Below are 576,716 nucleotides of genomic sequence, written 5' to 3'. Positions count from 1 at the left end.
ATACTATCTTTCAGATTTTTGAATATGCACTATGCTTCTTACAAAGAAATGAACTAGATTAACTAAATGGACTAGATTTACCAACTGACTGACATGACATATTATCATATATTATGTTCGTGGATCAAAGTTACACATTCGTTATTTTCGAAAGTGACTCACACTTGGCCATTTTCAGATTTTTACTTTACTTTGACTAAATACAAACCTTTGTAACGAATTTCAGATCGGTACGACCATTCGAAGATATCCTACTTATATTATAAATGTGAAAGTTTGTGAGAATGTATGGATGTATGTTTGTTATTCAATCATGCAAAAACGGCTGGGCCGATTTGATTGAAATTTGGTATGTAGATAGGTGATACCCTGGATTAACACATAGGTAACTTTTTAACAACACACCACGCGGGCGAAGCCGCTGGCGGAAGCTAGTATTATATAAATATAGATGAATTTAGTTCGTTTTAGTTCCTTAGGGGTATAAAACACCTTCATTATTTTGAAACCGACTCACACTTGGCCATTTTCAGATTTTTCCCTTTACCTTGACATAAAGACCTACCTCCATGCCAAATTTCAAGTCAATACGACTATTGGAAGTGGTCTAGGTTTTTGATGAGTGAGTCAGTCAGTCAGTGAGTGTATAGTAAAAATAGCGATTTTCTGACGTCAATATCTCAAGACCTACTACAGGTATATTAATGAAATTTTTTATTTTAGATAAGTGAGGGGGTCTCAACAGATACTAGAAATTTGATATGCGGAAATAAAATAGATTTTGAGTTATAGGGGGGTCGAATTTGGCCCGAAATGGTTCGTGTAATATAACCCACGGCCGGTGTGTCGCTTTTTTTTGCTCGAACTTGGCGGACACACTGCCGTGTGTCTAGATATCGTGAAGCTGAAGCTAGAACGCACTAATCTAAAAAACTACTGTACCTATTTAAAAAACATATTTCAGTGTTAGATAGCCTATTCATCGAGCAAAAACAGGCTACTTTTTGGGTGCGCGGAGTAGTACATAAATGCGAAAAAAAGTCTCAAAACAACGCAATTAGGCCCATAACATTACGCAATACACCTAAGTAGGTACTTTAGCCAACCTACGTGAAAACAGACGAATTGTTGCCATAGTAACCTGAGTACCCGTCACGCCATTACGATAGTTTGTTCAAGCCTATGGCATTGATAACCTACATAAAAGAAATGTGGTACCTGGCATGGAGTATTGAAGGAATGGAGTAAGCATTTATTTTATTGAGTGTTTCATGTAAGATTTATTGTAGGTATATACGACCTTTGAAATGAGAAAAGTATTGTTTGTTTCATCAAAATTATCATATACTTGAGTGGTAGAATACTTCAGATATTCAGATTCTTTTCAAATGGTTGTCAACAACACTTTTTTGGTGGCTTCGGACCTAATTACCTTTGGACCTATTTACTCACTTTTATCTATATATATATAAAAGAAAGTCGTGTTAGTTACACCACTTATAACTCAAGAACGGCTGAACCGATTTAGTTGAAAACTGGCAGGGAGGTAGTTTAGAGCCAGGAGAAGGACATAGGATAGTTTTTATTACAAAAAAAATACAATTTATTCCGGACATATAGCGCCATCTATTGTTCAAACCAAAAATCTGCCGGATGCCACTATTCCACGCGAACGAAGTCGCGGGCAAAAGCTAGTTTGTTATAAATTGCATTGATTATTTCAATAGTTGCATATCTTTATATTTTTAAATAATCTCTCTGTAAACGTAACAACTTCTGTGGTGAGCCCACGAATCACTTATCATTGGTGAACCACAAATATCACGTCATATATCTCTCTTCCGATTGGTGATAACACTTGACCAGTTATAGCTCCATTCTTACTGCATCACGGTTCAATATCACAATCAATCTTCGATAGATTTATCTCATTTTCCATTATGTTATCAAGAACTTTGCTCATGTCATCATCTTATGTAGCACGTCTTATACGTAATGGCACTTAACTTTATGGTTTTGCGTATAAATTGTATCAATGGAAATATTTTTTTTATCTACGTATTGAGTCTGATTTCTTCCAAAGTTCATCATTCTCGGCCTTTCTGATTATCAAAAGCCTGTTCATTATCATCTTCTGTATAAAAAAGTAAATTGTTTACTTCTATGAGGCTCGCGCATAAATCTACCATTCGTAAACAAAAACGAATCATTTTTTGTTTATAGGAGCAGATCATTAGTAAACCAACCTGTAAAGCTAAGCGTCCACTTGTCGGTATCGTACGCAACGGACGCAACGCACGCAACGGATCGTAGTATTATTTATATAGAAACTCAAACAAGATGTGCGATGCGTACGATGCGGACAGGTGGACGCACTTGTTTGAGTTTCTATATAAATAATACTACGATCCGTTGCGTGCGATACGTCCGTTGCGTACGATACCGACAAGTGGATGCTTAGCTTAAACCAACAGGGGTTAGTTATCAATTCGTAGGATTTTGACAGACATGAAAGTGCTTATCGAAACCTTTTAATACTCGTATGTATTACTCTTGTGACAATTTGTTTCCCCATTTATAAATCCCACTTATTTCGCAATTCGTAAATTAGTAAATGATGATCAATTATATGTTTTTGCAAAGCATTATGTCTTACGAGGTTTAACTTCACACATAATCTTGTTCTTAAGATGCATAAGCGCACTAACTTCCCCGATAAGTTATCTGTTCCCGGTCACGTTTTCTCTGTACATTATCACAAAGATTTATGAAGCAAGATTTTCAGTGCCGAGTGTTTTATTCATAGGATTCAACGTTTCATGAAGCAGCTCAATTATGTACTCGTGGTCGCCATTTTATGAGGTGACCGCCTTGTTTGGCTTGTATTGCTGAGATTGCTGCATACCTTTTTTTTGTAACGTTTTTGTTACTGCAACTTCCTATCAAGTCGTTTTTGTGTTTGGCAATTTAAATTGCCAAACATTTCCTATCGTAATTAAGGCGCAGGTCGCTTTCGTGTTTAGGGACTTTTCATAAATGTCCTATAAAATAAAAGTCTATGTTTACACCGTTACTCAAAGTTTGACTACTATTCAAAGGCCTGCTTCTTTGGAAATAGGGTTTGAAAAACAAGACCATTATAGTCGAAACACACGACATTCAACAAAACGAGAAAAATACAAAATCTAAATGTGTTTTCAGCTTCTCTCCAACAAAACAATTACCTGGCTTTTTTATTCAAAAATAAACCAATAAAAATAACACAACATTTTACATAAAGCCCTGGAGAATTATTTCACATTTATTTGAAAAGCTCTCATTGACAGCGAACATTAAAAAGCCGTGCAAGCTTTATTTCAGCGTACAATGAACTCGTAAATAGTGATATTATCTCAAAGCATTTTCATGGGTTTTTCCAATGTTGTTACAATATACTGTCAGGTGTTTACTGACTGGCTTGATGGAGCTATTAAAATTGTTTTACTCTGTTCTCTGTTTTTATATAAAATTGAAGTGAGGAGAAAGTCACTCAGAATGGTAGATAGAGGTATCTTTTCAACCTAAACCATCTTGTTGAATCATTTTACCTATAAAAATTGAAACGAAAATCTGTTCATCAGTTTTTAAGTTCATCCAGAACAGTCAAGCAGACACGGTTTCGTCAGAGCGTTTAGCATTAGTAAAATGTGTTTTAATCGGAAGTCTCAGGAAATCCAAAAGTCTTTTGAATATAACACAAAAAATCGCAAATGAAAATTAATACATGTATAGATCCAAGCCTAACGCAATTTACTCAGCGTAAACTAACAAATCGTAAACGAGTTATTTAAAGAAACCACAAGAATGAGGGTTTTCTAAAATGGCGTCCACCAGGTGGCAGCACCGAGTCGTCAGGTCCAGGTAACTGTCAAAGTGCTTATCTCTTGACGACCTCGACGGCGCAATGGTCATCATGCCGGACTGCCGAACCTGAGGTCCCGGGTTCGATTCCCGGTTCGGTCGACATTTGTGTGATGAGCATGCTTGTTGGCCGTGGTCTGGGTGTTATAATTTGTATTCATAAATAAGTATATATGTAGCTATATGTAGTTTATCAGTTGTGTTAGCACCCATAACACAAGTTAATTAATAACTTACCATGGGGCTAGCCGACCGTGTGTGAAAAGTGTCCCGACATTATTGTCCCGACATTATTTATCTTTACTATGAATAGTGAACGATTTTAGTGGTTTTTTTTTATTTTATAATTAAAGCACTGCATTATTGTTTTACTATTGAGGTTGAGTAAATAAAAAAAACTAAATCATATTGTGTTAACAAATTTTTCAACAAGCTTTTCCTTAGTACCAGTGACTTTTGCACCCTCTCTCTTAGCTCAATTTTTAGTTCGGAAACCTTATTCTGACCGTAGTCCATAATAAAATCAATAACACTTCCAATATAACAGAATTTCAATAGACAATAAGTTCGGACCCTACAATTCCATACTATTTGACAGCTGTTTGGACCTGACGCATACGAAGCGCCGCCTGGCGGCAGAAAAAGTATCGAAAACCCTCATTGCTAATAAACGAAATACAAGTAACTATACATACAGACTCTTTTGTGCTAGATCTCCTTTCAAAACGTCATCTAAACGAGGGTGACCAGGAAACCTCGAGGCTAATGCTTTCTTTATATCATCTGTGGGTTATTTCATTACGTCACTGTGACGCGTGACGTCACCGCTTTTGATGTTGGGACGTGCAAAGGTAATATAAGGGTGACCATGTCTCTAAGAGTTTGCTCACACTGCAGAACGAAACAGTTGGCCGACAATTGACACGGTGGTACGCAGTTTTTTTTAAAAGGGAACCTTGAATCTAATCAAAGTTTTTAGTTAGTCTGTTACTGCTAAATACTTGATCTCTGTTAAGAGCGCGTTATAGTGCATGATATATTTTAACTCAATCTTGGACATGGTATGATATAAATCAATAACATTTTTGAACGTCCGTAAATTTCCTTCCGTGAAAGACAGCTAAGTTAGTTTATAATGTTCTAGGTATTATTTCCTATTATAAAACACCTTATTATTTTCCATAAACTAATTAATTGAAGTAGGTAATCAAAAGTTTCTAACTCTCCTTATTAAAATCGTGCAGACCTTTTCTCGGAACCCTGAACAATAATGAGGTCTATTATTATATTTAAGTGTAGTAAATAACTTCAAGTAAATACTCCACTTCAATAACCTGCTGAAGGTACTACAGCACTAATTAATTGTTTGTGAGAAGGTCTGATATTTTCGTTTCAATGGACTTTAATAACATTTAGGTATTTAAGATTCCATTTTGCTTTATTTTTAACTGGCTATTTATCCGCGGTTTTACTCGCGTCTAAACACTGAACACTGTCCGTACCCAGACAAAATACAGCCTATGTTAGTCAGAGATAGTCTAGCTTCTCAAGAGTGAAAGCGTAGTTTTGTAAAGGTAAAGGTAAAGTGTAGTTTTGAAGCCTCTAAGTTACAAAAAAAAAAAACAAAAAAACCTCTTTATTGTATTGGTAGGTATATGTAAAAAAGTCGTGGTGGCCTAGTGGGTAAAGAACCAACCTCTCGAGTATGAGGGCGTGGGTTCGATTCCAGGTCAGGCAAGTACCAATGCAACTTTTCTAAGTTTGTATGTACTTTCTAAGTATATCTTAGACACCAATGGCTGATATAAAGGTGAAGGAAAAACATCTTGAGGAAACCTGGACTATAAAGTCTGTAATCACCAACCCGCATTGAGCAAGCGTGGTGATTAATGCTCAATCCTTCACCGTGTGAGAGGAGGCCTGTGCCCAGCAGTGGGACGATAAAAAAAAAAAGGCTGTAACAGTAACAGGTATATGTAGAAATAGGGTAGCAACTGTTTCCCCGCGGCTTCACCCGAATCCTGTGGGAACTACTGGCCGTATCAAATATAGCATTAGTTACCCGAGTGTAGCTGTCCAACACTGAAAGAATTTTGCAAATCGGGTCAGTTTTCCCACAACGGCTTTACACAGCTAAAAATATTTTTTTGCCCTTTGTTATCTATTTAAAACACGCGTAATAACGAGAACACCATTTCATTTATCGACTTGGAAATCAAATTAGAATTTCAGGATCACGAAAATGCTTTCACGGTTCTTTTTCCTGTAACCAATAGGGTTGGAGATAATTGCAAGTGGGTTCCGTAATAATACCGGCAAAATAACTCGGCAGTTAGATTTTTTTTGAGAAATTTAATTACGTAGGTATCTCGGTTTTTGTAAACATGAGTCGGCGTAAAAGTATAAAAGCGGCAATTTTTGTGTAGGGTTGTGTAAGTATATTATATGTCTAATAGGTATTTTTAAGGCCACTTTTTCGTACACTGTATAATTTAAATATATTTAAAGGTTTCCCCCAAAGGTTTTCCAAATGAGGTGACGGCAGATAGAAGAGTATGGAAGAAGAAAACATGCTGCGCCCACCCCAAATAAAATTGGGATCAGGGCAAGAATATCAGGCTTTCCTGAGGATAATAAATGATATTTCAGATCTGTGATCTGATTCACAATCTATGGCACTTACTTTAAAATGGATATCTACATAAAAAAAAAAAACAAACAATTAAAATAAAAACAGTATCTTTGTATACGTAAAAAATATAGCATCATGATACCAAAACACTTCCTTTTCTTCTTTACCAGATAACACAAACTCACGACGATTAGTACAAATGGGATTGCTATCATTTATTCAGCGGTACATTCCTGAAACAGGCCATTACTTAAGTATACCTCTTGCTTGGGTATTTTTTTCTGTCCCATCTTAAAAAGGATACATTTGGTCCCAATTCTATGTACCTAGTAAAATCGGCTTACGAATCAGAGAGTTAGTGTAGTAAGTAGTCCTAGTTTGGCATTATTCATAAGTAAAGATAAAGTTGGTCAAGAATGACTATTTTCGTTTATCTACTTTTACCAGACCAATGTTTACTTGTATGCAATCGTATCTAATTGGCAGGCTCTGATTGCATCGGACTGCAATCAGAGCAGTCACAGGCAGTTCGCTTGTTTGCATTGCTCTGTGAGTAAACAGAAATAAAAGAAATACAAATACGTACGAGAGAGAAAAGAGCTTTGTAACTGTTACCTTTCTATTTAATTCAATGTATATGATAAAGAGGAAACATTTTTTGTTCAGTGTTTTTGGGAGTCGGTTTTATTTTTTTTGTAAAAAGTTTTTTATTTTTGGCTTTTCAGTGACAAGCATAGTTGTCACTATCCGCATTTGTGGACAGTTCTCATCAATACGAATAATATAAGCCCAAACACGAGGTAGTTTACATATTCAGTTATCGAGTTCCCTCGACCTTCTCAGGTATCCATCATCAGATCAGCTCCAAACCTTCACAGTTGCAAAGGTCTCGTCAATACAAATAATATAAGCCCAAACACGAGGTAGTTTACATATTCAGTTGTCGAGTTCCCTCGACCTTCTCTCGTCTCCATCATCATGTCAGCTCCAAACCTTAACTGTTGCATAGTGTTATCAGACGTACACCTCATTGTTAAGTTTTTATCCTATGCACGCCTACAATTTTCGAAAGTTGCCCTCGATTTCTCAGGGTTTCCACACCAGATCCTGATCTGGTGATTATGGGACCAAATGACAAGCATACCCTTTCAAACAAAAAAGAATTTTTGAAATCAGTCCAGGCGTCTTTGAAAAATCGAGTAACAAACATAAAAAAAAAGTAAAAAAAATACAGCCGAATTGAGAACCTCCTCCTTTTTTTGAAGTCGGTTGAAAATCCTTTCACAGTTGGAAAGCTACACTCTTTACGAGTAACGTAGGCTATATTTTATCTCGGTACGGGCAGTACTTCCCACGAGCACGGGTGAAACCGCGGAGAAAACTACTAATATTAGAAGTATAAAAATGCGAAAGTTACTCGGTCTGTCTGTCATGTTATCATAACTACGGAAACGATATCAATGGGCATATAGCGCTATACCGGACAGGAACTACTTTTTATTTATTTGCGGGAAGTACCTAATTCCATCGGTAAGCGAGTGTAACCGCAGGCTGAAGCCAGTATATTTTTTTTATTTTATTCATCATGGGACAATAAACAGCTACAATATAAATGGTACAAAAATAGTTACTAATAATTAAACAATATTGCAACCCACTATATTATCCACATATTAGCAAAGATATGGTAATAATGGGTGCCGCTAGAATGGCAATACAATAAAATTAAAGTAGAATTAAAATTAACAGTACAATAAATATGAGAAAAGAAAAAAGAAATATCATGCAAGTTACAATTAATAAATTAATATAGCATGTTGGTTTTATAACAACAACAACAACTTAAGGAAGAATTTTTAACAAAATGAGTGATTAATACAGATATTAAATTAAATGAGTACGTTAAATTAGATAAATTTACAGTATAACAACATTTTTCAACCCCAAAGAGCTAGAATATTCATGGCACAACATTATATCACTACTTCACGTCAGTGTCAAGGCTTGCAGCATCATAAAACGGATAAAAGCTTAAAACTTTTGTTGGAAACTGTTCAACAACTTAATAGGTTTGGCTACTTGCTATCTAATGTCGTGTTTCAAGAAATATCACTTCAAAACCTACGCCATTTTAACATTTTTAAAATGTTGAAATGACACTGCCGCGATTTGTATAGAAAAACTTTGGCAGAATTCAAAAAGTAATAATATGAGCATCAGTTCCAATTTGAGCGAAAATTCATTTTTCACTACGACAAAATGAGAAATAGTAGCTGTGGAATAAAATAATTTTCACTTCCAATATCAGTCACTATTAAATTCCGGACTCATTGAATAAAGTTCCAGTTCAAATTACTTTTCCTTTTAATGTAGGTAATAGGTACATAGTTGAAATTGTAATCATGATTTACCTATTCGTAAACTCGATTTCAATTATTGTCGGCAACTTAATCGATATCCTACACATAATAATCGTTCTAATATCGATTAGAGTTTCAACAAATAAACACTTTATGTATTGTTTGCTTTGTATCAGAGCAAATCACATGGCGTTATTGACATATTGAACACATTTGCGGATCCATTACCGCTTGTACCCGCGGAGTTAGGCTGGGGTATGGAAGCGAGGGAGCGGGCGCGGAAGCGGAATTTAAGTCCATACATAATGTAAAACTATACAAGATGTCGCGTTTATTGTCAAAGTATGAACATGATAATGATATGATAGTCTGATATGTAATCATTGGACTCGCTAGCTCCTCTCTTAATAAAACAAAGATGGGTTTAGTCTCTCACCTTACTCTACTACCGCTTTGCCCACAATGGTCTGTTAGTCGTTCTTCTGATGATACCCTGATGACCCATCTCAAAAAAAGGTATTTTTTTAATGTCATCCAATGACTAGCAACTAACCTAGTTTAGCATTATTCAAAGTTGGAGACAACATTAAAACAGTAAAAGGTCAACCTATTTTTGCACCCATTTCTACAGCCATCCGTCTGAAATTATCACTCAGTACATTAGTTTGTTAATTAATACTTGAAAACAGAAATGTTAATGTGTACGCTCGTTGTGATAAGCAAATGGCATAAGAACTCGTAACAGCCAGCTCGCTTGTAACTTATTAGTTTTAATGCTACCGTCGTGGAATTAAGTAAACAAAGTGCTTTACAAGATGTGTTTTAAGTTGTTAAGTAAGCTATGTAGGACATGAAGAGTAAACGCACACGACAAACTTTCAGTCGGCCGATAGTTTGATCGGGCGCTTGGTAAGTATATAAATGTACGCACATAACAACGATCAGCTATTTAGATGGTATTTGACCGACAAAAACTGTGATTGAATTCACGATATACTTTGTTCATGACACATGACATAAAACCTTATTCAAAGGATTGTGAGAGGAACTATCTCTATTTAATTTTTTTTTAATGTCAAGGAAAACGAAATCACTCTTGAAATAACAATTTCACTGTGTGTATCAATGTTGATTTATATTTTTTAAATAAAAGTATTTCATTCATTTATTCATTCATGTTATTTATTTACATTCCACAATGTATAAAGTAGGTGTTACAATTTGGCTTAGAGCTAGGTACAATTGTGGACCCTGTAGGGCACAGCAAAATAAAATAAAACTTACAAAATCTTCTATTGTACGCCTGAAAAGCCTCTTTTTTATTTTCCCAAGTACCCACGACCAGCGCTATCGAAGATACTATTATTTGTGTGGAACAATAGGCTAGTTTCCTAAAAAATAATAATTAGTCCGTCTTGTAGATTGTCCAAAATTAAGCGATACGTATTTTTTCTTTTTTAAATTGGATCAGAACTTGTTAAGATATAGCGTGTTAAAGTTGAGTGTGACGTCACAAGTTGCTACAATTTTCAGGACACTGTGACGTAAAAGGCCCCCACTCCTAATTTTTGAAGTGTATTATCTTTGTCATTTTATGTTTAATTAAAAAAAGAAAAAATACGTATCCAATATTTTTTGATTATCTAAAAAGCGGACTAAATATTATTTCATTATTTCGACCCTGGACACTACCCTATTCTTAAAAAAAAAAAAAAACAACTATTGCGAAAACTATCGGCCGACTAAAAGTTTGCAGTGTGACGGTACTCTAAAGGATGTGAATTGTAAGAAACAGTTATAGCGCCATTGCAATGTAAAGGGTTACAGAAGATACATACATGGGTTCTGGTCAGTCAAGATAAGATTCCACCAGTGTGTGGCATTGACGGATACAAATGTTTCTTCTGGTCTAACAAACAGTTACAAATTAAGTGAGAATATGTTTAAAGATTTTGCAAAAAACCTTCTTAATAGGTGCAGCAATTTCACAGTTCTAACAAAAACTTAAGACTTAAATAACCATGTATAGGTGTAGTTTATGAAAAAAATAGATTTCACTTACGACTAAGTTCACGTCCACACCACCTATGAGTTACTAAGTAGGTATCAAAATATTCATCCGCATCGCTGTCAGCTGGGATCGTGCCTAAAAGGCTGGCTGCATTGCCACGCTGGATGGCAATGCATATCCTTTGGCCGAAGTATAGGCCAGCCCTTTGGTCACGAGTGGACTCCACTAATCGCTTACTGATTTCTCGAAAGAGTCTGTAGGCACTTGGGCCCCATGGTTCCAAGGTTTCAACCCCAAACGGCTCAAAAATGCAATTACCGGTGAGGTTTACATATTTGTGCCGTTTGAGGTTTTCCGCGGCTGCAGCAGCTGCACCGACACAGCTCTCCGTACTGGGAAGGTGGGAAGGTGCAAGGGTGTCGACGCAGGTTGCGTCCCACACCAAAGACCTTCCAGACATCCCGTCTGGTCTCTTGAGTTACTTCATTCAAGCTATTACGTTATTTTTATCTTAAACGTCAAAGAATTCATTGAATTTCTTCCTTAGTACTTACCTGGAAAATTAATGTAGGTAAATTTCCCTTAAAATCCAATATTAAAATAGCAAGTTTCAATAGGATGTGTTTCTAGGAAGGTTATTGTATTCCAGTTTATAAAGTAAAATACTAGGAATCTATGGAAGGCTGCTATTTTCTTAGTTTTATCTCAAAATACTGAAAACTGTCTTACCTGCGTTGTTTTATAAATGTAAAACATTGGGTATTTTAGTTGAATGTAAAATATAGATTATTTTTGTCGAATTATATATTTTTTGTCATTAATACTTTTCAAAAGAGAGATTAACAATGTTTATTCTTTTATGTACACTTTGCGGTAATAAGGTAAAAGATTTAACACAAATAAATATCTCACGCCCTTAAAGATTTTCCTAATGGCTTTGTTGTTTAAGGCACTCGTAACCTACAAGAAAAACTATTTCTTGAACTTCAACAATAAACAAACGTTCAAAGTAAATATTCCACGAACAAAAATATATGAACTGCTTAATAACTTCATAACAGCGATTCCATCGTAAAACGCATCCTACTCTTCCGCTGACCTTCCACCATGAGATCACAGACCATTAAACTGCGACGGTGACGGGAAGAACAGACATCAATCATATAAACGTAAAGCAAATTATTCTAAAACCGGATCCCGTTACAAAAATAATTGAATTCTGTTTTAATTTGGTGCTATGAGTGGGTTTTTTTAACCACTTCACAAAAGGGAGGAGGTTTGAATTAGCAGTTAATTTTATTCTGGGGAAGCCCACTTCTCAGCGTTCTTGTAAAGTTGTCATAAAATATATCTTTGCCTATCTACACCCAGCCTTTTGACACCTCAAACAAGATCAAAAAGACAAACTTATTTGTCAACAGCTGTAATCCAATCATAAAAAGCACATTCAAGTCAGATATGAGCGGCACTCAATCTAGTTACTCTTTCAACAAACTTTATAATTAAAATAATTAACTTCATAATCTTGGAACAATCCAGTTTTTACCAAAGTTTAAACTAGATTATACAAGTTTGAACCAGATTACACTTACCTACGCCTCTGGATCTGCTTGCTATCTATGCAGTGAAGATAAGCATTGTAGAAACTGCAGCTAATATTGTCTAAGCTCTCCGGTTTCACCCGAGGGCTAATCCCCTAGGAAAGCAAACAGTTTCAAACTCAAAATATAATGTTACCAACTTTATCATTATGAAATGAGTTCAGGAGCCGGCATAAAACTTTTTCGTGACATTTGTGTGTTTAGTGAGGTCCAAGGTAAAGAATAATGTTTATTTTGGAATCGTTCATGTGTTCGAAATTGCAAATTCGTGAAGTCTGCAAAAATTTATTATAATATGTATTCAATTAATTACAAAATGACTGCTGATAGTCAACCATGGTATTTGAAACATTTAATTTCAGATTAATGAAAAGTATGTATGTATTTAGGTTTATATACAAACGAATAACGAGTTTGTTCTTAGCCAAATTTCTGTTCGAATAATTAATGTAACAACATAATTACTGTCCAAACATCGCCACGAAACGGCCTCAAACCCCGTCCGTTTTAAGCATACCGCAGAACAACTTTAACAAAAGATAAACAATAAATTACTGGGAAGGGTCGTTTAAATACGGAATTCTTTGTTAATTTATACGTCGGCCGCGAAACATGAGCTGCCAGCAATTTGGCACAGCAATTTCAGTAGTACACCTATCAATTTAGAGCTTTCGTTGACCCAATTTTGAGGCCAGGAACATAAAACCACTCAATTGGGGTATAAATGTCAAAATCAACACCTAATGACCGGATGCCTCGTTAGTACACTTCGAACGGGTATTATCAGGTCTAGTCAAAACCGATTGTTCGATTTTTGAAAAATTTGGTGAAGCTGCTTAAAGTTTGGTGGTATTCAACCTCTGCAGTTGTTAGGTTTATTAATGTTAAGTAGTCATTGTTAAAATAATAATATATTTCGGTAATTTAAAAAGTCTCTCTCATTATGTTTGTTGATTTTGTAAAATCTCGATAATAATTTCTTTTACTTTTTCCTTAGAAGTTGATCAGTCGGCTATTTAAGTTATAAAAGCACTATAACTTCTTTTGTTTCTACAGAACTATGCTAAGTTTAAGTGAGAATTCCGGGATGTAAACTTGTTAAGATGAATCGTTTGAAATGGTCTTTATTTCAAAGACAAGCCTGTAATTTGACGTGTCAGTTTCAAGACGCCTACTTCCCCTTATTTAAACATTGACTTTAGTTTGTATATCGGGTGTGTCGTTCATAATCACATTAAATGAAATGCGTTAATATCCTGGTTAATATATGTCCATTAACACAAAGAAAAAAGAAAAATACGTAAAAATAAAAAAATGAATTTTTCAAACAAAGTAAATAGAATAAAAATGTGCGAAAATTAGAACACCATATAAAAGTCAGTCATTACAAACAACTGTAATTCTCCCTTGAAAACTGACAGCTGTCAACTGATCAAAACATTCGATACTCCTAACTTTATCTCTGCTTTACACATGATGTTGTAAATTATAAAAACGAAAAATGACTCCTGTGGTTAAACCACTGAATGGATTAGGTTATTTTTTTTTACAATTCGCCATAGAATATCATAAAGTATATGCGATAGAATTTAATGTGATTGTGAACGACACACCCGATATACGATACTTATAATTCTGTGAATAATCTCTGAACCTTAGCGTATTGTTTTTGTCTTAAACGAAATCTACATATGTATGTCTCTGAATGTGATACATAGTTGTATTAATATTAAATTCATTAAATAAAATTATTTCAACATTTCTGCTTAGTGCACTCAACAAACGCTTCCAAAACCACCTCAGTATACCTATTATGTTACTGAAGAAGTACCTATAGATTCTGTGAAATACTGAACATGTCAAAACCCATTTAATTTTACTCCTCAGAAACTGTCTGTTTGGAATGAACTCGAAAACTCCTGAATGAATTTCCATTAAGTATTCACAATAGGAAAAGAAAATCATGTAAACGTATTTAAAAGTACCTATATGATTAAACTGTTTTTATTTTTATATTTACTTCAATATAATAATTATAAATGTAACACCCGCAACAGCGCCTCACTAAGTCCGCCTCCCAAATCGCGAGGCGACAATTTGGCGCGCGCTGTAATTTGTTCGGAATCACCATCGATTGTCGGCCATATTGCCACGATTGTGACGTTTATGGCTTTAGGCTATTGACTCGGCTTGCGTACTGTTGTTATTAATAATATTTATATGGTATTATTTGGTTAGGATTTGTGGTTTGATTTATTTACGTCGATGACTAGAAAATGCTGGGAATTATGGATCGTGAAGAAAATGGGCCATTTTAATAATTTTACGAGCATTCAGAGAAAAATAATGGGAATATGATTTTTAAGCAACTCCTCAAAACCTGTTTGCAAAATTTTATATGACGAAAATAGCTTGAATCGCCGATAAAATAAACAAATAAGGCAATGTTTCCATTGTTTTTCTATTTTTAGTAATTTGTGTAAATCAAACAGATATAGGTACTGAAGAATATAAACAAAAACACAAGCATTACCTACATCAATACTCATTACCGAGCGCCTCTAACATCCAAAACAAAGCATTCATTTTAAATTCCACCTTTGACCTCACTAACCTTGAAACATTACAATAAATATGCATGGAGTAAGGTCGCGTTGATACTTCTAGTACATAAGAACTCTAGCCTCTTATCAGGCGTGCCATACACCGGTACTTTGTCACTACGAGTTGTCAACTGGGTACATTTTTAAACTGGAAAATTCTAGAATTTTTGCGACTTCTTTTGGCTAGATAAGCGGTTGAGCGTGTGTGATGGATGCTCATTTGTTTTTATAATAATGTTTTTTCTGACGCAGTTGAAATTTCTGTTACTGTAAACAGTTTCAATTTTTCTATTAGCTGCTCAGCTTAAAAGCAGTCACATTTAAAACCAACAAAGTCAATAATTCAAAATCCATCGTATGTTAACCAAATATATGTCTAAAAGTCTTTTTCTCTTTTCTTAGTAAAAGATAAATGTCGCCCATTTATACATTATTTATCAAACTGAAAGTCATTGCCCTCTAATGTAAAAGAGGTATCTTTTAGCTCCAAGCTTACACAAAATTAATGTAACATTTTCAAATTAATTTATATTCTAGACTCTAGAGCCCGAAATTTAATATAATAGGTACTCTTAACCCTAACCACATCATTATCACCCAATTAAAAGGTTTTCAATATAATTAAAGGAATTTAAATATCAATTTATACACTGGCAACATTACAACGCGGTTTTGTGACGTCATATGTCACGTCATTATTTATATATGCAAACTTATGTGACGCATACATTATGTTAGCACATTGAATATGACAATGTAGCATATGTTAAGGAAAGTAGGAAGCAAGGAACATTGACTAATTCATGTAATTTGACTTGGTAGAACTGTAATCACACCTTGAAGTTAGTACAAAACTAGATTATGTCAGCGGTTTCATCCGCATCTTATGAGAACTACTTGACACACCATGACCGATCTTTCCTCAAGAATAGACTTACCTACTACTGCAACAATTTTTCAACTCAAACTCATTTATTCAAACTTGGCTGTTAAACAGCACTTCTTGAACTTCATGCAAAATACCCCAAAACGCCAGCCCTTTACCACTTCCTATGTGCTTTTGCTAGGAAGAAAAAGTGGCGCAACAAACTCCCCAGCAACACATGTATGTAGGTTAGAAGAAGCTTTCAACAAATATGTATGGAGAAAGGCAATATATTCGAGAGGAAAATCCCTTCAGACGTAGGAAAACACGCCTGGAAGTCAGAAAGCCACGTTTAAATCTACAGCAACTTCACATACCCTTAACAAAAATAAAACTGTTGAACAGATTACAAGATAAATAATAACATGTACTTAGCTACTGTTGAATAATTACTCTTGTTTGTTTTGTTTATGTGGTTACTCAAGTTTCAACCTTTGTACTACGAATTTTAATATAAACGATGTAGCCTTGTGTATCTTGCGTGACTTTACTTAGTCAATGAGGATTGGATTATAATTATATTTTAGATCAGTAATGATGAAATAATTCCAAGCAAATAATCCAGGAAGCTTGGAATAATATCTGTTACACCCGCGATGTTCATTCGGCTGATAATCCTGGATTACAAAACATGATTTAAATATTTTTATGTGTAAATTAATGCATATAAAGTGAAAATCTTAAAATATAAAAACGTAAAGACCTCTTGTTTACTTATAAACTTAAAAATAATCTTATATAATATAAATTATCAATCTTATCAAAAAACTAAGCGTAAAGTAGGTAATCGTTAAACATCTTGGCAATTTAAAACTAAAACACGCCATAATCCATCCATAGATAGCCAAATACAAATTCATGGTTGAGAGGATACAAAATAAATTCACCCGATTTTTGTATTTAAAAATATACAAGGTATACCCCGGCTATCCTCTACTATACCCAACATTATTTGTGTTGGGTATGGTGGAATACTTCAAACTGGAGACTAGGCGGGAAGTGGCACTGGCTGTTTATTTATTTAAAGTATTGCGAGGTAAATTATTTAACTCCACAATTCTTATGGAGCTACGCATGTGCGTGCCGGATGGGTATGTGAGTAGGCGGCGACGGCCGCAGCTGCTGGCGGTGCCGAGCGCGCGCACCAACCTGCTGCAGCGAGCGCCACTGACGCGCGCCTTGCGCACGCTCAACGCAGTGTCGAGTAGAGTCGATTAGTTTACTTGTTCGCTGAATGAGTTCACAAGGGCCACCTATAGTATTGTTAGTATTTAAAACTTTAGTAGTGGTATTATTTTTGTGATATTATGTTTAGTTTCGTAAGTATAATGTAATTTTGAATTTTTAAATTTTATATAATGTAACTAATTTAGTCGTATTAGGCTAAGTGCCTGTAAAGATTAAATTAGCTGTGTTTTTTGATAAATAAAAAAAAATAAATAAATAGATATTCATTTATTATCAGGGTGCGTAAAGGAGTTAGGGAAACCCACTAGCCTGGAGAATATTCTACTACCTTGTCGTAAAGTGTATTTCAAGTCTTTAAGGATGAAGTTCGTTAATCCAGTTAAAATGTAGACGGTACTGTAGCTTAACTACTTGAGCTAAACTTCCGAACAATATTACTGTTGTAATAATTCTGAGATGCATAGTTACTAACTCATTTTGAGATAAGAGCTTGAGAATTTTATGAAGTTATCGCTCTTAAGGCAAACATAAAAAAGTACGAAATAACACAAATGCAAAATTCATAACACATTGCAAACAAAATCGTAAAATACTTCCTACTAAAATAATACATATATGAAAACTTAAAGTTTGTATGTATGGATGTTTGTTCCTCTACAACTATTATAGTAAACAGAAAGCATTTTGCTACATTATGCCCGAGTAACATAGGCTATATTTTATCCGGACACTGGCAGTAGTTCCCACGGGACGTGAGTGAAACCGCGGAAAAACAGCCAGTTATTTATAAAATTTATCCCCCTTACTTATAAAAATCTCTAATCACCTTCTAAGCAACATTTTAACTAATCACTACTTAAAGCCCTAAGTAGTGATTAAATGTTAGTTAAGACATGCTTAAGCAACGTTTATAAGTATGAATTTTCTTAAATAGCCCTTATGTATTTATTACCTACTTATTATTTAATTCACGTTTATAAGTAAGGCTGTAAATACCCACTCGTCTTCCATGTGATAGTCATACTTAGCTATCTCTAACTCTGACCTCAGAAGGTGAACTTTATGTTATTTGTCTATTTTTACTCTCAATTCTATTTAGCCAGTGTGATCATCATTCATCTAACGCTTAAACAATGACTGGCTTTTAAAGATGTCAGTAATTTTCTACTAAGTGTCACGTTTTTACAATCATTTTAAGCTTACAGTCCATGAGTTGAATAATAAGTGCTGAGTCACGATTTTTTTGCTTTTCTTTCAAAAACAATATGGGCAACCGTTATTGTGAACAGAGAAAAAAAAAACACATTTGTTTTCACTATGTTGTTGAAAAAGTGGGTGACGTCTGATTTGTAGGGAATATTACCATATAATAGTGTCAATAATTTAAAATTTAAGGTACTGAAAAACACACCAGCACATATGACAGCTGAATATGACTTAACTTCTTTTACTTTACCAACTTTCAGCAAGGTAACAGAATAGGTAAGTACCTGGCTCATTCATTCAGTATAAGTACAACCTTCATGATTGAGAGCCTCAAGATTAATCTTTTAGCTGTTGAAAAATACCTGCTGCACAAAAATATTAGCATACAAATAAATGAAGTAGAAAATTCAGTTATTAAGTTAGCAATAATACTCGTATAAGGTTAATGACTCACAGGCAATTTCCCTAATTTTATCGACGCCATTAAAATGTAAAGGTTAGGTCACAGACGCGGAGAGGCGCTCGAATAATAATGGCCTTATGAATTTATTACGGGATTTTTCTTGTTTTTCCCGTAGCTGAGTTAAAAATAACATCTGTGTTTGTTTTGATGTAATGCTCTCACTTTAGACTCGTGTAGGCTATACTAATCCTCACGGGTTTGCAATAAAAGTTTTCAAACTGTCGCCATTTGTACACATTATGTATTTATAAAACGACGAACGAAACGTCGAATAAATAAAAATATATCGTACCGAATGGATACTAAACCTTGTTAAAATATCGTTGTTTTCAAGTATTTTGCCTTAACAAAATACATACTACAACACACTTGAATAGTGGCACTATTTTTTAAAATAATTGCTTAATCACGCTGAAAATATTTAAGTACATGGTGATTATGAACAATTTAAAACTACTAACCTAAAAGAATGCGACTAAATTCACCTACAGGACACATCTAGTTAATTTCGTCAGCCATATTTTATTAACTAATAACAGCCCATTAGTTACATTAACAATAATTAGCGACTAGGCGCGTCTGTTTCACTAACCATAGTGTCACGGTTATACTTAGACAAATATTTGACTTTCAGTCTACCTAACACGAACGGGTTTGAAAAAGAGGTTGCTAGAGCGACTTTTAATATGAACATAGTCTAATATTTATTGAAAGTCGTGAGGCCTCGTGAGTAATGCATCAATCTCTGACGTTTGAGTGTTGGTTCGATTCCAAGTCAGGCATGTACCAATGCAACTTTTCTAATTTTCTAAGCTTTGACACCAATGGCTGATCAAAAGAATGAAAATATCTCGAGGAAACTTGGGCTATAACCCGCATTGAGCAAGAGCGTGGTGATTACCGAGCAATCCCTTTGCGTGTGAGAGGAGACTGTGTCCGATCACAAAAAGGCTCTGACGAGTGAGTTTTCGTTACACAAAAAAACATCTGATACTTATTGTTTGTTAAAAAAATAACAACTTTATCATTATTTATTGGTACTTTGCTCGTAACTCATAACTCGCTTCCGCTTCGTCATATTACTATGTACTTATTCAACCTAATCATCCATCATCCTCCGAGCCTTTTCCCAAACTATGTTGGGGTCGGCTTCCAGTCTAACCGGATGTAGCTGAGTACTAGTGCTTTACAAGGAGCGAGTGCCCTGCCTGACCTCCTCAACCCAGTTACCCGGGCAACCCAATACCCCTTGGTTAGACTGGTGTCAGACTTACTGGCTTCTGACTACCCGTAACGACTGCCAAGGATGTTCTATGACAGCCGGGACCTACAGTTTAACGTGCCATCCGAAACACAGTCATTGGTGTCTAAGATATACTTAGAAAGTACATACAAACTTAGAAAAGTTGCATTGGTACTTGCCTGACCTGGAATCGAACCCGCGCCCTCATACTCGAGAGGTTGGTTCTTTGCCCACTAGGCCACCACGACTTTTTAACTTATTTTTAACTTATTCAACCTAATACATTGTAATTAATTTATTAAACAATTTGTAAACTGACATTTATGATCTTTGACCTATCTTGTTTCCACGTGTATTGACGTCTTTAGTTTACACTTAATATTTTACCGAGTTATTCAATTACAGAAGTGTTGCTAAGGGTGATTTTCAACTATAAAGATAACCAAACCATAGCCAGCCTTATGCTACTGTTACCGTTACAGCCATTGTATCGTCCCACTGCTGGGCACAGGCTTTCTCTCACACGGAGGAGGATACTTGCCACTTATTGCTCAAATCGGCGATTAGACAACAGAAAGTGGTTCAGTTATCGTTAAAGTTAAATGGTGCAACCTACTGTTAATGATCGGTAGGTAATAGTTTAAACACTAGACCACAAATAGCCCATTGGTAATAAAATAATAGAACATGATAATGTTAATCAAATTCATAATGAGAATGATAATAATTTTATGTTCAGCTACAAAAATAGAACGCGTACGTTAGATATTTTATAAGCGGAATATCGCTTAAAATATTTAGTTACAACAATTCTGGTTAACCCTATAAATTCTACGTAATAAATTAATCGCGTTTAACGTAACAAAGTTCTAACTAATTATTTAATATGTTTGATTTCACGCGGTTATTACACTGAATATTTTAGCAGTTTGAAATACTTAAATAATGCGCAGTTATCCATTTTATAATCAGTGAACCGATAACTAGATTGAAAGTTTTATTTACTATGAAAATGTTTTATACAAATCAACGTTTTATAAGACTGAAAGATGAACTCCAATGGGGTCAAAACTTGCGGCGGTTGCGGTATTGTTCGAAAGAGTTACCGCGGCCCTGGCACATAAGGGCTTAAGAAGTAACATATGGGGTTTAGTCAGTAAGACACTCCCTCACGCTGCACCCACAGCGGGTCATTTGATGATTTACCCCCAAAAAAGACACTGAAAAATTCATTGAAAAGGTACTTAAATTTAAATATTATTCTATTTATTGCAGTCAACACTTCAGTCCACTGTTTTTCACTTTTATCATGAAAAGAGTAATATATTTTACGTTGAAGTAAGTTCCTACTTCAATATTTGATTTTACTGAAAGTTATTTGCGAAAGCATCCACGTATTTGACAATGTTTACAAACACTTTTACAAAGCCCCTTTCTTTAATATTGGAATCCTGATATTTCGACGAAAATATTTCAAAGTAACACGAATTAGAAAAAACCTTTTGACAAAAAAGAGTCTGAAAAATACTACGCTGAAAACGACATGAAAATCGGTTCGGCCAAACATGATATAATCACGCACCTACATACATAATATAGGTATACAGATCAAACTAAAACCCTCCTTTTTTGAATTCGGTGAAAAATACCAGACGCCCAGATTTTCTTAAAAATATTTGAGATCTTAAAGTATTGAGCCTTAATTCAAAACAAAATACTGTAATTTGTTACATAATGGGTGCCATTACGTTGACTTGAGGCATTAGACCGGAATATTCTCTCAAGCATAATTTATGAAACGCGTTCAAATGGAAATTTTAATAGATTTTATGAAGAGAAAATTAATATGCCGATAAATTTTAGTGGGACCATAGTTCGCTCGTATCCTTAGCTTGTGATAAATTAAAGCGATTCAATGCATTTTTCTTCAATAATATGATCTAATTGATTCATTGTTCTCTTCACCAGGTTTCCACCTAACCAATCTATTAAGCACTAAGTTGCTTTCTTGCGTTAATATGTTTGTCTATATTTCTGAAATCTATGCCATTTTGACGTCTTTATTTCTTGTAATATTCATGCTATTTGAAGAATTTGCACTGAAGGAAAAGATGGACACCGATTACTCAAATAACTTTTATGGCAACAGCAAGTATGATGTCTAAGGAGGTGCGTGGTATAAAAAGTATTAAATAAAGTATTTTATCTAAACCTTTGAAAGAGCAACTAGTAAGTACACTTCAGGACATCTCAAAAGTATAATTACTCATACAGATTGCTGTTAATTTTTAGGTCCCAGTCACCACTAGTTAATCTCTTTCGCAGTCAGCCAGCCGCCAGTTTGTACTGAGATTACGGTAATCTGAACACGACCTATATGCAGGTTTGTTCACAGTTTGAATTTAGAACTACCAATAGAAACATTTGAGAATGGAATGCATTCTATAATAACGTTTTAAATTGGAAAATAGAACAATTGTTCGTTTTTAAATGCCTAATTTTCATGTTTATTCCAGTAAATTATTTTAATTGAATTTTAAACTCGATTATTTATCACTTACTGTTAAAGTCCATATTTGTACTTCTCACCGTGGACAAAACAAAGTTACTCATTATTTTTTAAATATTCATTTTTATAGTCCCATGTTTTACTTTACTTTGAATTGTAAAATTGTATCTACCTATATTATATTTTTTTATAATATGGTATACCTACAAATATACATACAAATTACTTTAACAAATGTTTGTTTTGGGGTGAGAACACTGATCCTTTAATGAAGGTAATAAAAGGTTTGTAAAGATATCGGTGGAATTTGTAATTAATGAGGGCGCCCTATTGTTGCCGCCAATATTATCTTAATTGTATCGTTGTTAATCTTCTTTTGGTTTGAAAGAAGAGGAAACCAATAGTCATAATTATCATAAATGCGAAAGCAAATTGATGTACGATTGTGTAAGTTGCTGTTATAACTATTGAATGTATTCTTCACCTTTACAGTTGAAGTTTCATACAATAATAAATTCTGTAATGTCACGTACGTCATACCCAAAATTCTCACCTTTCTCAGCTACTAGAAATATTTCATCTTAACATCTAAATGGTGACATAATGTGCACCATACATAGTGCAAAAACGTGTCCCTCAGTACAAATACACTCGCTTCGTGATAAAATATGTAATTAACTACAAAGTTACATTTGAGTTGGTTAACATTGTAGATATCTGTAGGTACGGTAGGTATGTCCTTAAAATAAATCTGAAGTACATTTTTTTTTCACAGATAACACTAATCTTTTATGTATGAAAAATAGTACCTCAAAAATTAGGCCCGTTTGATTAAAAAAAAAAAAAAAAATTGAAAAATTATTGCCATTCTGCAAACTAGTATTTTTGTTTCTTTTGTCATTTTTTTCCAAAGTTCTATTCACCAAGACTTGACAATTTTAAATCGATTAAACCAAACAAAAGACTAGATGACCTACCGTGTCAACATCACTACATAGTAGAAGGTAACCGACCATTTTTATTTTAGAACTTCAATCAAAATTCAAATATAGAACAAAATCGGAAAACAGTCTTTTGTCCGTGCTGCAGCCAATCAAACGTGTAGCCATCATGTGGGTAGTCTAGATTAAACTGGAGTTCAGAACAACCTTTGGTAGTTTTTATGTCTAACAAAATTGACATTTTTATACGAAAACTTGTCTGGTGGTATTTTAAACTGACACATTTTTTTTAAAGAAAATGTTGTTTTAGGACGAAAATGTAATGCTCTAACCGTTTTAAATGAGGTTACTATTGTTTTAAATTACAAGGTTTTTTCTTTATATTTAGAGTAGGTTAACATTGGTCTCCCCGCCAAATATTAAAGTATAGTAATATTTTCTATTCATTTCAGTACATTTACTAAGAAACCGAAAATAAAAGTACATTTTATCTTACAAAGAATAGGAAGATCTAACAATAAAGTAGTCGATATAAGCTTGATCGAAGCTTCTCGATTTCGGACGTCCCCAAAGCACTATATAATTCCGTTTGATTACCAATGGCTAGCTTTTGTTAGGTTTTTCTCGATTGAGCAATTCTGAGAATCGAATAAATCGAAAAATAGACCCCGAAACTTAATTCGAAATGAAGCAGAATGTCCATTTTACAAAGTGTTTTGGGAAAATGGGGGATAAAGATTGTATGTTATAAAAACACACGTACCTACCTAAATAATGAACTACCATTTATTCTTCTTCCACGAAAGAACTACTCAAAGCAACATCAAATACAGAATACATATTTATTGTACTGGACTTAGATAATGCCTTCTACAATTTCTATATTTAAAACTACCACTAAGTACTACTAATATAAAAAAGTACATATTTTTCATACCCACGATCATTCCCAAACACAATACTCCACAACCAATAGGATCTACAAAAAAAATAACATACGGAGATTACAAAAGTGTCCGGTATAAGATATCAATAGGCCCTCCGCATATGATTCTATTACCGTCCTCTACGTTAAGGACACGTCAGTCAAGAGCCTCTGAACAGGACACTTCTTTCAAAAGCCTAAAGGGACAGGATAACTCTCTTTCAATGCTCAGCGTGAATGTTAAAAATACTCACGTGGAAAAATCAAGCTGAGAAATTCTTTTATTAGCTTACCATTATGAATTATGATGTAAAAGAATTTTGAATGTCACGTCTGCGAAACGATTTGTTATGCGTGTAGGTTTTATACAATTTTTGATCAGATTGTGATAGAAGAATTTGGGAACATTTGGGACCGATTTGCCTGAATAATTTGTGTAGATAAATGTCAAGTATTTATTATAAATTAAGCTCTGCTGTTTATTTAATTTGATGGATAGAAGTGGATACTTATAAGATAAATAACATGCAATATAAAAATATTTTGCTTTAGAATTTAATAAAATTACTTTCAGATATCGTTACTTCATATTCTGTAATTTTCGAACATGCCAAAAAGCTACTTATATAGCGCCAAGTTTTATAAGAAGTATACCTGAAAGAGAAAAAACATTTCCATAGGTATCAAAATTTCCATGTATCTATAATTTATTTACTTACATGAATTACATATTATACTGTAACAATATTTTTCATACTGCACTAGTTAAGTAATTACAAAGCTTTTCTATTCACTTTCATAACGACACTCTTGGGAAAACCCGTAATAACAACAAAACTACTTAAAATTGAAAGGGGGTGCCCACTGCGCGTGCAGTTCCCAGTTTGGGGTCATTAAACTCAAATAGTGGTCTAACAGAAATATTAGTTATTCATTTCTCGTTTAAAAGTCACTTAAGTGCAGTTTGTGGTAATTTTTGAGTTGTTATTTTCAGAGAAATGGACGTCACAAACGTTGAATTTGTTTATGAGTTAATCATCATCACCAGCGTTTTTAATATCCCACTGCTGGGCTGGGCACTCCTCTCACATAGAGAAGGATTGAATGTTAATTAGTACAAAGCTATAAATTATTATTTAAAAATAAATAGTGATTTCGATTGCGTCCTGTGGTTTCTTATTCATACACATGGACATCTAGCACTGAAAATGTTTTTCAAATAGGACCAGAAGTTCTTAAGTTTAGTTCGTTCAACCAAACAAACAAACTCTACAGGTTTATAATATAGTATTGATAAATTGCAAAGAAATGAAGATGGTATCAATTTCTAAAGTAATCTCTATTATTTTAAAACGAAGCCTTAATACAGTCAAGCTTAACTTGCAATATTGAGAGTTGTCTTTATAATCTATCAAAGTGATCAAAGCTCCGTCTTATTGAAATAGCTATCTCTGCCAGTATAATATAAATTGTTAAAATATCAAAGATTTTTACAAGATTGTTCTTTGAAAACCATTTCATCAATCATAGTCATCGAGTTTCTATCTAGGTATACTCATCCTCCGAGCCTTTTTCCCAACTATATTGGGGTCGGCTTCCAGTCTAACCGGATGTAGCTGAGGACCAGTGCTTTACAAGGTTTCTATCTAGGTATACTACAAATATAAATAAATTGGAAAATTCGATTTATTCGATATACACGATGCATAAAATACTGCATTTTATCCGCAATGTAAACATTGCAATAACAAAACTAATACCCAATAAATTGCACCTATTTATTGCATATAAAGCCATGACGTCAGCGATTGCCAATAGCAGTATTTTTTTTGTAATTTTTGTTCATACATCAGTATCAACGTATTAATTTTTATCTCCGGGAAGATTAAAGTGCTTTAGATTTCAGCGGCCACGATAACATGTTCTGTGGGTGAACTCAGTGGAAATTTTGGTGTTTGATGTGATATACATACAAACAAACATTATGCGTAGTCATCTACTTTGTGTTCGTGAATGAGAACACGTTTGTACACTTTGATGAAAACAAAAATAACGTTGAAGTTATGTCAGAACTCCTATAAATTAAAAATCACCTTGAGTACTTTAAAATTCCTTCTACACAGATAGACATTCTCGTATAGATAGTTCAACTCAGATTTGCGCGCGGCCCTATGTGTGCGTCGGCTTGTAAATATACAACTTTCATTCGTGTGACAGTGACGTCGTCCGAGCATGACGTGTTCTCATCGCTTTTTGTTATGGGTACAGTCGTTTACGAAAATGTCTAGTTCTTCACGGAGAAAATGTTTTAAGGAGTCAGGTAGCGTTTCAAAAAAATGAAACAACATTCAAAGCTTTTTATTATTACATTTTACAGTTTATCATTATTTTCTCATACGGCTTTTCAAATTGACATTGACAGTATCTAAGAAATAAATGAAGTGAAATATCTAAGAAGAATTAAATACTCCTTACATATTTTCTAGCTCGGGGTACGCGGACAATAAATAAATGTGTGGACTAAGAATGTAAAAGACCTATAATTTAGTATAATAATGGAAACAAAATGTGTGGGGAATTTTAAAAAATTATATTGCTTCGCATAATGTCGACCAAAATAAGACGGAAATAATGAAACTCATATATGAACGTTTAAGTCAAATTGATGAAGGGATGTTGGGTAATACTTGTCGACATGTACAAAAGAAAAAAAGAAGAATACTATAGACATTTTGACATGGAGTCAGAATTTATAATTAACATTGGTTAAAGTAGCGAATCCGAAAATTCATCATTTGATTTTTCAAGTAGCGATACAGAATCATTATAAATAAATAAACTAAATTACGTAATAACTGTACTTTAAACAGCCGTATACAACCCCTAAATAACTGTATTTGTACCCGACTGTACCTCTTGTCACGCACACAAAGTCACTGTATATGTACAAGGGTTACTCACACATAGGGCCGCGCGCACGACTGAGTTGAACTTACTATACATACTTGTGTTGTCCATTGTTACCGACCATATTTAACGTCTAATGTGCACCAATCCGTATGCACATATCTATGTGTGTGAAGTTTTTTTTTCGGAATATGAGTGAAACTAAAGTAAAGAACCATAAAAAAGTAACCTTTGTTAGCCTTGTTCGTTAGCTGGACTATCTAACACAGAAAGAAGTTTTCAAATCGGATCAGTAGTTCCTGCGATTCACACGTTCAAGACAATAATAAACAAAGAAATTTTTCAGCTATATAATAAAATAAATAATATATGTGGCCCCCAATTACTGTTTAAGAATTCCCTCAGAGGGATTAAAGTTATTGATAATGCCCTCCAGACAGGCCAAAATAATAATTATTATTTGTATTAAATTAAGCTCAAGGCTCTTAATTAATGATACTCTAAGGAGTTTCTGTATCAACTCGACCATAGACAAACAGTCTAACTCCACTTGTACACAGATCGGGGTACTTAGTTAAATATACAGTACAAATAAATATTGGTTATTGTAGACCGTTTAGTATTGATCCTACAGTACCCTTGTGATCAGTTGTGATGATGGTATCATTTTCCTGTAAAGTTGCTGAAAATGAACTGAAATCTTCAGTAGTTCTAGACTACGCATCATTAGGTTTATCATTGGGTTCAGGGAAAAATGGTACAAACACATATATTTTTTGAGTCCCACTTATTTTCGTCTTAGTTTAGTCTTTTCTCAACGACACTTAGGGATCGGCCACCAGTTAGTCCCGACGCAGCTGAGTGAGTATCAGTGATTTACTAAACACGGAATGACTGTCTATCTGGCCTAACCAAATTAGTAAGGCTAACCGAGCCCATGAAGACTGTAAGACTTTTGATCACGACCCGTAACAACTGCTAAAGACTACATTTTTTTTTTTCTTTTTTTTTTTTTTTTTTTTCTTAAGTCTAAACTCGCCAAACTTTTACGTTTGATGGCGAGATACGCTCTTGTTCTTAACAATGAACCACCTTTGTACAGAATTTATACATTTTTTTTTACTTATTTTGTATTAACACTTAGGCTAAGTCTTAACTATACAACATGTAACGTAATTAACGCACACCCTCAAACACCCCAATTAGAATATTATGTTATAATCATAATACATACACTGAATTTTTAATTTAACATGAATATGCAATGTTATTTACTAAATTAGTTATACCAATTATTGGAGAACTTTTTGGTCATACTACTACGCACGCAAATATCGCGCCGCGCGCCGCTCGACTCGACACAACATAACGAAACTACGGAAAAAGCCGACAATACACGAAGTCTTATTACTTTGAGTTACGGTCTATTTGAATTTGTTTTGACTGTACAGGGTTAATATGACAATAATTTCCGTAGTTTTAATTATTTTTGGGATAAAAAATTACCTATATTAAAAATGATATAAATCGATTCAGTAAACGATTCTGAACAAACTAATTTCAGGATGTGCGTTAATTAAGTTACATGTTGTATATATCTATTACTCTCCCGTACAGTGATTTTTTAATTTAATTTTGAGTGACCTTTTACTAATTTTTACCTCTTCTCTTAAAAAATCTACTTTATTAAACACTTAATACTAATATTTTATTAACTTAAATTTTAACAATCAATAAAAACGCTTTCCACCATACTTATTCCAATTAAAAAGGTGAAACCTGTTAATAACTAGCAAATAAAGCTTCCTTTATTAATTACAAAGAGCCACAGCAAGTCCGGTGACCCAGAACACTTTTAAGTGTGAAAGCAAAAAGATTATTTTCTTTCTTTCTTTTATTTATTTTTCTGTTTGAACGCTTTCATTTGCACAGAAGGAGGATAAATGGTGCAATTAAGTTGTAGAAAGAAATGAAGTGTACTTGAGTTTATTGTAAAAATTATAGGGTGTTTGTTTCTTATTGAGTGAGAAAGAATTAAAGGGTATTTGTGAAGTTAAGTGAGTGTTTTGAATGAAGTTTTGTTGTAAAGTTTTTACTGTTGAGACTCGAAAAATCATCATCATCATCCTCCGAGCCTTTTCCCAAACTATGTTGGGGTCGGCTTCAAGTCTAACCGGATTCAGCTGAGTACCAGTGCTTTACAAGAAGCGACTGCCTATCTGACCTCCTCAACCCAGTTACCCGGGCAACCCAATACCCCTTGGTTAGACTGGTGTCAGACTTACTGGCTTCTGACTACCCGTAACGATTGCCAAGGATGTTCAATGACAGCCGGGACCTACAGTTTAACGTGCCATCCGAAACACAGTCATTGGTGTCTAAGATATACTTAGAAAGTACATACAAACTTAGAAAAGTTGCATTGGTACTTGCCTGACCTGGAATCGAACCCGCGCCCTCATACTCGAGAGGTTGGTTCTTTGCCCACTAGGCCACCACGACTTTGAGACTGAAACATAGTTACGCATTTTCACTAATTTCCTTTACGTAAGCGGTGTCATATTGATGTCATGTCAGATACCCCTTATCTATACAACCCGTATTATTGGTAATCTTATAGTAAAGTACTGACCAAATTGACAATTATATTTTACACTTTCCTTCTGAAAATACAAACCAAAAAGCTAAAGAACCCTAACAAACAAATTGTTACAAAAACAAATATGTATTACCAACTACAAGCACCCAAATATTCAGTAGCAAACAGCCTTATTGGGCTTACAAACGAGTACTGAGTACGCTACACGCATTGTAAAGAGGTTCTATATTGAGCACCTATTTAGGCCTACTTTGTAAAAGAACCATGGAGAATAAAATAACTAGCGGAGGTGCCATAGCGGAAAATCGCCTCAGTAGCGCGCTAAAATGCCGGTGAGTGGGGGACGAGAAACGTTACTATTTTCGCCCTAATACGCCTCCTTTGGACCCGACAATTTTTTTTAATACCAAAAACCGTCAAAGAACGCGAACGCCTCGTTATTTCACTCGTAACTGGTCGGTTTGGTAATACCCACCATACGAATTTGACCTAGTAAGAGGCGCTTGACCTACCTGCATTATGGTATCTCCGCTCATTTTTCCTTTCTCCGTGAAAATATCTTACTTCGTTTTACTGAACATGTAGGCCATTTTAACATACAGAAAGTAATTTCGGAGTGACATGTTTTAGGAGGAGCTCTGTTAAAGGGCTTATTACACTTGACTAAATTCAGTCGTCTAAATGATTCAGTCACTAAATTCAGTCAAATGTAATCGCATTTAGGAAGGTAGGTTTCATTAAATCATTTAGAAACCTAATTAGACAAACCTATTTAGACGACTGAATTTAGTCAAATGTGATAAGCCCTTAAGTATTGCTCAGTGGATAATGTATAGGTACTTAAGGAGTCTATTATTATGAGGATGTTTCGAATTTGTAGCTGTATTTAAATTACTAATATCGTAACATTGGAATTCAGTAGATCTTGTACTTGAATTCTTTGATTTGTGGTTGACTATTTATTTATTTATTCTTAGAGAAGGCTTACTGACTAATCACCATATCATAAGTAACATATTATTATACTAGCTAATAACAAGCCTCCACAGATAATTTCAACCTATTGACAGATACAAGACAGTGTAATACTTACTTATGTAGGTATCATACAGTTACATATTTACAAGTTTACAATATAAACAAAGTTTACGGAACATTCTGGACAACATAATCATCTTCATCTCAATCGTAGGTAATCCACTAATAGATAGCCCCATAGATTTCTAGAACGAATGGTTAGAAATAGACTGTGTCCAGCGAATCCTGCATTAAAGATAAACCACAAAAATAAAAATATAATCTCGACCAGCGTTCAAATTACGCCATCATATCTTCATAATTATGATTACAGTGTCTTAACACTACACATAACTAGTACTTTATGTAACACCCAATTTCTGAATACACCATAAACTGACGCAACGTTTCTACCACAGACAATCTCATGACACGACGAGAAAATCCTTTATCTTCGCAAAAAACACATCGTTTGGTCAGCGCACACAATTTCGTCCATAGAGGTCAGTTTACTTAACTTTTTCAAGATGACGTGAGCCATTGAACGCTATCTTGTAGCCTCATTAAGTCTAGTAATATTCATGAATAGGCTTCAGATGTAGTTACGCCAATAGATCAGAAATGTAGGGGCACGCTTCGTTGATCTAAGAGCTAGGAGGAGTGGCCCACGAAGGAAGGAAAGATGAAGGGAGATATCATAGGACAGTTAGGTCAAGCGATTTCTTCTAGGTCAAATACATATATGCGCTTGGTGGGCTTGACCAAAATGAGTTACTAGTAAACTAACGAGGCGTTCGGGACTTATGGTTTTACAAAACACATTCCTCATCTCCTGGACATCTGCATTTTGGCGAGATCCTTTCTTAGGGGATTCTCCGTTATGACATCTCCGCTCGTCATTTTGTTCTCCATAGGACTGGCCATTTATGTAGTTGTTCTTCACTGACCTCTATATTTACCACTAGACCGGCTATTCCGTACGTTTGACAGCAATTTTTTTGTGCCCATTTGAAGCGCCAATATCGTCTAAGCGAGTGTTCACAGAACTAATTTTGACGTATAATTTCAAATGGCTGTGAGAGAAGTGTTTGTTGATTGCTTCACTGTAAAATAATTTTAGTACCACGGACATTCGCTACGTCTAACAGCGCCAAAATGGCGATTATCAAACGGGCACAAAAGCACGTTGACAACAGCCTGTCCAGTGGTAAATATAGAGGTCAGTATTGTTCTTTGACGTATGTCTTGCAAATGCATTTTACTGTAGGTATGTGATGCTCGCTTGTTTGTTGATTTGAATTTGGAATAGTAGTTTGATTGAGCTTCGATTTTTGAAATTTGATTATTTTTTTATTTATTTTGGAGGTGAGATTGGACTCGGGATATAACTGCGTACAATTTTATTGTTGAACTAGCTTCTGCCAGCGACTTCGTTCGCGTTAGATTCGGACTTTGTAGAAAGAGAGGAATAAATAATAAACACCAGCCCATCAAATTATCTAAATCTATGCATACCTACTACTAATTCACCTAGAAAGAAATAAAATGTAAACTATTAATAATTTAAACGATTATTTAAACAATGCCAAAATAACTAATACGTACATATTTTATAAAATAACGACAAAAAAATATATAAAAATAATATTTAAAGTCATCAAATCAATATTGTTAATAAGGTCGAACACTCTGAACGTCTATTCGCATCAACAGCCGAATGTATGAAGATCGCGCAGTCGCCGCGTCTCGCGAGCCGCATCGAGCGCGACAATGTTACACAAAAATAATCCTTATAGCATGATTCACGCGCAATGGCTTATTATGGTATTTCATGTATAACTTTGGTATTTCTTTACCGATTTATATGATTCTTTTTTTATTGAATAGGTAATAATTTTAACATTTTAAAATTAAGAATAAGTGAGAGTGTTATGAACGCAAGAGTAGACAAATATAATCAGAAAGCTCCGAACTGCTAAGTTTACATGTGTTATTGTGAGTCAACCATAAAAGATAGACATGTACTGTCGTGAGATATTTTTTACATAATTTTAAGGAGAATATTTCCGTCATACATGGTTTCTATGTAGCTTTAACCATTAGGGCTACACATGCGACGGAAGCTTAAAAAATAGAGAAACTTTTCCCGTTTTCTAAACATTTTCCTTCACTGCTCTGCTCCTATTGATCTTAGCGTGATGAAAAGTCTCCTATAACCTGCCCAGGAGTATGAAGAATAATTGTACCAAGTTTCGTTGAAATCCGTCGAGTAGTTTTTGTTTCTATAACGAACATACAGACAGACAGACAGACAAAAATTTTACTGATTGCATTTTTGGCATCAGTATCGATCACTAATCACCCCCTGATAGGTATTTTGGAAATATAGGTATTCAATGTACAGAATTGACCTTTCTACAGATTTATTATAAGTATAGATTTTTCATACAATACATTTTTATTGTGTAATAGTTGCTATATTTGTGAACTATTTTTAATAGGTATCGCTTTTTCAGAATATGAATATTTACACATATAAACAAAAATAAAATTTAACAATCGAAAATTCATATCCCAAAAAGTGTAAATATTTGGAACTGCATATAGAAAATCTGTTTGAGCGTTACTAAAAACTAGAAAGCACAGACACGCTCGTTGATTTAAAAGGCTCAACTCGACATATCGAGCTCAATGGATCAAAGGTTCCTTTCGAAACAGCACTGACAGCAAAAACAAACCAAACAACAAAAGAGGGTTCATGTACACCTACACTGGTATTTTGACTCCTTTACAGGGATAAATCTGGTACTTTAGTACAGTCGGTGTTGTGAGTACATATTGTATTTGTTTACATATTTACTAAAACTGATATTGAGATTCATAAAAAAAAACTAAAACACATGCTTTTATCAAGCACAAAAAATTACAAAATCCGAAACAACCACTCCGCCATATTGGATTTGTAATGACGTTTCATAGCTGGTCTTTATTGTCATCAGAACTCAGAGCGTGTGCAAAATTTCATCCTAATCGAAGACCGAAAAGTGGGACAAATTAAGATTCCAAGATTTTCTTACAAGTGATGCTAATATAAGCGTTAAATACACTCTCGGGATGCGATTGGACCGCGGGGAATAGTAAGTATACATTGATATAATTCAGAATTAAGTCATTATCAAGTCCTTAGAGTCCAATCGGTCATCAGTTGATTGATGATACATTGATTCACGCAATAATTTAATTACATACTATCCTACTGGTAAAATGAGAAAATAGCTGATACAGAACGGATATACTAAGTAATTTATAAAATACTCTAAAAATAAAGAAATTATGTCTAGACCAACTATTCGTAAGTCTAGACCAAACAATAAAACTTGAATTATTGCCAACATAAAAAAATACTACGTTTATAAAGTTTATACAAAATACTAAATCTGACACTTGAGAGCAAATTCCTTTTCACTTGAACTTGAATAAAGTCATGAAAAGAGAAAATTAAAAACCATAAAATAGAAAAAGTCATAGACTATGTGGTTATTTCATATTTCTCTCAATCCATCCAAATATTGTCTGTAAGAGATCGCTTTTGGCTGTAAGACCGCCCATTGTGTCACCTAAACTGTTAATTGGTGTAGTTACATATATAAAAAAGAATATATCTGTCTAAAAACCAAAGGTTAAAGCAGTCAATTAACTTACAAAGAAGGTTTATCTTTATCCTTTATTTCCATAAACAAACAAGTCTATAACTCCTTCCTCCTTATTTAGAACAAAACCATAAAGTTTTCCAAGCGATGGCGTTTTAACAATAGACAGACATAAAGTGTGAACAATTTACAGTGTATAACTGTGACATTTGTATACCGTGTTGATAATAAAAGTATATAGGAGGCGACAAAGGAATATAAATTGGAGGACTGTCGTATGTGAATGGTTGTGGTCTGTATTGAATGGTTCAAGTTATAAGAGGTAGCGAGACTTTTTGGTAGCGTTTTTATGCTTTGCCGATTGTTCATATTGCATTGGTTTTTTCGTAGTATTCGCAAATAAGGCCACTTAGTTGGCCTCATCAATTAAAAAATCTTAAGGTTATCTTATATCTATTTGTATTTTGTTAGGAAAAATGCTAGACGTATGTTTTCTGTAGTTGAACTGAGATAATGATATGTGCCAATAATAATAAAACGTTTCTTGTTTCAGGTAAGTTCCAAAGCACGTGATTCTACTTCATCGAAATAATAAGCAGTGCCCTTACGCTTTGCTTGGCTCCTCTTAGTGGAGACACTACATTGCCCTCAGATGAGAGAATGGGTAAGAATTTCCGAGACACACAATTAATCATATATGAGTTATAGAAGGATCAAAAGTGGTACCAAATGGTTCATATAATATTTCACTCGGCACTGGTTAGCTAGTTCCTTTGCTTGAACTTGAACTAGTTACACACACATTACACCCTAATTTTTCTCAAACTCGCTACATCTTATGACTCATACCACTCGAGTTCGTTACAGTCCGTTTCATTGCCCAACAATAGTAAAATTGATTGACTGGTCACCACACATGACATATAAAATCTGAACGCTTTTGGCCTCTTGGTCAGCCGTATCTTTTGACCAATATTTTATTTTGTTATTTTAGCCGCTTGATAAAATATTTTTGGTTATATTTTTAACTTTATTTTACGTAAATATTGCCGTTTTTTTTTTTCATAAAATACCTGGAAGGCTTCGTTTGCGTAGGATGTTTTACATTACAAGCCTTTGTGTTGATATGTTAACATCATTTTTCATAATTGTGGTTGAAAAATCTCATTAGCAGCTGACCAATTTTAGAACATTACACTTTGAAGATGATATTTTTATCAACATATTAGGATTTTTTAAATGAATAAAAGTATGTATGTCCAATTTTGAATAATATATTATACAACCTCATAAAATTTCCCAGAAACACAGATTACCTGAAAATGTATTCAACCTGTATGATGTACACCATGTTTGATATTGATGCTAATTATTATGCATTGGGGTAAAAATTATGCTGGTACATGCTTATGCATTTGATACGGGAGGTATTCTAGAACATTTTAGTTCAGTGTTACTGTAGGTGAAGATAAACCTCCCAATGGCATTATAATATAACCTTACCTCATTTCTATTCTCTATTATTCCTTTTTCAAATTCCTGAATGACCAAACTTATTTATGTAGCAGCATTGAAACATCAAGGCTACTTTAAATTAAATAACCGTATTTGAATTTCGAGTCTAACGGATGTTGGTTCTTATTTTGAATACAGCAAAGAGTTTTTACTTGTTTGACAGATGTTCCAAAGAATGACTTGGATGGACAGAATAATACAGACTCAAAAGATTTGACTGGCAGAAAAATATAAAACGTTGTAAACGCTTTGTCATCGTAATTATAAAACAAATTAAGTACGTTAGAATTCATTTATTTTAGAGTACAGCTGTATATCATTAGGTATAACTAGTAAATACTTGCAGTACTAGGTAGGTCATCATGAAAAACAGGGAACACAATAAAACCAGCATACCATAAAGCTCTGAACGTATCCTTTGACTTTGTACTGGAAGAATTTGAATAATAAATTCTTTACCACAGACTAATAATAGAACCCTAAAGTTTGAAAAATGAATGCCAAGAGTGATGTATTTTTATAGCTTCGCTTTCAAAGAGGTTCACTGCTTTTTGTACTTTTTTGAACACTGTTGAAATTACCAGTTTTGAAATGAATAGAAACATGAACTGAATGTAATTTTTTATTCTTTATTCAAACACATCTGCGTCTGTGGTTGCGTGCTACATTTTATTTTTAGAATGTGCCAGTATTTCATAGACTCATATTTTTTTTTTGTTATATGGTTATAGAACGAAGGAGAACTGGTTGGTTTTAATTATATTTCCTACTAAATAACTTCATATTCTACCCAACTAAGAACAATATAACTTACTCATCTCACTTTAGTCGTGCAAAGGGATAATATATTCGCATAAAATTAAACGTAAGTTACGTCAGTAATCACTCGCATTCAACAGTTAGTTCATATTTCCGAAATAGGACAGGATTATTCATATTGCCACTATATTCCTGGAATTAAAAAATATTTAAATACGAAAATATAATTTTATTAGCAAATACCTCAATATAAAGGTTCGTTATTTGAATTTGATATTCCTTTCTTTGAACATTTAATTTGAACACATTATTTAAAAAAGTAGTTGTATAATATTTGTTTTCCGAATACAGTAAATTATATTTTTATTCTGACAAAAACTTGCCAGTTATCTTTAAAATTAAAGTTGAAAAAATATTTTGCTGTCAAAGTTTAAATTATCATTAATAATTTGGATTACCTACTATCACAAAAATACGTTCGGTATTTTAGAACGAAAATTGGTTAAAGCATGGATATGATATTAGTAAATCGATATTAAAATTTATGCTCCATAAAACAGCAAATCTGATCGTATCTAACCTTATTTGTGGTCAACCTTTGGCAAACATGTAAACCATGACCTATATTTATTTTCGGAATGCTTTTCAAATCGGAAATATTTCGAATTCCGAATAACATCGCTAGAAACATCGCAATCGTCTGCCTAGCCTTTTCCAAACTATTCTGGGGTGGGCTTCAAGCCTAACCAGATGCAGATGGGTACCAGTGTTTTTACAAGGAGCGATTGCGATTGCCTATCCGACCCCCTCAACCCGGGCAACCCAATGCCCCTTAGTTAGCCTTAGTTTGTCAGACTTACTGGCTCCTGACTACCCGATGGCCAAAGAAGACAGCCGCGAAACCTAGAGTTTATTGTGCTCTCCAAAACACGGAAGAACTCGTTACACGGTGACAAGATGGTCACCCATCAATGGACCGACCGCGCCAAGCATTGCTCTAGTCAAAACGAAACCTATCAAGTGTTTTCTTCTTCACGAATAAATGTCATCTATTTTTACCTCAGTTGTAAGCACAACAACATAATTATAATAAAATACTTTTATTAACTCCACAAAGAGCCGTTAATGGTGAAATCATTACTAAGTTTACGGCTCCCAGTTTAATCTCCTATGGCCTTACTACAAAAACTTTAACCACTGTTTTACACTTGTCTAATAAAATTTTGGCTGCAAAATGAACCGTATGTCAACGTCATAATTTGACATTTTTTTAGACAAGTCTTAAACTGACGTTAAAAAGTTTTTGTGGTAAGACGGTTTACATCTAAGGGGCTTACTTCGCAAAACATGACAGATAACTGTAGTATCTCCCGAACTTTTTAACCAAAATTATATTATCTTGGACAAAAGGCAAAATCTTTTGTAAGTTTTCAGCTTATTTCAGGTAATTCAGAAAGGTTCTCATTACCGGTTTTTGTTAATTTCGTTGAACAATACATTTATTAATGATTTTATTTTTTAATAGTGTTTGTGTTCTCATAAAACCTTTGTAAGGTTGAAGTAAATAGCAGTACATAGGCTTTTATTACATGGATAAATTGCGTAATTAATGGCCGCTGTAGTTAATGAGATCAGCCGTACATTTTCTCCACAGGATCATTTCAATTTACGACCAGAAAGTTTAGAAAGGTTTTACTACAATTCGTTTCAGGCACGACTCAAACCGAAATTAGGGTAACTAAAAGGCCTGTGGTTTCGTTACATTTCTCGACGCTTTCAGCTGTTCTAAAAGCGTCCAAACCTGGTTATACTAGTTTAATTACAAAGATTTCCCTTTAAATATTCTCTCGGCGCGCAACGGGTTAATTTTTAATCGCCCGGTCGAATTAACCCTTGTCCAAGACGTAGGCCTCGGGCTTTTATAAAACGGCACTGAAGAATAATTTGTCGCCCGCCTTTCCTACTTTTGTCTGAAATATAAGACCCACTCTCCCATTTAACAACGAACCTTGTGTCAAAGGAAATAAGGTTGGATTTCCTTTTGTGAAGAAAATCTCCCGTGAGTTATTCAACGTCCAGGTTTATTGTTTCATAATTTCCTCGCGAACGCTCTGAGAGATGTTATTCGCAGTTTTTTTCTTCAATTTATGACATTATGGCGTTATAAATGTTTGAGGGTCGGGAGACGGATGGCGGCAGAATTTGTTATTGTATATTTTCCTCTGTTATTATAAGCCGTGCATGTTTCAAAGGTTAGGCCTCTGCCTCGAATTTTGCGGGCAGCGGGGCGGCAGCGGCGGCGGCGCGGGAGCGGCAGGATCTTACACGTATATTCATATGGACCGGCCCTCGAATACAGCGGCGCGGGAGCGGCGCGGCGGCAGGCAACGAGCGGTGCGCTCCAGTCAAGCGGTGACCGCCCGCGTTGGGCATCTGCATTGTAGGCATAGTGTTATACATTTTTTTTGTGACGTATCAAAATGTGTTCGGACGTGCAAGAGCTAATTATTTCGGCCATCTTTGAGAGGACACCCATATGGAACAGCAAACACAACAGAACACAACACTACACTGCTATAGTGCCGCGCGATCTGCCCGCTAGTTTCGAGAACACGTATCCGTTGCCCACCCCGCTCCCGCGCCGCCGCCGCTGCCGCCCCGCTGCCCGCAAAATTCGAGGCAGAGGCCTTAAGCACGACAGATATGACTGAGTAATTTGATTTTGCGTGTATTTTTGGTGGCAAAATTTTTTTATTCTGATTTTGAATTTCAGTACTGTTTACGTATTTTTAAGCTGCTTATCGTCTTGCTAAATCCTATACTGGCAAAGTTACTTTCAAGTTGTTTGTTCTATCTTTTAGTCAGCTGATCAATTACTATCAATTATTTTATTATCAGTTTGACATTTAAAATATCTGTAACCTACCTAAATATTGAAATTTTAAGCCACCAAGAACGGCAAGCCGCTAATCAATATAAACTAGTAAAACTCACAAAAAAATGTGTTCAACAGTTTCACATTCAAACCGAAGACTCGATGTCGCGGTTCCCAATACATAATGTGTAAGTATTTATTCAAATTGATGTATTAAGTGGGGGTTACGTGAAGTCAAGGTCAAAACTAGGAAGGTCTTGACCTTGAAGAACTTTGAGTTTCAGTCTTATAAATAAATAATTTGTTGGGAGTTCACATCGTCTGGAACACAAGGCTACTTGTAAGGTACTTGGAAGGAGAGGAGAAATGAAGGGAAAAATAATCCTTTTCAATTCTTTCAGTGTCAGTAAAGCTTCTTTTTATTCGGGTGCACGCAACGAATTACGCAGTAGACACAGCCAAAGCCGCGGGCGGAAGCTAGTATTTGTATGACATGTTTTTTTCATAATTAATTTCATACTCAATAATTCTCGCTTACATTGATGAATAATAATAGCTTAAATAGAACTTTTAGGCCTGGTATCTTACTGATAAAGATTCTGATAGTTATTGCTATCTGCCACATAAAGGCTGCTTATGATATATTCAACCAGATCTCGTCTAGAAGATCCGAGACCTTTGAAACTAAAAGTTATAGTTTATCTGTCACATCAGTTCCTGATACGAAAGACTTTATCAGTGGCCGTTGAATCTGGCCATAACTGCCCAAAAACAATATAATTCAAATGCGTTAATAAATATAAAAATAAATGGTTAAAACACTGACAAATCGACAACTGAGTATTTATTAAACCAACATATCAATCAGCGGATACATTTATATTTTTCAGTACATTACACTGGCTTGCAAAAAAAATGAAACTTTTTATTTTTCGTTATAAAACACATGTTACGATTATATCGGAGCTGTCATTCGGTTAAAATATTCCGTCGGATGTCGTTAAGATTTGTTCCCTTTTCTTGTACTGTAAGTTGTTAAACTTTATGGGCCGTCCTTTCATTGAAGGTTTTGCATCAAAATGTAGACGAAAGAAAAGGCTGATTTTGAGTAGTTAGTTTATTTTAAACTTTCAAACAGATGTTTAAGTTACTAAAGGAGTTGTGATTGTACAGTCTGGTGCCTAAGCAGCCGTCTGTTAAAATTATTTACATTTTAGACTTCTTTTCAAAATAAATTGCGGTGCCTGTTTGAGTGGTTTAATCTTTTAAAATTACTACACAAACTGGCAGAGAATTCTTACCCAGAAGTATAAGACAGTCCCTTAGTTTTTGTCTAAGATTCTAAAGCAATGTAATCAAAAAAAGATTCTGGAGGAAGTCTGACAACTACAATATTCTTAAATAACTGGTCTTACTGTATCTTCCACCACAAAAGCACACTGGTGGGAGCTTAAGACATAAATCCTATCGGATTCAACGCATAAAAGTCCACGATCCCATTTACAGGATTTGTTTTCACGCAAAATCTGTGTCCCATTATTTTTGTCCCCCATTTTATTTCGCACAATAAACCGAGTTTAGATTTATTTAACTACAATAAAGCTAAACCTAGGTTAAGTTGACCTTTGATTGTGGCTATGTGACAACTGTCTTGAAAATACCAACTTACGTCTGTCTACTCTTTTTGCACAGAATTATAGTGTTAAACGATAATTACCAATGACTACTGAATGTCAATAGGAGTGTAACGATGCTATCAAAGGTTCAGAACAGGATTCCACATTTTTCTGTTATGTCATCTAACAAGTGACTTAATGAGGGTTTTCGATACTTTTTCTGCCGCCAGGCGGCGCTTCGTATGCGTCAGGTCCAAACAGCTGTCAAATAGTATGGAATTGTAGGGTCCGAACTTATTGTTTATTGAAATTCTGTTATGTTGGAAGTGTTATTGATTTTATTATGGACTACGGTCAGAATAAGGTTTCCGAACTAAAAATTGAGCTAAGAGAGAGGGTGCAAAAGTCACTGGTACTAAGGAAAAGCTTGTTGAAAAATTTGTTAACACAATATGATTTAGTTTTTTTTATTTACTCAACCTCAATAGTAAAACAATAATGCAGTGCTTTAATTATAAAATAAAAAAAAACACTAAAATCGTTCACTATTCATAGTAAAGATAAGCACTTTGACAGTTACCTGGACCTGACGACTCGGTGCTGCCACCTGGTAGACGCCATTTTAGAAAACCCTCATTGGAAAAATACTTCTAATATTTTCACATAAATAGCTGATTACCAAAAATATAACAATCACTGATGGCTCTTTATATAGGCTGGGAGATGTCTGAAAACTTTCTTTTCAGTCATGAAAATCGTGGGCGTTAAAATATTTATGCACGTGATAAAATTTTGGCACGGCACGTGAATGTCTGTTGCCTAGTAAAAGATACAGATGGTAATGAAGTACCTACTAACATAAGTAATTGTATGTACACATAGATTTCGAATTTAGATCTGTTGCGACGATAGCTCAGCAGGTGGAGTAAATAATACTAGTGGACTGTATAACATGTAAATACGTATAATGACTTTAAAGTACAACAATTAAGTACATAAGAAATTAAAGTTTATAAGAATTAAAGAACGCGTGGGCGCGGCCGGTGCGCATAAGCAAGATTTGACCTCTGGTCTCGGCGCATACGCGGCGAGCTGTTGTGCCACGACGTCACAGTCGCCCCCACTTGTCGTGGACGCGGTTGAAGCGAGTGGGACGACTCAACAGATCTCTATCTACATAATGTCTGCCTGTATTACAATTTAATTATAAGTAACTTCTTCCTCGCAGTTTATTTTCATAAAGCAAAATTAAAATTATTTTATTTTATTCTCAGCCTGCAAATACACAAATTCATTAAAGGTACCTGTTACAAATTGCGCCTTACTTCAAGCATTTTATAGGAAAATTACCACTTTTCCAACAAAAGATTTGAAAATAACCTGTAACGGAAGCACCTCCCTTTTTGAACAATTGGTACGAGATTAAAATCCTTTAATTTTTTTGGGGCTTTCAAACGATTAAGTGGATTTATTAATTAGACTAGCGATAATTAAAGTTCAGAATGAACAGAAACAAATTAAAATGTATTGAGTTTATTAAATAAAGATTAGTGTATTCAGTAAAACTTCCACAATAGAGTTCTCTCAAATTCCTTCGTCTGAAAATATTTATAGTTTTCTTCACTTCATTGCTATTTTTATTTACGATGCTATCAATTGAATTAAATTACGATTTTAGTAAACATTCAAATGATTCATTAGTTTGTGCTATGTGTTTGGATAGTTCATGATTTATTGCATGAAATCAACGTACCTATATAATAAATTAAATTTTATGCGAATAAAAGTAAATATTATTTGAAAACTTTATTAATTTGTTGTTAGAATTTTTTGAATTGATTTTATTGAATAGTTTATAAGTAATGGGTCGTTGAATTTTGTAAGTCTAGCGAAGTCTTTTAGTAAAAAAAATAATTTAGTTTATATTTCAATCCGATTTGCTTAGTTTTAGTGAAATTATTTACAATGTTATGGTTCAGGTATTTTATTAATATCTAGGTACTAAATAATGTAAGTGAAACATACTGGGTATTCAAAATCATTTTCTCGTTTTATGAAAATGTGAATGAAGTCGTGGTGGCCTAGTGGGCAAAGAACCAACCTCTCGAGTATGAGGGCGCGGGTTCGATTCCAGGTCAGGCAAGTACCAATGCAACTTTTCTAAGTTTGTATGTCCCAAGAAACAAAATTTGATACTATAAAGGTCCTGAGAACGTTTTGGAGCGTGCTAATTAGTGTTCATGTTAGTACTATAATGGTGTTGTAAACATTTACAAAACCCCAATTAGGCCCTAGTATTATCACGGATTTATTCTATAGACACTACATAAAGGCTCTCACGGTGATAAGTCAGCTCTTTAGTTGAAATGTAAAAGTATCAAGAAACGCTCTTTAGTACTGAAATGGTGTTGTCTGCAACGTTTATATAACTAAAAGTGCACTATAAAAGTAACCAAAACATGTTTATAGTGCTATTTTGCACCGTAAACGATTCCAGTTATCTTTTTTATCACACTGGTGACCATTTTGTTTGTGTTGTGATCGTGAATCGTGAGTGTTCTTCAAGAAAACAAAATATATCGGTAAGTTATGCTTTATGTCGTTTGCCATTGTTGCTTAACATAACATACTATAAAACATGCATGGACCGATATGGTCTTACTCTCCCATAACTTGCTCTTGCGAAAATTATTGTATCGATAAAATCATTATGCTGATTTCAAATTTGACAATGCGCCATTATAATTTACGTGTTTTAATTAAATTAAAATTAATAAAATAAGGACTGGTCCCGAATATGGCTGCTATAGTACACATTGGTTTCAGCCGTGCTGCTAATGTGCTATCATGGCCGAAAACAGCAGCCATATTGTTACCGAAAACGAAATAGGGTTCGTTGTCCAAATATAAAATAAACCTTTTTTTGTCATAATGCTGGAAGTAATTGTACGATTGCGTTTGTTTCAGTGCTTTGCCTGCGTCGTAACATACTAAAATTAACGATGGCATATATAATGGACGTGGATTGTTTCCTGAGCAGATATAATTTTTGATTTTGATTTGAACATCAAAATCAACAGGAATCTTGTAAGATTCCTCAGTAGATTTGACTTTATTGGAGTACAGATTTTAATGTTTAATTTTTGATTTATAAAAAAGATGTGATAATTATGTTGTTAAATAAAAAGATGCATACGCTAATGTCACAATAATTGTGGTATTAGCGTATGCATCTTTTTGTTGATAGTTATTCTCAAGAAGTCGAGATTATGCCCGCCGAAGTGTTTTTTTTCTATAATTGTTATGTTTTATTTTAATATTACTTATTGTGATGTCGACCGTAAGTGCCCCTATTTTTTCTAGGTTTAGAATATACATACATTCAAATACATCTAGCCATAGATCATGTTTATAATTAATACACAAATAAGAAACATTAAGTCTTTTTTTTAAACTCGGAACTAGTTTTCCTTATCATAATGGGACAAAATACATCATAGAATCGTAAGTTATGCAGACAATTTCACATTTAATTAACTTTCTGTTTAAGAATGCTATTATATTATGAGGTGCTCTCCCTCTTATATTCTTCATCCTTATTCCTGGCTAGACAAAAAGAAACATTATTGCTACAGCCCTGTTGTGGTACAAAACAAATATTTTGTACAGAACCATGTGCTACAGTGTCGACAGTGTGTCACCATTTATGAAATACTAGTCATATAATTGATTCTGAAAAGCTGGTATAGATGTAATTAGACCATTAATTATTCATTTTAATCCTTTTATGTCACGCTTTAGTGTCGTATGAGTAACACAGACTCACTAATAGTGCTATTTAGAATGGTTATGTCTATAGAAGGGTTTTCATGACTTTTACAGAACTAGCCCCGTAGTAATAATGAGGGAGCTTTTAAAAAGCTAAAAGGTTTCATAATAGTTGTGTAAGGTGCTTTCATAGTGCAGATTAATCCTGTAATTATGTTTTGGATACTACTACAAAACTAGTACTATAAAAAAAATTTTGACGCATTATTAGTGCAAAATAGATACATGAAAGGGTCGGTAAGGTCTTTAATAGTACTAAATAGTACCATAATCACTTTATACATATCTATTATAGTGCAAAACTTTAACGATTCTTTTGTATGGTCCTGTAAGCGTTCTAAGAGCTTAATTATAGAACTTAAATGCTCTTTATCTTATAGAATCAAAACGCTTTGTTAAAAACCTTTATAGTACAGACAGTCATAATGGTTACCATTACAGGCCTACTATAACACTGATTGGTGACAAAACGCCTTGGTTATAGAAGCTTTTGTTACTTGGGGTACTTCCTAAGTATATCTTTTCGGATGGCACGTTAAACTGTAGGTCCCGGCTGTCATTGAACATCCTTGGCAGTCGTTACGGGTAGTCAGAAGCCAGTAAGTCTGACACCAGTCTAACCAAGGGGTATCGGGTTGCCCGGGTAACTGGGTTGAGGGGGTCAGATAGGCAGTCGCTTCTTGTAAAGCACTGGTACTCAGCTGAATCCGGTTAGACTGGAAGCCGACCCCAACATAGTTTGGGAAAAAGGCTCGGAGGATGATGATGAAAATGTGAAAGAATTTAGTTTCATTACTCCATTTGTTTTACATTTTAGACATAAAAAAAATATTACATAGCACAATAAACGCCAAGTATTATAAGTATTAGGTACTTCAGACAGTAAAATAAAGAGTTACATATTTATGAATACGTGCAGGCAGGAATATGATTTCAGTCAATTTCGGATAGTATGTTACCAACTTGTATTTTTACGCACAAAACGGATAAAGATTTCAAATTCAAACAACCGCGATTTATCTCTAATTGCGAATCAACAAGCTCATTAATAAAAACTGACGTCAGCAATATGGCGTACATTATTACGTCACAAAACATTGGTTTACCGCACACAGTAAGGAAAGATGAGCGGAGGTGCCATAATGCAGGTAGGTCAGACGCCTTCTTCTAGGTAATATACTAACAGTGAACATGACCTTAACCATCAGTTACGGGTTCTTAGAGACATATGTGTATGATTCATGGTATTACATAAATGGGCAAGTTCCAGCCTTTTAAGAGTGAAGATAGTAACGTTCCTCAACTCCTGAACACCCGCATTTTGGCGCGCAACTTTCTTAAAAGATTTTGCGTTATGACATCTCCACAAGTCATTTTGTTCTCCATGGTTTACCGAAACTTGATACCTACGCTGTATGGGCGTATATTTTTTATGGAAATCTATGGGCTATCTCATTCACGTGGTTATTGTGATTGCGATTTATCAACGCTGTTTTCATGACCTCGTAAAACGTATGTGTTGTGATTGTTTTATCAAAAAGTGGGATCATAGGATCCAGTGACAAAGGGCACACACATTTGTTTGTTGTCTACTATACTGATTATTTTTTTTTTTATCTAAATTAAGTGAAAATAATTTACAATAGATGAAAAAACCTGTAACTAAAAGGAACTTTAGCACGATGTAATGGACATTAGACTCGAATAATACGTACTTTCTTACTTACCTGATTCGGGAAGTAGCTCAACCGGGACGCGTGTACTCGGAACAGTCTCCTAAAAATAACAACCTATAAAATAAATTATATTCATCCATAATAAAATACACGTGAATCATCCAAGCGTAAGTACAATTACGAACTGTCCGTTTTCATATCGAAACATAAAAATTGTATAGCTTCAAATAGTTTTTGCTATCAAGTAACAAAAACAAAAAGATATTTCATTTCCATTTGATATCTTTTATTAATTATTTTCTTTTGATTCTACTATAAAGTCTGGAAGTAGCATCAGTTACTAAAATAATGGAAGGCAAGCGGTTGTCACAAAATAAGCATGGATGAGGACGAATGTAACACATGCAAAAAAGAGTTTGAAAATGAACGTGGATGGATGGAGGGGGAGACCAAAGAAAAGATAGAAAGATTGTCTAAGAGAGAGGTGACAAATATAAGTAGGAAGTAAATGTTAGTGCCACCATTTATTCCGTGTCCTTTAAATCGAACCCAGATAAAAAATTTTAACCGAAGTTGTGTTCAGAAACTTGTCAAACCTTAAAACCGTGTCAAACATGCAAACATTTATTATATGACTGACCACAAAATAAAATGTAAATCCAGTTAGGTAATCCTACATAGTAGTTCAATTTACACATGATCAAATATATAAATAAACAAAATAATAACCACGTCATATGTACATACGTATGTTGACAGTTACCGCGAATTTGAACGAATTTACATTATAATGACGGTAAAGATTATTTTTACATAGCGTATATTTGTATATTAAACATATTTAGTATGAATTATTTAGAACTCGTACATACATATTATTTAAATGAACTAGATAGTGAACTAGGTAGTAGATGAAAACCTTTAAATCCTTATTATTAAAGAATATCTAACTACTTCCCTAAGCTAAGAGATTCGTCCCATCGCACATAGGGGTATTTTGCACTTTTAGCCGGGCGAAACTAGTAAAAACAAACTTTCACATAAAAGAAAAAAATTCTACTTGTTAGCCAGCCAGGTAACTACTGAACGAAATCTGAGCTTTTTTGGACTCCTACCCACACGCCAGCTACCCACAAATCTGTCAGAACTTGATCGTTGTCACATGCACTCACGTCAGTTACTGGCTACATTAAAAACGTGCCGTGTTTGATACCTCAGAGTTTTTTTATTGCGAGTTAGATAACCAAAACTACTATGGATTATCATAATACAGGTAAGAACAGTTTTATTTGTTATGATTTACAAATGTTTACGTGTATTTTTAAGACTCAAAATCAATTTTTGAAGTTCAACATTTTTAAACGTTTTTTTGTATGAATTCTACTATTCTCAGGGATTAAAGTTATCCTTCCGAGTGTTTCCGGGTAACGATTTCTATTGTAACATATTACAAAATCTGTCAGGTGATAGATATTACACACATTGGGTGCTACTTTTTGCTACTTTGCTTGAAAATAATGGTTAATGGTTTTTAGCTAACACCAGCAGAAAAGTCTAAGTTTTGTCGAAAGTAGCAAAAAGTCCAAAAAAGCTCAGATTTCGTTCAGTAGTTACCTGGCTGGCTAACAAGTAGAATTATTTTCTTTTATGTGAAAGTTTGTTTTTACTAGTTTCGCCCGGCTAAAAGTGCAAAATACCCCTATGTGCATCGGTCTATTATCCCCTCTAGATGGAAGGACGATCTAGCCAAGATCGCCGGGAAGCAGGTGGATGTGGGTTGCTGAAGATCAAATCAACTGGCGAAACTTGAGCCTTTGTCCAGCAGTAGACGTTTTTAGACTGAAATATGAACAACGGTCTATGAGAATGAACAATGATACAGTTGCATCTACGCGTAGGCTAACATTATACTGTTCTAACGTGTCTACAAATCGTCATTATGCATAGAGATGAATTCTCGTAACCAAAATTCAACCTAAGGGGATATTATCCAACCTCTAATAATAGGTAAACAATAGCCATTAACGCGGAAACGTACTAAATACGTACTAGGATAATATTTAGTGTTAATTAATACCTCACAAGTAATTGATTGGCGGTTAGTCAACAGATCACGTTCGCATCATGATCATAGTCAATATTGACTAAATGTTAACATCACTAACACAATTTGTCGTTGGAATTTCCCGAAATTATATAAGATTTTGATCAATGCAATTCTTTGAAAATGTATCCCATACCTACAAACTTTTATAAAAAAAAAAAAATAAAAAAAAAACATGATATTTCTTGACTTCTGATTTTTTTGGGTCATAAATAGGTTCATCCACCTACTAAAATACAGCGTATGTACCTACACAGAAAAATATATATAGAAGTGCTCCAAAAGTGTTTCATGTATCAGATTTTAACACAAAACAAATAAATCATTACGATTGTACCACTCTCAAAAGCACAGACATAATAATTTCCCAAAAACAAATAGGAACTCGTTCAATTTCCACGTGACACTTGTTTGGTGTTGCCATTGCCATTAAACTTCCCCCTTTCAGTGGAAGTCAGTTTAACGTGACAAGAGACAATCCCAGTCTCGGAGTAAGGAAAAATGAGTGGAGATGCCATAATGCAGGTGATGAGGCACCGTCTTCTGTGCGGAAACGACCTGTTATGAGGCGTTCGGGTTCTTTGAGACAACGATTTTTCTGGTCGGGTCCAAACAACTTTTCTTTATGAAAAATCATCAAATGACCCCGCTATGGGTTTGCAGAGTAAGGGAATGCCAGACTCTTACTGACTAAAACCCACGATGTTCCTTCTTAAGCCCTTTATATGTACTAGGGCCGCGATAGCTCTTTCGAACAATCCCGCAACCCCAGTGAGTTATGGCACCTCCGCTAGCCATTTTGTTCTCCGTAATCGCAACGTACTACATCGGATGTGCGTGAGGCATGAGTAATGCGCTAAATAAACTTCTGCAACTACCCCGCGAGTTTGTTTAGGCAACCCTTCCTGTATTTTACACAGGTTTTGGATGTGATTTGAGTAATGATAGACTCATTTTGTAAAAAGTTGAGAGGTACAGTCAGTTAATTTAACAGATTGCATTTTAAACAGAATATGAAGTAGGTACTTTCACTTCATGTGGAAATAAGTGAAGTAAGTAGTTTTTGCTGTATATAAAACCTGTTGATAATAATAGATATTGAGCATTTCAGCTTTCGCATGAGGATCGAAATTCATCCGACAATTAAAATATTACAAAATTGTAAAGTCACCATGTTTATAATTCCGAATGGCACAATCATGCTAAAAATACAAAAGACTCTTCTACCTAGGTAGATAGTTTCCTAGTAGTAATCTCCGGACAAATTATGACCGCTTAACCTAAAGACGTACGGAACGGCATAGATTACGCTCTACGTTAATACAGCTCATAAAACATATGACATAACATTATGACGTATTATAACCAACATATGTCATTATCGTTCTATTATCGCGTTTTATGACCGTTTTATTGGCAGTGGCTAGCGAAATGCAAAAATCTATAGAGTTAGACGTTAAGGGGCGTTCATATTGCGAAAACGTGATGGCGGTGTGGTTAAGGCGTGGCCCCGACTGTACTTTATTTTTTTTTATGCAATTTTTGAGATCATAATTCCAAGTAGCTTGACGTTTCGTAAGAGCCCTTATAGGTCTATCCTGCTAATGTTATAATTGTGAAAGTTTCTGAGAATATAGGACGTATATTTGTTACTAGCTGACCCGGCGAACTTCGTACCGCCTAATTATTGGAGGCATATTTAGTAAGTCACAAACACAAGACACCTGTTACAGCCTTTTTTATCGTCCCACTGCTGGGCACAGGCCTCCTCTCACATGGAGAAGGATTGAGCATTAATCACCAACACACGACACAATACTTTTTATTTTTTCCTTATTGTGTCACCGTTTAGACCTACCCTGGACTACGACAAACATTTTAAAACCAAAATCAGCTCAATTGGCCCAGCCGTTCTCAAGTTTTAATCAAACTAACGAACAACAATTCATTTTTATTTATATAGATTCCCGGAAAAACGGCTGGACCAATTTGGTTGAAATTTGGTATGTAAATTGGTGATACCCTGGATTAACATATAGGATACTTTTTATCAACAGAAAAACGGGCGAAGCCGCGGGTGGAAGCTAGTTCGAAACAAAAGATATCTTGACTTTAGAAATAATACTCTGCTAAACAAGTTAATTAAGAAAGTTGAAAGAGTATTTGCGAGGAAAGTTGGAAAAATCATTTTGCACTGAAATACCCAGTGTCGTATATCATACGTTTGGCAGTTGAAATAGCCAGTATGTACTTCTCGACGAAAAACCCAATTTTCATGAACTTTGACAGATGTCCGGTACTCGCATACTGCTATGAAAATCACATTCATAATGTGGTAAACTCAGTAAAATTTTATGTCGCAATGAAATAAAGGTTTACTGGTATAATTTGTGGTAGAGTTTCTGTTATTTTTATCTCCTTATTGATGTTTAAATAATGCTTAAAAAACTTCTAGTTTACAACATACGAAAATGTGCAATATTTTAGAGGGCTTTGTACGACTAAAAATTACAATTAGTGAGATCCAATAGGTAATGTAGCTTTAGATTCAATAATTTTGTTTTCCTTATACTTCTAATTATTTCAATTTATCTTTGTGTACAAAATTCGAGAAATAATCCTTTTATAATAGCTATTTCATAAAATATAGATACCTACTACGTCACATTTTCACGTAGACAAGTACATGTGAACTTCGCCTTAGATCTAATCCCTATATAGTATCAGTTCTTCTTATAAAACCGAGATATAATATTATTATGATAATCATGATAACTTAGTTCAGTAGCTAGCGAGTCGTGAAATAGTTACATACTTTAAAATATATAGTGCTGTAGTATATTGTACCAAGTGCTTTACGATAGTCAACCTTATGTATGTGACATTTGAGTGCAAATTGTTTTGATGGAAAGTGATTCTGTGATTTAATTACTTTGTGTGAGAATTTTTCGGATTTATTGGAACTGACAGAGGATAATTTTCCCAGGTATGACTATTGATAATGTTTGATAAGTAATTATTTTGATTATTGATTCTCTTTAACTATCGAGATTTAAAAATGTTATTTTTATTTATAACAGAAACGAAACTCTGTAATTCCGTAAAAACATATCTGATCCTTAATATCCAATTATTTCCTTCCATTTATTTAGGTAAGTTATATAATATTAAAGTATTGTTGTGTCCCCAACTTCATGCATCATAGGAGATTATCTTAAATTAGGTGCTCGTAAAATGTAGCCCAAATTGGACTGTCTTGGGACTATTGTGTTTTATGAAAAGAAATGTCATAACATTTTTCAGTACGTGTTCTATTTTTAACCGATTTCAGAAAATATGGTTCTCAGTTTGTATGTTTCACCTGTGTTTGTATGCTCACCTGTATGTATGTTTGTTCGCGATTACCTCACATATGACCGAACCGATTTAAATCTGATTTCCAGAATAGTATTTGTCAGATTTAGGAAAATTGAAGTTATAGTAATCATTGAAGTCGCTTTACTATTTTTTTGAAAAAGTTTTTTTTTACTTGACTTTACCTACTGTTCACCTACAATTACTTGACTGTTCTTTTTCATTCTATAGTTCGGCCATTCAGAGAATGCGTTCCTGACACGTCGCGATTGAACTGACGACGTAACTTTGCAATGGCGTTGCAGTTACGATAAAAATATTTTTGCTGGTTGTTTACCGTTTTAACAATTGAGGAGCATTAAAACAACATTATTATATCAATAATCAATGAATGTTATTACGTCGTCAGTTCAATCGCGACGTGTCAGGAACGCATTCTCTGAATGGCCGAACTATAAAACATAAGTTAATCTTTTTAAAATAGATGAAATAGGGAAGTGTGCCCTTATTTCCTTGGCCTATTTCTAAGTCTTGATATATGAAGCCTGGTTAAGAGCACAATAGCATGATAAATGGTTTGGAGTGTTCCCGAATATAAGATGGATTCCTACTAAGAGAGATTTCTTGGTGAATAGATATGTGCTTGACAAGATTGTCAGCCTGGAATTTGGCACTGAAAAGAATTTCAAATCGAACCAGAAGTTTTTAATATTAGCGCGCTGAAGCAAAAGTAAGTTTGTTTGCTTGAATGCGCTAATCTCAGGAACTACGGGACCAATTTGAAAAGTCCTTTATGTGTTAGATAGCCCATTTATGGAAGGAGACTACAGGCTTCCTTTTATCCGTGTGCGTAAAGTGGTTACCATGGAAACTAGTTCTACATAAAAGGAAGATTAACACAAAGCTGATTTTTAGAAAAAAATATCGATTTTCAAAAATAATAGACAATGTATGAATTTAGCTACATGCCTAATTAAATCTTTTACATTTTCGTTATAGTTTTTAGTAATTATCACTTTCAAATCAACGTTTGGTATAAAAAAATCGCATTGCAGTCGAAGAGTTTATGACATTCATAATCATAATTCTAAGTACCTTTTTAGTATTATGTAGCTTACTACAGATAAGATATAAACAAAACAAAAACATACAAGCTAGAATGACACTTTATTTTTCTAAAAAACCTAGTAAGCTCTCAAGTACGTCGATAATTACTTTTTGAATGGTCTCTTGCTAACTTAAAGAGCTCTATTGAGAAAATTCTACGAAAAGCCAGTAGTTTTATGGAACTCTTTTATTTGGTGTCTTAATACGATAAGCTTGAAATATTTTCCGATAATGGCGTATATCGTCACTGCTCAATTTATCGCCAATTATGACACCAAACAATTTGTTAAAAATTATCTTTTTTTTTGTCAACTTAATAAACCCTTCTTTTAAATCATTTTTAACGCTATAAGCTAACATAGGTACATAGATGACAACACTAGACGACGAAATGCGTCTAGTACTAAAACCATTCACTGTAATTTCACGCAATTTCAGTGTTAGGTATAGCTTTCAGCCAACAGGGCCCAATTATCTAGTACCTACCTAGCTACTGCTTATCCTATCCAATCTACTCTAATTCTATAAAGCTGAAAATTTTGTTCATTTGAACACACTAATCTTACGAACTATTTACTTGACCGATTCAAAAAATATTTTAGTATTCAGCCCATGTATCGTGCAGAGCGAAAAGCATTTTTTTATCTAGCTAGATACTTGACTTATATTGAAAAATTCTTCCAGTATTCAGTCCATTTATCTTGGCAATCTATAAGCAATTTTTTATCCAAGTGCGCGAAGTAGTTTCCACTAGTTTAATAATATTACTTCCCAATTAAAACAGAGTATATCAATGAAGAACAAACACAAGTTGCAGTAACTTACAACTCTAATGAACGAACATTGAATAACTACTGGAAGCGGGATGAATGTCACGTGCAAAGTGAGCACCAATTTATTAGTTTTAATTGTACGACACCGTGTCTTTGTTCTACCTATCTATATTGTTTTCGGAAATTGTACTATCCACCAATGACACTTATGACCCATCTTTAGAAAATTTTCATTTTTTTTAATTTAAGCAGTACTAGTTCAGAAAGCCCTTTTCACATAATGATATAATCTCTCACCAAGCTGGATTATTTCTGTAGGCATGTTAGATTGATCTTCAGTTGTAAGCGACAGATGACAATGACCAGAGTCAAACAAATTACTATGGGTTGCTTGTTACTACATGTGAATGTATGGGAAGCGGTTAAATACTCTTTTGTATCGTGTGCAAAAAAAATGCAATTTTAATAGTTTGCACTCAGTTGTATAAAATTTCTTTTATTGGTAAATGTGTACAATTGACTGCATTAAATAGTAGTTAAACCAGCATTTAAGACATTATTAAACGCTGCAGTTATATTTTTGTCATTCAAACAAGCAAAATGAATTACAATTCAAAAGCAGTCAAAAATATACAATTCAGTATCACATTTACCATTCAACACTTTCGTCCACCCTTCCGTATTTAACCAGCACTTGAGTTTTTATGTCACTCTTCATTCTCAACATGGAGAACAAGATGACGAGCGGAGGTGCCATAACGGAAAATCTCCTAAGAAAGTAGCGCGCCAAAATGAATAAAGGCGTATAAGGGCGAAGACAGTAACACAAAGAACGTTACTGTCTTCGCCCTTATACGCCTTCTTTGCACCCGATATTTTTAGTAATACCAAAAATCTCTGACAGATGTCTCAAAGAACCCGAACGCCTCGTTAGTTCACTCGTAACTGATCGTTTTAGTCTTGCCCACTGTATGTATTTGACCTAGAAGAGGGTGCCTGACCTACCTACATTATGGGATCTCCGCTTATCTTTCGTTACTCCGTGATTCGCATCCATCCATTAAAGATGGGTGCTGAAAAGAAATTTCCATACATTTGCTCGATATTTTCATGGGGTTTTTTTATATTTTTTCGTGACTAGAATGTCTGATTTATTACTAGGGTATGACAATGAATGTCAAACCTTTCTTTTGAACGTAGTATAAATATTTATGTATATCATTTTAGGCTTTTTGATGAGGCAAATAGGCACCTACGATTTATAGGCACCTATTTGTTGTGCTTTTTTGAACTGTGTTTAACTGACAACTTAAAGGTATTTATCATCAAACCTAAAGAACATTCAACTATAAATTAGGAGCCATTATTTACTAATGCATTCTTAACGATAGATTTATAGAATTTTAAATAAATATTTGACGGATGGATCGATAGACAGCTTATAATTTTCCTACCTATTTAGTGTAAATATCGACATTTAAATCAAAATGATTGATTACAGTATTACTACATGTTCACAACAACCCACAATATAGTATGTAGGTAGATACTCTATGTTGGTGTTTTTAAATAATGTAATATTTCTAAACTCGACAATATTCCTGAGTATAACGTTTTTCGAACAAACACACAACAAAATAAGAATGGAGGAATAGTCATATATATAAAAAACAAGCACAACGCAACTCTGGTTGAAACAAACTTACAAGACACTGACAGCCTGCTCTTAGTTTTAAACAACAAAGTTGCTATTCTAGGACTCTACCGCTCACCTTCCTTCTCTAACTTAACCAGTTTCCTTGCCTCACTGGACGAACTCCTCAAGACGATTAACATATACTCAACAGTTATTATCACAGGAGATACAAACATTGATATATGTAACACCACAAACAACAAACATCACGATTACACGTGCCTTATGGCATCACACTCACTGCTTCCGGCTATTACCAAACCGACGAGAGAAAAATCATGTATCGACCACATATACATCAAATGTAGCACAAAATCGAAAGGCATCATTTGTAAAAGCTCTATCACAGATCACGACATGGTTATGGCCCATGTGCCTTCCATCAGTACCGCCAGGAAAAAAAATAACCCCTGGAAATTTAAAATAAGCGAAGAGAACATAGCCCTGGAATTAGCTGAACATGACTGGTCTGACATCATGAGTCAAAACTACGCGAGCGCAGCAGCAACCTTACTCACGAAAACACTCACAGACTTAATAGAAAAACACACACACAAAATTAAAATACCGCGAAGCAAACTTAACTTACAACCTTGGATGACGCCTGGACTCATAAGATGTATTAAACACCGTGATAACCTGCATCTGTCCCTGAGGTCTGATCCAGAAAATACTTCCAAAAAGCTAATTTACACCCGCTATAGAAATTTTTGTAATAATATATTAAGAAAACTGAGAACTGACTACGATAGCCGACAAATACGAGAAAACAACAAAAACCCTCAAATGCTGTGGAAAGTGCTAAAATCCATCTACGACCCCAACGCTCAAAGAAATGCCACATCGAACGTAACGTCAAACTCCGCAGATCCAATCGACTGTCTCAACAAATTCAACTCGTACTTCACAGCAGTAGGAAAAAAATTAGCTGATACCATACTAACGAGATTATCTGAAACACAAGAATCCCTAACTAGCAAATATACGCCACACAAACATTCACCTATCACCTTCTTTCTTCACCCCACTGACGAAACAGAAATATCCCACTTTATCAGCCAACTAAAAAACGACAGCAGCCCTGGACCCGACAAAATTGGTGTGAGACTTTTGAAAAAAATACAAAACTCTATTATAGCTCCCTTAACACATATAATCAACCTCAGCTTAGAAACAGGTGTATTTCCTGAACAATGGAAGGTCGCTGCTGTGAGTCCAATTCACAAAGGAGGGCCCACAGATAAACCTGAAAACTACAGGCCGATTGCACTTCTTAGTATATTGTCAAAAATCCTCGAAAAAGTTGTAAATACACGTTTGATAAATTTCCTAGAAAAGAACCACCTCATCTCAAATAGACAATTTGGCTTCAGAAAAGGGAAGTCTACTGAAGATGCCACTTTACTATTAACAAATAACATATCAGATTGCGTCGAAAGGGGGGATCGATGCATGGCGGTTTTCTTAGATCTAGCCAAAGCATTCGATACAATTTCAACTAATCTTCTCCTCAGAAAATTAGAGTCATCCGGTATTAGAGGTAAGCCGCTTGAATGGTTTCATAGCTATCTAACAAACCGCAGTCAGTATGTCAAATCTGAGGGATACACTAGTAATAAACTCCATATCAACTTCGGAGTTCCCCAAGGTAGTCTTTTGGGCCCCACTCTCTTCATAATCTATATGAATGACATACTCAATCTGAACCTTCCGAACGCAGAACTAATATCCTACGCTGACGACACTGTCATAATCTTTCATTCCAAAACTTGGGAACACTTATTTAATTTAGCTGAAGAAGGCCTAGCAACAGTAGCACAAACTCTAAACTACAACCTACTAACACTTAACATAAAAAAAAACCAAAATAATCACATTTTTCAAAACCCTAACGTCCAGTCCACCTCCTAATCTCTCACTCAAATTCCACACATGCACTCCAAACACATCAAGAGAATCCTGTTCATGTGAACACATTCAACGAACCCAATCTATCCGCTACCTAGGCCTCCTCATTGATGAAAATCTATCCTTTAAAATACACATCCAATCTCTGTCAGGTCGAGTAAGAAAACTAATATACATCATGAAAAAACTCAGAGACCGAACACCAAAAGACATACTCCTCACGGTATATTACGCCATATGCCAATCAATCATTCAATACGGTATATCTGTTTGGGGAGGAGCGGGAAAAACCACACTCATAGACCTTGAAAGAGCCCAAAGGGCAGTGATCAAAGTACTTCTTAAAAAGCCGTGGCTCTTCCCAACAGACACCCTATATAAAGAATTTGCAGTTCTACGTGTCCGCCAACTATTTATTCTTAATGCATACCTACACACACACAAAACCTTGAAAAAAAGACCAGACTACAATACACTCACCTCAAAACGACTATTCAAAATCCCAATACCACGCACGACTTCCCTCTTAACCAGACGTTGCCCTACCTATCTCCACACAACTGTCTTTAATAACGTACACAGCAGGTTAGCGCACGACACAAATGAGCTGACACTTTCCTCGTGTAAGAAGATAATCAAAAAATGGCTAACAGGACTCTCATACGAAGAGACAGAAAATCTTCTCACAACACAATCTACACTCGAAAGGATGCATTAGCATACTTCGCACGCATGTGCACACACACACACACACACACACACACACACACACACACACACACACACACACACACACACACACACACACACACACACACACAAACACTCACTCTTTTGAGACTGATAAGCTAAGTTCGATTTAAATTAAGAATTTTGTTATAATTTTAACTTTTTTACTTATTAACATATTTTATTTTACTTTTAACGTCTAGAAAGAGACAATTTTATTTTTTTAGAAGATGCTCCAATTAGTTATAACTTTCTTAGCTTTCTTTTACGTCTTATTTAAATTTTTATATTCTATTTTTGTCCACATAAACACCGCATACGTCCTATAATTCGACAAAAGTACTCATTGTAACCGCAACTCGGGCTCCCAAGATACAGGCCTAGCCTAGTTTGGGGACCGCCGATCCAAAAAAACCAATGTCTGCTACTACATATAGTTACCTACACCAAATCAATGTACCTAAGTTAATTTTAAGGCAAACTATGTAACTGTGGATAAATAAAAATTTTATTTATTTATTTATTTATTTATTTTAATGTTATTAGTTTAATCTTGTCTTATTTGGTTACGAGTGTATCATATGTTGAAGTTCTTAGCTGTATGTAGCTTTAAGGTTAACCCTGAAATAAATTAATAGTTATTATATACCAACACAATAATTGGATCTACGTTAAAGCCTTTTACAGCCTTTTTTTTTTATCGTCCTACTGCTGGGCACAGGCCTCCTCTCACACGGAGAAGGATTGAGCATTAATCACCACGCTTGCTCAATGCGGGTTGGTGATTTCAGACTTTACAGTCCAGGTTTCCTCAAGATGTTTTCCTTCACCTTTTTATCAGCCATTGGTGTCCAAGATATATTTAGAAAGTACATACAAACTTAGAAAAGTTGCATTGGTACTTGCCTGACCTGGAATCGAACCCGCGCCCTCTTACTCGAGAGGATGGTTCTTTACCCACTAGGCCACCACGAATCATAAACATCTATAAACAGGATATTTTCCAATGAATTGAATACAAACAATGATGGTAGTTTTATAAGCATATTAGTGGGAGTTAGCTGCACTCGTGGCTAATCTCTCGCTAAGCGGATTGAGCAATTAACTGATCGGCTAGCCGAGTCATCTCTGTTTGTTTACATTGCTCTGTGTTTGTGTAAACTATTGTATTCTAGTTTTCATTTATTATATTGTATTTTAGTATTTGTTGTTATACCAGCAACAGAAATACATCATCTGTGAAAATTTCAACTCTCTCAACTCGCCTGGTGACAGACGGACGGACGGACGGACACAGGAGCGAAAACAATAGGGTCCCGTTTTACCCTTTGGATACGGAACCCTAAAAAGCAACTCTTTTGATAAACGATAACTTATTTTACGTTTCATAAATCAAATAAATTCATTTACATAAACCAACGTGTGTGTATTTGAACCAAATCTCATTTTGTTCTGAATGTGAAAAACAAATTAGAATGTCAGTTAAGTGTCTGTTTTGTCACGGAAAACAGTAATTATGAGTGGTGTAAAATAACCACTACGTATAAAAGATTATAATTACGCTTGATACTTTGTTTGTTAACTCGTTTTAAAACTATGTCTTTAACTAATTATTTACCCGTTTCTAGGAGATCTTTTTAACCTATTTATTATTCTTTGAAATTTATGTTCCAAAATACATATTCAAAACAAAAAATGCCCATTTACTTTATTAACTTACATTACCTTTAGTAACCGCCCTACTTTTAAATGCAGAACACATAAAAATGCATCTTAAGAGACTAGTAAATTGCATAAAAGTGCAGCACACGTACCTAAGATATAAAATGCAGGCATTAAATTTTTACAGGGCTTAAGGACAGTATAAATAGTAGTTGGTATAAAGTTTATAGCCCAGTTTAATGGTAATAGAAATTATAGAGCTGGGAAAATAGTGGATATAGAAATACGTGCCTTTTGCTTTCGTTTCACTCGCATTTTGATAGTAGGTACAATTTACAAACCATCATCATCATCATCTTCCTGACCTTATCCCAATTATTTAGTACATACTTCTCCGTCTGACGTCATATCACAAGTGCCGTAACGACTTTCACACAATCCATCCGTAACTTCACAAATACGGGAAAAGACATAACTCTACACTTTTCTGTCCCACTGTCCCATAAGATTCATTTATTTTTTACTAGCTTTAGCGTTTCCAAGAAATTTCTTCAAAAGTCCGGGATAAAAACTATCCTATGTTCAAAGTCAACTCTATCTCTGTACCAAATTTTATTAACATTAGTTCAGTGGTTTAGGCGTGCAAGCGTAACAGACAGACAGACAGAGTTACTTTCGCATTTATAATATTAGTAGGGATAGTTGTATTTTTTTTTGGTAATATTTCAAGAGCCCGTTTACGAGAGCAGGCATGGGCAAAACATTTAAAAATCACCTTGGATCGCCTACATGGAACCGTCTGGTGTATGACGTGATAAAATTCAGTAGCAATTGGAACGTTTACGTCCATCATGTGTTATCAGTCGCCATAGGTTTTAGGCGAACAAGGGATTCGTGTAAAACTTTTAATTTTATCTTATCGCCAAAAGGTTTTTGTGTTGTTCAGCATTTATGGCTGTGAGTGGGACGCCTACATTGTCGGCTCCATTTGATTACAAGTACGGTTATTTGACAATAAAGTAAGCGAAAACTGTAAAAAATAATGTTACGCAATTTTACAGCCAGTCTACGGTGTTGTACTCAGCATTATGCTGAGTCACGAACACAAGCCTCAACGTAATGCTAAGTGGTAACCAATATGTCATATCTAGATGCTGCCAATTTGTCCTTTCCAATAAGGATAATATTACATGACATTTATATCTCATAATATTACCATAATGCTCAATAACACTACAGAAATACTATAATCTCGAAATACGAAGTTCTTTTGTTTCAGACCTCCCGGGATTTTAAGATATACTTACCCAAAAGCCGTTTGTAGTAAATATCAAAAACGATATTGTTTTCATATCACTATAATATAAAAGTGTACTGCCCGTAGGGAATAATGCCTTTCTATCTTCTATCTAACTTTTATCTTAAACTACTCTATACCCGTAATTGTCCCTGTCTCGTAATAAAAATAATACTCTTAATAATACTCTTATTTATTTATTTACTAGCCGTTTTCCCGCGGCTTCACTCGAGTCCCGTGGGAACTACCTACTGTCCATACCGGTATAAAATTTAGCCTATGTTACTCGGGAAGAGCGTTTTCCATCAGTGAAAGAATTTTTCAAATCTGTTTAACACTTTTGGAGCCTTTAGGGTACAAAAAAATTAACAAACAAACATGATTCTTATTTGTCATATTAGTACCTACAGATTTCGAGTTATAAACAATCTGTGCCCCGATCGCTCCTCTGCATGACTGGGTAAGAAACATCCAAACCCTCTCATTTAATATCACTTAGGATTTTCTATAAGTAGCCAAATATTCTATCAATGACTGGCTTGAATTGCCGGGATATCTATCACCTTCAAAATCCCGGATTGTCGCGACTAAGTGAAAAGGGTCTTACGATAATTTATTCTTGCGATAAATCTTTGAGTCTGCACACTGCAAACTTTTAATCGGCCGATAGCTTGTTTGGGCTCATAATGGAGATGAATTACACTTTACGAAGATCAGTTATTTAGTTAGCCGGATGTTATTTAATTGCTTGGATTTTTTTTTTTTGTTTTTTATTACAATTGACAATTATCGGCCGACTGTTTAGTTTACGGGTAAGCCTAGTAGGTACTCGATTTTATACTGAAATAAAAAAATATTATGGTAGTAACTGACAACTGTTGGCCGACTATTCAGTCTTCAATGTGCTCTGAGAAACATTTATTCATAGCTGCGATCATATCCCGTATTATATACTTTATGGCGATACCTATGATGTTATTTCCACGTATTGTTTTACAAATGTGTGTATTTATTTAAACGGTTGCGTGTGGAGGTAAATATGAGCGTTTGTGAATGGCTGCTACAAATAGAGTTGAGTAACCTTACAAAATGTTATTTAGAGATAATTTTGTGAGATATTTGGGTTTATTGAGTTTTGAGCTCATAGGTGAAAACTTTGCAATAATTAAATAAATAATAATAAATAAATAAATGTTTTATTGGCATAAAAATACAATTACAAAGGAAGCCCTGGCTCCTGAGCTAGGTGAGACCTGTGCCTTATTTGACCTGACCTTACAGGAGCCAGTGTCTTCACCCATTGCCTAGGAATTGAGTTTTTCTTCGGACCAAGCGAATAAGTATTAGTAGTAGTAGCAGTAATACTTAAAATATTAAAAACAATGTTGTCTGATATTTATAATTCAAAACTCTGAGCTCGTACTTAATCAACGTAAATTACTTCACAAGCAATAAAATGAGCTGTCATCGAAGTAAGTCTATCATAATTCTAGGAGATTAATTAAGAAAATATAAATTATTACCAGCCTGAGGCGTCTACCAACATTTAAATAGATCGTATTTCTGGGAAGAACAACATTTAATCCTAAGTAACGTAATATTGCTCATATTTCTGGAGTCACACGAGCGTAAAATGAGTAAAACGTGTAAACTTATGACGTCAACACTCATTTACTTGAGAACGTAAAAAAATTGTCAGTCGTTATGGGTAATCAGAAACCAGAAACTCAGGGATCTATACGACACCACAAGTATCTAACTGGGTTGAGAAGGTCAGAAATACAGACGCTACATGTAGAACAGTGGTAGGTACTCGGCTGCATCCAGTTAGACTGGAAGCCGATACCTAAGTAGTTGTTTTTTTTGTTAAGAATATCAAAAATAGTTTTCAAAATACCAAGGTATGTCTGCTATGCGATGCTATTTTATCAGCAAAATAGCAATACATAAGTCTGACATGATTTATTGCAAAGATATAGTTTATAGGCCGGAGATTAGAACCTCCTTCAGTTTATCTCGAGAAACAGAACTATTCCCTTAGGATAGACCATTTGAGCGGCCGCAGCTGAAACATTTATTTATATCCTAAATGCTATAATCTGCAAATCTGAACTGTTAGGTAATATTCAACAAAATCAATTTAGACGTTTTTCACTTTCATTATGCACACTCACTAATATTATACTCGCAACTGAACTGATTTAAATGAAAGGGACACAAAGGGCCTTACTACAAAAACTTTAAACCCTGTTTTACACTTGTCTAATAAAATTTTGGCTGCAAAATGAACCATATGTCAACGTCATAATTTGACATTTTTTTAGACAAGGCATAAGCTGACGTTTAAAAGTTTTTGTGGTAAGACGGAAATAGTCTAGACTCTGAAGAAGGTAAAGCTACATTTTATCCGAGTGATGCCGGCTACCACTGCAATATTTTAATCATTACAAATATTTAATTAGTAACTTAAAAAAACAATGCAAACTATTTAATACACTTGTTTCTTTTCACATTTTCAAAATAACCATCTAATTTGAACAAACCTTTTCTCATTGGCAACCACATTGCGAAAACCATATCAATGAGAACACCCTTTATTTAATTAAAGGGCTGTTTTCACGAGCTCACGAATATTAATGTCTGTTATTTCGAATGAAAACGACTTGTATAAGTAATTGAATGAACAATATCTCGTTGATGAATTTTGTAAATTAAAACATTCAATTTACTGTCACAATTTATCTCGAATTTTGTTATTTGACCACACATGCGCTCGCACAAGTTTATATTATATTAGTCCTTTCTTAGACTCTAGCCGTCTTACCACAAAAACTTTTTAACGTCAGTTTATGCCTTGTCTAAAAAAATGTCAAATTATGACGTTGACATATGGTTCATTTTGCAGCCAAAATTTTATTAGACAAGTGTAAAACAGGGTTTAAAGTTTTTGTAGTAAGGCCCTATATTTCTAGAATATCTGTGTACCTAGGATTCAGTAGTTCATTCGGAAAAGCGTGACAGATAGACTGAAATAGTTACTTTCACATTTATAATATTAGTAAGGATCTCAATAAGCTTTTTGTACTATTGAAGAAAAATATTATAAAAAAAGATGCATACTTCTTATAAACAGAAGAAAAACGACATATTAAAATTGAACATGTTTAATAACGGTGTGTTTATTTGTACAGCGTTCAGGCTTAATTATATTCAGGCTATTAGCATCTACATTTTCATACTAATCCAATTAATCAATTTGAATATATCTCTGAATTACGCTTATAAGATCAAATGAGTAATAAATACACGACGATTGCCAAAATAAACATCATTAATAATTTGCTGTTGTTTATAAAGAAAATAATAATAAATTGACACACACGTATTTTCAGTACACAGATTCATATTTGTAGTAAGAAGAAGATTCATTATAGGTATATGTTTTTATGTTTTGTATTTTATTTTTAAGTTTAAGTTTTTGTTACTGTACATATTCTTATTTCAATAAATATGCTATTATATTTGGTGTCAAAACAAACTAAGCATTTTTTTTTGTTAGGTACTACAACTTTGAGCATTAATAACAACGTTTGCCCAAGGATTCCCAATTTCAGACCTTAAGTCCAGGTAAAGACTTTACTCAACTATTGGTGTCCAAAATGCTCTTAGAAAGTACATATTATAACTTAAGTTAGGCACATTAATACTTGCCTGACCAGGTAAAAAACCCGCACATAGTAATTGAAAGACTTGATGTGCTAACCACTACAAGAGTTTACTATAGTTCTATGTATTGGCCTTCGAAGGAAATAAAATTAAAACAATTCAATTAACTTTTATATCTTGTATTGTGTAACAACCGAAAAACAAGGTCAAAAAATATTTTGCTCCTTTATTTTTCTCAGAAAATCTAAACAGACTAAGAGAACTCGAACAATTTGACAGAATTATTCCCTGTAATCCTAAAAATATAGGTAATGTTGTATTGCCTAATAATAAATATTGTACCTTCATTGATTACGAGGAAGTTTTTATTATAATTTATGTTTATTGTTTTAAGTAACTTTGTTTATTTTGATAGTCTATATCGAGTATAAAACGTTGGCGGGATTCCAATCGGCCGCATCTGTGGCATACAAATACTATAATGTCTAAATTAAGGTGATCTATTGACAAGCAATAAAATACTGATTGATTTTTACGACTAAAATAAATAATGTTTTCTAGGTATTTATTGATGAACACAGCTACTATGCCGTAACAATTGGAATCGATTCATCGACCTACCTTATATAAATCCTATGAATTTGTGTTGCCAATTTTACCTAATGAAAAGGCGAGGCAGATGATGATGTATATGTTACGGGTAATGCTAGAAGGTAGAGTAAACCTAGGTTTACCCGGGTTGACTTAGTATTACCCAAGCTTCTTGGGTAAAGTCCGAATAATAAGTAAAATAAATTTTAATTCGATGTTTACCCACGCTCGCCTAGGTCTACCCAATTTTGACTGGGTAATGTTAGGTGTTGCGTAATTTTCGAGCCCATGGCGTAATTCTAAAAAGGTGTAATTGCAAAACAAAATGTGCCACAAAGAAGTGTTCATGCAAAGCTGCAGGAAAATTGTGCAATTCTTTAGAATCACACAGCAGTTTATCTTGCTCAAATAAATCATCATCCTCCGAGCCTTTTCCCAAACTATGTTGGGGTCGGCTTCCAGTCTAACCGGATTCAGCTGAGTACCAGTGCTTTACAAGAAGCGACTGCCTATCTGACCTCCTCAACCCAGTTACCCGGGCAACCCGATACCCCTTGGTTAGACTGGTGTCAGACTTACTGGCTTCTGACTACCCGTAACGACTGCCAAGGATGTTCAATGACAGCCGGGACCTACAGTTTAACGTGCCATCCGAAACACAGTCATTGGTGTCTAAGATATACTTAGAAAGTACATACAAACTTAGAAAAGTTGCATTGGTACTTGCCTGACCTGGAATCGAACCCGCGCCCTCATACTCGAGAGGTTGGTTCTTTGCCCACTAGGCCACCACGACTTATATATAATAATAAAAACAACCGTTATTAGTTTTTTCTATTAAAGCTATAAAGTTTATGCTCTTCAAGAGATTACGATCGCCTTTGTATGTTTTTTTTTAAATAATACATGTTTAAAATGACCTTAGATTTTAATTTCACAATTAATCAGACAATTTTTTAACATTACCCAGTCAGAGTTGGGTAGACCTAGGTGAGCATGGGTAAACCCCGAATTAAAATGTATTTTACTTATTATTCGGACTTTACCCAAGAAGCTTGGGTAATACTAAGTCTACCCGAGTAAACCTAGGTTTACTCCACCTTCTAGCATTACCCGTAACATATACAAGATAAACTTAGCCCTCTTATTCCCTTCCATATTCATAAAGTCTCCTTTGCATGAAATCTCATTTTCAGTTATTCAGTGAAAAGAAATTCGATTTCAAAACTATAAATGTAGATATCACAATATTAGTCACCGTGTATTTTAATCAAAAGTTTCGCATCGTATATTTCGCATAAAATCGATTCATCTTTTGAAAACTTTTGATGTTAGCAATCAAAAACAGGAATCGTGGTAGTAAAACAAGATGAATAAATTCCGGTCGACATTAAAAAATCTCTGTGAGATGTGTTTTGAAAGTAAAAATAGCACTTATTCACCAAATTAAAATAACGTAAATAAAAGCATATGATACTACTTTTATTTTATAATATTCTTTAGCTTAAAACTATGCTAACTAAATTAGGTACTATTAAGAATATACGATGATATAATTTTATCTCTATCCCCCGAGTTCCAATTGCAAGCGAAATTTTAACAAAAACGTAACCGAAATAATAACTCAATTTACTTTAACATTTTAAAGTCTTTCATTATAACTACCATAATAATTTTATTTCAGTGAAAAATCGAGTAGGTACTTATATATTATGGCTTCAAAGATTCAGCGTACCCATTATCATCAGATTCGATCTGAAAAGAAAATGAGAATGACAGAAACGATTTATTGGGCTTTTATAAGATGTCACGATTTTATGAATAAAGAAGAATAATGGGCATATCGGTTCGCAGATTATTACGAATTGTGTGGGCGTCCTTGGAAACGGGACAATCTGCCTATCGTTCATTCCTATTCGTTGCCGTCCCTTTGCTTGAATTACACTTTTTTGACGTTAGGAAAACTGGCTAGGAGGACCGGCTGTTTTGTACGGGGAGTCACACGGAAGTGGTTAGAGCCTAGTGGATATAATACGTAAATCATTTCTTTTCTTAAATTACTTTTCCATTGAAATTTTGAAAAGTCTTGTCTTTGCACCTAGTCAATGACAACTGACTGCACCTTCTACGGCACCTTCTGAGTTGTAGGGCGTGGTAGTTAGGAAATAACAACAATATTGTGTAGTAATTATTTTTATAACTAAGTTACTACTTATAAGTAATAGTTACTTAAAATATCCACATAAATACGTGTAATAAAGTTCAAAGTACATCAATTAATGTAACAACTCCATTGTAATAACTAAATCAAATCACTACATACCCTATTAATTTTCAAAACAATAAAGCTAAGCGTCCACTTGTCGGTATCGTACGCAACGGACGCAACGCACGCAACGGATCGTAGTATTATTTATATAGAAACTCAAACAAGATGTGCGATGCGTACGATGCGGACAGGTGGACGCACTTGTTTGAGTTTCTATATAAATAATACTACGATCCGTTGCGTGCGATACGTCCGTTGCGTACGATACCGACAAGTGGACGCTTAGCTTAAGTGACAATTACATATGTAGTAACCAACACTTTAACTTTAACTTAGCTAGTTAGCATGATGTTCATCTGATATGATCTTACTAATTGAGTTAAAAGCTTTTTGTTTTAATGGAGACTGAGTGGATTTTGGCAAAACTTTGACCCTAGATAAACATGGAGTTAAATTACCAAGATAAGTTTTAACAGCATCCGAATTAAAAATTATGAAGTCTAAAGTACAGGCAAAATATCAGTGTTTCTAGTATCTAAATATTAATTATTCATAAGGGCTTTTCAATACTGTTTAGTTACCTCGTTTAGGCAAAATTTGTTTAAAGGTAGCTTAGTAGTCTTTTGAAGCCTTGAACTTCATTAGAGTATCACAGTAAGCAAATAAACAGAATGTTATCAACTTTGTTTATTGTAAACCAAGAAAACAAAACTACAACTACATAAAGAAGTTTACCAACAAAACTACAGCTACAAAACAAAAATAGAAACAAAACAATTTTTATCTAAACCGGCACACTACATTTCAAGTAGTGAATCCACTTCATCGATCCCAAGACGTATTTATGACAGAACTCATTTTAGAAGCTGCGTTTTATAGTATCCACTCAAACATTCCGATTTTATAGACATAAGTATTTTTACAGCCAATCAAAACACTTACGGACTGAAAATATATTGAGGGAAACTCTACCAGTTGATATTAAAACACTTTATGAACGATAAATTTTGGAAAACTTTTAATATTTATATCTTTCATATGCTTTTTAGTGTTTCAATCTGTTTCTGGGTATCATTTTAGATTTTACGAGTTTTGTGCCACATGTTGGTTTTGTTTTTCTATTGTATTCACATATTCTAGATACAAGTAAAATGCCGTGTAATTTCGCTTTAGAATATAAAATGGAATTTCGTCCAACTACTCTCTTAAAACCCTTTGGTAACTTCTCACTCCCACTCATCGAAGGGTAAATAATATTTCTACCAAAACTTGGAAAATTATACACTGACTAAAATTATATCCAAATACTACCCCCAAAGTTTCACCCAAACAAATACTAAATTGATTTTCTCTTGTTTCAGATATCAATCATCAATCGAGAATGATCGACCGAATATAAAAACTATGGTGGAATCCCCTATCGTCAATTTCATACAACAAACACAAACAGATTTTATTGTATGAATAACAGCATGAGACAAACTGAGCCTAATATACAGATAAATAACATAAAACATAACAAATATGATAGCACAACCAAACCTAAATGGTTTATGATGACAAGTTAAGAACAAAAAGGAATTATGACCGACCTATGGGTTACCGATAGTCCGACGAACAATGATACATTCAGCACAACCAGTGATGAATTCCAAAACATTACGACGACCGACCCTATTGAGGATAAAGCGATTCAAGCGGCTTTCTGCACAGCATACACAATTATATTCGTAGTAGGAATCTTTGGGAACGCTCTCGTATGCTATGCTGTCATCAGGAACAGAGCTATGCAAACCGTCACTAATCTCTTCATCACGAACCTCGCATTATCAGATATCCTACTATGTGTGTTTGCTGTACCATTTACTCCACTTTACACGTTCCTCGGCAGATGGGTGTTCGGAGGCCCGCTATGCCATATTATGCCTTATGCACAAGGATGTAGCGTCTACATTTCCACGTTAACATTAACGTCTATAGCTATAGATAGATTCTTCGTCATCATCTATCCCTTCAAACCTCGCATGAAGATCAAAACCTGTATTTGCCTGATTGTTTTTATTTGGGTGTTCTCTCTATCTGTGACCTTCCCCTACGGCTACTATATGGCCCTCCAAGATGTGTACTGTGCAGAGAAATGGCCTTCAGACCAAATCCGAAAGGCGTTCGGCGCAGTCACTACTATAATGCAGTTCGTAGTCCCCTTCATTGTTATGGCTTTTTGCTACACGTGTGTTAGTATAAAATTGAATGATAGATTAAAATCTAGACCTGGGAGTAAGAATAGTAAGAAGGAAGACGCGGAGAGAGAAAGGAAGCGAAGAACAAACAGAATGTTGATAGCAATGGTGGCTATATTTGGGCTGTCATGGCTTCCTTTGAACCTAATAAATATAAGTAGTGACTTCTATTCACTGGCAGAAGACTGGAGATATTACATGGTGTTATTTTTCGTAGCGCACTTCATCGCTATGTCTTCCACTTGTTACAACCCGTTCCTCTACGCGTGGTTGAACGAGAACTTCAGAAAGGAGTTCATGCAGATACTGCCGTGTCTAGGAGCGCTCGTCACTAAGAGGTCTAAGAGGAAATTCAACCAGTCAGAGAGGACAGGTATGTTTCGTTCAGAGAAAACTTGCAACGGTAACGATACCGTGCAAGAGTCGCTCTTGACATCCACAGTTAGTAAAATACCCTCAGTTAGATATAAAATAGAATTAAATGATAAATTAAAGGTGTATGAAGATGATGGAGTGGAGAATATAAGTCCTGATGAGAAGCCGGAGGACAATCCGAGTCCTAACGAAGACTGTGTTAATATGTATATGTTTGTAGATAAAACTGTAAATACTTCGGATAAGGAGCCTATCGTGTCTGCGCTGTAGATATCGTGGTAAGTTCACATGTCGTTATGACAGACACATGTTTAAAAAACGCTTACAATAATAGCATGTCGCGTTAACAAAGTCGTGAAGATAAACTAATTTTGTATGCAGTAAAATAAATGCTTAGTAAAAAAACATAGTTATATTTACAGCAATATGTGTCAATATTTCCATAGTAGTGAACTAATATACCTATGCCTTTAGCTCTATTTCTGCTCAAATTCAAATTAGAAACTTAATTGAAATTCTGAACAATTCAAAATACTGAATAAACGCGTAGTTTCAGTATCAATGGGAATTCTAATTGCAATCAATGGAACGAATTAAATTAATTTCTGACTGAATGCTTGTAATAATTACTTTATTTATTTAACTTGTTTAGCTTATAATAATATAAAGCGAAGTTATTCATACAATATTCTTAACATATTATCTTTTCTGATATAAATCAAAATTAAATAAAAGACCAGTAAAACTAATATAGAAACTAGAAAGCCTATTAGAGAAAAATGGTAGAGAAATCTGAAAAAGGTACGACCATTTAGAACTAACCAATAAAATACATGTGGTTTAGAAGAGAATTCGATTGAATGGTTTTCACAAATTGTTTGGCCATTTTAGTTGATTTTTATTTTGTTTTACGAAATATTTTTAGTTACTGTATTGTTTACTTTTATCGTTAAAATATACGGGCAAGATTTATTTAATAAAGATAACCCGTTCAAAAATTATACTGGGTGTCCCATAAGTCCTTTGAAATCTAAATTTCGAATAAAATTTAAATGGCGCGCGGGAATGGCATGCGGGGTGCGGGGATAGCATCAACGGTCTTTGGGAATTCATTCGCCATTGAAAGTTTTACCGGAGCGGACCGTGGTTTTTGTGTGCGTGAGTTTTATCACAACAATGATTCGGCCACCATTGCGCGGCGTATCTTTTTGTTCCTGTATTAACTGTTTTTTTTATGGATGGTAACTTCTTATCTTTCTTTAAAATGCGCTGTAACGTCGATCTGGGTGTATTTAATGCATTGGAACGCTTACGAATGGATTGAGTAGGATTTTCACGAACTGACTCTTGCACTACGTCGATGTTGTCTTCTGTCCGTGATGTCCTTGGGCGGCCCGATCGTTGTTTATGCAACAAAATAAAATTCTAGATCCAGTCACCTCGAACTGTTGAACCCAATTTTTAACCGTTTGAACACTGGGACAGTCATTAAACGAGCGCAAATTGCGATACTCTCTAAATTTACGCCGCGCAATGGTGGCCGAATCATTGTTATGATAAAACTCAAACACACAAAAACCACGGTCCGCTCCGGTAAAACTTTCCATGGCGAATGAATTCCGAAAGACCGTTGATGCTATCCCCGCACCCTGCATGCCATTCCCGCGCGCCTTTTAAATTTTATTCGAAATTTAGATTTCAAAGGACTTATGGGACACCCAGTATAACTGAATAGAAGGAGAAATATATTTTCAAACTTTAACTTGATTTTCCAAAAATAATATGGACCACATTCTCAGATATAAATGTAACAATTATTTTCACACTGACGTTGGTCGTTAAAATTACGAAATTATCATTTGACACAGAAAAAATATCACATTTCAATAAAAAAACATATCAGAAACCTTCGAAACAGCTTGTTTAAAAAATGTAAAAAGAATTTTAAATCGCGACCCAGTTACTATTATCGAAGCACTCGTTAATTATTTCACGACAGGGGAAAATTGGAAATCGCGAGCGAAAAATAGTCGCATCATTTTGTGACGTCGTATTTTTGTAAGTCATGCCAAGGAGGACACATAACTTGTAGCGATTCGCAAATAATCGCATACTGAAGTGACAGATGTCAATTTTGGCGGGTTTACGTCACATTCAGGGAAAAAATGTTTACATTATATAGTGAGAAGTGTTTTCCTATTTGTGACGTGATTTTTTGTGTGTACTTGTATGTACATTTTGAGTAAATACTGTTATGTTTTGTTGGATAATGGTTCTATTATCCAACAAAATGTTTAATATACTCTGCGATATTTCTATTTTATAATGGATATCTGGTTACCAAAATGCAATAATTTAATGACTGAAATAGAATGCAGTGGGTATATAAGCTGCAAAAAGCGTGAAGTTTCAATCAAAATTTAAAAATAGGTATCTGCCACTGGTTTAAAAATAATAAGTATATTTTGATGCAACATCATCATTCACCAAGAATGCCAAATCTTGAGTCACGTGCGAGTCCAGAATAAGCCCCAGGATAAATCCAATAAAACGTATATAACATTCGAGCTGAGTCTGTCAGAAACAGGCAAAGGCGTTTATTGAGTAGTAAAACCTGTTCGATAAATGTTTTTATTTACGACCCGAATAGTTTTAGATTTTTATTCTAGGCACTTTTAAAAATACAAGCTTTATTTTAACTTAATTATAGCAACGAGGTTTTATAGGATTAATCAGAGTTTTATTGTGTCGTAAATACGCTTAATTAGATAGATTTTTAATCTGTTTTTAATTTATTTTATACCGCATCGTTTAGAGTGAAAATCTCTCTCTTAAGAGTTAATACCGCAGAGCACATCCTATATTTTCCTCTACATTCACTAATTTACTACATTTTCATTCCATTTCAAAAATAATATGTATATAGTATTCCTATATATACATAAATCCAAAAAGTAAACGCAAGCAAACAATACGCATACAAGTAGAGCCCATCGCGTTACAAAAGACCAAACCATTATTTCCCTTCCTTGCATAACAACAACTAATATAAAATAACTAACAGATAACTCAGAGTATTTTGCACCTGAAATGTTTCCTGTACTATGGGAAAACATAGTCGTGCCAGCTAAAAATTGTCACTCGTGTGTGCAAGCCGTGAAGTGCAGATAACGTGACAACGCACTATGTTGTCGGCTGTCGCGAGCGCGCCGAGAGAGACATTTTATATCTGTGTTGTTGCTAGATGAGATACGACTCGCACAGGCGTTTGTAAAATACCTTAATTCCAAACCGAGTAACATTATGTTACTATTATACATACACAACGATACGCCATACATTATGTTACTCGGTTTGGAATTAAGGTTAAGTTTTTATTGAAGTATATTTTTTAGGTTGTTATATATTTTCCTACTTAAACTTTTTGTTAAAATAATATAATGCTGATTCACAACTGTTAGCAGACACTTTATAAACGAAACGTAGGTTGATTTAATAAATCATGTTTTTACAATAAACAACGTTTGTGACTTTACTAAAGTCGACTTTTAGGTCTTTTTGCTAAATTACCACAACACATATCTCATACATTCTAAGTTGAATAAAAGACCAAATTCTTTGACATCACTATTCAGTTACCACGGTCTTTCAGTACATAAACATATTTGCGAGAAAATTATACAAAAGAATACGAAAGATATCCGGAGTTTTGTCAACCTCCAAATATTAGGTTTAATAAGTTGTACGAGTTGCTGTCTCTTCGACTTTTGTCGCTTTATGAGCAGAAGAGCATCGCTTTATAACAGCTGAAATGGACTTAGGAAAGGTGAACATGTAAAAAGTATCTTAATTTTCTTACTTAAATATTTTCATTACACTTATCTCTTCTATTTCTTTTTTTCTTGGCACTCACTCAACAGCAATAAATGAACAAAATATTATGGTGTCAAAGCCCCGCACCATGCAAATTGCACGAACTTTTTAACATCTCTATTTTTCCGCCAATCTCGAATACAACTCGGGAATGTAAAGTGCACAGTCAAAATACCCATATTTTGCACAGATTTATTATTGCACATTTATCTTCAATCTTTAATGCACAGTTTCTTAATCAACATGCGACACTGTACTTTTGTTGTTGTAATAAACACCGTAATATTTCTCAATAAAGTATTCAAAGATAGAAAATAAAAGAATAATAAAAATAAAGTCAAAGATATCGTGAACTGAACAAAAGATCTACTTTTCTGAGACAGAAATAATATACCTTTTATTTGTACTGAGTAATGGTATAGTGGAATAAATTTCTGGCAGTCTTGTTATGTAATATTGTTACGTATATTTCGATATCAATTTGCCTGTTCAATATTCATTGCTTTGATAATAATGTCAATTGAATGAATCTTCGATAATTATAGAGCAATTTATTAAGTAGGAGATGATATAAGCGATAACGGTAACTGTCTTTTTAACGAAAACCAACAAATTATACCAACATAAGTATTTATTTTCCCCTGCAACTTAAAAGGGCCATTTAGATAAAAGACAAAGTTTTTCAAAACCGTTTTCACGGAAGACGAACAAACGTCGAAACTAATAAGATTACTCATTTCATAGAACGATGGAAAATGAAAAAAATACCAGAACTCCATAAAAATCTAATAAGAGAGAATATTACAATTATGATCAAAGGAATAATAATCGAGAATTTTTGTTTTGACGTTGGTACTTTATGGGCTATGGTTCACAACGGGCCATCAGTTATAAAATCTTTATATATTTAACTGTGGAGCATTTGTTTATTTAGTTCACGTATATACACACAGATCTAGAACATTCCATTTCATTGGCTATAAAATTGTGTGTGTAAGCCTGCTGGTTTTATAAAATGGATTCTGACTTTTATATGTTTAAATATAGATTACGATGTGTTCATTATATTGGTATTTCGGTGGTAACGTAAATTTTATAGGTAGGTAACTTCAAAATCTAGTAGGTAAATCATTTGGCTATATGATGAATTGGTCGCTAAGCCAATTTAACTCTAAATAAATAAACTAGTCTAAGGAAAACTTAAATTGCTTTTTTACCGTTAGATGCAACTTAAATGCTAATTATCTCAGGTTTAAAACAACGTTACATAATCGAAATTGTTTATAAAATGCTTGCATGCTTTAAAATAATTCTTGCTTAGCTAATATTGTAAAAGTTTCTAACTTTCTTATGCTTTTTTTCTTATTTCTTAATGACTTCTTTGCTTTCAACTTCTATATTGTAAATATTTCTTAACACATATTCTTACTAATTCTCTATGTAAATCAGGATATACATTTATTTAGATTTGTAAAGCGTTGATATTAAAAAAAAAACATCTGATTAAAAATAACACGGAAAGGTTTTTTTAAATGTTTTCGACAATTCCCTTCACCTTTGAATCAGAATAACATTGCAAAGTTTGTAATTCACGGAAATTCTCTTTTGTAAATAAACGGTTTTATCTTATGTGCACTGAAAACTAGAAAATAAAAAAATAGTTACTTACCTGTCAACCTACGTAGGTGGTCCCGGTCATATTAAACTAAAATAAAAACGTGGGGCCCATTAACTATTGCTGTAGTACTTTCTTCTAGAGGTATAATAGGTGTGGATTGCATCGACTTACTATAATCGTAACTGGAGATTTTGACAATCAATAATCAGCCGTAGCGGCTTCACCAGCGAACGCCGAGCTCATGATCTACCAAAGTATAAAGATATGCTTTGCCATAAGTAGGATTTCACAGGGGCCCCACGTTTTTATTTTAGTTTAATATGACCGGGACCACCTACGTAGGTTGACAGGTAAGTAACTATTTTTTTATTTTCTAGTTTTCAGTGCACATAAGATAAAACCGTTTAACTTAAAAGTTTTTTTACCGATTTTTTATTTTCTAGTTTTTAGTATTTAATGAAAATGCGTACCGAATATTCCTCATTCTATCTAATTCATTTAGTGTATCATTATTACACGGTCTCTTACCTGACAATTTATTACAATCTAATTCCTCAATACATAGCCCTTCCAGATACTTTTTTTTTTTTAACAACCCCAAAAATCATCACATGACCTCTCCTGCTGTGGGTCAGCAGCGGTGAGGGAGTGTCAGACTCTTGACTAGAAACCATTTTGTTCCGTCGTAGGCCTTTTATGTACCAGGGCCGCGGTAACTCTTTCGAACAATCTCGCAGCCCAGGCAGGCCTTGGCCCTGTTGGGCCCCGCTGGAGTTACTGACAGTTTTCTACTTGTGAAGCCCTTTCATTTGATACCCGTATTGGTGGGATTGATAAAAAATTGTTATCAGCCATTTGGTAGCGGCGGCCATCTTAGATTTCAATTTTGCATAGTAAATTGTATTCTACTAGTTGAGACCTTTCATTTGATACCCATGTTGATGAGATTGATAAAACCTACGTTATCCGCCATTTTATAGCGGCCGCCATCTTGGATTTAATTTTTTATAGTATATTGTATTCTGTTTGTTGAGCCCTTTCATTTGATACCCATATTGATGGGATTGATAAAACCTACGTTATCCGCCATCTTAGATTTCAATTTTGCATAGTAAATTGTATTCTACTTGTTGAGACCTTTCATTTGATACCCATGTTGATGGGATTTATAAAACTTAAGTTATCCGCCATTTTGTAGAGGCCGCCATCTTGGATTTTAATTTTATATAGTACATTGTATTCTACTAGTTGAGAACTTTCATTTGATACCCATATTGATGGGATTGATAAAACCTACGTTATCCGCCATTTTGTAGCGGCCGCCATCTTGGATTTCATTTTTTATAGTAAATTGTATTCTACTTGTTGAGTCCTTTCATTTGATACCCATGTTGATGGGATTTATAAAACCTAAGTTATCCGCCATTTTGTAGAGGCCGCCATCTTGGATTTTAATTTTATATAGTACATTGTATTCTACTGGTTGAGAACTTTCATTTGATACCATATTGATGGGATTGATAAAACCTACGTTATCCGCCATTTTGTAGCGGCCGCCATCTTGGATTTCAATTTTTTATAGTATATTGTATTCTGCTTGTTGAGCCCTTTCATTTGATACCCATATTGATGGGATTGATAAAATCTACGTTATCCGCCATTTTGTGCCGGCGGCCATATTGGATTTACAATGTTATTGATATTACTATATTGTATTGTCATCGGAATTAAAGGTGTATACAAAATTTCAGATTAATCGGTTGACAGGAAGAGGGTGAAATTTGAATTACTAAATTTGACCCAAGAATGAATAAATAAAACAAACGGGGTAAGCTAAATAAAACCGTTTAAAAACACCAAACTTCCTCGGGTTCCTTTTAAATAATATTTTTCTTTTGTCTTATAACTTTTCTCTTTTTACAGGTAACACATTGCAGTGACCTCCTTTCCAAAGAAAAAGATAAAGGTGTATTTTCATTAGTGTTTTGACATTAAAAAGAACTTTAGTGAAACTGAAATTTTTAGATATGCCTAGTTTTATCATTTGAGTAAATGATTGTGATATATTATATCTAATGTTATTATTTGGGCATTTTTCTCAATATATGTCTTCATTATTATGCCAAATGGAACTTAGTTCTAAATACTTATGTTTTGTTTTTATTACCAAATATTTATAACTGTATGATAATATTTACAGTAATATCAAGGAGAGTAATGATGTAAAAATATATAAAAAAGTAATTTATGTATAAGAATGTATGTAAATAGAGACGATAAGTATACGAATGTACAGTGTAGCCAAAAATATGTGTAGTGTACATAAACTATGTAATAAAACTAAGAATAAAAGTATTTACGTCAATTATGTAGTTCGATAATGAACTTTGAGCCCATTGACGAAGGTACTTTTTTCTATAAATGTATAGTCATTAGACTTAGGAAGTTTACAGTAGCGATGTGTTTAGCTAAAAATATTTTTGTAATATAAATGGTAAATTAAAAATGTTAATAAAAGCAAAATGCCTTGTAATTAATGTCAATGGATGAAATACGTGCAATTCGCTGTCGTTATATTAATAAAGTGTACCAAAGATATCTCTTGTGCACATTTATTTAAATCCCTATAAGACTAGAATCTTAAATACGAAAGTCCAAACAATGGGTATGGTGGTACTATTACTATGGGTCTAGCAGTTTAACGGACTGGGTTCGATTCCCAAAACGGACAACATAAATCAGCTAAACACAAACGCTGATTTTTGTTTTTTTTTTTCTGTAACTCTAGATATACCTATGGTTGCAATGTAAGTCACAAAAATAATGACGTGAGTGGCTAGCATGCTATCTATTGCACTAGGAGGCTAATCTCTAGCTCTGACTGATAATATCAAATTCAATGAATGGCCACTTTATCCGTGAGCGAATCCGTGGTATTTCCTTATATCAACTTATCAAACTTAGTAAAACAAAGTTCAAATAAAACTCATTACATTTAAAAAATGAAACTACAAAAAAGCAATAAAAATATTTAAGCATCTAAAAAGTAAATTCAAGTAGCCACTACCGAGAACCGTATTTACCAAAGAAAAAGTTTCCAAAACTTATCTCGCATGAATCTTTAAGTTTCCGAAAACCGAGAGGCCAGAATTATTGAAAAGAATCGATATACGTAGGAATCGAGATATATAAAGAGACTTCCTGGGCTACTAACTCAGTGGAGAAAGCTATAAATATTCTATGGTAGTTCGTGGCTACTAAGACCACACTGCAAACTTTTAGTCGGTCGATAGATTTGTTCGGGCTCATAAATCAGTATGGAGATGAATGGAAGTGCACAAATTACAACGATCAGGTATTTAGTCAGTATATGACGCACTAAAAGCCTTGATTGGATTCACGCTTGTCTTTAAAACAAAAATACATAACTAACTGTCGGCCGACTGCATAGTAAATGAATATCGCGACACCTTCATACAAAGTCGGTTAGCCCCACGATAAGTTATATATTAGCTTGTGTTACGAGTTCTAAGACAACTGATAAACTACATACTTTACATATATAGGTAAGCTTGTAAAAACATATAAAGACACCCAGAGCTCAGCCAATGAGCCTGCTCATCACACAAATGTTGTCCGTACCGGGAATTGAAGCCGGGATCATCGGTTCGGTAGTCCAGCATGGTGACTATTGCGCCAACGAGGTGTTCTGCAGTGGGAGTGTGGGAGAGCTAAAGTTTTGTAAGTGAAACGTCTGTCGGAGCAATATTACGTCCAACGGCTCAAACAACCTAGTTCTTACTAGAGATGTGAAATACCCTGAGATATTTGATTTAGGAATACTGAATCGAATCGTTGAAGTATTTTCAAATAAAATTCTTAAAAATGTTACCATTTGAGTATAGGTCGTATACACAGAAAACATCTATACTACTTCCATTTAAAATTATAAATGCGATTGCAACGATGTATTTTTCTAGTAAGTTTTATCAAAATACATCCAGTAGTTTTTACATGAAAAAAATAAAACATTTGCATATACACATAAGATAAGTAGGATAAAAATCTATAGAAGAAACTTATGTATAGAAGATTTAAATCATTCCTATCATACATATAAATTACTTGAGCATCTAAATACTCAAATACGTAAGCACCTAATGGATCAAAATCTCTCGTCCAATTTATGATATTATCTCCAAGCGTCGGCAGCACGATATTAAGATGTTTCGGCTCAAGTGCTGCTCAAATGAAGGCAATCAATTTGCTGTGTTCTCCAATTTAGACGCAAATCATTATTATACGTAAGCAGGGAGATATCAGGTATTTCGACAATTAAAATTAATTTCAAATTGCGCCAAAATTTAGTTAACCAACAGCATATTTCAGACACCCACTCGCTAACCTTATTACGTTACTATTAATTGATGATAAGTATATACTCATTAATTACAAGAAACTCCACAATATTTTACACTCTTTAATGATGTTTGCGGAATTTAGATTTCCGCATTTATCGCAGCAATAAATATCTGCATCTGTTGGGAGACATTTTGGCTCAGTTCCGAACTAAAAGCAAACACAGACATTATCTAAATTATGGTTTTTAGATATCGATTCTAGAAATTATTGCCGAGTTGACAAAGAAGGTGGCAATATGTCAAGATAATTATCTACAGAGCCAAACAACGTGGAAATATTACAAAAAATCGACAAAATCTAAATGTTCTAATGACACATACTGTAGTCTACCTTAGAAAACACACATGTAAAAAGAACCATGTTAACTATAAATAAAACCTCAATCTTCGCTGGTTATAATCAAAATTCATTTTGACGAAAGCCACATGTCAAATATGGTCTAATGACAAAATAAATCTATAGGCACGACCAACTTCCCGATAATTACATTCCCATAAATCCCATACGTGCTTATCAAACTCGGATTACCATCAACACCATAGGATCACGTACGAATAATTTGAATCGATTCTTAACTTGGAGTGTCGCATCCCTATCGTTGGAGAGTAACATGGAGAACAAAATGACTATAGTTCGGCCATTCAGAGAATGCGTTCCTGACACGTCGCGATTGAACTGACGACGTAACTTTGCAATGGCGTTGCAGTTACGATAAAAATATTTTTGCTGGTTGTTTACCGTTTTAACAATTGAGGAGCATTAAAACAACATTATTATATCAATAATCAATGAATGTTATTACGTCGTCAGTTCAATCGCGACGTGTCAGGAACGCATTCTCTGAATGGCCGAACTATAGCGGAGATGTCATAACGCTAAATCTTCTAAGAAAACAACATGCTAAAAGGCGCGAGTTCGGGGGACGAGGAACGATACTAGCTCTGCTCTCATATCTTTGGAAACCACCTATTGCCCATTCTTTTCAAAATAAAATCACCAATCAATCACGACCAATTTTTGACAGATTAGTTATGATTTGACAAGGAACCCGAACGCCTCGTTAGCTACTTTACAAGCAGGCACCTGACCTACATTCCTTATGGTATCTCCGCTCATCTTTCCTTCTCATTGAGAGTAACTTGTGACTCGGTGAGCACATGTTACTAATCGCTTAAGTTTCACTGTTACTGTCCAACGTCTGGCCAGATCATTATAACGACAAGGCCGCAAGTTTTGGAAGACACTCTTCGAGAGTGATATCATGAGAAGAAGAAAAGAAGTGGTTTGGGGAAGTGACATTTTTGGTGATCAATACGCCACTTATGAACATGTCGTCGTGACTCCAAATCGAAATATAAATATGTTGAATTGTTGCAATTGCACAACCGATAATTAATATCTTAAAACAGCATTTTTAAATACTTTGAAATGAAATTACCATTCAACTTTAACAATCATCTACCTAGCCTTTTCCAAATTATATTTGGGATCGACTTTCAGTCTAACCGCTGTTGTGGAGAAACCATTACTTTATCTACCTATTATTTTCTTAAATAAAGTCCACTGAAGCAAACATCAGAAAACGACCACCTTATCAACTCAATCAGTCTCTATTGTACACTCTTAAAATAAGGTTTTAATCACCATTTAAAACAGCTTCTATTGCAGTGCAGAATTAATATTCAATGGGGAAAAATCGAATAACCCGTCACGGCGGATTCTGGGCGTAATTTTTTTATGCAATCTCATTTCTCTTTGACCACACTAATTTTGTTAGGTTAGCTAAATGCTTTCAATCAGTTCTAGATCAATTTAAATCTCATCGAGGCATCGGGGTGCAGACTTTATCGGAAATTATATTTATGGAAGGCTAAGAATTTTACGATGAGGATTTTATGAAACTTCCATACAATTGCGACTTCTACTAAATATTTACTTCTAAAATTGTGATGTTGATTTTTTGGGCTCTTTAAAAGAATTAGTTAAGTCTGCCTGAAAGCGATTATAAAGGTCGCCGGAAAACGCTGAATGCAGATCGCCTCCAACAGGTATCTGTGGAGATCTAAGGGGGAGGCCTATGATGTTATTCCACAAATACTTTGAAGAAACTACAAAAAAACAGTTGCTCAATTTCCGTAAAAAAAACCCTATTCTAAAAATAAACCAAACTCAAAGGTTGCTTAACAGTAATTTAGACGTAAACAGACTTAAGCTAATTGTTTAATTGACGAAAAATGGCCGCTTTGCCTCCGCAAGCAATTTAGTTGATGAAACCAATAACATGATCGTTTAAAAAACGCTTATGTTCGCAATGTAAACAACCTAATGAGATTAATGTAGGCTTGACAATATTTTGATAAATGTATGTAGGTACCCTTAGAGTATCCGCACACTGCAAATTAAACAGTCGGCCGTTTGATGGCAATTTAAAATAAAATGAAATATTTTGATTCCAAGCAAAGTTTTCAATCGGTCTGAAACCGGTTTAATACCGGATCTTTATAATGTATGTACTATATTGATTTATGACCTGAAATCAACTATCGACCGACTAAATGATTGCAGTGTTTCTCATTTTAAAAGCAGGAAGTATTTTTTTTTTCTTTTTTGTCCAACCTTTCATAGTACGTACATCCACGCTTCTGAGATGTCTGAACCTAATTGGACTTTCCTATAAGAGGTTTAAGAGACCATACATACATATATCTGAGTATTATAATATACCTAATACATAAAAATATATTAGCTGCTTACGACACAAAAAAATAATAGGAAATCAGCAAATCGGTAGCGAGGCTGATTAAATCTATCGGACCATATTTTTTCATATCCGTTGGCCATGCAGAAATTGTATATTTAAAGACAGGATATACCTTCTCATGTAATACAGTTTTTTCTTTCCATTGTTAATCTAATACGTGAATATATGTAGATCATTCGACACTCTTATTCTACAAAACCGGCCAAGTGCGAGTCGGAGTCACGCAAGAAGGGTTCCGTACCATTCTTTATAAAACGGACAAAAAAATCACGTTTGTTGTATGGGAGCCCTCCAAAATATTTATTTAATTCTAGTTTTCAGTATTTGTTGTTATCATCTGTGAAAATTTCAGCTCTCTAACTGTCACGGTTCTATCACTATTCATGAGATACAGCCTGGTGACAGACGGACGGACGGACGGACGGGCAGAGGAGCGAAAACAATAGGGTCCCGTTTTACCCTTGGATACGGAACCCTAAAAAGTTCATTTTAATTATGGTGTTTGCTACCGGACTGTTTGGTTCCAGAAATAGGAACACCACTCCCTCGCGTATCTTATGACTTGTAAACTTGACGATCACTGACTATGAAATTGTTGGTAGAACGATGTGTAATATCCTGTTTTTGATGTCCTTTATGGGAAAAACGTGGTAATAAAGTTTTTTGACTGAACTAGCTGAACGCGTCGTCTCGGCAATTTTTCGGCCTGGTAGCTATATCCTCTTTTTGTAAGGGAGATAAAAAACGATCGCAATTATTGCAATCAATTAGAGTTAATTGCAACACGGATCTTTGAAGGTATCTATTTGTTTACTAAAAGAAGAGTTAAGCATCAATCTGTAAGTATTCCACTAACGATGAACTGCCATTTAGGTACAGCCTTTAAAGTCCTGTTTACCAGGTACAGCTACTTACGGTGTCCAGTCCAGAAAACATTTAAGTAGATAAAGTAGAAACATTATTCTCATGTGCCCTGTACATACGTATGTACGTTAAAGTTCAGAGCAATCTTTATTTTTAAGGCTAACAGTAAACAAATGTCTGCAGCATTTGTGTCGGCAACATTTGTGTTTATCGTTCTGCAACAAATCTAAATCCTAGCTCTCGAGCATAGACGCAATGCTAACGGCTCGGAAACTTAACAGATTGACTGCAGAAATTCAGTATTGCCAAATCAATTACAGCTGACGCCTGCACTCACATAGCTACGTATTTTATACTGAACTCCCGACCCTCCCCGGCTTTGCACGGGTAATATTTTTTCTCCACTATTTAATGGATATTACTATACGTATACACCTTCCTCTTTAATCACTCTATCTATTAAAAAAAAACGCATCCAAATCGGTTGCGTAGTTTTGAAGATTTAAGCATACCTACAAAGGGACAGAAAAAGCGACTTTGTTTTATATTGAAACAGTTTTAAGTTAGTATCGTGGCGAAAACATATCGAAAGTGGTGAAGGGAAGGCGTTTTGGGAGCAGTCTTTTGTTTTTGAAGTTCAAAAAGTACTGATTTGCAGCCAAGTTTGAATAAATAAGTTTGAGTTCGTATACGAACTAAGTTCAACAATATGCTGAATGCTTTTATATCATTATTATTACATAGAACTTTCGACCGTAAGTATAGTTACATTTTCATAGAATCCTTAACTAGCGAAATTACTGTGTACCTTTGCAAACAACAACTGGCTTTCTGATTCCAGGAGATTAGAGTTAGGTATATATAAAGGGTATTCACTGGGTCCCATAGATTTTTATTAAGACGACTCACAACATGATGATGCTTTATTACAAATTTACTACTAAAATTTTATCAAGATCTATTCGGCCTTGGGGGAAGTAACAAGCAATATAAGCGTGGTTCAATGGCACTCCACACAATTTTCGTAATATTGTTACTTCAGCAACTATCCAATAATTTCCTTTATCCTCCATAATATCAGGACACTTAAGGCGACGAATTGGTCAACAATAATTCTATAACCGGCACGCGCATCTAAGGCGCCAAAAGGGGTCGGAGCGTCTGAGCGGGGCGAGGATAACAATACGCGCGCTAGCTTATAACTAAAAGTCGTTAGCGACAAAATGGTTTTGTAATTTTATTATTTAGAAATGATAATTTGATAAAAATTCCTTCTACAATTTTAAAGAGTATGTATATACTCAACTACTAAAAAAGTTAAGAGGCTTAAATCGGTCCAATATATGTGAATCTCTTTTTAAAAAGAGGTATGTTTGATATATTTTTCTCTGTTATAAAAGTTACCTAATCATGTTTCTACGTCTAACAAAATAAGGTTTATATCATGAACTTTCAGGTAACCAAGTTGTATTTTGATCCGTTTTGTATTTACTGAGAAAAATTGAGATCCTTGGCGCCAAAAATTCCAATTCGTCCTCTTAACAGTTATTAGTTACTATCCCAAGGTTACAGCAACAAATAGTTCTCAGTGTCCGCGTATAATCGGATGCAGTCATCGTTTGTCAGTTTAATCGTGTACGCAGTTCTATACTGAATATCTGCAGTTTGCCTTTATATAGGTGTTTGGTAATTTCTTTTGTTTAGAAGTAGTTAGTTTTGTTTTATGGATATTGTAGAACGAGATTCTTTACGGTGCAAATCTGCACAGAAGAACATAATAATTGTAAACGCCAAACTGGTATGTTTTATTCACAAAATATTTACATTAACTGAAAAAATAAATAAAATAAACTTATATATATACAACTTAAAACGAATACAGTACATCAAAAAATTGCTCCTCATCGCATTGTAAACTCAACTTTAATTCGTCGTAAATCGTGCTATATCTTTTATTATAATACATGGTTACACATACAAAAAACAGCCTCTACTCTGATGAACTAATTTTGAAGCGCCCTGCTCTCAAAAAGCGCACAGACGTCGAAAGTTTTGCGTCATCTACAAAACGACCCATTATTGCTTATGACACATTTTTTATAATACAAGCCATCATAACTGGAAAGCTAAAAATCATTACTACTATGTATTACCTACCAAATCTCGAACAAACATAACGCTACCTCACACTGAATTATTCCAACCTTCACGAAGGCTGCAAACCCAACAGCTTATAACCAATTGATGATAGTCCGCAGCCACTAATTCGATCCGGAATGTTGGCACCACTGCGTCACGTCGCAAGCCGTATCATACATTCGCCATACGTATGATACGTAATACGGTTTCCGTATCCCGATATGTCATTGGGTTATTAATTATCTGTATCCGGAGCTTTAAGTTGTGTCTCTGGGGATATGGTTTATGGATCCGCATGGATTAGTATCTTAGGTTATTCCTTACTCAGAAAGCACATCCATACTAAGCTTAAGAGGTTGATAAACTGACAAATTTTCAAATTACTTTTGTATTCTCCATACTAGCCGTTTACCCGCGTCCCTTGGTAACTACTGCCCGTACCAGGATAAAATATACCCTATGTTACTCGTGGATAATGTAGCTTTCGAATGGTGAAAGAATTTTCAAAAACGGTCCAGTAGTTTTTGAGCCTATTCATTACAACCAAACAAACAAACAAAGTTTTCCTATAATATTAGTATAGATAAGTAAGGATAACTGAATAATGATTAAGACTATTTCTAATTAGTTTTTAAAGTGACAAGACGACACCTAGATCACTGTCCAGCCTATTTTTTTACTTCTAATAAAATCATCTGTCTCACGACATAAGTAGTCCTTTCAATGTTCAATACTAAATTGTTCTGACACGATTCTTTTCAGCGACAATCCGTCACAATTCCGTATTCACACAAAAATCCTTTTCACTTCAACCAATTTCAGCTGAGAGTGGTTCCCAAAAACAGTCAAACCTCAATAAGTTCTCAACGGAATAAGATTTGTTTCCACACTCCAAGAGACATCTGTTCCGTGTGCGTATTCTATTAAAAGAATTCGTGTAACATTAATGGAAGGGCCCACGACCAAGTTAAAAAAAATCTACAAGATTTCCACATCAAATTATGGTAATCTAGACCCTTAGGAGTTACTTTTGATAGTATGTTACCGTCATGTTCTGTAATATATTTTGGGATCTTTTTAGGTTTTTAAATGAAATTGCGGACCTTCTTTTTTGGGTTTTGGAAACCGAAATTAGGTACGGATGGCTAGACACTAAAAATATTATCTCTTTCGCGTAAAAAATACGAGAACATTACATAAACTATTTTCATACTATTATTACGAAGTATTTAATACCTGCTTCTCTTTTCCCTTGTAAAATTATTACAACTCAATAAATATGAAAAATATGAAACAATTTGTTTATTTATTTCCCAGCTGCGTTTAAGCTACAGTATTCTCTAGTAGCGGTATAAATACTGTATCTAATGCTATCTACGTGACCCATCCAGAACGGTGGAGATTTTACCACTTCAAATAACCCTGAAACAATGGTTTTTATCATGATTTAATATTTTTATTTAATAAATAATTACATCACGAGAGATTCTAAAGATATTTTCTACTATTTCTGCAGTAACGTTTAAATATGAAGATTACGTTTAATACGTTTAATTTAAATATGAAGAAAAACAACGTCACATATTTAATAACGGAATCAGGTTTTTTATTGTTATCTGATTAACATTTTTCAGTATATTGTTCATCTATTTGTGACTCACTCGAATAAAAATGTAGGTAGGTACAATTTTCAGTTCGGGTAGAGTCAGTTTTTTCCTTAAGCCGTACATATTTTAAACAGCTTTCTTTGGAGCAAATCCATGTTACCAAGCTATGGTAAAGTGACCATATATTATGTAGGTACATATATAAAGTAAATGTAATTTTAAAAACACATTTAAAGCAAAACCAAAACTGAACAGTCACCAAACTTGCTGACTACACCAAAACTAAGGTCTACAATATACCAACAGATTTCCGACAAGGAAAACCAACACATAATGGCACTGTTCTCAATTCCACCGAAGTTTTGAGGGTGAATTGAAGAAAAATGGCTTCTGGTTTACGCTGGCGATCCGCTAGAATAACTTTGCGGAACAATGGAGTCAGCATTTGGTTGTATCACGTAAGATTTCGCATTTACTTTGACTTGACTAGTGGTAAGGATGTTTATATCGGAGATGTAAAACTTTGAAGTTATTTGAGTCGATTTTAGAAAGTATTTATATTTTTTGGGAGCTAGAAAAAGTAGTAATAGTAGTACCATTGTGATGTTTTATTTTTTTCTTGTCTCATGAACTGTGTACATTTACTGTTAAATAAATACTACTTACTCCCAATTGATTGATGATCAAGACTCTATAATGAAGATGAAGGGACCTCTGTGAAAGATGAAACTTGCAATAAATCAGGCATTCAAGAATGTCAATCATATAGAATTCCCAGTCTGCCCCCAATTAATCATCCCTGTCCAATGAATCATATGTGATACACACCAATTGCTTAACTATTCTTTCTACTTCGTATACAGTAAACTGGTTAATTAAGCTTAATAAAACTAATGAACAGAGTACAGAAACAAAAATAGTCCCTATTGCGCATTAAATAGCGCTCAGAGAACAGTAAAACAACATAATCTGATTTTCCAGTTTTTCACGAGAAGCGCTGGAAAGTTTTAAGCTGTTGAACTGAAAGTTTCTAGTTCAACATCGTTCGTTCTAGCAAAATATGCAGGAAATACGAACTAGCAAATCAGTTAGGAACTTCAGTTGAAATCAAGCATTGGAGTCGATTTTTACCTGTTTGGTAAAACGTAGGTAATGCACTTCCTCTATTTATTTTATTTATTTATTTATTTATTCCTTTATTTCAGGCAACTAGGGCCCATAAAAATACAAATACACATATATCGTACATTACAATACTTATAAACTAATACATAAAAATTCACCATATCAATATATATATACAATACTATATCTATAAAAACTTAAACATACTATAAATACATAACAAATATTCTTAAAACTAATGCACACGATGTGTCGGCGTCGTGTTACGCTGACTGGTGTCACGTAGCCGGCCACGAAACCGGCGGTACAGAACACCCTTCGGCCAAAAATCTTCCTTGAGGACCTTCTCGAGACCTTGTGTCGGAACACGCACCACGAACGAGTTAAAATTTGTGTTGTGACGCGGTTCCAACCTCACGACCCTCAAGGTCCAGCTGGTCTTCACGCGCAGATATTCCACGACCTCCTCAACCTTCGTGGAATGGTGCAGCCTGGACACGTACAGCTGCGTCGTCGGAATAGCTGGACGCAGCAGCATATTGGGCCCCGCCAGCGCAGTACCGCACTGGTTCCGACAAGGAGGTTTCTTTTTCTTCCTCTTCTCGACCTTGACGAAACCATCCTTGTCGCACGTGTCGACCTTGGGACCCTGCCTTCTCAAAACCTGGTTTGGTTTCGATCGGCTCTTCTTACCCCCTTTTGTGGTATCCGCTATTTTAACCTGCGCTATTTTAACCTATTGCAGATGCAAACGCTGTTAGAATGAACAAAATTGCGTCATACAAAACTTTATTTTGCAACCCGAAAAAAGCTTACTATATTTCTTTTTAAAATCAAGAATTAACGAAATCGTTTACCAAAACACAATCCTGAAAACTGAAAACCAACAGCAGTATTAAATTCACCAACACGGCCATATTGAGAATCAATTCAAAAAAGTTCGTTTAAAACTGCCGTGAACTGGCACAATCCGGTTTGAAGCGGTTCGAAGCGGTTACCGTATTTCATTGTTCTAGGCTGTACAATAAAAACGAAAGGTCTACCTGACCTACAAAAGGTTCTGAACTGTTCTGTTCTATAAATTGGACCTATTGTTTCAACATTATTAGCAATAATATGAAATTGGTTGGGATAAAATCTCGTTTTGTAGTGGAGAACAAAGGACTTAATTTTCTTGTTGTTTTGTGGCTACTGTTTTACTGTTACTATAAAATTATTGACAGCAATACGATCATTATTTGTGTTTTTGTGAGGCGAATCTAGACTTCTTATTACACAAATAAAATAAATAATAATGTTAATAAATATATCGTATTTATCGCGGGTTCGATCCCAGGTCAGGCAAGTACCAATACAACTTTTCTAAGTTTGTATGGACTTTCTAAGTATATCTTAGACACTATTAACTGTGTTTCGGATGGCAAGTTAAACTGTAGGTCCCAGCTGTTATTGAACATCCTTGGCAGTCGTTACGGGTAGTCAGAAGCCAGTAAGTCTGACACCAGTCTAACCAAGGGGTATCGGGTTGCCCGGGTAACTGGGTTGAGGAGGTCAGATAGGCAGTCGCTTCTTGTAAAGAAAGCACTAGTACTCAGCTGAATCCGGTTAGACTGGAAGCCGACCCCAACATGGATGGGCAAAGGCTCGGAGGATGATGATGAAATATATATATCGTATTTAAGCTAGATCTATCTTATTATCATTATCACGTCATAACCTTTCTAGTTATATTTAATCATCCCCCAAGCCGTTTTCGGCGAAAAACCTCATAATGTACAAATCATATTAACATTTTTGTACGGTACTTCAAATTACATAATCCCCTCCCGTTGCGAAAACGAGGAGTAAAGAATTGCGTACGGAGAGATGTTGAAAATAACCTGCCACTAATTTGATGAAAATCCTCAAGTGTGGTAAACTGGAATCATGCAAAAGAGACCTACTATTGTTACTAGCTTCTTACAAAATACAATGTCTTTTGGAAGTCCAAGAAAAGAAAAAAAACAGATCAGGAGGAGGTCAGATACCTAAGTACTCGCTTCTTCAAAACACTGGCTGAAAAAGAAAAGAAAAATACCTTAATAACTACAGTTACCAGGTAACAAAGAGTTTCATACACAGCGACATTCATTTATTTTTAAAAGAAACAAAGAAGTCAACCTAGACACCCGTACTGTGTAATTAAAAATATATTTTCAAACACAGAACACCGTTAATTACAAAAGCGAACAAAGCTAAAACCTTTCAACATTAGCTCAAGAAAAAAAACCGCCAAGAGCGTGTCGGGCCACGCAAAGTGTAGGGTTCCGTAGTTTCCCGATTATAGCTCATATCTATCGGTACTGACCCAAACTCAAAAAAATCATAACAATATGGGAAGTAACCCAAAATTCATCGACATCTCTCGAAGAAATATTAACATTGTCAAAAAATGCTCTTAGTATTCATTTTTAAATACCCATCTAACAATATATCATACTCTTGGAATTGGGATGAAAATAAACCCACTTTACGTACCTATAGGGGAGGTACCCTAATCAAACACCTTTTCCACTTTTTAGTATATATGATATACATAGTACCACAGCTCTCTTGAGCTAACAGTCACGAAGGGAAGGACAGTCAGACCTAGCTAAGCAATAAGGGTTCCCAATCGACTACGGAACCCTAAAAAGATTGAAAAGAAAAGCTTAGCGACCATTATTCTTCCTACACAAGTTGTTACATAACTCAACAAGGCGTATCAGATTACTAATCTCTGAGAAAGACTTGTTGCTTGCTTAAACAGTAATAAGAACCGACGTAAGTTAGAACAATAAGGAATACTGAGGAAAGAAGGAAAATTACTCTGTAGCTCTCACCTTTTGTACCTGGATAGAGTAATTCAGGAAATAGTGGGTTTGAAAGAAAATGTTGCCTAGAAAACTTTTAATATTATCTTTTAGAAGGTACTCTTAACTAGAAGCAGAGATTGGAACTAGCAAAAATAGCTAATGAAAAAACTTGGTACACTATATATTATGTAATTTAAAAGTTTGTGTAGCCTGCAGTTTATCCAGATGCACGACGTAATTTCCACGCCACGTGAACAAAGCCACAACATTATCCTAACAGTTGTCCCTTATCTAAGGTCAAAACCTTTTTACCAGTAAACATGATTTACGAATAAACCCTTTACAAATGGGTGCCTAATTCGCTAAACTGTATTTTCTTTTTAAACACGGAGTAGACAAAACACACAGAATACCCACGATGTCTGAAGTCACCATAGTTATTTTTCTACGTTGTAAAATACATACTTAATTGGTCTTAGTGCATCAAGGAAACACCATCTTTTGGTCCTGAAAATATGCTCGTACCTAATTGACCTCTTGTATTCGGGTGCGCGGATTCACGCGAGACAGAATTGATGTTCTATTGTTCTCTAATTAGCGTCATACAATCAGTTCATACATCATTTATTTAATTTTAAAACAAAAAAAAATGGGGCCTATGTAACTGAAATGTAGTTGAAAGAAAAACAAATGAAATAAAGTTTACCATTCACATTACAAAATAAAGGACATTCGGCTTTTACTTCTCCATTCGTAACTTATCTGTTTTCAACCCTAAAATGCGTAGACAGTCACAACACAGTTGTGTCAAACAAAAGCTATAAACTTACATTGGCACTCGCCCAGTTGTTCCGTCTTTTGTTTCGGTTCTAACCTAACCCTTTGGATAAAAACAAGCTTATCTAGTTAGGGGAAACAATATTACATACCTAGTAATTTGTTTTGAAACTGAAACTTTTGGAGCTGATTGTTTAGTCTCATATACGGAAATAGCTTAGTTTTTTCAAGCATAAGGCCGGGTTACTTGAAGTTGTATAGAGACTCCCTGTACAGGAAATAAAAATATAGGAAATGTAATAAAACATAATATTATAAGATAAGTAATTTTGTAATATTTTCTGCAATAAATCATGAACTTTTGATATTCTCAATATCCAAAATATTTACCTCCAAACGGCAGAAAGAGGAATTTTTATAATAAAAATGTATTATGAGTTCTTTTATCTTGGATATATGTACAAGACATTATTTTATGCAAAGGGCAAAGGTTACTACTTTCCTTCACATTTATGAAACTGTAAAGATACGGTTTACCTAACGATAAAAGGAAATATACAATGCTTAGAATTCTTTTAGATTTTTGCTTCAAAGCATTCCTCAAAATATTCTTCTAACAAAGATGCAATATAATTTCTATGATATTTCCATGGTTCTTCAATATTATATCCTATGTTAACGAAATTTTGATCCAATAATTTATTGCGAAATATTTCAGAAACGTAAAAAAACGTGTAATAATAAAAACGGTACGGAAAGAGTAAACTTTTTAGCAGTAGCAATGACAAAAAAGAGTCCATAAGGACAGACAACCTCATGAATAAAAAAACAATTGATAGCCATATAAACTTTTTATTACTGAAAAAAACATGGTGAAGGGTAACAATTTGTCAGCTGCAGATGTATGTGAGTGACAAGGGCTCATTACTTGCTTCTGTCGATGTCGGCTGAAGGGTGCTTTAATTAACTACCGTACGTTACGTGTGCATTGTTTGTTATACGACGCATACTTAAGATAAGTAGCAGTAAATAAAATACGTATTTGCCTTTTGTTTATTTAAAGTTACAACTTAATTTTAAATTATTTTATCCTATAAATTAACACACTCACTGCAATAGTCATTATCTTTAATTTACACTTATCTATAATTTACTTAAAGAGAATATAATATTAAAAGTAGCTTTCCAGATTATTTTTAAGTAAAATATACTCACTAGCTTTTCGTCCATTCATTCAATTTTTTGGTAGCAACATAAAGAAGCTCGCTAAAATAAAATAACTTACTTTATCTGAGTTTTGTTGACTTAAGTTAGTTTTTCTCTGACATTTCCTTATTATTGTATTTTATTTTATTTTATTATAGTAGGGACAACAAACAGCAGTATATTAAATATTACACATGATTGGAGTACTTAAATAACAGGATAAACAAATATACTACTCACAACGCTATCCACAGATTACCATATTAAATACTTAGCATAGGTAGGTACTGTAAGTAACAGTAAGGGCAAACTTAACGGTACTCGATATAAAGTTAAAATTATTACAATGATTACTCGGTTTGTAATTGAAATGGATCTCGGAATATAAAGCAACGTGAAAAAAAAAAGCTAATAATAATAGGCACTGCATCTTAATACTAGGGACAAATAATACATTATTATAGTAATCAAATAAAACGGCTTATAAAAAAAAAATACAAAGACAAACTTAATGCTAAATACATGCTGGATCAAAATTTAATACAAAAAATTTATAGAAAATCATGGCTGTACCTTTAAGGTGGAAATAATTTGATTTTTGAACCTATTCTTATTCAGAAATATAATATCAATAGATCCCAACTTTTTATTATACGTGTCGACCAATCGGTGCAGTGGTGCGCGTGCGCCTGAGTTAGTACGACGCAGATTAGTGGCAAATAAACAGCGTGAACGCACTTCTCTACTCTGCACTGTGCGAGGGACCAGGTAGCACAGACTTTTCACAGTAGTAGAAGTTGTTAGCAGTAGTTGTAGAAGAAAAAGTACTTATTTTCCCACCATTTATTACACTGGATTTAGAATCTTGTTGTTTTTTGTAATTTTCCACACAAATCTCCATAGATTCAGAGAAGATAAACTCTTTTTGGCATGATACGTACCTACCGTAAAAAAACATTATAGTAGGTACAGTAAGCTGAAGGAGTTAAATTCAGAATATCATGAAAAACTAAAAACCCAAAAAAATGTAGCAAGAAATAATCCCAGCTAAAACTATTATAAATGAGTGTGACTTGAATGGTAATCCGAACCTCTAAATTGTTCCATAACTATTGAATTGATCCTCTTTTTCCGCAGGTAGATAGGCTCGTAAGGGTCTCTAACACGGAGAACCAAATGACTAGGAGGTGCCGTAACGGAAAATGTCCTATGAAAGTAGCGGCCCGAAATACGTGACTTCGGGGGACAAGGAACTGGCTATGTTTTTTGGAACCCGCCCATTTATTGTCTAACCAAAAATCGTTGACAGAATCCCAAGGAATCTGAACGCCTCGTTAGTTCACTCGTAACTCATCGTTTTGATTCGTACAACCTAGATAGGAAAGTTTGGTCCTTGAACGCGTTAATCTTAGGAACCATTAGATAGATTTTAAAAAATATTCTATATATCGAAGAAGGCTAAAGATTTTTATTCGTAGCGCGATAAAGAAGCAAAAATGTCGATAACAGATATTAATTAGGCAGTACAGGACCAGTTCAAATGGTATGGAAATCGCGGTAAACAGCTAGTGTATTACATAATCACAAAATTGAACAAATAATACGTATCTATCTAAGTTGCGAACTTTTATTCGTCTGTTATAAGAATTCTATTATTACGAGTATAATGTATTATGTGGGTTGTTTTGCTACACTATACATTTGAATAGTCCCTAGACGGACGACCTTGTTCGACACATACAGTTGTTACATTAATTAAACATTTTTGGATTAATATCTAAATTGTTATTGCTTTAATAAATTAATCTAGTCACCTAGGTGTATATTTAACCTTCAGATAATATAAGCCTTAATACCCGTTTTGTATATCTGTAGTCTAGTATGTATAGCTACATACATATTAAAGTTATTCGCTGACATGTGTTGCTGGGGAGTTTGTTGCGCCTCTTCTTCTTCCCAGCAAAAACACATAGGAAGTGGTAAAGGGCTGGCGTTTTGAGGGCTGTTTTTTTGTTTTGAGGTTTGAAAAGTTTGTCAGCCTAATTTGAATAAACTTTTTAGTTTGAATTTCTATACGACAATTTTTTTCAAGAATAGGTACTACCGATTTTTTCCACTATTTGTTACATCAAATATGTAAGTGTATCGATGTGCTTTTTGTAAGCAAAGGTGGCGATTGGGCACCCATAGTGGTTTAAAGCGATGAGATATCTGTAATTACAAAATTGAGCCAAATTATTGGCTTTTACCGAGTCTATTATTAACAGTTTTCTTAAAAAATATAACTCACAATTTACCACAATTTCTTCAAACACAATCAGACGCAGACCCGTCCATTTCTAACGCAATATCATGAGAGGCTAACAATGTCGGATGTGCAGCAAACCGCAGCTCATATTGACACAGGATTTCCTGCAGTTGCGCTCTTTGCTCAGCTCAACGAATACCACATATGTATACATATAGTAACCAACGCACTAACTAGTGTTACCTACAGATTTATGTAGCGTTTTAACAGTAAAATGGCTCGGTTGACTCGGATGATGTGGAGATTCTTGGCATTTATGGAAGGAAATAGTCCTTTCTATAGTCATGACGAGTGATGATGAGTCTATAGTATAGTTAATGATGTCTTTTTTAAAACAGCGTTTAAACAAAGAACCCCATATTTCTGTCGCTACATAATTCATATTATTAACATGGTATAAAATGGTTGGGTACGATTCAAAGAATTAACACTAAGTATAATCATCCTTTTAAAGTCACAGCTAAAACATATGTGCAATTATTTAAAATTCACCTTCAACTATTAAAGTAATTACCCAGCAAACTTAGTGCGCCGGTTTAAAGGCTTTACATTAATCGATAGTTACTCAATAAGCACTGTTAGTTTAAGCTTAAGTTTCCAATTTGTATCTGAGAGAAACCACAAACCTCTGAAGTTTGACCAAACTGTAATGGAGATGGTTCACGAGCTTGTTAACTGTTCAGTTCACTGATTCTTATGTTATAAGATCAAGGAGTATTAAAAAATATGTATCAGAACGTGGAAACTTTCAAGCACTTGTAACTTATTTCATTTGGATTAAGGATAAGTTATCTTCGTTAGTTAACATTATCAGGTAGGTAGGTATTCTGTATAAAGAGATGCAATTAAATAAACCTAATCCGTAGTAGAGTCTCAACAAATAAACACAAAGACAATAGCGCTTCAAAACGTAACACTAAAACAAATTGTCTGCAATTTTATAGTGAAGCACTGGCGTAGGAACAAGACTAGGCTATTACCAAACTGTTCATTAAAGTTTTAAAATCAACACACTACAAGGTTTAAGTAATTTTTTAGAAGGACTTAAATCAATGGTGCCTAGATTGCAAAGAAATACGAGCTAAAAATAAGCAACAGCACATTTAAATACAAATGACTTTAGCTCTAGACTTAAGGACTAACCCCCAAGAATATTGATTTCACGGTCACTTTACATAAAGGTAAAATTAAACAGCTTTACTCATCAAACTATTTTGAAATCCTAAAAGACATTCACGGACGATCATGATACTGCTATTCAAATAACCAATTTCACTTTCACAAAATCCCTTATCACCATCTCAATCTGCTCTCAAAACGATTAGCATACCATAATTGAAAATACATAATATCTCGTTTTATCTTAAAGCCATCGACTTTCATCGGCATTAAAACGATTAGCGAGTACTTAATCGGATATCGAATTTATGTAAATCGATAATCGACACCAACCGAGATTAATGTTGTTTGAAATTGGTTGTCAACCATGCCGACTAGGAATTTCAGGAATTTTCGGTTAACCGATTTTTGGTACTGTCACGAGCCGATATTTGGGAATTTGAGTGTGTGTGAGTTGATTAATTATATTCTTTCGAAATTGTTTAATCAACCTTCAAAATGAGTCTGGCTTTTAAGTCCATTACAATATGAAAATCAGATTATTTTTGGAAGACTCCAGATGTTCAAAGTTTTCTGACTGTCTGCTGATCCAAGTTATGCGACAAAATCAATCATAATGAAATAAAATAAGTTTTCAACAAGCAATAAAAGTGGATAAAACTACGGACGATGTATATGGGTAACACTTTAAAAGAAAATCCAAAAAACTTTCTTATGTTGATGATCATATAGGTACTTCTACGGTGCTATTATTTTTCATGGCAGCTTGTAAGCTAAAAGTCAGGCAGCCCGAAAGACATCATTATAGTTTTAAAAACAATCGTCACCAGGAGTTTTTGCATCGAACATAACGAAATACCTACCGACATATTTCTACTAAAAATAACTACTTCTAATCCAAAACAACATACTCACATCGGCTCGTAAATCTCATAAGTTATTGCTTAACGTCAGGAGCAAAACTAATTTTATTGGAACCACTGAAAGCTGTTACCTTTACACATTAGTTCAGTCGTTAAACCAAACCCGGGATCAATTACCACGCCTTCAACTTATTATAGCTTGCTGATTTTTTTGTTCTGTTTCTTTTTATTAAACGGTTTTATTAAGCTTACCCCGTTTGTTTTATTTATTATTCTTGGGTCAAATCTAGTAATTCAAATTTCACCCTCTTCCTGTCAACCGATTAATCTGAAATTTTGTATACACCTTTAATTCCTATGACAATACAATATAGTCATATCAATAACATTGTAAATCCAATATGGCCGCCGGCACAAAATGGCGGATAACGTAGATTTTATCAATCCCATCAATATGGGTATCAAATGAAAGGGCTCAACAAGCAGAATACAATATACTATAAAAAATTGAAATCCAAGATGGCGGCCGCTACAAAATGGCGGATAACGTAGGTTTTATCAATCCCATCAATATGGGTATCAAATGAAAGTTCTCAACCAGTAGAATACAATGTACTATATAAAATTAAAATCCAAGATGGCGGCCTCTACAAAATGGCGGATAACTTAGGTTTTATAAATCCCATCAACATGGGTATCAAATGAAAGGACTCAACAAGTAGAATACAATTTACTATAAAAAATGAAATCCAAGATGGCGGCCGCTACAAAATGGCGGATAACGTAGGTTTTATCAATCCCATCAATATGGGTATCAAATGAAAGTTCTCAACCAGTAGAATACAATGTACCATATAAAATTAAAATCCAAGATGGCGGCCTCTACAAAATGGCGGATAACTTAAGTTTTATAAATCCCATCAACATGGGTATCAAATGAAAGGTCTCAACAAGTAGAATACAATTTACTATGCAAAATTGAAATCTAAGATGGCGGATAACGTAGGTTTTATCAATCCCATCAATATGGGTATCAAATGAAAGGGCTCAACAAACAGAATACAATATACTATAAAAAATTAAATCCAAGATGTCGGCCGCTATAAAATGGCGGATAACGTAGGTTTTATCAATCCCATCAACATGGGTATCAAATGAAAGGTCTCAACAAGTAGAATACAATTTACTATGCAAAATTGAAATCTAAGATGGCCGCCGCTACCAAATGGCTGATAACAATTTTTTATCAATCCCACCAATACGGGTATCAAATGAAAGGGCTTCACAAGTAGAAAACTGTCAGTAACTCCAGCGGGGCCCAACAGGGCCAAGGCCTGCCTGGGCTGCGAGATTGTTCGAAAGAGTTACCGCGGCCCTGGTACATAAAAGGCCTACGACGGAACAAAACGGTTTCTAGTCAAGAGTCTGACACTCCCTCACCGCTGCTGACCCACAGCAGGAGAGGTCATGTGATGATTTTTGGGGTTGTTAAAAAAAAAAGTATCTGGAAGGGCTATGTATTGAGGAATTAGATTGTAATAAATTGTCAGGTAAGAGACCGTGTAATAATGATACACTAAATGAATTAGATAGAATGAGGAATATTCGGTACGCATTTTCATTAAATACTAAAAACTAGAAAATAAAAAATCGGTAAAAAACTTTTAAGTTAAACGGTTTTATCTTATGTGCACTGAAAACTAGAAAATAAAAAAATAGTTACTTACCTGTCAACCTACGTAGGTGGTCCCGGTCATATTAAACTAAAATAAAAACGTGGGGCCCCTGTGAAATCCTACCTATGGCAAAGCATATCTTTATACTTTGGTAGATCATGAGCTCGGCGTTCGCTGGTGAAGCCGCTACGGCTGATTATTGATTGTCAAAATCTCCAGTTACGATTATAGTAAGTCGATGCAATCCACACCTATTATACCTCTAGAAGAAAGTACTACAGCAATAGTTAATGGGCCCCACGTTTTTATTTTAGTTTAATATGACCGGGACCACCTACGTAGGTTGACAGGTAAGTAACTATTTTTTTATTTTCTAGTTTTCAGTGCACATAAGATAAAACCGTTTAACTTAAAAGTTTTTTTACCGATTTTTTTATTGCTGTTCTTAATTTATTTATAGAGTTATAGTATTCTAAGTTAAATGTAATGATAGAGAAGTCTATGAAGTAATTTTGTATTAGAGTTACTGTGTGATATGACAATATGACCATCTGATTCGTAGTAGAAGTAGATATAATATATTTGTGCTGATATAGTAATGCTTTACCTATTATTTTTTTTACAAACCATCCCATAATCACGTCAATTACGACTGCTTTAGCGATGGCCAGAAGAAGTCAGAGTTGGGTAGACCTAGGTGAGCATAGGTAAACCCCGAATTAAAATTTATTTTACTTATTATTCGGACTTTATCCAAGAAGCTTGGGTAATACTAAGTCAACCCGGGTAAACCTAGGTTTACTCTACCTTCTAGCATTACCCGTAACATGTATATCTTGCTACGAATCTGATTCTTATAGTTGAACGAATTAGTTAGTTAGTTTGAACTAACAAGAAAAATACTTAATGTTATAAAACTAAAATATCACGTCAAATAACATCCAGGGATCTAACCACCAATATTATATTGGTAATAAAAAATTTATAGTTCTCCAATCCAGACATAACATAAAACTAGAGTATTATTAGAACATGATATTTTTACGAGCTTTTACAAACACTTATATCTGAATATGTCCTTACTGTATGATTTCTAGATACGCTTTCACGAAAAAACCTACATATAATACCTATATAATACCTATATAACACCTACATATAAAAATAAGCTATACCAATTTTTTTATTACTATATTTTTAGTAAGCAAACCGAAAGTACAGTATACAGAAAGTACAGAAGTATCTCTGTTTATTACAAACTGGCTGTTTTCCGGCGGTTTCGCCCGCGTCCCGTGGAAACAGCAACCTGTGCCCAGATAAAATGTAGCCTTTGTTACTCAGGAAGAATGTAGCTTTCCAAAACTGAAAATATTTTCAAATCGGTCCATTACTTTCGGAGCTATTACGGTACAAAAATGTTTGCTCTTTATTGTATGAGTATAAACTAATAATACTTACAAACACGTAATATTCCTCTGCAACTAAAACAACCTAACCAAAATACTCAGTATTAATAAAGACATATGAAAAACTTTTACATACACAGATAAGAGTATAAATAACTAAACAAATAATGTAATATGATATCTCCCGGGGGTAGTGACGTCATCCTCTAATAATATTCTTTACGCAAATATTGTGTGTATGACGAAATGAAAGAAAAACATGTCAGACTGTGTTTTTACTTCAGATATGTTTCTCGGAAATGGATTATAGAAAAAAGTGTGTAGGGTGATTATTTTGTTTTTAGTAAGTAATCTGTTTATGGACACAATATATGTATGCTCATCTTAGCTTTAATCTTCATTGGTTTATGTATATGGTAACACTCAAACTGCAGTATCACTTACTCTTAAATAAATCCTCCTACTGTATTACGTAAGTACCAGAAAGATTTGATTGAATATCTACAGAACAGTTTGTTTGAACGTGCATCTTGAACCTCAAAAAATCTTGGTAGCCAATTTATTGAGGAGCAGGTACTGTTGTTATAGGTTTATTTTTAAACAAAATACGCGAGAGGTTTCCACGAAACGCAACGTAAAACCTTACTCACATTTTTCCTTTTTGCTTAAAATGCTTCAAAAGATAAAATATAAAATCTGACTATTCGGCTAAATGAATTCTCTTGTAAAGCACAGTAAAGTAGAGGGCTATTACTAAAATGATCGTGACGGAGTCGTCCCGGTGTCGTGGTGTTTGTTCAGCGGCTGCGAACCTCAATTAGCGCTCCTCAAATATGGTCGCCACTCCTTGCTTTATGGGGCAAGGTTCAGTTATAAGCTGAAGCGATTTTTAGCCCGAGGTTTTACGAGAGAACGATGACGTCGAGACACAACATTATTATTTTATTACAACGGATAAAGAGTGCACACAGTTCTTTATTTCTCAGAATTTGTTAATGATCAGAAGTAATAAGACTACAGGTACGTAATTGCTAATAAGTAGAATAGTGTCACACTATAAAAAAAATCGAATCGTCATTTTTTGCCGACGGAGACTTTTGCACATTTTTTTTTAATTTTGTGTAATTTGCAAACACACAGACGAAGCACTCTATTTCAGACTACTTTTTTATCCACTCACAGAACAGAAAAAAAATCGAGCGTTTGTCCCCCATTAAATTACTATTCAATTCTCGCTCACCGCTCACCGCTGCCGCCTATAAAACATAACACCAGCATTACCTATCCGTGTTTGCAAGCTCCAGTGACATTTTGATATAAAGTTACATTTTAATCACCCGGCCACTGACGTCAAGTCGTTTTTACCAGTGATTTGGTGTTTCTCAGAGCTAACGTTCCAGTTTACGTAGTAACGCGAAACTGGGATCCTGTAGCGTTATCAATATTTATGAATATTCATCTATGTTAATGGGAATGTGAGATGATGATGGTGTTTTGGTATATCCTGTGTATGATATCCTGGTTAATCCAAAACGCTAGGTAAAAAAACTTTAGTTGGAAAATATTGTAAGCTAGTCTTTAGAAGGGTTGTTCGGAAACCTCTAGAACATAGGAACGACGTCGATGGAGGCGCCACCGGCGATGGCATCGGAGGGGGGACAGCGCGGCGCGGGGGGCAGCCACGTACGAGGATCGCGGGCCGCTCACACACCTTACCGATCAGCTGTGAAAATTGTACGCGTCGCGCGCCGTTTAATTATATAATTTGTTACAAATCATCCGTTGGAATAAACCAGTACCTATATTTCGGAAACAGCCTCAGTCATTTCTACAGCCCAAGAATTCTCCCTAACAAGGGTTGAATAGAAATAATACTTAACATTCCAAGTGCATAAAAGAGTATTTACTCAAAATATCAAAGTATTTAATCAAAGGTTCATTAAAGCTCAATTGTCTATCTTATCACCTTTTTATTATCGATATAACAGTATTTTAGTAATCATCACACGTATAGCAAGCAATACGCTCAAAATGAAAGATACACGAGGCACGCACTCATCAATTCTTTTATAAATGAAAATCAACAAAAAAGAACGAGAGCTCTTAACAACTCAATCAAGTCGAAACGACTTCTAGGAAAACGGACAATTAAGTGCTTTTCAATTACCAAGACATCTAGTCGCCATTGTCACTAATAAAATATTTAACTATAGAGTACGTCTAGAATTAAACAAGTTTAAGTTCAGTTATCTAAATAAACTAGTCGTTAAGAAACACTTTTGGTCATATAAAAGTTAAGCTACCTTTACCACTTGATAAGGAAGAAAGATACCAAGGACTTATTTCATCGACAGTTTATTACGTAGTCGGTTGGTTAAATGAAAACTGATTTCAACTACACAGCAGGAAACTTTGTTGTTCTACCTTAAGGAACATGCTATGGTTGGTACTGAAATAATATGGTTTTCATCGACAGTGGGTTTCAATTTATGTCAAATAGCGGTTTATTTAATCAGACAGTATGAATTAATGTATTATTGTGTGGCTCCAACTAACATGCTGCGCGGGCCACTAATAATTTGGAACTGGCAAAAGTGCATTAGTGTGATAATATTTTAACTGAACTTAAAAAGAGAGTATGTTTGTATAAAACATTAAGGCATATGATAAATGGAGATGAATTTTTTGGCGCGTTTTAGTTATAGGGTTTTTTTTTTTTTTGTTTTCACTAGGATAGATTTTTAAATGTAAATTTTATATAAAAAAAAAGTTTCTAAAATTAAAGCATATTTTCAAACTTACAAAGAAAACATGCAAACCACCTCGTACACAAGATGTTGTACAGTTGCATACATACATATGCTTATGTGACTGCATATGATAGTTCTCGCGATCTCCCGTGGGCGCTGAGCTGAAATGACACGCCCGTAGGAAGCGGTGTAAACCGGTTTATTGTTTAACAACCTTATTTGCTTCTGTAAACTTCTATTACCTTGCAGTTGGCTCCGAATGCATTTCATAGGAATAATGGGGGCTTTCTGCCTACTTGTAGGTATTTAATCATCTTTGTGCTTTCGTATATGAGAATCATATACCTAATGTAACTTTCATATTCTTAATTTCAACGTGATAAGCGATAGTGTGTTGTAAAAATTGCATATGTATAACCCAATGACAATGACAATGTAATCTTTAACTGATTTCTCAAAAAGAAGAAGGTTTTCAATTGTACGGCGTTTAAATTAATTTGGGAATGAACGCAATGTTCACGCTTGTAGTCACATACTCTGAAGAAATATAAGTTCTTGTCTACAGTACAAAAATTCTAGACTAAATCAACTGAATGTACCACTCAACTTTACATCAACTCTTGGCAAACAGTTACACAGCGGTAATGTCTTCAATCAATAACTCGTGCTTTGACACAGACACCATTAATCAGTCACTAACATTACTTGAAAACTAACATAAAACAGCAATAATAAAAAGGCTGAAAAGCCAATAACTCTTCACGCATAATGTACTTATCTTATGAGACAAATGTTCTTGGCAATATTTCACTCTTAATACTTCACTCTCAAGCTAATGTAACGTAGTTATTAACATAAGCCGTTTTAAATCTTTCATCATCATCATCATCTCAGCCATAGGACGTCCACTGCTGAACTTAGGCCTCCCCCTTTGATCTCCACAGATACCTGTTGGAAGCGACCTGCATCCAGCGTCTTTAAATCTTTACATCATGATTATAAATGTAAGCTAACTTTTTTCTCAACAATTTTATTATTGGATATTTATAGGTAAATAGTATCCATGTAAAACATTTGTACTTAGCTGCATCTGGTTAAACTGGAAGCCGACTCTAAAATACGTTATTGGAAAATTCTAGACAGGTGGTGACCAAAAAGTAGCTTACACCAAAATAACAATGTTTTTAACGTAAAAAATCTACTAGGTATTCAATCATACCTGGGTCACTGAGACGGGTCGACTGAAATTAATCTTTTATAGCCAATGAAACAGAAAGCCTGTCCCACCCAACATCACACCCAAAAGTTGAAATCCCTTATGAAAACACACCGTGATTGAAATATATTTAAATATTCATTGGGAGACGCGGTTTAATTAAAAGCTTTATATGTAGGTCGAATCCACGGTAGAATAAATTGTTTTCAATAGTAAATGAGGTGGTATTTACTGAACATTCGACTCGAAAACAAATTGATCTAGAACGATAAGGAGTTATCGGGAAAATCTTGGAAGTAGGAACCTGCTGTGTTGTTTTAACTTCAGATTGGTGTTGCTGTGATTAAATTGTGTTGCCGTGTTTTGAAATGCGATAATTATGGATTCGCATATTCAACAGTAGAAATCTTTGTTGATTTTTTAAAGCAGTCTTTCAAAACTTCCAGAAAATTAACCTTTTCTGTGACTACTTGTCTAATATGGTTCTTGAGATACAGCTCAAAGAAAGACGCACAAAGAAGTCCCACTAATAGGTAAATACTTGTATATTTTTAGTATTACGAATTGATAACTTTGAGACCATTTTTACGAACTTTCAGTCCAAGACTCAATTTAACTCAACGCTTAAGATCAATATGTCTCCACACAAACCCATTTATTCCTTAAAACCCAATAAAATTACACGCATCACAAACAGAACTGAAATTAAAAACAGAACTTGTACTACAAACTGGCCTTTAATTTGAATCTGAACTTCTCGAGGTACAGGTAAATACGACTCCACTAGCGGACTACTTATCTGACTCGAAGTCAAAGTTTCGCAAGCAATAACATGTGGCACGAACAAACAGCTACTAGCTTTCTGATAGTGTACGAATGGAGGGCTACTGTGAGCCAACGATATGAAAATATATAAACTGATGCTCTTATGGCTGGTTTCTCAGTATTTTTGTCCGCAGCTATCTGTTATTTATTGTGTAACAATACATTTATAATAGACAAAAGTATTTATAAGGCTGAAGCATTTTTGGGCACAAAAACCGTATTATAAACGCTGAAATTGTGTAAGAATGTATTGAGGATAGCATGTTTATATGCATGTTTGTTACTCTTTCACACAAAAACTTATGAACTGAATGGATTTTGATGAAACTTGGCAGCAATGAGTATAGTTTGCATATCACAGTAACGTGCAGGCTACTTTTTATAAAGTCGGGAAATAACGATATCTTTTTAGATGAACGTGGAATTAGAGTAGACCCCAGGAGCGTTGAAATAAGTTTGGGATAGACTGAACTGAGATAAAGACGGCAACAAGTCCGACTATTCGTCTTTCACGATATCCACTGGCTTGGAACATAATTTATGAGATAAACACGTATACATACATTTAGTAAGTTATAATACCTACTTTAGGTAATAGTTTAAACTGTTTCCGGACGAACATAATAAGTTCGAACATAAAAAGTTCGAACATAGTAAGGACGAACAGAAAAAAAGATGTCTTTAAACTGAGTATTATAGTGAACTGACTATCTTGTCTTTCCTGTCAAGATCTATAAACTACCCAAATAAACTCTCAACTTTTTGAAGCACAAACTCACAAACTTCCCAATTTTAATTAAGGATATCATAGTTCAAGCGTATTTAACTAACTAGCACCATTGTCTAATAAGTTCGACAGCAGCTCTGAAACTGCGCCCACGAAGCAAGCTGGGTGAACAAGCATAAAATGCATTAATGAATTAATTAGGTCGACCATTGTGGCTTGTTCTTGGGTGCTCTTTGCTGGGAATTCCTGTGGTGGTTAGATTATATCTGTAGTGTTAGTTTGAAAGTCTCGGTACCCTTTGGGGAAGCTTTGAACTTTTTGAGCAGCGTGTGCCAGATTTTTTTTGAATTAGTTTTTCTTTTCTGTGTGTTTGTACTTTAGCATGTCTCTGCAGTTTAGCATGTTATGATATTTTTTCAAATTGTTATAGTCTAGTATTGTTATAGTTTAGTTAGTTTCCAATATCTTGATCATCGTGAAGTCATAGCTAGCTTAGGAGTGAACAGTAGGAACGTCATAATGAGTTCTTTCGTGAAACCGAAAGCGCGATAAATAATATATTATGTTATTTTAACCGCCATAGCTGTCAATCTGTATGTATTTAACAGTTAACTCATTGGTGAGTTTCAGGTAAAACATGTTAATTATAGCCTTAGCCAGTAGGAAACCAGACACTGACTAGCTAACTACTTTGTACGGAGTTGGTCGGCTGCTGCCCTCCAACCTTATAAAGTTTCTCATAGAGCGTGATTTCGCCCATGTCCTGAGGTAGCCAATTTCCGCAATCGGGTAAAAAGTCTCAGGCAATCTGTATAGGTACCAAATTTCGTTCAAACAGGTTCAATAGTTTTGGCGTGATACAGTGTCAAGAGATGACGCCACAAAGACAAATAGGCCGTTTGCAGTCATAACTGCAGTAGGCAAACGAGAGATACTTTCACATTTATCGACGTAGGTGAGACCGCGGGACACAGCTAGTTTGACATATAATGCCTTAATAAATATGTACAACATACGAAGTCTTACAGTGTATCACCTCAATACCATTTCGAGCTCCAAATCACACTGCACACACTAAAACAATTACACAATACCCCGTTGAGCATCCACAGAATGAACACGACACATTACTTGATTACCTACCAGCACTTACTGCTCAGAGCTATCGGAAACATATTCAAGCGTCCGACTCATTGGGCCGGGTAATCCGGTTAATCTTTCATTATCTATATTTGAGCTGGTAATGTGTAAAGTTGAAACTTGTGCGTTTGTTTGTTCGTGTCGTTTATTGAAATTATAGGTGTAGTTTGACTTACATATTTTTAGCCCATGAGAGCCTAGTTCTCCCTTGAAGCATTACTAAGGTAACTAACCGTCATTCAGTTGCACAAAGCTCCATTAAAAAGTTTCTTTAAATCTATTGCTGACTCTTTCTTTGGCAACAAGATAAAAAGTGTTAGCAATAGAAATAATGAAGCTTTAATTTTAATGGAGCTTTGTACAACTGACGGAAGTATTACTATTTTCTGTTTAACAAGTCAGCCTATAAAGCTAAGAAGATCAATAAAACGATATGACCTATCAATTCGATATAATGGAACACGCCGCTCTTGCCGCCTTGAGTTAGAGAAACAGTTGAATAAACCTGGTACTAACTCATATAATAATGTCGGGACACCTTTTTTCACACACGGTTGGTTAGCCCCATGGTAAGTTGTTAATTAACTTGTTTTATGGGTGCTAACACAACTGATAAACTACATATAACTACATATACAGGGTGTGTCGTTCACAATCACATTAAATCCTATCGCATGTACTTTATGATATTCTATGGCGAATTGTAAAAAAAATAACGTAATCCATTAAGTGGTTTAACCACAGGAGGCTTTTTTCGTTTTTATAATTTACAACATCGTGTGTAAATCAGAGATAAAGTTAGGAGTATCGAATGTTTTAACCAGTTGACAGCTGTCAGTTTTCAAGGCAGAATTTCAGTTGTTTGTAATGACTGACATGTATATGGTGTTCTAATTTTCGCACATTTTTATTCTATTTACTTTGTTTGAAAAATTCATTTTTTTATTTTTACGTATTTTTCTTTGTGTTAATCGACATATATTAATCAGTGTATTAACGCATTTCATTTAATGTGATTATGAACGAAACACCCGATATACATATTTATAAATCGTATTGTAACACCCAGACCACGGCTAACAAGCATGCTCATCACACAAATGTCGACCGAGCCGGAAATCGAACCCGGGACCTCAGGTTCGGCAGTCCGGCATGGTGACCATTGCGCCATTGAGATCGTCAAAATTATCATATAAATTCCAAATCACTATCTCATTGCTTATCTATCGGTTAGTTTAAAAGGTTTTTTGTGAGGCTCAAGCAAAACCGCTAGAAACTACTAGTTATCTAGCCCCAGCCCGTCAGATTGGTCGCGTTTACGCGTCAGTGATCATGAATTGTAAGTCCGGCCTGTTTGCCTCAATTGAATTGTAACTCAACTAGTTCTGTTGAGGGATTGTAGAGATAGTGGCAAAGTCAGAACTTTCTGTGGATGGAATCATTCATTGATAAAGTATGAAGTGGCTATAAGATTATATCTAGGTTATACTTTATAATATAAAGCTGTAGAGTTTATTTATTTGTTTGGACATTGAGCTAGGCTTGCTTGACTAGCCGTATGTTTTACGTAGCCTTTATAATGACAATAACCACTTTTTTCCACGTGTCCAATGGCACGCTGGCTAAACATATGATGAACCCAAAAAAAAAACACTCAATCTTGAAAAGTTTTCATGAATTAAAATAATATTATATGTAATTGTAAAAATAGCGTTAATAAAAACTTCATAAAGTCCCAGTGTGCAGTATGACAATGTAACTACATGACACAACATTGTATCAACGTTTTAACAATTTAATTCCGAACGCATCATTTCATTCGCTCATTGCGTCGGATAATAACCCTCTTCATACCCGATAAATACTTTTTTAAAGTAATAAGCGAAAAACAAGCTTTCAATTTAAGAGTAAATAATGTTAAATCAACGGCGGATCCAGGGGGTAGGTCACAAGGTCATGACCCCCCCCCTGGGCCAGGTTCAGGACCTAAGAGGACCAATATTTGAAATGGTTAAACAAGATGTTTTCAGTTTTTGTTATAAGTATAAGATAATTTTTATTCCGAGTGAATAGGTAGATACCTACATAGTTACAGGTAGAGTAGTTTTGCTGAAGAATTCGTGCTCGCAACGCTCGCCCTCTATTCTTTATTTACTCTTTATCCGTACCCAAAAGGAGGAAACGGGACCCTGTTACTAAGAATCCGCTGTCCGGGTTGTCTACATTACATGCTGTATCTCATGCAGGGCCGTCTTAACCTTAGGTGCAGGGTGTGCGAATAACCCGGGCGCCTCGGTCTCAGGGGCGCCGCGGGACGCCACCAGGAAATTTCGAAGAAAATGCACCCGTTCGATAAGGAAGTTCCACATTGTATCATGATACTGACAAAAAAGTCGCCTTCGCTTTGTTGGATCGATCATTTTGATTATTTTTAACTTTTAACATCCTCCAACTATAGTTCGGCCATTCAGAGAATGCGTTCCTGACACGTCGCGATTGAACTGACGACGTAACTTTGCAATGGCGTTGCAGTTACGATAAAAATATTTTTGCTGGTTGTTTACCGTTTTAACAATTGAGGAGCATTAAAACAACATTATTATATCAATAATCAATGAATGTTATTACGTCGTCAGTTCAATCGCGACGTGTCAGGAACGCATTCTCTGAATGGCCGAACTATAAGTGAAAAAATTCTAGCTCGCTACGCTCGCGAGTAAATGACTATGTCTGTACTGTATTTCTGATTATTTATTATTTTTAATGACGCACCGAATCAACGAACACAAATGGCACTCGCTCTAATCACGGTTCCTTTTTATTTGTACGTAATTCCCAGTCTGATTTGTGAGGCTTCAAACAAATAATTTAAAAAAGTTCGCGCTCGCTGCGCTCGCGGCTACTTGTTGCTTTACAATGTATTTAATCAGGTGCTTTTGTGTCGTAGGCTCAAAAAATTTCGCGCTCGCTTCGCTCGCGCAATATCATGTATACCTTGCCTTGATGGCTTCATAAGTCAAATATAACAAAAAAAATATTAATGGAGTCCTCAAAAACAAAACAGTTTGCGCTTCCGACTGCTTGTTACTTTACAGCGCTTTTTAAAACTTATGAACTTTTTGTGTCCCAAAATTAAAAAATTTGCGCGCTCGCTTCGCTCGCGCTAATTTTTACTGTAACGTACTCCTGTCTCGACTTTCATAACTTAAATCTGGCCAACAGTTTGAGCCTACAATGATTCGGAAACATTTTTATAAGTCCTTTACCTACCAATAAAGTGACTTTCCTTTTGAATATAAATAAGAACGTTCGAAAACGTTTTCTTTCAATAGATACATAGGTGGCGCTTGGGTGATGATTGCACCGAGGCGCTACATGAGCTAGAGACGGCCCTGATCTCATGAACCCTTACCAATAGTAAGACAATTGAAGTTTTCACAGAAAATGTTTTACTGTTGCTGCAATAAAAAAAACGTACGCGCCCTTTTCTACGTACACAATACTTTTCAAACGTTTAGTCTTCAACCTGAAAAAATTCTCGCGCTTGCTATGATCGCACTTTCTTGTATTTGTGCTGTCTATTTGTTATACAGCAAGAAAGCGTTTTCATCTACTTTTAGTCCTCGAACTGAAAAAAAATTTTCGCGCTCGCTTCGCTCGCGCTTTTTTAAATTTCACGTCTGTGATTCTGTCCAAGAAATCGCGTTCGCTCAGCTCGGACCATTTTCTACATAAAAACACTTTTTTAACCCCCGACGCAAAAACGACGGGGTGTTATAAGTTTGACGTGTCTGTGTGTGTGTGTGTGTGTGTGTGTGTGTGTGTATGTGGCATCGTAGCTCCCAAACGGATGATCCGATTGTAATGCGGTTTTTTTTTGTTTGAAAGGAATGTCATTCGGGAGTGTTCTTAGCTATGTTTGGTGGAAATCGGTTCAGGTCTTCAAGGTCATCAGCTCGTTTGTTAGGTGTGATAGGAATGTTACACGCTCAGTTTACTTGCAAGCATATGTGGGATCTGAAATTTGAAATACTAATGTCTTCTGGAACCACTGAGCTGGTCTGCTGTTAGGACACGAAGATAGGAGACGTAACCCTGAACTGCCTTTTAGTAAACCCATCGAGTTTGGGCTCGTTGAATTTGTCTTGACTGGTTCTCTTCATGTTTCTAATTGACGAGAACCTGATGCTGGAAATGGGATGTGGCACAAAAATTTTCGCGCTCGCTTCGCTCACGCTTTTTTGTTTAGCACGTGTGTGTAGTATAAATACGAGAAATTGCGCTCACTCTGCTCGGGCCATTTTCTACATGAAAACACTTTTCTTCACATTCGTAAAAAATTCGAGCTCGCTACGATCGCGCTTATTGTATTTATACTACTACTTTTAATATTAACAGATCTATACGCTACAATATAATATTTTTTGTGACTTGACCACGACTGTGTGACCCCCCCCTGGTGCCGAAGCTGGATCCGCCCTTGTGTTAAATTAAGTAAATAATACGTTCGATTGTTTGCACCGAAGTTTCTACGTGACGGAAAATTAAACTAGGTAGGAAAGGTAAATAATTTGGGTCTGTACTGGATATTTATGGATATTAATCAACATGAATGTAACTGCTTAAATAATGAGGCCAGTTGTTTCGGTCACTGGAATATGATAAATAAAGGAGAAAACGAACAAAAAATATCGAAATTAAAAAGTCAGTGTCACATTCTATTACAAAAATAAAATAAAAAGATGAATCGTGTAACTTTTTGCCTTTCATACTCCATGCTGTTTCATACACAATCAAACTCACACACAATCACTAACAAACACATTTTTACTCTGTTACATGTACATAGCTTGAAGACACAGTTTCCGCGATTCCCTCTGGCTGCAGCTATAGCTACATGATTTTCCGCCATGTATGGCCTAATCACTGTCTCCTAAGATACAGGAATACCTAGTTTGGGAGACAGGGTTACATTACTGTTAACAGATTTATGTAGATATAACATTACTTTGTAAATTATTTATTGTGTCATAAATCATGTGTGTATGGTGAATAAAGATAAAGATTATTATTATTATTGTTTGTTTCTAACAATATTCGCTTTAATACAATTTGAACCTGTCAACCGAAACGAAAGCTGAAAAATAAACTAAATAAAAAACATTTTTCACCGAACACCGTTTTGAGCCAATCTGAAAGCAAAAACTTTTAATCCATTTTGAAAGTTCCATGTTTCGGTCGAAAACGTGAATCTAACGAGTGGGACATTTCGCGTATTTTTGGAAAACCAATCCATCATGTGACCAAGTTTGCCGAGTTAGGTATTGATGGATAGAAACTAATATCTAGGATGAAAGAACAACTAAGAAGTTTTTGTATTAGGTTAGGTAGGCAAGTTAGTTTGGATAAGTTATTTATAGGACACCAGATGTATCTACTTAACTGCTCGGTTTTTCACATCGGTTGTTGATATACGCTACAAAACAATTGACAACTAGAGTTTCGAGGGATCGCTGCATACGACAATCAAATAGACTGAATAATAGGTCCAAACTGCAGCATAATAGTAGGTAACTGTACAATAGTAACCTTATAATAATAAATAAAGTGCGGTTTACGTTGACAGTATGCTTTATGGTGAACGCACATCTATGACAGCCGAACGCGCCGAACGAATCAAAGGATTCTCGGAAGGTGTCGTACATTTCCAAGCCGAAAGGGCCGAAGAAATATTTTCTCTTTCCATTAAACCTTTTTTTATACGCAACTGTCAACCGTGTCAAATCTGATGACGTCAATCAGAATTTATTTGTCATTCGCTTCTTCCAGATTTGAACGAATCGAGGCGCGTTTATATTCAAGGTTTCATAACATTTCAAATAAAGAATTCTATTTTCTTTTCTCCTTGCGTGTTCGTTTCGTTCGGCTCCGATAAATGTGTGTTAACCATTATAGCCCGGTCAAAATAGACATAAAAGTAGTGGTCAAATAACAAAAATTCCCACAGAGCTGATTTTTGGTGGAGAGCTAGATTTGATCATTATAAATAAAATACTAAAAGTCCCCATCGATCCCATGTGTGCGTCAAAAGTTATTCGAGGTCAAATGTTAAAATTTTTGTTTTTTTGTGTTTTTTTCGAAAACGGTAAGTTTTATCAAAAAAATACATCAGACCAAAATTGTAGATTATAAAATTTTATACAAAAATGGCATTAACAGTTTTCTCCTAAATGTTACCATTCCTGAGATATCGCGCTTCAAAGTATATTCCACACATGACATGCACACATTTCCACGCTACCTGTGAGGTAGTATACTCGGCGCGTTTTTTTTATCGTGGTTTCCCCTGTAGACCTACTCCACTAACTGTCATGACAATTTTAGGATAGTTTAAGGGAATAATTGCCGTCAAGTTCTAATATGATGTCATTATGGATATTAACTATTGGGTTAACTATTATTGTGATTGTTTTAGATTTATCAGATTCATACAAAAACTCGTGGTGGTCTAGTGGGTAAAGAACCAACCTCTCAAGCATGAGTGGGTTCGATTCCAGGTCAGACAAGTACCAATGCAACTTTTCTAAGTTTGTATGTACTTTCTAATCATATCTTAGACACTAATGACTGTGTTTCTGACGGCAAGTTAAACTGTAGGTTCTGGCTGTCATTGAACATTCTTGGCAGTCGTTATGGGTAGTCAGAAGCCAGTAAGTCTGACACCAGTCTAACCAAGGGGTATTGGGTTGCCCGGGTAACTGGGTTAAGGGGGTCAGATAGGGCAGTCGCTCCTTGTAAAGGACTGGTACTTAGCTACATCCGGTTAAACTGGAAGCCGACCTCAACATAGTTGGGAAAAGGGCTCGGAGGATGATTTGATACTACAATCATTTTTGCAATTGCAAAAAATAATGTCAGGAGTTTTTCTGGAGCGAGTGGGAGTAAAGTTTTAATAGGGTCCAGATATTATGTATCAATTTCCAACCCCAGTCTTCTGGATAAAAATGGAAATGTCGAAGGAAAATTAGCATGCGATAATTTTCTACACTTTAAAAGCGGATTGTGCGCGACTTCAGCGGTTGAAAAAATTTTGTTCTGTGTTTAGTAATGCAGAACCATGCCTTAGGACTGCAGTACGCTGATATTTAGGATTTAAAAGTGGGCAATCTAGCCTTAGCGACAAGCCACGTGAAGGTAATTCATAACCCCATATGACCCAAGATAATATCGAGGCTATGCGGCAGTTAATTGTCGCAGACCAACATGTAACATACCGTGACATGGATCCGTGGGCATTACGATTGTTTTACATTCCCCAAAAGGAGATTGGGCAAGAATGTATGAAGTTTGGTCCAAATGTCCACCACGAACGAGACCTATATAATTAAATAGTCCACTTAATTTAGAGTAACTTTTACTAAGAAAGTAAAAAAAAAACAATGCCAAAAAAAAGTTATAGCCAAAAATGTCATTCTTAATTTTCGGTAGTTTTTGTATGTTATCCTTTGATTATATATATACAACATGTAACTTAATTAACGCACATCCTGAAATTAGTTTATTCAGAATCGTTTACTGAATCGATTTAAATCATTTTTAATATAGGTAATTGTTTATCCCAAAAATAATTAAAACTACGGAAATTATTGTCATATTAACCCTGTACAGTCAAAACAAATTCAAATAGACCGTAACTCAAAGTAATAAGACTTCGTGTATTGTCGGCTTTTTCCGTAGTTTCGTTATGTTGTGTCGAGTCGAGCGGCGCGCGGCGCGATATTTCCGTGCGTAGTAGTATGACCAAAAAGTTCTCCAAGAATTGGTATAACTAATTTAGTAAATAACAATGCATATATATGTTAAATTAAAAATTCAGTGTATGTATTATGATTATAACATAATATTCTAATTGGCGTGTTTGAGGGTGTGCGTTAATTAAGTTACATGTTGTATAATCAAAGATGTTATCATTATTATTTTTTATTTAATTCCACTTCAATTTCCGCATTTTATCTAAAACTAAGACGAGTAAGACACATTTGCATAAAAACAGCCCATATTTTTTTGCCCGATGGATGTACTAACCAATTGAGGCGCCAGAAGTGCTTGAATATACTCAGCGGTGCCTGGATCTAAGAAAGTTCGATGTGACTGGTTGTGTCTTCTCTCTAATAATGAACAATTCTATTTTGTCAGAAGTAACAGAAAGTACGAAAATCGAACATCACGAAAAGTTATTGAAAAAATGAAATTGAAAAAATCTATAAAATGTTTTATTTGATTTTGCTATAACTTTTTTCTGGCATTATATATTTTTTTACTTTCATAACAAAAAATGTTCTATATTTAACGGGCTATCTAGCCATATAGGTTTCGTTCGTGGTGGACATTTGGACCGGAATCGCCCATTGTCCTTAAGTAAAGTCTTCGTGGTAAACGTTTCAGCACACCTGAAAAAGCTGTTGACTCATACAAATCGGCCAATTTGACTACCCCCACTTCAGAATGGAATAAATATTTCAAGAACTGGGTTTAATGCATGCAAAAGTGCATTAAATATTGCGGAGAATTCTCTGAAAAACAATAAATGGAATTACCCTATTAGATTGTCTATACTTATTTCAAACGACAAAACTTAAAGGCAGCCGTCGTACATACGTGGCTTGTATGTGCATATCATGTGTAGTATGACTCTTTGAATCGCGATATCTCAGGAATGGTAAGATTTATGAGAAAACTGTTAATGCCATTCTTGTAGAAAATTTTATAATCTACAATTTTGGTCTGATGTATTTTTTTGATAAAACTTACCGTTTTCGAAAAAAACACAAAAAACCAAAAATTTTGACATTTGACCTCGAATAACTTTTAACGCACACATGGGATCGATGGGGACTTTTAGTATTTTATTTATAATGATCAAATCTAGCTCTCCACCAAAAATCAGCTTTGTGGGAATTTTTGTTATTTCAAATGTCTATTTTGACCGGGCTATTAGTCTTATCTCAACAGCGTTAGTTTCTAGCTTAAGATAGTATGACGTGATGGTCCGCAAGTAATTGGCCGAGCGACAATCGCCGAACACAGAGAACCAATTAGTCGAGCAATCTCGAGATGCAGTATCTACATCTCATGAACTAGTGCAATCGCACTTTGATGTCCAACAGTCTTAATAGCATGTAGTATGGATTAAGGATTGAGTAATTGTGTAATATGACTAATGTTTTTTTAGAAATTGAGGATTTTCTTTCGTCATTTTGTCTTCCACGATTGTCGTATATTTTGGTCTCTCTGTCTTGAAGAGAGGAAACAGTGTCATGAAGACTGGAAGTTGTCTCCAAATTGTTATTTTGAGACGCCATTGTTACAAACTTTTTACATAAGGTAAATGGTTAAGATATCATTATGAACTTTTTGTTACACTGTCCTTAGCTGGCGAAAAAACCCTTCACGTTTACAATCTTAAAGTAACTTATGAATAAATAAACAACAAAAATCCTAGTACAAAATAAAATTACCAAAACAAATAAAATAACATATTTAGCTAACATAAATTAAAGTCCACGACATGAACCGAGTTCATAGGCGTTACGGTTCACACTCTGAATTATGAAATCTGAATAACATTTGCTAAAATAATTAAAAGTTGGCCCTTTGTAATGGCTCACGTATATTATTCTCTGTAGCTGAGAGCAAAATGTTTTGAACACAATATACCTTTATTTGTGTTAGTCAACAAAACGGGGAAAACGAGTTTTCCAATAGTTATTAAAATACCGTTGCATTTCAAATTCGAATTTTGAGCTCATTTTTTTAGATTGTCGACAAATAATACAGCATGTTTTTAAAATGGTACTCGACTTAATACAATATCTATTTTTTTTTGTTTTATAATGTTCATATCAAGTAACACTTGGCTACTTTTGGATGTTCTAAAGTAAAAAGTGTTGTATCTACTTATAGAGTCATCATCTTCATACCTGCCGAGCCTTTTCCCAAGTTTCTTGGGTTTGGCTGCCAGTGTAACCGGATGCAGCTGATGCAGTGTTCTTCATTGAGCGACTGCCTATCCTCGACTGAACCCCCTGTTAAGATTATCTGTCAGAGTTTCGGACTTATGACTACCCGTAACGACTGCTAAAGATACAATGTACAGTATAATTCAAAAATAAAGACTTAATAACAGACGAACTCTACGACCTGCAAAAAGAATACCTAAAAATAACGCAATCGAAATGAGAACCTTTTTATTCAAATTTAGTAGCAGAAAAGAACTAAAGAAATATTAGCCTGATGAGAATAAATGTATTGTGAATTATACAACCAAATTGCGACTCAGACGTATTAAAAAAGCATTTACATTTAATTTTCTAGACAATGTTTACTTTTTAATATTTATCTTCTGTCTGATTTACAAACAAAGACGTACATATTTTTATTTTGTAATTTGCATTTTAAAGTCATTTTTGAGTTTCAATTTAAAAAATGAGAAGTTTTGTTTACCCCTGTATGTGAAAACGTATGTCAATATATATATAAAATGCACGCGTTTCCACGTATGTATTACAATTTGCCTTTCAGCAGCAGAATAAACCTAATTGATAACTCAACACTTCAAATACATTAATTGAAAAGCAAAATAATTTCAGTTTTTTGTATGTAAACTTTTTTACCGGTACAATTCTGCATAATTGCAAACTGTTGGAAAGAGTCGATAGTGCAACAATAAAATGCTAAAGTTAACTGAATTTGTTTTTTTACTACAAACCACGGATTAAGGAAAGACGATCGGAGATGCCATAAGGCAGATTGATAAGGTGCCTTCTTGTATGTCAAGTAACGTACTGTAGGTGTGACCAAAACGATCAGCAAAGATTGGTATTGAATGATTAGTGATTTGATTTTTAAAAAACATGTTTGAGTTCCAAAGTAGGTGTGTAAGGACGGACCTAGTAGCGTTCCTTGTCCCCCGCACACCCGCATTTTGGCGCGCTACTTTCATAGGAGATTTTTACATTATGACATCTCCGGTAGTCATTTTGTTCTCCATGCTAAAAACTGTTATGGAACGCAGTGGAAAAGTTTCGAATTAGCTGCCATTATTGTACGGACGACGTTCGATCTGATCGAAAAAGTTCTTAAACAATGTTCTTTAATAAATACTCCTTTAGAATTAAATGCTGTTGCTTCCAGTCTGATCACTACTTGCCTTGAAGTAGGAACTTGATTGAAAGAATTAAAAAATTAAGTCAAATGAAAACCGACGACTTACGCATAGCAAAATTTTACTAATTTTACACATCTCCACTCTTTTATTTACCCAACTGCGCAAGATTCTTTTAAGTTGTGTCTCCCCTAATATATTTTATTATGTACTCCTTTTATGTTCTTCCTTATATAGGTACTTTATGTTCTCAACTTATGTACTTCCTCATATACTCCCCTTATGAACTTCCTTATGTAATCCCCTTTTGCACTCCCCTTATGTTCTCCCTTTATGTACTTCCTTACACGAGGTGTGTCGTACCTAATCACATTAAATTAAATACGTTATTACACTGGTTAACATATGTCAATTAGCACAAATAAAAAAAAAACGAAAAAATAAGCCTCATAAATAAGCTGCTTATCATAACAATATTTATCATAAAAAATGTAGGCTTTAATACAATGAGATATTTAGAATTATTGCCTAATTAATTGCATACATTTATTACTTGTTGTTTATTTCAAGAAATATCACACCAACTAAATAAGTACCCAAACATATCTATTTTACAACAAAAAAATACTATAAAGGAAACATCATGATGTTTGAAGAAAAGGTTTATTTTGACATTTGCTGTACTCCGCCGTGCCATCAGCGTCCTGAGAGAACTTCTCACGCCCAAATAAAAGGTAGCTAAGATTATGTATATCTTAGGTTCTAGACTTTTTAAGAATTTCAGTTTTGGAGTGAAAACCCGACACACAGGCAGAATAGAGATAGCGACTTTGGTATTCATGAATAGGGATTAATAAAACCAAAACTGTATCTGAATTTAATTTACTGGTATCGATTAAACACACCCGATCTCATATCGACTACAGTCAACAAAGTGTTGCAATATCAACGCGGTACCATTTACACTGGCACGTCACATCCGGTCGAGACAACATGGCCGCTATCGTGCATCCGGTTGCGCTACGTTACACGCTGACGGATTCGCAGCAATGACGGATGTGTGAATTATTTTTAATCCATTTGTTTCAGTTAGTAATGAGATGCCTTTTTTTGAAGGCTTTATGAGTATGTAAGAGAATGTCATATAAACATAATTTAGGAGGGTAGGCCATTTATTTGCTTTATTTAATTGTAAAAATCATGAATGCGTGAATTTTCCATGCCGAAGTTTTGAACCAAGAAGGGATATAGTATGGCCATAACCGCTGTGCACTCCCTGAGGTATGCAAGGCGAGGTGGGAGGCGAGGAAAAAAGAGCATAAGCTCACATGAGATCAATACACGTCAGACAAATCTAATGATATCAGTTTTCATTTCTAAGGCAGGACTTGTGGCGGAACGGTGGTCGGAATCTATATTATGCTCGATATTGTATTAAAATACCTAGACAGTTGATGAATGAGAACTAAAGTTAAAATTCAAATCAGGATTTTTTTTTTATTGAAAATTTACTATAATTACAAACAAATAGATATATGTAGATAGTATAAGAAGTTAAGTTATTCCGTTTCAACTTCATCTTCCATTTCGTCATCATCTTCATCGTCCGTGTCGCCATTGGAACTTGAATCAGAGTCTTGCAAATTTGTTATGAATGAATCGTTAATATTATCGAACCTAAAATCGCGATTCCAGTAATCATTTTCATTTTTCTGGACATGATATTTCATGATCGGAAAGCTTTCTCTGTCTACTTTTCTTTTCTTGAAATATTCAGCCACTTTAAAAATCACGGCTTTTACATCTCGAGATAACGCACGACCCATCTTTGAATTTTTATCTCATGTGCATCTGACATTGACGGTCCGATACAAATGACACTACCTGCCGCCACGAGCGTTGACGGCGGACTGACAGACCGTGTCACCCTCCGCCTCTCCGCGCGTACCTCAGGGAGTGCGCAGCGGTTATGGCCATACTATACCTAATTGTCGATTTCATTTAAATTCAAATCGTGTTTCAATGCCATGTTGCAAATGAATCATATATGAGCTTACAATCAGAGGAATCGAGAGAAATTAATGGAAGTTAACATACCTCGAAATACTCGTTTCCGGAACTTTTTCTAATACCCATAGAACAAGAAACTTTTATTAATACCGTAAGTAAATACCAATTCCTCTCCATTACCAAAGCGATGTTTCCCCTAACGCAATAATATTGGAGGAAACGGAACGTACCACTAAATCTAATAAACCCAACAGTACACAAACGGTAAAGATTTATTCAATAAAGATCTGTTGTATTAATAAAATAAAGGTTTTGCGGTAAACGGATCGGGTAAATTGTGAATGAGTGGGGTACAAGATTTATAGAGATAAGATAGTTGTAAATCTAACCGATCTGATAATGTATGGTTCCTAAGTCGCTCAAGTGGTAATCTTGTTTAGAAAACCGACCTTCGAGCTTAAGCTTACGCATTTTTGATTAAATCCTATAAATCAATTTGCAACTCAAAGCTCTTTTGTATTTCAAATGGGTCTAATAAAATATTTTGAACCTTGAACGTTGTGCAGCAGCTGATCAACAATAGGTACTACTAGTACAATTATGATTTTGAAACGTATTGCCAGCCACAGCAGCTGTTTTCCAAGAAAATCAGCTGTGTGGGAAAATATGTATAGTGCACAAGCCTACCCGCAAATACATGTGCACTCTCTTTCATTGTCTAATCGGACCGGAGAAAACAGGGGGACCGACGACTTTACATATTCTGCGAGGGTCCAAAATTAACCTCAATATACAGCTTCTTTCCTGGCGATAGTCTTCTCACCACACGCTTTTCTTATGAATAACCTGCATTTATCAAAGCCCCGATACACATAAGACGAAGTAATATATTCAACAGTAACTCAAAGCCTCAAGCGACTGACAGTTTATGTTCAAGATGGCGTCTCCCCGTTAAATTGTTCGCACGCACGGAATTGCATGTTTTGACTTTACGGCTTCGTGATAAATTGCTAGGTTTAGATTGGGAATGAATAAGATTAGAGGGAAATCGAGATGGGTGTTGGTATTATTTGTGCTTATATCGTAATGACTTTGTATAATGTCTGCATAGGATATCATAACATATCGCGGACACTCCCCGACTAAGAAATAGAAGTACTCTGTAGCTTCGCTTAGCTTTATTTCAAGTGATCCGGCGAACAGTTCCACTGGAGTATTATTTCAATATTGAACTAGAATCAAGTTCACGAGACCCACATTCCTACATAACGTTGCTCAATAATTACTGTTCTGTATATTATTTTTGAACATCATCGTCATCAGCCACTTTTAACCGATAAATTACTTGCGAAAACACTTTAGTACCTACTCCATCCTCAAGTTTACAGTAGCCATTCAATAAAACGCAAGGAAAATAAACTGCAAAGAGAAACTTCAGCCATCTACGAGAAGAAGGCACGTTTTAGTGGACAATTACTGCAGTAGAAAAAACTTGTAGTCCGCCAATAAAAAACAAAAGAAAACTACGTCGGTCCGCACACACTACTATAGACTGAGAGCTTGAGGTCGCCAGATTTTCGTTATTTTGAAGGTTTTATCAATACATATTGTTTTGCAGAAAATATTTAAACTGACCTAGGCAGGTTAACATATGTAGTATGTACAAAATATGATTTTTAAAACAAAACATAATATTTTTTTCAGGATGTCAAATCATCCAATACTTTTACGAGTATAAAAAGTTGTGCGTCTTTCTGTAGCTAATGTTTATTTGAAGGAAGATTTTTAATTTACTATAGAGATATCTACAACGACAAAAATGTAAGTTGTAACCCAGTAAATAATTTCATATAACACAGTAAATTATACCAGTATAGAAGATAAGCATAAAAAACTTACAGCTTTATTGATAAAGGTTCAGTGTTCCCGAGCTCTCAGTCTACATCTATTGCGTTCCCAACTTGTGTGGCAATTAACACCAGCCTGTATTGTTTTTATCGCCGCCATTTTGTCGACAAACTTTTGTAACTATGCTATATGTTGCCATTTCGGACAGTAAATGAGTGCAGCACTAATTAATACTTGCATCGGTGCCAGCAAAGTTGTTGGTTATCTTTGCGAGTAGATAATAAATTGTTAAAACTAGACAATTACATTGTGGAATATGTTCTCATATTAATTGGTGTTACTGAAAAGATTCTCTTCCGGAGATTCTTCCGGAAGACGCTGGATGCAGGTCGCCTCCAACAGGTATCTGTGGAGATCTAAGGGGGAGGCCTGTGTTCAGCAGTGGACGTCCTATGGCTGAGATGATGATGATGATGATGATGACTGAAAAGATTTTTTGGCAGTTACTGATAAGAGATCTGGATATTTTTAGCAGTAAAATGCTTGAACTTCAAATGCAAATTTAAGAAATCAAATGTTTGTTGTACACTTGTTTTGAAGGAGCATATCTTTAGATGACCCCTGCCGTAGCTCTTACTGCTAGCCATTGAGAACTTCTTGGTAGAAAGATCGAATGTTTGCCATGATGCTTCAGACATGTGTATATCATTTTCAGTTTTAATAACAGTATTATGTAGCTCTCATAACATAGTGGATTATGTATGTAGTGCATAGAGGGGAATAAGTTATAAGAGAAAGCGAGTTTACTTTCGAGTTAACTCCTTACGGAACTTCTTATCTGTAGAGAAAAAAGATCCTGAGACCTTTCCCTGTCTATAATCCATCTTTATTTATATGTTATTTTAAAAATTTATAAACAAACAATTTGAATGCTAACTCGCCATTTCCCGTCACCTAATTGGTAATTTTACACCATAATCCATGACTGCATTACAATTAAAAAGGTTCAAAAGAAAGAAGTCTAATGCTTTATGCATACCAGAACAAAAAACCTCGCTATTAAGTAAAGAGGCAAAGTGATAATCGACCTCATTTCTCATCCAATATACATTTTAAAGACATTGGAATATAAAAGTTGATGTAATGATAAGTCACAAATGCTTCGCCGAGACCATCATAAAAGCCTCAATGACTGCCTCGGTAGACTTTGAAAGTCGTAAATTACGACTTACGAGGCCAGATAACGCCTTTATTGCTTTGTATTTTTTTGCTTTCATTACCAAATCCTTGGAAATGAGGTACTTATGGAGTAATTGTAACATCGCTGCAGGCTGTTGAGGGATATTGTTACATAAAGTTAAGCTGAGGATGTGTATTTAGTGAAAGCCTAAAATGTATCTACCAAATCAAGTAAAGCAATGAAAAGGCGTGGTAACATAACGTTTGATGTTCATGAGAATACAATAAAGGAAGTGTCAACCAGGAAATGGCCGAAAAGAGTTAGGTAGCTATTGTGAAGAAGCAGAATAAACGTATCAACAGCTACTCGCATTAAAGACACTTTTATAAAAAAAGGATATTGGAAATATAATATCATCGGCCTAGGTTTTTGTCTACATATGTAATTGATTAAAATCGTCACTCGCTAATCACTCTTTACTTAAGACAACACCTGAATATTTGTATTCCACAACTTATGCTTCCCTTGCAATAACAACGTGGAGTTTGAATATCGATAACCGTGATATTGTCTCCTCTGCCTAACGTTTTGATATTCATAATCTTTCATATATTGAACAAAGCTGTACGTTTCCTCAAAAACTGCTGAAAATGCTTATTGCAAAATGACATTTTAACTTTTATAGACTTTATTTTGGGTCGATTCAAAATACAAGTGAAAGGGGCGCGGGGGGCACACAGGTACAGGATCACGCGCCACACCTCACCTGTGATGCACACGACCACGGCAGGAGCAACCGTTAGCTGGTTTAGGTGCGAAATCACTGCGACAGCTAAATATCAGTGTAAGTAATTCTAGTATATTGATGTATTTACATTTGAGTGGTATTCAAAGATAAAAGTAATACTTGATTGTTATCCGTAAAATGGTAGAATATTATTAAATCTTTTAAATAATTTTACTGGGTACCACCTAATGAACGAAAATGTCTGTCCCTTAGCGCCGGACACTAAGTCGTCCCTTAGCGCCGGACGGTAAACACATGAATATTTCTTGTGAGAATTTACGTCATTTATTCTAATTACTTAATTTTGCTTTAAATTATAGAAGAAAGAATATAATTAAAATGGAAGAGAAGAAAAAGAAAGGATCCTGGTAGCCACAGAGCTTACAAGCTGCTATTGATAAGCTTATGTCAAAAGAACTGAGACAATTTGCGTAGTTTGCTTAGAAGACTGGAACCAGTGCTCATCCTGTCGAAGGTGGATACATGAAGCATGTGAAGACATTCTAGAGTGTGAAGATGGCTATATATGTGGTCGATGCTGGTTAATTTGAAATTTCCGGTGATAGGGGTATGGCACAATTAGCCGTCCGGTACTAGGTGCCACTTTTCAAAATTACATTTTTAGTTACCAATGTTTGATTGATAGTATTAATTAGTTTTTAGCAGGGGTTGCATTTTTGTTAATTTAATTTGATTTCTAACTTTGTTATCTTATATAAATCATAATTTAATAAACATTTCTTTAACTATTTTTTGTTTTATTTATAAATAACCTTAGGTGTCCGTCACTGGGGGACTTCCCCCTAGGTATTTACTAACTTAAATTTTATCTTGCGTCCGTTATCTAAATAACTAGATATATTGACCTTTTTGAGAGTAAAACATTCAAGAAATTAAGAATTTTTTTATCGATCGAAAAAGATTTGTTGGATATGGTACGGTATACCATATATTTTTAAGTTAAAAAAATGACTCAGATTACTTTACAGTTAACCATGATAAAAGCGAATCGCATAGAGATGTTACAAAAAAATCAAACCATCAGTGAGTAAGTTTGGAAAAATTAGAAAAATCTTTAGAGTGCACAAGCAATTCAAAGGATCAAACTTCACCACGACATGTACTCGTACCAACATATCTGTCCCGATAACTCAGCATAGTTACAAGCTCGCAGTTTTAAAGATTGCACTAGTTGCCGAGGCGAATAGCTTGGCGAGCAACCAACTTGCCAACTGCGCTTAACTTGCAACTTGTTAGGAAAAACTCGATGAGATAGGACTTATAACTTTAAGCATTGAGAATAAGATCTTAGTTAGAGGAATTAATAGTTCGTGTTTTGGTATTTTGATTTCGAATCATCGAAAAGTATGTTAAAACATGTGCGTCTATATTGGATACTCAACTTGCACTAGGAAATCATCAAAAGGCCCCTTTCTCTGTATGAGACAGTGTCAGACTCTTACTGACTAAAACTCACCATGTGCCTTCTCAAGACCTTTATATAACAGGGCTGTGGTAACTCTTTCGTACAATCGGCAGTACCTTCATAAGAAAGATCCTAGTCTACCTACCTGTCTATATTTCGTTCCATTATAATACTAGGGTTGATATCTCAATCAAAGACATTGTCACAGGTGAAAAGTTTTCAATATTCAGATCAAAACTCGTAGTTCAAACTAAGATTAATGCAATGAGGGTCTTCTCAATTTTTTCTGCCACAGGGTGGCGCCACGTATGCGTCTGGTCCAAACAGCTGTCAAATAGTATGGAATTGTAGGGTCCGAACTTATTGTTTATTGAAATTCTGTTATATTGGAAGTGTTATTGATTTTATTATGGACTACGGTCAGAATAAGGTTTCCGAACTAAAAATTGTGCTAAGAGAGAGGGTGCAAAAGTCACTGGTACTAAGGAAAAGCTTGTTGAAAAATTTGTTAACACAATATGATTTAGTTTTTTTTATTTACTCAACCGCAATAGTAAAACAATAATGCAGTGCTTTAATTATAAAATAAAAAAAACACTAAAATCGTTCACTATTCATAGTAAAGATAAGCACTTTGACAGTTACCTGGACCTGACGACTCGGTGCTGCCACCTCGTGGATCGCCATTTTAGAAAACCCTCATTCATTAAACCTCCATGTTAGTTTGAACTGGTTTGAACAGAAATTCTACATATTTGGCGCGCAGATTTGAATTTAAACATAGAACAGTCTCTGAAGTTTTCAAATATAGAAATACGAGCCTTTTTGCTTCAATTCACTTTTTTTTGTATTTATAAAATGGTACTTTTTATTAAAAATCTAGATCTTTTACCATTTCTTTCACTACACTTTATGGTAATCTCCAAAAAAATTATGTAAGGAGGCTCAAGATAAACCAATTTCTTAGTTTGCCCAACAAATCAGATGAGACGTTCTCTCAAGCGAAATATTAAAATTTTATATGAGGATAATTTTCTTAATTTAAAGACTTTAAATGTATTCTAAGTTTTGAGATCAAATTATGATTTAACGAGCATACATAAGTTTGGGTTGCAAATTAGAAAACGCAATTGAGTTAGAACAGCAATTAACTTTAAATTATGATCCTTTTAGGTTAAAAGGTAGAAACTTAGACAAATTATAATAGAATGACCTACATTATGTCAGCCCCAGACTGAGCAGAATAAATTAGAGTTTTCTAGTAGACTCTAGTAACTAGTAGACTAGCGTTTTCACATAAGCGGATTTACCACTCGAATTCACCTTTTAGGGTTCCGTAATAAACTAGGAACTCTTATTTTCTTTCGGCAGTACCACCGTAAATTCCAGTTCTAACTTGAGTTTTCTAATTTGCAATCCTAAGCTGCTCTAAACCATGCCAAGTGAAATTGCGTTTGAGCATAAAAATAATCCAGCGGTAAAATTCGCATTCGTAAATAAAGCAAGCAGTAAAAAGACAAATAAGTAAAAAAAACTGCACAAAATTCAAACAGCGTGGGTTTGAAAATCGAACAGTGACGCCATAGTTCCGAGAGGAAGTGATGACGCGTCTGATTTCCTCGGGGATATCGTGATCGAAAGCTGGACGGTACTCTATCTGGGGCTTACATTGTCTATGCTCTAGTATTTTCTATTATTTTATACTAGCTTTAGACTGCGGTTTTGCCGGCGTCTCGAGGGAACTATTTACTGCTTATGGATAAAAAGTAGCTTAGTAGGTTACGTGTTATTCTGTTTTTTTTTAAGCTACATAGGTAACTGTCAAGTTTCCTAAAAAATGCGTTCAGAAGTTTTTGCGTGAAACAGGGACAAACAGCCATCTTTATATACCTACAAACAAACTTTCGCGTTTATTAATATAAATAGGATATGAAGGCAAGTACTGCAGTTGTGTCTACCTTGAGTCTATCTTTAGAATGTAGCGTTCATCGTAAAGATAACATCTTTAGGTCAAAATTCATAGTACTTTGTCAAGCCAATTTTATTCTGTAGCAAAGGGTTGATTAAGAGTATGTAATTTAATCAGCGAAGAAACTTAAGTGTTAGGCTAGATCAATAGTTGGATTACATTCATTTACAACTTAAACTTTGACATTAGTCTCATTTGATTGATTTAAAAACGACGGATTAATAAAGAGGTACTTACTTAAGTACTTTATTTATGATTCTAATGAGTTCACCCTGTGAGAGATCCTATTAATTTACTCAGTAAAAGAAATACTACAAAAATTTACTACTTATCTGTAAAGTATGCCTAAATAATTATCCACACCAATATAATAAACAAAACATGCATTATAATTATGAGGTACATTGTCAAAAGCAGTTAGTTTTTAAACGGTTTTATTTATTTTTTATTTTAAATATTGAGTACAAAGAAGGCCTCTTGAGTTTAAGTGTGGGTTCGATTCCGGATCAGGCAAGTACCATTGCAACTTTTCTAAGTTTATGTATGTGCTTTTTAAGTATAATCTTGGACAGGAAATGACTGATTAAAGGTAAAGGAAAACATCTCGAGGAAACCTGGACTATACATATAGTCTGAAATCACCAACCCGCATTGAGCAAAGCGTGGTGATAAACGCTCAATCCTTCTTCGTGCGTAAGGAGGCCTGTGCCCAGCAGTGGGACGATAAAAAAGAAGGCCTGCTTCAATGATAGCTAATATCTTACAATTAACATAGCTACAGCGACTATAAATTAACAGCAGGCCAATTCGAGGTCTCGTGCCGTTTTCACATCAATCTGAGAGCGAGACACATCGATATATTGTCAGTGAAATCCCAGTTGAACTATTCAGAATTACATGCGATTGTCTAATAAATCTTGGAATGAAACTATTGTGTATAAACTACGTAGGTGTAATTTGTTTGAGCGCTATCGTTTTGTATTTCGATCAATTTGGTTACGTTTACTGATTTTTCATGACATCATTGCAAAAGTAATTTGATATCATCAATCAATTCATTGATCATCTAATTAAGACGACCGATTACCTATATTGCGTAATTGTGTAAGAAACCAGCCAGCACACATTCTCATGTAATAATTCAAAATGATCAATGAAAACTCTTTGCTCCTTCGATTTCTCTATTCATATTTAAGTCGATGGCAGAGTTCTTAAAACATCGATGCATAACTTAAGATTGCTCTAAAAGTTTTCAAAGAACTATCGGAGTGAAAGATATAACTAAAAACTAAACATAAAAATAAAATAAAAAGGGGTGCTATCGATAAAACTTCAAAGTGTCGAAAATAACTGCCTACGTTGTTTTAACACAAATAAAAAACTTTATCTCCCAAAGTTTATTCGTCGAACCGTTTTAAAATGTCACACACCTACTAAAAATTCCAAAAAAAGAAATCCTAAAAATAAAAGTAAAACTCTTTACACGTACACTTGCTTTCATGAATACCTTGTAAAGGTCGGGGCTGTTCCCTTTCACTTGGTCTCGGCTCAGGAATAATTAGTGCCTAATGCTTTAGGCTAATTGACACTCATCCCAGTTATTACGCTAATCACTGCCACGTGGAAGCCTTGATGATTTAAAGCGTGCTAAATTGTATGTTGAAAGGGAAAATAGGTTGTGTGAAGAAAAGTTTTTAGACTTACGTAATAATTTAATGGTTTCAAAATTATCTGGACTTATTACGTAAAGAGAAAAGATTTGATTGTTTGTTTAAATCGGATCGCTGTTAGGAAGCTACACTGTCGGTGCTGAACATTTGCTATATTTTATCCGGGTACGGGTATAAGCTTCCCCGGGACAGGCGACGGGGGAGAGAAACTGCGTGAAACAGCTAGTACATATATACCTAATATAGAGTTTAAATTATTTGCTTATTCTATCACAAAAAACTAAAACTGTAAATCTGGTAAGTGGGTCAACGTCTCATCAAAATCCACACACTATTATCACAAACCGTAAAGATTGGATATGCAGATGGACGAGTCTCTTACTGTTTCACCAACTTTGTTTCATAAGTAATATCAATAACTAACCAAATCTTAATGAAACTACAATAAATCCTCTGACAGGAATTCTCTCACAAATCTTATAGGACACTTGAATTATTTCCCCTAGGATGCACTTGAAACCTGGAACACATACAGAGACATAAACACCGCTGTATAAATAAATAACTGAACGTCGCTCCCTGCGCGTCTTGCAGTGCTAACACGCTGTGACGTCACACCTCCCTGGGGATACTTCCACGACTATTCTGGAAATATACTGTTAAGGCCCACTTCTAAGTAACACAAACCTAATAGATTACCGATTCAAATTTGATAGCTATTAAATTACCTATGTAAATAGTCGTAAGTACTTGTCTTTTAGAGCGCGCTCACTACAAATATTTAGTCGGCCGATAGTTGATTTTTGCTCATAAATAAGTATAAAGGTAAACGGAAGTACACACGTAACAACAATTAGGTATTTTTTTGGTATCAAACCGACTAAAAACTTTGATGAAATTCACGATTTTCTGTTTTTTTTTTTTTTTAATGGAACACATAGGTATGGAAGACATAAATACTGCTTTATAAATAAATAACTGAACACGACTTGCAGTGCAAACACGGTGTGACGTCACACCTCCCTGAGGATTGTTCTACACTTATTCTGGAAATATACTCTAAAGGTTCACTTCTAGTGTTTGCTACAGAGGCAAGCGGATACTGTTGCCAGCAGGTGGCTTAAAAGTTATGTGGATATCTCGGAAACGATGTCATACATTCCCACTTACGAACTATTAAAGCAATAGCTGCGTGGCAATGTGTGAGTCACTCTTATGCAGCCCGCTTAAGACTTGTTGCCCAGGCCCACTGGTGTGGGACCTCAGGGCCAGACATCACTTATTATACTATACAAAACCCATGTCACCAACTGGTTTAAGTGAGGAAATAAGTGATGGCTGGCCGTCGTGAGATCTAAGTTTATCAAAGAGTTCACAAACCACATACAAGTGGTCACATCAACCACTCAAAATTACCTATTCACTTATCAACTTTTAGCTCTTCAAAAAAACCGGTCTAAAAAATAGCAAATAAATTTTAATGAATTTAAATTAAGAAAATAGTGTTAAAAATTTCAATGAATATAAATTAATAATAGTGTGAATACAAAAAAAATATTTAAAAAAGCGTGGGGTGCTTTTTAAGGTCATATCGAAATGAAAATCACTACTCATATTATATATATTCTGTCAATAAAATATTTATAACTATTGACATTATGCACCCCACGCTTTTTTAAATATTTTTTTTGTATTCACACTATTATTAATTTATATTCATTGAAATTTTGAACACTATTTTCTTAATTTAAATTCATTAAAATTTATTTGCTATTTTTTAGTCCGGTTTTCTATAAAAAGCGTGTTTTTTAGTTTTTTTAAAACTATTATTTATTTTCTACTTTTTAGTTTGGATTATTTATAATAGCTTTTCAATTTTAAACTATTGCACGACTCGTGATGCGAAGCATCAGAGAGTGCTTTACGATCGAAAAAATTTTTCGCCTTATTTTGGCAACTATTTTTAGTATTATAGCCTTGTTAGTTAAAGGAATCAAGATATTTTGCATTTTCTGTTTTTTAGTTTGTTTTGTTTTTTTAAAGTAGATTTAGTTTTTTTTTTAACTATTATTTGTTTTGTAGAATAAAATTCTTTTTAGTATACAAAAATTTGACAATATTAGAGAAAACGGCTAAAGATAATTATTGGAAATAAAAATTAACAACGAGTCCTGCCTTATCGACTGTTGTTTCCTAGCTAAGCTACTAGGTGAAAGGTGATCCGCTGACCTACTATAGTTCGGCCATTCAGAGAATGCGTTCCTGACACGTCGCGATTGAACTGACGACGTAATAACATTCATTGATTATTGATATAATAATGTTGTTTTAATGCTCCTCAATTGTTAAAACGGTAAACAACCAGCAAAAATATTTTTATCGTAACTGCAACGCCATTGCAAAGTTACGTCGTCAGTTCAATCGCGACGTGTCAGGAACGCATTCTCTGAATGGCCGAACTATAGTACACAAGATGGAGTGATGATAAATAAAACCTCCTCTGTGCAGTGTTCTAAGCTGGTATATTAAAGTCTTACAAAAAAAACATTTTGTGTTAGAGTATCGCTTGTAACGAAACCATAGCGCGCATTTAAACGCGACAACGCCATCTATCGAGCTAGTAGGAAGCATTCAAATGTTAGTCGCAAACATACCGCCCACCAAGGACGTTACTGAAGGAACGTCCTTGGTGGGCGAAAATGAACTAAGGATGAACTATACTTAAAAACATTTGAACTACATAATTTGCACTTGTACTGTATACATTAAATTCGAACAAAATTTACACATTATGACTCATATACAATGAATATATACATAATAAATATAACAATTTGACCTTATACTAACAAAGTTTAAATATGAATAACAATATTATCTTAAAATAATTAACATAGATATGGAAAGACAATTTAACAATAATAATATTGTGATTTTAGTATATTTGTTGTATACTTACTTGATTTTAAACATATGTAAAGTGTAAATTTCTTCTAAAATAACATGCGTAAAACATAAAGCTTATTCAACTACGGGTAAAATACATATTTTGGATGTTGGTCTCTTGATGGTTGAGGATTTGGTGCGTAACGTGACGACACGGGTGATATTACGAATAGTTGTCACTATCCATACAAGTGGGAAGTTCTCATCAATACAAAGAATATAAGTCCAAACGAGGTATTTTACATATTCAGTTTATTTGTTTATTTACTCAGTTGTCGAGTTCCCTCCACTTTCTCTGGTCTCCATCATCAGGTCAGCTCCCAACCTTCACTGTTGCATTGGTTTTGTCAATACAAATAATTTAAGCCCAAACACGAGGTTTACATATTCAGTTGTCGAGTTCCCTCGACTTTCTCTGGTCTCCATCATCAGGTCAGCTCCAAACCTTCACTGTTGCAAAGGTCTTGTCAATACAAATAATGTAAGCCCAAACACGAGGTAGTTTACATATTCAGTTGTCGAGTTCCCTGGACCCTCTCTGGTCTCCATCATCAGGTCAGCTCCAAATCTTCACAGTTGAATAGTGCTTTTAGGCGTACACCTGAGTGTCAAGTTTTTACCCTATGTATGCCTACAACTTTCGAAGGTTGCCCTCGATTTCTCAGGGTTTCCATCATCAGATCCTGACCTGATGACTATGGGACCAACTGGCAGCTATTCCGAGTCGAACAAAAAAAGAATCACGTAGATCGGTCTATAAACCTCGGAGTAATCGATGTGTATGTGTAACCTCCTCCTTTTTGGGAAGTCGGTTAAAAATGGAATAATTTTATCAAATTAGTGTATTGTCATCGGTCCTCAATAAATCTACAAAGTTTGAACGAAATCTGGCCGTTTAAAGTGGGTCAAAATCGCGCCCAAAGAAGTCGGTTACAAACCTACAAACATACAAACATACAAACATACAGGTGAAGCTAATAAAAAGCGTGTAAAAACAAATGAAAAACTACTGGCTCGCCATTATGTTGTTCAGGAATAAAGTCGTAGCACATGGAGCCGTACTCAAATATGTAACCTTAGGGAACATTCGTGTAGGTGTTCTTAACCTGGTAGGAACTTGTTGTGTATTTTCTGATATGCCCTGAGGACATGAGGACGCATCTTGTCTTGAAAGCATTTAAATACTCAAATACATATATACCATTCTATAGTTTAACCAAAGAGAGTAGAAAGTTATTAGAGTTTAATAAAAAAAAAAATGGTACGAGCAATTCGAAACAGACTCATTGAGATTTTACAAATACACAACACAAGATGGAAAATATTAAACATTTCATTAGAAAAAAAATGTATTACGACAAATCTCGCAAAATCTCAGTAAATTGACCGATTTGGAAAAACTTAGTGTAGGTATCACCACAAACATTTCGTAACGGTATTTATACAAAAATGTCCTTATTCTAGTTTCTACATACACATACTGAAATAATTCAGAATGTGAAGTGTAAGTCTGACATCCCTAAGGGCCTGCAATGTTACTGCACCATTAACATGCAGGTGCAGCCTTGGCCAGGATTTTATGTTTAGTGCACAACCATTACGGGATGTGTCTTTAAGTGTGCACTTTACACTAAGATGGGGTAACCACAGGAAGGGACACAACATTATTTTAAATTCTAGATTCTCGATATGTTACTCAACAACCATATAGGTGCTGCCTGTTTTCCACAGTTACAATCCGGTCCTGACAAGAATCGAGCACTTTACTCATGCATAATTTATAATCTTTTTAAAACTTCAACCGCACGAGCATTGAACACCCTGAGACTAAGGGCTATATTTCACCGGGACACCATGGCGGCGCAACCAGTTGCGCCACCGTGGTGTCCGTAAGCTACCAAACTGGACACCATACAGACACCAGAGTCGCCACACCACACTGAGACAGTATCAAAATGGACGTTGAAGAGACAGCACTACTGCTGTATGTACGTAGGAGAAGAGAGTTCAAGAGAAAAAAGAAACAGTGGTGGGTTCATCCTTATTTAGCCGATCGCTGTAAGAAAGGACAATTCGTCAACATATACGCCGATCTAAGAAGATATCCGGATAAGTTTTTTAATTATGTGAGGATGTCCGTGAGGTCCTTTGATGAGTTACTGACTTTGTGTGAAAATGATTTGTTAAAGCAAGACACAATATTAAGAAAATCAATCAGTCCTGAAGAAAAGTTGTTTGTAACATTAAGGTAAGTTAAATCAAACTATGAACATTTTTAAAGTAAGTTTTATTAAAAAATGTAGACAAACAAACAAGCATGAACGTTTAAGTGCTATATAGATCCATAAGTGGTTCTGAGTCCTGTGAATCATTTGTGTCGCTTGGAGAACTTGCATATGTCATTGTATTCATAGAATTATATGGGGAATTAGGACTACTTGTGATAGGTTCATTCTGATAATTCGTGTTTGTCCTTTAACTTGGTCCAGGATACTCAGTAGCAATCACTTGCCGTTGCGTCGAATAACCAGGATGGTAGGTGTCATGACTCATCATCCTGCCACCTGGATTAATTTCTGGAGAATTCCGAAAAGACGGACCAGTATAATCAAACGTCCTGTTACCAGAAAAACCTGACGCATCGTTCAACAAAGTTAGCGTCTTTATTTTGGTAGCCATTTTAATTTGAGGAGGTAGATTTTTTAATGTGCTCAACAATGAAAGCAAAAATAGCCGATCTTCGTCAACCTCAGCTGTCTCGCGTAGTCTCTGTTCTGTTGTCTCACGGCGTCTTTGCTCAATTGAATTATTTAATGCTTGAATAAAAGGATCATCGTCTACTGCTAGTTTACGTTTGTTTGTAACTTTTTTTGGTCGCTCGCCTACTTCAGTGCTCTCCGAATTTTTTTCTTCTTCACCTTCTTCTCTGATAGCTACTACTTTTTGTAGAAACTGTAACTGCTTAAAATATATATATTCGCTTTTGCGGTTAGTGGCTCCAGACCCGGACTTAACATTTCTTTGGCGTTTGACTTCCCGCGCATAGCATGATCTGATGCTTTTCCACCTTTTTTGCAACACTAACCCTGGAAATAAAATTATAACACTTATTACTTTTTGTTAATTACAGGTACCTCGCAAGTGGATGTACGATGAGAGAATTGCATTATAGCTTTCGTCTAGGACAAACAACATTAAGCACAATAATAAAAGAAGTGTGTGCTGTGATTTGGGATAAGTTGCAAACATGTTTATCACTTCCGGCTACTGCAAATGACTGGATGAAAATAGCAGATGGTTTCGAAAAACATGCCAACTTTCCACACTGCATCGGTAGTATCGATGAAAAGCACATAAGACTGATTCAACCTGCTGATTCTGGTTCGATGTATTATAACTATAAACACTTTTTTTCATTGGTGCTGATGGCTGCATGTGACGCTAATTATAATTTCATTTATATAGACGTCGGTGCCTATGGGAAAAGTAGTGATTCAGCAATTTTCCAAGAAACTGAATTGTATAAGAAACTCATAAGTAATACTTTAAATATTCCAGAGCCCCTACAAATTTCAGAAAATAACCCAACGCTTTTCCCTTTTTTAGGGTTCCGTAGCCAAAATGGCAAAAACGGAACCCTTATAGTTTCGTCATGTCCGTCTGTCCGTCTGTCCGTCTGTCCGTCTGTCCGTCTGTCACAGCCGATTTACTCGGAAACTATAAGTACTACAGTGATGAAATTTGATGGGAATATGTGTTGTATGAACCGCTACAAAAATATGACACTAAATAGTAAAAAAAAGAATTGGGGGTGGGGCCCCCCATACATGTAACTGATGGATGAAATTTTTTTTTTCGATGTACATACCCGTGTGGGGTATCAATGGAAAGGTCTTTTAAAATGATATAAAGTTTTCTAAAAAACATTTTTCTTAAAGTGAACGGTTTTTGAGATATCAGCTCTCAAAGTCGTAAAAAGTATGTCCCCCCCCCTCTATTTTTATAACTACGGGGTATAAAATTCTAAAAAAAATAGAGGTGATGCATGCTAATTAACTCTTTCAACGATTTTTGGTTTGATCAAAGTATCTCTTATAGTTTTTGAGATAGGTTGATTTAACTGTAATTTACGGAACCCTTCGTGCACGAGTCCGACTCGCACTTGGCCGGTTTTTTTTTTTATTTATAGGCGATGAAGCATTCGGGTTGAGCACAAATATTATGCGTCCATACGGAGGAAACAACCTCAGTGCCGAAAAGAAAATTTTTAACTACAGACTATCGAGAGCTCGCCGTTACATCGAGTGCACATTTGGCATCTTAACAAATAAATGGAGAATTTTCCACAGACCATTAAATGTCCACACAGAATTAGCAAAATCCATTGTGAGAACATGTTGTGTGTTACACAATTTTGTACGTTCTAGAGATGGATATTCATATGATGATACTCTGACAATAATGGGCTTTCAAACAACAACACAGCAAAATTTCAATAGAGGAGGGCGTGCTGCTACTACCACTCGAGATAATTTTACACATTATTTTGTAAACGAAAACCCACTTCCATGGCAAAATAATTATATTCATTAATAAATACATACACAACTTACAACGAGCTTTTGGCTTTCCATGTTACACCAGAAGCATCATGAACATTTATTGATTGACAAATTCATTCAGAAAAATAAATGTTGTTTACTTACCAAAGCTCTTTTTTTGTTCAACGGTTTGCTCCTGTTCTCCAAATAAATCTACAACTTCCTCCCAACATTTCTTTTTCAAATCTCTATCGGAATAATCTGACGAGGAAATATCCCAAATTGATGGTCTACTTTGAATTTCGATAATAAACCTTTCTGTATCGAAATTATCCATCGTATGCAGTTAACAAACTACTCAGATATTAAAATAAGCAGTTAAAAAATAAAACATAACTGCGACACGTGCTGCATGCAATGAGGTGGGAGCGTCACTGGCGGCCGGACTGGCGGCCGAGTGAGTGAGACACCATATCGCGCTATAGTAGTTAGTGGTGGCGCGACCAGCGTGGCGGCGCAACCAGTAACATTCCATGCACGCGTCCGAGTTGGTCGCGCCGCCAAATTGGTTGCGCAACTAAACGGGCACCAGGTGAGTAACTCTCTATAGAGCTGTATACATTTTGTTGGCAGCGGTGACTGGTTGCGCCGCCATGGTGTCCCGGTGAAATATAGCCCTAAATAAGAAAAAAAAAGACATGTGTCCATACCAAAAAAAGACCAAAAGACTAAAAACACGGAATCGATAGAGATTTTCGAACGTCCATATGAAATTCTTCAAAATTGAAACTTATCTAAACTGGTCCATACACATGCATAGATAATTACATTATTATGTGCCCTAGTTGCCTGAAATCAAGGAATAAAAAATTAAAATAACAAACATAGAGTGCAAAGAAAATGTTTGGACCATACAGTGTAACTTGTTGAAACTACCAAAACGCCAAACAAAAACTAGAGTCACTTAACATTCAAAGCTGAAATTCATCACCCTCCATCCTTTTTATTCGATTAAACAATAAAACCTTTTTGCGACAACCCTGTGAAAGTTACCCGCGGTCAAGCGTGAACTCATTGCAATTATTTTAAAAAGGTTTTAATATTAAAGTGGACAGTGGTTTTTGCACTCTCGTTTCGTATTAAGTGGAAAATTGGTTTTAAAACACTCGATAATTTTCATTTTGGTTTATCAAAATACCATACAATACAATTATATGACTATATTTTTCATAATGAATTCCTTTTCCCTACTAACCTTATTAAAATGACTTTCATTTGAAGTCAAGGCACACACAAATCGCATTTTAATGCAAGTTTCATATTCAGAAGAAGTTTCTGTAATTTGCAACTTAAACTCATTACATTTAGGTACTTTTCACATTAAGAAGTTAAATGTGGCAAACGCTTTGAGCCTGCAATGATAGCTCATTTGAGAAAAACTAGTAAAATCTCTTTCTTTTATATTTTCTCCTCAACTTCGCTAGATCACGATGAAAAAATATACGAAATCATTTTTATTTAGGTTTTTATTAGGGTAGACGCAAAAATACCTTTCAGCAATTTTCCACTAACCATTTTAACCATTGTTCTTTACCAAGAATCAGCATAATATGTTTGTAAAAACAAAAACATAACAAGTCCGTTAGTTCTATTTAATCTATGCCAACTACACCGCCCGGAGCAATACACTACAAGAATTATATCATTTTATGAATACATTCCTTTGACCTTAGCTGTTTGTGGCACTAATGTATGACCTGTTTCTGGGCGTTCCACTAACGTTATATCACACTTTATTAGTAAAATTATTCACTACATATTTCACACGGTTTCACTCACGTCCCAAAAGACTTATAAAGGTTTCCGACGCTAATCATCTTCATCATCACCTGCATAACCTTTCCCCAAGAAGGTTAGAGTATGCTTTCAGTCTAACCAGTTGCAGCTAACTGCCAGTTTTACATTGAGCTGTTTGTAAGACTGGTTGTCAGAGATTGATATCCAAAGTGCCTTCCAAAACACGAAGGTTCTCCTTATGTAATAGATAGTCATCCATTCACAAACCGAACGCGCCAAACAAAGCTTAACTTTATGATCGATCATCCCTTGTAGCTTTATCAGCATCATATGTAGCCACGAACTCCTCCACCTATCTTCATAAAACTGACCTATTGCTTCAATTGTTTTGCCGTTCGAACGAACAAACTCACATTGTAATTTATTTTTAAGGATATTTTTCTTGTTTTTACCTACCAGATATACTGTTATATTTAGTGCTACATTTGCTTGAAGTGTTTATTTATTCGTGACATATTTCTTGTTACGTTTTTGTAGCGGAAGATAGATCCTCGACTGTCGGCTATAGCTAGTTCTTTTGCAGTGTATAAAAATATTTGTTTAGATATTTCACTAGAAATACGCATCAGTATTATACTTGTATAGTTGAAATGACACAATGTGGTATTTTCCTCATACATAATTAGCTAAGCTAAGCTAGCTATTTTTATAGTAACTTTATCCGATACGTAACTAAACCACCATATTTTCTACCTCTACACTAAATTTTCATTAAAAAACATCCTCAAAAAGGCAATAACAAAAAAGTGTTGATAAATGACCAGGCAAGTCAGATGATACGCTCAATAAAAACACGCGTTAAGCTCAAGTAAATAAATGGTATCGAATGATCGATGCGCCGTCAAAATTATTTGGCAAAAATTCACCAAAATTTTACAGCCATAACAACTCTTATTACAAGGCCTTAAAGTAGAAAATGCTGTAAATTAAAAGAAAGAAAAAACCGTAAATCTGTGAAATAATTGCAAAAAGTATCAAGATTGATCCGATATTTGGGCGTGAAATCCATTAGTAGTTTCCCTTTAAAGGTAAAAAGGATAGCAGCCTTTTTGTCTCAAAGGACTGACCGATGGGTAGCCAGAGGACACGGAGGTATTCTTCTAAAAGGAAACAAATCATTTTCCACTTAAAAGTTTTTTACATAAAAAGTGCTTCAGAACTGGAAACCCACTGTTTTATTTATGTTTGAGAATAACATATTATTTCGTTTAACAAACGAAACACCATTTTATATGAAAGTTTGGATATATTTTGAGTCTCTCTCGTTCTGCGGTCACCTGATCTCAAGGGAGATAAGATGGAAATTGAGTCAGTTAACAATTATTACAAGCCAAAGTTTATCTTTTGATGTCCTAAACTAACACGATTAAAATTCAGGTTCAATCACATGTGGCCTTTCATCTATACTTTGTGAAGTTACAAACTGTATAAACTGACCATCGTCTTGGATCTAGACACACGGCAGTGTGTCCGCCAAGTTCGAGCAAAAAAGGCGACACACCGGCCGTGGGTTATATTACACGAACCATTTCGGGCCAAATTCGACCCCCCTGTAACTCAAAATCTATTTTATTTACGCATATCAAATTTCTAGTATCTGTTGAGACCCTCACTTATCTAAAATACAAAATTTCATTAATATACCTATTGTAGGTCTTGAGATATTGACGTCAGAAAATCGCTATTTTTACTATACACTGATTCACTTATTCACTGACTCACTCATCAAAAACCTAGACCACTTCCAATGGTCGTATTGACTTGAAATTTGGCATGGAGGTAGGTCTTTATGTCAAGGTAAAGGGAAAAATCTGAAAATGGCCAAGTGTGAGTCGGTTTCAAAATAATGAAGGTGTTTTATACCCGGTGTAAATTTATACCCCTAAGGAACTAAAACGAACTAAATTTATCTATATTTATATAATATATCTTCGAATTTTACAAAGGTTTGTATTTAGTCAAAGTAAAGTAAAAATCTGAAAACGGCCAAGTGTGAATCACTTTCGAAAATAACGAATGTGTAACTTTGATCCACGAACATAATATATGATAACATGTCATGTCAGTCAGTTGGTAAATCTAGTCCATTTAGTTAATTTAGTTCATTTCTTTGTAAGAAACATAGTGCATATTAAAAAATCTAAAAAATAGTATAAATGAGACATTTCTTTAACTAACTTCATCATAAGAAAAAAAAAAATAAACAACCTTACAAAAATAAATGAAATCCCACCCAAAACAAAAATGTGAAAGACTGCCAAGTTCGATAATATGGGAATGCTTCGCCTATAAAAGAAGTGAGATCTGAATAAGTACCAAGTTCCATACACATACCTCAGTTAAAAATAGTTACTTTTTAATGATGATTACTTGGCAAGTTTTAATAGAAAATTAAATACTTGATTCATTGCGTTTAGTAGGTTTATAACAAGGTGTATGAAAACTTGCCAAGTAACATCATTAAAAAGTAACTATTTTTAACTGAGGTATGTGTATGGAACTTGGTACTTATTCAGATCTCACTTCTTTTATAGGCGAAGCATTCCCATATTATCGAACTTGGCAGTCTTTCACATTTTTGTTTTGGGTGGGATTAGATTAACTTAAACTTTCTGCGATGGTTTGCAATGGAAGATATTTTGTATTAATAACACTTTAAAATGTTTAAGTTAACAACAGTTGCATTGCAACAAAGTCGCATTAAGTGGATGAGTGAACATCTTTTACAGGTAGTCAGAAGCCAGAAAGTCTGTCGATCAGACTTACCAAGGGATACCGGGTAACTATTTGAAGAGACCGTAGTCAGATGATTAGGAAAGGCAATCGCTCCGTGTAAAGCATTGGTATTGTAGCTTCAGACACTTAAGACTGGAAGCCGACTTCAATATTGTTGGGAATTGGGAAAATCCTAGACATATGATAAAATTTGTAGCAATTCTTTTTCTTTTTTCGTGTCGATGACATGTCTTATAGTGAGACTACACTATGTCAGCCCAATATGCCGCCACTGCGAGAGCACGGCTGGATGCGCTCTAAGGTAGCAATAAAAAATTGCTACAACTTCTGGCAATTTCCTAGCTTAGCTTAAAATTTACTAATACTTACATTTAAGTACACATGAAAATAAAAAAATACGTGTGGCACTCGGGGACTGCCGCGGTAAAGCTATTGCATAGCATTCTGTATCAACTTATGCAATTATAATTATTTATTTTTTATTTTTATTTTTACACACAAATTTTACAAGTACAGCCGTTCACTGTTGTAGATAAATACTTATACACCTATATACTTTCTCACAAACAGCTGATTATGTATTCGTCCGATTTCGGAGCAGCTCGTCTCGATTCGGGCGAGTTCCGTGTCGAAGACTGCCGAACTGACACGACGTTAGACGATGCACGGCCTTCAAGCCACACTTCCGTGCCCGTCGGAGTGGGGAGCGTGAGGTTTTTTCGTTACGGAATTTCTGGATTTGGTCCCCGCGCTCAGGGCCTGCGATAGAAGCTATGCAATAGCTTAAAATTATGATGTACTTACACTTCTACAGATCCTTGGTTTTCCAAGGGTCCATCATTGTCTTTCCAACCTACCATTGCATTGTGAGCCTGCAACAATCAAAGACCTCGATTTGTCCAAAATTAATCACGGATTGTTCTCTAACGTAGTGTGACATCCTTACCACAAGCTTAACAAATGCCGTCCAATCTTACAATTTTAAACCTTATGTCAACGGAATAAGGTTCAGGGAGTTTTGCAACTAGTAATTAGGGTTGGTACTTTTAGATAATAAATGGACTTGTGTGATCGATGGCAAGCTGTGTCGATTATCATAAATCAAGGAAAATGCTTGTGTACGTAAAGTCGATAAGTTTGCTTATTGTTATTTGTTTGGTTTTTGTGGTGGCTGAAGATTGTAATGGGTTTGAAGATGTTGTAAGTATTTTTCCATTCAATATCATAGCTTTTATCAGTTTTAATGAAATCTGTATGTATATTTTTTGTAATTGTCTTTCACTTCAGTGCGAAAAACAAGAAAGCCTTTTTCATCATTTCAGCATTGCCATATTATTATATCTTCATTATTTAATATTTTATATCCACTACTCAATACGACGCATTCAGTTTCCAAAAAGCAATCATAAAATAAAATAGACAAAATTGTAATGAAAAACATTCACTTTTTCCGAACAATTGATAACACAGTAATCAATAACAAATTCCTAATTGGACGGTTGATTTATTTAAAAAATCGAACAAAAAAAACTATAAACCGAACCATGTCAGCGTGACATAATTAATGTAACATACAAAAGAACTTTCACTATTGTGATAAAAAGCCAATAAATATTTAATACCCGTATTTTACAAAACTATTGAAGCATTACTAAGTAAAAACCAGTGTAAGTTGACCTGTGTCCCCTCTTTGGGTGAAGGAAAATGCTAACAGAAAGGACATGCCCATACACATTCAGAGGTCTTCTTAATGTGGTTAGGTTTCGACATCTCACTTACCTAGTTGACTTATTACGTGTGTTCAACATCTATTTTATTATATAAAAGAAAGTCGTGTTAGTTACACCACTTATAACTCAAGAACGGCTGAACCGATTTAGCTAAAAACTGGCAGGGAGGTAGTTTAGAGCCAGGAGCAGGACAAAGGAGAAAATAAAAATAAAACATGCAATTTATTCCGGACATACAGCGCCATCTATTGTTCAAACCAAAAATCTGCCGGATGCCACTATTCCACGCGAACGAAGTCGCGGGCAAAAGCTAGTTATGAATATTTTTGGAATTCTGGCGTAAACTTTACTTATCATCCAATAATACATTTTCTTATTTTTCATGAAGTCTTGCGGGGTTGTTTAACTCGCTATTTCATATAATGAAAATAAAGTTAGTGTAAGTAAAATTCACCATAGTTTTTCCAACTCCTTGCTATAATCAAACCATACCAAAATATCATTTTACAGTCAATTACCAACCCAACCACGTAAAAGGCAACTACACATCCTTAAATCATCGTCACACACATCTAATTTGACGTAACAAATCTCTATTGCTATCGCTACACGTAATAACACGGTGCACCCGCTCTGCTAACTCGGTCACAATGGCCGAGGTCGTCGCAGGCGCAGGTCCCGCCATTTTACATAATTTCATATACACGACACTTCGCCACTATTAACTAATATTCATTTTCATGTAAGAGACATAAAAGAAGTATTTTTAGAGGAATATGTTAGAAATAGTGTGAAAATGAGGATTATAATGATATTTTTAGTCTGTGTTGTGATTGTGGGAGCCGATGCGCAGGATTGCAAAGTTGGCGGGAAAAAGGTTGGCATAATTTTCACTGGTTGATATGTATTTTTTTTTTTCATTTTTGTAATAATGTACGAGCAGGATTTTGGCCCAATTACAAAACGACCATAATAATTGTTGACCCATAATTAGTATTAAGTAACATATTAACAGATGATTTTAAGTAACATATCGACTGCAAGCAAGCAATACCTCCTATCTGACTCCGGGTGGATTTTAAAGGGGAACAATAAAACTTAATAATATCCTTATTCCAAGGTATAATGAGATACTGAAAATCTAAGTTTTCTTTTTTTACGGATAGTATCGATTAATAAAGTTTTTTTCTTTTTATTTTGAGTCTAAGGGTAGTTAATAGTAAAAGTAAAAAGATACGAGTTTTTTGTAACAAAAATGTCAGATAGGAGGTATTGCTTGCTTGCAGTCGATATTATGAAATCATTTTCTTATTTATCTACAATACAAGGAAAACCATAGTACCAACTACAAAAGAATATAAAAGGATCAATAAAATTTTACGTGACTAAAGTCTTAGAAGCAAATATGTAAGGGAGTGAAATACGTGATAATTATCACGTTTTTGAGTCCATTGTCTTACAGAGTAACACACTAATAAAATATTCACACTTTTGTTTAATATTGTTTTGAGCATTACGACTGAAATCAATTTATTTGAATATCATTTCTGCGCAATATGTTTAATATATGTATGTGTGTACTGAATTCTAAATATTCCCTTTAATAGAAAATAAATATTTAAGATACATATATTTAGAAATGAGAATTTTATGAAATAGATTAAAAGCACCAAAAAATATATTTTGTCGTTACAAATTGGCATACTATTTCTACTGTATAATTAAGGTTGAACATTGAATGGATATGATTAAAAAATGGGTCGTTTATCTTCAGGACTTCCATATGGAATGAATATAATTTATACCCGTATCTGTACCCAAATCTTTATGGCCTTACTACAAAAACTTTAACAACTGTTTTACACTTGTCTAAAAAAATGTGTCTCCAAAATGAACCTTATGTCAACGTCGTAATTTGACATTTTTTTAGACAAGTCTTAAACTGACGTTAAAAAGTTTTTGTGGTAAGACGGTAAATGTCTCTTAGCTCGCTTATAAAGCTGAAATTCCGACCCATCTCTCTGTCGGCGTGCGACCGATGCTACGGTTGAAGGTTGAAATAGTTCGATATCTATACTGTGACTACATTGACGCACGTCAGTCAGTGAGACCGACAACCGAGGAATTGAATTTGTGGGTCGAAATCACACCTTTACTACTAATTAAACAATAATACAAAAACATTATGTCCACAGTGTATCGACCACGAACAATGCTGTGGAGGATGCTGCTTTGACGGCGAGTGCATTGATAGTAAGTAGCTATTGTTTTCCTAATGTTATAGTAAAACAACAGCATAGACCATTTCATTCAATCCTATCTGTAATAAATAGGAAAATAGTAGCAACAAAAGACCAGGAAGTCAGTCATAAATAAGTAATACCTACTTGTTCACTTGGTCTTCAGAGAATTTGAGACATCAGAGATTTTATGTTCTAAGATTTTTGTAATACTAACTGACTTCATAATATGTTAAGCCTACAAAATCCATTGGGGTACTACTGCGGTGATAGAATGGTAATAATAATTTTGTGGCAAGGCTTTGAGAAGCACGATATGTTAAACTTGTTTGCTGCTATAAATATCCTGGTTATATTATTTAAATCTAATTCCATTCAAAAATACACTATTCTTCCCAAAATCTCTATTTTAAGCCTACCTAACCCTTCCTTCATAACTGTAACCAATTTAACAACCCCAACACCTGCACAAAATATCCCATTTCCCTAAATAGAAAGGCTCAAGGGTATAATGAGGCTTATTAATTCATAAGTAGTATAATAAGCATGACAAATGATGGACTCGTGACTGACGCCGTCAGTCATATGTTAGGTAACGTGATTATACTAGCGTTACGTGTGTTTTTCCATTTATTTTGGTATATTGTATTGTTGGAGTTTATAAGAAAACTAATTATAAAAATATTTTTTCCAATAATTACTTTACATTTCTAAGTTTGTGTGTACTTTCTAAGTATATCTTGGACACCAACGGCTGATAAAAAGGTGAAGGAAAATATCTTGAGGAAACCTGGACTATATAGTCTGAAATCGCCAACCCGCAATGAGCAAGCGTCGTGATAAATGCTCAATCCTTCTCCGTATGAGAGGAAGCCTGTGCTTAGCAGTGGGACAATATTTTTTTTTCCAATAATTACTTTAGATTTAGACTTTTCACTGATGAATATCAGCTAATTCATAAGTAGTATAATGAGCATAACCAATAGGCATGATGACTTTTAAATTCCTTTGTATGATGTAGGTATACGTCTATTTTATACGGAAAATCATTAATTAAAAAAAAATGCGAAGTTTTTTTGTCAAATAATTGCATTTTTCTCTGTCCACTTTGAATCCGGCGCGAAAACGCTTGTCAGTGTCATGCCGTCACTTGTGACGTCACGCCTTGGGTTGACAAGATGCAAGTAAACAACGCTCGTTCAATAATTAAGTTTTTTTGTATTATTAAATATGAATTCGAAAGTGTATAAGTGGTGTGGGGTCCCCCAGTGTAAGAACACATCCATAACAACTCATTTTAAGTTATTTGTGTACGTTTCTCTGGTTTCTCACATTAAAAAATACGAAAAAAGTGGCTTAAACTTGCAAGGCGAGATTCAAAACCAATATTGCCCAGTATTTTTTACCCACACCATTATTTTTGTGAAGATCACTTTGATGTAAGTTTTTACATAGTTTTCTAGATTCTAGTATAATATAGGTTTTGTACGAGGTCTAAATGGTAAAAAACCGGCCAAGTGCGACTCGGACTTACCCACGAAGGGTTCCGTACCATAAAAAAAAATCACGTTTGTTGCATGGGAGCCACCCAAATTATTTATTTTCTTAAATTTTCAGTATTTGTTGTTATAACGGCAACAGAAATATATCATCTGTGAAAAATCCAACATGGACGGACGGACGGACGGACGGATGGACGGACGGATGGACGGACGGACAGAGGAGCGAAAACAATAGGGTCCCGTTTTACCTTTTGGGTACGGAACCCTAAAAAGGTGCACAACTGTCTGTTACTTTTAGTTTACACATAGACATAATACATCTTTTTGCATCCTAAAGATATCTTTATTTGATGCCAAAAACTCTCCTAGCATATATCGATTCTAGGCAAATTAGCGTTGTTTGCCTAATCAATCCTTGCTTTATGATTCGTGTTATTTTATATTCGATTTTAATAACATTTACATTCAAATAGTACTCGTTATAAACAATTAATTAATGAAAACACAGAGATTCGCAGAGGAAGTTTACAATACGAAATGTGACGTTTGTGCGAGTTTTTATATAATGTGTCGACTAAAAGGTGACGTCACGCGCTCTGATTGGTGTTCAAGATATCATGGCGGATTGCCTTATTTCGTAGTTTTATTTTATAAAAATAAATATTAATCACATTATTAAAAAAGAAAACAATGCGCGTTTTATATTCCAAGCTTCAACTTTAATTTAATAAGTATAATATTTTAATGATTTTTAATTACTGTCATCATGCCTATTATGGACTCGTGCCTAACGCCGTCAGTCATATGTTAGGTAACGTGATTATGCTAGCATTACGTGTGTTTTGGTATATTGTTTGTGTTTACAAGATTAATTAAATGTGATTATTATAATAGCCGAGTTAGACTATTTTGCGTCTATTCTGGTTTTGCTCTAGGTTTCGAACTACGTCGATGAAAACTTCTAAAAATCGTCGAAAATGTAAAAAAATATTCTCTATTAAAATAACTGAAGCATATGTTACTAGCAGATTTGAAAAAGTACATCTAAATCGATTCAGTTGTTTTACCAAGACGTTTTCTCCTATAAAAGCAAACAAACATGCATTCATCTTTCCTAGATAAGTTATCATTGGCCAGCGCTAGACGCAGACCACTTACAACCAGTCCTTCGGGAAATCAAAGTCCCCCACTCCATCCCAGCCTTCCTAGGCTTTTTTTCTAATGAGAAATCATCAAATGACAACTCCCGCTGTGGGTGCAGCATGAGGGAGTGTCAGTCTCTTACTGACTTAAACCCGCCATATTTATTCTTAAGCTCTTCATGTACACCTCAGCGGGGCCCAGCAAGGCCAAGGTCTGCCGGGGCTGCGAGATTGTTCGAAAAAGTTACCGCGGCTCTGGTAGGTACATAAAAGGCCTACGACGGAACACGAGGTTTTTAGTCAGTAAGAGTCTGACACTCCCTCACCGCTGCTAACCCACAGCGGGATCATTTGATGATTTTGACGTCGTTAAAAAAAGCCCTTCATGTACTAGAGCCGCGGTATCTCTTTCGAAGAATCCTCCAGCCCTGGCAGAATTTCCTAGGTCTGATATTGATATTGATGATGAAGAAAGATATTAAAATGTATATTTTTTCCAGCATACAGATCCTGTCTATCATCACTGGATGTATGTGACGACCACATATGCCTAGATGAAGAAGAGTGTGTAGTGTACATACCTCCGGAGTGCCCGGGATGTGAACCTTTGCCCGTGTGTAGACTGCCCTTATAGTGTGGTGATGAGCATAAAGGGTTTATGTAGATAGAAAAATGTTAAATTGTATTGGAGTAAAAGATGATTAGGTAAAAATGTGCTAATAGTTAAATCTAAGTATTTATTTTAGTTTGTAGTTACGATACGGTAATATGTATTTCATGTTAACAAAACATCGTACTAATAGTTTGTGAGAACCAAAAAAATTCATAGAACAAAAATTTTCAGGACATAAAACCCCTTTTCAAGTAATAAATCATTGTTTTATTTTCATTGTAAACTTTCATTTAAATCCACAGTTGGTAATAAATACTCTTTTAGTTAAAACTACACCATATAAGCGTTTGTTATTGGATTTCAACAGTGAGTGTGTAAACCGCCATGAATCTGAATAAACACTGGCACAAAACAATTCTGTCCAATCTACATTTGAAAATAGAACTTAGTGTTCACTTGATATTGGCCGGTAGGATTTGCGCCAATACTCGTAAATTGAAATAAAAAGATTTATAAATACTATGTTCTCGCTCGAGAAGTTGCTGCAATCTCCGTAAATAGGTAAAAAAGACAAACTTTCCCGGGAAGTGTATAGCAAAGGATCCACCAACGACACACGAGTAAAAATTTTATTGGGCATGTGTTACTTTGAAACCCTAGGCACGCCACTGAGCCAAACGTGTAAAACTTTCGTGACAGGAACTAAGAATTTTGACATTTAAAAGAAATAAGAAATGGCGAGGATGTTTATGCAAATACGACTATGAAAAAAAAATATTGAAAAATAATATCTATACAAAATAAATCTACAAACCTACATATAATTTTGAATTAAAAAAAAAGATTAGCATTTAAGAAAAAATAGCACCATTACAGACTAGAATGTGTTTATTTTAAAAATCGAATCACCGATTGCTTCCATTTTCAATATTTGAATACGAATAATTTGAGTGACAATTGAATTGGAAAATACATAAACGCGGCTCGTGAGTGAAAATGAAAGGACAATGGGCAGATTGGTATACCTCACCAATAGCAATGTCATATATATCATTGGATAGGCCTTTTTATGTAGAACAATATTTACTATGACAGCTTTGCTGAAATGTTTGTCCGTTCTGAGATATAGATCAAAAACTGTGCAAAAGTTAGAACTAAGTAATCTATTGATACCTCAAGTTTTTAAAGGAAAATCTAAGAACTACTAAGTGTAAGTCTTGTATATGAAAGAAAATCAGATTACAGTATTGATTAGCATCAGTTTTAAGATTGTTTGTTATCTATATCTCAGAACGGACAAACAATAGAACAAAGCTGTCATAGTAAATGTTGTACCAGTTAAAAAGACCTATCCAATGATATGTATGACTTTCCTATTGGTGCGGTTTCTCACTACGCCCAACATCCAGTTGGTACAATAAAAGGTTGAAATGCTACATAATAGTAACAATTATGGATCCTAACGGGCACAGTAGTACTTACAAGACTTAAAGTTATTAGTACTTAGATTTTCCTTTAAAAACTTGAGGTATCAATAGATTACTTAGTTCTAACTTTAGCACAGTTTTTGATCTATATCTCAGAACGGACAAACATTTCAGCAAAGCTGTCATAGTAAATCTTGTCCTACATAAAAAGGCCTATCCAATGATATATATGACATTCCTATTGGTGGGGTATACCAGGTCCCATATATTTGTGCCCATTGTCCTTTGCAATCAGCTTAATTTATGTGCAAACTGTATATTATTATATACGGAAACAATATTAATAAGATATTTTCTCTGTTATAGATACTCGATACCGATACAATTAATTTTTGTAATTGGCTCGACTGCCTCGTTGGTCTAGTGGTCGCAAGCGCGGGTGCTGTGCTCGAGGTCTCGGGTGATCGGAGAGCACGTAAATGTCGGTCCTGCGCCTGATCTCTCTCCGGTCGTGTCGGATTGCCGTCCCATCGGGTTATGAGAGCGAAGGAATAGTGAGTGCACCTGTGTCTGCTCAAATGCTCGTGCACTATAATATGTCCTGCGCAGCTGGCCAGATCTCCTTAGATGAGAGCAGCCGCCGTGGCCAATATCGGCCGTGGACGCCATTAACTGGCTGAATATTAGTAAAAAGAAACTCTCTTTCATAAAACTGAAGAACGAGATGTAAAGAGATTTTCGGTTTCCTATTCATTTTAAGGCATAGACAAAAAATATATTTTACCACTGGCATTAGAAAGGTTAATCCTTAATGTAAAAACATGATTTCATAGTTTATTCCTACTACATATCTGAATGGTCTTAAAGCATTCTCTCGAATAATCGAGTAATCATGTGAGCAATTGTAATCGAGTGTTGCACATCTCTAGCTCATTCCAATTTAGAGTGATGGGCGTAAGACGCGCGGCTGGTGCGGAAAATTACTTTTGCTCTATACTATGTTCGTATTAGAAACAAAGCGATGTGGAAATGTATAAAAATGTACGGACGAAAATAGAAATGTTTTCTATTTCATGCATTTTATGTAGGTATAAAGATATGGATGTATGTACATAGTATTGTTTTTGGTATGTAATCATAAATTTAGGAGATATAACGGTATACGAAATTCGAAAAGTATTAGGCGCAATTTAAGTAATTCATTGAGATTTTGTTTCCCAAGAAAATAATCTGTTTTTTTTTAACAAACAGCTATCAATTTATACCTACTTAGATTCATGTAGAAAAAAACAGGAAAAATTGCAATTTCAACATATCCATTTCAAACGTCAACATATTTTGTACAGGCAACCCTTTTCCTTACCCTTCTTGGGAAACAGGAGTAATCTTTTAATATGTGCAAAGCTATTCCATACCATTACTTGCAACAATTTACCCTTACATCGAGTGAGTTACCCTCATGGAGAACAAAATGACGAACAGAGATGACATAATGCATAATCTCCTAAGAAAGTAGCGCGCCAAAATGCGTTTGTTCAGGGGACTATTAGGAACGTTACTGGCTACCCTTACGTTACCCTACGCCTTCTATAGAACCCGACCATTTTTCACCAATCTATCAAAACCAATTTTTAAATGATTTCTCAAAGGACTCGAAAACTTCGTTAGTTTACTAATAACTTATCGTTTTGGTCACGTATTTGACCTACAAGAAGACGCCTGACCTACATGCCTTAAGGCATCTCCGCTCATCATTCCTTCCTCCATGCTCACCCTGAACACGGAGTATTTCGTTTACAGCCTAATAACCAAACAGCTTCCTCAATTTGTATGCCGTTTCACTAATGGAACAATTAAGTGATCCTCTAAGCTTGTTTAAATAATGCTGACGTTTCGAGTGCTCTCGCAAATGATCGGATCTCGTGATGGCTGGATTACGTTGATTTGCAAAAATGTGTAGGTACTTATATTATCTAGTGAAATAGCAGTTTTTGACATACCTAGTTATGCGAAGTTATGAGTTTTTGGCGTTAGTTAAACTTGATTTAAATTATTTTGAAAGTTCATTTTTTAGGACGAATTCGTTAATTATTGAAAAATAACGCAATTAATTAAAAAACCTCTCTCGTTCATTATCGAAAATCCCTCTGTCCGGTGATACTGCAAGGTCTCTACAGAATACACAGTAATGAGATCGTGCTATAAATTATTTGTGCGTACCCAAGTTATATAATTAAATATTTTATAAAATAAAAATCCAACATCAGTTAACACAATCAAAATCAACGTTTTAACATCATAGTCTGACCATCAGAAAAAACTTAAAATCAGGCTCTGTAGGTCAATACTTGGTACCGAAGTAAAACTGGAGCCCGCACGGTAATAACTTAAAAGCCAAGCTTTATCAAATTGCAGCCGAATCTCACATACTTTATATAAACCAGGTCAACAAAACATGCTTGGAACTCTCTATAAATCGTCAAGATAAAGCTGCACCAAAGGCAGTAATGTCCTTATTCTAGAACATGCTATCTCTTAGCGTTTGTCTTCGACAGACTCTCATTTTACAAGCAAATCAAGCGATCAGAAATCATAAATGAGTTAGCAACACCATACAAAAATGTCATTGTAACCATTTTTTGACTGTCCTATACAAATACCGTTTGTTGTGAGGATGCACAGCATCAAAAACAAGTCTGTAATTGGTTTAGTTTTCATTTTCAAGAAGATATTCAAAGGAAATCAGGTATTCACAGTACCTACAGATACTTTGATAAGTCCACAGTAAGCTAAGCATAGTTGAATACGACTCTAACATCTCTTGTGAGTGTGAAGTATGTCCTGTAACTAGGACAGTTGCGGGAAGTGGGATGGCTGCAGGCGAGTCAACAGTACAAGACAGAGTACACAACAGTAGTTCGCAGTGCACCGATGAACTCCCTACTACGGTTTACGCTTGATTTCATAGCAGCATTGAATAATAATGCGTTATGCTATGTATTTTATTTATTTACCTTATATTTAAACTACCAAGCATACTGTCGCTCCTCAACCCAGTAACCTACATAGTACACAAGTACAAAACATATAATAATTTCAAGTAAAGATTCCGCACTAGACTAGCTAAGTATATATCTCGAATACGACTGTAACAACTAGAGTGAGTGTAAAGCATGTCCTGTAACTAGGACAGTTCCGGGAAGTGGGATGGCTGTAGGCGAGTCAACAGCACAAGACAGAGTACACAACAGTGCGCTCCTAGTGCAATGATGAACTTTCCACTACGGTGTACGCTTCATTTCGTGGTAGCTAAGTACTCTGCTAGATATCTATTTGATTTATGAAGCTATTATTACGCTTTTGAACTGTCAAGTGAGGGTGTCGCGAGATGACTCCCGGCCACCGTAGGCGTGGGTCTGTGGGCGGTGAGTTCGGGTGGCTCATCGTCCCTCTGTCTTTCTAGACGACAGACCCGTGTCGACGGCGCGCGTTGTTCCACGCGCTCCTCAAAGAGATGTCAGCAACCCCAGCGGGGCCCAGCAGGGCCAAGGCCTGCCGGGGCTGCGGGTTGTTCGAAAGAGATACCGCGGCCCTGGTACATAAAAGGCCTATGACGGAACACGACGATTTTAGTCAGTAAAAGTCTGACACTCCCTCACCGCTGCTAACCCACAGCGGGAGGGGTCATTTGATGATTTTACGTCGCTAAAAAAAAAAAAAAAAAAAAAAAAAAAAACTGTCAAGTGACAATTTTCATTTCTGAAAAAATCCTTGAGGTCCAAACATAAAATGAGGTTTCTTTTGCACTATTACATTACTAATAATTAGTACACACCATACAGTATACACCATCACACAGACATACACTCACACATACACACACACACACACACACACACACACACACACACACACACACACACACACACACACACACACACACACACACACACACATAAAAAGTGTTTCACATGTTGACAGTTGTTTTCGGACCCTGTTATTTCGGACCCTCAAGACACAGGCTGTAGCTTAGTTTGAGGGTCATTGCCAAACTTTATTGTAATTCTTTTTTGATGAATAAATAATTTTGAATTTTGAATTTTTTGAATTTTGTTATAATGTTGTTAAATGGGGGGCCTGGAGATCTATAGTACAGGCTTCGGCTTAGTTTAGACTCCAGATCTCCCACAAATTACTAATTTTCCGTCAATTTGTCTTGTCAACTCTATAACTTGTTGTAATTTGTGGAGATGAAAAATAAACTGATTTGATTTTTTTCATTTGATTTGAATTTTCATTTCACCGTTTAGGGTGCGTAAAGCTGTCAATTGCTCGTTTATCTTAATAGTTTAATGTTAAAACTCACTAAAGCTAAGCACAGTTCTCAACAGAACAAGACAGTGTACACAACAGTGCGCTCGCAGTGCAATGATGAACTTTCCACTCCACTCCACGGACACTACGGTTTTACGCTTCCTTTCGTGGTAGTCGTGTCAAGTATTATTGTAATACTGTGTACTTTATTTATTAACCTTGGAATACCATTTTGAACTTTCAAGTGCAAAATTTCTACATTTCACCGGCCGTCAAACTGCTGCCAGTTGGTCAAGAAGGCGATTGGACCACTGCTTATGCTTTAGTTATCCCTACAAGCACGTTAAGAGCCGATTTGTCAATCATCGGTTAACTTCTAATCGTTTTCACATATTTCATATACGAAAGCTCCCAAAACGTCATACATATTCTTCAGATACAAGTTATTTGGCGATTGAAAAATCAGCCCTTAAATAACTAAAGTAATTTTCACATTATCAGACATATTATGGAATTCTCGGAACAATATTGCAATAATTTATATGCTACATTTTCATATTAATCTGCTGAATACAAAGTAAAGCAAATATTTAACTATAACAACTGTCGAGGGATTTAACATCATGTGTAAATATGATAGCTTATTTCATTTACAATTTCTGCTCTTGAAGTCCCTCATAGGTAGATATAATGAGGATAGTTAAAAATATTTTAAGCAATGCCTTGTTTCAAAGATATTAAAATATCTCCACAGATTATATCAAGTTTTATTAGCGATTCCAAATTCAAATTTACAAGTCTAGAATAGGCACTCCTTGGAATTTTTATATTAAGAACAAGACAGACAAATGCCCATAGTGACTTGCCGTTTATTTTTCCTCAAAAAACGATTTACAAAGGTATATTTGGATATTAGTTGTGAGCATAGAGCATAGATATTGAATAGACAAGATTAGGCGACCGTTAGACGACCTTTATGCGACAGATTACGTAATAACTCTGTACGTTATTATGGCCAGGAATGTACTTCAGATGTTCTAGATTTAGGGTTATTACTAAATATCTGGCCTTTCAATATGTAACGTAGGTTTCATCCAGTTGATGAGACATTGACCAAATTCTGTACGCTTAACGATTGGCGATTCACACTCATCATCATCATCATCAGCAGCCTATCGCAGTCCACTGCTGGACATAGGCCTCTCCAAGTGCTCGCCACTGAGATCGATTTTCGGCTTCTCGCATCCAGCTCCTGCCAGCCGTCTTGCGCAAGTCATCGCTCCACCGTGCCTGAGGACGTCCTACACTACGATTCACACTATTTAAGACAAATCCGATCACGATGAAACCCAGACCTATTAGCCAGTTGTGAAGAAGTATACAAAACATAGTTCTGTCAGGTGGTTGAAAACCAAGAAAAATATATAATAATATTTTCCCCCTAGCCCTTCCTCCTACTTTACACACCTTTTTTTTTTTCAATGCGGCAGTTGGTATCATCCCAGCAGCTTGGCAGATTATATAAAATATTCTAGACTCAAATCACGATGCCTGCTTCGCGACGATAAATCTGGTACAGTTTTATTCTATTTGTTGTACACAAGAGCAGAATTCCAAATATTTTTCTGTTGTATGCCTTGAACCAAATACACAAACAAATCATAAGGGAAGGATATTGTTTTGTTGAAAATCAATCTTATGAAACAGGTGGAGTGAAATGGAATTCATTATGTAGAGGTAGGTACTAAGGGACCTACCTACATACATACATTCGAGGCAGTAACAAACAACAAGAACGAATTCAAGAGTATGAAACTCTCGTGTACACGCAAGTTTATTATTATTGCAGTCTATCATCAAACAGTCCTAATTTAAGGGCCGATTTTTCAATAGTCAGATAAAACGTCAAGTAGCTAACAGATCAATATCTTTATCTGATTCTTTAACTAACCAATAAAGAGTTTCAATTTTTCAAAGTATAGTTACCATTCAGTTTACTACCTGACCATTTTTTGTGACCAGCTTCACACTACATCTGTGTGAGCGAGACGCGCTTATGAACATTTACAGATCTAAGAAAGAGACAGACAACTTTCAACTTAATGACAGCGGTTGTCACATTTTAGAGGGAATCATAACCTTAAACTTTGACGACTCGTCTTCGTATTAATATTTTGTTTCCGTTCGAATTTCTTGTTTGCTGTTTATGTGTTGGTTGTAATCATGGAAAATATCGTAAAACGTGAACGTTCCACGAATTTTAACAAAAGCGAAATAAGGTTTTTGACTGAATTGGTGGCAAAACACCGTACTATAATTGAAAATAAGCATTGCAGCAATAAAATTGCACAGTACTTTTTTCGAGACGAAATCTCCTATGAAATTTCTTATCATCCCATAGAGACATATTATCAGGTCTCTCTCTAATAACTCTTTCTCTTCTGTCTGACTCTAAATAATTTAGCACCATATTCCTCGATTGTTTCGTCGTCGATAGAATCAAACATATCCATTATTTTATAATTTAGGAAGCAAAAACACAAATACAAGGTGTTGATTTGCATTTGTGCCATAGTTCAGGAGGAGGACATACAATACGTAAATACTCGATTGGAATTACAGTAGATGGGAAATAACTAATATGCACTGCTTTTTTTGTCATTGTAATGTCGTGGTATTTTCGAAGTAATCCAATTTTATGAATGAAATTTAAGAGTGATCGTTGCGTATGCTTTGTGTTTGCGTTTGTGTGAGGGTGCAGCACGGTTTTAACGCCAGTAACATACGCGACAAGTTAAAATAAGGCTAGATGACATTTACGGAATTCCGAAAAAAAATTAAAGAAAAAAAATTACGTACCAATTTTTTTATTGATTTGGGTCGAGAATCATTAGCATAATTACGTCCTTGAATATGGCACGGATGCAAATCAACAGCTTGTATAACCTACAAAAACAAACGCGCGTGATTGCAGAAATGTCAAAATATCTGAGTTAACTGACCGTTAGCGTGCTACCGGGCAAAGACTACAATGTATATACTTAGAGACTACCGGGTCCGTAAAGGGCCAGATAAATTTATCGACTGGATAGAGAGGTTACCTGACCGTTAGGGCCTATCTGTCAATTGAAAAATTGAGATTAACGCTATCTGTGGAATAAACCTTATCTTTCCCTTTATCTGACTATTGAAAAATCGGCCCTAAATATTCCTAATGAACACGTTAACCACCTGTTTTCTACATTAATTTGTCCATTCCTGTTTACGAAATCACGGACAAGCGCATAGCAACAGAAAATCCAATATCTCATCGACATTATCACCGTCTGAACCAACTGAAGTAATTAAAAATGTCTGCTCTGAGATTCGCGTTCGTTAATCACGAAAATATTTTATTATAAAATTTAATTAGTTTCGTTTTAGCGAAGCTTGATTGAGAACGGCTCCAAACTTGGAGTAAGTAAACATTTTGGCGGGAACGGCCATTTTTAATTGAGAATATGGCGGCCATGGCGGGTGTACAAAAGTTTAGTCATTTACATATTTATTAGTTTTCAGCCTCTTTTCGGGCTTGTTTTACATAGTTTTGAAGAATCCAGGGTCGGATTGGAAAAGTTGATATTCATATGAGTTAGCCACCGAAATTCCAATAATTTATATCTGTCGAAAAACACAAATCGTACTTGTATCAATTTCCAAGATTTGCTAGTAATCATTTTCAAGTTTTATGTTTTAACGATTTTGAAAGCAATCGACCACAAATTTTTCATAGGCAACCTAAATTCTAGGAAACAATCACCTTCCAATTTATTGCCTGCAGTAAATATCCGTTACCTAAAAGAAAATGGGGTGTGAACCCTTATAATTTTCCTAGCAAAACAGAACAAAAGGATATTTCCAACAAGAAGCCCGGTCATCAAAAGGTAATATTTTAGCAAAATGTATCAAAGAGAGTTGAACTAAGAAAGAAAGCTAAAAAGCCAACATTTTGGTTAAAATCTACGTACTTTTAGTAAAAATAATATTTTTTATAGATGTCTATGGACATTACCATGGTTAGCCTGCGGGTGTAACACGCGATTACCTGTTTTATTACTGGAGGAAAATAACGAATGTTATGAGATGTTTTTTTCATTATTGGAGAAATAACATGCTTAAATGTTTTGTAAAACACTATCTCATATCTAAAAATACCTTCTAAATAAAACGTTTATTTTTTTCAAATTAGTCACTGGATGAGTACCTACCTACCTATAGGTGTCTGATATCCACAAACAGCTGAATTATTTCTATCTATCCTCCGAGCCTTTTTCCCAACTATACTGGGGTCGGCTTCCAGTCTTACCGGATGTAGCTGAGCACCAGTGCATTACACGGAGCGACTGCCCTTTCTGACCCCCTCAACCCAGTTAGCCGGGCAACCCAATACCCCTTGGTTAGACTGGTAGATATACCTACTCTAGGTAAGTAGGTATAGGCCTATATAAAAGTAGGCACATTCCTATCAAATCAATATATTTTAATATCCAATCAGTTATTATTTGCTCACGTTGTGATTAAAGGCTGTGATCGGAGTCTATGTACTTATATGAAGAATGCTCATCAATAAACATTTGGGATGGTTACATTACAATGCAGGTGGTAAGCAGAAGTACAAGCCCTAATCATAATCATAAAGCCATTTGTAGTAAGTCAACGAGGCAACTGCAACAAAGCAAAATCATGCAAGTATACCGGTAGTAGACGTTTTCGAAGATTTGCGAAGACTAGGGAATGAAGAAGCATATTAATGTAAGTTTTTGTCAAGTATACCTTCAGAGTAAAACGGCTACAGCATAGTTTAATGAGGTATGAATGCGTAAGAAAGTTCCATGAAAATAAGGTCTAACATCACGGAAACGGTGTTCAATAAATTGCCCTACATTAATTTCTGCTTCTTGAACAATGACGTCGGGTAGTAAGTATGAAACAAGAGATGCCGCGCCGACCCAACGAAATAACAATCAGATTGATATCGAGATAGCAGGATGATAACGATGAAGATGTTTTAATTTCTGCAACTTACCTGTAGCGTGGCTAAGCAGCTGTTTCATGGAACCAAGTCATCTCGTATACTTATCTGCATTTCAGATAGACAGGGGGACAGCGGGACACGTTTTATTGAAGTCCATTGTACTCTATTGTTTTTATTAAAAAAGATAATCTTTCTCATTAATTTCTAAGCCAGCGGTTCCCAAATGGGGTTCCGCGGAACCCTGAGGTTCCGTGACAGGCCCTCAGGGGTTCCGTGGAAAATTCAAGATTTCCATATGGTAAATCGTTTCACTTTTAACAATATTAAATTATTATTTATTTTCAATTAAATTGTTTAAATATTGGATTCCAAAATTCCATTTAGGCACCATGTAGGTGGCCACGGCAGCAGATAATTTAATTCAGTTTTTTACAAATTGTAGATTAACTTAATACCTCCCGGTCTTTGGAAATCGGCAAAGTAGGTCAAAAATCACCACATTTTTTGGGCTTATTTCATCGCCAGGATTATACGTTTTCATACATTTGTTAGGACGTGAAATGACACGGCATACGAGTATTTTCAGTGTCTATTTTTACCATGAATCAAAGGTTAAAAATTATTTCCTATTTTTGCACCTCCATGAATCCGAAAATTTCGCGCTCGCTTCGCGCTCGCAACGCTCGCGACTCCATGTTACGTGTGATGCTTTTATGTTCGTTTAATTGGTATCCAACACCGAAAAAATTTTGCGCTCTTCCGTCGAGGTTTCCTTTGATGTTTATTTTTTATCCCTCTGATTCAAAAAAAGCAATGGCGCTTTCTTCGCTAGCTGCTTCTTACTCATTTGCATTTGCTTTTTTGTGTGAATATTGTACTTTTTGAGACCTTATTAATTTACAGTGGTTTTGTTTATTTTGTGTAGGTAATTAAACTAAAAAAAAAATCGCGCTCGCTTCGCTCGCCGTACCGGCTACCTCTGAATGTCTTTCAATGCTAGCGGGTGCTTGGAACTTCTTCTTTTAGTAAAAAAAAAATCGCGCTTGCTCGCCTCGCACCTGTACAAACCCAATCTATTTCTTTTTGCGTTTACTTTGTCTGTCTTCAAACTGAAAACTATTCACATAATACACAAAGTCAAGGGCGGCTAAATTGTTTTCTGGCCCGTGTGGCAGATAGCCATGCTACGCCTGAGTATACTGAATATGCCTCTAACCATATAACCATTTGGTGCGCTACCATACGCTACGAGCCGTACCTAAGTGTATTTACTTCTTTAGTTTACTGCTAAGGTTCCGCCGAAAAATGGTGAAACGAAAAGGGTTCCGAAGCCAAAAGAATTCGGGAACCGCTGTTCTAAGCAATCGAGAATTTAGAAATTCCTTGCTGATATTTTTTCATTGATTATGATGATTTTAGATGCATTCTGTTGAAAATGAAACGATGAGTTGAGCTGATTCATAAGTAGGTATACTTTTGTAGTATAACTTATAGCAATCAAATTATATAGAACCTTGGCAGTTTTTATATAAAAAATATGTTTAACTGTATTGCTTTAATAAATGTACACTGTACACTCGAGATGCTTTTAATTCTTGATTTTATTTCCTTTAAAAACAAAACGTTTAGGTACCAAATAAACTATTTCGTTCGGCTTGTAGTTTCTTAAAATGAAAACTGATATTGTAGATTCCAATCTTCACTTGAAGCCACAAGAAAAAAAACACTTTACAAGAAGTTCGGGGCATGAACATTGAATCTATGAAAAATAAACTTTTTATTTTCCGTTCGTTATAGTTCAGAAACTGTTTGCTGGTTAGTTATGACGTCTTCGAATTATTTTATAAGTCTACTTAATGAACTAATTTCCTGAACTCGTCATACTTTGTGCCTCGTCCTTCATTTTAGCGTAAATTATTGAACTTTAAGACGATTATGTTCGGTGGTTGGGCTCTTGAAGAGAACCTTTGCTATAAAATATCAAAAGCTGGCTACTGACTTTTCAACACTCCTTCCAGTATTAACTTAACAAGTTCCATTTTGATAGATATATGCAGTATTTTGTACAACTATATTCGTAATTTTTACATTTGCTCAACAATCTTACTTATATTATAAATGTGAAAGTTTGTGAGAATGTATGGATGTATGTTTGTTATTCAATCACGCAAAAACAGCTGGACCGATTTGATTGAATTTTGGTATGTAGATAGGTGATACCCTGGATTAACACATAGGCTACTTTTTATCAACACACCACGCGGGCGAAGCCGCTGGCGGAAGCTAGTAAATAATAAAGAGTTCCTAGAGCATAAAATCGATGATGTTAGTGTTACTTGGGTATATTAGCTCAGCACGGGTGTCTTTATATTCACGCTCAGCCTAAGCGTAAGCCGAGTGTAACCGGTGAATAGAGCTAGTATGGTATGAAGAGCCTTTTTATTCGATCCTGTACAGCCAGATGTTGTGGAAATTAAAAGTTTGTAGGCCACACATAAATTAAAATTTGCATTTTACTGCCCTTTTTAATTGACCCGTAAAAACAATATTTAACTACCTAGTCTACATTTTTTTATAATTTTAAATTATGAGAGATTTCCGTATCTCATATTGTTACTGAAAACATTATTGCGGTATTGTGTTTGTTTTAACATCTTTGCTTTCTTTTCATACTCGTAGTACGTTACTTATTAAAATTTAATTATAATCATCTTATAGCAGTAAAATATCTTCTTTATAATACGTAAAAAAAACTAAACAGAAAAGTTTATTTTCGAACTTTATATTAAATTAACATGTTTGTCCCCATCAGTCAAGATAACTAATGGTCCTAAGGTAGTAATCGTCTCGATATATTTTAAGGACATAAGTACCAACATTTAGGGGCGCCTTCAAACATTAGCGAATGCTCATTCTATCTTCACCTGTTAAATTATTTGAGAGATAACAAAGTATGTATCTTCGACTGCCCTTTTATTGTCTCACTTCTTGACTGTCCTTAAGATTTTTTCCTTCACCTTTACTCAGTTATTATCACTAAAATATTTTCATTTTTACTCCTAGGCCATGACTTCTGTTATATGTTTGATAGAGGAATACCTAATGCCGGGACCAATTCTTGTTCCAGCTCTATTAACTCTGTTTATTTTTGGTCTAAACACACCCTAAGATTCTTCAAAGTCCCAATAGTATTTGTAACGAAAATAACAAAACAATTCGCTGCTTGCATTCAGTCCAGTCTTTGTCTACGATCCGATTGAAACAAATCCCTCTAATGCTGTGATAAAAAGAATGTATATTAATTGCCACGCTTACATAATGGCAGCTCCTTTGAGTCTTCGAGGGGACAACGTAATTGAGGCTGGAGATATTGCTAGTGCATTTTAAACTCTTTTGTATTTACAACTCTATGCTTTATTGATACGAAATTGGAACTTAATCGCGATATATTAGGTACTTTAAACCTTTATAGTACGATACTACTTTCTCTGTACCCGTCGACGTTTTGGGCGAATAGCACCGACCGCAATCCACTTTACCACGTCGCCTAAGTTTAAAAATCACCCTTCGACGTGAATGTTTAGGAGTGTAGTGTACAGTTATGTTTAATGCTCTTTCACACAAAAATTATATACCTAATCTAAAATTGTAACTGTCTCCTGAAATACCGGAAAACGATTATTTGTTTGATTTATTTGACCTACAGATACTGATAGTTACTTTATTATTAGAAACAATAATATTATATCATATTTACTAACTAAAAACAAGGAAAATAATAAAATAAGCTGCCCACAACCGATACAAAGGTCATAATACAATCTCACGGTCTCATCGCAGATCACACATGACAGAGTTTTCAATCTTGGCTGTAATAAACCTTCTTGCTATCGACTTCGTTTCACACATATAGAAGAATAACAAGAAATCACTTTTGATTAAGGTTTCGGCTATTTTTATCTTATGGAAAATAGGGTTCCCTTCAAGTTCTGGTATTTTAGTATGCATCAAAATTTAGGGATGTCTTCGTTGATATACTTGATTCTTAGTTGATACATATTATAAAATATATGTATTTCTGTTGCCGCTATAACAACAAATACTGAAAACTAGAATAAAATAAATATTTTGGTTTTTTTTGCAAATTTTTGCTCTGGTACGGAACCCTTCGTGAGCGAGTCCGACTCGCACTTGGCGGGTTTTTCTTTTTAAGCAGGAAAGTCTTCACCCTCAACTTCCTTCTCTTCAACTTGTTTGAATTTTTCGTGGGATCATGCAGCTGGCAATTGGGACGTACGTAGTTTAAAAATTCATATTGCTGAAAATCTAAAAATCTCTTTTCGTGACGTGCATTTTTAATCGCCTGCTTGATTATATGTAGCTTGATTTCCTCCCCCGGAATCACTCATGTAGCTTTAGAAACTAATGTTACTTAAGTAAATAGTATATTTATTTAAAGAAACATGCAAAATCGTTATTCGAAAACGTAAAATACGTGCTTTTATAGTATTTTAGAACACAATTAAAATATTTTAATTAAGCAACAATACCTTTCATTTCAAACTACTAGGCGCTCATAAGTTCAAAGCTCTTCCTGTCACATAAATTATACCTTTGACCATAACCACCACACATTGGGAAATGAACACAACCAATTTAGTCTTAGTGCGATACACTAATAAATTAACTATAATGTTTACTTTCAATACTGATTTAAGTGATTAGAGAAATTGATCTAATTAGCGAATAGTGAGAAGATAGCACACACAAATAGGAGTCGATTATTTGTTGAAGCAAGACGGTTTAGTGAAATTGGATGGATAGATTAATTATTAAACTACCTCTACTTTGTACCTGCTTACAATGAATCTGAACAAATAAGTATTTTTCACAACATGATTGATATTTTGTAATCTTCTCTGGAGGTCATAACTTTTTAAAGATGAAGAACATGCTCAGAAAGGTGCCTGTAGAGCGTATTTTATCCGGATACGTCGATCCACAAATAAATCCGCAGTAGACAGCTACCTTTAACCTCATACATAGAACACAATATAATGTAGATCTACGTAGGTAAGTCTATCTCTGAAACTCATTTGTTTATATTCACCCAAACATAACACCATAAAATGAGGCGGTAACGTAAAAAACCCTTCGTATTAAAGCGAAAATCGTTCGCACGAAGCTAATATTTATAAATTGATTTTTAGATGAATTTGCTTACAAGTGCAATCAAGTCGATATCAGGGAACTTCTAAAGGGGAGGAAGACACGTTTGGCTTAATTTATGTGCGTCGCCTGAGGCTTGGTTTAATAAACCTTTAGAATACTTTAGATCGATACATAGTCTTTTTCTACGAAAAAATCTTGGCAGCTTATATTACTAAAGACGCTTTGAAGCTAATATAAAGATTTTATTCAGATAAGTAATTTAAATTAAACTCAAAAAGGTCATTTACGCTATAGAATTAGGTATGTGAAAGATTTGCATTTCAAAGACTTATCTAGTACACTAGATGTTTTCCATCTACTTACTGGTTCTACTGCCCATCCAACCATCTACTGTTTCACTCGCATCCCGTGGGAAAACGCAAACAAAAATATAATATGTGTTTGTTTTATGTATTGATAAAGACAGAAATAGGTATAGAAGATTAAACCTGAACTATTTCGAAATAGTTTATAACTGTATAATATAGACGATAGCATCTTTGTTTGTTTCTTAGGCACAGGTTACACTACTGAACCGATAGAAATAGATTGAGGCCTGCAACCCTACCACAGAGGTTCGACAAAGGCATTCCGTATCCTTTGTCACCTTGTTCAATACATATTCCATAGACAAACTCTATGGAAAACACGTCCGTTGAGCTAAGCCTGCTGTAAGCTGGACATAGTTGTGGGTCGGCTAAATTTAGACCTAGATACTTCGTCCCAAACTTATTGTTTTATCAAATAGAAACAACAACATAAGATAGATTTTATCGGTCTCTTGGAATTTAATTACAAGCCGACATACAGTTTGGCGAGAACTATACTTTCTTTAGAACATATAAAACCTCCATGTTTAAACAAAACAGCCAGTCCAATAATACCTAATGAGTTCCCGCCAAAAGTCTATCACTTACACAAATAATGTGCGAAGAATCTATATAAATAGATCGCCATATCTCATTACATTTTTAATTTATTCGCAGATAAATTGATTATGTTCAATAAGGAGGGGAATATGAAAATGTATGCTCGAGTGAGCCCTTTCATGTCGCTGCAATAATCCAGATTCGTTCGTACGCTGTACTGCACGTATATTCCTTCTATTTCCATTTGGAATTGCAGAAATGTATGCAACGTGCAATATTCGTGGGATTTAAGAGTAGTTGATCTTATTTTTTGTTTTATCTGGTAGAAAATATGTCTTTTGTTGCTTATCTTCGGTTTTAATAGTGAGTCTTATCAATCTTTCTATTAGATCAGTAAATTATATTTTATGAATGAAATAATTTAAAAAAATTACACTCAAGACACAGGCCGTAGCCTATTTTGAGGGTCATTGCCAAACTTTTATTGTAATTATTTTATGATGAATAAATAATTTTGTTTTTTTTTGTTACATTTTATTAATAAGGAAATAATTTTAAAAAATATTTTAAGCTAATTACGACTAATAACTTTTTAATTCGTCAGGTTTATTATGATTAACATTTGTTATGGCTAATGTTATTCTGATTGGCATTAATGCCATCTAATATTTTAGGTTACGTAATACCACAAACGTTTTACATAACCAACGCGTAAAATACAGTGCACCCACATTTAACAAGTTATGTTTGGGGTGAGCTTACACCATAAGCTGCGTACAAATCCGGGGTTAAGGCAATTTCACATAGAAAACCCCAATTACATTTTGTCGGTCCCAGAAATCAAGTAACTGACGCTCTGATGGCAGTGTGCAGCTTTTTAGAATGACTTCTAAAGATAAAGATGTTATTTTCTGCGTAGAATGGATACAAAAATATATGTATAAAAACCCTTTTCACTTCTAACGAAGTGGGCTAACAACCACTTAGGTATAAAATCTCTCGATTCACAGGTGGAAATTGTCGGAAAAGGGAATTCGATTAAACTTTTTCTGCTATCTGAAACAAAACTGAAATGAAATCTTCGAACTTATCTGCTATTGAAGGAGGAAATTCGCGCCAATTCCTATACGCGAGCTCATGTAAGTATACACTTTTATGTGAAAATGTAGGAGTCACGGAGAACAAAATGACTAGCGGAGACGTCATAACACAAAATCTTCTAAGAAAGTAGCATGCCAAAATGCGAGTGTCTGAAGAACGAAGAACGTTACCTACTTGCTCCACCGTTACACACCTGCCATGGTAGCCGTCCATTCTTTTCAAAATAAAATCAACAATCAGTTAGTTAGTTCTAGTAACTGATCACGCCTACCTTACGTTACTTGACCAACAAGAAGGTGCTAGACCTACCTTCCTTATGGCATCTCCGCTATCTTTCCTTCCTTCGTGGTAGAAGTCGACACATGCTATGGACAGAAATGCGCAAATTCCAAATTCAAATGTTTGAATTCGGCCGGAATTTCTCTTTCAATACGATATGGAAACTATTTGCGCTTACTTCCCCTATGGTAAACTTTTGCGACATGTTAAATTCTATAAGTATTTAAAAAGTGAGAACCGACGAACTTTCTTCTATTAAATTAATTATGATTCGATAATCGTTCGTTAAACCAATCTTTATATTTAAAATTATCGCTTTACTTATATTTAAGTATTAATTAATAATGTAAAATATTACCTGGTACCGTTTAGCTGTAACCAGATTTAGATTTTAAGGTACATTCTAACTTGCGATTGATTCTAAAACATTTTGCTAAGCTTACAGGCTTTTAAAGCGAGTTTATCGAGACCCTAATTGATCCATGCATTTTAATGTCGCAACCTTCCGTAGTAACTAGGTCATACGGTAAGCGAGAGCAACAGTTTAAAAACATGATTTTTCTCGATAAATAGAACCTGCTCCAGTTTGCTTACGTGTTTTTATCTGTAAAAAAGCTGAAGTTAGTTGCAAACCGCCATTAAATTTTTTGACAAATAACTAAGCACCTGCTTAGTGTCAAAATTCTGGCTTTCAAATGCAAAGTTATTTGACAAGAAATGGAAAATTGAGACTCTAAATAATTATTACAAAGAACCATATAGACATATTTACTTAATTTTTGTTTCTATATTATATTCCCGCTTGCAATATCACCTAATCCTAACAGATTTAGCTAAGCCGGGTATAAGACAATAGGCCCCAACTGTAGTTGACAGCCTCATTTAATATGTCTCGAGTGGCTAATACATTTGACATACAAACTGACACTCATTGTGTACCTAACATTGAAGTGTTAACAATGTTTTTGGGCGGAGACAAAGTTAAATAGACTCTTTGATGTAATAAGGAAATAAAATCTAGATATTGTATAACTTAGTCTCTCTGATAAAAAGCTTAATAAATCTTGATAAAAAGCTGAAGGAAAACATCTCCAGGAACCCTGGACTATATAGTCTGAATCACTAACCCGTATTGAGCAAGCGTGGTGATTAATCCTCAATCCTTCTCCCTGTAAGAGGAGGCCTGCGCCCAGCAGTGGGACGATAAAAAGGCTGTAACAGTAACAGTAGTTTCTCTTGTTTCCTTGTTACATTTTCCAATTTCCATTGATTTCAAAGATTCAAAGTGCATTTGACTTTCAAATTTACATTTTCACTTGTGGTACTGAACTACTATATTAGCACTGTTAATTAGTATTTTCTTTGAACTTCATCGACTGATTTCACGCAATAAATTAACCAGCTCCCTGATTGTTTACGATACACTTACACTGTACCTTAATATGAGGCCTATTTGTACGCATAAAATATATAATGTCCAAAGACTACGAAACCACACATACTTTAGATAATGTTAGTTTTTTTCGTCATGACTCAAATTCAAATGACGTTTCTTGTTGTATGAAGGTTTTTTTAAAATAATGTTCTGATTACTTTGTTGTGGCACGTTTATAAAAATACCTATATAATAAGATACTACATATTTTGTTTTTAGCTTTAATTCTGTTTCATTTCATATTTAACTGGAAGTTGCTGAAATAAAGGTAAAATGTTTTAAGTGGTGTTGTAGGAACTATACACAAATTATGCAGTCAACACCTGCACTAAATTGAACTGTCGAGAGAATGTATAAATTCTGATAATAACGACTTTATACACTTGCTACCAACGAATCTGGGTCAGTTTCGAAAATATTGTTTTCCTTTTGTCTTTTAATGTAATAAGTAAAATTTTAAACCTCATTTTTACTTAATATAAATTAAAATAAGGTGTTTCCACGACAGAGGAACGCAACCGATTTAGCTATTTGGTAGGGGATAAAGCTACTCATACTAGTTATAACTGGTGTGTATCACACTCCAGAATGCCCAGAAAGTTACAAAATGCAGTAAAAGTATTAGTACTTCCTCTGTCCCGATTTAATTTCCAGTAAATGTATCAAGTATTTATGAATCGAGTCTTGAGATTCGAATCACAATTTAGCGAAGCACAGTAAATTATTCTAACGTTTTTACATACCCATCGGTAGCGCAGTGCGGCAACACTGATTGGGCTTGAATATTTTAACCTGACAACCTTTACATCTACTTCGATGTTGAGTGAGATTAAGAGAGGTTCTATTACTCGTTGATTTTTTATGTCGCTGCATCTTTGAGAAGTTATGTAGGCTTAGCAACACGCATTTTTTCTTTATGTCACCAAGGGCTGATTTTTCAATCATCAGTTAAGTCATATCTAAGAAATAAATATGGCGATCAAATGTTAAAATTATAAAATTATTCTTCATATACAATTTTTACCCGGCGATTGAAAAGTCGGTCCTTACTTGTGTTTATTAACCCAAAATAATTTCTGCTCTTTATTCTGCTTGATAATACTCAACAAAAGGCACAAGAAGAAAGCTAATCTTTATAAAGTTTCTAGACAATCTTGTGTTACAACAGTACGAAACAGCTGTTCCTTCATTATGTCTCTCAAGACATTATTACTGTGACAAACAAATCAATTCGTTCGCATTCTCTGAAAGGAATCTTAAGAAAAATGTAATAAAATACGAGTTTTACGGGAGACTTAGTAAGGGCTCGTTCGCGCCTTTCAGATGTTCGGTGTATTATCGAAGTCCCTCGAATGATGTCGACATACCAATACTTTGTCGATACTAAATTCCATGTTGTGTTACACTTGCGATCAAAAAATATCGGGTCATTTATAAACTAGCAATAAAATAACAGATTTTTTTATTGAAGTGAAGAATAAAATGAACCCCATTTCATATTTATACTAATGCTAGCTTCCGCCCACAGCTTCACCAGCTTGCTGACTAAATTCCTTCTCGATCACATCCTGATATATTCTCAAGTTTCATCAAAATCCGCTCTAGTTTTTGCTGAAACTTGATAACATAAGTGTAATTTTTCTCCGAGCTATGCATAAGCATTACAAACCACTAAATCCGACCAACAAATAGTTTTTAATTTAATATATTTGATTTATACCTATTTACAGCTGTATAAAATAAGTACAATTTTACAACTGATCCCAATTCCCTGTCCGCAAGTGTAGGATTTAAAGAATATTGTGTACATAATGTCATGTATCGACGTGAATAGTTTTATTTAAATCAGTAGATATTTTCGTATATTACTAACATGTTTCGGCATTTGACTTTGCTCGAATCGGTAATGTTGCTTTTCTTCTATAGATAACTAGTTAGAGGTTTTAGTAGTTATCCAAAGATCTTATAAGAAAGGTCCTAAACAGGTTTTTAGCCCAAATTGAAATATAAAAATTTACAAAAATACCTATGAATCTTGGCGTCTCTTCATCTGAATCCTGTATTACATAATCTTATCATAACACAGCCAATTACCTAATTGATTCAGAAAGCCGCTACAAAATAATGCTCAAATGAAAACCATCACAATTGTCATATTAACTCAACAATTTTCCATTAACCTAAACGCGATGGCTAAAGCGGCTTAACTTGCCACAAACCTTTTATGTTTATTAAACAATTTTCTATACGAATATAATAAAAAAGAAACATATTTTTTGTTTGTTTGTTTTTACCCAAAAGGCTCCGAAACTGCTGCATCGATTTGAAAAAATCTTTCACAATTGGAAAGCTACACGCTTCCCGAGTAATATAGGCTTTATTTTATCCCGCTACAGGCGGTGCTGGTTTGAAGAAACGCGGGTGAAACCGCGGGAAATCGGCTAGTCTGTTAATAAATGAATAAAACCTTTTATTTCACAGAAGTATTTATGAGAAAATTTACTTTATGAGAAAACAGAATATTTGTGGTTTGGCATTTTATTCGTTAAATTCAGTTGCCATGATGTTGAACTATGACCTTTTGACGGTGTTGCTAATTGAAATTAATTAATTGATACACGTTTTTATGATTGCTGTATGAAATATAATATGTTACGTACATACTCGTATACCTGATCAAGCCATATAAAAACTAAGCAGATGTTAAACAGTTCTCGTAAAATTTCGCAACTAAATTCCGAGCATTCCCATAAAAATCATGAAATTGGTTTCGTCGTAGCAAGGTTTCTCAATAATTGCTATCGATAAATACGATACCTAACAAATAAAATGCATTAACAAAACAACATAAGCTTTTCTAATACATTTTTCTACACAAAATCAAAATGCAGCTCTCGCTGAACGAACGTGGAAATGCTCTAGAAAGCCACGCAGCATCGCAATAAGGGGTTTAGAGTCACAACGAAGAGTGGAAGCCAGCTTATCACGTTCCACCAGCGCAAACATAACAATTTGCATGCAACGATGGCAAACTGATTCAATCTACATGTTTTCATGTCCCAAATAACGCATAAAAAACTGGAGCGCTCCAATTATCGGTTTTGGGAAAACATGAGACTTACTCTACTACTGAAAACATGTTGGGTATAGTTCGGCCATTCAGAGAATGCGTTCCTGACACGTCGCGATTGAACTGACGACGTAACTTTGCAATGGCGTTGCAGTTACGATAAAAATATTTTTGCTGGTTGTTTACCGTTTTAACAATTGAGGAGCATTAAAACAACATTATTATATCAATAATCAATGAATGTAGTTACGTCGTCAGTTCAATCGCGACGTGTCAGGAACGCATTCTCTGAATGGCCGAACTATAGTACGTAATATACTGAATGGTTTGTTGAACATTGAATGAAAATGCACGTTTTTTGGATACTTTGTTTTCTTTTCTCACTTCTTTTGTTAGAGAAATTACGTATGTCTTTTATCAATTTTATCACAGTTCGAATCTTACGAAATTTTAAAAGACTCGGGAAAAGGCTCGGGAGATGATGAGTCTTACGAAATTTTATTACTACAATGTTGATACAAAAGGTTGATGACGATCTTCTTTTGATAATCTCATAATGTAATTTCATTAGCTTAACTTGTGTAATCAATTATAGTTCGGCCGTTCAGAGAATGCGTTCCTGACACCTGTCAGTTAGTTATTTGACCAAGTTATTTGACACTCAGTTTGGACCAAAATTATAACATTCATTGATTATTGATATAATAATGTTGTTTTAAATTTATTTCATCAATTGTTAAAACGGTAAACAATCAGCAAAAAATTTTTATCGTAACTGCAACGCCATTACAAAGTTACGTCGTCAGTTCAATCGCGATGTGTCAGGAACGCATTCTCTGAACGGCCGAACTATAGAATCCTATCACTTCAACTTTCTATCGAATTTCTCAACCAAAACCAAGTAATTTTTCTTTCCTATTGGTCTTAGTAAAGAAAACTCAATCTAATTACCATTTATTTGACAAAATAAAACATTCATTAGAATTCTAAAGCAAGTTTCCTTCAGATTCAATATTGAACACAAATCGTTATTGCAAATCACATATTCAATAGCAATTAATTACAAAATCAATAGAAAGAAGTAATTAAACCTTTAGATGACGTTTCAAAAGTTTTGATTGCAAAACCACTTTTCTATTTGTGATTTCATAAAATTAATAAAGTTAATGTTTGTGTGGTTAGATATGGTTAAAAGCGAATTGCTTCGTAGATTTCAATGGTTGCCATGCAAGACTCGTGCAATGGAAATAATAAACTAATTAAAATGATAAGAAAAATAAATCCTGATTCCTAACAATGTTTTCAGCTGGTCACTGGTATCAACCGGTTAAATACTGATTTATGAACCCAAAACAAACCATCGGCCGACTAAAAGTCTGCAGCTACGACCAAACCTCAAAGAACATGCACAGGTATACAAAGTAATTACCTTCCTAGTTTAAACAATGTTTCATTGCTGATTTTATGACGCCGTTCATTCTAATTTCCGCCCCCGATCACAATTTAATTTCAGCAACAAATTGAGTCAAAGGCACTTAATAAAACGCTATTGTGCCCATTAATTACCTCACCTAACAAATTGTTAATAGAACTGTGGGGCTTGCCAGCGAAAAAAACTTATCGCCCGCTCATGAAAATGTGTTGCCAATCTAATTAATGTGCCTTCTTTTAGGGAAACTAAAAGCTTTTAGCTTAATTAAACACTAGTGCCTCAGAACTAATGATAAAGTTCTTTGTAGAAATTAAATCTAAGCGGTGGCTATTATGTGACTTGTTGTTTTGGTAATTGTGATTTTGATTAACTTTTTTGTTTTTAATTTTGAGGGATTTGTAGGTTAGGTAATTGTTGTTGTTCAATTACATATTTGACTTAACGCGACTCTAACTGCACCCAAAACTGTCAGTCCTGCTACTCTTCATGTCAGATTATCTGTCCTATCTAGGTAACTATGAGCGTGAAGGAATAGAAAGTGTACCTACATAATTGCGTAAACACTTGTGTACTAATTAAATCCTCTACACCTGATCGCCTTCGAAAACAAAAACGTTTTCATAACAAACAAAGGCTCAAGACAAGACATACCTTACAAAAACATGTCTAACACCAGCTTAAAGCTGCCTAATACGATGCAAATTCTACCAAGTTCCGACGCAAAACAATTTTCGAGCTGAAGAAATAAAGCGTCCAAGTTTACCAACTTCCTTATTCCGAAGCTTTAACTAAGCGATATTGTAACTGTGATTACCTACGTCTTGTCAAATAACTTTGCCGGTCTGGAGTTGCGGCTACTAGTAAGTACTATAAAGAAAGTGCAAAGCTAACTTTAGGGGAGTAAAGCTGTGCCTTTCGTTCGTATATTTCGACAATTATAAGGTGACTAGTGTAGTGACCAACTTCGGAGTCAAAATATTTATTTTGATGATAACTTATAATGCGATAGTTAGGCACATTCAGCTCAGACAAGCTATACCTACCTATGTTTATCCTCTATGATATAGTAATTTGTTTATCAACCTTTGTGTATGTGTGTATATAACCACGAATTACTTTTGTCCACGAGTCCGACTTGATTACTTGGGCATATGTTTCGTCCGATCGTAAAATTAGCCACATCGTGAAATTGCTAGGCATATCATAAAACGCCCAAACTTTGTGATTAGGTTCCAAAACGTTGCAAGTTCTACTATAATCCAAAACATATCGGTGTACCTAAACTATTTCTATCAGAAAATATTATAAAGAGGATTAGGTACCTACGTATATTTTTGTTTATTTCCATTGAATTGGCCCCAAACCTACTAAACCGATTAATGAAAATATTTCACTCTTGGGAAGTTACGCTATCACTGCATACGTATCATGGCATACGCAAATGCCATAATTTAACCAAGTGCGGTAAGAAGTTATCCCGGGACACGAGTAAAACCGCGACAAACGGCTAACATAGAGAAAGTACTGGCATGACACATATAGATATGCTACACATAACAAGATAATAAGCCAAATGACGCAAGACCAGTAATTGGGTAACTAGAACGTTCCATGGAAAATCCTTTTAATTAGCTGACAAGCAAATGAGCTGTATTCAGGTCAGAATATAAGGGGTTGCGAAATAAGGGCAAAAGTGATACAACCTTTGTAGTTGCGAGTTATGAGAAAAAAATATTTTGACGTACCTAGTTCTGGATACGAATTTTTGAATAAAGAACGTAATAATGTTTTAAAGAGTTTAGCAGTGTATATGGACGACCTTTCTATAGTTTTTTAATTGTCAGAAATCCCCGTTCTTTGTTCAGTGTGACGGAGTGTCAGAATCTTACTGACTTACAGCCAGTTTCTCAAAGTAATGTCATAAAGTAAAAGTAACGGTCAAATTCGTTTTTCCCAGTTTTATCTATTCGTTTTTTTAGGCTTGAAAAAACGAATTTGATCGTTACTTTTACTTTATGACATTACTTTGGCTTTTACTTTTGATGAAGAAACTAGCTGTAAGACCCACAATGTTTCTTGTTAAACACTTTATGTACTAAGGCCGCCGGTATCTCTGCCGAACAATCCCGCAGCCCTAGAGAAGTGTCCTCTGAAAAATTTGACATCGTACTTAATATGACTAAGGATAAAAAATGTATGCTATTTTAATTTATTTAGGGGTATACTTAAACTTTCATAATTGAGGCTGGAAATCGTGTTAGTAGTTAGTTCTAAACCGCCTTATTAATGTTTCCTGCCAATGATTCCACTTCGCTTACTCGACATAAGCCTATTGGCGCAACGGACTAATTGATTAGCACACAGTTTCAGCCAGCAAGTGTACCAAACAACGTTGTGCACAGATTCATGCCACAAATTAAGTCAACTAAGTATGGTATAATTATGCAAAATATTCTACACTTTAACTTTTTAAGTTGTTGTATGTTCTGTTAAGTGTGCTTATTGTTTTAGTCTAAAATAAAAAAAGCAGCTTAGTATAGTAAAAATGATCACCAATTCGGCAAAATACATTCCTACATGAATGAATACCTTTTTAGGATTTTGGAAGCTGGTTTTTATCTTAATATTTTTTTCAGCTAGAAGCAAACTAGTCCTCAAAAAATCCTAATTAGAGAACATAATAAGTCCAATCTTCACGAAAACAAACAGTATAAAACTCAAAAACAAAATGCAAATGTTTTACGCGATAATTGCACTTTAATCACTTGTACCTAGAAACGAGTTCCAACAAACAGCCATCAAAAGTTTCAGTCAGCTCCGTCATAATTACCATATTTTGTAATTAATTCACTTTCAAACAAACAATACGAAACAAATTGACCAATATTTATAAAACATTCACTTCAAGGCTTTCCCGTTTAATGAATAGCAGCGTTGAGGATATTTTAAAGAAAAGATAAGCGGGCGCAACAAAAAGCAGTCTAGTTAGATGATACCCAACCGTTATCCATACTAATATAATAAAGTTGTTTGTTTGTACCCTAATAGCTCCGAAACTACTGAACCGATTTAAATAATTCTTTCACTGTTGAAAAACAACACTCTTCTCGAGTAACACAGGCTATATTTTACGGGTAGCAGTTCCCGCGGTAGGCGGATGAAACCGAAAAAAAAACAACTAATATATTAAGTATATCTTCCTGATTAAGAGCTCGATTAGCTAGAAATGTAAGCCACTACTTTCTACTTACATTCATGACTTAGACCGACACTAAATTCAAAATCAGCTTACCCATGAAAAAAATAATCAAAAGAATCCTCTTCAAAATCATCAAAGCTCAATTAATTAACGTTTCCAGCAAAAAGATGACAGTGATATCTTACAAAGGCTGCTGCCCACCTCAAAGGGCATTCACCTCGAATCTCCTGTCTCCTGGGTCCCGATTCTGATAAGTTGATCAGAGGCAGATGGCAGCTCTGAAGTGGACAAAAAGTGTTTTTTATTATTTTTTTTGTGAATGTAATTTGAAACTACATATATTAAATTGTATAAGTTGTAATTAAATTGTAACAGACAGCTGTGTTGCTGGGAAGTTTGTTCTTCACCACTTCTTCTTCAAAGCCATAAGACTAGAAAGTGGTGAAAGGGGGGCGTTTTGGGGGTGCTGTCCTTTTGTAAGTTTGACGTGAAAAAGTGCTAAAAACTAGCCTACTTTCAATAAACGTTTTAACTTTGACTTTGACTTTGGATAGCAATGTAATCGCAATAGTTTTAACTTTATAGGGCATTCCGCTACTAATATAAGACCAATCGTATTCCAATGACATGTTATTGGTTTGATATTGGTCTGCCATTAGTCTATAGGGTAGTCTGCTCTACAATCATATTGTAATCGTAAATCATTTGGAGACAATATGATTCATTATTGAATCACAGAAAATAATAGCAATTTATTTCAAAGAAAATATAGCGTAAAGCCACATACGCTCCTATCGCAATTGAGTCGTGATTGGGTCTCAGTTGGATATCAATCGTATGTTGCTTGAGTAAAATTAGTAGAATCGAGCCCCTGATATCTACGCGAAGGGTCTGTCATAGGAATTACGTTAATCCGTCTCCATTGCGTCTTGACCCTACTCACGTTGGTTCCGCTGACAAGATTGTACCACGGACCATTGGTAGAAGAATCTAATCTTGGCTACAGGACAGATAAAGGATGGCTACTGTTAGCCGATAAGTATCTCTTATCAATATTCGGGTCCTGTGGACCTGTGTCTTTCGTTTGAATTCTGATTTATCATTTTCTTGGAAATTTCAATAGGCTGAATAAACTAGCACGTGGAAAATCTTAGTACGTATGTGAACTTTTTAATTTCTCCGGGGAGTTTTAAAATTTGTCGTGGTTGAGTTTCGTCAACGGTTTATAGCATTCCTACTTTATAACTTGCCTACGAAAAGTACTCGCGTCCCATTTCCTTTGTTTTACTCGAAAACTATGAAAAACTCCCACATAAGCTTCAATAAATGAAAACGTACTCTGAGATCACAAAAGATCAACCTTCATTGACCGTACTGAAACAAGTCTACCAATTTCCCGGTCAATTAACCATTTAAAAACACGCCCACTACGATTGCTTTCACGAAAGAATTGTCAAACCGTGGAACGGAGCGATATAAATCTCTTTTCCACGCACTTTATATTTCGTTGTCCGATTCAACGAACTATTCAATTTAGAGCTTAGAGAATTTAAACAACTGGAGCCGCCACGAACACAAATCTTTATACGAAAAGATCTGACTGTTAACGAGCGGGTACGAGTGATCGGAACAAATTTGCGCATTTTCTATCTCATCGTAATATAGCGCACGAACACGACTATACAATAATCACACTTCTGGCATATAGGAAAACACAAAACCGGCTTCTCCGGTCGGTTGAATGTTCTAATATTTAGACGCTACGGAACGTTCTTTGTTTGAAATTGTCACACGAATCGAAAATATCGTTTCTATTTGAACATCAGTCGTATGTATTTCCACGTTATTGGATTTGATATTCTATATTCCTATAAATAGGTATCTATTTTTAATGGCATTTCTTTGATGTAGATATGTTACCGGCAATCTGTATAATCCGGTATTGTATACAATACCTAGGCAATGTATAGAATACCTAAAACGTGTAGGTAATGTATGAAACATTATTTATTTTATACTTTTCCTAGGTATTGTATACAATACCGAAGGCGCAGCCGGTAATGTATGTAAAAGACAAGTGCAGGGAAGGATCGTGCGGGCAGGATCGTGTTGCGACTTGTTTAGAGTACCTAGCGAAATATCTTACTTGCTTGTATTTCATTCTGCTGCGTGCGACGCTGGCGGGAGGACGCGCGTAGCATGTAATGAGTTCATTGAGTAATCCTTACGATACTTTTGTTACTTTTCGTTAGTGAATTTATTTCATTAAAAATGACAGCCGATCAACGAATATCTGAGATGAGAGAAAGGTTTTGTTCACAATTGCGAATTAAAAGACACGCAGCAAGTACTAAAAATCGCACATTTATTGACGATCAACGGTATCAACAATTATTAGAAGAAATAAAAAATGCGAAAACAGCCGAAAAGAAGTCACCCCGGGATTACTGGTTATTGAAGCATTATGATTTTATAACTGTTGATGTTTTATTTGCACGTCATTTTATAGGTAGGCCTGTCAAAATTGATAAATATAGACCATCATCATCCTCCTGCCCTTATCCCAATTTCATTTGGGGTCGGCGCAGCATGTTTTCTTCTTCCATACTCCTCTATCTCCCGTCATCTCACAAGTAACATTATTTCTTACCATATCTACTTTCACACAATCCATCCATCGTTTTTTTGGTCTTCCTCTTCCACTATATCCGTCCACGTTCATACTCATCACCTTCCTCACAACATGACTCTCATTCCTCCGCATCACATGCCCATACCACGACAGCCGGTTTCCACGCAGTTTTTCTGATACCGGCGCCACTTTCAAACTTCCTCTTATATACTCATTCCTCACTCTATCCATTCGCGTAACTCCACACATACCTCTTAACATTCTCATCTCTGCCGCATGCAATTGTCTTTCATTCGTCGCTTTTGTGGGCCAGCACCACGGAGGAGAAAAGACTAGCGGAGATGCCCTAACGAGAAATCTCCTAACAAAGCAGCGCGCCAAAATTCGGGTGAGCGGGGGACGAGGAACGTTACTGGCTCCACCCGTGCTACACCCTTAAACGCCTTTTATGGGAAGCCACCCATTTTTTGTAAATCCATCTAGCGTGGAATAGGATGATTAAAATCTAACCCTAAACTAACATCGACCACTAGTGACATACTCAAAAGTAAAGTAAATACTCAAAATTAATAATTCTTTTAAAATAGTAATTCAATTAGAAAGTTTAAAGAAGCATTCATTTGAAATGAACGAAGAAAAAGAGAGAGATAAAAAAGTTAGAAAATTAATTGTTATATAAGTATTATTTTGTGCAGAGAACTTGCCCCACAACAATTTATTTACTCCTCCAGAAATGAAATAGGTATCTAGGAACCATTAAACGGAGACTCGATGAAAAATCATTTTTATTCACCACGGGTCTAAAATACCCCCATGGTGTAATTTAAGTATCAACTTATGGCATTGTGTTAGTTCGTCTACTAGCCACTATGGCATCACAAGCACGAAAATTCGTTCTATTTGTTCTAGAACCGTGCTGCGATGACTGTTGTTATTTTCGATGTTGCCACATTACGAAATTCACCAAGAAAAATGGGAATTAAAATTATAGGGACAGTGTTTATCAAATTAGAGTTTTCACAACTGTATCATAACGGCGCATCCACTAAATAAGTAGCAGACTTTATGTGAGTCGGATGTTGCTCTGAGTAAAGGTACATTCAAAAAGTATGTACGGCAAGAGATATACCTATGTAAAACATTGCTGATCTATTCTAATATTATAAAGAGGAAAACTTTGTTTGTTTGTTTGGTTGTGATGGATAAACTCAAAAACTACTGGACCGATTTTAAAAATTCTTTCACCATTAGAAAGCTATATTATCTGCAAGTAACATAGGCTATATTTTATCCCGGTACGGGCAGTAGCTCCCACGGTACGTGGGTGAAACCGCGGGAAAACGGCTAGTAATGAATATAAATAAATCTACATAGTTAGAGTTATGATTAATTTTAAGATAATTGCAGCTTTTTTAATAAGACCTTTTTTAAGAATGGGTGATTGCATTTTCGATGTCTGGTAGCACTTAATTTTGTAACGGGTCTCTCTGTCTTGATTAACACAATTTTACTTCAAATATACGTAAGTCGACTACTTACCGAAAGATGGTGTTTTTATAATATTAAATTTTCATGATAATATGTCATATGTTTTGGTTTGTAAATAATCTATAAAAAAACTTGTAGGATGCAAGGAAAAATGAAGCTGCTTTTTAAGGCAAAAATTGGTACCAATAATATACATTGATACAAGATTGATACGAAAATAATACAAATTCACTTAGAGGTTCTAGAAATGCAGCTATTCGACGACAGATGTCTCTAGCAAAAAAATGTTTTAAAGTTAAAATATTACTTACACGTGAAATGTTATCCTATGGTATGTTTGAGTTTGGATCCTGAGCAATTTCTACAACTAATGGTAGCGCATTTCTTCGTTTTAATCGAGTAACAAATAAAATCTGTTGAAATTGTGGTAAAAATACAACCATGACAAGATGTCAGTTTGATGTAAAGGACGGTATATGGGCGGTGTCCAGCCACGCCTGCCGTGACGTAGTCGTGACGTATTTGACCTACCTGAAGGCGCGTGACCTACCTGCGTTAGGGCATCTCCGCTAGTCTTTTCTCCTTCGTGGCCAGCACTCTGATCCATACAAGACAGCAGGTGTACGGGTTGTGTGACCACGATACATAAGATGTCAATCTCGCGATGAGATGATGTCAGCTAATCAGAGGTGGTTGTTGTCAAGAGGAAACGACCTTTATTAGCGAGTGTCTTTAATTCACTGATCATACAAAATTAACATAAAATAAAGTAATATAAAATGTAGGTCGCGCATGAACAATGCTATGCGATGTCATCAAGATTAAATTATGTATATAAAATAAATGTACGTTCGTCCGTACATACTGCCAACACAAAAGAGAACCAACTTAATTTAAAAGTACAACTATGTCTAACACTACATAAGAATTAAGTATAAAAGCAACAACACATGTATTTATGTAAGTAAAGTGCATTGATGAATATTGGTGCTATTGTTACTATTATTAGTTATCATTAACTACACTGAAGCTAACTGTTCTGTTCATAGTTGGCGATGTAGCCTTATTCACACTTGTCACACTATATGCTTTGCGCATCACTGGTGAGAACGTCTCACTATTGTTTGAGTTGTTCTTTTGCCCCGGAGATGAGATCGGCTGATCTCTGGTCACCCTGATATTCACATCACTCTCCTGTCTTGTCATCGATGCTGCTACTCCGACCCCAGGCTCAGGAACTGATATGGTGTCACCTGAAGGTTTCCGTGTCTGTGTATTGATTCGCCATTGGTTCACTTTGTACCCCATGACAATAAGAACGATCAGAAGTACAGTACCCAAGATGCCGTAAATTATATAGTAATGCGGAGTATCATCTAGTGGGCTTTCTTCCAATTTTTGTTTCTTCAAATTGGAAATCTGTCGCTTTATTTCATGGAATTCTGCCGTGTGGTTGGTAATCTGAATGATGTCTTGTGGAGTTACAGATGTATTCAAAATGTTGTTTAATTGAGATATGTTCGGAAGTCTTTCCACAGTGGGTTGAATGAACATCTGATTCATATAGTTATGATGACTATGTATTGTAAACATATCACCTTTCAAAACACAACCTTGCCCGATGGTAATGACCCCACTACCAATTAATTGTTTAGTCACTAGGCCGTCTGGGCATAAAATGCGGACTGAGCATTCCTCGCAACACGAGAATAGCCACGAGTCTCGGGTGTGTAATTTGATCCAGTTGTATGTGCATTCCTTGATTTCAGTATGACAGTACTTATTGTCACTATTTTGTGTATATTTGATTTTACAAATGGATTCTCCCATTTTTAATGTGTAAATGGGATGATTTAATGAACAGATAAATTCATTTTCAGCACGCATGGCGCACGATTGTACGTCTTGTTCTGTCATGGGTATAACTGTATCCTTATTAACATTGACTGCGATGTATTTTGATTCAGTTTGAGTATACACAGTACTGGTTCCTTTTTGCAGTGGAATAGTGATGATTCTGTCAAGTTCAAATTTATCATGGTTCAAGAGAGGAATTCTGATTTCCATTAGCAAAAGTTTGCTTGTCACCCTCGCTTTGATTTGCATTAGTCCATATAACTCTTTGCTGTTAGTCCCTGGTATTTTGAGTTCGCCGTGTATTTGACTGGCGATTATGGTGAGTTGTTGCTGAATCTGATCCGGAGACAGTAAATGTGAATTTATTCTGCCATGGTAAATGTCAGTTACGGTATCTATTAAGTCATCCTGTAAACGTTGTATGTGGGAAATTATAATATTAGCCGACATGAGTGCTGTCAACAAGGAAACTTTTTGTACCGTGGTTTGAATCTCGTTTCGAAACTGGTGCATGTCAGATGTGATACGTTGCATATGTTCAGTGATAGCGATAAAGTTTTTATTCATTACAGCTTCATTTCTTTTTATGATGTTGTTTTCTGCTTCCATTATTGACGTCTGATTTTTGAATAACGAAAATAAATGATCTTCTCTAATTTGTATAAGTTTGATGTCTTTTTCATACCTTTTGGCAAATCTTTCATCCAAGACTCCAAATAAACTATTTGCAACATACCCAACTCCATCAATCAGACCTCTTTTCTTCCTCGACGTTTGTATGTTCGTCAATAAATTGTTACGATGTGTTATTTCTTCCAACTGATGGTACAACTGTGCTGCAATAGATGTGAGCATAGGTTCCTCTCTACACGATTTGTTTATTTGCCGAAGGAAAGACTCTATGTCGACAATGCTCTGCCAATAGGAGGTCATATTATAGAAAACCACCATTTTCCATTGGTCTTGTACAATATTTATGTCAGCAATTTTGTCAAAATACAGAGAGTTCGAATTGTGCAATGACGTCACGTGTACTGTTTGTTGGAGAGAGGGAGTTACGAATGTGAGCAGTAATAGAAGAGTGGTTGCGAGAAAGTTCCGCTTGATTCTTCTCGCAGCTCTTGGTTTTATTTTGTCAGATTCTTGAGTGTTGTCAGATTCTTGAGTGTTGTCAGATTTACATATCGTCTCGTCTTCCTGTACGGGAAGAGGTGATAATTTAATAATTGGCCTTTTCACTGTGCCTGATTTTGTTTTTACAGTCACCACTCGCACATAACCATCTTTTCCGGGATGCAATTCCATTATTCGCCCGAGAACCCATTTTGAAGGTGGCAAGTTGTCTTCTTTTATGAGCACTATATCATTGATGCAAGGGGCCTTCTTAGGAATATTCCATTTGTATCTTGATTGCAATTGTTGTAAATAGTCTGAAGACCATTTTTTCCAGAATTGTTGATGCATATGTTCTGTTAATTGCCATCTTGTTTTTATTCCGCATGCATCATAAACTGTCAGGGGTGAAGACAAAATGTTTCCACCAGTTAAAAAATGTCCTGGTGTAAGATATTCATCTTCTGGATTTTCTGTCATAGCGTAGAGAGGTCTCGAATTTAAACAAGCTTCGATCTGAGTCAAAAGTGTCGAAAATTCCTCATACGTCAATTTTTGTTCTCCTAGAACTCTTTTAAGGTGATGCTTCATACTTTTTACGGCAGCTTCCCACAACCCACCTGCACTAGGCCACGCAGGTGAGTTGAAGTGCCAAGTTATGTTCATGTCAGCTATGTCATTTAAAAAGTGTTCATTGATCATCTGTAAGGCTTCTTGATATTCTTTCTTGATGACACGGGAAGCTCCAACAAAATTCGTCCCATTGTCACTATAAACATGTTTAGGAACGCCTCTTCTAGAACACATCCTCTTAAAGGCGGCGAGGAATGTTGGAGTGCTCAAGTCAGATACGAGCTCCAAATGTACAGCTTTGGTTGCAAAGCACACAAACACTGCGATGTATCCTTTTGTCATTTTTATCCCTCTGCCTTTATTCGCTTTCACATCCACGTGTCCAGTGAAGTCAACACCCGTGTGAGTAAACGGACGTGAAGGTGTCACTCGAGGTTCTGGTAGATTCGCCATCAATTGATTTTTTTGTACGTTACTAAATCTACAACACGTTATACAACGACGAATATGTTTTTTGACTGTTACATATCCGCTTATAATCCAAAACTTCTGTCGTAAATACATCAAGGTAAGTCTAGGACCTCCATGAAGTGTCGTTTTATGTGCCTGGTTAATAAGTAATTCTGTCAGTCTTGATGTTTTCGGAAGTATGATGGGATGTTTGGTGTCGTTTGTCAAGTTTGAATATTCCAGTCTCCCACCAACTCTCAAAATACCTTTCTTATCCAAAAACGGACTCAGTTTAAGTAGACTACTACTGCTTTTTACCGATCCTGTTCGTTGTATTTGTGCAATGTCATCATGGTACTCTTTAACTTGTGTCATCCGAATAAGTATGTTATATGCATTTTCTATTTCAGACGATGTCAGGTAATTATTGTCGTTAATTGTTGGTGACTCATACCTTGCCTTTTTAGTTATACGATACCGAGTATTTGTTATGAAACGCGATACCCAAGACAAGACACGTGCCGCATGAGTAATAGAACTGTATTTTTCTAATATGTTTTCAATAACTTCATATTTTAATTGTGTAGTCATTACTTGGGGATTTCTTTTGATTTCAATCTCCGGGTCTTCTATATTTAGAGTATTTTCTTTAACGTCATCCTTTAGCCACGTAGGTCCCTTCCACCACAATGAGTGCTCTCTCAGCTGGGAAGGGGTAAGGCCTCTAGTTGCACAGTCTGCTGCATTGTCAGATGATTTTGTATGTCTCCATTGTACTGCGGGAATAACGGCTGTAATTTGTTGTGTACGATTTGCCACGAACACATTCCAACGTGACGGATTCCCATGCAACCATCCAATCACCACCATGGAATCTGTCCAAGCATAAGTCTGTGCATGAATTTTATTGATTGCAAAAGTTTGTAAGACCTTTGCAACAAGTTTTGTCAATAGTAGGGCTCCACAAAGTTCTAGCCGTGGTAATGTCAGTTTCTTCTTGGCAGGCGCTAATTTTGTTTTAGCTGCTATAAGTTGTATTGTTGTCTGTTGAAACTCATGTCGGGTTTTGGCATAAATAACACATGCGTATGCCTTTTCTGAAGCATCACAAAATCCATGTATTTCGATGTCAGTTTCTGTTGTACCAATCCATCTCGGTATCTCAAGGTAGTTGATATTGTCCAAGTCATCCCTCAGTAACTTCCACTCTTCCTGGATTTCTTGAGGAACTGTATCATTCCAGCCTATTTCGGTGGACCACACGCGTTGAAATATGAGCTTTGCTTTCAATGTGACAGGCGATAACCAACCAAGTGGGTCAAAAATCTTCGATATATCAGATAACATAGTACGTTTAGTGTATGTCTCGGTTGCGCGATCTATTTTGTTTTGATATGTAAATGTGTCGGTAACCGGATTCCATCTAAGTCCAAGTGTTTTAGTAGAGTCAGCGTTCTTGAAGTCCAATACCGATGGATTTAATTGGTGTTCTGTCAAATGCATTAGTAACTCCGGCGTGTTACTCGACCATTTTCTTAAGTTAAATCCTGCTCCTTTCAACATGTCAATTACTTCCGCTTGTATATTTTTAGCCTGCTCTATGGTATGAGCGCCACTAACTAGGTCATCAACAAATAGGTCATTTTCCAAAATTTTGCCTGCAAGGGGATATTTCTGTGCGTCATCACTTGCTAACTGTTTTATCGTCCTCATTGCTAAATATGGCGCTGCTTTTGTACCATAGGTTACTGTACACAGTTGATATTCTTCCAGCGGTTTCATTAGTTGGTCCCGCCAGACAATTTTTTGCAGATGCTGCTGGTCTTCTTGAAGCATCACCATACGATACATTTTTTCGCAGTCTGCCGTGAATGCAATTTTATATATTCGCCATCTCAGAAGAAGAGACAGGATATCTTGTTGGAGCTTCGGACCACATTCCATCAGATCATTCAGACTGAACCCTGATGTAGTTTTGTTCGACCCATTAAATACAACTCTAAGCTTCGTTGTAGTAGAGTCATTTTTAATCACTCCATGATGTGGAAGTATGCAGCTTACTTTTGTCTTAGTAACACACTTCTTCATGTGACCCATATTAATATACTCGTCGATAAATCGTTTATAATTGTCATATAAAGTGTCATCGTTTTGGAACCTCTTTTCCTGCTGTTTGAACTGAGCCACTGCTTGTGGTTTGCTATCTCCCAGCTTACTTTCAAACCCTTCCTTCATTGGCAACCTCACTTCATATCTTCCACTAGGTAAACGTCGTGTTGTTGTCATGAATAAATTTTCGCAGAATTGATCTTGCTGCGTAAGATTTTTCACTTCAGTGTCAGATGGAATGTCTTCTATCTCCCAATAATTGGCAATGTCTTCTATGTTATTAATGACGACATGACAATTAAATGATGGTGTAATATTTCCCGATAGAATCCACCCCATTTTTGTCTGCTGTGCAATGGGTTCTTGTGGAGAACCTTTTACGAGTCCATTCATTATTATTTCTGAATATATTTTTGCATCTAATAAAACGTCAATCGGCTTCGATATGTTAAATTCCGGATCTGCAAGTGGAAGGTTATTGATATGCTTGTAATGAGCAGTATCAAATGAATTGTTCGGCAAATGATTAATCATTTTTGGCATAATCAGAACATCAGTATTAAATGTATAATCGTCATGAATCGATTTGCACTGAAGGTTAATTTTCCCTTTACATTTGTTTGATAAAGTACCGACGCCAGAGATCGTACCGTCAAAGTGACGTCTGGGTAATCCTAGTCTTTGTGCCGCATTCTCTGTAATCAAGGATATTTGTGAACCCTGGTCGAGAAGCGCTGTCAATTTAATATATTGTCCGTCTTTGCATAACACATGCATTTGAACCGATGGGAGTAATATCTCGTTACTGATGTCCGCTAAGTGATGAACAGTTTGCTGACGCATCTGTTGCTGTTTTCTTGGTGTGAATAGCTTGGTAGAAATTGAGGTCACATCGGGGTTGACGCATGCTTCATGCAATAATGTATTGTGTGCTGCGTTGCATTCTTTACAGCGTTTTGTGGAATTGCAGATATTTTTTTCGTGCACAAATAAACAATTTTTGCACACATTATATTTCGAAACTGTTGCCAATTTAACTTCTGGTGACATAGATTCAAATTTGCTGCATTGGTATAACGCATGGTTGGTATTGCACAATACACAATGAAATACGCTAGATGTTCTAGTAAATGCTGTTTTCTTCCCAGGCACATATGATGATTTTTCCTTGTAAGCAAATGATTTAGAATAACCTGGGTTATTCATTGTTGATGTGTTCTTGTCATGTTTCTTTACAGGTTCCAAGGCTGTAAATTTAGCCTCTAAGAATGCAATAGCTTCCTCAAATACTGGTAATTTACGAGGTTCTTTCCTACTTTCCATGTAATCGCTGTATGTGTGCGTGTCAAACTTTTTTATCAGCAGATGAACCAGGATAGGATCCCACGTCGTGGTGTCAATTCCTAAATTATGGATGGCGTGAATGCATTCCATAGTAGTATCATGTAATCTTCTCAACTCGTAAGAATTTTGTTTCTGTATATTAGGTTGATTAAGAAATATTTCAATTTGTTTGGTGAATAAAATTTGCTGATTGTTATATCTGTGGTTGAGAATTTCCCAAGCGGTGTCATAATTTTCGGCTGATACATGTAGATGTTGCACTAAACGTTCAGCTTCTCCCTTTAGTTTACCCTTAAGATGTTGCATCTTCTGAGCCTTTGTTAGTAGCTTATTGTCATGTATACCACCTTTAAACAGGTCGAGAAAGGTAGGCCATTGATTGTAATTTCCCGTGAAGACAGGTACCTCCAACTGTGGGGTAGAATGTTGCAGATGTATAGCGGACGACAGCTTGTTGCTTAATTCCCGTTTACTCTTTTTAAATTTGGTTTCGTACTCAGTATATTCCTTTTCATAGAACATATCTGACCCTTCAACTATGTTGTCAATTTTCCAATGCAGAGTGTCAATGTTATTCCATCTCAATTGCAGGTTACGTAATTCATCTTCTATTTCCCATTTGTTACTCAACTGCTCCATCTCAAGGTTTTGGATATACCGCTTGAACGCCTTAAAATTCGTTTTCTGTTCAATGATTAAAGCATTGAGCTTTTCATCTGGTTGCGTACCTTTGTTTTCCTGTCCGCGGTACGAAGTCAACAAGTGAAGTACTTCTTCATACGTACGCTTGGTGTCATCATAGATGTTCTTGACGAAATATTCACTCGTAATATCATCATATTCGACAAGTTTCTGATGATTCATTTCAAATTCACCCCAAAGATTGTGTAGGGTATTCACTCTCGAGGTTATATACTCTGGAGACTTCCTGCCCGCACCATCTTTTTTAAAGTTGATTTTTATAGTCTGGATTGTGGAAATAATATCCTTTTGACGAGTATAAAGAGCTTGCGCTTCCATCTCGATTGTCAGGAAAACTTGTCAAATACCGAAGTAAGAAAAACTTGTCAAATACCGAAGTACAAAAAATAAATGGAACGATCTTACTTGAGATTGTCCAGATGAGAAGGAGATACTTATGGCTGAGATGCTCGATCACTCTTCACACCAGCTGGTGCCAGGCCTGAAGTTGCTGTCAGAAATCACCGTTCACAGATGTGAGCTGCGTCAGTCAATAAGAGTCTGCTGTTGACTCAATATGAATGTCACGGCACTGTACTTTAATGTCACGGCACTGCACTTTTACTGTCACTCTCCTGATTTAAATGTCATTTGCCAGGAGCCACGATGTCACTTGTCAATGTTCGTCAAAAACGCGGTTCGCGATGTCTCGAAGGACCAAAATGTACGGGTTGTGTGACCACGATACATAAGATGTCAATCTCGCGATGAGATGATGTCAGCTAATCAGAGGTGGTTGTTGTCAAGAGGAAACGACCTTTATTAGCGAGTGTCTTTAATTCACTGATCATACAAAATTAACATAAAATAAAGTAATATAAAATGTAGGTCGCGCATGAACAATGCTATGCGATGTCATCAAGATTAAATTATGTATATAAAATAAATGTACGTTCGTCCGTACAGCAGGTCTGACCATACTCTTGTAAATTTTCCCCTTAAGTTTAAGGGGAATACGAGGGTCACAAGTTGTTCCCGTTACCTGCCGCCATTTCATCCATCCTGCGTTAATTCTGTGCGTAACTGTCCGATCTATTTCGCCATCGCCCTGAATAAGCGAACCGAGGTACCGGAAATCGGAGCAGACTGGAAGAAGTGCGTTATCAAGCGCTATGGCTTCAGGATTGGAGAGGCCGCCGAAATCGCAGAACATGTATTCGGTCTTGGTTCTGCTGATTTTTAAGCCAACATTCTCCAGTCTCTGTTGCCAACTCCCCAATCTGCTCTGGATCTCAGGTCCGTCTTCACTAACCAGGACGATGTCGTCGGCAAACAGCATGCACCAGGGTGCCTCCTCCTGTATGTCCGCCGTCAAGGCGTCCATAATAAGCAGGAAGAGGTAAGGACTTAAAGCAGACCCTTGGTGCAGGCCCACAGCCACACTGAACTGGTCAGTATTGCCGGCCGACGATCGGACATACGTACAAGACTGCCTGTACATCGCACGAACTAACTCCACATACTTCCCAGGCACACCTTTCTCTTTCATGGCCCACCACAACACTTCCCGAGGCACCCTATCATACGCTTTCTCAAGGTCAATGAACACCATGTGCAGATTCCTGTGCACACGTCTGTACTTCTCGCACAATTGGCGAAGTGCGAAGATGGCGTCCATTGTCCCTCGACCTGGCATAAACCCAAATTGGTTTTGGGTAATTTCACTCTCTTCTCGCACTCTTTTCTCTATCACTTTCTCCCATACCTTCATAGTATGCGACATGAGCTTTATCCCTCTATAGTTACCGCAATCTTGCACATCCCCTTTATTCTTGAAGATGGGCACTAGCGAACTACTGCACCATTCTTGCGGGATGACTTCTTCATGCAGCAACTTATTGAAGAATAAAGTTAGCCACATACATCCGTTCCTCTTTAATACCTTCCATACTTCAGCTGGTATATCATCAGGGCCCAAGGCCTTTCCATTTTTCACACTTCCAAGCGCTCTTTCAACCTCATCCATGCTAATTTCTCTTACCAATCCCTTATTTACTTGTGCCTCTTGGAGTATTCCATTCCAAACATTCTCTTCATTCATAAGCTTTTCAAAATAAACCTTCCATATCTCTTTTATTTCCTCATCTTTACATAAAACCTTGCCAGATTCATCTTTCATGCATTTTATGTGGGTTATGTCCCTCGATCGTCTTTCTCTCTCTTTCGTAATACGGTAGAGCTCTTTTTGGCCTCTTGGACTGTCCAGGGAGTTGTACAACCTCTCCTGCGCCTTAGCTCTGGCAACTGCTACCGCCTTCTTTGCTTTCCTCTTCCATTCCATGTAGATTCTCTTTCTGTCATCCTTCAGTCTTGCATTCACTATTTCAACATTCTGCCACTCTTTGAATGCTACTTTCTTTTCTTTCAAAACCTTTTGTACCTCATCATTCCACCACCATGTATCTCTATCTATCAAACCTTTTCCTCTCGACTCTCCGCACACGTCTTTTGCGACTTCCCTTATATGGCTTGCCATTTCACTCCAACATTCATTCACACATCTACCTTCCATCTCCTTCATTTCTGAAATTTTGTCCACAACCTGACTCCTAAATACATCAGCACATTCTTCCTTCTCTAGCATACGCCATCTAATCCTTGGAGGGGGCCGATCTTTGTTGCTTTTGGGCAACACAGTCACTTTGACATCCAGAATCACAAGTCGGTGCTGAGTGACTAGTGCTTCGCCTGGCAGCACTTTGCAGTTTTTGACACAGCATAGACTACTCCGCTTCACTAGGAAGTAATCTATCTGTGTCGCGTGGTGGCCGCTCTTATATGTCACGAGGTGCTCCTCTCGTTTATTGAACCACGTGTTTGTTATGGCCAGGTCGAAGGCACTGGCAGCTTGAAGTAATGTCTCGCCGCTTGCATTCCGGGTTCCAAAACCCCTACCACCATGCACTCTCTCATATCCATCGCTCAGTCTTCCTACGTGACCATTAAAATCCCCACCCACATAGACTTCCTCACTATCCTGTACATTCATCATCAAGCAGTCAAAGTCCTCCCAAAACTTCTCCTTTACACTCTCCTCGCAGCCTGACTGCGGCGCATAAACACTTATCACGTTTATGGCCTTGCCGTCCACAATCAATTTAACCACTATTAGTCTATCATTCATTCTTTTAACATCTACTACACATTCTTTTAGCCTGTTGTCCAAAACTATACCCACACCATTTCTCTTGCCGTCACTTCCACAATAGAAAAACTTATATCCTTCACCTATCTCTCTAGCCCTTGCACCCTTCCATTTTGTCTCTTGCAGGCACGCTACATTTATTCGTCGCCTTTTCAAAACATCTGCTAGCTCTCTTCCTCTTCCAGTCATCGTTCCTACATTCCAACTCGCATACCTCAATCTCAATTCTCTCACACTTTGAGCTTGCATCTTACGTCGCACCCGCCCGTTTTGGTGCGACAACCCTTGTCCATTTCCCACAGGAGCCGGGTGCTGCTCCTGCGCGTCGCCTGTGGGGTACGCCCTAGCCCTATCGCTCATAACTTTATTTACTTTCTTCATACTGCAGAAGTTTTGGCTTAAGTTTTATGGTCGGCCGCCTGCCTGACACCAACCCTCTTTGGGAATGCTATTGTGGTGAATTACCCGTCACCGTGCGGGTGGCCCAAAGTACAGATGTTATGCACTGGCCTTTAGGTTCCCTTTAGTCGCCTCTTACGACACCCACGGGAGAGAGATGGGGACGACCTATTCTGATCCGGGACCGTCAAATATAGACCAAAATCGATTTATTTTACACATTGCCGATGCACCATCAGGTAATCTATACAATCCCTAGGAATTATATACATTACCTAGGTAAAGTATCTAATGAACAATAATATCCATAATATTTCATACATTGCCTGGACGCCCCAGGTATTATATACATTGCCTGGGTATTGTATAGAATACCTGAATTATACAGATTGCCGGTAACAGATACATTCAAATATTGAATGTGTGGTTTTTCTTTGTAGAGTTCTAATACCATACCAATGACAATTACAGTTTACGTTCCATTGCTATTTTGAATTTGGAATAAAATACCATTACTTATTTCAAAATTAATTTGTTAGAACGTAGCGGATGTTTACGCCTATGTTTAGCCCTAATATCTCATGCAAGCAAGATCCTACTGCATATTTTAAATGAAAGATTAAAGTCTTACTTAGCCAAGGAAATTTCTCCTGAACAGGCTGGCTTTGTGAAAGGGAAAGGCACTCGTGAGCAGATCTTGAACGTGCGCCAGATTATTGAGAAGGCCAGAGAATTTAACAAACCTCTCTACATTTGTTTTGTTGACTTTTCAAAGGCGTTCGACTCAGTGAGGTGGCCGATACTTTGGGATACTCTCTTGGCTATGGGAACACCTAAACATCTAGTTCACCTTCTTAGGAAGCTTTATGAAGAAGGAACAGCTTCGGTGAGAACAGACGACGTCTCATCACATAATTTTCATCCAAGTGCCGGGGTCCGTCAAGGCTGCATTTTATCACCACTTCTGTTCAACATCTACACAGAACTCATTATGAGAATGACACTCGAGAATTGGTCAGACGGAATCGCTATAGGAGGTTACAAAATATCTAATCTGCGATATGCAGATGATACAACTCTATTTGCATCTAGCATAGATAAAATGGAGTCCCTGCTGAACAAAATGGAGCGTGTTAGCCTTGATTTCGGACTGAAGATCAATCGCAGCAAGACTAAAGTTATGATTGTCGATAGAGCTAATAACAACTCGCCCGAAGTCACTGAAATTGCGAATTGCAACGTCGTACAATCATATATCTACCTTGGGACACTAATCACCAACACAGGTGGATGCGCGGATGAGATCAAACGACGCATGGCTATCACCAGGTCTTCCATGGATCGGCTCAGGAAAATATGGAGAAACAGGAACATTACAAAGGCCACCAAAATGAGACTTGTTAAGGCACTAGTGTTTCCCATTTTTCTTTACGGTGCAGAGACATGGACATTGAGGGAAAGTGAGAAAAAGAAGATAGACGCTTTGGAAATGTGGTGTTGGAGAAGAATGCTTGGAGTATCGTGGACTGAATTCCGGACCAACGCATCTATTATCCAAGAACTCGGCGTCAAGCAGCGTCTATCTTCCATCGTCCAGTGTCGAATACTCACTTTCTTCGGACACATTACACGTCGAGAGGGCGTTTCTGTGGAACGACTTGTGGTGCAGGGGAAAGTTGAAGGCACAAGAGCGCGCGGCAGGTCACCGATGCGTTGGGCTGACCAAATAAAAACCGCACTCAATGGTCCACTTCACGAATGCGCAAGGAGAGCTACAGTGCGAGACGAGTGGCGACGGATTGTGAAGCTTGCTACCACCCCTGACATGACGACCACGACCACTCTGCCAAGAGTGTGACGACAAAGAAGAAGCGGATGTTTAAAATATTTTTTTATGTACAAAATTATGTATGAGCTTTTTGATGACACAAAAAGGCTAAAAATCCTTTTTTTTTTCAACTAACGCAATGTCACGCATTATGTGTTTACCTTCATAAACTCTGTTTACATTCATATGCTTACATTGGAACATTAACTAAATTAACAGGGTAATGTTAGAAATTACCGGTTAGGGTCCAACAATCTGTAGTAGATACGCTCAGAGTCAAAATTATCTCATTTTTTTTTAATTATTTCAAAAGATACGTTGAATTTTGAGTCCCAGCTGTCACTTGTACATCGTTAGCAGTCTTATCATAGGTTTTCCCTTGTAACTCGGTTGAGGAAGTCAGGTGGGTAGTCGCTCCATGTAAAACCCTCCAGTAAGACTTGCAGCCCATCCCAACATAGGAAAAGACTAGGCAGATGAACAGATAAAATATTCTTCTATTTATCTCGTTACATGTTCAATCCAACACAGTATTTCCTCAAGCCATTATCCTGTAAAAGGATTTACTTAGCCCGGTAACTTGACCTAAAGAAACATATACAACATTAACCTACTCGCAGTAATCTCAATTCCCCATATTACCCACTTAACCGTCGCTAGATTTTATCTAAATTGCCCGGTAAAGGTCGGTATCGTAGGAATACGTTCCCGGTAAGTATAGGGTTGCTTCTAATCCGTCAGTCGCATTTACAGCTTTCAATTTGTATAGAATTTACAGCTGAAGGGGAATATTACATATTTATATTATATTATCCTTAATTTTTAAATAAGCATCTTCAGTAACTAGTATTATAAATGTAATATACGTAAGTATTTGTTGCACGGAAGCGTTGAGTTACAATTTGACATAAAAATGGCGCGTGTATGTGTATGCTCTATGGTAGAAAATATGAGAGCTTACAAAGAAATCTCTAAAACCTGCCACTAAAAGTAGATATATAAAAATGTGCTTTTAAAAATAATATGTTCAGTATTGGTAAAATACAATAGTCATTTAACTTACTTGTGAAGTTAATATATTTTTCTGAGAAAATGTTTTTGATGATAACAAACCAATTTTCGATTGCTCGTTATTTATTATCCCAAAATATATTCAATTGTTATATTTAATTTATTGTAGTTTAAACGAACCTATGTCTTTTTAATTTGATTGTTTTATTTTCAAAACCATTTTTTTATATAAATAAATAAATAATAAAAAAAATCTTTTACTCAGTTAAATATTGCGTAAACCTCGGTGTACTTATATTTTGTAAAAGACATACATTACCTTCCCTTTATTTATACCTGCCTTACTGCAAATTTGTACAAAATCTATAGTGTTTGTTTGTGTGTAATTACAAAAAATTGCTCCAATATTTCTAAAGCAAACCCCAATAAATATCCGTATACCTCGCAATTTCAGCTTTACAGTAACACTGCATAAAGCCAATCCATCAATATACACTGAAATATTCCTTACATTATTCATACATTTGTTGCATGTCACGGATAATGAAAACAAACAACTTCAAGAGTGGCTTCTGCCATCAATCTGCATTTTTATTGGTACAACATGTTACGAATAACTTGAACTTCGAGCATCGTTTACTTACTGGCCAATGACTATGCAACTCAAAATAAGAGTAAGTAGGTATTTACCACGGAAGAAGGAAAGGTAACGGAGATGACATAAGGTAGGGAGGTCCGGCGCCTTCTTGTAGGTCAAGTGGGCGTGAAAACTAATCTGTTAAAGATTAGTCTTGCTTTATTGACGATTTTATTTTGAAAATAATGTGCTAGTTCCATAGAAAGAGTTTTAGGGAGGATCTAGTAACGTTCCTCGTCACCTTAAAGCCCGCTTTTTGGCTCGCTACTTTCTTGGGATATTTTGCGTTATGACATCTCCTCGTCATTTTGTTATCCGTGGTACCTACTTTACGAGAAAAAGGTTCACGTACCCCTAAATTGAAATACATTCGGACTTCGGACCCGAACTGCATGGACCATACCGTTTTATATTTAAATTCGAACGTGGAACGCTTCACTTGTTTTTCAAAATTGGAACGTGTTTGTTTTTCTAGTTTTTTCGTCGTTCTCATTTGTCACTATTGACTAAACTCTTGTTGAGTTACCTGGGCGAAAAGTGAAAAGTTTTTTTGTCCTTTAAAATATATATTGCTTACGTGGACTTGTTTTTTCTGAAGTTCACTGAACATTCACTGACAAGATAAACATTAAATAAAGTGGCACGTGTCACCCGAAAGTATATCATAATATTCCATAACTATTTATAGCCCGAAATAGAGCCTCTTCCTCATTACTTTCATGTCAAGGTTATCATATACTTTCCTTACAAACATTTTAACTTATCTAGCAGTCTAACATCTGAAAAGAAATCACAAAAAGTGCAGTTGAAAAGTACTCTATTGGCTGACTGAATGTCAATAGGCTCTTGAAACAAGAGGCAAGGATTATGTCCCACGATTTCCCGACAATGTATGACAATGGCTACTAATAAGTGCGCTCAACTCATCAAGTGTGGGGCTGTCAATTTTACCGTTTCAAGCTTTAGGGCAGTTGAAAAGATACCTTATTTATGGTGTTATAACAAATAATACTAATTATACATTTAGATATTATTTATAAAATAAATAGCAGCATTTTTAGTAAAGATTGATACGCAATTAACACACTTCGCTCATTAGGATTTAATTTATTAGGATACTTAGGTGCTGAATTTGACGCTTGGTTTAAAAAATAATTAAAAGCTAAATACAAATAAAGCATTCCAGACACACAAACATAGATGAAAATAAATAAAAAGCTTGCAAAGATTTTATAAATAACTTTGTACCATTTAAAATCTTACCTTTATAACTCGTTTAAAAACGTGCATCGAACGAAATAAAATGGGCCATTGTGTGCATGACAAATTGACAAACCCAGCTCCCAGTTTCCCGCCATTGTCTATGGAAGCTTCCAGGTTTTGTCTCTGCGGCAAGGTTTTAATATCGCTCCCTAAGTGAAATTGCATTCGCCGCTTTTTCCAACGATTATGGACAAAAGCAAAACTGTCGTTCCGATACGGGTTTAGGGAGATTTTACATTTATTTTTAAACCATGGAAGTTTTAATTATACTACACTATGACGATTTGCAAAATAATGTCTCGATGTTTTAGGAATGTTATTCCATATTTAATGGCCTAGAATAGTATTACCCAAATAAAGAGAGATAAAGACAACATTGCAATCTTCGGCCCCATCATCACACAGTTATTTTCGTAAACAAAACAATTTGGTATCAACTTTAACAAATATACATTTTATTTATTTTCATGTCAAAAAAGTTTCGATACCGAAACAACTAATGGAAAAATTACTGGCAGCTTTTGTCGAAAAAGTATTATGATAGCCATTAATTGTAAAATGAAACATTTAAAAAAAGTTTATCAAATGGCATTTCTCAGATTTTTTGGGAAACAACGGCCAGCAGTTTTATATCGACGATTACAAAACGTCATTAAATATAACCTTATTTTAGAGAATAAATGGACCTCCTTATTGCTTCCCCGTTCAAAGGAAAATTATTCTTTGAAAGTGAATTTTATTTTCCAATTTATTTTTATTTTTCTAATTAATATTAAATTATTATTGGCGTTTCTTTTTTATTTAACACGAACAAACGCTTTTCTTCCTCCAGACGCGTAAAGTTAAATTTTACTGCCAATTTATTATTTAAGAGCACGTTTATTTTCTACGTAGGTATATTTTTACACGAAAACAATGAAAATGTAAGTAAATTCAACAAAATTTTCTTTTGATATGAATACTTCCAGTAAGCAAGTGAGCAAAGTTTCAGCGGCGTGTGTGTAAAGTTCTCAACATTGCAATATCGTAGTGCGAGTCGGTAATACGGAACGAAACAACTCCTCTTTCCAAAGAGGTATGTTAGCTCCGTAACTTTTCGATTGCTAGAAACAAAAAATATTAACTATTGTTTTCTCATAGCAGGTGTTATTCTTATGGTTTATTTTTATTTTATATTGTTAGGCATTAATATTTAATTGCCCTTAGGTATAGGTAAGGTCCACCCCCTCCACGTTCTCAAAACCATCACAAAACTAAGACTGAAATTTAATTTAAAATCTAGTTAAAAAAGATAGGAGAAGCAGCTGAGTGAATTTGAATAATTTAAATACTAAATTAACTCGCTGAATACAAAAGCCTGCTTTATATTCCAACCCTAAATATTCGGGATATATTACGAAAAAAAACGTAATAAAAAACAGACTGTTCTCGAAGCGTAACAAAAAACATACTCGTTAATTAAAAAAAATACTGTTCAAGATTATTGTATCGGCATTCGAAATGGTATCAATTGTATTATTATGAAAAGCTTTTATTATTTGCTTTACATGGAACTTGAATTTAATTGGAGACCAACATAATGTCGGATGTATATTTAGAATAAGTATAATAGGCATTATATTGATCCTATTGATTTCAATTTTGGAATTCCTTCGGCGGTAGGTATTTAAGCCTATTTGTCCTTACCAGTAAGTACCTAGTCAAATTAGCCAGAAAACAAGAGTTTTACATTTATTTCCGTTTTTGAAAGTTGAAAATCTGTTGAATGCGAACACCGTTTTACATAATGAAAATGTGAACTTTCCCAATCCTCCCCGAGAGTGCGGCTTTTCATGTTTCCGGGCTTGATATCTATTTTGATTGGGCTCATATGGGCTAATTAGGCATGTTAGTACCTAGGTAGAATAAACTGCTTTTAGTTTCCATGATATTGTTTTTTGTAATTTTCAATAAATTACAAAAATCGTAAACTTAATTCAGCCATCAAGATTCCTTCTAATGCGACAGTGACCATTGATCAACCATTTCAATCGACAATCAGGAGGAACACGATCTTATCAATCTATCAATCACAGTAACGGATCGACGGCACCTGTTACTATAATACGCGCCTTTAGCATGATCGATGGGTTTCACCAACTTTTGTTGGTAATGTAGGTATACCGAAGAGCATTTAATCAACCGGAACCGTGAATACAAATTTAGGCGCGAGGCAATGCAATAAACGGTAATGATAACTCATTCATTAATTTTCGATCTCAGTATTACGCATGCACATGCCGTGCATGCATACCATAAAATTTACAAACACAGCTGTCAACTTTCAAAGAAAATTCGCATTTTTTGTACTGATTGACAGAATTTTATTGAATTTTTTTGGTCAGACAGACCGTTTTTTGGTGCAGTTGTATACGGCGGTATGAGCGGCGTTTGTTACTCTCGTAACTTTGGCAGAGGGGTAAGCACGAGGATGGTGTCTCCAGTTGGTTATATTTTCTAAGTCTTCCTTATACATAAATGTGTTGACGACTAATTACTGTAGTTTGCCGGTAATTGAAACTTGTGTAACTGGTTACGTTTGGATTTATCGGTAAATATATCTCATTTTACATCAAGTAAATCTGTTTCGTCTTTTACTTACCACTTAGGTATATTGCCATATATAACTAACCTATGAATTTCAGTGTAGTCTGGCATAAAAATATATTTAGGTATTTTACCTAGGGAACTTTTTTGAAGGTCCACTTAATTCTGGATTCTAGATTTAAATCGGCCAGCATTTACATTTAATCTATATTCTAAACAGCTTCTGACCACAAAATGTACGTAAGAAAATGTGGTAAAATGGCCCCTGTTCCTGACATATACACCAATAAGGTAGATATTTCCTGACATGCACTTTGGCGCACATGGTTTTAACTGTGTCACTAGATACGGCACCCGTTGTAGTACTTTTGGCTCGTGTTTAAAATGAAAGCGCATTGCGACTGAAATTCTTAGAGAAAATACGGAAATAAATGGAAAATTTTAATGTTCTAGACGTAAACGGAACACCTCGTTGGCGCAAGTCGAATGCTCAAAAGTTAGTAAGTGGACTTAAAGTTTTACTTTATTTGTTTGAGATAAAAGTCTTTTAAACGAAGCACTCAGGGATACTGTAGCTTTTTGTATATTTTTTGTTTAAATTGCACTTTTCATATCACTTGGAAACTATAAGATTACGAATTTTTCTTTTAATATTTAAGTTAGTCGTGTTTGCAATCATCGTCCTCCTGCCCTTATACAAAAAATCTTAATCGTATCTTCTGCAGTCGTGTTTATGATTTCCTGCATTAATTACTTATTGAACATCAATTGTATGAACTATAGGCACCTACTTATAAGTACACCTTAGACACCAATGCCTGATGCTAAAGATGTAGCTAATTCTCTAGAGGAAATCTTGACTATAACGTCTTAAAGCACCAACTCGCACTAAGCAAAACCGGTGATTAACGCTCAATCTTTCTCTGGAAAAGGCTGCTGATAATGATGATGATGAAACTATATGAAACAGATACATTATTTCTCTGCTGCAGGTCATCAGCCCTTATTTCACTTACTACCACTTTTGCAGCACACTGCGCGCTAAGTATAAGGCCATAATTTTGTAATTCTCTGGACCACGGCCAAAGCATCGTGCTCCCGTTTTCGTGTAACATTTTTGTTTTGCAAATATTGTCGCAGGTAATTTTGGTGTTTGACATCTAAAGCAGAAGTTTACAATTTAGACTTAAGTTACTTTGTATTAATTTCCTACTAGGAACAGTATGGGATACCTAGAAAATTATGAGTGGGAATCACACATTTTTAGGTATGTTCGCTTTTCCCATCGTCTCTGTAGAACTTAAAAAATAATATAAGTTAAGTATAGTATAGTTTAATCCCTTCCCACTCCACTGATTTCTACTCTTACTCCTTCACCGTGCACGCTGTACGGTTATGGAACAATTTGCCGCCTGAGCTGAGGAGCTGCCAAACTGTTGCTTTATTTAAACGGAAGTTGAAGGAACATTATTTGTCCTTATCATCATAGACGCATATAGTATTTAGTGTATTTTTATATATATATATATATTTTATATATATATTACACATGTAATTAGGTTAATGTTAGTATTTATTTTTAGTTATAGCTTCTTTCTTTTTTACACACTATCTGCATCTCTTCTTATTCTAACTCTCCCATAACGGGCCAGCTGGAAGAAATTTCTCTTGAAATAAGCTGTGCCTATGTACTATATGTTCTATCTTTCTTCTTTTCTGTATTCTGTGTGTGTATCTGTGTACATGAACTATTAAATAAATAAATAAATAAATAAATAAGTTAAGTAGGTATCATAAATAAAATTACTTTCAACCGCTTCTTGAATGTTATAATTCTCATTAGCTATACCTAAGTATTTCGTAGCAGTCTATGATTCTACGATAAACTTCCGCAGCGAAAATTACGTAGAACGTTGACAACCCCGCGACGTATGACGAAACGCGAGAAATATGATCTCGTAGAAAACTGCAATATTTTAAAATGTATATTCCTTCAGGAAAACATCTCTGAAAAGAGCGAAATTCAAGTACCAGCAAAGTTTAAGTAAAGAGCTCTTTTCGTAAAATATGTTTACCTGCATGTTTTAATATTCTTCACAGACGTTCTTTATTTCCTGAAAAGATTTCGTGTTGAAAGCATTTATTTGAGCAAAAGCAATTCTTCTTATCAAAGAGATTCTTTCTCATAAGCATGAAACTGCAGTCGCTCAAATCAGCCGGGATGAAAACTTTTTGGATATAAAGCTGGGTGGAGCATCAAAGCATTCATTTTAGGGTACAAATGTATAAATACTGAGTACTGAGCGATAATTGTGTAAAGTAATAATCATTTTTTTTTTTTAGGAAATAACAGGAAAAGAATGCGTCTGTTTATATTAAAATAATTTGATATCCTCTTGTTCTAACTCTGAGATCAAAAAGCGTTCTTTGTTGGTCTTAGACCTAAGACTATAATATATTAGATATTAAGTTACTAAATACATAATTAAGTAGTACATAATATTTTATCAGCAGACAATAAGACCGCGACTTTAAACTTAGTTCAACTAACTGGAAGTTAATTAAGCCTGGCTTTGTTAGACATTTGTTTAACATAATCAAGCAAACTGCTAAAAGCTTTATTGTTAAACAAAGTCTGGAAATAAATTAGTGTTTGTACACTTATTATATTTTTCGGTAGCTTGTGTTAGTTTTCAACATTGTGGAGAAGGGAAATAGGCTTTCTTACATACTTATTAAAATGTACATTTTAGTTACAGAACTACGAATATTCAGTATACAAATTAAAAACTATCTTATTAAAAACAACTTACTCATTGTCCTCTTAACCGACTTCCCAATAAGGAGGAGGTTCTGTCGGAATGTTTGTTCCTTAAATTACCTTTGAATCAATTATTTTAACATCTATAATTAAGTAATTTAACTAAAGAATCAAACGACAAAACGACGATTCATCAAAAAGTACAACCACAATTATCTACATACTCCGTTCATTTCCAATTCCGCAATCCACAAAAGTCCCCAACTACATTTCTCACAAAGACTTTTAAAAACAAACGAAAAATATCAAAATCACAGACAGTACGTTTTGTTTGTTGGCACATTTCCTGAGAGAGCACGCTGCAAACAATCTGTTTCAAGCAACTAATACACTGTATGTCTTGACGCTAAGTTAGAAAAATGTACTAGCCAGTTTTGTATTAAAAATGCTGTAAATTGAATTGGTGTAAGGAACTACTTCAATCTTGTCGTGTATGAAAAGCGCATTTGCATATCTTAGTGTCATGTGCTAGAAGATTAGTGTACTACACTAGTATGCTACAACAGTTTTCCACTCCGTTAAAGACAATTTTGTGTGATATTAGGTTCATTTTTTACTTCACTATACTTACTGAAATTAAAGTGACACTATAGTGAAAATCAACCACAGATAACATAATAGAACTGAAGAACTCTTTAGTACTCAATCGCCGTAGCACTATTTATGTTTTTCGAATTTCGCTCACTACAAACTACAAGTACAGTAAACTGCACATTAGTGGTAACCTTAACTCAATAGTAATAAGTACGATTTTACTATAAAACTGTTACCACTGATCTGAAGTTGCCTATACCATCAAAGCCAAACCTTTTAAGCTTCCAAGTGGTAACTGCCCACAAAACAGATACCACTTAAGCGAGTACTTCATCACGCCATCCAATATAGAACAAACAATATATTACCCGCCGAAACTCACCTCCGTAAATCAGAAACTAGCTGAATGAACGAAATGAACGATTGAAAGCGTTCGCCGTTCATAACACCTTCCCCTATTCACTTTATAGACAACCTTTTTAATAAAAACATGTTTTTTTAAGAAACTTCATCATCATCTGGATAGCCTTTTCCCAACTATGTTGGGGTCGGCTTCCAGTCTTATCGGATGCAGCTGAGTACCAGTGTTTTACAAGGAGCGACTACCTATCTGACCTCCTCAAGCCAGTTACTGAGGCAACCCAATACCCCTAGGTAAAACAGACCCGTAGGCAGGTTTTTTAAGAAGAAACTTAACTTGTACATTTTATTATTTTAATAATGTGACTTAATTTTTCTTAATAACGAAATAACATAAACTAGATTTCATAATTAACTGAGTCGAATAAAATGTCGTGCTCATTTTCATAATTAGACGCCGGTTTTTTGTTACGCACGTTACTAACTATATAGCTCTAAATACTTACATTAATATTATTAACGTAGGTATGTCTGAATAGAATCCAAGATGTTAGGCTCCTTTTGTCTTTGTGAAAGTATAATGAAGATCTAAAGATCTAAGCATTTGTTAGCCAATAATTAATACGGGCGAATGAAAGTCGAGGCTTTCATTTGGTCTCTTTGGTCCATTACAGTCTATGACATACCTGAGTATAAAATAACATATCAGAATTTTATGTTAACTAAGAAAATATTGTGACGTAAAATCAAGCCCGTGCTTTTATAGTTCATAGAAAAAAATACATAAACCGTGACACGAAATCCATATCTAATAAAATTACAAAGGGGCCTCGATACCGATACAAGAGTAGGTAACACAAGAAATTTTATGAAAATGGAATCCATCAATAACCCATAACTTGAAACAAGGGGAGAGAATAAAAAATACAGGATTTCATCGTAAATCTTGGATTTTTACGACTTATTACAAATCACTGCAGGTTACTGACTAACCCTACACCTATTTAATCCTTTGTTCTAAACCTATCTAAACATAGGACTCTAGAATCTTCTTCTGAAGTCTAGAAGTTGGTGGTGTTACACCCCCGTGCCTGACGTCTCGTCGTCCCTGAATGCTACTCCGCAGAAGTTGTTGTTACAATTCCACGTCAGAGCCCATCAGGTGGATATGAAAAAAGTCTTACACTAGGGCTTGTTGGGTGATTAGTCCTGCTGGATATTTGATTACATATGCAGGCTGCTATATTTAATTTGAACGTATTTTGCTGAACATAAATGTTCCGTAACATGTTGCAATATTAACTATCAAACATGAATCATAAAACGTTACACGGTAAAACTTGTTCCAGAACAAAATAAAACCTTTTATTTGCAAAACCTACTTTTATAAAAAACTACAAATGTAAATACTTAACAAGAAAAACGTCTCAGGACTAATAAATAGCTGTAGTTCAACTCCAATTGGCTTCAATCGTAATTAAGTTGTGTCCTACTTTGTTTTATCTATTGTTTTTAGACACTACAACTAAATTAGCTGAAATACAAAAGAAAGTGATTGGCTTCGCGCCTGAGCACAAAGAAACACTATTCATTTATTTATTTGAAAAAGATTTCTATGGATAACTGTGTTTTATTTCCTCTAATTTCGTTTTATTTGGAAATCTTGTAATTCACTAATGTGATACAAACAGATCTTATGTAAGCCTGAAAGACTATAAAAGTGTCTGATACAAAACATACCAGAAATCTTTAAAATTTTGCTGCAACGTAGAGGCAGTCCTACAACAACATTTTGCATTAACTTTCAAGTAGTTCAGAGCCCATTTGCGCATGTTACATCTGGTAACAACAATAAAATAATGAAAACTATAATTCGTGCCCTTCGTGAAGTTATCATTTGCTAGCCGCCATTACGTTTGGCGAGAAATAAATGTTAACGATAAAATAATAATAATAAAAAAATATTGTAAATAAAATAAAATGTTCACGATAATTGCATCTAAATATAGACGAACTCAATTTATTACTTTGTATTAAATAGAGATTTTGAGCTTCTTTCATACATTATTTTTGTTCCATACAAACCTTCTACTTAAGAACACATAGTAATACAATTCTTTTTTTCAGTAAATGTGAATAATCATTTGTTCTCGTTTGTACTGAAGTCTGATTGGAAGCTATCCACGTGTATGTTTGATGTCTATAATGAAAATTACACGGAATCACGAAGGAGAAAAGACTAGCGGAGATGCCCTAACGCAGGTAGGTCACGCGCCTTCAGGTAGGTCAAATACGTCACGACTACGTCACGGCAGGCGTGGCTGGACACCGCCCATATACCGTCCTTTACATCAAACTGACATCTTGTCATGGTTGTATTTTTACCACAATTTCAACAGATTTTATTTGTTACTCGATTAAAACGAAGAAATGCGCTACCATTAGTTGTAGAAATTGCTCAGGATCCAAACTCAAACATACCATAGGATAACATTTCACGTGTAAGTAATATTTTAACTTTAAAACATTTTTTTGCTAGAGACATCTGTCGTCGAATAGCTGCATTTCTAGAACCTCTAAGTGAATTTGTATTATTTTCGTATCAATCTTGTATCAATGTATATTATTGGTACCAATTTTTGCCTTAAAAAGCAGCTTCATTTTTCCTTGCATCCTACAAGTTTTTTTATAGATTATTTACAAACCAAAACATATGACATATTATCATGAAAATTTAATATTATAAAAACACCATCTTTCGGTAAGTAGTCGACTTACGTATATTTGAAGTAAAATTGTGTTAATCAAGACAGAGAGACCCGTTACAAAATTAAGTGCTACCAGACATCGAAAATGCAATCACCCATTCTTAAAAAAGGTCTTATTAAAAAAGCTGCAATTATCTTAAAATTAATCATAACTCTAACTATGTAGATTTATTTATATTCATTACTAGCCGTTTTCCCGCGGTTTCACCCACGTACCGTGGGAGCTACTGCCCGTACCGGGATAAAATATAGCCTATGTTACTTGCAGATAATATAGCTTTCTAATGGTGAAAGAATTTTTAAAATCGGTCCAGTAGTTTTTGAGTTTATCCATCACAACCAAACAAACAAACAAAGTTTTCCTCTTTATAATATTAGAATAGATCAGCAATGTTTTACATAGGTATATCTCTTGCCGTACATACTTTTTGAATGTACCTTTACTCAGAGCAACATCCGACTCACATAAAGTCTGCTACTTATTTAGTGGATGCGCCGTTATGATACAGTTGTGAAAACTCTAATTTGATAAACACTGTCCCTATAATTTTAATTCCCATTTTTCTTGGTGAATTTCGTAATGTGGCAACATCGAAAATAACAACAGTCATCGCAGCACGGTTCTAGAACAAATAGAACGAATTTTCGTGCTTGTGATGCCATAGTGGCTAGTAGACGAACTAACACAATGCCATAAGTTGATACTTAAATTACACCATGGGGGTATTTTAGACCCGTGGTGAATAAAAATGATTTTTCATCGAGTCTCCGTTTAATGGTTCCTAGATACCTATTTCATTTCTGGAGGAGTAAATAAATTGTTGTGGGGCAAGTTCTCTGCACAAAATAATACTTATATAACAATTAATTTTCTAACTTTTTTATCTCTCTCTTTTTCTTCGTTCATTTCAAATGAATGCTTCTTTAAACTTTCTAATTGAATTACTATTTTAAAAGAATTATTAATTTTGAGTATTTACTTTACTTTTGAGTATGTCACTAGTGGTCGATGTTAGTTTAGGGTTAGATTTTAATCATCCTATTCCACGCTAGATGGATTTACAAAAAATGGGTGGCTTCCCATAAAAGGCGTTTAAGGGTGTAGCACGGGTGGAGCCAGTAACGTTCCTCGTCCCCCGCTCACCCGAATTTTGGCGCGCTGCTTTGTTAGGAGATTTCTCGTTAGGGCATCTCCGCTAGTCTTTTCTCCTCCGTGCACGGAATCGTTCGATGGCTTGGAAAAGGAAAAGAAATATATTTTATTCGTGTTCCATTATATAACTTAGAATATATGTATATGTACCTTTTTTTTTTAACGACGTCAAATGACCCCTCCCGCTGTGGGTTAGCAGCGGTGAGGGAGTGTCAGACTCTTACTGACTAAACACCCTCGTGTTCCGTCATAGGCCTATTATGTACCAAGGCCGCGGTATCTCTTTCGAACAACCCGCAGCCTATGTACCTAAGATTGTTTGAGCATAATCTGACAAAATTAGACATTATTTTATCTTGCACATGTAACTTTCAGTTCAACCTAAAAACGATTGCACCATTTTTGACTCATTTTGATGTAAGTAGATATTATAATATGTTAAGCATACTATCAGTACATAGGGAAAGCTGTAGTTTATCATTTCTATGTATAATACGCGAATATTACTCTGAAAAAGGAAAAAAAATAAGTATAAGATGTAACGGACTAACAATTTATATCGCATCTTCGATAATTCAGCACACACAAACAAACCTACTACGCACGTGCACCAAATGACGTCGCAAAAAAGATCAACCAAAGCAAAGTTTAATTAAGAAAGCAGACACACTTACTTTCAAGATCCTCGTTAGCCAATAATTAATTTCCGCCCAGCTTTGATTAATGCACCAGTTTTTATGAACCCTGTAAAACTTGAAGATAAACAAGGCTGCAGGTCAACTTATCCTACCTATTTTTGTTTTTTAATTACCTGACTGTCATGTGTAAGGTATCGAAATTAAATAGGTACATTTTATATTTACAGGTTTAACGTTTTTTAAATCTTCGAAATAGTATGGTTGGTTGGCTCAGTGAGAGAAAAATCATAGTATAATGCCTTCTTACAACGTTTACCTTTCATTGGAAAATTCTTCAATGCTGCTGTTGTTATGTTACCATTTCAACCAATGCCATGTCCTTGTCGACAACATCACCCGATAAACCGCCGCACGTAGAAGTAATAACTCTACCAAATATTTTTGTACAAACAGTGCCGAAAAAAAATAGGTACCAACATAAACAAGTCAGTCAGGACCAAAGTCAGCTAAAGCTATCAAAAGTACAAATACCATTATTTACTTCCAATGTCAATAAAGTCTGTCGTTTTCCGTTAGGTACAATAAAACGTAGCCTAATAGCAATTTATTGCTATCGCCATTACACGTAATCGGGCGCCTCGTTACACGCGTATAAAATTAAACGAAGCATATATTTATCTCCGAAATTCCAGTTCAACTGTTCAATTTCAAAGAAAAATATCAACTTAATAAATTAAAATGAACACATAATGTCTTTGAGCATTGAACAAGTGGAGACGCCATGAAAACGTCTGTCTTTGCGAAATAGTTTGAGAACTCACGCCTGCGGGGCTAGGCAACGCAACAAATAGTGATACTTACTTTAGACTTTTGACCATTACATTAGACCTGCATCAAAAAACAAATACTTAACCAACTCAAACTTATGCTTGAAGCACAATACCTATAGGAATATACGAGCATTCGCAAAGAGAAAAGCATGTCAATGGAGTCCCCGCGGCTCCGGTTGGTTAAATGCTCTTAGCATAATATGGAAGATTCGTAACAGTCTTGTGTGGAGAAAAATTAAATGAGAAGTTATCTTGTGTGCTACGGAAAACATTATTTTTCCTCTAAGAGAGCGTTTTGTTTTTATAAAGTGGTCTAATTCAGGTTTCCACGATTAAATGAGATTATGCAACGGCTTTATGCAGTTGACTTCTGTTTACTGCATGAAACTGTTCTTTCTTTTTGATTTTCTTTTCGAATAAGTGTTTTCAAAGTTAATTTTCTTCTTCCGCACGTGTTTGGCTAGACGACAATGAAACGACTTAGTGCTATTTAGAGATTTGAGCAAATTAAGAGAGCATCTGGTTTTATTACAGAAAGTTAAGTTTATAAGGAAAACTAGGTATCTGTTTTTTCGAATTTCCACTCGTGTCCAGAAGGATGACTTAATGACCGGTATGGTTGACGCTGACGGGGGAGGCATACGTTCAACAGTCGACGGCAATTGACTGATATGATAATGTGAAGAATAAACCACGAACTAGGTATATAACCTGGGCATATTCTACCCTGCCGGGGCTCTAGATATACTTACATCGAAAGAGTTACCGCGACGAAACAAAGTGGATTTTAGTTATTTTAAAATAAATAAACAGGTAGGTAAGTTATTTTTCCACAGTTTTCAAACTTCCAAATCATACGTTCGACTCTAATATAATCACGTATGTGACTTTGTATATGCGCTAATGTAAAATACAGACAAACAGTATGTATATTAATATCAGCACATACCACGTTTCACAAATGCAGCCAGGATTACAACCGGCGTTGTTATAGTGATATTACTCGCACATCGCATGGGAATTGTAATATAACAGCAAAATATGGCTTACACCGCACGCAACCCTTATTAGTGCACAACCATGTTATTATGTTTACATTTTGATTAATTATATATTTGTGTTGTATCTTTAATAATTATTTTAAATCCGAATACTGTCTAATTCGATATCAATATTGAAACGTCTTGCCAAATTCGACAACGTAGGAAATTAAACCCGGGAGGATTTTAAAGTGTTTTCGCTATGTTGGGGTCGGCTTCCAGTCTATCTGGATATAGCTGAGTATCACTGTTTTTCATGGAGCCTGTCTTACCTCGTCAACCCGGGCAAACCAATGCCCTTAGGTAAGACTGGCGGCACTCCTTTACAAACACAGCACAGCATATTAGCTGACCTAGACATTACATATCCAATTCCTGAAATATTCTCACAAAGAGCATGCGACTCAAATAATATTAGCTGGAATCCTAGAAATGTGTGGCATGTTATATTACAAGACAAACGTGGTTGTAACAACACTAACTTCAAGTATTATGCTGAGTTATTACTCCGTATAAATGTGCTTAGTCTACCGAACAGTACTCTTCAGTTACTGCATAATATGTCTTGGTTTATTAGCGAGATTTTGTACATGCTTTTCCGGTAATAAATGTGCAATGTTGTACAAAATGGATATCGGTACAACATAAGAAATATAAATAAAGAAGTCAAAACATTAAAAAGTCCGCTTAAGTATCAGTACACGGCCTCTCAGGCTGAACTGCGAGATGTCAGACAAAAAAACATACTAAAAAAAAAGGGACTTACATTATATTAGGTAGTAGTAAGTAGGGACCCTGCTCTAACAAAAGAATTAAATAGCAATTATAGCATTTAATTGAGGCGTCAATCAAAGAATGTTCCTAAATGGTAGCACAGACAGTGTTGCAATTTTTTTCATCCATCTTTTGACAGACACATAATGTCATGACCACATAACAAAGTTGCAAGTACTTACTTAGTAAAATAACTGCACTGCAGATGTATTAATGGACTATTTCGCAAATGGATCTCTGCGTAATGCAACTTGGCTTTGCACCATTCTCAAGAGATTTTCACGTCACACTCGTATTTAAAATACACTGTAAAACTACTTGAATTTATTTAAGTGTATTTACGTTAAAAACATAAGTAGTCAGATTGAAATGCTGTAAGTACCTGTCTAGACTTAACTCTAGTTTTTTATCTCCGAAACATTGAATACCATGCTAGCTAAATCCCCAACTCTTGTGATTTTGTCGTTGAGTGAAAATGCGCCATTACACTTCAAGCCATTTCCTCATAAGCTGGAAATTATGCAAATTCGCTACTTAGAACCTATTAACGAACACATGAATATGTATATGCCAAGAGATCTTTTGGAGATCTTTATTATTGAATTAAGTAAAGTGCACTCTTCAGTTTTATTTGCGAAGTTTATCAGATTTCCAAAAATTGTCCGATAAACTGAAATACAGGAAAAAAAAGTAAATAAACGTAAGTAAATAGGGCTCTAGTAAGACATCAAAAGAGTCCCCTACGGACTCTGATAATGTTCTTAATAACTCATCTCTCATTAGAAAAGAAGGCCGAGGTCCAATTAAAAAGTGCAACCAACTTTTATTAGTTGTTCCCAGTTTCTTTACGCCTGCAATTTTTTTAAGTTTCTCCGAGGGATACAGTTAAAGTAGAACTACCTTTTCAATTAGCATTCATATCAAACTTTACTTCCTAACTTTCTTATTCATATCGTAGACATTCTATTTTACAAGGGTATTCACAGACCTTCATGGATTGTAAGGCTTGACATACGTATTGTTTGCTAAGATTCAAGGTCTAAACATTAAAACTCGGAAGCTCAATATCGTATCATTATATAATAAAAATAAAAAAGTTATAAAATAAAAAAAGGTATAAAAATAAAATATTGTTTACAAAAACTGTGTGAACGAATTGATGATCAACGAGGTCGGTTTGTGGTGCTCCAGAGCAGCACACGCTTAATCTGGTGGCAATAAGCCATCTGCTATCATCTTCTGTCTCCTAGCCTCCTCTCGAGCCTTTTTCTCAGCTTCTTTCCTCTCATGCTCTTGTTTCTCTTCTTGTGCCTTCTTTATAGCCATCTCAGCCAAAGTCTTCTGATCAAGTTTGAAATAGTTAATGGGTTCTTTGAAGTATCTCATGTCTTTATTATTCATGTTCTCCACGAACTTGCCGTAACAAAACCTCCCGTCTTCTTGATTATACGTTTTATCCTTTAGTGCGAGTTTTATCCAATCCATGAATTCTATTTCTTGCAGGGGTTCGCCCCACGTCATCAGTTCATCCCGGAACAGTTCGAAGTCTACGAATCCAGTTTCTTCGTCGTCGTGTCCTAAGGCTGCCATAGCTTTTGTGATGGCTGCCTCGAAGTCATCTCCCCAACTGATTTTAGCCTCGATCATTTGCAGCCATTCGTGAAACTCGACGGTATCGACAAATTCGTCTTCGAGAAACATTTCGAACAATTGGTTTATTTCGGCGGTTTTGGGATTGAATCCTAATTTCCTCAGCATAAGCGGGATCATTGCTAGCGGCACCTGTGTAATAGTAAATTATTCGTAAATACCTGTAGGTACCTACCTATCTATAGCCTGGACTAGCATTTATATTTGAGAAATTTTGCTCAACCATAAAATTATGTTTAATAAATTTTGAGTGGCTAATCGGTTTTCCACGTTGTGAGCAAGTGTGTTAATTATATAATAGAAATAGTCGGCACATATTCTAGTCTAGCTAGAATAAAGGCCTACTCTATGAAGAGAGGTAGCTACTATAAACGGTGATCAAAAAGAGCAATTTTCTAATAACCTTGTCAATGTTATCCTCATCATGTAATTTGTAAATTTCTTTATATCTCATGATATCGTCGTTGGTGAATGAGGCTGGTGGAGGAGGTATTTTCTTCGGCTTTGGTGGGGGTCCCGTCGGCACAAGCTTCAGGGCAGACTTCTTTTTAATATCAGCTTTCTTTTTTGGACCCATTGTAAACGCTTAAACTAATCAAGCTGAGGATGCTAGGATATAGTTCTATATATAGGTATCCTTAAAATTACTTTAAAGTCCTAATTTCATTTTGAAGTCCTTTAAATATTTTTGAAATGTAGATTGAGATTGATTAGATGCATTTTGATAATTTTGACAGTTTCTTTTTTGGGCATCAAATATATCAAACAAAGAAAGTAGGTTGTATGTGTTTTATGGATATTTCGAAAAGAGTATGAATGTTTCAGGAAGTCATGCATCAGGGTAAATTGAAGGAAAGCTTAACCATTGCGTGTCAATTAAACGTTCGGCACGTAACAGACGACCAACGAGATAGATTTCCGAGCACCACTGGCCCGAATTTAGAACATTCAGCTAAATAGCAATTTAAACTCGGTAGCTACGGATACATCAGATTAGGGGCCCGCGATCAAACCACCAACGTGGACCTAACGACAGAATCACCCACCCGAAATAGGGTTGTCCTTTATTCAATGTTATTAAAACCCTGAATAAAATGGACTGACAACGACCAACGGTGTTTATTTACACGCCCTTTTCACGTGAGATCGGCAGTCTCAATTTGCTTTGATGTTTGGACACAAATAAAGGTATAAATTTACTGTTTGCTCCAGGTATATGAACGACTTTTGACATGGATTCTTGATTGCACGGCACGTAAGATTGCAATCCCATTGAAATGTGGCATAGCTACATCAGAATAAGGATGTGCCACATAACCCTTGGCTACACTGTTTACGCCTTTAGAAGAGATACGTCTATCGTTTACCAATTTCCCTCTAATGAAAATATATCGAGACAAGTGGGGACACCCATGTCACTTGGAATGTGATATTTTACAAAGGGCCGGCAACCCTGGCAGGTTGCACGTTTTCCGAACGAACACTTACGTTAAACGCTCCAAACGGCAGATTCCATTAGATTTGTTTATACAGGAACGTATGGGTAGGAAATATTACACTTTTTCGTGCTTTATCTTCATTTTTAGGGATCCTTCTATCGGTGTAAAAATAGACTGATGTTCTCAACCATTGAAATGCATTACAAGTTACTTGGGTACCTCATAGGTAATAGAGGCTCATATCTAAATTTAGTTTTTGACTATTAAAAACAAAAACGATGTAATCTTCTCCGACAAAGACGAAATCGAAAAACATCCAACCTCCCACTCAAAACAGAACATTACAGAACTTTATTATTTCCTATAACGTCACGTTGCCCCGATTCCTCTAATTTGATACCGTTAACCTTTAATTTCACAGACACTTAAATCTATGTAAGTTATTGGCCAGAAGGCTCTATAAACCCTTCCCAAATTACTCTTAATGTGCCAAATGCTTTTATTTTCTGTCTTCAAACATTTACAGTGACACCTTTTCAAGTAAAAGTCTCAAATAAAAACAACGATGACCACACTTCACGCGATATTGCATTTTATAAATATAAAAGCTGTTAGTGTCGTTCCATAAAGTTAAAAGCAATTTTAATGAAACTGTGCCATGTAACGGTGCATTTTATGTTGAGGACAATGAATGTTGAAAGTAACGTATAGATAGGTAATCCTTTTTGCATTCCCATTCTAAGGTATGCATCTTCATCCATGGCTCTATTAAATGCACGTCTCTGGGTTTTATCAAAAAATCTTCCCACCTACGGCCAAAGAGAATTTATAGTTTTATATAGTTGAATATAGTTTTAAAATACCGATGAGTACAATATAGTAGGTATAAAAATTTAGATATATTGCCATCATATCATGGAAGCTACCGGTAATCAGGGACTATACCCTATGTTAAGCCTTTAATCAATCTGTCTGACAAAAACCTCTTAAATATGAATGTACTACAACCTGTACCCAAAACCCCACATAAATCAATGTCAGTTAAAATGCGAATAACTAAATAATTTAATTGCAGGGTACCGTAACAAAATATTATACCTTAGATCACAAATCATACATATATCTACATCTCATAAATCGTACATAAAAAGTTTCTTCGCAGAGGCTCGTGCCATGCCCTGGGACATCAGTGAGTTAAATGCGAACTACAATTATTATAAAATATTAAATCGCTTATAAAAAAACACACAAATCTTCGAAAACTAGCTTAATAGCGAATTAATCGCAAACATTTAAATAAACTAGTCAGAAAATGCAGAAACTAGACGTAAGCCACACTTTCGTTCAGAAACAGAACGATAATCTTGCAAACCATTGAATACGTTAATTTTCCCTTTACAACATTTACACTAACCTTGTATTACCTTTCTTTTTTACATTAATTCAATTATATTTGAATCATATAGTTAAAATAATTAGAAAACTTACAACAGTGTTCCCTTTAAATAGTTTTTGTTTCTGAACGACTGAGGAACTGACGCCAATTTTGACAGTTGACTAATGAATCCTCGCTACGCTAGCGTTTACGTTGTTTCATTGAAAATAAAACTGCAAATAATTGCTTAAATTCCTATTAGTAGACTTAATATTTATCAAAACCAAGATGGTAGCGCGGGTGGCTGGAGTTTTTGATGAAAAGTTGACGGAGGCCATCGCTAATTCTAAGATTTTGGTCGTGGGGGCCGGCGGTATAGGTTGTGAAATATTGAAGAATCTCGTTCTTACCGGCTTCCCCAACATTGAAATTGTGCGTGCTGCGTATGTTTTACAGTGAATATGATTATTTTCTGGTGTGCAAACATTAGTCATGTGTTTATTTTTTCAGATCGACCTTGATACTATCGACGTAAGCAATTTGAATCGTCAGTTTCTGTTTCACAAAGAGCACGTTGGGAAGTCAAAGGCTCAGGTTGCGAAGGACAGCGCTTTGAGCTTCAACCCTAATGTGAACATCGTAGCTCATCACGACAGCGTCATCAGGTTAGTTGTCGCACGTACCAACAGCTTAGGAATGTGGAATATGGTAAACATCAAGGTAACGTCACTCGCATGGTCGGCGTAATTGCGAAAGGTCAATGCACCTGTATTATGCATTTTTTCCTCATGTTTATCAGATAAAACTGATCTTAGAATTTTGACATAGCATGTTGACAGTAGAAATGTTTTAAACCTTTGTATTTTTTGCAATATTACAAAAATAATATCCTCATCCTATTGTTGAGGAAATTACACTAGATTCATCATTTCCTTACAAATTCAAAAGATTTGTGGTATAGATAGAGCAAGTGATTTGATACCTGTTCAATCACAAAAAAATACTATTTAAAAATTGGATGTAAATAGTTGTTTAATGTCAGTTTACAAGCATCCAATAATGTCCAATTTACAAGCGACATTCTCCTAATTGCCCACTTCTCCACTTTCTATGTTTCTAGCAAAAAGCAATCCTATAACAATTTCTAAACCAATATCTCAAATATTCAAATCAATAATTACTTCATTTCCAGCAACGACTATGGCGTGAGCTACTTCAAGCAGTTCCAAATTGTGCTGAATGCTTTGGACAACCGTGTGGCACGTAACCATGTCAACAGAATGTGTCTTGCTGCCAATGTGCCACTTATTGAGACTGGCACCGCTGGCTATGCTGGACAGGTGAGTTCATTCATTACTCATATTTTAGATTAGTATTTATGGTTCAACTTCTTTTCTGTAATAATATCATCATCATCCACCTAGCCTCTTACCAATTTTGTTGGGGTCTTAAAGTCTAACCGGATGTGGCTGAGTACCAGTGGTTTACATGGAGCAACTGCCTACCTGATCTCCTCAAACCAGTCACATTGGACAATCCAATACCCATTGAACAGACTTCCTGGCTTCTGACTACCCATAACAAATGCCAAAAATGTTCAGATGATAGACAATAACTTTCAAGTGTTTGAATTAGACCCAAATTAAAATTTACCATCTTAAATTTCCAGGTTGAACTCATCAAAAAAGGCCTAACACAATGCTACGAATGCCAGCCCAAAGCCCCACAAAAGACATTCCCAGGCTGCACAATTCGTAACACACCATCGGAACCCATCCACTGCATCGTATGGGCCAAGCATCTCTTTAATCAATTATTCGGTGAAGAGGACCCTGACCAGGATGTCAGTCCAGACACCGCAGACCCTGAGGCTGCCGGAGAAGCTGGTGCGTCTGCTTTGTCGTCAGAAGGAAATACTTCAGGGAACGTAGAACGTAAAAGCACCCGTGCCTGGGCTGCGGAAACAAACTATGAGCCAGAAAAGCTGTTCAGCAAGTTGTTCGGAGATGATATACGTTACTTGCTGTCGATGGAGAATCTTTGGAAGAAGCGCAGGCCTCCTACTCCTTTGGTGTGGAATAACTTGCCTGGGAAAGATAATGCTCCAGCACAGCATTCGGGACTGCCTGACCAAAGGGTTTGGTCTGTTCATGAATGTGGACAGGTAATATTTCATCTTATTGCTTGTACACCCTTAACTTAGAGTAGTAAAAAGTATCTCTAATTGGATTACTGTATGAAAAATTATTTAGTCCTCTACTTGCTTGTAAGACTTTGTATGAATTTATGATTAATCCAAAATACGGCCCAATGATACCGGGCCAAGATTCACACTATTCTCTCATCAGATGAATGCTAAAAGAATTAGTAATCATTTATTTTTTATTTATGAGATTTAACCTCACTGCTTACATAGAATTATTAAATCGACATTACGCCAATTACGAAATACACAGAATAGTATTGTAAATTGTATTATCATACCTTCCCCCAACCAATATTTTTTTAAAGATTCCATTAATTTAAATAACTTATTTATCACAAATTCCAGGTGTTTGCATCAAGCTGCAACGCCCTACAGTCAGACCTGAAGGGTCGGTCGGAAGGCGATCACCTCGTGTGGGACAAGGATGACAAGAGCGCGATGGACTTCGTCACTGCTTGCGCTAATATACGTGCACACATCTTCAACATACCACTGAAGTCTAGGTTTGAGATTAAGTGTGAGTATCATTGTGATTTATAAGTTTTTACCTAATTTACGTACATAAAAACAACAAGCAAATAGGTTCTACATTTTTTAGCTATATTTTTATACAAAAAAAAATGTATTATTTAAAACTTTTTCTGTGGCAGCAAATAACGTATAAAAGAGAGATAATGTGTGAGACAGAGTCAGTACTTATTTATCAACCAATAGTTATATGGGTATGTGCGTATGGCATGTGACATGAGTAAATTATTCAGCCTTCATAGACCTAGCTTACTTGTCCTACCAAGACCACGTACAAATTACGCCAAAAAAGACATTACATACAAAGGAGCAAAATTTTATAACAGTTTACCGTCCCACATAAAAATGTAAGCTCTTTCAGTGGTTTTAAATCTCAACTAAGTAAATATATAATTGAAACAAGTGACTATCCTACTGGTTGAGAATAAAACCGTTGAACGGGTAAAATGGCACTATATCTATTAATTGTTAATTTTATTCTTTATATTAAGCATATATCATTAATTTTATTGTAACATGTTTTGAATTCTAGATTGTATCTGTGACCTTATTTAGTTTATTACTTTATGTTGGCTTATATTCTCATGTAAGTGGCTTCCTTTGTCTTTTTGAGAATAAACTATTTAAACCTAAATTATCAAATCAAAGATTAGAGATACTTTAGATTGGCCTGTTTATTAGCTCATGAAGCATGCAAGCAAGTTGTAAGCGTATACAACAAACAACTATACATGCGCAGAAAAAGAGAACCAGTCTGAAATCTTCCCTAAACGAGCACTATACTGATCATTACCATCACACTCAATTTTAAAACCAATCTACATCTCTCCCACAGCGATGGCCGGCAACATAATCCCCGCCATAGCGACGGCTAACGCGATAGTGGCCGGGCTGGCGGTGCTGCGGGCGCAGGCCGTGCTGCGCGGCGACATCCAAGCCTGCACCTCCGTCTACCTGCGGCCCAAGGTCAACCACCGCGGACAGCTGTTTGTGCCCGAGAAGAGTAAGTAATTAATATAAGGAAAATTAAACAAAGTTTCTTCAGTACATAATGTTTAGGTTGGGTTAGTCTAACCAAGGAGTATTGGGTTGCCTGGGTAACGGCTTTGAGGGGGTCAGATAGGACAGTCGCTCTTTGTAAAGCACTGGTACTCAGCTACATCCGGTTAGACTGGAAGCCGACCCCAGTATAGTTGGGAAAAAGGCTCGGAGGATGATGATGACATAATGTTTAGGTACGATCCAACTTAGCGATGTCCTGACTGCTGCTGCTCCCTGCTGCTAAGAGGGGCTTATGTGGCCAGAATTGTGTGAGAGTGGATAGGTAATTGCATGGCTTAGAAAATATATTTACGCAATAAGTGTACGTCATAATAAATATGTATATTCTTTAGTGTGGTGGACACTGATAAAATTTAAATCAGGATATTTAAAATGCAAAAAGTAACGTATAATTGCCAGTCCGTTCGCTAAATAAATTGACACGAAAACGTAAATAATATTATTATTTTGTATGTCTCTACCAGACCTCGGGACTATAGAGTCCCGGATTTTTGGGAGGCGAACGTGGGGCCGAAGCCAACACGCTGAAACCCTTTTGAGACAACTTTAATGAAATGGTGACACAAAACCGACGATTATCCCTGTATACACTATATAAATGTACCCAAGGACAATCCCCGGTTCTGTGCTAAACTATTGCTAACTATGGATGAAAACTACTTGGGCTATTGTGATGGGATGCTAGTGGACTAGGAATGGGGAAACTACGGGAACTTATTATTATTTCTAGCCTATAATGTCCCACTGCTGGACAAAGGCCTCCCCATCCCGCTTCCACACTTCTCGATCCCTCGATCGAGTCCACCAGTCCCGACAGTAGGCGTCCAGTTCGTCACGCCATCTCTTCCGGGGCCTACCCCGCCTGCGGTGTCCATCCTGGGGTGTCCACTGGGTGACAATAGTGGTAAATAATATTAATTTTGTATTTTTATTTCCAGCTCTGACCCCACCAAATCCAAAATGCTACGTATGCGCGCCCAAACCAGAAGTAGGTCTCGCCTGCAACCTCAAGCAGCTCACACTCAAAGATCTCACCGCCGCCTTCAAGGAGGGCCTCAACATGCAGGCGCCTGACGCCACTGTCGAGGGCAAAGGCCTAGTAGTACTGTCCTCAGAACCTGGTGAAACTGACCACAACAACGACAAAACACTAGAGGAAATCGGCCTCAATGACGGCTGCGCGTTGTTGGTAGACGACTTCCTACAAAACTACGAAGTCAGGGTCAGATTACAGCAGGAAGATGAAGAAAAGTCCTGGCGCCTCGTCACAGACACTGACGCTCCCATGCCCGCTCCTAAAGAGGAAGAGAAGGCAGCCAATGGCTCTAATGGCAGTGATCCTAAACCCGGACCGTCAACTTCAAGGGCTCGAGAAGACAGCGACAGTGATATGGAGATCATCGAGGAAGATGATGACGAGCCCACAGTGAAACCCCCAAAGCGTAGGCGCACGGAGATGACCGATGAAATCGTCAACCTCTGTTAACGTAGCATTTTCAAAGTTCGAGTAATGCGCATACGACTGTTTATAAATATTTAAGTCGCAAATGTTACATTTTTCTACTACATACATATGCGTAAATGTTAAATACAAGTTTTTATAGAAATATTACGACATTTTGCCGATTTAAATAGCAATATTATATTGAGACATGTTCACACGTTATGACACGTTATATTGGATCAAATAGTCAAAATGTTCGAGATTGCGCAACATAGTATTTAAACTCGAAGAGAGGAATAATTGTAAGAACAATTCTTTATAATATAAGAGTTATGTAACTTTTCTAGTACTCTGTCTCATTAAATTAATTTAGATAACAATATGGTATTTTCTTGACTTGTAAACATACATAGTATCCAATTAAAATTACATACTTTCATGAAGCAGTATTTTATCTCCATAACTGTTTTCGTTTTGTTTTAACCGTCATTATCGTGCTTTGTGGTCAGTGACCGCTTTAGATATTTAATTGGGTTGAATGAACGACATAGCGTACAAAAACACCAAGCCTTTCTACAGAAATATTGGTCCTTCAAACAAGTGAAAACGTTAGTGTTTACCGAGAGTGATTTCCCCTCATTTCACAGGCCGATTGTCCGACTAATTGCGATGCGGTCCGCTCATTCCCACGGTCGTATTACGCGGCCAGTGTCCATTGCATAGGTCGTAAACGGACATACTATCCTTTTAAAAATTCTTTACCTTTGAGATAACAACTTATTTTTGTTCCCAATGTGACTAATGTTTGCAACATTCGTCAAAACAACACTTGCCCTCAGGTCAACGCTATCTCGTCGGCCTTCGGAACAAAAGTAGATCTTTGATTTATTTAGTACTTCCGTAATTTGCAATACCTAAAAAGAGAACCTAGCCACTTAAAATAGAATAAAGGCATATCATTTAGCCTTTATTGTGACAATGGAAGCCATAACAATACGCGATTACAGGCTATTGTTTGGTCTCCAACAAGTTGGATGGAACACCGCTTTTTCCTCGACAGACAAACGTATCAAGTAAATTGACACACTCATTTGCAGTTTTCTAACAGGAAAGGCCAATTGTCTACTTACAGGACGAATTATAAGTCTTCAAACGCCAATTCAGCGGTCTGGAGACCAATCAAGGATTAGTAAAGCAGGAAGCTTTAATCATATCGTTTATACGAATTAGGGCCTATGCACACCACGTTTTTTAAACGCGCCGTCGACGCGCGTTTGTAGCGATACAGACGCGATACGCACGCAAGACAGACGCAGCCTGTAGACCTTTGCACACCTGTATACATACAGACGCGCGTGTGTAGCGATACAGACGCGATGCAAACGCGCGTTTGTATCGATACAGACGCGCCGGTGTTTGCATCGATACAAAGGACAACAAACGGCTCTGCAGGATAAAAACGCGCCGTCGACTCGCGTTTGTAGCGATACAGACGCGATGCAAACGCGCGTTTCTATCGATACAAACGACAACAAACTGCTCTGCAGGATAAAAACGCGCGTTTAAAAAAATGTATGTAATGTAAACGTATGTTGCAAACCCTACACGAACTCCTTAAAAATAACGTACGTGAGTATATTTGATAGATGCGTACGTGAGCTACATCCGAAAGCCAAAACTACTCATCAGAACCACCGTAACAAATTCGTAATTAGTTACAGTCAATTAACAACGCACGGTGGTTTTTTCCTCAAGAGATAATAATTTAAATCAGTTCAGTGAGTACGAAAATAAATACTTCGCCGAATACATGTCTGTGATCTTGCAGGCGATTCTAAATCGGTAAAGACGCAGAGATAGGAATCCCAGATGAAAATAAGAAATACAGAGCGTACATAAAATTCACGTTTATTACAATCTAATAATACCTACATTACGAGGTATTTTATAAAGGTTTATTACTGATTAGCACCCGCTTAATCAACACAGGCGGATTATTATGATGCAGCCTAAATTGGTATATTTGATTAAAAAGTTTACTTATTCCAAACAGCTTAGTTGGGTAAGTACTAATTTAATAAGTAAATGCATCTTGGTCTTCATTGTCACTTATTTGAAAGTTCGCAAAAAAAACATTTTTGTATTTTTTTTTTGCTTAAGTCTGCAAAACATATTATCTAAATGTAACCAACTAATATATTAATTATATTTTACCCAGAAGACAGCACAACACTGCATTTATAAACTAGTAAGGCTGACAAAATCTTAACATTACACAAACATCAAAAACTAGCACTAAATATTGCTACCAATATAAGCTAACAAATTATTTTAGAATACACAATAGGGTGGAAAATTTTACATTAATTTATTATACTTTGGCTGAATAAATTCATTCCATTTATAAAAAAATGTTGTCGTACAAAATTTGATTGTAGCTACATGCACTTAATAGATAGAATATGAAGACAGTTACACCAATTTTTCCAACTTGACATCAATTGTTGCTTGTTGGTCACAAGACACAATGTAAACATCAACACAGGTGACATACATTTACAAGACAATGACGCATCAACAGTTCCTTGAGAAACAAGTGCTACGTAAATAATACATGTTAACCCCGTAAACTAGCTTGCGTTCCAACAACCTTGTACAATATCATTGGTGGGATGAGTATAAAATGATTATTTAACTACAAAGTTTAGAGGTGCAAATATTGCAATAATACAAATAAACTCTTAAAATAAGCATGTGTAAAATTTTCCTTGAACACTGGTTTACAGACACATTTCACTGTTAATTCAATATAATTATGAGAACAGGTTTCCTTAAAGCTATGCTTACACATTAATGATGTTTAAAAAAATAATTTAATTTAACTAATCCTTTCAAAAACACATAAACTAAGAAAATAAAATTCTGTAATCTTAATGATGCTATTAAGATTACTTTTGTGAAGGAGGTGCAGATACCAAAATATTAAGCTTATTACTTTTCAGGTAGCATCCCATATTCAATGAGGAAGCGTTCAACATCCACAGCAAAGAAATCATTGCCAAGCTCTGTAGCCAGCTGCACAAAGTTGCCAATAATCTGGCCTCCTTTGTACACTAATAGTGCTGGTACTCCATCTACACGGAAGTGTTTGCTCAGCCCAGTGAGGTCAGCAGCTATGCGACAGAACTTGATGGTTGGGTAGTCAGAGGCCAATATGTTCAGACAGCCATCCATGGTCTCACAGGCTCTAGTGCTGTTATTGTAGATGTGAATAACCACCGTCACTTTGGGATCCTCCTTATCAATAGCAAATAAAAACTCCTCTTGACTATTAAGAGTAGTAAGTACACCGAATTTAGGTACCTTCTGCAACTGGCTCATCAGTTCCTCCATTCTCTGCTTCTGATATTGTAAGAGGAATTCTTCATCCATAAGCTCAGATAATTCATCCTCTAGTTCTTCTATCTGCTTGTCTTTCGCCTCTTCTCTCTCCGGCTTGACGGTTAAAGTGAGCTTCTTCGCTAAGGCGATGCGCTCTTTGGCGAGCTCTGCACGATTTTCCGCTTCCAACTGTTTAAACCTGCGCCAATCTTCTAGGACTCCTTTGGGGCCAGTGTTGCTGGCCTGTCCAGTCCAGTTGTTGATGGGCGGTGGTTCAGCATTTGTTGCCACCTGAGCCTTAGCAGGCTCTCCCTCTTCATCTCCACTTCTTTCATCGTCAGATTCGCCTTCGTCTTCACTGCTACTACAATAGTTTTGCAATTTCTCACCCAAAAGTTTATCTTCTAATGTGGCCATGGTTATTCCAGTACTGTATCTCACAATAGATGATTCACAGTAATAAAATCGGAATGTTTATATGCGGAACAATAAAAATCTAAATTGAACACAGTCGTTTACAAGTCGAACCGCTCGTGCTTCACGCCAAATCCGATTGGAAATGCTAGCTGTGACCTGTGAGCTTATTTTCCCTCAAATGACATTAGCACAACTGACTGTTGCCCATAGCTGTTGCCATTACGTTCAGCCAACCTAATCAAACCAAAAATCATGTAGGTAATCTCAAAGCCTTGGTTTCATGAAAAAGGGATGAAGAAATCGTTACAGTTTCCTGAATACCGCAATAAACTGATATTTTGCATGTAAAGTAGTGGTAACTCTTTCACTCATATCGTCTTCTAAAGAAACAAAAAACTTGCACTCTTCTTATTTTGTTTTTTACTGATGGCTACTTGCACTCTTTCTTTTTCATTGCTAATAATGCTAATCATTACGTACGTCAAATAAACGTCAATGACAAAATGTCGTATAGAGAAAACGTGAAATATTCGAACTCGTGGGTTTGTTTACATTAGGCTAAGTTAAATTCAGTGAAAATAACATTTCTTTGTAGACTACTTAAGTAAAACCTTAAAATGAGTAAGTCTTCATCTAGTACTTGGCATTTACATGTTCAGTCATTCAGTAAAGTAAATATGTCCACCTTATATTTCTAGGTCAAATATTACAAAAACTGCGGGATGTAGACCCGAATGACAGTGAAGCTGTGAAGGAGGCAGTAACCACTTTCTTCCAGAACTTGCCCAAGAACACAGAATCTAACAGTAATACATGGCTTCGGGCGTTAGAAGACGTGATTACCCGGTAATATATACATATAATATAACCTATAAACACTACCTATTATAGCTATGCCTGGTCAATGGGTTTTCTTTGCCAGGTTTCATATTCTTTCCTAAAGTATTTAAAAAAACATAGTGGAGGATTGTGGGCAGTCGCTCCCTGTAAAGCATTCAGGTGCATCCGGATAAACTGGAAGCTGACCTCAACATAGTTTGGAAAAAAACTAGGCAGATGAAGACAGTGGAGATTGGTGGCCCTAAATAATCTATCTGAACCTAATTTATCATCTGTTTCAGGTTCCCGAGATACTGTTCACAGCATCGCACAACAATAGAGAAATATTTAGTACATTTCCTGGACTCAAGTAATTATAACAATGTTATTGAGGCAGCTAAATGTGCACATGGCTTGCAGCAAGTAAGTTACACTTATAATAGCACTCAATTTATTAATAACTAGCTGATTTTTTGCAGTTTTACCCACATCCCTTGGGAACTTCTGCCCTTACCTGAATAAAATATAGCCTGTTACTCTCGGTAGTAGCTATGTTATGTTTCAGTCTATGAGTATATGAAGGTTGTTATTCCTCTGTAAATATTTCACCTTCTATAATTATAATGTATTCTTGCAGTATAGTATATTGTATTTACATTCTGTATCAGCCATTTGTACAAATATCAAAACTATAACAAAAAGAACTTAAATTATAGCAATCACTTGTTCTAATTGTCCTCATTATTCGCTGTGTGCGCGATGACAGCGCCCCTAGTGGCCACAACTATCTAGGACTTGTCATAGTAAATTCCCTTTCATTTACTTTAGTAACTGTTTCGATTGGTAACTGATTCTGTTCGTATTTTCCAATAAATTGTTGATCCGGATATCTTCATGTCATAAAACGATTATATCTAGCAGTGACCTGAGAATGGTCAATTTTTTTACATCGATATATTGACGGGAATATAGCTAGGGCTCGCCTCTGCGTCTGACTTTTTGCCTCCAATAGAATGCTCACTGCATATTGTATCATGTGGGTGCCATGGGCACCCATCAGCACTAAAACAACTAAAAAAGGACTGTAATTTTGGAATGCTTATTATTTTATATAAAGAAATTTCTTACTTTTTTCTCTTCACAGCAGCTATCCATTTTTGTCTTTGCTGTAATGTCCACTTTGATGTTGGCAACGAATAAAACTTGCACGAACTGTTTTTCCCATTGTTTTTACAATTTACAACACAGCATGTACTATGACCCATATCGCAAATTTTTACGTTTTTACTTAAAGTTATAAAGGAAGTTATGAAAATAAAGCAATTTGACACTTGACAGCCCAGAATTAATTCACATTTCTGCCACATCGTGCCGTCGATTTGCCGTCCCCCACCACCCACTTTGCACATAGCGAATAAGCAAAGTGTTGTTTCATGATAATAATAACTTTGTCGCTTTCAGATTCGTCCCTCTCAGGACAAGTTGGCTAGTCCTAAGAACTGCTGGAGGGAACAGATGAATATATTGTGCAATGCTGCCCACACACTCATTGAAGCCATATTTTCAAGTACAGTCAATATTTATAAAAACAAGCAAAATGTCAAGGTAATATGATAATGTTTGGTATTGTAAAATTCATAAATGACTTGCTTATTCTACAGAATTCTAATCTATTTACAGAATTATACAGGGTGTGTTAAAAATGAATTTAAAAGAAAATTATGTGCTTTCAAGCAACCTACCTTGATACATGTTGTACATACCCTAATGCCTCAGTGTTAAAAGGCACATTGCATTAGTGAATCCTGGCTGTTACTGTTACAACTACAAACAAGTAGAGGTTTTGCGGAGTGTAGCTTTAAGACATAGTTTATAAGAAAACGTGATTGTAATAATAAATAAATAATAATAAATAATGTCGGGACACCTTTTTCACACACGGTTGGTTAGCCCCATGGTAAGTTATTTATTAACTTGTGTTATGGGTGCTAACACAACTGATAAACTACATGTAGCTACATATATACATATGTATTTATAAATACATATTATAACACCCAGACCACGGCCAACAAGCATGCTCATCACACAAATGTCGACCGAACCGGGAATCGAACCCGGGACCTCAGGTTCGGCGGTCCGGCATGATGACCATTGCGCCATCGAGAAATAAAAAAAAGCTAGAAAGTTTGATAATGTCTTAACAAGTTGCCTGTGTATAAACTGGGTTGAGGCAGTCAGATAGGAAATTGCTCCATGTAAAACATTGGTTCTCAGTTGCATCCAGTTAGAAACCCAACATAGTTGGAAAAAGCTAGGCAGATGATGATGTTAACTACAGTATACAGCAGCTTTATATTATGTTTCATTTCTTTTCAGAGTGTAGAATCACAGTTACTTGTAAACACTCCTCTGACAAATGCTCTGTCTCAAATCTTGAATGTGAAGAAATCACAGCAGGGCACCAGTGGTGAAGATAATAGAAAGATGGTGTTGTGCAACAAACTGCGGAATATCTTTGTCTTCATTCAAGCGATGCTTGTGTGAGTATTGCTGTTTTTATTCCTATTTAATTGTTATAATTTAAATGGCATTATGATTATTTTTTTCTTTTATAAATAAAATTGACTCATTCTGTATTAACGCTATACCAGTATCTGTATTAGAAAAATATAAAGTTTATTGTGTTCCTTTTCATAAAATCGACTGTTTCTTATCACCCATCTATTGTAAGGTTACTTTTATATTTTTCTCAATAACATGTACTTTTTGTATTGTACAACTATAGTGAGGTCTTTTAAGGGCCTCAAACAGCTTATTTTGAATAAAAATTTGACTTTGGACGAATCCTAAACACTGCTCTAAAACACACGAGAAAGGACCTATGTGAAATAAATAAATCAATATACCATTTGTTCCACAGGGAGGTATATCCCGTAGCGAAACCAGTACAGCCTCAGCTAATTCTGGAAGTGATTGTGCAGGCAATCAGTGTATCCAGCAGTGTGAACACAGATGTGGCTGAAGCTCTCATTGTAAAGACACAAGCCTTAAAAACGCTGAATGCTATGATATTATGGTAAGTTGATGTTATTAAAACAAAGTTGTTGAACTCCTGTGACAAAGTCAAACAAAATCGGTATTGAAATTAAGTAGTCAAAAAACTAGGTTGATAGATTTTTGTACCATGTCATTATATTTGACCTCAACCTTTAAAAAAATGGTGTACTTATGTCTCTGTTTTTCATGACTTCTATTAGTAATAAAACTATAGTGTACATTTAACCATATCTTCTCTGAAACTTGCACATCTTTTTGCAGCTTAGGACCAAATCTCATTCCATTTTCTGGACTAGTATTCAGATTTGTGATGCAAACACTCAAATGGAGCTTGGAAAACCCTAGCGTGGAATCCAGGTAATATTAACAACTTTCTACTTAATTTAATTATTGTTGCAATGCCTTTTATTTTTATTTTTAATATTTTTTAGTTGGAATGTTACACTGAACCCTAAATCTTTAAAGAATCTTTAAATATATATTTAATATATATGGTAGACTGGAAGAAAACGCCTAAGGCGTTAAGTCCGCCATTGTACTGTTTGTGCAAAAAGTATAAAAATATATATATATATATACCTTTATATATAACCTGATTGTTATGTGTTTTATTTTATATTTTAATATTATATTCAAATTATTTAAAGACACTGCTTTTTTCCAAAACTGCTTTATACATAGAACCTCTTTATAACCGAACTGTGTAACATTTTAAATGTTCAACAAATATTTTCTCCCCACCAACAATACAGAAAAGTCCGTGTGACCGCTTACAACAGTCTCAGCAAGTGGTTGAGTTTGCTGCACATGCACCATGTGGCCAGCGAGGGTAGGGGACGAGCCTGGGAGGACGACCTGACCAAACATATCGTTGGGGATATCACTCCTGCAAAGAAGATTGTGCAGCTAACTGTGAGTAATCACTTCTTCCTCCTGCCCTGTTCCCAATTTTACTAGGGGTCGGTGCAATATGTCTTCCGCTTCCATTTTTCCCTGTCACTTTTCATACTGACACTCATTCCCTTCCTATTCATGTCATCTTTCAGGCAATCCATCCATCTTTTCTTAGGTCTACCTCTTCCTATCCGTCCATCTAAATTCATATCATACTTAGCACACATGTAACATGTACCAATAGTGATAACCAATGCATGACACAAAAATTGCCGCGATAAGCAAACCATAATCAAAAGTCAGTTAATCCAAAAATGTTATCCTTTTTCAGATGAGCAATCAGTACACAAAGAATTTGAGTAAGAAAGCAAAGAGAAAGCTAGCCAACTCCATGTTACAACAAAGTACAATCGCTAGTCACATGCCAGGGGAGAAAAGTAAGGAGAACACGTGAGTATTTTGTTACATATTATGGCCCACACACTCAGGAAATAAATGTACCTAGCCTTCTTCCGGGGGACGAGGAACGTTACTATTTTCGCGCAAAGAACCCAAACGCCTCGTTAGTTCACGTGTATCTGATCGTTTTGATAAATTTTTGGTTCACCAACTTCAGGTCGTCCGATAAAAAAAAGAAAGAGGTGTAAATTAAATTCTATTAAGGATGATATTTTATTTTTAATTCAAGATTGAAATGAAATCGTTTATTTTGCAAGTTGGACATTACATCACTTTTACACGTCATTTTAAGAACGCTGGGGTTGGCATTTCCTGACTGACTGATCCCTGAGAAGAAACGCCGAAACAAACTCAAGGGTCATAGTCTCTTTTAAAGTCCAAACATGTTATAAATTGAATAATATTATATGTGAGTGTCACCATGTACGCGCATTGTATTCTATCAACACATAATTTTTTAAGTAAATTTTATAGTGCATGCTGATTTTGTTCAACAAACTAAAGATATTCATAATACCTTAGATTTCCAAACATATAAATATAAAATCTCTTTTTTTGATGGATGACCTGAAGTTGGTGAGCCAGTATGGTGAACCAGATATTGAGCCAACCTACAATTTCAATTCGGTACAACCTATATACTTGTGATGATGAATAGTTTTTTTTTCCGTTTTCACAGTACTAACACTGAAGAAGGGAGTGAGGAGGTCGCTATTGCCGCTCTAGAATGCGCAGAATCATTCCTAACAGTCAGTGGAATATTTTTGAAACCAACCACACATACGGTAAGTTCTTTCAGAACACTGTTTCTGGGGAGTTGGTTCCACCATTTCTTCTTCCCAGCAAAATCATATAGGAAGTGGTGAAGGACGGGCCTTTTTTTATTGACCTTCAAAAATACTAAATGACTTTATCTTACACTAAAATAATGTTTATACTGGCTGTTTCCTGAAGTTTTACCGCATTGGATTTTTTCTACTTCGTTTCGGGTGTCATATAAACATCCATACGTTAAAATTTCATCGCCTGTAAAACCCGCATCTCACGGAGACTACTTCGATCACCAAAACATCGTACGCCTTTTCGGCACCATAAGAACGGCAAACCTCCATATACCGACGTACTAGTGCAACCTTAAGTCCTGTACTTCGATTACGTATCAAATAATCTCCAAGAAATTGTATATTTCACCTTGGTGGTCAAAAATTATGTAAACTAGTGTTTTAGTAATTGTGATATTCATCCTTAAATAATATTGTTTATACTTGCAGGTACTCCGCGAGCGTATAATCCGCTCGTGCTACACACTAGAGCAGACGAGCACGGGGCGGGCGCTACAGTGGCTGCGTACACTGGAGGCGTCGCGCAAGAACACCCCGCCCTCGCTGCCGCCGCACACACACTACTGTCTGCAGCTCTATAGTATGCTGCTCAGTAGTAGCTGCGAGGAGGTAAACATTCAATAAATACCTATAACACAAGTATTTAACAGTTGGTATATTAACACTCTGTGAAGTCGTGGTGGCCTAGTGGGTAAAGAGCCATCCTCCCGAGTATGAGGGTGTGGGTTCGATTCCAGTACAGTCAGGCAAGTACCAATGCAACTTTTCTAAGTTTGTATGTACTTTCTAAGTAAATCTTGGACACAAATGGCTGATAAAAAGGTGAAGGAAAACATCTTGAGGAAACCTGGACTATATAGTCTGAAATCACCAACCCACATTGAGCAAGTGTGGTGATTAATGCTCAATCCTTCTCCATGTAAGAGGAGGCCTGTGCCCAGCAGTGGGACGATACAAAGGCTGTAACAGAAGTCATGTGACGGGTGATGTCATGGGGCACGTGATGCGGAGGAATGAGAATCATGTTGTGAGGAAGGTGATGAGTATGAAAGTGGACGGATATAGTGGAAGAGTACGACCAAAGAAACGATGGATGGATTGTGTGAAAGTAGATATAAAAAATATCGAAATATTCGGTATAAGTGTATACCCGTAGAAAGAAAACAAAAAATCATATATTTTAAACTGCAAAAACTCTACACACTACAGAACAAACATAAATACGACAGGTTATTCTTCTTACAGATCAGAAAATTCTGCTCACAAGCCCTACAGGACATTCGACTGCACCTGCACTGCTCGCCGCCAACAATTAACTTCGCTCTCGAGAAACCGGCAGATACCAAAACCGGCAAGAGTAACAAGAAAGAAATATCTAAGAAGAATAGAGAGGCACTCGAAGCATTGTTGGGAAAAGATCGGTAAGTAAACCTCTGCTAATAGGTTAGGTATAGTTCTCGCCAAACCTAATCAATGTCGTAGCTAAATTTCGAACATAGGCGCGCACAATGGCTTTTGCAAACTTCGCTGACCCGCTGTCTAGAAATTGTGCAACTCGCACCATGTTATGAACCGCCATTAAGTTTGGCACAGCCTGTCTATGTTAGAAGAAGTAACACTTATAAATCCATTATAAATTCCAGAATGCCAGACACCGAAGAGTTGGCAGATGAACCACAGACTAAAATACCTCGTCTTGAAGAAGGTGACGACAGAATCAGCATTAGCAGTGAATCAGGAGCGTCAGTTGTCATTTCAGACGATGAAGTGGAAGTTATCAATCAAGAAACTACTGCCAACGACGGAGATGAGGTTGAAATGCTTCCTGTAGAAACTATCGAAGATTCCAGTCCCAAAACAAGCAGAAAACGCAAAGCTTCAGATACAGTAAATATTGAAGATACTGTAGACACTACAGCTGATATTGCTCAAAGCAATAAAGATGTGGAAATTGACGTGGCAAAAGACACAGCTAATATCTACGAAGCCAAAACACAACTTCCTTTGAACACTTCCACTGATACAATTGATGGTGACAAAAGTCCAGTGTCCCTTGAAATTGCTTACGGCACTTCTACCACAGATTCCAGTGTGAAAAGGCTTGAGAAGCTAGATGATGATAATAATCTACCCAGCTCAACAGAAACTGATGATGTTCAGATAACTTGTGGACAACTTGTAGCATGTTCTCAAGATTCTGCAAAAGATACTCTTGAAGTTGGAATTGAAATTTCAGCTGTAAATACGAAAGAAGTTGATGATGCAGCTGAAAATGAAGCAACAAAAGAAATTGGCGATGTCAATGATAATATAGAAGTTACAATTACAAGCAAGGAGGTTACAGTGGAAGATATGTTGGCCGATTTCGTTGACGAAGTAATTGAGGAGCCGAGTTTAGTTGCATAAGCGTAATATTCATTATTATAAGACTAATTAAATACATAAATGTTTTTTTGGACATTATATCGCTTGAAAAGCTTCAATTAATATTTTTTGTTTATAATTTATTTATTCCCCGAATTATCCTAATTGATGGAGAAACAATGCTTGATAGTTGATAAGAAAATTCAGCCCCGCACAGTTCATAGTCGCTGATCATTGTGTAATACTGCAAAAACTGAAACAAGAATTCCAATTTGGCTTCAGTCTTCAGAGCGCCTTCAAACTTGGAGGTTCCCATCTCCATGGTAATAAAATACAGACCCTATTTTTTAGTGCAGTCCTATGGATCGAGATTAGGTTCGCAAAAGACCCGTATTTGATTTTTTGTACCATATTGACATTTTACATATCTGACACTGACAGGAAGGTATATCTTGACATTTTAATTAAAGTAAACACCTCTAAAACACGAGTGTTTTTATTATTCTTCAAAGAAATTCCATTTAAAAAATGGTCATAGCAATTGGATTCGAAGGAAGTGCTAATAAAATTGGCATTGGAATAGTCAAAGATGGGGAAATTTTGGCGAATTGCAGGAGAACCTATATTACGCCGGCTGGTGAAGGTTAGGAAACATTACTCTTTCTTTTCTATAAATAATAACAATTCAAAGCTGTTATAGTGATACCTATTTATGAATTTTTCTTTATAATAGTCTAACATCAGCTTAGAAGAGGTTTTCTAATGTAGCGAGCACACTGCAACATATGTTTGTAAACAAATATTATTTGTCCATCACAAACGAAATATGGAGCACAATATTTTATTGTTAGAATCCTCCACCACGCTCACTTTACACTAATCACTAGACTGTAAAAAGTTAAACAACCTTTTTTAGTTTGTGTTTAATACAATTTTTCACATTACCTACATGCACTAAAACTATTTCAAGGGTTCCTACCACGAGAAACAGCAGAACATCACCAAGAACACATTCACGAGATACTGAAGGAAGCTCTCGAACAATCCGGCATCACTCCTCAGATGATAGACGTGGTCTGCTACACCAAGGGACCTGGTATGGGAGCCCCGCTCATGGTCTGTGCTATTGTGGCCAGGACCTGCGCTAAATTGTGGAAGAAACCTCTTTTGGGTGTCAATCATTGTATTGGGCGTATCCTTTTCAAATAATGTACCTATTGTCTGATGATTGCACAAAAATCTCTTTTTACCTCATTCTATGCTAAAAATAACTTTTACAGAGAATTATTCATTTAGTATAAAATCTTATAGCTATCACTTTTTCCTCTGCATAATGCCAATACTGTTCAATAATATATAATCTTCTATTCTAAGATTACAGAGTCAATACCTACATAAGTTGACTTTTGTTAAAGTTATAACATATAACTTTGATAGAAGTTAACATGAATGTTTTTCACCCTAAACTTCCTTAACGATAGAACAGACATAGAAATGGGCCGTCTGATCACAAAGGCCAACAACCCTACAGTACTATATGTTAGTGGAGGCAACACACAGATCATTGCCTACTCCCGGCAGAGGTACAGGATATTTGGGGAAACCATAGATATTGCTGTTGGAAACTGTTTGGATAGGTGAGACTTAGAACTACTTTTCATTATTGCATGTGCATATATCACCTTCTCAATAAACAATATGTTTTCTGAGGCTTATATATCATGATAATTTGCATACTAATTAGCCTTGTAATTTCAGATAACATTGTGTGGGTTGCTTATGCTCATTATCTTTATTACTTTTTTCTGTAAACATTTATTTAGCTTTTTTCTTAAGTCATTATGGATGAAAGAAATAATATACATTCCTAATTATTTACTACATCTATCGAATTTTCATTTTCAGGTTTGCAAGAGTGCTGAAATTATCTAATGCCCCAAGTCCAGGCTATAATATTGAGCAAGCTGCTAAAAAAGGAACCAAATACTACCAGCTTCCATATTGTGTTAAAGGTATTGATTTAAAATTTCATCATTATTATCACATCAGCAGTTTGATTTTCACTGCTGAATGGTCAATTTTAAGCAAATACATATGCAAATAGTTGGTTTACCAATATGGACTACATTTTGATAAATTATGTTAATAGTGACACTTGGCCTATTTGAAATAAAAAATATACTTTTCCCACCAGCCGTAGCAGTAGTGGTATATTTTACCACTATTTAAAATTGTTGAATTATAATACATTGTTAAATTGTTTTTTCCAGGAATGGATGTTAGTTTCTCAGGGATCCTGTCATACATGGAGGACAAAATAGACAGTTTGCTGAAGAGGTACACTCCAGAAGACCTGTGTTATTCACTGCAAGAGACTGTGTTTGCAATGCTAGTGGAGATAACTGAGAGGGCCATGGCTCACTGTGGCTCTGATGAGGTAATTTATTACATTCTACTTGGTGGTGCATAGAGATAAATTAGCTGCTGCAAAACTGGTTTGTCTTTGGTAACAGAAACCAAATCTGTATTTAGGCAAAAGGCTTTTGAGTTTATGGTGTGCCATAAGTAAAAATTATCAAGATGGTTAAAGCAAATATTTTGTTCATACATAATTAATGATATTATGTTAGTAGTAATCATGACATTGGAGAAGGATTTAACCCAAAAAAAATACTACGAAATTACATAATGATGAACTGAATCAATCAATCATGTTTCAGGTACTAATAGTAGGTGGCGTTGGTTGCAACGAGCGCCTTCAAGAGATGATGGGCGTCATGTGTGCTGAACGAGGCGCCAAAGTCTTCGCCACAGATGAACGATTCTGCATAGACAACGGCGTCATGATCGCACATGCCGGCGCCCTGGCTTTTGAGTCGGGAGCCACGATGGACTTCAAAGATTCTACTATCACACAAAGATATAGGACTGACGATGTATTAGTTACTTGGAGAAATGATTAAACGTAATTTATTATAATAGAAGTGTATTATTGATATATGCATTGGGCATTGAGGCCCCGGGAGAACCTCAGGAGCCCTCAACTTATTATAAGGGAAAAACATGCAATTGAAACCCCAAAATTAAAGTTACAAAAACTTTATTAAATCAACCGTTATATTTGTTCAAAATAAACATATCACTGCAAACTCATCGGGAGCAAACACGCGACAAATAACATTACAAACGCGACGCCAACATTAATGCAGTTTCGAAATAAATTATAACCATATTGATTGCACTCTGACGAATATCGATTAAAACTTAACAAGGATTTACTTACAATAATATAAATAAATACGACAGAAATGCATCCAGAGATAATACCAACATTGAACTTTACTTTCAAAATGTTCTATATTCACAGCATTATCTACAATCACACCAAATAATTAAAATACTAACTTTAAAATTCAGTTTGTCCAGATAGATGTTTGCTTCAGTTTTTATTTAAAATAAAAAAAAAATTGTTAAAAGCGGTTAATTGATTTTTAAGATACAATATAGGATAAACTAACAGATTTTAATACCTCAAAAAAAGAGAAAAATAAAAAGATTGGGAAATATCAGCGGATCTATCTGGACAAACCGTTTATATTATACCCCTTCATTTTAAAAACATTCTGATACCCAAAACTGACTGTTACTTTATACTAAAAATGCTTTTTTTCGATTCATGATGATTCTTACAGATACAATTTCCTTCTGTACTTTGTTTGTGTGTTACGGTTTTGTGGCCAATTTAATGTTACAATATAATTAAGGTCATTTTTTTCACAGAACCGGTTTGAACAGAAATTCATTTACTGCATTTTTTCTTGAATTTAAAACAGAGAGAAAGAGTCCAATTTGGTTATAAAATGCTTATACTTAATTTAATATTGCTATAACACATTATCAATTAATAATTTTAAGGTATGCCAGTGAATTTTATTGTTATGTTCGAGTCTTATGCAACTTGATATAGCATTTCTTCATCAATACATAGATTTTTTTTAACTGATTCAAATGTTTATCATGGTCAGTATAAAATTTAAAAAGCTCTAATTATTGGCACTAGCTTGAAGACTGCTTACAGACCAAGTTATTTTCAAAATTATTTAAATAATGACCTAACAAAAGTTATGCACCAGTATGTGTTTATGAGTTTTCACTCACAAAGAGACCTTAATGACTGAGATTTTATAAAAATGTAAGAAACAAATTGATATGTAAAAACAATCCAACTAATAGCCTAAAAGCAACAACAAAAATAATAAACCCTTCTTATTACAAAAGTAATTAATATCTAGTCCACTGATAAAAATGCTGGCCAGTTCTTTCCATCTCACAAAACAGTTTTTAATACAAACTATAGACAATATTGTTGACTTACTTCTAATTCAATTAGAAAACTTATTGTTAGTTTAATAATGTTTAAAAAACAGTGTTTTTATTAATGGACTAAATAAAATGATTAGTAATAAAAGGGAATGAGCTTATGCAGTAGTATAGAAACTACAAGGAACAGTTTGTTCTCATAATATTTGTACTAGGACTCTCTCTTGCAAGTCTCGAGATATTGTAGCACTTTTGATGATTACTTTGTGTCTCATAATGTTTCTGCAATGTGTAGCCCTGTGTAGATGATGATCCATGTTACCTATAGAATAAAAAGTGTCAAATTAAAATCAATATTATTTACACATACTATTTACTTGTAACATTTTTGGTACTATTATATTACTTTTTCAGTCCACTAAAAACTGTGATAAACAATAATTTTTATATAACCGATAAACACTTATTAAAGAACTAAAAGAATACTATGGAGACTGTTAACCTTTCAGGTTGTAGATGAATTTATTCTATTTCAATCTTAGGGATACAAAACATTACCTCACATAATTATATGGCTGTGCAAAAAGTTTTAAGACCACTTTGACTAGACTATACTTGATATCAATAGATAATTACCAAAAATCCCGCAAATGATGTCATGAATCCTTCCTTTGTTATTTCCCACATACCACCATACTCCTCTTCATCAATGTTTTGGAAATTATTCACATAAAAGTATATTACTGCTGCATTAACTATTACAAATCTGAAACATTAATATACAACACGTAAATAGAGAATCCAATAACATTATTTAATAGTTTTTTCAAACTTTAAAATGATAATAAATGAACACTCACAGTAATAAACCAAGGAATCCTTTCAATGGTAGAAGACCCCAAACCAGTCCCAATACAATGCCCATAGCCTGACGCATCCAGTAAATAACGTCTAGAAACTCTTCCTGAAAGCACCCAAAAACATTAATTACTCATTCACTCATATTTTCATTAACGAATGTAAGCAAAGTCTCGTGATTAGAACTAACCTTATCCGGCCATTCTGCGTTCGCAACTAACGCTCTTTTCCATGCTGACTCGACCACTTTCAGCTTATTGCTCCCGTCTGAAGATTTGTTTTTATTCGACATGTTTAAATAAGTTGTATTTTTTCAATTTATTAAATTAATTCATAAGGTTTTGGAATCAATAAGTCATTTGTAGAAAATTGTACACGTCACTGTGACATTGGAGTTGTGATTGTCAAATGTCAGCGTACTTTCTTAATAGAGGAAGGAGTATGTGACTTTTAAGACCGACCATAATTTTATTAAAATTAAGGCGAATCGTTGCGTGGTAAATTTTGCGATTGTCAAGACCTGAAACTATTCCCCTCCTCCCTATTACTAACTATTAGTAAGCACGTCTTGTAGAGAGTAATTATCTGATGAGTAGCTCTCCATCCGTCCTTACGATGACGGTGTTCGTGTTCTACGCGTGTTTCTTAAATATGAGTTTGAGGAGATGGTAAGAGAGCCTAAACCCGGTGTAAGCGAGACAGACAATCCTTAGAATGTGAGGAAGTCCAGATACTGGAAATAGTTTTGTCAATAAGCTGCAGAAATTCGGGTCACAGAGAGAATACGCAACATAATATCAAAACAATTTATTGGTACAAAAAAAATGCAAGCTTATAAAGTAGGAGCGACTCGATTCTTTATTCTGTGCAGTCTTTCAGCCTCCATGTTCTTGGTGATGTCCCAGCACTCCTTGTTGAGGCTGTCACAACCGCGGGAGAGGCCAACCAGTCGCGCTAATACTAGCAGCCGGTGCAAATCATCTGCTGTCACTGGATTATCTGTATCTGCTTTGCTTCTCATTTCTATGAAATCGTCTTCTACAAACTGTAACAAAGAATTGAGTAATGTAATACATACATAGGTACCGTTTCTTATGTTAAAAAAAAAACTAATAAGAATCAGTCAAACTATAGTTTGTCTAAACTGAAACGACGCTACGCACCGTAAAATATGCGGCGCGACATTTCGACATAGACACGCTTTACTTCATCTATTTGAAACGACTCACTATCTATGCATGATTAGCTCCAAAATGACTAAACAGATTTTCATGCTATTTTCACTTCATGATGTACGTATGAGGAAGGTTTGTCTTGAAACTTTAATGAACAGTTGAGAAAAAAATAATTAATAGGAATAGAAATACAGCTGAGTACTCATTAACAGCACTATAATCTCACCTGTAAATCTTCACTGATAGTGTACTTGACAAGCTTAAGACTAGTTAGGTATTTCCTAATGACGTTCATGATATCCTCCTTCAAGTAATAGGTAGCTGCCTCCACAATCGCGTCGAATATTTGTAATGACGACTCTTCTGGGCGCAGCGGGAGATGGTAGTCGCTCTGAAAACATAATAAAAAATTATTTACATTATATGTAAATTACTTTTGAAGAAAGAAACATGATACAAAGTCATTGATAAAGACCATGCCATTGTAACTCTATGGTTGAGAAAACCTGTGTATGGGCGATTTAATTTAGTATGGGCATAAAACAAAACAAGCTTTATTTTTTTCCGTCGTTATATCAAGACTGTTAAAATGGAGTTCAGTGCTGAACATGATTCTGATAAGAATACCAATTGCATGTACTTTTTAATACAATGATATCAGACGAAACATTATATACACGTGTGTGATATTACCCGCATATTTTTTCAATTTTTAATAGCCAATTAATCGAAGAAGACAACCTTTTATCCGGGTGCGCGAAGTGGTCCCTTGAGACTCGGTTGAATCGAAAGATCGGAGATGGGACATGATGACATAAGTGAGCATCATGCCATTTAAAAAATAAATAAACTCAAACTTACCGGCAACAATGACTTTCCCTCCGAAAGTATAAGAACAGAGACATCAGATTCAAACTCCATTTTATAATACTTAAAATCATATTCCACTTTCTGAGTCATGATCATGTTCCCCAAAGCTGCAATATTGTTCACTCCGGTTGCATCTAGACGTCCTTGCTCCATTTTAGTTTCGTCTAAGATTAAATGCGTGTCTTTGCTCAGTTGGAGAACCCCACTGGTTAAGCGGTTGCATTCGTAGTCTTTTCTGTGGAGTTCGTAAGAAAATAAATTAGGGTGGGTTGAAATATATAACTTAAAATAACCACTCCATAACCTGCCGTGATATTGCTACCCATTGGTTGCTTGTTATGCTTTGGTTATCGTTCTAGTTAAATGGTGCAACTCAACCTTAGATGGGTAGAAAAATCTGCTAGAGGAAGTTGTGTTCAATCAAGTTTTTGATGGTCTGATAATGTAAATATTACTTGTAAATGTGAGAAAATTTTACTTTCTTTGATGACAATCAAAGTCTATTTATGCCAGAAGAAAATGTAGAATATTAGATGTTCTCAATACTGTTATCAAAAAAAATATTAGATGTTATATATCGCAGCTGCTAACTAGCAAAAACTGATACATATTTCTATTTAACTGCAAATGTTTTTATAAATTATTAAAATGTACTTATGAAAATAAAAACTTACTTGGGCAACAAGCTGAGTGTGTTCATATTCTCGATAGTGAGAGGCAAATAATAACTCTTTGTGACAAACTGCTTGATAATCTCATACAACTGTTTGGCATAGTTGGGGTACTTCTGTATAGGCAAGTTTGAAATGTTCAGGCAGAACTGGCCTAGTGCTAATGTTTCTTGTCGTAAGTATCTGAAATGAGATATAAAAATTATAATAATTCGTAATTATGCTGAAAAACAGTTAACTTTAATCGATATATTATGACTGTTTTGCATTAAGACAAAACAGGTATTATATGTAGAAGAAAACACAGCAATGATGTGAAGAAGCAGTCCTATGATTCTGTGAAAATATCGAGAATATCAGTCATATCTGTATACAAATCGAGAATATCCTCCCAATTTCTGTCACCACAGGGCTATCTGTCATACTTTACCGCCAAATTTTCAACCGGCGCCATTGCAGTCTTCATCATCAGCAAGAACCTTGGCTCATTGCTGTGTTTTCTTCTACATATGATACCTGTTTTGTCTTAATGCAAAACAGTCATATTATATGTCTTCGAAAACACAGCAATGATGTGAAGACCTGTTTGATATCTGCTGGTGATCAGAAATTATAAAATAAAACACAAGAATGCAATGTGAGAGTAATATAATTTACTAGGTATTTCCTTATAACAAACCTTCTTATCACTCTCTTTGAACCATCTTTAACTTTCAATATTTGCTGGGAAAATGTTAAGAACAAAATCCAACCACACTATTAGTTTAAAATATTTATATTTTTCTTACCAAGAAACTCAAATTAAACAATTCAATATGAAAACAAAAAACATAACTTCCTTCTTAGGATTGATAAATAAAAATGCAGTTTAACTGCCACAAATTAACAAATAATTTTCAAACATAAACACTTTAGCTGTTCAGCCTTAATAATTGAGATCAAAATCACATTATCATAAATAATAAAATATAATCACTATTAATCACATTGTTTTAAAATTATTATAAAGTAGACCAGGGACATCCTCACTGACAGGCTTATTTATATTTCTACAATAATATTTAGAAAAGGTTTCCACACACTTCCAGTTTCCTCTTTCTAATATCTCCTGTATAGGTCTATTGTCTAGCCATCCCCTGGAGGCCACTGCTGACCTTATGCTGCCTGGAGAGTAGCCATCTATCTGTGCCAATTTGAAGGCTGACCTCACCCATCCTGAGATCATGGTCTTAGAGGCAGGCTTTGTATCACCGGTGATTGATATAAAAAGGGAATTAACATTTGTAGCTTGATTGCGTCTAGTCTCTGAAATCTTGACTAACTTCTTAACGTTAGTGACTGGGCAAAGCTTAGAATCTTGGTGCTTCATGAGAAGCCAGCCTGATTGTCTATGAGAACTTGTGTCTGTTTTTGAGCCAAATTTTGGCCAGAATGTAACTGTGTCCTCAGTTTCAGCATATCCTTGATCACCAAGCTCCAAAAGTGTAAGATCATGCAACCTTCGGCCAGATGCAAGTAAAAGAATCAATGCAGTGTGTCTGCTTTGATAAAAAAGAGTGTCTGGAAATTCTGAAGACTTTAACCACTCATACAATATTTTAACATCCCATACTGGTAGCTTTGCTGGGCGTGGTTTAGCTAGACTCACTGCCTTTAAAACCTGCTGAACGAAAAAATTTTTGGCCAAGTTCTCAACCCTAGGTGCACAGTAAGTTGAGACAGCAGACTTGTGCAACATTACCGTGCTGTATGCAAAACCTTTCTCTAAGTATAAATTAGCTAAAAATCTGGCTAGGTCCTTGCCCTCTGGGCACTTATTATCCACTCCATGGGATTCACACCAAAGTATCCATCTTTTTAAAGGTGCACTATATGTATTAATAGTGGAGGGGCGCCAGCTACTTCTCAACAATCCTTGTTCGTCTCTGCTCCAGTCCTTTACTTGATCTCCCCACCCCCAATTTTCCAAGCCTGAAGTACTAGCTTGTCCACTGACGGTGGAGGTAGTCCCGTCGTCCTGTCCAGCAGCACCTCCCTCAGGTTCTCTATGGGAAGTGGGGGTACTTGCGCGCGTGTCTTCAGGTCGGGAAACCAAAAGCACTGGGTCCACTGTGGCGCTATCACAATGTATGTCCCTCTGGCCTTGTTCAGATGTGCCAGAACCCTGGGCATCATGCTTGGAGGTGGAAATACCCAAGCTGTCTGAAAGTCCCAAGTTTGGCTGAAGGCGTCGCAGAACTCTGCGGAGCCATCCCTTGAGTCTAGACTGACATACCTTGAAACTACTGCCGTGTCTCTTGTAGCGAAGAGATCTATTTCTGGAACCCCCCATTGTCTGAACACTGCCTCCGTGGCTGGTGGCAGCAGGTGCCACTCGGGTACTGATTTTCCCCTTGACAGGCAATCTGCAATGCCGTTTAGGTTTCCTGGCAGGTGGTACGCTGTCAGCGTTATGTTCAGCCGACAAGTCAACTCTAACAACTGGGTTGTTAGGCCTAACAGCTTCAAGGACCGAGTCCCGCCCTGATTCCTTATGTACGCTACTAGAGTCCGATTGTCGGTCTGAACCAAAATGTGGGCATTCTGTAACAATGACCCCTGTGACCTTATTACCGCATAAACGGCATACATCTCTTTTAGGTTCGAGTGCCAGGCTTTTTGGTTCGTGGCCCATTTGCCTGAGAGATACTTGCTGTTTAGACTTGCTCCCCAGTCCGCATCCGCTGCGTCTGTGGTCAAGAAATGCGTTACCTCTTTCTTGAGTAACGGGTTTGGACAGCCCTCTATTGCTTCCAACCACCACCGGAAGTCCTCTCGCACTCCGGAACTCAAGTTTCTCTTCTGGTTTCTCCGGGAGAACTTTCTCAGGAAGAGTTGGGCCTTTCGACAGTGAAGACGGCCCTGGGGAATCGCATAGTTGGCGAAGTTTAGTTTTCCCAACACGCTCTGCAACTCTCTTAACGAGCAGTTGTCCCGCTTTAATAGCTTTGTCAGGGAGGCTTTTATTCCTTCTACTTTTCTGATGGGCAAGGCGATTGTTAGGTACTGAGTATCCCAGACCAGGCCCGACTTCTGGTAATTCACGTGCCATCCCAAAGACTCCAAGACGGCCAACGTTTCCGCAACTTGTGCCATTAACTTGGATCTGTCCTGACAAGCTAGGAGGAAGTCGTCCAAATAGACCAAAAGACGAATGCCTCGATTCCTGAGGATCTCTGCCACCCAGTTTGAGACTGCCGCAAATACACGGGGCGCCGATGATAGGCCAAATGGCAGAGCAGTTAACTGGAGAATTTCTCCATTGTAAACAACCCTCAAAAACCGTCTGTGAGTCTCCGCGACACACAAATGGAAATAGGCTTGATGAAGATCTATCTTCACTAGCCAGTCGTTTGCTTGAAGAAAGGTAACATGTCTAATTGTGAAATTAGGTAAAAATGCTTTGTGGCTATGTACCTGTTCAAAGCCTTGAGGTCGAAGATGGGTCTCAATCCCCCATCCGCCTTCTTTATTAAAAACATTTTGGAGAAGAAACCGGGATCCACCACTGCTGGCTTCTCCAGGATGCCCTGCATCTTTAAATCCTGAATCACTCTTGTCATTTCCAGGGAAACTTTGGTGGCTATACACTTTAAAAAGTTCTGACCGGGGTATGTCAGGGGAGGTTTGCTTCTGAATGGCAAGCGGTAATTGGCTATAGTGTTTAAAATGAACTGGTTTGCTCCCAACTGAGCCCATCTCTCCGTGGAGAATTTTAGGCAACCTCCTCTGAACACCCGGTGAGTCATTCTTCTTTAGATCTGGTGGACTTATCGTTATTGGCTGTGTTAGTGGAACGTTGACGAAAGGGCCGGTTTTTATTAGAAGTATGCTTAAATTTCTTATCAAACTTTCTAGACTTATTTTTAAAATTATTTTTTCTATTTTGAAAGGGCTCACCCCGCTCTGTAACTTTCCTTTCCTTGAGGTAGGTTGGAGTATTCAGCCAGACCTGAGACCCTCCGAGGGACTGTATAATAGGCTGTAGTGCCTCTCTGCTAAATAAATGTTCAGCACTAGGTGGAACATTCCTCAATGTGTTCCTAAGGTTCGTATTTGAAATTTCTTTCAAAATCCTGTCCCGCCTAACCTCAATAGATTCAGATCGTTTTCAACAAATAATTTGCATTGTGGTCTCTGAATTTTTGTAACTCGAAGACCCAGGTCCAAAAATCTCTGACATTTTGTCCACCAATGACTTAGGGTTCAAATTAGTTGGATCCGCGCTAGCCCAATCTACAATATTCTGTAAACCCGATTTCAACAATTGTCTTTGCTCTAAGACTTTGTTAGATATACCAGCTAAAAACATTTCAGTAGCAGCTAAATAATCCTTATTCTTATTAAAGTGACACAACTCATCATTGACCATAAGGCCTGTAAATCCTGGGGTTGCAAGGCAACCTTGCAAAGCTTGTTTGTATCTAATGCCCTTCCAAGCCTGCGAGTCAAATTGTTGCAGCTTATTTAACTCATTAAACCTATCCTTATCACTAGGTGGAATATTTTTCTTACTGTCTATCTCGGTGCTTAAGGCACCCAAATTTAGAGAGAGCGACTCGGGCTGTGCAGGCAAAGTAATAAATTGTTCCGCACAACTGTCCTTAGCAGCAGAAGGCTGCGAGCTCGTTATTGTACTATTTGGCGCTGCCCTACCATTATAGCAGTAACCTGACTGATATAAACTTAAGTAATTAGACAAATACGCCATTTGCGACATCAAAGTATCAACACGAGGATCGGTACGGACATGCTTAGACTTGTACTTACGGTTCCTCGCCGACGCACGAGAACGCTTATTAGGCAAGGGCGAAGCCGTGCCCTCCTCAAACTCCGAGGATGAGGAGGAACTACTTTCCAACGCCCTCGAGCTTGTCGACGACGATTGCCCTCCATCCGGAGCGGCCGCGTCTCGCTCGCGGTTCTCGCACGTATTACTCACCGAGTACATTTTATCATATAAACTGCCGTGTTTTCTAAAGTAAAAGCACTGAAAAACTCACTTTTACACTCACTTTTTAAACTTTTTGCAGTTGACAAAAAATTTTTCATGCGTTTTGAACGAATCACAAGAATGCAATGGCGCCGGTTGAAAATTTGGCGGTAAAGTATGACAGATAGCCCTGTGGTGACAGAAATTGGGAGGATATTCTCGATTTGTATACAGATATGACTGATATTCTCGATATTTTCACAGAATCATAGGACTGCTTCTTCACATCATTGCTGTGTTTTCGAAGACATATAATATGTAATTTTAAAAAATGCCCACCCGTTTCCATTTCCTAAGTGTTTTAGCTGGGACAAAGAAGTGGCACAACACACTCCCTACCAGCACATGTCTATCTATAGGTTTGAAAAACCTTTATAGTTATCGGCACGAATCTTGAGCTCTGACCTTCACCTGCGCAGAAGTAATTTATTGGGTCCCTTTTTGTGGTATGAAGTGAGGCGCGGGGGCATCGTAGCCGTCACTCGGGATTGGTTCTTTGCTAATAAATCACTTCTGCACAGATGTAGGTCAGAGCTCAAGATTCTTGCCGGTAGCTATAAACAATCTCATTTCTCAGCAGCATGAAGAATAATTAAGTTTAGTTCAATACTTACATACAAGCTATTAGATGGCAGATCAGATATTCGGCAGCAAGTTTGTCACCCAGTAACAGTTCAGTAAGGGCCTTCAACAAATGTTCCCGAGCTGAGTTCGCTTCTTTTAATACTGCTTCTGTAATTAATAAACTAAAGTTATTAAATGCCAAACTGGATGACTCTGCACTACATAGATACATGTGACAATAGCAGCTTCTTCATGTGCAAACGGCTGAACGAATTTTGATGAAACTTGCTATTAACATGGCCTGCACATCAGGATATCATATAGGCTCCTTTTCAGGTGCAGGAAGAAGTTCCTTCAAGAAGCTAGTTATTTATAAAATACTCTTTAACGCAGTTGACTAAAATTGAAATTTAATTAGGGTTGATTTTAAAACCATAAAATGATTAAATACCTTGATCAAAGTTCTTCACCAAAGGATTGCAATGGTCTAACTTCTTCACATAAACAGCGTGTAATCTAGGCACTAAGCTAGGTGGTGGGTTGTGTGTGATAGTTTCCACTTCACTCTCAGTATCAAGTTCTAGTAAAGGATTCTTTTCCGGTTGGAACTCTCCGGAAAGTGCCGGATCAACTGACAAGAAGCCTACCACTTCTATCATGTCATTCAGCTTCACATTTTCACTGTCATCATAAAGCTGTAATAATGATCAAGGATGAAAAAAAAAAGAATAGGTACAATAAGTTTTGCTTGAAATATGTGACTAGATTTGAAATCAATCATTACCGATAAGTGTAGAAAAAAAGAAAAACTAATATTACTAATTTTTCAGACAGTATTACCAGATAAAATTTCTCCATGATAATGCAGTTCCCTTACAAACCCTTAATTAAAGATTTATTTTTATTAACAAATACTTCATGTAAACAAAATAAAATCATACCTTAACAATACAAGACTTGCTAGGCATATCAGGCAGAGGGAAGTTCAACAAATGCTCCCTTGACACCACATTAGCTGTACTGTTCTCCGTCTCAGTTGTTTTCGGTTCCTTAGTAGAAACCGTCTCATCAACAACTTCCATAGCATCGGAGTCCTCTTCCGCCTCATCATAAGTCCGTTTTAACTTCATACTTGCGTGACTGAGACGTTTTGAAGAATTCGGTTGTTGTTCCAGATGTTTTAAGTGGTTCTGTCTGGTTTCTATGTCTTGAGCCCAGTCGTTGAAACCGGGCATTGATACTACTACCATAGTTTGGCGCTGTGAGCTTTTAAGGTTTTCTGTGTAGTTGATTTTTTCATTTTCCTGAATTCAATATTTGTGTAATTATCTTGTTCGTTAGAATAAAGATCAGAATTTTATAATTAGTTTTACTGTCATATATTTGCAATATAGTTTTCTATGTAATTAAATGGTTAAATATTAATAATATATTTACCAGTATATGAGCAGTATCCCTGTACTTGCCGCTTTTATTTTTAACATCATTTGTGACAGTGTTGAACACTTCAAACTGCTCGAAATAGAACTCAGGGTTGTGCATGTCCTGCACCATGCCTCGGAAACGGACCAGCGTTCCATCAGGCAAGTTGTGCGAAGCATTCGAGTTTATTAGCGGTATCTGAGAACAATGTAAGGTTAAGTAAAGGTCAAATACATTTAAAAAATCTTTTAATAACTTAAAGATGAATTTAAATTATGTTTGGTGTTTATACCTGAAACCAATTCGGTAATTTCAATAGTTTTTCTCTCCATCCCTCTTCGTTTACCATCCACAAATCAGGGGTAACAGTTTCAAAATCAGTCATTAGGTCATGCATTTTTTTAACAAGCACTGTATAATTTTTCAAAATTATTAACGCAACGGCAACTAGATTCCTTTCAAGAATATATTTTATTGCAGAAAATTAATTCAGATCAACTAAAAATAAAATAAAATTCAAAACACACTGACAGGCTTTGTGGAGCTTTTGATTTGACAGCGCGCGCTAATCAGACAGAACCGGGGATTTATATTTTGTTTCATCTGTGGTATATATACAACTTAAAACTAATTAAAAAAAAATTAAAACTAATACAGTGCATCAAAAAATTGCTCCTCATCGCTGTCACTGGGTAATGTACCCAAAAGACTGGCAGCATTGCCACGTTGGATGGCAATGCTCAACCTCTGTGCGAAATAAAAGCCAGCATTTGGGTCCCGGGAAGTTCTGTGGTATTACAATCGAAGTTCGAAGTGCAGTCTGTGGTATGCCGTGTAGTGTAATGGTCTTTTGGCACAAAGGCTAGAGGGCCATGCCATTAAAAATTTATAAAAAAAAATATGTAATGGTCTTCATTCATTCATTCATTCTTTATTAGTCTATGGTTTGGCTTGTGTTGGATAGGTGTGTGGCGTCGCTTGATATTGTGAAATTACGTGAAAAATAGTTTTAATACCCTCGTTTAAATTACATTTTGTCAAAGTCTAAACCATATACCTGCCGCTATTTCAATAGCATTTTGTACGTGCTGCTGGAACAGCGTCAGACATAGCGGATTAATTCTCATTCTCGGAGGCATCATCACAAACCCTCAAAATGAGTAAGTATGAGCTTATTTCAAGTGCAGATTGGATACAATTAAAACAATTTGCCAAAAGTTATAACTGTACCTAATATACAAGTAATCTAAGTCCACAAAGGGTAAATTAATTTGTGTCGGCATAACCTCAAAATTTATAGGGTTACCTTACTATATAATACTATTTCAATGTGGAATCTTTTTATATGATGTTTTTTCTTCCTGCTATGTTCCCGTTTTTTAATATTTGTATTTTTTTTTCAGCTATGGACATTAGACCTAACCACACAATATACATTAACAACTTAAATGAGAAAATAAAAAAAGAAGAACTGAAGAAATCTCTTTATGCTATATTTTCTCAGTTTGGTCAAATATTGGATATTGTGGCATTAAAAACATTGAAAATGAGAGGGCAGGCTTTTGTTATATTTAAAGAAATCTCTAGTGCCACTGTCGCACTAAGAAGTATGCAGGGGTTCCCGTTTTATGACAAACCTATGGTAAGGATTATAATTGACCAATATTGATCTTTATTCATTCAGCGTTTTAAAATAATATAATAATAACTAACATTTCTATACTTTTTCAGAGAATCCAATACTCAAAAACAGACAGTGATGTCATTGCCAAAGTTAAGGGTACATTCCAAGAGCGACCAAAGAGGCCTAAGATGCCCAAAGGTCTGGACGAGAGCAGGAAGAAGAAGAAGGATGCTAACAGAGCTGGCATCCATGGTGGTCAGGGTGGCATGCTCAACAATGTTAATGCTGAGCAGCCTCCTAACCAGATCCTATTCTTGACTAATCTGCCTGATGAGACCTCAGAAATGATGTTGTCTATGTTGTTCAACCAGTGAGTATTGTTTTCTTACCCAGAATGCAAGCATAGAACCTTTTATTATTTGTTTGCCCCTCACCCTCAATATTACATTTGTTTCTGAAATGTTACCAGTGTAATATATTTGTTACTAATATAAATACTCCTTACAGATTCCCTGGCTTCAAAGAAGTGCGTCTAGTCCCCAACAGGCACGATATTGCCTTTGTTGAATTCGCGAATGAAATGCAATCTGCTGCTGCAAAGGAAGCACTTCAGGGATTCAAGATTACACCAACTCATGCTATGAAGATAACATTTGCAAAGAAATAGTTTTATTTATTTTTACACTGTACTGATGAAGTATCTTAGTTTTAATAAAGTTTAAGAACTTGAGAACTGTTTTGAGCATTGCACTTCGCCTGAACAGCTCTCTCCGGCTGTGATATTACTGTGATCTTATAATGACTTTTACTTTACCAAGTAAGACCTTAGTCATAAGTTTGTCCTTTACGATTGTTAGCAGACTCGTAAACATTCACAAACTAAACTATGCCCTTTCATCTCTAGAAGCAACTAACTCGAATACAGAACAATTATTCTGGATCTCTAGGATACTCATGTTATAATTCTTCTTGCGAAAACGGCTGAATGGATTTCGATAGAACTTTGCTAGTTACTAGTGTTAACATAGTTTATATATCAGAATAACATATAGGCTACTTTTATCCGGTCGTGGCAAGAAGTTGCTTTACGAAGTAGGTGAAACAGCGTGCGGAAGCTAGGAAATAAATAAACGTACCTAGCTGTGAGAACTCCAATTAACTACCATTTCGTCTAAACCATTTTATGCTGGCAACTCTTTGACTCTATTATGCGGCAAAATTTTATACGCATTATTTTTCCTGCTAGAGAGAGATAGATAAATGAGAAAATACTCTTACGTAAAAGAGATACTAGACAAGTTTACATACTGTCTATATTTGTTTGGTAAACGTATTATTTTTGGTGATTGCGAAACTGTCAAACAGGTCGCAGATGAGATGATTTCATGTAATTTCCAATAAATTCTGCAATTATTTTATGTTTATTCCATATTTCATTTCATTTATTTGATAAAAGTGCCTTTTAATCATCCAAGGGTCACTCAAATTAAGCTGTGTCTATTGTGTTTGTGTTGTTAAAAAATGGAAGATATATTTCAGTGGTGTAGGGAAGGAAATGCCTTGCAGGTGCGAGTTTGGCTTGATGATACCGAACATGATATGAATCAAGGGTAAGTAGAGTATATTTCTTAAGAATTAATCAAATAAAACTCCATATGGGATGTCCAATTTCCCCGTATTTGGCCATGAGAGAACACGCCCACTATGTAGTCATGGCCTAGTATTATGCGTCAGATTCGTAACAAAAATAATAATAGTCTATGGGTATGAGATGAGATCAGGTATTCGACCTTCGCATAAGTACCTTAATTAATATAAAAAGTGATCTAGTGCAGGCGTAAATGAGTTATTTGGGTCAAAACTTCCTGCCTATCCTATTTTGGAAATAGATCTGATCTTATTAGCACTTTGCACTTGAGAATAGGCAGCTAATTAACTTTTTTCCTGTTGTTATGTCTCATGTTTCCAGTATTTCCTTAATGCCTTCTGGATTCATTATTCTTTATATTATATTGAATTTGTTTGCATCATTGCTGATATTTATAACAAACCTTATTTGGTGTTGTGTGTGATTGAATATTTTCTATATGTTACTATATCGGGTTATTTAGCAGAAAAGTTATCCAATTATAAGTAAAATTTGGACAGCATTTAATTTGTCGTAAGTAAAATATCAAAATAATTTCATTTTTTTAGATTTTTCATTGAAAATTACACTCAGTTTAGTTATTCTTCATCATATTTTCAAACGATCAGTACAATTATGATAACCAACTTCCAAAAACATTTCAGAGATGACCATGGCTTCAGTCCACTGCACTGGGCCTGCAAGGAGGGCCACCTCAAAATTGTGGAGATGCTCATCCGCCGTGGTGCCAGGATCAATGTCACCAACATGGGAGATGACACTCCACTGCATCTAGCAGCTGCTCATGGCCACAGACCTATTGTACAGTTGGTAAGTATATATATTTATTAGGAAACTATGTTTACTTATTTAAAAAGTATAATTTAAAGCTTAATATTTAGAAAGTTGGACTGGTTCTACATCTAGCTGTCCCCAAACATAATACCTTTTTGTTATTAACCAAATTACCCACTATTTTCATTGTCCTGATGGGGAATTCCCAATGACATAGTTGCTTGAGTCAATAGTTCAACTTGAGGTAGGTTATTAAACAGTCATCTATCTAGAGTCTGTATTAACAGTAGATGATGCATCCTAACTATACACCTGTATAAAAAGTACTTACTGGATATATGGGTTACTAGCTTCCGCCCGCGGCTTCGCTCGCGTTGAGTTCGGTTATATCGCGTTTCCAAGGGAACTCTTCAAAAGTCCAGGATAAAAACTATCCTATGTTCTATCTCTGTACCAAAATTCAATAAAATCAGTTCAGTGGTTTAGACGTGAAAGCGTAATAGACAGACAGACAGACAGAGTTATTTTCGCATTTATAAATTAGTAGGGATCTAACACTGATATGATTTTTCAAGTTAGACCAGCAGTTAGTTACATTGACATTGAACTTTCTAACTCTTTAACATAGTTCAAACATAGTAGTTATGCTTTATTTATGATCCATAAATAAAGCATTTAGATTAAATGATAAACTATTCCAGTTGCTCCAAAACCGCGTGGATGTAAACTTCACAAACGAGCATGGCAACTCGCCGCTGCACTACGCTTGCTTCTGGGGTTACAGCGCCATTGCTGAAGACTTGTTAATGGCCGGCGCTCTTGTGTCGCTCGCTAATAAGGATGGAGACACACCGCTTGATAAGACTAGGGGACAGCTTGTGCAGAGGTAAGAACTTTTGTAAATAAACTACAGAAAAATTTATGAAGGGGATAATATGTGTGTATAGAGGGAGAAAACAAAGACATAAATTGTAATATGGAGTTCTGTTGCAAAAACTGAACTTCTTTATTCTTGTTACATATTTTATCAGTGTCAATAAATATTACATTCATTATGTAACGTATGGGTGAAGTAGTAATTCAAACAAGTCATTGTTTTAATTAAATGCTTATAAAGATAACAAGAAACTGAAAGGGTTGTTCACGTTCTAGACTTCTAGAGTGCATAAATGACATAAGCACTCTTATCACCCTTTCGCGCACATAACACGCTCTGTCACAATATACCTTCTGCCGATTCCACCCGCACCCTGAGAGAACTTTCGTGATAAATGGGCTATCTAACACTGATATACTTTTCAAACCGAATCAAACTTCCTTAGATTATTTCAAGCATATGTATAAATTAACTCTTTTTTATAACTAACAAAAATCTCATGTACCCAGACTGCACGAGCTAGCAACTCAACAAGGTCAAGATCTAAAGAAGATCCAGTTCAAGGACCAGTCGTGGCTGGGCTTGAAGACCCGCAGCCGTGATGCTACCCTGTCCCGTCATAAAGGCATCAATATCAACGAGCTCTCTTTACATACTAGGATCGCTGTTACTCCTTCAGGTATTATTGTGATTGCTCTTAGAAGCTTATGCTTCAAACAGAAAAGATGGAAGACTTTGGGATAATACATGCAGGCAAATAAAAATAAAACATTTCCAATTTTCATTGCCCATAGTAGTTTGAGCTTTTCCGCATATCTAAGTGGTCTGTAATAAAAATGTAATAACTTGAGGTACCATTAATATTATGACGAGTTGAGAAAGAGAGAAGGTAAACCCATTCCGATAGACATCTAATTTTCTCTCTGTTCCTTTACTCTCATGATGGGACAACAATCCAACACGGAGAGAGATCATCGACAGACATAAATCGCCTAACATATCAACCAAAATACATGATGTCTTCACTAACATATCCATAAAGTAAAATAAAATAATAATTCCAGGCGAGACATGGCGCGGGCGCTGGCAGAAGAACGACATCGTAGCCAAGATCCTCGCCGTCCGCGAGTGTACGCCGCGCATACAGCGAGACTTCAACGAGGAGTTCCCCAAGCTCAGGATATTCTCGCATCCTAATATATTGCCTGTGGTAAGTATTGTACAAGGAAAAAAACTGTATTTTTGTGGATTATGTACTGTCTTTATTGTAAAATATATAGAAGGAATTGATTATAGGATGTGCAAAAAATAACATCATGATCGACAGATCTAGCCGTTTCTTTATGTTGGGGTCGGCTTCCGGCCTAACCGGATGAGACTGAGTACCAGTGTTAACATGAAATTACTGTTTGTTTGACCTCCTTCCAGTTACCCCTTAGTAAAACTGAATGTTAGACTTGGCTCTTGGCTACCCGTAACGACTGCTAAAGAAGTACAAATAACGACTGGGACACCCATCGCGTCTTTCGAAACACAGAAGAACTCGAAGCGACAGCGTTTAGCGTTGCATAACCTTATGATCGATCAACCTTCACGTCTTCGACATTGTAACGAGCTATAATGTGTTCATCAACCTTTTTGATAAAAATCGCCAAAAACCATCCTTTTTTATTCATTATTTTTTCTAATCCAGGTTGGCTGCTGCGTCTCCCCACCCTCCTTGGTAGTAATATCTCAATACATGTCGTGGGGCTCCTTACACTCGCTGCTGCACGGCGGCGGCGCGGGCGGCGGCGCCGGAGCCCTGGTGCTGGACGCCACGGCAGCCGCCCGACTGGCCCATGACGTGGCCAGGGCGCTGCGGTACCTGCATGCCTTGCAGACTGATAAAATACTGCCCAGCTATGCGTTGAATAGCAAGCATATTATGGTAGGTTTTTGTTATTTGGTTAGCCTTCTTCAAATTATGTTGGGGTTGAATTACAGTTGCACTGGATAGAGTTGCTACTGCTGCTTAATATGGAGGAATTGCCTATCTGAACTCCTAAATCCAGTTGCCTGAGTAATCCAAATACTGTTTGGTAAGACAGACTGTCAAACTTTTTGGCTTCTACTTACCTGTAATGTAACAACTTTCAACAATATAGCAGTCAGGACCCAAAAATATTACGTGCCTTCCAAAACACAGTGGAACTCATCATTACACGATGGCCATCCATCCATAGACCGACTATACCAAGCGTTGCTTAACGTTATTATCTTTCTATGCTATATATTTATTATATTTCTGGCCTTGGGGAGCAACTATACAAAATATCACTTAACTTACCCTACCAAACACTTACAAATTCATTAATTTCAGATCGACGAGGATCTAACAGCCCGCATCAACATGGCGGATTCGAAGTTCTCATTCCAAGAGAAGGGCCGCGTGTACGCGCCCGCGTGGATGGCGCCCGAAGCCTTACAGAAGCCGCCGTCTAAGAGGAACCTGGAGGCTGCCGATATGTGGAGCTTCGCTATACTGCTGTGGGAACTTGCTACTAGAGAGGTCAGTATTTTTATAAAAGACTTACTTTTGTCTAGATACGATAAATAGTTGCCCAAATTATTGAGATTCTGAAAAAAATTGTTACATTTACCACATTTTTGGCCTTACTAAACAAATAAGTAATAGTTTAAAAACACTAGAAAACACACTTTTATGATTGCACGTAAAAACCACTATGATACGAAGTTCCAATATACCATATCTTCCGGCTTTAGCTTCAGATCATTTCGACAGTACCATATTACATTATATACTATTTTCAACCATAGAAAAAAATGTAAAGCAGCCAGGTTAGGTAATGTTTCCATCATCCTAAACTTCATACTAAATCCACCAAAATTTTCAGATTCCATTCGCGGACCTATCTCCAATGGAGTGCGGTATGAAGATAGCTCTCGAAGGTCTACGCGTCACCATCCCGCCAGGCATCTCCCCCCACATCGCTAAACTCATCAAGATCTGCATGAACGAGGACCCCGGCAAACGACCCACCTTCGAAATGGTTATACCTATTCTAGAGAAGATGAAACGCTGAGAAAAATTATATAAGTACTTTATTTTACACCATTTTTTGGCGAAAATTTAGTCCAGAGCAATAGCCATATTTTTTTTTTGTATTTTCAAAACAGCTTCCACAAGGACTGGCCACAAATAGCGATCGATAGGGAAAGATGGAAGGCTATGGGGACGGCCTTTGCCCAGCAGTGGGATAACATAGGCTAAAAAAAAAAAACAAATTGAGTCTAGTAATTATTTTTAAAAAATTGTTGACTTTTGTGACATATCCCACCCCTTATATAATTTTGGCGTTAAAGTGTACACCTTATAAAAATTAATATTTATACTTGGTTTTCCATGGGCTGAATCCAAGTATTGTTTACTTATAAATATTTTTATTTACCAAATCAAATGTACAATTATGTGGCTTTTATTTATATTTTTTGTGTTTATATGTATTGATGTTAATTCCATTGTGAGCTGACTGTAAGCTAAATAATTCTGTCTATACTTTACATAGACAAATATAAAAAAATGTGCAACAGGTAAATATAATTGATCAGGTGCCATGAAATAAATATTAAGATCAATGACTCCCTAATCAATTTCAAAAACGTATTCTAACTATTCTTTTAAAAATATATATTTCTAAAAAAATAAGTATATTAATTTAAAATAGATTTATAGAAGTTTTTTTACTCTGACGAGGTTTTTTTCACATTAATTTATTGATAGAGTATTTAAACATCACTAAAATCTTTTTTAACTGCCAGTATTTTAAGTGTTGTTTATTACTTAGGTTGTGTTCTAAAATAAACTTACTTTTTGGTTTTAAAATATACTAAATTTTACAGATAAGTATTGCCTCATGTTTAAACGGTGCTAAAATGAAACTTTATGAACGAGAAATATATGAAATAGATTTAAGACATGCATTGTATTGAATACTATTGTAAAACATTATCGGAAAAAAGAATGTTTTTTGCAATTTATGCACTGAAATCAGATTAAGAAAAAATTTGAAATATTCTCTTCCAAATGCATTTCAATAATAATATGTCTCGACTTATCCACTAGAATCTCTGTAAGACATTGTGCAATTTATAATATCGTTGAGATTAATCGCTGTATATTGTAATAAAAGGCATCATGTAGTAATTGTAACTAATTTTGTTAACGCTATTGTGAAACGTGCCTTATAACCCGGCCAAATAACTTTATTTGCCTTATGACATTGTAACCTTTATAGATAAGTGTAGATTATTATTATATTTTTGATGGCAAATCAATGTTACAACTTTCATAAAGTTGTTTAATATACTAACGATTTAGTAATATATGTTTGTTTTATTTACTTATCACATTGTTGTAAAAAACTTCAAATTACTAAACTAACTTACATGGTATCAAACTCCTTATTTAGGATATAAATCCAAAAGTGATTTTATTATACACTTTCAACCTAAAACGGCTGATCTGATTGCGATATATGCGATTGCACGGAGACGGAAATAGCTCAAATAGCTAGTAAACAAATTAAAATAAATCGGTTGGCAGAGCACACCAACGTTGATTTTAGTTTTAGCATAATTATAACATTTTAATATGAAGTACATTAAGAAGTTCATCAGAGGAGTACACAAGGGGAGTTTATAAGGAAGAACAAGGGAAGTATATAAGGCTGTACAAAAGCGGAGTAAGTACATAAGGAAATACATACCTACGGTACATAAGGACGTTTATAGATAAGAAAAGATAAGGGATTACATTATAGGAGTACATAAGGGGAATACATAAAAGGAGTATAGAAGAAAGTACATAAAGTTTTTGTCACCATAGGGGATACAGTCATCCCGGGACGCGATATTTGGATTTCTATTACCTAGATGGCGTCACATAGCGGCACGGAAATAGTTGTTTTTTATTTTTCGAAATGTAGCAACGGGGGCTTCCACAGTCTTCTTAAAATTACATTTATCCTCGTATATGCCAGCAGAATTCGCCCATTTGCCGTAAATTCTAAACAAAGCCGAAGCGAAAACTGGGCAGCCCTAAAATATTCGAATGCAGGTAAAAAACCTGTCTATGGTCTCGACTTGACGCTATCATACCATGATCATAACCTATCATCGCTGACTTTCTGTCACTTCTGTCAATGTCACTCACTGTCAAGACAAAAAGTAAACATTTGCATGTTACTGGCAAATAATATTTAATTATTTATATTTGTAGTAATATATCACTCATTTTCGTCTTTTAAACAAAACTGCAATGTACTAAATGAGAGACATCGAACTTTTTAAATATGGAGCCGGGTAAAACTGGAGCAGCGTCTATTTTGCCTAAAATCACAGACGTGGAATGGAAACTGGAAGTAATGACAAACACTCCGGGAGTTGGTACTGAAAACTTGCTTTATACTGTGATACTGAAGACGGACGGTGAAGATATCACATTTACTTGCGGAAGCCAACAACTGCAAGACTTGGTGTATAAGCTGAAGGACTTAGTGAGACACTGTGAAAAGGTTAAAAGTGAGATTGTTTGATGTTTCATAGTTTTTATTCGATAAATTACTTGTTTTATATTTGTGTCATGTGGTGTATAATTTAAGCAGTTTATATTTTCCCAGAAGTATTTTCTAATATATGTAATTCCATGATGTAAAGCTATGTTTTAATTTTTATGAACTCACAGTTAGAGAGTCATCTTAGGGGCGGATTCGCTCAAAATAATGGAGTAAGAACTTGTAAAAAAAATGAGAAAGTCTTATTCAAAATAACTTTATTTCAAAATACCATATAAAGTACCATAGTCAGAACACAAATCAGAAAAAAAAAACAATTCCATTGTGTAAAACATAAAGCTGATCACAGATTAACTAAAAATGACTTAAGTGAGTAGGTAAGCTGCATTTTATAATTAACATCTATCACAAAATAATGAACTACAAAAGGCCCACCATAATATGAAGATCACAGATTGTACATAATCTAGAATTTCTAGAACCAACCAGATCAGTACTGTAGGTAGACCCAGTCCATAAATTCATGACAGAGGTCTTAACTTACAAGGTTGATATCAAAATAAGATTGTCCATGGTGCACCTCATGTAGTTCCTTCCTTTGCATCTACTCTACAAAGGGTTAGCTTCTTGGGACTATTGAATGTAATTCATAATATTAATAAATATATCTTAAAATATCACAATATCAACAACTACACTACCACAATACAATGAACATTTTGATTATATTGTATTTATAGGAGCTGCATAACAAGTGTGGAAGGAGTTTTTTTATATATTTTATTCTGGCTATTGAGTGAACACTGACTTTAAAACAACATTGCATGGTTAAACGCAAAATATTAATTAGTAACTTTGAAGGAGTCAATACCAACAATTAAAAGAAACATAGTTTAAGAAATCTTCCACACAATGCTGGCATTCTAATAAATACAATCTACAACACAATACACTTATTTTCAGACTTATTACATAATTTTGCATTCAGATTCAAAAGTAATCACAGTGACCGCTTAATTTACTGCGACGGATAGAACTTTGAAACAGTACTTTAGGCCTAACAAACCTTATACAACAGTTTAATTTCTGAAATGAGCTTGCAATACCCTTACAATTTATTATTACATGCAACTATCAATGTGTAATAAAATATTGCTTTACTTATCTATTAGCTGCACACCCATTTACGAATATAGTTTTTGAATCTACGGTTTAACTACTTAATATTGTGATAGAAGTAGAAATACTGAGTTAGGGCCACCGAGTTTGACGAGGCGATGTCTTATACTACTTGTGAAGACGTAATGATCTCGTCAAATTTTTGAATATTTATTCAACTAAGTTGACTAACTTTCTAATAGACTATCATGGATATAATTTTATTTAATGTGGTGATATGACGTGGGGATAATCTCAAATCATTAATGTGCGTATTAAATGCAAGCACGTGGTTAAAAGCAAAGTCCTGGTGATAATTTTGTTAGCCATTGGGTTTTCAAAACAAAGGAACATTTTTTACACAGGGTCATATAGCCAAGACGGTTTTTCTGAATTAATTGGTCATAATATTAGTAACTTGGCCATTTTAAAATTTCAACTAAATTACATAAACCATTTAAACATAACAAACAACACACAGATAAATACCGATTACAACACACTTATACTGATATAATTTTGGTATTATCACATAACTTTTTTTTTCATATGTATTAAAGCCTTATTTTTAACTAAATTATAAGCATTAAGTGCGTGCGCAAACAAAAATGAGTGAACAAATTAAAACTCTTAACATAATATGCTTATAACAAACAGCTAGTTTACATGTTTTTGGTCACATTCACTGGTAGTGTTGCCATCTTTTAGAAAGTAAAGTTTTAACATCATGCCTCATTACTACAAACTTTTTCCTGTTTTACCCATTCGTCAAGGAAATGCCCAAGCATGGCAACACTTAACTGGCTGAAAGTACTTATGGCTTATAAAAAACAAGTTTTCCTACTGTACTACTTGTAAATTGTTGCTACTTTAAAAAATCCAATATGAATAGAAAACAGCTACAATGGAACACATTGATTTATCAGTGATAGTTCACAAACCATAGTAATTGTATATGTTAAAATGATTTACTTAAGCCATAGTCATATGAAATGAGGAATTCAACCCTTCATTTATAAGTTCTTATATTATTCACTTATCATAGTTAATTTTATAGAAATTAGTATGATTTTGAATATATTCCTAGTAATGTGTAGAGACGGCCGAATAATCAAGTATTGTATAAGTAAATATGTAGTTAGGCAGCTAACAAATGCCTCTTCCTTTTTAAATATACTCATTATAGAGTAGATCCTTGATAAATGCGTCTAAATTAAAGATACTTACAAATACTTTCATTATTTAGCCGTTCATACTACACAGATACATATTCATTTCATATTTGAAAAGAATTGATAATATTTCGAAGTAGGCTTCATGCCCGAGATCTTTGTCAGTCATTGATATTTTAAAAGTAAAGGCTGCATTAATAGTTTCCATTTGATATAATATTTATATGAATACTTCATGAAGCACCAATGCATTATGAATCGCATTAAGTTGGTATCTCTTAGTCAGATTTATCAAACTGCATTTTTTCTATATTTTAGATGAACTCTCTTAATTGTACGTATAAATACTGGTTTTTAGACACAACACAGATTACTATTGTTCAGTATTTATCATAGCAAATGTGAATATTTCCTCATCACAGTCAGAATACAAAAGGAGTCACGTGATTGGTTGATTCAGTTTGCTCGTCACTGCATCAACCGCAACATGTGGTCAGGCGCCTTTCTTAATTTGAATTTCCCTGTTATTAAGAACTACTTTTCTCTACAAACCTCATAGCAGCTTGGTAGTTAAAGAGTCCTGTCGAGATCTTTAAAGTGAGAAGAACTTGAGGAAGGCTGCGGGAGGGACGGGGTGCGGGGGGAGAGGTCCCCCGGCCTCTTTGAGTCGCTCGCGGTACTCGGGGCACTGGTCGGCGATGCACGGGTGGCCGAGCGAACGCCAGAACAAACACTTACAGTGCCGACATAGTGACAAAGTTTCTGCATATTGTGCGTCTTCTCGAAGACCGTACATCCTGAAAAATGGAACATATTTAGCAAAAATTATCTCAGACATCCTTATGAGTCAGTCCAACCCAGACAACAACAAAAAGTCTGGTAAAATTTTGAGTTTTTTTTTGCTTGTTCTAAACTCTTTCCTAATGAGGACCGTGGACGTAAGAGATTTCAAAATTATGCTATGTAAATTATGTAATCTAAAAGTGCCTATCATCAAAAAATAACTTCCATCTACCTTTACCTACCTTCAACGTAATTTATGTGTAGGTACCTAATTCAAGAATACTGCAATAACTTTTATCGATATCTCCAAAAACTTACTTTCTAAGCTGATGGAAAAGCTTCTTCCAATCGAAGTCTTTTTCATCAACGACTTCGTTGTTTTTGGCCAGCGCCGCGTCCGTCTGCTGCTGAGTGAAGTGGAAGTTCACCAGCTCGCGCCAGATGCGCTGTTCGTTGCATACCGATGCCATCACTGTCCATGCTGACGACGCTGCCTGGAGATGGATAGGGAATTTTTGATGAAGACTCTTTGTGGAAGGTAGATTTGGAACCTCAGACAGTTGTGTGGATTTTAAAATTTAGGGTTAGTGGTCATAAGGAAGTTCATACGGGGAGTATATAAGGGAGTTCATAGAAGATGTAGGTATATAGGGAATTTCATAAATAAATGTGATGGTAGTGGGCATGCTCACAGTGCCCATTACGGTAGATCCTCCTTCGGTAGTAATATTCAAACAAGTAAGAGCCAAAAGAGATAGATACCTAACTAAATAGATAGATTACAGACATAGAAGATAGATAACTAATCATATTATACTTACATCTAAATCCCTGTGATCCGATATCCTTAAAAGTATCTCCCTGACACACTCCTCAGGCAAGTCATGGAGTTTAGGCACTACCTCTGGTCCCGGCTGTAAACAAAACGCTTTGTTATTCGGACATGCATCTTGTTTTAACTGCTAGCGTCCGAAATGGCCGCCACATTGAGTGCTCAGACCATTTGGAGCCACGCCAGAATGCCCTTAACAGAAAATAGCTCTAAATGAGCGGTTCCCCGGCGATTGTGCAAGACAGATTGTCCAATTGCTGTCCAAAATAAACGGAGCTAGACTGAATATGCACAATTTATTTACCAACTTGGCTTTAAAATCTTCTACGGTTGTGGTGCTTTTCTTGAAAGTTTCCAGAAAGCAAATTTAGGGGAGGTCGCAAAAATTTTGGATATTACAAAAAAGTTTAGTTTTCAGAGGAAGGCAGTGCTATGTTCAAGTTTGAACGATTTCTCAAGTAGAGCAACCTAATTAGTTGTGTGAGATTTGTCAGCCATTTACTCTATCATTATTATGCTGACTGTTTATTTCCCCTACCTCCTGTATCCTAATACTGTTAGCGATGCGGTTGATCCTGGCGATGGCGTGGTCGTGGTGTCCCCACAGCGCGCGGGAGCCAAGCGGCCGGCCCCAGCACGACCGCTTCTCCGACTCACGCGCAGACGACACCGACATTACTAGCGCGCGGAGAGCGTTGAGGTTCTGTTTTGAGGTTGCCACTGGAATATATAATAGGAGATGAAGAACGACTGTCATAAGGAATGTCATGGGAAATATTTTCATAAAGCACCAGAGAAACCATACACATCTATGGTTCTTAAATTGAAGGTATATAAAACAGCTCATGCGCACTTGTAGCCAAGTTAGCTATTTTGATTTGGGGATATTATGTTTTTTACACCCGTGTAAAAAGTACATCAATTGACAAGAAAGCTAATAATTCTTTTTGCAAATGTAGCTTATCATCATCTATCTCATTGAAGAATTGTGTTTAGGCACTCATTTCCAGACAAAGAAAGCCCAAAATTTGAAAATCCCGCCTCACCTTGATCAGCAAGCTGTTCCAACATAGACAGCAGCAGTTTCTGCGCGGCCCCCGGCAGGTGGGTGAGCCTCTGACCCCCCACCAGCAGCTCCAACAGAGCGCAGATGTAGTTGAACCGACGCACATCGCGCACGGCTGACGAGAAGTCTAGACGTCGGACAGCTTCTGATAGACCGTTGAATCCTGCGATCTGGGATACATAAAAAATATCAAAATTTGTTGGAATCATATTAGGAATAGACAGATGTATTCCAGATGTTAAGCTTCACTCGACGCCAGAGTGAGAACTTGAGAACTACATAATGAGACGGATTTCATACATAAGGATCTAATGTGACTATGGAGTGCTCACCTCTCTAGTACATTTGATTGTGATGTGACAATGTGGAGGTATCCTGTTCACTGCATCGCTTGTGTTCTTATCACTGTCTTCACCTTCTGGGGACCTGTGAACAGACATTACATAGAATTAGAATCACCACAACGACCGGTCCTACATTTAACTCTTAAGATATTATGAAATGTGCCCATGTAACACAGCACGCATCATTCTAAGAACCCTTCGATATTCAAGCCATTTCCTGCCATCCTTTCCGATACAATAAGAAAGTTGACCTTATTACAGAAATAGGTATGAGAACCCAATTTATTCCATATCACCCTAATAATACGTATTATCGGTTAGGTAAGTAAAAGCGGTGTAATATGAAGACTTAATTCACATTTTTGCGCGAAAGGACAACATAAATAGCTTGGGGATATCGGATAGGCATCCGAAATATATTCTGAGCAAAATAGGTCAGTAGTAGGTACCTAGTTCGTTTAGCGTGACCCATAAAATATGTCCAGTTTAATAGACCGATGACCACGATAATAATCCATTATTGTAGGGGTCTTGGAATAATGGCCGGCTTAGAGTCATCGCGCGCAGTGCCTTTGTATTCGCTTACACGAAGCGTTCAGTTGCAAACGAAGAGGCATAAAATAGAATTGTTTCCCGAATAAAGTCGTAACATTTTAAGCATAGCATTACCAACCGAAATAAATATTCTGATAAAGGTACAAGTCTTTCATCCCTTTCCGATTAAATAACAGATAAATCTCGGTTACCGATAAGATTCCCGAGGGGTTTCCATCCAACTTATTCCTCTCTTTTCCCGATATTTTCGTGGTCCATTTCAAGTGATCTAACCATCGGCATGCATGTAACTTTTACTGAGTTTATTATCCGAACATAATTTAAGAAAATGAGCATGTTATGTGCATAGTTTGGAAGTAATCTAGTGACAGGAAGTAGGAGCAAGGAAATTGCTTTACTTGATATAAGTTGGGAACATTTGAGTAATGATATCATGATTGAGCAAAATATTGATGGATGAGACAGACGGGAACGGGAAGTAGAAGAAGAAAATGAAATACATAATTCACTGCCTGCTTCAAGATCAATTATATATGATCTGGAACAGGTATGAACTAGAAGAAAAAACGTGTTGTAGAGCTATCACTTTCGGCCTAAGCTGCTTATACGAAAACTGCATAAAATGCTGACCCGATTTGAATACTGTCAACTTTCCTAGCGTTGCAAAAACTGTATCGCTTTCATGCAATGCCCGCAGCTTCTATCGTAATTGACAATCTAGTTACAATAACCATACCGTACCCCGTGGCTTAACGGCTGTTTTTATCGCGCATAACTATCGTAAATTCTTTTTATTATTAATAATAGGTGTTCGTCACATTTTTGCTCTGGTCATTAGAAAGTTCTTTTACGTAATTGACAGCCATATTGACTTAGAAATCTGTTTCACTGGTCTCATTAGTGTGTGTAAGTCATAGTTTAGAAGTTCATTGGATTAACCGAATAACATGAGTGTGCAGATCAGCTCATAAAGTTTCTAACTACCAACTGTTTGCTTCAAGCACGTACGATGCTTGATGAAAATCCGCGCTTCCATAAATTGTCGTGTTTGCGTTCTTGTCAAGAGGTGACAATAATTACAAAACTTCGAAGTGCTCGTTTGCTTAGATGTATGCAGTGTGCATATGTATTATCACGCTCTCTGCACTTAAGAGGGTCGCCACTAACGAGGGGTGTTACTTAAGACTTGATGCCGCAAACACCGCACGCTGCTGTTACGTAGGCACGCAGATTTCTAAGCTTTATACGAATTGACTTCCTTGCTTTTCTGATTGTGGACAAGTTTGAAGCATAAACATCTAAACAATCGCCACAGAGATACTTTTGTCGTAATGGAAAAATTTTGTTTTTTCAAAATTCAATTTCATATGTGTCATGAAAAAACTTAGGGACTGCTCCCCATTAGACGTACTGAGAACGGTTTACTTCGCGCTCTGCCAATCCGTAATACAATACTGCATGCGTATATGGGGGAGTGCCGGAAAGAGCACCTTCATTACTCTGGAAAGAGCACAACGAGCCTTGATCAAGGTAGCTTTAAAACTACCTTTCAAATTTCCCACGGACTCAGTATATGAAAAGTTCCAAGTACTGAGGGCCCGCCAACTGTTCATACTTAAGGCCACGCTCGTCACCCACACCCTTGTCAAAAAACGCGCTGCCTATCAAGACATACTTAGGAAACGGGTATATAGGATTCCTACTCCAAACGCCACCTCTGAACTTGCTAGACGTTGTTCACAATTCTCACATGCAAACACATACAATAAAGTCAACAGAATTTGTAACTTAAGGGACTGTACCTATAATATGTGTAGAAAAGAAAATAACAACAGCCCTCCTAAAACTGTCGTATACGGAAACTGAAGCTCTGTTGTAGCACAAGCTCACTCACAACATCAACACTGACTTAACACACCGCACACCCTCACCACACACACACACTACATCACACATTCCCTCACACACACTCCAAACTAGCACAAAAGCCCGAATACTTCACCCTGTTTTTTAAGTAAATTCTATACGTACCTAATTAAGCCCTTCCCTAAAACTCTGTTTTTACTTAATTTTTATATGTACCTAAAATTTAAGTCCTTCGCTAAAACTCCAAAGATACTATGTAACTTTATAATATTAAGACTATCGCACTCCGAGCCACAAGACACAAGCTGCGCTTAGTTTGTGGCTCAACGACAACGAGAGCCATGTAAAGTTACTTTCTGTGAGTAAACATTTTTTTTTTGCCTGCTCTAGCTTCTATCGAAAATCCTCGACAACGTGATCCATTTCTCGATTTTCTATCACATAAATCTGACGCCGCGAATGCCACATAACCGCTAAGGCTACGTAAAGAAAGAAGCCATCTTTTCAATCGTCGGACAGACGCCCTTCCCCGGAAACTTTAGCAAATGGCTGTGTATTGTGCTATATGATACTATTGTGTTGTTGCTACGTCATGGAATGAGCCACCTATCCTAATTGATATTACCTCTACACGTAATTTAAAAAGTAACGTTGTCTGCTTTAAAGAATCACGCTACAAAATCTGAACAATCGTGGTCAAAGCGAACCCTAGGTTAATTTTTATCAGCTTAATTGGACGTGTTTCTCTAGTGACGCTTAGTTACTAGATGTAGTAAGTAGGTAGCTTCATTTCCTACAGCGAGGGTAAGCTTAACCACAAGAACTAATTTATTTATCACGGGCGCAGTCATTCGTTTAGACAAGCTCGTTAGTCTAGAGTGCTAGCCAACCTTTGGGAGTCCTATTCTCTGGTTTGTTGATAAGTCGGTTTATTCATCAGGAGTGCCTAACGGTCAGTTTGGATTAATGGATAGTCTGGATAGATGGATGGACAAACAAAAGATACACGATTCATATCACGATTCTTCCCCTAAGTAACAAAATTGAGGAAGCCTGATTCGTGTTACGCCTACTTTTTCTAGATCAATACCGAGTTTAAAATAATTCATCTACCTAGACTACTTACACGAAAAAGCGAGCAATGTCGCCGTTAATTAAATTCTCTTCTTATAATAATTTGTTTCCTTAACACGTACCATTACTACAACATATCGACACAATAACATATTCAGATGCGGGAACAAAACGTTACGATTTCTCCTCAATTCTCAATTGAAACGCTGTCTCGGCTCTAATTTTCGATAGCTGTATTGTATGCCACGAAATCGTTATTTATTAATTCACAACATGCAATGTACCTATTATATTTTGGCTGTGTGAATACTTAGAACCGGATCTTTCTAGAATAAAAGTACTAGAAAAGTTTTAAAACAAAAGCCTTTTGTGATTGCCTGTCTATACCTAGTTTTTTGGGTTATAAGTTAGTGAATGAATAACTTTCAATGTTGCGACAAGGAAGCAAAATCTTCCGACTCAAAGATAAGGCCTAACGCAAGAACCAATAAGGCCGCATCAGCATAATATATTATCTTACATAATACAGCTTTATAATAAAAACAAGAAGCCCCTTCTACGAGACTAAGTCATGATCTCTTGCATTTTCTATGAGACGGTCGACTTACTACATTCGTGTAACCAGTTTTGGGAGACCTCTTGAATTCCTTTCAGTTACGTCTCTGTGTAGCAAGTTTAGGAGAAGAGGAAGGGGGGAAAGGACCAAGTTGTGGTGGTCTGGTTTGAATGGCAGTGCAATAGCGTAGGTCGTTGACGTGGGATCAGAAGATTCGCTTTGCGTTTGGTAAAACGGGTGGATGTTTACATGGTACAAGTTTGTTGGTAAACAAAAGACCTGTATTGGAGAATGTAGCACAAATATCAGTCATGACAAGAATTTGAGAAATTACTCCTTTTCAGTTAATTTTGCAATTCTTGATGCCATTATAATTAATGTAGGTATAGCCGTAATTCCAAATTATGGTTTTGTGAAGATTTTCGATTCTCCTCATAAAAACTTATTCTTAGCTAGCCCTCGCTAGAAATAGCGACTAAAATATTATTTTGAACATAAACCTCTGAAACCAATCTTCCATAAAATTTTATATATGTATCATACAATACATCACATATGAAAGAAGGCCATCTAAATAAAGAGAAAGGATTCCGAAATAAACCATTTTATTTTGCTCCCAAAGTCCCGACACGAAGTGAAAAATCCGAGACAGATGCAGCAAGCGGAGATACGGTTATAAAATGTAATAGACGTCTTGTAGAATCTAGGTTATTCGACAAACATATTTTGCAACGATGAATTTTGAGAATACGTGCATCATTATCAGATACAATTTTCGGTATGGTATATTTTTTAAAGGAAAATATTATGAAAATTAATAGATGTCGGCAAGAAATTTCATGTTTTAGGGGTTTACCGTTAAAAAGAATTAAATTATGCAAACCTATCGCAACTACCAAGTAGGAACGTGATATTTTAAAATCGATGCGAAACAAGATTTGCATACGTTTACGGCTACGTCAATACTGGTGTCATAATTGTCAGCTGCGTAATGCGACATTAATTAATCGCATCACTGGTACGCGGGAAAGCGGACGACAATTTCACTGTCGTTGTATATTATTTAGGCTGATGTAATTGAGTCCACACTTAGCGAAAACGAAAGCTATCGCGTGCGAAAATCGTGAACGCATGAAAATGGAACGCAGCCGAAAATTCGAAGTTTTAATTGGCTATCTGGAGAGCATGATAATTCATAAATGGAACAGTGGATGCAATCAGAGGGCTAAGAACGTTTTCAAAAATAGAACGGCGGAGTTAAATGTGTTTATGAACGGCCATTTTTGTTGAGCTGTTGTTTTAAGATTTTACTGGATATTGGGAGTTCTAGATACATTGGTGATGTTATTCGAAGCGGACAAGTTGTTCCTGGAGATTCCGGGTCAGCGCGTGCAACGTTCATGACAGGCAGTCGCGTGAAGCAAGAGGCGCCACTCTAATGCCATTTTGAATTACAGATTCGATGCAACAACGTTGAAAGTGTTTCTTTTTGGCAACGATTTATTGATGTCGAACACGAATTTTTAGTGGAGCTAGTATGTAAAGTTGGCTTTGAAATATTGAAACCATTTTCATAGGTACATCATTCATGGTTTCATGGGTATCATTGTTATATTGTGTTTACTTTCTTTTTCTATTGAGCATAGAATCAAAGGATTGGGCTATAAACCTGATTTGTGTGCATGTTATTTACCATATTCTAGAATCTAAGTAACTTTATATTACTTACTAAATGCTATGCTCAATAAAAAAATCTTATGATAAATCATTTGTTTAAACGACCCATGTTCTCTGATTTACATTGTCTCTCCTCCGAGCCTTTTTTCCAACTATGTTGGGGTCGGCTTCCAGTCTAACCGGATTCAGCTGAGTACATTGTCTAACATGTAACGGACCAAATAATTTCTACATCAATACCTTTTCTTATGTTACCATAGGTAATATAGGTACTATACTAAGATTCACTACGCTAGCCATTGTGTCTACAATCACAAAGTAACAGTTGACGCATTGTTTGATCAATGAGACCAATAGCAATGAACTCCTATTTTGTAATCGCATAGCTCATAGTGCCATCTGCCAGGTATTTGGCTTAAAGCCAAATATTAATTAAAAATGTCACGACTTTTGTACTATGACATTAATTTGTAGCTGAAATGTGCAAGTTAAATTTTATTACTATTCTTCATAATTTCTAAAGAGTAAGTCCGGATGCAATGGTACCGATAAAATGTCAGTTAGTTATCCGACAGTAATGCTATCTGTAGTTAAAGGTGCTTTTACTTTCTGAATTGCCAGACCTTGATAGACCTGTGATGTGAATCCAAAAGTTATAGTTTATCTGTTATATAAGTTTCTGATCAGAGGCATTATCAGTAAACGGTAAAATTGACCATTAACTCTTTAAAAGTTTTTTTTAACATACTATAGACAATTACCGCGCCAATCAAAGGTCGGATTGCACCTTTATTTATTGCACACATTTAAACTAGGATCAAGTGCATAAACTGCCGTTTCACAAGGCCGAATCAATAATAATAAAAGTTGAACTTGTGGCTATCCGTCTATGTCACGAGACGCAAACCAAGGTCATGGACTATAGAAATTGTTTGTAAACATTGCACAATGATACTTAATTATGCTTTTGCTCTAATTGATGACACATCTTTTCTATAGCACATTATAAACAGTAATGTAGGAAACTTTATGGATGGCTTGGTTTTTGACATACATAGGAACTTGGTTATTGATAGTAATTTATTTATTTATTTAATAAGTACAGTGACAGACTACAGGTTAAGACAAACAAGAAAAAACAACAGCATACAGTACATAAATCTGAAGTTCAATTATTCCTGTACATAACATTCAAGGATTAATATGCTTCGTTAGAGACAGTAAAGTTGAAGTACTTAATATTAAGAAGCTAATACATGACTAAAACAATTAATTACAATTAATAATGGTGCCTACTTGAAGGACAAAGACGCATAGAATTTTTCTACTAACTACATTTTAGTTTTTTGCCAGGGTATACTTACGTACACTATCAAAGGTCCAACCAGTTCATAACACAATCCATACATAATTGAAGTTCATTCACTGCATCACATAAACGCAAATCCCAAAAAGATAGAACATCCATTTAAAAATAAAGTCCGCGGCCAACAAACCAGAATCAATAAAACCTCTTTGTAAGCATAAATCATAATTTCATTCGATCAAACAAATAGGTCCAATAAGAAGAAAGGCAATAGTCCTATAGAACATAAATGGAGTTGTATTGTGAATACTGGGCTCTGAGGCCAGGGACAGGCCTCGTACTTCTAAAACCTTGACCTATTAAATGGACGAACAGTTGAGGCCAGACTGCGGAAGGAAGGGTGCTAAGTATTTATAGGCCTTTGTAGTCCTTTTTAGAACATTTTTAGTAGGCATATTTAGTAGGCAGAATAATGCTAGAAAATATTTTTTTGAAAAAAATAAAAAATGTAACTCGAATAAATGTGGGAGTTTTGTGTTAACTCGTGTGGAATATCGAAAGGTGAAATGTTACTCATTAGTTCATTAGAGCGTACAAATATATTACGTTCTCGATCATTTTATTTCATAACTGAAATCCATTTTCGAATTTTTCTACGCCTATCTTTGAATATTTCATCGAAATCCTGCTACATATACACGTACTTATTAAGACTTGCTAAAACATTGTTAGAGAAAGCGAAGAAACGAAGAATAGACAAACAGAAGATTCAGTATCTTCATACCAATTTTCCAAACCAACGACTTATATTATACTATGCATAATTAAGTTTACCTCATGAATATTTTCAATACGCTCCCTAAATTGGTTTTACCAGAGTTTGATCACAGTTTCCTTTTAATCGCTGTTTCATTAAAAAGTATTACATTTTGCTTTTGAACCTTGGACTGAAGTTTTGTACGTGACGAGTTGAATGGCTTCCATAGACAATATTTTTTCCAATAACGCGCTTTCAATCAATTTAAATTGCCAATGAATGTGAATTGTGCGATTCGGCGCTGTCAAAATTTGCAAGTTACAAAAATCATCCTGATTTTTTATGTCGTCGGATTTTTTTAATAAAGGACGTGAAAATATATCATTTAAATAAAGCCTTATTACATTATATCTTAGAATGAAGCTGCTTATTGATTGACTTAATAAACTTAAATCTCTTTTTAATATGTGGTAGAATTTCCCGTATCCGGTAGTTCTGAAAAAAGAGAAGAGGAGAGAATGGCTGTCAAAACCTTCCTTTTATAAAGCTGTAGACGAATTTCTAATGAATAATGAAGGACATATGAGGTATGCAACTTCTAATAATATATTATTAATTATTCCGCTGTATAGTACCTAAGTCCATAGTAATAATATTTTCCGCTGTTGTCTTATCCGGTACAATGGCGAAATGTTACTCAGAAGTAATTCCTACATAAAATCTATCAGATTCTCAATCAAAACAGACACTCTGATAAAGTCACAACGAATGGATAGAAAACATACAATGAACGCCGAAAAATAAAGGAAGACTGATGACTGCAGTTCTTTCGGCTCCAATGAATCAAAAAACATATTTTTGTAATGCTCCAATCATTTCTTAATTAAAATTAATGAACCGTGTACCCATTGAAGACCCAACCATAACGATGTAGCGATATAAAAATAACTGAGTCATAAAAAATCCTTTGAACTTCGTGACTTTTCGTCCCACAACCATTTCGTACGTGACAGTTGAATTTAAAATTTAGAATTTGGAACACCCGACCATAGACAGTTAAATAGTTACAAACAGCCGACAAGGCAAACATTTCTCCCTGAATCGGCATCCTGGCTTTTTGCCAAGGATGGTCGGACAACGACCAACCTTTAATCACCCCTCGCATAGACGTATCTGAACGATTATAAACTGTTTCATTCCCGTTTTAGAAGTTAAAGCTCTTTTATTGCGTAGCTCTTTAGATGCTATACATGACTGGATGCTTTGGATGCTAAGTCTGTTTCGGGAGCAATTTTCTTCCGTGTCTATTTCGAAAAGCGAAGCGACATTACTCCCCAGCGGGGCCCAGCAGGGCCAAGGCCTGCCGGGGCTGCGGGTTGTTCGAAAGAGATACCGCGGCCCTGGTACATAAAAGGCCTATGACGGAACACGACGATTTTAGTCAGTAAGAGTCTGACACTCCCTCACCGCTGCTAACCCACAGCGGGAGGGGTCATTTGATGATTTTACGTCGCTAAAAAAAAAAAAAAAAAAGCGACATTACTTAATGGCTTGCAATGTGGTTACGTTGCATGTTGCATGCCAGTCGTTGCTTCGAAACGTTTCAAAACAATGGAAGGCAAAGACTTCAAACGCTGATTGAGGATAGATAACACTTTGCTAAGTCTCGCGACGTTGCGATAAGATTTTGTAATTAATTAAACGAATATTTTTGTGACTCATTAAATAAAAACTTGATCCTAATTGGCAGTCTCTAGTTAATCTTGACTTTACGTAGTTCAACTTCTTTGGGGATTGTAGCTACAAGCTTAAAATAGACATCGCAAATATTGATGGCACTCTGAAAAACTTTATCACGCCATTCTCTACTTTATAAAACGAGAATTTCAAGAATTGTTTCTCCTTTGTTTTTGTGTTACTTTCACATTTTCTTTGACTCTTGTTTTGGAAATTTTAAGCAACCATCAACATTGTTTCTTGGGCGACACTATCGTTTAGTAGACAAAAACATTTTGACGAGCTCCAGTTACAAGACTTTCTCTGGGAAATATTGTCGTTTTGACAATCTGATGCGTATCGCTTCGTAGCATTATGAGGTTTCAATGTGCCATTGTTCGTATATTACGAAATAACACAAATTACGATTGAAGTACCAACAACACGCTATAACGATACTAGGGCATGCAATACCGGTTAACCGGTTTCGTTTTTACCGGTTAATCGCCCATTTTTGCGAGTTTTAAATTACCGGTAAAAATAATATGAAACCGGTAATTTACCGGTTTTTACGTTTTTCTGATAAAATATAGCAATTGTTCATTTAACGTCAAATCTTTGTTATGTAGCCTGAACATAATGTAATGTTGCGTACATTACGTATTGTAAGAGTGTTAAAGTTGCTGTTTTTTAGGAAAGTAAACTTGTGTGTCCTTAGCTATCTCTAGGTTAGATACACATCTTCTTTCTCATCTTAATTTATAAAATCTAAACAAATTGTATTCATTCGGTTATTCTGTTTTTCCTCATAGCTGTCAGCTCATACTAGGTACAAATGTAGCTAATGCTTATTTTACCTACTCTATGACCTTACTGAACAAGGGCTTTTACTTCACCACCATGCGGACAGCTCTGAGGACACGGTGGAGCATACAGTCCAGGTGTACACTGCCTGGGAAGGGTACCGCCGTGTTGTCGTCGAGGCAATAAGCAGCGGCGACCTTTCGCGTCCTTCCCTGGTTCAAGCCATGGTCCAGAGCTAGAGGGAATGGGAAGCCGTCGCCTCCTTCTGCGAAGTAGTCATGCTCGAGAAGGAGACGGCGGAGCGATTGCGTGTAGCAACTCTCATCCCAGCCGCTGTAGTGGACCAGGAAGACACCACGGGCGACAAGGGTCAAGAGACGACTCCCGGCCACCGTAGGCGTCGGTCTGTGGGCGGTGAGTTCGGGTGGCTCATCGTTCCACCGTCTGCATAGACAACAGACCAGTGTCAGCAGCGCGCGTTGTTCCACGGGCTCCTCAGGGAGATGTCAGCAAGCTCAGTGGGGCCCAGCAGGGCCAAGGCCTGCCGGGGCCGCGGGATTGTTCGAAAGAGTTTCCGCGACCCTGGTCCATAAAACGCCTACTAAAAAACATGGGTTTTAGACAGAAAGAGTCTGTCATTTGATGATTTACCATAAAAAAGGGCTTTCACTTCAATGAAAAATATATTTTTTTACGGTAATTCTTAGCGTTTATCCCGTCTTGTGACGGGCTCGGCTTTCCGTATCTTCCTTCTTCCACTTCGCTCTATCCTCCTGAATAGACATCTTCCTCTTCGAGTTCGCAGATTTTCATGTCATTCATTACGACACTCAACCACCACGGTTTCGGCTTGCCTTTGCGCCTTTGACCGGGTATATTGAGATTGAGTATCACATTAACACTGCCGATGTCCTCAGGTCACTCCTTTTTACATTTTCGTACCATCGCAGCCGTTTCTCTTGCATTTTGTCGGCGACATCGCGTACGGATGGTACTGACTACTGACATGTTTTTTGTTACGGCCCACGTCACAAAAAACGTTTACCACCTTATACTTTGCATATTTATTTAGGTTTTGCTTTAAGGCTACCCAATCTTATTGTTATAATATCACATTTTAAAAAAATTACAAAAATTACCGTTTTACCGGTTTACCGGTAAAAATATTTTTATTACCGAATTTTTACCGGTAATTTTTGTTTTACCGAAATTGCATGCCCTAAACGATACACTCTCACTTTTAATAATAAGTTACAATGCTGGTAGACATCTTGAACTTTTTATGTCGAAACAATAGCATCACGAAATTGTTGCTAACATTTTTGAAGTTTGTATTGCTCTTGAGATTAATTCAAAGTTAAATCCTCTTTACTGGCTTATAACAGCAACCGTTTGAACTTGGCAACTTATCTACTCTCAAAACTTTACAACTTAATCGCCACCCTGAACTAATTAACTATTTTTACCAGCAAAAACATCAAAGGTACCAGTAGCTCAGTAATTATTGTTGTTTGTACCAACACTTCCGCAGTCTGAAAATAAACACAAGGGAATCAAAAGCACTTTCACTCTCTCCCACTTCAACTAATAACCCTAATGATGACACATGAATACAAAATTCAACCTTATCTGGATAACATTACGTTCATTTTAACTCATTAGGATTGTAACTTGATGCAACTAAGTGCAATAGATGCAGAGTCTATACGAAATGGTGTGATTGAATTGTCTTTTGAAATTGGTCGGTTTGTAATAATGTGATGTCGGTTGATTAGTAAATGACAGCGGTCTCCAACCGAGACATTTCCGTTTCTTGTTAGAATTGCGACTATTTGCTTTCGAAGAATTTTATTCCATGAAGGTGTTGCACAGGGTAAGGTTGGTCATAAATATCCACAGTTTATAGGTAATTATAGCTAATTAGCTGGAGAAATAGCAAAAGCAGTGGCTGTAATTACAGACGCACCTAGGTGTTAATTTGTATATCTAGTAGATTTCTTGATACTAGAACCTAGATCAAGTTTAGATAGAAATAAAAGTAATCAGCTAATTTACTAGTAATAAAAGAAAATGGGCAAATAAATAAATCCGTCGCTGGAATACTAATGAAGGTCCCAGAGGAATGGCAAATGTAATCGAAAACACCATTCTGAAGACTTAGGTACTATTGGAAAACATTATCGACAATACGACAATTTGTTGGACAGAATACGAAGAGTTGGGACTTGGAGCGAGTTTTCCGCGTCAATTTATTCAAGACATGTCAAGTCAATTTGTTTTGGACTTTGCTAGAAGCTGAATTGGAACACATCAGACACACTGACACCAGAGATGTCATTATAAAGGGTTCTAATCTTTTTCTTGTAGGTATGTTATCTAAGTTCTGTAATTTAAAATAAGTAGCTGCAGCTGCTTAAAAATAGTGACGCATGAAGCTATAAAATCTATTTTAGGATCAAATATATATCCTCGTGGTCTCCTTAAAGTCCAGTTTTATTTTTCACAAACTACTAAAACTATATTTTAATAGAACAATGGGAGTGAGCAAGCCATAAATACCTAAGCAGAAAACTACTGGTAATTACAAAAATTAAGAAAGCTTCCGAAGAAATAGTAGCTTGATTTTAAGTATTCCATTGACTAAAATATCTGTAGAGGATCCACTTAAGGTTTGTAATTTGGAAATATAATATTAATTTGCATGCTTTAAAGATGATTGCCGATCTTCTTAACCTCATCATTATCCCACAACTATAAGAAACTAATAGGTGTAATGTTATAGTTAAACAGAAGGGATGATAAAGAGGACGGTTGTCATGATTATTAAAATATAGATGAGGTCGATGTCAAGCATCGCGACACCCTATCTGAGTTGGCTGCCAAAGCTACAAGACCTATATTTGAGAACATAATATCACGAGACAGAAGGTACTGTGTATATGGAATATAATACAAGACGATGTTTCAGAAAACAATTTGATTTGAAAATGAGTTAAGGCTCTTAGATAAAGATTTTCAAAAGGGCTTGGCCTTCACATAATTTTTTTTGAACATTTAACTTTTCAGAAAGGGAAACAGCGTTCATTATTTTATGGAAGAGGGATTTTTATAGGAATTGATATGGCGTGTTTGCTTTCTAAAATAGATCCTGGCATCCGTCAAAGCAACTTCATATACATCGACGATCTAATTCTGAACAGATATCCTATTGAAGCTTCTAATTTATGAGAAAAAACTCAAATAATGAAGTGTTAAAGCTGAGTTGCATCCGCAGATATTACTCAATAGTTTCCTAACGAACTTCGACCATGACCCGCTTGTGAATTCTAGGATAGATGCGAACTTCACAAGTCTCTACATGTATTATGTCTATTATATTATGTTTGTGTGGTAATGTACGATCATTTGTCCCAGATTTCATGTCATGTGCATTATATGCGATGTTGTGCGACTTGAAACTGGCAAATTGAGGGTCCTATACATCACTCTATGATCTTTGAGGATCATGATTAACATATGAAAGTCATGGTGGAGTTATTCAATAGAATTATGCCAATTGGATAAGCACTCTTTTTTTCCACCAATAGTTTTTAAATCAGATTTTTCTTCATTAAAACATCTACAATCTACAAAGCTTACGCACTGAAGTTAATCTATTTGTAATTAGTATTCTCGTCTTCTAACAACTGTCCGAAAACTAAATACCAATGTGTCAATTGTCAAGGTTTTGTCCAAAAAGTTTTTTCATTAAAGCTGGGAAAAGTTGTGATTAGTTTTGTCACGTAGGACAAATAGACGAGCGAGCGAGCCAAATAACGAATGTCTAGAAAGACTAATTGTATATGAACTGTGGTATTGGAAATTGATGATGAAAAATTGTTTGACAATATTTCAGTTTCAGAAATTGTAGCTAGTAAATCACTGGCCAATATTGTAACTGGCAGTTTCATACATCACACTTGTCAAGGCGCAATAAAAAACATATTTCAAGAAAAGTAAAACAAAATAATTATAGCACTCACTGCTGGTGTAAGATACTAACTTAACCCATCATCAAGTTTGTAAAGTTCAAGTCTGTTTCAAAGCTTCTGTTGAACTGGCTGCCAAATTGAACTTGATACAACTTCATTTGTTGTCTACAAGTTTCAATCAAGACACTGATTGCTATTCACAGAAATAATAGTTACAGAAAAGATGCTGATATAAAGATTTTCATCATCTTCATCCCAAGTTTTACGTCAAAGCAAATACGAGACTATTTATTTCGCTTTCTCTCTTCAACTAACGAAAGAAAGGAGAAGTATTTATAAAATATCCGAAAAGATCCCACGGAATATAATGTTATGGATATTCGAATAGTGTTTTGGTTGCTGCACCTGAAGACGAACTCATATTCAAACTGATAATAATAGGTAGGCAGAGAAATGCTCTCATGACATATAGGTACATTAGTTTTATTTAAACTTTCCTCTATTTTTTAATATAGGGTGCCCAGTGCATGGAGGTATATTTCCATGCACGATACTGAAACCGTTTCGTCATTAGATAAATGAATGCCCTTTTCCAATAAATCAATTTCATTAACTTAACAGTTAAAGAACTAAAAGCTTACCTAATCAAGATTAAAGCAACGAGGGAGCCCAAAACACTGAGTATCCAAAATGTGCGCCTTCCATAGCATTATCGGCTTTATTCTCAAGTGTTATAGTTTCAATTCCACCAGCAGTTTTCCAGAAAGATAATCTGATGCATTAGATATCAGTGCAATTCCCTAAATGGCTAACTTTAACCTTTTCAGTGGGTGTGGTAGAATCGAAGAATCCACTAAAGTATGGGTGCGGTTTGTTTTCAACTGAAGTTATTTGGGCAATTTGTCTCTGTCCTTCAAATCTGATGGCGTATCAAGATTTAAATTAATAGTGTCAACGTCAGATTCTTTTGTAGAAATAAAATAGTAGAAGGCAGTTCAATCGATCTGCGTTAATGGGTATTGCAATATCGTTATTGATGATGCCAATAATGGCCGCACTTTTATGAAACATGCTATTTTTGCAATTTGTAATAAACTGATGTTTACAAAGAACAAAGAAAAATTGTTACGTTGATTAGATTTTGTAAGTAACGATCTTTTATTGTTTCTTTTGCACAACGTTTTTATTTAGTCTTTTATGATTCACTAAGACATAATATAGTAAATGAGCAGAACACATGTCATCTACGTATTGGCGTTCGTAAATGATCGTTAATTGCCAAACGAAGAACCTAGAAGACGATCAGTTAGAATAAACATCGAATATAGGCAAAGACTGTATGTATATTATGATGTGGCTTTTGGCAAATATGCTTACATCTGGGTATATGATGTCTATGATAGAACACGTTTCATTTGACGGAGTTTCTAAACTAAAATATTTTTTTATGATGGCGACCAAATTCACAACGATGCTCCTAAAGTGGAGCACAAACATTTTCAAAACTGCAAACTGTATTTTCCCGAAGTTAAATAAATCTAAAACTATCCTCAAAAATATGGCACTAAAATGCACGCGACAAAACCGAAAAATATTTTTAATATTTCCAGTTTGCTGCTCATTAAGTATGCCTGCGAAGCGGGTTGCTCGTGATTTCAGCAAAATTTAATTCTACCAAATATGAAATCTAATTTTCAATTTCAAACTACATAAAAAGCAATCTAAATGTAACGTTGCTCCGTCTGAGATTCGCCTTACAATGCAATTTAGAGTTCAACAAACGATATATTTTATAGCCAAGAACTTCGTAGGCGTCTCTGCGTCTGCTCTCTTATCTTGTGAATCATCTGTATCTCGTGTTTACTTCGTGTGTTTAGGTTCAATAAATATTTCTAAATCTGCATGTTAATAGCTGTTTTCTTCCGTGACATTATTTCCAGTTTTGTTGTCTTGTGTAGACCTTTGTTCGTTTATAGTGACTGTTGTATTGAACCTTAGCTCCTTCTTCGTATATTGCGGAATAATGTTTGGTATCCGCTCGAGTATTTGCGGAACCAGTCCATTACGATCCAAATTCGGGATAAGGCACCTAATTTGTTCGAGTTCACCGAAGCATGATCCGATTTCGTTCGTATCGTCAAGTTAAATCTATGCTTCTAGTTCGTATTTCATGAGCTTAAATTCGATTTTCAACTAATTAGCACTCGAATTCCAGAGTGTTTTGGTCCTACTTCAAACCCTTGAAAGAAATATTGATGTCTTGAAGCTGAGTCCAAAATTAAACCGTGTTTACTTTACGAGCACATTACAATAAAATAAAACAGTACCACAGTTAGTCAGAGGTAAATGAACTGAAGCCGTTGAAACATTCAGCTAAATGTTTACCTTATTTTCTGCAACGCTACACTCGCACTGAATTATTTCAACAGAATTCATTTTAATTTTCACATCACACGATAATAGAAATTTCAGTCGAACATGTTCCAGTTTTTTATGATTTCACCGATTTTTTCCGCAGTACATTTTCACAAATCTCTTTTCGTGACTCGAGATATTTCTTAGGAAATGTGAGGATATCATTTACACCCTCTTACGATGCTCTTTCAATATAGCCATGATGGTACTTTTTAAATAAATCTACAAGAGTTTTGGCTTCCTGCCAACTTTCATAGTAAACCGTAGTGAGTAGAATGTTCTGCTTAGCTGCCAATAGATATATCATCTGTGCCGTTTGTCTTATGAGCGTCTGTAGCTGACGTTTTATTGATTCATCATTTGCAATATAATGATCATGCAATAGTTACCGCACTCAAGATAGATTGAAAGTACTTAGTTAGGCCTCTTACTGATTGCTGTCTAGACTACTATAATTACTCATCCATCACTAATTGAATTTAAAAACAAGTCGTCTAGAAAGAAAAGGTAATTTACCGACTGTATTATTGGAAGAAATGAACTTGGTATCAGGTTTCAACCAACAAGGGATTAACTGGCTTCTACAAATACCAAAGCGGACAATAAACCTAAATTACAAACGTTTGCAAATAACTGGCTACTGTATTGGTCAAACATGACTATTATTGTAATTTGCTTTGCATAAACCGGAACGACTGGAGACATAACGACGACTGTACCAACACCAACAGACATTTGGGAAATGTTACGACAAATGTAAGTTTTAAGACAATGGTAATGGAAAATCATTTGACAACTGGGACCAAATCCAACGACTTTACAGTACAGAATGGTCCCACAAATAGAAACGATGACAGAATAGAAACTAAAGTACAAGACAGTCTCAATCATCTGCAAGCATAACTGCAGTAAACGCTATACGATTATCGTGCCCACTTTCTAATTCCCGACCTGCAATGCAACCCAGTATTTAAATGGAGCTGAACTGTCGTCTCATAACTGGTACGATGTTTCAGATATGAAATAGTGAAATTTTATTATTGAAATATCGGATGTTGGACTTGTTTTGAGATTATCTGGTAGAGACGTTGTGTCTATGTAAGGAATTGTAATTAAATCACATGTTCTATGGGTTGAAACAGAATTGATAACTCAGGATCATGATGAAACAGTTTCAAACAGCAATTTCGAAAGTTTTGCTCCATCTAAAGTATTAAATCAATGCATAATCTGTTAGCAGTTTACGATCATAATCAATTCCAGCAAACACGCACATCTGTGCCTGCGTAGATTTCAAGTCTACAAATTGACACTAATTCGATCTGAACCTCGAAGCAGTGGGGTGTAGGCCGTGCTTTGAAGTCTGACTGGTATAGAGACTTCATTATATGTATTGCGAAGATACAGATAAAGGTTTAGGCAATCTACATATAGACATTAACAAAGAAGGTATAGTTGCGAAAACTTAGGTCTGAAATAATATCCTGAATGTAGCTTCATTTACATCAAAATATGATACTCATTAGACGGAAACGGGCCGGTCAGGTGGTCGTAAACGATATGCATTCTGCACCAAGTTATGCTACCGATGCAGCTGTGAACTAAATGTGTTACGGCCGCACAAGTCTTTATCTTACATTCTAAAAATTAAGTGGACAAAATACTATCTTTTACAACAAGCATATTTGAAATAGATGTACTTGCAACGAAAGCATGTAAAGGATAAAAGGTCACAGTTGACTGAATCGTTAGAGGACGAGAGGTCAAGCATTTAAGGTGTCCTACGCGAAGCCATTATGCACAAGCCGCACCCTAATTCTACACATTTAACCTTAGTGGACGGGTCAGCAAAGAAATCAATGAAAGACTCAGAGCTGATTGAGCAGAAAACTTCTAAAGTGTTTTTTTAGGGATTGCAAAAGTAATGTCTGGGTTTTTTGTTATTGTTAGACTTCTAGGTACAACAGTTTACGTGACACCGGTACGCACCCCAAAATTCTCAAGGACTGTCTGGCTAACCCCTTTTATTTGTTAACACCCTTCTAGTTTAACCGGTTAGGTGTAAGACAAGATCGTGATTCACGGTGGTTTAGTATTTACAAGCTGTTTACGAGCCGTTAGTGCTAATATTAGAGTATCTAAATATAGTTTAGTAAACTGGACCGCTTTGGTTCCGGAATCGCATATTATGGAAGATCTTTGTCACTCAAAGAGTTGCATGTCTTTTGCATTGTTTGAGTCATAAAAGATTAAGTGTACAAAATACAGGACATGAAGTTGGTCGGAAATATGAAATATAATTTGCTTAATAGAGCAACAATGTAGCTTAGGTACAGTATTTGCAGATTTCACTGATATACCAATTTCTTTGATCTGAGCCAAAATATGTAAGTTTCGGACTGATTTATAGACAGATTACGGGCGGTTAGACTGGAAGCCGACCCCAAAATAGTAGGGAAAAGGCTAGGCAGATGATGATAACTCGATGATATTGCGAATGTCCATTTAGAACACTATTTTTTTTGGACAGCTATTTCAGTATTTCTCAAACTCAAGAAACCTTTTAACAAAAAAATCTTAAAGGATTTTAAAAATAATCTTTCTCTTTCCTGTCGGGACATGTTTTGAGGCTGGTTGAGTCATCCGGATCCTTTCATCACCCGTGGGCGGACCTTTTTGGGATACACTTATTAAATGTAGTGATATTTGTAGCTTATTTTGTATTAAACTGTCGTTATGGTAATGGCGTGTCACGAGTGGTGATTGAGTCATTAATTAAAAATTTAATAGGATTATAAAAACGTACAGGCGATGTAAATATTGGCCCGAATTTAGTCCAAATATTTTTTTTTAACTTCCAATAATTAAAAGGACAGGCAATGTACCTTTCCAGTTACGGAAAAAATTATGAAGAAAAAATCTTTGTTTCCTGGCGGAGAAGTTGTTTATATAAATATGGTAACAATAAATAAACCACATGCGTTAACCGGTTTAGCCTGCCTAGTTGTTTTTCCTTAAGGTACAATTATAACGATAGTGTATAAGATATCGTAATTCATAAACGTATCTTTACTGTTGCAAAAGACTTGTTCTATAAATAGGAATAAAGACCAGTTAAAAATAAACAGCAAAATGTTCCAAAATAAAATCTAATACATCAAAGTCTATCCACCATTTGTCTAGCTTTTCACTTAAAACTATCTCGAGTGTTCTAAATACTAGCCAAAGAATATATCTGTCGGCCAAACAAATTGGTTGTTCATGTTGAGTCGGAATTTTTCAGTCGAGTGGTTTGACCTGAGCTGTACATTTCAGCCTGACCTAGATACGGCCAAAACTTTTCTATTCGGCCACGACTTGTTTGTCGTTTCTATTAAATACTCGTTCTTCTTAGTCTATGGAATTTGGTTCCGATTTTTTGAATACGGAAATAGAATTTAGAATTCGAATTTATTGTTATCCCAAAAAACCTTGTTGCTTCAAATTAAGAATATAGGTTTGATTTATTTCGATATCGAAATCAAAACCTACACATAGAATTCTTCAATAAATTACTAGTTTTTTTTTGTTTTAGTCCTGCCAGTTGGAGCTTCTAATTAGGAATATCACTTTGAGATAACAATATAATGAATCGTATTAAACAATTGTTTCAGTGTTTGAACCTATTATAAAAGTTATTAGACAGTTTAACAATTCATCTTTTACATATTATTATATTTTATAATTTATTCCTCATGTTTCATTGTTTATTTGTTTAGGAAGTATAAGTTCCGTGTTATCAATCGACCTATTTTCTCGATTTACGAGTCGATGCGACACTGATAGAATATCTGTAAGTATGATAGTTTGACTCATGTCAATATTATGAATATGTAAATACGTATTGTTTTTAGAGCATTGTAGAGATAAGATTGCCTACTTTTTGTTTTAGTAGTCTTATTTTCCTTTCGAAGGCATAATAATATTCTGAACTATATACTTACAGATACAGTATATATAGCTAAGTACAGGCTGTTGTTGTTGTTGTTGTGTTATAGTTAAAAAGATGACTTGTGTGTGTTAAAAAGATGGCGCGAGATCTTTAAGAAATAAACATTTTATTATTTCTACTATTCTACTATTCTATTATTTCTACTATTCTACTATTTCTATTACTATTAATACTTACCTAATGAATTATAGTACTGTTGTTGTTTCTTAGGTATATATAAACGAGCTTTGTCGCTTTAAATAATTCCGCGCATAAAACTAAGCTATGGTAGTTACGCTATTTATCTAATAGGTCGTAAAACGTGTGAGAGGAGAGTGGGCGACTATTATTTTATTACTAAGGGGTTTTCCGTGAGTAAAAGAAAATCTTCCTAAGTAAATAAACCTACTCACTCACTGCATTGTAAACAGGCACGTCGGTACCTCTTACAGGATAGTAGATAGGACTTAGGTAGGACTTACGTACCTGCCTGTGTAGGTACCTACTTACCTATCACTTAGACATCTTTGAATATTAAATTAGTTAAGTACCTAGGTAGGCTACTGCTAATCTTTGAACCGAAGTGCTTTGTTCGTGAAAATTTCGGCTACACTAGAGAGGTGCCTATCTATCTACAGTTAGGCAAGTATACGCAAGTATAGCTATATATCTAAATACATATGTATACGCTTTCTTCGCTCGCGGTTCAGACAAACCAGGCGAAGGACTCACACACACGCACGCAGGAAAATCAATAACAGAACAGCGTTCCACAACAGACAACAGCTGATTTAACAAAATATAACAAACTACGAATTGCAAGTTTGTTTCATTGGTTTAGTTTAGTGACGAAACTTTATTTATTCTAAGATGTATAACTATATATTTATAACATGCAAAATATATCTAGATCTAGAAGATAGGTAGGAAATTAGTTGCAAACGAACACTCACCACGATTTCTGCTGACTATCATCAGCATTATTAAAGTTAGTTATAGCGGCATATCTGCAATACAAAATAGCAATTTCAACAATCACAATAACACTACAAAATCGAGCATTTAAAGGTAATTTTTAGCGCACTAATGTTAGTTAAAATTAATAAACTAGGCTCTTGTTATTTCGTTGCGTTCAACTAAATGCGAACAAAGGATTGTGTTTATTTTGCAACGCAACTCACCTTTGAGCGGTGCACTCTAGTACTTTCTTCTTTTCCCATCCTTCTTGAGTTTTCACCCATTCTTCACCTGGTGAACGCCAGTCTTTTGAAATAAAAGGCATTTTTGTAACACAAAACACAACAAAGTTTAACACGAATAGTGCGCAACCGTCGACTCGCACAAGCTAACGTCTGCAACGCGAGACGGGATTTGACGATTTTGACACGAAAAGTGCGAGGTTGCGAGTTCGAGCCGATACAAATGTGTAAGTGCGAACGAGAAGTCTTGTTTAGAAAGGGATGACTGCGCGCATGGCTTTTGTTTTGTTGATGAAATTGAAGACGTCATAAACAGCTGTTTATGCTTCAAACTGCTCTACATGTAAATCTGTTCTTATTGAACCTTTAATTATTTTGTTAAGAAAGTAGGTCCTTTTCGTTATTATTTTGAAGTGAAATATTTTAATAGTATTCCTTTTTACATAAAAACTGTTTTCACAAACTAAGATGTTGCAAAGAAAAAAATGATTATTCATGCTCAATTTCTCCATTAAATAGCTCTGGAATGTTTTAGTATCATTCAAACATTCATTCATTATGTAACAATTTTACATCTGTGGTTATGTCTGTCATTCATTCTCTAGAAGTTTGCGAACTGCGTTGAGGTTATATTTGGAGAGAATTTGTTTTCGTAATGGGTGACTCCAATACCAGCTTCAAGCCGAAGATCAACAGTACGGCTCAAGACCCAGTACTTAAATCGGCTGAAATTGCTTATATGAAGTTAATAGAGCAGAAAAACCGAGAACGCGTACAAAAGTTGCAACAGATTGCGAAGAAAAACAGAATCACCGGACTTGCTCTTGGTGGCGGAGTACTGAGTGTGTATTTGTACTCAATATTCGCAGTCAAACAAGAAACCTTCCTCGACGACTTTGAAGAGCCCGTCAAAGTGCAACAGCCCTAAAATGGCCGCAGCGAAGAAAGCTTTACAGATAAGATTACCTCCTCTACCAAGTATTAAAGACATTATTCGGCTGTACAAACTTCGTGCTCTTCGCGAACTGTCTCAGAACTTCCTCATGGAACCTCGCATTATAGACAAAATAGTCAACGCCGCTGGTAACTTAGAAAAGCATGTCGTCTGTGAAGTAGGCCCTGGTCCTGGAGGAATAACAAGGTCAATAATACAGAGAGCTCCAAGAAAAGTTATTTTGATAGAAAAGGATCGCCGTTTTATACCATCCTTAGAGCTTGTCGCAGATGCATGCAGAAATCAAGTTGACGTAGATATCATACCGGGTGACATTCTCAAGACAGACATTGGTCACTTCATTCCTGAAGATGTAAAGACAGATTGGCATGACTCACCTCCACCAGTACATCTAATTGGTAACCTTCCTTTTAGTGTGTCTACAATCCTCATAATCAGGTGGCTGGAAATGATGTCTAAGCAAGAAGGTCCGTGGTCTTTCGGCAGAACAAGGATGACATTAACATTTCAAAAAGAAGTAGCTGAGAGGATGGCAGCCAGAATCTTGAGCGATCAGAGATGTCGGCTATCAGTAATGTGCCAGAATTGGTGCACAGTTAGACACAAATTTGACATTTCAGGAGGTGCATTTTTGCCAAAACCAGATGTTGATGTTGGAGTAGTAACCTTAACTCCTTTGAAGAACCCGATAATACAGCATCCTTTCAAAATGGTTGAAAAAGTAGTTCGGCAAATATTTTCTATGAGACAAAAGTATTCAATCAGAGGCGCTCAGACTTTGTTTCCAGAAGATGTTAGAGAAGAAATGGCACTGCGGATGTACAAGATGGCTGACATTGATCCTGTCACCAGGCCTTACCAGATTGCTAACATGGAGTTTGCCAGAATAGTAGATGCATACAGTGAAATAATAAAACAGTATCCTGAATTTGAGCACTATGACTACAGAGCTAAAAAGGTTAAATACAATAATATAGAGGAGGCGGAAGATTTAATTTATAATTAGTTGGTGTAGTTGTATATAATATTAGTTATGTTTGAATAAATAATTTCTGAATATATTTGTCTATTATTTTATTTACATCAAATCAGTTATAAACTAAACAGCAGGCTCATTGATTTCTTCTTTATTCTTCTTGCGTTCCTCCTCCTGGCGTTTTTTCTTCAGTACCTTCTTATGTCTAAAAGATTTGAGATGAATGGCGTAGGTATTATCTCCTATGATTATTCTGTTGCACACTTCACAGAAGTTATGTGAGTTTCCATCAGCCTCCCGTAGAGCGTCATCTATGTCCGGCTTTAATGGTTGAAAGTCACAAGGAGATTCGTTAAGATAACTTTCTATAATGTGTATAGCTTTGCTTTTGACTTCTTTGTCCCATTTTGAAACATCTGTAGTATCAAGTTCGTAAATAGGTGGTACCTGAAAAATAACTTTATTAGCGCCATCTATCGATTAAAATTAGCAATCTATGTTTAAACTTGTAGTGACTGTTTGTATTAGTTCTGCTACTAGACGCTAGAGGGCCAGACAGTGGTAATTTGGTACTGTAGTTTATCTACTAGACACGAGATGGCGCTGTTCTAAATATGTTTAATTTTCTAACAATATTGTACTGGTGTAAACAAATGTTGGTAAATCTAAATAAACACGATATAGAAAATTGGGGCGTCTTATATCCTGCTGTAACCAAATACATTATATACTTTTACAGGATTTTCAAGTATTATTTAAGACGTTTGTAAATGTTATTTATTTTATTTACTAGACATGTAATTAAAACCTGCTTACTTCTCTTGTAGGATGTTCCAAGAATCTTCCTCTAACCATCTTGTTCTGCCGGCGGGCGTACCTTCTAGTACCCATTTTCATGTTTTCTATACTTTGTTCAAGTATTTTTTTCCCTTTCTCACTATTTCTTTCCTCTTCAGATAACATTAAATACTCATGGAATTCTTTAAATCCTAACGTTTGGAAGACGCCTTTTGTGTAGTCGGGTGGGCTGAAAAGAATAAACAAATAAGATAAATGTCATTTCTTTCTTAGTTACCCTTTTCTATGACTAAACTAAACGTTTTGATTTCCTAAAATTGAGCTTATCAGAGTATAATTAAACAATAACCCCAAGTACTAGTCGACGGCAACTTGGTTATGAAACTTATTAATAAGTGAAACTTCTCACTTAAATTGATTTTGAGCATGCTTTAACTCGGTAAGCCTGTAAGCGGATTACGGGAGCCAGGAGGCGATTATGATTTTATGTTAAAACGAATTATCTAAACACGATTCCTACAACCAGATTAATAGATGTAAATAATTCTCGATTTGAAACAATTTAACTACTATTCTTACGTGACTTAAGTATTTTATATTATCATTGATTTGATTTGTTTGTTAGTTACGCTTTCATGTTAGAAAAGCTACACCGATTGACATATCAGTTGATATTTGATATGGAATTGTCTTTTGTTTTTGATGGGAAATCGTCTTTTACTAAATAAAACCGACCATGTTCCTTCTTAAGCCCTATATGTACCAGAGCCGCTGTAACACTTTCGAAAAATCAATATCTTAGAGATGGTTAGGTATATTTTTAATACGACTATAATAGGTAAGTCCCACGGGAAACAGCTAGAATGTAGGTATTTGTTGCACCTGATCAGTTTTACGAATTACTTTAAGATTATTTGGAACATAAAACGATGCAAAAATATAGTGTTTATCTAATAGATAGCGTATATCTTTCAGGGAAGTGCGATTCACATGGTTTGTTTAGTTTGTGGGCGTGTACGATCGTTGTTTTATTGCGTTGTAGAATATTATTATACTACGTAGGTTGTTAGGTATACACGGGCTAGAAAAACATAGAAGTTCTACATTTTTTTATGTATTTGTTGTTATTGGCAATAGAATGAATAGGTGTAGGATGGTCGTCAAATGGGTTTTGTTGTAATGTTAAAAAAACGGATTTTTGCTATAGTTACGAAGTTGTAGAAAATTATATTTTTGATAGGTAACTGTGTCAATTTATCTATTCTATAATTTTATAAACAAAGCTAAAAAATAAATAATCAAGTACGTATTCACGTAGATACAATCAATAACAATAACTACGTTTATTATACAATGATGCACGACAACATAATTTTGCATAAAACGTCAATACATTATTCGTAGACAACACACTACGTGGAAACCCGAACATTTAAAAATGGAATATGAATATTTGTGCGCCATTTCGCGGCGGATTTTTTGTCGATGGTATAATTATTTAGCGAACGATCATCGGTTACGTAATTGTGAGGTATCGTTCATTCACCTCGGGCCTGTTCGCTTCACGCTGCTCTTAACCTTCAAAAGTTATTCAATATATTTCATTTATTTTGATGTTTTTACTGTTTACGTTTGTTTCAGTCACGTGTTTGTGCTACAATAGTGGGAAATAGTAGGAATAGTTAGAGAGATACCCTGCTTTAATGTTTAATTCATCGACTTTGTGTACGCAAGATGGGTTTGAATTTTATTTGGAATATAAATTTGTATTTGTTTACTCTCCATATTGTACTGAACCAATTGATTTATAAATGCCTAGATTTGAATTTCAATTCAGTTTTCGTTCTAAAATAACCAAAAATATTTCCAGAACTTTATTTGGAGACCTGTCGAAAGTTTTTTAATAAAAATATTTGTCTGTTACTAAAAGTTGGCGGTACAGGATCGAGAATCGTGACACATCGATCGATTGATTCATCGGATAAATGATAAAATACCATAGATATAATATTACTATAGTTCGGCCATTCAGAGAATGCGTTCCTGACACGTCGCGATTGAACTGACGACGTAATAACATTCATTGATTATTGATATAATAATGTTGTTTTAATGCTCCTCAATTGTTAAAACGGTAAACAACCAGCAAAAATATTTTTATCGTAACTGCAACGCCATTGCAAAGTTACGTCGTCAGTTCAATCGCGACGTGTCAGGAACGCATTCTCTGAATGGCCGAACTTTAAACAAGATTGCGCACGCTCAAAATATATATTTACGAAAATGAACTCTATTCTGACGCAATAAGGTACTAAATTGGTTGCATAATACACAGAGGCAAATCCGAGCCGAGAGGGATAGTTCGAACGGAGGCTGTTTGTCTCTTTCTAACACCTTGCCAGCATAAAAAAATGTTGTGATCAAAAGTTTTGTCTTCCCAAAAACAATTGAATCACTTATATTTTTATCTTATTTTCACAATTGTAAGTCAACAAATTAATAACAATCGCATTAATTTATTCGTATTTATTATTAAAACATAAACAACATAAATTTTTATTTTGCTTTTTTTTATTTTCTAGCGGTAACCCTGAACATTCTTGGCGCGTAATCAGCATTTAAAATTTTGTTTATATTTTTTTGTATTAAATCAATTTAAACTATTAAAATGGTGAAAAAGTGTTGCGTTTCTACTTGCAAAAGTGAATCCTATGGTGGTTGCAATATATCGTTCCACAGGTTAGCTAATAATAACATTTTCGTAAACCAAACAACTAGGGTGCCCATGAATTCTTGTAACGGGTCAAAATATGGGTGATGGATTTTAAAACTGTTGTACTATTGTTATAGCTTCCCAAAAAATGAAGAAAGGCGACATAAATGGCTCAGCAGTCTATATATGAAGTAGAAATACAAAAAAAACAGTCTTCACTTCGAATCTTCCTGCTTTTATACTGCTAATTTCCGCTAATTATTAAAAGCCTTTATTAGTATCTTAAGGTCACAAACTGCGTAAGTTAAAACTTCAATACTAATCTGTGTTTAATAATCTTAGCAAATTCGGATTTGTCTCACATAGCTTAATCTCATAGTCACCCTATTAGAAAGGGACAGACAGCCTCCGTACTAACTGTTTCACTCGGCTCGTTTTTTGGGTTTATATGCGCAGTCCTGTTTACTAATATTATGTCTATGAATATAATAAACAAGATTGCGCACGCTCAAAATATATATTTACGAAAATGAACTCTATTCCAACGCAATAAGGTACTAAATTTGTTGCATAATACACAGAGGCAAATCCGAGCCGATAGGGATAGTTAGAACGGAGGCCGTTTGTCTCTTTCTAACACCTTGCCAGCATAAAAAAATGTTGTGATCAACAGTTTTGTCTTCCCAAAAAAACAATTGAATCACATATATTTTATCTTATTTTAACAATTGTAAGTCAACAAATTAATTAAAATCGCATTAATTTATTATACGAATAAATTATTTATATAAATTATTATTCTTAAAACATAAACAACATAAATTTTTATTTTGTTTTTTTTTTCTAGCGGTAACCCTTATCATTCTTGGCGCGTAATCAGCATTTAAAATTTTGTTTATATTTTTTGTATTAAATCAATTTAAACTATTTAAATGGTGAAAAAGTGTTGCGTTTATACGTGTAAAAGTGAATCCTATGGTGGTTGCAATATATCGTTCCACAGGTTAGCTAATAATAACATTTTCGTAAACCAAACAACTAGGGTGCCCATGAATTCTTGTAATGAGTGAAGATATGGGTGATGGATCTTAAAACTGTTGTACTATTGTTATAGCTTCCCAAAAAATGAAGAAAGGCGACATAAATGGCTCAGCAGTCTATATATGAAGTAGAAATAAAAAAAAAAACAGTCTTCACTTCGAATCTTCCTGCTTTTATACTGCTAATTCCCGCTAATTATTAAAAGCCTTTATAAGTATCTTAAGGTCACAAACTGCGTAAGTTAAAACTTCAATACCAATCTGCGTTTAATAATCTTAGCAAATTCGGATTTGTCTCACATAGCTTAATCTCATAGTCACCCTATTAGAAAGGGACAGACAGCCTCCGTACTAACTGTTTCATTCGGCTCGTTTTTTGGGTTTATGTGCGCAGTCCTGTTTACTAATATTATGTCTATGTAAAATACCTACTTTTAGCCTACTACGTGGGAATCGTACTAACCAGTCTTTTGGAATTTTTAGTTTTATCACTGCCACTTTTTTCACTCTAGTATCAAATGGTCTCTTCATAACAATAAATCAATTACGAAATTACTGTTTGGTCACCCATCCAAAAATAATCCTCGAACAATACAACTTAACCTTACAATTATTACAGTTATAGAACAGAATACCTATACATTATACACAAAGTTATCAGCACAAAACAATGGTTAACTAGTTACTAAGATATTAAAGTTAATACTTAATAGATAAAATCTAAATTCGTTTATAAATCTAGGGAGAACAGTTGCAATGTAACGACTAGACGTTTGTAGTCGTGTTTCAGTTAATTACAATAAAGCTGTAATAATAATCAATTGAATTGTAGACATGAATGTCTGTGGTTTAACTGGCTACTGAACTATAGCTAATAGTTGTGGAACTTACCACTTCTATGTCTATCTGTTACCTATCGACTTTTTTCAACTGATTTAGCTCTAAAATAAACTTAAGAGAAACTTAAATTTTCTAAAGATATACTATTACTATCTACCAAGAATCTTATCGTAACCTATATAATGGAGAACGAAACATGAATTTAAAAAAAAGGTTCTCGGTTTAACCTGTATGTATGTACCTATGTCTGAGCGCGATTATTAATGTGGCATTTTTATAAAGCCATGACAACACTCCCCGTTCACATCACACTCATTCAGGGCGCAAATTGTTGTTTTGTTCAGAGCTTGCAATCCAGTAAGAACCAGTCCTACAATTCCTTGTTACCTACCTTAGGTTCCCAACACAAAACATGGGTACGGGAGGTAAAGCTCCAGTGCCCTTATTCAGAGGGTACAGAGGTAATAAGGGTAGGGAACTAGGTTAGAGGGTACTAGTGACGTATTAGTTGCGTCTAATGAACCGTCCGATAGATGAAGACCTATAAGTTTACATGGCTGGTTAGGAACTAGAAGCGACAATCTACTGTGATAAAATAAGTATTTTTACTTTGAAGTTGGTAGGGTATTAAAAATAAGATAGTTGATTGATAAAATTATCTTTAATGAAAGATTCTCTGAACTTTTTTAGCTTTTTGATAAATCGTATCCATCAATTGTTCTTATAAAGCCGTAGTACGCCGACTACTTAGTTGATGGTTCTCTGACAAGAAAACTCCAAACTACTTGTAAGTCTGCCTTTTATCATCATTAGCACATTTCTGTATTTCATTCACATTTTCTAAATAGTTCTTCACCATAGACATTTGAAAGAAGCATAGTCACAGTGGTAGTAAGTATAATCATAGTCTTCTAGTCACCTATGTCCGTGTAGTTATCGATTACAATATAAAATGAAAGAACTGTTAGTATGGTGTCTCCGCGTAGGGTCAAGTGGCTGTGGGTCTGGGTACCTGTGGGTTTATGCACCATTTTGATATATTACCTCCTTTTACCGACACAGAACTGCAAGTTCAGGGTCTAAAGTAGCTATGAATTTTAAGGTAGATATAGTTTAACGGGTGTGTTTCCCGTTTCCCTACATTTTATTTGTGTTCTGAGGGAACCGTTCTTCTACTCCCCATAAATTAGAAAAGAATGTCCTGTGTTTTTCGGGATACTATCCAATTAACTTACTAAATTCTATCAATAGCTTTAATCGGTTTTGCATATTGCGAAAGTGAAACAAAATATACTTATTATCAGTTTGTCATTTTTATGTGACAAGAACGACTTGAATACTAAAACTACAATGGACACTAGACTAGCCGTATAGTAACCGATCTCTTATTCCAAAAATTTAATGAATATCGATTCCTCATACAATAACCTATGAAGGGTAATATTTTTTTTAACGCAGTTTTTATCCCACAGTGCGAGAGTGAAGTGATGCGAGTGTGGGTTCGGTTACCGAATAGACAAGCTAATGTTCCTCGTTAGCTACCGCCCCGCGCTTACGCAGCCCTTTTTACTATCTAATTACATAATCTTGATACTTGAAACAAAAAAAAATACAATATTTTTTAAAACCATATTAAAAGATACAGATGAATAAACTGTAGGTCCCGGCTGTCGTTAAACATCTTTGGCAGTTGTTACGTTACGGGTAGTCAGAAGCCAGTAAGTTTGTCAGCCAGTCTTACCAAGGGATGTTAGGTTGCCCGGGTAACTTGGTTGAGGAGGACAGATAGGCAGTCGCTCTTTGTAAAACACTGGTACACAGATGCATGCGGTTAGACTGGAAGCCGACCCCAACATAGTTGGGAAAAGGCTCGGGAGATGATGATGATTAAAATATAAAGCATATTAGATTTAAATCTAGATGGTTAATAGAGTACAAAATTACCTAAAACTTTCACTTTTGAAAATTAGTCAAAGTTACGATTATCGGTCTCAGTAGATTGAGTATTAATTAAGCGCCTAGTTAAAAAACAAATAATTAAGAAGACTAAGTTAAATTACTTTCGATTGCCTAAATAAAACGTGAGTCTATGTAAAAGGAAGCGTTAGTATGCGTAGGCAGTCGTTACATTGAGGATTTACTTAGAAATATCTTCACGTATTATGAAGTTATTTTCGTCTGTTCTATTTATGAATAAAAGTATTAATATTATAAAACTGAAGAGTCTGTTTGTTTGCTTCATCGTGCTAATCTCAGGAATTACTGATCCGATTTTTAAAATTCTTTCATTATCAGATAGCCCATTTATTGAACATATTAAAATTGACGTAAAATTAACCTAATTATAGTTCGGCCATTCAGAGAATGCGTTCCTGACACGTCGCGATTGAACTGACGACGTAACTACATTCATTGATTATTGATATAATAATGTTGTTTTAATGCTCCTCAATTGTTAAAACGGTAAACAACCAGCAAAAATATTTTTATCGTAACTGCAACGCCATTGCAAAGTTACGTCGTCAGTTCAATCGCGACGTGTCAGGAACGCATTCTCTGAATGGCCGAACTATAAGAAAGCTCTACCTTATCAATCCCCATTAAATTTTTCATTAGCCCCAAGTATCAAACCATGGGATCCTAGTATTCCATGTAACCCAACACCATAGTAAGACCGCAGCACCACAGATGACACTCCGGCCGTTGCCCGCGAACGCCATCTTTGTTTTTATGCACAACTTTTTTTTTAATAGTCTTACACCATGGAGGTGCGTTGGTATTCGTGACAATGAGTTAGAATTTTTAATTTTTGTGACATCTAATTTGCATCTATCCAATGGTCTTATTTGCAGTGGAATCCGAAAGGGACTATGTATTTTGTAAACGCAGATCAACGCATAATATGCAGCTTGCCGGCAGAAGAATTGCTAGAACATTATCATAATGCCTTATCATATACATACCAATTTAACTACATCGCAACAGTATAGTTTAAATAACAGAAGAAGACAAGAAAACAAGAACCGAAAAAACTGAAAAAAATCTTGATCATTGTACACTAAAATGGGGGACAGTTTCAATCTTGTATCAAAACAGACACTATAAGAATTTGAATAAAGAAAATGAGGAGCACCTAAAATTGTCGCCAAATGACTCTCTGAAGTTATAGTAGTAGCCATTCGCCCTTTGTAAGTAAAGTAGTTTTATTTGTACATTTTTTCTAGAACTTTAGTTAAAATTCCCTACTATTAATTTAAACCATTTCTCCAGTTTCTTGGCCACATGATACGCAAATGTGTTGATCAAACAACTTTATGATGGATCGTGTTGGCGGCGGTTTAGCGGTCGGGATTAGAATGGGGATATAATTACCCATTAGCCGATACGACGCGATCTAGGGGGAACACACCATAAAGCAAAGGAGAGAACTAATCACAAAATGGTAAAAAAATATTATTTCTTTTGTGTATAAGAAAACATGGGTTCAATCCAATGATCTTGCCAACTTAAAAGACCATAAAACTTGAATGCATAATTGTACCAAAGGAAAGTAGATACTTCCTATGTCCAGTGGATTTCAAAAGTAGAAGAAGGTGGGAACTTTTTTCTGTTTCCGTATAATATAGATAAGAAAAATCTTATATCTGACTGTTGGTTTTTCAGTGAATAGTTCAGCCTTTCTTGAGTTACAAATATTGTAACTGAGACGACGATATTTTAGACAATACTGGTGTACTGCAAATTGATTCCATACTTCGTTACGTATCAAGACTTCTTAGTCAAACTATAAAGTGCGAGTTTCCTGACAATTTCGCGTTCCTCCAAACGCAGTGTCTCGCTAAGCGCCGTTTAATTTCACGCATAATTTGTGTGGATCCAATGCCCTTTGTTTTTCGTAAATTAACTATCGATCGGCAGACTTCACTGTCTGTTGGTTTTAGATTTAAAGTGATAGCTATGTCCAAAACCGTTGTTATTTTTAATCGTTTACTGTTCGCTTTTGCGTCTTTGGCAATTGTTATGGGTAGTTAGAAGCCTGACAACCAGTCTTTGGTTATTAAGAGCAAAGGGTTTCGAGTTGCCCAGGTCAGTAACCTAGGTTGTGGAGATCAGATAGTTAGTTGCTCCATGTAGAACAGTGGTAGTCAGCTGTGCTCGGTTAGACTGATCCCTATGGTGGACTACGTTTGTCTTCAGACAAGTTATAAAGGTTGCCTGGAATCGATCCCGTATATTCGTACTTTACGTTTTATTGCAAACTTACTTTCCATCCTGTATCCTCTGTTTGTTGTGTTTATCATGAAAATCCAGAAGCTCTTGAATGAGTCCATCTTTTATCATGGAGTCCACACGGGAGTTCAGTCGCTCATCGTGAATTGCCTGCAACAAAAAACAACATTAACATACATAACATTAAGTCTAACAGATTTTTCAAAACAGTGTAGTTAACAATGTTCTACAGCCTGAGAAGGCATACTCTAATTTTTATCTGGGTGCGGGAAGAAGTTCCCTCGGGACGCAAGTGGAACTGTAGGAGTGGGGACCAGATATTAGTGAAAAAATATAAGTTTATCTGAACAAATTCTCAGCAAATCCAGATCCCCCTAAAAATCACACTATCATAAGTTTTTTGCAAGACGCAGGTGGCAGGTGTCCCTATTTGGTTAAGAGTACGAAGACCCCATGTTTAGTGACCTCTAGTAGTTCCCTCGGGAATATTTCCTACGGGAATACGGGTTCCCGTGAGAACCAAATACGTCTAAACACTATATTTGCAAGAACAGATAAGATAGCAGATAAAGGTATGCACTGTGGTGCAATAACCAATGTACGTCATTACCAATATTAAGGGATTGTATGGTTTACGGATGTTTTTTATCTGAGTTTTCCGAAGAGGTATTTAAAGGTTTACACAATACGGTCATATTTCACCAGTTATGTTTGATTTGAATGAATCATCTTTGCACATAAATAAACCCATATTTCTTTATCGATAAGCGAAAACTATTCTAAGAAAGTACTAGGATAGGAGTCACGCTATAAAAGTGAAATTGCTACTAAGATTCAAGCCTCTAACTTTAAAAGTACCAGGCGTCCATAATCACTGAAGAGTTCTACAAACAGGTAAACATAGTTACAGCCTCTTTCATGAGAACCTTTATGAAGCTGGGCGGACTCGAAAAACTGTAATTTCCTTACCCTAAGCTGTTTTGCAATCTAGACTTTATTGAAACTGTGAAATCGGTTTTGGATTATAGCTGTCTATTCAACGTTATATAGAAAGTATGTGATTTTCTTGTTCAAGTATATTTTAGGTTACTTAATACTTCAACGCCTAATTAATGTTCTTCTATGTACGTTTTTTTAGTACATAGTAGGTATTTAAGTTTTTTATGTTGTTAGTACAAGTTTGTATATGTATACAGGAATGAATTTTAAGCAGTGCACAAAAAACACTGGTGGTCCAGAATCATTATGTACGTCGTCAGTTCAATCGCGACGTGTCAGGAACGCATTCTCTGAATGGCCGAACTATAACAGAACATATCTGCATCATCAGTAAAAAAAAATGTCATTCTTTTGTCCGCCCTAAAATCAGCAAAATATGGATACCAACGCGCCGAGCAGCGCTCGCGTCAGTAAACCGGTTTCGCGTTGCCGCCCGTGCCTACTATGAAGACTGCGACCGTACAATCGGTAACAAAATAAACATCTTTCGATATCAATAACTTTTCTTTTTTGTACTAAAACACGACAAAATAAAAATATACGTATCTATAAAACTTATTTAACTATAAGTTGACAAAGTTTGTGCACTGGATAAAATTAATTCCTGTATAGTGTGTACATTATTTGTTTGAAGATTATTTTATAGGTAACTTATTATGTAGTTCTACAAATCAATTTGGGTGTAAACAGAAAGTCATAATGGAGTTATTTATTGTGTGCTAACTTTTATTTTTGCATCTACACTTTGATAACGGAACAATTTTTCTTCATCGGATCAACGCTGACAGAAAATACAATTTACTTACGAAAATTAATATCAAATACAATATTACAAGCTTTGAAAATCATGATAAATCGTTGAAGCAAAAATCCACGATTTTTTTGCTAGTACTCAAATTGTGAACTTTGTTACTACTAATTCCCATAGCCAAATTTCATGAATATGGTAATTACAATGATTAAAGGACATGGTTCTCGATTGATCGATAAGCTAATCGAGCATTGTTGATCGTTACCACGTTATAACGATTGTGTTCGATTTAAAACAATCGATTAGCGTGTGAGTCACGCCTGGACATTTTGTAGTTGTGTTGAAAAACTGTCTGTCTATATGTTTGGAATGCTGATTTGAAGTAGATGAGTTGATTCCGAGAAAACAAACTACATAATTGGATATTTCAGTAGGAAAGTAACTACACAATTACACAATTTTGCATTCTATGAGTTTACAATAAGATATTATGAGTAGGTACCGTTTTGTATTTCGAAAGATGGGATTTTTTATCCGATTACTGAATTAATATGAATTATAGAATTTTACTTAAGTTACTGGTTTAGTTGAGATAGCTACTCCATTTAAATTACATCTATTTAGATAGATGATTCAGTCCATAATAGGATAAGAACAAAGCGATTTTTCTGTTAATATAGACTGATTTTTTTATACTTACCTAAGTATATAAATACTTATTAACAAAACATATTCTCTAAGTATCAGCCTATTCCATATCTATAAAGTATAAACAAACAATCACTTAATACAATAACGAATTTAACGCATTGTATTTTAAAAAGGTATGTTTCATTTTACGTTACATACGACGCGGTACCACTCACTTTTTTAACCGGCCGTCTCGAAGCCTTCTTAATTCGTCAGTATGACTTTTCATCATATTTCCTTCCCTTCATTAAGACATAAACAAATGAACATCACCAACTCGCCCCCCCACTGGCTACGTCCACGTTGGTCACGGTTATGTCATCTGGGTCGAGCGTGTGTCAGTCCTTAGCTGACCTTTCCCATGCACGATTACAGGTGCATAGTGCATAGTACACTGCATATGCTTAGGCTTAGCTCACTACGCCCGTCCCTATGTGGCCCAGTTAGGGAAAACCTAGTTAGTGCTTATAAATGTGTGTGTATTTTTGTGGTCTATCCTTGTTTTGTGCGCGATTAATAAGTATAAGATATTTATGTGTTTTTCCTTGAGGATATTTTTTTGATCGGCACCGGGTTTTTGTTTGCAGTTTGCCACACAAAACTGTTGTACGCACCATGATAAAAATTATCATAGTTTCTTTTCCATGTTATAATCTATATCCATACCAAATTTCATTATAATTGGTTCAGCAGTTTATCATCCAAAGCCTCACAAACATTCAGAAGGAAGAGACCATTCCTTTGGCATTCATGAAGTAAGAAATCTTAGTCCTTATTATCCGTAACGACCAAGAAGTAAACAGATACAATACAGCTTGAGACCTTCGTTCCTTTACACGTGCACTTTCTACACGAGTATGTAATAAAAGGATAATATCCCCCAAGAGTGTACCCGGGTAAGTACTGAGAAAATAAACTATTTCACAACAAAATTGGTGCGGTTCCAAGGAATATGTAGGAGGCCACGAGGTTCCTGAGGTACTCGAGGTGTTTTGTTTTTAAAAGAAATTGGGTTGCATAAAACCTCTTTCGAAGATTGGAATATGCTGCCAGTACGTTTGTTTATTTAGCTATGTATTGGGTTATTTTTGAATGGCTGAATATTCTAAGCTAGATGGTAAAGCATCATCCTCCGAGCCTTTTTCCCAACTATATTGGGGTCGGCTTCCAATCTAACCGGATTCAGCTGAGTACCAGTGCTTTACAAGAAGCGACTGCCTATCTGACCTCCTCAACCCAGTTACCCGGGCAACCCGATACCCCTTGATTAGACTGGTGTCAGACTTACTGGCTTCTGACTACCCGTAACGACTGCCAAGGATGTTCAATGACAACCGGGACCTACAGTTTAACGTGCCATCCGAAACACAGTCATTGGTGTCTAAGATATACTTAGAAAGTACATACAAACTTAGAAAAGTTGCTAGAAAAGCTAGATGGTAAAGCGAACCTTTTTTAATCAACGCATTTTCTTAGTATTCTCGAGGAACAACCAAGCACCTGGTTATCTTCTTTAGAGTTCAATCCATAGGTTCTAATATTATAAAGTTTGCTATCACAGGAACACTTCACCTATTTGAAATATGTTTTCAGTGATAGATACCTTACCTTAGATTCTAGACCTATTTATCGAGGTAACAGGAAGGCTACGTTTGTACGCATAATAGTTCTCACGGGATACGAGTGAAACCGCTGGCGAAAGCTGGTCCATTATAAAATGTGATTTTTGGAGTTTTAATGCGAAGGTTTAACTATTTATATTAGTAGATATTTTTCGATCTTATCAAATCCAGGCACTAATTACCACTAAATATAATCCTCATTGATCTATCAAGCAATTAGCGTGTCTATAGATTGAGAACAAACACAAACGATTAGGTACCCCACATACAAGGGTTATGTTCGGGCTCGTTCGGTCGAGTACGCGCGTAAGTGCATCATGCGCTTAGCCTAACATTATGCACTTGTATGCACGTGTGAATACTTACTAACACTGTGGAGGAAGATTAGAAGGACCACTTTTTATGTTGATAGTGCACCTGTGTCATTTATATGTTTATTTAATTTGTTAGTTTAATATACATGGATAGATAATATTGGATCAAGAGCACTCTGGATTTTGAGTTTAAAATTTCTTTCTTACATTGTAATATATCTGCTTCTGTAAAATTTGCTATACGGCAATGCACACAAAACGATCCACATACATTTTTGGTGACCTTTCTAAATGATCTTCGATATTCGTTACGGAGCGCCAATTTCTCAAACGCCACCCCAAATGTACTGTCAAAAATTCATACACTGTCTTTAGTTAATCAAAATTTTCAAATTTAAATCCAAATGGACCTTTTAAAACTAACCCAGACATCGCCACGGTCCACATGAATCACGTAATTCATTTGTGTCCTCGTTCCCGATATAGGAGATAATTTCAATACTAGATAAAATTGACTTTGACTCCAGACTGACGGAGTTATTACACCGCCCTTGTCATAACTAAGATTGCTGTTTATTGCTCGTAGATAGATAAATAAACAATGCTTTAATATCGAGTATACGTTACCTATATATTGACATGTGGAATATATAAATTAGTGATTAAGCACACCCTTCTTTATCTATGTCAGAGGCCGCCAAACGGATTTCTGTAAAAGACACAAGTTTGGTCAGTATATAGACCATACTGTAAGAAGTTCCTAGGTATTTTTACCGAAGTCTATGCTTCGGGCGTGCCAAGCTACAGGATTGTTTGCAAGAGTTACCGCCCTGGTACACAAATTGCTCCAGAAGGAACAAAGGTGGGTTTTACTGAGTAAAAGTCTGACCGGTTTGTCATGTCTCCGTTATCTCATAATGTGTGTGGCTATAGTTCTGAATTGATTAGAATAAAGTCATTTGCCTGCAATAAATTAGACTTAAATAGTGCTAAGCTATTACATACAGTCTATAATTACCACGCCACTGCAGACCAAAGGTCGAATATCTTGACATTTATGTTTTCATTACTGGCAACATTAGCATAAAATTGTTTATTTGGCGTCAAATCTGTCTTAAAATTATTTCGTAAACCGAATTCAATTAGTTTGACAGCCGAAAGCGATTATATAATTGGTTTATTGCCTAATTGTCGCGAATATTTTAATTTCTATTAATTATATTTCCGAAAATAGATATCTAGTTAAAAAAGCGATAAATTAGTTCTATCTGTGTCTACTTAATATTTTTCTTTACGAAAAAATATGTTTATTATGTAAAAGCCCTAAATTGCCAGTTCCAAGAACAGATGCATCTATGATAGTGTATCCACATTGACTTCATTGACTTCATCAACAGTGATGAAGTCATATCTAAAAGGATGAGAGGATGTTGACATCAAGTGTGTCTGCATTCCGAGTTTACGATAAATCGGAAAAACCCAACAACATTTTCCATTTACTAAAAAATAATCGAATAAAGTTCTGACCGCAGCGTTGCTTGCTAAAGCTAGGCTTGGTCCATCCTGTAGGTACTACCATAATTTTTCAAAAATGATTTCCAAATGACTACTTTGAGACAATTCGGTTCATTTTACCGAAGTTCTCAATACGATCGTTTCTATACGCAATTGAGTTCTAACCAGCATGTTTCATGAGATACAGCCTGGTAACACATAGATGGACAGACGCCGGACAGAGAAGAGAAGAGAGAAGTGTCCTGTTTTTCCCTTTGGGTCGGGTTGGAACCGTAAAAACCATATATTTTTCGCCAACCATATATGATAAGGTCATACTAACAAACAACAACAGTAAAATCTATGAAAAATGATTGCATAATGAAGAGAAAAATGCATTCTACAAAATGAACCGGGAGCCATACATACATAGTTACCTACGATAACACAATGTTTGAAGATTGCATACATTGTGCAATTCTGACACAGTACATAACAGTGGTGCAATGTACAGCTGACTAATACATAATAGATAACTGATTATGCTGTTATTGTTATTGTTTTTCGAGAATAGTGAGATAAGGAGATAATGTTGGTTGTTTACTTTCACTTTTTAGTGTAGGTAATATACATGTGCTGTATTTTTTAAAATCCAGATTAATGATTTATATGTATAAGGTACGTGAATATTAGGATATTTTATCGTTTTCGAAAACAAATGTAAATAGCTGTCATTAGTCATTTACCTTTCGCAGATTGTTTTCAGGTCACTTCAATTTAGTCACCAGAGGTTTCAACCGCTTCCCGTGGGGACTTTTCCGCGCATCCAGATATAACTATGTAGTCTTCCTCGATAAATGGGTGATCTATTGAAATTACATTGAAATATTTATTTTCAATTCCGGAACTGTTCCTAAGACTGGCGCGTTCGAACTAGGGCATGCAATTTCGGTAAAATAAAAATTACCGGTAAAAATTCGGTAATTAAAATATTTTTACCGGTAAACCGGTAAAACGGTAATTTTTGTATTTTTTTTTAATGTGATATTATATCAATAAGATTGGGTAGTAAAGCAGCAAAAAATAATTAAAAATACAAGGTGTAAGGTGGTAAACATTTTTTGTGACGTGGGCCGTAATAAACACACATGTCAGTACCATCCGTACGCGATGTCGTCGACAAAATGCAAGAGAAACGGCTGCGATGGTTCGGCCATGTGAAAAGGAAACCACCTGAATACATCGCCAATGTTGTGTACTCAATCTCAATATACCCACCCACCACCCAAAGGTAGACTGGTAGAAAACGCCTAAGGCGTTAAGTCCGCCCTTGTACAAAATGTGCAGAAGCATTAAATAAATAAATAAAATAAATAAATACCCGGTCAAAGGCGCAGAGGCAGGCCGAAACGGTGGTGGTCGAGTGTCGTAATGAATGACTTGAAAATCTACGAACTCGAAGAGGAAGATGTCCTGGATAGATTGAAGTGGAAGAAGAAGGTACGGAAAGCGGACTCCGTCTCAAGACTGGATAAACGCTAAGAATTACCGTGAAGCAAAAGCCCTCTTTTATGGTAAATCGTAGGCATTTTATGGACCAGGGTCGCGGTAACTCTTTCGAACAATCCCGCAGCCCCGGCAGGCCTTGGCCCTGCGCGTGGAACAACTTGGGCCGCCGTCACGGGTCTGTTGTCTATGCAGACGGAGGAACGACGAGCCACCCGAACTCGCCGTCCACAGACCGACGCCTGCAGTGGCCGGGAGTCGTCTCTCGACACTCGGCGCCCGTGGTGTCTTCCTGATCCACTACAGCGGCTGGGATGAGAGGTGCGAACTCGCAGGCGCTCCACCGTCTCCTTCTCGAGCATGACTGCTTCGCAGAAGGAGGTGACGGCTTCCCATTCCCTCTCGCTCCGGACCATGGCTTGAACCAGGGCCGGACGCGAGAGGTCGCCGCTGCCTATTGGCTCGACGACGACACGGCGGTACCCTTCCCAGGCAGTGCACACCTAGACTGTGTGCTCCACCGTGTCCTCAGTGCTATCCGCATGGTAGTGAAGTAAAAGCACTTGCTCAATAAGGTCATAGAGTAAGTAAAATAAGCATAATCTATATTTTAGCTTATATGAGCTGACACCTATGAGGAAAATCAGAATAACCGAATGAATAAAATTTGTTTAGATATTATAAATTAAGATGAGAATGAAGATTTGTATCTAACCTATAGTTAAGGAGCCACATAAGTTTACTTTCCTAAAAAACAGCAACTTTAACAATAATGTACCTAATGTATTCAAAATTACATTATGTTCAGGCTACATAATGAAGATTTGACGTTAAATGAACAATTGCTATATATTATCACAAAAACGTAAAAACCGGTAATTTACCGGTTACACATTATTTTTACCGGTAAATTAAAGATCGCGAAAATGGGCGGTTTTACCGGTAAAACCGAAACCGGTAAACCGGTATTGCATGCCCTAGTTCGAACAAACAAACTATAATATTAGTATAGACTTCCTATTTTTCCTTTTAAGTATTCGTGAGTATTTTAGCACGTAAATGTAATTTCCCGTACGGCAGCCATGTCCTTCAAGTGATACTACGTGAAACTATCCGATAACACCATCAATAATATACAAATAAAATACTGCTATTGTAATGACCTTCGGGCTGTGGTTATACAGTAAGCGGAGAGCCTCATTTATTTTTTAATTACGTAGTCCAACCAATATTTATATAATGTAAATATGGAACAACCATTTATAAGAAGAAGGGCGGGCGTTTTGGGGGCTGTCTTTTGTTTTTGACGTTCGAAAAGTGCTGATTTATCAGCTTAATTTGAATAAACGATTTTGAGTTTGAGTTTGAGTATATTTTTTCCATTTCGTTCTTATTTTCAAAAATTCAGGATATCTTCTGAAGTCTTCCTATAGCAGAACCTTGTAAAAAAATGCTTTTCTTCAGCACCTGGGGCAAATACTCTCTAATAACTTTCTTCATTTAGTTCACAATTCACAATTAAGACATTCAGTTCAGCATTGAAAGGAATCTTATCATCCCCTGTGTGGGGTCGAAAGTAGTATCAGACTCATACAGAAAACCCACCCATGTCATCCCGCCTATTCTATTTTATACTAGGACCAGAGCTTCGTCATTATGACATTACCTATAAGGCTCTATCGCCCTCGTTGTCGCTTACACCTCCTCGCTACCACCAAAACCCCATCCTCACCAACAATTAGGATCGTGCAGCATGTTTTATTAATAACCAGCTATAATAATATGCGCCTGGCGTCTCATTATTCGTGACTTGGGCCGCATGACCCGTACTCCTAATTACGTGGTAACGGAATTACTAGGAATCTTTGTACGTAGTTACGATGTTAGAACTAGAAGTGACGGGTTTGAGAATAAATTGTAGCAATACCTAATTAATAAGTCTTCATCATTATAAGTCGTGGTGGGTAAAGAAATAACCAACATCTCGAGTATGAGGGCGGGGGTTCCAATACCAATATACCAATGCAACTTTTCTAAGTTTGTATGTACTTTCTAAGTATATCTTAGACACCAGTGGCTGATATAAAGGTGAAGGAAAACATCTTGAGGAAACGTGGACTATAAAGTCTGAAACCACCAACCCACATTGAGCAAGAGGCCTGTGCTCAGCAGTGGGACGATAAAAAGGCTGTAACAGTAACAGTAATATCATATAAGTATTGGAAACTGGACGGAAATACTAGAAAAGTAATAGCGTTTGGTAATGTATGTTTGTCTTAGCGAAAACACTGGTTATTTTTACTATACTAGTGACTTGGGCCGCATGACCCGTACTCCTAATAACGTGGTAATATTGATTGTGGGATGTCGATTGCGGAATAACTAGGAATCTTTATGCGTAGTAGTGACTGGTCTTAGAATTAATTGTAGCAACACCTTATTAATAAGTCGTCATATGAATACTGGAAACTGGACGCAAAATCTACAAATGTAATATTATGTAGTAAGAAGCTTGGTAATTGCTTGATTGTCTTAATCCAGACTCAGGATATTATTTAAACGGGGGAAACCGAGTAAAATTTTAGTGAGTCTATTGCCAGCTTACTTATAAAACACTCTATTAATTTTGTTTTCGCAAAAATCTACCAATAAATATTCGTTTTCATACAATTCCAACACTTTCACTACGATACAATCATAAACATACTGACCCACACTACTAGGCGAGTTCCTATTGTAACCCGACAATACCACAATGGGTGCATCGCTTTATGCAACATGACTCAAACATTATGTCATCTGTGGGCTTATCGTGGGCGATCAAATCTGACGTTCGAAATTTGAATTGGACGTTAAATCATATGGACGTTGTGACAGTTGACTGCCGGGGGCGTAAAGACTGCTATTCACGATGCGTTTCTTTTTTTGAATTTCGAATCAGTGCTTAATTTGTGTTCTAGATCAATATTGTTATTTTGCAGTAGGTAGACACTTTAAAGTGAAGGTGTGTGCTTTCACGGCGGAGTATGAATTTGAAACATTATGGCGCCAAAAGACTGAAGGTGAAATCATAGAAATAAATCTTCTGTTCTATGTTGTAAAAAGCATGTTCTTTACCACCTAACTGTGCCAGAAGGAGAGTAATATTTTTCCAATGCAAGATCGAATGAACTCTGAAAATTAAACATACCTACGTAAGCGAATATTAGAAACTGTAAAATTTTTTTCCTCAAGTCTAGACCATCGATCGTAACACAGACTTCCAGCTACCATTACAACCACATAAACAACGTACTACTCAACAGAAAATTGTGCTTCATTCATGCCTTTCACTAAACATGTCTGCCGTACGCCCACATTCGTCATTACTTCATCAGTAACTCGTTGATTTTCACGGTCTCACTTATATTTATTCAGCAAACCGGTAATTTTAAATACCTTATCGTTTTGGACTTTTAACGTTCATTCATGAAAACCTGAATACGAAGTAGGTGATGTAATTGCTAATTGCGTTTGAAGAACATTTTAATGGGTGTTTTATGGGTAATAGTGTGTAGCGCTATGTTATGAAATTGGGATTGTACACATAGGTTTATGGTTTTAGTTTTTTGTCTTCTAGTTTTGCCGTTTGCGCGTCTGTTCTAGAAGTTTCAACTGTTTTTAAATCGGGTTTTGTCCTGAGGTGAAATTCAATAATCTTGAAAGAAACAGGGAATACAATATCTACGTTTCGTTTATAGATTCACAGGACACTCCAACACGTTATTTCTTTAATGATAGTCGTATTTCTTCTATACATAGCCTTGAACGAACACAAAGGCCAAATAATAGTCCAATACTTAGTTCTCATGGGCATTCCAAACAGGTCAGAATTATCTAGCGCAGATACCATAATCTATTTAGTTAATCTAAGGTCTAGCTCAAAGTGATATTTCCTTGATTATCCACGGTTGTAAAGCATGGCTTTATTCAAGACTATTTATTCGCTTTATTATAATAGACTGGTGCATTTCGCATGACCCATGACCAAATTTGGGAGTATTCGGTGTCTCGAGTTCCGTTTGTAAGGAACTAAGCGTTTTGGATGTGGTATCTGGAAATATTTTTGGTAATAAAAGTATATGTATATAGGAGGTCCCGACGATACACTGCAATATTTTTATTTCTTAACGATTTGGGAGGTAAAAAGACGTGACAAAATCCATTAAACCATAACAAAACGCATAAGTTTCTTGTTAAAATAATTACTATTCCAACAAAAAACTGCAAACCAGACAGACTCACGACTCAAAAATCTCAGACAGACAGCTGTATATCCAAGTAATTACTACTGGCACTAGTAAAATTTATTTAAAAGTTTATTGATCTTCGGGAAAAAACTTTGGAAAACGAAACAAGTGGAGCTGTCACATCAATTAGTTTATTGAAACGTATTCGCTCATCTGAGTGCGAAATGGCCGACGCTCGTAGGCGTCTGAGTTCTGACTAACGGAGGCGGAATGTAGTGCCGAAACACCGGGCCGAGGCACGCTGGCGCATTGAACTGCATTGAGTAGGGCTGAGTACCGATTGTTATTATACGACCTTTTTAGAAAGAAAAAACAAGATTTTCTACAACTTGGTAAATTTTGTTACTAATTCGCGTTCTAATAAGCTGCTAATTTGTAAAAGAAAACTTGATTCGGGCGAGCAAATTCTTTCGGTTAAATTAATCAATTTACGTAGAGACAAGGTTGTCTTTTTTATTGTTCTTAGGTAAACAAGTATGCTATTATAGTTCAGTATCCAACAGAGACTGTTTCTATCATTGTCACTACAAACACAAGCACAATGAGCAGATTTGCTTTTCAACACAAGCTGCACATACAAAAATCGATTAACAACTTCGTTGAACTTGCGAATCGATTTTCTAGGTTTTACCCGCAATTTGTATGCTTCATCTAAAGCTAAGATATGCAAAGCTGGCAGCCCTGTCAATGATGTGTTTAGCGCATACTAATAGAATAATTAAGTAGTAAGAAAAACTGCTTTAACGAGAACATTCAACCCGTGCACTATCTCGAGGCGCGACCGAAGCGCGTTCAAGGTTACACAGTCAAGTTTCCAAATTGTAGACTGCGGGTTGATACCCATTTACGACGCGACTTTAAGTTGGGAGACAGTGCGATTATTAGTCGCTGTTTTCCAAAATAGATCATTCATGTTTGAATTCGAAAACGTTTCATTGTTATGTTGAATAAAACCATTTATTTTAATATCCCTTTTCATTTATAATTTACTGTAACTATGGGAATGCTTCATGTTTTATACCCATTAGCTGTGAAAATAACACTATAATTAAGTTGACAACATAACACGAATAACGATCATTCAAACTGAAATATAAATTTCAATCGCGACAAATTAAATCGTTATTATCTGCGAACGGTCCATTAATGTCGTTTCATAAATACTAAATACGTCGCCGCGTGAATGGAGCCCTTTATACGAATAAATAATAGAGAATTGTCATTGTGTAAAAATAAAAATAATGAAAATGCAATCGAGTTTGAATGAAAATTCTAGAAATAAAGGAATTAATAGCCCATCTTTAAAGAATTATGTTTTTTGACTGCATTTTTGATGTGGGCGTGTTAATTAATTAAACTTTTTTGTTGTTTGGTTAGAAAATTATACATATTCATTACGTTTGACTAGGAGTTTGAATATATTAAAATAATAACAACATTTTTTTAATATCTGAATATGCACTAAGTGATGTCATTTTGGAATATTGGTAGGTACTCAATACAGCCTATGAATATCTGAATACATCTTATTTAATTTAGAGTGTACATACAACAAGGGTGTCAAGTGCCTTAGTGCCCTAAAGCATTGTATTTTCTTAACTTTCTTTCACGAGACAGCCCTGATAATGAAAGATTGAAATTATTTTAATGTGTGAAGAAATACGTATACTAAAAACTTTTACATATTTGCAAATCACATCTTGTATCTCGACACTCAATTTTATTTTTACAAAAAAATAAACACACCTAATTAGCTTAATAACTCGGTAGCCGACAATTAATTTTGTTTTGCTGCTAAGTCTTAGCATAATCAGCACACGCGTACCGAAGTAAATAAATTAAATTGTTTACTAGGTTCTCGTGGACACCAGTCCATATGTTTCCAGTACTTCTCTCAAAATTGAATTTCCCGTCACGCCTTATAAATCGTGTTAAATATTGAAATAAATTCAAACCGAATGGATGCTTTTAAAGTTCAAGAAGCTACGAAACGTCTGACCTTGGACGATGCCCACAATTTTTGAGGATTAATTTGAATTAACTACCTAAGTTACTCCACATCATTATAATATACGCTGTCTGCTACTATGCTAGAATTAGTTAATTTATGCTAAAACATTTAATTTTGCGCGATTACGTACGCTCGTGCCAATGAATGAAAAATTCCACTCGTTTATTAAAATTTATTACGAGTAAATATTGGCATGTTTGATAAGTTTCAAAATAGAATTGTTTATTTTATCTGTGGTGACAATTCAGTTCCTGGACATGCGTAAGTTTCAAGGATAGTCGCGAGCAGGAGTAAGTTCATTTCATATATGGAAGTGTAGAAAGTGAATTTTATTTGCGTAAATATATGAAAGTTACAACTTTGGGAACACTTCATGCGTGCTAATCCAAAATGAGAACGACGTTGACAGAAATATTGATGGCCTCCATGCGCCGTTTGGAAACTAAATGATTTTGGCGGGACGTTCCAATTTTAAATTGTTGTCAAAATATTCGATCAATGAACGCGTTTATGTTTTGAATTTTGATTCCATTTTGGCATTTTGAGAAACATTCGTTATTGATTTTATATGGGGCATTTCAAACTATCAAATACCAAATTCATATCCTGTCTATAAAATATAGCGGTTGAATAGTGTAAATAAAAATCGATATGCAAATTCTGCGAAAATCGAGATAAGCACCAATTTCTTATCGTTAAACACACATCGGGTTACTGACTCCGATTTGAGCCTCCAACGAACGCAGTGCAAATAGAGGGCCTATGACAACCGAAAGACAAAATGGCTGCATACAATACTTTTGGCGGTAATAAAAATTTTCCACGCAAAATCGCGCATTGTTACAAGATTCGAGTTTTATGTGACCTCGGGAGCGGTCGTAAAGAAGACCGTCGTAGTTTGTGAATCGGCAGAGTATTAAAATTCAGTAGGAAACCAGCTGCTTTGACTGCCCTTGACTCAGTACGACGCGACTGCGAGCTAATTATCGCGAGTAGGGTTGACGATGCGATTGTCTATGGAAATCGTGACCCAAAGAGGTGTGGTTACAAATCTAGCTGTGAATAGACAAATATAAAGACTGAAAATTCAATTGGCGTGCCAAATTAAAAAAGAAAATTGTAACATAGCTCAAGTTGTCATGCTGCTAATAGAATTATTTTCATAGGTACGTATTAATTGAATTAATCATGGAACTCTATAAGAAACAAGTTGTCAAACAGATACTTATGTAAACATTTAAAAGCAGAAGTATTTTTTTTAATAAAATTCTCAGAACATCAATATAAGTAAACAATGTAAAAACTATATGATCTATTTCTGATTACGGAACTATCGGATTCAATCAAAATCCGACAACCCTGTGATCGCGTCGCCAACCGGACGTTTCTCCATATTTTTTTTTTATATAATCACGATTTTTTCCAATTCCGTGTAAGAGTAAAAGTGTTTTTACGCGTTCTGCCTATTGATGGCAGTTTTAAATTCGTTATAAAAAAGCATAACAGATGTTAGGCCGTGTTGACACGAGTTCATGTTTTACCGCGAAACTGTTGTTCGACGAAATAGGTTGAATGCGGTTGGGGGCCATGTTTATTTACTTTTGTTATGGCTATATTTGCGTATCCTTTATAAACTTTATTAGGTTTTTACAATAAAATAATATTGACTTTTGCGGTAAATTGGTCAACATTCCTATTCCACACTGCCGTGACAGAAGAAAGACGTCCACTGCTGGACAAAGGCCTCCCCCAAGATTTGCCACTTTGCCTTACCTATTCCATGCCATTTAGTATATTACTTATTTGATAAGTACCTGAATCTGCCACAGGTTTAAAAAAGAAAGCCTTTATATAAAAGGGTAATATTAAAAAACCGGCCAAGTGCGAGTCGGACTCGTGCACGAAGGGTTCCGTAAATTACAGTTAAATCAACCTATCTCAAAAACTATAAGAGATACTTTGATCAAACCAAAAATCGTTGAAAGAGTTAATTAGCATGCATCACCTCTATTTTTTTTTAGAATTTTATACCCCGTAGTTATAAAAATAGAGGGGGGGGACATACTTTTTACGACTTTGAGAGCTGATATCTCAAAAACCGTTCACTTTAAGAAAAATGTTTTTTAGAAAACTTTATATCATTTTAAAAGACCTTTCCATTGATACCCCACACGGGTATGTACATCGAAAAAAAAAATTTCATCCCTCAGTTACATGTATGGGGGGCCCCACCCCCAATTCTTTTTTTTACTATTTAGTGTCATATTTTTGTAGCGGTTCATACAACACATATTCCCATCAAATTTCATCACTGTAGTACTTATAGTTTCCGAGTAAATCGGCTGTGACAGACGGACAGACGGACAGACGGACAGACGGACATGACGAAACTATAAGGGTTCCGTTTTTGCCATTTTGGCTACGGAACCCTAAAAACGTGGGGTGAACATAGTTCTTAGAAGTAATGAGCATATGGTTAGCGCTCCGACTTATAAAAACGTATTTAATACAATGGCTGTATGAATACAGCAGATAACACGTATTGCTGTCTGTTTATCAAAGTTAATTTAGGCACACTAGGGATCAAGCATCGTAAACTTTTATTTCGCTTTATGAAAATAGTTGAAAACTGAGAGTTTATTATGAAGGTATTTTTTTATTAAATGAACACTGCGTAAGTAAATTTTTAGTATTATTTTGTATTTTATATTAAAGTAAGTAGGTAAAAATAAGGCTAAGTAAATTTTTTGAAAAATACGTCTAAAATTAAAATTGAAAACTGTATTCAAAATATATGATTTAAAGTAGATAAGTAAATATATAACCTATTATTCATAATTCTAATAAGAGTAAAAGGAACTGATTATACATGTATTTATTTTAATATACAATTACCTTTTAACGCAAATAATTTGAATATTCACGTTTATGCGTAGGTACACTAGAAGTTATTGTTACCATAAGATTAGTTTTATTTCTTGTATTAGATAATTAGAGGTAAAAAGGTAAAATTTGTATTAAATCACAACACACGTGACGATGTACACTTGTCTTAACAAAATTAAAATATTCAGACACGCAATAATTTTAAACATTTATAGTTATGATAATGGATTCCGCAAATCTAATTGTGCATTTAAAATCGATCATTCGCGTGTCTATAGTTTGCGTAATTGACAAAAAAAATCGAATCCGATGAGTCGGCGAATAGCAATCGAGAGATTTAAATCGATCCATTCATACTCGTTTAGAATTAAATAATCGGAAATGCTATTCAGTACCAAATAGGGATGTCTATAGATGCAATTTAACGGCGACGTGGGAATATACTAAATCTCAAATACAGAGGCTATGTACTTATAGCTTAAGTTCGGATAAGTTGTAAGCGATTTTTTGCTGATTCGATTAAATTCTTTTGATATGGAACAGATTGATTTATAGCCGTGTATACAAAATGTAGTTTTTACCTATAATAATAAATTGATATTGGGTTCCAGTGTATAGTCTAGACATTTCTGAGACTCATCTGACTTTGATTACCATTTACACTTTTTATGTCGTCATGGCTTGTGCTTCAAGAATTTGCATTTCAAATAAGGATCGATTGATTTTTAATATTTGTCGTTTACAACGGAACTTACAATACGTTTTGAAATTGCTACGATAATAACAAAACAAAACGCGTCTGCGACAATAGCAATATGGCGGGACAAAAACATACTTCATGTATGCTCATTTCAAAACGATCTACATTTTAGTTTTTAACGAAGCCAATGCTTTTTATTGCGTCGTGATGCCATTAAATGGCTATCATTGATGCGAGCTACGCCCGGCTTTTTGTGCTTTGTCTTCAAAAAAAAGATTGTAAAAACATATAGACAGCCATAGACACTGACGTTTGGTTCGCGCCAAAAATCGCGTGTTGGTATTGCGACGCAAAGAGCTTCATTGAATGAGGTCGTTGCTCATTAGAACCGAATGGCTTACGCTTCGAAGAACTTTAGGTCAGGCGATGTCACCCTTTTATGTGGAGATTTAGAACCATGTTATTGGATTTCTATAATGAATAAACTAGATTTATTTACTTTTATGTTGACATACAAGGTTTGTTAAGTATGTTTTGGTGTTAAACTGAAAGGAACCTTCTATCTTTAGCACATAAAAGCTTTCGCAGTATTTGTTAGTAATATTAGTTTTTGCGATCGTATCGGAATTTCTACATTTTACACTACTATCAATAAAATAGTATTTTTCACACTTTTATTATGTTTGAAGCTTCCAAATAAATATTTATTTTTTATTTATTCATCTATTTTTTGTTGAATTCACATAAATCTTTTCACGCTATTATGAAAATCGTTTTAGAAATATGCAGCTATTAATACTGTCTAATCTAAATTAAAAATCATTTTAATACTAATGTTATGATCCAATCTTCATTTTGTTATGATGTTTTTTAGTCTGAAAGTCGTTACTGCTAACAAAATAGCCACTAAAATATATTCTAAAAGGCAAATTTTCTAGTCTAGCACACGCCAAAATGGGTAAAAAACCGGCCACATTGAGTAGCGAATCATTAATGTTTTTCCCAGAGTAAATAATCACAAGTCATTGGAATAAGCGCAAACATTACTTAATCAGTCTGTTAAGACGGTTTTTAATTTTTTTTCACGCGTGCTTACAACCGGGCGATCGCTTTTTGTCATTTTGGTTGGGGTCTACGAACTTGGTTGCTCAACCTGTCGGGACTTGTAGATTCGTGGGAGCTTGCTAGACTGATAGAAGTGGGCAGGCCCGCATTCAGGTAGTTGATAAAGGGTGCATAAAGAGTTGGGCGCTATTGCATACCAAACGCATGCGAATAGAATTGCTTGAATGATTCGTCCTATAAACAAGCTAACTTGTAAGAACAGTTATTAAAAGTAAGTTACTTAGAAGTTTTTATGTAATGATGTATTTCAAGTTTATTAAAATCATACTTTAGTAAGCCTATCTAAGTATCTTGATCGAAGGCTACTATTATTATATACTATTATTCGCTTAAGATTTTAGCAATAATTTTGTTGTACTATAGTTCGGCCATTCAGAGAATGCGTTCCTGACACGTCGCGATTGAACTGACGACGTAACTACATTCATTGATTATTGATATAATAATGTTGTTTTAATGCTCCTCAATTGTTAAAACGGTAAACAACCAGCAAAAATATTTTTATCGTAACTGCAACGCCATTGCAAAGTTACGTCGTCAGTTCAATCGCGACGTGTCAGGAACGCATTCTCTGAATGGCCGAACTATAAGTACTTTAGTCTTTAAATAATGCAATTTTAAAGTTGGTACTTATAAAAGGATCCCTTCCTAAATTGCACCCATTCCCACCCTGAGTACATCCCTGTGACATCAGCCTACATTACAATATCAGTGTCTGGTATCGTCGGCACTTTGATTCAGGCGTGCTATCGACAATTGACGCATTCTGATTGAGAGGCGTTGAATGAAACACCAAATCATTTATAACCAAGCAATTGCGGAGATCATGACAGCTTATTTGTAATAAATTCTTGATAGATAACGTATGGGAGTTTAGAAATTCCCCTTTACCACGAAATGGGAATATGTAGGTACTTACATTTATCTGAACAAAAACTTTTTTTTAAGAGAAATCATCAAATGAATCCTCTCGCTGTGGGTGCAGCGTGAGGAAGTGTCAGAATTTTACTAAAAACCCACCATGTTCCTTCTGAAGCCCTTTATGTAACAGAGCCGCGGTAACTATTTTGAACAATCCCGCAGCCCTGGCAGGCTTTGGCTCTGGATTTCAAATTTTGTTTCTATGCAAAACAGTGATTAAATCTAAGTTTGATGCACATATCAGGCCAGACCTCGGCTTCTAAGGACCAACTGAACATTTGAATGGTACTAAGGGCATTTGACCCTATTATCGTTTTCCTAGTGCGTCTGCAAGCATAAGAAACACCTTCTTTACCATATTTACAACGACAATTACAATTAGTAAGTGCTGCTCACGAGTAATCAATATATGCAAATGACGATTACAAACACATTTGCAAAGATAATTGTATTTATATCCTAATTAAGCAAGCTTTGGTAATACGTGATCTCGCTGAGCTTACGGTAAAGGGAAAACAAGGCCCAAGTTCATAGACAACATAAACGTCCACGTAAGTTTTTCTTAAACTCTTCAAAGTAAACAGTGGTGGACTGTTTACATTGAAACTATGTGAAAATTCGTAGTAAACTGTTGATTTACGAAAACTGACGTTTATGTTATCGATGTAATTAGATCCTTAACCGTGCATTTAACTTCTGAAAACAAATAATTTCTGTACAAATACAACAGGACAACGAAATAAATTGAGTAATTTTACCAAGCGAGCGCACACGGTTCCAATAATTTGAAGAATGCGAGCGAGTTCCGGTGCAAAAAACAACAACATATTAAAAAGGTTAAAATACTGTTGTCAAATGACCTACCATAATACGTACTGGCTTATTATACTTGCCAAGTCGGGTTAAAGATGGGGAAACAAAGGAAAAAAAGGCGGGAAAACAGCAGGTGCGCGCGCAAGCTACACAGGGTGATACAAACACGAAACTTATACTTCGTTCTCATTCAAACCATTTGACAATTTTAATTGGTACTATAATTTATTGATTGGCCGCAATTACTAATTTATTATACACGTTCGGTTATAACGTAGATGAAAAATTGTCTACGAATACTATGGCCCGATATAAAGGAGTGCAATTAAACGTTGATTCATTGAACTAGTGTAAAAAAGTAATGAGCTGTTTAAATATAGCTAAGTAATTGGAGGTCTTCACAATTAAGTAAAAACAAGTCCACTCATACATGCTTAATCGGATTTACCTTCCGAATACGGATAATGATGATTGCGATTATTAATTTCTCGATTGTTAATATAAATAATTTATCGATACATTTGTGACGAGTCGTGGTCATTATCTTGTTGGTGTAGGGTGAAATTAATTGAACTCATTTCCTAGGATATATACTTCTCAATGACTTATTGTTTATGGAATTAATTCCGCATTTTATAAACGTGCCAGTTTCGCTACAATTCTAGTTAAAAACTCATAACTGGTAACTGTACTAAGCTTTAAATATAATACAGAAAAAAAATCTGACAATTGCAATCAGTTAAAAATGATTGTCAGGATTGCTCATGTCACATGTGTGAGCCTTTTTAGCACTGGAAAAATAAATAACTATTGCTATAAATTGGACCTCAATATTCCTATTATAAAATACAAAACATTATTATCCACGAACTACCATCCTGTATATCATGCAGGGTGTGCACAACAGGTGGCAGAGCACCACACGCGTCGCTCACGTGCCGACAACTGCCGAACATAGCCGATTTACGCTGAATAGGGACACTCCATCATCATCGTCCTTTGCAGGGTTCCTTGGTCATAAATACCGATGGAGTCCCGATACCAGGTGACCACTGGCCGTTGACAGGTTATGACATTTATTTGTGCCAAAATATGAGTAATTGAGTTTATACTATGTTGCAGAAACTTACGTACGAATATGAGTAAAGCCAGTTTTATGTTTTTCCATATAACAATTCTTAAGAAAAATAAATATTATCGTCTTCAACAACCTGTATCGAGTTGGTCATGGAAAAGGTTAATGTTATGAGCGCAGGAATGAGGACTAGTAAGTACTTAGCGCACTTTTAAGCAGTGGATACGGGTTGCTGAAAATCGACCGAGTAAACTGGCGAGTTTTGGGAAAAGCCTTTATTCAGTAGTGAACGTCTATTTCGGCTGGGGCCCACTGTAATTTTCACTGATAAACTATGATGCATATTTTTTCTAAATAAGTAAACAAACTATTGTTTGTTTAAAATTTGAGTTTTGAGAATTGAGCTATAATGTCGTATTTAGCCTGAATTTTGGTGTAAATATTATTTCTGTTAAGTGAGAAAAGGACATTATTCACCACAATTATTTAAAACAACTTAATACCTCCAGTAAAAAAGAAATTACGTATGATATTCCTGTAATTTTTCTAAATAGCCTATAATAATCTTCACTGATAAATAGAGCCTTCACAGGACATCCCTAAAACTAAGCATTAAAGTGATTTACGCAATCAATTAGGAGCCGATCATAAAGCCGAAGGGTGCCGAAGATAGCCGAACGCACCTGACGCGACGCGAGCGCAGCACCTGCTATACTTTGATATAGAAAAAAATAAAATTCATCTATTTATTAGGTTAATTAGAAGTTTGTGGGATTTAGGTTGGATGGGTGAGCATTTAGTTAATGTTATGTTAAATATTTAAGGATGGTTATTAAAAATGTGACTTTATTTGTTATGGTGTCCCGTAGTTTAAGAGACTTGAATTTTAAACTAGAGGAATGTAAGGTTAAACTTAATCAAGAGATAATAAAACTTTAATTATTGGGTGATCTGAACTAATTACTGAATAGTCTTATAACGAGTATTCTATGCATAAGAAATTGTGGCATCTATTATTGTTTGCTATTTGAAATAAATAAAAATGTGTGTATCATTTGTATTTCTATGTATACTAACCTAGTGTATGTTATGTTCTATAAACATGTAATATTTATGTATAATTTTGTACAAATGTACGCTATTTATTCACAAAGTTATGTTAAGCGGCTAAACTACATACATTTTGGTAGAAAAAGCTCACAACTTCGTTGTTTTTCTTACAATTTACATTGCATGCTAAGCAGCTTTAAACAAATGATTGCACTTCTTTCTAAAACATTACAATGCCCATTCGCACATTTTTCTATAGTTAAAAAAAACTACAATTGTACCTTTTGCATTATTATGCAAAATACACCACTTTATTACCACCATGTCATTATGCAAAAAAAGTCTTTAAGTAAAGGGAGATAGAGTCTTCGTTAACCGCAAATAGGTTATGGTACGAAGTTATTACAGTACATAGATAATTAGAATTACTATAATTATGGCCGGCTCTAACATATGTTTAGCATAATTGGCAGGAGACAAGATTAAAGCCCCAAGGTGTTGTCAGACTTAGGAATTTGGTATTTATTATGTAAAATAAGAAATTATCACCAGGTGTATTGTTTAGATATTATGGGTATGTCGTGTTGATCGATTTGCGTGTGCGCACCTTGAGGGTGTATTGGATTTTTTAAATAATCGTTTAATTAAATGTGTTTGTATACTTTGAAATTTAACAAACTCGTAGCCTGACGTATGATTCGGAAATTGTTGTTTGCCAAAAAGAAATAACTCTTGCGACAATTTGTTAGAAAAGCGTTTAGTTTAATAACAAGAAAATTACTAAGTTCAGGTTACTTTCCTATTTCAGTCTCTTCCTTCAAGTAGATCATGCATGTAGGGAAAAGTGTACTTAATTGACATGTTTGTCTTCAACACACATATATATTTATATTAAGTTCATACTAGCATCCTTATTTGGGCAAATGCACTTGCGAGTGCAAATAAAACTGCCTACAATGGCGTCAGAACAAGAATTCCATTCCTTTAGCAACAAAGCAACGAACTATTAACAACCTACGCCTCATAGTAAATAAATATATTCTAAAAAACACAAACAAATAGGAATTCATATTGGGAGACACCTGTACCGTTCTCTATGCGAGCATAAATTATTTTAACGTACCATCTGCTTAGTGCACGAGTAAAAAGGCGAACGTGCCTGTATTGGGAATATCGTGTGCGTTGGAGTAGCTGGACCTCTCGTTAGTACAATTAATGGAGAAAAAAATGACTAGCAGAGGTGCCAAAACGGAGAAGGAAAGCGCGCCAAAATGCGGGTGAGAGGGGGACGAGAAACTTTATTGTTTGCGCCCTTACACGCCTTCTTTGGACACGACCATTTTTTATAGTACCAAAAGTCGTTGACATAGATCTCAAAGAACCCGTACGCCCCGTTAGTTCACTCCTAACTGATTGTTTTGGTCATGCCCACAGTGCAAATTTGACCTAGAAGAAGGCGCCTGACCTACCTGCATTACGGCATCTCTGCTCATCTTTCTTTACTCTCCGTGGTACATTTGAACAATTTGTTCTTCTGTGAACGTTGCATTATGCATTTACTATATTTTTTATATCTGATACTCTATCAGGCGTTTTGTTAGTGTTTTTGTTACTGTTGTTGGTAATTTTCTTTTTATATCCATTGTGCTTGGCAATTGGCAACAAATGGAACTAATTACATATTTTTCGCAACTTTCTAAAGTTAGTGACATACTGTAAATTATACAGTTAAAATATAACGCACTTATTTAGAAAAAAAAAAACCATAAATATTACTATAATTTAGGTGAGAAAAAATCCTGAAGCAGTTTTCTCAATTCCACCCCTATTGATATAACACAAAGTTGCGTACTCGATGACATTACCATATTTTTAATGGCGGCAAAAGCTGCAGTACTAGAGCTTCACCAAGAAAACAAGAACCGAATGCGAATTAGTTAAGATACGGTGCCTACCGGACCTCGCGTGATAGGGTACTCTAAATAAAAGAAAAAATATTTTTAATTAAGCCAGGTGAAGTACCTACCAACCTTGTTATATTTCTATTTCCATTTAAACATGTTTTAGTTTTCAAATGAATAATATTGATAATTAGACTATGTTAGTATCATGTCCTAAGGTTGTATATCATTTGGACAATTAAAACCTTTTTTCATTTTATACCATAACTTCGGAAAGAAATGTATTAAAAAAATTGTCTGTCTAGGCTATAGCTTTCACGTTAAATTAATGTTTTAAGTAAAAAGCTATCGTAGATTAACCTCCTGGGGCGGTTGAGTAAAAACTTGAATATATTTTTCATAATAACAACTAGAAATTACTTTTAATTGTTATGGCAGAACAGCTGCTATCATAATTCATTTCGAAATTGTTTCTTCTATGAGCTGCACATTACTAAATAGACGCAATAAATGACTGTAAACTTAAAACGCAAACAAATACTATCAAAACATTGCACGCACATAATACAGTTATCATAAAATAAAATAATTTATTTCCATATAAATAAGACACTTATAATAAAAATAACTGTAAAATGCACACGTTAACACCTTTGACATTTCACTAACGCATCTGTCAAAATTGTCACTGTCAATGTCATTCTGCGTCATATCACATCCAAGAAGTTCGAATACCGAAGGCTTTATCAACCCTAAACTCCCAATTAAACTAAACAAGCCAGCAACAAAGTAACGTTATTAATCGCTCGTTCGTGGAGGTCGCTGTGTAGGGTTGAAAAAAACGTAAACACAGTTTCACCTGCGTGCCGAGATTGGCAGGTGCGGCGCGCGCGCATCTGCGTCGTGTGAGGCAGGGAGATGCAGAAGTATCACTTTACCTGTGCACCTGCACGGCTATGTTTTTACGGATTTTATGCTCGGTTTTTAGGAAATTCGCAGTTCGTATAGGCATAGGCATTGGCCGGAAAATATCGCGCGAAGTAAAAGTGAGCATATTAAAAAAAAAAAAAATCTTTTATATTCAGACGCCAAGGCCCATAAAATGTTAGTAACAAAAAACAACTTAACCTATGTTAGATAATTACAATCTAGAAACAATAATAGAAAAAAAAATACACAGCCTGATTCACTGGAAGGGTTCTCAAGTTGCATGTAGCTTGACAAACCTATCCAGTGCAGGCCCGTCTAGTCTATCCGCGAATACTTTAAGGATGCTGTTGGTACTTCCCCTGACTCTGTGTACTAGCGACGCAACTTTCTTACGCATAATAGCGAAGTAGTCGTCCGTTTGTGCATCCGCCAACATGCCCGATGCACTACAGTATGGTGGCAGTCTCAACATCGCCCTAAAAGCATTATTATATTGGATGCGCAAGGTATTGTCTGCCTTTTGGGTATGATTGGCCCAGAGGCTGCTGGTGTAGAAGGTCTGGCAGTAAGCTTTGAAAAGCGTTATTTTGACAAGTGCTGAGCAACCAGCAAACCTCCTTGCCACCATATTTCCCCTAACAGCCAACGCCTTTCGCTGCCTTTCCATATCCAAATCATCCTTTAAATCCTCAGTAACAATATGTCCTAGGTATTTAAACTTGGTTACTCTCCTCAAGAGCGACCCACTGAGTGTTACAGGTGGAACATACGATGGGTTTTTATTTTTACCTCTAAACACCAACAGCTCATTTTTAATAGGATTGTACTTCAGCCCATGCTTCTCAGCATATACTTCACATATCGACAGTAACCTTCTGATTCCACATATTGAAGGACTCAGCAGCACCATGTCATCAGCGTAGCTTAAGTTATTTACATTAATTCCATCCACATGACATCCGACATGTGTGCTGCTGAGTTCAACAAGTAGATTATTAACATATATATTAAACAACCTAGGGGACGTCAGTCCACCCTGTCTAACACCACACTCTACCTTATAGGGGGTCCGACAATGCAGTTGACCACTTTACAAAATTTCTTTGATTCTTATACCATAACGCTAGTATAGATATCAACGAATCGGGTATATCTGCATACCTGCTATATTAAAAGACGTTAGTGTGAAAGCGCTTTTCGGAAATAAGTTAATTGGGTAACCAATTTAGCTATCTCTTTTAATATAAGGAAAAACATTTTTTATTCATATAGTTTGTGACGAACAACTATTTTTAAGATTATCTTTACGAAATAAGATTGTAATGAGCCTTCTGCACAATCCCCAAAAGCGTGACACGTCCAGGTAGTGGGGGCTCCACCAACCCTTGCACATGCTGCATTAAAATATCGACATGTTTAGTTTATAAATAACTTGTTTATTCCAACGGGATGGTATTCTAATTAATGCATTTAGATAATCACACTTATGGGATGCAGTCATTACTGGGAGATCAGGTGGTAATCGTGGCCTGCTGATGACACCGTTAATGAGTTCTGAAGAAATGCAGCTTGTCGCGTGCCTGCCGTGCTTACTTGATGAACCATTAGTTTTTGTCTTAGAAAAGATCACACCCTCTATAATCGTGCTAAGGAAAAAATGATTGAAGAGGCATGTATGGACTGCAAAAAGCTTTAAGAGTCTGTCAGAGCTAAAGAGATGAACATGACAGAAAAGTGAAGCGTGAGCGTGAGTGAGCCTTGAAGTTCTATTGTGGAGTTAACACAAGACTCTTCATCGGTTCAGATTGTTTCGTCGGGCATAGGCAGCAGTGGTTTATTAGCCTCTTCGAAGTGGCAAAGATGTTATACAACTGTCTTGAAAATACAACCATTGTTATCCTGTCATTTCACGTTACTTCTTTACTAGGGGCAAAATTAAAAGTCCACCATTTACACAGGTGGTACTTGCAAATATATAGAGGTAGTTAATCGTAGGTAAATGTCAGAAATCATTACGTGATGTAATTTTGATTAAAGAAATGGGGCATAAACATGGATGATCGACGTAATTGTTACAAAAGAATGTTTTCTACTCATGCGAACATAATAAAGTGCATTTTACATCGCAGGAAGTGCAGCATTTTATAATTATTATAGTCTGCATTGAGGAGACACCTGTCGCACTACTTTTATATAAACAAACTACTTTTGCGTTGCATTATTCGCATTTTCCTTATTATTTTTTTAATGTGTTGAAAAGGGTTGGTCAGGACCTAACTGACCCTCCCTTCTCTTGTTTTTACTTTAAAGTATAAGATTTGGAAATAATGCAACCGTCAAATGGGTTTTAAAGGATCGTCTATGGACTGTGCTTATAAATTCATATTTTTAACCAAAGATTTTGGCATTCTCTCTATCTAACACAGACCAACAAAACTTTAACAAGATCTAATCTATTATATGTGCAATAATTACTCTTTCCTAAATATAATGGCTGTTGATTGCTCTATGGTCATTCTGTAGCAATAGTTACGCCTCTTTTAATTAGAGAAAACATCTGCTGAATAAATGATGGCGGCGTTTAAAATAAACATGATTATCCTTTGATACTCGTTGTTTCATGGTTATAAATTCTAGCATCAATTTAGTAATTACAATTGGTTATAAAAGATAAGTCATTGCAGCGTAGAGGCGCACGCTTTGAGCTTGTATGTCGAGAGATTGATGCAACTGGTAACTCTGTTATTTATATGGCAACATTCTTCAGATTGCATGGCAACATTGATGGGAATGATCGGATAGTCAAATACAACGACTCACACCCGCGTTACACGTCACCTGTATATTATTTTCATGTAAAGGTTAGCTATATTGGCAAGTTTCATCCAAAAAGGGTCTCATGAAAAATTGACCAGCTTATCTACTCACAAACTTTCCTCTTCATAATATTAACGTAAAAGTGACATTGTTAATACTTTACCTGTTCACATTTCAGCCAGAAGATGATGGTTTCCCCAGGCTTCCGCAGCTGGCCCTCAGTCAGTTTCTGTTCAGCAAGGATCTCGCTGTGACGACGACCTGTCTTCAGCCATACTTCTATTGACCTGGAGACGAGAAGAGAATAATGTGTGGGTTAAAGGGCGTTTTGTTCAGGACCATCTTCCGCCTTTTAGGACCCTAGTATATACTCTCTGGGTTTCCCAAGGCACTAATGGTGAGGCCCTGGGTAAGCAGGGCTCTATTGATTATTAATGAGGATTTTTTTTCTTTTATGTATCTTATTTCTTCTTTCTCCTGTTTTTGTTAGTCTGGTGTTGTGTCAATAAATGTCTTTTCTTTCTTTCTTATTTCTAAATTGTAGAACATACAGATATTATAAAGCGATAAAGTTAGCTACATTATACTTGAGTGGTATGTGATTGTGCACTTAACACGGACAAACATGCCGTAGGCAGCCTAGTAATTTGAAATTCCCAAAAAAAACTCGTAAATGTCTTTTCAAAAGTGTCCCTTAAATAAATTCGTCTCACTTGTCACCATAGAACTTTCGTAATAACGCATCAACGTAATTATATTCTAAAGTAGGGAAGAAACACGTTAGTTATATTAGAAGTCGTCGCGTAGGCGTGAAAAATTAAAGAGCCGTGCTCCCCTACTTAGGGAACAAAATACTTTAGTTCATTTATAATATTGGACTTCATTTTGTTGTCCGACCCCTGAACCTGGAACGCCTAAGTTTTTGTGCGTTGTTTCAAACTACGGTAGATACGACTATTGTAAACAATGGATAAGTAACTATGGAAAGTTTCGTCATTTAACCTAAAGTCACAGTGGGACATGGGAACCATTACCCAAGGAAGCAATCACTGTCCTATTTGCATTATTATCATCACTAAAACTTTAAAATCACTTAGAAAGCAATAATGCAAAAATGATGACGCCACTAAACTTTCAAGCAAACTTGTGAAATCAAATTATTTCATGGAAAACGGGTCAATTGAAAACAAATGCAATCCGCTATCACGCGCACAAACAATCAGACACGTTAACAAGCAAATCATCGTACAAGTGTCAAATACACATTTAGAAATATTCTCACGAAACTTACAATACGGCAGTTATCTTATGACGGTAACTATCGGGTTACCTAACAATTTCGAGTCATCAACGTGGAAGAGAAAAAAGTAAAAATTATAGTGTCACCACATCCTGCAAGACATTTCATACTTTAAACTTGTTAAGGGCGCATTTGTATCAGTCGAGTGACTCGCACCAGTAGCAGAGGGCTATTAGTCATTGGGAACTAATTGGAATCAATAAAGACAAAAGCAGGGGCTCAAACGGACAGGTACTTTTTCTTGGTGATAAATGACTGGAAATGCGTGCACGGTATCGATCCGATGTTTTATTTTGTGACATATCCGTGTTGCGAGTTGTTGGGGGATTGAAAGATAGCTTAATCAACAGCTTTGTTTACTTTAGTGAAGTGAAAAAGCATTAGTGGATTACAAATTCCCATTTTCATTTCATTCAATTTACCAATAGCGCAAAATAGTTGAGAGGGTTTTTGCAAAGATTTTGGCAAAGCGTTGGGATATTGTCACAGTTTTTTTTTCACAAAATATGTTCCTCATAGATAAAATGATACATTCTTCTAAATTAAAAACAGAAAACCCCCAATCCAAACGCAGCACAAGAAAATTTTCGGGCACGAATCCGTGCGCCGCGGTTTCAACATGAAGACATTAAGTTTGGCCTTCTATCGCCATAATGGCCACTTAAAAACTCATAAAAGTGTAGTGAGACGAGCCCCCGAAAGCGTCGATGTAAGGAGATCATGCTCTTAGATTGTCTGTGGTTAAAAACTAACTGGAGAGGAGAGCTTTATGGCGCAAAGCAGCTTATCGCCCTGTTTTGTGGCGCGTGATAAAACCGCTTTATTTGCTTTGAGAAATGTGCTAGATGAATTTGTATTCTGCATATTATTTAGGGGAATTTTATTTTGAATTTCTTAAATAACACAACTTGCAGAAGAAGCATTTAAGATATTATGTATATGTACAGTAGAGACATGAAAAAGAAACAACTCAGTAGACATGTGAATAATTTGCAAGGTACGTATTCCAAATATTCCAAACAAAATTTTTATGCAAATAAAAAAATATTTTTTTCTCATCTTCACAAATAAAGGACTAAGGAGTCTTACAAAGCTTTTTTTTTTAAAAAAAGAATAACAGCGTGGGCTCAAAGATGCGTTCACAGGATGTTATGAAACTCAATATGGCAACAACCTGACCATGGACAAGACATCGTGTGAGAACAAAGAGTTTTTATTACAAAAATGTATTTTTTTTTTCAGTGTTGCAAAGTGGTTTATTAGTGCTATTATTGTGATTGTGAAAGATCATCTAAGTGACCATTGCTATTGACATACGAAATCTTAATGAATGTTCTTTTTATGATAGGTACAGAAAATAAACATGATTAAATTATTTGGTTACTTTTGGCCTAATTCAAACTTTATATTTGTGTTTGTAAATAGTCTCGCGAAAACCTATGTGCAATGTTATGTTAAAAATAAGTTGCATAAGAACTTCTTGAATAGCAATGTTTCCTTCTACCGATCACTTTTCCTTCTCCAGATAAAACAATAGATAACAATCGTTCGTTCAAAAACTTATATCGACGACATTCTCAAGTTGGGGTACAGCTCAAAAGGTGAATCTATGCTTCGAGAAAGTTCCAAATCCCCTTTTCATGGGGGATAGGGATCGATTCCCAGTTACAAACCCCGCTTTTATCTCTCTAAAGCCTTGAACTTTTCTTTCAAATCCAGCGTTTGAGACGAGAACAACTTTGCTTTATCTTTCAAATAACAAAGTGGAATCCGCTGCGAGTTTTGTTGGTAAACATCTACAGAATTGTAGTGTTAGATACTAAATGTTGGTGTTTGATCCGAAGTTTATCTGCTGATAAGTATCTAGCTGTAAACACTATCAATATTATGCAATATTTCAGAATCATTGCGTACGTATGCTTATGCGCCCACAGCAAATGTAACCAGCCTCTCGTAACTCAGTCAATAAAATATCTGAATGAGCTTTACCAAGAAGCTTGATGCAACACGTCAAGACAAAGTAACAATCAGCATTGCTGATTTCCCTGTGACCACCAACAAGGATTCTACAACGTATATTACGTTTCTGACCACAAATCAATAATCACCTAAGAGGTTGTAATAAAAACTAAGTGCTTAATACTTAATAGACCAGTGCCCATCGCAGACATGATTAAAAAAAAAACATAAGCAACAGGTGTTGGGTCGACGACCCAGCTTACATCATGGCGCGAAAAAATGGCGGCAAAAATTGTGTTAAGTAAGATTCGGTCGTTGCGTCCGAACTAACCGTTTTTTGGGTGCTCATTGAGTTTTTAGACAGAGTAATATGTTTTAAAAAATTGTCTGCAATTCTAAAATTAGACATTTTGTTTACTTATTACGATTGTCATCATCATTAGTCTGTCTGCGGCTAGATCTGCCTCAAGGATGTTCCCATGATATTATTATGTCTATGATTTCTTAAGACAAATGATGTCAGTTTGTCACTGTACGCCACACAATTCTTTGTATTTGGAGATATCAGTTACGATAAATGCAATTAAGGACATCACTTAAATCTAGAAAATGATAAAAAAAAAATAAGTAGCATGCACTTATTACAGATTATAAAAACGTCACCACAGTCATTTTCGGACTGTGAATAAATAAAAAAGCAACTGAAATATTAAAATGCAGTTTAGAAAAGTGTATGAGCAATTCAGTTGCTAAGTTGTTACAAAAAAAGAAATATGACTCGATTTTAGAAAAAAACCTTTTCAGAACAACATCTTAAATTGGTAAGTTGTTATTGTGAAATAATACAATATCCTATTTATAAGGATAATAGTCAAGGTTTAGAAGATCCGTATTTCACAATCACCTAAATAGAACGTACGGCTAAGGCCAAGTAAATGAAATATGTTTTTATCTTAGTTTATTGTATAACTTTCGTACTGAAGTTTTTTGGCATGAACACACGAGTATCTAGAAGCAATAATTTATGTGAATATCGTTTTTGCTGAGCAATAAACATTTGAGATTTGCTGACTTGGTCATATTTATTATGCTCATAGTTGTTACTATGGAGAAAAACGAACGAGTATTGATATGATTGGACGTGGAATTTCTGGCGTGTTCTCCATGGATCCACTTTTTGGAACTGTGCTACTAGTGCCTGATTTTCCATAAAAGCTTGCAAATGCCTATTCAAAGTAAATATTTTTAACTTTAACTTTGATCTCGGCAGTTATTCTCCAGAAGACTTATTAGAAGCATGTATTTTATTGGAAAGTTATGAAGTTTTAAACAGGTATAGTCAAAGATAGACTGGTCATGTTTTAGTACTTTCCGTGCGATGCACAATGACAACTTATTTACCGCCAAAATCAACAAACTAAAACATCGTGAGAAATAAATTCTAAACGTGTATGCATTTGAAATAACGACATCGAAAGTTTACATAAAGTTACATGATTTCAAATATGTATATATTTCTACTTAATAGTGTACAGAGAGAAAAGGGTTCATTTTGGTGGGAATATTGAAACGTAAGTGAAAATATACCTTAGGTATCTTGTTAAGTACAGTCACGAACCAATATTATGTCTGCATCAGTCTGCTATTGCAATTGTGTCAATGGTCTGTCACTGAAATCAATACGGTTGATTTTCATAGTTTTGGTAATCTGCTATTTAAGAAAAGTAATATACTATTTTGTCAGAATTGTAACAACAGCCTTGGGGCCCGGTAGCGTCTAGCAGACTTCTTTAACAAAAGCCTGTCGGGGATATATTACTACTTTATGTACTGTTGATGTCTGAAAACGAATATGACCAAACGAACACCTTAAATATAAGTCATCAATTTATGCCCTATCTTTGTCAGAAACCTGACAGAACCTAAAAGCTATCCTTAAGCCACATAAACCGTTTAATTTACGAGACCCGGGCATTAACCGACAAGACCACTTACATCACATTTACAAATGAAAACGCGCATTCTTATCGCGACGAGTTCATTGTCACGGATCCTACATTAATTAGTAATCCCTTATGCCCTTGACGAGTTATTGCATTATCGCGGCCCAGTCAGCCAGCAATGATGAAGACAGGAAACTCTTCGTTAGGTCTGGTGGTAAGCTGACGACTGTGTACTTATTGGCTTATTTTTGCTTTATTATCATTTGGTGCTACGTTGATGAACTCCTGGCTGGAGGCCTTAAATTCAAGGCATCTACAGGGAAAAGTCCGGTTAAGCAGTTCACGGCCTCCTATGCTGAACTGCGAGATGCCATACAAAAAAAAAGCTGAGGATCTTGTAATCAACAGCCGAATATGTTGATTGATCAGAAGGAAGATTAAAATAGGTGAATAAATAAATATCTGGCTGGCAAAATTCGAATGATGAAAGTGAACATATATACTGGACCAGAGTTTGATGGTGTATTTTTGAAAAAGACAACATTCGTAGCTTAGTACAAAATAACGCTATAGATTTGATTGTCAAACAGTAACTATAAAATGGTGCATTCCACCGTGTACACCAAAATGTGTAGCATTTTGTCCATGACCAAATAAATGTACTCGTATTCCCATTCTACTTAAGAAAGAAACCGTTACCCACACACAAACCATCAAATAACGTTTTAATATAGTTACACTAACGTGTTCTTAAAGCTCGCTGGCTCCCATACCGCTGCACGCGTAGGAATGCTCTCGCGCATACCACGGCCTAAGGTTTTATTTGTTTCTTACTGTTGCGACGAAAGCCGTGGCATTTGTTTATATTTTGTGTAGGTATAGTGTTTGTTTTTATATGTCCTATATTGTTTGGGCAGAATTGGGTAGGTTACTATATGCTTTGTTTTTTAATTAATCTAGGTACTTGTTTGCAGATTAACGTCACGGTTTTGTTGGAAAATATACATATATCATAAAAGCCCCCGTACGAAAGTTTATTCACCGATTACCTGACATATCATGGTCAATGGTGTTGAAACAGGATTTTCGTCATTGAATTAACCCCATACGGTCCAAAAAGAAAAAATGGATAATACGAACCTAACATTCGTACCTGCTGCCTGAATACCAACGTCACTGAGGTAATTCGGCTACATCCTTAGATATCGATACAGAACAGATTATAGGCAAAAAGTAAGATCAATTTAGGTATACCTACCAAAAATTCCTCCTGTTAATTCTCGTTACTATAACTACTACAGTCATTGGGTTAATTTGGCGATACACAGAATCGAAGTAAAACAGTTTTCTGTATGTGGTGGCGAATGTTAATTACAATTAAACACAAGTATAAAGTGAAAGGTTTCCATTGAACAAATGCGCGACATTATTCCGAGAATGCGGAATGCACATTCACTTGCGGAGTGCATGTGTCAGATTTCTCGTGAACTACTAAATCCGGTAGAATTTTTACGTATTATTTACAGTTTTACCTCAAAGAAACTATAAAAAGCGGATTTTTTAGGAAAAAATACTGTTTATTTTTGGTTTACAAGGTTTGCGAAGCCTTTCATATCTACGAACGTTAATGTCTCTACAGTCTTTATCAACCATACTATGGGCACAGCTCTATTTCTGCCTATGGACGTTTGGGTTCATGGCTCGTGCTCAAGGCTCAAAATGACTTGATGAAAACCTGGATATAATTATGGTATACTTAATGATGATTTTTCTATTTTCGTCTTTCGATAGGTTAGCGACACTTGCCCAACAAATGTGGCAGTTTAACTATAGTAATTGCTATTGTAATTACGTTGAACTCTATGAATGCCGTGTGTGGTGCCCACTCCTTAATTAGCCTAACATAATTAATGTAAACAATACTCAATGATTCTTGGAACTAGACAAAAACCGCGGTCAACGGCATCTCGCGTAGTTACTTAGGTAAAAAATGAACTTATTAATACTTGTAGTTTATTATATGTCGTTATTGCGAGGGGATAAGGTTGATAGTCGTGTGTTTTTTTTTTATAGAAATGTCACTTTGACACACACGGAGTGTCAGGGTGGGGGATAATTGATGAGCTGTCTCTCTGTCAACCACCTGACGGTTCTGTGGTGGTGATAGAAATGTTCTACGTCTTGTACTCTGTTAGAAATATTTTTTGTTCAATGAAGTCACAGAGATGGCAATCGAATTAAGCCTTTTTTGTGGTTGACGAGCCTTTGGTGTTAGGTCACCAATTACTTTTCGGTATCCGTATCAGAATATTATTTAAGGGTTACAGTGGTAACTACCATTGGGAGGTGATATCTGTTGAGTGGGCTCTTGTATAGATCAGAGTGCTGGCCCACAAAAGCGACGAATGAAAGACAATTGCATGCGGCAGAGATTAGAATGTTAAGAGGTATGTGTGGAGTTACCCGAATGGATAGAGTGAGGAATGAGTATATAAGAGGAAGTTTGAAAGTGGCGCCGGTATCACAAAAACTGGGCAGAAACCAGCTGTCGTGGCATGGGCATGTGATGAGTCATGTTGTGAGGAAGGTGATGAGTATGAACGTGGACGGGTATAGTGGGAGAGGAAGACCAAAGAAACGATGGATGGGTTGTGTGGAAGTAGATATAGTAAGAAAGAATGTTACTTGTGAGATGACGGCAGATAGAAGAGTATGGAAGAAGAAAACATGCTGCGCCGACCCCAAATAAAATTGGGATAAGGACAGGAGGATGATGATGGGCTCCTAATTTACTGGCCGAACACGGCCTAGTATCAGAGTTATTTCAAATTATTATTAAGTTTACACCTGACGACCGGTAACTTTAAAGCGTCATAAACACTGGAATGAGGGATGCCGTAATATAATGAATTATGCAATCTGTGTATTCTTACAGTTACTTTTCTTGTTGGTCAACTATTATCACATATCTCAGTGTCTTTAAAAGTACTTAGATCATAGCCTTTTTGGGAACACCACGACACACGTCCCAAATTTAAAGTATTATCATTTTGATCTTGGTACTTTCTCTCCTAGTGAGAAACTTTGCCTACCAAATGAAACAGTTAAGTCTATCTATTTTCCCACCGAACCTAATTTGGATATTACAAAAAACTGCAGCAGACCGTATCCTCGACATATCAACAGCATTAGCAACAAATCCACGTACATGTTTCATTCGGAGAATAATTAAAATTCGCGTATCAGATGATCGGGCAAGACATTTAGAATGCTAAGCCTTTCGGCCATACACCTTTTTTGTCTAGATTTTTTATCGCTAGATCTAGAACATAAGTCGTGTATAACAGCGGTATATTGATGAAATGTTTAGACGCGAGGCTAAGCGAATGATTTTTTAATTGGTCATGACATGATAAAATTTTGTGTTGCCAACAAAAAATATTTTTGCCAAATGATTTTCTAGTTCGGAGAAGTATTTAATGGATTAATAATGATATGATAACTATTTCTTTTTGCGGTTTTGGCCGTCATGTTATTTTGAAGCTGCGGTTGGATAGGTTGTAAAACAGTCTTATAAATCAGTGTAATACCAAAGATCCGAAATAACAATTTGTATTTTTGGGAGTTAACAAATTCGATAATATTATTCATAATTCTATAAAATACGACTGTTATTAAAAGAAATGGCATGAACATTACTAGATTAAGTTAACCTAATCAACAAATTAAGTCATCAAAACGGTCATTGAAAATTAAGCACAAAAACGTAATTGTATCATTACATTTTACCACAAAAAATGGGCCGTTTCATTTATCTTAATCTAGATTTTTCGACACAGCTGCTAAAATTATGCTCTGAAAATAAAATCTACATTTCTTTGCTATTAAAAACCTTGTAATCTCAGTTATTAATGAACTCAGCGGGGTAATAGCCCACTCATTGAACAATTTTGGTACAATTGCTATTCTTTGTGTGAAAAATGTTGAGAATGTAATAGTAATAAATAGATGTATAATATAAAGAGCGACCAATTCAGAGTGTTGATTGTAATAAACGTTAATTAATCGACATTAGCTCTGTCCGTGTGGCCGTAAGTATTATATTAAGAGATTTGTCAAAGAATCGTGTGCTAGTTTCCATTGTCCTAAGATACGTCACTGTTTTATAGGATGTTACCACGATATGTCTTTTGACTTCTAATAAATGAAACTACTAATATTTGGCTGACTGATCGGTTACGTTAAGTAATAAAGTTTAGGGTTTTCTTCCTCGAGCACATTTAAAGCTTGAAGTGGATGATTGAGTGATTAGCATCGATAGCCAAAATTATTACAAAGAGAGGTGGTCCTTCAAATATAATCATCATTCGTTTTCCCTTATTCCAATATTTGATTGGGGTTGGTGCAGCATACCCTCTTCTATACTTCTCTGTCTAACGTAATCCTAATTCAATATCCTTACAGTCATATTGTCATTGATCATTGGCCATAGTGTCTTTCTTTACTTATAGCTTGATATATTCACACACGGATTCTAAATTATCGTATCGTCCAACAATGGACTCCCACCAATGTGCGGAAGCAAGCACATGTTGTGGCAGCATGTGACAATGTAACAGGTGGCGGCCATCTTGGTTCTATAACCGCCTATCTTCCCCCAGTGGGTCTGCCTAAAATATACTAGATACCCAATCTTCCTAGATGTACTCGTTAACCTAGTTTCTTTAAAATTTATGGATTTTTTAAAAGAAAGTAAGTTCTGCTGAATATAAATTTGTAACTTGTACTTTTTGTTGTATTATTGGCAGAGTTGGGTAGTTTTGTATTTAGATGAGATATTTCTTAAGTAAGAGTTTTTTCCTTGCCTGGACTGTCCCACTGCTAGGCAAAGGCCTCCTCATCTCGTCTCTACACCTCTTGTTCTTTCTACAACTTAGAACTTTAATTGCGATAAGCCGTGTTCTGTAATATTCTAGGCAGTAATTGATTTAGCATTGTTTTTTGTGCAACTAGTTAATCTAAGCATCGCTGCTTGCTGCGAACTTTATAGGCCTCATAAAATATTATTACCAATTCTAAATTAGTTATTAACAAATATGAGTTAATAACCTAACCGTCCGTGAGGTCTTTGAACATCACGCTTAGTGTTATTTATATAATAGCAGTTAGCTCACCATGTTTTTTGCATGAATGAATTCCCAACAGCTAATTTAAATTCGTCCTTATCGCGGCGATTTGCATAAAAATGCACTTAATTTCGACATAAGTAATGTTTTGGGATTAAATAGAAACAAAACTGCAGCTTAATTGAACTCCGATAAACTTCGTAGGTATATTTGCTACATTAAAAATGTTTGTCGTAAGCAACAGATAGCGTGGCCACAAAGTTATTTATTTACTTCATTTAATTAAATTAGCCTGTAATTGGTTTGGCTGCTGGCCGCCGAAAAAAAGAAGTTAGCAAAACATTTTTTGAATTACAAAGCTTTGTAATTTATGAGTTCTTAAATTAAAATAATTAGTTTTTCTTGTTAATCATAAACTGCCAGGGAATTTAAATGAAGAACATCGACCCACCAGCTTCTTTTGGTACTGAAAATGGTTGATACTGAAAGCTTTATTGGACTACAAACTGTTTCCTGCGGTTTCACTTGCGTCCCGAGAGAGGTACTTCTAGCAAACAAATAAAATTCTTCCGAGGTTTTAATGTATCCCCCGAGTTTCATCGAAATGAGTGCAGACATTTAACGTAATATACAGAAAGCCGTGCATTGTCAGCATTAGGAAGAATTTTATTCTTGAAAACTATCTTGCGTTGAATATTGCACATTACCAGTAAAATTTTTAACCCTTCCAACTAAGTTAAATATGTTTTTACCTGAAACGAGATCACTTCAATAGTGCAATACGTATGAAATTGAACTCACGCCCTCTCAATCGCCAAGATCAACTATATCCAAGCAATAATTGTCCATTTTAGACTACAAAACCTATCTATGGTTTCAACCGTCAAAGCCCAAGGTGTCAGTTAAACAATAGACTAGCGATAAAGACCATAACATATTGTTATTATCACCATAGCGTACGCTTATTACCGATGCCATGATAAAATGTACGTGAAATCGATGTGTTAGGCCTAAGGTTTTTATGGTAGAGAACTAGTTTGGGTGGCGTGGCTTTGCTTGGGTTTGACAGAATAATTTTGGGAGAGGTTTTTATGTGTAAAAAATGTCCTGAGACATATACCTGAGCAAAAGGACTGCTAGAGCACTTTGGAAAGTTGGTCTATGTTTACAGGACGAAGATTTATTATAGAAATTGGCATGGCATATTCATTATGATGGATCGTGATTGTGTAAGCCTAAAAAAATAGTGAATAAAGAATTATTGAGTTTAATGACGATTTAAAAGCAATAGATGTAAAGGGCTCCATTTTCTACCAAAATAAAGAAAAAATATTCACATACTAACTAAAATTGCAAACACACGAATCCAAAATCGATATATCCAAAAACAACAATATAACACATGAAGTATCGAATGGTAATCGATTAATTGACATAAAGGCGTCGTCACGGTATCGATCTAATAGTTGCCAACTATTTATTGGTACTCCACTACCGTAACCTATCAGTATCAGGTACCCATGGTGAGAAACTGGTTTTGACCCTGGTTTTGAGAAAAGAAAATGATTTTTGGTAGTTTTGAGATTTTTAACAGTAATGTTTTAACGGATATTACCTATAATGTACCAATACATATTTATGAAATTAAGACTTCCTTTGCTTCTGTCTATCTCATTAACTCAAACTCTGTTTTCAGTAATTAACAAAGTGATAAGGAAGGTTTGGGGACATAATTAAAAAAAATACAAACATCCGTATTCGGGACCTCATCGTTTTTCAAAGGTTGGTTAAAAATAATCCAAGCAAAGGGGTTGTATTTATAGTTTTTCTTTTATTAATTACAAAATCGTTTATAGTGTTTTGAAACTCGATGTTCATTAATTTTGTAACAATTACCATTTCCTGGTTAAAACAAGTATTATTTCTAATGTTACAATCGAATCGCGTATTAATGGATTACATTAACCTTTCCCAAATAAGTAATGCAAAATGCTTGTAGTAATTATTATTATATTCAAATGTTAATTAAACACATGAATATTTTTTTTAAGTTAGTGAATACATGTAAAACTGTCGGTACAGACAACAAATAAAAACTTACTGGCAATTATTAAAGATTTTTTTCCGGATGACTAGATTGGTATCTAGTGGTTGATTCTTGTACTAGTATTTGTGACCTATCACGTCATACTATGTGGCTCATTATCATATACCTCGATAGTTTCTGCCAATAATTGAGGTATTTAGTAATATTGCTAATTGTCTGGCAAACCGCCAGTGAAGCAGGATTAGGAGAAAAGTAGAAGTGAAATCCGTTATGGTGCTTAGTTGTTATTCTTATTGTAAACGTACCCCGAATCTCATTCATGACTACCCCGACCTTTTTAAGGTTCCGTATTTTTGCCTCTTGTTGCAGTTAGGATGTAGGCTAGAATGGTAGTTCATAATGATTATTTATTGTCTGATTTTTTCCAAACTACATTAAAAACCGTTATGCTATAGGTGCCCCAAAAGATGATTTAGTAAAACATCACTCCAAAAGAGGATTTTACAAAACTTCTTGCCACTTGTATGGTTTATTTGTGCAAGAAGGGGATGTTTGCTTATAAATTCAGTCTGCTTATTTAAATTTCCGTTCTGAGCGAGAAAAAACAACATTTTCTTATATGCTTTTAATTAACCGATAAACTAGCAAGACACCTGTTCATTTAAACATTCATCAATAATTTTACGCTTAAACCGACGAAATCATATTTTATAGAACATACCTATAAGGAATTTTAATCGATATCTTTCTCCTTATAAGGCTGAAAAATATAATTTATGGATCGATTATATTAAGTGCGGTTATATTGATGGAATCGTCTATAAATCTCTCGATTAATTATAACCTGACTTTAAGTGCAGTTTAACGTTCTTGACATGACAAAGGTGGGTCCTAGTATGATAGGTCATTGTTCCCGCTGTTTGCGGAAAAAAGATCAAAGATTATGAAAATAATAATCAAATAAAAATAGACCAATAATGTACCTAATTTTTTGTATGCGCACTGAGGAAGCAACGAGGATGCAATGGCTAGATGAAGTTTAATTTAGAATTACCATAACTTCTATCATTATTCATTGTGTTTTATGGCAACATTGATTCACGACAATGTTCCTTTTTTAATGGGCGTATCTATGTTGAAACTTATTTATTAGCTGGAAAAGCTCAACAAACATTATTTATAGCTTAATTAGAGTAAATAAGTATCAATTAAATTGAAATAATTATCTTTATTGCCTTATGAGTGCATGTATGCATTACTGATTTAGTGAAACTTGCACCAGAGAGGTCAACTACAGTTATAATGGACCTTTTTGTAGTATACTTTTAATTTAACGTCATTGTTTAATAGTTTAAAGCTCTGGTTTCTTAGAACTTTTATAAAAGAAGATAAGGTTTTATAAAGTCGAATTGTATGCAGCTTTAATGTAAACAGTGCGACGTTTCACTGCAAATGCAAAAGCACATCTACATTTTTATCTTAATCTATGCGAAGACAAGTCCTTTCACTTAACCCGCATGCAGTGTTCGATTTCAATTACCCCTCACCTTGAAGGAAAACTGGGTGGGAGCGAGATGCAAAATGCAACTTAAGTAAGAGTGAAAGAGGTGGCATATAAACAAATCGTAGGGCCGTAAAAACGCCATATGTCGTGGCATGACAGATGGTCGCCACCGCAAAGTGGTCTCGCGGGTTCGTTTGCTTGACTTCTGTTTATTTTCGTACTAGTCGTGTCACCTGACTGCGACCAGGTAAACGAACCCTTACGGCAGTTTGGTGGTTATTTCTTTTTTAATAATTCTTGTTTACGGACTTGTGTAGGTCAGTTTTTTTGCGGCCAGATAAGCGTAGGCAAAAAACAGTAAATTGTCGGTTCTGTTTTTAATTGTCATTTAATTCGATCGTTAATGCATGGGCGAATTATCGGCTTGAAGCAAAGGATGCTGTGAATTTAATACAAGGAGCACGTCTGGTATCTTAAACTCAGGTAATTGAGCTCAGATACCAGTTGGTATCTTGAATGTTACTTACTGAAGTCTTGTTAATTAAGCTGTGAATGTAGTCTGTAAATAAACATCTTAAGGGCTTTATAATGAGAACATATTGAACTTTATTGTTCGTACTGTATAAGTAGGTAATTCCTTTTTACGCATCGAGCTAATGACAACACACTCTTACGTATTTTGAAAAGCCTCAGGACTGACAACAAATCAAACTAAAATAAGTTGATTATCATAATATTCGCAAAAAGATAATTCAAAATTTAGAACAACTTCCAAAAATCGAAGAATTTATGCATCCGAACCTAAAGTATTCGTACACTCGAACACTCATCATTTCGATTCAAAAACTGACAGGCATCGATTCACAAATCTAGTTTTAAATCGAGTTTCATGAGACTTCAGGAATGGAAGTTAAGCCAAAACTGCTGATGTATGTGTTGGAAGCTTTCCAAAGATGGATTCCAAGATGGAGGCTGTATTGAGATTATTTGAAGGATGGTTTACGTCAAGCATGGCTGAGATTCGGAGTATTTCTGTGTGTTTCATAAATACGTAGTTAAGTTTTTGGATTTCAATGAAATTGACTGCAGAATGCATACTACGAGACAAGCTGTAGAATTCTGCATAGGTAATTCCGCTAATTATTTTCAAAAAAGCTTCCGTTTTCGGTTTTACCTGCGTTCTGTGGGAACTACTACGCACTTCCGGATAAAAAGCCACATATAACTTGTTAATATTTGTTATCATAAAATTTGTTAGTTTGCATGGATTTGTATAGATAACGTGGACACCATCTAAAAGCTCTATCTCTGTTTACTCAAGCCACCTTTACCCTCAGAAGGCGGTCAGCAGTTTCCTCCAAGTAATCAGGACAGACGATACCCATCAATATACTAGCCGTGGCAATAAAGCCTGTCTCTCATTGTTTGTTCCTACTGCCATCATAGACCCCACGTTTGAGGAACGTTTATATCCGTAAGGATTTGGAGAATCATCACAAATGTCTGGAAGAAATACTAGATGTATGTACATAATATAAACAATACATACAACAATAGTTTAAATTAAATTTTCGGATTCAAATATAATGTATTTGTACATAAAATAATAAATGACTCACTTAAACATTACAAAAAGATGCGATTTTTTGCAGTACAAAAATAATTAAAGATCCACCCGGGAATCCAACCTATAACTTGCACATTTCTTAGGCTCACGACAAGTAGACCAACGAAAACAGTTGAAAGTTCAAAAAAAATAATTAGCAAGAAATAAAAACATTCTTCCTACACGTGACTACGGCCAGTACACTCAAGAGCATAAAAACTAGACCATCCGCTCGAAAATTCTCGCTCGTGTAAACTTAACTTAAAAAACTTTAACCTTATGTACACAATCTTTCCACTAACCGGAACGTTACTGTTCCTCCTTTATGAGCATTACATATTAATTAAACTTATGTTTATTTGAACTTCGAAAGTGTTATATTACGTCATGAGAATCAACAATTAAAAAAAATTAGTAATTAAAAATGACGCCTGAATTTGAGTCGAACGGAGTTGCGCACACAAACTTTTACGATAATCGTAAAAAAACGATACAAAATTATTTAAAAGCCATAATAAGTTACTAAATGTGGAGTGTTTAGATACTAATCTTTGTTTGAAAACAATTGAGTGAGTTTTTGTTGGGGGTTGTTGACCTGACCGCGTACATCAGAGGTCACGAAAAACGTATCAGCTTGCGTTTGTAGTAAGGTCTTTGTTTCTTTTAGGTACAGTTAGTATTGTAGTTTTGACGGTGTTTATCAACAGAAAGCTGTAAAAAGTAGTAAAAGTCCTATCTTTATTTAGAAAGCACAGATATAACTTTACAGCTCAGTATTTTCATATATTACCTCAGAATTAAAGAAAAAATACTAGCAAGGATGAACGTAAATAATTTGATTTTAATTATCAATTAATTTGCAATTTATTAGAAATATGTTAAGAAGCGTATTTTTCAATTGATCCAGTTTATACGACAAAACATTACAACATGTCATACAATAAATTCTCCCTTTTGACGAAAAAACAGTAAAATAGCAATAAAAAAGTACTCTCACTAAATTAGGCACAACATTTGTATACGTCTGTAAAAATACTATGAATATTAAATTAGTCTTAGTTTTTATAACCATTAAAATAACACATTTTATTTTTATGAGAAGTTAGTTAATGAAGTTAAGGAAATAAAAGTAAGCTGACTCAATAATAATGGTCGGAAGTGTATAAAGATATAAACTTAAAAAAAACTTTGAATAATTGAAACGTAAGTGGGATTGGTGATAATTAATTTTAATTTAAATGTGGGTTAGTTAATGAAATAAACTGGGATTATGAACAGTAAATCAATAAAGCTGTGTTTGTTTGTTTATGACTGCCATCTAGGAGGTGCTCGTCATGGTTGTTATAATTAGTAGGTAATGTTATATAATTTATGTAAATTGTTGTCTTAACTTTTTGTAAATGTGGTGTACCTACATTATTTCATGCTGAAGGTATTAGTTTCATTTAAATTCGATTAAGGGGCACAAGAAACTTTTTCTAGGGGTCTATAGATGTTTTATATTATAACAATAGTTAGGTAGTGAGATCACAGTTACACATTGTGAAATTCATTATATTCGTTCAGTTCGTTGTATTAAAAAAAATCTCAAAATAAATTCCGTCTACTAGATAAATGAAAATAAACATAAGTTATTGTGCATGAAATTTAGACAAGCGCCAATACTCTAAGAGCCCCCGCAGACCACAGACTTTTTATCGGCCGATAGTTTAGTCGGGCTCTTAATCAGTACGCAGATGTAAGCAAGTGCGCACACTATGGCGATTTGGTATCGGCCGATAAACAAGTTTGATGGGCTTCCCGATTCAATTCAAACTAAACTGTCGGCAAACTATCGGCCGACCGTATAATCAGTATTGGCTCCCTACCACACGCGCACACATAACGATTTTTTAGTCGACCGACTAAGCCGATAGTTCAGTTCGCTCCGAGCTTTGACAGCGAATGGTCGGTCGTGCGTGTTTTCTAAAATGGCGTCGCCTAATTCTCAGTCACTTATTTCGGAATCTTCGATCGTAACTTTGATCCAGGAAGTCGAAAAATGCCCTGCACTTTAATAATCGAGTAATTTGGAATGCAAAGTGTAAAATTTTCCAGTTAATAATCTATCACTAAAGATATGATGCACCCAATACTCTCGGGCTCTCTTTTTAATTTTCCTTCTCCGGTGTATGAGAGCAATAATAACATTTCTATGCAATGTTTTATTAATTTTCATTGTGCGGTGCGACCACTCTTTTCACCAGTTGGTTAGAAACTAGCAAATAGTCGGCAGACTGTTGGATACTTTGCGCACTCATCACCGACTAAACTGTTTAGTTGGCTCGGTGTGCGTACTAGCAGGCCAACCCGACTAAACTATCGGTCGATAAAAAGTCTGTGGTCTGCGGGGGCTCTAAATAGGTAGAGCACAGATATCAATGCAATGCGCCGAACCAGTGTGTATTTTACGTTTTCAGTAAATCCTGAAACATACTGAAAGAAGTTACTCAGTCAAGTAACCAGTAAATAAGTTGTAAATACTCTATCTGTTGATTTGTACGTTATCTAGATATAGAATATCGACATTAACCCTATACAAATAATGTTAATGATCAAGCCTATATTAATTTGGTGCAGTAAAGCAAGATTTATGACTATTAAGTACACTAAAGTATTGTAGTGGCAGACTAGCTTTAACAACTGATTTATTCACTAGCAATTTCCCTACAAATTCCATCACTTTCACAACTACATTTTCCCTTATATTTCCATGATACCGGTACACCATGAGGGGACCCCCATGCCACACATTAGCATAGGCATTCTACTAATTATACGTATATGTTACGTGAAACCACGGCTTCTATGCGTTTGCTATGTTCCTACATTTTTGCGTGTCATTGTCTAATAAATACGATATATTTTTCATTTTAAATGCTTCAGTGATAGGAAAGTTGTGCGAGCTTAGAGTGTTTCACCAACCGGAGGTGGAAATGGTTCGAGCGTGTGGCAGGGCAACGCAGTAAATAGTGATAGCTCACTTTCGATTCATTTCACTCATTTTCGATCAAATCGTTACGCACTCACAAGACCAATCTAATACAAGCACTTGCCGTACCTTGCATCGTGACCAGCGGTCTTGGGACTTTAGCAGAAAGAAAGTCATGGCAAAAGCGTCTCCAGCTGGTAAAATGCTCGAAGGCAAGTGACGAATTATGATTTGTAGTCGCAGAGAGTAGCTATAGATTTTAAATAATGCCAATTCGAATATAATAGACCAGGTATTTCAGATAGCAAGCTGTAAAAAAAAACTATTATTTCTACATGGATTTGTACAACAAGTTATCTAGATAACATCTTTTCAGACAGTATCTGGTATCTACTACATACAATATCAACAAAACTGCAAAAAACCATTTGTTTGCTATTTAGAAAAGTGAGAACTCTGGTACTTCTTTACACAATGCTAGCAACGCGAATGAGTCTGAAACGGAAAACTCAGCTATATAGTAGGTACCTTCCTACCTATTTGAGAGCTTTGAACTTTGTCTCCAATGTTTACAAGGTTTGGTCCTTATGGTGCATCCGATATCTATAACTAGCTTCCACCAGTGGTTTCACCCATGTCCAAAGGAAACGGCTCCGCCTACGCGGATAAAAAGGAGCCTACTTTCCTTGGCAAATTGGCTATAACACACTGAAAGAATTTTCGAAATCAGTTGAGTAGTCTCAGAGATTAGCGCGTTCAACCAAAAATACTCTTCAGCTGAGCTTCAGCTTAGATAATAAAAAAATCTAACACACTCCCTTTCAATGTGTTCACGGCCCTAACCTCTTTGAAAACGGATAGTCACAAAAACGGTCCCCGAAACATGCCGTTATTTTTCGCGTGTAATCAGATTTTTTTGTCTAAAAACTTCACAATGGACGGGACGGTGTGAAGTGTCAACTGGCCCACCTGTCTTTTGTTACTAGTGACCTGACGGCTGCCGACAAAGAGATATTATGTTCCAAGTATTAATTACGTTTTTTTTACATTATAATCGTCCATATCGATTGCAGTTCTAGTTTGTGAAATTGCGAAATATTTATGATGAGTCGTCTGTCGACTCTTTGCTGTATTTCATTAATTTACCGTATGAGTGAGTATACTAGCGCGAAGGTAAATGATAAAAACAAATGAATATGACATTTGTGTAATAAATGTAAGTTTCTGTATATAGCCGCCTTTAAGCTTCGAATTTTTGAGATAGCTTATTTTGGATGGTAAAAGTACCGTGAAAATTAAGGAAAAGGAGTAGAAAATTACTTTAAGGGTTCATAGCTAAGCGTCTATGTCCATAATTGGCGATCATTATCCTTCCATAGCGCTTGATTTCAGGACCTTCGTTTCTATCGCAACATCGAGACGCAACTTTTATCATGAAAGTTTTTAAAATATCCAGTTTCTTTATCTCAAAAATCCCCGAAAAAGGTTCCCCCTGTTGTCACAATATATCTGTGTAGAACCTAACATTTTGACCCGAATACCGTCAGGCGACAGACATAGTATAAATAGACTGACTATAACTACGCCCCGCGGTTCCGTCCGCATCGAAATAGACCGCTAAATGGCGACTGTTGTCATTACTGTATAATAAATTCTATCGTAAGTTTCGTGTTAAAAATAGTAGCGGATTAAATTATTTGTTGTTAGCTGAGAAGTTGAAATAGGTCGAATGAGGGTGACAAAAGTAGCTAAAAGTCGAGATTTGAGTTGTGTTTCTACGCTTTTCTTAAGAGTAGATAGATATACCACGGAGTTATGAATTAGGAAAAGGTTGTACTCTTCAAAATGTAATTGGTTCAAACTTCTTCAAACTTGGTCCTTATTTAATATTGCTTTATGTATACTTTCTCAATATTGTCATAACAACTGCAAGTAAAACAGGGGACAACAACGAGTTTATAAATAAAGTTTCAGCCTACGTGACGGGCTGCTACAAAAAATATATCATTTCTAATGCGCGCGATGAAAGATACGAATTCTTTTCAGCTAGTTAGGAGGTGGAAAATCACAGATTAAAAGAGATGATATATAGTGTAGCTAGCTCTGGTATTCTGGCATTTGTTGCCTTTTTTTTTGGTGTCACTAAAAAACTAATAGATTAACATGTTGGTATAGTTTTATGTAACCGATTCGTTTGATGAGTTTGAGGAATAGAATAGTAGTTTTAGGTATTCGTAAATGTATTATCGGTGCAACACTCTTTATTATAATTGTAAGTTATTCTTTTTTATTAATATCTTCTGAACTGAATTATCTTCTCTTAATTATCTACAGATCGTCAGGTAATATGTTATGTCCTTACCTTGCCTAAACTTTATAAACAGAGATATAGATTTATATAAATATATCTGACGACAATTCACTAACCCAAAAAGGTCCTCTAAAAGACCTCTAGAAGAGAAGAAAGGGTATGTATTTCTAAAACTTCTAAACCAGACATTTAAGGATTGATGGGTTTCTTATAACAAGCACAACTTTCAGCTTTTCAGGTATAACGAGCAAGATACTTAGGTACACACGTTGAAACCTCTGATATAAAAATACTGTTTTCCACCCGCGGTTTCACCCGCGTTCCTTCACAAACTTCTCCGCGCACCCGTTTAAAAAGCCTATACTTAGTCCCTCGCGAAATGGGCTATCCTACACTGGAAGATTCTTCAAATGACAATATAACTATAGATTTGCCAAAAACGAAGATCTAGTTTGCAGAAAAGGCTTATCTTTGATTAAAATCCCCATAAAGGCATACTTCGCATTTACCCAGCTATAAAAATGTTTATTGTGAGTACATATTTCATAGTAAACAGCTACTATAAAATTGACCTATCTAGACACACGGCAGTGTGTCCGCCAAGTTCGAGCAAAAAAGGCGACACACCGGCCGTGGGTTATATTACACGAACCATTTCGGGCCAAATTCGACCCCCCTGTAACTCAAAATCTATTTTATTTACGCATATCAAATTTCTAGTATCTGTTGAGACCCCCTCAGTTATCTAAAATACAAAATTTCATTAATATACCTATTGTAGGTCTTGAGATATTGACGTCAGAAAATCGCTATTTTTACTATACACTTATTCACTGATTCACTTATTCACTGATTCACTTATTCACTGACTCACTCATCAAAAACCTAGACCACTTCCAATGGTCGTATTGACTTGAAATTTGGCATGGAGGTAGGTCTTTATGTCAAGGTAAAGGAAAAAATCTGAAAATAGCCAAGTGTGAGTCGGTTTCAAAATAATGAAGGTGTTTTATACCCAGTGTAAATTTATACCCCTAAGGAACTAAAACGAACTAAATTTATCTATATTTATATAATATATCTTCGAATGGTACAAAGGTTTGTATTTAGTCAAAGTAAAGTAAAAATCTGAAAACGGCCAAGTGTGAATCACTTTCGAAAATAACGAATGTGTAACTTTGATCCACGAACATAATATATGATAACATGTCATGTCAGTCAGTTGGTAAATCTAGTCATAGTTAATCTAGTTCATTTCTTTGTAAGAAACATAGTGCATATTAAAAAATCTAAAAGATAGTATAAATGAGACATTTCTTTAACTAACTTCATCATAAGAAAAAAATAAAATAAACAACCTTACAAAAATAAATGAAATCCCACCCAAAACAAAAATGTGAAAGACTGCCAAGTTCGATAATATGGGAATGCTTCGCCTATAAAAGAAGTGAGATCTGAATAAGTACCAAGTTCCATACACATACCTCAGTTAAAAATAGTTACTTTTTAATGATGATTACTTGGCAAGTTTTAATAGAAAATTAAATACTTGATTCATTGCGTTTAGTAGGTTTATAACAAGGTGTATGAAAACTTGCCAAGTAACATCATTAAAAAGTAACTATTTTTAACTGAGGTATGTGTATGGAACTTGGTACTTATTCAGATCTCACTTCTTTTATAGGCGAAGCATTCCCATATTATCGAACTTGGCAGTCTTTCACATTTTTGTTTTGGGTGGGATCAGATTTACAAGCACATAAAATGTGACCTACACGTTTATTATGGTTTGTTTGTAACATTGACCTTTGTCAAGCAATGAGACGCCGTTATTAAGAAAAGAAATATTATAAAATATAATTAGGTGTGTGTTTATAGAACTAAATGGTTTTTCTAACTAAATGGCAATCGAGAAGAACATTGAAAACCTCTTAACCTCACAACATCAAAAAGGCATCAAATCTTACCAATACATTTTGAACTATGTAATGAATTTCGTGATAGCAATAAAAATTAAGGAATCCTTACACATTCACGCAAATATTAAAGTTATAAGAGAATCGTATCCACAACCTGCGGCTTGACAGTAAGCTACCACTAGGTCGGTACTACGCCATTTGGTCGTCCAATCCCAACAAATACTGTCCTATATTCCTTTCAGAACTTATTAAAAAGCAATCCGTCAACCCATATTAAAAATTAACACGATGAAACATAAACAATGACTAAAATCCCCGTTGTGACACGCCAGTATCCTGATAAAGGCCTTTTCAAGGGCTCCGGGGCTGGATCCTCGGTACAACTGTACTGAAACCGGCTAGACGTCGGGGAAAACGTTCTGAAAGCTAATGTATTGCTATTGTTGTATTACCAACGTAAATACTGAAGCTAATTCATAAGCAAATATTTTCTTTGCCATGAATTGTATGGAGTTTTGATGATCACGAGCGGTGATCGGTTATTCATAGGATCTTTTTTTTAGGCTTTTATTACCCGACCGCGAAATAGGGTTATACAATTAATTGAGTTTTTCATCAAGTATTTAATTAAGAAAGGACATAAAAGAAAATTAAATAACAGACAATAATGTTTACTTAAAACAAATTGATACATCAAAGCCTCAAACGTTTATAGTCTTTGAAACGTCATAACACTTTGTCAAGTTTTGGCGCCAAATGCTTACAGCACTGACGTTAGCTTTTAAATTGGAGGTAATATTATGGGTACTATTCGTTCCTTAGGAATTAAAAAAAAACCAATAGATTAAATACACAGTTATTCTAGTTTTCTCAGCCACACTACAATTGATTTATCAAAAGTCATCTCTATAATGGATCTTGTCTATCGTCAACTGTCACTCTAAAATAATGATAGCAATGCATAGAATGAGCAATAAATAAATCTCTGCCCCTTGTACCTCGTCCCTCAAAACTTAGTTGATTTAACGTCCATATATTTTCCGGTTCAATTCAAATGTCCTGGCCAGGTCGATGATCTTTGTAAGGGGTGGTGGAAGGACAAACATGAGAACTGACTCATATATGGCAAGATCGCATAAACTATAGTTGAGGAAAAATTAAAAACAAAAGACAGTTAAGCGTGCTCTTTTGACCACACCATCGAGTCTTTCAACTAAAATTATAAAGAGGTAAAAGTTATTTGTTTGTAGGCTAGGAAATTAATGAACTTATGCGATAAAGCTTTCACTGTTGGGAAGCTCCACACAATATACTACTTATATTTTATCCAGGTACGGGAAGAAGTTTCCCCGAGACGCGGGTGAAACCGCGAGGAAAAGCCATTCATAAATAAAAACAGACACATTAATTTCGAAGAAAATCTATCTTCACAAACTTGACAGTGAAATGTACCATAAAGCATCATAATTTAATTCAAAGATATGTAACATTAGGCTAGCGACCACACTTGGCATTCCTTGGGCACCTCTCAAGCAACCCCGGGGATCTAGAGCCGGGAACACTCAGACAAATATTCTGGCCTGAGGGCACGATAAGGACGTACCAGACTTCGGTACAGCCGCACTTGTGGTAACAAGACAGCCGGGAATGGAAAATTTTCGGCCTCAGCAAACAGACGCCGAAGAAATCTGTGCAAAAGCGTCTACGCGCGTAGGTACGAACGTTAATTTTCTTGATGTAGTTCATTAAATAAATTAGTGACGATCAACTCTCATAAAGAAACCAGACGTCTTTGTTTGTTAAGGAAAGGACAAAGCATACCTTCGTACGCCTGTATCTAGTAGAGACAAGAATCAAAAAGAGTAAAATTTTTAGTCTTAAGAAAGCTCTAAGTTAACAAAGGGAGATTAGGGACTGTTTCTTTGAATCCTACCAGCTAATCTACCTCAAAGTTACTTAGGACGTCAATAGACGTCTAAATCAGCGGATCCGGGTGTAAGGACAAATAAAGGGCGCCGGGTAGGCTCGGTGCGATCGTACCGGGGAACCAGACATTACGCCCGTAAACAAATTACAGGGTACCGAAAATTAAAATTAATTACTTGGATATAGGAGTTGACTTTAAATATCTAGATTGTGAAGTCAAAAATACAAAAGTAAGGTGAAATTTGGTTATTGCGTCGTATCCTGTTTTAAGGGCAGGGTAAGGGCGCGCCTCGGTGCGTATGTACCGGCCCGGCGGCGAGACGCTCGTCAGAGACTAATGGCTACGAATTACAGAAGCGACGGCGGCGGTGATTTTTTTACCTATTTAGGTATTAGTGGTGAGCGATGACGTGATTTTGCGTTGACTAAATTAAAGCTTTGTAGCTGGAACTAGATTTTGGAAGCTGGTGAGACGGCTAGGTAGAATTGGCACGAACTAGAATAACGACTAGAAGTTTTCCATCTTCGAAAAAAATTAATTGCATTATTTATTACAATTATAACTTATTATTCCTGTCTAAAACGAGCTGTAACCTAGGACGTACAATTTATTAAATTATTTGGCAAAGGAAGTTTATGACAAAATTAAAAGTATAACTAACAAACGCACACCAGCTTATTGAAACTGACGAACCATGACTCTAAATATTACCACAAAACCATAAAAGCCTAGCAAAACCACTAAATACTACCCACAGCATTAATTCACTACACAAAACCGAACTTCCCGCGAATTCTTTCGCGTCTACACTATAAATCAAAATTGATCTTTGCGAAAGGGCAAAGGGCGTTAGGCTAGGGCGCAGACAGGGGGACGACATTCCCCACCGACGTTTACTATTCTAATCGAATGTCGAAGTACTCGCACTTAGGGAAACTTGGCGGGAATTAAAAGTTGAAAGTTTGCACCACGGAGATTTTACGCATCATTTGAGCGAAGTTTTTTTTTATAAATATTTTAGTAATGAGTCCGGTCTACATAGGTTTTCTTTGGCGTGGGTAAATTAAAGGTTAATTGTTCAGGATGAGGGATTGTTCATTATTTACTGTTTTAAGGATATTTTAATGTTTGTCGGGGTTATATGATAAATGTGTATTTTTAAGCAAAAACACTTCTCAAGTACAAAAAGAAGAAACATTTTGGTTATTTTATTCCCAATTTTTATTGTTTTATAATTGAAGCTTCCCTGTTGCAAACAAAGCCTAATATTGTTTGTGACAAGTACAACGGATTAGCAGCTTGTCACATCGATTTTGACCTTCAAAGTTGCTCTGACTTTGAAAGCTCATAATGTTTGAGCTTTAACTTAATCTCGGCTTTAACTTGGCGTCAATGTCGTTTAGGCAAACGAAACAAAAACATGGCGTTTGATACGAGTTTCCCGCCTAAATTGCTGTCATTGAGTTACGAGTGTGTAATTGTAGTCTGCGATTTGCGCGCGAAATAGCAAAGACAAAGGTTGTCTTTATGGTAGCGTATTTACGAGAATGCGTAGGTTTATATTTTTTAAGCTTGAATATTTTATGTAAAATTAATAATGAAAGATGTTTACAAGTTATACTTGTGAAAATATTAAAAATATAGACAAAAAATACTGGTATCTCTGTAGATTCTCATCTGTAGACGTATATTTTATTCATACGTAGTCTAAATAACATATTAACCACTATTCGTTTACATACCGCTTTTCTAAGAAAATAAATAAAATGCTTTCGACAAAACTTGATTTGTAGACGATAAACTCAACCATTCGACAGAAATATTGAAACAAAAATACTTCAATTTGAATAATAAATTACCTACCAGAGAAAACTTTGCAAAAAAAATATAATTTCACGGCGATGTTTGATCCGATAAAGAAGTAGAAGTAAGATATTTTCTTAACTTTTTTACGATTTTCCTAATATGAGTTTTGGAGGGTCAAAAGTGTGCGGACTTTGGGCAATGTGGAAAGTTTACGGAGTGTTATCCTTGTGCGGAGTCCGCATAATGAGGTGTAGTAGTTCGAATTATAAGTTGAATACACTAGTTATAAAAAGGAGGGAGAGATTTAAGTTTGGCGCATTTTATTGGTGTAGATTTAAATACTCTTTTTTAACGGATTTGTCAGCTTCAAGTTTCAGGATTACAGGTAAGACTACTGGTGGTTTCTATAAGAAGAACTGTTCTTAACATACTTGTGTTTAATCGCATGTGTAGCTAAGTAACGGAACGGACTGATGATAAAAGCGCACTTATTCAGACGAAAGTTGTTTTTATTTTACGGGATCCCTTTGTAATGAAACAACTATGAACACTTGTATTGTTAAAAATTGACAAAATAAAAAACTGGTATGATGAAAAACCTACAGCAGACATAACTATAGTATAATACGTTTTTGAATTATGAATAAACGCAGCGTCGAATTGAAGACCAAGCTTGAATATTTAAAAAGAAAAAATAATTTACATACTACCTCTAAATGAAAATTCCTTACCATTGTTTTCTGTTTATGGAAATTCTTCAGTTTTTTATTTGACTTTGTTTTTTGCTTGAACATGATCTGTATTCCGTTCCCCCTTAAGGGGTAGGGGTTAGTGGATTTGTTAATGGTGTACTTCATCATAGCTTTTGTTTTTATATATACTTACGACAGAGTTATTCAATTGTTATTACGACCTGCCATTACTTATCAATAAGTATCAAGATATGTATGCTGCAAATATCTAACAAAAAAAAATGGCGAGTACACTTTCGTGCAAAAATTCAGGGCCACCCACGAATAACAAAACAAACCCGCTTTGTTTACTTTCGAAATAACGTTCGAGTTACCACGGAGGTCCTTGGTAGCACCAGCCTTATCCCAGACAACAAAGAGTTGGTCGGTATCATATCTCGTCGTGTAGTGTTGCGAACCATTTGCAGCCACAGGTTGCGGGTCATTGACCGTCTGAGGAGTTGAGGATCGAGGAGGATGTTGCCATCGACGGTACTGATGATGTGCTTGTTTGAATAAGGATTCGGAGAGAAAGTATTGGGAGATAGTCGAAAGTAAAATGGAACTGACCATTACCATTCAAGTAATTTGGAGATTGTTTTTATAGAAAAAAAAAACATTGAAATAACGTTCAACTTAAGCCAAATAAACTATTGACAAAGGAGCATGTAAAATACCAAAACGCTCTTAATGAAACCTTGGACCAGTCCAGTTGAGCTTTGTCAGGAACTTCAAATGACTAGTGTATTTGGTAACTACTTCTTAGGTTTTAAAAATGATTACCTTTTACGAGACTTATCAAAGCAACTTCCAAGATTTCTAAACAATGATTCAAATCCGTATATACACCTTTTGGAACATCGTAAGCATGGGTTAGCTATAAAAATGTCTTTTGATGGGTGAAACTTGCGAGTCCTGCTCTCGAAATGGTGCCTCAGGGAATTCGGTAGCATGGGGTGTGACAGCTGCCTATCCATAAGTAATGAGAGAACAAGACGTGCAAAGGGTGTACTTTTTACGGCAACCAAGTGTAAACTGGTTTACTTTCTTCCGATAAATATTGTCACTTGTTTATATTATTTTCACAATAGATATTTGACGACTACGTTGGCGCAATGGTCACCATGCCCATCTGCCGAACTGATGGTCCAGGGTCCGATTCTCGGTACGGTCAACATTTGTGTGATGAACATCGTTGTTGGCTGTGATTTGGTGTCATCTATACTAATATTATAAAGAGGAAAACTTTGTTTGTTTGTGTGTTTGGTTGTAATGAATAGGTTCAAAAACTACTGGACAGTTTTTAAAAATTCTTCCACCATTCGAAAGCTACATTATCCACGAGTAACATAGGCTATATTTTATCCCGGTACGGGCAGTAGTTACCACGGGACGCGGGTGAAACCGCGGGAAAACGGCTAGTAATATATATTTATAAGTATATTATTTATGTAAAGTATACGTAGTTTATCAGTTGTGTAAGCACCCATTACACAAGACAAGATGTCGCTATATTTATTTATTTATTAAAAAGAGATATAAAGTAGCCATTGTGTTTCTTGTAAGCTAGGATCAAAAGCTGAAAATCCCTGTAAATGGAGAAGATTTATAAGCGACATTCCTAAATCATTTGCGAGCTTTGACCTCTTTTTTTTTTTTTTTTTTTTATCGACGTAAAATCATCAAATGACCCCTCCCGCTGTGGGTTAGCAGCGGTGAGGGAGTGTCAGACTCTTACTGACTAAAATCGTCGTGTTCCGTCATAGGCCTTTTATGTACCAGGGCCGCGGTATCTCTTTCGAACAACCCGCAGCCCCGGCAGGCCTTGGCCCTGCTGGGCCCCGCTGGGGTTGCTGACGTCTCTTTGAGGAGCGCGTGGAACAACGCGCGCCGTCGACACGGGTCTGTCGTCTAGGAAGACAGAGGGACGATGAGCCACCCGAACTCACCGCCCACAGACCCACGCCTACGGTGGCCGGGAGTCATCTCGCGACACCCGGCGCCCATGGTGTCTACCTGGTCCAGCGCGGCGGCCGGGATGAGAGGTGCGAACTCTCTGGCGTTCCGCCTCCTCCTTCTCGAGCATGACCGCTTCGCAGAAGGAGGCGACGGCATCCCATTCCCTCTCGCCCCGGACCATGGCCTGAACCAGGGCCGGACGCGAGAGGTCGCCGCCGCCCAAAGCCTCGACGAGGACCCGGCGGTGCCCTTCCCATGCGGGGCACACCTGGACTGTGTGGTCCACCGTGTCCTCGGGGCTGTCCGCACAATGGTGACACCCGGGCGCCTCCTCACGACCGATGCGGTGCAGGTACCTCCCGAAACAACCGTGTCCGGTGAGGACCTGCGTCATGCGGTACGTGAGGGCGCCGTGACTCCTCCCGAGCCACTCCTCAAAGAGGGGACTTACCGCCACGATGGTGGCGTGCCCTGCACTGGGTTGCGATAGTCGCTCCCTCCAGGCCACCATGAGATCGCGCCGGAGCTCCGCCCGCTGCGCGACAACTTGCCGCGGCAACGGGGTTTCTCCCCGGCGCTGAGCCTCCTCGCGCCAGTCGTACAGGCGCAAGAAGACCCTCGCCTCCAGATCCCACGGTGGCAGTCCAGCGAGTAGGCCAGCTGCTTCGCGGGAGATCGTGCGGTACCCCCGGATTAGCCTAATGGCTATCACCCTTTGGGGCACGTTCAGGTAGTGCACAGCCCGCGGCCGTGCCGAACGTGCCCATACCGGGGCCCCGTAAAGGGCCATGGACCGCATGACCCCCGCGTAGAGTTTACGGCAGGGGGCGTTTGGGCCTCCCAGGTTGGGCAGGAGCCGCTTGAATGCAGCACCTGCCTTCTCCAGTTTGGGGCCCAAACGTCGGAAGTGCTCGACGAAGCTCCACCGGCCGTCGAGGACGAGTCCCAGGTACTTCATCGCCCTCTCGACGCCGATGGTAGCCCCCCCCACCGTGACTTGGGAGCCTGAAGGTGGCGCGTTCCGAAGCCCATGAAAGCACATGGCCTCGGATTTGTGCAAGGCCACCTCCAGTCCCAGCAGCTGGATCCTCTCGATGACTATCGCAACCCCGCGCGTCATTATGTCGGCCGCCTCCTGGTGCGACCTCCCTTGTGCCAGAACCAGCGTGTCGTCAGCGTAGCAGACCACGCTGACGCCGCTAGGGAGGTCGGCGCGCAGCACCCAGTCGTAGCCGATGTTCCACAAGAGCGGCCCCAGTACCGACCCCTGCGGAACACCGCACGACATCTCTCGCCGGTTCCATTCCCCATTGTGACCGGGGTAAATGATGGACCTATCCGACAGATAGGCCTCGACCACGCGACGAAGGTAGGTCGGCACCCGGTGATACCGGAGTGCCTCCCTAATGCAACTCCAGGGAAGGGTGTTGAAGGCGTTGGCGATGTCAAGAGACACCGCCAAGACGACCCCCCCCCGGGACACAGCATCCCCCGTCGTGAGAGCTCTCACGCGCATGATGGCGTCCACCGTTGAGCGCCCCTTGCGGAAACCAAACTGGTGGTCCGCAAGGTCCGGCCCTATCCCCCCAAGGTGCGCGACGAGGCGGTGTGCGACAACTCGCTCAAAGAGCTTGCCCACCTCGTCGAGCAACACGATAGGCCGGTATGCGGACGGAGAGTCCGCAGGGCGCCCCGGCTTCCGTATGAGGACCAGTTTCCCTGTCTTCCAACGAAGTGGGAACTGGCCCCTCTCCAAGCATGCGCTGAGAAGCCCCCTAAGTCGAGGCCCGAGAGCCTCAAGGGCCAGGACCCAGGCCTTGCCAGGCAGGCCGTCAGGCCCTGGGGCGGTGTTTTTGGCTTTCAGCCTAGCCACCGCCACTCTCAGGTCCACCCCAGTCACCTCGGGGACATCGTCGTCGTCGGAAGTGTGGTCCGTCGTTGACACCGCGGGTTGCAGAGACATGGGCGGGGGAGAGTGTTCCCCGCGCGAAGGGAACAGAGCGCTCACCACCTCCTCCACCAGCTGAGGCCGAAGACTCTGGGTCAGCGGGGGGGCCCATGGGCGGAGCTTGCCCCGCACCATTTTGTACGGGCGCCCCCACGGGTCCCTGTCCAGAGACCCCAGCAGCTCCGCATTGGCCACCTCCTTGGCCTGGATGATGGCCAATTGGAGGGCGGTCTTCGCAGCTCTGTATCCCTCGTACAGCTCTGCTTCCCTGGCTTCTGCATCCGGAGGGCGGATGCGCAGCCTGCGGTGTCTGGTGTACAGGTGCCTCGCAGCGACGCACGCCTCTCGAAGGGCGGCGATCTCGCAAGACCACCAGTACACCTGGCGTCGGGCGCGTCCTGGCGGGGCTCGGGGCATGGCCACGTCACAGATCTCGGACATGGTCTCCCGGAACCACTCCGCCTCGTCGTTGATGTCGGCGGGCCTGTCCGGTGATGACACCCAGGCCTGCACGACTGAGGCTTCCAGGAGAAGCTCCCGGTCCAGGTGCCTCAGCGCCCAACGTGGACCACTCGGGGTCTGCAGGACCGGCGCGCTAGGGTTCTGGGCGGAGACGTCAAACCGGATATACCGGTGATCGGAGTAGGTCTCCACCCCCTCCTCCACGCGCCAGTCAAAGACACGCGGTAGCAGAGCAGGGCTGGCGAACGAGATATCCACCACTGACTCGCCCCGCATCCGTACACACGTGGGGACAGAACCCCGATTGAGGACGACCAGGCCTGCTTCCAGCGCCCAGTCCTCCACCATCCTACCCCGTGCATCTGTGCGTCGGGAACCCCAGGCCAAGTTCTTGGCGTTGAAGTCCCCTAACACTATCACGGGGAGGGAATAACTTCCGACGACGACGGACAACTCCAGGAGGGAGTTGTGGAACTCGGCGAGAGTTCGGCTCGGGGAGAAGTACACCCCCACGACGACTATCTCCCCGAACCGTGCTGCGACGCAACCCCTTCCACTCTTCACCCCTTCGAGGGAAGGAGTACCAGCGGCGGCCGACGATATGATGGTCACTGAGCCGCTAAGGTCCTTAACCCAGTCATCCCTGGGAAGGACAAAGTACGGCTCAGCGACCACGGCGATGTTGATCGACCACTGCGCCATGCTTTGGAGCAACAGATCCTGGGCACGGGCGCAGTGGTTGATGTTCGCCTGGAGGAAGCGTAGTGGAGCCAGGCTAGCACTCCATCACGTCTTCCTCCTCTTGAGGCCCAAGGACGGGCGCTGCGGCAGCAGCAGTGGCGACGGCGACAGCGGCGGCAGCGTTGGGGGCGGCGGCGGCCGCAGGAGCTGCGGTGGTGGCCACTGCGGAGGTGACGGCGGTGGCAACGACGGACGGCCGACCCTTGCCCTTACTCGGCTTGGCGGGTGGGGCACAGGTCTTGCTCCCCGCCCGGTGTTCGGCCGGCTTGCCAGCAGCCGCACATGCAGAGCAGTGCGGCGTGGCGCTGCATTCCACGGCCTTGTGACCGGGCTGACCGCAGCGGAAACAGAGGGCGCTGCGGTCGACCTCCGAGGTGCAACGGACACCCACATGATGCCCGACGTGGCATCGGAAGCACCTCAGCGGTCTGGGGTCAAGCAGCTTAACCTGCGCCGACACCCAGCCGACCAGCAATCTTCGGCCGTCAACAATGTTTTTGGCCGCCGTCACGGGGCAGCTCACCGTGATGGTGCACGTGCCCCTGAAGTCGGGACGTATGGTGCCCGCCTTGACTTCGTCGGCGGAGCACCCACCCGTCCTAGCGACGGCGGCCACTACCTCCTCCGCAGTAGCTGAGTCGTCCAGGCCCATGATGCGCAGATCCGCGCACTTGTGGGGCCTGGAGACTCGGGCGTCGTCCGCACTTATGGACGCCCTAAGCCTCTCGGCTAGAGCGTCTGCGGCGGGCCCACTGGCCGCTCCTGGGACCTCCAGCATTCGGGCGCCCGTTGCGGTCACCCTGAGCCGGAGGCCGGAGGCGATACCCAGCTCCTGCAGGTTCACCGCCTCCTTTGCTTGGGCGAGCACGTCGCGGTACGACACGCCCCTTTTGACCGCGTCCGGCTGTAGTGTGACTACTACAGCCGCGGTTTTGGGGGCGCGGAGTTGCGCCGCGGCGGCTCGCTCCCTGCGCCGCCGTTTCTGGGCCTTCTTTTTGGCCGCTTTGGCCGCCCTCCGTTTCTTTTTCTTTTCCCCCACCACCTGCCACTCAGACTCAGTGGCAGAAGAGGTAGGGGCCGCAGACGGTGTCGGCTTTGGAGGGCGTTTCGCCACTGGTGCCGACGACGGAGCCGGTGCTGACGGTGGCACCGGGGGCCTCTGCGCCTGGACCGCCCTTGCGGTCTTGGGCTTTGGCTGAGCGGGCGCCCTCCTGGTCGGTCCGTTCGGCGCCGCGACAGGGGGCTTGCTCGGCGGTCCCCTTCTGGGTGGGGGTGCCGCTGCAACCGCGGCCGCATAGGAGGCCCTTTGGGCCGCTGGGGGCTTCGACGCCGCGAGGGGGGGGCGCAGAACCCTGCCCTCCAGGACTGAGAAGCGAGCCTGGAAGGCCGCCATCTCCTGACGGACTAGGGCCAGGATCTGGCTCTCAGCCGGCGCAGTCTGCGCCTGTTGCCTGGCCCCACCGCGCTCCGCCCCCTGCTCGCGCATCTTAGCGAGCTCCGCCCGGAGACTCCTGTTCTCCTCCACAAGAGACTCCAGGGCGGCCGTCAGACGACCCACCTCCTGCTGCAGTTTGGCCAGCTCGCTCACGGGAGCCCGGCCAAAGTTGCTCACCGCTGCGGCGGTGATGGAGGCGGTGGCGGCCTCAATGGCGCCGTCTTTGCTGGCCTTTTTTCTCTTTAAGGCCACCTGCCTGATGGCGGACTCCACCGTCTTCTCGAAGTCCGCCCTGCGCTCCCGGTCGGAGCCGATGGCCGACTCCTCCTCGGAGGAGGAGCTCCGATGAGCCGCTCCTCCGCCACCCCCAGAAGCCCTAGCGGACCCTTCGCTGACGGGCCTCCTGGCGACCTTTTTGGCCGAGGCCCCGCGACCACCAGAGGAGGACCCGGGGTCTTCCCTCCTCCTCTTGAGGAAGGCGTCGGCCCGGTGGTCCTTCTTGTTGCGGGGGAGCTTAAGACCCCCCGCATCCCCCTCGCTGGACACGGACTCGGAGTCCGAGTCCTCATCCCACTCCCTTAGTTCGTCGTTGTTGTTGTTTTGTTTTTTATTTGTGTTGGTATCCATATAGTTCCCACGATCATGAGAGCAATTGTTCGTCCACCCCGGCAGTGGCCTCATACCGGGGCAAGCCTACATACTGTTGGGGGCGGCTGGCCCCAACAGGGGGGAGCGCTAACGACCGTGTCCCCCACGGCCATTCATCCCCTCGCCGCGCTCCCGAAACTTGGGATTGGGTGGTTTTTTATCATGAGGTGTCCTTCCTCAGCTTTGACCTCTATGAAATGCTTTTGTCTTTTGTTTGAGCTTTCTTGATTAGTTCAAGCCAAATATTTGAAGGAGACCTTATTTACTAGTTGATTCTAGCGGGCTTGCCTGCGTTTTTGAAGGAAGTATTTTGTGACCCCGGAATAATAAGCCTGTACGCTAATTTATATTTATAATTGACTTGAGAAAATTTTCACACCTTTAGTGAGGATAGAGCCATAGTTTCTTAATATATTTTTTCATTAATAGCAGGATAACACTCATAACTCTTAAGAAAGAATATGTGTAAATCCTCGTAAATTAATTCACTCCCCTCAAGATTATAGGAAAGCCATAAAAAATGCAAATTCCTATTAGATAACGGCTTCCACTTACCTAAGACCGTGCTTAATATCCCCCTGTCATCTAGGCGTTATAAATTAAGAAATAAAAAGTCCCACACACCATATTTCGTGAAGTCCCAGCGGTGGGCTAATCCTCAATAAATACGAGTTATAATAATATTCACGTCATGTCTTCGTGGCCGCCGATTTATGGCTGAATCGATTCCTTGTTTAAGTGTGGCTAGGAGAACTGCGGGCTCATAAGCGGAGCGACAAGCGGTGATGATATGTACTTATGTTGCTTTGAAGATGCAAGTGTATTGCTAAGTGATGCAAGTGAATTTCCTTGGCAAGGGGTAAGATTTTCCCATTTTATCCAGGTACAAATGTACAGGTTCTCACAGTAGCTTCGAAGTAGAAGTACTGGTCGTTACGAAACATTACAGCGTTACAATCATTCATTTATCACTCACATATATGTTATGTAGGCCTAGGCTTAGATGCCTTCTCGTTTCTGCAGCATATTAGAATCATCACAATAACAAAGGAAAAAGGATTCAGGAGGATCAATGTTTATTTCAAACTGCTAAATGAAAACATGCCAACAAATAAATGAATATTAATAAATAATTCCCTGTACCCGTCGCTCTAATGGCCACACAAAACGTCGCGAAAAATATCTTCACGCCACGCGGATTAGGGGCCCGCTACGTGAGCGAAACGGAAAACCTTGGGGTTGTAATATCGAATAGAGATATTGCGTAACGCATGAATGGAATTTAAAGGAGCTGGAATTAATCGCGAATAGCTTTGTCTTCAGGGGGATACCATACTGGCAACACTAATGGCGTACTGCCACCATGTTTTAAATATAACACCATAAAACATTATGGAATTGTCCTGTTATAATCGCGATCTATCTTAGCAGCTTATATCGAGAAATATAACACAATAAAATAAAAGCAAATTTTGTAGATATTTGAATTCGCCTTGCCTTCTAAGATCAGCAAAACTTTCTAGAATAGGTACAATAGTTGAGCCTGTAACACTTTCAAAAGAAATAAGTAGGTACGTAGTAAATAATAGAAAAGATACAAAAACAAATGACTACTTAAAACTAGTGACCAATAAAGTCGCTTTGAGTACAACTAATGTGTTCCTATTTTTATTAAAAAACGCATAATATGTCAGTCTTTGTAGATAAGTCTTAGTATTGTCGTTACGAGATTAAGTAATTATGTTTCCCCTCGTGTTACGTACATTTTAATGGAGTTTAAGATTTGTTGGGAACTTCAAGAGTTTTAAGTGGTTATGACTAGAGGGTGCATTCAAACAGCTGAGTAGGAAAAATAGGAGAAAATTCTTTATCATTATTACTGAGAGAAAAAAATTCTTTTATGGAGATACTATTATGAACTTTCTTATAAACTTGGATAGAAAGAAAATTGCTAATTCTGTAAAGATTCATGGCTGTAGTTAGCTGGTGGTGATCCTGGGAGCGTCGTATATTCAGGCTGGGTTAATATCCTATACAGTTCAAAATTATTTTAGTTCTGTAAAGAGAAGATAGATGACATTCGCATTTTGGAATAAGTATATTCGCAACAAAATTGGCGAACTTAAGGTAAATTTTTAAAAAGCATGTTTAAAAAATGTGCGGTAAATCTCGCAAATATTAAGTAAAAAAAAACTAATTTTATCAAAAAGAATAGTAATTTGAACGTTCAAAGAGGTCAAAAAACTAAAAATCTTCTTAAAAAATTTAGAAAAATACTCAGTTCACTCACTCATTACAATTTCGTGGAGTAGAAAAATGTATGCAGTGAAATAACGCACCTTTTTCGAGTCAAGGTCCCTATAACCTTGACAGTCAAAGGGTACAAAAGTCACACACCCGCATATTGTCTATGACTGCTCCCTAAAGGGAAGGGTACATCACTAAAAGTCTATTTCGAAATGTTTAAGTGTTATAAAACAATTAGTAGGAAAATATATTGTTTTGTGGTCAATGCTGTATAAAAGTTGTCCGGGGAATAGTTCCAAACTATTTTGTTGGAACTTTGTACACGCAAGTCTTATTTGAAGGGTATGTAAGTACGTTACTCTGCTGGCTTTCAAATTTTAAAAAGGATTACCACTTAATATGGTAAATAAATAGTCTAGAACTTAATCATTTTCTACGATTCATTTTTTGAAAAGGTCTCTAAGGGAAAATATTACAGGGTAAGAGCATTATATGGTTATCTTTGTATGCAATTCAGACAAAGGTGGTTTACATACTACTTGGACTTTCATAGTGTATAGTAGGTATGACTTATATTGATATGGGTAAGTCCAGCTTAAAAAAACAATAAGTATAAGTAGTTCAGCTTTTTCAATAATTGCTTATGAATTCTAATTCTTTCGTGAAGTACACAAGTTCCTTTCACTAAACAAAGGTTTCTTTGTTAGAACCCCTTCTTTAACCCTTTAATAATATTATTGATACAAAGGATCAATACTCTCATTTCATTTTCTATGTCCATTCATCGAAAATTGAGAAGATTTGATGGAAGGGCCAACGAATCATTTATGGACCCCAAGTATAAAGCTATTTAGATGTATTTCGGTTTTCGGCAAACCTCATCTTGGAGGGATCAAGTATGTTTTTTTGAGTTAGCGCAGGGTCATTGCATCACTGCATTAGATATGAAAACAAAATGGGAGTCAATGACGTCAAAATTTTGTATTTTTCTAAGAAATATTTAAAGAGTTTGTTGCTTTAACTTAAACATTTTTATACGTAATGCTAAAATTCTTTGTGTCTATGGTCTTGACCATTTAAATCATGGCGCCGGCCAGTCCAATCGTTGTACCCACGACTTCACACACAACACAGCCGCAAGCAATTCGTGAATAAAGACGTTAAGAAGGTACGTCTACTAGAAACGCCCTCAAGCATCAGCACCATAACTAGTGCTGTGACCAACCATTCACTTCCTCATGTCTTTAAATGGCTTTTATCGATATTCCCACATCCCCGCCCACCGCAGTGCGTCATAGATTGTCGATATCACTAAATACGGACGCGGGACAGCGTACCGTGCCAAAATAATAAAATTACACGTAAATACTGGAATTCGTTAACAAAACTAACGTGTTGTAGTAAAAATGAAAATGTTTTGTCAAAGTTTATGTAGCAGGCATGTGTGATAAATCGGGGATTTTATGAAATGTCAAATTCTCGTAGACTTGTGTATCAGTAATATTTTTGTTTCTATTGTCAGTAGGTATGTGGGTTGGAAAATAAAGGAAATATAATTTAGTTTTTATTCAAACTCGTAAATGTCGGATTCAGAAAAATGCAGAACACTCATATTTTTTGGGTCAATTATGACAAGCCATATTGTTCTATGATAATAAACGTATAAATAATTTTATACGAAGTCTTTTCGCGTCGTTAAATTATCGTGTCAAGTGCGTCAACCGTCATTTTACAAACAAATTATGTTAACAAGGGATCAATAAATAAATCACGCGATGGTTACGGACAATTTCTTCATCGGTATACGCATGACCTGGATACGCGGCAATTTCAATTAGTAGAACGATAATAAAAGTGATTTTTCAAGAAAAACGACGGAAGCACGATCTTACAGTCGGCCCAGTAATGCGCGAGTTATAAAACAAGCTAGGCAGATCAAACGATGGCGCGAGTGGGCGGCGCGCGCGCACCGATTTATGCGAATTTAAGACGAGTACGTAGATATTAAGTTATTTTTAAAATTATGAAAAATGGTCTGAGTATTTATTAAGCTACCATATCTTTGTGAATATAAATATTTATGCTGCCTTTTGGTGTAGGTATAGAAGTAATTTATTAGGCAGTAATTATGTACGAGCTAATGTGGAAGACTCATAAAATATAATATATGGAAATGGATAAAAAAGAAGACAAACTAATTTGAGTTGTGTATATTTTATTTAATTTAATTATACAGAACTATGCTGGAATAAAAGATAGTGGACAGGGAATAGTAATAGCCATTTATTTTGAATGTCAGCTTGTATTTTAAGGGAATTTTATTACTTTGGGATAGATTGAGGCGTTATAAGAACTTGTTGTCTCCGCTATGTAGGTACGTTACTTCAATAAGGAAAGACAAGGCACTACAAGATTCAAATATTTTGCTAAGTACCAAAGTGCGGAAATACATCACACAGTATAAATATACATTAGTGTATATAATATTATACAGTCGGACGTGACCCAAATGCTTATTATTGTTTATAATAAAATGTATAAACATTCACAGCGTTTCAGGTCGTAAAACTAATCACTTTAATCTAATGTCGACGACTTTTATGTATTTTTAGAGGCATTGAGAAATATACTTGATTTATGCGTATGTTATCATCAATTATATGGTCTCATTACTATTTATATATTAATTATCATAGGGTTTTGACCTTAATAGTTGATGGAAAAATATTAAGAGAGAAAGCTGTATTTCATTGATAACCCCTCATATGCAATATTGCAATTTTGTCATGTCATCTAATATTATTATTGAATTGCTTTTCTTCTTACATCATATTCTATTTTTTGAAAGAAGTCAACTATTTTTCATTTCATTATGATGTCAAACTGTACGTATGACAAACATAGTACAATATATTCACAAGCCCACAGTTCCCATAGATATTCCCATACTGATAGCAATGAAATCGAAAGTAAAGCGTTGTGTGACGACATATCAGTTGTTTCACATCCGCTGCTAGATAAAAGCTTCTTATAACGGAAAACACCATAATAGTGTCATCCTATATCCGTTTTGATAAACTAATCGAAAGATTATTATATTAATAAACGGGAAATAAAGATCCACTTTATCAGTCTTTTAAAGTTTTCTAAGAAATACCATATTACCTGTGTACTTATCATTTATACCTTCTTCTTTTATTTTGGGTTTATTTTTCTTATAAAGATCTTTTTCAAAGTAAATTGAGATATTTATGAAAGCATTTCAGTCAATCCAAAATTCTATTATTCTAATTCTAACGTGTATCACAGATTCACGCCTCCCACCGCATAGATACAATCTAAGTTTAGAAGCTTTGTGAAACGCGCGAACGAAAATATTTTGACTTTTAGCTTTACAGTATGTGTGGTTTTACAAAATGTTTGATTTTATACAGACACATAATGTCCGTTGAGATAAAAATTAGGTCAGGGATAATGATTTGGTAGCGAGTACTGCCGTCATTACAGGTTACTTGAGAATTTTTAATTTATTTTTGTTCTCTGAGGCTTTTAATTATCGTTTCACAAATTGTAGTGTAAAATCTGATGTTTTTTTTTCTTCGCAAAAATCTTTAATGTTTATTTTTGTGTTTTCATTTAAAATAATAACAAGCAACTGTTGTAATTTCAACTCACCATTACATTGCTGTAATGGCTAGGTCGGGGAAAAACTTAATAATTTGAGGTAATGATCCCAATTAGGAAGGAGTTGTTTGACATTGAATTACAAGAAATGAAAAAAGTAAAAGTAAAGTAAAAAGTACGCAAGGCCTTTCCTTTGTGAGTCAACCATAAGCCATGGGTATTCTGGACAGATATGTTCATCCTTAGTTTATAGCGCGCAAATAATCTTTTATGGAGCACTTTTATTATGAAATTTATGAGGACATACTTGCAAAACACTTTCTGAAAAGACAGTTTACCACAAATGTGTTTAAAACACATTTAGGGGATATTTTATAAGTTTTGGGAACGATAATGCAATGAACAAGTTTATTATTAACTCAGCGGAAAAATACTAAAACGAAGTTTTATTAAACTAGTTTTGTCCAACTTTAATTTGGCATGATATAATATACGCATTTATATACCATAGGGTCTTGGGAAAGCTATAAATGAATTGTCATCAAAAGTATATTGCTCTGATGCCTAGATTCAAATGCGTCACGGTCAGCGGCCTTGGAACCATCGCTTCCTATATTAATATCATCGTCTCCGTTCTCTAATATAATACTAGCGCTGGTCTGGTGTCGCCAAACGAACGATAAATTTGCACACTCTTCCTCAATTATGTTGGATGTGCCGCAGTCATTAACAGACACATAATCTCGCCAATATATTGGATTGTCACTCAAGTATTTATTATTGCTATTGTTTCTCTGCTTGATGCCAGATAGATTGGAAAATTCTTATTTGTATAATCTTGTTAATATCAGACATGTGAAAGTCTAGGTTTCTCAATTTATCATGTATGAGAATTATTAACACAGCTCATGATGATGTTGGTATAACTAACTCTCAGGCATGAAAGTCGATAGCTGAATTGTCATATGCAATTTAAAAAGCGCATGCTTCACAATTACGGAAATTACTTGAAAACATTAATTACGTCTCGTTCTTACAGATTAATTACACGATTAAAAGGAAAGCAAACAGCACACTTGTTTTATAAATTGTCAATTGTAAGTCAAGACTGTAAATTTTTAATTGCAAGTAATGAAGGTTACATAGTAATACCTTTTAAAAGGAGAAAGTATCTTAATAAGGTATTTTAGAAAGTGTCCCTGTGTATACATTACTAGTAGTAGTTAGTAATTGTTTTACCATACATTGGTCCAAAAGCAGATTTTGTGGTAACTAGACGTTTTAACAAAAGCACAATTTTGAAAATCGCCTACAACATAGTACAGGTGCTATTTCTATAATACAATCACGCAATCAGCTGTTATATTTGGGTCACTAGAGAAACAGTTTTAGTGCTGATTCATTTTTAAATATTACATATATTTATTTTCGCGAAATACCTACGACATTTTGTAGGATAGGCCGTCGTTATATCTGATTTATGGACATATAAAAGTGAAACTGCGAATTCTTCGTACTCTTGCGTCTTTTGGCCTATCGTCAAAGTAGTGACGGGTGATTAAAAATGGGGGATCTTAAGGCCATGATACTTTAAATATTTTTAGATCTTCACCTTCCATCAGCAAGTATTATTATCGTAGAAGAAGACAGAAATCAAGATTTTATAGATTTCGCAAAATATTAAAAGCGATTCGAGATTGGTGTTGGAGATAATACTTTAAGGCGAGGAAGTGGTCAACAATAATTCCATAACCGGCACGCGCATCTAAGGCGCCAAAAGGGGTCGGAGCGTCTGAGCGGGGCGAGGATAACAATACGCGCGCTAGCTTATAACTAAAAGTCGTAAGCGACAAAATGGTTTTGTAATTTTAATATTTAGAAATGATAATTTAATAAAAATTCCTACTACAATTTTAAAGAGTATGTATATACTCAACTACTAAAAAAGTTAAGAGGCTTAAATCGGTCCCGTTTGCCCATAATATGTGAATCTCTTTTTAAAAAGAGGTATGTTTGATATATTTTTCTCTGTTATAAAAGTTACCTAATCATGTTTCTACAACTAACAAAATAAGGTTTATATCATGAACTTTCAGGTAACCAAGTTGTATTTTGATCCGTTTTGTATTTACTGAGAAAAATTGACATCCTTGGCGCCAAAAATTCCAATTCGTCCTCTTAACATTTTAACTGGCTTACCCGAAAAGCGGATGTTGTCATATCGATGAGATCTAATGCTGATTAAATTATCATCATAGTTAGTTGCCTTATCTTTGTCAATGGTATGTATAAGTAGTTCTGCCTTCTTTATTTAATGTTCTATATTATGTGAGTTGCTTTGGTTACGTTGATTTCAAAATTTCTTTTGGATGTGTATGTTTCTGTATAGGATGACATTTCTAGCATGCTGTTTACGACATGTAAATTGAATTTGAAAGATCTGTTCCTGGGTTAATTGGCATTCATTGGGGCGGCCTACGTTCAACAGTGGACGGCAAAAGGTGGTTTGCATGACGATGATGATGGCTTCATCGTTAATGTCAATGAAGACAGCTTGACAAGATATTCTTTCTTTTTAAAGCTTAGATACGTTCTAATGTCCCATTTTTATTATCTTCACTTTAACTGCAGGCTAAAGACCCTTTCCTTCATTACCATTAACCATCTTACTACTTACACTTTGCTTAAAAGCAGTCGTATTTAGCAGATGTATTCTGCAGTTAGGTATCTGCAACTGCAGCGTCACTGCAGGCAAATGCAGTCACTTGATTAAGTGGCAGCCATCACGGTGAGAGCTTAGCTCTGTATCTGCGTCACATCTGTGTTTTACGAGCTCTGTGGATGGAAGTATAGACTTGTGTAAGGTAGGTATAGATAGGGTGTTAGGACTTTGGATTTACGGTGATTTTCTGTGTTTAAAAGCTGTGTTAAATGGTGCAGTTGGCTGGATGAACAAGATATACCTACCTATTATTATTTTTTTAATGTTTGGAAAGAATAGATATATGGCGATAGATACCTATCATCATCAAATGCGCACGCTCTGGCATATTCTTAGAAAATATGCAGCTTTTCAGCTGAATCTAAGACTTCTTCAGCGTACAATAAAAAATATTTCTGAAATATAAGTACATCATAATTTATCTGGCGACGGCATTTTCCGCGATGCAAACCGATTTTATTTTCTGAAACATTTTCAGATTCATATTATATTATTCACGTAGGTCAGTTTAGCTGCGTTTTCACTTACCATCGAGGTCAAAACAAAGTTTCTCCACGTGCGAACAGAAATACAAGGTGACAAATATTAATATTCGGACAGAGTCCGGCCGTTGTTACACCGAATATATCCGGGGTAATATATCTCTCGTTAATAGGCGAATTTGTTTCAAATTTATTTTTATTACGGTGTGAATGACGTCCTAGGTTTATTGATAGAAACTTTGGCAGTGGTCGTTTTTTTGTTCTGTTGCGTTTTTGTTAGAAATTGAGGTTGGTCAGGATCAAGTTTCATGAAAAAGTGTTATAAAGATATTCCACTTATTAAAACACCTTTAATTTTTGAAAAAATGCTCCATTCTTTTTTATTTTATTTTATTTTTTCAGTGTTCTCTTATAGAGGAAAATTAGGTTACTGTAGTTTTTCAATTTCAACGATAAGAGAATCAGAGCTTCTATAATATCCTACTAATATTATAAACGCGAAAGTTTGTATGTATGGATGTTTGTTACTCTTTCACGCAAAAACTACTGAATGGATTTTAATGAAACTTTACAATAATATAGCTTATACATCAGAATAACACATAGGCTACAATTTGTAAACATATTGTTCGAAATACTAAACCTGCGCAGACGAAGTCGCGGGCACCAGCTAGTTTTCCATATAGCAAAGTAGATATCCGTGCCATGGCCGCGTTAATGTCAAAGATTTTATCACACTTGAGTGGATTATCAATGCAAATCCCATCAAAGAATACACTATACAAATAACTACAACCTATAAAAACCCCATAAAATACTAGAAAAAGTGTCCATCACTAGAACCGGCTCATTGCCAATTTCCCATACACCAAAAAATATATGAAAAGAGTAAAAAAAACCATGTAGTCCTATAAATCTTATAACCTTCGAGATCAGGAAGTTTTACAAATATATTACTTGACGCAAGAGAGAATCAGCGATAACTTTCCTTCAAGAAAACGGTGACTTTTGATAGGTCTAATGGCGTCTGCGAATCTTAAGAATTAAAACGTGGGAGGTGTTTGACAATGTTACCGCGGTATTTATGGAAAAGCACCATGGGTTTCGCGTCATGATTATTTTGATATCCGTGGTATCCAAAAAGTTTGAAACGTAATTATGTAGCTTTTTTGTCAAACCGTGCGGGCAGTTTATAGCTTGTGGCACATTATAGCAGCACGGCTGCAGCACGGCGTCGCCTCGAATTAAGACTACGGCTAGCTGCCAGCGCGCCAACCACGCGCTGTCCGCGCGCCAACGGCGCGCCGGCCGCGCGCCGGCCGCGAGGTGAGCTTGCTGTCACCGCAAACTCAATATTATTTTAAGACGATTATGATTGATGTTATGATTGAACACGACGTAATGACGTTGTTTCGCTGCCGGCTCGGAGTCGGCGCGCAATTAGCACGCCGTCGGCGCGCTGTACGCATGAGGACCGCTCGCTTGCAGCACGCGGGCGGCGAGTCGAGTTGTGTGGAAGCGGCAAGCACGCTGACTGCTCGCCGTTGGCTTTTTCATATTGACATTACGAAATATATTATAATATACACGATTTAATGCTCTAAATTGAATGACAACTAAAATGCTGGTGTGGAGCCTTGCTGTTGCGGTGCTGCTATAATGTGCCACAAGCTTTACTCGCGTCTCCCGATTATTGGTGTAGTCGTTTTGCAGTGAAAGTGTCACAAAAAAACTAACTTACATTAATTTTCAGGAGAAGGAGACAATACAATTGGAATTATTAAAAAAAATACTGACCACTGAATCTACTAGAGTAGAGCTCCTTCTAGCTAGATCTTAGAAAAACTACAGCACTTGCTTGAGAAATTCTTTCATTGATAGAAAGCTATTATCCTTGACTAGGCACGTGTATGTAAATATAACGCAAGCGACGCCATGGGCTGACGCTAGTGCAATAAAACGACACAATTATTTTTATTGCCATTTATTTTCGCCAAACTATTGCCAAGGTTAAGAAGCTGGTTCCGAAAATTTCAGATTTATTTTGATAGTAAAGGATTAAGGTCAATTTTATCGATTTTCTTGAAACTCTGGAAAAGTATCGATATTCGATAATATTGGTATTTTATCTGTTTCCAGTTCCAAATGACTAAAGCGCAATAAATATTGATAAATTGATATTAGGTAATTTCAATGAGTGCACTCAGTATTATATGGGCGTAAATATTATTGTTTATTTATTTATTTAACAATTTTGTACACATAAAACACAAACAACAATAAATAAAAAGAAAAATTGTACAAGGGCACAGCTTATTTATTTACTAAAACATACGACTATTATTGCATTAGAATAACGTATAGGAAGGACACTTTTTATCTGAAGTTGACCTCAGGAAGCGGGCGAAACCGCTAGCGGAAGCTAGTGTGTAAATAATTGCCGAAAAAAACACACACATTTCCACACATACAAAATTAAACATTTGTTGGACACCCCATAGCAACAGCCTACATTTTAGGCCACTATGTCACAACATCAGATAGGCCTTTTTACGTCTTAGCCCAAGAGCCAGCGACTGCCCTACCTTCGTTACTTTTTTAAGGCTGAAACTTTGTGTGTGCAAAGGTGTGTCAATTTTTATATTTTCCAAAGCAACCGTCAGTCAAACTTCGTAGTAGTCTATCGTTCATACCCACTAAAAAAAATTAAAAAAGATAAAATGCAATTTATTTAAAGTAGGATGAAAATCTGCACATTTTGAAGGCCAAATTTACAAAAGACAGCCCCAAAAACGCCCTCCCTTTACCACTTCCAATGTGATTTGCTCGGAAGAAGTGGTGAAATAAACTCCCCAGCAACACAATTCTGTCTGTATGGTTTGAAGAACCGTATACAAAAAATTAAAAATGTCATTAAAAGTGTCAAAGTTTCAGCTTTTATAAAACAACCAAGGTTTGGTAGGCGTTGGCTCTTGGTCTATTAGATTTTTATGAGCGCACAACGAGGCGTTGTCGGTTGGTCTGTTGTACGGTAACCCGGTAGCCTTGCGGCCCTTCCTGTGTATCAATGCTAGGGACGTATGACTATTTGCATATGTAGATACCGCTTTGTTTAGATATTAGTTTGAGGTAGGCTTGATTCGTGGGTTTGCTTGGCAATTTTGTGGCTGTAAAGGTGGATTGTGGGATGATTTGATAATCAAATCTTCATCATGACGATATTGAAATTACTGCTGTATTTTATTTTAGTGCATAAAATTAAATAATTTATTTTGTACTTAAAAAACCATGTGACGAAACCTAAAACCACTTAGTAGCACTTAGTAGTAAGTTTTCAAAGACGCACAATGCCGACATTTTCACGACAGTATGGCAATTTCAAATAGAGGAGATTTCCAAATCCTTTCCTTATAATTTGCGTACAACAAACAAACAAACAGTTCTTACTTATCTATACCTACATAACCGAACCTACTACGAATTACAAAATTTGGCCATTGATATATCTAATATATTCTAGAGGACGGCTTGCAAAAGCGAATCTGAGGTCGGCCAAAGCTTTGCATACGCAACTCAGCGGAATAATGATGGATCTGCCATAGCAACTGTGTTGCTAGGCACGTACACATATGTATACGCCATCATAAAACGTTATATAGTAACCGCCATTTCAATATTCTATCTCTCTTTTGATTTTGAGATAGAAATGTGACATTAGACCCATTACAAGTTAGTATTGTACTTTGTTTAGTAACATTGACGAGACAGTCAAACCACTAAAACGGTTTTGTGCGGCTTAGCTTAATCTAGACCTAATTTTTTTTGTAATAAATAAATAAATAATGTCAAATTCCTATCTCTAGTAGCGAAACAAAAGATAGATAGCATATAAGGATCGGCCGTAAAACAATAGGCATAGTTTAGGGATATTGAGAAACTAAATATATTACAAGTGAATACTAAGTTTTTTGGCTATTGTCATTCAGATATAGATAAGCGAAATCGTGATTTCCTGTGACCTATTTATTACGTGTGAAACTTTTTATTACTTTGTAGGCACAGTTTACATTTGAATAAAGTTATAGGACATATTTCTTCATATGAAGACACCATTGGCCGTGAATTGAGTTTGGAATCATTGTTCAAGCAAATGGAGACTGTATCTGAAATTACAGTTAGCCACTGACAGCAAAATAAATTAGCAATAAATAGCATAGTAATAAATTCAGGAATGTCATAAAAATTGGTCGTTCTAGATTTATTTTTCTGTCGTGGTATTTCTTTTAATTACTGTGTCGTCCCACAATTCTTCTGAATTACTGCTACGTTATAGGTTTGCACAGGTTTACTGAAACTGACTGAAACTATCTAGATGATCTTCCATATTAACTGGTTACTAATTGACTTTCCAAAAAGAGGGAAGTTCTCAATTCCGATATTTGTATGTTTTCTTTAATTCCTGTTGTAACTATTAAAGTTGAAATTAATCAACTTTGTATTATTTGATGTACCATTATTCTACTTAGTTTGCGCATCCAAAGACAAAATAAACAAAAAGGTACCGTTGTAGTCCAAAGATTCAATAGTTCATTGAAACAAGGCATTTAAAAAAAACAGTAGTAGCAACGACATAATCTTTGACGTACAATTGACGCAAGTAACCCATTGTTTTACGAAAATTAAGCGAACACTTGTATGTATTTGCAAATTTATTTTTAGACTAAGAAAGTAGGTAGAAGTCTCATTCGATCTTCGGACATATGGTTATCCCTTTCAATTTAGTGAAGACTCCTGAAAAATATATCGAGTTTTGTCTGCTTAAAATTAAATAAAATTAATGGGCTAAATATATAATTGTGATTATGAAGTAGGCAATATTCCGATAAGGCTGATAATATTCTGTGAAAATAATTTTAGCCGACTTAACCAAATAATTGGCAACTTAAACATCAAACGCAGACTTCCAGGAAATTAAAACCAAAATATCGGGCACAGAAACGAAATACTCGGCCAAACCACACGGCTTATCATTTCGGGCCCAATTTTTGCGATTATAGTTCGGCCATTCAGAGAATGCGTTCCTGACACGTCGCGATTGAACTGACGACGTAACTTTGCAATGGCGTTGCAGTTACGATAAAAATATTTTTGCTGGTTGTTTACCGTTTTAACAATTGAGGAGCATTAAAACAACATTATTATATCAATAATCAATGAATGTAGTTACGTCGTCAGTTCAATCGCGACGTGTCAGGAACGCATTCTCTGAATGGCCGAACTATAGTAGAATTATTTAATTATTACGCAACGCTACGGACGCCTATTAAATTATCAGTAGAACGTGAGCCGGCGGCCATGAAATTTTCCGCGTGTCTGCCCTTGAACTAGTGACGCGAATTGTCGATAAACGGCGGAATAGCGCGATGGTTGCCGAAACCGGCGCCTGGTCCTAATTTACCATACTGTTTAAAGTTTTTGTATGCCGGGTCTTAAAGGGTTTATAGGAAATACAGGAAAATGAACAACGTAATTATTTAGGTTTGGTTCTGTTTTTACAGCAAGTTTTGCGAAGTTTTTAGAGGCGCTACAGGTAGCGTTTTAGGTTTTTCGCATTAGCTTGGTTGAGTTTTGCTGTAATTTCAATAAGAAAAAATTTAACCACAGTAGGTTCCTGCATTTGTTTTTCCTTTTTTTTGTCAAAGAAAATGTATCTTTGCTTTTCTATCTGTTTTCATCCAATCACTACTGCGTATCAACTATTATGTATCCCTATAAATTTATAAAGCTCGAAAAGCTCTTCATAAGCTTTTTAAATAAATGTTCTATATATAATATACATCCCACATAAAAAGTTACACGTGTAACAGTATCAATTCGTTCGATTCTTTATCTGCTTCGCCAAAGGGTTCAAATTTATTAACAAATTAAATCTAATTTTGTAAATAAATCATTATTATAATGATCATTCAATGATTTGACGTCATGTGGTATATTCATAATACTTGTGGTTGGTTTTTAATATAAATTGATTATATTTTCTAATTATTTTCCTAATAAATTACGGTCTGTACTTTAATCCTGAAATTAATTAATTTTGCACTGGTTCTGCATACCGTTTTGAAATTATCTACATATTTTTCGACAGATACGTTTTCTGTTGAAACAGTTTCATTGAGTCATAGTTATCTGCATAGTAACGTATTTATGTAAATATGTATACCTACGTCAATGTATATAATTTGTTATAAAGGTCAGTGAGGCCCATCCTTAGTCGCAGTCGTTAAAGGGACTTGAAATAAATTTACATGCCACTTAAACGTTTGTTACCAAGCAAAATTATTAAGACAATGATTCTAAAAGAATTCTAACACATGCCTACGCAGAAGCGGAGAATTCTGCAGCGATAAAATATATACGTTTTACTACGTTTAAAAGTATTTCAAGATAGTAAAACATTTGAAATAGTTTTCATAAATATCTATACTAATATTATAAAGCTGAAGAGTTTGTTTGTTTGTTTGTTTGTTTGAACGCACTAGTCTCAGGAACTGCTGGTCCGATTTGAACAATTCTTTCGGTGTTAGATAGCCCATTTATCGAGGAAAGCTATAGGCTTTTTATTCAGGTTCGTGCAGGGGTTCCCAAAGGATGCGGGTGAAACCGCTGGCAGAAGCTAGTATTAGATAATATTATCGGATTTGCCCTTTTTTCCGTAGCAACAGAGTAAATCTATGAGTGTTAATTGATTGGTGTAAACTATTTTTTTAACTCATACAGGAGCAAAATTTGCGATAATTCGAAGGTACCGCCAAACATTTATTTGCGGAACCCTGAACTAATCGTATGATTTACTAAGATAGTGGTATAGCGGATTATCCTTGAACTCCGAACGGTAATCGAAGCTGACCAATCACTGACAGTCTAATTAGCAATTTGACATTTTTATATCGATGTTGCCAGGTGTTGTAAATTAGAAGTAGTTTGACGATAAACGTATCGAATTATATTGATAGAGTGCTAGGTATTGATATCGTATGTTAAATGAGTTAGTAACGTTGATTGAATTGCGTGTCTACGCATTTAGAATTGATGAGAACAGATAGACTTTTTACGTTGTTATACTTCTGTACAATAGAGGGCTTATTAGTAGTTATTTTCAAGGTGGGAATTCTTCAATAAATACCACACAAAACTAGTAATATTAAGGCATTTAAGTCTGTAGTTTGAAAAAATATTTTGCATAGAAGTTGTCGCTTACGTTAGGTGTTTTATATAAACTATTCCTTTCCTATTGTTTTATATGCAGTATTTTATTAAATAGGTAGGTTTATTGTGTAAATAGTAATATGTTTATTTGATTTCTATATAAGATTATCACGGTACAATTCTATATCAGGCGCCCGTGGGAAATGAATGCTATGTTACATTTTGCGGTTTCCTGATAAGGTTTTACGACTGTTCGTGATTATGAAATATAATTCTACGTATTTAGATATAATAATATGGGTATATTTTATTAATATGTTGTAGGCATATTGTCTATAATGCGATGCCTACAACCTCTGCTTTTCCTCTGGGCAGTTAAGTGAATGAACCATATGAGTAAGTGCTGATGACTCAAATTGCGAGTCTATCGCACATTATTAATTCACCACATATTTGTAACAGTGCGTAACCAGAATCTATGTCCTTGCAAGACTACAGAAATTAACATAAAATAAAACACAATTAAAATCAGAATTCCTGCATTTCTTTTTTTGTAAATTTTTTATCGATAATTTCGTCGCACATAACAGACATCCCTACAGTTTCGTGTGACATAGGCGCTGGCCCGCAATGAGCGGGCGTGTAAACTGCCGATTTAACTTTTAATAGCGAGTCACGCCTTTCTAGTGGCCCGATAAAGTTTCAGCACTTCTTGCTATCTAGTTTGCACTGTACTTTTTGTATGCTTAATTGGTTTAATAAAGCAGCAAAATGTTTGGTAAAATATTTTGGATAAGTATATGTAGACTAATTCCTTCCATTTCTCCCTATTTTGGGAAACTGCCAACCAGTCAGTTCCCAAAATAGGGAGAAATGGAAGGAATTAGAGGAGGCTTTTACCCGAAAGGGGTTCGTGTAAAGGAACAAGAAGAAATATATTATAACAAACATTATTATAGACTAACCTAGTTTAAGTGATCTACTAACACTTTGAAATGTAAACATTCTTTATACCGAAATAAAAAAAGCTTTATTATTATTATCTTGTATGTCTCTTCCAGACCTCGGGACTATAGAGTCCCGGATTTTTGGGAGGCGAACGTGGGGCCGAAGCCAACACGCTGAAGCCCTTTTGAGACAACTTTAATGAAATGGTGACACAAAACCGACGATTATCCCTGTATACACTATAGAAATGTACCCAAGGACAATCCCCGGTTCTGTGCTAAACTATTGCTAACTATGGATGAAAACTACTTGGGCTATTGTGATGGGATGCTAGTGGACTAGGAATGGGGAACCTACGGGAACTATGGCACCTGCCGATAACAATGTAATAAATACACGTAAAAATGGCAGGTGGAGACTCCCCACCTCACTTACTGGGCCCCCGGGAATCTTATTATTATCTTGTATGTCTCTACCAGACCTCGGGACTATAGAGTCCCGGATTTTTGGGAGGCGAACGTGGGGCCGAAGCCAACACGCTGAAGCCCTTTTGAGACAACTTTAATGAAATGGTGACACAAAACCGACGATTATCCCTGTATACACTATAGACATGTACCCAAGGACAATCCCCGGTTCTGTGCTAAACTATTGCTAACTATGGATGAAAACTACTTAGGCTATTGTGATGGGATGCTAATGGACTAGGAATGGGGAAACTACGGGAACTATGGCACCTGCCGATGACAATGTATTAAATACATGTTAAAATGGCAGGTGGAGACTCGCCAACTCACTTACTGGGCCCCCGGGAATCAGTCACTGAAAAGCAACAAGAGGGCAACAGGGACATGAGCGGCTGAGAAGGGTGAGGATACCTCGGCGGACTTTAAACGCAGATCACGCGCTCCCTGTGGGTCCAGCATCACCGGCCCACTCGCCACTTACCACGAGGCACCTACCCTCCGAGCAGGACTAACCTTGCTCTAGCGACTCCACTCTGACCGGCCGATGAAGGCAAGCCAAGAGGCGGGAGACCTATCCCCCGTCATGCTTCACTCCGGCAAGCCGGAGGTGGGGGACAGTATACTCTCCCTGGAGCACTCGGATATATAGCCCCGCGGGGTCGCTACTCCCCGTCATCCGCCTCAGATGCCCTGCGGGGCTTATTATTATTTTGTTTTTCAAATTTAATTTGCTCAGGTTTATTGAAACCTGGTATTTGTAGTATCTTACGGGCCTAAGCCAAAGTGAGATACTAATTTATTGATTATTATTATATATGTAGACTATATCCGGTTAGACTGGAAGCCGACCCCAACATAGTTGGGCAAAGGCTCGGAGGATGATGAGGATGTGTAGACTATATTGAGTAGGCTAAATCTGATGTTACGATTATAATAGCGTTGTATAGCTAATTACTGTAAGTTATACTTAATAAACTCTCTCAGGCTAATTTGCTATGGTGAGGGCGTGTTTTTATCCATGCGGGACGTCCCTCAAGACGCGGGTGAAACGTAGTACTTAATTAAGCCAGCTTATTACCTAAAACAAAACAAAAACAGACTTAATATTACAAAACAATAGTACAGAAGCGATAAACATATGATAGGCATTACCTAACGACGCAAAAGTCTGTCTTAACTAAGCGAAATGCGCAAAAAAGTGCCAAAATTTTAGGCGTAGTATTTTAATACTACGTTATACCTAGGTGGACTTGTTATCAGCAGTAGTAATCTGCTATCAGTAGGTTTATCAGTAGGAAGTAAGTGATAAGATTGGGGGGACGTCGTACGATTGCTATTTCAGTGATCCGGCCACGTGAGTTGAAAAAACGTTGATTTGTTTGTACACAGAGAAAATCACGTGGAGTTGAAAAATGTGTGGAATTTTTTGGGGACTTATCTCTATAGTTAATATAAAAATGTTTTAGGTATACTTTAATTTTTCATTCCATACAAAAAAAAGTGTTTTTTTTTTGTAAGGATAATTGAGCTTTATGGAAATGGTAAACGCCTTCTACGGAAAACACAATTCAAGTTAAATGGATGAAATAAAGCCACTACTATTATAGCCTTGTCTGGATTAGGTAGGTATGAATTTGTCGTGTATTTCTAACTTATCAAAATAACTCCGAACTTTGTCATTCGAGTATTATACATTCCAATACAGACCACTAAGTCGCGAAGATGGTCACAGAATACCAACATATTCCACTTACAAATAATAATAATCATTCATTCAGAAATCCCGCTGGAAAGTCAAGGCCGAACCGAGCGAATGATTGAATGAAACGTGGTCACTGTTCACATAGCCACGCAAGTTACGCGCCTGCGCGGTGACGCACGCCACCACTATTATTAATTGTACGCTCGTAAAATGTTAATTGATTATTCGTACCTGTGTGAAATATTTTAAAGGTACTAAAAATGGCAAAAAGTTAAAGTACCCATAGCTTTTAAGACTCGTCTAAACTTCAAAGGTGAGCCATCGGCAGTCGTTAGGGGTATTTAAAAAGTCTGACAACTAGTCTACCAAGGGTATCCGGTTGCCCAAGAAGCTAGGTTGGCATGTCAAGTAGGCTCATAGTCGCACTGTACCTACATCAAATTAGACTGGAAGCTATTATAGTTCCATAGAATAGCCATCTATCCACGGATTAATCGCACCAATTGTTGCTTAACCTTATGATGAATACCTGCGGCTGTTACTAAGTGATATATGCAAAAGGATGAAGCTAATAGGCCGAATGTCATATCTAACTCGGAGTGACTGTCATATTTTGACCTCGACACACTAACCATCGGGTCGTCTATCGTTAATCGAGGAAGGATACATAATTAATCTTCGAAATTCAAGTTTTTAGCCATAAACTGTGACATTGTTTAAGCTAGAAATAATTATGTTAATGTTATTTAGGAACATAGGTCAAGTTCTTTTCAAAGGTGTCTAACATTAACGATAATATGGTAACTACTAAGTTTCCTAGTATTTACAAAGGAAATGATAACGTACTTATAGTTAGGGGTACTATATAAGTTAACTCTCAGTTACATTCCCAGAAATGCTACTAAATAGTGTCGTTATGAATTTTGATCAAGTTTAGGGGATCCCCCTACAAACACTTGCTAGTCGAATATAAAAAATAGGGCAGTCTCGATTATTGTCGGAATGATAACATTGCTTTATTCGGTAACTTGAGACATTTTAGGGTAAAAGTATATAACTATTTTACACTCGCGTCATCACCTGGGCTATCAAACATAAAGATTTTTTCAAATCTGTCCCACATTTCCAGAGATTAGCATATTCAAATAAACGAACTATTCAGCTTTACAATATTAGTATAGATGAGTAGAATGCATATTAGTCTTGAGTAATTATGTACATTAACATTTTATACCTCACGGCTGACCTTGGTATTTTAAGACTTTGAGCAGAAAGGGACACTTAATAGTCTCCATTCTAACACCTTCAGAACTCAATAAAATAAACTAAACCAAAGGTATTTGAAAGTAACAACTATAACGATTAAATAAGTTTATAGTTTTGCTAAAAACCATCAATTTCACAACACTATATTCTCATGTACCTAGTTAATACGAACTTATATGAAAAGTAGGTGCTGATAATGTCAAGAGTTGAGTCGTTAAGGAAAATCCGGTACATTGCCTATCTAGATTTGCGGCTTTGTTTGCAGGGCGTAAGGACCAATTATTTTGTGAATAACATGTTTGTTAATTGACTGTTTTGGTGCTAAAATAGCTTAAGTTTCGATATATTTAGCTTCCTTATAAGATTACGATTTTGAAAATTACTAACGTAAAGTTACTATGGTCTTGTGAAGAAAACCAGTCTTATAATAATGGTGTCCAGATCGATTGTCGCCTACCATGGATGTTCTCTCTCCAGAACCATTCTTCTGGTGTCTGGTACCCTTTCAGGCGATCTATCCAATTTTTATTCGGTCTTCCTCTTCCTGTCCATCCATCTACATTCATGCTTAACAGTCAACACACTCATTGTAGCGAGTGTCATATAAATCCAGTTCGTTTCGAACATTAAGAAGTTTTCAAACTCAAACTAACATTAGGCCTATAATGAGCAAATCATTAAGTAGGGTAGCAACAGTTGCTAAACATGTTTAACTAATAACTATTACTGAGAAAGCGTAATCCGCTGAACTATAATTACACTAATAATCTACACATTGAAGCCATGTGTAAATTATTTGTATTATTTGAATTGCTTCCTTGCCCTGCTAAATTTTTCCATGGAAATTTCCATAATCGGTTAACCGGTAAGTATTTTGAAATAATTAGATAATTTATAAACGGCAAGGCTATTGGTAATTTACTTTAGATAGCAATATGGTGATTGATATTTTTAACTATTCTTCCAGGAAACAAAAAGTTATCCAATTTAGGTTCATATTATTATTAAAACATATTTATAGTTCATCTTGTTTATTTCTCTTCAGTATAGAATTAAACACTAAACATCATGTCAGCATTTTATATGAGTACATAAGTACTTTCTTATGTCATCAGAATTTGATACCCATTTTTACATTCTTGATCGTCGAAGGTACAATCAACGTTATTCTAAATACCGTTTTCCATATAAAATAACTGTTTGTTTATCCAATAATCAAGTTACCATGAAGATACGTTACATCATAACGATGCCCCGACCGGGACACCATAAATAATTAATTCCTAATTGGGACATTCTCACGTCAATTATAAATACAGAGAAAAAAAATACGAAGTTCACTGAGCATGCATTTTATGAAACAATATCTGATATTCAAAACATTTATTAAAGAGTTTTAGGACCAGTGTAACTTGAGCTGCTCACACCCTAATATTGCTTATGAGGTTCTAGTATTAAATGGAATCGAGGGGTCTTGGTGTCTTGGTCTGATGTGACTTGTGACTTCCTCAAAGATGGATAGGATTCGACGTCGAAGACTTACAGTAGGGTGACCGTGATATAATTGTTTACCTGTTAACGAAGACAGGCTCATTTGTTGTGAGTTTAAAAAGCATTTTTAAAGAGCTCTTATTGTGCTGTTAACGGACTTTTACTTTTGTTCACTAATTAAGTCGTGTTTGGTAGTTAAACGGTTTTTTGAAATGTTTTTAATTATTTCTTCTCTAAGGAAATAATTTGTATTGCTTGTGTGAAGATTAAAACACGGGAAAAAATACGTTTCTGGGGTTTTGAAAACTCCACTCCATAAATTCACGAAATATATTATTTATTAGATACACATGCAGAACATTAAGTTTCATGTAAATAAACTAAACTCCATTTAAAACACAAAAAAGAAAAAAGCTTAAAACTACCAAACAGAACGTCTCCCCAAAAACGTATCAATACAAAAAAAAACTACACACAAAACACTAAAACAAAAGCAGGACAGTCCATACAAATACAAATACGTGTTCACCACACACCTGTACGTGGAAGCTTGTCGGCAACTTAGCGCGGAACTTTTAAAAGTCGCCTCGATTTAGACGCGCGCGCATTATTGCATGCAAGTCTTGTAACATACGTCATGTGTTGTGTGGGGAATAGGGGATGAGAGAATAGCGGAATGGATCTTTAAATAAGACTCGATTTTAGAGAGAAATTGCTTTTTGGTATTTATTAGGGTTAATAGTAGATCATAGTATCTATTAGCAAACTGAATGCCTGGGCCATAAATACCATTTTTTATAAGTGGGAACGTGGTAAGTAAAAGTGTACCTACCTTGTGATTTGATGCATACGAATAGACTGCTAGGAAAAAGTCTCTTCCCATGAAAAAGACTGCAAAATTTTAGCTGCATCTGTCATGGTTACTAAATAATGTTTCAAACAGTCTCGATTTGAATCAATCAAAATGTTGACTGATCAACATGGCGCATCGTGGGTATTCTAAAAGATGGAACATCAATTTTCCAAAATACAAAATTTTACTAAAACCCATCAAAAAACCATCACATCGAAGAAAAATTCAAAAACACTTCACTCTACAAAAATAATCTCTTCAAAAAACCCCTTTAAAATTTTCTCTTTTGACTTGCACCCCACCTGTCTACTCACATTATTGTCGGCCATCGAAACTCGTACTTACCGAGCTCTTAATAACGATGTTTCAGGGCATAAACCACGGAAATAAAGGGGGTGATTATTATATTACTTTTACTTATATATCGTGTTTATATACTTGGACCCAGTCGCTGGAACGAGTTGTTATCTCCAAGTTTTTAAGTAGTATGAAACATTGTGTTGGATTACACTGTCAGAATGCTTTCTTAGTAATTTAATCAATCAATACTTGATATTTAAAGTATATGGTTATTTTTAGCGGTGTTTTAGGGGGCTCCCTATTTTTAAGCCACCCCATTTTTGTCTCGGATTTCTTAATGTATTCAATTGATGTTGCGTTTCAATTTTGGCGGTTAGACTCATCTTGCATATTTGACAGGTATTTTTGATGTTTTTTTTTGTACTTAGTTTACTCAAACGTAATTTTTCATATAAAATATTTACCTTCGTACACATTTGTACTTTTAGGGAATTTAGAAGGCGTGGACCTGCCCGTAATGTGACATCATAAACCCTTCCAAGACACCAGTAACCACGGCAACCAAAAACAGTATCCTCAGAAAAAAAAGCACTCAGATAACAAACGACTTCCCCTACCGAGATAACCTTTAATTAGGTAAACTCCAACTCGTTTATTAATTAAAAATTATTATGTAAATCGTATAATTTTACAGCCGAGTGACCTGAAACGAATATAGCCTGTGTCTTGTGTGTTATTTATATTAATTAGTTTTTAGATACGCATCTGTTTATATAGTTTATTGTGGATTAACTTCCGTGGGTGATAACTGACGGTTGCTAGGCGTGATGGGCAGGGAACACTATAAGATATGGCACCAGTATTGATGATTCGTGATAAGCTAATTAGATTAGCTTCTTCATTGAAATTTTGTTCGTTAGTTTACTCAATGGTTACGGCGTGAATTTTGAATATAATCTGTTTAATTTTTGTGTTAGTATTTTGGAGCACAATCCGAATAGTTTCTTCTTTATATGCTTGTTACATGTTCAAAAACAGGATCTTTATAAAACTTGACAGTAATAGCTATGGCGTATATATTAGAAGAACATAAAAGGTTCTGTTAAGTCGGTGCAAGAAGTGTTTTCCTTAGGAAGCGGATGGAATCGCTGGCGGAACCTAGTTTCTAATAAACTTTCTATAACATGGGCCAAAACTCAAAGTAAGGTTGTGTCTATACGGTGCATGTAGCTAGAGCAGTGACCCGCGCGCCCGCAACAGTGCATATGGGTGGGTATTTTGCTTTGGCACATGCGCGAGTCACTAGATTGCATGTAACCTGCGCATGTACCTTAACATGCGCAAGCTACTTGCACCGTCTACACGCACCCTAATATACTCCACTCACTTCAAAGAACGATTTACGCAATCGTGGTATACTCTAAACTTGAGAAACCGATCAATAACCGCGATAAGTAACAACGTAACTTGAAGCAGAGGCTAACAAAAGTGAGGTTGTACTTATTCGCTAATGTCAGGGGTCAAGCACGGTCATTGTGCAAAAACAATGAATTTGCTTGAGGATAGAAAGGCGTCCCTGCCTACTGTTTTCTTGTAGGGTTGATGCGGTTTAGATTTTCAGTTTATTATTGTTTATTGGAATATTTTTTGTGTAGATGGCTATTTAAATTGAAAAAAGTGAGCAATGTGTTTTTTTTTTTTTTGGTAAAAAAGCTCAATTACTGGTTTGGTCAGACTTTGATTTGATTGCGTTTTCGCAATTAAAATTTAATTTTCGATTCTTTGTTTTTGATTTGGCTATGTTTAGATGAAGATAGGATAAAGAGAATTAAAATTATTTTAAAAGGTTCACGATGAGAAATAACTATTTCCGCATTGTTAATTACAGGATTTTAATCTAAGGACCATTTTTCTCAAGCCCAATTCTTCATATAAAACTTACAAACGGATGTGTGAACTATTGAACTGGACACACTATACACATTCAAGCATGACGTCATTTTACAGCCTTTTGGCTAAAATTAGCTCCAATCCAAAGTCCGTACACCATTCGTAGTTTCGACTTTGGATTAAAAAAAAAACGCATGACCTTTTGGGGCTGTTGCTATTATGAAAATTATGCCCACAAGGATACACTTATAATCTACTTTAATAGTTTTTTTTTTCTTATAGTAAAACAGGTTTGATTTATTTTTACTACGTGCGTTTTATACGCACAAAAAAGTGAGATTTAGAATAATGTCTAAAAATATAATTTGCAAAAAAAAAGTTGTCTATTTCGGTTACTGAATGTCGTAGGAATTGAACCCGCGACTTTTTGTATAACAACCCATAGTGAACGACTGATCCTATATGGTAAAAAAATATTATAATCAAGTATGCACTAATTATATTAGGAAGGTTAATATGGGCAGCTCAGTAGTGCTAAAAATATGTATGCATATAATTAGTATAATTCCTGTTAACACTTCATTTCCATAAATATTCTGTACGCTTTAGCTAGAAATACTAAGTGCAGATACCAAATGATCTAGAACTTCTAGAATGACCAAGTTTATGCGAAATATTATGTAAATTTAATATTTTTGTTCGACTCCTATAATTTTATTCTATCCTTGAAGATACAATGTAATTTTAGAAGATATTAGCTCAGTTGTTTTCACGTCATAATCATATGTATTTTATGTTCTATAATTAGACAAAAAATACATAGGTATACCTAATATACATGCGAAAATAATTTACTCTAGATGGGTTAACCCTATCAGAACAATACTAGGTAACTTTACAATCCAAGGTTTTAGATTAAAAATATCTGATATCCGCACAGAAGTTATCTACTTATTAGAATTATATTATTAAATATTTGTAACTAAGTAGCTCTTTTCGCTAACAAAACGCGCCTAGCAACAGCGTGACACGAAAAGATACAATAAAATATTAATGCTACTTCCGTCCCTTTCTACCATACAGCATATCATTAAGCGAAAAAAAGAGATAGAACACATGTTCCAAATTCCACACAAACCGCGACGTAAGATTAGCTGTGAGCTCATGTGTGCACAATGTAGTGTGTAATTTTGCCGTTCATCGCAAGCGGCGCCGTGGCTTAGTTGGTTAAAGCGCCTGTCTAGTAAACAGGAGATCACGAGTTCGAATCTCGTCGGGGCCTATGCAATGTCGTGCATAAAACTTTTTGTGTTTTCTTTGTTATATTTTTTTTGGTGAACCACTTTGGTAATCACTAACATTGTTTGTGTAATAACTCGTTTCAGTTACAGGATTTCTGTACATATTTTTCATCTTTTTGTATTTGTTTGAGAAAAAATGAAAGTAAATATTTTATTGGAATAATTTGAATAAATAATATTACTGTAACGAATTATGGATGGCACGACGCGAGAACTTTAAAGACGACTTTTGAATAAAAGTAATTATGTACAGATTTAATTATTATGTATTTAACGACTAAACGTTCAAAATTGGTTCACGGACGAATTGAAAAAACTCGGTATGCACGAAGAAAGCTTAATGAACAGTGATTACCGACCACATTGGACAATGCTTACCGTTGTCCGTAGCGTCAGCAAAACAATCAAAACCATAAAACAGATTTACAAATAGTAATAAATGTTGTATATTTATTTTTATAGCGGATATGGACATTTAATATTTATAGTTACTTTTTTATGAAATACTGTCTTTTTTAATATAAATAGCCTAAATATTTTTTATACTAACCCACTATGTAATTCCGAAAAAAAAAAAATTTTTATTTTATTTATTTATTTGGGAAATTCATTGCCTATTTTAAGTCTAACTTATTTTTTCCCTATTTCTCTTCTTAGCATTTTAAATGTAAATAAAAAAATGACGATTTTTTATTGTTTATTCTTCCAGAAACAAACGAACAAACGCCCTAACCCTACTGCGCTACATGCCAGGAATGGCGAGTTGCGTGGGAGCGGACCAAGGAGCCGTCTAACATTAATTGCCGTCGCGTTAACCGGCCACAGCCGAACAATGGCGTATTACCATACTAAATGTGACTGCCACTAACGTATGTGTGATATACAAGGCGCCTATGCAGTCACAACACTAATGTCTCCTGCATTTATATTTGAGTGATTAAAAGGCACGAAGTGACACATTCATAAAGTCCATGGGAGGAGTTGAGGGTTGAATAGATCAAAGCTAGATTACTCAGCTGTACTCTGAAGGGTACAGTGACGTATTGGGAGCTCTAAATATATGACTACAAAGTGTTGAAGTTTAATTTGGAGTAAGATAGAACCCCGAAACTGTCAGTAGTTTAAAGAGTGGAGAAAGGAGGTTTCACCGAAAATATTTGCATCAGGTCATAATGCAATTTTGGCGTGGGATGCATTGCTAATTTGAATAAACATTCATTATCATATGACTCAATTTTAACTATAATAGTAACTGATTCATAAGACTGTTGTTTTGTATAAAGAGATTTCATGCAACCAATTATGTATCCACTTTTTGGACAACCCGTTAAGGCCGTTAAAGCTCCCTTATTGGTGAGAACCACACTTAAAACGCAGGATTTTGTTCAACGAGAGATCCATAAATAAATCTCAAACTATTCATTTGTTATTATACGAGTAATAACCCAATAAATAGTGACGTAACTTTAGATATTGGCAACATGAAGGCAACGATCTCTGCAGTCAGTAATGACTCACTTATTACTGTGGTATGCTAAATGCTGGGTGACCAGATCAAATGCCACTTGCCTTGTTACTTGGTAAGGATCCTAAATATAAGGATGACGAGACAGTTTAGAAGGGTGATGTTTTGGAAAATGATGAATTATGACTAGTTTTTAAAGCTTCGCTTATGACACTGCAAAGTGTGTGTAAGTACTGCTTTATCATAAACTGATTTCAATGAGTTGAACATAGTATGAAGTCTTATGGTCAGGATGACAACAAGATTGAGTCATTTTAAGAAAAGTAATATGATGGATTTGATAGAAATAACTTTGAATATCATAAAGATGAAAACTAACCAAGACATATAAAGGCAAAGTAAGTAGGCATAATATGGATATATCTGCAACTTTTACCACAGTGGTGAAGCTTAAGGAAACATGTTACATGGTCATATCATGTGTTACATTCAGGCTCATTAATCATTTAACGGCTTACATTAGGGTTATAAGCAGCCTTATTTCAAAGATTCGTTGCCTATTTGATACAAATGACTCTAGATACGACATACTAATTATGTCATGATGATTACTTTACAATTTTGTTCTACAAATAGGTACTTGTAAGATAGTTTTAATGTTTCAAAGTCATAAATGGTTTCTTAGGAGCAGTTTTCTACAGTACTGGAGATTCCTACTGAATTAGTATTTTTTATGTAGTAGGTGTAATAATATTTACATTAATTTTAAAAATAGAAATAAACTTATATATACAACTTAAAACTAATACATTGCATCAAAAAAATTGCTCCTCATCGCTGTCACCGGGTAATGTACCCAGAAGGCTAAAGGCTTACCCAGTAGGTGTAATTGCCAATTCCTTATTTGTTTTATCTCCAAACAAACTATTAATATTACCATTACATAGTTCCAAGGTTTTCGCAATATTGGAAGTAGATCTGGCAACCCAGCCAAACGTTCTCTGATTAATTCACACAGATTAGGTCGCGCAAGGTCACGAGGTCCATTCCCGGCTGTTTCATTATAATTCCCATAAAATATGCCGGTTATCGCCTCGCCAAACAAGGAGAGACAACACATGTTTTAGCTGTATCTCATAGAATAATGGAAGCCATGGGCTTGTGACCGACTTTTTGATAGGCTCGCTAGTGAGTAGTACTCGTGCTGACTGAGCTACTGAAGATAGATACAACTATGAAATGATGGTTCAGTAATGCGGATGAATTGTATGGCTATTATTGTGGTGTTGATTGACACAAAATTACCTACAGACATCTAGAAACCAACAATAGTTTCTTTTCAAACGAATGAAAGATAAAATGCATATTTTAATAGAATAGTAAGTTTTATCATTTTCAAATGATTGTAGATATCATCTATCAGCAGCCTCAAACTTGGATAATTTTAAAGGATGGAGAATAAAATTTTTATTTTTGTAAATTGTGATTTTTTCATACCTAAGCAAGGCATTTTCTGCTACCGAGAACCAATGAACTTTGTTCTAAACGCTCACTGAGTTTTGGCGTTCAAGGGGCAATTACTTTGACAGCCTAATAACTGTCCATGTAAATACTTTTATTAGAATAACTTGGGATATGGTTATTGTGATGCTTTCAAGTAAGACCCGACAACTACTTACTCATGTCGACTTAAAGAGTTAAGTAGGTCACTTTCCTCATCTTTATGGCTCACTGTGTAAACCATTTCAAACCTCAAAGGAAGAACTAATAGCCAAGTATGTAAACAAGAATATTTGTCGAACAAACCGCCCTACGGAACCCGAGGTGCCGAGAAACGAATGCCTACAACACACTAATAAAATACTCACGAAGTAAAGCGGAAACATAAAAAAATATATATCTACGCACTGCGGGGCCTATTGTCAAAATGTTATCCAAGGGCATCCGTGCCAGGGTTATCGACATCTTCAACTGGAAACATTAAAGGTTTTTTGTTGCGATTTTTTTCGCAACCGTACTCATGTAGGTACGTACCTACGTACATCCCTTGACGTGTGTGCGAATGCTCGTAGGTAATTCTTATTTCTACTATTTTCATATTTATGAGAATGATAAAATTATATATATGTATAAAGAAGTCTTTTAATTTATTGGTCGCGGTCACTTAATTTTCAAGTGTCTCTGTTAGTTTAGAGGGTAATAAAGATTTTTTTTTCGTTATTAAATAAGTTGTGATCTTGATAATTTTTACTTATAAATTTGGTTCTTAATATTTTTTTACTTAACCCAAGTAGTCATTAATTTAACTAAGAATTGCTAAAATTACACATTTATTTTATACCGAATAAAACATTTTTTTTAGTTTATACCCGATTGTATTAGGTAATTACTCGCGAAATTAACATAAAACAATATTTACTTTTTACACCAGTATTCATATAAAATAAGTATTCTATGGAAAATTCCATAACCAAATTAAAGGCAGAAAAAGTGGCAACCCTAAACGTCAAATTTTGAAGGGCGACATCTGTTATAACGTGGTGTGAATGACTATGTTATATTAAACGCGCGATTATCGGCAATGGCGCGAAATATACCAAATATGGCGCCGGCGCTCAATTAGTCTATGAATATATCGACAGGAATTTGGTTTGGTTGGTTTAAATGTGGGACAGTAGGTCAGATTAAAAGTAGATAGAATGTGGCCTTTTGTTGGAATAACTTTAGGGCTTTATGTTATAATTTTAGGGGGGAAAACTGCGTATTTTTTATCTATGATGTACTACTATAAATTGGTGTAGTAGGTAGTTCATTATTGACATTCAAGAAACTGTATTTCTGACCTATTTTTATTACTATATATAAATCAATAAAAACTCTCTTTCAGTTAACAAAAACGGTTTTTTTGTAAAAGTTAACCGTTTCTTTCATAGATTTACCTTAGCATATTACCATAGATTAAGGGACAAGATTCTAAATGGAGATGCAAAGATATTCGAAAACAGCCTCAATAAATCTAACTCAATAAACGTGGGAACAAGTCAATAAGCATCGTAAAATAATACTATAAATTAAATAACTAAGATGTATGAGCATTCACTAAGATGTACGTTTATAAATATGTAATGTTATATCCTTAAAATGCCTGAGAAAATTCTAAATATTTTTATTGGTCCCATGGAACGACACCATTTGAGTTTTAATGTCCCATTAAGATAACATACAAATATTCACTCAGTTTTTTTGTTTTGTACTACTTATAAATAAAGTTGGTGTGCATTAGTTTATAATATTGTTAAATTATAAATACTCAATGTGCATGCATTAATTTAGGATGTTGATATTACAAAGTTTATGGTAGCTGTTTTTTTTTTATATATAGCTTGTGGCACATTATAGCAGCACCGCAACAGCACGGCAGCAGCACGGCGTCGCCTCGAATTAAGACTACGGCTAGCTGCCAGCGCGCCAACCACGCGCTGTCCGCTCGCCGTCGGCGCGCCGGCCGCGCGCCGGCCGCGAGGTGTAAGCTTGCTGTCAACGCAAACTCAATATTATTTTAAGACCATTATGATTGATGTTATGATTGAACACGACGTAGTGACGTTGTTTCGCTGCCGGCTCGGAGTCGGCGCGCAATTAGCACGCCGTCGGCGCGCTGTACGCATGAGGACCGCTCGCTTGCAGCACGCGGGCGGCGAGTCGAGTTGTGTGGAAGCGGCAAGCACGCTGACTGCTCGCCGTTGGCTTTTTCATATTGACATTAGGAAATATATTATAACATACACGATTTAATGCTCTAAATTGAATGACAACTTAAATGCTGGTGTGGAGCCGTGCTGTTGCGGTGCCGCTATAATGTGCCATAACCTTATAATTAGTCGTCATAAGGCATGATGAGTTTACCAATAAGTGATTGTTACTCTATTATTAATAGTTACATTACATGTTATCTTAGCCGTATCAGTGAAAACAATCTTTGATGAACCAAAACAAATAAAAATAAATAATAAATGGTACATAAATTATTTAGGCAGGAACTACCGAACAACCGATAAAATGATTTTCCTAATCCTTTTTCAACCAACTTCCTAAAAAAGAAGGTTTTCAATTTGGATGCTTGTTTTGAGACAAAAAAGAGAATCATCAACATGTTGAACATCCTTCAAACATATCAAATAAAATAACGCAACAAAAACTCATAAGCATTATTGATTCAAGCCATAGATATTGGAGATTTCTACGATTCAAACTTACAAATCAGCCTATCTATCACAAATTCCACATTGATAATATCATAGAACGTTAAACAATCACACACAATAACTCTAACACGATTCTAACATTCATTACTGATATTAAAAACTATAAATAAGAAATATTAAAATACCGAGCGATCGAAATTATCGCTTGCATAGCATGCGGCGTGGTCATAGAGTAAAGATTTGAAAAGGACAAGGCTTCGACGTTACTTTTTATCGTATAATTATTGAGAAGATGATTAATGTTATGTAACACAAATTGAAATTGGTGTCGCTATTGCCTAAATTTTAGTTTTTCCAATAGCTTTTTTGCCCTTAACTTTGGTAAGTATTAACACTAAAGAAAATATACCATCTTAAATAGGTCTTCTTTATTTTATGAACGTGAACCAGAAGAACGTGTCTCTATTTGTAACCAATAGGTATAGGAAACGACCTGTCAAAAAAAGACAAATTATCTCACCCAATCAACATGGTTTTAAAGCTGGTCGTAGCGTAGAAACGAATCTCGTCGAGTTTGTATCGGATGTGACATTAGCTCTTGACAAAAGGTTGGAAGTAGATGCTGTGTACACTGATTTCAGCAGTGCATTTGATAAAGTTGATCATTCTCTGCTATTATTGAAACTAGAGTATAATGGCATACATGGTTCACTGCTAAACTGGTTTTCATCCTATTTGGCTCGTAGAACGCAAATTTTAGTCGCCAATGGCTATGAGTCTTACCCATACTATGCAGACTCAGGAGTTCCTCAGGGCTCTCATCTTGCACCAGTTCTGTTCTCACTGTTCATTAATGATATTACACATCAAATCCTCCACTGTAAGTACTTAATGTTTGCAGATGATCTTAAGATATATAAAACTATTTCTTCACATGAGGATACTTTCTTGATTCAGAAGGATTTAGACAGAATAGAGGACTGGTGCAGGTTAAACCACATGCAGCTTAATGTCCAAAAATGTAGCCACATACGATTTTCCAGGAAGAAGCAGTCCAATTTGATATCGTACAACATCAAAGGTGCAGTATTGAACTCCGTTACTGAGGTACGCGATCTGGGCGTTATTATGGACAACAACATGAATTTTAGAAGCCATATAGATGGCATTGTCACAAAATCAGCACGATTACTTGGATTCCTTAAGAGGAGTTCGAGAGGGTTTAAACTGGTTAGAACAAAGATAGTCCTATATAACGCTTTAGTTCGTAGCAACCTGGAATTTGCCAGCGTGGTATGGAACCCGTTCTATGCTGTACAGTCGCAAAGAGTTGAAAGCATTCAAAGGGCTTTCACAAAGCACCTCGCTTATACATCTGGTGAAATATCTCCTCGGTGTCCATATGAACAACGTATCCAGTGCTATAAAATGAATTCCCTACGTGACCGTCGTCTGATGCAAGATCTCTTGTTTTTCTTTAAATTATTAAATAATAAATTAGACTGCATGAAACTTGTGGAAAGTGTGGGACTAAAAGTACCATATAATATCCCTAGACATCCCATAACCAACCTGTTTCATACTCCAGCAACTAGAACCAATATAGGAGTAAACTCGCCACTGGTCAGACTCAGCAGAGAGATGAACTCAGTGATTAAATCAGCTCCAGATCTTGACATTTACAATGTCTCGATTAATACCTTTAAGGCCCAATTACTGGAATCCCAAAAATTGCAACATCGACAAAATGTTACGTAAAATGTTATGTTTTTATGTTATTCTATTGCTCTATTTGTATTTGAATTTTTATTTTAATTTATATTTTTTACATTTTTAGTTACCCTAAGTTTTGATCTCATGATGTTCTCACAAAATATAGTTTTATAAGTTGTAAGTATTTCTAAGACAGTTTTTATTGTTCTCATAAGTTTATGTGTTATGTATTGCAACAAGTTTAGTTTTACTTTAATTTTAATTTCAATAAGAAGTGTTTTTTGTTTTGTATAATTTTCTATCATTATTTAGCGTATGTTGGTTAACCTAGAATTGGCGACTGTGTAAGTCCTAGTAATAACAAAAATTGTACTCTAAGCTTTATCTACACAGAAGCTGTTGGTAAACCCTGTAATAAATAAATAAATAAAAGACAAATGTATTTCAAATCTTGGAATAGCTGGATGATTCATTGACGATCACATGAAACGCATGTAGTACATCCCAGAACTACATGACACATCTACAACATTTTCCTACTCACACAAAACAGAAGAGATATTGCTTCGAAAGGCTATAAAACAGCGATCGATATTAATCGTTAACCTGCTATATTGCGGCATTAATATTCTTAGATTCGTATAAATATGGATACGATATCGGATCGGACAGGCAGTACATCTACATACGCGCGCAATGCATGTGAAAGTTTCAATTTGCTATTCAATCAAGTAACACATAAGCACTGCTGTGTCCCGCGGTTTCTTCCGCGTCCTAAAGGAAGTACTTTTCGTACCCAGAATAATACCTACAAACTTCTCGTGGATGCCTCGAATCTTCGTACCACATCATCTGAATCAGTACAGCCGATTTAGCGTGAAAGCGTAGCAAATAAACAAACTCACTTTTGGATATTGTACTACTAAGTATGGACGTTATTTCTATATGTTATCGAGGCCAAATCTGTGGGCAATGCCTAGTCACATGATACGAACGTTTGCATGTGAACTGCGACTCGATCCAATTGAAAACTCTTAAAGAAACTGGTAGATTAAGTAAAAAAAAAAAACATTGTTTTAAAGTATGATGCAAAAAATCATGAAGTTTACTTATCGAATATTGGCAGAATAATTATTGAAAAAGACCAAAATACGTACGACGTAAAGAAAAATGACACATCTTGTTCCCGAACTGTGACTTAACTTTATACCTACTTCGTTAAAATTCACGATATTAATTATGCATGACAACAATCTAATTTCAAGAAACTCGTCGAAGTTCGTCATACCGACATTATTATTCACCGAACTTATTTTACTTAGAACTTAAGTATGTAATTAACAATCTGCTAATTTCCAAATTCGTAACACATGCTATACATATCCTGTTTTTTACGATCTAGGAGCGCAAATATTTTATCTTTTAAAATTATTAATTACTATAACAACCCTTGACAGACAAAAATCAACCTTAGCTACAGAAAATAAGGTTGAAAATCCTTTGTGGTTGATATCGGGTCTCGTTTCATGAATGAACGTCTACGGTATGAATGGCCGGCGGATGTGACGTAACGCCTGCCAACGAGGCGCCGACGCGCGTACGCACCCTATGTACATAATAATAATTCGCAGTAAAACATATGCAGTTTGTCTTTTGATTTTTTATGGAGTCAACTTTATGAATTGAAAGTTGATAAGACACTGAGTTTTTTTGGTAAAATTGTGATATTAAAAATATTGTTTTTTTAAATATTAATTGACGGTAACGTACTTACTTACGAAATAAGTATTCCCTAAAATGCTAATAATGCCACGTGGAACATTATATTATAGAAAAAAATATCGTTTAGGAGGCAATTATTTTTTGCTTAAATTATTCTAGCAAGATACTTTGTTTGGAAACGAAAAATACACTGCGTATTTTTTCACGGTCATTTATTTAAAATTTTGCGCACAATATGAATTAATTTAATCAAAAATCTTCCTAACGTGACCATAGTGCGCCAAAGTTTTTTTTTTAAAGCCATGAAATTCAAGTACAAAGCCTATCTTAATGCTACGAGTGTTGTTTCTTATTGCTATTCTTAATGGTTTTTACGCGATACGAATATAAATGAACTGACAGATATTTTTTCATGTCACATACGTTTTGGTGTTCATTGACAAAGCCCATTGATAAATTGCTGATCTATAGTGGGCTTAGTACATTGACTTTAGGAGATAAGTATCAATAGGTATAGTGAAACGTTTAAGTTAGATTTTTTGTATTTGTTTCTTCAATTGCATTTATTTAATTATATTCTGATTTAAAAGCGCATTAAATCCACTGTCGTATTTATTTATTTATTTTTTATTTATTTATTTAAATCAGGCATCAAGGCCCATAGAAAACACTATACATAAATATTATAACATTAAATCATATACTAATACATATTTTATACAAACTACTTAAAACTAATGCACACGAAGTGTCGGCGTCGTGTTACGCTGCGAGGTGTCGCGTAGCCATCCTCGGAACCTCCGATAGACAACACCCTTCGGCCAAAACTCTTCCTTAAGGAATGTGTCGATTTAATGAGTTGGAACTCGCACCATGAACGAATTGAAGTTCGTATTGTGGCGCGACTCCAACTTCGCCACCCTCAAGGTCCAGTTGGTCTTGGATCGAACATACTCCACGATCTGCTCCACCGTCGTGGTGTGATGTAGACGGGACACGTACCACTGCGTCGTTGGTACTGCAGGACGCAGCAGGATGTTGGGTCCAGTTTGTGCGGTACCGCACTGATTCCTACAAGGTGGCCTCTTCTTTCTCCTTTCTACCTTTATGAAGCCATCCTTGTCGTACGTGTCCCTTAGCGTTGCGCAACAACGCCACTTCACCACGCAGGTCATTGATAGTAACCTGTGACGCTTCCATCTTGGACTTCATATCCTCCAGGCTTGCCTTAAGACACGTTATGTCTTTCAACAGCCTGGTGACGTCGACGTGATCGAACGTGACGGGAGGCAGCTTATGCAAGTCCTTCGCCACGAATTCAGGCACGTCATCAGGATCCGTCCTCTTCAGCAGGGAGATGATGTCCTGCAGGCTCTTGTCGCCACCGTCCCTTCGGCGGGATGGCATCTGCTCGAGTTGTCCGAGCGACTGGAAGAGCAACAGCTTAGCGCTGCAAACCTCCTCCTCTTTGTAGGCTGATCTGCAGATCTGCACAATGCTGACCTCATCCATATAATCAATGGCATGATTAATGAATGCCAAAACTTCGTTGGCGATGAGCGGTTTAGAACTCATCGCGACTAAGACGGGCAGCGGCTAATGCCGCGCAAAACGCGAATATAATATTCGTACTGTGCAGCGAAAACGCAACCGTTCTCGAGCGCGCATTGCACTGCACTAATTCCTTTATCACCCACCTGTACCTGTACCTAAAGAAATAAAAGTAATAGAAAATACAGTCCAATCGCAAAAAAAGAAAATCTACATTGTAGATTTAAAAAAAAAACCCACCTTAACGATTCAAGTACAAACTTGTATAAAGGTAGAATTCCGTGGATAGCGGCTACGACAGCCGCGCGCGGCTTACGACAGTCGTCGGCCGCGCGCGACAATAGTCAACCTATGAAAATGTATGGCGCCGCTGCCGAGGTCCGCGACAGTCGCGCGCGGCCGACGAATTTCGTACGCCGCGCGCGGCCGTATGCATCTCAACATGGTCTAGCGCTTAGTAACATCTATATAATTTTAGTAAAACCAGAATTGAATCATTTTTTATTTAGTCGGCAAAACTTCCTTTTGTTTTCATTACAATACAAATGCTTTTGAATCAGTATTGGGTAGTATCCTTCATCATTTCTACTTTTTAAAAATAGGGTCGATTGGTAATCTATTTTCATAATACAGCCATAGCAATACGTCATCCTCTTCTTCTTCAAGGATATCAATTAGCACTTCGACTAGAGGGAACGGACGAACAAAATCTACTAATTTCAACACAATGCCGCGCGCGGCTGACGAAATTCGTCGGCCGCGCGCGACTGTCGCGGACCTCGGCAACGGTGCCATACATTTTCATAGGTTGACTATTGTCGCGCACGGCCGACGATAGTCGTAAGCCGCGCGCGTCCTACGATGTCGCGATGGACGGAATTCTACCTTTACTGCTTCAACTGCACTGTGGCATCTACGTCACAGAGTCAATAGCATACAACAACTTATTTACGATTGTCATTATTCGCGAATGCAGTTTTTTTACTGCATCTCGCACGGTGTGAATCAGTATTTATTTAATGAATGGTACACACGTGTCGCGTACCTACTATAGTCACTATTGTATTTTTTCTTCTTACAGCCTTACTTATAAACGTGAATTAAATATAAGTAATACTTAAGGGCTGTTTAAGAAAATTCTTACTTATAAACGTTGCTTAACCATGTCTTAACTAACATTTAATCATTACTTAAGACTTTAAGTAGTGATTAGTTAAAATGTTGCTTAGAAGGTGATTAGAGATTTTATAAGTATGGGGGTTAAAGTTTTACGTTTCATACATAATTTTAAGGGTTTTAAGAAACATATCATAATTTCTCGAGCCTTTTCCCACCTATGTTGGGGTCGGCTTCTAGTCTGATCGGATGCAACTGAGTACCAGTGTCTTACAAGGTGCAAATGCCTGTCTGACCTCCTCAACCCAGTTACCCGGGCAACCTCTTGGTAAGACTGGTGTCAGACTTACTGGCGTCTGACTACCTGTGAATCCCGTTTAACCGTGAAAGGGTTTAAAGAAAAATATTATTTATATTTTCAATGGGCATATCATCCAATATTCTAAGTTATGTTTTCTATCATTAATTTTTTATTATAGAATGTGTAACAATACAAAACGTAAAGCAGTACATACACAGATGACATTTAGTATTTCAATCGAAGGATCCTATTTCGACAGACGTGTGAATACTCATCAAGTTTTGAATCAAGTGGGCCTTCAAAAATCAAGTTTATTTAGTCGAAGAAACACAGACATTAGCATGATAATTTTTGAGTCACATAATGGACAAGACAGACACACCCACACTATAATCAAATTGGTTGCCACAGACTGTCTGCATTGTTTTTACATTGTTACTTATGTCATGTAGTAGACCAAAATCACTGATGATCTTATAGTACTAGCTGTAGACCGCTATTTCAGCCGTATTGCAAGGAAAACTTCTTCTCATATTCGGTTAAAAATTAACCCTTGTTATTCTGGTAAATATATTGTACTACTTAATGTAAAGTTTTAAATCTGTTCAGATTTTTTTGCGCGGAAAAGTAACAAATCCTGCGTTTCCCTCCATAATATTACTAGTGTAAAATGAACGACTTGAAACATATAAGTTTTCCGTCTCAATATAAATGATCGAAAGTCAATAATTAACTGTTCACGTAATAACATGTCGTTAAACTTTAACCTCGGTATCATTGTAATTAATAATCGTTTAGTTATTTATAGACCGGTGAACTTCATAGTTACTTTCTTCGTCTTATCTTTTAGTACTTATACCTACTTATATAGGTTCATGTCAGGGGTGGCCGACTTGATAAGACCTACATTCTACTCTTTGCTATCAAAAACACGGAATTACTGTCTTTTGTTCCTATATGGAACGATAGTTCCAAGTTAATTAAACCCTTCAATAACATTTTCAACACCATACCACAGTCTCCGTTAAATAACTTTCGTCATCTGCCTAGACTTTTCTCAACTATGTAAGGACTGGCTTCCAGGTACCCGGATGTAGCTTCTTGTGTTTCACATAGAGCGATTGCCTATCTGACCCTTTCAACCGGGCAACCCAATACCTCTTGATAGACTGACTCTCAGCCTTTCTGGCTCCTGATCACCAGTAAAGAATCCCAGGGTGCAAATGACAACCAAGCCAAACCATTTAACTTGCCTTCTAAAAAAAAGGAGGGATTCGTCACAATACAAGACGGTCACCCATCCGCAGACCGACCGCGCCAAGCATTTAAACGATCACAAGCCCCAATCTACTTTTAAATAAAATATGATATCAGCCAGTACTAAAACGAGTCTGTAGCAAGTAGTATTTTTGCAAGTATCATTTGTAAGTACTAGCACTCGTGATGGCGGTGTACATTACATTACTATAAATCAGTCAATACGCACCACATTCCGGCGACCAGGGCTAGTCTGCAAATATTACGCACTCATATTCTATGTATAATAATAAAGCGGAAACATTTGGTAAATATTGAGTAAGGAAACGGGCTCGAAAAAATGGACTGATATCAGAAATTCTTATAAAAATAAATGCAATACATTTTTAATAAATAAATGAAAGAACCTTTTTTATTTACAAATTCGATTATTGTTTGTTCAAACTAATAAAACTGTTAGCATTAGATAAGTAGATATTGGGCTTAGCTATAAGCCGCCTTTTTTTTCCTGATGCGTAAAAATTTCCTCGAGATGCGGGCAAAACCGCAAGAAACCGGTACATTTAGAAAGTACCTACATATAAATCTGAAAAATTGCATTGTTACCGCTCGGGTTTAACGACATTCAGTAAAATTTTAGACCAGCCGTGCTAATGTAGCCTACAATTGAAAGCCACTTAGGCCTCATTAGGCACTCTCGAATTATATTTCATAGAAAAAAATACGTATCACGTTTATTCTTCCAATTTATGCCAAAATTTACACAAAAATTAGGGCTTGTGGTATTATTAAATTATTGTAAATTACTAGGCATTCTAAATTTGTCAAACATACTGAGTTATTTATTATATTTAACACGTAGGCCTTGTTAGATAGCTAATGTCATTATTTGATAATCGTGAATAAAGTTTCGTAGGCATTGAGATAAATAATTTATAAATTGTTAAATATTCAGGGGTCACAGGTGCTTCATTTCTTAATTTTAAATTAATTAAAATTAGTTTCGTGAAGGACTGTGTGCCAAATACTTCCTAATTCTAAGAAAGGATTATATCAGAAAATTAAGAGAATTCAAACTATGTTTATTTATATTATTATAATAAAATATTGTCTACAAGAACAATCTGCCAATTTGATGAATATTTTAATACAAATTAATTATGTATCGATACCTACACATTATTATTAAATGAGACCGTCTGCCAACACCTTAACCTTCTGAATCCAGTTATTGACATAACGACATCAATTTAATATCATTTATAATTTGAATATTAATGTGAAATATTGTCAATCTCAACCTTTTCAGAGGCCATGAATTTGGTTTTTATTGGTTTTCAATCTACATCCTAGTTTATTAATAACAAATGAACGAGCACGATTTCTGATTCATTTAATTATTGTACATAAATATTTTTTTATGAAAAAAATAATATTGATCGCAACCCGTTATAGACTGGCCCACCGTACGCACGGACAATTGAACACACTTCCTTATTGTAGGGCTTGCGTCATCCTCCGGGTAACGCCCCCCCGGCCCCGCACCCCGCTCACACCCCGCGGGACTCCTCAAGACCATCTCTACCATCCGATGTATGTGGGTCACGTACTCTGAAACTTGCTGTAAATTAGCCACCGTGACATTGAAAATACCAACTTATATTTTTTGAAGTTATAATTTGCTTTTTTTTTCAGGAAGCAGCCTGTCGTCGCTGTGAAAATATTCGCGGAAGTGTAACTCATCGGGTTTCAAGCTCTTCAGAATAAGCATATGGCTTTGCGAATAAAAATGGTGTTGATTTGTGTGATGATTAAGACTGGTTTTTTTTACATCGCAAAAGCTACGACTTCTGGTGTTTCACACTTGCTCCTAATACCAATGGTGATCATGACCCTATTCACACGACTTCTTCAACAACCTGACTTATTGTCAGGACTCCGAACAAAGATTGGACATTTCCGCATGAGTCATCGAAAACCTTGAGCGACTGTGTCCTCCGAAAGGATTCATGGCGCCACGGATGTCAAAATCATAGGCGAAGTCTCAATTAATACAGCCTTGGTGAAAAAACGCCTAATTGGGACCAATTCACGGTAATTTCTGTGAAAATCACAGAAGGATTATTTAAAACTCCTTGGCTAGTCTCAATTCTTCAGGTCCACTCAACCATGACCTTCGTATTCTCAATTTGCTTTATAACCGTCGCGCCGCTCGTCATCCTGATTGATAACCAGTTGACATATGACACGGGAATTTGGCATATACGATATGCATATAGAAATGTACGCCTGTCTGACATGTTATGTAGGATAAGTCATGTAGAAGAGCCACAGGAAAACCAGAGAAGGGTTCAATAAAAAAATATGCAATAGGAGTTAAGTGACCTTGAATTTTTAGGGGCATAAGGGATTTTCCTTGTATCAATTTTTAGCGCTGTTCGCGAAAATAAAGTACGTGCGAAAAATAAAGATTCGTAGAATACCCTTCGAATACCCTATTTATATCAATGAATCCTAGTTGACTTCGATAATTAAGAACCCAAATTCTAATACGATTATACTGTCCGTGATCAACAGTGTATTCTTTCATTTAACTTAATACTTTGTAACAAAGACTGCATAAGGATCCCCAACGCGTCTGTAGAACCGAATTTGCTTTTAAATTGGCCTAATTTGGGCCATTATCAAGGGTATGACCCTGGCAATGTACTGTGACATTGTACGTTGTCGCTTGAACCGATACTTTAAATCGTTATACCAGTGGAATGGAATGGAATTTATATCCTGCAGTTTTACATGTAACTTAGGAGACATACATTTTGTCTTCTTCTTTGGTTAGCTTTTTTAAAATAATATTGTTTGATCCAATTGGCCTTTTAGTTTAATTATACAATGTGACTGTTACTTTTATATTAAAAAGGTCCTATAAGGTATCAATATTCTTAAAGCTTTGAGAGAACTTTTAAGGTCTCGAGTTCTTATAACTTGATGACTCTCGCGGTGTCACGCGCGTCCCAAGGGAATTACTTCCTGTACCTCGATAGATATAGACTCTGACACGCCCATATAACGGATTTATACAACTCTATATACATCCACAGAAACAATTCTACCTAAAGACAAAAAATACTGTGGGTAAAATAAAGAATATTTCTCAGTCAGCAGTATTTAACCGAATCCACTCTGTTATGTCAACTGCGTGAAATCGATACGGAGGAGGATCGAGGTCAAGGACACAAACGGGAAGACTCGAGGAGGATATAAGGTTATTGCCGAACAAATATTCACTTGTGATAGTTTGAAATGGAAGGAAGGAAGAGCTTGCGTAATGCTATCATAATCATGTATATCACTAATCATAACCATGCATGTATAAACTATTTTAAGCATAAAGACTGCTTGTCGCACTGATAATAAGACCAGAGTCGTATTCATGGTCTTGTACCAATCTAGCCATTCTCCGTGGTCCACGCTGTTTTCCGATGGAACTACTTCTTGCATCCGGATAAGTAGCTAATGTCCTTTCTGAGGACTATATTTTAAGTTGGTTTAGTTAAGGCGAGAAGCCGGAAAGTCATCCAAAGAGACTTACAATATTGGCAAGGATTTCAGATCTACATTAAACGTTTTAAAAAAAACTTCACAAATTCCCTCCTTTAAGATTGTATATGTTATGGACCAAGTGATAAATTGGGCAGTATACATAATGCCCGGTCATTATGAATAATGCCCAATATGAGAGTGCAATTTGATAATAATTATTCAAACAATCAAATTGACCGGGCACTATACATATTGCACGTGACCTTTTGGGCAAAGTAATACAAACATATTTAATTTCATTTTTTTTGTTGTTATTGACATTTAACTTAAAATAAACTAAATATAACACATCCCATATCAATTGACAGAGCATAGAAGTAAGCATGCAACATGCAGCAAGCATGGCTTCTGTCACGGCTCCGGCGCTGCGGGGCTCCGGCGGTCCCATGCGAGCTTATCGTCGCAGATAGTTTTCACGCTCACCACCGCAGCTTCGGCTTGCTGACCGGCTCGGCCGGCCAGCCTCAGCCGCGGCGGCGAGCGTTTCAACTACCTGCGCCTCAGCTCGCAGGCCGCCTCGCCCCTCCGTGCCTACGCGGTTTTGAATTGCACTCTAGGGGTAGGGCAGACAAAACTACGTGGAGTCAGTTTTGCAGCGATTCGTTTTCGTCATTAAGTTCAGTTTTTAATACAATGTTTTGAATCCAAATTAAATTCTACCATAAAAAAAACGAGCCAAGAAAAATGAGATCAAGAAAAACGAGGCCGAGTTAGTAAATTAGATGACAATTGTCCAATTAATAATTTTGTGTACTTATAATTTCCCATTAAAATAGAACATATAATTTAAAACAATAATCATAAAATATGTAGCAAGTAACAGGATTTATTTATTAGAACAACTGCCACCAAATATAGCTTTATTATCAAATTGACCAACTATCATGTAGCAATATAATAATGCCCGTGCAATGTGATAAATAATGAAGTTAAGATAGTTATTAATCACTTGGCCCGACAAAGCTAGACATTATTCATAATGCGCGGGCATTATAAATAATGCCCGAATTAATCACATGGTCCATAACATATACATAAAGCAAGATACCTACAGGTAGCTACTCCAAGTGTGAGTGCAGTAAGTGGGCTTCTAAAACACGACCTATCGACCGTAAGCCGTCTAATCCGATAGGCTTTTGTCACTTGAATTTCCGACACACCTTAGCCAAGTTAGAAACTTAATTTATTTGGTGGTAAAGCATTTTAATGGTACTTGGAAATGTAATTTAAATTACTGAGCTGATGATGGATGAGAAGACGAAGGCTTATGTTCAACAGTGAATGAGTAATCAGATAACGTAGTCTGATACTCCAATTATAGAATTATGGCAAAAGAAAACATCTTGAGGAAACCAGGACTTAAATAGTCTGAAATTTCTAAAGCGCTTTGAGCGAGCATAATGATTAACGCTCATTCCTTCTCTGCACGAGAAGAGGCCTGTGCCTTGGAATGGGACGATAAAAAAACCTACTGATGATGATAAAGATATTACTTATGTCAAGGTTAAAGTTCCTACCGCCCAATAGATGCTTACAAACCTACGTTGGTGACAACCGATATTTCATTGACATAATTAGTGACAGATATATCATGTCATCCTCACTCGCGTGCTTACACGCCTGTGTAATTGTGAGTTCACACTATGGAATATAAACTACTACTTATATTGTGAACGACATACTTGTGTAAGTTTGTGTGATGGTTTATTTTACAGCTGAATGATACATTTTTACTCAGATATTATGTAGGTGCAATAAAAGGTATTAAATCTAATTTCTTAATTACCTTCTTGACACAAATCTTCATCAAACCGAATAAAAGGTAAGTCAATGAAGGAATATTCTTGGATACGAGTGATACAATGAGATTTGTCTTGTTAAATAACTCTGCCGCTCTGAGGGTGGCGTGTAGCAACTTCAAGACAGTCTAAAACATTACTGCGCATGTCTGAGATTGAAACGGATAACCTACGACTGGCAAAGTTTGACGAAATCTGTACTAGGCATAGGCATTTTTATAAAACAAATGCAGATCATACACTTTGCTCACACTTATTTTGAGATTTGAATATTTTCGCAAGATTTAAATAAGAGTACCGAGTGCACACACAGTACGAAAAAAATGTTAATACCTATATAGTACTGTTTTCGTGCCTAAATATTATCTCATGTTGTACTCGCTATTTATATGCATGGCATCATGGATATAGGCCGAATAGTTACATTTAAGAAATGTGTAGAAATTTATTTATTTATTGTTGTGCTTATCATTTGCACTATAATTTGTACTGTAATCATAGGTCTTCCCTATCAAGATTTCGGCTGTCCCTCTTAGCCAGTATTTAGTTTTTTATTTTGAACTTCCTTCTTCTTTTCCCCAAGTTATTCAGGTTTGTAGTGCAGCACTGAATAAAAATACAAAAGCGAGGATAAAGAAACAAATGATTTTCCCTTGAATAGCGTTTGCAAACTGGAATCCAAAAACTCATATTCAAGTAAGTATCTGATTTTATGACTAAGAATTAATCCTCAGAAATTATATAAGTATTCAAAGTAATCTACTTGTTTTAGGAAGTACAAATATTTTTCAATAACCATACTAGAAACAAAATTAGACAAACTATTAGACTGAAGCCCAATATTTCGTCCCATATGTCAGCTCTTAGTTCGGCGCTTAGCAACAGTGACGTCACATCGTAAAAATAGCCGAAAAACTCCTATTTGTATGCCATAGACATTACTCTGTGGATATACGAGCAAAAATATCTTGGGATAATAGTCTAACCTAGGTTTTTGGGCAAAAGAATAGTGTATTGCTATGAAACTAAAGATTACGCTGAAGTAGATTGTTTGATGAAAATTCTTGATAAAATATGTCGAAATCATCTTTTAAATTTTTTCAGTTTATAGCACAAAAAATATATATATTACGGTCAAATTCTGTGTTATTACTAAACCCTTAGTAACTAGAAAAAACTAAAGAGTACCTAAAGAACTAAAGAGCAGATCTATGTGGTCAAAAAGTAAGTGTAATTCGAAGACTGAAATTCAACGCCCATTTTTAAATAGACTATACAGGAATGAATTTTAAGCAGTGCGCAAAAAAAAACTGGTGGTCCAGAATCGTTAACAGAACATATCTGCATCATCAGTAAAAAAAAATTTTTCATTCTTTTGTCCAAATCAAAAAAATCAGCAAAATATGGATACCAACTATTCTTACGCGCACCGAGCGGAGCTCCGTCAGTAAACCGGTTTCGCGTTGCCGCCGTGCATACTATGACGACTGTGACCGTACTATCGGTTACAAAATAAACACCTTTCGATATCAATAATTTTTCTTTTTTGTACTAAAACACTACAAAATAAAAATATACGTATCTATAAAACTTATTTAACTATAAGTTGACAAAGTTTGCGCACTGGATAAAATTCATTCCTGTATAAATAGACATTGCCTTAGTTAAGACACTAACATTCGTCACTATCATATAAAAACATCTAATTAACGACCAGAATTGATGACCCCTAACTCAAAGCCAAAACTTCCGTGGACTAGCTCTAAATAAACTGGTTCACGTAACTTAATCCTTAATTAAAAAACTATAGTTCGGCCGCTCAGAGAATGCGTTTCTGACACATCGCGATTGAACTGACGACGTAACTTTGTAATGGCGTTGCAGTACGATAAAAATATTTTTGCTGGTTGTTTATCGTTTTAACAATTGTTGAGCATTAAAACAACATTATTATATCAATAATAATCAATGAATGTTGTAATTTTGTGCCAAATTGAGTGTCAAATAACTTGGTAAACAATATTTTTCTAAATCTATACTGCGCTATTACAAGGTTATGTCAGCGCTTTATATTTGTAGTGCTGTGCTAAAAATAACAGGCAAGTATCGTAATCTGTTCTGGTTGATGGTTCTTATACAGTTATACTTATAATATAAAATAATACTTTTTGTTTTTCTTTTTAAGAATTTGAAAATAATGGACTATAGGATAACTTTTATGAAATATAAAAATAAAAGTATGATCAAACTGAACGCGCGAAAGAAAGTAGCATTTTTATATTTAGGTTGAAATTGGTAACCCCAAATGGCATCATGGGCCGTCATTTTGTGACGCTAAATAGTCGTTTGTTGTCGTTTCGTGCGCTAAGACTAAGTGCCCTGCCTCATTAGGACGCCAATGACGACGTCGCCGGCTACGTATCCAAGCAGTTAGTATTGAAATGTATGGAACGTCGCAACGTCGCCAAATTGGAGGCGTGGCCACGAGCTACAGTTCCCTATGTGGCTTCTGGCTACCGTGGCAACTTGGCGACGCGACGTGGCCACAGTAGCCACTATAATGTACACGGTAAAGCGCACCTCCCTCACACAGTCGCCAATGTGGTCGCCAATTAGCTTGCAATTTCTTGAGCGACGACGTAAACAATTGACTGTCGAGACGCCATGGCCACTCGACTTGGCGACATTTGGATGCCAGAAGTAGCCAGACCTGTGCCGCTTGCGACGTCGCCATGGCGTCCCAGTGAGGTAGAGCTCTAAAAACCTGATTTTGGAAGGTTTTGACCGAGATATCAGGATTGATTCTGTTATTGATAATACCTAATATAATTATACACGTAGGCGAAGATGATGATGAAGACACCACCTCCTCAAGCGAATCGGAGTCTGATTAATATTCTGTACGCACATTCAATTCAATGTACTTACTTTATTGCATAGAAATACAGATTGTAACTTTGTAACAAAGAATAAATAAAACGATTTTATTATATGAATATTACCTTTTTTTGGTTTCCACTTAAATAACTAAAATATAAATTTTAAATGATTCCGCCAATTTAAAACGAAAATAATCTTAAAATAATGCGGCGGTTTATTTTGGGGGAACGGTAACGAACTCAGTGTTATGTTGTGCCCATCACTAGTCCTGACTAACTGATAGGTGTCAGGAACGCATTCTCTGAACGGCCGAACTATAAGTATACAACATTTACGTATTTCAAATCTATTTATAAACTTTAATTGGCGTTCACAGTACATAGTGCGATCAACCATCTTCCATATTGAGTACAATGCTCTCGATAGGTTTTGCTATATTTTTTGTTACAGATTATAATAGAGTTTTTATTCGGCACTGAACTTCTTTTTATTGGTCCATGTCATAGAGGAAGAAAAGATAGCGGAGATGCCATAAGAAAGGTAGGTCAGGGGCCTTCTTGTAGGTCAAACAACGTACGGTAGGCGTGATCTGTTGATAGAACTAACGAGACGTTCGGGTTCCTTATCAAATCTATCAAAGACTGGTCTTGATAGATTGGTAATATTATTTTGAAAATAATGGACGGGTTCCATAGAAGGCGAGTAAGGGCGGAGTAACGTTCCTCATCTCCCAAACGCCCGCATTTTGGGGCGCTACTTTCTTAGGAGTTTGCGTTATGACATCTCCGCTAGTAATTTTGTTCTCCATGGTCCATGGGTTCACACAATGGGGTATGGCTGGTCAGGTTTGTCAATTAATCGATAACTTGAATCATGTGAATGGAGTGAGACGTACCTACCAGTTGTATGGCAAACCATTGACAAAACTATGTTATTGAATGGGACTGTCAAGTTTAGATACGTTTTTGGTATTTGGGTCATGTTTTGTTTTGAAATTATTAGTTTTTTGATATTAATCATAACAACTTCTGTTTTAGGACTATCCGGGAATCTGAGATACAATATAATTTAATTACATCATTATCATCAAAACCTATTTTGATCCGATATAAAATAAAAACAGACTACAAAATAAAACGCAATTTCAAGACATCCGCGTCCCAAACGCGTTCCAACTCCGTCGCAGCTCGTAACGTACGCGCGAAAAATATTCAAATACACTCAAACTGAATATGCGTAATATGATAATTTTCCATTTTAAACATTCGTCTAGCTTGCCGAATGTATAATAATCACGTGATAAATAATTCGGGGTTATCGAGGGGCCTTATTCGCGATAAAGTGTAGGGCGACCATGATCTCTAACACTAGATACCGGACTGTTGATTGAAAACCGTCCAGCTTTTGTTTTTGTTTACAAATAGACAAGTTGACGTTTCCAGTGGTCAGGGGTGGTTTAGTGACCTGGATTTAATGCCGAGTTGTCTGTAAAAGATGGCTCCACTTTTAAAATTTTATGTACCTAAACAATAAAACAGTTTAATCAGTTTTGGGTAATGTGAAACCAAAAATTACTAACTACTCTAAGGAAAAATATGTTCAAACTATTTACCAATTAAAACGTGTACATTTAAGTAGCTGGTAACCGACGTGTCATGTAGCATTAACCTTCGAAAACCATATGAAAAAATAAAGGAATAATTTATTTGAATTTCTATTCAATAAACAGTATAAAAGTCTCATTCGTGATCAAATATTTAATCAACAATAAATATCGTTTTGGGCTATTAACCCAAATTAAACAGTCCGAAGTGAAATAAAATTACTAATTAATAAAACATGAGTAACGTCACGATTTATATATTCGATCACTTGTCCCAACAAAGAGGCCAATTAGGTCGACCCACATTCGATGTTCGCGACCCAATCCGCGTCCAAATGGCGCAAACATGGCCACTCTAGCATCGGGTAGTAGAACCAAGGTCACACGCACACATTCGCAACCGTCTACGAAATCCTTGGTAGCGGTTAAAGACCTACGGAAGTGGTTGCGTCTAGTTTAAGTAGAACCCCCGCCGTCAATGTACTTCCTCTACGGTACGGAACTTTGCAGACGACGATGGGGATCAAGATGACTGGTCCAAAGGTTTTATGTCATCATGTCATGCGGCCTTCAATTCCTATGTTTATGTAAACCGCGTGAATAAGTTTCGTGACGCAGTTGCTAGGGGGAAGTTGGACTTTTTTACAAGTCTTATTTCGGTTATATCTCATATCTGAGCCTGCCTTGTGCGTTATGCGAAGGCGGTGGCTTAGCATGATTTTTTAGACTGCGAAACATTAATGTGTCCATTTTTATAACGGACTTTATAGTGTTTGATGAATAACAGACGTGACAGATGATTTTGACAACGGATATTGCCAAATGGTTAATAAGGTTATGAAGACCAGTTTATGTGCTTCCTACGTTTAAGCAGGATATTTGTGGGAGTGATGTGACGCAATTCCTAAATGATCTGAACATAAATGCTGAACAAAATACGAAATAAAATGACGATTATGTAACAGAAGATACCAATAGTATTGTAATCAATTCAGAATAAGTAATAAAAGATACTGAAGCAATCAAAGACACACCGAGAAACGTAATTATGCAACAGGAAGCTACAGAGGTTGATGGGGTCGAACCAGATATCTTCATAAAACATCGAACATAGGAAACTGAATATCTACTCTAATAAAAAGAGAATAAAATTGATTATTCGTTCAAGGCTGTTAAGTACGGAATTCGCATAAAATTCGATGTAATTTACTCTTAGGAAAGACAGTTAGTGAAGATGGATTGACGAATTGTTGGAAAATGTCGACAAAGGGAATTTAGGAGAATATAAAATCTTTAAAATCAAAGCTAAGTTTTGGAAAGTGATGATTTTGACGTTAAGTGTATTAATGATGATGGTTGCTGATGATATTGTCTTTTATCGTTAGAAATATACATGAAGTGACAATTATGAATTTTCCAGAACCTTCTACCATTTAATCTATTAACATTTTTAAATTAATTTGAATGTATTAAAACCAAATACACGTAACCATTTGAGTAAGATTACTAAGCAATTATTTCTTCAGTTAAACTAACGTTTACAATTCAAATAATAGCAGTTTGACTGATTCCTTCTACGTCTTTCCATACATTATTTTGCAAATAATTTACTTTGACCCTGAAAGCAGCTGTTTTCGTCCAAACACTTATTTGCTTAGCACTAAAACTTTACGATCCACCAGAAGTTGCATTAAACAAGTTCCCATCAATATTCAAATTAAAAACCCAAAAATATCCCACGGACACCATCCTTAAAAGCTCATGTGATGTGCGAGAAACATGTCATGGGTAGACAGATCCTCACACCACTCACAACAAGCTAATCTGACCTCTATGACCATATACTCAAGGTTCAAGATAATATAAGCACGAGTGACGACCAGATTGATCAATTTGACACACTGCGTCTGAACTTTGGCATTACTTGATAAAACACATTTTAGAAAATAGATGTGCTGTCAAAAGCAGTCTTAGTGAAAAACAATAGGGGTGACAATCGAATGGCAAGGGTTATTATTAAAATTGGTAATGAGTTATTGATAGTCGTCTAACAAATATCCGAGGGATTCATTCATAAAAACCGGTCGCGGCAGTCTGTATGCGTAGCTTCGTTGTTTTTCAATGAATATTATTGTTGAATGATTTATTTTTAAACCGTTTAGTGATAGCGAAAACAAAATTGTTTGGGCGCCAGGGTACTATAAAAACATAATTATGTAACACAATATGTTAAGTTAAACCAGTGGAAAATTCGTAAACGGAATGCAAATTGGCAAGTCATTAGGGAATTTTAAATAATGATTTATTAACTGCTGAAATGTAAAATCATACATTAAATGAAGTTAATCCGCTCAACATATTTTTGATCAATGATTGAGATTAAGAGTAATCCTATCAACTAATATATTATGGTTAATCCGACAAGTTTAACTGTAATTAATTTAATTAATCATACTACATCTGGTACTTACCTTAGTATTTTTCTCCTATTGTTTGGATGCAAACGTCCCGCCATGACTGGATCTATTGCATGCAATTTTGCGTGAATCTCTTCATTCGTGAAAACCTTTTCATTATCTACGTCTTGTTGTAGTTTTTCTTTGGTTATTAGAGAATTATCCAATTCTTTATTAGTTTCAGTTGATAATGTAGGTTCTTCTACTTCTGTGTTTGTCGGTTCTACTGCTTGTTTCTTATTATTAATTTCCTCATCCATTTCTGAGTTGTCTAAATCTCTTTTTCTTCTACTCTTGTCCCATAACAAAGCTTCATTATCATCCATGTTTTCTACCAATATTTTGTAGACAATAGATTCTATGTAGTAATTTGTTCCACCGACTACGATAGGTATCTTCCCTTTTTCTGTTAGATCATCTATCTGTATTAAAGGTCAAGGAAGAAAATTGGTGAGATCATAACGGGCAATAAAACGTAAAAACCAGATTGAAAATGCTGTTATTTCTTTGAATAGCATTAGCACAGTAGACTGTTGACAGGTAATTTCTACGTTCTTTCAGCTAACATACCATAATAACAAGGTCTGATAAAAACAAAAAAAAAATCATACCTAAATAAAGAAGCAGTACAAATACTAAACAGACAAGAAAAACCGCATGCCTAAACAAAAATCAGTAACAATACCTTTTGACGATCAAAAGCCGAAGAAACGGTATTATCAATCAAGTAATATTCACTTTTGAACGGTGAAATTGGTCGTTAGCGGTGTACATACTTATTACAAAGACAGAGTGGTGTACCAAATGTGTAAGCTACTTTGGTCAGCATAAGAGGATTATATGGTCAATGGCCGAAACGCGAAAGAAGCTAAACCTTTCAAATACTTGTCAGAGGTTACCGGCACTTCTACGGTTTGATCAACGTAATTTCGTGTCGCCATTTGGCTAGCATTAAAGACTGTTTTGGGGTTATGTTTGTGTGGAAGGGTGAAGAAGACACATAAGAAAATAAAGCTGATTTAACAGATATATAAAAATAAAAAAGTAATGGACCAAAGGTTACGCAAGGAATACCATTAAAGGTATTGCTATTTACGATGGTGAGAAGATCATCTGAAGTTGGATTCATGAGAATAATGTTTGCTCAATACAGCACAATTACGGGTCGTCCTACAATCATACCTACTACAAAGCAACGATTAACAAGAAGAAACCACAACAATGATTAATGACCAAACAAATTGATTATGAGACAGGGAAAGACAAAGATAGGCAATAAAAAATGCCCTAGGTTTATTGTTTAACCCATTTTTGACCGCTGTATAAATCTGACGATGGAACATACAGCAAAAACAACGCAAAATTGCAAAATCCTATGTCCACATAGGCCACAAAATCTATAACAATAAAATTAGTATACCTACGGACCATGAGTCACAGTCACTCTCGAAACCAGTATGACTAAATTAAACTATGCTATGACGTGGTACGCCTACAGCTACATTAAGTGTTGCAGTTGACCCTAGCCAACCAGCTGATATTTTAGATACGTTTCCCTTTCACACGGATTACAACGATTTGGTTTGTCGAAATACTGTTTTTGGTGTACGCAAGTTTCCTTTGAGTACGTGTTTTAGTAGTTTGTTTATATTTTCTGCGTTGTGAATTTGTATATGCATGTAACTGATTCGGAAGTATTTCACTGTCTTCTATTTCTAAGTTATTCGAGGTACACTTAACCTGATCATAATGCTTTGCAATAATTACAAATCTGGTTTTGTAGAGACTACAGAATTTTCCAAAATGTTAATTCCTAGAATTTAGTTTCGTCATCTTCTTATTTGGTTGGTAAGTTTATTAGCTTCACAAAGTAAACTAACTAGATTGTTAGCTTAATATTTACTAGATTAACATAAATCCTAAGATCAGATACCTGTTATAGGTATAGACATCTCAAAATTCGTATGATAAATAATTTGCGTTCTATATGTACCTAAGGTAAGTGGGACACATTCTTCGAACTCGTCTCTGGCTGAGATAGGCGAATACATCTCCAATCCACCTACACTTTCTAGTTACCTCGAGTCCCTAGAGGAATTAATATTCGTTTTTCTATAAGGAAATTCCTAGGAAGTGAGGATTTCTATGATAGAGCAAGCTTTACCTGGAAACATGTGTGCTTGTAACGAGGTTTGTTTGGAAAGTGGTTGATTATCATTTCTACTCAATCGTACGCCTTTTGTTTCAGCAGATAGTGTGTAATTAAAAGGGACAATTCTCATCCATGGACAAAGAAGAAGGTATTTAATCAATTGTCGCCATTGAGGTCAAATCTGGTGAAGTTTATCAAAAAGGATACGATCTTAAGAGCTCTGTTTCTGAAGTCCACGACGGTAAACATCTGATGCGGTTCCAGTATGTCCAGGAGGTGATGAGGCGCCATCTCTCGTTCTTTAGCTGAAGCCTTCGCAGTCACCACATCTAAACCTTTGTAGATCTGAAACAAACAATGTCTTTATTATCATGGTTTCTAGTTTTTTGCCAAATGAAGTGATTAGGGGTTGAAAATGAGAAAAGCATAGTGCGGCAAAGCCCTGTTTTTACTCGACTTGGTAAGAGCACTTTTGTGTCCTCAAAATTATTTCAGAACCTTGCAAATGCAATAAACATTAGTATCCTTAATATAGAAGGTGGTTTTTTAGTCTGCAAAAAATACTGACTTACTATTTTGGTTGAAGAAATTGAAACTCTTTTGTTTACTGTTATTCGGCTAGTTGCTTTGATATTAAAAGTTCATCTACAAGAGGAGATATCAAGCGAAATGTTTTCAGACGTAAAACTACAAAATAGAATAATTAAGCACGTACTTTGATCTTTCTTCTATAAAAACTAATTTAATGCGGAATAAGTTTCGGCGATAAGTACGGACGCTCGCAGAGGTCAATTTAAGACGTATTCTTTTATTGTGTTACGTATTTACAATTTACATAATAGTCAATAATATATACAACCTGGATCGACCTTAGGTAGTATTTATAGACTTACAAGATCGATAAACCGTTTATCATCCAAAGGACGGAAGAGGAAGGACCAAAACAACTAAAAGGACTACTGACAAATTCCCTTTTGCAATTTCGTCTAAACCACCAGAACCGCAGATTTTCCCCTCATCATAAACTCCACGTTATAAATCAGGAAAAATTCTATTATTACACCTTGAATGGATCATGGGACATTATGGTAATTCAAGTAAAACACCATGAAATATATGTAAAAGGGGCGGAACGTGACATATATCTGAATAATGCGGCTGGCACCTTTCAATACTCATTAAATAAGGTTAATGGAGCTTCGAGCATGTAGAACATTGCTACTATTTTTAGAATCTTCTGGTTCGTTCGTGGAAGTGGCTTCAAAACAATAGGTTTTGGTCCTTACATACATGAAAGCAGGAAAGACAAATTATATTCAGAAAATCGTGCAAGCTTTCTACTTTTTACACATAAGACTTGAAAGTTATTTATTTTTTTACTTTTACAAGAAAACAACTTAAATATTCTTTTCTACAAAATATCACAAGCTCCACGCTGATCTACATTTTTACTGCGTTTATAAATGCATATTTATCGCCTTCTACTTCTGCCAATCAAGTGATATAATTAAGTAATTTAAAGATACAAGAGTTTAGGTTAAAATTATCACCGAATTACGATTAAGAAGAATTTGCGCATTGACTCCAATGTCATTTAAGTTACGCAAGCATCTTATCACATAATCAGCCTTCATAAAAATAACCGTAAAAATGGTATCATTATGCCTATTGCGTCATGCCAAATATCAGCTGATCTAAAAAAAAAACTATACCGAGAACCATCGAATTATATTTATTTATTATCAGTACTGAATATATTTTGTTTCAGAATAATTGGTCGGCCGTGAAGAAGTAAATAGATACTACTACTGACACGTTTACTCTGTGGAACAACAAGTTACTGAGGTAAAAAAAGATTCTTCTAAATGTCGCAAAAACAACGAAAATCAAACACAATATTGCATCAGCCATCTTAAAATATAAATACTAGCAGGATGAACATTAACAGTGATGATGCAGAAAACCTTGACATATTTCCTCTTACCAAAAAATAAAAACAAAAAAATTGTCCTTTTGTACGCTATGGCTGAAAAATTTGGTGCTTTTCTATTTAGATCAAACTAGACTGACAGAAAGAAAAAAGAAACTGGTAAAATATTCAATAATATTAAAATCCCACGTATTTACGTACCTACAGTTATAGAAGATTTAACTTTGCAGACGTATAAAATCCTATTTTGGACGACATTTACGAGTTTTCAAGTGGAATTCTACTTAGAGAAGATTTGGCGTGAATTTGAAATATTTAATATCGGTATCGCTTTCCAAAATAGAAACGAATATTTTCAATATATTGCAAAAAGCAGTTATATACCATAAGTATCTATGAAAAGTCATCCCATCAAACAATCATTGATAAATGAATTAAGCGACCCAGTAACGAAATAACAATGCATCCAAAGTATACAAAAATAAATATGACACAATTTTCATACATAACATATACATAGAATATACATAAATTGTAACAATGATAAGAGCAATGTGACTTTGATCTTGTGAATGAAACTCGGAAGGGCAACTTAAGCAACTAAGATAACCCCGGCTCAAAGAAGCAATTATGATTTTTTCCATATCGTTAACATATACCTATTTATTTGGTACATTTGCGCAAATAAGATAATAGTTTTTGGTCTTTTCGGTTCTTTTATCGTTTCATATAATTTGTGAATTATTCTACTTTACACAGTTTGGTATTAATTTCAAAATTTGTAAAGCTGAGAATTTCCTTCTTGAACGGGCTTAATTTCAGGACCTACGAAACCTATAACCTATATCAAAAATTATTTCAGACTTAGGTCATGTATCTAGGAAGGGTATAGGATACTATTTATCCTGATGCACGGCGTAGACTCTGGATGCGTGTGAAACGGCTGTTGGAAGCTGGTTATTTATGTATTAAATTATGTAATGTTAATATAGCTGTAGATTCTCAGAACTACAATGTAAGAATACATAAAAACTTGCTTATTGAATTGAGTAAGAGTCCTTCTACATTTGAGCTGGTATTTTCCTCCTTTCCCTTACCTACAAAGTTGAGTGTGTAGGCAGAATAATAAATTAACATGTAAATGAGTTTACATACAAATATGATCCCTAGACTTTTTGATGTTAGCTGCGTGTGATAATATTCAATTTCAATTATATACTTAGATTCGTATCGAAGGACCACAAAATATGAATGGTTTACGCCCGCGGTTTCACCCGCGTTCCAAATAAACATAAATCAAAATTAGCTTATATATTATTCAGATATATAAGCTATATGATTGCCAAGTTTCATCAAAATACAAACTTTCACCTTTGTAACATTAGTAGGACTAAAAGAACAGAAAATCCAACTCTTTTCGTTGAACTTTAAACTGATAGGCATATTCAAGTAAATTACCATAATTTCACAAAGCAATTAACGTATTTAGGACAAGTGTAATTTTCCTAAGAACACTTAAAAGTTAGCAATAAATCACGCGCTTTGTTTTATTCTTACGTCAAGACCATTTTAAAAAGACCCGTAGAAAATTACAGTACTGAATTAGGTTGTAGTAATTTCTATATAAGCTTATCAATGAAGCTACAATGAAGGTCCAAGTTATACTGGATAATTTAATACTTTTACTTGTCGACAAAATCCCATAGTTTTCCAACAGGGTATTAATATAATGATCATTCCTGATAAGAGGATTGGGGATCTCTGCTGTATTATTAGTCAAACGTTACGTCAAAATAAGCTTATATTAAGCTCTGCTTATGAGAAATGTAAGTAGTGTTTAATCGTACATGAGTATTTGTTCTGTATCTCTTGGGTTCTGTAAGTAGGTATCTGTCTTGCCCCTGTTGAAAAACAAGCAATACTTTGGCGACCGGCTGACGGGACTAAATAGGTTATTAAATGCCTTGCTCGAAGTAAAGCAGCAGTATCTCCAAAGCTAAAATCTGATGCATGATGATGATCATGGGCAAATCCTCAAACTTAGGGGAGGCCTTCGTCCAGCAGATTACTCTTATAAATTGCTAGAATTCCCTAGGTAAGGTAAGGGTAAGGTAACTTAAGCAGTGTTAGGTAAGCCAAGAAAAAATCTCTTACCAAATAATTAAGAACAAAAATTGATCATAAGTTTTTTTTTTTTTAATATCGACTGCTGTAGGTATCGGTATCTTTACCTTATCACCAGTTTTTCAATAACTGATGTAACATTATCAAAATATCTATCACCTTGGGCAACATTGTAGGTTTGTGGTAGATCATGCATTTCGCAAATCATATCTACACTGACATCTGACCACCGTTTTTTTGCACCAAAAAAATATCTTCTGCGACTTTAAAGACTAGAATTTGCTGGTCTTTGGAACATATGTAGATGTTTGCAATCAGGTGTCTTGGTTAACTGGTTGTTCTTTTTTGATGCACCCAATGTGCGTAAATCTATATTTTTTAGGGTAATTATATCAGGGTCACTGATTCTGTCAAAGATTATCACAATATAAACAATATTGGTACAGACGTCATAGATAGATAACAAAATAAGAGGTAATAATTTACTAAGTTCGTGTAGGTATTATTTTACCAATGTACGGACTATAGATACTATAAAATATTATGTGACAGAAAAGCAATTTCAAGCCAAAGTTGCGAAAAGAGACTTGAATGCTGGTTATGCATGCTCTACCTACGCTTTTTAAAAGTAAATAAAAAATTAAAATTACCTATTTTATTACCTACGTGTTTATATGGTATATTACTTAAAGAACGCATTACATTATTATCGAGACATAATAACGACTACATAACATATTAAGTTAACATTCAACTGATGTAACCCAAATCAACAATAGTGCTTCCTAAACTTATATCAAACACAATGTGAATCGGAAAATTTACTAATATTAATAAATAATAACCAGTTTGGTAGTAAATTGGACCAGTTTTGGATATAATACATAAATTATAATTTTATATGTTGCAGCTTGCAGACAGATATCAGTCGGTATCAGTTTACGAGTTTTTGACGGCCAAAATCTGTTGCTATGTCGGACCAAGTCATAGGCGAAAGCGGGAAACTTGAGCGAGAAGTTTTCGCAAAAGGCAATGGCAACCGTCACAACTAAATTCTGAGCACAAGTACACTCTATGACCCATACCGCTCAAACCTCCGCCACTCGCCGATACCCTAAAATTCCCAAGGGGAAAGAAAAAATTATCATGATAACAATCAAGAAAAGTTTTAAGAGTGCCCATGGAGTTACTTGATTGGATAGTATTAAATTTTTTCTCCCAAGTTTCCTAGTCTTCCAACACTTAGTAATATTGGAATTAACAATTTATACGCATGGGATATTGCAGCTTGAGTACTACCTCAAAATATGTAAAATATAAAACCTTTAAAAATTATTAGTAATCGCTACCACTGACACCGTACCTAAAATGTGAAAAATTCGCTAGATAAGTGAAATCAGCCAAGGCCGAGCCTATCGCTGTAATTGCAAGTATCGCGTATTGCTCATTAGTTTATTAATAACTGCAATTATCTTTGCGACTGTTGGCGTATTATCTATAAGTTCGATTATATGCGCCTGACCTGCTCTGGGGGTCTACTCTAATTCACCGAAAAACGAAGTTTCGTACGAAATTTCGCGAACTTCTTACCACGGTTCCATTTCGTTCCGAAATTTCGTACGAACGAAGATTGTTTGACGTTTATTGTCTATAAACCTACTCTAATTCGAAATGCTACGAACGAATATTTGAGTTTGACAGACGAAACTTCGGAATTTTAACCTCAAATTCAACGAAACCAAAAGAGTTATCGTTTGATTTTTGTGTTACTTTTCGTTTTGTGAATTTTGTGTGATTATTTTTCCGACCCAAATATCGACCAATAGAATTGCACCATTCGACGTCACGTGGTACAACCTACATGGTATTATACTGAAAATTTTTTGAATATTTTCTCTGGTCGTTGCTACGTCAAACTGACAGGTTGTGGCCGACATTTGGGACGGAAAAATAATCTCCCGAATACCACACGAGCTTCATAATTATCTGGCATTTCCCTCAAGGTTCCCTGCAAACAAATAAAGTCGTCAAGTTTTTCAGGAAAAATCACTCGCGCTTCGCGCTCGTTATTTTTTAACCTGAAAAACTTGACTCCTTCATTTGTTTGCAACGAACCTATCGGAAAATACCCGATAATTTTGAAGCTCTTGTGGTATTATAAGTGAAAATTATTGGCAAAGGCTACAATAATGCTTTTAATCAAAGCAGCTTTACGTGAAGATCATGTAGAGCGAAGAAGGAACCGGCAGTGCTTGCGCAATCAATTAAATATTAGCGAAATTCCCGACGTAGAGTTTGTAGGAAATCACAGACTCAGTCGGCAATTTTTCGAAGGGTACAACCCTTCACGACAGCGACACAACGCCAGGAATTCGTGCCTTTATTACCTCCAAACAATGCAAATTGCAATTGCTAGACCTTCTGGAATCGAAAATATTTCCATTCTCTTAACACCCAAGTTGTAAGTATAAGAACTAAACATTAATGATTTAATTGAGGCATTGACTGTTGTTTATTATGATGCTGATCAATCCTTTATTATTTTCCAGATATTATGTGACAGCGATACTATATAACAAATGTGGATGTGTCATTTGGTGGAGCAACACACATGATGCTTATATTTGGAGAGAGTGTGATATTAGAAGCCACTTGGAGGGTCTCCAGAATGAAACAGTTTATCTGTTAGGTATGTTTGACTTTATTGCATTTTGAATATATTTGTACAAGTTGGGACAAAAGCGGTACCCCAAACTTTCACATTTATATTATTAATATTGTGTAGTAGTGTTATTCACATATTTTCATATACATGTGTATTTTAGGTGACTCTGGGTATTCTCTCTAAGGGGGCATATGATGACACCGATAGATAAAGCTGTTGAAGATTCTCTTGAAGGCAGATACAACTTTGCAGAGCTTTGTTAGTGCAAATTTTGGAAAGGAATAGGTAGGATAAAGTTCTACTCAAGCACATCATAACATGCTCCAGAAAAACTGTATGTTTATTGATTTTAAGAATTTGACATGATGTTATTTATTTCCTTTAGAGTTTAATAAAAGAATAAATTATATACTTAAAGTTTTTTTTACTATTACCCTGTTTAAACATTACAAATTAATAACAAAGAAATATTAAACACAATTAATGAACACTAACAAAATCTTAATTCCTATCCACATATTCCCTTATTGTGTTATGCAGCTGCAACAGGGTAGGGCTGATGCCTGCCAATTCGCCCCTGATGCCTGCAAGCTCTGCGTTTTGCACCGTCTCTCTCTCTGCACGCTCCTCTTCATATTGATACAATCTGCTTCTTACACCTGTGCTGGCAGATCCTCTGTAGTCTCCTAGTAGTAGGCAGTCTCCTTGTAGAGTGTGTATATCGAGAGGCTGCAAAGCAACATTCCAATTTTAGTCAATAGCTCAGAACAACAGACACTTGAACGGGTTAAGTAACAACAAAAAGTTCTCAACTCACCACTTGACCCATTTAATACTATATGCAAACATAATAAAAAAGATGCAATCATTATTCAATAGTATAATGTTAATCTGTATTCTTTATGAAGAGTATTTCTTATAAATACACTAAAAAAAATGTTATCTATATTGTGCACAATTTATTTACAATAGCATTACTCAATATACCACAGTAAAATACTTACAAGGTGTGAAAGTCGGCATTTTTGTGTCAATGGTGGTGGTACATAGGCAGCTTTTACAGCTGGACTCTCAGGTTATCTTCCTGGCTGGGTTCAACTATTCAATCTCCCGCGAGCTAAATCTCTATGTTCGTCCAGGAAATTGAGAACGGTTTCGATTTGTTGAGGATTTGCCGAACCCCGTATATGGAGCCATTTTAAACTGAAAATATAAATGATTAGTATTAGAAAAGGTAATGGTGTTAGAGCGAAACCAAATATTGCATTGGTATAATATGAAATCTACTCACGAAGTTTTTAAATCCAAAACTTGTTGCGAACCAAAATACAGCAGACGTACGTAGAAGTCGGACTGTAGTAAAGTACGACATAATACTTCCTTAGGGAACTCGTACCTTGGTATAAAAGCACTTGGAAACATGATTTATTAAATACGACACTTGAGAAACACACTTCAGAAAACTTATCAAAGTATTCAAACAAAAAATCTTAAGTCGACACGTTATGATTAGATTGTATTATGCAGCTATTTTTGGTTGTCATACGTGAGTACCCATTTTTGGCATGGAATAGTACTCTTCAAATTAGTTGGTTAGCAATGACTGTCAAAGGGGTTTTTATAGTGTCGAGTCGAAAGTAGTTGAAAATATATTTTTTGCCTGAAAGTTTAGATTGTTTGCATGAATCGTACAAGAAATATTTAATGAATCACATTTATAATGTTACATGAATAAGCAAAGCTGAAAAGTTTAATAATTTCAAGTTAAAGTAAAAACCGTAACTTAGTTTAGTCGACATCATAAAAGCCCGACACAATATTATTGATTTCATTCGTTCACGAAAATTGTCTATGGTTCCGAACTTCGTATGCGCATCCGAAAATGAAATAGAGTAGGGTCACTAACGAAACTTCGTTTGAATTTCGTTCGATATCGAAGTTTCGTTTCGTTGAATTAGAGTAGACCCCCTGCTCTGGATTTGAGCTGAGGGCCGAATGAAAGGATATGACCTAATCATGTTGTGGTTGTAGAGATTGACTGGCCCTTAATAGCAGAGTTCAAATAACTACAAATAGCTTTAAATATTTCATTCATTTATGCCATGATAATTTTACTTCAATTAAGAATTGCTAATCCAGTTGTGCCATTCAAAGTAAACATAGATATAAGCAGAGGAATTTCACTTTCGAATTCTATTATAGCGTTTTTCATTTTTTTGTTTACAAAGCCTGAAATGTGGCCCTTCCAAACAAAAATGAAGTTACCGTAATGGAGTAAAAATTATCCTAGATCAGTTTCCAAAGTTGGAAACAGATTTATCAGCATAAATGGTTCAATATCCATTTTACCTACATTTGGCGAATATCTCGGAAAATAAATGAAATCAGCAAAGAACAACTATGTAGTAATGCCTACCATTACTATAATCAATTAATTAAAAATTTTGCTTTTCGAAAAATTAAACAAAGTGATTGAAAACGGACAAGTTTAAGAGACACGACGTTATCAAAAGTTAAAGCAATGTCAGACGGTCCTGTTATCAAAGTGTCATTGACAAATGTATCGATAAACTGTAGTTTTATTAAAGTATAGTAATGTACAGTATAGTATAATAATGATTAAGATGTTATGTGTTACATTGTACTGAAGGAATTCAATACTGAAATGATGATTTAGATTTTGAGAGATTATGATGATTCAGAATGTTTCGGCATTGCGTCAACCAAACGGGGCAGATTAAGCTGAACTTAATAATGTGTGTTATTACAATTTAATTTCGTCACTATTGGATACGCAAATGATAAAACTTATTTCACTACCTATTTCTAATAACTGTCGATATTGCGTGAAATGTTATAAAAATTTAAACCACTGCATATGATAAGGATAAAAGACTGGCATTTATCAAAAATAGTAATAAACCAAGTAATGAACTTCACGTAGATAGCTCAGTGCATCTTTGCACTCGACAATAAATCAACAATAAAATGCAATAACAACATAAACATAGATAGTAAACAATAGATAAACACTATCTTTCATTCACAAATGCACTCACAGCCAAGAAATTCATTGAGCATGCAAGAGAGTGCAGTATTTATATATAAATGTAGTATTGCAATAAATGCACGGTTGATAATGAAAGTGAGGTCAAGGGTGTCACGTGGCACGCGGATGCATGAATACTGATAAACGTAATGCAAGATAATATAGAGGTATTGTCGTTTTAGGGTTATCGACTGAATCCGCATTACATGACTTTTTATGTGAGAAGTAGTTGTTTCTCGTTGTTTCTAAGGCGTTCTGGGGAATCGTCTTTTTGTTTTAGATGATGCATATGTCGCTATGTATTTTACCTTTCAGATGTTAACTGTAACTATGAAACTGTAATGGACCAACAAATCACATTTGCTATCGAATGTGGTCAATCAAGATGGATGATGGATGGAGAGGAAAAGGGATACCAGTAATATGAATAAGAAGGGCACGTAAGTATAACCTGACGAGCGATGGGAAAGAAGAAGAAAGAAGAAACCAAATAAAATAGGGAACAGCTCAAATAGCATTCCAAACGTAATATTCATACATGACCTTCGAAATAATTCATACTTCTGTATACAACGATACAGGATTAATATACCAAAAGTAGCAAGCAAAGCAAAAACGGACGTCTCGCGTGATCGGAACCAATCGGCTCATTCATCGGCATGGAACCTGGTAGGTTATAACGTGGGAATTATTTCCTCAATAAATTAAATGTCCTTACAGAAGTATATATATGTGGAATCAATAGTTATTTACCATGTGCCAATTTCACGAGTGAAAGAAAGACTGTATTATTATTTGGCAATGGAGATTTGCTATCAACTTTCTTGGTAGCATATGAAGGCACTATAATTTTCCTCAAGATTTTACTTTTTATTTCTTTGAAGGAGATTATGGAGTTAAGGGCCAAAGTGTAAATCAAACGCATGGCTAAGTTTTCATTTAGATTCGTTCAAGCACCCATGGTGTGAATCATGAACGAATGACTAACATACATTGACCACATTGGACAAGAAAAGGCACTCATAAAAGCAATTTATCAAATTAATAATCACCTACATGTATTTTTAATAATAAATGACTTTGTACAAGACATATACATTCTAAATGATGACATGAGAACTATACTTAATTGATTAAATTTTATCTTGAAGTTATTTTTAGAATCACAATCATCGTCTCTGAGAGCGACTGCGAGTGAATTACGTAACATTAAAATATTGTTGTTGCTAGTATTAATCATACTGCAGGCGAGAGATAATTGAATACTTGGTATAGGTACCTAAATCTTGGATTTAGTGGAATTGTGAAACTTATACCTATAGAATTACTTAAAACACTGTCATTAAATAGTTTGGTGATTTTTGTTTCAGTATCTGTGTCTGTTTTTTAGATTTCTAATGGAATCGAGTACACTTTTTCAAATACTTTTAAAACTTTTAGATTCTGCATCTCTATTCAATTTTGCCAAATTGTCATTAAGATTTCCTTTATGTCTATCATTATTTTGTTTGTCTTTATTAATTTTTTCATCTTTCCATCCATCGATTGCTTATTAACTTCACCAAAACCATCATCTTCGTTCATCACCAATTGCAGTCTAAACACGACACTACCATCAATTTAACATCTAGTGTACCCACAGTAGTTGTATGTACCATTCATAATAACAGACGCACTCGGAATTATATCTTTCTGTTAATCGATACCTACGTAGGAGTTCATTCATGTCTAGTAGTAGTTGCGAGTAGTCGATTCGACCTTTGCGATCGATGCAATCATCATTATCTGCACGAGGGCTACCCACGTAAGGTTCATTCAGTTTGTTGGTACTATTAGCTAGTGAATCAGCTTTTTCCCTGTTGTAAGTTCTTTGAAAGTATTGTAAACATGGTCAATTTTATTACAAAAAGGTTGCTTGTTTGCTACTTTTGATCAATGATGCCTTGATTTGAATGATACTGCACTCATGTCACTGACTACAGCTGATTGTTTTTATACAGACACGAGATCGTACCTCTAGGAAGACATAGGGGCTTCCAAAAACAAAAAATAAAGTGAATAACATGATCGATGACGAGTGATAGAACCCATAGATCATAGGAAATAAGACTAAAGGGCGCCCAATTCATATCTCCACAGTATACTGACACACAAAAAAAAAGACCACTCGAATACTTTCCCGCTCAAAACGCGACCTTTACATACAAACAATACACCCACACAGACACATCTGACATTCAGTTATCAATGTTATCACACTGCAGTCCAGACATGTGTTGTGACGTCACGCCACTATGAATGGCCCACGCTACGCCCGGAGTATTTCGAGAGCTCCCCCCGAAGCGTTACGTCACCTATGTCTAGATTTGTAGAAGAACTGGAATTTGTGTAGCACTAATGATTTGTGTGTCCGTGGGTGGTAAGCTTAAGTTTGTAAAGTTGATGTCAGAATTTGGTAGGTACCTAATAGCTTTAATGGCATTACTTGGAAGCAACTTATGACTGTCTTTGGTTAATTTGTATATTAAGCTATATCATTAGGAAACGAGAAGAGCTCCAAAAAGTAACTGTGTGGGATTATACGCATATTTGTTTGTTAGTTTGATTTATCAATCTGGAGCATCCAAAAATCTTCATACACTAACGATTTTCTGGAAAACTGGTCTTTGTATACAAATAATCAATACATCTTTTATCTGCCACTTTTTCTAAGTGAATGTATGATTTGACGTAATAGTTTTTTAAACTACAGGTCAAACTCTGGTAGACAATGAATTCCGTCGATTCCATTCACTGTCAAGGTTGTAAAACCGAGTTCATGGGAGTGCAATCGACTCCAAACTGATTAATTTCATTTATAAATAAATACTGCGTTTTTGCTTTTCGAATTGTGTTTCGTCTTTTTTTTTAATGTGACGTTAATTCTTGTTGTTATGTAAATGATTGATAGACAGTTTTAATAGTAGTTATTATAGTTTATTGTTGAATAGACAACTGCTGTGTTGCTTGACAAGCTAGTTAGTGGTCATCACAGCTGGAATGAAAAATCGAATCGAGAATTGCGCAAAATACGTAGTTTGGAAGGGAACATTTTATTTGGCGATTTCGAATATTTTGCCCAATTTTAGAGTTGTAAATAAGAACAATGCGTAGAGTTAAAAATTAAGGGTTAGGATAAAAGTTGTTGACTGAATTTTAGTCAGGAATATCGATATTCTTCAACAAAACTCCAATAAAATTCTTACTTCAGATTTTTTCTTTAGGTCTAGACTGAAGAAAAATGAAAGACCGATGTAGTGACTGCTTTAATCATCTGTCATCTGTCAAAGGTTAAAATTGTAACATTATAAATGTACTTTCACTTAGCTAGCGTGCGAGAAAGTATTAAAATATAGGTTCGGTTGGTGACACATGTTTTTTTGGGGGCTCTCAGCGGGAGTAGAACATACGTAATTACCAAGATATCATTGTATTTAGTCCGTATATATTCATTATTACTCTCCTACTTAGTTAATTAGTCCGAAAATATAGTAGTACAGTAATTTCGTACAATATTATATGGTGCTTTGTCACGGCAGGAGTTAAAATTTCAAGTTGTAGTAAGTTTTCTGTTTGAAACGTTTAACTAGCGTCAAAGCGTATAATTATATTCTTAGGACTTTTTACAAGACCTAAAAAGCTACACACCGCTTTACTATACCCCACTTTTTATCTAAATAGCTAAGAGTCCTAAATAACGAAATGAATACCAATTAAAATTATGTTCAAAATATGTATTTACTGCCACATGCTTGTTCTCCCTGAAAAAATACTAAAATGTAAGTTCTAAAAAGCATGTAAGATATAACATTTATATGGGCAAGACACAAAAAACAAGTACTTTTCAGTCCTTAATTAACCTATCCGTTAAAAATATAACCTAGGTACAATTTTCTTTTCATTAAAACTTAAAGCTAAAGCATTATTTAAAATACTTTCCCTCAAATAATTCTGTTCTACTTACCTAATTGTCGTCTTATTACAAATAACAGTTCTTATCAATATTACGTTTGAAACAAAATTTAGTAACGGTAATTATAATTGCGTGGTAACGCCGCCCAGTGGGCCGTGGGCGGGCGGCGTGTGGGCGGATTAGGCCCAACACCAAAACTGTGGAGTTTGTATTTAAATATTATCAAAGTATAGCTGATTCCTGTGGTTTTAGCTATGTTCCGAGGGAGAAACTTCATGTATCCGAACAAAGTGGAGCATATGTTACTCGGGGATAATTTAGCTAACCAACAGTGAAAGAACTTTTCAAATTGGTTCAGTAGTTTCGGAGCTTTTAGGACACAAAAAACTAACAAAAAGGATCGGTACTCTTTATGAGAAGTGTTTCTGTTTATAAGTGTGGACTTCATCTTGATCGGTTCAGCTGTTTTTCCGTGAAAGCGTGACAAACAAATACACTTTCGATTTTAGTTGCTATCTTACAGGACGGATAAAAATACAATCATAAAAGTTTTTCAGCTGTGGCCTTTTATCAAATTCAGAAATAATATTTTAGGTTCAAAAAAGTCTCTTATCAAAGCATGAAATTAAAATGGGTCCTGTTTTATTATTTTTATAATTTCAGTTTCTGCTTATTCAGGAAATATGAATTTTATTGATACCCCCTCTGTAGATGGGGATTTATTTAATAAAGCTTAGAAACATAAGCCATTGAAACCTGTGTAGCTCTTTGGCAACATTGGAACAGATATGATGTTTTACTACGAACGACGTTGAACAAGTCAACGTATGTGTATTACTTATGAACACACGTATGTACACACAACGTATGTGTATTATATTTTTTGGGCAGCACTACTTGATTAAATAAGTAGCATGAATACTCGAATAAAAATTACCAATGTCCGTCTTCATTGTATCACCTATCTCCGTGAAAATTCAGCAGTCTTTAAAGCACTGGTAAGTATGTAAATATGTGCGCTGATTTACATACTTTTAAATTAATGCACATTTTAATAGCTTTGATATAAATTAAGTTTCAAAATCCACTTCCTATTCAATGTGTTTTGTTTTCTTACCACTAACTGCTACGGGCGGTTCGATCTGATTTCCAAGTTTAGTGGGAAATAAGTACCCTACTTACAGGTGTTTCAATAGGAGTGTTCGACGAAAATGACTTAATTATTCAATTCTAACACCTTTAAACACTGATTTGAAGAAGTTGTTCTAATATTATATTTTAGGAACACAAATAAATACATGTTTAGGTAAATATTTTAATTTTGGTATTACCTATCGAGTAGTTAGTATGTAAAGCTTCATAAAATGATCAGTATTCTCAGATATACTTTTGTCTTAAGTAAATATTAGAACCTGAAAAGCGTGAATTTACAAACTCCATATTGATATCAACATAGTTCAGTATCAGGTAGCACAACCTGAAAATCAGTCTTATACAAACAAAATACGCCGTGGCAAGTAATTATCCGATTAAGCACTAAGACAATTAGTTAATAGGTTACACTCAAAGTGGGCTAGACAGACTACTGGCCATAATTTAATCCGTTTACTGTAGGTAATTACTGAAAACTATACTGGGTATGATTTCGTGTACTCAAATTTTGAATTCTTGGTATTTATTTATGGAAATACTAGCTGTCACGCGCTATTTTACCTACATCTTGAATAAAACATTTTTGTTATAAGCTTGTTGTTATGTGTGAATGTTTTCCCCTCGTTCACGCTAAAACTACTGGATGGATTTGGATTAAACTTTGCAGTAATGTAAATTGCTTATCAGAATAAAAAAGGGCTGGAAAATGCCAACTATACGGAATGAAATAATTGTGAAACAGTCTACACAAAATCCGGTCACGTAGCAACTAGTTCTTCAAAACAGTTAACCCTATACCACTTTACAAAGACACCGCCGAGAAAAATGAATGGCGTTCTTTTCAAGGCATAGCAACAAAAATGTCGAACGCAAGTCTAGCAGACCCCAGTAAATCACAAAGGTAGGTCAGGGTACATCGCAAAAACCGAACAAAGGGAACACAACCAGTTCTGACCTCCAGACAGCGGCCATCTTGTTCTGAAGGTTGTCAGTCACTTGTTGAGCCGACGGATTATTTGAATGATGACGGTATTGTGAACACCCCTGTCCTTTATGTGGCACATTTATTTTGGAGTTTTTCTGATACCTACGTTGTTGCGATAATGTGATGAAATATCATTTGGTAAAAGCTTGATGTTCTGATGGTTGGATAAATATAGAATAGTAATAAATAACTTTTATACCAGTGGGTATTTAAAGCTGAAGAGTTTATTTACTAAAACGCGGTAATCTCAAGAAACGCCGGTTAAGAAGAAAGAAGAAGAAAGAAAATAAGTTTTATTGCGCAGAATATAAGACGCATAAATGCCCTTAACAAAATGAGCATAACATAAATAAAAAGATAAAAAGAACATAGAACAAATTTAAGGGAAAATATGCGTCCCAAATCGCGCAATACGGCCCTCGCTCAGCATAATGCTGCGACCCGAAACGAGACAGAGTCCCAGCGCTGGTTTTCAGCGATAGCCGGTGCTACCGCGATGACGTCAACCGGTTCGTTGTGAAAAAATATTTCAGTGTTAGATAGCCCATTTACAGAGGAAGTAGTTGGATGCAAGTAACACCGCTGATGGAAGCTAGATTTCAATATTGCTAAATATTTTTGATTCTGACTGATTGAAGCAGAAAGCTATATTAGACGAGGCATTTCATAAACTTCTCTCAACTCTGGTTACCTTTAACAACCATCATCCTCCGAGCCTTTTCCCAATCATGTTGGGGTCGGCTTCCAGTCTAACCGGATTCAGCTGAGTACCAGTGCTTTACAAGAAGCGACTGCCTATCTGACCTCCTCAACCCAGTTACCCGGGCAACCCGATACCCCTTGGTTAGACTGGTGTCAGACTTACTGGCTTCTGACTACCCGTAACGACTGCCAAGGATGTTCAATGACAGCCGAGACCTACAGTTTAACGTGCCATCCGAAACACAGTCAGTGGTGTCTAAGATATACTTAGAAAGTACATACAAACTTAGAAAAGTTGCATTGGTACTTGCCTGACCTGGGATCGAACCCGCGCCCTCATACTTGAGAGATTGGTCCTTTACCCACTAGGCCACCACGACTTTTTTACCTTTAACAACCACAGACATTTAATGCTCTAAGCATGGAGGCATCGAACTAGCTAAGTATTAAATATATGTAAATCCAGGTTCAAAACAAAATTTGTTGAGGTATTCTCATTAAACTTTGGGAGAAAAAGTTTTGACATTATTCGGTAGAAAGAATAAATGCGCGCTAACAAATGTGTGATGACCTTTACTTCGTCTCGGTAATGTGGTACATCATCATCCTCCGAGCCTTTTTCCCAATCATGTTGGGGTCGGCTTCCAGTCTAACCGGATTCAGCTGAGTACCAGTGCTTTACAAGAAGCGACTGCCTATCTGACCTCCTCAACCCAGTTACCCGGGCAACCCGATACCCCTTGGTTAGACTGGTGTCAGACTTACTGGCTTCTGACTACCCGTAACGACTGCCAAGGATGTTCAATGACAGCCGGGACCTACAGTTTAACGTGCCATCCGAAACACAGCCAATGGTGTCTAAGATATACTTAGAAAGTACATACAGACTTAGAAAAGTTGCATTGGTACTTGCCTGACCTGGGATCGAACCCGCGCCCTCATACTTGAGAGATTAGTCCTTTACCCACTAGGCCACCACGACTTTTACTTTTCACGGTAATGTGGTACATACTAGACAACTAATGGCTTATTTTATATTAAAATATGATATATTAATAAGATACTTATCAACAGACGACAAAATCATTTTTAGACATCTCAGACTTTTAAAATAGAATTGAATAATTTTGCAATGAATTTAATTGTGTAAATGTTTTATGCCACGAAAGCGGGTAAGACATACTCGTGTGTGTGAATGTACTATGCATATTATCTTTGTGTGACTCGGCGATTAGACCAACACGGAACGCTCTCGCGCTCACGCATAAAAGACAATATGCATGTATATTTACACACACAAGTAAGCTTCAACCGCTTTCATGATATAAACCATCTTAACCATTTCCTGTGTCTCAGTGGTTTTATTATCCATTATTAACAATGAACAGGGGTTTTATCAGACCCCCTAGTGTCTAGGAAGAGTGGTCAATCTAGATTGGGTTAAAAATAAATGTCACTGTTAATTCAGAGTTTCAATTCATGAACTGGATTCACGTAGGTACACATTTTGAAACATCCGCCTAGCCTTTTCTTAATGGTGAGGTCAAATTGCAATTTGACTAGAAGGGATTCACTTAGTTATTCACCCGACTATTTTTAAATCTCATAGGCCGTCATTACGTGACGAATTTAATAATTTAGAATTAAGAATAATATTTAAGAATTAATACTTCATAAGGAACATATTTCAAGAGGCATATCCGGATCAAAACACCGCTATTTTATATGAAGTTACCAAAAGTACAGGATATTTGTATTTCCAAGTAGACCTAGACACCCTACTGCGCCAACCCCAAATAAAATAGGGATAAGGGCAGGATGATGATGATGACTCACACGACATAGTTTACGTACTTATTAGATAGACAAGCATTCAGATTTGAAGTCACACAAAGAAGAAGTCGTATATTTGATTGCGACAATTGAGATGCGAATTGCGAACCATCTTCAAACTTAGTGTCCTGAATAGTCTCGATATACAATACCCAAAAAACGATTGTCGATACATCAATTCCTCCATAAATGAACTCCACAACTCAATCGATTAGGGTTGTTACCTACTTAGTACTGACCCTTCGTGCTAAACCCAGGCACCATTAATTCAATGTAGGCAAATAACTCAGAACTTCTGAACGTCTACATAGTTCGGGTCTAACCGCAGGCTTTTGGTATTGCCTAACAATTTGTAGATCAGAGGAAATTTTACCTAGAGGCTCATTAACAACGATTTATTGGAAATTAGTACTAACGATACCACGTGATACCAAAAATATGTTTGCCGTTACATAGGTAAGCTTGAACTTGTTAATACGCCCTTTTTCCTGGGGGAAAAAATAGCGATAACAGAATATATTAGAAACAAATACCTACTTAGCAGCAACAGAATCACAACACTACTTTTAGTTTCAGTTTCCCCGCAATCGCGTAAAAACAGCAAAGTTTTGGAAAACTATTGCAGTAGCAAGCAGCTTGGATAAGGTTAAAGGTTTATAGAAAAATTAAAAGTAAATAAAAGAATACAATTATAAGCCTGTTAATATAAATGAAAATGATTGCTCTTTATGAATGTTTTCTTAATGAATACTAAACATTAACCCAACTTAAAGCTTTGTACAATACAATAATAATAAACTAGCTAAAGTAATGTTAATAAGTTCGTAGAAGTTCTTTATTAGCATAGGTACGTAGTTCCAAGGATTTTACTATATGCGGCTAATATTGACTGCAATAATGTTCTTTGAAAACATTATTTGCTTAATTTATATACGGATACAGGGAAACAGCATTACGTCAGGTAAACTCGATGGTGTTGGCTAAAGGGCATTTGTCAGGATCTGCAATTATTCAAGGTTTATTTGCAAAAGTTTGTCAAAGACACTATCAAGGTTTTAGTAACAGAAGTTCTAAAATGTAATGTGGATAGAATCAAATTGGCTTAAACTGAAAACGGTCTGGACTTGAGAACAGAGATAATACACTGGATTTCACATTGATGCTTTCAATCAAATCTACCTTGTTTATTTCAGTAACCGTGCGTGTTTTAGCAGAACTTATCGACTACAGAAAACAGTTTGGTAGGCGAGTAGGCTGTATAGACTGCTCCCAACCAGGCACTATTGGAAATCTATGGAAGAGGCATACATATGTTCAGCAGACGACGTTCTATGGCTGTGCTGAAAATAATGATAAAGAACATAGTTTTTCCTACAAAGACGAATTTTCATCAGCAATCAATATTGTTTCTATATTGCTAGACTAGATAAATTTGGACTTTCAAATGGTAGACTTCCAACTACAAGTTTAGATGAAAATCAAAATCAAAATCAAAATCAAAATCAAATTGTTTTTATTTCAAATAGGCCTTTGCAGGCTCTTATGAAACGTCAAATTAGTTGCACGGTTCCAAAAAGTTGGTCTCATGGAGAAGAGCCGGCAAGAAACTCCATAGACACTCTTTTAAAAAGTAATATTGTCACAAACATTCTATTACATAACAATAGTAAGCTGATAAAATTATACAATGCAACTGAAAGGTAAACAGTAAATCTATACAATCCAAAGAGAAAAGAAAAAGACGTTTAATTGCCAGGGAAGCCACACATGGAGAGATGAGTTATCGCCATATAATATCTTTATCGTCAACGAAGTCTTGAATTTTATAATAAGCTTTTTTAATGAGGGTGGATTTTACAGTGTTCTTAAATTTTATATCCGTGAGATCGGTTACACACTTAGGCAGCTTGTTGTAAAAACGGACACAGTTCCCTAAAAACGATTTATTCGATTTCGTTAATCTGAATCTCGGAACTACTAGTTTGTGCTTGTTTCTTGTATTAATCGAATGTATATCACTTTTAACAATAAATTGATTTAAGTTTTTGCGTACGAACATTATATTTTCAAGAATGTAAAGAGAAGGAAGTGTAAGTATTTCAATTTCTTTAAATAATTCTCTCAATGACTCGCGAGGGCCGAGGCCATAAATTGCACGAACTGCCCTTTTCTGGAGTACAAATATTGAATTTACGTCCGCCGCTGCCCCCCACAATAAAATACCGTAGGACATAATACTATGGAAGTAAGCAAAATACACGAGCCTAGCAGTAGCAACGTCAGTAATCTGTCTTATTTTTCTGACTGCATAAGCTGCGGAACTCAGCCTTTTTGACATTGCTGAGATGTGAGCACCCCATTGCAATTTAGAGTCTATGGTGATGCCCAGGAAGACGGTTTGCTTAATAACATCTAACTTATTATCGTCCAGAACGATATTGAGCCCTACTGGTGTTACATTAGGTAAAGAGAATTTAATACATTTCGTTTTAGAAGAATTAAGAAGCAAGTTATTCGCGGCAAACCACTTGCTCAGAATAACCAAGCTATCGTTTACGTTTATGGGACTAGATTCCTTTCTGTTAATTTTGAAGACAAGGGAAGTGTCATCAGCAAATAAAATAATGTCAGAGATCTCAGACATCATATACGGGAGATCATTTATATAAGCTAAGAATAAAAAAGGACCTAAAATTGAGCCCTGCGGCACGCCCATTTTTACTAATGACCCAGATGAAGTTGAGCCACTTATGTCCACTACTTGCTGTCTATTTGATAGATAGGAAAGGACGAGCGCGAGAGCTTTACCACGAATTCCGTAGTGGTTCAGCTTACAAATGAGAGTGTCGTGGTCAACGCAATCGAACGCCTTAGAAAGGTCGCAGAAGATGCCCACAGCATCCCGCGAATCTTCCCAGGCGTTTAAGATTTGGGTGATCAATCTTGCACTTGCGTCAGTGGTGGACCTACCCTTTGTGAAGCCGTACTGGCGGTCATGAAATATGGTGTTTAAATTAAAATGTCTTAACATCTGATCTAACATGATCCTTTCGAAGATTTTACTAAAGGCTGGAAGGATTGAAATAGGTCTGTAGTTGGAAGGGTTTTTCTTACAGCCTGATTTAAAGATAGGAATAATTTTGCTGAGTTTCATCAAGTCAGGGAAGATACCGTTGTCAATGCAAAGGTTAAAAATTTCACTAAGTATTGGGGCAACACTCTCAATAATGGAATTAATGACTGTGACAGAAAAGCCCCATAAGTCCTCAGTCTTTTTTAGATTTAAAGACTTGAATGCTCTTTTAATCGTGTAATCAGAAACACATTGAAATTTAAAACTAGGTACATTTCTACTGAAGTTTTGTCGAAGTAACGACTCAGCTAATATCGAAGATGAATTAAGGGACTTGGTAACCTCTACGGGAATGTTTGAAAAAAAGGTGTCAAAAGCATTGGCAACCTCTACCTTATCTGAGATAACAGCATTATCAATAACTAACCGCGGGTCAGCATCCCGCATTTTGGTTTGGCCAGTTTCAACGTTTATAATATTCCAGACCGTTTTTATTTTATTGTTTGATTTGGCTATTTTATTACTAATTGATTTCGATTTAGCAAGAATACATACCTTTTTAAATATCTTCGAGTAGTTTCTTACATAATCGTGAAAAGATGGATCAGAAGTCAATGACCTTTCGTGGTACAAGTTATATAAGACATCCCTACTTATCCTAATCCCTTTAGTAGACCATTCACTGAATTTAAATTTGTGAGTGATTTCAATAGTTTTTTTCGGACATGACTTATTAAGTTCCAGACAGAGTGTATTAAATAAATGTTTAAATAGTTTATTTGGCTTTTTACAGTCTATGTTAATACAATTTAATTTATCCGAAGTATTATCTTTAAATTTTTGCAAAGTTTTTTTGTTCAATGGTCTAAAGGTAATTTTCTTATTTAATGAATTTATTTTATTCGCTTTAAAACTAACAAGCTGACCTTTGTGGTCCGACCGTACACCAGATATTAAGGAAGAATGTTCAATATTACTGTTATTAGTAAATATATTATCAATACAGGTACTGGAAGTAGCCGTAATTCTAGTAGGATCATTAAACAAATAATTTAGATTAAATGTATTAAATAACGCTAAAAGGTTACATTTATCAGATGATTCAGACAAAAGATCTATGTTAAAATCACCACAAATATAGACTAATTTATTACTTTTAAAAACTTTTGAGAGAATATCTTCCATATGAATGAGGAATAAAGAAAAATTTGATGCTGGTGGTCTATATACGCATAATATTATATGGCTTTCTATCTCTGCACATGCTACCTCGCAGACGCGATCAACAGAGCCAGAGCTAATGTCTAATCTGTTTTTAAATTTTAAATTACTTTTAGATAAGATTATTGTACCTCCACCCTCAGCTGAAACTCTGTTAAACACACTGGCAACCACAAAATTATTTACATTAAATGACATTTTATCAGGCTTTAACCATGTCTCGCAAAGACATATTATATCAATAGAATATTTATCAATTAATAATTCAATATCTAAAATTTTGCCAGAAAAGCGGTTTATATTCTGATGAAAGAGAATAAGGTTACTACAATGCTTTTCTATTGTCTCAGGAGCTAGTTTAAATATTCAATCACCGTATTGTTAGGTAAACTAGACAATACTGATTCGTCGCTTATCCTAGGTTTTGTCATATTGTTATCTATGACACTGTTAATATTATATGCTAACAAAGAAGCAATCACATCTTTATATTTATTAGGAAAATACATACATTCCCTTGTTAAATAAAAATCACTAACAAACTTGTTAGTGTCAAAAAACAATAATTTGTCGCTATGACAACATGTCAGAGTGTACAAGAAATTGTTCAAACTATGAACATACTTATTTTGTTTGTCTGAAGAGCAATCTGAATATGGTAATGCACAAAGTATAATATTTTTCAGATCGAGTTTTATTAGGGCATTGATACCATTTGCAATGAAATAAACGAACGATATAATGAGTGATTAATTTCTAGCCCACTAAAGAGCTTACTCGAACTTTGCTAAACTAGTTAGTGCTGGCTAGAGCCTTAAATAGAACTACTTCATAAACTTCTGACCTACTCATTATATTCAGCTGAAACTTAGTTCGGAGTTTTGACAACCTACTCAATTAAAGCGATTTTAGAAGAGTGTATTTTTGGTGGGGAATTAAGTATATGAGGGGACTGTTAGGTATGATTGTATGGGTATATTGTAGAATAAAGCAACACTTTTAAAGGTTGTATCATGGATGGGTTACTATTGTTCGATTACATCATTTGTGGGTTATGGTAAGGATAAAAAGTTGTGTATAGTTAGCCGAACATATGCTGTTGTATAACATTAAACAATAAACTGTAGTTAAAACTGGTGAAATCTGCTACTTTACAAGACTAAAAACAGACTCTAAGATAGTTGGAAAAATATTTTTTTGCACTACAAAGAAAATACTCATCATAAAACTTAATCAAACATAGGTAAGTTCACGAAATATGAAAACCATTAAATAAGCGTGTTATAACACGTTCAATTTTTGTAACGGAAGCCTACAAGGCAAAGTACTTCCTAACATAAGGAGTATTCTAATGACGTAAACGAAAAATACACAATTTATACAAATATAACAATCAGTTACCTATAGCATAACGACGTATATTCCTGAATTTTACAACTTAATTTACACCTTATTACAAGATCATAAAGTTGAAAATCCTTTGGAATTAAAATGGATTACTGTCAAAAGTTAATTGGTATAAAATAAAAATGGCATAATTATGGAATTTAAGTAATAGGATATGATTTGACAATATCGAGTGTTAATTTACAGGGAGTCAGGAATTTGCAACGTCGCGAAATATGAAGTTTGTTTTAAGTAATTTCAAAACGTTGTTTCTAAGGGAATTGTAAGGTTTTTGTTGCTAACTTAAGTAGTAAGTAATTGTATCTATTGCAAAATTACTTTTATATGGGTAATGGTTATGCGCCGCGTTGTTACCAGTGTGACGGAAGATCCATTTTCAATTTTTTACCATCAGGGTAAAAAGCAGTTCTTACCCTTTCTCAGGATCTTGACTACCTGTGCACCAAATTACAATTCAGCCAAGACAGTTACTTGAATATTCCTAAATATAAAAAAAATAAACCGGCCAAGTGCGAGTCGGACTCGCGCACCGAGGGTTCCGTACAAATGCTGTATAGATAAAAAGTGAGTTTCGCGCCAACCGTTCAGTTTAGAACAATCATAGTAATTTCGTGAGAGTCAAAATAGTTAATATTTTTTATTTTATAATATAACTAAAATAGTAGGCCAGTACCTTGTAAAAGTTATTTTATTGAAGTTATTTAAATACAACATTTTATAGTCATCATTCATAAATCTGATTGAAAATAACTAATTATGTCTTAAAGGTCATGGGGCATATCTGACCCGCTTTGTAAAAAGTGGCGGACATGAATCAAAGTAGTTTTAAATCGTGGAGAATGGTATGACATTTCTTTGAATATAAATATTTTATTAAAATTCCATGGAGACGAATGTCCAGGATCGTTTGAAAAATATAAAAGACAAGCAGTTTCAGAGGATTGTACAGGTTGCAATGCTAGTTTTTATTATGAAAGACATTTCATAAAGAAGGAAGGTGCCAATCCGGATGACCAGGATCTGATGAGGATCTGGAAACCCTGAGAAATCGAGGGCAACTCTTGAATATTGTAGGCACGCATCGAGAACCAGACATGTGAGTGTATTTTTGAGGGTACTGGTAAACAGTGAAGGTTTGGAGCTGATTTGATTATGGAGACTACAGAGAGTCAAGGGAACTCCCGAACGGTATGTTGCACCTACCACGTGTTTGGGCTTATTTTATTCGTATTGGCGAAGACTTTCCACAAAGATAGGTTTGACTGCCATTGTGGGATCGACAGCTAAGATCAGATATAGTTATGGGAACTCCTTTACAATTTATAACGTAACCTTGTGTTGGAGCTTATTTTATTTTAGGTGATGAGAATTCACTACTAACTTGGGTTAAAGCAGCCATTGCAGGAATGGGATCTTTTATTTTTGAGGGATTAATCACCTAAAGAGCCCCAGTTTCAGGTTTTTTTCGAAACCGCCTGACGACTTGTAGCTGTCGATTTGTAACAACGACTTCTAGAGAGTAGGATTCGGGGCTGCTGGCTTTACGTTTCTAGAGCCTTGACAAAAGTGTAATTCTGTCCCTTTCTTTGTTTTATAAAGTCGGCATTATTTTATTTTGTAGCATTTTACAAACAAATCCAACTTCAAACATATAAAAAAGCAACATGAAAACAAAAGCAAGGAAGAAATTAAAAAGATGTTAGGTGCATCGGTCTAGAAGTCGGTGTCTAGAGGATGCATCTATATTTATTTAACCACCGAGATCTAGACCGATGCATATAAACAGTTTTCTTGTTGTTTTAGAAGTTGTTTTTTTTTTTGTAAAAAGTTTTTATTTTTAACTTTTGTGAAAAGTTCTCGTCAATACGAATAATATAAGCCCAAACACGACGTAACTAAAACATACCGAGTTCTCTCGACTCTCTCACGTCTCCATCATCAGATAAGCTCTAAACCTTCACTGTTTGATAGTATCACCAGACATACATCTGAGAATCAAGTTTTAATCCTATGCATGCCTACAATTTATGATAGTTGCCCTCGATTTCTCAGGATTTCCATCATCAGATCCTGACCTGATGACAATGGAAATAAACGGCGAGTATACTCTTTCACTACAAAGAAATGATTTCTCAAATCCGTCAAACTTGGTCGTTTAAATTCCCCATTGAAATGAGGAAAATATTTGATGTTTACACCTGATTTTCTCTAGATTCCCATGGTTCACATTGATGCGACTAATGCCGTAGTAAATCAGAGCCTTTATAATTATACTGTGCTATATTTCGTTCGTATCCGCCGTGGGTATGGTTTTCATACTAAGGTGCCCAATGACCTTTGAATGATTTAAAATTTTTCACAGAGTAGAGGCCATTATATTTAAGAAGTGTTTGATATGAATTTCACTTTTTATTCAAAACTTTAATATCTCTACGCGTTCATGTGAAAAAGGGTAGGTAGTAAGTTTATAATTATTAAAAAAATATTTTATGTCATGTAAGCAAAAATAATATTTTAATATTTTATGTAACTTCAAATTTATCATTTTCGCAATTTTTCCTTTATCTGTACTATATAACGTTGCTTCGTGCCGAATTTTAAGATTCTGAGTTCACGGGAAGTACCTTGTAGGTTTTGATTCCCTAGCGTGTGACGGAAATTCGTCTAAGGTGTTGGTAAAACTGCTGTATCTTTTGATCGCGTTAACTTAGAAGTTTGATTTTTTCATTGCTTAAAGGGACAATAGACCTAGGTATTTGGTATAAATTTCAATTTTGTACCTTTATTCGTTCGTGAGAAATAAGGTAGTAAGTTTCATTTTATTAAAATATTTTTATTATATTATATAACAAAAAAAATGAGATTTTCGCAATTTTTCCTATATTTGCATTATATAACAATGCTTCATGCCAAATTTCAAGATTCTGAGTTTACGGGAAGTACCCTGTAGGTTTTGATTCCTTTGCGAGTGTCGAGAATTTGTTGAAAATATCGACATAATCGGTTGTATCTTTTGATTGGCTTGGCTTAGAAGCTTGATATTTTCACAGCCTAAAGGGACAATAGACCCGAGTATTTCATGTGAATTTCAGCTTGATACGTCCACGCGTTCTTAAGATAAAGGGTCTTGACAGACAGACAGACAGACAGACAGACAGACAGACAGACAGACAGACAGACAGACAGACGGACAACAAAGTGATCCTATAAGGGTTCCGTTTTTTCCTTTCGAGGTACGGAACCCTAAAAATAGCTGTTTTCTTGTGGATCCTGGATTAACGAGTTGCTACTTTATATAAAGACACCACGCAGGCGAAGCCGTGGGCGGAAGCTAGTTTGTTATAAATAGGCTCTCTTTTGTCCACTATATCACCTGTTGGTAAGCGACGATGTGATTTTGAACTAATTATATGTTTTTCACAGGTTTATCTTTGTAGGCCAAACTGCATTTACGTACTTACTTATCGCTTTAGGATTTTACGTTCCCGATATATAATACGGTTAGGGAAGGAAAGTCCAGTTTATTGTAAACAACATAAATTTATGAAGTTGGTTGGTTCATTGAATTCAGTTTAAAAATATTATCGCAACGTTAAAAATATTCTTGTAACCGCATCCGTTGTAAGATTTAGGCAACAACAATATAAATGAAATTACCAATGAAAATCCGTCAAATAGGAATATGAGAGGAACTTAGTATGTCTGTTTGTTGCGCATTAAAGTAAAAACAGTAGTTTAGGTCACACTCGCGTTTTTATGCTCGGAACTTAGTTCCTGACCGCCATCGAGTTTTACGAAAACTGTACCATTTTTTTTTTGTAGGAAATCATTAAATGACCCTCGAGTTGTGGGTACAGCGTAAGGGAGTGTCAGACTCTTACTGATTAAAACCCACCATGTTCCTTCTTAAGCCCTTCTTGTACCTCTGGTAAATCTTTCGAAAAATCCCGCATCAACAACTGTACCCATTGTTTATTAATTGGCTTATCAGCATACTGAGATATGTGGTAGTATCGGTAGTGCACATATTACAACGATCAACTATCCAAACGGTGACAAAAAAATATTGTATTCACGATTACCTTCCAAAGAGGCTTGGGACGAAGGTGAAACTGCGAGCTCTTAACATAACTCTTAGCTTACCATTACAATTATTAGTGTGGATGGAGATATCAGAAACCAGTACAAAAATAGGGGCGTGAGAGTTTCCTGACTATCCATTCATTATCGATGTCATTTTTTACCGACTTCCCCCTAAAACGAGCAGGTTCTCTTTTCTATGGTATTCCTAACTTTTTTTTGATATTAACTGTTTTATTTATTGTGCTTTCGTAGTTGGACCTATTATAAAGTGGTCAGCTGCATTTTCAATAAACTTCTTTAGGCCACCTACCTATCCAGATTGTTTACGTAAAGTGCTTAATGCAGTATACCTTATTTATCCCTAAGGTCACAGGTCACAGATATCAAAAAATAGCTGTCGGGTTTTCCCGTAACACCATGGGTTACCCACGATAAAAGCAGGATGGTTGTGGTTCAATATCAAGTATTAGCTTCCGCTTCTAATCTAAGTTAGCGATAAGCGCACTAATTGGGCGATGTGAACCTTGTTTTAATAAAACAGTTCATTAAAAAAATTGCCAGCCGTGTTATGGAGAGCACGTTACTATGAGGAAAACTTAGTGTTTTTCCCAAAGGAACAATGCTTGGAAGAAGTTATTTTAATTGGGTTATATTTATTTTTAAATATTGTGTTACTTTGTTTTATTATAGAAGTGTTAATAAAACAAAGAATATCCTTGTTTATTTTTAGAAGTACGATGATTGTAGTTGTACGAACACATTTTCTTCATTTTGCTATTGTGTTATAAGTTTTTTTATCTATAGGTTTTAATGCTGTTTGAACAACCTAATTTCGATTTGAAAAATTCTTTCAGTGTAAGATAGCCGATTCAACTATAGCAACTATTCATACAGGTAGGTATGTACGTCGGTTAGTTCCTACGGGATGCGAGTGAAACTGCTGGTAGCAGCTATGCTTTATAAAAGTAGGACAATATATGGTACCTCTAGTAATATGGTAGGTACATAAACCACCAGATAATAATTTGAAGTGTAAAAATATCACTTTCCTTACAATATTATCAATAGTATTACTACTATAATGTTTACCAACAAATAAATATGGCGGACTACAAATCTCTTCTCAAAATAATACAAGACTATTGATGTGTTGGCGTCTAAAAATATTAATATCTCGCTACGTGTAATTAGTCGCTTATTTGTAAATATTGGAATGATTTCTATTTTTCTGATCTATTTTTGTGTACTGTATTTATTATTTACTTTTAGCGAAACATTTCTTTAGTAAAAATGTTATTTTTACTTTCGTTTTTATTGAGTAAGACTATTATTTCCTCTAAATAGATTTTTTGTTTTTAAATATTACCTAGGTACCGTGTTTTCACCATTTTGTGGAGATATATGGAAAACAACAGCATACTGTAATATACTTTAAAACCTCCACTAATGAGGTTAAAGAAAGCACTTCACATTTAATGAACTGTGCGTCTTCAGATTTCTGATTGAAAGCTTCATATTTAAAGGCAGGAACATATTGATCTATTACAATGTAGGTAAAAGGTCCTCTCAAAAAGGGTTACATTTACAGCTTACATACACCTTCATATACATAGAGTTATATTAATCTAACTACTAATAAACAACAAAACAAACACCACACGCAAATTACAACGACTAAAACGGACAAAAAGTCAAAAAGAGCAGAAAAAAAAACATGACAAGAGCAGAATTTTAAATGCGCCGCGATCGCCGATTGCAGGTAGGCCATCGACCTACCTATTGAGTAATACATATAATATATGCTGTGCACACTTTCGGCAAAACAAGTCCGAATACTTGAAATTCTTTGCGAACTGGTATTTCGACTTTGGCGCTAAAAAACGCGGGCAAGTGTGAGTCGGACTCGCGCACGGAGGGTTCCCTACCAAAATCATTTTATTTTTATTTCACATAGGCCTTTGCAGGCAAGTCACACTATTTGCACGGTTCCAAAAAGTTGGTCTCATGGAGGAGAAGAGCCGGCATTATATAAAATGAGCAAAAAAACCCGTTTGTTGTATGGGAGCCCGCCAAAATATTTATTTGATTCTAGTTTTCAGTATTTGTTGTTATAGCGGCCACAGAAATACATCATCTGTGAACATTTCAGCTCTCTAACTATCACGGTTCATGAGATACAGCCCGGTGACAGACGGACGGACGGACGGACAGAGGAGCGAAAACAATGGGGTCCCGTTTTACCGTTTCGGTACGGAACCCTAAAAATGCGGGCAAGTGTGAGTTGGGCCGTAATGATTATATTCCTTATATGGTGCGCATTCATCATGATTTTATCATTGCAAGGAGATTGGGTAGGTATTTATTTTTTGATGATATGTTGTCCCGGATGCCTTGATTTTGTCTGCAGCATTAAGAGTCTTTGCCGTTAATGGTGTAATTTTTTAAATTATGACTGAAACAACCCAAATAGTGTCGCATTTAAAATGACAGTTGCAAAAATTATATTTTATAAAGACATTTATGTAGAACTCGGAACCACTCACGTCCCGATATAACTACATATCGTAGTTACACGTAGGTTTGGCGGGAAACGCTAGGGATAGACAAAAAAAGTAACCTCTCATTTATAATATTACGAAGTATTTAGTTTTGCGTTTAATATGGTTGGATCACTATTAGCACTAATTAATGCGCAATATGGCAAACAACATCTCTTTCACAAAGAGTTCACAGATACAGAATTTGCCTCTCTTGAACTCTCTTCAATATTTTATGATGAAAACTAAAGCCACATGATTATCATTATCATCAGCCCTATCTATCGTCCCACTGTTGTAAACAGTTTTCCTCTCACACAGAGAAAGATTGAGTGTTTAAAAACCACATACGAGATGTAAACAAGAAAGACTTCTCAAGTAGTTTTCGAAACCCATCCACGGTACCCTAAAGCAGCGAAAAATCGCGAATTCAGAACCGGAACGTACTAATGACGTGTGGAATTTTCCTATGGTGTCCAATGCGGTTGTCCAAATGTCATTTGATTGAACTTGTCTTTGACCACTAGCTGTTTCCCGTGGTTTCGTCTGTCTGCCCGGGCGTCTATCTTTCTTCTTAATATAATAATAATATTCTTAATTATCTTCCGCCAGCAGTTTCATACGGTACCCGGGTAAAAAACCTTGTAAATAAATGGTTGTTGATAAGTCATCTATAAATGGTAAAGAAACTTGTGGGTGTGACGGAATCATAGGAGTTACACAGTCTTAAACAAAATAAAATAATTGATTTATCCCTAAAATTATATACTTAGAAATATATCTAATCATTTACTTATAACTACATGCAACATCGTTGGTTGACTTAGAGCGCTTTCACATTCGATTTTGACGCGCGTTTACGCTTAACCCTGATACGACTGTTTTATCCGCAAAATGATAAACCTGGATTTTATTTTACCGCTAAGTACACCATCTTGAACTTTAAAGTGTATCACATAAAGCTGAAAATCCAATGATTTTTCGTTTTTTAACTGTACATACAACTTTGTCATTAAATAAACATTTTAAATAGGAAAGTTTTAGTTCCACAATACATTGTTGAGTTTTCAAAATGGAGGCTAATTATGAGCAATTTGTTTGACAAACGATTTACAATATGTCTTTAGTTACCGTTTTGTCTCAAGTTATTGTTGGAATCCGTCGAAGGTACGCTTTCTTTTGTTCATAAATTATGTTAGTTTTGCCGTATTTCTATTTGAAATTGACATTTTGAGAAAAGAGTAACGCACCTCAATGAGAATCACATGAGCATTGATTATATCCTAATGCCATATTTCAACATCATCATCCTCCGAGCCTTTTCCCAATCATGTTGGGGTCGGCTTCCAGTCTAACCGGATTCAGCTGAGTACCAGTGCTTTACAAGAAGCGACTGCCTATCTGACCTCCTCAACCCAGTTACCCGGGCAACCCGATACCCCTTGGTTAGACTGGTGTCGAACTTACTGGCTTCTGACTACCCGTAACGACTGCCAAGGATGTTCAATGACAGCCGGGACCTACAGTTTAACGTGCCATCCGAAACACAGTCAATGGTGTCTAAGATATACTTAGAAAGTACATACAAACTTAGAAAGTTGCATTGGTACTTGCCTGACCTGGGATCGAACCCGCGCCCTCATACTTGAGAGGCGTATTTCAACAATAAACAATTAAAATGGCTCACCCATTACTTCCTAACTTTCTACGTAATCGGCTTGTCATAAGACACCTTTATTACTTTCGTCTCCCAAACCAAATTCATTCACTGACCATTGAACAAGCGAAGTGTTGCAAGTCTGTCGGACCCTTTAATCATAATGAGTGAAAGACAGACAGACGTCTGCAGCCATTTCCTGACCACCTTATCTTAATTAACACTCGCTATGGCGTTACTAATTAAGACATTTAGAGTCATCATAAAATTATATCAGCTCCATAGTTAGAACTTGTAACCTGTCTAACTGTCTATAGGTACATCACCTGTTCAAACATACCACAAACGTAAATTCCACCAGCGATAACTTATAAAAACATATTTTTTAGAACTACTAAAAGCATTCCTATCGGTCATTCGAACGACCTACAACAACCGTTATCCTGTACTCGATAAACGACTGACTTTAAAATACCAACTGCGCAAACAAATCGCATGCAGCAAATAGGCTTTCCAACTTGTCCGCATAATAAACAATAAACTTATTCCTAGAGGCTGCTTTCAATTCTAATTTAAACATAGAATGAAGACAATTTAATTTAGCCGCGTTACTTGTAGGTGCGTTCCAAATGACGTCAGGAGGCGCATTCCATTCGACGAGGAAAATGAACGCAGCGAATTCGCGGAACGCACCGTTGCACTATTTATACGACGACAATCTATTTGCCATCGCATTAAACACAATGGCTTATAAACTAGTCCTTATTTGCTTACTGATAAGGATGATTAAAGCCTAATGTTTAACTTGTCCGTGTGTATAATTATGTTTGCAGGTTGCGGACTTTACGCGGGAAAACGTTTCGATTCTGACGTCGATGAGTCAACAATCGAATCTTTATTTTGAACGCATTCGTGACCGGAGTTTAAAACTGCGGTAAAGCGAAGAAAATGCGAGGATATATTGACCTTTCGGTGAATGGTTTTATTGCAGTCGAGCAGTTTGCACTGGGAATGAAGGGGACAGATTCCTTGAGTAATGTTCTTGACGTGTCTATCACACTGAACAAAATACTACGAACTTCAAAGCTATAAACGGACGAGGTATTTCATTTAGTATATGTGTTTGTAACTATAATAGAAGCTACTGAAAGTTTCGGGACTAATTGACGCTCTTGAGAATTAATTATCCCGAAAAACCAAGGATTTAAACGAAATAATAATATAGGGGGTTCGATTAGTTTATGCAAAGGGACCTTAAGATCCGTTTCGAAAAACCAAGAACTCATTACTATGACATAAAATCCCCATTTACATACCTAAAGTATTTTCCGACACCTTATTCTAGGTATCGATACCGCGTCGATTCTATCCGGATAGAGAATCGATTAGTACTATTCGTAGATGCATTTGTAGAATGCATTGTGGATGTGGAAGAGTCCTTTTTAGTCCTTCCTTCCGTTCACGGCTTCCCTGCATAATATTTATTTATATTTAGTATATTTAGACCACACGCAATTACTCATGGGTACTCTGGTTTTTAATTGTTTAAATGTTTGACTGGGCTTCTGAGTGAAAATGCATGTTATGAAATTAATGAACTCAAAAAGAAACGTGAAATGGTGAAAAACTCTTGCGATAGGAGATGAAGCTGCAGTTCGCTACTCCTTTGGTGGGTTTTTATACTTGACACACAAGAAATAGGCCAAAGAAATCATGACTTACAGCCAGTCAAGTTATTGCTTGGTTCGGTTAGTATAAACACTTCTTAGAATATATGCCTAATTTCAAAAATACTCCATTAGTATTTATGTAACACACATCAGTATTAACCAAATAGGTCTCAAGAAACCTTTACATATTATGTCAGAATTTAAGTAGTATTCATTTTCAAAAAAATACGCACACCAACTTCGATATTTCAAAGAATCCAAATTCCAAACATTTACCCAATCATAACCAGAAAAACAATAAAAAGTATTATTTTCCTTGTTAGCAGCTAAAAATTGCAATAACCCATAACCGGTTTGTACGGGAAGGTGTTAGTTTTACCATGAAACTATGGCTCGGTGGTGCGGGGTATGGTCGGAATGTCCGGTGGCGATGAGGCCGGAAATGACGTATCAAAGGTCAGTTTTTAATACCTATTTGGTTTAGTTGCGAATATAAAAAGAAACGAGAGAGAGAAATAGTATTGTTAACCAACTTCCCAAAAAGGGGAAGTTTCAATTCTTTGTATTTTTCATATTTGTACACTAATAACATGCCACGTTTACCAGTCTTTTTAAAATTAAATTATATTGTAAAAAATCTCATTACTATACCAGGTTTATTTTTAAATTGACCCTTTACAATAGCTGGTTATAAAAAAAATACTATAGATAGATTTGGTATGTTCATATTTGTACACTCAAAAGAGTCATATTCCCTAAGCAAAGTCATGTTGATTGTAAACTTTTCATTCACTAATTTCAGCCACTATAAACCTACAACTACAAACACGACTTATGCACCACAAACAACAAAAATCTTAAGCGCCATAAATCCAAAAGATTACTGCACAAATACCACAAATAAACGTTTCCCGTTTATTACTCGAACATATTTTATGCAAATTGATACAGCATTATCAACTATACCGTAGGTAGCAACTGAAAATATTTTCTTATTACCATATTATTCGTAGAACCGGTATTGCACAGGGTTTTCCCGGTGCAGTCTATGCAAATAACTCATTTATACATAGAGCATTTAAACAAATGGAACCGCCAAGAGCACTATTTGTTGGAGGCATGGCAACAAATAGTGATAACGCACTCATGCGTGTTTGATCACATTACAAACACACTAGCAATTTGTCAAACACAAGCATACATTTGAACCTTTTTATTTTTATTTTTTTTTCCCGACGTCAAAAATCATCAAATGACCCCTCCCGCTGTGGGTTAGCAGCGGTGAGGGAGTGTCAGACTCTTACTGACTAAAAACCGTCGTGTTCCGTCATAGGCCTTTTATGTACCAGGGCCGCGGTATCTCTTTCGAACAACCCGCAGATACATTTGAACCTTAGCAAAGACTTTCAACCAATGACATGTATATTACAGTGCATGCCGTATTTCGACCGAAAACTTGCTTGAGGAGGGTCATAAATATCATAAATTGATAATACATACGAGTATGTCTAGTCTGATTTTTGACAGAGGTAAAGGCACAGGACTGGCGTGTCCAGCCATTTACCTGCTCTACGCATTTACCAGTACACGCAGGAGTCGGGAAATTGCATATACACGGAACCGAAGGATTGTCATAATCGCACCAATCGGTATTATGCAGTTACTCGATCAGTCGTGATGTTGTTCGGATAATCTAGTAGTTTGTAGAATCGATCTATTTCTAGCTGGCTATGTTAATTTGTGTAAGCACGTGTCACGGAATTGTATCCTTATTTAAATACGCTAAGACAGCTGTGACACTATTTTTGTCCTGATTTGATTTTATCGTGATTTTGATTACACCTGCGTTGAGCCGTCGATAAACATCTCTACAAAATTCGTCGTTAAAAAAGTCACCTCTATAAAAGTTGTAAGTACGTATCACTTCTAAATTCACAATACACAAACCTGTATGTAGATTCAACAGTTCTTATAAGTCAAATTACTAAAGAACCTAAAAAAACCTCTATCCTGTTTCACACACAGTAGATTTTTTTTTTCACCCCCATAAAGTTCCCATTTTCACAGTTCCGCCCGAGAGCACATAAAGTACAGCATACTTCGCAAATAAAACCTGGTTTTACAATATCACAAATATCCGAAACGGTCTCCATAAACTCACTCGACTCCAAAGCTAATATTTTTCTCGGAGTACCCCGTATAATGTTATGATTTCCACACAAAAATTGTTAGTACACCCTGTATGTAACGGGCTTGATATTCCTTAAAAATATATTGTCCCTTCTGAATTGTTAGGGAAATCTTTGTTTTTGAGGATTTTGATATTACTGGACTATTGGATCTAAACGAAAGCAATTTGCCTAATAAGCCTTTTCCTTGCTAAGCTGCATTTAGTAGGACTGGAAGCCGAGTACAGTTTGCTGGACGCAGCAGCTGCTTTTCTGAGTTCCTCAACTATTGAGGTGAATACATACATATATCAATGTCCTCAACCTAGTATTACTCTCACCTTGCCCCTCTCTCCCAGACTACCCGTAATCTTTGTATATTTATAATTCCGACTAACATGAACTTACTAGTAGCCAACTTCGGAGCTGTAAACTTACTTGACGAGACCTGACCTTTGAAACATAACAACTGGGACCAACCACTTACAAAGCCTTTCAAAGGCAATACTAACACTAGATAATAACACAATAACAGTACGAAAGCCTTCATTGAACCGTGGGCGTTTATCTCAACGTTTCTATGACGTCACGAACCAAGTGGTGACGTCAAATTGTCGACGGGAATCCACCGTTTGATAACGTTCATTTGTTTGAACTTGAAGAGTGATGGATCTTTGTGTATGTAAGTAGGTAGTTGAGGTGATTGCTTGATCTATTAATAGTAGTGGTAAAGTTAATTTTATCATTTTCCTTAATAAATTACAGTTAGGTGAGGTCTTGTAATGTTAGGTAGGTAAAGATGTATATATATCTAAAACACGTATGTAAACTAAAGATGAAGCCTAATGAAAACCTGGACTTTAAAGTCTGCAATCGATAATTCGCCTTGAACCAGCGTAGTGATTAATGATCATTGATTCCCTGTATGAGAAGAGTCTTGTGCCCTGCAGTGGGTAAATAAAAAAGACAATAATGAAGAGTGGAGCATCCCATGAAAATCATGCGATGAGTTTGCTCTACTGAATCCCTTACCTGATCCAACTTACATTAACTAAAAGTACATAAAACATGTAGATATATCAAATATCATATATCAAAGGAAAACAAAACAATATCAGCAAGCGCTCCATCCATTGTAACCTGTATGGAAAACGTGCCGACATCCAATTTCATTCATAAATAAAAACTCATTCGATGATCAAAATTAATGTTTACTCGAATTATCGCATCGTAGACGTGAACCAATAACGTGACTAGCTGTGACCCGCGGTGTCACGCGCCTACTTTTATATTATTTTAACTCTCCTCGTATTCTCATTTCTGGCAATTTAACCCGCTCTCTGACTATCACTACATAGTATAAAAGAAAGTCGCTATTTCTGTCCCTATGTCCCTTTGTACGCTTAAAAATTTAAAACTACGCAACCGATTTTCATGCGGTTTTTTTTAATAGATAGAGTGTATAAAAAGGAAGGTTTATATGTATAAAAACATACATTAAATAGTGGGGAAATACTGTTATCCCGTGCGAAGCCGGGACGGATCGCTAGTATTTTATAAATGTGACAAAATACCTCACTGCATGATAAAATATTTCCCAGATTTCCAACAAGGCCTATACCAAATCTGCAAATCGGTTAAGGCTGTTTACGTTAAAGCTTAAGAAAGACACAAACAGACTTTCTTGAGCTTTCAAATCAGTATACACTTATTTACACTTATTTGCAAAATTTGCTGACAAGAGATGAGAATGGTACCACTGGGAACACATCTCAGCTAATACATTTAATCTGATGTAAATCTGACATCAAATTGGATTATTGTTTCTGTAGAAACAGATTGCTAAGTCGCAGGATAGAAAAAAAAAAAATAAAAAAAAAAAATTGCAAAATTTCCTTTTAAATTACCAAGAGGCAAAAAAGTTTTTTCAAATCTGATTATAGACAGATTTTATGTACCTATTAACCTATTTTATTATTCAAAATACTTATCAATATACTCAGAAATAGGTAAATAAATCAGGTAGGCGGCAATGCAACTATACACCGGACGTGCGGTAGGTATGTGTTGCAACGTAACCGAACACTAAACAGGTAAAGAACAGAATACCAAGTATGTAAGATGCTTCAAAAGCAAACCTAACAATACGAAGGTATAGCACAAAAAAAATATCTAAAAAATAATAATTATATTCTCCACTTCGAAGTTCATTTATAGTCCCAAAGTAACATTTGTTGCAATTTTATACTGATACAATTTGGAACTGAGTTCTCTGAAACTCGTTAAAGGCATGGCTTAAATAACATGACATGTGTTCAGGAAATGCACAAAAGATGACGAAAACGGTTTTTAAAATTAGCTAATACATAAAGGATTTATATCTTAGTCATATTAGTGTCTAATGTCAGGTTCAAAGTTCAACGTTATAAATGTGTCTAAAATATACCTACTATCTCATCATAATTGCCAGTGACTTAATTAAAATACAAAACATCTGAGAACAACTTAAATCTCCATATTTTTCATTTTGACAGATATCAAAAGTTGTATTATAACAATATTTTGGCAAAAGTCGAAATTCTTTGGCAGTCGTTAAAGATAGTAAGAAGTCAGAAGGTCTGACAACCGGTCCGACCAAGAGGTATTGGATTGCCCGGGTAACTGGGTTGAGGAGGTTAGACGGGCAGTCGCTCCTCGAAAACGCTGGTAGGGGAAAACCGACCCCAACATAGTTGGGAAAAGGCTAGGCAGATGATTTGGCAGAAAACGAAAGTTATGTGCAATACGCTCACGAATCATAGTGAAATGGTACTTCTGTAGTTAACTGTAGCAAGTTACACCTATGTGATATCACTAGTGCAACTAGGGCAAAGTGTCAAGTGAAACCGAGTTTTTATCGATTATGTTGATTCTGGAATATGATTAATAAGTGTACTGAGATCGATCGCTTTAAAAATATACCGTTATACCATGACGTAATAATGCATTGATTTTATTGTAATATATTGTTTTATGGAGAAAATAGCGAAGAACAGATGGGATAGAGCTTTATTTTACCTACATACGATGTATTTTGAAGCTTTGTATATTCATTTGCGACAGGTTTTTCATCTACCTAACATTCAGGTTCATAGTATCCTATTAGCTATCTTCAACCTGCTTCAGCTGAAGGTCAGATTTTTTTGAAGTCCCACATGTGCCATGTTTCTTCTGATGCCTTACTTACCTTCATTATGAATTTCAATATAATCACCAAAACAAATTAATCTACTAACGCTTCTAGGAAAATTATAGCAGGAATATACATTCAAAAGTCAAAATAAGAACTTAATGAGTACCTAAACAAAAACAAAGTTTTACTTTATTAATAACCATTACTTCCCGTTTCCTTAAAAGCATGCAAAACAATACTAATGAAAGGAAAATCGACATATACGTATGCCAAACAATTCAAACTATAATGAAAAAATATTTTTATAACTAACAGCAACAATCAATAATCTAGGTATTACTGATTGAAAGGCATTTTACACTACTTAAACGGGACCCAATTACTAAGACTTCGCTGCCCGTCCGTTTTTCCGGCTGTAACTGATCCGTAATAGTTAGACAGTTGCAACTTTCACAGCTGATAAATTTCTATAAGAACCGTACCACTATACGAGCAAGTCTAAATTCCTAAAGTTGTTACATGAACAATCTATATTAATATTATAGTGAGAAAAAATAAACAAAGGATTTGATTATAGACATGCAAAATTCTTTCGCTGCTGCAGCTAGCCCTCCCCGTGTGACTTAGGCCATATTTTATCCGAATACGGAAAATAATTTCCACGGCACGCGAGTAAACCCACGGGAATCAGCTAGTAAATCTATAAAAAGTCACCGCGGCATTGTACAGTTCAATTTGATAGTAAACCTATATGTATGGACAGTAAAATTAACGTTTGTTTTAGCTAGCTCGTGGTTGTTAAACTTGCGGTGTAAACAAATACTGCTTCCTTCATTGTAGGTGGGCGGGTCTTTGTTAACTGGGAAACTTATGATCACTCTTTGTAAAACTAGTTTAACAAAATGAAAATAATAAGTAACTTTTATTCTTATACTTGTATATTAACTATAGGTACTTTTATTATAGGGAGGAAAAACATATTTGTTGGTTTGCATTTAATAGGCCCCAAAAGTAGTGAACCAATTTGGAAAATGCTGTAACTATGTATTTCACTGTTGTCATTTAGATTTATTTGGGTTAGGGACTGAAATATATTTTTTCAAAATTGTGACTTTGTTACACCTACCAACCTCCTCTTTCGTATCCTCAGGTTACCCAACCCATTTCAAAAATACAGATGCAGTTACATCTAAAAACAAAACGATGACTAATGGTCCAACAGACATTCAAACAAACATACGGATATATTAAGACCGAAAAATTCGTTCCATTTCCGAATTCCCCGACAGATGACGAATTACACATTCTATATTTGAATCGCGAGGTGACAGTTCTGTGCGCATGAGTGGAATTAAAACAGATAGTGGTGTACCTACATATGTGAATCACAGATTAAAATTATGTGCATATGTTGAGACTATATCTAAGCTTTTTAGGGTTCCGTCCCAAAAGGGTGAAACGGGACCTTTTTACTTAAGACGGTGCTGTTTGCCCGTCTGTCGCCAGTTTGTATCTTGAACCATTATAGATAGTTAGACAGGAGATTTTTTCACACAGATGTAAATGAGAACAAAATCCCACACAACAAAAGTGCTTTAACAGGTAGACCCTTAAAATATTCAAAAAATATTGAGTAATATTACTTATCTAAAAAGTGAGATATTGAGATATATTTAAAGTGAGTCATTTATTTCATTTAGGCCTATGCAGGCACTTATGAACGTTAAAAATATAAGTAAGTTTGATTCTAGTTGCCCATTCCAAAAGTAGCTTCCTATGGAGAAGAACGGGCAAGAAACTCCATGGTTACTCTTTTTAAAAATATTTTCAGAAAGTTTAGTTTCATTTTATATGTCTCATACAACAAATGGTACGGGACCCTTCGTGTGCAGACTCGCACTTGGCTATTTGTATTGTTATTATCGTTTCGCTGCATTGGCGCCAAAAGATGCGTCAGTTTTGTCGGTATTTATCTGGTTATTCCGATTTTTTCATCCAAACTTAGGAATAACTGGGTACCTACGAAATTGACGCATCTTTACTCCTATTTGGGAAAATACATATAGTTCTATACCTTTGAGTATTTATCCATTAATCTACTTCCATATACACTCTAAAATGATGATAACATTTCTGGCTGCGTCAAAATGAAACAAATTAATGTAACTGCCAATTAATACAGAAGCAATAAGTATATCATTTCAAGCAATTATTTTTAAAATCTCATAAATAACATACCATCCATACGTTCAACTGAGAGTCCGACTTTCAACAGCATTCATAAACTAAAACATTAACCATCTCTAATTAAATGGACAAAATAACTAGTATCTAATAATCTTAAAAGTTAAAATAAAAAGAAACTTAACCATAAATGTAAGCGATACCATCATTATCTCGACCGGAACAGTTAAAGTAATTAACCTATGGCCCGATACACGCTTGACCGATTTATTTCGGCGAATCAAATTCTGTGTTACCATGTACAGATAGTGTCTACTTTATAGTGTTGAATTTTGGAAATACTTTAAGCTTCAAGATTAATTTCGTTGCTGCTTGAATCGAAATATTGTTTCGCAACCCAACTAGATACAATCAAATTCTATTTTGCTTAATTAAAAAAGTCGTCATTTATAAGCTGTTACTGGTTTAAGAACATTTTGACTTTCTACTGAAATGTTGAAGTTTCATAGAAATTGTCACCCTTTTTTACTCCCTTTGGAGGCTGAAACCTGCCTTAGAAACATGAACCAGCTTATTGAATTTAAACGAATGACTGAAAAAGACTTTCCTTTCAGTAGTGGTTTCTTAAATTTAGTTTCGTTTCAACGATTGATTGACTGAAAAGTGTGCGCAATTATAACTTTCAAGATTCCCAAATATTTTAGACCTCCTTCTAACAAAACTCCCCAAAATCTGACAAATAACAACAGACAACACCACAACGACCTACAGACCACAGACAGTTCTAGATATTTCACAGTTCATAACTGAGTATCCACATGGGGTCCGATATCATCGCACACTACTTATTGTACTAGATCTCGTGTCAAAGGTTGCCTGATGAGGATCTTTGTAGCAGACTTGCTGGTCACTGACCAAGGATTTTAGGTAAGCATTTCCGAAAGAACTAACTGTTGGCAAATTGCCGAAGATAACATGTTCCTCGTAGCACCATTTAAATAACTCTTTGTGACAGTCGGATAAAAAAGCAAGTAGTCAAAGTGTTTGAATTTACAGAATATGTAAGTATTTGTACAAAGCGTGTACAAGCTTTTGAGTACATTCTTCGATTTTTTTTACATTAAGAAAATTCACTGTTTTATTAAAGTAATATCAACATTAAAGTAATAATGGGAAAAAGTGTATATTAAATATTGATACGACGAAGACAATGAAATAGCCTACTATTACCAATCGTTCATGCTGTTTTGTTTGAAAAAGGACTGAGCCCTAAAAATAAATAGTTCAGGATGCGAAAAGTTGCACAATATTCTAAACAGAAAATACCCCTATAAAAACTATCATGTCCATATAAAACAAAGCCGTGATGTGTGCTTGATAACCAGCAAAAATCCACCCAATGAGTGTAGGTCAGTTTTGATATAACAATAATTTATTCGTGTTCTGGCGCCGACCCGGGGAAAATTATAGTCTGCCATGCGAGAAAACCAGCGCTATGATCTTTTACAAATTGTGGAAAAACTTTTCATACGAAAATTTACTTTCTTGAGGATTTCAGTTCCTTGCTTTTTACAAGTACATAATCGTAACGCAAAATAATTAAACTTGACAAAGTACATAGTCCATAATTTCTCAGTTATCCGAGGTTTTGTTCACTTCCCATGGAAAATACTACGAAATTCATGCCAAAAATCTCCATAAGTTAAGACGTTTTACAGCAATGCGCGTGAAAGTCTAACTCCAAACTGCATTGATCACACATATTTAGAACAAAATAAAGATTCAACATTTTATAAAACTGTCCGCCATACCGTTAAGTCCCGATTCTATCATCTGGCCAGAACATATTAATATAAGAACATATACGATTAGGTATCAAAATTATAATTCTGAGCTTGACCTGAGCATATCTTAATGAAGTTCGGTAGGCAACAAGCATACAATGTTTTGTGGAGTTCCTTCAGATACAGATATGAAACGATACGACCACAAAACTTCAACTTATTTTTTGGTCCGATTTGAAACACTCTTCCAGTGGTGGATAGTTAGCGTGAAAGACTATCCAGATGCGCGGAATAGTACTCAAGGGACGCGAGTGAAATCTCTGGTGGAAGCTAATTAGTGCAACCTGTTTTCCCGCAGTTTCACCCGCGTCCCGGGGGAACTACAGATCGTACCTGATAAAATATAGCCTATGTTTCTCGAAAATAGTGTAGCTTTCCATTAGTGAAAGATTCTTCAATCGGTTTAGTAGTTTTGGAGCTTTTAAGGTACAAATAAATGTGTTTCCACTTCATTATAGTACTACTAATTGGACCATAGAAGTAAAGATTACTTCAGCAGCTATACGGAACCAAATCACTGCACAATCACTCGCTTACATAAACCATAGTGCATATCGAGTTCGTCAATAGGCGTCAACGGCTAATCTAAATCGATTTTTAGTGTCAACACTTCCAAAAAACTTAATTAAAACGCATTGATAACAGTTTAAATGGCTGCTGACCTCAATATTTTGACACTAGGATAATTTTGTGGCTATATTGGGAAAAAAAACTGAATTTAAAAATATATATTTTGTTCAAAATAGTACGAAATACGATATTTGATTAAATAGACCACACATAAGCATCTATAGGATATGTATGCAAAATGTATTCCGTATTGTATTGAAATACATAATAAGGAAAGATTCACGGAGCTTTAACTAAGAATGCTCAGGAAATACTATGAATGAGATCCCCATAAATGGACTTCAGGCAAACAAGAGAATGACAAAAAATATAGGGACCTAGTACAGCTTCAGAGACAAGAAAAAAGAAACCATGGTATGCGGTATCCATAGTCTGCAAAGTATATAAAAAAAAACCTGTACTATTTTCTTTGAGATTGACCAGTAACTAAGGCCAAACTTGTGTCGTATTTATGGCAATTATTAACCTCACTTTGCCTGCAGCTAAAACTGACTTACGCAGCTACATTCTACACACACTTTTACCAAATATTTCGTAGAAAACAACCACAATATTGTGTTACAAATTTAGCCTACATTGCCAGTACAATGACCTTACAAATGACATAGTGATTGACAATAATCAGCCCTCCGATGACTCGACAGATTTGTTTAATAATACTTTATTTACGTACAAAGTACATCGACATTAATTTGTTATGAAAAATTGAGTTAGCGACTAGAAAGTATGTAGGCTTATTTGCTGTTTTGCAAGATTTTTTCTTTACGCAATATAAGGGTGTATTCATATTACAATTTCGAATGGACGACATTTCTTTGATACTGATTTGTATTTGGTATTGACTGACCTTCTGTTTCACTCTCATACTTGTTCTCTTCAAATAAAATTGCAATTCTGAAGTCTTAAAATTGAGCCCTTGTTTTACAAAACAAGCTCGGTGGGCGCAACGTCTACGAAACGGTAAAAAATTGAAAATTATGTCACTAAAATCAGATTAATTAAAAGCAAGTCTTGACGAAAACGAGTATTTAAATAATGTAATAAATGCATTGTCTCAACAAAAACACACTGTTTGACGAGTACCTACCCATAGTGTAAAAACTATGTAATATAGAATACTACAATGGCGTAATATGTCGTAAAAATATAACAATTAATATTCAAACGATTTATTGCATAGTTTTATGATGTAGTTGCATCGTATATTTTCATTAAAATTGTCTTTTATTATTTGCTAATTGCATGTATGCAAATATTGTCTCAAGGATAAAAAGGAGCAAGCTTTATTTTTAAATTCTTGTCCACTGAAAAATGGCGTAGGCAATGAACTATAAGAAATACCTATTGAAAATGTATATTCCATAGACCAGGGTTAATAGATTTGAAAGCTCGATTCTATTTTATCCCACGAAGAATTAATTAGTTTATTTATGAATACTTAGCGCATTTTTTTCACGTTTAGTGTGAATACCTTAGAAAAAACTAATAAATGACCATAAAAAAATAGCTCAAGAATTTAGTTAGAATCTGTTTACAAGCTAGAATCAGCTTACAACATTGAAAATGAATGTCACAATTGGTATTATGAACAATTTTGCCGACAAAACGAACGTGCGCTCATCATATTACGTTATATGTGGTAATCAGCACGTGTTTGCATTGAAGGCATTCTGCAGACGTTCCGTTTTTGAAATCCGGTGTATACCTGGAAAAAAAGAAAAAATGAATTAGCGCATTCTTTTATTAATTTACGAAGTTTAACAGGAAGCCCTGTTTTGGGAGGTGATGGATCTCTTACTTTTAAATGGGAAATCATCAGAAGACCCCTTTCCTCTGTGGATGCAGCGTGAGGGAGATAGAAGAAAATGAGCCTTGACTAAAGTAAAAAACGTTCGTAGTAAAATTCTTGAAAAAAAAACGCTTGCTGTGCTCGCGACTTTTTGCCATTTTTCATTATTTATGTGCTTTATTTTTGAATTTTCAACCTTAAACCAAAATACTGCGAACAAAAAATAACTAATTTCAAAGGCTTTTTAATTAAAAAGGAGGTTCTCAACACACGAGTGACTAATTAACAAAATGAAGCATAAAGCTATAAAAAAAATACGAGACATTAAGACAAGTATGTAAATATAATTAGTTGTAATTATCATACGATATTAATTTAGTATGTTAATTGTTTAAGGATATGATGATGAATGATGGTCTACTAAATAAGTGACCAAAACTTGTTGAACAGGATTTTCTGTCTGATTATGGAAACCTTATTTTACAAGATGTCGCCTTTGGTATAAACAAAATTGTGAACATTTAAAAAAGGCATACATTTAAGGAAAATTCTTAAAATGCCTAATTGTAAACGCACACCTATTAGAAGAGATGTTTGTTTCTTTGAACCTTAATGGTTCGAAACTACTGATCCCATTTGATTCAATGTTTTCCCGTGGTGGGTATAGGCTTTATAATATATTTATTGGAGTCCAGAAAATAGTTTGTCTTAAAGTTTAAAAAAACATCAGGTACGCCCTTTATCTTCTCCTTGACATCTCTGTCACCAAAACTAGGAGAGTTATTAATACTATAATATTATTTAATCTAAAATGCCTATTATCTACTAATTAATACTATTTATACAAAACACTACGCACATCTCTTCAAGGTTGACGGATGTCTTAAATTTTTATCTTCTTACGCACTTTAGTTGAACATCAAATATTCCCCGCTAGGAAAGAAATAGACATATGTAGGTAAGTATATGTAAGAATCACTTTCCTAAAACTTGACTTGTTTGAGAAATACTATGTAGAAATTAGGAACCAGGCATTTGTTGATGAATCTTAACAAACTCGAAGGTTATAGTGACCCAAAGAAATTACCAAAATCCTCATTTATCACTTAGTTTCTCACCAAAATAACTACGAATGTGCGTGTAAACGTTGATTACAATCAGCTGTTGTATCATACTTAACTTCAATGAACAACATCCATTGGCTTTCGACTACCAATATAAAATGACACTACAGAAGAAATGCAGCAATGTACTAAACCCTCTATCCATTAGCATCAATGGCGTTACATAACCACTTAATCAAAAAAAACCTTTGGAATCAATCAAAAACAAATAAAGTAAGTATCTCACGGCAATAAACTGACAGACATAATAACATATTCCTTAGAATAATTGTTCAATTTCATTCGGCTACCTAAGACCGCCATAACTAGAAACCTAACAATGGCGCTTGTAGCATAGACAACTGTCAAAAGCACTTCAAAAGAACTGTCAGATGTTTGAAATTCGAATTAGTTCGATATTTTGCCGCGTGTCAAGATATAACGGGCGGTTGGTCGTTCGGTTTTTAAATCTGTATTCGGTTTTCAATGCCAAGGTTAAAGTCGATGACCGCAGCGTCGGTCAACAGGCGATTGTATGAGCGAGGATAAGTCTCTGTTTATGTTTGAAGGTGAAATGCCGTTGTTTGGGCTTTTGGTACGATTTTCGTTTGTTTGTTTTGATGGATGACATTAGCGTATGCAGGTGTGCGTAGAGTAAAAGCATCATAGACAAACCGTGGTAGTATATAGCTGTTTTTAATTATCATCAAAAGCTATTAAGGACGATAAGATTTTTCTATTTAGATAACATACTATTGTTACTATTTTTATTTCAGTTTTTATATTATTATAAAAGAGTGTCCACTACCCAAAACATAACATGGCTACTCAATCGCTAATCCGTCTTAATCAGTCACGTCGGCGAGTTTACTCTGAGCTGTACTCAAATATGTGTGTACTCATACGAGAACACAAATATACATAGAGTAACTATAGTCTTTATAACATAGCTTGATTAGAATGACGGTTTCAAAACTGTCGTATGATACACTGGCTGTACAGATAGATCAAATCCATATTCAAAAGAAAAATATTAGATAAATAAATACACGATCCGCCAAAACCACAGAACAAGATTATTGACGACATTATTTTCATAGAAAGTAGGAAATACATAAATATAATGTTTTATTTATAGTGTGCCAAATTGACAAAAAAATTGTAACCTACTAGGTGTCATCCTATTTTGACAGCTGTCATTCTAATCAACTAACATTTTTGCAACTATGCGTCCTCATGCAAGAACGTCCTTATACGAGAACGTACTCCAACAAGAACATACTAGTTATGCAATTATGTGCGACCACATGCCACGGGCTGAGGAATTCAAAGGTAACTGCGATTTGTATGGAAAGGGATTCAATGTGAGGAATTTTAAGGGATAACTGTACTGTAACTGATCACACGGTGACATAAACAACTGTTTGTGTTGTGAGAACTAATGTTTATAGCTTTGTTTACGTTTGGGAATTTGAATGGGAATATTAGCTATTAAGTGAGAAGCCTAAATCGATCTGAGTGGCGTGCACTTGGAGAGGCCTATGTCCAGCAGTGGACTGCGATAGGCTGATGATGATTAGCTATTAAGATCGTGTGCGAACAATTTCTTAAACGATGTAGGGGAAACTATAATCAAGATGAAAACTTAAGAGAATTATCACAGAGATTGGATCATATCTAGATCAGTTGAATTCATATCAAATGCTAGGATAGAGATTAAACGCTTGTCAGCGGCCGGAATTGGTCAAAAATTATACTTTTCATCCAGATATTTACACTAGAATTTGCTTCGAATTCAACCTTTTAGTAAAAATCACATGAGAATCCGTGACATTTTGAGCCTTTTTTTCAGTATCTAGTGATAATGTTGAAGATAAAGTAATGCCCAAATAATGTGATGTTACTAAAGTTGCGGATCAGTCATCCTTACATCCAGACATGAAACCACACACAGCCAATAACTAAATCAGTCATAAACAAGGAAACTTAACAATATAATAATAATGATAACACGAGGGAATAGCTCATGAATATAAACAAATAATAACGTCAATTAAACTAATGGTCAGTTCTCAACGCCTTTGTTATTGCATTTTCCGGTACGATGCTTCATTGATACTGCGATTTCCCGCCAATTTATAATATACATGTTTTATAGACTAACTAGAAAGAGTTTTATAGCCAAACTAGCGTCCACCGGTGGTTTCACCTGTATCTTGTGGGTACTACGCCACGCAACTGATTCAAAAGTAGGCTGTAAGTCGTCCTCGAAAAGAATCTTGAAAAAGGTCGATTGGTAACAGAGCTCAGCTCGTTCAAACAAACAAGCAAACATCCAATCCTGGCTGCTTTTATGAAAGTTTTTAAATCCCACAAAGTGATTTCGACCTGCGTATCGAACACTGAGAATATCTAAAGCTAACATAGCAACTGAAACTCAAGTACAGGTCTCATTAAGCTCTTTCACCTGGTCTTACAATAGACACATACAGACATTGTGTGAAGTGATCGCCGAGGTCCGGGTTCGCCATAACGGGTGTTTTTTGTCCCAAACCACTGGCAGATACGTAGCTGCGCATGATTTGAAAGTTGAAACTGATTAAAAGATAAAACTATAAGAATTAGATTGGTAGTTGTAAAAAATTGGACGATTATGTTTTGGTGTTTTGTTGGGGGTTCCGTAGTCAATAAATGAAATATATAAGTACCTTTTCTATGGGTAATCGTCAAAAGATCCCTTCCACTGTGGGTGCAGCGTGAGGGTGTCAGACTTATTAACTAAAACCCACCATGTTCTTTCTTAAGCCCTTTGTGAACCAGGGTCGCGGAAACTCTTTCGAACTATCCTGCAACCCCAGCGTTCTTTGGCCCTATATCTATATCTTATGGCATAATGTACAACAGGTTCACTTAATATATTTAACAGCATCATTGTAATTAATGCGTTTTTAAGAAAATATTTATATTCATTGCAATAAAACGTCAGCTTATATAAAACGACATCCAAGGGGCGTTACACAACCTCTAATTTATAGAACAGTTATGATTATGAAAAAAAAAATATTAAAGAAAAAGACACACACCGAGGACCATTATTTTAAAAAAAAAAACATTGTATGTTACAATAAGTTAAAGTTCAAGCAATATTTCAATTCATACTTTGTAAAAGCAATTCTTTACTACCTGCGTTTAGCTTGAGGAACCCTAACAGTAGGCTTGTATTAATTGTAGGCATATGATAGCATCATGCGTGTCAGTATGGGGTTATTTTAATTGCAATAAACCGGCCAAGTGCGAGTCGGACTCGCGCACCGAGGGTTCCGTACAAATCCTGGTTAGATAAAAAGTGAGTCTCGCGCCAACCGTTCAGTTTAGAACAATCATAGTTATGGTAATTTCGTGAGAGTCAAAATAGCTAATATTTTTTATTTTATAATACAAGGTGTTGATTTGCATTTGTGCCATAGTTCAGGAGGAGGACATACAATACGTAAATAATCGATTGGAATTACAGTAGATGGGAAATAACTAATATGCACTGCTTTTTTTGTCATTGTAATGTCGTGGTATTTCCGAAGTAATCCAATTTTATGAATGAAATTTATGAGTGATCGTAGCGTATGCTTTGTGTTTGCGCTTGTGTGAGGGTGTAGCACGGTTTTAACGCCAGTAACATACGCGCCAAGTTTAAATAAGGCTAGATGACATTTACGGAATTCCGAAAAAAAAATAAAGAAAAAAAATTACGTACCAATTTTTTTATTGATTTGGGTCGAGAATCATTAGCATAATTACCTCCTTGAATATGGTACGGATGCAAATCAACAGCTTGTATAATAATATAACTAAAATAGTAGGCCAGTACCTTGTAAAAGTTATTTTATTAAAGTTATTTATATACAAAATTTTATAGTCATCATTCAGAAATCTGATTGAAAATAACTAATTATGTCTTAAAGGTCATTGGGCATATCTGACCCGCTTTGTAAAAAGTGGCGGACATGAATCAAAGTAGTTTTAAATCGTGGAGAATGGTATGACGTTTCTTTGAATGTCCAGGATCGTTTGAAAAATATAATAGACAAGCAGTTTCAGAGGATTTTACAGGTTGCAATGCTAGTTTTTATTGTTAAAGACTTTTCATAAAGAAAGGATCTGGAAACCCTGAGTAATCGAGGGCAACTCTTGAATATTGTAGTCACGCATCGAGTCAAAACCAGACATGTGAGTGTATTTTTGAGGGTACTTGTAAACAGTGAAGGTTTGGAGCTGATTTGATTATGGAGACTACAGAGAGTCGAGGGAACTCCTGAACGGTATGTTGCAACTACCACGTGTTTGGGCTTATTTTATTCGTATTGGCGAAGACTTTCCACATAGATAGGTTTAACTGCCATTGTGGGATCGATAGCAAAGATCAGATATAGTTATGGGAACTCCTTTACAATTTATAACGTAACCTTGTGTTGGAGCTTATTTTATTTTAGGTGATGAGAATTCACTACTAATGGGATCTATTATTTTTTTAAACATGCATAGAGTTCTCTCGACTTTCTCACTTCTCCATCATCAGGTAAGCTCTAAACTTTCACTGTTTGATAGTATCACCAGACATACATCTGAGAATCAAGTTTTAATCCTATGCATGCCTACAATTTTTTATAGTTGCCCTCGATTTCTCAGGATTTCCATCATCAGATCCTGACCTGATGACAATGGAAATAAACGGCGAGTATACTCTTTCACTACAAAGAAATGATTTCTCAAATCCGTCAAATTTGGTCGTTTAAATTCCCCATTGAAATGAGGAAAATATTTGATGTTTACACCTGATTTTCTCTAGATTCTCACGGTTCACATAGATGCGACTAATGCCATAGTAAATCAGAGCCTTTATCATTATACTGTGCTATATTTCGTTCGTATCCGCCGTGGGTATGGTTTTCATACTAAGGTGCCCAATGACCTTTGAATGATTTAAAATTTTTCATAGTTTAGTGGCAATTATATTTAAGAAGTGTTTGATATGAATTTCAACTTTAATATCTCTACGCGTTCATGTAAAAAAGGGTAGTTAGTAAGTTTATAATTATTAAAAAAATATTTTATGTCGTGTAAGCAAAAATAATATTTTAATATTTTATGTAACTTCAAATTTATCATTTTCGCAATTTTTCCTTTATCTGTACTATATAACGCTGCTTCGTGGCGAATTTCAAGATTCTGAGTTCACGGGAAGTACCTTGTAGGTTTTGATTCCCTAGCGTGTGACAGAAATTCGTCTAAGGTGTCGGTATAACTGCTGTATCTTTTGATCGCGTTAACTTAGAAGTTTGTTTTTTTCACTGCCTAAAGGGACAATAGACTTAGGTATTTGGTATAAATTTCAATTTGATACCTTTATTCGTTCGTGAGAAATAAGGTAGTAAGTTTCATTTTATTAAAATATATTTTTTTATATTATATAACTAAAAAAATGAGATTTTCGTAATTTTTCCTATATTTGCATTATATGACAATACTTCATGCCAAATTTCAAGACTCTGAGTTTACGGGAAGTACCCTGTAGGTTTTGATTCCTTTGCGAGTGTCGAGAATTTGTTGAAAATATCGACATAATCGGTTGTATCTTTTGATTGGCTTGGCTTAGAAGCTTGATATTTTCACAGCTTAAAGGGACAACAGACCTGAGCATTTCATGTGAATTTCATCTTGATACGTCCACGCGTTCTTGAGATAAAGGGTCTTGACAGACAGACAGACAGACAGACAGACAGACAGACAGACAGACAGACGGACAGACAGACAGACGGACAACAAAGTGATCCTATAAGGGTTCCGTTTTTTCCTTTTGAGGTACGGAACCCTAAAAATGATATTGATATCATGTTATATTCGAAAAAACATCTGCTACATACAGTTGACGTCAAAATTATGTGAATTATTTGACGATTCTATGGCGTGGCTTGTGGCTAAGTTACATTTACAACGGTAAGTCTGACAACCAGTCTTCACCTAGGGGTATTGGGTTACCCGGGTAACTGAGTTGAGGAGGTCAGATAAGCAGTCGCTTTTTGTAAAATACTGGTAGGTACTCAGCTGCATCCGGTTACACTGGAAGCCAACCCCAACATAGTTGGGAAAAGGCTCGGCAGATGATGAGTAGTTTTGGTGTATAAGCAAGCGCATATAGACAGAAATACTATCGCATTTATTCTATTAAGTAAGGATATTATACCTTGCATAACTACAAAAATATGACCTTGATGGCCAAGATTAGTTGCAGTGTTATGCAACAATGTGTTAATGATTGCAATTTTCACGGTGATTAGAGTTAGAGGTACATTCGTATACCGGAGGCGTAGCTTATCACGAGACGAGACGAATCGGGATAAAGTACGTTGCTATGGCTACGGGTTTGATAACATTTCAGTATGGAATATTTGAAATATTTTTTATGACTTAGTAGCTGCTGCCAGCCGTTTCACCCGCGTCTCGAGGGTGCTACTCCGCGTTTAACACTAAAAACATTTAAAAAGTAATTATAGCTACCTCGATAAATGGACTATTCAATTCTGAAATGATTTTTCAAATCGATCCAGTAACTCCAGAGATTAGCGCGTTCAAACAAACTGGCAAACTGCAGGAAAAATTCTCAATGTATGTGCAAATCTCAAAGCAATATATTTAAGGCATCGTACCAGACTTCATTTGTCATTGCTCAAGAATAAAATAATCATAAGACATCCCTTAAAGAACAGAACATTAAAACCGACAATGGCGCGCGCAAAAATCGAAAGGAAAAACAGCTTATCAAAATTCATATCATACATGTATTACAAAGTAAGACCGGATGTTACGCAACCGGAACTGGGTGTACACATGTGTACTTTGTGTGTATGTGTTGTGTACATCGATCCCTTATGTATTCTGGGGACGTTTTCCCCGCCCTTTACCTTGGTGGGACCATGACCCCGGTAGCGATGAGCAAAAAGTTTAGATAAGGTTCTATGTAGGTATATGACAATTTTTTTGCAGCGTTCGGTGTTATGTGTTTGCTTGTTTAATTTCAAAGAATTTATAACGTACCAAGCATACTCGGTAAGGAATGTACAGATCCAAAATACAGGAGAGACGCTATTAATTAGGGTGATGAATCTCTTTCTCCAAAATCCAGGATAGACTTTTGTACCCCAAATGGTTGGAAATGTTTTACCTATCTGTTAACCAATCAAACACATCCGCCGTCGCGTGGATGGCAAAATTATTTTTTGAGAGCTACTCTTTCCTTAGGATTCCTGACTGGCTACAATCCCCTTATTGTTAAAGCTGATACTAAATTATTTTATCATGTAAAATTCCTTAACTAATTGTTATGCTGCCTCTACCCTTATAAGGTAGTTAAACCTTAGGGTTTATTGATAAACTTGCTGTGTTAAACGCTTACTATATTGTTGTTTTTAGATGAGCCATTAAGTATATCGACCAGTTGTTTTAATACTTGTTAATACTTCTTTGACGATGTAAATTGGGGTCGATATATTTTCGTGATTTATATGTGTAGGTAGGTATAATTTCAAAGAAAAAGAATCTTTTAGTACTTCGTGGTTGCTTAGAAACACAACGCACAAAACTCTATATGAGACTATCTTTCAACCTTTGTTTGTACCCAAAATGCTCCAAAACTACTGAACCAGATTTTTTTGTTTCGCTGTTGTGAAGCTAGAACTATTCCCGAGTAACATAGACTTATATTTTATCCGAGTTCAAGCAGTAGTTCCCACGGGACGCGGGCAATGCCGCGGGAAAACAGCTTGTAAGTCATATGAAAATTATCTTTTCATAAAACTTATAAATACTTCCTTCTTCAGATGCGAATTGACCTTTGACCTACAAGACACTAAAATAACAACACAGCGGTATTTTGAAATCATGAGAACTATGAGACTTAATGAAAAAATAATTGTACTCTAATCTATAAATAGGTACATGGTACACATAGGGTCAACAGACTATAATCTGCGACCATAATAGAGCGAATTACAAGCTATTGTTCATGTGCCGTACATACTGAATAGTACGTTATGGGCTCACACCTTAACTAAGACGATGTGTGACAGATCGCACGTGTTTAAGGTGCGATCTCGTTAATGCGACTGGGTTTAATTGGTGTGGCGATTTTAATAGTTTCGGTTTTAAATTGAGTGATTTGGTTAGAAATATGCTAATGAGTAACATTTGATTTTTAACTAAATATGAATGCTAAGGAAACCGACAGATATAAAGAATATAGTAATGGCCAAAATATGTGCAATACTTACTTGATTCTTATTTACGGTACAAACAATAAAATCTAAATGCAATCCAAGCTCTCATGCTTCCGGCTGTATTTACCTTTTATGGGAAATTTTCCCACCAAAAGATTGGTAAAGATAACCAATATTATTCATTTAACGGGTTATGGAAACATCAACAGACGTAACAAGAGATCAAATCATCTACAAAATTAATATCATTAATAATATATTTTATTGCGCATACGCAATCATTGGGTTATTAAATTAAGTCGAACCAGTTAATTATGTCAATTTTGTCGTGTTGTCATCGATATTATTATTTTTGCCGGTTTTTCTCAAATGTATAAAGTTCTAGAAACATCGAAAATTTAACAGCATTTTCTTACAAGTACTCGTACGGTTCAGGTAGACAACTCGTTTTGAAAAATGTAGGTATGCTATAATTTTTATGTATAGGTATTTATCTTCTCTAGGATATGTTAACTGTTTTATAACCACTTTAAATCCAGTCCGAAGGATTCTTAACATAATAAATTGAATTGGAAATAGATTTTTTTAAACCAAAGTTTTGTAGATCTACACAAAAATCCACATTAAAATAATACAAAACTAAAATAAAATATCTTAAACATATTGACGTCAAAATACCACTTTTTTATTACTAACAGGTTAACTTAAACAATTTAAAGGATGTCACACGACATCTATCTAAATATAATTTGTCTATTACATATTTGCCGACTGAGGCTCACCAAACCTGTTCATAAACGTACAAAATTAAATGCCATCTGAAAACAACTTTTCATTTCAGTTGTCCCCGTTCCGCACACATTATGCCATAGAGAACAAAACTAGCGGAGGTGATATAACGGAAAATCGCCTAAAAAGTAGCGCGCCAAAATGCGGGTGAGCGGGGAACGTTACTGTTTTCGCCCTTATACGCCTTCTTTGGACCTGTACATTTTTGTAATACCAAAAATCGTTGACAGGAGGTCTCAAAGAACCCGAACGCCTCGTTAGTTCACTCGTAACTGATCGTTTTGGTCTTGCCCACTGTACGAATTTGACCTAACAGAAGGCGTAGGTCTACTACATGCATCATGGCATCTCCGCTCGTATTTCCTTACTCCGTGCATTATGCTAATACTCAAGGCTTCCATACTATTTGGGTTCCGGGGTTCCGTATAATGTTTTGTTTGTACCAGTGTTGCTATACCTGGCGTTTGAGATGATTATAAAATCGGCTTGTCAGCGAAGTAGGGTTAAGTTCAGGAATTTGGCCCAAATTGCTGGTACCTACTGTTTTGATGTTTACATTGTTGATTTTCTTGTTTATTTTGGAGATTATTATCGCGTTAAATATCTAGCGTAGATATTTAACGCGATTTTAATTTGGAGCATTTGATGCTTCTTTTTTAAAAGAACTTACAAGTGATTAAATAGGTACATAGAAGTTGTTTCAGACTTTTTGAGAAATACGTGTACATATCCAACCAAATACAAAGTCAAGTTTAATATTTTAACTTTAATATAAGTTACATAAAATTAGATCCGCTTCGAAACACAGAAAATTAATCATTCCCACACAATATTGGAAAACTATATTAAGCCGTCAATAAAATTTAACGAGCAAATTAATATTGTCCTAATCCACGGTGGAAAACTATAAAATTATTAATCAGTTAATTTTAAACGTCCTTGATGGAGTTCAAATCATTACGGAATTCTTGTTTTTCACGCAAGCATCACCTACTCTTCTTATAAGGTATTTACAAGCTGTAAGCTGTCATGCATGTATAACTAAAAAAAAGAGAAAAAATGAGGCCATTCATAAAACCAACCTTTTCAAAAAAAAAGACAAAATATTCACCCGCTCTCTCCACCCAATCAGAAGCCTCCTTCGGCAAACATTTAAACAATTAATGTGCGTAATTAAAACCGGCTATTAATATCTTTATTAGCAAGCTATTAACGCGAGTCGTACCATGAGAACCAAACCTTAACCGCCTTGGAAGGCGATCGCCAAAAAAGTCGCCGTTTATACGCACGACTTTTAAACGCAATTAGATTTAATTCAGCTACAGTCGTGATGTGAACTTGATACACGCACATTATTATAAACTACCTATGTGTGTTTTTATGGCGATAATTATCGTCTACAATTAATATTTTTTTGGGAAGTGTAACGACTTTTGTGTCAATTTTTCACACATGATTTGGGATATTTTTTAAATTAAATAATATGTCTTTTGTGTAAATATTCCGCCCACTATTCGATACAGAATATGATGTGATTTTCTAAGAATCACAAAACCATCATTTTCAGATATATATTTTTTTTTGTAAAAAGTACGAATTAATACATTCAACTTCTAAAATTACAATATTACGCACAAAAACATACTTAATGTTTCTTAATGACTTCATAATTTTTTCAATTTAATTTTGACATAAATTAGTTATTAAGGTTAGATTATATTCATGTATGTAAATAATATCAAAGCCACCAGACATATGTAGATTGTTTTAATGCATATTTCACTCATCACAGTAAAATTATATTTAACAGTTTCAAAAGTACTTATGTAAGTCCCTAATATTAAAACTATTATAACTAATCAATAGATATCTAGATCCTTTATACGTCAATATTTTAACAACAAAGACAAAGTCCAACTAAATAAAAACTCTTTTAATCCCGCATTCGAATTTCGAACACCGCCAAAAAAAACAAAACTAAAATTTCATCATGGCCACCTGTTACGGCAATAAAAACGCGGGAAAACATTGATATACAAACGTCAAACGTGCAATACGATTGAAATTCAGAGGGTAGTTCCACCCTATTTCGTATTCAGGTCTATCCGTAATATGCGGATTCTTCGAAGGGAGGAAATTCCTACTTTTGCGATGTCCGCTTTCGCGATACCGTTTGCCGAAAAGCGAATGAGCTGGAGAATGGCGTTGACTAATTTGAAGGCCTTGTTTTATTGCGTTTTGTAGGTGGTAGGTAATGATGGATTTTAACAGCTGTCGGAGAATATAAGTTAAAGCTTTATGGTGTTGGGTAAATATTGAAAGATGGAGCGTATCTAGTGTAGCTTATACTCTTGCAACATAGGGAATGGTAGAGCACCGCTGCTCACATCCTATTTAAATAAAACATTACATAACAATTGTCATTACACTTATATAATAAAGTGGTTTACCTAAAAAGGCCCCAAAACGGGCTGTATAAAATACTAATAGCGAACTACATACGTACAATTTTTTTGTCTCGGATCGTTGGCCGAGCAAACACACGTATAAGCAATACATAAGTAAGTACTAATAATATTATATAAAAAAACTGACCAAACGATTGTCGGCCTTCAATTCGGACAGGTCATTCACCTGTGCTGATTATAACTGCGGAAGAGAAGTCCAGAAAAACAACTTAACACAATGTTTTTATTAGAATTTTAGTATCGACTGTCTGTCTGCGGATAATATACGGTCGGCAGCGGCCTTGCAATGGGCCAACTCGTCTATTGTTTAATTCAAACCCTATTGAATTTACGATGACGAATCTGACGTTTTTACGCTTTTTTCTTATCGTAAATAGTTAAACGGAGATTTCTAATAATTTATTTTTCTTATTTTCTTTGTCTTGCTCCACTCGGTTTCCACTCGTAGTCTAACAATAAACTCTGAAAGAAATATACCTATTGTTATTGTCAATTAGGTACCAGAAGTAGGCAGAAAGGAATACGCTTCCCAAGGAACTGGCTCTCTTATCAAATCAGTCGCCCATTTTACTAAAAAGGAAGAAGTGTTTCGCCGATTCAATAAGACATTGGGAGAAGGTGGAGGAAATAGATTAGTCTTACATGAATCATGACCAGCTCAGCAATATTTTCTCCTGTCATCCTTTCAATTGCACAAAACGCATCCAAAATGAACCTTCTGCCCTCACACATACAACCAATCACAGAACGCGTGACGATTAGCAAACGAAGCCGCATTCTAAGAACGAACCTAGTCGGATGATCGGCCGTTTTTGTGCAGACCTCCTAGGCGTAGTTCTATTAGTCACTTCCTAGGCGTAGTGTTTACAAATAAACCAAATATCTGCAGTGCTTTAGGCGATTGTTAGTTTCATAAATCTTTGCTACGTTTGAAGACTGAATTACTGGCACTTTTTGGATCATTAATTTTAATGTTTAAAGCATTATCTGAATTATTTAATAATTGTATATTGCTGTGGCAGAGCGGAGTCTCTTAACACAGGCATATCATGCTTAAAATGAGGCTCCAATCACCTACTATTGTAAACCATTTAGTTCAGAAATCAAGATTTTGTATTATAGTCAGAACATGTAGCAGCGTCTTGACAAATTCTTTCGATCTCGAACGGGACTAATTTTGTAATTAAATCATTGTTGCACAATCTTAACTGTGACACAAAAACCAGCATTCATAAAAAATCCATAATACGCCCACAACTGTATAATCTCGGCTCCCCATTTCAATTCACCGCAAAATATTCCAAAATCTCCATGGAACGGTGATAAATAACAATACACCATTCAAATATCGACATGGAAAATAGGAAAATAGATATCCCGAACGAATCTCCCCGTATTTTGATACACGGGGTCTCCCCCATGCTTTGACATAAAAACACCTGAATTGTGTCTCCCTTGGCATTCAGTTTTGTCTGGGGAAATGGGGAAATACATAATTAAACATTATGCGCCGAAAATACGCAAATAATTGATAAATTAACGTTGTAATAGGTGAAAGTTCAGGTTTAATATAACTGGGCAATGGGAAGATTAGACACAGCAAATAATAAAAATAATGACATTCCTTTCTAGTAAATTAAACTTTTTGTATTTATTGACGTTATATTGCGAATATTTCAATATATAAAAATATTATATTACCTACGAGTTTAGTTTTAAGTTAGACATTAAATGCATTTTAATGTCTTATGTCCATAATTCACAAATGTGTGAGTTTTTCGCAAATATAACAAAACCCAAGAATTTTATCAGTCTAAAGAAATATATTTATAATTTAAAAGAAATAAGATACACCAAACATATCTTCTTTATTTTTAACCTTCCGTATGTTTTTCTAAAATCGAAGCTATCCAAGACCTGTTATATATCTAAATTCAAAATCTCATTGACCTATCGAATATCAAAACTAAGCAGATATTTTATCTCTGACGTCTAAAATCCACAGAAATATTTTTAGACAAAATCTTCATGACATATCAATCGACCAGCAAATTCATACAAGGAACAGACTAACTGATGAGCCCTCGATGGTTCTCCTTGAATTGTACCTGCTTCCTTACTAATATTATAAATTCGAAAGTAGAGTCTCTACGTGGCGATCACGCTAAAACTTTTGGACTTATTGAGAACACAGAAATAGGTGTCATCATGAAGACGCATATAAGCTGCTTTAAATCCGTCTGGTCTTAACTGATAGGCCTGCCGGGGCTGCCGGATTGTTCGAAAGAGTTACCGCAGCCCTGGTACATAAAAGGCCTACGACAGAACACGACGGTTTTTAGTCAGTAAGAGTCTTACACTCCCTCACCGCTGCTTACCCACAGCGGGAGGGGTCATTTGATGATTTTAGACGTCGTTAAAAAAAAACTAGTTTAAATCCGTACGATGCCTTGGAGGGCGGATAAAACCCCTAGTGGAAACCATGGCATCTCACAGGTCAAGCAAGAAGGTTGTCTTAACCAGACTATACCTTCAACCAGGGTTCAGATAATACAGGTGCGTCCAAGCTCATCAAAAAGGTTGGTGACCCTAGTCTGCTAGAACCAGTTACGAGTGCCTCATATAACATTATGTGATGAGTTCAATATGCTTTTAGTTAGCAAAAAGTTCGTTAGCAAAAACTACCAATCGAAACTGCTTAAAACTAAAATATTAATAGTGTAGATTTTTTCACAATGTATAGTATAAGCAAATATTTTTATGGATAGAAAAGTTAGAATTTTTCGGGGACGGATATCAAAACCGTACTTAGGATCAGATTAATATGTTTCCTTGTTACACCGTAAGTGTTAAAAGACTTCTTAGATATTCTGTTCCCACATTCCCTGTAATTATACAATTGATAATTTTAGGTACATGAAAAAAATATTCAAATATCTGAAGCTACAGTGATCGATTCAAAAATTCGACACAAAAATTTTCCTTAGGGTGTGGCGGCTAATTTATTTCCAAAGAAAAGTTTTTACTATTCGGGCAACCCACTCGGACAGTCTCCACTATAGATACTATTGAGGGTTCAACGTCAATCAGGTATTCAAAAGCATGCAAATATAAACTGAGAAAGTGTTGTATACATTTACATAGATATTTTTCAAGTATCTGCTATATTGACAAGAAGTGTTTTATTGTACAAATTGAAAACTTTAATAATCATGAAAAAACAAATCACTTTACTACCAAGACTTTTACCACAACAATACTTTTCCATTTTTAAAACAATATTAAATATTTACACCTGGCAACATTTTTCTTTTTAATAAAACTCGCGACTGCTGAATGCGCATGATTAGTTTCTTGCAAACGATATGAAACAAATTAAATTCATAAGCAAACGAAAGTGTTATTGTATTCAAATAGACGACGAGAAAATGTAGGCACTGTTGGCGTTGTTATTTTTGGACACATTTACTTTTTATATTCTTATTTTTTGTGTATTTCCTAAAAACTTTGCACTACCTACAACGTTAAATTAAGTCATTAATCAATTAAATTTTCGCACCTAATGAGCAACAATTACCTGAAAAGAAACAAGCGCCATTTTTTGTTCGAAATATTTTTTGCCGCCAACACGAAATGACCAATTGTATTATTTCACTTTTTGCAGTTGGCAACTCTACGTATATATCCGTATTTAGCATAAAAGTACATAATTCCATAACGTCAGGTGCGAAATAATCAAATTATAAACGTTAAATATTAATGCTATGCTAGTTCACTACGATTTTTTATCAAAAGAAAATCAATTATACAGTGCGCGCTTCATGTTGTTGCACGTGATAAAAGTGCGCATACATACGACTTGTGGAAGAAAGTCAACTCTAACTTTTATTTCTATGCCCATAAAGTCTCATTTCTAATGCGAGGAACCCCTTGTTATCGCTGCAAGGGAAATGCAACTTTACTTTTTAAACCTAGGGGATGATTTTCATTTGCAGTTCTATTGACTTCAGTCGTCTACGTGAAATAAAATGTTCGGTATTTTAATAATGTGTAAACCAAAGGGGAAATGTATAAAACATGTGTAGTGTAAGTATTCGATTCTGTCTAATGGTGGGTTGGTTTTTGCGAGATTTCCGCCATGTTTAATATTGGTAGGTCCGTTATTTTGTATCGACACTTACTTTGAGTGTTAAGGGGTGGCCGGTGCATACCTTCTCAGTAAATTGAAAATCCATACGCTTTTCTCTCTTCGTTTTTATTGCAATTCGAAGTGTAGAGTTGTCGATGTTTTTAACTTTTCAAGACTTATTTCTACCAATATATTTTCTGATAGAAATAAATTATAAATTGTTGTTCCGTTTTGTTCCTCATGATGAAACATGGTAACAGACATGTACCTAATAATCCAAAGATTGCTTATCAAGTATGGCGTATTATTTTGCCAGTCTCACTTTTTTCAGGTACCAATATTCTTACCAGTATCTTGCTCCAGAAGAAACCACATACATAATCTAGTCACTTTAGCTATACATACAACACAACGTACTACCAACAGCATCGTATATCAAGCTATGACAGCTGTGTCGGGTGACCGACTCGCGCCAACAAAATCACTTGAATACAACACCTGATAGTCAGGACACTGCCTTCATGAAGGTCGGTTGTAGGTATCGTAAATTGAGAGTTCTCGATCAGTAATTCTTATGTATAGCAAAGTTCGGTCTAGTATCTAAGTTAGTATTTTAGTTAAGATTCTTGTACAGGTGTGAAAGTTCAGTAAAAATAACCGATTTGGATGTAATGTGTAGAAAAATGAAACCAGATTTTGGTTGAAAGCTTTAATTATAAAATAAAGCATATTTGCTATCTGAGACTTTGAGTGCGTTGCACATAATGATTGCAAAAACTATACAAATAAATAAATATCATGCAGGTTGTCGTCCGTCACGGATCTACGATTTTACGAAAGATTGTGAAGTCCGTCTGTAGGTATATTTTTTCACGCCCCCATTACGAATTTACGATCATCGCCACTTTATAACATCTGTTTATATCATTTAGAGATATCAAAGTAAATACCATGAATAAATAATAAGGCGGATGAACCGAAAATATTTTTCAGCAAAAAATTCGAACTAGTTCGGGTACCTGTCTAGACAAGGCTTGTCGCGTGCCCGACAGGTTTTATCCAAAAATTAAGTATTAATTTTATATTTCATAGCAGAAATATTACTAATAGCTGTCTCCTGCGGTTTCACTCGGGTAGAAATGACTACACGCTTCTAGAATATTTCCATACCGCATTTCGTAAGCGTACTTAAAACTAGATACCATTAAAGCCCTCCTTTTATAACGAGCTAACTGAACCTTGGGGCCCTATACTAAAGACACTATAATTTGAACCAAATTAATACCTGCACCAAAATTACCTATGTCAACTTCAGCATCCATTGACGGTCAACCAGCAAGTATGGAGGGAACTTCTAGTACAAAAGCAGCAATGTATAGAGAAACAGTTTACGTGACTAATCCCACAGCAACAAGAATTGGTGGACATGTCAAGGCAGTAAGTTCATTGACGATTCTGATGATACCTTCGCATTGTGAAATATTAACAATGGTCCAACAGTTTACGGTAATGACCCTAGAACAAAAGTAATCATTAACATTATTTTGTGTACATCTATTTGTGGGTATTGGTGTAACAAGTGGCAATTTTAAAGTGGCTCAAGACTGTTAAGTATGAATGACGATGGATAGATAGGAAGACTAAAGAAGCGAGGAAGTGTTAGTATGGTAGTTGATAGAGGAGAACAGACGCGAAAAATAAATTGTACCGTCCTTAAATAAAATCGAGAACTGGGCAAACATCAATTTGATAAAATCCTGAAAATGATACAAAGTTGGCGACAACAACGTATCGGAATGTCTTTTATTAAAGTCCTCATAGGGCTTGATATGTGGGTAGTCTAACAACTTATTACTGACTCAAGAATAGAACCTATTGTTTTACAGTAAACCTAAAGGACGATGGGCGTTTTGGTACCCTGTCCAACAGTGTTGAATCTAGTACCATTGCGTAGGTCTTGGCAAGGCAAAAAATGTTTACTATGACGATTAGTCCGAAATCCTTGTCCATTTCCCGTGACATCGACTAATAGAATGTGTAATGTTCATAAATCATCAACGTAGATGAAGTTCTTAAATCCAACTGTTTTGAATAAAAACTGGTAAAGTAAGAAAAAAACAGGAATTTGGCCTTTTCAGAATGTTTGCCTGCCGATTGATTTAAAAAAAGACTGTGCAAACCTTTGCAGTTCACGCAGAACCAGCTTATGTATTTGATGAAAGTCTTTCAGTATTTACAATCAATTGAGGTTAAAAAGTCAGGAGACGATGTTTAGGTACATAGTCCATATTACGACTCAATCTTGCTCCTCAAGAGGTGCTGAGATAATGGTGAATTTCTTCTTAAAAAAAGATGAATAGAAATGTTTTGAACTTTTGTCAAATCAGATGACGATTGTGTTTCCGTAGTATGACTCCATAGACTATTACAACCTTTAGATTATAATAGAGTGTATCAATCAATGTAAGATGTCTGTTAACTGAGTTTAAAATTATTACACTGACGACATAAATGCCTCTTAATGAATTTGCATATTATATGGATGACATATTTGTTTCTATGTCGATTCAATTTTTATCGTTCTTGGATCGGACAGCTAATTGAGGCAAGCTCCATAGTTTTTATTATTCTTCACGTAAATACCTTTCTAATGATATATAATACGTTGCTGTTGGAGCGGGTACCAAATCCCATACAAAGTGCCCATTGTCCTTTCTTCGAACAGAATCAAGCTTCAAACCCTCCCACACTCAAAATGATGGATGAGAAACTTCGAATGAACGAGTAAAAAGCAAAAACATAACGCCCACGCTAAACGTTCTGAATTCAAAACCGAAGCCCTATCGAAACCCATTCATTCGTTCACAAGAGCCAGGATTAAGGAACAAACACCTTTTATGTTTAGTACACGAGTTTCTACGAAGAAAAGTAACATGGCGCAATCGCGTTTATTTTGTCAGTGTAATTGTGTTATGTACACCCCATCTGATACTAATTCGATTCGGCGCCCTGTAGGACCGAATGAGTGGGTCGTAAACTCGTAACGTAACTAGGACTCGTCATTGAATTTTCTGTTGTACTTTAGACGTTGATAGGTAACGAGAGCAAGTTTATTATGTGGTAAGAACACCTTTTTTATAGGAAATCAGAGGATCTCTCTAGCTGTGGGTGAAGCGTTAGGGAGTATTAAACTATTACTGACTAAAACCCACCATGTTCTTTTATGTACCAGGGCCGCGGTAACTCTTTCGAACAATCCCACAGCCCCCGCAGGCTTTAGCCCTGGTGAGCCCCACTGGGGTGGAGAATATCTAAACTAGAAAAATATTTTCTAAAAAACCGATGACTATGATCTTACAACATATTGTTAATAAATAAAGATAGCTAGACATTGAGTGATTTGGAAAACGCTTGAATGTCTTTTTTTCACAGCTCTTGTGTGGTCAAGTTTTTATTTCATTCCCGGTCATGTGTACTGCCTTTAATGAAGTCATCAATCAAGAAGTTAACGTCATTATAAATAAAATGCTTCGTGGATTGATGATTGCTGAATATAAATTACATTTGTTAAAGAAATACTGGACTATCACCATTTATTATTGTCTAAACCTGTGTAATTTTTCTAGCAGGCAATATAACGTTTTATATAAAAATATAGGAGTATAGAGTAAACGGAACATTACCTATATTTCGCGATTAAATATTTGGTTGTCATATAAATATCATTCCATCGACCACTGCTCGACCACAAAATCGCGCGCGTGCGATTATCGCGCCAAATTGACAATATTGTTTGCAACCCTAAAATGCGGGTGGAATGACCAATTTTTGTGGGAAAATGTTCGCTGTACAAGGGTGAGTGGAAACCGCTTTCTAGTAAGTTCTGTGCTCTATAGAAGATGACAGTAGATGAGAAGAAAAAAAGAATTGATGTGACTTGGTAAGTATTGTATCATGTTAAAATAAATAAAATACTAGTACTGTGCATAGATCTGGTCCTGTGATACGACGTTCATAAAAAAATTCTGGCAAAATAGGTTAACCAATCTACACTTTGGCGGAGGAAAGTCCGTAAAAAGACCAAAATTTTTATTATTTTTTTTGTATCACAAAAAAATATTGAAGGGCCTTTAGTCTATTTCTGTAACCATTTAATCCTATTTCGATAACGAGTGTAATATGATCAGCTTGTATCACAACTTCCGAACAACCGAAACATACAGCCGCGTTAATTGCTAACATTCACGTATATTTTTATTAAACGCACACAAACAAAAACCGGCCAAGTGCGAGTCGGACTCGTGCACGAAGGGTTCCGTAAATTACAGTTAAATCAACCTATCTCAAAAACTATAAGAGATACTTTGATCAAACCAAAAATCGTTGAAAGAGTTAATTAGCATGCATCACCTCTATTTTTTTTAGAATTTTATACCCCGTAGTTATAAAAATAGAGGGGGGGGACATACTTTTTACGACTTTGAGAGCTGATATCTCAAAAACCGTTCACTTTAAGAAAAATGTTTTTTAGAAAACTTTATATCATTTTAAAAGACCTTTCCATTGATACCCCACACGGGTATGTACATCGAAAAAAAAAATTTCATCCCTCAGTTACATGTATGGGGGGCCCCACCCCCAATTCTTTTTTTTACTATTTAGTGTCATATTTTTGTAGCGGTTCATACAACACATATTCCCATCAAATTTCATCACTGTAGTACTTATAGTTTCCGAGTAAATCGGCTGTGACAGACGGACAGACGGACAGACGGACAGACGGACATGACGAAACTATAAGGGTTCCGTTTTTGCCATTTTGGCTACGGAACCCTAAAAATGGCCCTTTAAATATTAGCAAAAACCCCCTAACCTTCGGTGTAACAGATTCTAATTTGACGGCATCCCAATTAAATTCCAACTTTATGCATCAGGGTTAAAGTTCAAATTTGTTTGATGGGCATATAGCTAAAACACATTACTTTTTACAACAGGAAAAAATTATCATGGAGTTTAGAATATTATCGTAACTGGTTACGTTTTTGTTTGGGGGTCGAATGCGCCTTATTTCCTGCTTGTAAGGGTTGGTTCGTAAAATCGTAAAAATGCAAACTTTTTCGCTAGGGTCAATAATGCGGTTGGCAAACGGAAGGGTTAGGTCGTTCCGTCGCACGAAAAATATTAATTGACTAAGGTTTTTGCCATTAAGGTTATCCTTATTCCTAAACCGTCAGTGCTATGAATTTTCAATTTAATAATTAAAAAATCCACCAAATCATGTGATATTCAAGTACTAATACAACACACATTTGTCTACCTTTGACGTCAGTGAGTGTTATATTTCAATTAATATTCAAAATCTATACTAATTTAAACCTTTTAAATCACCATGTTCAATGGTGTACGTGACCAATACTGGTCCATACCTATACACATATACTAGACTAGCTTCTGCCCGCGACTTCGTACGCGGATCCTGTCCCTTATGCCAGCGACTACGGGGTCAGCAAAATCAAAGATCTGAATAGTCTGATATTGAATTTTAAGGGACCGAAGAGAAACGTTCTATATACTTAATTTTTGTACTTTAACAGCAAAAGCACAGCAGATTAAACAAAACGCTGAGAACTGAACCGCAATAGACGTGACCATAGGGATAAAAGTAGTGATTCTAATTAGTCCGCATTTGTGTGTGGCAAAAATATTACACAAGTATTATTACGTAAAAAAACATTAAATAGATGACAAAGTCGTGGTGACTTAGTGGAAGTCGTGGTGGTTTAGTGGGTAGAGAACCAATCTCTCAAGTATGAGCTGAAGGGTGAGGATACCTCGGTGGACTTTAAACGCAGATTACGCGCTCCCTGTGCTTACCATGAGGCACCTACCCTCCGAGCAGGGCTACTAATCCTGCTCTAGCGACTCCACTCTGGACGGCCAAGCCAAACCAGAGGCGTGAGACCTACCCCGTCATGGTTCTAGCTGGGCTCCTGGAGTTCCACATCAGGTGTAGGTGTGGTTCAATTTTTATAAGTCAACAGAACAGAGTGCTTATCAGATTGAACAACTTTTTCTAAAACGTCATACCTCTATATGCTATAGTCTAGCTGGGCCCCTGGAGTTCCACATCAGGTGTTTTAGATCTTCAATCTGTGTAAGTCAATAGAAAGTGCTTATCAAACTGAACAACTTTTGCTAAAACGTCATACCTGTATATGGTATAGAGAAGCTGGGCTCTTGGGGTTCCACATCAGGTGTTCCAGATCTTAAAATTTATTATCTCAGCTGAAAATGCTCATCACATGAAACAATTTTTGCCATGGCACCATTTTTGTATCTCTTATAGTTTTGTTGGTCTGTTGGAGTTCTGCATCAGGTCTTCAAGTTTCGAAGATAAATTATAGCCTATATTTTGACCAGGCTTAATACTGATACAACAAAGAAAAAATCATTGAAATCCGTTCAGTAGTTCGGAAGATTAGCGTGTACAAATCTAAGAAGATGTATACAAACTTTCATCCCCTATTTTATCCCCTTAGGGATGGAATTTATCAAAATCCTTTCTTAAGAGTTGCCTACGCCATAGTAGCTTTATGCATGCAAAGTCTCAGTCCGATCGGTTTAAAATTGACAAAGTTTCATACAAACTTTCATCCCCTATTTTATCCCCTTGGGGGTAGAATTGATCAAAATCCTTTCTTAGCGGATGCCTACGTCATAACATCTACCTGCATGCCAAATTTCAGCCCGATCCGTCCAGTGGTTTCAGCTGTGCGTTGATAGATCACTATGTCAGTCAGTCAGTCAGTCACCTTTGAGTTTTATATATTTAGACATACATACATACCTAGTACATTTTTTTTTGTTTGTTTGTACCCTAAAATCTCCGAAACTACTGAACCGATTTGAACATTTGTTTCACTCTTGGGTAGCTACACTATTACTGGATAAAATAGACTATATTTTATCCGGGTACAGGCCTTAATTTCCACGGGATGCGGGTCAAACCGCGGGAAAACAGCTAGTATGTAGTATAGTCTTCACATTAGAAAAATCTTAAGTTAAAATTCGAATTAAAAAAAGGAGGATTATAAAAAGTCGCTTGTTTTACCAGTTGCATAATGAGGCTATCAACCTAATGTTAAAGTCACGGAGCTTTTACATCTACTAGATTATAAAACTACTATTTAATTCTGGCATCGAAATGTGTCCAATACTTATAGAATTTTTGGTTACAAGGCATTTTGTCTGAAGACGCAAAAAAGATAAACATTTGTGTACGACGACCAGAAATTCAGTGTATATTTCACACCTCTAGCAATAATTACAAAAAAAATAACGTAATTAAAAGTTCATCAACATCGAAAGTACACTAATAGATTGATTTGGAAGATTTTCTTACAAAACTCGGCCATTGTAAAGGATTCATAAAAGTCTCGTGAAATGAATTAATTTAGCAAATAAAAAGAAAAAGGAGCGTAAAAACTTAATGATCTAGATTTATGACTTAAAGACAGCTTTAGCTTTTAATATAAATATTCAGCAATAAAAATAGTATTAGAAAAACTGGTTGGGCACGAGCTAATCTAGATTTTTAATGGTTTTTGACGCGTGTCCAAAATCATTTTACGTGACTCCCACCTTACATAGATAAATTAAATAAAACTTATTTTTTAAATGCATATAACCTGTTTAATTTCTTATCGATGATACAAGACTTTGAAATAGACCAGACAGATACATTTCCAATACTATCACAAAAATACAGACGACAGAATTTTCGAAAAATTGGGAATTTGCGATGACGAGTTTCTATTTTGATACTAGATCCACCTCCGTCACCTTCCATGGAAAAAATAATGATAAAATAAAAATAATAATACCTAAACCTCCTTGCTTCTTCCTTCTTAAAAACCGACCTCTATTACCATATTCTTCTTTGTCTATGATACAGCTTAGCAACCGTTTTCGTCAGACTTCCGCGGGGCAACCTTCAAACCAACCTCAAATGAACCAGGCTAGACATTGAGCTTGTGAATTCTAAATACGGAAAACGATTCGCCATCTTTACGTACAAAATTAATTAAAATCAAGAAACACTGATAATACTGATCACCTGATGATATTTGCATCACCACACGTTATGATAGTTTTGCCAGGTTTTCAAAAAGGTGTACGCTCTTTTTTATTTATTTCATAATTATCAATTTAATAGCCAATCTTATTTTTTGTCTGTAATAAAAGTCCTCTAAAATAGGCTCTTTCGGAAGACTAATGGTGGCTATGTAATTGAATTAATTAGCAATTAATGGATTCATTTCCAATATGACAACCTAAATTTATTTTTTCTTAATTGATAATGTGCTCTTCTTTCAGACAACCACACATTAGACCAGAGTTACTTTCGCTAATAACATTAATATTGAGTTCATATTAATAGAAAGGATTGTTGGTCCATCTTATTAAGCAAAATCTCTCATCAATAACATCTCATTGATGCTTTGGTCTAGCAAACTTGTGGCAAACAAAACAACTACGATGTTTTGACTACTTCACATCCGGTTTAAGTCGTATATTTGACGGAAGAAATTCGCGACACAAATTGACATACAAATCGTAAATATCACGGTATTATTCCAAACAAAAGTTCGTGAGTAGACCGAAAAGCGTAATATTTAGTATGCCGAAATCAAACGAACTCAAATGAGTTGAACACGGATACTAAGAAATGCTGAATGGTGGGTGTATTTGAGGTTTCTCGTAGTAACAAGCAGGTAAACATTAATTTATTAGATCAAAAACTGTTTTGAGTGTGACGTCGTAAAAATACTAGTATTTCTAAACCAGACGCCTTATTGCCTTGCCTGCCTTAATAACAATACCGACTGTATATCAATGCCTTCCTGCCGTTATCCCAATTTTGTTATTGGTCAGGTCAGCGTACCAATTCTTCTTCTCACTATAGACATTATACAATTTATGAGTACTTACATATCATGAATTAACAAATGATTTAAACCGTACATAACCAGAGCACACTTTCATTCAGCTCAGAAAGTATCTCCACATTTCAGACATTACACATTCGGGAAGCCGTCCCGCGTCGTACGACCGTTGACCTTGATTTTTTCGAGCGTACCGAGCCCAGTTGCCTAGCGTGTAATCTTGACGTCAAAACCTAGGCTGTGGCATCGACCCGACAAGGCCATACAGTCCGTTTACGACGCCATAGAAGTTTTATTAAAGCCGGAGTGACGCGACGCCGGTTTTTTTAAATTTCAAGGTCGGTTTTGAGGCCCTAGTCCCTTTGAGTCTAGAATGTTCTATTTTTAGTTGGTGTTTTTGTTTGGGAATTTTTGTTATACGGTTTGTTTGAAAAAGTAAAATATTTCAAACTTTCAGTTTCTGTAATTTAGCTTGATTCTTAAACAAAGAGTTATTTTCATACTAAATATCTTGATAGACTCACAAACCTTTTTAGATCTCAGTAAGTTACAATGCGTGAAGATAAAAAACATTAATATGGACAAAACAATTGTCAAAAGAGACATACATCTTTTCATTAACTGAATGACGGATAAGATGTCTTCTCATATGGAGAAGGTATGAGCATTGAGACCACCCACTAAGTCAAGGGCATCATATGGACTTTACAAATCAGGAATTAAAATTAATTAATATCGTCCGATAATGGTTTCGGACAATATGTTGTCACTTAAGAACCAAGGGTTATCATTCATTTAGCGGTCGTTATGAAGGGCAAAGTACCTATAACGTTTAAGTTTTTTTCAAGGACGAAAATATCACACTTATTCGTCTACACTTGATTTTATTCCCTAAATAACATAATCATTACGAGTTTTTACATGGAGCTCTCTATCTGACTGCGAAAAACGATTCGCCTTGGTAAGATTATTTTTCCGAGAGAGTTTCTGACTTCTAACTACACAGGCTGTCAAATATGTTCCAACAACAGCCGGAATCCTATGTTTAACGTGCCCTCCAAAACACAAGCTAATCACAAATGCATAACCATTAAAAAAAATGCAACACTTTCAAAGCACTCAATAATGAGCAAAACGCATGCTCACACTAAAATCCTCTATGGTCATTTGTATGGTATTTAAAATTAAAAGCGATGTCCATTCCATAGGGTTTGTTCACCATAAGCAGAGGGTCTATTGTCCCTATTAATACATCTTCATGTACTTTAGGGGTCAGTTGTGACTACCCTACCCGTATGGTCGAAGTGATTAATTTTAATTGGTTATGATCATTGAATAAATTATTTTTGAAGTTGTTACAATTTTTAGTTGGGTGAATGTGCAAAGTAATGTTAATTTTTATGGGTGTATTTACATGTGATAATGGGCATTTTTATTTAAATAACAAGATGCATCTACTGATTACAGCTTTTAAACTAAAACTAAATAAAAATACTCAAACTTTTATAATTGGATTATTATTTGATGAAAGGCTTTTAGTAACTATATCGATATGTATGCGCGAAACGCATATACAAATAAATGTTCTAAATACGTCACCCACTTAAGAATCATTAGCGTAAACTCCCAAATCAACACAAAAACTGATCTTAATTCGGAACACAAATCGTTTACTTAAAACATCACAGATTATCAAATCCATTATAATTTTAAATTTGATTGCTATTCAAATTATTAAACTGGTCTAATACGCTATAGATCTATAATAATTCTAAATATATATTTAGTACAATCTGATGAAATAATATATGGTGTTGATAAGCAGCATCGGGGTAACAACTTGTTCTGACTTGATTAATTATTAAAACAAAAGATAAACTTTGTCGCGATATGATCTATATACAGATAATAGTTTGATGCCCACTGTGATCTAAATTTATCAACGTTTTAATCTTAAGAACTACAGACATGGGAAACCTCTATATAATTTTTATGTATCTATTATAAATCCGTAGATAGCATCATTATTATTGATAAATTTAATTAGACCAAGCTATAATCAATCACCTTCAGCTGTGTGAGAAGAGGCCTGCATCTTGCAATGGAACACTAAGACCCATAAAGATAATAAGTTTACAGCTTCTAAGAAGAATGAAGATGTCACATCATAAGGCAGAGAATTCTAGTTCATCTGCGGAGGCTGTTCCCAAACATATAGGGGTCGGCTTCCAGCATAACCCGCTACAAAAGCTGAGTAGATACCAGTGTCTTAAATCGAACGACTACCTATCTGAGCTCCTCAATACCCGACCCGAAGACCCGGGTAACCCAATAACCTTAGGTAACTGTTTATCAGACTTTTCTGACTACCAGTAACAACTGCCAAAGACAGTGTAATTTTGAAGACTATTTTACAATTGGCCTTCTCATTTAACTATTTAGCGTTATCATCTAAAACTATTAAATCACCCTTCAAGGGAATCGAAACACGAGTGAATCGATGAGACTATTGAATTTTAAATGTTATAGCTATGTTAATGACTACAACTGATTTGATTAACAAAACGAAATGTTACTACGCAGTAAAACACGAAGGATTGTTTCCTTATTGTCTCTCTGATTAGCACTACGACATATTAATTTTATTGGCGTAAAATATCGGAATATTTAAACTATTTAATATCTTTGACGATATCGACATTATGATGATGCTGTCAATCAGGTGGACAACAAAAAAAATATTACGTCAATGATCTAAATTAAAAAGTGAACAACGTAGTAGAGCTTGGATATTAGAATTTTCATGTTACCAATAAAACACCAAAAACTACATTATCTGTTTATATATCTGTCTGCTTGCGAAAACCTTAAAACTACTGGGTAGATTTTATGCGGTTTTCAGCGACAAATAGAGTAATTTTCATAAGATAACCGACGCTGAGGCGAAACGATATTATCAATACTGTTTAATAAATTGTAGATCAATTAAGTCTAAAGACTTCACCACACGAGCTCGTACGATAAACGTCGTAATTTCAAAATCAAGTTTTTCATTTGAGCAAGCGAGCAGTCTCCCGGTCCTACAGTACCGTAGTACTGAAGCTACCTTCCCTAACTGAGCCTTTATGAAAATACAGCCAAAAAAAACTTCAAAACAACGCCCACACAACACCATAATTTTGTTTACAATCCCCATGTGAGAAACGATGACCTATCAAGGTCGTCATGTCACGGGCCAGCCATCACAATAGCAGGTCGGGTAAGTCGAACATTTTCACTTTCATACATAGCTGTAGCCGAGCGTAGAATTCCTGTTTTAACGTCTATACCTACTGTGTAGCTAATGTTTTCGTGGTTGCTGAATATTTTGGGTGGACTGTCTTTTGTTTTTGGCTCTTATTTAGACTCAAGTTCATCGAGAATATAAACATCAGTTTTCTTAACTGTTAAAGTTTATACTGTCGGCTGAAATGGGCTTTAGAAGCTTGAACTTGTTTTAATAAATAACTCTAGAACCTATTTCAAGCGCATGTAGTTTTGCAAAAGTCAATGGCGATTAGTAAGTAAATTCCGAAAAGTACTCGGAAAAACCGCGCGGAAAATCTACTAGTGTGAAAGCTGTAAGTTTTGTTGTATTTCCTTGCCAAATTAAGTGTTTATTGTTTTAGCAACTGCTTTGAATTTCTGCTATTATGGCTGACGTTAACAACCGACTTCTCATCACAGTCATGAAAACTAGATAGATATATACAAGTTTCATTCTAAATTCATTTCATTTCTAAATATAATACGTGTCATATGCCCCGGATTCTCATCTCGCTTAAATTTTAAAACAGGACGCGATTCATTAGTTTCAAGAAGACAATTAATGAACGTAAAGGATTGAAATTTCTAGCGTGAGATTTAATATATGGGTCACGCTATGAAGTGAGAACGAAGGAAATCCCGTTGCTGAATAAATATTATATTAGATCTGATTCTGAAAAATAAGGTTCGTGTCAATTTTACACTGTGTGCCTAGCAGCCAGTTTCTGAGCACTTTTCTAAGCATCAGCTATTTAAAACCTTTTAAAAATGGATAAATGAAACACGTCATTAGTTGAGACTAATCTCAGAGTGCCAGTTAAGAAAAACACACTGATACAAGTGCTCAGAAACCGGCCATAAAGTCTTTAAATCTTTAAAAAGAGTTTCCTCCAAACATTCATTAAATTTCCATCACACATAATTCATGTAGGTAACCTAGGTCCAATCAAAGTTAACAAACACTAAAACATTTGTACACGAACCGTAAATGTACAAGCAAATAAAACACGACGTCACTAAACGAAATATTCCCACATAAAACTGAGAGAACGAACATAAATCAAACATTTCTAGACACGAACACCGTATTTAGGTAACTTTATACCTATTTTAACACGTTAGGAAAACTGCTCATAAACATTTCGCAAGAAGATAGATAAAAACCCTTAGAACAGTAAACCAACTGGATACGATATAACCATGTCTTTCTTTCTCCCTTAGGTAAGAGATCAGCGGTCATATTCATGTAAGTAAGCGTAGTGAGTGTAGGTATGCTTGTTTGTCAATTGCATCATGGCATGTAAGGATGATAGGAAATGCTTGAGTCAGACCAATTTTCGCTCATAGGAGTTAACATTGTTTGAATGCTCTGAGTTAAAAACCCGCTACTTACCAAAAGGGATACCATAAGGAAAAATCGCCAAAGATTCAGCAAGAGACCGAACCACAGCACTTTTATCGGCAAACGTGTGCTTTACATATTTATAAGTAAGGGAAAACATAATCTTGTCCTGCTAAAGTTTTAATATTAGAGATTAGAGTGGTCCTGTAATTTAGTTAGAAGACAAATATACATACTTACTTATGAAAGCTAAACATATGTGTGTTTATGTTTTATTCAAAGATGGAAATTCGAAAATGTTACCCGTGTATTCGGAGATTGTTTTGGTTGAATAATTTGATAAGAGAATCTACTTCCTAAATAAACTTAGGTATACTTACCTAACTACTTACTACTTACCTCCTTGCAAAAATAGAGGGTAAATTAAAACGCTAAAAACGCTAAAATAAAATAAAAAATGCTAAACATGTCCAGTATGCATTTACAGGCTTTAATTAGATTTTTCCTGAGGTATTACAAAGATCTTTGGCCATTGAATTAACCAATCCCCATACAAATAAAAACGTATGTAACTGCATACCTAATGTAAGTAATTAAAACAACTTAAATAGCTTAAATATTTACTCGAGCCATTGTTACATTGAGTAAAATTACAATATGTTGGTAAAAAAGATGATTCTTTGACACCTGATACATTGACATAGTTGACATGGCTAGAAAAGGGGTGAATAATAAATTGATGACTGACACTCCTGGCAATGTATAAAAACAAAAGATCTATAGGTATGTTTTCATACATTTAACATAGATGAGAATACGAAAGACTGTAATCTAATACTCGAAGTCAGGTATTTATCTTTCTCCAGGGCTGCGGGATTGTTCGAAAGAGTTACCGCGGCTCTAGTACATGAAGAGATTTAGAAGGAACATAGTGGGTTCTAGTCCGTAAGATTGACACTCTCTCACGCTGCACCCACAGGGAGAGAGGTTATTTGATGATTTCCCATAAATAAAAAGTTAAGAGTGCTATATAAAGAGCTTAGGTAATTTTCATTCGAGAACAAATCACGGGACTCGAGTGAAACCGCGGGGAAAGCTAGTCCATAATAAAATAACTCTATATTATCCTTCCCAAAGAGCATAACTAATAACATAATGATATTGATGGCCGTGGACAAGTGACAATGCAATCACCGATCTAATTACACAGAATTAATTCTGGACTTGACCATCTAGATACCAATTAAAAGATAACTTCTGATACCAATTAGTCTATGTACAAAAAGGATAAATTAATTAAATTTCGAAAAACTTTATATAACTTAGAGCATTTGAACGATTGGAGCCGCAACTGTTTTTGCGAAAACGTCTATCAACAGAGAAGAAATAAGAACGTACCACAAACAGTGATAGGTAATTCAAGCATTTTGGATCACATCGTTATGCACACACACGACAAAAGAAAACATAAACTTTACACACACATGTACGCGAATATAAACGTGGGCAATGGCGTCTCCGATTATATAAATGCTCTTCGATAAATAATAAATAAATAAAGGCCCAAACCAAACCAACTTCCCGGTTAAGCCAACGATAGAAAAAGCTAAGCAGACAATGACAGAACTTTTTACGCGTGTCAAAACAGCCACTCGAATACGCGAATGACCTCAAAATGTCGACGTCCTGTAGTCGACAAAAAGTGCGCACATAAATAAAATACTACGTTTCGAAATAAGGAAAATCTAATGCCTAACTGTGAAATTGTAAGCTGGAGACAAAATAACAATGATTTTGACTAAAGTTAGAGTTATAAAATGTATGAACACAACATCACTGGACAATTTATGAGGCATTAATGCAGACTTCAAAGTGATTTGATGAGCACTGTCATCGTCTACCTAGCCTTTTCCCAACTATGTTGAGGTCGGCTTCCAGTCTAACCGAATGTAACTGAGTACCAGTGTTTTACATGGAGCGACTGTCTATCTGACTTCCTCAACCCAGTTACCCGAGCAACCCGATACCCCTTTGGTAAGACTGGTTGTCATACTTTCTGACTTCTCGTATCGACTGCCAAAGTTGTTCAAATGACAGCTAAGACCCAATTTGAAGCCGTTATAGAATTAGCGAGCATTTGTTTTTTCTAGGTTGTCACGTTCACGGCCTGAATACGTCCAAATGTTTCGATATTTGTTTGTTTGTAAATGTGCTTAAGAAGGTGAATTTATTTAGCGACTACATAGGAGCTTTGAACTGCACTTGGATGTAAGTATTTTGATTGTATAAATGTTCAGTAGAGTTTATATACTGCGTTCAGTAAATGCACTTGCTTTTCCCTAGAAACATGAGTAAAGTACCTAACCAAAATATGAGGATCATTTGAGGGCTGTTTTATGCGCCTTTGAAATAAAACTGAACCTTTGTCATTAAAATTCATACTTTAAGCACACACTTCAGATATTTGATTCGGTAATAATTCAAAAACACTTTTAATATAAGCATCTTATTGTACCGAAAATGAGTGCTATCAATAGCACCTAATACCCATTCAAACAAAAATTAAACGCAAAATAATACTCGACAAAATAAAGACGCAATACCAAAAAACGTTTGAAGTATTCGCAATAATCGTCCCACAGTATTTCCAATAAATAGAAGGCGTCTGCTATTTAAATATTTATTAGAGTAAAATCATACAGACACAAAGGCGTAAAAACGTGTTCGTATACATGATTTATATTATGCATGTACATTCATTCACTTTTTCAAACTATTCCGCATTAAAATCAATATTGACAACGAGTTTTTTATTATTATTCCGTAATGTATGCACAGTATGTAATCATTACTATGCAGACGTGTTATTCTTCGAGACTAGGTATTTCATTTTTTATCTAATCAGAATCTTCTTAATAAATTAATCTTCAATGCACTTGGAAGTACACGATAATTTATGATTCATTCAATGAGAAATAACATGTAGTATAATGATTTATTTACCGCAACGTGAACTTAACAAAACAATAAATTAATAGAATTGTATACTACATAAATGTCCACAAAGATCCCTGTGAAACCGATCTAGTTTTCTTTAAACTAATAATTCTATCTTACCTGTTTATTACGTGTTATACACGACAGATAGTAACGTACGAAACAATCGTAGTAGTAGTGATAAAGTTATTTATATTTCTCAGTAATTCCAACGACAATTAGCCGAATCTCCGTCTCGTGGGATAAGCGTTGTTTATGATACCTCATTCATCGAACCTTCACGTCTACCCGACGTGGGAATGGAGACAAACACCAATAAATATTACCAACGCCACGCAATTTATTGATTTTCCTCAAGTCGTAACACCAAGTTTATTTATTTCAATATTTAAGAAGGACTGCGGAACAAGACTAACTTTGGCACGTACAAATATTTGTACTTCGAAAAAAAGTTTGCCCAAAAGACGTGTTTGTATTGAACAATACAATAAAAGCTAATGGCATGAACCTGAATTATTGTACAAAACAATATTGGAAAAACTTTCAGAATAATGTAATTGATTCAATACATTGTGATTGTTACAACTATCTAAATATGAATCAACGCTGAAGCAGGAACAGTCAGAAATTTTAATAGCCGATTATTACATAATAACCGAAACATCGATTGCATATTTCCCAGCCACAACATCAAAAGGCATCGCGTCGAGACAGACTACCTATTTGTTTATTTCCAAAAAAAACTCCGTGATCGCCCAATTGAAATGCAAGAACACTAAAATTCGAGAACATGGCAAGATCAATGGCTGCGCGAGCGAGTGCGACGTTGAATAGTGTAACCTAATAGAATCGGCGGCCTCGGTAGGTCAGTGGCACATGATGTCATGTCGCGAAACATTCCGCCTAGAGACTGGAGGCCTTCGGGCTCACCTGTACCTACGAGTTGCTTTACTTCGCCCGCGTACCACGTTTTTGCGCACTCTTTGTCTAGTGTTTGATGTTAAACAGTCTGCCAGCGTTGAAGGTCAACACAGCGATACAAAGAATTTGATCAAATCTCATATTACCAGTTTTGGGTGCGTGAGACTGAGTTTACTCCAAAATTAGGCGTGTTAATCGCGTTAAGATTTTTTTTCTTGTTATGGTTTTGGATCGTAGCCATAGGCGCTCAGCTGGGTTTTAGAATACCTACTAACATTTATGAATGTAGGACTTTCAATGCTTCTAGACTGGAAATCAACTGATCAAACAGTACCAAAATACACAGAATATTTATAAGTCATTGTAACAAAAGTTACGTGTATATGTATAATATTTTACCAAGTGCTGGTTAGCGCTAAATAAATTTGTTTAGCTTGAAGTTGTGTGTATAGCAACGGTATATTCCTTGATACTAAGTAGAACAAAAGGATTATGCAATTAAACGACTGGCGCATTTCTAGTAAACGAAGTTTGAGTAAATAACAGAACTATAGAACATGAAAAAAATAATATTCAGAATACGCAAGAATTTCTTTAAGTATTCGCACATCTAAAGCTAAATAAATAGGCAAGTTACGTTAAAAAAAAATATGTCAATCTTAATCATCAGCCCAAAACAGGCATCGATTAGAACTAGGCGCCATTAACCAAATCAAAAGACAGTAAATCAAGCACTGTCGGCGAATTTGGGCATCTAATTATGATAATCCAACATATCGAGTACATACCTTATATTGTATAACACAATAAAATATTCAATTGTTTTAAGAGCTTCAACTTGCTAACCGTTGATTGCGTACATAGCTCGCATGACAATACAGTCGATCAATTAATGAAATAAATTATAATGCAATTAACATAGTAAGTACGGTTTTCCATGTAATTTATGCCGGGAATTGGGTTTTTTCCTTCACTCTTTGTTCCCTTGTACTTGTTTTATAAAGTTTTAAGTAATTCTCGTGTGTGGTAAATGGGCAATTTCCACTAAACTCAGAAAGATGCTAAAATACTTCCCGTCTTACCACAAAAACTTTTAAACGTCAGTTTATGCCTTGTCTAAAAAAATGACAAATTATGACGTTGACATATGGTTCATTTTGCAGCTAAAATTTTATTAGACAAGTATAAAACAGGGTTTAAAGTTTTTGTAGTAAGGCCCTTCAAGTCCAAAAAGACCATACTTTCTAATCAGAAAGGACCAAAATCTAGAGTTGGACCGTCTAACAAGATCTACCAATTCTTATTAGAATCCGGAAACTAGAACGTGGGGCCCATTCTTATTGAAGATCAAGGATAGGATACTAAAGCTAGAAATTCTAACAAGATGTACTTTGACATTAACGAGCATATTTAAAGAATCAAAATGTATGAATAAAATACTAGCTACCACGCATGCGCGAGGCGCCAAATAGTTGATTCCGGGAGTTATTTGACGACAACTTCACTTACGGCCAGTTTCTTCATCAAAAGTTAAAGTTAAAGTAATGTCTAATGTAAAAGTAACGGTCAAATACGTTTTTTCGAGGCTAAAGTGACAGCAAAACTAATAGAAAAATTGAATTTGACCGTTACTTTTACTTTAGACATTACTTTGACTTTTACTTTGGCTTTAACTTTTGATGAAGAAACTGGCTGTTAGAAGCCTATTTTCATTACTCACGTGACATGAACAAATCAAACCAAAATATTTACATTATTAGAAACAATAGTTTGACAGTTTAGAGGTCGAAAGTTTCAAGGCGATACAAATATGGCGCAATAGAATAAAACTATTACCCCTACAGTTCCATTGTTTAAGTTATAAACAGGTGATGTATTAACAAAAGGCTTAATTAATCTAAAACTTACTAAGTTATAATCGATGTGAACTTATTTGCTAAACTTAATATAAAGACTACAAACTTCAAAACTCAATTTCAATGTAGAAATGTCAATGTCAGTATGACGTTAACAAATATGGGACACGAGTTAAAATAATAAACCACCAATAAAGGTTGAATACATCAATAAAAAAAAAACACTATCATTCAATTGAAGTATTAAATGGTAACCAAGAATCATGCCTTGCTACCAAAGGGAAACACCAACTTTCAAGCACTTAAAAATTCTATTGATGAACCTGTAGTGACGAAGCACACAGGTGCTCAGATACCTGAGCCTAGATCAATGGCCTTTTACTTAAACATGAGATGAGTAACTCAACAGTTGCGGTTTGCAGCCGCCGATGAGGAAAACGGCTGAAGAAAAAAAATTGCAGACTGTCAGCGAACACCATATGATAGAGCTCTTAAACTATGAATTAGTACGTTATTAAGTGGAAGTGGGACTTAAAAGATATGAGGAAAATCCTCTGTCTCTCATTGATCTTAATGGTTTGTTCACCTGAAGGAATAAAAGCGTTATCGGAGGTACTTATTAGTAAGATATGTAGCAACATTATTACAAGGACATATCAATTCAGTGAAGACCCGTGCAACAAACAGGCCAAACTGACATCCAAATTAATTCAGACTAAGAGCTGACTGTTTTTATTAAGGAAATACCCAGTACCAATAGGCCACTGGCATTTCTTGTAGCCGAGAATCCTCGAGAGCACAAGAAAATCGTGTGAATGTGGTGGTTTCCTGTATTATTTTTCTCGGGCTTACCTGTTCAATCCTGACTTTACCTGAGATACCTTCTCGGTACTCGGCTTCGATCAAGGAAAGTTCTCGTACAAAATCTCAACAATAATTATGTGTGTGATGTGACGATATAAAGTCTAGACAGGGATTAAAATCAGTGTAATCAAGCAAACCAAAACCATGACTAAGTTCTTAAATCTGTAGGTCACACATACTCCGTATATACGTCATCTCAGCATTGTTACAATCTTGTATCTTCATTAAGGATGACAGCATGGCAATTCTGTGAACAACTGCTAGTTTTGACCACTTATTTATAGATGTTATGGCATTCTGTATTGTGGCTGTTTAACAAGACATACCTAAGTTCCATAAACTCAGCGAGATTTTCTTGGAATCGATTTTTAAAAGCAAAATTATAAGAGTGACCTTTCAGGTTGAAAAGAATATCATAGTAAGTAAAATTGAATGAAAAGGAAAACGTAATAAACAAAGTCATTTATTTCAATTCCAAGGTAAAAACATAGACTAAACAAAAATACCGAAATAGGAAATATATCCAGATAGCCTTATATCAAGTCTTTTCAAGCAAAATTTGCCAAACCAGAATGATTCTTTATCGCTTTCTTTGTAAGAACCTTTGAAAATATTCTAGTCATGTCTATTTCTAGTACAATAGCACAAAATATTTATACATGTGACACAAAAACATTAATTTAGTACCTACTACCTAAATTATAAGTGGCACGTATATCATTTATACTGAAGTTATTTGGACTAACCAAACGAGAAAAACCGACTTAGATAAAATCTCTGATCAGATCAAACACTCAATGAAGTCCTACAGGAATAGACTGAAAAACCATCCAAACATTCTGACTACGCAGTTGATGAGCCTTCCATTCGGGAGACTAAAGAGAAAGACTCCTAGAGATTTATAGGGATCTATTTAACATAAAGGGAGCTGTCGCTGGACTGATTGCCCTACAAGACACAGTTTTTAAGTTCTTAACCCTATGCTGAATGTTCACCTGAAACAGATTGCAATTAATAAATACAAAAAAAAAGATAAAATCATGTTTAAGAGATAGAGACCCAGAATATACTTGTAGGCTACTGTTGTTTAAGCTAGAACAAATAAATAGTAAAAACTATTATGTACTTGCATTATCTAGCCCAAAATATGCTGTGCATGTACATTTGTAATTCATTTAAGTACAACTACAGACTGAAAACCTCAAAAGTGAAGAGGTTACACATTCGAATACATAAACGCTTGCCATCAGTTGAAACAATGATAAAACGCGTGCCTCACTTAAAAAAAAAAAACATATCTAAACAGCTGAAAGTTTTTCAGCCGCTGTAAATGAATCAGCCGTCATCAGCAAGTTCCTTGACACTTTTCTGTGTTGATTGCGATACAATAACCCGTGCACGTCACACGTTTTCTCATTATCTACATCGGAGATCAGCAGACTAACAATTAACTACTTTACTTATTAACGAGATACATGCGATCGTTGCCCTATCTACATGACAGAATGACTACACGAAAATACATTCAGAATTTTAAAGTCGAACATTTTAAGTGCTGAATACCTAAGGTATAAAAAACCTATAAATTTTATTCTTAAAATACAAAAAACTTGTAGAATAAATGTAAATCAATTAGTTTGGAGAAAAGAAAGAATAACTTAGCACTTAAATAAATATTATGTGCAATTTAAACGAAATATAATATATTGTGATAAAAATGCATACTAAAAAATATATTCTTATAAGAATTTTATTAGACACACCCACCCAAATCTACTACTTACTAAAGAATAATAGAGAAAATTAAAATCAAACATGAATATTTTTGAAACTTATGTAAAGACTCAATGATGAGAGCATTCTTCAATCCGAAGGTACAAAATTTGGCAACAAATGCCTTATATCAGTCAAGAACCCATTGCCAAAATCACCGCAATCTATAAGATCGCGTTCACAATTCGTAATGGCCAACATATAAAAAAATAGACGCCCTCAATAACCAAAAACAATTTCAAAGAGATTCGCTTCCAAAAAGTTTTAAATAGAACATGCCATTGGCTATGGTGTTAATAATTTGTCCGTCTACCAACACCGGTGTGACCATATAATTAGCAACTCGAGTCGTGTCAACTAGCCTCCAATTTCTGATGCCAACATTTTTTCTAGATCTTCAAAGATGGCAAGATTTTAAATTTAGAATGAGATAAAACAGGCTGGAGGTAGACACCTGCTTTTGCCAGCTGGAATTTTTAGATCTATACTCAATTTTCCGACGAAGCAATTTTTTTTTTTGGTCGAGTAGATTTTCAGGTCATCTTGATAGTATTCGTACAAACGTTTGAAGTTGTTAGGTACTTCTTATGTATTTTTACATTGATTAGGCAATATTTGTGCTTTAGATTTACTAAGCTCTAAAACTTGGTAAAAATAGAAAAATCCTGGGAATATGCTTCTGAATTTATTTGGAAAGAATCTTTGACTTTCTCCTGTCCTCAAGGACTAGCCCAAAATAGAAACGCGAATGTTTACAAACTTCTATCTAATAATAGAAATGTTATTACATACAGTACATATTCCTTCTGTTTTGGACAAAAGCGATTTTGGCAGAAGCAGCAATGTCCACACTTGGCCAATTCACAATAATAACCAGACACTGTTTACATTTAAAGTGTATTCAAATCTTTAATGGATCTCGATAAAACGATTGATGTCTGATAATATAATTTTAGTTTCACAGACACTTTATTACTTGAGTCTTTTTTTTTGCCAAAATAAGACCTAATGGAGCAGGTATTAATGTTTTAAAATCATGATACCTACTGAAGTTAGTGTCATCCTTGTCAATATAAAATTGAATTACAAAAGCACAGTATATGCAAATTAATATAATTTCAGAATATAAGGCTCACATATCGATACACAAATCGAATTTATTAAAGCGATACATGATGCTACCAATACATGGCCGCCATTTCAATTCCCCCAGTTCAAAAGACCAATATGATAAATCACAACCCCAACAAGGCTAATCAAAAAATTATAACCAATCGGCGTCTGTTTTACTTACAAATGAAAACGAGACATCTGATCAGCATTTATCTATTTGTAGTCAAACGAATGTCTAGTTTTCTCTATCACAAGTCAGGGACGCGATTAATCATAGCTAATCATTGTAATAGACACGACAGACAGCTGTTACTTTTTACACAGATATATAATTGCTGAGTGCAGTACATACGATGGAAGTGAATCACGAGACGGAATCAGAAGATGGGCGTACGCATGATGTCACGGCACAACATAGTACGCTGAACGGCTTTCCGAAAATTCGACGCAGATTGATCGGCCATTTACATAATAAAATTTAAGATTCAAATAGTGACGTAAAGTTAGAATAAGATAAGCTCGCAAAAATATCCGCAATAGCGCTTGAATGGGATCATAAGAATAGATTTTATTGTTTGAACAGCTGTTTTCTTAGAGGTCTCTTCCAGCCAGAACTTTGCTATGTTTATTTTTAGATCCAGTTCAGAAATTACTTTTTCCATTTATTTCTTTAGTATTCCTTTGGGCGTAAAGAATAATAAAAGTCCAGAAATACTACGATGCTATATGCGAATAGCGATATGGACGAAGAGAACGCTAAAATGGACAGTTTTATGTATCCGTTTAATTTATAACTACAGCTACTTATATTTAAGCACCTACTGGAAAACGAACTTTTTCCGCAGTTGGCTTTCGTGAGGGAAACGGTTATTTAAGCGAAGCGGAAATCACGTGCGAGCAAAAAGGGTAATTAAAATGACACGCTTAATAAATAGAATTTTATTAGAGAACACTAAGAAAAACGTTGGTTTCAAGACACGGTCATTCATAAAAAGCCTGCGTAGATACGAAGGTTAACACCTTCCAAGGTACCCGTAATACCTTCGAAGGCCGTTCCGAGGCACGTCGGCAAACTACATATGTCAACGATCACGAGTGTTTGCACGACCATCACAGCTGACATCTATTCTCACCTTCTGAACCTTTTTACGCCAATCCTGCCAGAAAATCTATTTGCAAGAGGATACATACAGCTATCCGTATTGCACACTCGAAAACGGGTCAAAATACAAGATCAGAAATAGAATACCTTGGGATAACGCTACGCAGGTTATTTAATGCGTACGAACAACGCAACATAAACTATGTTGAGATACACATCGTACATATTACGTCTGGTAGATTAAGGGTGGCTCCGCTTAAAGGAATGTTTCAGGATTTTAATTGAACCCCTTCAAGAGAGAACTTTCGCTACCTTGAAGCTATATGGTGGATCGTAACTTTAAGCAAAGTAATTTTAACATATAATAATTAACATTAAAGTCACAGTACTCGATACAGAAAAGAAGACTTTTTGACATTTGCAATTTTCTGTTATTCCACATTTAATTTCTCCTACACACGATAGTCCTTTAGAATTTTTTTTCCATAAGAAAATCTTCTCATGAGCTCAAGGACCAAAGGTGTCGCAGGATTCCCCCAAATGGTCAGTCTCAACTTGGTAGGTCTATGGAGGCACCGCAGGGTGGCGGAAAATACCACGCCGATGGCCTTGGACGAGACGTCGAACTCTCCGCGGAATGCAAACACGGACTGGCGGCCGCCTTGCCGAAAATTGTGTGTATGTGGCCAATTCGCAGATGTAACCTGTGCCTCACTCAGCGAAGGTGTGAACTACAAAATTGTTGCTTTTATGTCTAATCTCGGAATTAGGTTAGAGGCGGATGTTATGTCATCTGTATTCGCAGATAAAAGTAAAAACTCGCGCCCATTTATGGTACGTGGTGGTACGTTTACGAGAATCTGTTAATAATTCGTCTGCCAAATTGATTCGCCGTTTTAAAATTAGACTCGCCATAAAACTTGTGTCCTTGAGTCGAATATTAAAACTCGTTGGATGTACACTTTAGACTCTGATTCATTCTATTAATCATGACGAAAATAAATTAGGCATGTGAAACCTACATACACGAGAATTTTCACTTTCCGTAGAACTAGTTCAAATAAGATCGTTAATTGTTGAAATTGGAGTTGCGGCCATAAAATAATTAGCACACAACCATTTTGTTAGAACTCAAACCGCTGCCAAATGATGTGAATTGAGATCGATATGAACTAAAATACCACACAAATCTGTGAGATCGTTCTGGAACAGTTCTAACAATACAGTTTCACTCTCTATACCAATTAGAGATAACTTCTATACTATAAGACGTCCTCTAATTAACGTAACAATTCTAATAAGAATTTACGGTCTTGCAATCATATCATATCTCTGTAATGATAAGAAAGATAATTAAACCAAAGGCATTGTAATTAGTTCCATAAATATATCCGGATATTTAAACCACGTTTTTAATTCAAAGTGTCATGGGGGAGAGCAGAATGCGTGCAATTGATGATAATCCCCGGATTACACCGAACCCTAATTAAAAATAATCACTTTTGTTGCAAAAAAGCTGCAAATATTTTCACTTTAAATTATGTGAGCTTCAAATTAGGGGGAGATAATGGGAATAATAAGAATTTTATAGTCGAATAAGTAAGAGATAAGATCGAGTAAGGAAACAATGTTATGGTCTTATTAAAGTTATTTAAAGAATTAACGGGGAAACATGAAGTGGGTACACTAAATGCAGCTACACAAAAGTAGCAAGATAATGCTAATGTGACAGTTTTGTGCCTAGACGCCAATTGGGAAGTAATCCACGGTTGTTTAAACATTGTCTCACGATGTTATTGTCCCCAAATGGACCCAAATATAGAGACGCGTTTGGAGTGCACGGAAATCTTATACGAGTATGTTTACATGCCATTCAAAATAATGAAAAGTGAATTAATGGAAATCCGGATTTTGATACTTATCTGTACTATCTTTTTAATTTTTGAGAGTACTTACATTTACATAAAATTCTATTTTTGAGAATTCTCAACTGATAGATCTTATGTCTGCTATTTTATGTTGATCTAGAATGTTATTTATTTCTAACTCGGCAGCGGAAGTCGTGAAATATTATCGATATATAGTTTCTTATATTTAACCGATTTCAAAGAATTTCTCTAGTTGTAATAATGAGAATTTCCGCGTACAGAACCGTAAATATACTGTATTAATAAACGTAAGGGTTTCCTTATTGAAACATACAGCCATGTTATGAACATTCTTGGCTCTATAGATACGAATAAAATGTTTTTTCTAAAAATATTTACTACTGAAAGGAAACTTTATTTCTCGGAAAGTATTGATACAATACCACTATCCGCTCTTCATTTAAAAAATAAATAATGTAACGCTTAAGCAAGAATCTAATTGCAAAACTACATATTTAGTTACCTAACAAACAATAATGACAAAGTAAAATTCCTGACTACGCAAACCCTAGTTAACTTTACCCAGAAACAAAATCAGCATAAACTTGCAATTTTTAATCAAGGCCATAACACTAACAAAAATAATGGCTAATTTTAAATGCGTTCATTGATCTGCAATTCGTGCATATACTACTTTAGCGACATCGACCGCAATGAAGGTTGCAGACTATCGGCCATTCCCAATATCTATCTATTGATTTGACAGATAGAATTTTGTCATAAGCCCTATACAAGTTAAGTCAAATTCCTATCTTCCAGTAAGTAAAACCACAGATAGATATTATATTGGGATCGGTCGTTAGTAGATAGAAGAAAATGTGAATGTAACAGTGGATTCGTTTTCTGAAATCTTTGCGTATACTGTAGTGACAGCGACCCGAGCGAAGGCTATACGACAGTCGGGTTATGTAACGAGGTGCATACATACGTATGTATGTATGTAAGTATGTATATACTTCTTGGTAGTATGTGTGGTGTTTCCTCTTTCATTATTTCCTTCTTTCTTTCTTTCTTTATTTACTTATGTGGCCTGGATTGTGTTGTTTTAAAATCTAGTAGATTATGCTCATGCATCCAGGCTTTTGATTACTTGGTGGAGTAACAATTTATTTTACTTCTTCTACTGCGGATATTTTGAGCAATTCATCTTTATTTTGTTTTGCCCCGCGGTTACGCCGATTCCCAGGAGAACCACTTAGGTACAGCAAGATTAAAAAGTAACCTATGTATGCCCTTTCTCAACTCATATAATAAATCGTTTTGGAAGAGTTGGCATGAAAGTTCAACAGACATTCAAACATACAGAGCTACTTTACCATTTTTTCTGTGTGTGGCCTTTTCGCATTTTGCAACGCATTCGCGTTTGGAATGCTGTGTTTACTCTTGTGGGTACTTTTTTACCCGACTGCCCAAAAGGGTCAAGTATTTTGACCAGTTCACAGCTTATCCTCCGATTTCGCGCTTTGTACGTGATGACTATAGTATGGTATGATTACATATAAGAATTACGCGAGCAACTCTGAAGCGTGTAGGTATGACGTCTATCTACTATCAGCATGACTTGCTGATTTTCTCATTTTAAGCAAATCTAATTGATAATTTTAATATCAGGTTCAACAACCTATGTCTAGCACGGTGTTACGTGGTAATATTAGATACTTATTCCATTGTTCTTTAGTGAGATTAGGAGCTGTAAGATACTAAAGAATCAGTGGATCCGGTTGGAAAACATGATAATTTTCTAAGATCCCGCCAGCAGTTTCATCCGCGTCCCTTGGGAATTAGTCCAGGCACCCAGAGAAAAAATTGCCTATAGCTTTTCTCAATGAATAGGCTTTCTTAAAGGCACTGGAAGAATTTTTCAAATCAACTCAGTAGTAGTACCTGACACTAGCGCGTTCGAACAAACATAAACTCTACAGCTCTATGGCTGTATGGATAAGAAGTAAACCTCCTTTGATTGAAACGCCAGCAACGAATTCCTATACGATAATAATTAATACACATTTAATTAGAAAAAAAAAAGAAATCTACAATACTCATATTTTATTCTTTTCACGAAAGCGCAAACCAGAAGATAGTATGGCGTTACATCTACTTTTGCTCCCCCATTTTAATTTCAGGCTTCATTAACTCATAAACTTGTTAAATTATTGCTAAGCTTTTCTTTACCCGGCCATTTTGTTAATCCTGAGAATTGTTTAATAAGTTTTTATTTTATCGCTAATGATTGGAAGACGTTTGTGGTTTCATCATGGAACGGGAAAATGTAATCCCACCCAAAACAAAAATGTGAAGGACTGCCAAGTTCGATAATATGGGAATGCTTCGCCTATAAAAGAAGTGAGATCTGAATAAGTACCAAGTTCCATACACATACCTCAGTTAAAAATAGTTACTTTTTAATGATGTTACTTGGCAAGTTTTCACACACCTTGTTATAAACCTACTAAACGCAATGAATCAAGTATTTAATTTTCTATTAAAACTTGCCAAGTAACATCATTAAAAAGTAACTATTTTTAACTGAGGTATGTGTATGGAACTTGGTACTTATTCAGATCTCACTTCTTTTATAGGCGAAGCATTCCCATATTATCGAACTTGGCAGTCCTTCACATTTTTGTTTTGGGTGGGATTTCATTTATTTTTGTAAGGTTGTTTATTTTATTTTTTTCTTTTGATTAAGTTAGTTAAGGAAATGTCTCATTTATACTATCTTTCAGATTTTTGAATATGCACTATGCTTCTTACAAAGAAATGAACTAGATTAACTAAATGGACTAGATTTACCAACTGACTGACATGACATGTTATCATATATTATGTTCGTGGATCAAAGTTACACATTCGTTATTTTCGAAGGTGACTCACACTTGGCCGTTTTCAGATTTTTACTTTACTTTGACTAAATACAAACCTTTGTAACGAGTTTCAGATCGGTAGGATCATTCGAAGATATATTATATAAATATAGATAAATTTAGTTCGTTTTAGTTCCTTAGCGGTATAAATTGACACCGGGTATAAATTTACACCTTCATTATTTTGAAACCGACTCACACTTGGCCATTTTCAAATTTTTCCCTTTACCTTGACATAAAGACCTACCTCCATGCCAAATTTCAAGTCAATACGACCATTGGAAGTGGTCTAGGTTTTTGATGAGTGAGTCAGTCAGTCAGTGAGTGTATAGTAAAAATAGCGATTTTCTGACGTCAATATCTCAAGACCTACAATAAGTATATTAATGAAATTTTGTATTTTAGATGAGTGAGGGGCTCAACAGATACCAGAAATTTGATATGCGTAAATAAAATATATTTTGAGTTATAGGGGGGTCGAATTTGGCCCGAAATGGTTCGTGTAATATAACCCACGGCCGGTGTGTCGCTTTTTTTGCTCGAACTTGGCGGACACACTGCCGTGTGTCTAGATAGCTAAGACAGCTGGTACAATACATAATTTATTGAAAACAGAAGATATCAAGAACATATAAGGAATTGTATGTTAATGTGCCTAGTAGTCATGTAGCTCCCTCTCCTGAACTACTTTATAGTAGCAATCAAGGAGTTTTCACATTTTTATACTGTTGCTAGAAGTAGGTACCTATAATATTATGAAGAGTTTGTTCGTTGGAATATTTCAACGTAAACGACTGTTGAAAATTCTTTCCATTTTAAATGCCCCCTTTAATAACGAAGGTTGTAGGGTAAAGCGAAGTAATTCCTACGGGACACAGGTGAGATCGGCTTGCGGAGCTGGCGTAATATACTTAATCACAAGGAAAGCAGTCACACACACCGAAGTACCGACAGTTGTAGTACATCGTTTCCATTGACGTCACGTGCCAGGCGTGTATCTGTTACCAAACTACGGATTCTAGTAATGATTAAGTCATTCTCGAAATATTATGTGGGTGATACCTCCTGATCCGAGAGGTGTCATAAGGCAAAGTCATCTGGCGTCGAGATGTGTGACCTCATTTAACGGTACTCTTAATTTGACTGGACCTTAACATACAAGCCTTTATTTAGGTTTCCGGGAAAACTGTCGAATATTTTGGATTCTTGATGTGACTATTGGAAAATGCAGAAAACCCGCATACTACAAACTTTTTGTCGGCCGATAGTTTGTTTATAACCGGTATCAGAACGACTTAAATCTGTATGTAATCAAGATAGACCAGTAGCCCAAGCACGAATATTTGCGAAAAGTTATTCGTATCGAAATCGAGTAACATTTGTATGAGAATTGTACAGCGCCCCTATCGGGCGTAAAAGGAAACAAAACATGGCAGCACGAACATTCTTTTGACGTACGGTAACGTAAACTCTCGAAGGCTGGCTATCGAGTATGGTCGAAACATTATTCACTTGAAAATAGTCGGTGAGAAAGGTTTCGAGAAGTGTAAAAATAAAGTTTTAACCGTGTTTATGTTTGTTTAGAGTTAGTTTTGTGAATAAAATTATTGTTAAGTTATTGGAACAATTAGTAATAGCTTCAATATAATTTAAAATGCAAGGACCGCCACTGTATGAACGTAGTACCGCATATTATTTTTTAGCGGCTTTACTAGAATATTATGGATATCAATCACGAGAAACAAGGTAAGTAATTAAATCATATTTTATTTATTTGCGAACCTATAGAATTAATGTGTTTGAAAAAAAAAATGTTATTTATATGTTTATTTTTAATCATTGTAGAGAAATTACGCGCAGAGCAAAACTTAGGAATAGAATTTACCCACTGGACATAAATGAAACCGAATTTAAAAATATAGAAATAGCATTGCACTTAAAATACTTCACACTAAAGTTTATGCCACTCAAACTTATTAAAACTGTTTACTCACGCTTCCATGAATTCAACCATCATTTCATATTGCGTCTGACTGGTTCTCATAATATTTATTATATTGAAAGCACTTAATTATTTGTAGCAAAAAAAAAAACAAATACTTTTGTTGTGGACGTGTAGCAAAACATAAACAAATTTGGCGCCCTTACGCGCGTCGGATGTCAAGTGGGTGCGTTCGGTACCCGTCATTTAAAAAAAATAAAATCTTCGTAACTATGTTATATTGCTAGAGATAATGCCATTTTATAATGTCTAATAATTAACTTTGGGTCTCTTTTTTATATTACATTCAGTTTTTATTATAATTTAATAATAATAAAACGTTTAATCAAAGGTAAAAAAAATATTAACAACTAGAGTTAGTTTTCGAACGCACCATTCATTCAACAATCGTTCATTTTGCTCACTGTGGCGCGTCCCTATTTACATTTGCATGACGTCACCTTGGAATTCGAATCGAGTGTTCGATAGTGCTTCGAATGTGGTTCGTGCTGCCTACTATCGACAAACTCCGTTTTCGAATCGAGGCCTCGATACATTGTCGATTCGAATACGTTAGATATTCGTGCTTGGCCCACAGTAGCCCAAGCACGAATATTTGCGAAAAGTTATTCGTATCGAAATCGAGTAACATTTGTATGAGAATTGTACAGCGCCCCTATCGGGCGTAAAAGGAAACAAAACATGGCAGCACGAACATTCTTTTGACGTACGGTAACGTAAACTCTCGAAGGCTGGCTATCGAGTATGGTCGAAACATTATTCACTTGAAAATAGTCGGTGAGAAAGGTTTCGAGAAGTGTAAAAATAAAGTTTTAACCGTGTTTATGTTTGTTTAGAGTTAGTTTTGTGAATAAAATTATTGTTAAGTTATTGGAACAATTAGTAATAGCTTCAATATAATTTAAAATGCAAAGACCGCCACTGTATGAACGTAGTACCGCATATTATTTTTTAGCGGCAAAGGACAATGGGCGATTCCGGTCCAAATGTCCACCACGAACGAGACCTATATGGCTAGATAGCCCGTTAAATATAGAACATATTTTGTTATGAAAGTAAAAAAAAATATAATGCCAGAAAAAAGTTATAGCAAAATAAAATAAAACATTTTATAGATTTTTTCAATTTAATTTTTTCAATTACTTTTCGTGATGTTCGATTTTCGTACTTTCTGTAACTTCTGACAAAATAGAATTGTTCATTATTAGAGAGAAGACACCACCAGTTACTTCGAACTATCTTAGATCCAGGCACCGTTGAGTATATTCAAGCCCTTCTGGCACCTCAATTGGTTCGTGATTCGTACATCCATCGGGCAAATAAATATGGGTTTATATGCAAATGTGTCTTACTCATCTTAGTTTTAGATAAAGTGCGGAAATGAAAGTGGAATAAAATAAAAAATAATAATGACAACATACAAAAACTACCGAAAATTAAGAATACATTTTTGGCTATAACTTTTTTTTGGCATTGTTTTTTTTTTTACTTTCTTAGTAAAAGTTACTCTAAATTAAGTGGACTATTTAATTATATAGGTCTCGTTCGTGGTGGACATTTGGACCAAACTTCATACATTCTTGCCCAATCTCCTTTACTAGAATATTATGGATATCAATCACGAGAAACAAGGTAAGTAATTAAATCATATTTTATTTATTTGCGAACCTATAGAATTAATGTGTTTGAAAAAAAAAATGTTATTTATATGTTTATTTTTAATCATTGTAGAGAAATTACGCGCAGAGCAAAACTTAGGAATAGAATTTACCCACTGGACATAAATGAAACCGAATTTAAAAATATAGAAATAGCATTGCACTTAAAATACTTCACACTAAAGTTTATGCCACTCAAACTTATTAAAACTGTTTACTCACGCTTCCATGAATTCAACCATCATTTCATATTGCGTCTGACTGGTTCTCATAATATTTATTATATTGAAAGCACTTAATTATTTGTAGCAAAAAAAAAAACAGAAATACTTTTGTTGTGGACGTGTAGCAAAACATAAACAAATTTGGCGCCCTTACGCGCGTCGGATGTCAAGTGGGTGCGTTCGGCACCCGTCATTTTTTAAAAATAAAATCTCCGTAACTATGTTATATTGCTAGAGATAATGCCATTTTATAATGTCTAATAATTAACTTTGGGTCTCTTTTTTATATTACATTCAGTTTTTATTATAATTTAATAATAATAAAACGTTTAATCAAAGGTAAAAAAAATATTAACAACTAGAGTTAGTTTTCGAACGCACCATTCATTCAACAATCGTTCATTTTGCTCACTGTGGCGCGTCCCTATTTACATTTGCATGACGTCACCTTGGAATTCGAATCGAGTGTTCGATAGTGCTTCGAATGTGGTTCGTGCTGCCTACTATCGACAAACTCCGTTTTCGAATCGAGGCCTCGATACATTGTCGATTCGAATACGTTAGATATTCGTGCTTGGCCCACAGTATAGAATACTTGTTATACCTATGTACTCGATTTGTAACTCACCCACTATAATGCGACTAAACTGATGAAGAGTAATTCATAACTTACAAACAAAAAGTTTCTATGGCCGCGACTGAAACCGCGGGGCTGGTGATGCCACAAAATTCCTAATGTAAGTAACCCATTCCACAAAAGATCTTAGATTTTATATTCCCATTAAATGAGTAAATCGAGATAAATGTCCTGTCTAGGAGTGGGTTTGATCACAATAGGTCAATGGGCTCGAACCACCATTGACGAAACCACCGTAACGGTGAACGGTTTGGTTTGCACCCTCGCTTAAAACCTATTGTGCTCCCTGCATTCAAACCGCAATCGATTAATTCTACGGTTTTAATGTGTTTTTAAATATCTGTAAATAATATTGAATCTATGACCACCAATAGAACAGTTTGTTTGTTAAGATGGCCTAATCTCGTAAAGCACTGGTCCGATTTGAAAACTTTTTCAGTGTTAGACAGGTCATTTATAAGGCGGTGGGGTGTGATAACATCAGCCGTCAGATGATTGTCCATATCCTAGTCCCAATCCTTCCTGTTATCACTCATATCGTAAACTTTTCGTTCTACTCTGGAGTTTTCCCTTCAATCTGGCGGAAAGCTTACGTGCGTCCTCTTCCCAAAATTTCCAGCCCTACCCTCCCCAGTCACTTTCGTCCAATTTCTATCCTACCTTTCTTATCCAAAGTGCTTGAGGCTTGTGCTCATAAGCAATTTGCTCGTTTTATCTACGGCAATGAGCTACTGAGCCCTTTCCAATCCGGATTTAGGCCGGGCCACAGCACTTCTTCTGCCCTCCTCAAAGTGACTGGCGATATTAGATTTGCTATGGAAGACGCTAATCTCACAGTGTTGGTACTCGTGGATTTTTCAAATGCGTTCAATACCGTCAGTCACGACATCCTTTTATCTATTCTATCACATCTTATGGTCTCTTCTAAGGCGTCAGACTGGTTTTCCTCTTATCTTCATGATCGCCAGCAGTCGGTTCGGGTGGATGAGGATTCATCTGCGTGGTGGTTCCTCAAGGCGGAATACTCTCACCTCTGTTATTCTCCATATTTATAAATTTCCTTACTCCTGAGCTTCAGTGTTCATATCATCTCTATGCCGATGACTTGCAGTTGTATCGTCACACAAAAGTGAATGAGTTGGCAGCTGCGCTTGTTAAAATTAACAAAGACTTGGAGGTAGTCAAAAGTTGGTCTGACAGGTTCGGAGTGGCAGTCAATCCTGTTAAATGCCAAGCTATTATCATTGGTAGCTCAAGAAATTTAGGTAAAGTAGACGCACTTGGGTTACCAACTTTGGTATTTGACGGGATAAATATACCGTTCAGCTGCTCAGTGAAGAATTTGGGCCTTCATCTTGACTCTTCACTCAATTGGCAAGCACAAGTTGCAGCTGTCAGCCAAAAAATCACTAGTACACTGCGGTTTCTTTATCGCTTCAAAAACTTGCTCCCGTTCCATGTAAAAGCAATGCTTATGCAAACCTTAATCTTTCCTATAATCGACTATGGTGATGTTTGCTACTATGACCTGAATGCAGATCTGCTCAATAAACTCGACCGGCTTCTCAACAATTGCATTCGATTCGTTTTTAATCTTCGCAAGTACGATCATGTGTCAGCGTATCGAGTGCAACTTAAATGGCTACCGATAAGACAACGACGTGTGATGAGGGCATTAACTACTCTTTTTTCTATACTTTATACCCCGTCTTCACCTTCCTATTTAACCTCTCACTTTCAGTATGTGTGTTCTCAGCATAACAAAAATCTCCGCTCCTCTAATAATCGTCTTCTTCACTGCCCTGCTCACCGTTCAGACATTATTCACTCTTCCTTCTTTGTGAAATCTATTCTTCTCTGGAATGAGCTACCTCTGGAGGTATATATATATATGCATAAATATATATTTTTATTATCTTCCACTGATGCTCAAATTGTGTTGCACCTACCACTTCTATTTCACCACCACCCTAAGGTAGACTGGCAGAGAACGCCTAAGGCGTTAAGTCCGCCGTTGTACAATGTGCAAAAAGTATTTTAAAATAAAAATAAATAAATAAAAAAAAAATATCGAGGAGGGCTAAAGGCTACTTTTTATCCGAGTGCGAGAAGAGACTGGTGAAACTGCCGGCGGAAGCTAAATCAGTCATAAAGTTAGACGAAAACTTAATCACTGGACACCAATGAAGTTACGTTTCAAACAATGAGTATATAAATAAAATAATACCCGGATATAATCTAGAACAGCTGCAAAAGAAAATAAATCTGCAATACTAACTAACTTTTAAGTGTCCGGCCGCAATCAATCGGCCATTTGCAAATTAATATTGCCCCGGGCCAACCATTCCACAGCCGTCCACAGATCATAAAATCTTTTTTTTTTATTAACAGCAACATTATAATAGGAGGATAGTGACCGACGCATGATTCACAGGCAACGCCCCATTGTTAGACAGCCTTTTTAGGGTTCCGTACCCAAAGGGTAAAATGGGACCCTATTGTTTTCGCTCCTCTGTCCGTCCGTCCGTTTGTCACCAGGCTGTATCTCACGAACCATGATAGTTAGAGAGCTGAAATTTTCACAGATGATGTATTTCTGTTGCCGCTATAACAACAAATACTGAAAACTAGAATTCAATAAATATTTTGGGGGGCTCCCATACAACAAACGTGATTTTTTGCTCTTTTTTGCTCTGGTACGGAACCCTTCATGCGCGAGTCCGACTCGCACTTGGCCGGTTTTTTCTAACCACCATTTGTTCTAGCTAGTCTGGACCGAAATAATTGCATGCAATTTTCGAGCATTGAATGGTCACACGAGTTACATTTTGTATTATTTTATTTTTTGCTGTGTTAAAGTTCAAATGGTGAGGTTGAAGTGGGTCAGTTATGGGGTAGCTTTTAGTGCATAACTGTATGATGTACCATATTTTTTGGTTCTTTGTTTTGAAGTCATTATCCTGAAAGTCAAGCATTTTAAGGCAAAGTCATGAGTCAAGAAGAGGTCTGCGCCAAGAACTGCGATCTCGACTCGCTACATGCTAGAGGACACTTCTTAACACCAGACTTCGAAGGTAGCAGAATGCAGTTTAGCTGGATGAGATTTTTTTAAGTAAGCTATACCTTTGTATAATACTCTTTATTTTCCCTTTCCTCTTTCATATTTGTTTTATGTGCAAATAATTCAACTAATAACGTAGTATTTATTAGGTTATCATTAGGTTTTTCAAATTTGAATTTGACTATTCTTCTTTCTATAAAAGGAATATTTGAACAATGTGGTATCACTTGGATATCCTAGATTTACACAAAAACCACCAAAATAATCTTATAAGAATTTATTTTCCATTCAAGAAATATATTAGCCTGTCATCTTTGAAGGTCCACTAGGAACTGAAGTATCCAACTTCCTATATTGTGAATGACTGTTATTACCTATTGTCCAGTATCTTGGAAGAATAGATAATTGTCAATTTCTTATAAGAATGATTATATTTAAATATAATTTATTTCTATTACATATAATTAGAATAAATATAATTAAATATGTACTAAATACAAATTACCTATATTTCTATAGCTACTTATTGCTGGGTATTGTTAAATGCTATTGTTTTACTCAATAGTATGGTAGCAAGCAGTTTTTTTCTGGTAAAACATTGAAACTAGGCCAGCCATGTAGGTCATATTCAGCAAACTATACACAACATCATAGACTTTTTAGTCGTCTTACAACGGCAGCCCACTTCATGTATCCAATGACTAGTAAACGTTCATATAAAAAAGTATATATATTTATGAGATTTGAATAATTTAAAAATTAAAATTAATTCATTATTATGATGCATGACGTAGATTATAAGAACACCCTGTTGTGAGCGCTGCCCGAATCTTGTATCAATGGAACGCGGCGCGTTGGGAAGGTACCTACTTTCTACCGCTTGATACGTAAACATTTTTTTTCAGTATTTTTCTTTGCACCTATTATCTTAATTAAGTAAGGCTATAAAATTAATGATCGTGTCTAGTGGTATTTTATGTTGGATAGATTGAGTGGACCACCTTTGTAAGACAACTAAAAAGTCACGGTGTATAACATTTAAAAACTCTTTGAAAAGTATATAACATTCTACTGCAATCAAAAGTAGAAATAGGAATTACAAGAAAAAAATATTTATTTTTATTTATTTTATTTAAAATACTTTTTGCACATTGTACAACGGCGGACTTAACGCCTTAGGCGTTCTCTACCAGTCTACCTTAGGGTGGTGGTGAAATAGAAGTGGTAGGTGCAACACAATTTGAGCATCAGTGGAAGATAATAAAAATATATATTTATGCATATATAAATATAATATATATATATAGCTATATATATATATATATATACATATACATATATATGTATATATATATATATATACAACTGTATGCAGGAGTATGTAGGAGAAGATAGTGAGAAAAATGAACTACTGTAATGATTCCGCCAACTTGCCATGGATGTGATTTCGCAGTTTCATTTTAATAGTGTGTCGACTATTTACCATCCTGACCTCCAGAGGTAGCTCATTCCAGAGAAGAATAGATTTCACAAAGAAGGAAGAGTGAATAATGTCTGAACGGTGAGCAGGGCAGTGAAGAAGACGATTATTAGAGGAGCGGAGATTTTTGTTGTGCTGTGAACACACATACTGAAAGTGAGAGGTTAAGTAGGAAGGTGAAGACGGGGTATAAAGTATAGAAAAAAGAGTAGTTAATGCCCTCATCACACGTCGTTGTCTTATCGGTAGCCATTTAAGTTGCGCTCGATACGCTGACACATGATGGTACTTGCGAAGATTAAAAACGAATCGAATGCAATTGTTGAGAAGCCGGTCGAGTTTATTGAGCAGATCTGCATTCAGGTCATAGTAGCAAACATCGCCATAGTCGATTATAGGAAAGATTAAGGTTTGCATAAGCATTATTACAAAATAAAATAACAACATAGGCAACTTTTATCCACGCCGCCTTAACAAAAAAAATTAAAACGAGAACCAATTTAAATCAATCTGTGTAATAGTGAGGAACAAAATGGTGTTATAACAGAATTAATTTAATATAGTGAGAAGGATACTTGTATAGGTACTGTCATTATGAAGTTTAGAACAGTCAGCTCAAGCAAAACACGTGTCTCTATGTTAAAGCGAGCATTTGTAGTTAAGTAAGATATAGTTATCCATGAGTTTTATTCTATCTAGTGTAGTTTGTTATTTCTGTAGTTGTTCTTACCTTTTATAGCCATTTAAGTGGTTATTTTTTTACAAAAATATAAATGATTGCTGTAAACTACTACATCTAAATAATTTGCTTACTAATGTGAATCCAACTTTGATCATTCAAATGGATTCCTATTAAATTTTTCTACTTTTACATTACCCATATTACCATATCCGAAAATTACACCTCTTTAGCAAAAAATATGTTGTAAACTGAAGAATTTTGAAATCAAAACATTCACATTCAACACACTTTTAGGTTAGAATTTATTTCATCTCAAAACATTCACTAAACGACCAAAATTTCGAAAAGTCCTCATGCCACGCGTTTTATAGGACAATCTTACAGGTTTTATTGCATTTTCACATTCTAATGTTGTATAGATTCTTAGAAAATAGCCCTCAAAAGTTTGAGGTTACAATGTGACCTACATAAACGATTTTCTTAACAAACCTGCATGGAATCTGCGCTGATGATCTCCGTGGCGTACTTTTGTGCTAATTCCACACTTAACTTGGTCTTCCCTGTACCTGTAGCACCTAAAATTATCACCATAGGGACTTTAGAAGTCATCACTGCCCGAAGAGCCATCATAACAACGGCATGCGCACGAACTTCACTAATGTTTTGAGTTTTGACATCTGTCAGTTGGGTCGCACCGCTTCGTTTGAGGCACAGGAATAATATTTACAGCCAAGTGATAATTATTGCTGTTATTAATAGAAATATCTATTTACATTCAGAAAGTACACATCTTTATGCTATTGTTTATTTGTCTTTCCATTTCTACACTGTTTACTTGTAACATAAACACAGTCTTTCTTATGTATTGATATCAGCATGAGAAAATACCTACCGGCATATATATATAGACACAGCCCGGTTGTTTTGAAAACACATTTCAATAATGTATAAGATTTATTGCACGATCTGGACTTTCTTCTTTCTACATAAACACAGTCACGTAGGCGATAGCTATCCTCAGTTCAACTAAGTAAGGGCTTTGACGTCAATCGTCTTTGACGGTAGGTATTTAGCAGAATAATTATCATCATTAATCGGGCACGGTTCCAGTTTAGTTTGAACTGTTTTAGCGGGGATTTATTCGTTGTAGCTAATTCCTTAAATACTTTGAGTTGCCTGGGGTTCAAGCCCGGGAATTCAGTGCATTGACACAAAGTTAGTTTACCTTCAGAACATACATACTTACGTCCGTGCTTCCACTATTTATTTTCAACTTAATTTTTTTTTTTGTAGGTTTCACCACCCAGGAACCTCCTGTGGTGATAATCTTGTGATACTTACGCCACGTTTTCTGACTTAATAGATTGGAATCTTCTAGATGGTAAGAATAAGAGTCGTATAAAATCAGATGATTATCTATTCTAATTATTTTTTGTGTTTTGGAAATAAATTCACTATTATTGTTTAATTATTGTAATGCCTAGTGTCAGTGCCTGAAGATTTGTGTGCCTACCATCTTTTTGGTATGTTTCGTCTGGTCGTTTCCCACACTATAGTTTCGTATTTTGTATACGTATAAGATATTAATCAGTCAATCACTTAATTCTGGCAAGTGTGTGTCATTGTTAGCATTTATCTTGTAGATTAGGATTTAATTGCGTGTATTTGTTAATATTGATATTGTAGTGATATAATTTGTATTTTGTGTAGTGTGTGTATTTTGTGGCTTATCACCTTTATTTGAACCTCTTTGCCTCTTTCGGTGACTCATGCGCCATTTTCAGCATTTGAGGAAAATGCTTTAATTAAAGGGTGAGTCACAGAAGTCGAAATAAACAGATGTTCTATTTATTTAAACTTCTGTGGTTTAGGTAAGGTAGTGGATTAAAAAAAATCAAAACTCAATGAAATATTTTTTTAGTCAGACCAGATAGGGCTGTGGAAACCCAAACGTACCCCACAGGTACATAATCACAGAATCTATACTATACAATACAATGATTTTATTTATCCCAAATTACAGCGAATAAGTATAAAAATCACAATAATTAGCCCACTGTTCCCAAGCTCTTTCCGGATCCGACGTAAGCGTTTAATATGTATAGTCAATGCAATACAATGTATCAGTGTATCCATACACATAGAGGAACAAAACCAAAAAAAAATCTATCTCTGTGTTACAATAGTATCCCAAAAATTAGCCACATAAGTACAAAGGTCCTTAGACTTAAGAGCGCCGCTTCAAAGATTGCAGAGGGCAATATTAATATTAGGCGGAATCTATGTTGCGCCCTGCACTCGCTGTAGCGGCGCGCGCGCCCCGCGGCGTCGCGACAGCCGCGCCTCAGCACGGCCGGCGTCGGCGCCGCAGCGGCTAGCTGTTACAAACGTACGGATACTATACAAAGAATAAAAGGAAATCTTTTATATATAACAGGACTTATAATTTTATAACCCGACCTTAACTATATACAGTTCAACCTAAACTTATTATCAATAATTCCTTTTCCATTTTGGCAGTGGTGGAAATGTGCCTTGTCACAAAAGCGGTTATATTAACCAACGTTTTCAACACTTACATTCTGTCTCCGATTTCATAAAGCTGTCATTTCTTACCATTAAACATTTACCTACTGACTTTTTCTTATGTGTCTAATTACACTGGTCATCACCAAAGCAACCGATTACATTTTGGATAACTAAAACCATTATTATCTTTATTTATTTATGTCAAGATATGAATAACAAAAAAAAATAAATGCAGGTACAACATTCGAGGATCCGTAACTCTCCAGTAAAGAAAACTAAACAATTACTAGGACAAAAACTCGTTAGTAAAAAAGATTGATCAAAGTATAATATACTTAGTCTTACCATTACATCTGTATGTACAATTAAATACCTAGTGGAAGATAAGATAAACATCTTTAATATCAATAACTTTTCTTGTCTGTATGTACACTACTTAGAACAGCGCTATTCTAATCGTAGACATTCTTCACAAAAAATATGTCTTGCAAACTAATTCGAGTATAAACCTAATATATATAATAATGTACATGAACAATAGCAAGGCACATTCCTCACACAATTAAAGCCTTCACACTCACGATGCTGACCATGTGCTTGATAAAACATCAACCTCCTGAAACCCGATCAGTAGAATAAAAGCTGCGCGCGCGCCTCTAACGAAACCGGCCGGATTTGTCCCAATGCTATTCTCAACACCTTTATTTTTCTGATCAGGTTCAATATTCAATTAACACGAACTATTGCGAGTACTTTACTAAACTTACTTGCATTAATAAAAAAAATATTATAAAGAAAAAAATGCAAAATTTACTATTAGTAGGTACTATGAGGAACTATGTCTTGGTTATTTTTTTTTTATTACGGTCCATTTTTGCGGACCATCATTATGGTATAAGACTTGATGTTATTATCAAAATACACAGTCTATTGTTTTCTAACGAAACGATGACTGTCACTGAGATTATACAATTTACATCAAAACTTGTTTATTACCTTAATGTCATAAATCATATGAAAATGGTATGTTGCCATTGTAATCCCAACATGTGAATGAATTAAATATTGATTTCAATATTCTACACGACTTAACATTAGTAATAATGTTTATAATTATAATAAGGTACGATGATCGTAAAATGAAGGGAACTCTACCTTCAGATAACATGCGCTTGTGACTCTGTCCGTTCACACGTACTTACGAATTGTCCACAAAAGTTTTAACAAATCAAAGAAAAATATTTAAAATCAATGTTTGTTTAAAAAAAAACTTTGAAGTGTGCCGTTGTTGAAAAATTTGTGAACAAATGATCGTACGTGAATTATCGCGCTTGTTAGAAACTGTTTACTTCTAAAGTTTCGTAAAAGACTTACGCGGATCTAAAAATTGCTAATTAAATTATTTAAAAGCCTGGGAAGGGCATTATTTCCTGCTAAAAAAATAGTCGACTAAGAAAGTCGATATAATCACAATCGCATGCTAATCGTACGGTGTAGTTTCACATGATAAAATTGCATACACATTACTCATAAAATCGTTATGAATCATCATCATCTCAATTGGAAGCTGTATGTGAATCATTTTATTGTATAAAATTCTATTCAACGATTCCAAATTACCGAAAATTGGTACCGATTTTACTGGGTAATCATCTCTTATGTAAAAAAAAACAATAAAAGTGTTAAAAATTTACAAAATAACAAAAAAATAAACTAATGAAATAAGCGCGCTATCCTAAAATGCAATTTACTTAAAGCAGTTAAAATAATAGTTTACTTAAAGCAATTAAAAGTAATAGTAATTGATGTATCACTTCACTAACCCCACTCTCGCGAGTGAAGGTTAAAATTGAAAAATCCTGCAAATCGGGCCGAAAACATATATAGTGGCCATACATCTCCAATCAGCTCCAAGCGCTTGACCACCTCTGACAAAGCTTTCAACTACCTGCCCTCTCTCATTATATTTACAGCACTGACAAATTCATGCTCCTTTAAAAAATGCGACATCGCAATACTTAACTATTTAATGGAAGGTCCAGTAAAAAATCTTCATATCAACGTCTCGAAACAATATTTTAACAAATGTCATATCATTTTCGATCTGTCAACACGGAGTAAATCTGTAATGTGCTATTTCAACTATGTATAATTTAATGATAAATTCAAAAAACATTTTAGAGGTATAACCAGTCTACTAGTTCACGAAGCAGTCTGTAACTATTAAGATATTTTACTGAAGACCAAGGATTTGTCGTTAACAACAGTTTTATGGCTCACTTTGGCACTGCAAAATATCGTTTTGAGCAAAACAAACCTGCGGTTATTGTTTCATAACTATATTACTCTCGAGACATTGCCAGAAGCAGAGTAAGCCGTAAAAGCTGAATTTTCATTGAAATATAACAAACTCCCGACTGCCGACTCGACTGAAGACATCGCTTAAAATTTTGCAATCAAAACGGCGGACGGGGGCTTCACTGCGCCACCGCGTCTTGAATAAACGGTTCTAACGTTCACTAGAGCGTTCAGAAGCGACTTACATAAAAAGTTACCAGTCCATAAGTGTCCAGTCGAGTAGACTCCATAGTTCCTCGGTCGGAACAAATCGATTACCAGTCAGGTAGTACGAGGCGCTCAGTACGAGCGGTAGCGCGCCGACAGCATCGTGCGGAGCTTTTTTAACTTCGTCACAAGTTGGTGTTGTTTCTTCTTTAGCTTTTCCCTCTCGAGGTCTTCTTGGCTAAGCTTTCTGCAGAGCGCGGCAGCTTCTCTCAGTATGACCACTTTAGGCGCGCGTTCCTTGTCTCGTGTGGCCGGGATTTGCTTTTTGAGCTCGTCAAAGAGGTTTTTGAGACCGATGCGCCGGAGTCTCTCCATGTCGTTGTGTATGGAGCGGCGTTCTATCTCGGGCGACTCGGCCTCGGAGTCAGTGTCGGTGTTGGAGCGGCGTCCACGGCGGCCGGGCCCGCGAGCGCGGCGGCGCGACGCGGCCGCTATGCTGGGCGGCGGCACCAAGCGCTTCCTGGCCACCGGGCGCGGCGAGCGCGGCGTGATGGCGGTCTCCACAGTGCGCTGGATGTGCTGGCGCTCCTGCGCTGACGGCACGCGCGGCAGCGAGTCCGTGCGGACGTGCGTTTGCGTCGTAGGCAAGGGCTGCTGCGTGCCGAGCGAGACCACGTCAATTTCCTCCTCTGCAACAACGGAGAATGCATTTTAACATAATGTCCACTAATTACAAAAAACCCATCATGAGAATCGTTTATATCAGATTCCCGCCCTCATTTACCGTTTCATTGCTTGCATACTTTCATTCATACCGTTCGTTCATTACGCTCACATCACCATAAAAGGCGGGCGTCGATTGTCGTAGCCACATCTGTATAGTATCGCAGGGGGCTAGATCTAGTCGGGGAGATGCGACTGCAGTGGTCAGGTGCGCGGGAGGGGTGAGGGCGGCGTACGGCGGGGAGGGGGAGGGCGTCGACCCCGTCGTACTACCGCAGCGTCTGCCGCCATCGATCCAGACGCCTGACGTCACGGCGCGCCATTCGCGCCAAAACGAGAGCGCGTGCGCGGCGCGCTGCCGCAACGTCCGCACTCAATGGAGTCCGGATTACCGAGCGGTGGACACGCTTTCCGGCCTCCGCCGCTACCATTTAACAAAGCATCGATCGAAATTAACTGTCACGTGAGAGTTGCACGATAACGACGGCCGGCCGGCTTACACGTTCCTAACTGACATACCAGCCGGACCGGTTCAGTCGGCGAGCTAAAAGCCGCACTATCGATCACGTTGCATTGCGTTTGGTATTTCTAATGTGAGAGACGTACGGGGTTGCTTAGCGTCAATCGAGACCGCCTCAACACGGGCGTCTCTCTGGTTTAATGTACCTGTCTTTTCTAGAACCGCAACCATAGAGGCGTACGGCTCCCAAATGAACAGGATATACCCTATTAACTTAAATCTATGGCTAGCTTAGTAAGATGGATATTGAGGCACGATTAATGACCGATGCGGAAACGGCCTAAATTCCAGCCAGTGCAGCAATGCAGCGATCCGAGTGCTGAGAGTGCATTGTCGACTTCTATGAATGAGCTATGAAGGTGAGGGCGTCCATTTCACGATCGCATTGCATCTAAGTGCGGATGTGGACGTTTGTCCGACTCGTGTTTACGCCGTAGTGCATGTTTCGCGGAATCCGTTCGCCCGCACTATCCGGTTACACCAACAAATAATTATGTCAGCGGTTCATTGTGATTAAAGGTTACCGGCTCCGCGCTAAACGTGTTGCTTGCAGCGCTATTTACGTACCCAACAAGGACGAGAGTTTCCGTTTAAATCTCCAGTGCTTAAGCACTAGAAATAGAAACAAGTTACGTGGGCAGCTGGCCGATTCGATTACGAAACTGCGAGTCAGGGACGCGGCTAAATAGGTTCATTAAATTGCGCAGATTGTGCTAAAAAATACGCATCAGACACATTTATCGAACAGCGCGACGATAAATTTATACATGAACGTGTTCTTTTTACTACGTTTCCGCATAGTTACGCGGCCGCTTATCGCTTACGCGTAGATCTAATTCGAGGATCGGCGCCTGTCGTCAAACACGCCTCGCTTACGTCTAAATCTAGGCGTGGGTAAGATTGCTGGCGCTATATCGAGCCACATAGACACACCCTGCTTATTAGGATATAATATACTTGTCCAGTCTCTTGGTCGACTTAATTTTTTTGATCGCTCTTACCTATCCAAAATCAACTTTTAAATGTATAACGTCAATGTCAGACAGTTTTGGGAAACAACTCCCCAAAGGTGTTAATCGCTTTCAAACGGCGATAAGGGCCGTGTGATATCTATTAACAGTAGAAGACCCTAAGTGACAAAATTAGTGAGTGTAACTAAATACAGATTAGAGTGTAATCGAGAGGGAATACCGCAGGGTGAGAGGCGTAAAGAAAATAGCGTTGACAGTACGCGTAGGCGTCCATTGTGCGGGAGTCAATTTTCACGTGACGATTTTCTCCGTGGCGCCAGCGCGATTAACGGTCGGCCGAGAGAGTATTTGTTTCAGGTCTGCGTGTAAGGCGATACGGCCGGTATTGTCGCGGTGCGCCGCCCCTGAGATCCGGTCTAGTGCATATCTATTATATCTCCATCACTCGAGACACGATTCTCAGATCCGCCGCCGTTCCAATTTTATACCAGAGATAATCCGCTTTTTATTGTTCGCCCGACCGACCGGTATCAGAGTGGTGGGGTAAAAAATTGCCAGCTCTCTCTTGCACTTGCCCATATGTTTCGATGTCTGCATAAGGTCCAGACGTCGAACTTTAATAAAACTTTGCTGAACTTTTATTTTCGAAGGTAAACAATAAATAAGCTGCATTAGCTTAGGAGATACTCGCGTCGAGTCTGATTAGTCACAAATTCTAGGTAAGTCTAAGCCTTAGCGTGAGAAAACAATGAGTCATAGATTCGCAGACTTAAGAGGCTAACTCATTAATCGCTGGCGATCTTTGTAGACAGTTATGTTAAACCGGTACAGCGTTTCCCCAACCATAAAACGTTCAAAACATTTTCTCTGTAACTTTGTCAGCTTCACATTTCTTGTCGGTATTAAAGTTAATTCTCAATTAATTACCAAGTTTGGAGTTAAGTGATAAATCAAGCCGGGGAAAACATCTGTTTACAATGTTATAGTGGGGATGCGATGGAAATTTAATTACGCTAGTCTCGCGTTCACCAGTGTGTGTTGAGTCACGTCAGTTATTGAAGTAAGTCCGGAGAGCAGTTAAGAGTGAGCGCAGTGTGTTGTCAAAATAAACAAGTGAAGACGTTAGAAAACGGAATGCAATCGGCACAATGGTGTCGTCAAGTATGACCTGGTGCGGCGGGGCTAGCGCACGCTCCGCTGGCCACGGCTTGAGGCCAAGTTCACTGGCATTTGAGCACTATAATTAAAAATTATCGTGACGCGCACGCGGCACACGCCATCTTATACAGCCTGCTCGTAATGCGGCCTTAATTAAACAATAAATAAAACCTCTTTTTCATGTACTGCGATGGAATTATGGACTAGAGTTTATTTAAAAACGCGCTATCATAGTCGCGAATTTTGATAGAACAGCGTTATCATAAATTTTCCTATTTGCTTAATCTGAAGCGATTTTATCGTCGCTATAAAATGATAATCCTAGAGTGGTAACCTTGGAAGTTACGTGATATTTTAAAGTAATATTTGAAGGTGTTCGCAGCGGGAATTTGAATTAGGACAGCCTGTATTTTATCTGTGTTTGAATGAAATGTGATGGATGCTAATTAGACGTTAAGACCGCACCGCGGATTTTTTGATTTTAGATAGCTCCGCCCACTACACTTCCGCGTCTATCGCGTCGCGCAAGCTATACTCTTCACTCAATGTGTAAAATTTGAATTTCGAGCCAATCGCACACGCCGAGGTCAGCGCGGGGTCAGGAGAACCGAACAGGGAAGATAGGGAGCCGCAACTTACCTAAGTTTTTTATTTTTTGATCGGATTTTTTTTTTGTTGTACTTACAAAAATTATTTGTAATGAAAACTTTTTATGAAGAGTAATATGATAATTTGGACGCATATGGTTGTGTGTATGTATGTGTGGTGTGTCGTGTATGTGTGTTTGTATATCCAGAACGGATGAATCGATATGTATTTAGGTTTTTTTGTTTGAAATGAAATTAATCGGGAGTGTTCCTAGCTTTATTTGGTGAATATCGGCCCAAGATGGCCGCCGCCACAAAATGGCGAATAACATATTTTTTTACAATTCCTTCAGTATGGATATCAAATGAAAGGGCTTGATTAGTATGTAGAATCATGTATAATATTATTTAAAGTCCAAGATAGCCACCGCCAGAAAATGCTGAATTGCATTGTTTTTTTATAGCTCTCTCAATATGGGTATCAAATGAAAGCGTTTGACCAGTGTTAAATAATTTATACTAATGTTATAAAGAGGGAAGATTTGATTGTTTGTGTCTGTGGATTGTATAAGCTCTGAAACTGTTGAACTGATTTGATTTGCTTTCACAATTAGAGATTTACACTATCCCCAGTGAATGTAGGCCATATTTTATCCGGGCACAGGAAGAAGTTCCCCGGGAATGCGGCTAAAATCGCATTAAACAGCTAGTAAAAATTAAGTGGTTAAGGAATAAAAGCGTCGCAGACCTTGTGTGTTATGTATGCTATAAATGTATGTAGTGAAGCTGTAAGGTATCAAAGAAGTAATGAAGCTAAGTAATTCATTTTTAAACATATTTATTAAAACTCAAATATAAATAATAATATAATGTAAAAAAAAGAATTTATAGTATAACACGGTCTCCATAGATTTTTTGTTCTCAGAGTGCTTTAGTAAGTTCAACTCAGTCTTGCGCGCGGTTATGTGTGGGTAACCCTTGTACATATACAGTGACTTTGTGTGCGTGACAAGAGGTACAGTCGGGTACAAATACAGTTATTTAGGGGTTACGGCTGTTTAAGGAAAAACAGTTATTACGTAATTTAATGTTTATTTATCTGTTTAAATATCTATTGAAATTATTAAGTTAGTTTTTGATTTGTTTAATACCCAATAAAAATATTTATTTATTTATAATGATTCTGAATCGCTACTTGAAAAATCAAGTCCACACTTTTATTTATTGTCCTCGTACCCCGAGCTAGAAAATATGTAAGGAGTATTTAATTCATCTTAGATATTTCACCTCATTTATTTCTTAGATACTGTCAATGTCAATTTGAAAAAACTTATGAGAAAATAAATGTCAATGGAAAATAATGAAAAACTGTAAGATGTAATAATAAAAAGCTTTGGATGTTGTTTCATTTTTTGAAACGCTACCTGACTCCTTAAACATTTTCTTCGTGAACAACTAGACATTTTTGTAAACGACTGTACCCATAACAAAAAGCGATAAGAACACGTCATGCTCGGACGACGTCACTGTCACACGAGCGAAAGTTGTATATTTACAAGCCGACGCACACATAGGGCCGCGCGCAAATCTGAGTTATCGTCACAAATTATTATACCTACGGCCGGAGCGACAACATGCACAGGTCCGACCTCGACGAGGGCTATCGCCGGACTGGCTCGTCTCCGTACACATTGTGTATCAATCGCTAGAGCACGGACATAAGGTTCAGAATTGCGTAGCGTCTATCATGATCGCTGCCGCTCAAAAAATCCAATATCTTAAAACTTTAATTAAAAATGTTTGGTAATAGTTATGGAAAAATGACTTTGACAGAACGTTAATATTGATGTTAAGAATATATTAGAGTAATTTTGAAACATAAAGATAGTGTAACTTCTTTGTAATTTCAAAAATAGTACTTTTTTAGACGTGTTTTCGGAATTAATTATGATCGAGTAAAATTATCAGTATCGTGTTTTCGTTCTGGCAGAATCTAGATAAAGATATCAATTTACCTATATCAAAATTTCAGATCCATTGGTAAGCGGGTAGTCCTATAATTTGGCATGGCAAACGGCTATCAAAATCACGGTGGCGTCTTAAATCATATACTAGTTCAGAAATGAGCCGCTTGCTTATGTTTATCGCCGCTTTCATATTCCCACTGAACTTTAAACTTAATTAGTAATTACTTTATAAACCGTGTTTTTCAAATGAGAATACAAAGTAACAACGTGGGAAAACATAAACAAAATATTTTACTTACTAATACTACGAAACAAAAATCGTATTCTACTATCAGAGATAAGCCGCCCGTAGGTATCTGAGGTATCAAATAATCGCGTAAGCATCAATATACAGACAGATAGCCACTATTTCTGTAGTGTTACGCAACTCACAAAAGTCGGTCATCTGGTTTACTGGTAACCACTCGTAGTCGGCTAAAATAGACCGTTCGTTATTTATCGTATGGCGCATCGATCCACCATCAGCCCGCGACCTTGAGTGGTGTTCGCACCGGCGGAAGTTCATGGACGGTACATACGCTACTAAATGTGACGCAACCTTTTTTTTAATACCCACTTAATGAGACATATGTGTATGGAGGCTCGTTAATATTAAACATACGAATTCCTATGCGAATTAGTGTGAAACTAAAAGGCGTGAAACACTGTTTTTGCTAACTTTGTGTATGGAAAAGTTTAATTCTAAGAGTTTTACTGCTAACAAGATTATTTGCGTGTACATACAGGCGTGCCAGGACGACGAGATAGTATGTGCAACTTAATTGCACAAACTGCGCAACATACCAGTAATGCACATATCAATAAACTGGGTTAGCTATAACATAATTAAATGGAAGTAATTAAAATTACATGACTACATCTCTAAGGCAATCAAACAAATCTTTGAATAGCAGTAAGGAAGGATAAAACGCAGCTAAACAAGATGATTTACGCGTTAAGTAAACGTATAAAAGATGTCATAACATCTACACTACAATATGTCATAGTAAAGCTATACAGATGACACTTCCTTAGTGTTTAGCATTCAAATGGGCAGTTTATTACGTCATTGTAAATAGTTCGTGTTGCCGGGCAGCCACCACGCCCATCTGTGCGACCGAATAAGAAACCGGATCGTAATGATTATTACTAGATGTGCCTCGCTGGTCTCACACAGACCACGGACCGTTCTTAGTAGCCGCACGACAACCACATTGTGTAAAGACACCCTTAAAAAATAAAATCGAGATAATCATACGCAAAAAATGCCAGTAGGTAGGTTCTATGGCTTCCATTTAAATGGCGCGCGTATATTTTGTGACGAATTTGGCATAGAATTACACATTAAGTAGCTACGCAATTATCTCTGACTACTGCGCTACAGCATTTTAATCAACTATAAGAATACTGTATTATATTTTAATTAATGAACAGTATACGCAATCACGTGTGCCGCGGAGGCTGTCACGTGTTATCAGCTATATTTTAGGGGTCATTTTCGCGATTCGATAAGCGCCCGCGATTTTGTCGTGGTTGCGCAGCGGCCCGTGTGAGATCAAACCGGACTTCGTACACGCACTCGGCTAAGCAAATAGTAACTACAACATTCCTCATTTAAATATTTTGCGATGTTAAGAGATCAAACCGTAAAGTTATCTTGTTGCGATGTCGCTTATCAGTCGTCAGCGTGGCTTTAGTTTTTTTCTCGTGATAAGACAATACAAATTTATGTTAGGGTGTCACGTTGTAATAAGTACTATTGTTATCGGCATTGATAATGCGGCGGTCGCGCGGAGGCCAAGATGGCGGGCGCTGCGATCGCGATGAATGTGAGCGTATCAACACATTCATACCGATTGTTTAAATATCTAAGTGCATATTCTGTGGCGATAAGGCCCAAGGTCCTTTCCACTACGTATGTACATGCATGCCGACCGACCAGTGAAATTACTTTATCGCTGCTGATAAAGTGCTATTTAATATTTTTTTTCGTTACACTGCCCTACTGGCCTAGTGATGTTCGCACTGAAATATTTACAAATAAAAGAACTTTCTCTATCTTTTGTGATCAGTGAAGCGTGCACGGTCACTTGATTTGTTTGTTTACCTTATTAAATGCCTGGTAATGTACTTTTAATTGAAGTACGTAAGTACCCAGCTAGATTGAACTTGAGATTCCGAATCTCTTATCAAGAGTGCTATACATGTTGATGTTATTTCGCTCAGATATGAAACAGTATGTTGCTTTCTATTGCGTATTTATTGGCAATCATATTGGAACATTACAAAGTAAGTTAGATTGTAATTAATTACGATTATGACATTCTTGTAGTTGAGTACATGCTCTCTGTCACAGAAATTGATTTAACATCGGTATAGCACATAAATCGAACAAGCAAGCACTTAAGCTAAGTTATTGAGATCGAATGTGGGCCAGGCCCGGTGACTAGGCGGCGCAAGGCTAGGTTACACTAAATATCTGCTAAACTACCGGCCACACTATTTAGGGCAGTGTAGTGTCAACTATCACTCGGTAACTACCAAAGACAAGTTGAGAGAAGTAGCACAGTTTAAAAAGTATTTATTGGAATTTCTCGGATAATTCCTTCAGTTCAACGCGGCGAATTCGCGCGCAAATTCCAATACGAAATTTATCAATGATAGAATTGCTAGATTGGCCTGGTATGCCTAGATGCCATCAGGCTGGGCCACAGCGTTCATTATGAGGCTGATTGTCAACACAAGTACAGTTGTAGATGCCAACCAATTACAACGCGTGAAGAACGCGAAGGTAGCTGAGTATATAACTGTTTTTATACATAATATCTTATATAGGTATATAGTATAACCGCGCAAATTGCTTTACTACGCGTTCGAGGCCTTTTGAATTATTATTATTACGCTTGACGACACGATTAATGTTTCATACAAGTTTAAAAAAGTAGTAATATAAATCTGTACGCGAACCGTTGTCTGATAAGAATGAAATACCAATTTAACTGGGAATGAGAATCGCGAATTTATTTTTCTAATTGGCAACATTTCAAAAAAAAAAAAACTTACAAGATTATACGATTGACAAATCACCTACCTACCTAATTAGATTTCTTTTAACCCGTATTAAACTGTGTAACTAGGCAATATAATACATAGATCAAGTAGTAAAATTCACAAGCTCTTAGAAACTAGCACGTAGCCTTGGCTCACTGATTGACACTAAAATGTTTAGGGCGCCGAACAAACCGGATCTTTATGCCCTAAATTGGCCCTTAAAGGAACTTTACAATTCGTAGCTAAACCAGTGGCCTACATTCGAGTAGAGGCTATTAATCAAGAGTGTGCAATCTGTCAAGATAGTAGCATCAGGTCAAAAACACCCAGCGCTGTTTATACTTTGCTATCTTAACAAGATAACTAGATAGATAGGTACATAATATGTGTATTCTTAGATAGGTACCTACGAGATACGACTCAAATACATATGTAGCAAAAAAAGTAGCTGTCAGATCTAGTATAGGATTGAGAAAATTAATGATGTAGGCAAGATGACGTTAATCTGCGAGTTAGTACAAACTAAATTGGCGCGAAAATGTGACAATAACTACGGGCGTACGGGTAGCTGTGCGTGGCGTACGGACTTACAAAGCGATAAAACCGCGCATGCGTCGTAAATTCTTCGCGCCGCACAACTAGTGATGTGACATAGTATTTTTTTGTTTCGTCCATTTACTAGTACGAGTTGAACTTTTTCGGTGCCCATTAGTTATAGTGAAGTACAAATAATTTGTAATTTATCAGATGTAGGCGCTTGCCGACTGATGTTCGATCACGATTATTGAGACGCTGTCTATCAAATTGTCATCCGGCCAAGCTGGACATGGGAGTACCGCGTTTCAAACCGGTCCAGCGAGCCGAGCAAGCTCCACTTCAATGAGATTCCATTTCATTCCACTGCATTCTTATACAAGTAACGGACTAGACACGAGAGTACCGAGTGTGAGGAGCCGCGTACTTTGTTCGATTAGTTTTATACTTCGCGAGGTTTTAATTAAATTACGTCTTCCGCCAACATATTTATGTTCTACTGAAAGCTACGCAACAAGTTAAAATGTAAACAAATGTTCGCGGCCGCTCGAATCAAACACATGCCCATCGCGACCTTACCCACTGCTATCGACGATATCTAAATTGCTACTATGTATAATTTAAACATTGTAGATGCACATAATCGGCGGTGTCTATTTGAGGTCGCACGTCATGTCACAGCACATGCATTACGAAACATTCCATAACAATAAATTCAAATCAACGTTTAGGTAAAGTACGATTTTGAAGCGGTAATGAAAGTATTTAACTAGCCCAAATTCTTATTTGTCAATTTCGAAAAAGATATATTAATATCACCTGATTTACAAAACAGCTACGATTAAATCGAATTTGCGTGTTTTAATAATGAGAGAATTTATATTTTAATGAGCTCGAGAGGATAGCAACCCTGCCACCGCCAACGGCGGGAAGCGCCGGTTGCAATTGGAGGATGCATCAAGGTCGGAACGTCTCGGTCGACGTACTTATGACCTTAGTTCCGTCTAAGCCCATAACACGCACCGAGACCTTTTACTTAGTTTGCATACAACTTTAATTCGCATTCTAATTAAGCCGTGTCAATCCCGGGAGATGAGAAGCCTGGAAGTAACGTTGCGCAATCTGACATTAAGGAAGGTTGAGGCGTTCAAGGTCGCAATAGGCGAAGGTTCCGGAAGAGCGGAAAAGCGGGTGCGTCTAGACGCGGCGGGGGACGCGGGATGGCGGTCGATATGCGCAGTTTCCCGCGCTCACAGTCAGCGCCTGCGTCCTCACGACATTCCCGGTCAACCTAACTTGACGAATACTTAGAGGAACATCTTATAACTTAGCAAGAAAGCCGGTTTTTTGGGCCTTATATTTTGCGGAGCATGAGATTAAGTGCCTCAATGTTTTTGTTTGGTACTTATATGGAACCTTTGATGAATTCAATGAAGAGAAAAAAAATGTTAAGAAAATAAAGAAAATAGAAATAATATGATTCGTATCGGTATGGTAAATGCGAGTATGCCAGGAACAAAAAACCAAACATTTGGAATTCGTTATTAAGGTCACCGATCGTCACCGGTATCAGCGGCTTCCCAATAACCAAAGAGGCCCAACATCATCCATTTGAATTTCAAATCAAAGCGACGACACTTTACGAAGATATTTAAACGATCATTTTAACTTAACTTTACCGATGACAATTGGATGATACGGCTTTCATTGAATAATTTCACGGAGCTCAGATAAAATTAAAACAATACATGTAAACGAATCAAATCATACAGATAATGAAGTGTACTGACCTGATTCACATGAGTCAGAGGGTGTTTGAACGCCGAGGTTGTCCAAGTGCTGCCTGGCCAATGTGTAAGAATGGTCGGCTGCTACCGCGGCGGAGTCTCTCAGGAGGCGGAGAGCAGTACCAGCAACGTCGACAGAATGACGGAACTGTGGTGGTTCATCGCCATCTATTGATGGTGGAGTTTCCGGTCTTGATGGTGAAATGTCTCGGCGAAGCAAACTCTGTCCGGGTGTAGTGGGTGTAGTGGTTGGATCAATCGGGACAAATGTGTTGCCTGGATGCACTGAATCAGCACAAGAGCCTGCCCACATACAATCATGGTGTACTATGTTATCTTTGTGTGGTTCCTCTGGTGTATCCATTATCCTCCAGTCTTCATCACTGTCCTGCAACGGGTCCGAAAAGTTGGCGGGAGGGACTAGATCCAATCTATCTGCTTCATATTGAACTTGAGTCCAAAATTCGGACGTTTGCGTCAACCTCAAGGAATCCTCATCCAGGGCTTCCCACATGTCGAACTGAACGAACGAGTCGAACGGTGGCGCCATTTTAATTCTATATACCTAAAGACTAACTAGTTTTAAAGCTAAGTCGAACTCGTCGATATCACAGGACCCTCTTATCACAGGGAAGATGCGCGCGATGGGTACAACGCACGCAGTCTGCAACAATGACAAATAAACTATTGTTAGTTTTAAAACTTAAAGTTTAAACACAAACTTTGACTTAGGGGGTTGCTGACTAAATTAAAAAATCCGCGAATATGTCCGACAAAAAAAATGAAAAGTTGATTTAAATCCGGAACAGTATGTGTCAAATAAAATTCTACATATAATCGAAATAAAAACATAAATGTTTTCCACTCAAACAACTACCACTGTACCTTGTGAAAAATAATCGATGTTGTATTACAATAAATTGCACAAGTCCACAAATCACTTTGGTATTGCACTAAGTTTGTGTACGTATTGTTAGCTAAAATCGTAAAAATATTTAATAATATTTAAATAAAAATATTTTAAATTATTAAGCACTGAAGTGTAATAACCCCTTTTTATTTACAAACAATCGCGTATCGAACTCCGCGGCGACACAAACTAACTGTCGGTAAGGAGGAAGTGTCCACTGCGGTGCCCGAAAGTAGACTGAAGTCTGGATACGAGACCGAACAATTTTAAAGAGTACATTGGCCTTGGGCCCTATCCCACTTTAAAGAAATATAACAATTAGTCATTGTCCTGTCAGCCACCCCCGCGACGTTTTTTCTCGTAATTCTCTTTACCTGAAGTAGAGCGGGCGCATCACTAATCCCGCCAAGTTTTTGCGCGCATCGTGTACCAGGTAAAGATTTCCGTAAAACTGTTTTTGTTTACGAGCGCAGAATGGCGCGAAATGAGTGTTTACTAATAATAATGCAAATCAACGAGTCGTTTTCCCGCAAAGTGCTTCGATACAATACGCGACATACCTACCTACAGTTATTACGACTAGTGTTACAATACTTGTGTTATTTTTAAGTAACATTATTTTGCCGGTATTACAAACTTTGAGTTAAATTAGCGTAACAAGTTAATAAAGTAGGCACTATTCAAAAGTTCAGTGAATACCTACCCGCCCGAATTTTGAAAATGATAAACTAGTTCTAAATAATTTTACAGTAAATTACAATAAAACTTTAAAAAGTTAGTAAAGATTTTCTAGAGATAAAATATCCTAATTAGTTCTCATGACTTAGCGGACTAGAGTTATATTTTTCACATAGGTAGGTACATATCTAATACTTTAAAGGTTGTGCTAAAATATTAAGATAATTACGAATGTTAACAAAGTAAATTGAACAAAGCTACGTTATTATCTACGTAGGTACCTATTTGATCAACTTGTGAAATACACAATACATGTTAGTAAATACATGTCATAAATATTGCACAACGAATCGAAAGTAATTTGCCAAAAAACAATACGATCACTTCTATAGATTGTTTATTTACACTTTAACACAATTCTGAAGAAGGAAATAAATCGAAATCACTTTATAATTATTTTAACTACTTAAGTAAACTACTTCACTGAAATACTTATCACAATTTATTATTTAATTATATTGTCGAAATATTATTATTAATTCTTAATTTTAGACTTAAGTCAATCAGTTACTTTTTTGATTAGTTCACGTCATTAATAAAAAAGTATTAAATACTGGCCCTCTTTCTACATTATTACTTATGACAAAATCACTCTCATGTAACAAAACCTTTTTCGTGTAGGTACAGATTAGCTAGGTAAAATATTATGAGGATGTAATTTTAAAATTATCACAAAAAATTGTAAAACTTTTATTAGAATACTACTACCCACACAACACAATTACGTCTTTATTGTATGACCATTTTTGCCTAAACAATAAGGTAAAGAATTTGGGCGCTGCCAATTCGCAGAAAAACTCATTAAACCTATAGTATAGGTTGGAGTTAGCCGGCAACGCCCCGCGCGCGTAAGTATTTAGTACCCACCACAATTTTTATTCCAAATATCCACAGAGTTTACTGAACTGATTAGCTTAATTATTATAATCAATTAAACACTCACCAAAAAGTTTTGTGCAAAACGCAATCCGGCCGCGGCCGGTGTATTACACAATTTTACACAAGATTCTTCAGAATCTTCGACAAAGTTTTTTCCGTACACACTGCGTAACACTCACTGAGAATATGCGATCGGTTATACAGTGTAAATTATTAAATACGATACTTCTTCCGAGACCTCCGATTGAGTTTGTCAAACACTGAAACATTATTCGGGAGCCGGCCGGTTCTAAGGAGAGCCGCGCGTGCGATTCGATGGGCGCCGTGGACACGACTACAAGCTAGATGAACGTATTGTACGAACCGCGCTGCGAGTAGCGACTAGCGGTCGTCGCCGGTCGCCGGCGTTCGCGATCGGCGCGGTGACGCGGTAGCGCCCCTCTCGCCCGCCGCGTCCCGGCTAATTCGATGTCATTCACGAAATTCTCTGAAAATACGCACATATCCTACTGGAATATTACATAAACGCAGGCTAAATCTATAAGACAATATGCAAGTCAACAATTTATTCAGAAATGCATCGAATTTGATGTAGAATTTTGCAGAAGAATTTCGGTAACCGCGATTGTCTCGAGGGGTGGAGGGCCTGGAGGGTGGAGGGGCCGCTCGAAGAAGGAAATCAGCGCAGCGGCATTCAAAGAACACGAAAGTAGGGATGTGTGTGTGGTAGTGTTTTGCGCGTGTGTGCATGGCGCGTCGAGTTGAATATCGAGGAGGCGAAGCGAAACACCGGCTAGATATACGCTATAGCCTCTAGACATGCGCAAAACAGTACATCACGAAGTAATGTGATATGTCATTACATTTCGTGCCGAGTAATATTACATTTTACCATCACTTCAAACATCACGCGTGATGTTGCATCATAAGCGTAATATAGGGGCTATAATCACTGTCGTGATGTTGTAATGTAATGTTCAGATTTATCACATAACACAGAATATATAAATGACTAAAGTGTAATATTATTTACAGTTGATTTCCCTTCATACTTAAACCATGCGTACTCAAATATTACGGACCGTTTTTCCAGGCTTAGGACTGGCAATATTCGTAGATTACAATTAATTACCTACTAACCAAGACGAAGTAGGTACGTAATTGAACAAATCATGAATATTGGCGTATTTAAAAATCAACTGTATGTACAATGATTGCATATTTACATATAATAATAATATAGATGTATGTATATAAGTTAATATTTACACATATATATATAAGTTTGTACACATATTTTACACTTTATAAAATCACTAATTGCAGCTTATAAATATTAATTCCGACAGTTTTTTTGATTTGAGTCGGGTTCGCCTCTCATTTAATATTAGGCCAGCTTTCGAAAAGACCCGTTCGCACGGTACCGATGTTGCTGCGATGTTGAGGCGTTTCAACATGTATCTGTACAGCCGGGGATACACGCCTTTGCGATCACTCCACCAGAGCAAAGGATTTTCTGACCTTTTTATCAAAGGTTCGTCTAAGTATTTGTCGAATTCGACAATGCCAGCAGCGGTTGGGTTTTGTGGGACGAGAGCAGAAATTTCCTCGTCGAAATCGTCCCAAATAGAGCCAGTTTTCGGCGGCTGAGGAGCTGGCACTTGCGTTGCCTCCTCCTGAACGGGTACGTGGGTCAGGGTTCTGTCCGAGCCAATTCTCAATTTTAGAGCAGCCACTGCTTTCTCAAAATTTCTTAAATCACTGAAGCCACTTTTCTTGAATCTCGGATCCAATATGGTCGCCTCGCAAAGAAGTGGTTTATTTTCTACATCTCCGAATCTTTGCGCCATTTGTTGTTTGAGTGCGTTATGTAGGCGCTCCAACTTGGGATGACCATCCGGAGAATATTTGCTGAGGGACCGATTTATTATTTTACAGAGTACAATGTATTTTGACGCAGATACGTATTGTTCGCCACTAATTTCAGTAGTGACCTCATAAAAGGGTTTTAATACCTCGGTGGCTTTTTCGATAACGATCCAATCATCTTGCGGCAGGTTGATGTCTGGCCTCATAATTGCTAAAGTGGCAATTAGGGCTTCTTTCATCCTCAGCAACCGGTTTAGCGCATCATATGTAGAGTTCCAGCGCGTAGTTACGTCTTGCTTCAGTTTCAATGGGGAAATATGCATTTGCTCCTGAATTTCCACCAATTTCTTCTTCGCTGGATGGCTGCGATGAAAATATTCGATAACGCCTTTCACCCTATCCATCGTATCAGACAAGGCGTCCAAGCTACCTTGCACCACTAAATTTAAGGTATGTGCGTAACAAGGCAAAGATCGCCAGCCTCCTAGCCGCACAGCACTTAAAATATTCGCCGCATTGTCACTGACTATTACATTGACGAATTGTGATATGTTCCACTCCTGGAACTTCGCCTCCAAAAAGCCTTTTAGATTTGCACTGGTGTGTCTCTCCTCAAACTCTAAGCACCCAATCATAACTGTGCATACTTTGTGCGTTTCAGTATCAATAAAATGTGCAGTGACCGCAATATAGCCATCGTGCACACAGGATGTCCATGCGTCTGTAGTAATGCAAACAGCTGCAGCTTTAGCGATTTGCTTTTTCACTGTTTCTAAGACTTTGTTATAGACCTTGGGGAGCAAGCTCTCGGAAAGAGTTTTCCGGGTCGGTAATGTGTAGCCCGGGTTCAACATTTCCACGAACTTGCGGAACTCCACTTCATCAACCAAGCGAAGGGCGTGATATCCCTTCGCAATCATTCGAACTAATTGTTCATCGAGCTGTTGCACTCGATGTCTTGGCAGGGTTTTTTTTGACTGCACGTAATCAGCCATTGTAGGGGCAGCCGCGGTCGGTCTCTGGCCAAGTCGTACAAACAAAGCATTATCGGCTCTGTGATCCTCACCTTGCACGCTGCCGCTACTCGAGGGTACTGCTGCCGGCTCCGCTGATGCTATGATGTCGCCGTCGAATGCTTCTACTGCCGCTGGTGTTATTGCCGGCTGTCGGCTACTGCTAATTTGTACAGTCGGGTGGACGGATTTCATGTGTCGGCTTAAACTTCCGATTGAGCTTGATGAAACCGCCAGTACCCGGGAACAGTAGCCACATTTTGCCTTCTTTCCAGGCACAACTTCCTCAAAGTGGTTCCAAAGGGGGCTGCTCTTTCTTTTGGACATTTTCACTAACAGTTAATTATTTACAACTTATTTTCTATAACTAACTTACTATTTCCAAGTCTATACCTATACCTAAACCTATTTATTTACACATTCACTCACACGAAGCAAGTAAGTATTGTTCAACCAGTTTGTATGTATTACTTGTCAAAATGTCAAACACGCTATCACTCTCACTTTAAATAAATTATGAAATATTTTAAAACGATAAGTGCAGTCGTAACATGACCTTGAACGCAAACGCAAAACAAACAAACTAAAGAAATTTCAAAAAAGTGTCGGCGAAATTACGAGGTATATACTTATACTTATATACTTGAATTACGATGAGTGACTTTATAAAAATGTAATCCTTATGTCTTAAAGCATACAGTTCTAAATCAAAGAGCAATTGGCAAACCGAATTGTTCGGTTGCGGACTCGGAGGTGGGGCTGCCTCGCTCGCCGCTCGGTCTCTCGAATATTGACGATTCCTTCCGAAGTTAGCCGAACTCTGCCGAACGATTGCAGGCAGAACGAACACCGCATCACATCACCCATCGCACAAGTCATGTCTTCTAGAGCTGCGCGACCGAGTAATGCTTTAGTGTGATGTGTGATGCTTAATTTAGTCGAGTAATGTGTGATATTACTCTACGCGGTCGGGTTATATTACGCGTAATGCATTACTCGCATTACTTACACATGTCTATTACCGTCCGTAGACAAATGAGTTTGACTCAGACCCGGATTATATCGGGTTTTGATGTTACCCCTTTTAAATTCCATATTCAAAGGGTTCAAATCTATTTCGAACAACATAGAGCGCAGATTTGAATATATTTTTTTTTTCATGGAAATTGTAAAATTGTGGGTTAAGTGGCATTGTTTGACAACCCTAGCTTACGTTCGGAAGTACACGTTTTATACTTCCTGCTTATCTATTTTTTTGACGTAAAGGGGTGAATGAATGTGAAATTAATTGAAGGGATGTACGTGTAAAGGGTTACAGTTATTGGAGCAAGCTTTATCTAGCTTTTTTCTCAAGTTTTTTTTTTTAAAGTTGACTCAAGAAGTCATTGTAATAAAAGTTAATAAGATTCTTTTCTTAATGGTGACAAAATTTGTATGCAGTACGAATTCAAGATGAAGCTATAATGATAAATGTGATTAATATTTATAAAATTCATAATTACAAAAAGTTGGTTTCAATAAGTAGTTAGTGCCAAAAATAAATTACCTACGCCTGACGGGTTCACTTAAGAATTAAATTTATTACTTAATGTAGGCGTAGATATGTTATCGAGGATTGCAATTTCTCACTGATGGATGAGCCGACCGAGAAATGCCCATAAAATGGATCGGAATTAAAATCCCACCACATTTAGTGGTGTATTTCATAAACGAAAGAGAAAGAATGACTTTTATTAGTCGTAAGGATTGCAAAGTCGATGCGGATTTTTATTTGCACGGGAATGCAACGCCAGGAATGCGAGGTCGTTGACCCTTCAAGCGGGAACATGGGGTTGGTTCTGCGGGATTACCTATTTGTTCCCGGCCTTATGTATAATAACAATACCTTCAACAAAACCTATTCACAACCCTTGTTAGTGTGGACGGAACCCTAGTTTTATTTAAAAATCGACCCGTTGCCCATTTTGACATGGCTCGCCAATAACTTATTGGCAGTTTACAGATATAGTTTTGTTGCTATGCCGATAATACTAATTGCCAATTTATGTTCAGTTTTAATAAGTGTTCAGTTATTTAAATATCCGTATGTTCAGGTGGTATAAATTAAATTGGCAACACTGTGCCAATTAAACAATTGATAATTTCATGTAACTCGGACAAAGTTTTCCTTGTTAAGTAGGTAGGTACGTTCATATTCATCGACTACCTAAACTTATTATGCATTAAATATTGATTATTAACATAAATTAATCCGTTAAGTACTTGGTTATTAATCGATTGGTTCAAGTGCTACCTACAAAACTTTTATGAAAGACTTGTGTTGATAGTGCCTACATAATTCGATAAGTAGGTACCTATGAAAGCAACCTAATCGAGTTAGAATTGTATTTATACGAAATCTACCAACGCAGGTATTTTGAATTTTATAAGATCGTCTGCATGCCTAGGGATCATAATATTTATACTTTCGCAGAAACGTACAAACGAAACCTATAAAAAGGATCGTAAATACGATCTCGGTTTAAGAGCTAAGACCTTCATCTCGGTTAAGGTACGGCATACACCTGTAGTTACAGCTGCGAGACCCCACAAACACTAATTGTTTGCTGTGTAGACGTCCAGTAAATAATACGCGGCAATTCATCAGAATCGCTGAGGTATTTCTGCTTCGCGCCATAATCCGCCGCCTCTGGAATGTTGACCGTCTGGCTTCGATATCTGCAGCTGCTAAAAAACAAAGCGACACAATCTCCTCGCAGCAAGGCCGGCAGCCGAGTGAGGCTATTAGACATGTGTAAGTAATGCGAGTAATGCATTACGCGTAATATAACCCGACCGCGTAGAGTAATATCACACATTACTCGACTAAATTAAGCATCACACATCACACTAAAGCATTACTCGGTCGCGCAGCTCTAGAAGACATGACTTGTGCGATGGGTGATGTGATGCGGTGTTCGTTCTGCCTGCAATCGTTCGGCAGAGTTCGGCTAACTTCGGAAGGAATCGTCAATATTCGAGAGACCGAGCGGCGAGCGAGGCAGCCCCACCTCCGAGTCCGCAACCGAACAATTCGGTTTGCCAATTGCTCTTTGATTTAGAACTGTATGCTTTAAGACATAAGGATTACATTTTTATAAAGTCACTCATCGTAATTCAAGTATATAAGTATAAGTATATACCTCGTAATTTCGCCGACACTTTTTTGAAATTTCTTTAGTTTGTTTGTTTTGCGTTTGCGTTCAAGGTCATGTTACGACTGCACTTATCGTTTTAAAATATTTCATAATTTATTTAAAGTGAGAGTGATAGCGTGTTTGACATTTTGACAAGTAATACATACAAACTGGTTGAACAATACTTACTTGCTTCGTGTGAGTGAATGTGTAAATAAATAGGTTTAGGTATAGGTATAGACTTGGAAATAGTAAGTTAGTTATAGAAAATAAGTTGTAAATAATTAACTGTTAGTGAAAATGTCCAAAAGAAAGAGCAGCCCCCTTTGGAACCACTTTGAGGAAGTTGTGCCTGGAAAGAAGGCAAAATGTGGCTACTGTTCCCGGGTACTGGCGGTTTCATCAAGCTCAATCGGAAGTTTAAGCCGACACATGAAATCCGTCCACCCGACTGTACAAATTAGCAGTAGCCGACAGCCGGCAATAACACCAGCGGCAGTAGAAGCATTCGACGGCGACATCATAGCATCAGCGGAGCCGGCAGCAGTACCCTCGAGTAGCGGCAGCGTGCAAGGTGAGGATCACAGAGCCGATAATGCTTTGTTTGTACGACTTGGCCAGAGACCGACCGCGGCTGCCCCTACAATGGCTGATTACGTGCAGTCAAAAAAAACCCTGCCAAGACATCGAGTGCAACAGCTCGATGAACAATTAGTTCGAATGATTGCGAAGGGATATCACGCCCTTCGCTTGGTTGATGAAGTGGAGTTCCGCAAGTTCGTGGAAATGTTGAACCCGGGCTACACATTACCGACCCGGAAAACTCTTTCCGAGAGCTTGCTCCCCAAGGTCTATAACAAAGTCTTAGAAACAGTGAAAAAGCAAATCGCTAAAGCTGCAGCTGTTTGCATTACTACAGACGCATGGACATCCTGTGTGCACGATGGCTATATTGCGGTCACTGCACATTTTATTGATACTGAAACGCACAAAGTATGCACAGTTATGATTGGGTGCTTAGAGTTTGAGGAGAGACACACCAGTGCAAATCTAAAAGGCTTTTTGGAGGCGAAGTTCCAGGAGTGGAACATATCACAATTCGTCAATGTAATAGTCAGTGACAATGCGGCGAATATTTTAAGTGCTGTGCGGCTAGGAGGCTGGCGATCTTTGCCTTGTTACGCACATACCTTAAATTTAGTGGTGCAAGGTAGCTTGGACGCCTTGTCTGATACGATGGATAGGGTGAAAGGCGTTATCGAATATTTTCATCGCAGCCATCCAGCGAAGAAGAAATTGGTGGAAATTCAGGAGCAAATGCATATTTCCCCATTGAAACTGAAGCAAGACGTAACTACGCGCTGGAACTCTACATATGATGCGCTAAACCGGTTGCTGAGGATGAAAGAAGCCCTAATTGCCACTTTAGCAATTATGAGGCCAGACATCAACCTGCCGCAAGATGATTGGATCGTTATCGAAAAAGCCACCGAGGTATTAAAACCCTTTTATGAGGTCACTACTGAAATTAGTGGCGAACAATACGTATCTGCGTCAAAATACATTGTACTCTGTAAAATAATAAATCGGTCCCTCAGCAAATATTCTCCGGATGGTCATCCCAAGTTGGAGCGCCTACATAACGCACTCAAACAACAAATGGCGCAAAGATTCGGAGATGTAGAAAATAAACCACTTCTTTGCGAGGCGACCATATTGGATCCGAGATTCAAGAAAAGTGGCTTCAGTGATTTAAGAAATTTTGAGAAAGCAGTGGCTGCTCTAAAATTGAGAATTGGCTCGGACAGAACCCTGACCCACGTACCCGTTCAGGAGGAGGCAACGCAAGTGCCAGCTCCTCAGCCGCCGAAAACTGGCTCTATTTGGGACGATTTCGACGAGGAAATTTCTGCTCTCGTCCCACAAAACCCAACCGCTGCTGGCATTGTCGAATTCGACAAATACTTAGACGAACCTTTGATAAAAAGGTCAGAAAATCCTTTGCTCTGGTGGAGTGATCGCAAAGGCGTGTATCCCCGGCTGTACAGATACATGTTGAAACGCCTCAACATCGCAGCAACATCGGTACCGTGCGAACGGGTCTTTTCGAAAGCTGGCCTAATATTAAATGAGAGGCGAACCCGACTCAAATCAAAAAAACTGTCGGAATTAATATTTATAAGCTGCAATTAGTGATTTTATAAAGTGTAAAATATGTGTACAAACTTATATATATATGTGTAAATATTAACTTATATACATACATCTATATTATTATTATATGTAAATATGCAATCATTGTACATACAGTTGATTTTTAAATACGCCAATATTCATGATTTGTTCAATTACGTACCTACTTCGTCTTGGTTAGTAGGTAATTAATTGTAATCTACGAATATTGCCAGTCCTAAGCCTGGAAAAACGGTCCGTAATATTTGAGTACGCATGGTTTAAGTATGAAGGGAAATCAACTGTAAATAATATTACACTTTAGTCATTTATATATTCTGTGTTATGTGATAAATCTGAACATTACATTACAACATCACGACAGTGATTATAGCCCCTATATTACGCTTATGATGCAACATCACGCGTGATGTTTGAAGTGATGGTAAAATGTAATATTACTCGGCACGAAATGTAATGACATATCACATTACTTCGTGATGTACTGTTTTGCGCATGTCTAGACGGTAACTGTCACGTTTTTACGACATGTCACTTCATTACTTTGACAAGTGAAACTGTCAGACTGATCAAAGTGTGCGGCAGGTTTGATTCAAACGTTTTATTAAGTTGCTGTGAGTATTTCTGAATATATTAGGGTTGAACTTAATTACGCGTATCATGCTGTTTTGGTTATGATTGTAATTGATTTTTTATTGCGATTTCATATTGACAACAGAAGTTATTGTCTATGATTGGATAACGTGTAAGTAATGCATTGCATTATCTCGGTAATAGGTATATTGTGGTAATTTACTATTGTATAATTAAGTAATATTAATCACGATAATTGTTCGCCGATAAATAGTCGCATGTACTTACTCCTTTATGTAAAATCATTTTATTAACAATAATTAGCAAGCTGTTAATTAGTAATTACTAAAACCTTAATTTATTATAAATATTATAACTATTGTATGCAATTACACTAAATAAAGTATAAAACTATTGTATGCATTCTATGTAGATAAAAATGTCACAGTTTTTTGAGGAAAAATATTTTGCAGTTGCATTCACACGAGTTCCGAGAAGGGCTATTATTTATAAAAAAAAGTAAAAAAATACGGTACATAATTAGTTCATAAATATTTAAAGACACACTAATCTACTACCCACATTGAAGACGACAATAAAAACGTGTGAAAAGAACACAAACAAAATTAAATACTGTCACACGTCATTAAAAATACAAAATGTTTGATACAATAGATATGTCATCCCTAATAAACAATGTGCGGTGCGCGTACGCAGGGTTTGTCACAACAGGAAAACAGATTATCGTCATTAAGTGTCGTTAATCCCTTTTTATTTGGTCAAATGTTATCCCTGATGCATATTAGTGATGTGCAACTACTGAACCGTAAATGCGGTGTATTTGTTACGATTGACCGGTAATAATAAAAATGTTAACATAAGTTACGGTTGGACGGAGTGTCGGGCTGTCAAGTGGAGTGTGATTTTGATGCATTGGTAGTAGATTATTCGTTTTTCTTTTAATTTTGAGACCAAAATATCTGTTGATCTTTACACAGAGGGTTTGATTAAAGACTGGTTTTTAATACAATTACATATACAGCCGACTCTTGTTAATTCAAACCTGTGATATTTCGAACCTCTCGTTAATTCAAAGTTATCACGAGTTCCCTACAAAATCTCTTTATATTTCGAACTAAATCAATACATTTTTATGCACTTGGTAATTCGAACGAAAAAAGCATTGCTATATAACAAAACGACGCGTTAATTCGAATTCTTAGTCGTCCAACACTCGAGAATTCAAAGTTGCAGAGAGAAAGAGGCGGAAAGATTGTAAGTCAGAGTCAGAGAGCAGTCTGAGTAGCAGCAATCTGTTTTGAAGCAGTGTGACGGAGCTGTTTCGAAAGATTAATTAATTCACATTATGAATACACACAAATGTGTCTTTAAACTTTTGACATAGTTATAAAATAGCAGTTAACAAATAATAATTGATGATCACTTAATAATTCGAAGTTTTATTTATTTTCTCTCACAAATTTGGAACCATTTAATATTTCAAAAATTCGATAATTCGTAATATTTTAAGAGTCCCTCGAGTTTCGAATTAACGAGAGTCGACTGTATGTCTAAATTTCTCTGTTAATTAAGATATGCATCACTTACAAATACGTACGTGAATCTATAACATATCAATTACAACAAATAGTTTACAAAACCAACTTTTTCACAACAAAGGCACAAACTTCTTACAACAAGCAAAAGCTACAAAACTCGTACAGCACAGGTAGATAAACTTACAACAGAGTTATTTGTAAGAATATTAAATCAATATTTCCGTTAAACCCTTCCAAGTTTCGGGACTTATAAAAATACACCTTGCGTATATTCCCACGATTACACTAGTGTCACTAGTCTGACAGGATAGATAGCTTAAATTACAAATATCGGTTCTTTATAACTCGGCTCGGGTGTTTGCAGCTGCAAATTTCTGTACAATCAGGTAAATGAAAAAAATGCTCGCTTTACAATAGATGTTAAATAACTAGATATTATGTTTAGTTAGAATGTAACTTGTGTGACGGCAGATCATTATCTCATCTGCCTAGTCTTTTTTACCCTTGTAAAACACTGTATTCAGCGGCCTATCTGACCTCCTCAACCCAGTTACCTTTGAAGCACCATCATTGGTGTCCAAGATAGGACAGGAGGATGATGAAGCAAATTGCTCAGTGCGTGTATTTATCAAAGTTACATGTGCAGTGCGAACCGCTGAATACTTATTTTGAAATTTGTCAAAAGTTTCAATCCTTTCTTGTAAACTCTGATAATGGACTAATGTCTAACACCAAAACAAAGTACGTTAGATAAGGTTCCTTTATTTTTATTAAAGCCCTTTTTTGCCCAAATGATAAGGGTATTCCTGGAATTTATCTTAATAGACGGGTGTTAAAATATTGTTTCCAATTGCTATAGAAGCAATAATAAATTACCTACCTACTTATAGTGATTCTTAGGTAGAATTCTAATAACCTACGTTAGATTAATGGGTGTTACGGTTTTTTTGCTACTAACTTTATCGTTTTTTTAACAATTTCAGGTTAAATAACTACCTATCTACTAAGTTTATAGGATAATTAATGACTTAAATAATTTTATCAGGTTGTATACATATATTACCTAATGTGAGCATGTAGTTATTAATGTAATGACTGTAATGGGTCGGTTACCTAACTAAATCATCCTCCGAGCCTTTTTCCCAATCATGTTGGGGTCGACTTCCAGTCTAACCGGATACAGCTGAGTACCAGTGCTTTACAAGAAGCGACTGCCTAACTGACCTCGTCAACCCAGTTACCCGGGCAACCCGATACCCCTTGGTTAGACTGCTGTCAGACTTACTGGTTTCTGACTCCCCGTAACGACTGCCAAGGATGTTCAATGACAGCCGGGACCTACAGTTTAACGTGCCATCCGAAACACAGTCAATGTGTGTCTAAGAAATACTTAGAAAGTACATACAAACTTAGAAAAGTTGCATTGGTGCTTGCCTGACCTGGGATCGAACCCGCGCCCTCATACTTGAGAGGTTGGTCCTTTACCCACTAGGCCACCACGACATTCGGTTACCTAACTAAATAAATCAAATATATTTGATAGTATTCATATATGAATGGAGGTTGTAGTCTTCCTAAGCGTAACTCTTTTTTATTTTTACCGACTGTAAAAAAAGAGCTTCGTTTTTCACTAACCCTTAGGTAAGAAAAAATTATATAAGGCAATATACATTCGTAAAACTCGTATTTCTCAAATTCAATTTAAATTAAACAAACCATTAGGATTAACACCCTTTGTTATATTTTTACACTTTCCCAATGTTTCTCACCAACAATACCATAAAGAATTACTAATCCGAACTTCTTAGAATACGAACAGAAAAAAAAACAAAAGACGAAACTTTTTGGTCAATTGTTAAGTAACACCTTTTTACTGATTATATGTTTTCAGAAAAAATAATAATAACCGCCGCCTAAAAATAACTATAGTTCGGCCATTCAGAGAATGCGTTCCTGACACGTCGCGATTGAACTGACGACGTAACTTTGCAATGGCGTTGCAGTTACGATAAAAATATTTTTGCTGGTTGTTTACCGTTTTAACAATTGAGGAGCATTAAAACAACATTATTATATCAATAATCAATGAATGTTATAATTTTGTGCCAAACTGAGTGTCAAATAACTTGGTAAACAATATTTTTCTAAATCTATACTGCGCTATTACAAGGTTATGTCAGCGGTTTATATTTTGTAGTGCTGTGCTAAAAATAACAGGCAAGTATCGTAATCTGTTCTTATACAGTTATAATATAAAATAATACGTTTTGATTTTCTTTTTAAGAATTGGAAAATAATGGACTATAAGACTTAATTATAACGTTTATGAAATATAAAAATAAAACTATGACCAAACCGCATTTTTATACTTAGATTAAAAATGGTAACCCCAAATGGCGTTATGGGCCGCCATTTTGTGACGCTAAAACAGTCGTCCGTTGTCGTTTCGTGCGCATAGACCACGTTTTTCAAGTGTTTTCGATCTGTTTTTATTTGATTACCCGGCTTTTGTTAGACCGAGATATCAGGATTGATTCTGTTATTGATAATAATATAATTATACATGTAGGCGAAGATGATGATGAAGACACCACCTCCTCAAGCAAATCGGAGTCTGATTAATATTCTGTTCGCACATTCAATTCAATGTACTTGTAACAAAGAATAAATAAAACAATTTTATTATATGAATATTACCTTTTTTTGGTTTCCACTTAAATAACTAAAATATAAAACAAATGATTCCGCCAATTTAAAACGAAAATAATCTTAAAATAATGCGGCGGTTCATTTTGAAGGAACGGTAACGAACTCAGTGTTATGTTGTGCCCATCACTAGTCGTGACTAACTGATAGGTGTCAGGAACGCATTCTCTGAACGGCCGAAGTATAATTAGAGTATTAAATATCCCTTTACAGAAAACTATGAGTTGATAAAAAATCCCCATGGAACATGGAACAAAGTCAAGGAAAAACCGTTCTGACGCAAGTATTCAAGATTCCGTTGGGCTTAATTAAAACTATTGGCAACGTTGATAGGCACATTTTCTATTATTGTATTAACCTAAGCCTATTTTATATTATTACTATGCGTGAACAGGAAACTCTACTGGTTGATAACCATTTTTCAAGTTTAATTGTGACTAGTAATGAGGCCCATAAGGAATTTGTGCTTTTAAAACTGGACAGCGTGGGTTTGGAGTATGATAATTTTATTAATTTGGGCAGGTTTCCTTGCTTCTATTACTATATACATACCTACCTGCGAGTATTATTATTCATTGACGACAAAATGTGCCCAAACTCCTTTATCTAACGTACCTACAGTGAAATATTACGATCTACAAGGTCTTATTTAAACACTAAGATTTAGCGAAAAACAACAATAACACAGACACAATAAAATAAATCAAACAACTTTTGCAAAGATAAACAGTTTTGTACAGTTTTATTGTCTCAAAAATCCTAGAACAACCATAAACAAGGCATAACCGCCAAATATTCGAGCAGAGAAACAAATGAAATTCATCTCTTAATTACTGGCCATAAAAATTCAATAAAGCTATAAACTATATACAAAAGATAAAGTGACAACAGTAAAAGTCAGTGCCATAGACAAAATAAGTCAAGTGTTGACCAAATGACAGACTGTTTGGCGGCAAACTGGACTATTTTGTTAATGACAACAACAAATTCTATTGCAGAGTCGAGGCGGCATATTTCTTTGCTTTGATAAGCTCTAGCCTATTAGTAAAGGCCAGTTATGGTAGCCAACTGTTAATTATCGGCTGTAAGGTGCCGAGTTAGAAATAAAATAGGTAACATTGTCCATGGTCTACATATGTCGTAATAGGTCTGTATAGTTTGGAAATCAATGGAGGTCTTTGTCCACAGTGGACGTCATATTTCTGAGATGAGGGTTGAAGAGTTAAGGAGAGAGAAGGGTTTATGTTTTGATACATTATTTAAGTTTGAATGCATGTGTTAAGGAACTTACTTATTCCCAGTACTTACTTATCTAGTCGAAGAAGCAGTTGTATAAAAAATAATCCTGAAAAAGCTAATGTAACTATACACGTATCAGTAACAACGGTTTCAAAATAGTTTTTTTATATTTCAGGAAAAGTAACAGTTTTCTTAATTAAATAGATAGGCAAAATATAATATAATACTTACAATATCATTCACAACGAGTTATTTTTAGCAAAACAATAAATTGTAAAGGAAAAAACAATCCAATTAATTTACGAAAGTAGGTAATAGATAGGCATTTCATTAAGGGTTATCGCATGGGACCTATTTTCCTATAGGAAATACCTACTTCTAATTTTAATTTATTACAGTTTCATTAGCCGTTAATATAGCTTAATTACTTATATTAATGATACTACAGCTTAAGGGTTCTTTAATCATTTTTTTTTTTTAATGTAATCCAGTTTGACTGTGCGTCGAAAACAGAAGCATAAAGTGGAAAACTGATCAGGTCAAGTAACCAGGAAAATATGATGGTTTGCGAGACCTTGATCCCAGTACGTGTGATAACGCCCTCCGACCTTGTGTGCTTCCGCCCTTATCGGTGCCAACACGCATTTCTGGACGATACGCTAAACATTAGCTTGACAATGACATTGATGACAACCCGATCACGGAGGTTCATTAGCCTGGAGTTCCAAATGCAAAATATAAATGCGTTATAAAAATGGCTGACTATGATCAGAGTATGTGGATTCATGAATGAAACTGATACGAGAAGATTTACTGTTAAGCAATGAAGAATATGAGCGGATTTACCAGTTATTTCGGTGGGAACATATTTCATTATTATAACAGGGAAAAGTGGGTTGATCCTGTAATAATAATTATACAAAACAGGTAACAATTAGATAAACATACAAGTTCCAGTCGTCTAAGACCCCCCGCCAACTGCAAGCTTTAATCCGGCTCTTAATCTTAAATTACTTCGACCCGGTATCGGCTTAAGAAAATATTTGGACTTATTTGATTGGCCGAATGCAATCACATTTTCTAAATAATTTACTCATACACTATCATATGATTAAATACTACTTTTCAATCGCTTAAATATTATACATACTTGCTTATATTTTAATCAAAAATATTATCTTTAAAGTACCCGGTATCGTTCGATTATATCATTATTTATTATCTGTCCGTTATTAAATATAACATAACTGGCAACTATTTTCTGATAAAAAAAAAAATCCGGAAAATACGCGGATTCATTCAAAATTAAAGATTCAAACTATTCGATTGTTCTATTATTAATCGACTTCCCAAAAAGGAAGAGGTCCTCAATTCGTTTGTAAAAAGTTTTTTGAGGAAGAATTAAAAGTAAATTATTACTTATATAGGAGGATTATTTTTTACTAAACCGTTAATACGGTAATTTGTACCAGCTCAAATGAATATGCTACCTTTCCTCAATATTATATGTAGGTATGACACAAGCTCACAAAAACTACTAATTACTATTAGTAAGTGTAGTTCCTATCTTCAGTTAGTTCACTAACACGATTGATAACCAAATACAATATTTGTGTAAGCCGGAAACCGAAGGCGCGCCCAACAGGCTCTACTTACTGTATAGATAAGTATTTTTATTGGTAATACTAAATAGATAAAGTCAATACCGATAAATTATTATTTATATTTGTTCTTGAGGTAAACGTCCACAGTCCCACAACAACGCAACGAGACCAAAGTAACGGGAACATGCAAAAATTGTAATTTCCTTATCCCAAGTTGGTTTGAGGCAGAAGATACAAGTGACATTATAGGTACATTTACAGGTTTTGGCCAATAATTTCAACAGAAACTGTTGCATGCACCCGAATAAAAGATGCCTTATCTAGCTTTCCACGATAATAAATAGGCTATCTAACACAGGATAACATTTTTTTCAAATCGGTTCATTTGCTCCTCAGATTAGTGCGTTCAAACAAACAAACTTATTAATTTTATCCTACTGGGAAGCTAGTATCCAAAGCTAACTAACTTAAGAGATTCTACTATTCTAAAATAAAAAAATACTTATACGGAACCCAAAAAATTCAACGGAACCGCACAACAAAAACGCACAATCAGCCATTTTTGCCGTTTCGCAAAAATCCATAGATAAAAACGCGCGTATCATAGATTAAACACTCAATATTTGCGCTTACGTAATAATGGCACGTCATACTGCGTCCGTTATTTATTGCGTCAACAATTCTTTTTAAATTCCTGCCTATGTTTATATATGGCTATGTTTGTAAATACATACAGAAAAAATATCAAAATTCTGCTAAAAACTGTTCTGGTCAAATATTTTGACTGCTTACTGGAAGGCACTAATCTCCGAAACTAATGGTGATTTTTTAAATTCCTTCAGTGTTAAGATTGATTGAGGTACGCCATCGGCTGCTCGACGAGGTGGGCAAGCTCTTTGAGCGAGTTGTCGCACACCGCCTCGTCGCGCACCTTGGGGGGATAGGGCCGGACCTTGCGGACCACCAGTTTGGTTTCCGCAAGGGGCGCTCAACGGTGGACGCCATCATGCGCGTGAGAGCTCTCACGACGGGGGATGCTGTGTCCCGGGGGGGGGGTCGTCTTGGCGGTGTCTCTTGACATCGCCAACGCCTTCAACACCCTTCCCTGGAGTTGCATTAGGGAGGCACTCCGGTATCACAGGGTGCCGACCTACCTTCGTCGCGTGGTCGAGGCCTATCTGTCGGATAGGTCCATCATCTACCCTGGTCACAACGGGGAATGGAACCGGCGAGAAATGTCGTGCGGTGTTCCGCAGGGGTCGGTACTGGGGCCGCTCTTGTGGAACATCGGCTACGACTGGGTGCTGCGCGCCGACCTCCCTAGCGGCGTCAGCGTGGTCTGCTACGCTGACGACACGCTGGTTCTGGCACAAGGGAGGTCGCACCAGGAGGCGACCGACATAATGACGCGCGGGGTTGCGACAGTCATCGAGAGGATCCAGCTGCTGGGCCTGGAGGTGGCCTTGCACAAATCCGAGGCCATGTGCTTTCATGGGCTTCGGAACGCGCCACCTTCAGGCTCCCAGGTCACGGTGGGGGGGGTTACCATCGGCGTCGAGAGGGCGATGAAGTACCTAGGACTCGTCCTCGACGGCCGGTGGAACTTCGTCGAACATTTCCGACGTTTGGGCCCCAAACTGGAGAAGACAGGTGCTGCCTTCAAGCGGCTCCTGCCCAACCTGGGAGGCCCAAACGCCCCCTGCCGTAAACTCTACGCGGGAGTCTTGCGGTCCATGGCCCTTTACGGGGCCCCGGTATGGGCACGTTCGGTACGGCCGCGGGCTGTACACTACCTGAACGTGCCCCAAAGGGTGATAGCCATTAGGCTAATCCGGGGGTACCGCACGATTTCCCGCGAAGCAGCTGGCCTACTTGCTGGACTGCCACCGTGGGATCTGGAGGCGAGGGTCTTCTTGCGCCTGTACGACTGGCGCGAGGAGGCTCAGCGCCGGGGAGAAACCCCGTTGCCGCGGCAAGTTGTCGCGCAGCGGGCGGAGCTCCGGCGCGATCTCATGGTGGCCTGGAGGGAGCGACTGTCGCAACCCAGTGCAGGACACGCCACCATCGTGGCGGTAAGTCCCCTCTTTGAGGAGTGGCTCGGGAGGAGTCACGGCGCCCTCACGTACCGCATGACGCAGGTCCTCACCGGACACGGTTGTTTCGGGAGGTACCTGCACCGCATCGGTCGTGAGGAGGCGCCCGGGTGTCACCATTGTGCGGACAGCCCCGAGGACACGGTGGACCACACAGTCCAGGTGTGCCCCGCATGGGAAGGGCACCGCCGGGTCCTCGTCGAGGCTTTGGGCGGCGGCGACCTCTCGCGTCCGGCCCTGGTTCAGGCCATGGTCCGGGGCGAGAGGGAATGGGATGCCGTCGCCTCCTTCTGCGAAGCGGTCATGCTCGAGAAGGAGGAGGCGGAACGCCAGAGAGTTCGCACCTCTCATCCCGGCCGCCGCGCTGGACCAGGTAGACACCATGGGCGCCGGGTGTCGCGAGATGACTCCCGGCCACCGTAGGCGTGGGTCTGTGGGCGGTGAGTTCGGGTGGCTCATCGTCCCTCTGTCTTTCTAGACGACAGACCCGTGTCGACGGCGCGCGTTGTTCCACGCGCTCCTCAAAGAGATGTCAGCAACCCCAGCGGGGCCCAGCAGGGCCAAGGCCTGCCGGGGCTGCGGGTTGTTCGAAATAGATACCGCGGCCCTGGTACATAAAAGGCCTATGACGGAACACGACGATTTTAGTCAGTAAGAGTCTGACACTCCCTCACCGCTGCTAACCCACAGCGGGAGGGGTCATTTGATGATTTTACGTCGATAAAAAAAAAAAAAAAAAGGTACGCCATCGGCTACTTATCCGGATGAGTAAAGTACTTACCACCGGAACATAGGTGAATATGTATAAATACGCGATCAAATTGAGAATAACCTTATTTTTGGAACTTGTTAAAAAAGTCTAAGTATTGCGAGGTGTCAAACGGCCAACTTCAGGGCCGCAAAGTTATTTGACCTGAAGTATTTTAGTACAAAACTACCTAGATCCGTGATTCCGTCATTAACTAACTATCGAAATATACCATTTCAGTATTTCCTTGACGACTATCTTCATTATATGTTTACAGTTTATCAAAAGAAACATTTTTATGTGCTACAATCATATGGCACATGATAAGCCGGCCCAATTCCTGAATCTTTCGTATCGATAATTTATTATTGATAAAATAATACTCGTAAATTATAGGTAATTGGGTTAACTGAGATAGCACCAAGTATTATACGATAAAGATTTTTTTCACAAATTTTTCGTTTAAATAAGAAACAAATCTGACACTTAAGATAATAAATGACATACAGTTTTTTATATGGTAAATTTTTATTTAAAAAATATATATGTAAGTACCAATTTGCTGACTGATTTAATTTATATTTGCTTACTTCTGAACGCACCCTTATAAGAAAGTAAGAATAGGTTTTTTTAATCTCATTAAGAACGAATTTCCGCAGCGCTTCATCAAAAAGGCTTATTTACGATATCAACAGTTTAATTCGAATTTATAAAGATATCAGTAGCTTATCTACCTGGCCTAATTATTTATTGAAGGAAATCAGTAGGTGTAGGTACAATAGGTAGTCGATGACAAAATTAAAATCATAATTACACAACATTTTTCGCGTATTGGAAATAAAATATTTTCTGTTAAGTTCGCATATAATAAACCTGCTAGCCGATTTCCCGCGGTTTCACCCGTGTCCCATAGGAACTTCTGCCCGTACCGGGATAAAATGTAGCCTATGTTACTCGGGAAGAGTGTAGCTTTTGAACAGTGAAAGAATTTTTCAAATCGTTTCGGTACTTTCGGAGCCTTTAGGTTACATACTAACAAAAAAAGGTTCCTCTTCATTATATTACTATAGATTACAATAGAACTCAGTCTTTCTGCTTTCTATTACAAAACAATGAAAATTTTAAAAGAATTTTCACTTACGTAATCAGCAACAAACAGCTTTTACAAGTAAATCTAATTTTAAATAATCATCGAGGGAAATGGGTCATTGAAATATGTAATTACTCTGTACTCGAAGTTTCTGTATTTACGTAAAAAGTTTTTCAAAAGAAAAAACAAGAAAATTGCAGCTACGCATTTTTGTTGGCTTCGTAAGCCTTCGGAACTTGTGAAAATAGCAGCTGAAAGAAAACTTCGCGTAACAACTTTTCATTGTTTACCTACTTATGAAAGCTATTTTCATTTACTGGACAAGGTTGCAGGTAAGTAACCAATAACATGAATAAACATAATTATTTAAAAAAATCTTTAATTGTTTAAATCTAGAGTTTTGAATGGAGAGTCTCTGTATATTTTTCAATTAATCAAAATTAACACAGAAACCGTAATAATCTCCAATTAAAACTTGCTTATATTTTGATTTTGTGCCTAAAACCTGAATACATGATATAAATGTCGCAACTATTTGTTGTTTTTATAATACTTGCCTACAATAGCATTGCCTAAATACAAAATTCTTTGTTGATAGCTCTAGCGACAGAGATAACAAACATTTGTCTAGTGTCCACTTGTGTACACTAAAGGGTTACGAGACATAGATTAAGGAAATAGGTAGACGGTCACTGATATTGTTTTGTTTATTCTGAAGATACGGATAGGGTAAATAGAGGAATTCAAGTGGTGGGTGTATAGAGAGGGCGAGATTGATATCAATCGATTGTCATGTCTGCATTTGGCGGTTTTCCCTTTTGCCAGTTATTTATTTGTTAAGGAAACTTTTTTATGTTATGGGGCTCTTAGAGTTTACAACTAACTGTTGAGCATTTTCCTCCATTTTTGAGACTCGCGCAAAAGAAACCACTGTCCCTGATTTGGTGTAAGCTTGGACTTTGGAACTCAAACATTTTTGCAACTTATCTTGCAGAAGTTTACGCCAGTTGAAGGGGGGTCGAATTCATCCTAACACCTATAAGGCACTGAACCTTTTCCCAGATTCAAATGATTGGAATATCTGCCAACTAATCTATGTGTACAAAGTTCTACAAAGCCCATTTCTTTGTGGCATTAAATGTAACAGACGCACGTCTTTATTAAAGGTATGTTGTTGACGCAGGTGTCCTACAACTGGGTTATGTTCATTCATTCGTTCATTCGTTCTTTGCTTCCGCATGCATATGCTGTGCATGCCGTGGTTTGCAGGAATTCAGAAAGATGTGAGAACGTGTTTCGAAAGATAAAGGCGTTTATTTTGAAGGTAGAATTTACAGGGAGAAAAGCTTTAGTTTCTTGAAGTATGTTTGGACTTGCTTCTTTTGAGAGATAAGTTATACTTATGCGGTAATGTAGTGGTCATCGGTATGCTTTTGTTATTTATGCAAGTTATGTTGTGAAACATTTTAATAAGAGCTTTTGAACTTGGCTGACAAGTTTTCCCACACAAAAGTTTAGGTATGAGTCTACTAGTCATTTTAAGTATGAAATCAACATTGTCTCAAACTTTTAAGAAAGTGAGAAATAAATTGTTTCTTAAACCTACAAATGAATTCAATATGAAGGCAAAAGCTGCGTAATGTTTCGATAATTTTAATCCACAGTGTACGACGGTGATACAAAATCGCCTAAATCACAATAAACATCTAGCGATGTTTTATCAACAAACAAAAGCCATCTAAAGTACAAAAGTGACAAACAGACAGACAAGAACACAAGTGCATTAGTAGATACAGCATCGATCGCATTGCTACCGGGAATAGATGACATCAATTATTGATGGAGTCTGCAAGCTTATGCTATGCGAAAATGAACTTTATCAATATACAAATAAGGGATTAAAATAATGTTTGTATGTATACCCAGAGGAATTACCACTGCAATTATGATGGTTAAATTATTCTAAACTACCTAAAACGCAGACTTTACTGGGCTAAGAGTTTGTTTAAAAGAGTCACTTCAGCTCTAGAACGCATTGGACTCCTGAAGGATCCAGATGATTAAGTCAGTAAGAGACAGTACGAGTGGCATAGTGGTAGTAGTGTTAACAAATACCTAGTGACAGTGATGGTTAATATAATTTGATGTTGGTATTACTTTGCAAAAGTAGGTATTGTTATTAATGATGTTAGGTATGTGCATTTGTATGTTCCATGGGCCCTAGTGACCACCTAGTGACCCTAGTGACATATAAAGGATATAAATATAAAAAATTGCTTTTTTCGGACTTTCAACTTAGTAACAACTTAAATAGGCTATATAGATAAACCTTAATCCGTCTTAGTCTAGTCATAGGCCTATTTCGATAGTAACTATGTAGACTATAGATAAAGCTATGATCATCGATCAATTCGGTCTATCGTAGACTCGTGAGTCACTTGTCGGAACTTGTTGCTACGTCAACATCACACCATGAGATAAGTCATTTCTGATGGGTTTTACTAAGTACCATCAGCCTTTTGACTGTCCCACTGTAGGGCATAGGCCTCTTCTCAAGCACAGAAGAAATAACGATAATTGCCACGGTCGCTTCAGACTTGATTGACAAAAATCATGACTTGACAAGTCCAGATTTGCTCCAGATGTTTTCCCTCTCCTTCACTCAGTCATTGGTGACCAAGATACACTACAAAGTACATATAACTAAGAAAAGTTACATTGGTAGATACATGCTTGAGCTGGAATCAAACTTATACTTACTTGAGATGTAGGTGCTTTAAAACTTGCTGTCAATTTCAACCAAAACTCCAAAATCGATCCTGCCTATCCTCTGTGCAAAAACTGTCGCAATATAACAAAAATTAGATAACCAAATGAAGCAACCTGAAACCCGCATGCCAAAGGTATTTCCCGCTTTAAAGAAAAATTGATAACTACTGATAACAATTATGATAAAGAGTTAGCAGAAGTACTAAAATTTTTGCACGTACGTGATTATCTAGTAATGCTCTAAATAAGAATCAGTATTAATTAAAAGCAAAAAATGATATTGATGAGTTTATTGAATTTAGGGAGGGTCGGAAAGATAAAAATGTGATATTATATTATCATTATCAGCTAGACAACCGTTTATTTAGGTAGCTAGTACTAGAGTACCTATGTAGATTTGGGAGGCCTTATGGCAGACCTTACCTGTGTCGGTTGATAAGATAGTCTTGAAGACGAATTTAATAAGAAAAACGTGTCAGATAACTCAGGTACGCATTATTTTGATATAAATGCAATTACATACACATTTGATAACCCAAGTTTCAGCAAGCAATGCGCAGGAAATGCATTGTCATATATTCTTTTGGATCACCAGTAATTTGTTATGGAAAAAATAGAAAGACTGACTTAATTAAACTAAACACGTACTTAATGACGTAGATTAACTTTTGTTCTAGTTTACCGAATTAAAATCCGTATTTACATTGTTATTGTCACCTATATTCTGACCGATTGTCTTGTGTATTGTATGTTTATTTTTATCTTTTTTAGTTTCATTAGTTCACCGTTGTCAAGCAAGAAATAAACGTACCTTCCGACCGAGGCGTTGCGTCCCGCGTCACGTAGACGCTAGACGGCATGAAAGGGATCGCGAAGGGTCGAGTCAACTGTATTATATTTTAATAAATTGTTTACCCAACATAAAAAATAAAGTGTCAGACATGTCTACGAAATGTCACTTTATTCAAAACACTTGGTAAAAGACGAGTTCTTTTATGATAGCTTAAAAAACTTTTCAGAAAGAGTTGAAAAGGCGTTGTTCAATCTTGCAAAAATAAAAAGCTATAGCAAACTTTTCTCAAGTCTATTTATTTAGATTTACAGTCTTGCATTTCACGTATAAATTCAACTAGAAAAAAATACTGTTATTGCAATTCCGGCATAACATATAAACATTAACAGCGCAGTGTATTTCTGCTCGCGACAAATACGAAATTTCTGTGATTCCCGACGTCCGTGGGAGGGAACACGGTGCCAACTAGGCCATAATGTCTTTAATACCGTCTACCAGAATGCACACATCTTCGCTAAATACACCATCCAATGCGTGGACAGGAATACTGATGTAAATATAGAGCAGCAGAAAGTAACCAATGGATGTTGCACAAGACATGTGTCAGTGGAATTTTTTCGCCACGGAGGTCTAATTTTAGATGCTTCGATTGTTTTGTCTGTTCAGGATTGTGTAATAGTCGTTAAATGTTTCCTAGTTTATGAAAATAGGGCGGTAGGTTGGACTGGCTAATTGTTTCGCAATGAAGGGATACAAGATACAAATATTGTTATGACAGGTCCGAGATACAGTTATGATGGGTATAAACTGATACGTTTAAAATGCATTAGTGCGAGTTATGGAAGCGATGTGTTATTTCGAACTGTTGGAACAGTTGTGTCTTCGCTGTTAAGTTCTCGTTTTATGTGAATGCATAAGGCATAGAGGCATTTGGAATATAAATGGTTTTGCGCAGTAGTTCCCAAACTTATTTTTCTCGTGGACCACTTTCAAAATTTTACTGGTTTCGGTGGACCCCCTTTTTTTTTTTTTTTTTTTTTTTTTTTTATCGACGTAAAATCATCAAATGACCCCTCCCGCTGTGGGTTAGCAGCGGTGAGGGAGTGTCAGACTCTTACTGACTAAAATCGTCGTGTTCCGTCATAGGCCTTTTATGTACCAGGGCCGCGGTATCTCTTTCGAACAACCCGCAGCCCCGGCAGGCCTTGGCCCTGCTGGGCCCCGCTGGGGTTGCTGACATCTCTTTGAGGAGCGCGTGGAACAACGCGCGCCGTCGACACGGGTCTGTCGTCTAGAAAGACAGAGGGACGATGAGCCACCCGAACTCACCGCCCACAGACCCACGCCTACGGTGGCCGGGAGTCATCTCGCGACACCCGGCGCCCATGGTGTCTACCTGGTCCAGCGCGGCGGCCGGGATGAGAGGTGCGAACTCTCTGGCGTTCCGCCTCCTCCTTCTCGAGCATGACCGCTTCGCAGAAGGAGGCGACGGCATCCCATTCCCTCTCGCCCCGGACCATGGCCTGAACCAGGGCCGGACGCGAGAGGTCGCCGCCGCCCAAAGCCTCAACGAGGACCCGGCGGTGCCCCTCCCATGCGGGGCACACCTGGACTGTGTGGTCCACCGTGTCCTCGGGGCTGTCCGCACAATGGTGACACCCGGGCGCCTCCTCACGACCGATGCGGTGCAGGTACCTCCCGAAACAACCGTGTCCGGTGAGGACCTGCGTCATGCGGTACGTGAGGGCGCCGTGACTCCTCCCGAGCCACTCCTCAAAGAGGGGACTTACCGCCACGATGGTGGCGTGCCCTGCACTGGGTTGCGACAGTCGCTCCCTCCAGGCCACCATGAGATCGCGCCGGAGCTCCGCCCGCTGCGCGACAACTTGCCGCGGCAACGGGGTTTCTCCCCGGCGCTGAGCCTCCTCGCGCCAGTCGTACAGGCGCAAGAAGACCCTCGCCTCCAGATCCCACGGTGGCAGTCCAGCAAGTAGGCCAGCTGCTTCGCGGGAAATCGTGCGGTACCCCCGGATTAGCCTAATGGCTATCACCCTTTGGGGCACGTTCAAGTAGTGTAAAGCCCGCGGCCGTACCGAACGTGCCCATACCGGGGCCCCGTAAAGGGCCATGGACCGCATGACCCCCGCGTAGAGTCTGCGGCAGGGGGCGTTTGGGCCGCCCAGGTTGGGCAGGAGCCGCTTGAGTGCAGCACCTGCCTTCTCCAGTTTGGGGCCCAAACGTCGGAAATGCTCAACGAAGTTCCACCGGCCGTCGAGGACGAGTCCCAGGTATTTCATCGCCCTCTCGACGCCGATGGTAACCCCCCCCCACCGTGACCTGGGAGCCTGAAGGTGGCGCGTTCCGAAGCCCATGAAAGCACATGGCCTCGGATTTGTGCAAGGCCACCTCCAGGCCCAGCAGCTGGATCCTCTCGATGACTGTCGCAACCCCGCGCGTCATTATGTCGGCCGCCTCCTGGTGCGACCTCCCTTGTGCCAGAACCAGCGTGTCGTCAGCGTAGCAGACCACGCTGACGCCGCTAGGGAGGTCGGCGCGCAGCACCCAGTCGTAGCCGATGTTCCACAAGAGCGGCCCCAGTACCGACCCCTGCGGAACACCGCACGACATCTCTCGCCGGTTCCATTCCCCATTGTGACCGGGGTAAATGATGGACCTATCCGACAGATAGGCCTCGACCACGCGACGAAGGTAGGTCGGCACCCGGTGATACCGGAGTGCCTCCCTAATGCAACTCCAGGGAAGGGTGTTGAAGGCGTTGGCGATGTCAAGAGACACCGCCAAGACGACCCCCCCCCCGGGACACAGCATCCCCCGTCGTGAGAGCTCTCACGCGCATGATGGCGTCCACCGTTGAGCGCCCCTTGCGGAAACCGAACTGGTGGTCCGCAAGGTCCGGCCCTATCCCCCCAAGGTGCGCGACGAGGCGGTGTGCGACAACTCGCTCAAAGAGCTTGCCCACCTCGCCGAGCAGCACGATAGGCCGGTATGCGGACGGAGAGTCCGCAGGGCGCCCCGGCTTTCGGTGGACCCCCTGCTGCTACATTTCTACCACATTCTTAAAGTCGCCAAAAAATAAAAATTGTGTCACTTCTGAGTTCTGTTCCTGTATTCCGATATTATGTAAAATAAAAACGAAAAATGGTGGTGGTAAGAAAAAAAATATTAAGGTAATATAGGTTCAGGTCATAATTTTAATTAATGGGAAGGATGTATCTGATGGAGTGTCAGCAAACGATCAATGTTTGGCTTTATTTTTGTGAGCAATAACCGCAAATCCCGCTGCTCTGTGATGTTTAATTTGCTCCTTTTTTTTTGTTAAGAGGTTTGTAACGGCACTAAAACTCCTTTCGACAAGGTATGACGAGGGAAAAGCTATTAAAAATTTCCTTGCGATTTCCCACAGTCCAGGATATTTTTCGGGTATTTCTGCTTGCAGCCAAAATGTTGGGTAGCCTTTTCTAAATTTCACCTTCAGCTCCTCATTAGTGCTTAGCTCGAGCAGCTCCTCTTGTAATACAACATTGGCCACTTCCGTTTCATCAAATGGATTTATGATCCATGGTGGTATATCCATCGTCGGTATATCTTCAAACCTGGTTTTGAAGTCATCATGCAGGGCACTTAAATGTTGACTGTAGGTATGGATATCCTCATCAATACATTCTACCTGCGACAAGTTTGGAAATTGAGAGAATTCGCGCCGACTAATGTTTTGCTTCATACAATTTCCCAAGAAAAGCAGAAATTATCCCCTTTGTTTTTATTAAATTCAGGCTGTCCCCTTGTAACTGCAAGTTAATATCATTAAATTTTTTAAACAAATCTGTCAAATACGCAATGTCTGCTTTGAATTTGATCAAGTTTTCTTTTAAATCTGTACACGTACTGTGCGCTTTGCAAGTCTATATACGAAATTGTATGTAATATCGAATACGCAAGTTTGGACAAGTAACAGTCGCTTGCCTTATTAAAATATTATCTGCTTAGATAGGTACTTAAAACAATGTAGGTAGGCCCTTATAAAAACTATGCTTACATTTTTGCTCTTTACTATCAAAAGCAGATAAATTTTCGTGGACCCCCATTAACATCTTATGGACCCCCATTTTTTGTTCACGCCTACGTAGACCCCCAGCAAGTCTCCCGTGGACCCCTGGGGGTCCACCTGGACCACTTTGGGAATCACTGGTTTTGCGTATCGTCGTGGACATTAAGTTTCACCATGCCTGGCTTTCGCACCAATTGGATGTGACGGTGCATCAAAAGCGCCAATTTGGCAGTACCACAGCTTCATGGGTACTTACAAATTCACATAATGGTGTACCTAACCTTACGCCTTACAAAATAATACGCTCCCTAGGTGTCTATGTCAGCAATCAGCAGCAGATTAAATCTTGAGAAGATACATAGCCTTACTAATGGTAATGATTTACCGGTGGGTGTCAACTTAACGAAGCTCATATAAATAGCTAGTATAACGAGTGTTCCAAAGGGCTGCTCTTGATGTTTCAATATTGTCGGATCGCGTGCGCGCAAGCATTGCACTCGGGTTAGGGCGAACATACATTGGCGGAAAACTATGATGGTTATGCTATTTTGATTTTTATGACCTTGTCGTGGAAGTAGTTTGTGACTTTCATTTTGCAACGATTTAAGTGACTGGACCGCGAAAGTGTCCAAAGCGAAAGTGTGAAAATCAGATTTACTATATTTTCTCTTTACATGTTTCAAGAACACAAAAATAGTTTATATATCATCAAAGAAGATTACCTAACTACTTTTTAGTAAGGTTTCAAAAGATGAAATGAATTTTTACATCAAATTTTCCAAGCAAACAGTGGATTTAGGAAAAAAATACGATTATGTTGTCGGTTAACTTGGGTCTAAGGTGCTTCGTTTATACGATCATCTAAATATAAATACTTGAAATGCATCCTCAAAAATGCGTCCACTATATCTCATCCTTACGTCGCGACAGTGGCGCCAACTTCTAAAAAGCAACGAGGCAACAAACCGCTCAGAAAGGTGGAAGTTATCATTAATTGTATTAATACACCGTGACCGCGGCTTAATTAAGATTATAACAGCAGATAGACAATGAAATTATGTACATGAACAATCTGGTAGCTTCATGCTTACTTTTACTTAAGAAGTTTTTTTTGCTGTTAATAAGGGTGAGGAATATAATAAGATTGTTTTGATTGTAATTAGATCTCATAGTGTCCAAATAACAACATAGGTACAGAAAAGGTAGGTTCACTTTCCGCCAAAAAAACTTGGTATTTCTGAAGATAGTCATTTGATTACTTACAACATAATATTTTAAGGAATAGGGTGGTTAGATAGAGGTAGAAAGTTCCAGTAGTTTGAATGCCGTCAAACTCTTTCGTCGGTCGGTAGTTGACCTTTGTGATTTGCACTATCTACCATGCACCTGAATACTGATCATAAAATACCAAACAAACTATCAGCCGACAAAAAGTTTGTAGTCTGGAATTGAATAATTTATATCTCCAGTACGTCTTCTTACGTTTATATCTCAAACTTTCCATATGTTTTCGGCACCACATTCTCCAAATATTATAGAAACCCATACCCACTTTCAGCCTCAATGAAATTTCGAAAACCAACAGACGCGACAATTTGAGAGTTATGTATAATTATCGCGTTTATGCCAACCGTTGCCATAACGCACAGTAAGTAATACAACGTGTTCTAGCGGATAGCTGTTAAGTACGATAACTTCAATCAATTAAGGTTCTTTATTTAACCGTGAACCTCTAATTTACGGTTTAGTTAGGCGTGTTTTTGATACTTTGGTAGAACTGGTGAACGTTTGCATGAACATATGATTTCAAGGATCTTTTTTAACACAATAGGTTTGAGTAGAGATTTGTCCCAGAAACTCTGGACATTTCAGACTAAACTGTCGACTGATGGTTGACCAAATCGAATTAAATAGTTTTTTTACAGTGTTCTTATTTTCAACATGCAAATAAATTACTTTTTAAAAAAAGAGTCTATGCAGTTTCTTGCCGGCTCTTCTCCATGAGACCAACTTTTTGGACCCGTGCAAATAGTGTGACGTTTCATAGGTGCCTGCAAAGGCCTATGTGAAATAAAAATATTTTGAGATTGAATACAAAAACTAAGTACCTCCACTTTTTCAAAGCAACAATCAAAGCAACGGTGAACTTTCAGAATTACGTTACCTACATTTTCACAAAAAAAGTTTCAAACAACTCAGGTGTAATTTGAAATGTGTCGACCTAAATACTAGCGCAGTCATTCACATTTTCGCCTAAATCTGTAACAACTTTGTCGATAAGTTTTCTTATGTGCTATCATCTATCGATGCATTGATAACGATTACAATACCTACTGATAACATGGGGTGATAAGCGTTGCACTGAGTGCGGAAAATATATCGGAACTGTGTTACTTTTTTTAACGTCGTAATTGACAGTCTATAAATTGACATAGGTAATGGTAATGAGTCCTTATTAAAACAGTGTGTCACATATTGGAATGGGGGAAATTATGCATAATTTTAAGGGCACCAAAATATTATAAAAAATATATAAAAAAAATATTTAACTCTCTTAATTTTACACCCATTGACTTTAAAATTAGTTTTATGGACAAACTTCTTCAGACTTAGTTTCATAGACTTTCCGTCCATGAAGGAGAAATAAGCGCTTAGCGTAAGTACAAGGAGGCCCCATAAAATTACGAAATGAAAAAAAATAAAACAATGCATTAAAGAGTTGTGATGTAACCTATTCACCATACACAGCACACGTGGAAAACTACTATATATTGAAATGTAGGTTTAATAAAACAAAAGAATTAATGATTTACTCAGTGTCAAAGAATTGTTTGATCAAGTGGCTTAGTGATATTGATCGCTGTACAAATGTTTGAAAAAAGACGTGTACATGGTAAAATTAATTTTTATGTAGGTGACACGGTTAAGTCTAAGGTTCATATTAACAGTAACAGTCTTGCAAAATATTCCGCTCAGGAATGTTACCACAAAATTAAAAAAAAACCGGCCGAGTGCGAGTCGGAGTCGCGCACGACGGGTTCCGTACCATTATTTAGAAAATGAGCAAAAAAATCACGTTTGTTGTATGGGAGCCCCCTAAAATATTTATTTAATTCTAGTTTTCAGTATTTGTCGTTATAGCGGCAACAGAAATACATCATCTGTGAACATTTCAACTCTCTAACTACCACGGTTCATGAAATACAGCCTGTTGACAGACAGACGGACGGACAGAGGAGCGAAAACAATAGGGTCCCGTTTTACCCTTTGGGTACGGAACCCTAAAAACAAATAAATACTTTTTGGTAGACATTTTGACAGTTGTACGCTACCTCATAAGATACGATCTAGAATTCATAAGTTAGCATGAAATACTTGAAACCTAGACACCTAAGTACGTTGGAATCATTAGCAGGCGGCTATCAAAGAGATTTTAATCTTTGGAGTGTAAAAACAGAGTTGATTCGTCTGCTCGCTTATTCAATTGAATGATTAATTTTAAATTGCAACTTAATATTATTTACCAAGCTGGAGAGATTGTATACATACTTAAATGTTTGTATATGTACCTAGTAGCCTGTGTATCTGCCAATCGTTTTTTTTTAGAGATTCGGAGTGCGATTTTTTTGTCCTTTTTTTGCCATCATTAGGAGTTGGTAACTTGAAAAAAATCCTTAGAGTACTAGCAAAGATAGGAAAAATGTAGGTGCACAACTAGTTGAGTGATCAAAAATACTCCTTTCTTTTTATCTATCATCTTCTTTTCACATCATTCCTATTTTTAGTTTAAATACAGTTGTACCAAATATCTTTATTGATTAATTGGCACGATTGAACTTTAATAGATCCAGCTTTTCTAGACATTAAGTTTAAATGTTTTATACTATACAATTACAGTTTATTAGTATTCAAATATTTTTATTAATAAAGATTAATAACTTTAGCTTTAGTTCGCAAAATTAATTAAATAGGTACACTTGAAGTATTACGTTACAAAAATTAAACTTAAAAAATATATGGTAACACTAAATACAGATAAAAATTGACAGCAAAAAGCTTTTAGTGGCTCCTAGTACATTATCTTGTCAAAGTCTTCCAAAAACGACGCATACCTAATTGGATCCTATTGGTTCAAGTCTGCTTAGATCTGACAGATCTTTGCAAACAAAATCTTCAAATAAGCACGAGCTTGAAAATCATCACAATATGTGACACCTTAAGAGACCCACAAACTGCAAACTAAACAGTCGGCCGACAGTTGACACGATGGTAGGTATTTTTATTTAAAGAAAATCTTTTTTTTTTATATGTAAATTTTATTATATTTATTTATATGAGATATAAATAAATATAATATTTATTTATATTACACTTCAAGTGACCCAAAGGCTGGTTTTTATTTTGGTCAAAAATTAAGCATTGCCATCCAAGGTGGCAATGCTGCCAGCCTCTTGGGTACACTCCCGGTGGGCAGCGATGAGGAGTTTTTTGATGCCATTTTTTAGTTGTATATATGTATAAATAAGGCTTTTTTTTTACGTCTCATATAAAGAAAATCTTGATCCCAATCATAGTATTCAGTCGTTCTGATACCGCCTCAAAAGGTACCTGATCTTTGTAATGTGTTTACTATCAATCTTCATACCGATTTATGAGCCCAACCAAACTATCGGCCGACTAAAAGTTTGTAGTGTGCACCTACACTAAACCAATCAATAGGTGTTAGACCACAAATATTATCCCAATACCTCAATATTTGCATTAAAACTGACATTTGTTCGAGAATCATCCATGAATCGATGACGTCACTAACTTCTATATTAGTTAGTATTATGACGTAATAAAAGGAACTACTAAAAAGGGTACATCCTATTCATATTTCATATACCGTGACAAGCGCAGGCGCACAATGCACCGTCGACTCGTTAAACACACTTTAAAAGAAGTTCAGAAGATACGCTTTTTTAAGACCTACTTTTTACATTAACTGTACACCATAGAAGCCAAGAGGAGGTATTTTTTCATAGCTGATGCTTCATTTCAGCCAGAATATTAGGGAGCAGTGAAGGTTAGTCATTTACGGGTGTTGATGTTAATTTCAAGAAAACCTCCTCATCATTCGATTATGCTATCATCCTTTTTTCAAAATATTTTGGCGCATCAGCTATCGAGATTCACATCGCACTTTATTCTGATACATTTGAAACGTAAACATTACTCTTACAGACATGATTTTATAGCCAAAGATTACAGCCTCAAAGAGATAGCTTTTTGGTTTAACATTTACACAAACTAGTTGTATATGCATCGAGAATATAATTTTATGGACCTTCTGTGAAGAGTTGATGGCGCATGCGCCGTGGTCGTTGCATTCCTGCGCTCGGAGCTGACTCGTCGAGTTTGTTGACATTGCGCGCCGGCGGAAAGACTGGATGCGCACGGAATACGCGCAGCGCAGACGCTCCCCAGACAAACGTAAGCGCCATTTTCGAACGCCCTGTCCTGCCTGCCAGGGCTGCCGCGAAAATGGGTCAGCCTCAGCTTATTTCACTATTTCAAAATAACAGCCACCATTGATGAAGTTTCATGTTACAAGCAAAAATATCTCCACAAGTATGCGACAGAACATATAAACCCACTTCGTTCCCAATAAAAAGGTTTAATTGTATCAAAAGTAAGATTTAACATGATAATAAAGATATAGGTCACCAGTATTGCGTCAACAGCAGAATTAGGTTATGTGTAAATGAATTGTCACGGTAGCGACAAAATGTATTATCTAATTGGTAGAATAGAGATAGTATATCGCTTGTTCTTAGATAAAAATAAACTGTTAGAGAACTATTACCTTGTGCTTATCTCGGTTGATTGTGACAATGAAACATTTTGTCGAAAAGAACTGGGTTTACACGAGAGTCTTACGACTTGGGTTTTTGATAAAGAGAAACTTTAGACGTTATCAATGATTAGTAACAATTAGGCGATAGAGGCTCCTAAGGGGCAATCGAGCCAGCTTACAACAAAAGAATTAGAAACATACAATAATGGTGACAATCGTAATCGCCTTTAATATACCTAAATCAAGGCGTAAATTTTAGCAACACTACTCAACCAAAAATGGCAAAAGACGCATCGAGTGAAGTTAAACAATCTGGGTCATGAGAGAACGTAAATATGGCAGATAATATGGAACAAAATTAACGACACGTTAGCCTAGCAAACCATGCGCTAATTAGTAATTAGTCATGTTATCTCACTTTCTTACTGATCTAGGAATCAAACTGAAACAGAGTGTATCAACCTTTTATCTTTTACGCCGGTTAACATCAGCTGAGAGGCGAGTGGAATCAGGTTAGTGTAGTTTGAGTGTCGATGACACTTATCAAGATTATGAAGCTTCTTTGTAGTACCAACTATTGCTGTTGCCTGTGGTTTTACTCGTAATATAAGAGCAATGCGTAATGGATCTTCGATCTTGATGAAATGTTTGTTTTCTATCTGCCCTATAAACAATTTTATTGTGTTTGGTGCTATCCGTTCTGCGCTTTCGTCATTTCTGGCAATATCTCCATTTTATCTTGCGTCTTCTTCCTTTTTGCCTTCACTCATATCCATACATCATCCTCGTTTTGTGTTTACTTAAAAAAATTGGTTCATCATTTCAGTAGGAAACACGTCACAAGTTACATTTGCCTTTGTAATTTCAGTTAATATCCAGTTGCTATGCGAATAAATTTTAAATGGTTTACGTAATGTTTAGTGCTTGTAAAGATAAATGTTTTATTTGCTTTTGATTGTCAACTGGCCTTGGTTTTTATTGAGCGATGATTAGTTTACTTTGGAAGTCAGATAGTATTAAGAAAATTGTAGAAGATTATTAAGATTGAACCATCTTTTAAAAAACATGTGAAAGTGACGCAAGATTTGATGAAACGATTTGGAGCCAAAAAAAAAACATAAAAAAAGACTTCATCTGAAAGTAACTGCTGTACAAAATTTTCAAGAGAGAATAAATGACAGACTGACAGATATATTCACCGTAGAGATGATGAACAAAAGAGACTATATGCAAAAGTAAAAGACAAATAAAACATGTCATCTCCTAACTGGGATTCCCAAACCAAACTAAAGTACTTGAGCATTGTCTTATCATATAAAAACGTGGCGTTATGAATTCGGCAGCCCTGAATCATTTGTAGATGTGTGTGATGTGGCTTTGCTATCAAATACACATAGCCTTGAAACATTGTCACTGTGTACGCTTGTCAAATTGATAACAGATATGGAACTAATCGGAACATGTAACTGGTGTTAATATTACGTCGTATATATGACGAAATTTTCGCGGAAAAATTATCCAGATATGATGCAGATTTTTTCTTAATGTGTCCATGCAATACTGCACAGATTTTGGGTGACACTTGATACACAGGAATAAACATAAGCATTTAGTTTACTTTGAATAAAAATACTGGTGACGTTAACAGACTCAGAAGCATTATCTTATGAGAAATAATTTTAAGGATTTTGGTATTGGTAGTACTTTTTGGCATGTTTTAGAAACCATCATAAGTTTATATTATGTACTTAAGACCGTACTGTAGTGTGTGGCACCACACCACTTAACTTTAACAAGTTTTTATTTTATAAACCAATTTCGATAACAATTCTAACAAACAGCCTGCTAACCCTAAACAAGTCTACACTACATCCTAACCTCAGGTCACACCGCCACATCGGCCTGATTCAAGTCACCATCACCATTCTGGTCAACATCCCAACATTTTGACAATGGCTTCGATTCCGCACACGTAGAGGAAGTTTCGGCAAAGTCTGCTTTTAAATATCGAGTGAATGAACTTATTTGAAGAACAATTGTTTAAAGACATGCATTTTATGGCCACCATGAATGGGAAGGCGCCGAATGCGCTATTAAATTGTCTGGAAGACTGCAGGCCAGTCATAACAAAGTAGGATTGTATACATAGTGATATATCGGACTTAGCATCTTGGAAACAAATTCTAATTAAAGAAACGAGTTTCGTTTCAGACATTTCTGATGAATGGATTTAGATTTTCCGTTAAAAACAGACACAAAAGATGTCAATATGGGAGCATTTGGGAATCATGCAGTTAAAGAAGATACAATAAAGAATTTCAATGAAACACCCACACATAGAAACACAAGACAATTTACAATTTCACATGAAACTGTAATAAAAGCTGTAAACGTTTTAAATATCGAGATGTTTCACGCACAAGATTGTGTAACGCAGACTGTTCAAACAAGCACCGGCCTCTCGCACCTATCGTGATTATGTTAATGTAGCATTTGTTGCTACGAATATATTCATTTCATTTGTCTTTTTACGGTCCACATATTTCAATTAATAAATAAGTACAGGTTTATTTGTTTTACCCCTGTTTTTTGTAGCTTGCATTTTTAGCTCATTTGAAGCTTCATCATCATCATCATCATCATCATCTCAGCCATAGGACGTCCTCTGCTGAACTTAGGCCTCCCCCTTTGATCTCCACAGATACCTGTTGGAAGCGACCTGCATCCAGCGTCTTCCGGCGACCTTTATTTGAAGCTTGGGTCTTGATTACTATCTTGAGCTGTCTCAAGACTAGAATCGAATCCCAGTGCAATAAAAGACCGGCAATTTTCGCTTTTTTGCTCTAAATCAGGATAAATAACAGTTCGAGTTTTGAACAATCTGGTTTAATTTAAAACTTTATGATCGTCTACTAATATTGATAACTAGTCTGCCTTGACTGTTTATTTCGTTACAATTCCTCAATTATTTAAAATGCATTAAATATCAGTAGGTATGTCAGCTTAGTCGTTAATTAAATTGGTAAAATTAGAACTGTGGCAGATTAGTTTTAGTAATAACAGTGACTATTTCCTACTATATTTCGGTAAGAACAAGTTAAAGCTTGTTAGATAAGATTTGATCTACAACGCAAAACTAACCAGGTGTAAGATAGGAAAACGGCAAATCAATGACTAGTTCTGCGATAGTTACTGATATACAGTACTGTGTTAAAGTTTTAATTAGTTTGTACCAAATTATCTAGCGTGGAATGAGGTCATATTTCTGCAGACTTGCATTTTGTATCACCCTATTTTAAAACGAGATGGTTTTGACATCCTGTCTTTGAAACAAGAACACTTTAGGTCACATAATTTGCAGTGTGGTGAGGCAGGGTTAGAGCAGCATGTCGATTCTATAAAATATCACAACTCACTTCGACATCACTCTCACTTCGACTTCGATCTAAAGGTAGAATTCCGTGGACGCGACAATAGTCAACCTTTGAAAATGTATGGCACCGTTGTCGAGGCCCGTGACAGTCGCGCGCGGCCGACGAATTTCGTAAGCTGCTCGCGGCATTGTCAAAAATTTAATTCTGGTTTTACTAAAATTCTATAGATGTTATTAAGCGCTAGACCATGTTGAGAAGCGTACGGCCGCGAGCGGCTCACGAAATTCGTCGTCCGCGCGCGACTGTCGCAGCCCTCGGCAGCGGTGCCATACATTTTCATAGGTTGACTTTTGTCGCGCGCGGCTGCGACAATCGCGACCCACGGAATTCTACCTTAAAGTTTCGTGATTGACATTGTCAAACTACACTAGCGCTTCACTATCGAGCGTGTTGACAAGTTGAACTAAATCAAAGTCGAGATTTTGACAGATTTGTCAAAATCTGTCTATCTATAGGGGAGGTAGGGGAGAGATGGGCAGTTGGGAGACATGATCAAATCAGAATAAAAGGGGGGTCCTTTTATTCTGATTTCTGATCATAGTTTTGTTTTTTTTTAATTGGGTAGTTTACGTTACCGACTGGTAACGGTGTTCATCCATAGACTATCTGTCATTTCTGTGAGTTGTCAAGAACAAACACTCGTAAAAGTACTTAAATATTTTGTTGCGGTTTCGGATCGTTATAAAGAGAAAACTAATGAAAGGTATGTGTATTTTCTATTATTAATTATTGATTGTCAAAATCTCCAGTTACAATTATAGTAAGTCGATGCAATCCACACCTATTATACCTTTAGAAGAGAGTACTACAGCAATAGTTAATGGGCCCCACGTTTTTATTTTAGTCTAATATGACCGGGACCACCTACGTAGGTTGACAGGTAAGTAACTATTTTTTATTTTCTAGTTTTCAGTGCACATAAGATAAAACCGTTTAACTTAAAAGTTTTTTTACCGATTTTTTTTTCATAAACTAAGTCAAAAGTGTCCAATGCTCTCTATGGTAGGGAGGCTTTTCTTCGTCAGTGAAAATTTGTGAGGTTATAAATCTGCGCGAAAAATCCTTTATAGAATCTTGTTTCAGGTACCGTTGCCAACTTGATCTAGAGACTATTATATTTAAAATAGTGTTTAAATAAAGTTCTAAGTGTTTTAAAGTGATTAAGTGCCTACATTTAACGATGGCTAGAATGTTTTTGCTTAAATCTTTATTAGAAGAAGCTCATGCTTTAGATAATTTAGAAAAGCGTCAACAATCTGCTAGAATTCGTAGTTTACCTTTATTAACTCGCGATGATGACTATGTGAGCATATATAGATTGTCAAAGGAGCTAATTGACCAACTGGAGTCTGATTTACTGCCCCTGATAAAGCCCACAAAACGTCGAGGCAAAGGACTTACAACTCGTGTAAAAGTAAGTATTGACACAGTTTATAGTTGAAAAATTGTAATCAAGCACACAATAATAAGAAAAACACTTAGTTCTTAATAAGGAGTATTCCCTTTATGTGGTTTCCCCGCCAGCTGATATGTTTTCAAAAGCCTCTGTACTTCAGTTATAATATTGGTATTCTCTGAAGCATGAAAATAACCAAATTGGTCTCAATTTTGTTTTCACTAAATCCAGATAAAGTAGGTATTACATTTTTTATTGATTTATTGTTTCACAGATACTATGTACTTTATCATTCTTGGCTAGTGGCAGTTACCAGAAGGTTATTAAAGAGGGCATCAGAACTTATTTATCGCAACCGTCTGCATCTCGTTGCATAAATGAAGTAGTGGAAGCTCTGAACAATCCGGCCGTAGTAAAAAAATATATAAGGTTTCCTCAAAATCAGCAAGAAAGGCAAATTTTAAAAGAAAGGTTAGTACGGTAGACTGCACATCAGTGGTAACTGTTATGCACCTTAACTCAATAGTAATAAGTACGATTTTCCTATAAAACTGTTACCACTGACCTGAAGTTGACTGTACCTAGATATAATATAATTTTAATATTATTATAATTAAACTGACCCTTTTATTTTTACAGTTGATCATGTTAGTGATTATTGTAAATTACAGGTTCTACAAAAGGTTTGGGTTTCCAGCCACCATAGGCTGTATTGATGGCACTCTGGTGGCAATGAAGAGACCAGCAGAGAACGAAGAACGGTTTTACTGCCGCAAAGGCTACCATGCAAGAAATGTGCAATTGGTAAAATGGATTTCAATGTTGTAATCAATTATAATTAGGTATAATAGAGTCATTGTAATTTATTTCTTTTTCAGATAACAGATGCAGATTTAAATATTTTACACGTGGATCCCACATATGGAGGAGCTACTCACGATAGCTTCATTTTTAATTATAGTGCTATCAAAGACCATTTAGAGGCATTAACAAATGCTGGTGAAGAAGTAGTTTTGCTCGGTAAGTAGATCCTTTCCTGACCCTGCTTCAGAATATAAGCCTAATTACTAAGTATAAAAACTACATAGTTATTTTTTTTTCAGGTGATTCAGGATATGCTCAGCGTGCCTACCTCATGACGCCAATTAGTGGCGCTGAAGAGAATTCCCCTGAAGCTTATTACAATAAGCGTCATTCAACTGCTCGCAACTCAGTTGAGAGAACAATAGGCCTCCTAAAAGGACGATTTAGGTGCTTATTAGTACACAGAGTACTCGACTACCATCCAGATGTAGTTGCAAAAATAGTAATTGCATGTTGTGTTTTGCACAACATGTGCAATCGCGCGGGAATTCCGGCAATCTCTATTTCCGAGGAAGAAAGAGTAGAAGAGCTTGAAATAATTGCTGAAGCAACAAGGAGGCAAACTAGAGATTTACCATCCAACGCCGATTTAGCTTTAGGTCAATTACGAAGGCGAAACTTCGTGAATGGGCTTTGGCGTTCACGTCATAATTAATGGGTGCTAATTAAATAGACTTCTTTTTATTATCATTATTCGGCCCAAAAATGTATGTTGGCTTCTAAATTACTAAGTCAGCCACAATTAACTATGCCGGATTGCTGAACCAGAGGTCTTGGGTTCGATTCCCGGTTCGGTCGACATTTGTGTGATGAGCATGCTTGTTGGCCGTGGTCTGGGTGTGACAATATGTATCTATACTAATATTATAAAGAGGAAAACTTTGTTTGTTTGGTTGTAATGGATAAACTCAAAAACTACTGGACCAATTTTAAATATTCTTTCAATAATCTTAGCTGATGTTTATTTTGTTTTGATTGAAAAAAATAAAAAAATAAACTTATGTAAATTAGCTTATTTATTGTTCAACCACCTATAACAATTTACCTAGTTTAGGACCTCGAAGTTTAGTTTAGGCCGAAGCCAAACGCTGAATCCCTTTTGAGACAACTTTAATCTAAAAATTCTGTCCCTCTCTGCACTCCTCTCCAGAAAGGACTGCATGATCTGCGTATTCAATCTTTGTATCTCCAGCTGCTGCTATCTTCCAACCTCAGGAATCTCTCAGTCATGGAGGAGAATTCCTATCTCTGTTGACGGCCTCTGCCAATGCTTGCAGCCCTTGACCGACTGCAGCTACAGCTTCAGCAAAAATTCTGTCCCTCTCTGCACTCCTCTCCAGAAAGGACTGCATGATCTGCGTATTCAATCTTTGTATCTCCAGCTGCTGTTCTTCCAACCTCAGGAATCTCTCAGTCATGGAGGAGAATTCCGTTCGCCGTTGTGATGGTGGAAGAGCAGCAACTGAAGACGTGTGACGTGCTGAAAAGAGAACACCTATTACTACATGCGTTAATAAAAACTCTTAAATAAATAGCTGCCTTTCGTTGTGATTTGTCTCAAAAATTGTTTTGATGGTTATTTTTAGTTTGTACTTACACACAGAACCACCTCGACTACCACGAACTGTCCTAGAGCGCCGAGAAGGTGAAGCCACTGAAGCTGTGTGACGTGAAACTAAAAAGATAAATATTTACATTTTAAAATTCTCGATCTAATGGTAGAGAATGCTGTTTAAATGTATTTTTTACCTACATGATGAAGCCGCAGTTCTTGGAATGACTGGGGAGGCTACTGGGGTGGAACCACGGCGTGAAGGTGAAGGTGTGGGCGTATGGGAAAGTGTTACAGTTGGAGGGGACAGGCTGGGATGATAAACATGAGGATTTGGAGGAGGAGTGTTGTCTAACTGGTTATTCTGAAACAACAGAAACAATCTTAAAAAGGCCCACTTCCTAATATTGAAACTAAATATCGACAATTCCAAGTGACACAGTAAATAATATTAAAGCACTTAGAATTTCAGAGATAGATACATACCCGTAAAATGCTTTGGCTAGTTCCAACAATGGAGCTGGATGAGGAAGCAAACAGTTTTCTCGAAATTGCACTAGCTGGTGGTCTGTAATTTCGAGGTGCTGGACTGTCCTCAATCAGGGCGGAATCCTGTAAATTGGATAAAATGGTATCTTCCTTGTGGGATAAAATTAAGATTATAATATTATTAGGGTTATTACAAGGATGAATTACTATTTCAATTATATTGGTAATAATAAAATGAATTTCAATATTTATAGATACTAATAGAATATAATCTAGACACATCATATACAGACATATTTAGTACAAAATAGCTTACATAAAATACAATAGCTGCTGATTCCTCAGTAGGCCGTGCCTGACTCTGCTGTTGTTGTGGTACATTAATCTATAATAAGTTAACATAAAAAAAAATGCTAGATAAGAGTGTAAAATAATGAATTCCATAAAATTATGAATTAAAAAATATCTTACGTTGTCATCATTAGTATTGTATATAGGTTGTGCTTCGGGTGATGGAGACGGCGTATCATTTTCCTGAAACAGGAAGGTAAATTTAATATAAAATTCACTTAACACTAAAAAGGGTCTAATCCACAAAAAAATGGGTGCTGTAAAAACGACAGCAAACCTTGCAGAGTGTTTCTAGTATTACTTACCAATTGCATTTCTGAATTTCTTACCGGAAACGGCTGAATGCCTAAATGTGCATCTCCTGTGGAAAAGCTTTCACCACCACACAAAGCAACAATCCTTTCCTCAACCTCAGTTAGCATCATTTCGTCCTCCACCCCACCACCAGTCCTACGCCTAGCAGCAGAGCGTGCTGCAACTTTTTTTTTAATGGCGCTTTTTTTGTCAGTCCAATACTACAATCAAACATTTATTTAAAATTAAAAAGAAAATTAGTTGTCTCCATTTCCACAATATTCTTGGTCAAAAATTGAAAAAGATTACATAAAATCAAAATAAAATATTTATGAATTCAAGGAACACACTTGAAACCAAGACTATCGGCTATCGCATAAGTGGTTTGCTTTAAGGAATGTGAAGTGGTTCTAACATACTGCTGCAAAAAAAAATACTGCTAACCTTGGTCCACTGTTTGTGGGTTTTGATGGTGCCACCTATACTGTTTAAGCGCACGGCTAATTCCTCCCACTGGCTTCGACTTCGCTCTCTGGCATTTTGCGTTCTCACGAAACCCTTCGCCAGGCCAGGGTTTTGCTCCATAAACTCAACCAGAGTTTCAACCTGAGCCGACGAAGGGTGAGACGACCTGTCATTTGGACTGAAATTATTGTTGGATTAATAAAATAAACACTTCTTTAATTAATATTATTTTTAACTTTATAACAAGAAATATAAAATTACTTCATGATTTTATCACAATTACGGCGAAAACCGGCGAAAACAAACAAGCTTAAACACAATATGAAGACAGAAGATACCCGATATATTACTTTCCTCTATGACAGAAGAGAAGAAAATATTGTCCACAGATTAATAATGGTATTGGCGCTGTCAGTATTTTTTTTCGTAGGGTAAGCATAGATTATATTCACAGCACGAATTTAGAGATTTCTGTTTATTTTATACTTAAAAGCTGCCTCAAATTCCTTACAATTACAAAAAATATAACTAAAACATCATATTTAGCTAAAATTCTGTGTCAAAACTGATAAAATTAAAAACTGATTAATCTCGGTTGACATTTTGTCGAGTGGGGAAGTCACTAGCACAGCATTGGTCGATGTCGAGCTCACTTCACTTCGCAAGTGATTAGGTGATGTTTACAGAATGCAAAATCAAGGTCGTTCTGAATCGAATGCGAAGTGAGAGTGAATAGCGAAGTGAAATGCGAGTTGTTGTTCGAATTTTATAGAATCGACGTGCAGGCAGGCCTTGGCCCTGTTGCGCCCCGCTGGGGTTGCTGACAGTATTCTACTT

At 36.2% G+C, this 576,716-nt stretch overlaps 19 protein-coding genes, 3 long non-coding RNA genes and 1 other non-coding gene across 31 annotated transcripts; 13 read left to right on the top strand and 10 right to left on the bottom strand.

Moving 5' to 3' along the window:
- The first annotated feature begins 34,029 nt into the window (after positions 1–34,029).
- LOC124635038 (neuropeptide Y receptor type 2-like) lies at positions 34,030–78,809 on the top strand. 5 transcript variants are annotated; one of them, XM_047170800.1, is made up of 4 exons: positions 34,030–34,167; positions 35,234–35,344; positions 69,467–70,718; positions 78,135–78,809. In XM_047170800.1, the coding sequence occupies exons 3-4, from the start codon at positions 69,689–69,691 to the stop codon at positions 78,149–78,151; spliced, it is 1,047 nt and encodes a 348-aa protein (XP_047026756.1). In that variant the 5' UTR covers positions 34,030–34,167; positions 35,234–35,344; positions 69,467–69,688; the 3' UTR covers positions 78,152–78,809. The 5 variants fall into 5 exon arrangements, with proteins under 5 accessions (XP_047026756.1, XP_047026752.1, XP_047026754.1 ...); XM_047170796.1 differs by having other exon boundaries at positions 69,467–70,998; XM_047170798.1 differs by lacking the exon at positions 35,234–35,344 and having other exon boundaries at positions 69,467–70,998.
- Positions 78,810–135,451: 56,642 nt separating this feature from the next.
- On the bottom strand, positions 135,452–137,993 carry LOC124635328. The gene is made up of 2 exons (XM_047171206.1): positions 137,683–137,993; positions 135,452–136,062 (listed from the first exon to the last, which is right to left on the bottom strand). The coding sequence occupies exons 1-2, from the start codon at positions 137,852–137,854 to the stop codon at positions 135,452–135,454; spliced, it is 783 nt and encodes a 260-aa protein (XP_047027162.1). The 5' UTR covers positions 137,855–137,993.
- A 6,641-nt stretch (positions 137,994–144,634) lies between these two features.
- On the top strand, positions 144,635–149,613 carry LOC124635300. 2 transcript variants are annotated; one of them, XR_006984992.1, is made up of 3 exons: positions 144,635–144,717; positions 146,036–146,093; positions 149,225–149,613. It is a non-coding gene; the product is annotated as an uncharacterized LOC124635300 (long non-coding RNA). The 2 variants fall into 2 exon arrangements; XR_006984991.1 differs by lacking the exon at positions 144,635–144,717 and having other exon boundaries at positions 145,968–146,093.
- A 62,160-nt stretch (positions 149,614–211,773) lies between these two features.
- Positions 211,774–213,009, bottom strand: LOC124635246 (probable calcium-binding protein CML14). Its single transcript, XM_047171103.1, has 2 exons — positions 212,836–213,009; positions 211,774–212,564 (listed from the first exon to the last, which is right to left on the bottom strand). Exons 1-2 carry the CDS (start codon positions 213,007–213,009, stop codon positions 211,986–211,988), a joined length of 753 nt encoding a protein of 250 aa, XP_047027059.1. The 3' UTR covers positions 211,774–211,985.
- A 2,408-nt stretch (positions 213,010–215,417) lies between these two features.
- Positions 215,418–220,866, top strand: LOC124635213 (SUMO-activating enzyme subunit 2). The gene is made up of 7 exons (XM_047171041.1): positions 215,418–215,678; positions 215,757–215,911; positions 216,439–216,586; positions 216,916–217,410; positions 217,798–217,969; positions 218,816–218,983; positions 219,981–220,866. The coding sequence occupies exons 1-7, from the start codon at positions 215,535–215,537 to the stop codon at positions 220,526–220,528; spliced, it is 1,830 nt and encodes a 609-aa protein (XP_047026997.1). The 5' UTR covers positions 215,418–215,534; the 3' UTR covers positions 220,529–220,866.
- Positions 220,867–222,378: 1,512 nt separating this feature from the next.
- Positions 222,379–224,487, bottom strand: LOC124634876 (phosducin-like protein). The gene has a single exon (XM_047170540.1). The coding sequence runs from the start codon at positions 224,282–224,284 to the stop codon at positions 223,478–223,480; it is 807 nt and encodes a 268-aa protein (XP_047026496.1). The 5' UTR covers positions 224,285–224,487; the 3' UTR covers positions 222,379–223,477.
- Positions 224,488–224,748: 261 nt separating this feature from the next.
- LOC124634874 lies at positions 224,749–232,847 on the top strand. Its single transcript, XM_047170538.1, has 13 exons — positions 224,749–224,905; positions 224,983–225,130; positions 225,406–225,526; positions 226,565–226,708; positions 227,483–227,646; positions 228,027–228,182; positions 228,425–228,520; positions 228,916–229,075; positions 229,389–229,507; positions 230,196–230,301; positions 230,788–230,967; positions 231,604–231,779; positions 232,002–232,847. The coding sequence occupies exons 1-13, from the start codon at positions 224,902–224,904 to the stop codon at positions 232,762–232,764; spliced, it is 2,337 nt and encodes a 778-aa protein (XP_047026494.1). The 5' UTR covers positions 224,749–224,901; the 3' UTR covers positions 232,765–232,847.
- Positions 232,848–233,171: 324 nt separating this feature from the next.
- LOC124634875 (probable tRNA N6-adenosine threonylcarbamoyltransferase) lies at positions 233,172–235,701 on the top strand. The gene is made up of 6 exons (XM_047170539.1): positions 233,172–233,365; positions 233,693–233,914; positions 234,209–234,359; positions 234,628–234,734; positions 234,993–235,159; positions 235,443–235,701. Exons 1-6 carry the CDS (start codon positions 233,251–233,253, stop codon positions 235,683–235,685), a joined length of 1,005 nt encoding a protein of 334 aa, XP_047026495.1. The 5' UTR covers positions 233,172–233,250; the 3' UTR covers positions 235,686–235,701.
- Positions 235,702–235,805: 104 nt separating this feature from the next.
- Positions 235,806–238,298, bottom strand: LOC124634878 (respirasome Complex Assembly Factor 1). The gene is made up of 4 exons (XM_047170541.1): positions 238,091–238,298; positions 237,903–238,006; positions 237,679–237,808; positions 235,806–237,364 (listed from the first exon to the last, which is right to left on the bottom strand). Exons 1-4 carry the CDS (start codon positions 238,190–238,192, stop codon positions 237,314–237,316), a joined length of 387 nt encoding a protein of 128 aa, XP_047026497.1. The 5' UTR covers positions 238,193–238,298; the 3' UTR covers positions 235,806–237,313.
- A 394-nt stretch (positions 238,299–238,692) lies between these two features.
- Positions 238,693–248,204, bottom strand: LOC124635132 (mini-chromosome maintenance complex-binding protein). Its single transcript, XM_047170925.1, has 9 exons — positions 247,927–248,204; positions 247,650–247,832; positions 247,154–247,516; positions 246,664–246,907; positions 246,263–246,380; positions 240,620–240,799; positions 239,937–240,180; positions 239,302–239,466; positions 238,693–238,945 (listed from the first exon to the last, which is right to left on the bottom strand). Exons 1-9 carry the CDS (start codon positions 248,029–248,031, stop codon positions 238,733–238,735), a joined length of 1,815 nt encoding a protein of 604 aa, XP_047026881.1. The 5' UTR covers positions 248,032–248,204; the 3' UTR covers positions 238,693–238,732.
- Positions 248,205–248,559: 355 nt separating this feature from the next.
- Positions 248,560–249,988, top strand: LOC124635438 (U1 small nuclear ribonucleoprotein A). The gene is made up of 4 exons (XM_047171320.1): positions 248,560–248,794; positions 249,038–249,276; positions 249,366–249,628; positions 249,766–249,988. The coding sequence occupies exons 1-4, from the start codon at positions 248,791–248,793 to the stop codon at positions 249,923–249,925; spliced, it is 666 nt and encodes a 221-aa protein (XP_047027276.1). The 5' UTR covers positions 248,560–248,790; the 3' UTR covers positions 249,926–249,988.
- Positions 249,989–250,585: 597 nt separating this feature from the next.
- LOC124635433 (integrin-linked protein kinase) lies at positions 250,586–258,274 on the top strand. 2 transcript variants are annotated; one of them, XM_047171313.1, is made up of 8 exons: positions 250,586–250,868; positions 251,551–251,716; positions 252,382–252,566; positions 253,067–253,236; positions 253,622–253,767; positions 254,251–254,487; positions 254,920–255,108; positions 255,455–258,274. In XM_047171313.1, exons 1-8 carry the CDS (start codon positions 250,780–250,782, stop codon positions 255,641–255,643), a joined length of 1,371 nt encoding a protein of 456 aa, XP_047027269.1. In that variant the 5' UTR covers positions 250,586–250,779; the 3' UTR covers positions 255,644–258,274. The 2 variants fall into 2 exon arrangements, with proteins under 2 accessions (XP_047027269.1, XP_047027270.1); XM_047171314.1 differs by lacking the exon at positions 250,586–250,868 and adding an exon at positions 251,284–251,419.
- Positions 258,275–258,373: 99 nt separating this feature from the next.
- Positions 258,374–285,725, bottom strand: LOC124635435 (F-box only protein 32). Of its 2 annotated transcripts, XM_047171317.1 has the most exons (8): positions 285,337–285,725; positions 285,109–285,162; positions 263,477–263,570; positions 263,125–263,314; positions 262,617–262,798; positions 262,068–262,160; positions 261,565–261,740; positions 258,374–261,260 (listed from the first exon to the last, which is right to left on the bottom strand). In XM_047171317.1, exons 1-8 carry the CDS (start codon positions 285,435–285,437, stop codon positions 261,056–261,058), a joined length of 1,095 nt encoding a protein of 364 aa, XP_047027273.1. In that variant the 5' UTR covers positions 285,438–285,725; the 3' UTR covers positions 258,374–261,055. The 2 variants fall into 2 exon arrangements, with proteins under 2 accessions (XP_047027273.1, XP_047027274.1); XM_047171318.1 differs by lacking the exon at positions 285,109–285,162 and having other exon boundaries at positions 285,337–285,724.
- Positions 285,726–286,009: 284 nt separating this feature from the next.
- LOC124635439 (cytochrome c oxidase assembly factor 3, mitochondrial) lies at positions 286,010–286,429 on the top strand. The gene has a single exon (XM_047171321.1). It carries the CDS (start codon positions 286,010–286,012, stop codon positions 286,280–286,282), a length of 273 nt encoding a protein of 90 aa, XP_047027277.1. The 3' UTR covers positions 286,283–286,429.
- Positions 286,284–287,368, top strand: LOC124635437 (dimethyladenosine transferase 1, mitochondrial). The gene has a single exon (XM_047171319.1). The coding sequence runs from the start codon at positions 286,284–286,286 to the stop codon at positions 287,313–287,315; it is 1,032 nt and encodes a 343-aa protein (XP_047027275.1). The 3' UTR covers positions 287,316–287,368.
- LOC124635432 (tRNA dimethylallyltransferase) lies at positions 287,367–515,474 on the bottom strand. Its single transcript, XM_047171312.1, has 7 exons — positions 515,293–515,474; positions 413,673–413,810; positions 411,329–411,735; positions 324,964–325,087; positions 296,941–297,056; positions 288,102–288,312; positions 287,367–287,732 (listed from the first exon to the last, which is right to left on the bottom strand). Exons 1-7 carry the CDS (start codon positions 515,431–515,433, stop codon positions 287,409–287,411), a joined length of 1,461 nt encoding a protein of 486 aa, XP_047027268.1. The 5' UTR covers positions 515,434–515,474; the 3' UTR covers positions 287,367–287,408.
- Positions 385,550–385,623, top strand: Trnat-agu. Its single transcript has one exon. It is a non-coding gene; the product is annotated as a tRNA-Thr (tRNA).
- On the top strand, positions 400,303–400,787 carry LOC124635441. The gene is made up of 2 exons (XR_006985010.1): positions 400,303–400,565; positions 400,668–400,787. It is a non-coding gene; the product is annotated as an uncharacterized LOC124635441 (long non-coding RNA).
- LOC124635440 lies at positions 419,889–420,593 on the top strand. The gene is made up of 3 exons (XR_006985009.1): positions 419,889–419,980; positions 420,069–420,208; positions 420,345–420,593. It is a non-coding gene; the product is annotated as an uncharacterized LOC124635440 (long non-coding RNA).
- Positions 515,475–516,713: 1,239 nt separating the features above from the next.
- LOC124635434 (myc proto-oncogene protein) lies at positions 516,714–534,087 on the bottom strand. 2 transcript variants are annotated; one of them, XM_047171315.1, is made up of 3 exons: positions 533,766–534,087; positions 531,178–531,838; positions 516,714–520,526 (listed from the first exon to the last, which is right to left on the bottom strand). In XM_047171315.1, exons 2-3 carry the CDS (start codon positions 531,722–531,724, stop codon positions 519,970–519,972), a joined length of 1,104 nt encoding a protein of 367 aa, XP_047027271.1. In that variant the 5' UTR covers positions 531,725–531,838; positions 533,766–534,087; the 3' UTR covers positions 516,714–519,969. The 2 variants fall into 2 exon arrangements, with proteins under 2 accessions (XP_047027271.1, XP_047027272.1); XM_047171316.1 differs by lacking the exon at positions 533,766–534,087 and adding an exon at positions 532,060–532,329.
- LOC124635325 (E3 SUMO-protein ligase ZBED1-like) lies at positions 531,740–536,910 on the bottom strand. Its single transcript, XM_047171202.1, has 2 exons — positions 535,126–536,910; positions 531,740–531,838 (listed from the first exon to the last, which is right to left on the bottom strand). Exons 1-2 carry the CDS (start codon positions 536,908–536,910, stop codon positions 531,740–531,742), a joined length of 1,884 nt encoding a protein of 627 aa, XP_047027158.1.
- Positions 536,911–540,059: 3,149 nt separating this feature from the next.
- On the top strand, positions 540,060–545,076 carry LOC124635324 (E3 SUMO-protein ligase ZBED1-like). The gene is made up of 2 exons (XM_047171201.1): positions 540,060–541,844; positions 545,068–545,076. Exons 1-2 carry the CDS (start codon positions 540,060–540,062, stop codon positions 545,074–545,076), a joined length of 1,794 nt encoding a protein of 597 aa, XP_047027157.1.
- A 28,849-nt stretch (positions 545,077–573,925) lies between these two features.
- On the bottom strand, positions 573,926–575,914 carry LOC124635408. The gene is made up of 8 exons (XM_047171292.1): positions 575,859–575,914; positions 575,450–575,635; positions 575,241–575,303; positions 575,086–575,154; positions 574,767–574,892; positions 574,482–574,644; positions 574,326–574,403; positions 573,926–574,208 (listed from the first exon to the last, which is right to left on the bottom strand). Exons 2-8 carry the CDS (start codon positions 575,543–575,545, stop codon positions 573,955–573,957), a joined length of 849 nt encoding a protein of 282 aa, XP_047027248.1. The 5' UTR covers positions 575,546–575,635; positions 575,859–575,914; the 3' UTR covers positions 573,926–573,954.
- Positions 575,915–576,716: the final 802 nt, after the last annotated feature.

The sequence above is a fragment of the Helicoverpa zea genome, chromosome 12 (genome assembly GCF_022581195.2).
Source record: "Helicoverpa zea isolate HzStark_Cry1AcR chromosome 12, ilHelZeax1.1, whole genome shotgun sequence".
Lineage (NCBI taxonomy): Eukaryota > Metazoa > Arthropoda > Insecta > Lepidoptera > Noctuidae > Helicoverpa > Helicoverpa zea.
Note: the sequence above shows the minus strand (reverse complement) of the source record. Positions and strands in the feature narration are given on the sequence as shown.

Excerpts from the sequence above, each read along its gene's own strand:
- LOC124635038 (XM_047170798.1), top strand. The coding sequence starts at position 69,689 with ATGACCGACCTATGGGTTACCGATAGTCCGACGAACAATGATACATTC.
- LOC124635328 (XM_047171206.1), bottom strand. The coding sequence starts at position 137,854 with ATGGATAATTTCGATACAGAAAGGTTTATTATCGAAATTCAAAGTAGA. Across the intron at positions 136,063-137,682 it reads TGAACAAAAAAAGAGCTTTG|GGTTAGTGTTGCAAAAAAGG; the intron begins GTAAGTAAACAA and ends TTTTATTTCCAG.
- LOC124635246 (XM_047171103.1), bottom strand. The coding sequence starts at position 213,009 with ATGGGTCCAAAAAAGAAAGCTGATATTAAAAAGAAGTCTGCCCTGAAG. Across the intron at positions 212,565-212,835 it reads ATGAGGATAACATTGACAAG|GTGCCGCTAGCAATGATCCC; the intron begins GTTATTAGAAAA and ends ACTATTACACAG.
- LOC124635213 (XM_047171041.1), top strand. The coding sequence starts at position 215,535 with ATGGTAGCGCGGGTGGCTGGAGTTTTTGATGAAAAGTTGACGGAGGCC. Across the intron at positions 215,912-216,438 it reads CATCACGACAGCGTCATCAG|CAACGACTATGGCGTGAGCT; the intron begins GTTAGTTGTCGC and ends CTTCATTTCCAG. Across the intron at positions 218,984-219,980 it reads GCTGTTTGTGCCCGAGAAGA|CTCTGACCCCACCAAATCCA; the intron begins GTAAGTAATTAA and ends TTTTATTTCCAG.
- LOC124634876 (XM_047170540.1), bottom strand. The coding sequence starts at position 224,284 with ATGGCCACATTAGAAGATAAACTTTTGGGTGAGAAATTGCAAAACTAT.
- LOC124634874 (XM_047170538.1), top strand. Across the intron at positions 225,527-226,564 it reads GTGCACATGGCTTGCAGCAA|ATTCGTCCCTCTCAGGACAA; the intron begins GTAAGTTACACT and ends TGTCGCTTTCAG. Across the intron at positions 231,780-232,001 it reads GCATTGTTGGGAAAAGATCG|AATGCCAGACACCGAAGAGT; the intron begins GTAAGTAAACCT and ends TATAAATTCCAG.
- LOC124634875 (XM_047170539.1), top strand. The coding sequence starts at position 233,251 with ATGGTCATAGCAATTGGATTCGAAGGAAGTGCTAATAAAATTGGCATT. Across the intron at positions 233,366-233,692 it reads TATTACGCCGGCTGGTGAAG|GGTTCCTACCACGAGAAACA; the intron begins GTTAGGAAACAT and ends AACTATTTCAAG. Across the intron at positions 234,735-234,992 it reads GCTTCCATATTGTGTTAAAG|GAATGGATGTTAGTTTCTCA; the intron begins GTATTGATTTAA and ends TGTTTTTTCCAG.
- LOC124634878 (XM_047170541.1), bottom strand. The coding sequence starts at position 238,192 with ATGTCGAATAAAAACAAATCTTCAGACGGGAGCAATAAGCTGAAAGTG. Across the intron at positions 238,007-238,090 it reads ACGCAGAATGGCCGGATAAG|GAAGAGTTTCTAGACGTTAT; the intron begins GTTAGTTCTAAT and ends GGGTGCTTTCAG. Across the intron at positions 237,809-237,902 it reads GGATTCCTTGGTTTATTACT|ATTTGTAATAGTTAATGCAG; the intron begins GTGAGTGTTCAT and ends TTAATGTTTCAG.
- LOC124635132 (XM_047170925.1), bottom strand. The coding sequence starts at position 248,031 with ATGCATGACCTAATGACTGATTTTGAAACTGTTACCCCTGATTTGTGG. Across the intron at positions 240,181-240,619 it reads ACACTCAGCTTGTTGCCCAA|AAAAGACTACGAATGCAACC; the intron begins GTAAGTTTTTAT and ends CGAACTCCACAG. Across the intron at positions 239,467-239,936 it reads AGGGAAAGTCATTGTTGCCG|AGCGACTACCATCTCCCGCT; the intron begins GTAAGTTTGAGT and ends TTATGTTTTCAG.
- LOC124635438 (XM_047171320.1), top strand. Across the intron at positions 249,277-249,365 it reads CGTTTTATGACAAACCTATG|AGAATCCAATACTCAAAAAC; the intron begins GTAAGGATTATA and ends ATACTTTTTCAG. Across the intron at positions 249,629-249,765 it reads TTGTCTATGTTGTTCAACCA|ATTCCCTGGCTTCAAAGAAG; the intron begins GTGAGTATTGTT and ends TACTCCTTACAG.
- LOC124635433 (XM_047171313.1), top strand. The coding sequence starts at position 250,780 with ATGGAAGATATATTTCAGTGGTGTAGGGAAGGAAATGCCTTGCAGGTG. Across the intron at positions 250,869-251,550 it reads GAACATGATATGAATCAAGG|AGATGACCATGGCTTCAGTC; the intron begins GTAAGTAGAGTA and ends AAAACATTTCAG. Across the intron at positions 252,567-253,066 it reads AGGGGACAGCTTGTGCAGAG|ACTGCACGAGCTAGCAACTC; the intron begins GTAAGAACTTTT and ends TCATGTACCCAG.
- LOC124635435 (XM_047171317.1), bottom strand. The coding sequence starts at position 285,437 with ATGCCTTTTATTTCAAAAGACTGGCGTTCACCAGGTGAAGAATGGGTG. Across the intron at positions 263,315-263,476 it reads CAATCAAATGTACTAGAGAG|ATCGCAGGATTCAACGGTCT; the intron begins GTGAGCACTCCA and ends TATGTATCCCAG. Across the intron at positions 261,741-262,067 it reads CGGATCACAGGGATTTAGAT|GCAGCGTCGTCAGCATGGAC; the intron begins GTAAGTATAATA and ends ATCCATCTCCAG.
- LOC124635439 (XM_047171321.1), top strand. The coding sequence starts at position 286,010 with ATGGGTGACTCCAATACCAGCTTCAAGCCGAAGATCAACAGTACGGCT.
- LOC124635437 (XM_047171319.1), top strand. The coding sequence starts at position 286,284 with ATGGCCGCAGCGAAGAAAGCTTTACAGATAAGATTACCTCCTCTACCA.
- LOC124635432 (XM_047171312.1), bottom strand. The coding sequence starts at position 515,433 with ATGATGGCTCTTCGGGCAGTGATGACTTCTAAAGTCCCTATGGTGATA. Across the intron at positions 325,088-411,328 it reads AATAGGAGAAAAATACTAAG|GTCAATAGAAGTATGGCTGA; the intron begins GTAAGTACCAGA and ends TCTCGTCTCCAG. Across the intron at positions 288,313-296,940 it reads CAGAGGATACAGGATGGAAA|CCCACCCGACTACACAAAAG; the intron begins GTAAGTTTGCAA and ends TATTCTTTTCAG.
- LOC124635434 (XM_047171315.1), bottom strand. The coding sequence starts at position 531,724 with ATGGCGCCACCGTTCGACTCGTTCGTTCAGTTCGACATGTGGGAAGCC. Across the intron at positions 520,527-531,177 it reads CTCTGACTCATGTGAATCAG|AGGAGGAAATTGACGTGGTC; the intron begins GTCAGTACACTT and ends CCGTTGTTGCAG.
- LOC124635325 (XM_047171202.1), bottom strand. The coding sequence starts at position 536,910 with ATGTCCAAAAGAAAGAGCAGCCCCCTTTGGAACCACTTTGAGGAAGTT. Across the intron at positions 531,839-535,125 it reads TCAACATCGCAGCAACATCG|ACTGCGTGCGTTGTACCCAT; the intron begins GTACCGTGCGAA and ends TCATTGTTGCAG.
- LOC124635324 (XM_047171201.1), top strand. The coding sequence starts at position 540,060 with ATGTCCAAAAGAAAGAGCAGCCCCCTTTGGAACCACTTTGAGGAAGTT.
- LOC124635408 (XM_047171292.1), bottom strand. The coding sequence starts at position 575,545 with ATGATGCTAACTGAGGTTGAGGAAAGGATTGTTGCTTTGTGTGGTGGT. Across the intron at positions 575,304-575,449 it reads TAGGCATTCAGCCGTTTCCG|GAAAATGATACGCCGTCTCC; the intron begins GTAAGAAATTCA and ends TTCCTGTTTCAG. Across the intron at positions 574,645-574,766 it reads CTAGCCAAAGCATTTTACGG|AATAACCAGTTAGACAACAC; the intron begins GTATGTATCTAT and ends CTGTTGTTTCAG.